Source organism: Tachypleus tridentatus, chromosome 11 (assembly GCF_004210375.1).
Source record: "Tachypleus tridentatus isolate NWPU-2018 chromosome 11, ASM421037v1, whole genome shotgun sequence".
Lineage (NCBI taxonomy): Eukaryota > Metazoa > Arthropoda > Merostomata > Xiphosura > Limulidae > Tachypleus > Tachypleus tridentatus.
Window position 1 is genome coordinate 96773790 of NC_134835.1, and position 543955 is coordinate 97317744.

At 32.4% G+C, this 543955-nt stretch overlaps 4 protein-coding genes across 27 annotated transcripts; 3 read left to right on the top strand and 1 right to left on the bottom strand.

Moving 5' to 3' along the window:
- Positions 1-50636: 50636 nt before the first annotated feature.
- LOC143232858 (uncharacterized) lies at positions 50637-226339 on the bottom strand. 7 transcript variants are annotated; one of them, XR_013017825.1, is made up of 3 exons: positions 226022-226160; positions 139422-139504; positions 50637-53170 (listed from the first exon to the last, which is right to left on the bottom strand). XR_013017825.1 is itself a non-coding variant. In XM_076468837.1 (2 exons), exons 1-2 carry the CDS (start codon positions 226337-226339, stop codon positions 53141-53143), a joined length of 348 nt encoding a protein of 115 aa, XP_076324952.1. In that variant the 3' UTR covers positions 50637-53140. The 7 variants fall into 7 exon arrangements, 1 of the variants encoding a protein (XP_076324952.1); XR_013017824.1 differs by lacking the exon at positions 50637-53170 and adding an exon at positions 109412-109767; XR_013017823.1 differs by lacking the exon at positions 50637-53170 and adding an exon at positions 110829-112361.
- On the top strand, positions 70177-93833 carry LOC143232854 (somatostatin receptor type 5-like). The gene is made up of 5 exons (XM_076468817.1): positions 70177-70283; positions 74774-74842; positions 78737-78837; positions 84997-85068; positions 90338-93833. Exon 5 carries the CDS (start codon positions 91081-91083, stop codon positions 92323-92325), a length of 1245 nt encoding a protein of 414 aa, XP_076324932.1. The 5' UTR covers positions 70177-70283; positions 74774-74842; positions 78737-78837; positions 84997-85068; positions 90338-91080; the 3' UTR covers positions 92326-93833.
- A 203-nt stretch (positions 226340-226542) lies between the features above and the next one.
- On the top strand, positions 226543-346649 carry LOC143232856 (uncharacterized). 11 transcript variants are annotated; one of them, XM_076468828.1, is made up of 3 exons: positions 226543-227110; positions 241604-242181; positions 345213-346649. In XM_076468828.1, the coding sequence occupies exon 1, from the start codon at positions 226543-226545 to the stop codon at positions 226969-226971; it is 429 nt and encodes a 142-aa protein (XP_076324943.1). In that variant the 3' UTR covers positions 226972-227110; positions 241604-242181; positions 345213-346649. The 11 variants fall into 11 exon arrangements, with proteins under 11 accessions (XP_076324943.1, XP_076324944.1, XP_076324942.1 ...); XM_076468829.1 differs by lacking the exon at positions 345213-346649 and adding an exon at positions 285151-290664; XM_076468827.1 differs by lacking the exon at positions 345213-346649 and adding an exon at positions 264113-264289.
- A 17412-nt stretch (positions 346650-364061) lies between these two features.
- On the top strand, positions 364062-424039 carry LOC143232855 (voltage-dependent T-type calcium channel subunit alpha-1H-like). Of its 8 annotated transcripts, none has more exons than XM_076468822.1 (33): positions 364062-364217; positions 365543-365640; positions 366049-366223; positions 368788-368829; positions 370795-371077; positions 371950-372042; positions 372568-373177; positions 373867-374079; positions 377681-377955; positions 378306-378457; positions 379189-379374; positions 388269-388386; positions 392329-392484; positions 393529-393682; positions 394288-394520; positions 394698-394880; positions 399082-399299; positions 400484-400892; positions 402141-402220; positions 402976-403168; positions 403818-404002; positions 408002-408128; positions 408576-408704; positions 409096-409185; positions 410916-411108; positions 413084-413235; positions 413444-413553; positions 414308-414438; positions 415406-415555; positions 417012-417133; positions 417399-417659; positions 418495-418624; positions 420012-424039. In XM_076468822.1, the coding sequence occupies exons 3-33, from the start codon at positions 366051-366053 to the stop codon at positions 420209-420211; spliced, it is 5751 nt and encodes a 1916-aa protein (XP_076324937.1). In that variant the 5' UTR covers positions 364062-364217; positions 365543-365640; positions 366049-366050; the 3' UTR covers positions 420212-424039. The 8 variants fall into 8 exon arrangements, 6 of the variants coding, with proteins under 6 accessions (XP_076324937.1, XP_076324933.1, XP_076324934.1 ...); XR_013017820.1 differs by lacking the exon at positions 364062-364217 and adding an exon at positions 364659-364899 and having other exon boundaries at positions 418495-418701; positions 420012-420147; XM_076468818.1 differs by lacking the exon at positions 364062-364217 and adding an exon at positions 364659-364899.
- The last annotated feature ends 119916 nt before the right edge of the window (positions 424040-543955 follow it).

Here is a 543955-nt window from a genome sequence, read left to right on the forward strand (position 1 = left end):
AGTCCTATCATCTAATCTCGACAAAACTTGGTATAATCCAATGCCTAAACAAGAGAACAAAAAATATTTGCAATAAGACATCCATCGAAGCAGAACGCCAAAAGCCCGTAGAGAGTTTTAAACAGAATGGTTAAACCTCCTCCTTCATCAAAAACTCCTTAAAGAAGATCACAACAGAAAAAAAAGATTATAAAGTCACCAACATTACTACCAGTTACCTACCATACCTGCAACATCTCGGTGAAAAACTGAAACGCATAGCCGAGAAATTCAACATAGAAGTTCGGTGAAAATCCTGGTAAAAATGTAACAATGACCTACCAATTTGAATCTCAAAAACGTCATTTATGAAATTCCGTGTTCCTGTAATGATACATACATTGAAGAAACAGGAAGAAAACTCGTGACAAGAATAAAAGAACATAAGGATAATACAAGACTCATGAAAACACAAAATTCAGCCATTACAGAGCATGTCACGTTAACTGGGCACAGAATAATCTGGAAAAAAACTAAAATTATTGACACAGACAAATTCTGGAAGACAGTAAAAATAAAGAATAATTTTATATTAACACTATTAAACCTTCACTAAACAGAGATTCCGGATTAGAGATGAGTAACCTGTGGCTGCCATTGGTTGAATCTACAGGAAATCTCTTCTCCAATCAGAAACAGTGATAATTCAACCAATCATAACACGCTCTCCACACACTGACCTGTAGACTTTCGAAGCATCGTCCTCTACACTTGTGTCTTCACAACAGGCAGTTGCCTTTCATTCTACAAAATTTAATCATAAAATCTATACTATGTAAAAACTACACTGATGTACCTGACACCATCATTATTTATTAAACACAATGTAAAAACTTTCAAGACTTTTATATGGAAAAAATAGGCCAAAAAATGGAAACCTGATTCCAAGAACAGAATTGAAACACCTTTACACATTTTTAACACTGCAAAGTAAATAAGCACAGCATAACCATATAAAACACTAACATATTAAGTACGGAAACAAATATAAACAAACGCAAAATCAAAGAAGTACTACTTTTACAAGATGTCAAACCAAAATTGAACCAGTATAAAAGAACACCCTTATACCTGTATTAATTAAAAGCCTAATATTTAACTGCAACGCTCCCTACAACATCATATCCTTTCACACTCTCGTTCCCAAGATATGTGCCCCGTTACAATCAGTTTCAAACTGTCTTTGTTAACTTGAAGATGATCTAAGAAAGTCGAAATATTGTTCTTTATTTTATTTTATTTAAAGCTTTTAAGGTTTAGTGTCATACGTAAAAAAAAATTTACGTGTTACACGTAATAAATATGTAATACACACATAATAAGTGAGAAACCTTTAGACGTTTTCAAGTCACAGTTGTTAAACATTTTACACGCGATACGAAATAAACATAGCGATGCCACACTTGAAAGGTATTTACTTCTAACAATCCTCCGATGATAGTTAATCTGATATAATATTACATATACAAGTATATTAGTACTTAAAAGACTTACGAATACAAAAATGTTGTATTTGTAACATAATTCAAACGTGAAATCAATTAAAATGTGTACTTATGGTATTTTGACAATTTTTTAATGTTCAGTGCTATAAAGACAGCCGGCATGTGAAACCTTACTTTCTATCTATATTTAAATACGAATAGTCATTAGCTTCACTAAATATATACATCTGAAAAGTGTTTAGAGAAATGTTGGGAATGATTGTGGAGAGCATGTGTGTTACTGTTTCTCTATGGAAAAAACCCAAAATAATATTAAATAAAAGAAATTTAAAACGTAAAGAAAGTGAAGATATTTGGAAATAAGTATTAGCTTGAAAAATGATGACATCTATCACATATAATTTCTGTTATAAATTACCTTGGACAAATTGCACAATATTTGACGCTAGGGTGCGCTTTACGATAATATATCCCTAGCCTTCTTTGGTGTAGACTGTAATGCTGAAGTCAATGACATTGGAGTGTGTCGTCTACACCGAACCAAACCAAGCACAAAATGATGGCGAGGCCTTAGTAGTTGAGAAGATAGAATAACGACAGATATACCGTGTTTATCTTGTCTCTCTGCATTGGTCCGATTTCATTCGCCCTAGTTCTGCTGGAATCACGATAGAATGATCTGTTTTAACGTATAAAGGTAAGAGTAAACTAGATGATATGCTCAACTGGCTCGGGCCTACAAGCAGAAATTATATCTGATGATTTTAAGTATAAGGATGTTCAATGTATAAACGAGGGAACATCAGCTTTAAGATAACTAGAACAAATATAGTTCCTGATTTTTAAAAAAGTAAAGGGAACAGCAGCATAAAGATAAATGGAACAAATATTGTTTCTGATTTAATAAATGAAGGGAATAACAGCTTAAAGGTAACTAGAATAAATATTGTTCATTATTTAATAAATGAAGGGAACAACAACTTGAAGATAACTGGGACAAGAACTGTTTATGATTGAATAAAGAAAAACATGCAAAATAAGTGTGGTTAAATAAAAACATAAATATATGTCGCATACAGATTTTAAAACATTTTTCGTACAATTTTCTTAAAACTCTTTACACGAAAACAACTAAATAATAACAAAAATTAACTTTTTTTTAAAAATATAAAACGTTTATTTGTTGCATAATAATTGCGAGAGATTTAACAAGAAAAGAATAAATGTTACAGTGATATAAATGGTTATGTTACAAGCGGAAAGACTTCCATATAAACAAAATACATAATACATGCAGAATGTGTTACATGGCATCAGCTTGATAAATTTTGGCAATTGAATAGTTTTCACTCTCTAGTGACAATATATATATCGAGTATAAAGAAACACGTGCAACTTGTTTGTGATAAGGCTTATTTTAAGTTGTGTTTGATCCCAATACTAATTGAAAACAAAACTCTGGAAAGCGGAGAGAACAATGAGGAAATTTTATTTGGAAAAAAATGTTTTCGTTTTATTTTTAATATGCACACATGTGCATATTATTTACAAGACATATACATGATTCTTCTTATTATCAAAGTGGTTAGCATGTCAACTGTGAAATTGACTTTATGTGGATTGCTGTACACAATAGCTTGATGCGAATAGTCAACATAAATAATAATTAATGATTTTATTGTCTAGGCATTTGGTTTTCAGTGAATACATAGCATTCAGTCGTATGTTTTAAAGATTAAACTATATATACATTTTGGAATATCATATAGTGACTTAATTACAATTACCAGGTCTTTTCGATAACAGACAATGTTCATTGTTAAAGTATCTGTTGGTATAAATATAGGAATATGTATCAGTCATATAGTACAAGTAAAGCAGCCAAACAGGAAACATTTACGCTTGGAAAAGATACTACAGAAGCCACGGTAAGAACCATTTAAGATATCGTACATAGTGTTTTATCAGGGGCGCATGCGCTTTCTATCATCCAGTTTTGTAAGTTCTGTACACCTACACAAGAGAAGATAAATAATATAAGAAGGAATAAAATTACACAAAGCGTTCAGCACGCAAAACCTCAATTTATTTCAGAACATATGGATGGACAAAATAATTTTATCTGCAAATTCACTCTTTCCCGAAATGTAAAATGGATTCTGTTGTTTCCCTCGTTCTTTTTTAAAGATCCCTTTAAAGTCCCTGTCTTTAGAATACTGAGTAGGATCTGCTGCTATTTTGTTGTAGTGTTGCTCCTTTTATTTTTTCATATTTCGTCCATTCATTTGAAGTGTATACACATGTACACAGGCGTGATATAAAGTAACGATAATTTTAGTTGCTTATGAATTAATTACACTATTCAACAAAATGTTTACTTTTTCTTGTTCCTCAGCAGAAAGTGTTATTTCCCAATTGCTTATATCTCAAGTAAATGGAAAATATAGGGGCTCACCACTCACTTAGTTCTAGCTGCCAAACACATAGACTTATCTGATTTTATCATAGATGGCATCAAGAAGCTGCAAGCATTCTCCAGACGCATTCTGCTATGTATATGGCCAAATTATCAAGACAAGAGCGAAAAGGTACTCTGTGACAAGATCTGTCTTGAAGTATGATGAGTATGGCTGAGAGGTTATCGGAGACTTCAAAATTGTGGTATTCCTGATGGGTCTCCGAAAAGGCGCTACCAAGTTTCCCTGTTATATCTACCTTTGGGACAGCAGGGACACTACAACAGGAAGCACTGGCCACAACGAACCGAGTTCACTATGGGGAGGCACAATGTCAAGTGTGAGCCACTAATGGACCTTCAGAAGATGTTGTTCCCACCACTGCACATAAAATTGGGTCTTATGAAACAATTTGTCACGGCTTTTGATAAAGAGTCTGAAGCCTTCAAGTACCTTCGAGACTTCTTCACTAAGCTGTCTGAGGCAAAGGTGTCTTCGTTGGATCAGAAACAAGGAAGATCCAAGAGTGAACAGTAGGAAGGAAAAAAAAACTTGGGGCAGTTTTGTCACAGTGGTTCGGGGCTTCTTGGGCAATCACAAGGCCGAAAAGTATGTGTAACTGGTTGAGATTTTGGTGAAGAACTACGGCAAAATGGGCTGCAAGATTTCCCTAAAAGTCCATATCCTGAACGCTCATCTTGATAAATTCAAGGAGTACATGGGAGCATACTCAGATGAGCAAGATGAGCGCTTCCATTAAGATATACTAGACTTTGAACGCCGTAACTAAAGAGCGTAAAACGAAAACATTATGAGAGACTATATTTGAACGCTGATACGTGAACGTAATTTACATTACAGTCGCAAATCTCGAGAAACTGCTCACTTCTAAACATTTTTATTCATTTTTGTATAACTTTAGTATAAATACACGTAAATCTTGATTCATATGTTGTTTTATTCAGACATGTAAATGAAAATGTGCAAATTTGCCCGTTTTTACCTAGAAAATAGGTTAATTTCTAAATTTCATTATCCAAGTCTCAAAAGCAAAGTTTAAAGGGAATAATGGCCGTTTTCTCTACTTTTACAACATAAGCAATTAATAAATAACACATACTATCCAGAAAGAAAATTTGTGGTACATAGTGTTATTTTAATTATTTTCTTAATCGTGATCCATAAATGTTGTTTCGGGTGGGATTGTGGTAACTTTAGTTATAGTGCTAAAATCTGGGCTTCGAATACCTGTGGTGAATACAGTAAATAGCTCAATGTAAATTTACTCAAAACAAACAGACACAAAGTATTATATTAATACTTAAAGCATTTTATATGAATATTAAGTTTTAAGAAATTTATTTCATTAATTCTCTTCAAGAAGATATTACAAGAAAATTTAAGAACTAAAAACAGTTTTTATGCGCAAGATCAGCTTACCTTAGGTGCACCTAAATTTGTTATGACAAATTTGTTGTCTCAATAAGATTTCTAGATATATTATATAAAATTTTCTCGATATCAAAACAATTAACAGCAACGCTATTAAGCGTATATGAATTTTACTTTATATGAATAAAAAAAGTTTCTCGCTCATTCAGTGGTCGATGTCCCCATGCCTGAAATGCTAGAGCAGTGGTTCTCAACCTTTTCTGACTTGCGGCACAATACGACAATCTGAAAATTTTCGCGGAACACCTGGAAATCTTAACGATCTTTTTAGGTACACGTTATACAGCAAGCGCTAAAAGCCTTAAAACGAAAATCACGGCCAAAGCAAGCGATAATAATGTCATCTGCACATTGACAAAACTATCGCTTGCTCTGGTCGTGAGTATCGTTTTCTAAGGTTTTTTAACAATTTTGGGGAATAGCAGAAAAATAAAAACTTTTTATTTTTACACATGTTTTCAATGTGATGCTTATATCTGCTTCCGAGAGAAAATCAAATTGAAGCGAGGCTCTAACGTATACAAACAAGCTCGCATTTCATCATCGACTGTAAGAAGCTTCTCTCTCTTTCTGTCTTTACTTTCAGTCAATGCTGAAAATCCAATTTCGCAAAACCACGAAGATGCAAATGAAAGCAGAACTTCAACTGCTTTTGAATTGATTGCAGAATATGAAGTTTTAATGGAGATTCAAAACTCATCCAAGTTCTTAGGGAAACAATGACTGAAAAAATTTGTCGCTTCAGAAATCAATGAGCTGTTTTTCCTCCTCAGTTGTAAGATTTGTTGTCTCGTTGATTCCAAATGGATAGATCACCCAGTTATATTCGTCTACAGCAAGTGACGGGAAGTAATGTTTTAGTGCGGTCGCTTAATGTGTTCAAATTTGAGGGACAATTTTCTTCTTTGACGGACATTCGTTAACAGAAGGAAAACAATCAAGAACTCCTTTCGAGATCTTATTCTTCCACATCGTCACCTTTTCATCGAAGGCCTTCACTTTGGACGTTGCAGTAATAATGTTTTCAGATGGCCCTTAGAGACTTAAGTGCAGAGAATTTAATTTGTCAAACAAGTCAGAGAGAAATTGAACCTTTAGCCATCAGATCTCGTCATGAAACGAAAATTCAAAACCTGCTTCCTCAACCTCCAAGAAAGAAATTACTTCAGTTTTTAGCTGGACAAGACGCTTTAACATCGAACTTCAGTGTGATACAGTAGTTTTTTTATAGCCTGAATCCATCGCCTCAGACAAGAGAGAAAAGTCGAGATTGAAGTGGCCGAGACTTGAAGAAATTCACCACTTGAATAACTTGATTTATAACAGACTACAGATCTTTCGGGAAAGATTTGGAAGCGAGCACCTCTCTGTGAATCATGCAGTGAACAATCCTTATGTTTGGATTCTGTTGGCGCACCAGAGTGACGAATCTGTTCTTTTTTCCTTGCATTAAAGGACAACCATCGGTTCAAACGCTAACACAGTCTTTCCAATGTAATTTGAAGAGCAAAATGTTTTTATTCACCAACTCAAAAATGTTCTGGTCTTTTGCTGTACTTTTCAAATCTTTGCAAAATAAGTATTCGTTTACGATTTTTCCATCTTTTATGAATCGAAGAAAAGCCAGAACTTGAGCTTTTCCACTAATGTCAGTAGATTCATCAACTTGAAGAGACCATAGCAGAGACAATTCATCTTCAGGTGCTTCGAAGTGTTTGCAAACTTGATCCTTCAAATCCGACGACAAGTCTACAATTCTGCGCAAAAATTGTGTCATTGGACAGTGGAACTTGCTTAACCTCTAGGCGGCATCCGTTACAAGCATAGTTTCTACGATGATTGCTAACGCTGGCGCAATGACTGATTCGGTATCCGTATGCACTTTCTTGCGTTTTGCCAACAATTGAGCAACCTTATAACTTGCAATCAATCCTTTTTTTGAAAGCTTCACGTAGTTCACAAGCTTTCTTGATTGTTCATGTTGTTGAGCCGCGAGATTCTCGAACTATTCTTTTGGTTTATCCTTCACAGCTGAATGGTTTGTTTCCAAGTGTTTCTTTAGTTTGCTGAGAACAAGCGACTCGTTCGATAAAGGTGCATTGCAGAGTAGGCAGAATGGTAATTGAGAATGTTCCGATTCCAAAGTGATAAAAGCGTATTTGATGTATTCGTTTTTGTACTTTCGTTTGATTCCTTGCTTTTGATTCAACACATTCTCCTTTGCAGCACCAGACTTACCTATATATTTTTCCATGGATAAATGATAAATCTAATTCATACACGATAACCCTTACGTTTTGCAGTTGGTATAAAATTCCTACCTTCAGCGTTGCAGCTGTGGCTTACCGCAGGATGAGAACGTTTTCCAAAAAGCAGTTTGATTATTTAATTCATCATTTATGACGTACGAAGCGCTTGTTGCGCCACAATTAAATTAGCAGTCTAACCGTTACAGTCGAGAATGAAATTTAAATATGAACTTTTCAGTGCTCGAGTTCAATAAAAAGCATCGAATGTTTTAGAAGGTTTTAGTGTGTCTCTATAGTAGCTTTTATTAACTGACGCGTTCGACTTGCTTGTAAAATTCCAAGAAAGTTGAATGTGTTTCAAAAACACCGCGGCACACCTGCCAATCTCTTGCGGCACACAGGTTGAGAATCACTAAATTAAACTCATTCTGTTTATACGTAGGTTTAAAAGGCGTGTTAACTTTTTATCAGGCAAAGGAAGTAACAGATTTTATATGAATTAACTTATCTTAAATTGTTAAAAATCAGATCGTTTGTACCAAGTATTATTTACTTTATTTTTGAAGTTATCTTTAAACGATCTAAGGCTTAAAAGCTTCGTTTAACACATTTAAGTGTTAGAGTGAAATTAAAGAATAACAAGTAACCCATCTAAGTAAATATAGAAAGCAATCTTAAGGAGGTGTTCTAAACAATATCGTTCGTCCAGCCTATATGTTCCTCATTAATGAAATTATCGAAAGCTTCATTGAAGGTCGAGAGGTTTTAAACTAACAACTAGAGAACAAAATATTAAATATTGTTGCTGAAAATATCTGATTAAATGAGAAATTACGAGAGGAAATAAAATGGATACAGATGTTGAAAAGTTATTATTTATAATTTATGATTAATTCTAACATATATAGTGTATCAATTTCCAACTCTGCATATTTAATGTTCGCCGATACTTCTTTTAGTTTTTAGAATTTTTAATGATATATATATATATATATATTTAGTGAAGAAGGCATATCATACTACTACAAAGAAATGTAGCTCAATACTTATACTTGTGCAAAAGATTTAGTTGGGATGCAAAATGATGCTGTTTGCAATTTAGCAATGTTTAGCGGCTTGCAATACTATTTTATTTTATTAATTACGGTAATGAAAGCATTGAGAGACCGAATTTAAACAGAACGCTAAATATCCTTCCTTATAAATAATGCCAACGTTACTTTATTCTATTATCTTAATTGTAGATTTTAATTGTAGATGCAGAGATGGATTGTTCAGTTTTTTAAGTTAGACTAATTCTCATTATTTCTATTTCAAGTTGTCTTCAGATTTTTTTGCTAAATGCTACTTTTTCAATTTGTTAAGTTAGATTAACTGTCATTATTTTCATTTGAAGGTAGGTCATTAGAATAATCGTATTCAGGAAGTAAACTGTAATTCTAAAAACCATCATAATTTTTGTTTTATTGTGTATTTACAGTCTTCTTTGTTTAAGTATTTGAAGCACTTTATATACGTTTATTTGTTCCTAGTTAACGAGTAGAAAGGTTCATAACATGAATTTAATTTATATGCAAAATTTCAAACATTTCTATCGAACATGGAGTGTTTAAATAAATGTTTCATTTTTCTAGTACTGTTGTGTGAGAATATTTTAAAACAAATATTTAGTTTTATTCATTAATTTGGTGATATTATACAAAGTTATTCAATGGTTTTCTATCCTAGCCGTTCTTAATTTTAAAGTGACTGGAGGAAAAGCATCTGATCAATAAATCACACTAGCTCAAACTGTCTAGATATGAAGTAAATCACGTCTCATTATTTGAAAATGGTTAACGAATTCGGATTTCTAACGATTCCAAATAGTTATTAAATAATTTAGAAAGGGATGACACAAAATTATTCTCAGTAGGATCTTGTATGTTCTACTATAAATGTTTTAACACAACATATTTCCCGATATTTTCTGGTGTAGAAGACTATATTCCTGTGGTTCATAAAAAAAAACAAAAACGCCAAGAGCATAAACTCTGTGCGTGAAACTTAGATTATGAATTTTCTTACATTATATTATCTATGGTTAAAATGTCAACGAAAGAGAGAAAATATTAATTATTTAATTTTGCTATAAAAAAGATCACTATCAATATTACTTGGTGATTAAACAATAGAATATCTCAGTATAACTTGAAATAGTAAGGCTCAAATTTTAGAGAAGAAATTGAATTTGGTATCATGTAAAATGTAAAATTATATGCATTATGTAGCTGATAAAAAAAGAAATTTATCTAACCACTTTCTCGTATAAGTATATATTATGTTCATATACAGAAACGTATACAAGTATATTGACCGTGTGCAAGAAAGTGTTTACCTCTCCTACTAGAAATAGCAATAATGTTTGTTTCATCTCGCGGTGCAAATCCCACACCGTAGTCAGCGGAGAATAAGTTCCTATATCAACACTCATTTGACTAGACAGATTAATGATAGAAAATGTTATCATAACACACTTTCTACTTTTTTTAGGTATGATGGAAAACTTGGTGCAAATCTTGACAATACTGAAGCCTATCTATACTATCACAACAGAAGAGTGATTTCTGAACTAGATATAAAATAATCCTCCTCCTTACGTTGATATAAGTTTTCATATAAATATATTTGCTTATATGCTTCGTACTACAGAAGAAATCAAAAATATAGAAATGGAGATATAAATCTATAGTAGATCGTACGTAACTGATGAGTAAACTTAACTGTATCAAAATTACAGCTTCCAACTAGTCATGATGTCAAATTTGTTGATTCGTGTTTTCATTAGATTTAGCATTTCAAGTAAATTTATATATATATATATATATATATTTAATTTAGAAAAAAAATACTAAATATGTGTGGATTATTGAGTTTTAGAGCTATGTACAGAAACAATCACGAAACTGAGGTTGTGTACAAAATAAAATAAAATATTTCGCAACATATTTTCAATAATCTGCTGTAAAAAATAAATAAGTCTAAAAGAAAAATACTACGTTCTATAAACAGTATAGTCTATTTAATAATCTTATAGTTGCTACGGTGTTGTGAGTTATCACCAAAACCGAAATATTTTTTGTATTTATCTCTTAATCGATAGTGTGTGTGTGTGTTTTCCTATAGCAAAGCCACAACAGGCTATCTACTAAGCCCAGCGAGGGAAATCGAACCTCTGATGTTAGTATTGTAAATCCGGAGACATGCCGCTCTACTAGCAGAGAGCTAATTAATAGAAGAGAGCATTTTCGAGAGGGTTCTTTAGAACTACCAAGATTAAACTATTACAGTCATCTCTTTGTAGACAGTGAACAGATAAAGAAAATCAGATACTTGAGGTGTATGTTCTTGTTAAAAACATACAAACCCATAGTGAAATGTGTTATTTTTTTCCATTGAAGTTGTGTATTAATTATATAACATTTTTACGTATTTTTAAATGCATTGATAAGCAAAAAAGTTTAAAACAAATATTTCTTGATAATCATATCGAAATGTGAAAAAATAAGACTATTACGCTGTAAAAATATTGTATTTAAAATAACACAAGACTGGTATTAACATCGCTACAACACAAGTTAGAATGATAAAATAGGATAAAATGTGCTAATAAAATAGGACACGAATGTGTTGACTGAGTTGTTTGTTTTGAATTTCGCGCAAAACTACGCGAGTGCTATCTGCGCTAGCCGTATCTAATTTAGCAGTGTAAGACTAGAGGGAAGTCAAATAATCATCACCACCCACCGCCAACTCTTGGGCTACTCCTTTACCAACGAATAGTGGGATTGATCATCACATTAAAACGACCCCAAAGGGCTAGTATGTTTGGTGTAAACCACGATCTTTGGATTATGAATCGAGTGCTTTAACCACCTGGTCATGCCACGCCGTGTTGACTGATACATGACCTTTGTGATTAATTTTATACAATCTACATACACCTAATTATGTGACATCACGATTCATCAGTATGTTTAAATAAACATATTTGAACTGAAAACTGCTAGCTGTGTTGTTATTAAGCACATAACGCTATAACAATAAATTATGTTGTAATTATATTTTATGTTTTGGGGAAAATAGTTTGTATTGTGGTGAAATTACAATTTTTGTATTGATTTACAACACAACTTTGTTTACATTGTAATTTTTACTACTAGACTTTCACTTTTCAATTATTAGTGAACTCATTTACTCATCGTAAGATCCGAGATTCCAGTTGGTTTGTTCTTGAACTCACCTCACACTTTCAAATATGGGGACGTTAAAACTATGATAGCTAATATAGTTATTTGATTAAGAAAGCTGTAGTCGGCGGTAACTGTTGAATTGTCCCTCTCGTAGTCATAGAATCTAAGTTAGAAGTGGCTATGTCCTGAGCTTGTCCTTAGATGAAAATAGCAAATTCATTTCTATTGAGTGTGTATTATTCGAGCATAATAATGTATTGGTTGCTTTATATAAAACTTATTGACCACTTTTCACAGTGACAATAAACGCTGAATACTTTATCGAATCTTAAACTTTAGGTAAAACACGATTTTATTCCCTGATAGTTGATTACTGACAAGCTACAGTGGATATATAAAACCATGTCTAAAACAGTTCAGCTTGCACTAGAACTATAAAAAGAAATGATAACTAAAACTTATTATATATTAGTTATTTTATCTAATAACACTATGTATATAAAATGACTATGCAGGACGTGCACGATTCAATGTCTAGTTTAACAAACCATGGATCGGAGGTACTGTGATTCACGTCCTATTAACCACCTAAAAAAAATATCGTTCCAAGAAATGGATGAATTATAAGAGTTTTAGATCAATTGTTGACTGTGGATGGTGTTAAATAGTTAGCTACCATACCTTTACTGTAGACGAATAAATAAACAATACTGACTACTTCATATATTTGCAGTTTCTGTAGGTTTTCGTTTTCATAAAATGGTAATTCATATTGACTTTGTTTTAATAAAACATTTCATAGACTGCTTCATAAAATATGACTATTGATTCTTGTATTCTTTGTGATGACAGCACATGTGGATTTGTTTATGCAATTATACAACTATTGATTAACTTGTGCCATAAAAAATAGCTAGAAATTGATTGTGGTATATATTTATTACCTTCTATGACAACAATAAGTTCTGATTAACTCAGAAAATATCATTTTTATTTTTTATTTTCTATAATGACAATAAGTATTGATTGATTCATAAATGAAATACAGTAACTATTAGGCCTAATGGACAAAATTATTGATTAAGCTCACATACTTGAAGATATTCTTGACGAACATTCTGAATTATTGATTTACAGCATCATGGACGCTGCTAATTGGACACTAGTGTTTCACTATATGATATTATATAAAAATATATTTGTCTTACGTTATTTATAAACAAAGAAATGGAAGAATCTATTTTACAGCAAATTGGACAGTTAAAATACAGTAATTAATGTATAATTTAACAATTGACAGCAGCACCGTTTTAATAGCAAAGCAGACATGTTTTATTTTATCTTGAGCAGGAATTAATAATAATTGAAATGAAATTTAATAATGAAGATTTTGATATAGCTGTTTATCAAAATTTTTTGTGACATTTGGTATTACGTTTTCTCTAACGGACAGAATAAAAGACTTTATTAACAATACTGATGAATATAGCGAAAGTACGAAACCCACATTTTTGGCAAACCTATTCTAACTATATGATTTTTATATTGTTATCTTTCGTTTAAACAACATTTAAAGTATTATTAAAGTACCTCATGACATTTTTATTTGATACTTTATAAATATAGCATTATAAGGCACACCATTAGCAAAAAATACAAAATGTAGACTAAACTGAGAATAGATTACTTCAGTGCAATCATCAATATTTCATCTTTTATAGATTATCAATATTTAGAATCTGTTATAACTTAATAAACTCGACACATATCTTGCTCTGATTGTAACGGTGCCCACTGACACGAGAAATTGAGTTAGTATTACTAATATCCCAGGGGTTTAGCAATATAACTCTAAACATCGAGGTTTGAAAAACTAATCTTAAAGATAACCTTTTCTTTACTACCTGTTAAACATATAATACTGTCGTAAAATATCACTATTAACTGTTTTTGGAAAATTTTCTCTCTATGCGCAAAACAAGAATTGACGATCAGTGACTTTACAAATACATTAGATGTTTACAAAATAACCTGTGAAAATAGCTAAAATATTTTTACATAATTGCTTCTGGTGTTACGTTACTGATATTTGCAATTTTTTGCAAAAAGCAAAGACTGATAAGCTTTACAAACCAAATAATGTTTCTAGCTTTGAAAATTAGATAATTATAATTCGCGCTTCAGAGAGTTTCATTTGGCCCGGCATGACCAGGTGGGTTATAGCGTTCGACTCGTAATCTAAGGGTCGCGGGTTCGAATCCTGGTCGCTCCAAACATGATCTCCCTTTCAGCCGTGAGGGTCTTATAATGTGACGGTCAATTCCACTATTCGTTGGTAAAAGAGCAGACCAAGTGTTGGAAGTAATAACTAACTACCTTCTCTCCAGTCTTACACTGCTAAATTCCCTCGTGTAGCTTTGCGCGAAATCTAAAAATAATCAAATAAAGTTTCTCAACAATACATGTGAATTAAAAAATAATTATGCTTTAATATACTCCTCTACCTGTGCTTTTGTTGCTGTTAATTAATGGCGTACTGTTATTACTTTTGTGTAGTAAATTTAAAGAAATTAATCCTTGTTTTATTGTTCGGTAGGAAAAGAAACAAAAACTGTTCAATGTTCTCATTCTTTGCTATGCTTGCGTAATCTTTGCAAGAACTGTAAGCTGAGGAATAATGTTTTAAGGAACTAAAGGTGTTAGACTGTTTTTACCGTGCTGTTGAGTAATGCACGAGAGCCGCATGTGTGTATTCAAGGCTTTTTTAGGTAAGAAAATTCATTATGTAATGTAGATTACCAGCTGGAACATAGACTTGGGAGAATGAAAGGAATTTCGTAATTAGAATCTTTGCTTCGCCTATTAAGACTTCTTAAACAATTTACAGAATGGAATCTACCAAACTTATCTTATTCACAAAAGAGTTAGATAATACACTATTCACGTGTAAAAAAATTTAGTTTGATATTTGTTTTCGAAATTTTTCAATTATATAAAGCAAAGAGTAGCTATAACAGAAATATAAATATAACAAATTATTTTAAAAAAATCATTTATTTCTACAGTCACAAAAAATATTAAAATGAATGAAAATCTTAACGATAAGTTTTGAACAACATTTCACACATTTATTCATTGAAACTTTATACGAATCATTTCTTCTTTTTAGTCATTCAGAAACCTATAACAGCATTTGCAGAACAAAGTAACGTAATAAAATGGACTTTTTATCAGACTAGTTTAGTTGATTTTTAACTAAAGTGTGTACGTAATGTTGTTAAAAAATTTGTAGAGAGATGAAGCAGCAATTAAAAAAATTAGAAAATACTTTGGTTAATTTTTTAGCTAGTATAAATGGCTTAATAGATAAATTTTATATTGGAACATAATATAAATAGTTAGTGATACTTTTTCATACATAAAACTAGCCATAATATTTTAAAAATGTAACAAATATAAGTATATTATGCTGATAAACAACGTATTGTTTGCATAAGATGAGCAAGAATCATGAAGAATTATATAATTGTTTTATATACATAACTTTGTAGCTAAACTGCATAAGTATTCTGTTAGAACGTAACATATGCACAAAGTGGATCTTAAAATAGAACCACATTTTGATTGTTTAATATGTGTAATGATATGTTATACAGTTACTTTCATTAAACCTTATTATTATTATTATTATTGGTTAGAATGTTTAAAGTGATTTTGGATTACCTATAGCTTTTTTGCTTATTAATAATATTATCATATTCCCAGAAACTTAATAAGCACCAACTATTATGATTCCCTACATTGTAAAGTTTTACAATAACTTATGCTCTTCTGTGGTATATACTACAAACTGTTTATAGTATAGATTTTTACTTTGGCTTTATAGCACCATTTTAGCACAAGGAAAAGAGCAAAATGATACTTAGCACGATACTGCACCAAATATGGTACAGAGTTGAATTCTGGCAAAAACTAGTGAACGTCCACTGCATTGTCTTTGGTAAAACAGACACAAACAAAATGACATATATCAAACTAATCTTAAAATAACCTTTCTCTGTCATATAGTAAATATAATTTAATGAAATACTCTGATTTTTAGTATCTGCTACATTTTGTGTCCCTGGATGAGATAGCGCTAAAATCCACGGTTCGATTCCACACGGTAAAAACCAACATAAAGCTTGATGTGTAATATAAAACAAACAAACGTGTTTTGTCCTACTAATTGCCCCAGTTGGGTAGCTTTGTGCTTAATTCAAAATAACAACAACAATCCTCCTAATTACCTTGATTTTCAGTATCGCTTTTCTGCATAACATTGTTTCAGTTATTTTTTTAAACTTGACATTTTCTTATAACCAGTGGTTTCTATACTGTGTTGTGAGAGTTTCACAAAACGAAGAATAATTAATAATAAAAAACTCTACAAAAAAAAAGAAAAAGAAAGTGCCTGTAGTAAAAGGGATGTCCCGTAAATCAAGGTGGTGGGTTAGGGTGTCGTAAACGAAAAAGTCTGGCAATCGTTGTTCTAAACCTTTAACTCTAATACATGTGTCCGGAAACGGTCAGTTGCAAACTCTCTTTGTTAACTAAAGATGACCTAGGAAGGTCGAATCGTTGTTCTCTGCTTGTCAATAAAAGTGTCAATACCCGTACTAGCCATTCTGAGATACACTTTTAACTCTATTAGTTTAGAATTTTTTCAGGTCTATCAGAACTGATGTAATTCTTTTTATGGTGTGAGTGGTTATTTTCTTTTATATTTTTTTGTGAATTATAGTTATTTTCTTTAGCATAATTTGAAAGTTAGTTCAACTTTCTAAAAAAGGTAGTTTTAATATATAATGGGTAAATATTCTTTTGTTGTAAATGCAGATGAAGAATGCTTAAATAAGATGTATGACTTATGCTAAAACTAGAACCTGTAGCCTTACATAGGAAATGAATTTTGATATTGAAATATTTTTTAAAACTTTTATTCATGAAATGTGTTATTTTAAAGTGTGACAATATTTATATTTGTTAAATAGCCTCAGCGTAACTCTTCTGGTTCACACAGTCTAAATTTGGGTGTGAGTATTTGCGGTAGACAAAATGCACACAGTTTGTTGTGTTTTTCTGGTAATCTATTTTGTTTTCCTGGAAGACAAAGCACACATAGTCTGTTGTGTTGCTTTGTGCTTTATGATAAAGAAATTTATTAAATGTATAAACGATTTTCTTGTCTTTTAACAGTCTATTGGGTGGCCTAAACTTAGAGCTATGGTTCCTCAGAATCATTTTGAGTCATATGAGATCTTATTTGGGAAATGAATTTCAAAGATAAAGAAGGAAAAGCATTGTAAAAATATACCATAAACGAAACCTTTATATTGATTACATTATGTAATTAATATAAAAAACAGAATGCAATCTGTTCTATTTAATCTCAGAGTTTATTTACTTGATTGTGTATGTCCGCTCTTGTTTTTAAGTACAATCCAGAGATTATCATCTCCATGTTAAGAACGTAATTCAGTAATTTAGCAACGTGTGTAGTTGTTTTGCTTTTATAGATAGCCTTGACGAATTCTGTTTGTTTATATTCTAATATTAAAATTCTAGTCAAATGTTTAGATTGACCTGGTTCTGAAGTTCTTCAATCAAAACAAGTCCACTAAGTAATGTTTAGTCATCATCACCAGCAAACAAAAGAGTCAGCCTTATTAAAGAATGATTATACAGTTACTAATATATCTTGTCCGAGTGCAAATAAAATAATTAGCTTGTATTTGTTTCTTGTGAGCTTTCTGTAAGTAAAATGTTTTCATTTGTAAAAACAGTTTGTGTGGATTCTCATATATTTGATGACTTATTCTCCATAAGTTTTTATGTAATATGTCTTGTAGAACCTACAGTTCAATGAGAAAATAATTTCTTACCGTTGTGCATAATATTTATTATAAATTCGACATATAAAAGATGCAGTTTGAGTTCATTATTAGCTGAAATAATCTCAGTAATGATTAATTTCAATTAATAGATCCCTAGCAAAAATAAATAAAATATTCTTAGGTTGTTATACTTGTAAAATATTCTTAGGTTGTTATAATTGTAAAATATTCTTAGGTTGTTATAATTGTAAAATATTCTTAGGTTGTTATAATTGTAAAATATTCTTGGTCTGTTTTACTTGTAAAGTATTTTTGGTTTGTTGTACTTGTAAAATATTCCTGGTTTGTTTTACTTCTTGGACTATGTCCTCATTTTCGGGAATTTTTTTCTTTTTTTACCTCTATGGTCTACACAATATGTTAGTGGTTAATTTGTTTCTCCATATTTTAGCAAATATTTTTTCATACTTCATATATGTTAGTTGAAGAAAAAGGAACAAAAAAAATCTATTCGCGTTAAAAGAAGTATTTTATTGCAATGTAACTTCTCAAGTTCTGCAAAATTACGTAATACATTATTATATACTTTTTAATATCCAGTGTAAAATCGTTTTATTATTTTGAGTAATTTAGGCCTACAAGTTTTGTAGAGACTTCTGTTCAAAAACTGCAGTATTAGTATGAAACGTTTCTCTGTATTCGACGTTGCAGACAAAGCAAAATGTAACTCTTGAGTCTTTAACACATGTATAAAAAGCATACGCTCACAGTTTTACTGCTTTTGCACTTTAAGGCCTAGTAGTTACCGTATCAAGGGTCCAATGTTTGAGACATTACGTCCTTGTGGGTGTGCTACAAAAGTGACATTCAATCTTATTATCTACTTTAATGTGTCAAACAAAATGTTTGTAACCATGAATGCTGTTGGAAGGGTCTATTCCCTGTGTATAGTAGTTCAAGGTTCTGTATGGTTATACTTGAATACTCACCATTTAACTCAATACATTTACAAAAGTAGCTGCTCTTGTTAACAGTTTTAATTCAACTCTTATATTTTGTTAAGGCTATGAAAAAATCTTTAAACTATTAGCAGAAACAATCAATTTATGTTATATTTAGTAGATGCATCTACTAAATGGAACAATCAACAGAAACTTCTTGTCAAAAGTAAGCAATTTATATAGATGTAAAATTACAAATACATTATTCTCTTCGTTGAAATTAATTTACCTACGTTTTGACTCTTAAACAACAATTAATTTATATAAATCGAAAGTATAAAGTAATACATAAGTTAATAAACCAATTCTAATTAAAATTTCACAGAAAAACACATATTATTTTTTATATGCATTTTTGTAGAATTACATTTACAGAAGATCTTGAAAAGTCTTTTCTTCAGTTTTAATTGTTTAGCTATATTCCTATAATCTCTCAATATTGTTAAAATTGAGATTAAATATCTATATATCCAAAAATGTTACAGAAATACACAGGCTTTTATAGGTTGTCCTAACATTTTTACATGACTGTAAATATGGAATAAACAGAAAAAAATATTCTAATTATAATTTATTACGTTGTTAAGTAATCAGCTTCTCTGTTAGTGACATCTCAATAGAGTAGTTACTCAAAACTGTTAGGAGTACAGTAACGTATTACACAAATATTGTATTTCAGGAACAGTACAGATATATCACACAAACAGTTCAAATATATCATTACAAAACATCAAGGACATTTATACTTTAGTTAGAAACTACTGTTTGTTTGGCAATTTATTAGCTCGTTGTTAGCTTTAACTGGAAATAGAATAGTCACACAGCAAACATAATAAAGATCAACAAATTATGAATATTTTCATCAATCAACTTTTTTAACGTGGTTACAATATATATTCTCTTCGAAACATTGAATTTTGAGAAATTTAACTAAATATTTCTGGTAGAATTAGTAACAATGAAAGAAATTAAGGTAGATATAAATTTTTACGTATATTGTTTTAATGACTTTCTTAACTTTGATTATCTTTTATTTGAGGCTACCAGCTTGTCTACATGGAGAAATTTTCTTCCAGTTATAATCACAAGGGAAATGCATTAGGAAAATTATGTTTTGGCATGAAAAGTAAAGAGTTTTGCTTTTTCTTTGTCACAAGTAATTTTAACGAAGAATCATTTAAAACTGAAAAAAAAATTAGCATCTAAGAAGATAATCTCACAAGGAAAATTATTCTAAGTAATATTGCACTGTTGGCTTTTAGAATAAATTGAATTTAGTACATAAAGGATATAAATATTTAAATGTTTTTTTTTCTCGTTCAAATTTATCTAATTAAAACTTATTTGTTTAAATTGGTAGACATAAAATATATGCGTAAACATAACTTATATAAGAAACGTAACATATAACACCAAAATATTAAAAGTTAAAGACAGAACCGTGAGAAACTATTACTAATCGATATCGTTAAATTTCATAAGTCAATCTAGCGATTGGCGTAAATTGTATGAAAACACATATACATGTAACCTTTTAATATATCAACCATTGACGTTGTCGAATGCAGAAACGATTAAATTAGATTTATTTACTTCCGATTCAAAGAATATTTCGGTTGGTTACTTTTCTCTTTCCGCATTAGTGCTGACCACCAAATGACACTTTAATTACTTTGTATTTAAACACTGATGTATATTAAACGACTGAAATAATAAACGTGGATAAATATGTAACTATATAAAGTTTCACAAAGGGATCACAATTAAATTAGGAAAAAAAAAAGTTAACAGACGAATAGTTTCAGGTATACAGTTAGACCTTTTTTTATATTTAAATATCTTTGAAACATGAAAATAAATTACAATGAATACTAAGTAACTGATATTTGCAATCTTATTGATCTTTATATATATGTGTATTTACCACGCAGAATATTGCCATGGGGTCATTCCATACCAAGTTGCACAGAAAAAAAGAACTTTTCCTAACTCACGTCATAGATTTTTTTAAAAAAACTTTACTTTGATTTATTCATGTAAAAGCCTAATACTGTACTGCATGGCTATACAAATCAATATGCAATTTTTGTTTAAATGTTTTCAAGTAAATCTATGATATGAACTTAGAAGCTCTAGGTGAGTTGGCATGGAATGACTCTATGGTGTTAATATAGTTCAGGACTAGCTTCAGTTCTCCAGTCTTTGTTAGATATCATTGGGATTACAGCCCATAATTTTTCTAACAGTTATAATATTTAACTTCATACAGTCTAACCATGACAGGTATTCTGGTGCGTTATTTATAACGTTACATGTTTCTAGTCAGCTTGTATGTTTTGTATATTTCATTTCAAATAATTTTATTTCTTATTATTAGCTGATCTTTTTTATAAAAAGTTTTAAACACAAGTGTAGTGTCTCTCTCATATGTGCTAACTGGCGATCACCACGTTACGTGCACTTTTCTTGAAGTCGACTTCATGATATGAACAAAATATTAAGGCAATTCCAAAGCTATGCCACATTTTGATTAAAGCGTCATAAAATATGGTTGGATGGAAAGATATCAATAGAACGTCTTGATAAGACTCAATTATATTGCTATTGTAACAATTATTGAATTGATGCTTGTTTCCTGAACACGTTATATTATTATTATTATTAATACGGAAAGAATATGTCATATATATTTAATTAAAACAAGCAAGCAGATAAAGATTGACCTTCGGACTACCTGCGTTGTAAATATTATTACAAAACTAAGTTCATCACGCTAGAAAAACACATAGGTTCAAGAAGGCTTGATAGAAATTAATAAAAATCCTAAAACCCCGGCGTTTTTGAAAGGTTCGCCTTTAGAAGGCGCGCTTGTTATATGAATTTTATTCATTTCATTACAAAAGTAGGAACTGTGGTATAATTTGTATTTATTTAGGAAACGAAATTAGATAGGGAAAACACTAGCTGTTTAACGAAGATTCTGAACACTAAGTTCGCATTAGATGGTTTTAAACATTTAAGATGTATGTTGGCTTCTAAACATTTCTAAGCATCAGTTAAACAATAAATATGTATATCTAGGAAAACACTGACGGTACATGTAACAAAATACAGATGTATAGATTTTAATAAGATCGTATTATTAATGTATAAGTCAGAATATTTCATTTGTAGGGATGTGCCAAAACTAATAGACTGCACATTCGCCATTTGAGATTTAAAAATTCTGAAACCTGCATAAAGTTTTTTGAATGTTACACGTATGGTTTAGAAAACAAAAATTATATAATTATGTAAAGAATGTCACAGCTTAATTAAGAAATGGCTGAGATCTGAATGATTCATTGCTTTTGCGATTAAGAAGAGTACATGAAAGATTTAACTTAACAATATAAGGCAGAAGATGTTAGACTGAAGATAAAAAGAGCATGCAGTATTATAAATGGCTACATATGTCTTGGGCTTCTACTGCTTTTACTTCTTATTCTGACGATTTATTAATGAACTTACGTTTTCTCAAAGGTTCATCCATCTTCATGACTCATAGATGTACACAAGTTGTTGATAACAGAGAGCTGAAATAAATAATTGAGAATGGATGTAAGATAGATTTACAGGCCATCTATGTAACAACCTTTTTTTTTTTCTATTTTCTTCTTATCCAGACCTCACAACTTCTTTCGATCTTCCATATAAAATGCTTCAGTAGAAGAGTAAGTAGTCTCTAGTGGCTTAAAAAGTTTTGAGTTTACGGATCATTTAAATATAAGTGGAAAAAAATGGTATAAAAAGTGAAGAGATAAAAAAACGAATAACAGCTTTATTGCAAAAAGAAATGGAAGATGTGTTAGTTCTGCATTGGGAACTTACTATTATTCCTCCCGCACTGATGTGTGAGAGATGATGAATGATTCACAGTAGGACAAGAGACTTACGCTAAAAACATTTACTAGTTTGATTACTAACAATCTAGAACGTGTCAAACTGAAACAGCATTTTCTGCAACGGTTATCACGCCTGATGTTTTTTGTTCTTTACAGTTAACCCTTCAGGAAGGCTGAAGAAATTATTGAATAATAAATTAACGTGACTATTATTTCAACTCATTATTGTTAAGCAATAGTAGCGGTCATCGTCAGTTCTCTTTATTCTGATGTGAACAGAATATATATCAATACATCAGTACATTTAGCATATTTTAGCTCAAAGTACTCGCTAAAATTACATATAAAGTATTTGTTATTTTATAAATATGAGGTTAAATGAACTTTTTATTCTTAGAAAATCCTATGTTTAATAATCGGATATTAACTGTTATTATATTTCTTGTTGTCTGATATTAATTTTGCAAAAAAATAAGATATGATGAGCCGTATAGAAGCAGAAGTTAAGTTTACTAACACTATATTTTCTTCTACCTAATTTTAAGAATTTCTTACTGGTCAATTTATGATGTCAAAGGGTTTTGCTCAAAGCAGTTTATAGCACTGTTATCGGCATTATACTTTAGGATAAGTCTTGAAAAATAGCATTCTGGAGATCTTATCAACTAGATTAGAAACCGAGTAATGTATCAGTCAATAATGTAACTGCCTTTCAAAATCATGATAATATCTGTATATGTACTTTAACTCTGGTTCCTTCCGTTATGTTAATTAAACCTCTAAACCATAGTCATATTCAGAATGTTGCCCCGTTTATTGCTTTCCAAACTTATTACCGTTGATTTTTCGTAAAGACACGAAACTTCGACTCAGCTCTGAAGAATGCATGTATCATATTGATCTGTTGTTAATTCTGAGGATCCAAAAAAATGAAAAAAAGACTATAAATAGATTTACGCGGTAGCTGCGTTGAACTGAAATAGATCTATCTTTATGGTAAACTAGACTAGACGTCATTTTGTTACTGATAGCTAGATCAGTATTTATTTTGCTTTCCTTAAGATTGTATGTAGTCTAAGTTTATAATGCAATTTCTAATGGCTGAACTGTACAGGTAGTGGTTAATAGACAGTGTAGTTGACTTTTCACACGCGTCCACAATATTTTCATTTAGAACTGTATAAAGTGAAACAAGTTGCCATTTGCTTCTGCATGAACAGCTCTTTCAAAATATTCCTGACACAACCTCTATAATTATCATGTACCTCTATAGAAACAAGAAAATAATTGAAGATTTTCGTGAAATATCAGATCAGTAATGTCAAAATCTTCCAAAACGCACATGTTAAGCGTTCACATAATCAGATATCGAATTTTGAAATTACGATAACAGTAATTTTTATAAACTGTCTTAAACGTTTACTGTTGAATGTTTATAATTACCATCAATAAAAAATAAATATAAAACAAATAATATTTTAATAAATATTTACAAAATCAAATGCTTCAACACAGATTCGAGTCTGGGAAAACGTCCCACCCTATTACATGCTATGTAAAAGCAAAAACATTTTATATATATTTTAATTGAAATAAACGAACTGTAGATAGAGTGAAATGTTAGAAATGTTCTTCCTCCTTTTTATTTTCTTATTAAACCCATAGTTACCTGGTAATATGCTAATTGCATACCTTGTTTGGTAGAAAGTAGTAATTAACACATTTAACTGATTAAATACTTGTTCCTTTTTATTTAAAGTCTAAAGTAGAAATGTGTCCAATTTCAAAGTATTTTTATCTTATTTTCGGACAAAAATTCTTGAATAAAACAGCACTTGTACACCATCTGACAGTTTCCATTTACTATACCCAATAATAACTGTAATTGAGCTAGCACACACACGTAATGGATAATCTTTATTTTAAGATCTTAAACCACTAACAACATATAATCAAGTAATGTGTTTTGTTTAGTTTCTTTAATTTTTTTCGATGATCTTATAATATTTAAAAGAGCACTAATTTATTCAGTATAGTTTCAATGTTAATTGTGTGAAGTGCTGGTTGGTTGGTAATTTATGGTAAAAGTGGGAACTAATCTAAATAACACCACTAATCAAGATGAATTCGTGATAAGTTCATTAATGATGTAAACGAAGTGAATAATTAGAAGGTAGTAACTCTTACTAATAAATTATGTGACCAGATGATTAAGGTGATGGACTCGTAATCTGAACGTGCTTGCCTTTAAAGCAGTAGGAGAGTATAATTGACTCTCAATCCTGCTGTTCGTTGGTAAAAGAGTACCTTAAGAGTTGGCGGTGGGTGGTGATGACTAACTGCCTTTCCTCTAGTCTTTCACTACTAAATTATGGACGGCTAGCACAGATAGCTCTCGTGTAGCTTTGTGTGAAATTCAAAACAAAGAAACAAATAATAAATTATGATTTTTCTAATGCATAATAGTACTGTTGAACCTGGACATAAGTCTATGAGAAGCAACATAGGATAGGAAAGTATTGATATCATTATTGTTTTAAGATATTTTTGCTTAATTTCAAAAAACATTTGTTTTTATTTGAAAGTTATTATCGTTTAAGAAGAATAATTTATATAATATTAGATAAATTAGAGACGAGGATATCAAAACACTGGCTTATAGGTGTGGTTAATTTGCATTTCTATGATAAAGTAATTTTCATTTTACATCGACCTTCAACTCTGACATAAAAAAGAATATTTGAGCTAGAATTTAGCTTGTTCTCTTCATTTATTTTGTTATGCATACTATAACACGCTATTGGTAAAGATCTTCATGAGTAGCTAAGAACTGCAATTTTGGGAAACACAGCTGTTACCCTAGCAGCAAGTTAAAGATAAAACCAGCTTTTAGTGGACCTTTAAAAGTCTTTAAGTAAAGAAGTTTATCTGATATACATTATTCTTGATAAATTAATATTTTTCACTCCTATATTACGAAATTTTCTGGTTGTTTTAAAGTTAAAACTTTTAGGTAGTTACACAGTTTATGTAGAATGTAATATAAATCGCATGAAATAGACAGTTGGCCCAGAAATTACTTTATAAGCTAATGACTGCAGATTTGAGCTATATTAATCACCATGAGCTTCGCCAAGCTGATGACAAGGGACATCACTCAGTGTTAATTTATATTAAGTCATTTGTTTTTGCAAAAATATTTTCGAAGATATAAGCAATCATAGTCGTAATCCGAGGGTCGCGGGTTCGCATCCCAGTCGCGCTAAACATGCTTGCCCTGGGGGCGTCATAACGTGACGGTCAATCCCACTATTCGTTGGTGCAAGTGTAGCCCAAGAGTTGGCGGTGGGTGGTGATGACTAGCTGCCTTCCCTCTAGTCTTACACTGCAAGATTAGGGACGGCTCAGGTTTCTCCTTCTGGTTGGGGGTTGTGCAGTAGGCTAACAATCTGCTCACTTAAAAAACCAGCCTGTTAATGAATCCGCAAGCGATTGCGGCCCTATGTTCCTTCATGGAATCGAGAGGCATAATACTAAATAAGCAATCATATGTTAAGTTATAGCAAATACCACACAAAACTGAAGTGTTACACTTGAAATTTCACTTAGGTTGACAGAATAGTGGAAAAAAGATAAAACAAAAAATTATCCGGATATTATATAAAATGATATATTATTTGCAGCTGTTATTGCTAGAATATGTTAACAAGTATCGTCTTAATTTAACAAGTATCAAATTGATGATACAAAATAATCAACATTTAAATAGTACTATTTTACAGCACTTTGAATACAATTAATTTCATAGTAAAATGACATTAAATGTATATGTATAGAGAGAAAACGAATCATAGTTTCTGTTGGTGTTTTGTGTTACAAATGTTAAGGCAATAAATTCACACATCTCTTGTCATCCATGTATTCTATGCCTAATATATTAAATAAAACAAGGATTGTTTTAATATTTGTTTTTGAAAGTTTTATCGAAATGCAGAAAGTAAATACAGCCTCACAAGGTAAACAAATAAGTGTTATAAATGTAGTGCGAATTTTCCGTTTTCGCTGAGAACATTAGATGAATACATTTTTTATAACTTGGCTGTTTGTGTTAACAGAGGTGTTAAGTGGTATGTTTATTATAACATCTATAAGATGTTTCAAATGTCACGTTGGCTTTGGAAGTGCATTCTCTTTTATTCGTCCTATATCCATTGCAATAAACTTTTTTTATTTAAATGGCAAGGTCGATCTCAAATTAACGTATTTTGATATGTATGTAAAAACGGCTGGTGTGAGTTGAGAAAATGTTTATGTAGAAGAGCGAACAACGTTTCGACCTTCTTCGGTCATCGTCAGGTTCACAAAGACATATCTTGATAAACTTTCCATACACTTTTGGATGTTGATTTCCAAGATAGTTTTCAGTAGATTAAAGGAACTAAGGTGACCCGTGATTGAAATGAATTGTTGTGATTCGAATGTATTACTCTTCTTTCTGCAAACAAATATTAGTTGTAAAACGAAATTTGAGCCTTTGATCTATGGTGAACTTAAAATTATTGTTTAATATTTTGTTATAAGTGCTGAAATACTTGCCAAGCTATGTAATTTTGGATTGGATCGTTCTTTTTTGTATGGATATGAGAGCTATGATCTATATTGAATTGGGTGTGATTCCACAGCCCGATATTCTTTTAAAACTTTCTGTAGTGCGAATTTTCTGTTTTTGCTGAGAACATTGGATGAATACTTTTTTTATAACTTTGTGTTTAGCAATTTCAGGTTATAATACATTCATTCAGTCATATGCCTAACTGGAACGGCATTTCAAAGTTTGCCTGCTGGAATTTCCTCCATTAGCCTAATACGTGTTTTTTAAAGACGTTGCCTTTTTTATCAGTACTTGCATTTGCAACGATACGCAACTGAAGTCAAGGATAACTGCATTTTTCCTAATCCTTCTACGTGAGGTTAATCAAACTTCATATAAGTGACCTATATATGTTATTACAGTTGCGTATCGTTGCAAATGCAAGTACTGATAAAAAAGACAACGTCTTTAGAAAACACGTATTAGGCTAATGGAGGAATTTCCATATATAACATATATAAGTCATTTATATGAAGTTTGATTAACTACATGCAAAAGGATTAGGAAAAATGCAGTTATCCTTGACTTCATACAAAACCGTTTGAATCATTTAATTCAATACAGCATTTTTTTTTGTCATTTTCCTGCCCGTCATCAGACAGTTATTTGCTAATGGTGTTTGTAATTTGTATGGAAGGTTTATACAACTCAGTGTATTAACTTGTATATATATCCTAACAGTATCAAAATATTCAAGTTAAAGATTTAAGGTTATTGTTCATAGTCAGCAGTTACTAAAGTGGTATTTGTGGTGGCAACATTCTCATCAAAATTTTCTTTTCTTTAAAAACACGTGGCCTTGTTAAATTTCTTGATGGTTGCTCTATCAGTTCACTTTTCCAAGGATCCTCTAGTAAGTAAAAATTAATAGAAATAGCTCAAAATATTTGAACTACAAACAATTTAAAATATAAGGACTAGTTCTGTATAGATATTTTAGCTATCTACAGATTTATCAAAATACAGAGAAGGGAAAAAAGAAGATAAAAACTAGAATAAATGTTATTTATATAGATAATGATGTTACGAAACCTTAATGATTACATACATATAGATAACGTGAGTGATTCAGATACATAACAAATAATTATTGTACATTTACAATATCACTTTTGTTTGCAGAGCTGTTCTAGAATAACATAAGTAAGCCTAATTGCTGAGCCCACCGAGGGGAATCGAACCCCTGATTTTAGCGTTGTAAGTCCGTCGACTTCCCGCTCTACTAACGGGAAGCAAAATCAGGGTTTAGATTCTCGACGGTAGACAGAGCGAATATGGTCTATTATTTGACATCGAGCTAAAAATAACGGTCACAAAAATGTATTTCAGTACTTTACTTTTTGCGACACAGTAACGAATTACTTTGCTTGCTTGAAGTCGTTATCTGTTTAAAACAGAGAAGTTATTATAAAGCATACAATTGCGTGAAAAAAGTTTGTCACTTGTCTGGGCTTGGAATAATTTGACAACAACAAAATAAAATAAAGAACAACCTATGCGATATTCACTGAGATTTACCCCGTCATACAAACGGGTGTTGTTAAAATTCGTTCCAAAAGTACACATAATTTATATAGAAATATACTTTCGTGATGATCAATAACAATAAACTTTGGTATATCTTAATGCTTCCCTTCTGTTCTTATTGGGTCATTGTTTCAATATTATCTTTATGACAATTGTCTTAATTAACAACAATAACGTCAAGAAGTTCCGTCTCAGGAATCTTCTTTGAAAGTCAAATAATAATGGCTGAATATGAGAGTACAGTTTATTCTATCAAAGAAATTTAAATTTAGTGATGGATCAATGCAACTAACAAAACATATATAACACTTTACATTTATTTGTGTACTATTTTTGTTTCACAATTTTAACTTGAATCAATTAAAACTTTTATAAAATATTAAACATATTCTGACTTTAGTATTCTTTTATATATTTCCTTTTTAGCAAAGCCAAACAAAAGCTGTTTCAAAAGATAGAAAAGTACAAATGTTTTTAAATATTTCATCACGATGGTATTGTTATGTTAAATAGCTGTTATAACAGGACACTGTTAAAAATTGATTGATATTATTGACAGTTACTTAGATTAACAATTCAAGTAAAAAACTAGCAACAGCACAAACGTTTTCATTGCTCTTCTTATCAGTTTCTAAATACAGTCCTGCGGTCATTGACCTTAATTCTCGATTGGCAGACAAGTTTATGGATTTATCTTGTATAGAGAGAGACAGCGCCAGTTGAATTGGAATTGGTTTTCGCTTCCATGTGTTTCTCCATTATGAAACATATATACATGGAGACTGAATATTATCCAATAACTTTACTTTTCATCAGTATACTGTATCAGTTAGAGTTCGGTATGTTATTATTTTCATACTGAGTTCTGATTAAGGTTCATAAATCTATCTCACAAAAAAAACACAACCGAAATTTATACTTTTCACTTGTTTATTTGTAATTAATAAATTGCAACAGAATCACTAAATATTTAAAAAAAGAAACAAAATATTTATCCTAGGATTTAATTTTGGATAGAAACAATGAGGAAAAAAATATGGGTATTAGAACTGTTGTTATTTTTATTATGATAATTCAAAAGAGTTTTATTTTACGGAGTATATTTTCGATTTCATTTTCATACAGCAAACGTGTCCGAAAAATATCTTTTACAAATTATCTTTCTTTTTGTTGGGCTAGACCAGTGGTTACCAAACTCTTTTAGTTTGAAGCTCTCTTGATGGGGTTAAAAATAGCTTAAAAGTTCTCTAACCTATAAATTTAGCATGGAGATTGAAAAACAGTGTCGTATTAAAAACACCAACATCTCCTCACGACATACTGTATCGTTTAATTAATTAATCATAATTTTTATCGGGTTTATTCAGAAATTAAATTAATTCAGCGTCTCTTTGGCCCCTTTGTTCTCAGAAATAAAGTTTCACTGCTCCCACTTTGGAAAACGCTGGACTACACCATTTGATTAGCGAAATAAAACTTATATGTTCCTCTTGCAACCATAGAAGATTTTCACTATAATTGCCTTACTTTGTTTAAACTCAGCTAAATTTGACTGTTTAGATTGTGCGTTGGTGTTGTTTTTTCTGATACTAATTATACTATTAGTGTCTTTTTACAATGGAAAATGCAAAAAATGTCATTTAGCTTAAGAAATGGGATTCATCTTAACTAAATACACGTTTGCCAGTGTTCTAATTGTAAAAAATTATGTTGTCCTATCCAGTTGTGGTTAATGTCGGTTTCAGATAGCCTTCTTGTTTGGACAGTCTGTTATTCATTGTTCTTCTGAATTCTTTGGGATCAATTCCACTCCAGCTGTAAGAAGTTATTTGGTGTCTACCAGAAGACTATCTTGGAACAACGTTTCCTGTAATTCGATGATAATTCAGGATTCTGGATATAGTGCACTGGTTGTACCTTACTGTTCTAGGAATGTCCGTTTTCTTCATAACTCTTCGGGGCAGTCAAAACATTTGGCAACTTATAACTTCTGGCAACTGACGAGGTATGACTATACATCAAGTACATAGAAACGGTTTGAAAATAAGCGTTGATTTATTTCAATTATACCAAATATTTAAATATATTTAAACGATTATATCAAAAATTCACCTCTTTCATACTGTATGTGTGTGTGTGATGACGAATAAATAGTCAAAACAAACTATAAAGACCTGAATAACAATTAGTACATGTTTGTCTGATCATACGCTGTCTTCCGTGATACTTCCTGAATATTTACTCTGTAACTACTCCACGCATGCACACAGTAACATCCAACATTTTGACCAAGTCTGTATTATGTTAAGAGAGCACTGTTTACAAATAGAAAATTTATTAACACGCTTATTATTAAAACTATAACGCAGCAGTATCTAAATTTGTATTATTCGCAAAATTTTCTGAAAATAAAAGAATAACACAGAAACTGTTATATTTATTGAGTTAAAAAGTGTTGTAGTATAGTTTTATGTTGCTGAAAACAAATTTCGTTTAACATTAACGAGCTGACTGATTGCGCTGTTAGATATTATTTTCCTTGGTAGTATAGCGATGAGCATGCTCGCCTGTCACGCGGGAGACCGGGTTTCGATTCCTTGCTGGAGAACCATTACTTCTAGCCCTCCACTAGTGCAGCGGTAAGTCGACGGACTTACAACGATAAAATCAGGGGTTTTATTCCCCTCCGTGGGCTCAGCAGATAGCCCGATATGGCTTTGCTATAAGAAAAACACTTAGACGAGATATTACTTTTGCTAAAAATAACACTAACATTCTGATTACTTACTAAGCCTAATCCTACACTTTTATTTTCGTAATTGGAAAGAAAGAAAAACTGTAGATTACAGAGAAAGAGCTTTTCTAGGAAAATATTGATTATTAACAAAACACATTCCTACTGACTTCTATTCTGGTGAGATGCTAGCGACAAAAAGTACATTTTGAAAGTTCTCAGATTATGAGCCTTTTTAATTGTCAAAATAATAATTTTATTACAATCCTTAAAATGTTGATTGTGTTTTTTTATATACTTCAAGTCACGAAGAAACATGATATAACATGAAAATAGTATCGATATCTTCGAAAATTAGTTCCATAAGTACATACTAGGAAACACTTGGGTATTAGTCGAAACATGAAACAATTCAATATAAGTCCAAAATAACCTCGTTCACTTCTTGTATGCAATTGTAATCACATATATCTGATTGTTAAATTTTGTAGTGAATAAGTTTTGTGTGAAAATAAAAAAATTGTAAAGTGAAAAACGAAACAATTGACAACAGTGCAACGTTGAATTGGAATTACAAAAAGACCTGACTAAAGTTATTTATATCTAGCATATTAATTATTAGTGACAGAAGTACTAAACAAGTTAACCTAGATGAATAGACTACAAAGCTATGACTTAGGTTTAACTTGAAATAAACTAGAATTATTCATCACTGAGCTAAATTGAAAACTGCAAGTATGTTGTTAAGCTTTTTTCCTGATGAAAGAAAGACGAATAAAATTTGCATTTATTGATATGTTTATAAGAGTATTATTGATAAAGGTTTTGTGGAACAATTGCAAGAAATAAACTTATTATACTGCAAATAGTTTGGAGTTGGTTTGATCTCTATGTAAACATTTAGAAATCTCACAATTTACGAAAATTGGTATTATATAATCATTCATTTGGAGTTAGTTCTGTATGCTTTAAACCAATCCGTACCGTTTTCTCTATCCTAGAGGAGAGCCACAGGTGTACCATTCTTATTGGAAGTTAAGGAAAGGGTTCATTATCAGTTTAAATACTTTCATATTTTGCATCATACAGTTCTAAAAGAAGGGTTTCTGGTGTACAGTAAGTTTCATCTCTTTATTTAAAGATTTCTAAATTGAAAGTGTTTCGACGTCGGTAGTTTAGACTACAGAAGCTATGACTTAGGTTTAACTTGAAATAAATATTGCTAACTAATATTAACATTATCTACAATTAACAGCTGTTAATAAATTATAAAACTTATAAAAAGCTAAGTTAGGTTTGATTATTCTGAAAATATAGCTGTTGTGTTACAAGCAACAATAACATTAGTATGAATTCTATATACTAAGAGATAATTAACTATATATTGCTCACAAGTCATTTTTTAATAAATCAAACCAAACTGATTATTTATAATCAAACTAAAGATGTTTTGAACCGAAATAAAAATACTCTCCTGCATGCATATTGAAATTATACTTTTCCTGTTTTTACAGATAAAGAGTTTATTTCCATAATCTTTAACAATTTAGTGAAAATAATTTTTATTCACTTTATGTTCCTCCTTTGTTTTTAGTATTATTTGTAACCATTGAAACATTTTTCTAATAACTAATCTCACTCAAGTATTGTTACTATTTGCCCTCCCACACATACCTATTTAAAGTAGTGCCAAAAACTTATGGAATATTTTACAAAATATAGTCGATTGTATATTATATTACTTGTCTGAAAACAGAAGATATGAGTTTTCCAGAATTTTAAAGTTGTTCATAATACATTCATTAAACGTCTGTTGCCAACCTGCGTGCTTTCACCAGAGAATCGAGCACGAAATATTTGTAAATACATTCTTAAACTCAAATTACCTGTTTCGCTGGCACAGAATTCACAACAGTTTACATATTCCGAAAGATATATTACATCTCTTGAATGGCAGTTAAAGACATTACCAATGAAAATTAAAATTTGTAATTATTTTCTCTTTATTGCATTTGTAGTTCCAATGTAATGCACAATTCTTACACAATCTAAGACGTTTTACTTAAAAATTCTTCAATCGTACACTGATTCAATGATAAAGTTTTATTTTGTTGTCTGGATACATATTTATTATTTATATATTTATTTATTCATTTAACTAGATATGACTGAGGTTTTATGTTATATTTACTAGAATTAGCAAACTTAAACTTTAGCATTAAATAGTTCAATAAAGTGTTTATGGTCTACAAATATTTTCATGTGTAAAATAAAACCTGAGAGAAAACAAATTTCCGGATAGCGTTTTATACCCATAAAAATTGAGTTTTTAATGGTAGTAGGAGAGTTAACTCTAAAAGGATAAAAAATATACCTATAGAATAGAAAGCATTAAACAAAAGGTGTTGCCAAAAATAATAATTTAATTATTATTTAGAGCTGAAAATTCTGGTAAATTTCTGATCCTAAATAAGCATTTTACTCGTACATTTAAAAGTATTAGAAACGTACAGTCATGTGAAAAAATTAGGACAACCCATGAAAGCCTGTGTATATATGTTAGGATTTTGGATAAATGGATATTTAATCTGAATTGTAACAAATCTGAGAGATTAAAGTAATATCACTAAACAATTAAAACCGAAGAAACGACTTTTCAAGATCTTCTGTAAAATGTAATTCGACAAAATGCATATTCTAACTGAGGAAAAAGTTAGGACACACCCACATTTATACCCACTTAAAACGACTCAACTCACACATAGGTGTATCACACCAAGTGCACGTGATTAGAAGATCGTTACTCAGCATTTTGAATGAGGCTTGCCCTATTAAAACCTCAGACATTTAGTTTGGTGTGCTCCTGGCTGTTGAAGTGCGAGTGTGGTGTGGTGTGGTTGTACCGTACCGCGTTCCGCTTCGTTCTTGTACTTTGGTCTTTGAGGTGGGTCTTCCCCTGCCAGCGCTGCTGCAGCTGGGGGTTCTGAGGGACACTCTGCTCTGGTTCTAGGGTTGGTGGATGTTCCTCCCTCGAGGCCGTGCCGGCGCCAACCCCGACGATGGACGAGCTACCGTCACGCAGCTCATTTGCCAGTTTTCTCGACTTTCTCAGTTTTCCCTGTCTCTCTGGTTTGAGTGAGGACGGTGGGGAGGTGTGGGGCGGCCTTGCAGCCCCATTCTGTTACCGGATGCCCCTAGTGTGAAGCGGCGGTACTCGAATGTCGGAAGTCGCTGCTACGAAGAGGGGGTGGAGTCGGGTAGCTTCAAGAGGCCGCACGCCCCCCTGCCTCCGTCATCTTTGTCAAAGCAGCATCGTCACTGAGTCCTCCCCTCTGATTGGTTGATGGGTTTTTCCTGCCTTACTCTTAACATCCAGGGAATGTGTAGCGTTTCTAAGTAATTTTACGCATTCTCCCCGTTCAACCGCTTTGCGGTTGATGCTATATTTTTGCAGGAGACCCATTTTGTCTCTCGAAGGGATCATTTTTCCTTTTCCACCCCTTATCCTGTCTGTGCCTTCTGGATGTTTGGCACTACGTATTCGCGTGGGGTGGGGATCCTCTTCCACCCGCATTTTAATGGCACCATCCTCACATCCCATAGTGATGCTGAGGGGCGGGTGGTGTACGTACGTTGATGTTGCTAGAGGTCCTAAGATTCGGCTTGTCAATGTCTATGCACCTGCCCGGACCGGGGAGCGGGATGCCTTCTTCTCGGACTTGGACAGGTTTATGGTTACACAGGCCGATATCATCGTTGTTGGCGACTTCAACTGCGTTTTGGATCCTCCTCTTGACAAGATTGGGGGTGATCCTTTTTCTGGTCATCAGTGTACTTGGTCTCTGCGTACGGTGTTGTCGGAATTCGGCTTTTCCGATAGCTGGCGTGCACTGCATGGGTCTGCAGTCGGGTCGTTTCCTGTCGCCTTGAAAGGTTCTACGTGACACCTGGTTTCTGGCAGAGCCTCCGCAGGGCTGCTGTTCATCGGGTTGTGGAAGTCTCGTTTTACGTGTCTGACCATCGGGCGTTTGTCGTCACATTCCGGGATTTTGTCCCCGTTTTTCGGGGCCCAGGTGTGTGAAGGATCAACGTTTCCCTCCTTGCCGAGGATGGGGTTGGAGACGCTTTGCTTACCCTTGTTCGGGGGCTCTGTTCTGTCGAGTCTATCACGGGGTCTTGGTGGGCGAGTCTCAAGGAGGCCTGTGCCTCCTTGCTGAGGCTAGCTGACATGCGGCTTTCGCGGGCCCGCCGCCTTGCCTTGCGGGGCAAGCAGGACATCTTGGCTGTCTTGTTTTGTAGCGGATCGACGGATTGCTGGGTCCTCTCGAACATTGAGACACTCCGTAGGGAAAACGATTTGGACTATTCCATGCTGTTCCGTGCGGCGAGCGTCTCTAGTCTGATCGAGTCGCTCGATCCCAGAACTGCCACCAGGCTTTTGCTGTGCAAGGCACGGGAGATGGCTAAGAACAGACACATCTCCAGTCTGGTGTTGGAGAATAGTCAATCGTCATCTGACATCTCAACATTCTGGACGCGTGCCTCGGCTACTATTGCCGTTTATTTTCGGCTTCACCCGTGGACGAGGGGTTGTGGGACGACATTACTCGATTTATGTCCTTCATCGACCCTTCCTTTAACGAACAGTTGGTGAAACCAGTTTCCTTGGATGAGTGTTGGTCGGCCATTTGGTCCATGCTGCTTGGTAAGTGCCTTGGGCCGGATGGACTGCCGGTGGGATTTTATAACCACGTGTGGCATGTTGTTGGACCCTCTTTCGTCAGGCTGCTTAACGACTGTCTGGCGGCGGAGTCTCTGCCACCAGGAACACTGTATGGGCTAATTCACTTTTCTGTAAGGATCCCAGCCTGTCGGAAGATCTTTTGTCACAGCGGTCCATTTCTCTCCATAACGTGGATGCGAAGATTATTTCTAAGGTCCTGTGTGCACGTTTGAGTGCAGTTATGCCTTCCTTGGTCCACTGCACTCAGACGTGCAGCGTGCGTGGCAGAAGTGGCAGGGACCTGTTCCATTACATCATGATATCCCTGCCGTCTTTGTGTCCCTCGATCAGAGCAAAGCTTTTGATCTAGTTCACCTTGGATTTCAATGGTTCATTCTGGGGAGGTGTGGCTTCCCTCCCTCCAGTTTTTGTCTGGTACGTGCAAGCCTTGTACGCGACCGCTTCGAGCAGGCTCTTGGTTAACGGGTACCTGACGTCTTCCTATCTCATGTTACAGGGGGTTCGTCAGGGCTGCCCGTTGTCCCCAACGCTTTACGTGTTGGTTATCGAGCGCATGCTCTCTCATCTATACCACTCGGCATCGGTGTGTGGCCTCCAGATGCCGGGGGGGGGGTTCGTGCGTGACGTATGTCGCGCATGCGGACGATGTGAACCTGTTGCTTGGGAACTTCACATCGTTATGTTCAGCGTTGGCCATCGTCTATGATTACTCTCGGCCAGTGCCGCCCAGCTGAATATTCCCAAGTCTCGTAACAGAGGCTTTGGCAAATGGACCTCGTCCTCCGACTCCCCGGTTGGTCTGGATTGGACCCCTTCCCTGATCACTTGTTTCGGGGTTCATTTTCTCGCAGGCCCTGGGGCTGCTTGGGAGGGGTGGTTCAGCGTTTTAGTTCGGCAGTGCACGATTATCTCTACTGCCCTATTAACCTGTTTGATAGGGCAAAGGTGGTCAGGAGGAGGATCCTCTCCTTGGTCTGGTACCTGAGGCTGTCCTTTCTCTGGATGACTGCACTGCTCGAGCCATCGAACTCCATGTCTATGCCTTCCTGTTGTGTGACAAGCCTGAGGCGGTGTCTTGGCACTCCTTGTCACTGCCTCCTCAGAAGAGGTCTGGGCATCCCATGTTTCCGGAACAAAGTGTCTTATCCCTTCTTCTGTCTGTTACCTTTCGCTGTCTGTCTTTGGAGGGTGATCCCTGTTGCTACCTCGCGAGATTCTTCGTTGGCACGGAGCACAGGCTCTTTGATGTTCCTTTGAGCCTGCAGACATCTGTGTCTTTTGACCCTCCTACTTGGTACGTTGACGTTGCTGCGACAATCCGGCGGTGTCGTACCGTGTCTGCCAACGTACCGAAAGGCTCCCATTCCCTCTACCACCTGCTGCCCCCCGAGTGTACCCAGAGAATTGAGCGACACCATCCTGCTCTGCCGTGAGACGTTGATTGGGGCCGCATTGCACTGCACCATGTTGATAGCTACTCAAGGCTTTCAACTGGCGTGTGATGCATAACATCCTGCCTGTGACGGTGCGTTCGTACATATGGAACTCTTGTGCGACTGAGTTGTGTCCAGTGTGTCACACTCAGGTGGAGTCTGTCCTGCATAGGTTGGTCCTCTGTCCGATGTCGGTGGAGATTTGGTACGAGAGCGCGAGCCTTTTCCGGATCCCGTCTCTCTCGGCTACTGTTGATGTGAAAGTGCATGCCTCTACAATCAGAAAGAAACTGCACAAGTTTAACTTGCATGGGAGGTGTGCAAGGAGGAAACCTTTGCTCTCTAAAAGAAACATCAAGGTCAGACTGAATTTTGCCAGAGAGAATGTAGACCAAGACCAGGACTTCTATTTTAATGTTCTTTGGACAGATGAGTCTAAAATTGAATTATTTGGACACCAGAACAGAGGACATGTTTGGCGTAAACCAAATACAGCATTCAAGGAAAAGAACATCATACCAAGTGTGAAACATGGAAATGGAAGTGTCATGGTTTGGGGCTGGTTTGATGCAGCAGGACCTGGACAGCTCACAATCATAGAATCCACCATGAATTCTAATGTGTATCGTAGGGAGCTTGAGGATCATGTGAGACCATCTGTACGAAAATTAAAGCTGAAGCGGAACTGGACCCTTCACACGACAATGACCCTAAACATACCAGTAAATCCACCAAGGACTGGCTGAAAACTAAGAAATGGAGAGTCCTGGAATGGCCGAGTCAAAGCTCAGATCTTAATCCCATTGAGATGCTGTGGGGTGACTTGAAACGGGTTGTACATGCAAGAAAACCCTCAAACATCTCACAGCTGACAGAATTCTGCATTAAGGAGTGGGGCAAACTTTCTTCAGACAAATGTCAGAGACTGGTAGATGGCTACAAGAAGGGTCTCACTGCAGTTATTTCAGCCAAAGGGGGTAACACTAGCTATAAGGGGTTGAGTGTCCTAACTTTTTCCTCAGTTAGAATATGCATTTTTGGAGAATTACATTTACAGAAGATCTTGAAAAGTCTTTTCTTCAGTTTTAATTGTTTAGTTATATTCCTATAATATCTCAGTATTTTTGGAATTGAGATTTAATATCTATATATCCAAAAATGTTACAAAAATATACAAGCTTTTATAGGGTGTCCTATCTTTTTCACATGACTGTATGTAGTAGTAAATTGTCCCAAACGTCAGGTTACTGTGAAGTTAATGTTAGTTGTTAATGGGTTTTCAGTGGTTGGAAGAAGATGTTAAGAGAAATATATTAAATTTAATGTACAATGATGTCAAGTTCTTCAAGGAACAGGAAATTGGTTGTAGTGCATAACCTAAAAAAAAAATATTTTGGTGTCTAAAAGTTGTTTTATGTTATTTTCTTAATGATATTTTTATTAACAGTTTTAATTATAATGCTTAATATATCCATTTGTATAGGCATAAATACTTATCGTGATTATATTATATTTTAGTTTAGTGAAACATTTTTTGAAATATTAAGTAAAATTATACTTCTAAAGGCAAGGTGCTCAAATAATAAAACCATGAATTTTAACCATTACTTTGGACAACAAACAATTTGTTTATGGGGAAATTTCAAGTGATTCGAGATAATCTGGTAGTGATGACTTCAAATATGTAATCAGAAATTGACGATCACCTCTAAATTTTCGCTTTTTGCGAACTGTGGTGTTTGTGTGACGTTTGACAAATTACGCACGCAGACAAAGCTCAACATTAATTTTTGAAATTAGAGGAAAAACAGACATAAATAATGTTAATGCCAAATTTTATTTTCCGGCAATATATTCTATACTACATTGTTAGGAATTTATCACAGTATTGTTCACATTTCAAAATGTGACGTAACGTAAAAATTAAACTGTAGTCTGTAGATTTATTATACGTTATTATTGATCGGCTCTCAGCATGACTGAAATGCTCAATAATTATTTTTTTGCTGTAAGCGATATAAGTAGCTGAGAGTTTGGCTTTCAATGAAAGTAATTGTGCAACTAATTTAAATAATTCAAATTGATACATCAGACAGAAGACAGATATTTTTGCTTGTTTTTCAATATGTGAAATAACATGCATAAATCTTTTGTACTTGACTGTATTTGTTTCTGGTAAAATTCCAACTATATTGTTTACATATGCTATTTGTGTTTTGATAATTGTAATGAATTGTATTATTTCTGATTCATTTGCACTCTCAGTGAATCACGAAACCTTCATGTGCTCAGTTTGATGCAACATAAGAAAAGTCTTTCGACTGAGCACAAAAGGGGCGGAGTCAAACTCTTCTCAGTCATTTCACCTCGCTGCACGCACAGTCAAAAGTCTTATCTTCTTCTTCGTTTCGCATCCACGATACAATCAAGTTCTGCAAAATCTGCTTTGTTAAAATATTTTAACTCTAATTCTGCAAACAAAAATTATTTTATGATATTTAGAAAATTATTTGATATGTTGGCTGCCTTCAATTCAAGTAAAGTTCTAAAGTGCAAAAAAATACCCAGGTAGTTTCTGCTACTTTTGGGAAAATAATATTACAATTTTACGAAAAGAAAACATCCCACACAACAAATCCAACTATTTTGAGATAAACCGTGTAATCAAGAAAAACACCGAGCTCCATATGGGTGTTTGACAGTTTGCATATATGTATTGATTGACATAATAGTTGAAAGAAAAGAAAGCAAACATAATATTTGTAGTTTCCAGGATAAGACATGAGCGCAAAGATCTTCTAACTGGCTGTTATTTTTGCATGGCTAATGTTTCTGGATATTCAGAGAAAAGTGGAGTATGATGCGGAGAATGATAGGTAAAGTGAAAACTCTTACAAAAGATTAATCAAATTATGTACTGCTTCTTCTTTAAAATGAGCATTGGTATTATTTTCTATTCTTGTGTTCCGCAGATAATATGACACATGATTAATGATTGACTGTAAAGGAAAAACCATTAATATGAATCGCATAGTTATCCTCTGGAATCTCTTCTGATCTTCACAACATATGAAATTTAAATCAAAGTTAAAAAAAAGAAAATACTTGAATGGTTATATTAATCATAAATTTTTTGCAGTTTTCAACTTACAGTTTTAAAGACGTTTTTCTGAAGAAATATCATGACGTAATACATGTGGATGTAATAGCTATCGGTAGAACTGGGAAGTTTCTTGAATGAAACCTTATAATTTATAATTAAAACGTTATAATTTATAACCAAATTCCTTATCATTAATAAATTCGTGGGTGACAAATACATAACATAATACGGAAGTAAAAAGAGTGACTAAAATTGTCAATAGCTTCTGCATCTAATATCATGTGAGCAATGAAGTGTACAGTTTAGCCTTTATGCTGACCTAATGAGGATATAAGTATTATCAAACTCAAAATGAAGCGAACTTTTATAATCCAACCTGTGTGAGGACGTATTGGTTTCCAATTTGGTATGAAACATTTTTCACTTCTACACAGATTGTTCAAATTTGTTCCACTTTTGATAAAAACAAATAAATTGATAACAATTATTTGTCATTTATTAACGTTATAACAGGGTATAAATGTCAAATGTAAATCATAAACTGGATGTAGTACTCTTTTGCAAGGCACGAGAAAATAAAAGATTAAGCGTCCTCTGTTTAAAGAATACTATCAACAAATCAACACTAGGAACGACAGGGACAAAAAGATCTGCCACAACAAAAACTAGAGAAACTAAGATGCAAACAACAGAAAAAACACCAACACGACAAACACAGACGAGATAAATCTATTTAACAAAGGATTCAACTTCGCAATGGCACCTAGGTACATTCCAACCTTAGAAATTAAAACATGTTTAGAAAACCTAGCCAGAGGACTTGTGCTACTTTCTACAGAAAACGAAAATAACAAAAAAACAACCGAAAATAACCAACAGAAAGAAGACAACTTCGAGAATTCTATTGGCATCCAAAAGCCAAACTTCCCAGAAAATTAAAAATTTATATTTTCTAAAAACACCTAAAAATAACATCTTAAACGATTTTTTCAAATAATTTTCACACACAACCATCAACATAATTTCACAAAAGAGAAAACTAAAAAAACAATCTTACAAAAAGAGACATAAATTCCATTAAAAACCTAAAACAAAACAAAAACATAAAAATTCTAAAAGCAGATAAAGGAAACGCTAGAGTCATAATGAACATGAATGAATACATCCAAAAAATGAAAAATATCCTATAAGACACAAATTTAAACCAATTCACACAAATCCAACAAAGACATACGAAACGCAACTAAACAAAATACTACTCAAAATGAAAAAAACCAACACAATTTCACAAACACTTTATTCCTACCTATGCAAGACCGACTCACGCACACCACAAATATACGGCATCCCCAAACCTCATAAACCAGATTGTCCACTATGACCAATAATGTCCACATATGAACCGTTTAATTACAATCTTGGTAAATGCATAGCATGGGCATTCTCCAAATATGTAACATCAGCCAGCTCATTCATCAAAGACTCTTTTAATTTCAAGTCTAATCTAAATCAACTTAATCATAAAGCCTTAATGGCCAGTTTCGATGTTATATCCTACTTTACAGAAATTCCAACCGTTGAAGCCTGCAAGATAGCCTTAGAACTCTATATCCGAGACCCTAACCCATCAATAGACATTGCCAGCAACCAATTAGCAACTCTCATAGAATTCACCACGATAAAGACAAACTTCATGTTCAACAACCACAAACACAGCATTACTTCCACCATTATATTGGTACAGATGTGTAGACGACACGATTGAGAAATTCACATCTACAGAACACACACTAAATTTTTTCAATCATATTAACTCTATACATCCCAACAATAACTTCACATGTGAACAGAAAGAAAGCAATCAAATATCATTTCTTAACCTCAAAATTACAAGAACCGATACACAATTTAAAACAGGTATCCACCCAAATCTAGTTCTGAGCTAAATACATTTTTCTCAAATAACGAATTCTTCATATTCTCCCAGTTAATTTTATCACTCATGGACCCTATTCAGTGTCATCAAATTTTTTCTTTGACCCTTAAAACTACAGCGTTGAATAATCGATACATCATTTTATAAAGAATAATATTTATCTAGTTTCAATCATGAGCTGTAAAAAAGCTATTTACACCACCTTTTAACTACTAATGGCAGTCTTGAATTTTTCAAACAACGATTTACAAACCATCATATAAAAGTTGTATACGTAAATAATCATTCTATCTTTAGTTGGTTAGTTGCTTTATCAATCATACTTCTGTTCGAATCTGTCCTTTCATTGTTTAGTTTAACTTATCAAACCTAGAAATATGATTTTTCTTAATTTTCTTCATTTGTATAAACACGTGTGATATTGCTTGTACGATAATACGCAGGATTGAGCTGTGCCTGGTTGCTTGTTATTGAAAATGTTTCTTGTGTTTGTCCACGTTTTGCTCGAAATAACTTCTACACAATATGTGCTTAGTGTGTTGAAATGTTATAACAATAACGCATTTCGTCTTATTCCCGTCTATTGTGTACAAAGTAAGTTGATATGTTTCTCAGCACTTTAAACACACATTTAAAGTACCTTAAAGTGGATACAACTGTCGATTGATTAAGTAATCTCTTTAAATGGCAGCAAAATAGATGAAATTGCACGTGTTGTATAACTCAAGAATGTTTCCATGTATCATAGATGACGAACGTGTAAACATCACGTAACACTCGTCAAAGTACCGTCAACAATGTGCAGAGAAATATTTTTGTTTAAGCTTGTTGTGGTGTTTTACCCTTATTTTACATGTAATATGATTACATGTATACGGACTCTTTTTAAACGAGATTTATTTTTAAACACCACTTTTAATGTTACTTGGCTCTTGTTTGGAATCTAGAATATGGTTTTCATATTTATCAATTGGTAGTAGGTTATATAATATTTTATAACAACGATATATCGCTGTCAGGTTTGGTATATATTATAATATTTAATAAGTGAAAGCTCTGGTTAGCGCCTAAAACTGAACATTTCTCACTATTACGGTGTAGATTAGGTAAGAAACATAACTGCTCCATTTATGTCAATAAATAATTTGTGTAACTTGTATATTTCAGTATTCTTATACGAGAATTGTTTTTATCTATCAGTATACTTTTAATAAGTGAACTAACAGCAAATAATTCTATTACACAACTACTTATAGTACTTTTAAAATCTATATTTTAATGGCGACTTTTGCTATGATTGGCAGAAAGAAATTTTTGTTAGTATTTTTTACTAAAAGAAGTCTGGAATATTTTTCAAGGGTAATATAAAAATGCATTTGAACTCAGTTTTTCATTAAGGGAAATCAATTTTGTGATTAGATTATATAATACTTTTGGGGAAAACATAAGAATATGGTTGGCAATCACTTCAATTCATTACTTCTAATAGGTAAAACTTATTTTCTCGTTGAACAACTCATCAAAGTTCTTTGCCTGACCGTACTTTGCTGTTAACAATTATCTGTTAATAATCTGTGACTTGTTCTTCAGAAAGGGAATGATATTGTTTCATTAACTAACACAATGTTGACCCAACAATGTACGAAATGTTGTAAATTTTTATCCATATTAATTTTGATCTAAACAGCAGATAAATAAAAAATAAAATTATTAATTATAGATATGGATTTTTTAGTTTATAACTATTTATTATATCACTTATGGAATAAAAAATATGAATGTGAAAGTATTGAACTTAAGTTGTGCTGAAATAAATAAATATATCATATTAAACTTCAGATTTCCTTCATGTGGGCACAAAAGCCCCTAAGACACTAATTACTACCATATTGCATTAAATAACACTGAGATAGTAGAAACACAAAGTAGTTTAATCCTCCGTTTAATTAAAAGAAGTTGGTAAAGGCTGAGCTACTGGTAAAGAAGACCTACTGATACTTCCCAGATTAAACAATAAAAAAATGTTGCTCTTGGACTTTTATCCACAATTTAAGTATTTGAAACATTAAACACTGGCTTCTGCCTCATATTATTAAGATGGATTGTAATTCGATTTACAGATAATGAATAAACAAACATTAAATATTTCATTATGTTTCATGTTCTTAAGGTAATTTGGTTAAGGAAAAATGCATGAACAAGGAATGCCGAAATTAGTTTGGTATTGGTATTTTTCAGGTTGTAAATAGTCTTGGTTGTTTAAGGACAGCATTTAACATCAAAATAGTAAAAAGTTATTAATATTTTAAAGTACTTTTTTAAAACAAAACATCGACAAAGTCTCTAGGTATATTTTTAATTATTTTGTATGACACAAAAAACCTACGAGAAACGTTTAATTAAAAGATTTCACCTTACGTAAACTACAACTTTTGTAACATCTGGACATAATATCTAATACAGAAAACTCTTTGGTTTAGGCAAAGCATATATAATTTGTAGCTGATGATCATAGGGAAGACAACCAATCAGCTGCAGTATATTCCTCCTAAATAGGCACAAAGATAAACTCTCACAGTTGTAACTTCCAGATTGTTGAAAGGACACAGATTATTTAACCTGGAATTATGGAACCTGGCCTTCTGACCATATCTTTCACCCTGCCCTAAACATAAAGCATTTGATTAACAAACACTGAAGAAAGACGCATCAACCAAAGAACACATTTTCTCTTGTTAATGCATTAAGTACTAGTCCAGGGGTCACCAAACTACGGACCTCGAGTTCATTTTGTCCAGTCCGCCAGCAGCTATCGGCTTGGATATAAAAAGTGACATTTCATCAAATGTCCGACTGTCATAACAAAATAAATCACATCGATGGTCGCTTTAAGCTGGCAAACACATGACGTTATGACAAAAAGAAACAAGGCTGTCACGCGCATTTTTAACCAATAGGAAAATTCTTCTTTCGTCCTTGCTGTCCATTTATTCATATTAAGGCACGTATCTATGAAAGCATTAGGGTTTCGAAAACAAGTACAGACTGAATCCTCGTCCTATCGACTCGTCTTGTAAATTCAGCGGCCTAAGGTTACCGCTTCAGCAAGCTCATTTCTCTTAGTAGTCGGTTTATGCGCTTTTCGAAACTTGCTCTTAGGTAAGTATTGTGGCAAACGTACGTTTCAATATATTTTGTTTGTGCGGTCTTGGAGCAGTACAGTACTTTTCTCACAGCGTTCTGTGTTTTTCATTTTCAGATCCTGTTTTGTTTTTTTTTTCACCCATCGTTATGGCTGCTTTTAAAAGAAGAAAAGTGGACTCTGAGTGTCGTGCTTTCAATGAAGAATGAGGTGAAAAGTACTTCTTTGTAGAAACAAAAAAACCAGAAAGCTACTTGTGTGATATCCACCGAAAGTGTTGTCGTTTTGTAAGAGTACAATCTTCGGCGTCACTATGAAACAAAATATCTATCAACATATTTGAAATTTTCAGGAAAGCTCCTTTCTGAGGAATTTGAATCCATGAAACGTGTTTTTGAATCTCAAAAGAATCTCTCCACGAGAAAGTTTGCTGGAAATGAATCTGTCACTCGCACAAGTTACAAAATAGTGCATAGGATGGCAGAGCGAGGAAAACCTTTTACTGACGGCAACTTCATCAACAAATGTATGATGGAAGCAGCAAATGAGCTGTGTCCTGAAAAAGCCAATTTCTTTGAAAATATCAGCCTTTCAGCAACTTCAGTTGTACGGAGAGCAGAAGAACTTGGAGAGAACATTGCATTACAGATACGCCAAAAAGCTAGAAACGTCCTATGGTATTCTCTGGCACTGGATGAGTCTACTGATATCTCGAGTACGTCACAATTTCTCATGTTCATTCGTGGAGTTAATTTGGACTTTCAGATCATGGAAGAGATCATTTGGATCAGTGAAACCAACTTAGAGGTGTAACAGTTGATGGAGGAAAAACATGGCTGGAGTAAAGAAGGTCTGGTGGGGCTGATCAGGAAACAGGCGGAAGATCTTCAACTCCCAAGCGTTCTGTTCATACACTGCATCATACATCAGCATGCACTCTGTGGAAAGACTTAGATATTTCTTGCGTACTGAAACCAGTCATTTCTGCAGTGAACTTCATTCGGGGTCATGCACTTAATCATCGCCAGTTCAAGGCGTTTCTTGAAGAAATTTATTCGGAGTTCTGTGACTTGCCTTATCACACGGCGATGAGGTGTCTCAGCTGCGGTAAAGTCTTGTCTCGTTTTTATAAGCTGATAAGAGAAATAGATATATTTCTTATCGAGAAATATAGAGCCGATCCACTTCTGTTGGATCCAACCTGGTTGTCAAAGTTGTCATTTTTGGTTGACATCACATCCCACATGAATGAATTGAAATTGAAACTTCAGGGAAAGAATAGCCTTGTTTGTGATCTCTATAGAATCATTAAAGGATTTCGGAGAAAGCTGTCATTGTTTGAAGCACATTTGGAAACCTCTCATTTTCAGTGTTTCAATGAGTTTTATGCTGGAATCACAGACGATGTCAACCTGGATTTCAGAAAAAGATTACTGGTGATTTAAATAAGCATTTTAAGAGAGATTTTTGGATCTCGACAGAATCGAAATGACATTCTCCTTTTCTCATACTCCTTTTTATTGTGTCATTGATGACGTTGTCAGTGGAACTTCAGCTGGAGGTCATCGATTTGCAATGAAATGACTTGTTGAAAGTAAAACATAGAGAGGGGCAACTTATTGAATTTTACAGCTGCATACCTGAAGATGATTTTCCAAAGCTGAAGCAGTTTGCGTCTGGTATGGCATCAGTGTTCGGAACAATTTATGTCTGTGAACAAGCATTTTCAAAAATGAAGTATGTGAAGTCGGTACATCGATCAAGGTTGACTGATGAACATTTGAAAGCAATTCTAATGATTGGATGCAGCAATTCAAAACCGAACCTTGAAAATATTTTGAAAGCCAAACGCCAATATCATAAATCTCACTAATTTTTATGCGGCTTAGTGAAATTTAAATATGTACTCACTATGTGCAATGTGACAATTGTTTTTGCTAATGTCACCTCCTTTGATAACCTTTTGGTAAATAAAAATGTTGGTTGTATTTCTGTTTGTTTTTTATTATATGTGTGTATTGCATGCTACTCCCACATGGCTAATGTTGCATCCTAAAGTTAGTGTTAAGTCTTTTACAGATAGATTTAATTCTAGCTTATAATGATCATGCAGCCCGCGCTTGTCATTCCCCAAGTAATCTGGTCTTCTATGAAAAAAGTTTGGTGACCCCTATACTAGTCTAAGAAAAAAATCTAATTCGTGTTTCAGACGTGTCTGTTGGAAGTAAAATACGAAAATGTGTAACGGGAATTAATACTGATTTAATAAAATCAATTATCCTTTATTGAATGAAGGTATATTGAGTAAGGAATTAAATTTTTTCCAGTTTTATAATACTTGCTATTTTCAAAGGACTTCTAATTTTTATACTTGGATAGTTTCTTGAAAAAATAGATCGTCAAACACTTTCTCAGTAGCTTTTACAAATACATCAAAGGCAAGAAAACTACAGAAATATATATCATTAGTCTGTGCAGTGCAGAATACCTTATTTTACAAAGAGAGTTAGAGTGCTAATTCTTTAAACAGACTGGATTCTAAATAGTTGTCGTTCACGCATTTTCTGGTGATAAAATAACATTATGCGTGCAAACAAGCATCTCGTGTCACACGTAATTCATTTAGCTCAGCGGGTCGTTTGGTATAATTAATTTCTACAAGGATCGATATCTTGTAAATGTACTAAATACATTAAACGTATTGTGACGCTTTCCTTTTTCTAAGCGCTGAAACATAAATTATATATATATATATATGAGATAGATTTTGATATTGTAGTTACGATGTTTCTAGTTCAGAATTATTAAACTGTTTTGAAAGTCAAGCTATTTTCTCTTGTAATTCTTGTCCTATACAAAATACATCTAATGCTGGTATCCAAACAACGATTTCAGTGTGTTGTATCAACGAATTAATATCGCACCACAAAAAATTAAATAAATGAGCTTGAAGACTTTCAAGCGACAATCTTGTTGCTGATAAATTTGTAGTTAGTCAAAAAATATTAAATATGTAATGAAAGCTATTTTGACTTAAAATTGTAATATATATGCTACTACTTATGGGGCCTGGCATGGCCTAGCGCGTAAGGCGTGCGACTCGTAAGCCGAGGGTCGCGGTTTCGCGCCCGCGTCGCGCCAAACATGCTCGCCCTCCCAGCCGTGGGGGCGTTATAATGTGACGGTCAATCCCACTATTCGGTGGTAAAAGAGTAGCCCAAGAGTTGGCGGTGGGTGCTGATGACTAGCTGCCTTCCCTCTAGTCTTACACTGCTAAATTAGGGACGGCTAGCACAGATAGCTCTGGAGTAGCTTTGTGCGAAATTCCAAAACAAACAAGCTACTACTTAACTGGTTAACTAACTAACGTATAAATACGGGTGTAGTGTGAGAGTTTATTCTACCATGAAACACACGCCTGAATCCGGCTGTTTCTTGTTTTTTTTTTTAAATCTAGTTTTCCTGTTTCTCTACTTCTTTACTCAAATGTTATGTTGCTTGATCGGTTTGTTGGCGGTTAACATGTTTACCGTCATGCAACCTGTTATTTATTTGGACGTTAACAGCTCAGATTGATTGTCATCTTGCAACAAAGATATATTTAATGAATCAGATAAAATTATATAGCAAGCTATAAAATAAATTGTAATATTCAATAAGACCTGTGAAACACAAAGTGTGTGATTTTGTTGGCTTTAACATGAAAGACTTAATACTACAGTTTACTTCGTAAAGTCATTAAGTATCTTGCAGTTCCTCCTGGAGTTAACAGTTCTTGGTTCCCAAACATACTGTTTTTTTTTTTCTCCATTTACTCGTTGATTAGATTTTAACAAGATTTATTTCTTAAGGTTTCTCTATTCACAGCATTACAAATGAAAGGGAATAAAGAAACAGCGATTCAGATTCAGCATGTATTGATTGCGTGAATTAATATTTTGGAAGTTTGATGTGAAATGTCAAATGTGTGACTTACAAAAAATGTGTAAATAATGAAGCCATTAAAGAAGTGTAAAATCAATAATTTTGTTTTGTGCAGTGAATAACTAAAATTGCATTTCTATTTATCTTCTGTGTTACAATAGAACGAAATAAGAGAAAAGGTATCGTTAAAGATCAAATTAATACAGAGAACAATAGTTGCATATTAAATTAAAGGAAAAAATAGTGAACATTCAATAACCTCTCTGCACAAACATAATTATGTTTTGTATTGAAAATTTCTTAAATAAAATTAAAATAATTTAATTTAGTTGAATTGACTATTCTATCTTCCACTTTGATATTACAGAGCAGATGTATGCCTCCTTTGTTAAACTTCCATGTAGAATATATTTAATTATAAGGATCTACCGTTATATGTTTGTTTTGATACATACGTTTGTTTCAGTAAAGTTTTTTTCTTTTGCATTTGACGTTTATTGTAGTCTCTTTATTGGGCAAGTCCCGCCTGTTTTCTAAATTTGTAGAAGATGCTTGAAAGTAAGAATCAATAATATTGTTTTATAAAAATGCTAGCGCGTTTCCAAACATTCCTGAAACTTCTAAAAACTCGCGTGATCCGTGTAAAAGCAGCTAACCGAGAGACAATAATAAAAGAATATCATTGATCAGCTACAGTCATATAGGCCACGAAAGCCATTATTGTAATTCACGTTTTTTAATCGGAAAACTACAGAAATGGACCAGAAACATTTATATATTTTGAACATTACAAATTATTTAACATCAGTGAATTAACTTCGGAAGTTGGCATTTCTACAAGGACATTAAGTTTCTTCATCAGTAAAAGTCAGCAGTGTGAGGCTAATCAAGCGAGGTGTGACAATATGAATTCAGAATCACTGTGCTAGTGGACTTGGATCACCGATAAAATATTCAGTTCTAGACTGGGTATAAGACTCAATCTTGTCTTTAAATATGTAAAACTGTTGTATATAAATCATTATTTGTAATATAAATTGTATTATTACTTGTACATTAACGTATATTTGTGTTAAGAAAGAAAATTGTGTGCATGAATCTTGTTGGCAAATATCATAAATTTGATACATATTAACATTTAATTAATTTCTAAATTTTAAATAAAATGCCTGGTTATTTGAAACGATAATCCATAACGTAAATAAGATAATAAATTGTGGGCTTGTGTTAGAGATCTGAATTACAGATAAAATTTGAATCAAATACAAATTCAAACCTTGATTCAATTTGTATCTATCATTCCCAACAAGATTTGATTATGTTTGATTATAAAGATTTTCTTGAATCACCCTCCAACGAAAAAATAGACAAATATATCCAAAGCGAAGTTCTCGAAACTGCCAACTAGATATTAAAAATCAGTAAGAAAAATGAGCTAAAAGGCGTTTTGTTGAAATATCAGTCGATGACGATTTGTTGTCTGAAGAAGCATTAGGAAAGAACTCTAGTGTTTCCACTAGCCAATTAGAATTGATTTATAAATATAAGTAAGAAATCCGGTTAAAAATTTAAACAAATCGAGCTCAAAGAAGACCGTATCTAGGCCAAAAGGGGGAAAGAGCAAGTCTGCATCGAAGAGGTCAGAGAACGTAAATGTTTCTAGGCCAAACAAGCCCGTAGAGTAAGACGAGAAAGATTAAGCTCGTAACAAAGATGAAAGAAAGAGAAAACGTCTCGAGGCCGAACAAGCCCATATGGAAGCAGAGAAAAAAATTAGGCTGAAAGAAATAGAATGTTGACTCAGCTCTAACCGACCAAGGCAAAATTACAACTTTAAAGTCAATTGATAAATTAAATTACCACTATTTAATGAAAATGAAATTAATAGATATTTCCAATATTTTGAAAAGTTATCCAAACCATGGAATAGTTCACTTAAAAATGATCATTAGTATTACAAGTTGTTATGACTGATAAAGTACAGGAAGTTTATGCTGTTTTCTTTCTAGAGGGGGCCCCGCTTGGCCAGGTGGGTTAAGGCGTGTGACTCGTAATCAGAGAGTCTTGGGTTCGCATCCCTGTCGCACCAAATAAGCTCGCATTATAATGTGACGGTCAATCCCACTATTCGTTGGTAAAAAAGTAGCCCAAGAGTTGGCGGTGGGTGATGATGACTAGTTGCCTTCCCTCTAGTCTTATACTGCTAAATTAGGGACGGCTAGCGCAGATACCCCTGGAATACATTTGCGCGAAATTTAAAAACAAACAAACAAAAATAGTCACGTCGGGCAACACTTATGGAGTAAAATCTCCTAATGTGGCTAATTCCAAGATATTTAGTACGTTTGTTACGTAAACACATGGGATACTTCTTTATTTGCACGACCTGTCAAATTTTTGGTACCATTAATGCAGTTTTAATGTGTGTTATCAATGTTACGTATTATAATTTATCCCGGACGAGTCTCCAATTTACTATGCTATGTATATCGTTTTCAAATAGCCTGAAAGTGAGTTAGATTGTAATTTACATTTAGAAAGTTAATTAATATAGAGATGTATCAAATTTAAGATGATTGATAACAGGATTGGTATACACAGTTTTCTTTCTTGATACAAATATATTTTAATATACAAATAATTACACAGTTTATAATAACGGTTATTATAAATAGTTAATGCAAATAATTATTTACATACAAAGCTTTACAAAATTACAAATAATATGAAGTTTTCTTTCCAGTCTTGAACTACTTTTATCTTATTTAAGGTTCACGATGAGCGTATTAATTCTGAGTTAACGTAACTACAGATCACTCAGATATGTAAAAATGTTGATATCCAATGTGAATGCACTGAAGTTGAATGCCTTGCAACGTTTGAAATATCTAAACCAGGGGGTCAAGTATCTGTATTCTTCCGATTGATTCCGTATGAATCAAGATTTACATGTATTTACATGATTGGTACTTTCACGCTGTCGTCAAACAAATCCCACTCCTTGAGCCTAGGTGTCAAAAGCTCGGCATTCGACTTTGTTAAACCAATATTTCTCTCATCAAGTCAAAAGTCATATGTATAATGTTCTTTGGTTCGGGTAGTATGGGTTTCTCTCACAAGCTGCACCTCTGAAATTGTAAGCTGAACCTTCCCTTCTGAGCTCAGGGCAGTGTGGCACTATGGCAATGGGTGATGGTAGGTCCGGATACATGAGAGTAGATGCATTTTTGCCAGCATGACGTTTGGAAATTTCCACCATGCAGAATTAGCACTCGTCAGTGGGTTCATGCTAAATTCTTGGAATAGCAAACTTCATGGCTCTTTTTTCCCCTTTGTTGTATCCTGCAAAAAAGCAAAATAAAATTGTTATTATGAAGAATAAATTTATTTCATCCAATTTTGCAATATTTCATGCAAAATATTTTATACGTTATATTTTTTCTATACTATTGGAAATTAAAAATAAATAAATTAAAATATATTTAAATTTTAAAAGGTCTAAAATTTGTGTAGTATAACATCTTACTACTCAAGAAAGCAAAAATTGTCCGTCTTATCTTCTAGAGTTTTTTTGCAGTCCTCGCAAATGAAATGGAGTGTCCAGGGTTTGTCTTTCCGAAATATGCCTTGTAGGCTTTACACATTTTAACAGATGCTGTCACAGAGTGCTTTTTCGCTCTTGTCATAATAATTTGGCCACATACATAGCAGACAGATGCGTCTGGAGAATGCTTGCAGCTTCTTGATGCTATCTCTGATAAAATCAGATAGGTCTATGTGTTCCCTTTGGCAGCTAGAACTAAACTGAAGTGGTGAGTGGTGAGCCCCTGTATATACTATTATGGAAAGTTCTACAAAATTCTCGTACGTTCTTGAAAATTCTTGAAAGTTCGAGAAAATGCTCTATGAGCTACTCAGCACTGAATTTACCTTGATTGTTTTGGAAAATGGATAAATTTGAAAACTTCATTATCCAGGTCACAAAAGCAAAGATTGAAGAGAAAAATAGGCATTTTCTATCTACTTTAGACAAGCAATTGGGAAATAACACCTTCTGCCCAGGAACAAGAAAAAGTAAAAATTTTATTACATAGTGTAATAAGAATAACAATTATCGTCTACAAAAAACTAACTAGGATCCGATGACATCTGTAAGTTGGTAGAAAAGTGATTTCCACGACAATGTCTTTCTAACTCTCTGCTTCAAAGAAATATATATAATGACGTCCATATCTATATACCAAGTTTATTACCTCTGAAGTTATGTAATGTCTTCGTGAAAGTAATAATGTCCTGGCCCGGCATGGCCAAGCGTGTTAAGGCGTGCGACTCGTAATCTGAGGGTCGCAGGTTCGCTTCCCCGTCACGCCAAACATGTTCACTCTTTCAGTCGTGGGGGCGTTATAATGTGACGGTCAATCCCACTATTCATTGGTAAAAGAGTAGCCCAAGAGTTGGCGGTGGGTGGTGATGACTAGCTGCCTTTCCTCTAGTCTTACACTGCTAAATTAGGAACGGCTAGCACAGATAGCTCTCGAGTAGCTTTGTGCAAAATTCAAAAAACATACAAACAGTAATGTCCAATGTGACTCCACTGAAGTTAAATTGTTTGTAATGTTCAAATTTATAAACGTTTCTAGTCAAATATCTGAAGTTCCCAGTTAGTAAGCATTAATCACCGTTATAGCTTCCAAGATTTATAACACACCGTCTATATCAAACTATTAATATATATACTGTCCCTTGGCATTTCGCCTTGGTTATATCTACAAGCGAGAGGAGAGTTTCTAGAAACTTTTCTTTACCTGCACAACAATATGTGCGATGCACTAGTGTCTACGTACATACATATATTGTCGATTCTTACACTCGAGAATCTTCTACAATTTTAGTGAGTAGGCGGGAACATAGTTACAGTTGATAAAAATAATACCGAAAACACTTTCATTATCATTTCGAAGTAAAGGTAATCAAATTTTGAAACATAAACAGTATTACATTTAAGTGTAAAATTAATTCAATAAATAATATACGAAAATGTATGTTTGATGGAGAAGCGTAAAACATAATCCATTACCTTTTTCAGGATAATGTTTCCTTTAATTTATTTGCTATATAATATTATTAGACTATGTTTCCGGTTTACACTGCTGAGACGTATATAATAAAAAGATATTGGTGTGTTTATATAAAGAAATTATATAAAGAGTACTCGTTGAAGAAAACATTAAGTACATTTTCTGGTAATATACATTTTTCATAAAATTCGTATTGGCATTATTTTAACAAATGGTCCATAGAAAATAGCGGATATATTTTATTCAAAATGATTTTGAGAAATTAGTATATTATATTTGTAAGTGCTTTTCCAATACAGAAACAAAATTAACTAAGCTCGTGTTCTTCAGTCACGTCCTCAGTGTAGGGTAGATTTAACAAATTAAGTCTAGTTTAATCATGTAAGTGCAAACATTATTCACAAATGCTGTTTTGTATTCCTAGAAAAATCTTGTAGATTTTTGATAATTTTGTTTACAAGGAAAGAAATAGTGAAAATGAGTGTTTTTATCGACTTTATTCGAAATTATTCAAACAGCTTTACAAAGTACAGTGTTATGTTTGTGCGTATGACTTTAGTATGGTGAGACTAAATGTTTTTAAGTTGTTTCTTATTTAAACTGCCTTTAATTAGTCCAAAACAAAGTAGTTATTAATTTTATATGCAGAAAAATTCAAAATAATTAAATTGCAGGTGTTCTAATAAAAGTATTTAATAAGGTGTGGCCTTACAACGCCGTGTTCGAAATAACACAGTAACACGAAATGGAGTGTCATATAATAATTCCAAAGAATGGTGATCAGTAAAAATATATATTTTCAACACTAGTTAACATTTTCCGCTTTATCGCACACGTTTAGGCGGAGCTTCATTTACTTAAATTATAAATTCCGTCTGATGAATCCGTTGTGAGTATTTATTTGTAGTTTGTATTTTTAACTCTTTTAAGTGAGAGGCACCCAACTTTATCATCGGTTAGTGCCTGTTTTTCTTTTCCTTAAACCTTAATTGCAGTTCACCTGAAACTACAATTCCAGGAATTTAGTAAAAGTGGTTTAACTCTTTTCCGCAGTTTGTAGTTAACACTATCATATGCTGCACGATATGTTGGTTGGTGACGTCAAAGTTTCTTATGTTTTTGAGGTTTGTATTTTGTCGTGGAATTTCAAATGAAAGTACTTGAGATAACTTCAATGCATGAAAATCGTTTGAACTAAACTATCTGTGAAAGATACTTAAGCATATTCAAACTGAGTCGCATATTGAAACTTTTGTTGCATAGCACTTAGCAATAATATTTCACAAAACAGTAATTGTTGAGATAAGGAATTAAAAGTTAAGTGAAGAAGTTATTCTTAGAAAAGTGTGTAGATTATATCCCATTAAAACGTAAATTAGTAATGATAGTACGGACGTACAAGTGTGATTGAAAGCTTTAAGAGAAATACAAAAATGCAGTTTTAGAGATTTACTTTCAGAGAGTGAAATTAACCTACGGAGGTTCAATAGTTTTTATATACATTTATGCATTATAGTTATGATATATCCTGTTGTGAATAAATGTTGTTATAGGTTCTTTTGGTATTATAATTTAAAACAAACGTTAAGCTATGACAGTAAATGAGGTTCGTTAATTTACTTAAAATTCATCGAAATAAAATCAAATAAACTATTTTCCAAGATAAACTTCTAATCTCAGCAACTTTCCATAAAATGTCATGAAATCATGTTTTATATTATTTACGTGTTTGACATTTTAAGCAAAGTAGTAGACCAAGTTTTTCTTTCCTTGTCTAATATTGTTAGTAATATATCTCGCAATTATACAGGGTATGTCGTTATTATAATCCAATATTTTATTTTACAGAATAATATTTCAAAGTTTTATATGAGCTTAACCATTCAATAAACAAATGGAAATGACAACCATCTTACGTCTCTTTCTTTTCCTTTTGACAGATTACTCAATTCGATACAATTGAAAATAAATAAGTATGGCTTTTACTATCAAATTACAGGTAACATAATTATATTCCACACTTTATATTATTATATTTAAATTTAATCTATAAAGTGTTTATGACATGCTTTAACTACAGTTTATTTTACTTTATTTAATAAACAACATTTCTACTTAATTCATAAGTAACTTTGCCAAATACGAGTTGTTTCTGTACCCCTATTCATATGTAGTTTGCAATTTTCTAAATAGTTATCATAAAAGCAGTTAGACAGAAAATCTGTTCCTGATGAAACCTACAAATATATTGAACGATACAAATTTCATACTTCTTAATTACGACTTCTTTAATTCGCGGAACAGGTTCTTGATAAAATTGAAATTAGTGTTTGTTCATTAAGAAAAAAAAAGGACTTCAGTTTTCATGTTTGGTTAATTACAATGCAAGAGACACACTGAAGTATCACAATAATTTTCTTAAAATAATGTTATTCTATCTGTATCAGAGATTAATCGTTTTCTAGGAATAATTAAGATTTTATTTTGTGTTAATTATTACATTTTCAATAACAAAAATACCTACAGGAATAGAAACACTTTGAACTAAAGTTATTGTTTATGGAAGCATTGGGGAAATGTATTCAAACAAAACTGACAAACAATACAGTCGAAATCATCAATAACATAGCGATTTGGATCTTCCAGCTATTTAAATAGCTTACTTTACTTTTAAGTAAAGTACTTACTTTTTTAAGTTTTAAAGACTATAACTGCATGATTAAATGGTTATTCTTTAATTGACTAGTAATATGAGATTTTTATATAATATAGAAAAAAGCTACACGAAAGCTATCTGCGCTAGCTGTTCCTAATTTAGCAGTGTAAGGCTAAGGAAAAGGCATCCAGTTATCTCCATCCACCAATTACTCTTGGACTACTCTTTTACCAACAAATAATGGGATTGACCGTCACAATATAACGCCCCCACGGCTGAAAGGGCGAGCATGTTTGGTTAGAATGGAATTCAAGCCCGCGACCCTAAGATTACGAGTCGAACCATGCCAGACCAGTAAAGATAAAGAATTTAAATAAAATTCATCCTACTCTTACAAAATTATTTAATCAACGCTGTGTCTCACTTGACGTTAACTTTTATTTGATGAGATATGTATGATGCCAAATGAGAAGGTTAGAAACAATCTTAGCTGAATAATGTGAGCCAGTATAACGCATAAGTGTTGTTAATGTATTTAAAATAAATGGCTTAAGAACGAATAGAAAACTATAACGAACATAACTTCATCAAATAGCAAGAAATGACTGCGTAAGAAAGAAACAGCTGGTGTTAATTTTCCTCTAGCAATCGAAAAATAGGTGACTGAAGAACACATATCTATGAATAAACTATCTTTATTATTCTGATGGTATTTGTTGGGCAAGCAAGACAAAACATCTGTTAAGCTGTCCCCACCAGTGAAACTAAATATGTAAAGTAAAGTAAACAACATGGTGCAATTATTACATTTTCCTCACACCTTATATTTAATGTTTAACTAAAGAACGAGCATTTAGGGTTAGCTAATTGGTTCTAAAAGCCTACAATCTTAGAGAAAGTGTTAAAAAAAAACAAGTCACAACAAATTATATTGTCCCAAATACACTGAAGATTGAATAACAAAGCGCAAAATAGTCAGAACACTTTCATGGAAAGGTTGCATATTTCTAAGTAACTAAGATGAGTTCATACTTATGGATTTTAAACTGTCACTCAAGTAAAGTAGAACGAAATATACTTTGCTATGATATTAAATTAAACTTGCAATTACTATTGTACTGGTAGAAAAGAATAAACTCAGCAAAGTGTCTTTATATTTTTCAATTTATTACACTTTCTAAGTGCATATGAATTTGGGAATACCTTACGTGTAACAAAAAACAGTACCAAACACTTACGGTATCAATAATAAGTTTTTATTGCACCTATTGAAAGAAATTAACAGTTATAGATGACAAAATTTTACAAATTGAAATATTTCAAATAATTATTGCTATGAAAAGCAGTTTACATAATTAAATTAATGTTACTTTCATTTTAGTCGATGTTTGCTTAGAATATAATGACATTACCTGAAGAACAAGCAAGAGGTGAAACGAAAGTAAATTACAGAATGAATGGATATAAACTGCTCAAAGAAATTAAAGGAACAAGTACGTTTTCTTATACAATTTATCTCAGTGTTCCAAATGTGAAAATATTTTTATTTTTTTAAATAATTTGCCTCATTTCAGTTCCATTTGTATCCATTTTTAATGTGTGATGAACGGTAAAACATGGAGAAATAAACTTTTAAAAAAATGACTAATATCACACCAAAACTGATATCCCATATAAAACAATACTTTAAAGTATTTACATGCGTTTATTCAAGAAATATTTGAAACATTCAATATCTAGTGTGACCTCCTGCCATCGATTTGCCAAACTTCGAATCAGTCTATCGAGGAGGATGCTGGTGTTCACTAATACGCCTTGAAAACACATTCCAACAATGTTCAATCGGATTTAAAGCTGGGTATCTGGCGAGCCACTCAAAAGTCTCTATTCCTTCCTCGTCAAGGAAGTCCATACACAGTATGGCGACGTGGGTTCCCGCGTTAACCTGTATGAAAATGAACCCATCGCCGACAGCACCAGTAAAAGGCCTCACAATGGGTTACAGAATTTCATCTCTATATCGTCGTGCGTACAGAGCACCTATGTTGAGTAAGAGTAAGTCTGTGCAGCCACCCAAGCATATGTCTGCCCAGACCATTACAGAACCTCTTCCATAAGCGTCGACTTGCACAATGTTACATCATCAGAAGACGCAGTGAACCTGTTCTCGTCTGTCCACAGCACAATGGCCCATCGACGAAGTTCCCAGTCCAGGTGCTGACGAGTAAACTCCAACCTGGGTGAGATGAGTTTCGTTTGAGACGAACGGATATGTTTTTGATACATAAAATTATTTATGTATAATGAACAAAAATATACTGATATATGTACTTGTTTCTTTAATTTTTTGGAGCAGTACATATATTTCTCATGGCCGGTATCAAACCTGTTATGGCACAGCTGTTTCTGTGAAAATTCTTCTTTCAGGTAAAATACTGGTATCTGTAATGTAATTATAATATATAGCGAGAAAAAAAAATATATAAACAAATTCAAGTTCTGCACTTTAACGTAGAAAATTTTTGAAGTAAAAAAGTAAATCTAAATTTAACTAGACTATTCGTTACGTTTTGATATAATAGTCACAAACATATTGGAATTATTATGAATTGCCTGGAAATGAACGGGTAAAAAATCCTATACAAAAACTGTGCCAGTGTAAGAGATAGAATTAGTTATGCTACATCTCTTTTGTATAACTGATTAACATTTAACTAAACTAAGCTGTTTTATATATAATTTATACTAACCAGGTGTTCTCATATTTTGTAAAGCACTGATATAAAGGTTTCAATACGTAATCACAAAAAATTTAAAGTAGATGACGTTTTTTAAAGGCACTTTATTAGTTTTAGTCCTAGAGATTTAAAATCCAGTTATCTTGATTACCCCGTGGGATTAAATGATAAGCTTTGTTTATGTTGTCCAATCGATATTATGTAAATTGTAGCATATATGGAAATTGAAGTTTTCAGTAAAACACAAATAAGTACATAAAAAAGATTATCCAGGTTGACTCAATATTCAAGGATGATTAAACAAAGAAATTAAATATTCTTACCCCATAGATTATCAATAAAATTTATTGTTTTATGTCCGCGATAAGCATGATGACTTATAACGATAATATTCGGTATTCGATTTCACATGTAGGACAAAACATAGAAAACATTGTGAATTTTCTTTTGAAAACAACATTATCAATAAAAATTATTTAAGTAACCATAGGTTAAAGCTAGGTTCTACGATATACTTTTCTTCTACGATCCATTCCTAACAGAAAATTGCATGTTTATTAGTGACTTTTTCCGTACATTAGAGTGTATACAAATACATATTTGAAACATCTTTTGATTCCTAAATGCTACCTGAAATGAAAAGAAGTGAAATAATACAGGAACGTTTTAAAATACACATTTTAACTGATGAATTTAAGATTTGTAGACTGAATTCTATTTAAACATTTCCAAGTCATTACGAACCTACTTTGTTTAGCAGTGAATACATTAAAGAGATATGTGGTTTGGTATACACCTCAATTTCTGATGTACATGAAAACTTTGATCTAAAATTCTTTTAACCAGACTCTTTAAGTACAATACAAGAAGTTCATCTGGTGATTCAACATTTACAAAAAAATTCATCCTAGGTCTCCTCATTTTAACTTTTTAAATCTCGAAGGTATGAACATAAGTATGTACTTGTGAGATTAACTCTGTCGTTGCTCTTTCAGACGTAATGGACTTTTATTTAATGGTCAAGGTTTTATGAACATGATATAGTGAACAAAGTAAACGGTTAATTAAATAGATGTTGTTTATCCCTTTTGGCGAAACGTTACACGGTAGAATCTTTCCATTCTGACTTCCATAGTTTTAGGGTTGTGAGTCTGTAAACTTACCACTGACCCCCTGGAGGACAGCATAAATTAATAGATGTCTGCAGAATGATATTTTATTATTTAAAATATTCCATTAGGATCCTTTGTTCGCTAGGTGCCGCATACAAACTAGCGTTTTTGAAGTGTGAATCTAAAGGTTCATAGCTAGGATCCTAATGCTGTAGGAAAGAGAAGATAATAGAAACAAGGCGTTCGTTATTTTAAGTCTGTATATTATTTATATGGTGAACGATAAAATTCCTCTATTTGTTCATACAACAATAGACCAATAGCTTTCGGTGGATTTTATTGAATTTTTGTAGTCAATTAATGTGAAAGTAGGGAAACTTGTTGTATATAAATATGTGTTTTCCACCTACCTCTCTTTGTTAATATGGCTTAGCATAACTTAGTAGATGGAACGCTATACTCCCAGACTGCCGGTCACAAGTGTGAATCCCTTCATCGAACATGTTTGCCTGCCCTTCTAGTTATATAAGAATTATAACGTAACCGTTTATTTTACTTTTTGTTAGTATAAGAGTAACCTAAGAGTTGGTTGAGGTTGGTATTGACACGTTTCTTTCTATCTTGTTTGTCATTTTAAATTAGAGGAGGCTAGAGTAGATACTCCTCAAGTAGTTACCCAAAATTTGAAAACAAACCTTCTTAATATAGCAATCTTCAAAATTCCTTATTTTGTGTTGTTTTGTCGCCATTTTAGCTGCCATTTCACGATTCTTACATTGAAACGCTACAGTATTTATGACTTCAAAGGAGTACATGAAAGTGTTTTGTAGGTTGTGTAGTTATCCTTTGTTCATTACTTTGCAAAAAAATCAGATAAATTTCATTAAGTGAAAATAAGTTCTTTATTTGGAAATCTAGCCTTTAAAAACGTTAATCTCAGTTGTTTTTTATAACTTATACTATAACAAGAGATGACAACTCATTAAACATCATGCTTAAAGCAAATTTTGCTGCAGCCCACATTTTAAAATGATCTAAATCTTCAAACATACGTTGTTAAGGTTATCATAAATATAATTATGTATTTGTTTTTAACAAGTAAAATTATGTTAAATTATAATTTCAATGTTTTTCCACAAAAGTTGTTTCATTTCGTACACAGACAGTGTGTCATATTTAAAGCTGATATTGCCGATTGACATTTAAAGCAAGTTAAATCAGTTCATTAAAACAATGCTATTTTCCTACATTGCTTCTAATAAGCTGTAAGTATGGAAAAATATTTATTATACCTGGTAATATTTATATAATACACCCAGTCATCAACCTTTCCATCCCCCAGGGGCAAGGCAGAATGTCTACAAACACTGTCAGAAAACAGGTTTCCATACCTGTGATGAGTGGAGCACAGACAGCCATTGTGTATCTTTGTGCTTAACTACAAAATATAATGTTATTAAATCTTGCAGAAAAGAGAGAAAGAGTTATTTTGATTTCAATTTCATAACAACAGTTTATTGAAATTAATTTTTTCCTTACTTTGACTTGTGACCATTTGCTCTATAATTATATAATTTATTTTTTAAATGTTGTAAGAGGGATGTTAATTTTAACTACTTCTATTTTTGTATTTAAAAATATTAATACATGGTACATAAATATATCCAATATTTAAATGAAGAAATGAAGAAAGCGAACATTACAAAAAGGCTATGAAAGACATATAATGATGCAGAATAAGAAAACTACAAATTTTTGCATTTTGCAGTAACAAAAAGATACACCAAACAATTCCTCATTCTCAAAATTGTTGTCATATATGCTAGGATATTCAATTTATTTCATTTGAACTTTTTTAAAATCACAATTTCCTACCATTATAACAAAAGTGGTTGACCTTCAGGGTAATCATTAGAATACATTCATTAAAGTTTATAAGCTAGCCTTTAGGAACACTCAATGTTTGAATCCCATTTTATCGATATCAGACGAAAACACAAACAATACACTATCCTTCAACTGTGGGAAATACATGTAACAAGAAAACGGAAGATCAAAACCATAGTATGTAAAAGTTCCACATACAGACAACAAAACACCAAAATACATTGGTTCCACAACATTTTGAATATAAGTCTCCTCAGAAAACTCCGCATCCTAACTGATCTCATAAAATGAATTCACGAATACTGAGTTCCTTATCAGTATTTTATATGTTATGTATTTTCCACTGTATCCATGAAACAGTTATGCGTTACCCCTTTCGAGAACAGTACTATAAAATATCAAAATGACATGAAAAAACGGAAAATCAAAGAAATTTGCCACAAAATCTTAAACAAAAAGTTAACTCCAAATAAAGTATGACAACAATGCATAAACACCGTGAAACAAGTACACCCTTGTGCAAATTAATTGAAACAAGACGGAAAATTAGGATTTTTCAATTTTTTGTGTTTTATTTGTGAGAATCCAAAAATTATTCACAAATCAATACATGATATGACCGCCTTTATTTTTCAGAAGATCATTAATCCACTTTGCATCGAGTCCATCGAGACTGCAATTTTTACTAATATTTGGATCGCGGTACCACACCTCAATTATGGCCTCAATTAGCCCATCTTTCGTTGTACAGTCTTTTCCCCGAAGTCTTTCTTTACAAATCGCCCAAAGATTTTCAATAGGATTTAAGTCCGGAGAGTTTCCAGGCCAGTCCAGCACCTTTATTCGCGTTGTAATCATAAAATTCATCACAAGTTTCGATGTTTGGCACGGAGCCAAATCTTGCTGAAAAATGCCAGATACATCTGGAAATCTCTTTTTCAATTCTGGAACGACTCTTTTTCTGCAAAACTTCGATGTACTGTGGTCCTCGCATCATACCTTCTACGATATGTAAGCCTTCGACGTCATAGTAGCTGAAAAAGCCCCAAAACATTTTCTTCAAGGAATGTTTTACAAACTGATTGACGTGAAATTCTCGAAGTTTATCTCCTGAAGATCTGCGAACATGCAGACCTCTTTGACCCTGTATGAAGAAATGAGCCTCGTCACTGAATTACAATTTTCTTCATTATTCTTGCGTCCAGTTCTTGTATTTAAGACCCCATTGATACCGTTTTATCTTTGTTGCGTTGGTAAGAAGTTGTTCTAACGCAATTTCGAATGACGTAACATTCCTCAAAATTTCGTCATATTTCCCAAAAATAGATCGACCGTACTGCAAAACACAGCTAATGACGCCGTCTGGTGCTGCAAAGGAGAATGTGTTGAGTCAAAAGCAATGAAGCAAACGAAAGTACGAAAACGAATACATCGAATACAGTTTTATCGCTTTGGAATCAGAACATTCTCAACTACCATTCTGCCTACTCTGCAATGCAGCTTTATCGAACGAGGCGCTTGTTCAATGAACAAATCAGTCATTGCGCCAGCGTTAGCAATCATCGTTGAAACTATGCTTGTAACGGATGCCGCCTAGAGGTTAAGCAAGTTCCACTGTCCTATGACACAATTTCCGCAGAATTGTAGACTTGTCGTCGGATTTGAAGGATCAAGTTTGCGAACACTTCGAAGCGCTTGAAGATGAATTGTCTCTGCTATGGTCTCTTGAAGTTGATGTATCTACTGACGTTAGTGGAAAAGCTTAACTTTTGGCTTTTTTTCGATTTATAAAAAATGGAAAAATCGTAAACGAATACTTATTTTGCAAAGATTTAAAAAGTACAGCGAAAGACCAGAACATTTTTGAGTTGGTGAATAAAAACATTTTGCTCTTCAAATTACATTGGAATAACTGTGTTAGCGTTTGCACCGATGGCTGTCCTTTAATGCAAGGAAAAAAGAATAGATTCGTCACTCTGGTGCGCCAACAAAATCCAAACATTAGGATTGTTCACTGCATGATTCACAGAGAGGTGCTCGCTTCCAAATCTTTCCCGAAAGATTTGTAGTCTGTTATAAATCAAGTTATTCAAGTGGTGAATGTCTTCAAGTCTCGGCCACTTCAATCTCGACTTTTCTCTCTTGTCTGAGGCGACGAATTCAGATTACAAAAAAACTACTGTATCACACTGAAGTTCGATGTTAAAGCATCCTGTCCAACTAAAAACTGAAGTAATTTCTTTCTTGGAGGTTGAGGAAGCAGGTTTTGAAGTTTCTTTTCATGATGAGATCTGGTGGCTGAAGGTTCAATTTCTCTCCGACTTGTTTGACAAATTAAATTCTCTGAACTTAAGTCTCCAAGGGCCATCTGAAAACATTATTACTGCAACGTCCAAACTGAAGGCCTTCGATGAAAAGATGACGCTGTGGAAGAATAAGGTCGCGACAGGAGTCCTTGATTGTTTTCCTTCTGTTAACGAAGAAAATTGTCCCTCAAATTTTGAACACATTAAGCGATCTACGGTCCGTACTAAAACATTATTTTCCGTCACTTGCTGTAGTCGAATATAACTGGGTGATCTATCCATTTGGAATCAACGAGACAACAAATCTTACAACTTAGGAGAAAGAACAGCTCATTGATTTACGAAACGACAAATTTTAATAGTTTTGGATCTCCGTTAAAAATTCATATTCTACAATCAGTTCAAAAGCAGTTGAATTTCTGCTTTCATTTGCATCTTCGTGGTTTTGCGAAATTGGATTTTCAGCATTGACTGAAAGTAAAGACAGAAAGAGAGAGAAGCTTCTTACAGTCGATGATGAAATGCGAGCTTGTTTGTCTACGTTAGAGCCTCGCTTCAATTTGATTTTCTCTCGGAAGCAGGTATAAGCGTCACAATGAAAATATATGTAAAAATAAAAAATTTTGATTTTTTTGCTATACCACAAAATCGTTAAAATCCTTAGAATGACACTCGCGGCGAAAGCAAGCGATAGTATTGTCAATGCGCATATGACGTTAATATCGCTTGCTTTGGCCGTGATTTTCGTTCTAAGGTTTTTTAAGTTAACTTTTCTGTGTTTCGTGTATCTAAACATGATGTTCAATGACATTATTATCGCTTGCTTTTGCCGTGATTTTCATTCTAAAGCTTTTAACACTTGCAGTGTAAAACGTACCTAAAAAATCGTTAAGGCTTTCCAGGTATGCCACGAAAATTTTCAGATTGTCGTTGTGTGCTGCAAGTCCGAAAAGTTTGAGAACCACTGCTCTAGCCTTACACTGCTAAATTAGGGACGGCTGGCGCAGATAGTACTCGTGTAGCTTTGCGTAAAATTAAAAACAAACAAACAAACCTATTCAGAGAAGGGTGTACCTCGTACTACTGTTTCTTGTACTTAGCTAAAGTCATGCGTGTAATGCTTGTTCAGTATTTATTATCACTGCTATTTCATATAGCTAGTGCTATTTTTAAATAGCTGATTTCAAAGCAGCAATTGTGAATGTTGTAGATAATTGGTAGCACATGCTATTGTCTGTTTTTCATGCATTATTTACTCTACTAAACCCCTCGGTGGACTCAAAAGGTAGCGTGATGTGGCATTGCAATGAGGAAAAACACCAAAACTCACACTTTCATAAACACTTGTTCACCGTAGACTCTTGAATAGCATATATACGTTTGATGTAAATCTAACAAGTAAGCATATCACTTAGTCCGTTTATATTACATTAATTCGTTTTATTTATAATTATCTTAAAAGAAAAAATTCTGGTCTGGTGAAATTGCCATGTTGATGCTCGTCGTTTGTTACATTACCATCTGACCTTGACGGAAGCCTGTCATTAAATCAGTGATGATATAATCTTTGAATTCAAAATAGCCTTTCATAATAATTTATAGTGAAAAATACTGTTAACGTGAAATTAAAATAAGCATTTTTAGCTTAAGAAAATAATGTAGACACTATTTTAAAGCCTAATTGATTTATTTTTAAAGTCCCTAGTGGTGGTAAGCTTGAAAATATAATTTTTGCATTTTGGTTCACGTTATTTCTGTACTTTTTCTCTATTCCTCCTTTTTTAAGTTAACAGCTCTTACTAACTTATATACACTATAAACTAAGTGACTTTAATATTTTGTAATGTACTCGTTTTTGTGTGTGGTGTTCAAGTGGTTGACGATAAGGAATCTATAAAAGAAATTTATGGCAATACATAACGCAATGAATAATTTACTGACTAATTTTCTCAATATTTTCTATCTTTTGTATTATAATAATAAGATATATATTATTATATTTTATGGAACCTACGACATTATTTGTAGCAGGTAGATATGACTACATGTGCAGTTATATCACTTGAAACTTCATTATATTTTTTTTGTGGGTTAATAGAAATACACAAAACCAAACAGTTGAAACTAAAACATGGTTATAATATGAAAATAAAAAAGAATAAAGGATTTAAAGGAACAAATGTAATTAAATTTTCAGACGTAACAACTTGGCACGACCATTAAATCAGTGATGATATAATCTTTGCATTCAAAATGGCCCTTTGATAATAATGTATAGTGAAAAATACTGTTAACATGAAATTAAAATAAGCATTTTTAGCTTAAGAAAATAATGTAGACACTAGTTTAAGGCCTAATTTATTTATTTTTAAAGTTCCTAGTGGTGGTAAGGAAACAAATAAAGAGACCATTAGACACAATCTAGTCTGTCGTAAAGTAGGTAACTATTCAAACTGAATCAAAGAGAAGATGAAAGTTTGGTTCTGTCAGTATAAAATATCTCAATAAGTACATCCCGCCTCACTGTTTCTCATTTTCAGATTAAACATCATAACGTTCTGAAAGTCCTTGTTGAACAATAGTTGAAACATGTTAGGGGGTAAACTAATTTCTTTCCTCGTTTTGAAATATCACCTTTTTATTCGCATTTTACAAAATCGTTTGAAATAATGGTTATAAATTTTGGACCTGAAAATGCTTTTTTTAAAAACACATAACTTTGATGTACAGTACGCATATATGCATGGTCATGAAATAAAAGTTTAAAGTCAATAGTTAAGTTTTAAAATATTTACATATGAGCATCTTTTCAATGAATATACAAACGAAGTTGAGATTGTAAGGTTACTGTAATGTATTGTATTCATAACAATGAAATTTCGTTCAAAATATTTAACCAGACCTGAGGATCCTGAGGTGATTAAAAAAAATACATAATTTCTCAACATGCTATTCTTTCTTGCTGAAGTTCTATTGTTGTTCAAGTTTCTATTTAGTGCAGTTAAATACTTTCCTCTGGAATACTTCGCTAAACATTGTTTGTTTCTGAATTTCGCACAAAGCTACACGAGGGCTATCTGCGCTAGCCGTCCCTAACTTAGCAGTGTAAGACTAGAGGGAAGGCAGCTAGTCATCACCACCCACCACCAACTCTTGGGCTACTCTTTTACCAACGAATAGTGGGATTGACCGTCACATTATAACGCCCCCACGGCTTAAAGGACGAGCATGTTTAGCGCGACGGGGATGCGAACTCGCGACCCTCAGGTCAAGTTGCACGGCTTAACACGCTTTGCCATGCCGGGCCATCGCTAAACATAAAATACACAAGCCACACAAAATGGTTTGTTTTGAATTTCGCGCAAGACTACACTAGAGTTATCTGCGTTAGGCATCCCTAATTTAGCAGTGTTAGACTAGAGAGAAGGCAGTTATTTATAGCCACCCACCGCCAACTCTTGGTTTCTCTTTTACCAAAGAATAGTAGGTTTCACTGTCCCATTATAATGCTCCCACAACTAAAATAGCGAGCATGTTTAGTGGGTCAGAGATTCGAATCCGTGACCTACAGATTGGGAGTGGAGCGTTCTTACTACTCAGCTGACCCCTGTGAGAATTAAATAAACCGCTTAAGTGTGTGACTACTAGAAATATCATTTATTAACACCCAGACTATGAGTCAGTCGGACAGTCTTGGTGAGTTGATTCCCAACAGAGGTTTCCTGCAATCTTCTTTTTTAAATTACGCTCTATTTTTCAGACAATGAGGGAGTAAATCTCATAAGCACGTACAATATTCTACACAAAACACAATGTAGAACAAACATGTTTTGAGTAATACACTATCTAGTTCCTCAGCTCTATCAAACCGTTCTTTCTTTTTTGCGGTTTAGATGAGTTATGTCGATAGAGAAAGGCAAGGAAGATTCAACGAAGCTTAATTGCTGCTGTAAGTTGACTAAGTGAAGTACCTTCCTCAAATTAAAACTTATATTACTTTGAAATAAAGCAACACAGTCAAGCTAGCCTCGTATATTTCGCATCTTTGTCACTGAAATCTATTGAGCAGTAACTTCTTTTTAGAATAAAATGTATTTGTCTTAGGTTAAGCACTTTATCAGAATACGATTTTTGGTTTTAATTTAAATAATAGAAACTGTGATACCCTCTGTAGCCCCTTGCGAATATTTAAAATATGTATATGTCTTTCAAATAAGATATACTGTTTTATAGACTCAAAAACGGCTAGACACCTGTGTTTATCGTACAGTTGGCTTACGTGATGAGACACAATGGATAATGCGGTGCTCGGTAAATGTCTGATAATTTTCTAATTATATATTATTCTTCACCACTATGATTTATATTAAAACATGCAGGGTGTCAGGTAGATATGTATGTTTTTCTTTTGTGTGTATGTCTAAATTAACTTACTTGATAAGAATACACATTGTACATATATATTATCGTTGCACAAATAATTCTGATCGAAGTGCCTAATCTTACGTACACTAGGTTGCGCGCCAAGCAACTCTCGCACTTAGTAACACCAATATTACTGTCAGAGAAGGAAGTAAAGCAACAGTCAAGGCTTTGGAAGCTCATTCGGCGTTATCCCGATATCGTGAGAAGTGGTTGTGGTATCCTTACCTATAAGACGCAGACTTCTTCTTACAATGTAAGTATGTCATTTAAAAAAAAAAATTTTTGCACTTTAGAATCATACCTAATGCTTGTTATACTTTGAATACGCATTTCTAGAGTATGGTAACTCTAATAAGAACATTGTAATAGTTTTGCTCATCTTAAATACAAGAATAATTCATATGCTACTTGCCATGTAGTAACTTACTAAAGATCGCAATTTTTTTAAGATTTGCATGTGAATTTGAAATATCGTTAAACATTTTGTTTATTTAGTTGATAATTAAAAAAAAATCATATTACTTTAGTTTCACACATAGTTTCTGAGAATTTATAAACACTTTTAAGGACGTCGAGCAAAATTATGATTCTACTAAATGAATAATGGACTTATTTATCAATTTGATAGATAAATGCATTCATTAAGAAATTAGAATATCACATAGAAATACATTTTACCGGAAAAGGATATTCACATTTGATAAAATGCGACCAGTGTATTGAGGATATTCATTGAAAAGGAATATGTGGAACAATAAGAAAATCAAACTCAACAACAGAAAGATTGTTTTACAACCGAATTGTTTACTGTGTGTCATATGAAAAATCATATAATAAAATCCTCCAGAATGTATAAATTCAGTTGAAAAAAACCCAGTTATATTGACAAGTAATAATCTATATTTAAGTAAAGTATTTCATTATATTTCAAATAATAGACTGATTGGCAGTAATTAAAAGCTTATTACTGGCTAATATGTGTAGAATTTTTTTTAAGTATCCGTAAACGTTTTCATTATATGTTACATTTTAGATGCCATTAGAAGTTGCACTTTATGATGCTTACGAATGCGTTTTTTGGTGAGGTTTTATTTTACCCATTTACACAAGATAAGTAATTATATGTACTTCGTTAATTTTAAAGAATTAACTCCTGTAACTTTTGTTTTATTCTTGCGTTTACACACAACTTTGGCTTCATAAGAATTCTTTTTAAAGAATGAACGATAACCTTTACTTAAATCAGTAAACATAAAAACATGCTGCATAAAAGGATAACATAAACTGTTTGTCATCCAAAAATTGATACCTGTTAAGTTTGTTGTAATTTTGTTAGGTATAGACTACATACGTAATGGAGAGCAAAATAATATGTTTTCAAATGCTGTATGCTGAGAATATGTTTCAGTTTTTGTTTCAAATACATCTTGACTCACACAAGCAAGCATACAGAGTTGGGTTTTGGTTTACAATTGCGTGAAAAAGTATTGCTACTTGTAATGGTAAATAGAACTCCGTTTTGTAATGATAGTTACAGAAAGAATTATATTTTTTTATATTAAACTGAATATGCTTTCGATTTTATTTGCTCGATGTACCAGGATTTTATTATGTTATTCTAGAAGAGTATTGACGAGAAATTGAAATTGAAATCAAAAAGAAAATATAATCGTAATCACAACTGCCATTATTTTTTTACTATGGTATTTAAATCTTATAACATGATGTTTGCTGTTCGGATAGTAAAATAACATATATATGCTCAAAATGGCAAATCTTACGTTAAGATATCTTTTCATATGGCACCTTTTGAACTAATTAATGTTAATTATAAGTTCCTGCTGCATATCTGTTTTTGAGTTTCTTAAAATATAACAATGTTAGTAATATATACAAACAGCGTAATGCACGAAGAAAGCTCAGAAATACATACCATGTGAGGAAAACAGTTTATGAATAATACAATTTTAATTGAAATATAAAATTATTTATTGCACAATAAATCGGTTATTTTGACTAGCTAAAAAAACTTCAATGTCTGAATTTTTATGATATTGTTCGTTTATTTGTTTCAGAGTTTGCTCGTACAGTTACCCAAAGTGCTATATGTGCTTAGCTGTTTCTAACGCTGAACTGATATATTAGAATGAAGATAGCTAGTTAATATTACCCATCACCATCTATTGTCTGATTAACTATTGGTATTAAACGTTACTCTAATGATGTATTCAAGGTTCCAATGCGAAAGGAATGGGCCCGGCATGGCCAAACGTGTTAAGGCATGCAACTCGTAATCTGAGGGTCACGGGTTCGCATCCCGGTCGCGCCAAACATGCTCGCCCTTTCAGCCGTGGCGGCGGTATAATGTTACGGTAAATCCCGCTATTCGTTGGTAAAAGAGTAGCCCAAGAGTTGGCGGTGGGTGGTGATAACTAACTGCCTACCCTCTAATCTAACACTGCTAAATTAGGGACGACTAGCACAGATAGCCCTCGAGTAGCTTTGTGCGAAATTCAAAAGCAAACAAACGAACGAGCGAAAGGAATGTTCTTACAGCAACCTGCTGCGAACAGTGAACTCTCTGATTCACACTCCGAGCACACTAAGTCACACCTAATTCATTTCATAACCTATCGTTGTGTTTATGATTGATAAAGATTGATAAAGTAAGTAAAAATAAAAGTAATAAAACTATCCATTAAAACTCTTGAAATATACTGTTGAATAATTCTAGACTTTTTTCTGCTAAGAAAAGTTAGAAGTTCTCAACCAAAATTTCATTTGAATGGTTTACAAGAATTACGTTTTATTCAGTTTCAGGTAATTATCGAAGAGAAAATATATATTATTTATCTTCTCATATTACTGTGAAATTCAATCACGTATTCTTTAACAATGAAACGAGCTATGTTTACGTATTCTATGAAATATTGTCCAAATATACAGTATTTTAAAACTTCCAAAACTTTATCTAAACCAATTTATTCGTAAGACTAGTTTGAGTTTATCATCTGGTTTTAAGAGTAAAACGTTAAAGTAAACAATTTCTACTTTATACATGTCTTTTAAATAGCATTACCAATAAATAACCAATCTTTGAAAAATATTTTATTTTAATAAATTTCATTGGAAATTAAATATTTTGAGTACCTTAAAGTTAGAACTTGTTCATTGTGAACTAGTTTCTTAAATCATCAAATATATTATTCACCTTTAAAAATACATTCTGACGTTTTATATACAAAGTTATTTGTCCATTTCTTTTGTTTGGACTTCACGTAAGGATTATTATGAATATATTTATAGGAATGATATAAAAAAGTCAATACAGAGAACCATTGAAGATCCAGATAGTAGCATGAAAAGTTTGAGGATGGTAGTTATACTTATAATATTGGTTAGGCTTAATATAGTACTAACTTAATATCTTGGTTTTATGTCTATACATCACATTGGGGGCTGTAATACTAAACAATTCATGGCAACTCTATATGTGTAATCCTGAAAAATTTCTACGCTAACTTGATTAAACTAAAAATAGTGCCCCTTTTTACACTCTATTTGCTAAACTGCAATGATTTAACTATAGCATCATGTATGCCCAACCTATTTTTATTTCGTTGTGGTTCTATATGTTTTACTATAACAAGTTTTATACCTTTGTTTACTGAATTTAAGGAAATAAACATTCTAGCTGCACTTAACCAAGCAATTGAAAAACGTCTGTAAAGCTTACAATAATAAAGGACTACTAACAAGCAAATTGAAAATAAAGTATTGAACAAAACAAAACGTAATTATTCAGAACATATTCATATTTTTAATACTACCTTTAAAATTTTAATCTATTTATTGTTAAAAACACAATTAACATCTAAACAAAGCATAAAAATATACAAGTACCATTAATACATATAAATAAACATACAGTAATACTTGTAATGACATTGTACCATCTGATGGGCATTTTTAGAAGAAATTGAATTCCATATTCTCTGTAATTTAAGATGCATTTAGTGTGAAATTAATCTTTGTGTACAATGGATTTTGACTGCTTCTGCTAAATAAATATAATAATAGCATGAACAGTGGAAACTCATAAACAGAAAGAAGATTAACCTTTTCACGTGTATCAGTCTTACATATAATTTTGGAAAGAAACCAGAAACAGACACCCACATCACTATTACAAAGTTAGCTTCAAACAAAGAAACATTTTTCGAAAAGTAATAACCAGAATGAAACATGTCAAATTGCGTGAAAACATAAAGAAATGATGTAACAAATGGAACCCAGATTCAAAATCCACAAGAATTTTTGCCAGACGAAATGCCGAAGCACAAACGAGACATAAGCAATTGTTCACGATAACTATTTACATGTGATAGCCTGACCAAGAAATGCATTGGAACAATGTTCAGATTCTCACAACAGAAATGCACCTCCCCATTATCGCACATTGTAATGTACTGGTGACAAATCATTTTCTATGTTGTTGTTGTTGTTAATACACGTACAATTGCTTCAGTTTTAGAGATGAATGACCTTACTTCATTTAACAGTTTAAATAAACCATTTATTTAATAAATATCTGTTTATATGTGACTGATTAAGTTTCCTTATCAAGTGCATTCTTATCCGCGTAATGAGTATGGATTATCAAATTTATATTTTTTTATAATTTCAAATTGTGAACATCATATACTTAAAATTGTGAATGATTTAAGATTATTTCTGTTCTAGGAGCTAAGAAATTTCTAGTAGGAAAGGAGCTAAGAAATTTCTAGTAGGAAAGGAGCTAGTGAACGTAAAGTAAGCCTCAGCTGTTTTGTCTTGAAGATTAAATATCTTATCACTGTCTTTCTACTAACATGTATTCGGTTTTAATTTTGCTGTCCATTCAGGTTAATATTATTACAAGTAATACATATTTTGGATGTGTTGTATTTTGTAAAGTTTAATGCTTAGGTGCTAGCTCTTATTTTACTTGTGAATATATTAAATTTGGATTATTTAGTAAACACTTTAGTGCCGTGAGTACAATTTGTTCCATATAAATTTATTTTTTCTCTACTTTTGACATTGACCCTTTGGTTACATTTTATAAACCATGATGACAGAAAGACGGTTTTAGAAACTTCAGTACCAAGAAAACGTTTTAGGACTAAGTCAAAAATTATATTTCAGGATACTTTCAAAGAACAATGGAAGAAAAATCAGAGGTGAAAAATTAAAATTTTATTAATTTTTATATTTAGTACAATAGAAACGCAGTACAAGTGTTCATCAAACAGTTAATATTTTTGTCTCCCTGTTGTTTTAGAACTGCAGGAAGTCTTTGAAGTACTGTTGCAATACATTTAATGAAAGTGAATTTAAGGATTTTACTCCCATAAAAATTCTATGGAAGTTACTTTTGATTGGTCAAATTTTTATCTATGAAACCACAGATATCTCAGTTTGGGTTGAGATCAGGACTGTTTGGAAGCAAACAGTTTCTTTCTTAGGTGAGTAATTTTTTGTTTAAGTTTATGTTCATTATCTTCTTGATAGTAGAATCCTTTACGAATAATACCATGACGAATCAGTATGTGATGGAGGTTGCGCTGGGCCATTATTCTATCTATTTTGTGTCTCCTATCGCCTCAGCATAAAAACATCCCTCAGCTAGGCATTGAGGTAAAGTATTTTTCATCATTCTTCTGCTGGACGTAGAACTTACTAAATATTTCAAACTTGGACTTATTCTAACACCCTTTTCCAATCATTAATAATCCATTTGTTGTATCTTTTTAGCAAATTTCAGTCTATTGATAATACTGGAAGATTAAAGCAAAAGTTTTTAACTATTACACGATCAAATATTTTATTCTCGTTGAATCTTTTTGATACCGTAAATCTGGACACTTTTCTTCCATTTCGTAAATGGTTGAAACTTTGTAGAATATACGACAACTGCCTGTCAGTGTTGGTGCAGGTGTTACCGATCTTTTATAGTGTTCTGGAGAATTGTGGAGTGCGTGTTACGATTGATTGGATTATCACTGTTTCTGTCTGGAGGAGATACTTCCTGTATATTCAACCAATGGCAGCAACAGGTTAACCATGTCTAATCTGGAATCTCTGTTTAGTGAATGATAAATAGTGTTGATATAAAATGATTCTTTGATTTTTCTTGTATTCCAACAAGTAAAAGTTAAACACAGGCAAATTACCAAGCACAGTTAAATAATTTTTCATGCGAGGGGAGAAGAGGAACAACAATGTTCCTGACCACCCCTGTTTTGTGAGATAACTCTTCAGACTTCTCTCTCTCTAAACTAAACCCCTGCCAAGTTCGTTTACGTTGTCTTGTCTTCCAGAATTTATCTGAGTCGATATTCTAGTTTTCTTCCAGTTTATTCTGTGTACAGTTGACGTGGCGTCCCCTGAAAGAGCTGAATTTTGTGTTTTCATGAGTCTTGTACTATCTTTATGTACTTTTATTCTTGTCGCGAGTTTTCTTCCTGTTTTTCCAATGTATCTATCGTTGCAGGAACACGGAATTCGTAGATGACGTTTTGAGATTCTCTTTGGTAGGTCACTGTTTCTCTTTTATCAGAATGGACCATAAGGTATTGTAGGATTTTCACAGGACTTCTATGTTGAATTTCTTGGCTATAGGTTTCAGTTTTTCACCGAGATGTTGTAGGTATGGTAGGTAACTGGTAGTAGCGGTGGTGACTTTCTGATCTTTTCTTTCTGTCGTGATCTTCTTCAAGGCGTTTTTGATGAAGAAGAAGGTGTAACCATTCTGTTTAAAACTCTCTACGAACTTTTGGTGTTCTAGTTTCTTCGATGGATGTCTAATCGCAAAAGTTTTCTGCTTTCTTGTTTAGGTATTGGATTATACCACGTTTAGTCGAGATTGGATGATAGGACTAGAAGTGTAGGTATCTGTCTTTGTGGGTGGGTTTTCTGTATACAGTTGTGGTTATTTTCTTGCTTTTTTGCTGATGAGTATGTCAAGAGGATTCTTTTGTCTACGGAATTGAGATGTTCTAAGAAGGCTGGTTAGTTTTCATGACCGTGGGGCCAAATAACGAAGGTTTCGTTGACATAATGTCTATAGAAACTTGGTTTTAGAGGTGTTGGTGAATTGGGTCTTTCTTCAAAGTCTTCCATAAAAATCTCTGCTAGGATTGGAGAGAATGGTGATGACAAGGCTAGACCATTTGTTTGATCATAGAATTCCTCGTTATATTGGAAATAGGTTGTTTGTAGGTAAAAGCGATTTGATATGTAGCTTTCCGAGTTGTCATATGAAATCTGCCAAGTTTTAAATGTGATGTTTAGTGTTTCCTTGTAGTGGAGATAAGATAGGTACTAGAAATGTACCCAGTTGACGGCAAGGTGAGTTTTGAGTACTGTCGATAGGCCTTAGAGGTATATTGTGTTTGTGTACCTTAGGTAGTCTGTAGAACTGAGGAGGGAAATTTTCCTTGGATCTTAAATCTAGCCAGTTTTTCGTTGATTAAGCCTTGTTTCTTTAGTTTGTTCAGCGTTCTATTGACGAGGTTCCCTGTCTTCTTTGTAGGATCATTGGTGATCTTTTTTATTGGTATTTGTCTGGTAACTGTTTGATCTTCGTGTTATAATCGTTGACGTCTAGAATGACTATACTGTTTTCTTTGTCTGCTGGTAGAATCTTGATGTTGGTCTCTCATTTTAGATCGTTCAGTGTGCTGCATTTATGTTTAGTGATGTTCGGTTTTGGTTTCTTGGCCTTCTTAAGGATGGTGTAAGTTTATTGTCGAAATTGTTCAGCTCTAGGGTTAGGGAAACTTTGTGCTGCAGATTCTTAATCTGGTTGTTAATCTCTGTCCCGAAGGCTGCATAAAGGAGATATTCCACATCAGTATCATTCAGTTTAGGTGCTTTGGCTCTTCTTTCCTATTTTCAAATTAACCTATCTCACGATTTAGGGCGTATTTGACAATGTTTGGAGGAGCATTGCGAGTCTGCAGTAATCCGTCCGAGAGTTTAATCAGCATCACATGAAGCTTTTATGCGAACAATTTGCTTTACTGATAATTCTCTACTCTTTTTGGGTCATGGCTTGTATATTATACAATGTTAACACTGTATTTTTAAGATTTATTAGTGGAGTGCTACTAATTTTGTTAATTTAGTTACTTCTAACTTATACCGGCATCATATGCTAGCTTCTTGCTATCTTCTTTCTATATAGTTAATACAATACCTGTGGTAAACCATATAGCTTTGCTATAGGAAAAAAAATACAACAACAACACATACACACTTGGAAAACTAAGAATGTAGCCATAAATGAACCCAAGTACAATCTAAAGTATTGGGTTGTACAACGACTGGAGTGCTTTGTGCATTCCGGTAGCTGTTGTGAGAAAGAAAATGGGTATCCATAAATCAGCTCCTTAACCATTTCTATAGCATGGTAGTGGTGACTCTAATATCTCTTAATTCTGTCCTTCTCACAATGAAAATATTTAACTAAATTTTGGTAAACTAGGAATACATTTAGTGAATATTATCTATTCTTGGCCTTAAAAGTTCATACAAACTGAGTTATTAGCATTGTACTCTGTTACATGGTGAAAATTTCAAAGTATTTTTCTTTAATCAATTTCAACGACATTGAATTTCATTAACAGGTTTATGTTGAAATGTTATTTTTTCTGATTGCAGTAGTCATCACTTCAAGCTGTAAATATTGAAAAAAATCAACAACATGATAAATATTTATCGGTGACTTACGACCAAAACTTTTTTAATTGTGTCAAGTCAAGGTAGGTAAAAATATTTCAATAACAATATATTTGTTTAATATAAATTTATATATGATAACTATACTTTATTTTCAATATATTATTTACGTGTGTATTATTTTAATATGATAAATTTCACAATAATATCCAATTCTTAGGCACGTGATTCACCACAATAATTTGCCATCCCTACCATATCTAATTAGGCTTACGTGATTAATTTTCTAAGAAATACAATTTAATACGAAAACATTTTTGAGAAACAAGAAGGAAGTGAAAAGAAACTTTTAAAAATCCATCGAATTCTCACAAAACCATAAATTACTCCTCACAACATTTTATTCACTTTACGTTTACGTAACTAGTTTATAATATACGTCACCCACTGATATTTAAACTTTGCCAGTAGCTATTTTCTTCACTGTGCCTCATTAGTCGGTAGTCCTTCCGTTTTATGACTTTGGAACAGGAGATATAAATAGAAGCCCTTAATAATAAATCTTGAGACAGAAAATCGAGAGAAACAAGACTTGGCTAATTGTATTCTCAATGGGAAGTAGTTTCTGAGTTAACAAAAACCTGTGTTTTTGAAAGTTTTGTTTGTTTTTTTGGAATTTCGCACAAAGCTACTCGAGGGCTATCTGTGCTAGCCGTCCATAATTTAGCAGTGTAAGGCTAGAGGGAAGGCAGATAGTCATCACCACCCACCGCCAACTCTTGGGTTACTCTTTTACCAACGAATAGTGGGATTGACCGTCACATTATACGCCCCCACGGCTGGAAGGGCGAGCAAGTTTAGCGCGACGCGGGCGCGAACCCGCAACCCTCGGATTACGAGTCGCAAGCCTTACGCGTTTGGCCATGCCAGGCCCATGTTTTTGAAAGATCGAAATTCCAAATGTCGATAAGCAGCAGGACTTGTTTGAGCTATGCAGAAAAAATGCAAGTTTGAGTTTTTCATGAAGTACACTTCATAAATTTTACAAAATTGCAAAATATCATCTATAAAACAGGTTTTAGTAAAACATTTTTTAAATTGCATTATAACTATTTTTGACATACATTTTAATATTTGTATAATCGACACCTGATAGATGTTTACTGATCGTAACAACGTTAAGTATATTTTAATTGAAGTATTGGTATTGGTTTTTCATCTTGATTACTGATACCAGTAATAGTGAAATTGAAAAAGCGTTATTGCAAATACAGGATTTTTACTTTTGTTGGGTTCAGACAACACACACAAAAGAAAGATCGTCTTATCTAGAACAATGTAAACTAGCTACAACCACAACATGTTAACAAATATTATGCGGAAACTCCTAAAGAATGTAATAATAGTGCAATGTTTATACGAGTGGTTATTGCTATTTGAATCTATATCAGTCATATAGCATTTGTAGGATTTATTAATGAGAAATTGGCTGCTTGATTTACAAAAATAAGGTATCAAAACAAACATATTAATAAGTGCTGACTGATGAATAAAATGAATTAAATTATTTTAACGTTTCTTTTTTCTAAACAGTGTCTCATAGCAAACTTTTGGAAATTTGAAATCCTAAAACACTAAATTAAATTATATATATTTGTTCATGTTGGAAATAGTTTTACATTAATGTTCATTAAATTGTAAATATTTACATGTTTAATTATTCATTTTGTTTGTTTTCATGTGAAGCTACTTGAGGGTTATCATTTTGAAATGATAGACTATCAACACCACTAACGTCACACACTGTCTTAGACCAGAATTCACCAAACAACGGCCCTCGAGATCATTTTGTCCGGCAAGCTAGCTGCTAGCCGCTTGGAAATAAAAAGTGACATTTTATCAAATGTCCGACTGTCATAACAAAATAACTCACATCGATGGTACCGCTTTAAGCAGGCAAACAAAAGACGTTACGATAAAAAAAAAAACAAGACTGTCACGCGCATTTTTAACCAATAGGAAAATTCTTTTTTTGTCCGTGCTGCCCATTTATTTATATCGAGGCACGTATCTATGAAAGCATTAGGGTTTCGAAAACAAGTACAGACTGAATCCTCGTCCTATCGACTCGTCTTGTAAATTCAGCGGCCTAAGGTTACCGCGTAAGGAAGCTTATTTCTCTTAGTAGTCGGTTTATGCGCTTTTCGAAGCTCGCTCTTAGGTAAGTATCGTGGCAAACGTACGTTTCAATATATTTTGTTTATGCGGTCTTCGAGCAATACAATACTTTTCTCACAGCGTTCTGTGTTTTTCATTTTCAGATTCTGTTTTTTTTTCACCCATCGTTATGGCTGCTTTTAAAAGAAGTAAAGTGAACTCTGAGTGTCGTGCTTTTAATGAAGAATGAGGAGAAAAGTACTTCTTTGTAGAAACAAAAAACCAGAAAGCTACTTGTGTGATATGAACCGAAAGTGTTGCCGTTTTGAAAGAGTACAATCTTCGGCGTCACTATGAAACAAAACATCTATCAACATATTTGAAATTTTCAGGAAAGTTCCGTTCTGAGAAATTTGAATCCATGAAACGTGTTTTTGAATCTTAAAATAATCTCTTCACGAGAAAGTTTGCTGAAAATGAATCTGTCACTCGCACAAGTTACAAAATAGTGCATAGGATGGCAGAGCGAGGAAAACCTTTTACTGACGGCAACTTCATCAAAGAGTATATGACGGAAGCAGCAAATGAGCTGTGTCCTGAGAAAGCCAATTTCTTTGAAAGTATCAGCCTTTCAGCAACTTCAGTTGTACGGAAAGCAGAAGAACTTGGAGAGAACATCGCTTTACAGATACGCCAAAAAGCTAGAAACTTCCTATGGTATTCTCTGGCATTGGATGAGTCTACTGATCTCTCGAGTACATCACAATTTCTCGTGTTCATTCGTGGAGTTAATTTGGACTTTCAGATCATGGAAGAGTTCGCGTCAGTTTGCAGCATGCACGTAAGACATTTCCATGGAAGTGTATAAAACTTTGCAAGACTATAACCTTCAGTGAAATCAGCTTAGAGGTGTAACAGTTGATGCAGGAAAAACATGGCTGGAGTAAAGAAGGGTCTGGTGTGGCTGATCAGGAAACAGGCGGAAGATCTTCAACTCTCAAGCGTTCTGTTCATACACTGCATCATACATCAGCATCCACTCTGTGGAAAGACTTAGATATTTCTTGCGTACTGAAACCAGTCATTTCTGCAGTGAATTTCATTCGGGGTCATGCACTTAATGATCGCCAGATCAAGGCGTTTCTTGAAGCAATTGATTCGAATTTCTGTGACTTGCCTTATCACACGGCGATGAGGTGGCTCAGCTGCGGTAAAGTCTTGTCTCGTTTTTATAAGCTGAGAAAAGAAATAGATATATTTCTTATCAAGAAATATAGAGCCGACCCACTTCTGGTTGTCAAAGTTGTCATTTTTGGTTGACATCGCATCCCACATGAATGAATTGAACTTGAAACTTCGAGTGAAGAATAACCTTGTCTGTGATCTCTTTTGAATCATTAAAGGCTTTCTGAGAAAGCTGTTATTGTTTGAAGCACATTTGGAAGGAGGAAACCTCTCTCATTTTCAGTGTTTCAATGAGTTTCATGCTGGAATTACAGAAGATGTCAACCTGGAGTTTCAGAGAAAGATTATTGGTGATTTAAATAAGCATTTTTAGAGAGATTTTTGGATCTCGACAGAATCGAAAGTGACATTCTTCTTTTTTTATAATCCTTTTGATTGTGTCATTGATGATGTGCCAGTGGAACTTCAGCTGGAGGTCATCGATTTGCAAGGAAATTACTTGTTGAAAGCAAAACACAGAGAGGGACAACTTATTGAATTTTACAGCTGCATACCTGAAGATGATTTTCCAAAACTGAAGCAGTTTGCATCTGGTATGGCATCAGTGTTCGGAACAACTTATGTCTGTGAACAAGCATTTTCAAAAACGAAGTATGTGAAGTCGGTACATCGATCAAGGTTGACTGATGAACATTTGAAAGCAATTCTAATGATTGGATGCAGCAATTCAAAACCGAACATTGAAGATATTTTGAAAGCCAAACGCCAATGTCATAAATCTCACTAACTTTTATGCGGCTTAGTGAAATTTAAATATGTACTCACTATGTGCGATGTTACAATTGTTTTTGCTAATGTCACCTTCTTTAATAACCTTTTGGTAAATAAAAATGTTGGTTGTATTTCTGTTTGTTTTTTATTATATGTGTGTATCGCATGCTACTTCCACATGGCTAATGTGGCATCCTAAACTTAGTGTTAAGTCTTTTACAGAGAGCTTTTGTTCTAGTTTATGAGTATTGAACATAATGATCATGCGGCCTGCGCTTCTCTGGCCCCTGTAATCTGGCCCCCTGTGAAAAACATTTGGTGACCCCTGATCTAATCTAACAATATAACAAAACACATTTCCATCTAAGTCAAGTAAATCCTAATATTTTAGCAGCAAATTTTGGGTTCGCTCAAAGTAGGGAAACGTGGTCATGCCTTCTACACACACACCAGCAAAATATTTTTCTTGCTCATTTTCAGTTACGAAAATGAGACTTGTGTCGGCAATTATGAATGCTACTTTTATAACTTATAATAGAAGTAAAGTTAAATCAGTCGCTGATTTTTGTTGTTAATATTTACCCCGTTTTCTGAACACACAGTAAAATTAAACTTTAAGAATAAGCAATACGTCTGACATAATAATAAATTCTACGTCAAGTACAAATTTGATGATGTGTTCACATTGGCTATCCTCAAGTGTTAATTTGTTAATTACAGAAGGCTTAAGAGGGGGCAATATATATATATATATTTATATTTCAATTATTGGTTCATTAACTCTTTAAGTATATTATTTGTTTTATATTGATTAATTAGCAATGTGATAAGTTACTTTATGTTGGAAACAGATGTTGTTTCACGTCTTTTTATTCAAACTACCACAAGTGTGTGAGTAAAGATACCCAATAGGCTATATGTGTTCTGTTTACCTGTGTGAATCGAACTTCGTGTATTAAAGCGTGATAATTTTGTACTTCCTTTGACTCACTGGAGAACTTGTGTTTTCAGTGACTTCAAACTCACTGAGTATGAAGAGTCGGTTATTCGTATTTCTCTGTTTACTTCAGATAAACAAAGAAATTTGAAGCACAAGAACTTTAATTATTTTCGTTGTGTATCGAATCCAAAGACATTTGTAATAACATTTCTCAAATAATGCTGTTTGGAGAAAAGCAGGGTATGAACAGCAACAAAATCTTACAATTGACCTAATGAAGAAAGAAAGTGGTGGTCATAGTACACATAGCCCATTGTGACTTAAGAGACAGTCAAACAGAAGAATGAAGTTCCTGCTGAATTATTCAATCTTTTGTATTTTCAAGTTTATCGATGAAGAAGAGGATTTCATTTAGAAAATACATGGAAATACGCGTAAACTTTTAACAATTCTCCATAGATGTGTACCTAGAGCATGACTGGACTTAGTGATGTATACTATAATGGCGTTACGAGTCTTCAAAATCGTTTTAATGTAACATGACAGATCTCGGTTTTTAAATGTTTAAGAAAATAAAAAAATATAACTGCCAAAGTTTCTTCACGGTAAACCATTTATTTTACAGAGTAACTCTCAAATCCTTTTTTATACTTTCAAATTTTATAGTTATTAAAGTTCTTGTTTTTATTTTCTTGTTTTCCCTTGATGGATGTTTAGGTATTTTTATTTCTAGGCCTTACAAAATCCACCTAAATTATTAGTCTATCTGTGAAAAACGGATTTTATTTATTTTTATGGTCTTACGTTTCACAGAGTATTGCTTAGGCTATAAGACAATCAAACGTATACAGATTACACACATAACCTAAACGATAATGCATCTACCTATAAAGTTTACCAAAATAAATCTACTATGATTTAAATTAATGAAAATCACAGACTACTAATAGGCTATTAGTCTGCTTGTGAAAACTTAGTTGTGACCTCACTTGGTTTTCAAACGAGAACAAAAACTCGATCTCTTTTGAATAGCTCATTATTTGTTATCAAAAGAATACAGGGTCATGTTTAACGAGTGTAATGAATTATATTGGCATGGATGCTTTTCAGCTACTTTTTGTTTAGAGTATATTTGTAAGTTTGAAGTTTTATTCACAAATTACTTAGTCTAACTTCTTGCATATTCCAGAGTCCAGAACTACATTTTGCTCGTCAGAGTTTCGTAGTTGCAATTGTTAATGAATTCTGAAGAAAAAAAAAGGTAAGACAAAATCGAAAGAAAACTGAAATAAAATATATTGTGCTTTTCTATAACACACTTTAATAATATCTGAAAATACACGAGGGATAATTTTTACAGAAATGTACATTTTTAAATTCTATTTTTATCTATTTCTAATAGAAAGCTGATTAATAAAAAACAGATCGCCCAGAAATATCGCATATGTAGAAGATAGAAGTTTTTTAGTAGCTTTCTATTGATGTGAATATTAAACACATAATATAAACCATAATACATTTACCTATAAATGTCAGCAAAACATATCTGCTATGCTTTAAATCTAGAATTTTCCATTACATTTTACACGAACACAAAGGACAAGAGAAAGTTGGTTATACTTTTAAGTTGCCGTTGTGAAAACTACTTTGGTTTTAGAAAACCAAAAATCTGAATTATTGTGCAGGGTTATGATATTGTATTTATAGACAATATATGCCAAACTACGACTGTATAAACTTTCACAACACGCAGAAGGTTTTGAGTCACTCAAAATTATTATGATATGTCTTGACGCTACGCTTGTCATAGGTAGATTTTTTAGGTTTTTTTGTAAACGACTGTTCTGATACCAATGATAAAAAAATCCACAGTAGCTTGTGTAATATTACTTTCTCAAAATCGACGTACGTATAACAGAGGGATGGCGTTCTCATAAAGCCGACTCTTAACTCGAAACACTATAGGTTAGTGCTTTTACGTTTTGCGGTAAAGGTGACGAGAGTAAGTTAGTTATTCATGTCACGAATACAGATAAAATATGTGATAAAGTGAATTGTGTTTCTTGTTCGCAAGTTTTCTGTTTTTCTTATATACCTTAAATATTATCGCAATCAGAAGCCATGCAAACAATATGCGAGATTATTTCAATTTTTACTGACAAACAGCATCTATCTCTCATATGACGGTAATAATGAAATCTATACATGCGTGTAAATATATGAAATACGTTCATTTTAGATTACAAATAGTCCCTCTATTATGTCACACTAAATAAACGCCTTTACAACAGAGCATTTTTTCCTCAATATCTGTTTATCTATATAAGGCAAGCGGTATCAACTGTCCCTAATATACTTCGTTTAGTGTGCACTTTAATAGCTATTTATATTAATATATTATTGTAAGATCTCTATAATGCGCAGAATATTTAGTTCAGTTGCATGAATAGTGTTTATACGTATTATATATATATATATATATGTATATATTATATTTTATAATTACACATTGTAGCTTGTGCTCTGGGATATTTTTAGTTGATGCAGCATTTTCTGTTTCGGCTTCCAAGGTCGAAACGTTGTTCACTTCTCTACGTAAAATTTTTTCTCAACCCAAACGAGCCGTTTCTACATATATATAACAAAACATCAATTCATTATCAGTGTCTATGGTAAGAGATAAAAGAAGGTGTTAGCTACCAGCATGTGACTTAGAGCCAAAATGGTTCGATAGATAAAGTTACAAAAACTTAGTAAAACAAGGATTGGAAATTAACGTAAGCAAATCAAAGGATGTTTTCTTATATTTTCTCAAACTCGAATTGTATGTATCTAAAATTTTCTCACATATCCAGCTAATAATATCAGGAACACTATATTCAAGATATGCCATATTTATTCACTAATAAACTTTTATATAAATAGAAATTTGCTATGAAGACTTTATCATCATATTTCAGCGGTATTTTCTATACAGTCTTTACGATGTTGATTCTTACATTCATGCCATTTAATAATGAACACAATTAGAGAGAAGTTTTAGTCTCATTTACAAAAGGAGCGAAAACTATATAGTTAGTATCGATTTTACGTAGCTTTAATGACGGGGTATTTTTCTCAACATATGCAAATAGACACGAGAACAAAAAAAAGGCAACTTCTGTCTGTACTTAAGCACTAATCACCCAATATTTAGTAAAGAATTTACAAAACGTGGAACCCGGAGAGCAGGTTCATCTTTCAGATCATCACAAATGGTCTGAACCTAAAATTTTACCATCATCACATCTTTTAACTACACATTCAAGTTAATAAACAATCATTGTGCATTCTAATGGAAGCAATGTTCTTTTCAAAATTACCAATTTGTATTTGTTCTTTTATTAAAACGCATTTTTCAAACATATGCGACATTATATACATTTCATTACAGAGATGATTTTCCATAACTTCAGTTTTACACCAAACTTAATATATCCAAAGAAACTGCAACAGAAATAAGCTATAAGGATAAAAGTGTTATCAAAAAGGTATATTTCTTTATTTTTGTAACAGCAAAAGTAGCATACAACATACAGTTATCAAGCACCGTACTTTATATTATTTTAGCTTTTAATTACCATAAGCCTCGAAGACAAACAAGTCTTTAATGGTGAGCAACGGGATATTAGTAAGAGAAAGAAAGGTATCAAAGCAATCTATGCTCATATAAATATAATGACATCCATTATTTCATCTTTGTCAAAACGGCATGTGAAGCAGTAATAGGTAGTAGTAATGCATGATTTAGTGTACTTGCCAGCATGGTAGCAATGTCCTGCTATAAACAATTTGTGAAATAACGTTATTAGCTTAAGAAGCCTATACGTTAAGCATTTCTAAGCTCTGTAGCTAAAGTTTACTCATCAAAGGAATCAAACGTCGGTACGTTTCTCAAATATATGATTTTAACTTTAATTTAGTTTAATTTTATAAGCATAACAGCAATTCCTCGTTCCTGGTGTGACGACTCTAATGTAGATGAAAATGCTCGTCCTGTCTCCCTGTGAAACAATAAACGATAATTCTACTCTCTAACAATACTAAAATCCGGAATTTGTTTTCCCGTCGTGGACTCAGCAAATAGTCTAATGTGGCTTTGTTCTAAACCAATCAAAAACCACTCGTTATGTTACAATTGACATTCGATCAAACTGTAAAGTTTACTTCTCATAACTGATTTAAATGACGCATTATACATTAATTTCATAATATATTTTACATTTATAAGAGCATAAGTGGTCTTTTTAAATAACGAAACACAAGCACTGTCTCCGATAGTAGGAAGAACGCATTTGAATTTTTTGAGTAATTTAGAAAACCAGGTAAATTCCAGGACGTAATTACAAATCCAGTTTTTAAAAAAATAAATAAGTTTAGTTTGCAAGAAAAACATTTTGTTTGTTTTATTTAGTTATTTAGTAATTTTTGAGACCTTTTGTTTTTAGTTTTTACTCTTCTGTCTTATGGTGTTTTTAACGACCAAAGCAACCTATGGATAGCGCCTCTTCGTTACCTTATGGTAAATGGAAGTTTTGCAATTATCGTATCACATAATTTAGTATGCTTGTAAGCTTGGTTTGTGTTGAATTTCGCGAAAAGCTACACGACAGATATCTGCTTTAGTTATCCATAATTTAGCATTGAAAGACTAGTCATTACCACCTATCGCCAAAACTTGAGCTACTCTTTTCTCGGTGGAATTGACCGAAATATTAAAACGCTGAAAGGCCGCGCACATATAGTGGGAGAAGGATTCGAATCCGTGACTCTAAAAATGACTTAACTATCTGGCAATAACAGACGCTGCTTACAAGTGCATTACTGATATTAAATTACTGAACCCATTTTAACATAAAAGTATGACCTACATACCAATGTTGCAAAATAACATGACATAAATATCATTGTTGGTACGCATTCTTATAAATACCACTTACAAAGAAATGGTATTTTGCGAGCTTGTCACATTAAAAAAAAAAAAGAGAGAATGCACGTAGGTTTAATTTAGTATTTGTGCAAAATTCCAGATTTCTGGGTTTTATCTTTCTGGAACTATGTCAGTCACGCCCATTTATTATTATAGACTAGCGAAAGTACCCAGTTTTGCTCGGATTACTAGGCTGATTTATTCGAGTGACCATATGTCGGTGTGCTTATTCTGAACCCATCTTTGCATAAAAGTAAAAACCTATATACTTTTGATGCTCTATTTTACGGAATGTTGTCCGATTATAAAGATAGCCTTTACTCTAGCTTGACCTCTGATTTTAAACTTAAGTAATTAAAAAATACTAATTAACGAAGCCTGTAAATTACAAAATAACAAATATTTGTTTTCATTTTTTTTTAGTTTGCACATTTCATTTTATACTATTATTGCTAAGTAGAATGATTTAAAAGACATTCTTGGAATGCATTGTTACCGAAACGAACTGGCTTGTCTATATATTAGAAGTTATTATATACCTTTTCTATATGTTTTTTTTTCAGTTAGTTTCATTAAAAAGAAGTGCACCTATATGTGCGAACACACATTGATAAAATAATTAATAATACTCAGGTGCATACTTTTAGAGTTCACTTATTATACACATTTTAGGTTTATAATTATTTCCTGCTGGAGCTATAGTTATTGCATTTCTTTTCTATGTGGTTTTTCGTTTAAAAACGATACGTACACTCATGCTTGCAGATAAGTGTTGATACTCAGATATAAAACTTCTGTATAGGTACAATCTTTCAGGTTTCTAGGTTCTTTGCTCATGGAGCTATGATGGTTACATATTCGTTTCCATTTGGTTTTAATACTGCTTTCCTCACAAACAGCTGCGCATGTGCACCGACGCGAACAAGTAATAACACAAAGGTGCACACCTTATGTGTGCTAAATTTTAGGTTTTTTGGTATTTTTCTGTTAGAGTTATGGTGGTCACACCTATATTCCCAGATACGTCCTTTTTTTATTATATGCTATAAAATAAAAACCATATAACCCAAGCTATTTCATTTATATCAAGTCTTTTTGAACCTATATGTTTTTATAACGTCATGGATATTATTATATGTAGTAATTCATAAACAAAATTGCTCTTGAATATTTCTTAGGTAAATATTATTTCTACGAAATACCTCTTTAAATAATAAATATTCGGCTTCTTCATGAAACATTTATTCTATAAAAATGAAAAAGTTATTACACTGATTGTGTACGAAGAATAAATTTCCCAGAAACATCCCTAAGAATAAGCTTACTTGTTTATCATGTCAGTTAGTGTCTAGTTTCATGCAGGCTAAATAATCATACACTTACCCTGTTTTGGTTTTAAGTGTAGGTGTTTTTCAAAATCAGCTGCAGATTCCTTATATCTTCAATAAAATTACGTATGGCTTTTCTTTTATTTTTAAGCTATGTGTTTCGTAAAATAGAAAAGGTAGAAACAGTGCATTACAAAGTAAAATTGTAAAACTATGACTTTTATCTTTTGTAGGTACCATCACGTATTTGCTTGAAATCTAAGAAGATGTTTTCTCAGATAATGTCGTGAAGTGGATAAAGACTAGAACAGCACGCATACAAACACATAAAAATATATATTAACGGCTGGCTTAGAGCTGTTTAGGAACAGAACAGATATAGCTATATTTGAGAGTTTTATGCTTGAAGCTTTAATGTAATCTTTACATATTAAAGCTCATAACGATATATAATTAAATTTATATAATACCTTTATTTCTACATAATATGATTCTTCATTTATAAGCTGAGAGATATCGTTAGCTGTTTTTTTTAAAAATTGTAAACACAACAAATACGAAGTGTATTGAATTTAATACTGTTCTTTAAGAAAGAGAAAAGTTAAGATGCAGAAAGTTTCCGCTGTTCTGACAGATCCATTAATACAAGACATTAGGGGCTAGCCTTTCATATTTTCACAGAGTCTGATTATTGAGTAAACGATTCTTAGCAATGCTCTAGTATCCTCTAGAGAGATAAACGTAGAACTCTAGAGTAATACGGTGGCCTCGATAATACTTCTATCGTCGTAGGAAAACATATATGAACAACAATGATTATAATCAATAGCTTAGGTTAGAAAAACAATAAATTTAATTGACAATAATAACAAATGTTATAAACGAAGGTAAATAAGGCTGTTGTCAACCGTATTGCGGTTAGAGTAGAATCACTGTAAAATTTACAATACAATGTAAGGTGTTGCTACTTAAAAAAATGGCTTATTTGGACTTATTTGAAGTTAATATGACGACTGATGACGATAACATTACTTTTGCTAATAACACAAATTCTACATATCACTTCATGGATTTTGGATCTCCAGAAGTGACTTTTGAAATTGTTAAAATTTTGTATGGTATTGTTTGCTTGATTGGTCTTTGCGGAAACACACTTGTAATCTATGTGGTTTTAAGATTTTCTAAAATGCAAACAGTAACAAATATGTACATCTTAAATCTGGCACTTGCAGACGAAATGTTTTTGATCGGTCTTCCTTTTCTCATCACCACAATGACCGTCAGATACTGGCCTTTTGGGCGTATTATGTGTAAAATGTACATGACCACGACTTCCATAAACCAGTTTACCAGCAGTTTACTATTGACAGTGATGAGTGCTGATCGCTACGTGGCCGTTTGCCACCCTATATCTTCACCTCGCTACAGAACCAGTTTCATTTCCAAGTTCATTTGTCTCACAGCATGGACTGTGTCAGCTCTACTCATGGTTCCTATCTATATTTATGCTAATGTACTTCACAATGGAGAGACTGGAACATGCAATATCTTCTGGCCCGAGAGCAACTTTATGAATGGACAAATGGCCTTTACTCTCTATTCTTTTACTCTAGGATTTGCCATTCCACTGTTACTGATATTGTGGTTTTACTTTCTTGTTATCTGTAAATTGAGAAGAGTAGGACCTAAAAAGAAATCTATAGAGAAGAAGAGAACCCACCGCAAGGTAACTTATCTTGTTTTAACAGTGATCACCATTTATGTGATCTGTTGGCTACCATATTGGATTAACCAGGTTTATATTTCCCTTCTTCCACCAATGCAAAACCAGACAAACATAGGGGTTGTAATTAATCTACTGGTAGGCTGTTTGTCGTATGCTAATTCTGCCATGAATCCAATTTTATACGCCTTCCTTAGCGACAATTTTAAGAAGAGTTTTACTAAGGCTTTTACCTGTGCTGCTGGTAGAGATATAAATGCTCAGCTCCATGTAGAAAACAGTGTGTTTCCTAAGAACTGCCGTAGAGGATTCAGTAAGGGTAAACATACAACACGAAAAGAACCTGATGAAGTCAAGGCCAATCAAGAAATAGAACCGTCAACAGCCACCACCTTAACTTCACGTTCCAACAATATCATGATGAAGGAAAAAGGAAATACAGTTCCTAATGGACTCGAAAAGCAATCTAAAGAAAACGATTTTGTAACACAAGTGTAAAAAAATAAGTTCATGTGAGCACCTAATGGATAATCGATTTACTGAGAAATATTATTTATAGTTTTACACTCTTCAAACTGCTAATTATCATTTTCTGTTTATTCCAAAATATGTTTGAAGTTCTCATTAGAAACATTTATTATTACTTAATTATTCAACATTCAAAACTTTATTACCAAATAATATGAATTCGTGGCAGTGTCATTAAATGTAGTTACCGAAGAATGAAAACTTATTTCTTAGGCTATGACTAGCAGGATTTATGTACGTTTTCTGTGAATAATTGAGCAGAAATTACATCATCTTCTTACTGTGAATATATGTATATATATATATGTTAAATAAATTCATGAGAGAGAAGAATGTGACACATTGTTATTGCATGAATAAAGAAAGTACTTCGAAATTTTATTGTGCGCTCAAAAAGACATGGATCTTGTTTTGTTTTTTTACTTTAACGTGTTAAGTACCAATATCCTATATTCTTTCAAAGCTTGGAATTGTGGAGATGCTTTACGTAACAACAGTTGTTAAAACTCTTTGAATGTTTTCTTATATTTTTATAATTGGAAACTGTTCAAGAAATCGTGGACTGTATTCTGCTTAATACGGGAAACATTAATAAAATATGAAACTCCTGAAGTATTTAAGTTCTGTATACTGTTATGAATGTTTCTGATTAACAAGAAGTTTGCTTTGTGTGTATGGATTTTTCTAAAGTTATGGACTCTCTAACTCTATTTAAAAACTGCACTTCTGTTATTAATATGTATCGCATTTTAATATCTTAAAGTAAAATGTGACCGAGGTGTGACTATCTTTGTCAATTTAATTTTTATGAGAACCTTATAGAAATGAATATTTAAACGACTAGAAGATATGCTTACTTCAACAGTATTATTAGTAGGCAAGGAATATATCGTATACATGTGACTATTTTATAGTAAAATATTGTGTTAGAATAAAACATGCTGTCCTTGTTGTTTTTCGTGACTTTTTTCTTTGCGTCTGCTTCAGTGTTAACTAAGAATGTTGATTTATTTGAACCATATATAGAGTAAAATGTTACACTACAGCGCTATATGTATGATGGCTTGTACTTATGTATTTAGATGAAGTAATAGGTGTTTTCTGGAAATACACATTTCTGAATTTAGGAACGGTAAAAATGGTTTATCGAAACATCAACGGGAATCTTAATGTTCATTTGTTATTGAATCAACTCTTTGAGGCTTTTAAACCTAGACACTGATAAGAACTGATCAACTATTTTATGTATGTACAAGCACTTTGTCCGAGAGGCTATCTATAGGCTCTATTAAGTTTCTCGTCATATTTTTCATGCAACACGACTTGGGGCTCTTGATCACTCATCTTACGCTGTAGTCAAAAGGTAATGTTCTAAATTTTGTGTGCTTAGAGCATAAGATATAAGATAGTTGTATTCTACATTCATGATGCATCATATTCATTTACTAGTGTTGAATTCAACACCTTTTTAATGTATATTTACGTTTGATGTTTCATAAATCAAGAGTTTGATATCAATATTTATTGTTTTTTGAGTAACTAAATGTTACGAAAACTAATTTTCCTGTGATTTTAATTATTTTTCTGTAACGCTGTATATTCGCATCAAATTTATCAGTCTTCACATAAATTGCTTCGATGGCTTGTTTCTAAAATAGAAATAAAAATTAATTATGTTATGATTAAACATTCTTTTATCTGTGTTATTTTAATGGTAGTTCACTAAAAAATGGGTTTTTTCTAATCTTGCTTGATGGTAGTAAATATAATAACAATAGTTAAAGCGTTTCAATTCACTAAAATACAACATCTTCCTATCTATACATTAAGTTATTCTGTAAATTGTTTCTACAAATGTGTCATAAATTGAATCACATTATAATGTCAAATATATATACATATATATGTATATATATATAACACATATAAATATATGTACGCGTATGTGTTTTCATGATACATGATATTACTATTATTGACTGTTAAGTATTGGGTGTTTAATTTTCTCTTCAATAATAGGTTAAATACACATGGTGTACCTTATTGTATTTAAAAAAAGTAAAATACAAGACAGATAAAATATTTGTGTTAAACTTTACGAAGTGTGTGTTATAAAGCACAATTATTATTAATGTAATTTTCTTTCAACTAAACATCATAAATAATTATTTATCTTTACATAGTTTTATAGGCCCATATAAATTATGCTATAACGAATTCTGAATATTCTGTAAAAAAAGAAAAAAAATCAAATCTAAACTCTTGCAAGACAGACATTTCCCATGATTTAGTAAGGTAAAATTGAAACAAAAAAACGGAAAAATTATTGTTATATAAAGTCAATTACTGGAAATGCAATTTTAAGCATGAAACGAGGTGTTGTAAACAGTTCGGAATAATTTGTTAAAAATACTTTTCAGAAATCAACCTTGGTTATATGAGATCTTATATAATCGTTTTTCATAGATTGAAGTAACTTATTGGAAGATTAGAGCATACTATTAGATAAACAACATTTTAATGCTGAATTTTATATAAAATCGTTATGATTTACTTGCCTTGTTTAGATTATAAATCATAATTATCTGTGTAAAGTTTGTCAGTGTTTATTAAGCACATAAACTATTTTCTCAGTATTTTAGGCACATGTTTCAGCGATTCATTTCTGTTTTCACTTAATGAAAATAGACTTTGTTGAGAAATAGAAAAAAAGAGAAAATAATAAAAATCAAGAATCTTTTGTATTTTCTTTCTTCGTTACCGAGATATTTCATTTTCGTCCAGATACCATCAATTTTATGTCGATTTTTATTAATTTCGCAATGTTTCATAACTAAATTTCCTTTCTAAAATAATGATTCTGAAATTATTTGGAAGTCCAGTTGCGTTTATAACAAAGGAATACATTTGATTTAAACTCTATCAATATAAGGTGTTAATGTTTTCATTAAAAATAAGGAATATTTTAAGATTGTTAAATGATTGGTATTTCTTTTATGAAGTTTAAACTATTAACAATATGCATATATATTTTTTCTACGACTGTTCATTTTTCTTTACGTTTATTTGATGTAAAATGAGTGTCATTTGTATACTACAATTCTTATTTAAAATTATGTTTCAAACACGACGAAAAATAAAGGTAATTTTTGTCTTGTATTCATGTCATTTTTTCAACTTTACAAATATACCATAAATTCATTTTTAAACTTCTGCTTGCGATGAAGAGGATCACGGTGGAATATACGAACATCAGGAAGGTCGGTATGAAAACTTCTTTTTCATAAGGAGAGAACAGCGTTTTAACCTTCCTAGGTCATCTTCAGGTTACGAAAGGCAGTTTTACACAAACCTAATATTCCTTTAAGGCCTATAGTCAGTGCTCCAAACTCACCTTGCCATCAACTGGCTACCTTCCTTCTTATCTTCATTATAAGGGAATACTGAACATCACATTCAAAACTTGACAGATTTCGTAGGACAACTCAGAAAGCTACGCATCAAATCCCAGTATATTATGATCACATCACCAGAAAACGACTGCTCAATGACACCTCTCTACCACACAGAACAGATATGAAAAGAGACGCTATAATGGAAAAAGGAACTACTGCCTGCAATTCTACGAACAAACAGATGGTCTATTCATGGAATCACCACTGTCTCCATTCCTAGCTGACATTTTAATGGAAGACGTTGAAGAAACAGCCTTTTCATCCCCACCTATAAAACCAAGTTTCTATAAACGTTATGTCGACAAAACCTTACCAGCCTTTTTAGAACACCTCAATTCTGTAGACAAAAGAATCCACTTCACTATGAAATAGAGGAACAAAACAGTCTACCGTGTATTGGCATACTTATCAGCAAACAAGCAAGACAAATGACCACAACTGTATACAGAAAACAGATCTACATGAACAGGTAGTTCATCTTGAGTCTTATCATCCAGCTTCAATAAAACGTGTTACAATGCAATGCCTAAACAAGAGAGCAGAAAATATTTGCAATAAGACATCCATCGAAGCAGAACGCCAAAAAATCGTAGAGAGTTTTAAACAGAATGGTTAAACCTCCTCCTTCATCAAAAACTCCTTAAAGAAGATCACGACCGAAAGAAAAGATTAGAAAGTCACCACCACTACTACCAGTTACCTACCATACCTGCAACATCTCGGTGAAAAACTGAAACGTATAGCCAAGAAATTTAACATAGAAGTCTGGTGAAAATCCTAGAAAAAACATACAGTGACCTACCAAAGAGAATCTCAAAAACGTCATTTATGAAATTCCGTGTTCCTGTAATGATACATACATTGAAGAAACAGGAAGAACACTCGTGACAAGAATAAAAGAACATAAAGATAGTACAAGACTCAAAATTCAGCCATGTCAACTGGACACAGAATAAACTGGGACAAAACTAGAATCATCGACACAGACAAATTTCGGAGAACAAGAAAAATCAAAGAATAATTTTATATTAACACTAAAAAAACCTTCACTAAACAGAGATTCCGGATTATAGGTGACTACTATTGGTTAAATATACAAGAAATCTCTCCTCCAATCAGAAGCAATGATAATCCAACCAATCATAATACGCTTTCCACATTTCACCAGAACACTATAAAAGACCGAAAACACTTTACACACACACACACTGACCTGAAGATGAAAGGTGGAAGAGTTTCTATATGCCCATCTCTACACTTATGTCTTCAGAATAGTTGCTGTCCATTCCACATAGTTTCAGTCATGATGAAAATATAATTTTTATTTTACAGTTTTGTACTTGAAGGTTGTATGATTAAATTACCGTTTTTAGTTCAGTTAATAGTGCCAACTAATCAATTAATATGAATGGCTAGTACGAACTCGTTAGTTTTTATATTATTATACCTGGAATGCGTGTTATCCAAAATAGCGAAATATAAAATACCTTGAGATATTTAAAAAATTGTTAAGGTTTCACAAATATAATTTTTGATTTATACAACCTGGCCAAAAATATGTTGACACCCGATCACCATACCATATGTGCTTGTTGAACATCTCATTTCTAGCCCATGGGCATTAATATGGAGTTGGTCTTCCCTTTGCTGCTATGACAGCTTTCACTCTTCTGTGAAGACTTTTTACTATATTTTAGAACTTGGCTGCAGGGATTCGCTCCTATTCAGCCTCAAGAGTATTAGTGGGGTCGAGCGAGAAGGCCTGACTTGCAGTCGGCGTTCCAGTTTATCCCAAATGTGTTCGATGCGGTTGAGGTCAGGAATCTATGCAAGCCAGTCAAGTTATTCCTTACCAATCTCGGCAAACCATGTCTTTATGGATCTTGATTTATGCACGGAGACATTGTCATGGAGAAACGTAAATGGGCCTTTCCCAAACTCTTCCCACAAAGTTGGAAGCACACAATACTCTAAAATGACATTGTATGCTGTAACATTAAGGTTTCCCGTCACTGGAACTAAATAGCCCCAGAACGTTATTCCTTCTTCACAAAACATTACAGTTAACACAATACATTCACGCAGGTAGCGTTTCCCGTGCATCCGCCAAACCCAGATTCGTCTGTCAGACTGCCAGATAGTGGAGCGTGATTCATGACTCTAGAGAACACGTATCCACTGCTTCAGAGTCCAATGGCGGTGTGCTTTACACCACTCCAGTTGACGTTTGGCATTGCGCATGATAATCTCAGGCTTGTGTACGGCTGCTTGGCCATGGAAAGCCTTTTCGTGAAGCTCCAGACGAAGAGTTCTTGTGCTGACATTACTTCCAGAGTCAGTTTGAAACTCGGTAATTAGTGTTGCAACTGTGGATAGACGATTTTTACGTGTTCTCTGAGCCAGTGTGGCTGTTGCTGCTCCTAGACGTTTCCTCTTCACAATAACAGCACTTACAGTTGACTGTGGCAGCTCTAGCAGGGCAGAAATTAGACGAACTGACTTATTGGAAAGGTGACATCCTATGACAGTGCCACGTTGAAAGTCACTGAGCTCTTTAGTACGACCCTTCTACTGCCAATGTTTGTCTATGGGTGTGGCTGAAATAGCCAAAACCACTAAGTAGGAGGGGTTTTCCACATACGTTTGGCTGAGTAGTGTATATTGGAAAATAAAATAATTATCACATACAAAGATGCTAACACCAACTTAATTTAGAGGAAGAATATTCATAATAAGAATCAACATATCATATGCGATGTATTTAAAACAGAACACCTGTAATTGTGAGCTTAGATGCTTATAAATAATCACATATTTACGTACAATGACATATTAAGCATCTGTCACACAAATTCTTGTTCAGATAAAAACATAAAGTCAGAAACAAATACATGATATGTGCCTCTTTGAGCATATACTTATTTAATACATATAGACAAATGAACAAAACACAATCCTAAACACCTCGAAACATTAGTTTAATAAAATATAGATTGGTCTATTCATCAAATATTTCTTATTTGTTTCACCCTTGCGTTTATACAGGGTATTCGGAAAGTCACTGTGCAGTTTTGTAATCATATGTCTATTCAGTCTATTTCAAACCAGCAACTGATAGCGGTGTTTAGAAACAAAATAAGAAGAATCCAGGCCTGTATTGATGCCAACGGGGGTCACTTTCAACATTGTTTATAATTGTTATTCATATTTACCTCCTGTATTCTATATTGAAACATGTCTGTTAACAAATATATAAGTGCACAGTGACTTTCCGAACACCCTGTAGTATATATACACATCACCGTTAAATATTCTGTTTTTGTGCTAATTAGTATAACATGCTATTAAATTTACTTTTTTCATAATTTTGTTAATACAGCTTGTAGTTTAATCTCCATTAAATGATTGTTTAAAATAATGTTTGAAAAATAGAAATTATCTGAAACTTGAATAGTTGTTTGACTGAAAGATCAACGTAATATGATGTCTGTTTTATCTGGAATTTTCTCAAAGATTTAAGAAACAACAATCATAAGATAGGTTGAAGCTAGTTATTAAGTTTATTAATTGCTATCAGGTAATTCAGTGCTATTACTTTCAACAAAGAAATATTCTATGAAATTAAATAATTAAATAACATTTTAATTTAGACGTAAGTTATTTGAGAAGTTAAGCTTATCGCTTAATGTTGGTTTCAGTAACCGCGAAACTAAGGTTAAAGTAATAAAACGTGTTTTATGTCGTGAAATGGACTATAGTCTGTATTACATTTTCCCTGAATTATAAAAAGTAATTGGGCTGACCATGGTTTGTTTTGATTTTGTTTTTGAATTTCGCACAAAGCTACTCGAGGGCTATCTGTGCTAGCCGTCCCTAATTTAGCAGTGTGAAACTAGAGGGAAGGCAGCTAGTCATCACCACCCACCGCCAACTCTTGGGCTACTCTTTTACCAACGAATAGTGGGATTGACCGTCACATTATAACGCCCCCACGGGCGGGAGGGCGAGCATGTTTTGGCGCGACGCGAGCGCAAACCCGCGACCCTCAGATTACGACTCGCACGCCTTACGCGCTGGGTCATGCTAGGCCCCAAGCTTACCACGGAAACCAGTACAATAGTAGTAATTTCTAAAAAAAAAATGTTTCGGTGTATTTGAAATATTTAACCTACATTAAACAATTAACCTAAATTATTTGTATTTGAGTGTATCTTCTACCATTACATTTTTCACAGATTCAAATGTTTCGTGGCACCCTGTTTGGTGGACCTAAATATTTTCCCACATTTTTGTAACCACTACATAGAAAATCATAAGTACAAGAAGTAATACAGCTACTGAAATCATCCATCTTAAATTCTATTGATTCTAAACTTATTATTCATTATCATTATTTAAAACGCTTCACTTTAAATACATACTGGAAGTGTAATGTTGATTTCTCGCGTCATAGTTCTTAAAAATTTGTTTGATGTAAAAAGCTCAACATTAGTTGCTCAGAAGAAATGAGTTTATCTCAGAAGAAATCGTATATTGTTTTTCTCATTACAGTTGCGATCGATTTTGTTTCATTCTCCAATAACTGCTCGTTTCTTCAAAGTTTTGGGATGATGGGAGTTGAAGTTACAGGAGAGAGATTTTCTTATCGGTTTGTTAAACAGCTTGGTAGTATATTATTTTTATACTATACGCCACTTGTCAAGTGCGTTGTCTCAACAATGTGCAATGATTTGTTAGTTAGCTTGTCTTATATACTTAATTTTTTTCTGAAATACTGAGCGACTTTGTGATGTTTGATTCCATATTCATTTACCAAGTGCCTTGAGGTGACTTCATAGCCAAACACTGCCAGATGTGAGATCAGGGAATAGAGAACCGTCTAATATATAACCTGCTCAAAAAATTGAAGGAATAAGTACGTTTTCTTTTATAATTTATCTCAGTGTTCCAATGTGATAATATTTGCCTCATTTCAGTTCCTCCTGTATCCATTTCCTTAATGTGTGACGAACGGTAAAACATGGAGAAAATTTTTTTTGAAATGACCAGTATCACCAAAACTGATATTCCACAAGAAACAATACTTTAAACAGTTTATATGCGTTTATTTAATAAATGTTTGAAACATTCAATATCTAATGTGACCTCCACGGACTGTGACACACTCTGAATCAGTCTATCGATGTTATCTTGAGGTATAGCAGCCCACTCGTCTAGGAGGGTGCTGGCGTTCACTAACACGCCTCGACAACATATCCCAACAATGTTCAATCGGATTTAAATCTGGAGATCTGGCGGCCTACTCAAAAGTCTCTGTTCTTTCCTCGTGAAGGAAGTCCATATACAGTCTGGCGACGTGGGTTCGCGCGTTAACCTGCATGAGAATGAACCCATCGCCGACAGCACCAGCAAATGGCCTCACAATGGGTTCCAAAATTTTGTTTCTATATCGTCGTGAGTTCAGAGCACCCCTATCGAGTATGAGTAAGTCCGTGTAGCCACCCACTTTTCATACATAAATTTAGTTATGTATGCTGAAATGTGTACTTGTTCCTTTAATTTATTTGAGCAGTATATAAAAGTCAATGTATGTTAAGTCACTTCATGCTTAATTTTTCGAATTAGGAGTCATAAAAGCTAAAAAGCATTTATAAGAATGGTTCAGGAACTGTTTTTTGGTAAAATAAGCCTAAATTAAAGACGTAGTGTAGTATTACCTATCCTAGAACCTATCCTATTCTAGAAGTGCATAAAATTTATCATTAAAATAAAAATATCGATTCTATTTTAAACCTAAATTGTTTCTAAGTTACGCTACTTTCTGTTATATCACCAACACTTTAAATATAAGAAAATATATATCAACGAAAAGTCTAAGTTAAGAAATCAACAAATATATTTTCCAGTTTATGCATTTTATTTCATACATTTGTTTGTTTAGAATTAAGCACAAAGCTACATAATGGGCTATTGATATTGAAGATATTGAAATCCGGTTTTTAGTGGTGTGAGTCAGCAGGCATGCCGCTGTACCACTGGGGGAGCTCATACTTTAGTATATGAATTAACAAATTTATTAGGTTATACTCTTGGAAAGTAGTGTTGCCAAAACGCACTGGGGTTTTGTATATTAGTTGTTAATCTAACTTCTTTTTATCAATAATTATTCTATGAATACGCCACGAATTCATTTTAGGAATGATCTTAATTTAGTTGAATCACAAAAGAACTTACTGACGTTTGGCTACTTTGGCTGAACGTATCTGTTTTATTGTTACTCAAACTTTATTGCGCAAAAAGTATTTATTTCAGTTAAACATGATATGCGATGTTAGAGTATGCTATGGGGCGGGAATGATAGTAATTTCCCCGAATCTCCTTTTCCCTAAAGTATTGAAATCACAAGCCATTTCATTATAGATCAGTATCATTTACTGACACTCTGCAAATATGTTTGCGAACTGACAATGCCGGAAACCGGGTTTCGAGACTTGTTATGGGAATAACATAGCCCTTTATATTGCTTTGTTTTTAAGTACAAACATCATAATAGTGGATTCATAACAGAAATTAAGCTCCTTTCTTCTGAAATGTAGGAATGAAAATTCCAGTATAGATCAGTAGGGTTCAGGTTCATTGTAATTGTTGGAAATCCGTTATTCGTGGATTTCTCAAAAATGAAGCGAAATACACAACTGTTAGCGAAGATACTGAACTGCTAATATAAGGCTAAGTGATCACAGAAATTCATTTATAGTTTATCTGATCACCATCAAAATTTAAACTGTCATGTGTAGCGAAAATCATTATGAAGGGTATGAACAGCCGAGTGTGTTTGTTAGTTGTTGTTTTTTTCTGTCAGTATATACATGATCCTCCTTATTTGTCGCTTTGTAATATGATCTTAATAGGTATCGTTGTTGTTATCTTTGCTGTAAAAATGTCGTATGAGAACAATTTTAACGTTCAAACGTAACCTGTTAGGTACTATTTCTAAGAGCAAACATGTTTGATGTTGGTTTTATAGATTTCCTAATAAGCAAATATCACGATAAATGCTCCAGGTGACAGTTATTATTGGCACTTTTTTCACTTCGTTTATTATGGGTAGTCATCAATCTTGGGCTACTCTTTTACTAACGAATAGTGTGATTGACCGTCACATTATACTTTCTCAACGGCTGAAAGGGCGAATATGTTTGATGTGATGTGGATTCGAGATTACGAGTTGAGTGCTCTTATCACCTGACCATTCTGGGGCATCATTTATAGAGGACATGATAAACATTTTAATCAATTAAATATATTTCACCAACATTTGAAGATAAAATAAATTGTTATTTTGCTAAATTTCAGTGAATTCAGTGAAGTCAGGTGTGATGCTAAGAATTTTAATAGATTTGCAGTAAACTTACGTGTGTAGTGATAACAATATATATGTAGGTAACGTACTACCGTAAGCCACTTTTTAATACAAGTAAAAAATCATTTCCTGTAAAGAGGTTATAAGGGAGTTCAAAAACTCCTATTAGTTTTTAAATAATAAATGTAATATATGTGTAGTATTTCTAATAATAAGGTTATAATCCTCTTATAAATAAAATCTTTTTATATTCCTACAAAATTGAAATTTTCTGACTACATTGATTGTCCTCAAATTTTAAGACAGATATTTTAAAAATAACTTTTTACTTGGTGTTTATTCCCTAAAGGACTTGATAAATTCTTCTATTTCCCTCTATATCCAAGGGAAAAAAAACCCAAACCAGAAGTGAGCATCAGTAAGCACCATCTGGTGCTAGTCACGCGTTTAGTTAGAAGTAATCTTAGATTTTTTAATTTTGAAAGTAATTATTCATTGAGTTTACTGAGAAGTCGGTGTCGGAGGTATTATAATGTCAGCACTTTTCTTGACAGATATTATATATGTGTGTGTATATACAAAAATTTTAGAATCATCATTTCTTGACGTAGTTTAATGTAAAATATACCTATGTATTTATTGATTACCATGTAGTTTGAGTTATAAATTTTCTAAATAGATTTCACAGCTGACATGTGATGTACCAATAATATAAACTAGGTTAATTAACTAACATATAGATAATATTGTTTATAAATAAGTTATCTTTATAACAAACTTTTCGTGAAATGAACGCTTCACTGAGGAATTTGTGTACATGATGTTTCAATATAAATTGACTTCTACCTTTGAAGCATGTATGCACTTATCTTTACTGTGCACAAGTGTTACTCTAAAACAGAGACATTTACTTTCTTGTTTACCGATACTATATACATACGTAAGTGATCCTTTAAAGCTGCGACTTTTGAGTTCTTACAGTTGGGTTCCCCTTTGAGAGAGTGATCATTAAGTTTATAGATTTAGAACTCTTAAATGCTGGACTCTATTCCCCTCGGTAACAAAGCGAAGGTTGTCTATTGTGTAGCTTTGAGCTAAGACAAAATTACAACAACTGTTAGAATGTATGTCTGATCTTCTAAAGCAGAGGTTTTGTTTGGATTTTAATTTCACACAAGGGCCATTTGTGCTAGCTGTCTCTAGTTTAGAGGTGATAGACAAAGGCAAAGACAGGTAATCCACACTACCCACCGCCAGCTCTTGGGCTACTTTCTTGCTAACGAAAAAGGTTATTGATGATCACATAATAACGCTCCCACAGCTGAAAGGGCGAGCATGTTCAGTGACGAGGGTTTAAGCCCGTAACCTTTAGATTACAAGTCGAGCACTCTTACCACAAGGCTATCTATGGCAAGGCATTCTAAAACTGAAATGTTTACTTAATTATTCCTACCAAATATATTGTCATCACCCAGCGGACTTACAACGCTAAAAACTGAGTTTCGATACCAATGGTGAGTAGAGAACACATTGCCCATTGTGTAGCTTTATGCTTAACAAACTCCAAGAAACAAACATAACAACTATAGGTGATTATCTGAAATGTGAAATGTTTGGGTGCTAACCGTTACTATATATGATTGTTTGATTTTGCTTTTGAATTTCGCGTAAAGCTATCCAACACCATCCGTCGCCACCTCTTGAGCTACTCTTTTTACCAACGAATAGTGAGATTGATCGTCACATTATATCGCCCCCACGGCTGAAACGGCGAACATGTTTGATGCGATGGCGATTCGAACCCGCGACCCTTTACCCACCTGGACCGATACTTGTTTGTTTTGTTTTTTGGAATTTTGCACAAAGCTACTCGAGGGCTATCTGTGCTAGCCGTCCCTAATTTAGCAGTGTAAGACTAGAGGGAAGGCAGCTAGTCATCACCACCCACCGCCAACTCTTGGGCTACTCTTTTACCAACGAATAGTGGGATTGACCGTAACATTATAACGCCCCCCCGGCTGAAAGGGCGAGCAGGTTTGGCGCGACCGGGATGCGAACCCGCGACCCTCAGATTACGAGTCGCACGCCTTAACACGCTTGGACATGCCGGGCTCTGGACCGATACAACTGAAGGGCTTGTGGTCAAATGTTGTCATGAGCGATCCTGTTATATTAGCAAATGTTAAAAATAAAACACATTAAAACCTAATACAGTTAACAACATTTTTCTTGATCCGGTTTTTTTCTGACATTATATTTCTAGGCAAGAATGGTGCTAAAATTATCATAAATGTGCAACATTTTAACTGTGTTTGGTTATTGAGAACACTGCTTTGGTGCATTTAGTATGCTGTAACATATATTGATAGAGCCACTTGGAAATATGCAATGAATTTTTGAAAAATGGTTCCATGTGTTATATATTTCGTTTGTTTTGGAATTTCGCTAGCCGTCCTTAATTTAGCAATGTAAGACCAGAGCGAAGGCAGCTAGTCATCACCACCCACCACCAACTTTTGGGTTACTTTTTTACCAACGAATAGTTGGATTGACCGTCACATTATAACGCCACACACGGCTGAAAGGGCGAGCGTGTTTGGTGCGACTTGGATTCGATTGTTGTTGTTGTTTTGAATTAAGCTCAAAGCTACACAATGGGCTATCTGTGCTCTACCAACCACGGGTATCGAAACCCATTTTTTAGCGTTGTAAGTCCGCAAACATACCGCTGAGCCACTGGGAGCGCGTGGATTCGAACCCGCGACCCTCAGATTAGATTTTTTTATATATTTCATGTGAAATATATATAGATACATGTATAATTTAAATAAAAAAGAAATCTGTAGGCTCATTTAGGCCGTCCCACCCACTTAGCTAAAATTTTAAATGAAAACCACTAACATGGTTATACAAAAAGTATAATGTCAATCATTATCATTCAAATATTTATCAAGTTTTCAGTTAAACTCCTTTAAATTAACCCCCCACTAGTACAGCGGTATGTCTCCGGATTTACAACGCTAAAATCAGGGGTTCTATTCCCCTCCCTGGGCTGAGCAGATAGTCCTTTGTGGCTTTACTATCCGACAATCCCCCCCACACACACCCTTAAATTAACCGTACTCACCACATCTGAAGGAAACCCGTTCCACAGGTCAACCACCTTGTTAGAAAAATAAAGCTGACTTAGCTGAAGATGATTGCTGTCTTGCCAAATTTTTTTTTATATATACCCTAGTCCTACCATTATCACCATTACCTAAGAAGAATAGATGAAGCATCAACACTATAAATTTCTTTAAAATCGTAAACATTTCAAACACTTTTTCAAAAGCAAACGTCCAACCATTATAGTGATGTATGCAATGTCTGAATGTTACTCCAAATTTATGCAGTCGTAAATACATAAATGTTACACTCATAAAGTATTCTATTTTAAAATTGTTTCGTGACATTTATTATCTTGAGAAATTGATTCTCCTTAAAATTGTTGATCCGGCTTTCTCTGACATTATATTCTTAGGCAAGAGTGGTGCTAAAATTGTTATAAATGTTTAACATTTTAAAACACTTTTTTTTTATATATATTGGAAACTGAGACTGGGAGAAAGGTGTGTAAATATGTATCGTTTACCATATGTTTCAGAAATATTAAATTCAATTTAATTAGAACATGTACATTTTTTCTCTATCCACACGTAATAAAATAAACTAGAAGAGTAAATAATTAAAGTACGGAATAGCCATAAAAGTTGTTTAACTGTAAGCTTCGAAACAAACTCTCTAATTTCATGCCTTGAGATTCGTTAATAAATATAAAATATATTAAGATATAAAAGTAGAGTTAGTTAAAATTGTAAATTGTTCGTTGCAATTCAGTTTATTAAATACAAAAATCTAGTCGTATACTAGGAAATTGTGAAGAACAACTCTAAAGGTTATTCCACGTTCCATAAATTACCATGTATATATATGTATACTGAAATAGAAGGCTGATTTGTTTAAGTCTCTCGTTACAGCAGGTAGAAAGTGGAAAGTTATCAGTCTGTTTCAGGATACTGTGCTCACTATATTTAAAATAAGAGCATTTGTCTGGACTGTTGATTGAAGAAAGTTACACTCATTTCATTATTTCAACTAGGGTAAAAGTACAATATATTATGTATTAGTCATTTGTTACTGCCTTCATTTCTAGCTCACAAAGAATCTTCAAAACGTACATCAATTTCCGATATTTCATTGTAGAAAATTGTTATTGATTCAATCATTAGCTCATTAACCTGTTACAAATAGCTTAAAGAAGTCGTGATTATGAAGCACAATTTGATCGTAACGAGTTCTTAATATAGGATTTTTTATAAAGGTTATATATCTTTAAATAACGACTGATAACAGAAGATTAATTTGCATGTATAAAATTCAATACTAAAATTGTTTATAAATATATATCAATCACTAGCAAAATTACACAGCGAAATGCCACTAGAAAATGTCGTAGGTCAAATAAGTTATAGCACAATATTATTTAGAGTTATTTTGTGTAAATTATGGTTACATTTGCATAAATATGTTTGGTAGGAGGAAGAGAAACAGATCTAATTCAAATCATGCTGAAAAAATCTGGCTTCTTTGCAAACAAAATATTATTTTATTGTATACAGTAAAAGATGTGCTTCATTATAAATTACGTAAAACAATTGTTAATGTTTGATTTGAAATATGACAGTAAATAATTCTCTGCGAATTATTTCTATTATTTTCCATAAGTTATTTACAATGCAACGATAAATGTTTTAAACTATGCCGTTTTGAAAATATCGAACGTTTTTTTTTTCATTCTGTGAAGGTACACACGTCAGCTAGAATATGTAAGTTTAAAAAACTCTACGTAACCTAAAGTCAACAACGTTCAGCGTTGTGGTAGTTTAACAGATATTGGGCAAAATCCACAATTGCTGGAAATTTGAAAGTTTTGGTTACTGAATATTTGAGTGCTTTGTGCTGAGGAATTAACCATTAGGACATCATATTTAACAAACATCTACTGATTTAAGATATTAACAAACCATACAAAATGAAAATATATAAGATTCTAAAATAATACGAAAACAATTTCCAGTTACTCTCAATATTTAAACAACAAAATCTTGTCCAAGACTCTCTGTTGTTAATACGATTTAAGAGATCTGACTAACTTAGAAAGTGTCTTCTAACTAGGACTATCACACTTATATGAACCAGCTCTGTTAAACAATCTCATCGAGCTAACATTCTGATCATGAAGACTCAAAAGATCAATTTAAATACTAAAGATATTAGTTAAGTATTATTTATAGTCTAATTATAGGTCTTTTGCTTTGAAGTTGACAATATTTATTGAATATTTGTTTATTCATTACTCTAGATTTGTAAAAAAACAAATTATTAGGTTCTTCTTATCTTTTTTTAGCTAATACTTCTTTATTTAAAACATCGCTGAAACAAGGAAACATTATATAAATGTAGCCAATATTTAATGAATCCACCTGACTTTATCTTTGTTCTCAAGTGGTTGAATAATCCGCTACCTTATTTGATTTGCCATTTTGAGCTGTATTCTTTAGCTGATAGGGTTACATTTTTAACATAATTCATCATGTAATTATTAAATGTATTACCAAATAAAAAAATCAAATCATTGATTTATTGTAGTTTATTTATTATTATGACTATTAAAACAAAAAAATTATTTTAATTATTTGGAAAATGAGAGATCAATATGAATGTTAAAACAAAAGTGTTATTATGAGAATAATAAACAAATTAAAAATATAAATGTTTTTATTTCTATATTCCCTTGTTTTTGTAAACAAACTTTTATATTTTAAAGATATGTTTTATTTAGTCAAAACAGAAATTTGTGAACCTTAATAATTTATCAAGTGATAAAACTTAATAAAAACCGAATTTCTCAAAACATTACACGTGTGTATGATATATGTCTGCCTTTATTCCTTAAATACAAAAAATAACGCGTTTTTCTGCATCTAGAATAAGTGAAAACTTTAAACACTTCTGAGAAAAATAGATAAACGACATTACTATATCAAAATATTTATTCTTTTTTTTTGCTTTAACTCTGAAGAGTTGTCATAATAGTACAAGAATGAAGAATAAAATACATACTTTGAAGATTTTTAGATAGATGAATGAATGCAAAAAGAAATTAGCATTATAAGCAGAATATTGGAAATGGTTGTATTTTAGTATTTATGTCTCATAATAACAGATAATAATCTTATTTCTGGGGTCATTTTCAGTCTGCTCTCTTATACTAATACTTGTTAAATGATGTACATATCTGATTATATGTTTCATTCTCAAGGTAAACCTCCATATGACACAAATTTCTGGCATTGTTTTTCTCATTAAGGAGACATTCTTAGGTCGTATTCATTCGGGAGTTAAATTGTTGCCTGGAAACACTTTAGTAACGCAACAGTAGGCCTTGTACCCTTCTTTGTCCTCTTTCATCGAGTCAGCAAAATATCGATGTCCGATATGGTGCTTCTAAACGTTTGTTCGAACAACTCTTCCCAATTCCTAGTTGTAAATCTGCTTTATGAATAAATTTTCTGTAAATTGTATGTTAGTGTGCGTTTAAATTAACGTACTTGTATAGAATATATACACCTCTGGCCAAAATTTTAAGGCCAATAAAGATAAGGAAAAAATATGCATTTTGCGTTGTTGGACTCAACCACTTATTTGAGTAAAACTTGAAATTGTTTGATATTTTGTAGCTACAATGATCACGTTTGATATGACTATGTACTCATACAGATCATAAAGATGAATTAAGTTCGGATATTTAGAATTTATAAGACAAAGATATCTTTTGTTCTTAACAATACTGCAAAATAAACGAATATAGATCAGTCTGGAGTACTAGGACCATTCAGAAAGAAACATGCAACTGGTTACTCCAGCCTTAGTAGGAAAACAGGTGAGAATCCACAATCTCAAAAGCCGTACACGTTCCTCAGGCAACATAACGTAATATAATGAAGAAGAAACTCAGTCTTTGAAAACAACATCTTATCTTTTCAAGCATCTGGATAATTAAATGTTCATTCATGCTATTCAATGGGAAGACATACAAAATAAGACTCTAGACGCACGACTTATGAATATCTGTAAGATTGGATTATTGACAAAGTACCGTGATTCTTATAGTTATTAGTTTATGGGAATAAACCACAGAGCTGTACTGTTTTTAGATTATGACAATATTAACACAGAGGCTGTAGAAACCGTGCTGCAGGGCTATTATGAAGACGCTTGGCTGAATGAACGTGTTGGCGTGAACTTTAACGTCTTGGTCAGACTCCAAAGTCATTTTAATATAAAATACTCAACTTATGCATACCTAATAGTGCAAAAGAAGCACAACCTTATTTTATACGATGTAGTTTGGAAAATCATAAGACATTTTTCCAGTATTACGATTTAAAACTAAATAAAACGTTAAGAGGATTAACTTTAGTTCAACACACAAAAGTATTTTAAGAATATTAAAGTAATCTCTGTATGTAGAATACAAGGTTCACAAAGCGTTTATTTTGGTCTTTTCAGTCTTTTAATTTCGTAATAATTCTTTCATGCCAAAGAGAAAATTTATAATTTTTGCGACAAACAACTTAAGGGAACTACATCATCAGAGCACATTCCTTTTCACAACGAAAACTAATAAGTGTGTGTTTGTGTTTTTCATATAGCAAAACCACAAAGGGCTATCTGCTCAGCCCACCGAGGGGAATCGAACCCCTGATTTTAGCGTTGTAAATCCGGAGACATACCGCTGTACTAGCGGGGGGCGAATACTAATAAACTTGTTTCTTTAAATAATACATACTCTGTATTAACAATGACAATTGGTTGTTGTATAAAATCAATGGGATTTGAATATTTTTAATATTCAGTTTACCCATAACGAAGCTATGCTTTTTTATACTATGTACTAACAATAATTTATTTAAAATATTATATATAAATTTAGATGTATAAATTAAATCAATTTAGTTAACAGACAGTAAAACATTAATACTAATAGATTATTTAAATACATAGTTAGAATACTTCTGTCAAAGACCAATAATAATGTCTACACAAACATAATTAACACGTAACTATTTTTAATGCTCCACAATTAACCATTATAAAGATAATCGCATGTAACGTTTTTAGTTTTTCTTTTGTCATTTTTCAACCTTATATGAAAGTATAATTGTATAAGTAATATAAGGCGATTAAACGTAGAAACTTATAATCATATTTTGCCCATAGATAAATTAATTTTCCAGGTAATTTTAAATGTATGTTATATTATTTATTTATTTTAGTTATATACTGGTTTCATTTTGCAAATAATGAGACTTTACCTACTTAACTTTACAAACTTTTTTTAATTATATGAATTTTACGAAAATAACCCAATGCAAATCATTTGTTTGATAAAATGTCTGATCTTGTATTACATTTTAATAATTTGAAATGAAATATAGAAGTAAAGGCTGCACTAACTTGATTACTTGGATTAATATATAATATAGCTAACATAATACATACAGCTTGCCGGTTTTAAGGACAAAAGAGCATTTCAAGTATGGAATATATATATATAAAAAAGTATAGAGGAAAAGTTTTCTTGGATATCGATTAATAAACTTTACTCTATCCAGAAGTGGGTATTATTTAACACTAGACGGCCTTTTCACTGAAAATCATATTTGACTAAACATTAAAATGTTACAGTTTCCTGGGATAACTACATCAACTAAATCTTCATATTCCGAAATGAGATAATATCTCCAGAGTCACAGTTTGTTTAAATAGTTATGTCGCCATCAAATCGAGTCATAAAGTTTATATACTTGGATGTCTGTAAATCTAATTTTTGTATAAAGGCAGTGACTACTAGAACATATTATTTTATAAAATGCTAATATCTCGAAAATAGAATAAAAATTGAATGCATTGATATAAAAAGCTTTGAAATTGTTATCTATCTTGTCTTCTTTTCTAAAGTTTTCTGTTATTTATATTTTTCCATCGGTGGAACAACAGTAAGTCTACGGACTAACAACAATAAAATCCTGGCTTCGGATTCCTCGTGGTGAAAACAACCGGTAGCTTAGTGTGGTTTTGCTCTAAAATAAACAAACAAGTATATATATTTTCCATAAAAACAATATATTCTAAAACCATATCGCTGCCTCTGTATCCAGTTACAATAAATATAACACTATGGTCTTTATTTACCCAATGGTTCCTTGTGTACCTAATGGAACAAAAAGTGAGCTAGGAAAGGTTTTAAAGATGGCTACAGAGTTTAAGTACGTTATATTAAAACGATTTTGTTTTCCACTGTTGTTGCATGTTAGGGTCATTCCCTTCATGGCAATTCTACATCTCTTTTCTGAGCACATCTTCTGAGTGTGTGAATATTTTACGTTTTCAACAGATGTTACATAATATTTTCAAAAGCTATCATCTGTCGGTGGTATCACACTACCCACATTACCTATGTAACATCTACCAGTTTCTAATTGTAATTATGATGAATACATTTCCACTGCAACGCCATATCAGCAGTGGTTTGTATATGACTTCCTAATCTGTATATTCAAAATCATTTTAATATATCTTACTCAACCCTATGTATATTGTGAGGTTAGTATTAATGATGACTTATGTCTCTTTATTTCTTACATTTTATTATTATACTCTGAATAAATAGTAACATACTGAATCGCAGTTCGCGTGTTTGCTTCTAATCGAATAGAGTCTTTAAGATTGATTATTTATGTTTGTTAGTGATCATAATACCTTGACATTAAACTACAACTTACTTACAATATTTCACATGTAATCCAAATATTTGCTTCATACATCATATAGAAATTCAAACACTAGATGTTCTAATTTTGGTATTCGAAACTGAGATAATACTTCCCGTGCTTAAAGTCTGCTTCAGTACATGTTCATCGTTGGATTAAGTTCTACAGACTCTATTTATATAAAAGACATAAATATAAAAATCTCAGATAAATATGTATATTAATTTGTTATAACGTAAAAACAAGCCAAAACAAAAATAAATTAAAAATTAATAAGAAACGCTGCATTAATTAAAGACATCCAGGGTACAAACTATAAAGTGGGATATAAAATATACCCTAGGTTTTGGAGGCGACTGAAGAAGTATAACCCACACTTTTGTGGGGATACACCGTCTATCACTCTTAATCTCCATTCGCTAGTCTCACATAAAGAAATAAAATGAAGGAGTAGCAATAGAAAAAGAAATCAAAATTAGGAGAGCGAGATGTGGATGCTCAAGCCCACAACATCCCACGTCTCTATCACTCTTCACTGCCTGCATACAGTTGTGGAAGGTGACTGCTCTCCTTTAGTTTGGCTTTGGGTAACTAGAGGTGAAAAAAGTCGATAGCTCAATATGGCTTTGCAATAAACAAAGAAGAAAAATTAAATGAAAAATAAAAAGAATAAAATAAAAATAAGGCAATGAATTTAAATCAAAGACGTTGCGGGCATGAGCACCCACATCTTGTTCTCCTAATTTCTATTTCTACATCTATTTTTACTCTTATGTGAGACTGGCGAATGGAGGTTAAGACTGATAGAAGGAGTATCCCTACTGCAATGTGGGCTCTACTTCTCAGTCACTTCCAAAACCCAAGGTACATTTTATAATCCCACATTATAGGTTGTACCCTGGGATCTTTTCAATTAATGCAGCGTTTTTTGTTTAATTTATTTTTGTTTTTTTAAGTTATAGCAAATTAATATATATATATACATTACGCAGAAAGTATAGAATATTATTTTTAAATGACGTTCTGCACTATATTACGGCCAGGCTTTACCTTAAATCCCGCATAAAGAAGAGAAATTTCCAAAACCAGAGAGACATGTTATGTCATTGTAACATAAATTTGGTGTTGTACTTTTATCCTCTTCAAATAGGTTAACTTTCAAAAGACTGAAAAGCAATGCATCATCTATGTCTATGATATTTCTACTCCGTTGTTCCAACTGTTGTTGAATGCCTCAAAAGATTTTTCAGTGTAAGAAAGCAGCCTGAAAATTGAAGATAGAAAAAATTGCTTGCTTATGCATAAGTTAGGAGTAGGCAGTCGAATACCTGATTCAAATGCCACCAATAATCTGGACAAAGAGCAGCAATAGAATTGAGACTCTTAGTTATGCTGTCAATTTCACCCTATGCAGATTGCTATAGATTGTATGGTAAAACTTATTATCCAATGGGAGCAGCAGATGGACAGGACATCCTCATGGACATATTAGTTAAAGAACTTTACATAAAATCCACGAGTCTAAGGGATGTGCCTCAACGTAATAGAGGCAATGTCTGTTGCGACCATGTATATAAATTCAAACCAACTTTTTGAGAAAGAAAAACATAAAGCAACAACTGCATGACGAACTGTCGCCTATCAAAACCTAACCAGCTAGCCATAAACCCTGATACTGCAGTGCAATTACACCAGTTTCCAGTAAAAGAAAAGGACTATCAAAATACACCCATAAGGTATCTGCTATAGCTAGTACAAATAAGGCTTCTGCTTAGACATATTTTAGAATGGGAGGAGGGATCTGTATTCTTTAGTATTGGTATGATGGGCATTAGAGGATAAAATACCCATATTATAATTGGCAAAAGCTGCAAATGTCATAGCTCTGTAGTTCCATATTTTGCCTAGCGGCAAAGAAGACAAGGTTATAAGTATTGCCTAATAATTTAATAGGCTCAGAACAAACATTTGATGCTGTCACAAATGCTCCAGACAGCACATGGAACCCGAGACGGGTTTGGCCACTGGCCTGAGGGAGCACAGTAGACTGTTTGTACCAAAAGAATTAGTGGTTAGCCTAATTCTCTCAAGGCTGAATAGAGTTTCATATGTACAGTTACGGTAGAAAGTGTTCCCACCCCTGCGTCACGAGCGGTTTTTTGCTCATAATTTAAGCAGTATCAAGATTAGGATAATGAAAGTAGAGTATATTATACATATTATACCAATACAAATCTACATAAATTTGTATGTAAATTGAACAACAAATAAACTGTTTATAAACCAAGAACCAAACATAGGAGGGGCAGAAAGTGTTTGTGCCTCTACTTTAATAATCAGTTTTGTAGACTTTCAGGTGAATTACTTGGCGCAATCTTTCTTTATAGCCCTCCAAGACGTTTGACAGTACTCGACAGGTACTTTCTTCCATTATTATTTGCAGAAGGTCTTCAACTCTTGCAAGTTTTTCGGATGACCCTGGTTCATCAAACCCTGGTCTACAACTCATGCCAAACGTTTTCAATTGGAATGAAATCAGGTGACTGCGATGGCCACTCCAGAACGCTTATATGGTTCCTCTGCAACCAGGATTGCACATATTTCGATGTGTGTTTAGGGTCATTATCGTGCTGGAAGATCCAACGACGCCCAAGCCTCAAGTTCGAGCATCATTCTTGATATAAGTGCCTAATATATCAACGTACTCTTCTTTTTCCATGATTCCGTTGACGAAATCTTCCAAAGAACACCGTCCCTACAGTAAAACACGGAGGTGGCTCGATCATGCTATGGGGTTCCTTCAAAGATTTCGTTCCCCCTTCTTACGGAAAATATAGCGAACATCATTGTGGCAGAAAAGCTCGAGTTTAGGCTTGTCTGACTAAAGAATATTCTTCCAATAGCTAAAGGGTTTATCTACATGCTTTCTTGCATACCTGAATTGCTCTTCTAAATGAACAGGCTTTAAATATGGAATTCTACGAGGACGGCATGCTTTGAACCCAGAAGAGCGTAACATGTTCGTAACTGTAGAGGTGCTTACTTCAACTTCAGTTTCCCTTACCAGTTTCTTTATGTCATTACGTGTAAAACGAGGGTTCCTACTAACTTTTCTGAGAACTTTTCTCTTGGTTCTCTCTAGAATTTTGGTGGGGCGTCCAGAACGAGGGAGGTTAGCAGTTGATCCTGTAAGCTTAAACTTAGCAGTTATGCCTTGAACAGTAGATTTCTGCACATTAAGTTGTGTAACAATACCGGAAAGAGACACACGAGATTTGTATTTTAAAATAATTCGATTTTTTTAAATCACTGGACAGTTGTTTCCTGTTCGCCATGATGACCAAGCAGATAATGACGGAGACAGCGCTAAATTGCCGGAAGTACATTTTTTGCTGGCTAAATTCAAATAATTATGAACCCAGTATCTAGTTCTGGAATGGTTTAGTGTAGTTTATTCGCCAAACTAAACAAAATTTTTACGTGAATATCAGTTTTTACACACGTTCTGAACTGTAGGAAAACTTTATGCTCCTCCTATTTTTGGTTATTTGTTTATAAACAGTTTATTTGTCATTAAATTTGTATAAAAATTATGTAGATGTGTGTTAGTATAATATGTATAATATAACATACTTTTATTAGCCTAATCATGATACTTTTTTAAGATATGAGCAAAAAACGACTCGGGACGCAGGGGTACGAACACTTTCTGTCGTAACTGTATCTGCAGGGGTGTAATAGTGAGATAAGAGTTTTGGATTGAAATATGATCAGCCAGAATACTTCTATATCTCAAGCCTCTCAAGTAGAAATGCCACTTTTACCAGTAGACATTTGTTTTATTCTGATAAATGGTGGTAGACTATATGTTAAAGAAGTGCGTCGCTGGCTTTATTATACTTACACTTGAATAAATTTTCAAAAGAAAGTGAGTGTGAGCTACAGAAGAAATATTAAGGAAGGGCTTCTAGTTCTATTTAAGGTCTTTCATTATTTCATTTCTTTTGTGATAAGCAGAGGTTGGGAGTACCATAAAATATATAGTAGAAATATTAAGGTGATTTTATTTCATTTCTACTTAGGAATTACAAGAACTTTTAAGGATAATTGTTTTCCCATAATTGGCTGCAGACAATGAAAGACAGTAGAAGTTGAAGCATTGTGGATGTAAGCATTCAACGTCACACCTTTATCTGATTTAACATTAGCGTTTGAATTTTGCCTAATAGATAGTGTATTCTCAACACATATTATAACATTAAGGTAACGACTGGGATTTAAAATGGATTTTGCGAAGATCTTCTCAATGCTTATTTTATATTAATTTCATTGTTGTTTTATATTGCTGATTTTAATCGCCTATTAACAATTAACGTAAATTACAGTATTGAAACTATTGAGACAGAAGTGACCTTTTTCAAATGACACAATTACTATGTATACTAATCACAAAATTTAAAGGATAACGAAGTTTGAAATGTTTTATTTTCCAAATTTAAAGAAACAAAACTCAGAGACTCATCCAATATTGACGACACTTGTTTATTACGGATATACCAGGTAAAAACACCAAGCTTGTTGAAGCATTCAGTTACAACTAACAGGGAAAACAAACTTAACAAAAACGCCATTTTTTTGCAAAACATATATCAAACTAGACATACGTTATTGAGATAAACAAACTCTTTATTAGCTGTTAGGTCCTCCTCCATTGTTTATGACATCTATACACCTGATGAAAGTTTGGATAACTGGTGAGGCAGCATTGTTCATACTTTGATTAAAGCAGTTCTGAGCTTCTGAACTGTGATGGAAGCAGGTTGTCTATTTTAATTGCTCTTCCTAACAAGTCTTGTACATACTCAATCTGATTTACGTCCGGTAACTTAGCAGACATCATCCTGGGATTGTGAAGACTGGAGTTATCCTCTTACTACACGAACTCATTTCCTACAGTATCAGTTAAAGGGAAAAAATTGTTAGCACGATCTGTTAAGGATCTTCGATCTACCACATAGAGTTCTGTAAGTCCTCGCATTCGGAGATTACTTATCCCATGATTGAGCTACCCTCAAAGACATCATGGTGAACAATGTTACAGCCTGAATATCGTTCTCCTTCACATCTCAACGTTCTCATATGTTGATCAGTTGAAGATACACAAAACCTTCTCTTTTACGATGAAACTTTGCTGAAGAGTCAAGTGGCATGTTCCTGAGCAAACGACGGCTGGAAACTTAGGTGCTCTGAAATTAATACAGGGGCTTCAACTAGTGTCCTTAACCTAAGCACAGCCTCATTGAATGTGATCCTTACCGTTTGGTAAATCTCTTTTCCGAGGCTATTAAATTCTGCAAATAGGGGTCATCTACTGCATATGTAGCTCTTCTTTGACTTTGATCTGGCCTCTTGGTGTACTCTTTGTGGTATAGTATCTATGCCACAATCCATTTACCACGGATTGTGACGCCCCATGACATGTGCCGCTTAAGTTTAGTTGCAATCATTTGATGCAATGTACACTCTGTAAACTTCCATTACAGTTAATTGGATTCTATCTTTGTATACGTTGTGAATACCATAAAAATCTATAAATCTAGCATCATCCCAACACAATATCCTTTCTAATCGATCAAAAAAATACTTTTGATTTGAAGAATTTGAGTCATTTCTTAGGTATATTCATTGGTGCATAAACACGAAAACTTAGGGAAGGATTATTGAATTTCTCTAAAACAAATATACCAGATAGAAAAACACACAAACTGATAAACTGAAAATATCCAAAATTAAACAAATCCATTACCCTTTTGCGAGAAGGAAGTAGTATGGCGCAGCGGAATGTCTGCGGACTTACGACGCAAGAAACCGGATTTCAATACTTGTAATGGGCAGAACACAAATAGCCCATTGTGTATCTTTATGCTTAATGTAAAAAAGCAGTATGGTTTTCATTACTATATTATTTTTGGTACCAACTGCATGGGTTTGTTTGTTTTTTGTTTATTTTAGCTCAAAGCTGCTCAATTTGCTATCGTTTTATCGGTATCATGTGTTCTCGATCTCCATGGTATTTTTTATAAGTTTTACAATAAAATTAAACGTAAAGTAAGTAATTCTCTAAAATTTGAAATAATAAATACAGTAAAAAATTAGCATAAAGTATGCAAGCTTAAAATATAATTATGCTTACTCCAAGAACATAACTCGTACTTATTATATCTGATTCTTTTCTTCAAACATTAGATAGAGTATACTGCCATGCAGTGTCTAAATGTAAAATTATGTTAGAATTAATGTTTAATTCTGATTCACTTAATAGCACGAAAAGAGAAACAAAAGAAGCAAAAGAATAGGGATGAGAAAAGAAAAGTTTTGATATACAGAACCTGAAGGTGTGCTTAAGAGCAGGTCTATATTTATTCATTAGCAGTATACTATTAATTTGCCCGAGATTTACCCGAACTTAAAGTTTTGAAGTCTTCCAAAGTGACATATGTAGTGTTCTCTTTTTGATTATGAATACCGGATCTTCGGTCTCTATGGAGACACCTAAGTGTTTATGGGCAGGCGCGAACGGCAATGTCTTGTTTTGTCTTACTAACGTAAGTGGTTTTACAGTCACCACACGTGTTTCTGTTAACGACCTACAAGAGCAATGAAAGTGGTAATTTATCTTTGTTGTGGAATAGGTCTTTACAGATGAAACTTGGCTCAAAAATCACTCTGAGTTCAAACTAAGGGTAGCATCCATGTATTAAGTAAAATAATTGTGTCACATTAAACGTACGGTTTGAATGATTTCACAAAAAACTGTTGAAGATGAATTATGCAAATCCGAAATGTCCGAAATGTTTATTTTCACTATCATTTTGATCTCGACCAGCGTTAGGCTTCGCTATGTACAAAATATCTTGAAAATGTATATACGCAAACGTACTGAGCATATATGTTTTATATTCTAATTGTTATGAGATAGTAAGTAGATTTATGATAACTAACAAAGTCTCTATCCAAATACCTTATCACTAACAACCTTGACCTGCGATTACATAAGTTAAAAGCTCTAATTCTTTTCTTACAGTACACTTGAAGTGTGGTGATTTGAACACGAAGACGGCATTTAAATTTGGGCTCTTCTGGGAAGATTATATTAAAAGACTTATGTTATCGCCACAAATTTATCCAATTTCATAATTTAAAAGAGAAAGCTCATGAACCTTTACTATTTTAACTATAGTATATTTACCCATGTTAAGAAAGCAAATGAAGACATGATTCTAGCAAAAAGAACAAAAGCTATCCATAACTAGCTACCAATCATACACTGGAAATAGTAAAAAAAAAAACTCTTAATAGTGTATCACTTGCAGTAAACTAAAAACATAGCAGTCCATTTCAATTGAAGTAGGAGCCAAGCGTATTAAGGCGTGCGACTTGTAATCTGAGGGTCGTGTTTTGCATCCCGGTCGTGCCAAACATGCTTGCTCTTTCAGCCGTGGGGGCGTTATAATGTGAAGGTCAATCCCACTATTCGTTGGTAACTGGCTTTCTTCTAGTCTTACACTGCTAAATTAGGGACGGCGAGCACAGATAGCCCTCGAGTAGCTTTGTGCGAAATTCAAAACAAACAAACTCTTTTAACTGAGGTATAATCATTTGGATTTAAATAACTATCGAAAGCTACCCGAGCAGTATCTGGCATATGTCAAACAAATGCATTTGGATGAAACATTTATCTACTTACGTAACTACAAAATTTGAAAAATTTATTAGCGTTCTAACAATAATATATTATTTCAAAAATGATATAGATCGTGTCGCATTTTGTGCAGCTCATAACTGTAATGATGTATTAAATATTTAGGAAGTCAGAAATTGTCAAGGTGACCTCTGCATTATATTAGGTTAACAAGATGTGCGTAAAAATAATATCTTTGCAAAAAACATCAGGTTAAAATTTCGAATGGGAACCCATACCATATTATTCACAAATATCTCACATAGACCTTTTTGTCTTTGTATTTCTTAAACAGGTTCTCAAAAGGTGTAATTCACGAACGGTTGTAACTTTGAGACAATGCAAAGAAGATAGGGACAACATTGACACTGCTGGAAACTATGCCACAGATTATCTTTTATCAGGTAAAATGTCTTCGATAATTGAAGAAGGTATTCTAAGGCTCAGATATTTATACTTTCATCTTTACCATACAACAAACACCCTCCCCTTCTAAGGACTCTATTCTCTTGAAACATTAACACGTTCAAGCATACTTCAAAAAAGCACAACGACGAATTTAATGTGTTCAGCTATCAATTATTCTTCAGTAGAATGTGGTGATCTTTAGTATTTGATATGTATTATGTTATTTAAAATTCACGAAACCGGTTTATATCTTTATTTATTTCTGATATATTAAATTGTGTGTGTTATTACGATACCGATAGTGAAAAATCTTCCAAGCTTTGCTAACAATCCACTAAAAATTTCTAATTTACACCGTTAATTAACTTGAATTAGTATTTACGTTTTATAAATCATTGAAAGCGGTATCAAATTAAATAATTGAACAAAAACCACTTGTAGTAAAAAAAAATCATGTTAACAATACGCAAGAACAATTATTTTACTAAAATACCAGTATTCGTTTAATCGAAAATATATTTATTTTTGCTTGTGTGCTATTTGTGTAATAAAGTGATAGTTTTGTTTATAAAAATAATTTTTCTTTGAACTCATTTATTTTCAGTGTTGGTTTATTTTTACACAATTACCCCTTGAGAAGACTCTCGCGGCCAGGTGGTTAAGCCACTCAAGTCGTAATTTTAATGACTTTATAAGGATAATACGTTACTACCTAGAAATAAGGATTATTTTAATCTCAAATAAAGTTAATGTAGCAGAAAAATTATCAACTTTGATTTAAAAAATACTTTGTTATGTTTCTTTCTGGACAGTTTCACTAGTAAATAATAATTGTCCGGTAAATCAGGGAAGTTTGTGTTTGTTAAACACATGACTACATGTTTGTCAGTTTCTGCACAGCCCATCATAGTAACTAAAACCTGATTTGTAACGTTGTAAATCCTTAGACTTAACACACAATGCTACCAGGAAATTTACACTGCTAAAATGGAGTACGGAGTATGGAGTACGACTCTCCTTTTTGATAAAGTACAGACATCCTACTGTGCAGCCCTGTACTGAAAGAAATAAACATCAATTGCAAAGAAAGATGAAGGATATTTGACCATTCAAGTTCTTAATAAAAATAACACTATGTAACACAAATTTTGTTCCTGGATAGTACGTGTTATTTCTTAATTGCTTATGTTGTAAAAGTACAGAAAATGGCCATTATTCCCTTCAAACTTTGCTTTTGTGACCTGGATAATGAAATTTAGAAATTAACCTATTTTCTATGTAAAAACCGGCAAATTTGCACATTTTTTTACATGAGGTCTGAATAAAAAAACATATGAATCAAGATTTTCATGTATTTATAATAAAGTTACACAAAAACATTTAGAAGTGAGTAGTTTTTCGAGATTTGCCACCGTAATCACGTTCACGTATCTGCCCCCAAATATAGTCCCCCATCATTTTATACGCTCTCAGGTCACAAAAGCAAACAAAGTTTGAAAAGAAAAAGTGGTCTTTTCCATTTACTTTGGGAAATAACAAGAAAAAGTAAAAATTTTGTTACATAATATGATTTTTTAAATTAAATTCAAAGCTATATAATTGACTATCTATGCTATGCCCATAACGAATATCGATAAAGGCTTGTTTAGAGCATGATAGTCAAAATAGATTTAATAAATGGCTGGTGTTTTGGGTCTATGCTAGTTTATTTAAGAAAATAGATGGGACTCTGCATACTAGTATAATTCGTTTACTGGCCATTAATGTCTTTCTACCCCAGTGATGGCTGAAATACTGACTTCAATTGGTAAATTTTTAACCTTCAAATCGTAGTACCTATTATTTTTTATTTTTCTTATTTTCAATTGCAATTATTTTTTCTTCTTTACTTTTCAGAACAGCCACCTTCCTGTCTGCAAGCAATGAAGATTGATATAGATATGGGACGTTGTGGGTTTGAGCACCCACATCTGGCTCTCCTAATTTATATTTATATATCTCTTACTACTCCTTTATTTTATTTCTTTATATGAGACTGGCAAATGGAGATTAAGACTGATAGACGGTCTATTCTCGCAACGTGAGTCCTACTTCTTCAGTCCTCCAAACCCTAGGGTACATTTTATATCCCACATTATAGCTTGTACTCTAGGATCTTTTTAATTAGTGCAGCGTTTTGTGTTTTTTATTTTTTAATTCATTTTTATTTTGGCTTGTTTTAGGTTTTAACAAACCAATATAATTAGTCAGAGGTTTGGATTTCTTGTGTTTATGCAGTGCTTCCTTTTGATTTTTTTTACTTAACATAAAGTATTAATTTTCTCATTGTATACATATATATACGCTTGCATATAAATTGTGTATATTGATCGACATTCCTCTTAAGTACTACATAATTAATTAAGTCTTAAAAGGCATAAAAATAACTTTACCAAAATCATGTTGATTTCTTATTCCTGTCTTAATTTCTCAGTGGCTCTGTCGCCTTATAACGTTCAAAACCCGTGGTGGGCAGAGCTCAGATATCTCATTGTGTAGCTTTGTGTTCAGTTACAAACAAGTCTTCTCTTAAGCTTTGTTTATTTTACAAGCATCAAATAAATGTGTAGAGGTGTTGCTGATACCATTGTTTCATGTCAAAATTACAACTAATTCGTAGTTTTATCAGTCTAGTTTTTGAAGTCGAAACTTTTTATTGCTACTTGTAAACCACACAATATATGTAAACAATACAATTTACATAAGTGGTTAGCTTCCTACTTGATGAACATTTTTGAATCACATTTTTTTCTTTCCAAAAAATAATCCTGAAAGCATGTTTGTGAAAATCTGCATGAGTAGCCAATAAAACAAGAGGTAGGTCTTCCAAGAAAGAACATGTTCACATAATAGATTATAAGGAATTGTCACTAAAGTAGGAGAACTATTTGAGTTTTATTTCACTCCTCATGCGTTTGCTTACCAAATTTTTTTTTCCTTAACCTTATAAATATATATGTGTATGTGCTTTAGATCTAATGCTACTAATCAGAATTAAATCCATCAAAATACTGTTTTTACCAATCAATCTAGATTCATGAAAACAGTCTTTTAGTGGTAGTCAGGAGTTGTTGATAATAACAGAAAAAAACACTCACATTAATATCAATATCTTATTTGTAGATCTAGATATACTAGTCAGAATTAAATCTAATAAGATGCTGTATTCACCAATCAATTCAATTCACCAGAGGAATCTTTCAACAGTAATAACAGGAAAAATGCTCTCATTGATATATGTTTGTTTGTTTTTTATATTTACTCTAGATAGATGATAAGTTCCGAAGAGCATTGAAAACGTATTTCAAAAGATTCGAGTCCTCTCTACAAATCTGCTAAAGATTTGTGTATAAAGTACTTTTAGATATTCTAATATATATATATATTATTTCTAGAAGATATGTTTACATTTAAACTAGTCTTTTCAGCATATTAGATATATTTAGCAAGAAAAGCAAGGGAGAAAAAAATATAAAGCTTAAGAGTTGTTGTAGATAAAGAGTGGTTCATATATCTAAAACAGTTGTTGAACGTCAGCTAAAACTTATAATAAATGTACTTGTGATGTCCAAACCCGGTATTCTGTCTGATGCTTACAGACCTTCGAAGTTGAGTAGTTTTGAATGATTATTATACATTTTAAAGTCAAAAATATTTTATCAACAACGATCTTCGAGACAGGCGTAAAAATATCTCTATGAATCGACAATATGAAAAAATTTCAAGAAAAGACATAACAAACTGATCTATTTCGATCGAGATGATGATTCAGTATGAAAACTCTTGAGAGATTATTGGATTTCACAACCAATATCATATCATGATAACATACATGACTGATATAAAAACAGATTTTGAGAAACGTAAAATAATAACTGTAAATATCTAATAAGCATATGAGCTACTATTTAATAAATAAAATAAATACCGATTACACGTCTTTATAAAAATGTATGATATATTCGTGTTCTTTAGTGTTAACAAAAAACGTTCAATATTGAATGTAAACACTAAAAATAATTTATTTAAGAAAGATAATCTTTGTTAGTTCAAAATTTTCCGAGCTGAAGTAACTGACGTCCTTGTAACATAAATTTCAACAGCAAACTCCTAACTCTATGTTCCATAGATTCTTTTTATATAAGGTTTCTTACGACATAAAACATATAAAAATTCAGATAAAAAATATATATACATGCGTATACGTAAATATCTCATAACTATAATAATCGACATGCCTCTTAAGCACTATGTATCTTAAGTTGGAAAAAACAATACTTTAGAAAATTATATTGATTTCACAGATTATAATTTCAGTTTTAAATATTTTATGTTTTTAACACCTAAATTTCAAGGTTATCATTTTGGAACTTTATGAGATAAGCAGCATTTTTAAGTACTGATAAAAATGTACAAGCTAAGAAAAAAATGCAATAGAGTAAAAAAGAGTTAAACTTCCTGTCAAGTATTTTTGTTTATCTTCGTTCTTCCTGTCATACAGTTTTTTTTCCTGGATGTGGCCGCACTATATTGTCTTTTCTTCACACATGTTCGTTATTTTTTAAATATTAAATTCTGTGCAGAGGTAGGAGCAACAAAATATTAAGATATAAAGTTGTCATAGATTTGTTTTGAAATAATAAATAACACATGAAGAAGATCTTGCTGAATCTGACAAACATCCATTCAAAATTCACCAGTTTTTTCACAAGGATGTAAAAAAGTATGATCTACGAAACACGTAAGTAACGAAAGAGTTACTTATATCATAGACAACGTTTATAATTAATTATTTACTAAGTATAAAAGTATAAAAGTTTAATCCTGTTAAAATAACAGTTGCCATTTCTCAGTGTTGCTATTATTATTAATTACCTGGGCAAAGAGTTAGGAATTTCTTCTCACTTCTGGTTTGTTTAATCCTGACGTTAATACTTAACATATTACTAGTTTATACCAATTTTCGATAAAGATTTTGTTATTAACTGGATGGCAAGCAGTAAGAATAATATTACACAAATATTACTAAAATATCTCATTTTAACTAGTTAAAGGGTTATCACTTCAAAATCCTGAAGTTATTTGTTGGGGTAAAGGTATTTAAAAGTGTAAAAACGTTTTATGTAATAATAAAATAAAAATTAAATTTATATTGATGTAAAAACAACTTGCATTTTTTTAAAAAGATTTCCCTTTTGATTATGCATTTTTTCCAAAAATAAAAAATAAAATGGTAATCACTTTCACGTAATTGAGTATAACCTTTTAGATATTTTGTTTGTGTCATTTTCTCTTGAATATTCTAAATATTTTTGTAAAGATTATTTAAAAGTATTGACGTTTAAATAAGTTATAAAATGATTAAATAGTGCCTTAATAATACAACCCTAGCCCATTTAAAGATGTCTTTCTATTTAGTTATTTCTTTAATTAAAAGCAGTGAAAAGTGCTTAAAGTTTACACCTGTAGAAATATAAATATCTTTGTCATTTTTTTTTTCTATTATAGTGATATTTCTTGGCATTTCATGTTTGCACACCTAAGTGTTCGAATATCCAAACAAGAAAAAGTACTCTTAATATAAAGTTATTTTTGATGGATGACAACTTTAACCATTTGTACAGCAGTAAGACTGGTCAGACAAAGGATCTAATCTAACGATTGTTTCAAAACCATTCTATTTCAGAAAGCCTAGTTTTTGTGGAATAAAGAAATGTTTTCTTCTGGTCTTAATTTTTTGAAGTTTTATCTTTACTGAAACCTTATATCCATCCTTTCATTCCATAGACGTATTTCCGTCAAGCTAGTGTTTTGTTGTTGTTTTTGTCAAATTTATAATTATAGCTTCAAACTAAATGTAAATGCTAGGGATGTAAAGTTCAATGTATTTATTTGCAATTACAAAAAAAAAAATCTTATTGTGTATAGTAACAGTGTTGATCCTAGAAACTATGTGTTTTGGTACAATTAACAGTCTCAAGTATGTTAGTTGTAAGTTTATGGACATACAACTTAGATCCGAGGCTTTAATCTACAAGGTAAGCAGACCTCAGATACCTATTGTGTAAATTGTCATTTAACAAAGCATAATCAAAATACAAAGACAACAGTTGGGATTGACAGCGTAACAGCAAAAACAAAGTCAGTATGTAAAACATTAGTTCTATTCAGATGCAGAATAACAAATTTAACATTTGGAATATGACATTCTAAGTAAGCTAGTTGCTCAAGTAAATTCAAATTGTAGAGAGACGCCTATTGGTATTTTTAGTTGTTAGCACGTAGCAAATTCCAAATATCAACCAATTAAGCTCGGTTAATGTTATCAACATCACCAACTCCGTACAACAAAATAGAATAAATGTTTATTAACATCGTTATTAACTTAGACAGTTTAGCCTAAAGAGAAACTGTATAATACAGCAACGAGAATTTTCTACTGAAATTGATTCTAATATCGGTCTAAAATAGGAATAGAGTAAAACATACGCAATACCTAAAGCTATTTTTAGAGGAAGTTTAAGATAATTGCATCAACAATTCTGGAAAGTCGTTTGTTTCCCAATATTTTTTATTTTATTTGAAATAGAATCGCATGCATCTATAACTAAACTTATTCACACAAATACTGAAAATCTAAGAAAATAAACTACACTGAGATAAGTAAAAAAACCTGATTTACTTTCTAACAAAACTAAAACTATTACCCATATCTGAAATACAACTTATCTTTCTATAAAAAATAAATCAATATATAAAATTAAAAACGGCACGCATGTACAGTTTAAAAAAGGACAACTCTAAAATAATTACACAATAATGTACAACCATTCTTAATAATAAACATTGTATAAAAGAAACTTAACAAGGAAGAAAAAATAGGAAAACGCAAAAGGAATAGTAAATAATGAAATGATAGCTTCCTTTGGAATAACGTATAGCAGGTATTTGAAGTACCAGTAAATGTGTGTGTGTATATACGTGTATTGATGAATACGTTAAGCAAGTTGTATAAATATACATTACAAAAAGTACTATGTTAGGAATAGCTGATCCAAAATTCTTTCATTTTAAAACAGCTTTCGTGTTAAGGAAAATATTAAGTAGAGTAGTTTAATTTAAAAAACATGAGTTGTTTAAAATTATGCTGTACTACACAAGTGTCATAGTTGAAGGTAAGGTAATTTGAATGGTTTTAAAACTAGGTTATGAAGGCAACAGAGTTCCTAGACACGATTAGATTTGGTTCTGTAAAGTTGACAATCTATGAGTCGAATAAAAATAAACGTTCTGTTGATGCTTATTTGTCAAATACAAGATTTATTTTTATCATTCAGACGTATGCACAATAATTTTATAATGATATTGCAACGTGAAATGCTTCTGATTAACCACTATATCTTATTACAATTGTTTGAATGTTGATGAAGGAACAGACAATATAGTACACTTATTGTTCTTGAATCTTGTGTAACAATTTGGTCGTCCCAGCCAGGAGATCGGTGAATGTGTTTGTGCTAGAAATCTTTAAAAACTGAATTTTATCAAAGCCTTAGAGATTTCTGCGATTCTGGTTTTACTGTTTAATAAATCACAATTTGGGTAATCAGTGTATTTCTGAGATATTTTATAATAAAAATGTTTGTATGTTTGTTTAAAATGTTTACAACTTGGTATATTTTGTATCACCACTTCAATAGCTTTATAAATGCCAAAACAGTATTAAAATTCACAAAGAACGCTTTAAAATACATAGTTATTATTGTTTTTATTCAAGTCATAAAAGTCATAAAAGTTACTCTTCATGTTTCAACGTGATTTCACTTCACCTTTTAATACCAAAATTATATTTTAACACCTTACACATATTTCTTTTGCTCCTGATTTATTTATTTCTCATAATACCATTTTTAGAGCTTTAAGAACCAAGGAGTTCTGTAATCTGTTATTCCTCATTTCAATGATATATTTGTTTATCTTAATTTAATAAGTCTCTCGTTACTTTTTTTTAAAAATATACTAATAATAATTACAGTAAAATACGAAATAATTGAGGTTGATAATTTGTAACACTTTGTAAATAGTGAGAATGAAAAATAATATATATATATAAATATACACAAAAGTAAACACAAGTAATCTAAAATGTTTATGAAAGTCAAACAAATTTAATGACCTGTAAATATATAAAGCATTATTGTCTAGGTCACGTGAACAGGTTTAGTAGCTGAAGCTCTTTTTTACCTGTTACAAGATGTCACACTACTTTTTACGATGTATTACAAATATCTTTCTGAATGGCCCTGATGTCTCAAGTTGATCCACATTCCTTTGTTTTCAATATCATTAAGTGCAAAGGATATTCCTTATTCGGAAATTCTAAATTTGCGATCTGAACACAACCTTGTGAACTTCATACATGAATATTTTAAGTTAGAAAGGGCTCTTACGTACAATTCCTACAATCATGATTCTTGGAGTTTCCCACTAAAATTAATCTTAATGTGACATGCTCAATCGTCTATTCAACAACGTAATCACACATTGAACCAAACATGAGTTTTATTCAGAGAATATTATTAAAAAAAGCTGTATAATATTATTGGGTATATCGATACTTAATTTGAATAAAGTAGTAAATAACCATAATAGATAGAATATAAGATCATAACATGTTTTTTATCCTGAAACCAGAAGTTTCGTCATTCTTAGGTACTAACATTCGTTATATAATACATTAACCCATTACTAAAAACATCAAAGGGAATACTATAAAATATAGTAATATATTGTATTTAGTTGGTAAAGGGCTATAAAAGAGATATTTCCTTAAATCTTTTGAACAGGATGATATAGCTATTTTGTGACACACAGGAAACGAGCAGCCAGTAATTGCAGTATAAAATAATCACACGCTTCCTGCCTGCTACACAATGTTGTCGACAGGAGTTTGAGAATAAAACCTGATTTCAAAGACCACCTGTGGCATAAAGACTCATTGAAAAGATGCTTTAATTTAGTAATATAAATTAATTATTTGGAAAGTGTATTTAATTAATAAAAATTGTAGTTGGAATGTTGTAGTTGCAGTATTATCTTTGTTGAAAATATTCCATGTGAATATTAATAAAACACACATTACATCGAACATAACTTACTTCACTTTATTTTTAGGTATTGTTTAGCTGAAGTTTGATTTTAATAAGTAGTAATTTCTACAGTTAACTTCATTATTACCATCTGCTAGAATATATTTTGGATACTTCTATAAGTGATATTCCTATAGGAGAAGATTAACGTATTTGTCAATATTTGTTATAACTTTCTCCTACTGATACATATATCTTGATAAATTTATTTGTATATTAGTTCTACATTGGTGCAATTCTTAAATTTGTTAATAAAGATAATATTAATGTATTATGGATTTAGACTTATGTTTATATAACATAAATAGCATTTTAAAATGTGAAAAAATAATCCTACTACATTGCTAAACAACTTTAAATTTACTTTATTCTATTTCTCGACATTTCATACTATTTTATTTGGTATTCATTGACTTGAAAGTATACCGTGTTGTTTAATCGGATATTACTATTTGGGAACTTTTGTTTATTGTCACACCTGACAATCTCAAAATTTGATATGTTGTTATTTATCACTCATGTTTCAATATATTTGCTTCTTACTTCTTTAATGACAATATAATTTTGGTTATATTTTACATAAATGCCCTCCGATAGCAGAGCGGTATATCTTTGGCCTTACTATGTTAGAAACCTGGTTTCGATACCCGTGGTAGGCAGAAAACAGATAGCTCATTGTGTATCTTTAGGCTTAATTACTAACAAACAAACAAACAAATTACATATATTTAAAGGTGTAACAGTGTCATCTGCTGGTAGTGGAGAAGGTGTTTATTGGATGGACAAGATGTTATAGCTGTTTCAATATTTGAAAGACAGAAAAAAGTGAAAGTGCATACATTATATCTGCAAAACAGGATTGTTAAAAATGCCATTTCAATGTCTACATACATGACATTAACTAAAAGGTAAATATAAAAGTTCCCAACTCCTACGTAAACTCCAAAAGTCTTACAGTTTACTTCACAGCATGTTGGAGTTTTTATGAAAGTCAATGAATTTCAAGCAATACCTGGTTTTCTCGTATATGATCAAGACTTCATGTCTATACCAATAACTGATTTGTACATAGTAAGCTATTACAATATGGTTGAATGTGATTGTTTCAATAGTTTTCATATATAGTGTTTGAAAGCATCGGTATAATTGAACATTTAAGATTTTTATTATACTTTTAGAAAGGCAAGTACATTACCCGATGATATATATTGAAATATTATTGGGTACAGTTCTGCAGACTTACAAGAACATGTTGCTAGTATTATGATGAGCGACTTTAACAAGAAGCTATTGGTGGATGCACTCCAGTTAACGCCTAAACATTTTGCTTTAAATTACAAAGGGAATGAACAGAATCCCCATTTAGTAGTCAAAGTGATTGACCAGCAGTATGTTCATTACTGTTTTTTTGTTCTGGTTGTTTAACTAAATATGACTGTTTCAGACATTTCATTTCTTGCTTCACAGGCGTTAACAGTTTTAAGCTTATACCTAGCAACTGAATACAGTGACTTGTATACAGTGACAAAATACTGTTTTCAAATACAGTGGTACGTCGGTTCTCGAACTTAATCCGTTCCAGAGGGCTGTTCGAAAACCGAGTTGTTCGAAAACCGAATCAATTTTTCACATAAGAAATACTGTAAATTAAATAAATCCGTTACAGACCTCCAAAAATTACGCAATTATGAAGCATTTTAAGTAATAATATTGCTTATTTATACCTGTATAATAATATTTACATGCATAAAGTCAACCACAAAAACTATAAACACAATTAAAAAAACAATAAATGAAAATTTAACTGCACTTTACCTGTGCTGAAGAGAGTTGATGGAAGTGAAAGGTGGTGAGGAACGTGGAGAGTAGGAGGGTTATAATTGTTTGGAAGAAGAGTCACCTTCCATAAAAACGTCAGATAACACTCCTTCTGGGGTTTTTTCTCTTTTCTGTCTTTTTGCACCGCTACAACCTGCTTGAGACTCACTGGACCTATTTCTCACTAAAAACTTGCCTAATGAGGTTTGTTTCTGCCTGCATTTTAAAATGTTTCTGAAATAAGACATGACATTGTCATTGAAAAGGTTCATGCTGCGGTTTGCCACAGCTTTGTCAGGGTGAAATTTTTCCACAAACTTTGTAACTCTCCCCATTTTCCACACATTTCCTTGATTAGTGAACTAGAAACATTCTTTCTTCCCTCCTCCTCATCTGAAGACACTTCCTCAGTTGCCTTCTGCTACTGTTCCTTCTAAAGGTCTTGGAGTTCTTCCGTAATGAGCTTAGTGTTGTGGTATTTCACCAACTCCTCCACATCATCACCACTCACATTCAAGCCCATACATTTGTCTAGTGAGACAATATCCTCGATAACAGGTTCAGCCTTAAAGCCTTCAAAGTCTCTATCTGCTACTGAGTCTGGCCACAATTTCTTCCAGGCTGAGTTCATGGTTCTCAAAGACACTTCCCTTCAGGCTTTGTCTATGATTCTCAAGCAATGGGGGGGTATTAAAGTGATTTTTCCAGAACTCTCTGAGGATTAACTTTGTGTCAGAGGTCATTTCAAAGCACCTTTGAAACATTGCTTTGGTGCAAAGTTTCTTAAAGTTTGATATGACGTGCTGGTCCATGAGCTGAATGAGAGGAGTCGTGTTAGGGGGCAAGAGCTTCACCGTAATGAAACTGTACTCCTCCACCAACCCGTCCTCCAAGCCTGGTGGGTGAGCAGGTGCATTGTCCGTCACAAGAAGGGCCTTGGAAAAGCAACTGTTTTTCCATGAGGTAATTCTTTACACTTGGAGCAAACACTTCATGGACCCACTCTATAAAAAATTGCCTGGTTATCCATGCTTTACTATTAGCACTCCACATGACATCTAGTTTACTTTTCAGGACATTACTTTTCTTAAAATCCCTCGAGTTCTCAGAATTGTACACAAGCAAAGGATTAAGTTTTAAGTCTCCACTTGCATTACTACATAACAATAGAGTTAGCCTGTCCTTCATTGGCTTGTGTCCTAGCAGTGACTTCTCCTCCTTGGTGATGTAAGTCATCTTTGGCATTTTCTTCCAAAAAAGGCCTGTCTCGTCACAGTTGAAAACTGTGGAATAAAACCCTCAGCTTCTACATAGTCCTTAAATTCCCTAACAAATTTATCAGCAGGGTCTTTGTTAGAACTGGCACCCTCCCAATGTCTCACCACACTATGTATGCCCCTTCTCTTCCTATATTTTTCAAACCACCCCCTACTAGCCTTAAAGACATCATTTGTATCAGCACTCATTCCAGGGGTATTTTTCAGGAGGTCAGCATGCAAATGCTTTGCTTTCTCACAAATGATGGTCTCAGAAATGCTATCACCAGCTAACTGTTTTTCGTTTATCCAAATCAACGACAGTTTTTCTACCTCTTCCATTGTTTCGTAAGCACTGTCACTCCTTTTGCAACATCAGCTCCTTTGATGACCTCTTTATTTTTCAGTATGGTGCAGACTGTAGACTTCGCCATATCAAACTGTGTAGCAATGTCATAAACCCGAACACCACTCTTATACTTCGCTATGAGATCTTTCTTCACCTCTATTGTGGCTCTAACAACTTTTTATTTTAGTTTGCTGCTTTCATTATCCTTCTTTGAACCCATGGTGGCTTATTTAATCAGAATATTTAGAAAAACAGCAAAAAAAAACAAAACAAAAAGAAAAACGTTCACAACAGATTTTAGCGGGGGTGTGGACTGAGCGACATTTGCGGGTAAAATGTTTGGGCAAGCTTGGTATGGGCCGAAAATGGTCGAAGGGTCGTTCGGGTCATCAGTCAGGTTATTTCGGGGGTTCGGGCCACGACAGCTTGGTTTGGGAACCGAGTTTATGTTCGACAACCGAGACATTTTTTTCTCAAACAATTTGTTCGAAAACCGAATTGTTCGAAAAGGGAGTCGTTCGAGAACCGAGGTATCATTGTATTTCACTGCAATGAACACATATATAGGAAACATTATATAATCTTTATTTTATTTAGTCTTTAAAAGTGTAATATTAACCTTATGCAAATGTTAAATTTTGTATCAAAATAAATTTCAAAATTTCCAAACGTTTATTAGTTTAAAGATTAAGGTGACCTTTGAAATGTTAAAAAAAATATATAATTTTGTTTTCTAATGCACATCTAAAATTTCACGCTAGGAGAAATGTTTATCTATAAACATGAAACTTTATTTCCATGTTGGATGTGGCACTGGTCATTAAATGTTTGTGCATGTTGTTTGCCTAAGTGTTTGAAAAATAATAAACAAATTGTGCTCCACGAATTTTAGAAATGTCTAAGATTTAGCATACTTTTGAATAAATTGGTCGTGTACTTGTTACATCTGTAAAAAGGAAAGAAAAATTTTAATAAAATCTACATTACAGAGATTCTTACCAGACGATTTCTTTTGTTTATAATTTTGTTGCATGGATATAGAGAAACAAATATTTGATATTTAAAGATACTGAAAAATTTGTATAACAGTATTTGAAAATTATTAATCTAACATTTAACTTTAAAAAGTTCATAATAATCAGATAAGGAATTGAAAAATAAGTAATCATTGTTGTACTAACGATTCTAAGCCCCAGATTTGTAATTAACCAGGTTCTGAGACTTTTAGGTCTCTACTCGATGAACAGTGTTTGATAATAAGGTATGCGAAAAAGCCAGAAAATAAAACTTCTTGTCAGTTTCAATAGCTTAACATCGTTTAATAGTCAGAATAAAAAGATTAATAATAATAACTTACAAATAAAAGAACATTAAGAGTCATTTTATTGTGGTAAGAGTTAGGGTTTGGTTTTGGTTTTTGAATTTCGCACAAAGCTACTCAAGGGCTATCTGCACAAGCCATCCCTAATTTAGCAGTGTAAGTCTAAAGGGAAGGTAGCTAGTCATCACCACCCACCGCAAACTCTTGGGCTACTCTTTTACCAACGAATAGTGAGATTGACCGTCACATTATAACGCCCCCATGGCTGAAAGGGCTAGCATGTTTGGCGCGACGGGGATGCGAATCTGCTACCCTCAGATTACGAGTCGCACGCCTTAAAACGCTTGGCCATGCCGGGACAACTACTTAATTCGCCGATTAGGATTAACGACCTGGCTTGATTATAATTTTCTAGTTCACTTATGCTTTATAGCATAAATCAGCCCTACAGTAAATTGTTTTCTACTAGAGAAGAGTGCCAATAAATTGAGTGAAAGATGATAGTATCTTGTATACTTAGCGCGGAGGTATAGAACAAGCTATTTAGACAAAGTAAAGACATTTTTCAGAATGACAATGTATTTGACAAACAAATGTAGTTGAATCAGACTGATATGATTAAACTACTCTTATTAGTACTTTCTAGTCACATAAAACTTTTCATGCAAGCTTCCATGTTATTTTAAATCATCTGTTTGGCCTCATTAAATTCATATAGAAAATGTAAATACATTCTTTTACACAATAAATCACTTAACATTAGTTTATAACGGCTAATGCCATTGGAACTGCTAACCAGAGAATAGCTAGTCGTATTAATTCTTCCCTTACTTTAGACCACAGAAAATATGTAAAACATTCATGTTCACAAATTTTCATGTTCAAGCAAACGTAATGTCATTTTCATTATTAAAGTTTACGGAAAATTTGATTAACAAATTGATGTTTTTTCAAGTTGATCTTTATTCTTTTCTTTTCCACTGTAATTTGTATAACGAATATCTTGATTTTGTACATTCGAAATCCCCAATCGGAACACGTCTTTATGATCTGCGGCTATCAATATATTTTATCTGGTTGTTACATACCTTTCTCAAAAACGATAAATTTCGGAGAAATTGCAATGCTGCGTCGAGCTCATTAACATGCAAAAAAGCTGGATTTGCCCATTTGAAGATACTTGTTTACAGGTCCAAAACAGTGATACTGAAAATTTGGGAATTTTTGTCTTTTACTCAATTTTTCTCTGAATAAAGCACAATGTGAGGTTTCCATATTTATATATGCGTGCGTCAAACAACTTACATAGTATTTATTACAAAGATATCTTATTACACGTTTCAAAAATCGATAAAAGAGTTTTTGATTTTTCTGGTGTCAAAATTGGCCGTGTTGGGATCCCTCGACAGATATATGTTGCATTTGTATGCGAATGTTGGCCTCTCTAACTGTGATATCTTAATATCTCACTAAATGAATCAACGATACGCTGAATGAGCTAAGTGTAAAGTATTTAAAATACTTATTGTGATGCCTCATTGTTGAAGATATCATACTGCAACAGTTTTTGTATTCAAGTCCAAACTCTTTTTTAATTAAATAATTATTGCTTAGAAAACTGATATATATAAATATAAATTAAAATGGAAAAAATAAAGTTAATAGTTAATAAATCAGTGCAAGTTAAAACGCTGTAAAATATGAAGCAGCACAGATAAATAATTAAAATATAAACATTTTAAATGTGGAAACACAGTATATCTAACTTTCATTAAATTGGTGGTATTATACACATAAAAACTGTTTAAAATTTAAAAATCTACATTAAATTATAAAATACATTAAATTCTTTTTGACATAGCTGTATTATGTTCGCATTAATCATGTTCTTACTACTGTGTTTTCTTAATTTAAAATACTTTACTAGATAGTGCAACTCATGCCATATTTTAGTGTTAACTGAAAGGATTAAATGTTTCTTTTACAGCTAATAGTTATTTACCTCACTTTATTGCTATTTAATGATTTTCTTTGTTTTATATTTAATATGAAATCAAGTTATCTTCTCATTTATTTCACAATAGCAATGTATTATACTATTTAAGTATGAAAAGTTTATATATATGTTCATGGCTTTCGTGTCTTATGTATTTTGTTTATTCTTAACAATGTGTACATACACATAACAACACACACAGATATATATATATATATACAGACAGATAGAAATTTCTGAATTATTAGAATTTTATGTCATTAGGGTCATGTGTGACAAGGATGAGCTCGAAACCCATTTCCAGTAATTAACTATGGCTTTGGCTAACCTGTAAAGATACACATGGGAAATATAATCTTTTATTGTGCAGTACTCATTTAGTGATTTATAGACTGGCGTGTTTTTTTACATTAGTTATTACAAGTCGCATTAATGGAAAATGGAAAAAAAAGGTTTTGTACTGGTAAACTATGATATTAATTTTATCAAACTTTTACACTAGACATGTTTCCTTTTACTTAAACAACAAACTAAACTTTAGAAAAAAATAAGTATTTCAATTTATACCACTGTGCTTGTTTTTAATAAACAAAAACAATCCATTAAACGAAGCAGTTGATATTTCGTTTATGCATAGATCAACTTAACGATAGTTTTTCCAAACTTTTTATTATTTGTTTATGTTATGCAAGCTATATGCTAGTACTCAGTTCTCTCGATAAGTATCACTAAACAAGGTTTGGGATACTGTTGTGAACTGTTTAATAAACTTTTGATCTGCGCGCTTTACTGTAGTTGTCTTCTTAGATTACATTTTGTTGCGCTTTATATTATGAGTGCAGTTAGATTAAGACCAATTATAGATACTTTTCTCACATTATTTAATATAGGTCTAAAATACTCTTTCAGCTGATCAAAGCCAAATTAACACTATTACTGCAGTCAAACATGTTATTGTTAGGCAAATAAAATTCCTGATCGCCAGTCATATGAGTTGACGTATAAAGAAAAGGCATCATAACAAAGTATTGTACAATGATTTTTAGCCTAAATTACCTTAGACGTACATAAATAAACTACAATAAGATATGTTTTATTCCAGTACGCACAAGTCTTAGTGGCTAGTAAAAGATTCTTTATCTAGCCGATTTTTTTAATGTAAACACACTGTGTAGAAATAATAATAATTTTTCCCATATGTAATATTTCGGCATAACTGAATGAAGAGGGAAAAACAGTAGTCTGAAAATAAAGTCAATCACTCTTCAGTTCATTATTGTGGAAATTAGGATATTGATCGTTAGTCATGAGATTGGTTATTCTTCCAATTATAGATATATTTATAAATATTGTAGTTTCAGACAAATTACTCCTTAACCATAGATAGGCCTTCTAAGGAGACATTGGCATGTTCCACCCATGTTTTATAATCCTAAATCCTCATTTTATTTTCTTATTTATTTTGGATAGCTTTAAAAAAAAGCAAGAGACCTTGTTTCTAAAAACAAATGTTTGCTTTCCCTTTAAATAACGGTATTGCTTACCTGTTTTTATAGTTGTTGTAAACGTGTTTACCTAGGTAGCTCTTAACATAACTTAAGGTTATTGGGTATTTTTGAATTGATTAGAATATTTACAGAATAAACTAACTCTGGGTAAAGAATATTTTAAAAATGCCAAACATGCTAATAAAATTGGTTCATCAATGTATAATAGTTTTAATTTTAATAACAGAATAACAGTATGTTTCTTTTACATTTTTATCTTGCACAAATTTTGCACACTTTTATTAATTATTTTTAATTTTAGTTGTCTTTACATTAAGTAAAACACGTTATAAAAATACAGTAATGACTCATTTATATGTAACATGTTTATATTATTAACACATCAAAGTTAAACCAAAAACAAAAATTAAAACACGGAAGTTTGAGACAAAAGGTCCACTTCTTAAAAATTACATCCATTAAATGCTATCAATACAATTGATGCATGTTCTACGACGAACGAGTGGCTTGTTCATTACTGCCTTCAGTGTGTTATGTGTACGCTATTCAGAATCTGCATATTCAATTTTTTGAACAATCTGGATTTTATATGGCCATAGGTGAAGATCCTCGTTGAGGATATTTGTTCTGCTAACACAATTTTTTGCTGAAAGTCGTCGGGTCGACTTTTCAGGAATATGTCCAATTGTTAAAGCTACTGCAGCGATGTTTTTTATTCTGTTCTCACTGTGGGATGTCTCACGTGCTTCAGTGGACAAACACTCCTCTCTTAACAAAATTCTTACCTTAATAGCTAATGGTGTTATAGTTCTCAGCATCTCGGCGTAGAAATTCCCTCCTGAGAGTTAACTGAGCTGCAATACCAGAGCTGTATGTAAAGCAGAGTTCTGCAATTTTAATTCGTGTTGGAATGCCACAAACACTCATTATTTATATTTTAAAGGGTTCATGTATAACATGCAAAACATAGAATTATTGGCATTTATAGTTATCCTTAGAATTATCAAATAACAATGTGTCAGGTATAAATGGTCCACCTTGTAAAAAAGGGTAAATTATATAAAGAAAAACTAAAATAAATAGAAATACAAACTCATACATTAACAGCTGACTCAAAGCCCAATATGATGTGTTCCTAGTTTCCAGAGTGTATACATTATCTTTCTTATGAAATCGTGTCTACAGCTTCATTTAATAAGTATTTTCAAAAGAATACACAAAAAGAATACAAAAGTTACACCTATTATGCTAAGTTGTTTATAGTTAGGCACAAAGATACACAAAAAACTATATGTGCTCTGCCCTCCACGAGTATCGAAACCTGGTTTCTGATAGCATAGTTCTACAGATACTCCATTGTGCAACTGGGGGGCATTATGCTGAGACAAACTAGTTTGAAGTGTGTAATTGGTCTACTATATTAGGAATTCCTTACTTCTTTTCAAGTGTTAAAGTCAGTAGTCACTTCGTAAATAAATGTAGAAATATATTAATTAATATAGGTATAAAGATGTTCCTTTGTATTGGTTTATTTTGGACTTGAGTTGTTGTAAGGCTTCTTTAAATTTGTGTTTGTTTATGTTTGTTTCTTTATTTAGTATTTGGGTGTTTTCTATGGTTATGTTGTGTTTATTTCATTTGCAGTGTCCGAAAACGTATGAAGGTGACCTTTTATGTTCTTTTAATCTAGTTTCCATTTTTCTACTTGTTTCTCCAATATAGAAGTCGTGGCAGTTATCACATTGTATTTTATAAATAGTGTTTGTGTAGTGCTTGTCAATGTAGTTTTTACATAGTATAGACCTTAGTTTTGTGCCTGAGTTTTGAATAAATTTGGTATTAACTGGAATACCATATTTTATTACTAGTTATGCCAAATGTTGGTTATTTTTCTACTGATGTTTGGAACATATACTATGCAGCAGTATATGGTTTCGTGATTTTTTAATTCGTGGGGTATATTTACTTTGGTTAGTTGATTTTGCTTTTTGTCTGAGTGTGTGCGTATAATGTTTTCTACGGTTTGTGGAGGAAACTTATTGATGTTGAAGAAATATTGTTTCATTTTGTCTTATTCGTCGTTAATTTTATCTGGTGAGCAAAGTTTTATGGATGTGTGTATTTGGTTTCTTAGTATGTTGAGTTTTTGTTTTGTTTCATGTACTGAGTCCCAAGGAATGTATAGTCCAGTATGGGTGATTTTTCGGTGGATTTCTTTTTTAAATTGTGTATCGGTTCCTGTAATTTTGAGGTTAAGAAATAATATTTGATTGCTTTCTTCCTGTTCACATGTAAAGTTAATGTTGGGATGTATAGAGTTAATGTGACTGAAAAAATTAAGTGTGTGTTCTGTAGATGTGAATCCCTCAATCGTGTCGTCAAAATATCTGTACCAGTGTAGTGCTTGTGTTTCGACTTGTGTCATAAAAATACAAATTTATTTGCGTTTGCCCTTGTTCGTATATAGTTGTGGTTGTTGAACATGAAGTTTGTCTTTACCGTGGTGAATTCTATGAGGGTTGCTAATTGGTTGCTGGAAATGTCAATTGATGGGTTAGGGTCTAGGATACAGTGTGTGTGTTTTTCGTATAGCAAAGCCACAAAGGACTATCTGCTCAGCCCACCGAGAGGAATCGAACCCCTGATTTTAGCGTTGTAAATCCGGAGACATACCGCTGTACTAGCGGGGGGCCTAGGATACAGAGTTCTAAGGCTATCTTGCAGGCTTCAACGGTTGGGACTTCTGTAAAGAAGGATATAACATCGAAACTGGCCATTAAGGCATTACGATTAAGTTGATTAAGGTTAGACTTGAAATTAAAAGTCTTTGATGAATGAGCTGGCTGATGTTACATATTTGGAGAATGCCCATGCTATGCATTTACCAAGATTGTAATTAAACGATTCATATGTGGACATTATTGGTTGTAATGGACAATCTGGTTTATGAGGTTTGGGGATGCCGTATATTTGTGGTGTGCTTGAGTAGGTCTTGCATAGGTAGGAATAAAGTGTTTGTGAAATTGTGTTGGTTTTTTTCCATTTTTAGTTTTTAGAAATGAAATTTCTAGGACACATCTGTAGGAAGAATGGAAGAGAGAAACAGATGCTATGTGGAAAAATAGAAGGCAGGAAAAACAGAGGGTGTCAAAGAACTAAATTTATCGACAGCCTCAATAACTATGTCACCAAGAACTCAATGAGCAACATCGAATTGATAAGGAGGATTGACAACAGAAAAGTCTGGCATGCCATGGTCGTCGATGTCTGCCGCAGATTTGACACATGAAGAAGAAGAAGTAGTATTTTATTTAGTTGCGTTTCGTGTGTCTTTGTTGGATTTGTATGTATTGGTTTAAATTTGTTTGTATCTCATAGAATGTTTTTCATTTTTTGGTTTGTTTTTTTGTTTTTTGGAATTTCGCACAAAGCTACTCGAGGGCTATCTGTGCTAGCCGTCCCTAATTTAGCAGTGTAAGACTAGAGGGAAGGCAGCTAGTCATCACCACCCACCGCCAACTCTTGGGCTACTCTTTTACCAACGAATAATGGGATTGACCGTCACATTATAACGTCTCCACGGCTGAAAGGGCGAGCATATTTGGTGCGACCGGGATTCGAACCCGCGACCCTAAGTCGCACGCCTTATGCGCTTGGCCATGCCAGGCCTATTTTTTTGGATGTGTTCATTCGTGTTTATTATGGCTATAACGGGATTCACATCTACAGAACACACACTTAATTTTTTCAATCACATTAATTCTATACATCCCAACATTATCCTCACAAGCGAACAGGAAGAAAGCAATGACATATCATTTCTTAACCTCAAAAAACTAGTAACAAAATATGATATCCCAGTTAATACCAAATTTATTCAAAACCTAGGCACAAAACTAAGGTCTATACTATGTAAAAACTACACTGACAAACACAACACCAATATTATTTATAAAATACAATGTGATAAGTGCCACGACTTCTATATTTTAGAAACAAGTAGAAAAATGGAAACCAGATTCAAAGAACATAAAAAGTCACCTTCACACGTTTTTGAACACTGCAAATCAAATAAACACAACATAACCATATATAACACCTAAATACTAAATAAAGAAACAAACATAAACAAACGCAAAATTAAAGAAGCCTTACTTATACAACAACTCAAGCCCAAAATAAACAAATACAAAGGAACACCTTTATACCTATATTAATAAATATAATCAAATATCTAAGCACACCCTGTACATTCCTACCCTCAGTTACACAACCCTCTTTAAACATGTGGTCAGCTATTGGTCAGTTAACTCTTTCTTTGTAAACCTGAAGGTCGAAACGTTGTTGGCTCCTCTACATAGAATTTTCTCAACTTTTACCAGCCCTTTTTACATTTATATTTTTCTCTACAAGTGGGTTTTCTCGTCATCACGGATTAGTCATGTGAGCTTCTATATTGATCACGATTAAAATTGCTCCAAGTAACGAGCGCAAATAATTAAATGTAGTTTTCAAACTATCATATTCGTAATTATTAGAATGCATTCTTTCATTTGGGCTCTCACACTACCGACGATATTTTTCTCTATGAGAGGGCAGCTAATCACCAGCATCTGCCCTCAGTTCTTGGGATACTCTTATCTAAACATTTGAGTTCGACCGTTACTCTTTTGGCACCCCACTGCCAAAATCCGAGTTAAAAATGTCTAATATTAAATTCCCTCCTATTCACTAAAATTGTAAAAGATCCTCAAGTGTAAGAATCAACACTAATATGTTGTATATATTGTTGTGCAAATGAGATTTCTAGAAACTCTCCTCACACGTATAAATATAACCAATGTGGCGCACAAAGAGACGCTCCATAAGATATTAAGGAAGTTCCAGACCACAAAAATACTCGATATTGTCTGTAAGTTTGTAGAACTTTTGTACATAAATCTTTATTATAAACTGTGTTACTGTTTGTTTATTAAAAGATTTTAGTATCAATAAAGAAAACTGTATGTAAGCAATCTTGTAAGCAAGTATCATAACTTAGATGCATATCGACATTTATTTTCTAAATCTCAATTACGACTGATATTGATAATCAAAACACTACACAGAAGAACTGGATCAAAGAAAAAGCACTCTTCAAAAGAGAAAATAGGATATCCTACATATTAGTAAAAGTAATATCTAGCTTGAAAGGATATTAATATTTTTATTGTATAAGTTTTTAAGCACTCACCTAAGAGCAGATGAAATGTTGGTTGCAGCAAAGAAAATTCTAACTTAATGTGGATAGAGTTCATAATATTATGGTTATAATTAATTATAAAAGTAAATGGTATATCAAAATTCAATCACTTGGTAACATATAAAAACAGGGTTTAGTTGAACAGTAATAAACACAAAAGTACAAAATTAATATTGTGTTAATATAAGTTTCATAATATCTCTTTGAAAGACCTCTTTTCAGAAAGAGGAATAATATACATCAAAGGGATAATTAATAAACAGAGAAAAGGTACACGAGATAGATTGAGCATGGATATGAAGAAATGGAGAAAATAAACAGAGAAATCCAACCAATATATGTCTATCAGATAAATGGCCGTTCTGTGGTGGTAAATAATGAGTTACCGAAAATCAAATATAGATAAATAATTTATGAACATATTTTCTAAAAGTTAATGATATTATACTAACAATGCATGTATAAAGAACGTTTATCCCTTTTCCAATATTTTACGAACACGACATTTATTTGCATATTTTGTTATCTTCTGTAAAACTCTCCTTGATTAAAATTTTGAATTGTGCATATTTTATGCTGAGATGTTCTTGATAAAGTCCTGTAAACTGAACCATGCGAAAACACTGGTTCTTTAAGAGATGTTTGTACTTGGTCAAATATTTAACCTAGTGATTTGTTAAATGTGATGGGAAAAGCATTAAATTTTATGGTGAATGATAAATGCACGAAAGTATAACTTTTCTTCCAAAATGCTTATAAATGTTTTGAATTAAACTTTAAAACGTGTTACATAAGATGAAAAACACCAGTAATAATGTATAGTAGAGCTCTCTATTCAGATGGAAAGATATTTAAATTATTTTTATACATATTCCTCGATGTCAGATAAAATAGCTTGACCTCCAATATTTGATAATAAGAACGTATTTTGTTGTTCATGATGACCAAAAACCCACTTGAAATAAAAATGTATCTCAAAACGGCTGGTATGGGTATTAACACTTTTATTGATAAGGAGAAAACAACGTTTCGACCTTCGTAGGTCATTTTCAGGTTAAGAAAGAGAGAATTTGAATGAAACAGTTGACGGAGACATGTCTTAGGAATAAGATTATAAAGGGTACAGGATTGCAAGGGGCGTTGCAGGTGGATGTTATGTAATTAATTAATAAAGGTATAAAGGTATTCCTATATAATGGTTTAATTGGTGTTATTGATTTAATTAAACACATTTAATGTAAAAAACAAATGTTTATAGGCCCGGCATGGGCAGGTGGTTAAGGCACTCGACTCGTAATCTGAGGGTCGCGAATTCGAATCCCCGTCACATCAAACACCCGTGTGGACGTTAAAATGTGATGGTCAATCCCACTGTTCATTGCTAAAAGAGTAGCCCAAAAATTGGCGGTGGGGGATGATTATTAGCTGTCTTCCTTGTAGTCTTACACTGCGAAATTAGGGACAGCTAGCTCAGTGTAGTTTGATTGAAATTCAAAATAAACCAACCAAATGTGTATACAGTAAGATTTTATATACACTTTATATAGAACAATAAACTCTTTATTATTACTTTACTTATTAAAGTTAATATGTTGTTCTTCCAATATAATTATTTCAATGTTTGATATATTTTCATATAATCAAGAATTTACGTTTTTAAATATCACGAATAACAAAGGTGATAAGTATTTAGTTGAAATCATCTACGTTTAGTACAGATATAATGTTTGCGCATTTTTATATTTATTCCAATAGAAGAAGAATTTCCATATTTTTTTTATAATATACAAGTAGAAAAAACACTCAAATAAATAATCACTTCAACATGAACTTGAATGAAAAATATTGTACTTTTTCGAGGTCTTTACTTCAAAAGTAACTGGTCAGCTTTGAAATCAGTGTGAAAAATAAAATGGTCTATTATTGGCTAAATTATCATTTTTTAAACTGAATGTTTACTAAGTGTAACTAGGTATATTTAATATAAGGATGGTTCATTGCTATTATAATTACTAAAAAGATGAAAAGAACTGTTATGATTACTAAAACTTTAAGTTAACCGCCATTAATAAAGTGTTTTATTTATTTAGATAATAAGTATCCATGATGAGTGAAGGAACGTGTGTTTTATTTATTTAGATCATGATGAGTGAAGAAACGTGTGTTTTATTTATTTAGATCATGATGAGTGAAGAAACGTGTGTTTTATTTATTTAGATCATGATGAGTGAAGAAACGTGTGTTTTATTTATTTAGATCATGATGAGTGAAGAAACGTGTGTTTTATTTATTTAGATCATGATGAGTGAAGGAACGTGTGTTTTATTTATTTAGATCATGATGAGTGTTTTATTTATTTAGATCATGATGAATGAAGAAACGTGTGTTTTATTTATTTAGATCATGATGAGTGAAGAAACGTGTGTTTTATTTATTTAGATCATGATGAGTGAAGAAACGTGTGTTTTATTTATTTAGATCATGATGAGTGAAGAAACGTGTGTTTTATTTATTTAGATCATGATGAGTGAAGAAACGTGTGTTTTATTTATTTAGATCATGATGAGTGAAGAAACGTGTGTTTTCACAATTGTTTCAAATTCCCGTGTACAATTATGAATCAATCAATCAATAAAAAGTTTTTTGATATTTTTACACAAATAAATGTAGATCTTCAACATTTTCTAACCAAATATTAAAAACTACTGAATGATAAATCTTTGCACGACGACATAAGATAACTGATCATAAATATTGAAATATCAATTGAATATTACGTGGGAGAATTACTTTGGTTGTTCATAAGCACAAAGCAACACACTGAGCTGTTTCTGCTGTAACATCCACTTATACACGATTTTAGTGTCGTAAAGCTTACTAAATTTTCGCTGAATCATTATGGGTCACGTGGGAGAAAGTATTTTTTAGAAAGTAAATCTTCCCTAAGAAATTTTCCTTATTTGTTACTCTCGTTCTCTCAGACAGCGACAGTAAAAACGTATTCTTAAATCTTGACAGAAACAGAGAAGCAAAAGAACATCACAAACAAAAGTTTAATATGTATAATCAAGACACACACACATTAGAGTGACGTGGGGCCAAAACAACAAGCAGGACACAACTTATATCAATAAAAGCAGTTGTAATTTAGTGATTTTCACTTTCAGTAGCTCAGACTGTGGTAATTGAAGGTATCACATATTTCCAGTGAATATGTTCTACTGGAAACTTACTTCACATACTAAATTTCGTGTAAATCGATTAAAAATACATGATGTATTACACCTCTAATTTTGTTTAAATTATTTCATTCTTCGCACCTGAAGTACAGACAATGTATTTGACAGAAAACGTACATAACTTTTAAGGATATTTTTTTTCAAATTTAATGCGCAGATTGATCATTACAATCTACAATTAAATGTCACATTTGGTCTAAATATGAGACACAGGTACAAAATTCAACAAAAACCGGCCAAATTTGACCAAAATATTTTGCGCACATCTACGCAAAAAGTCACGAGAGCTATCGATCTAATATTTTTACTACAGCTTTCTCTACGAATAAAAAAGGGCCGTTTTGTCATTTGGACTAAAGACGGTTGATTTAGAACGTCAAATTATAAGGTGAAAGAACATGCATATACATAAATGTTGTTTGTCTCCCAGTGGCTCAGCGGTATGTCTGTGGACTTACAACGCTGAATATCCGGTTTCGATACCCGTGGTGGACAGAGCATAGATAGTCCATTGTGTAGCTTTGTGCTCAATTCAAAACAACAACAACAACAACAACATAAGTGTTGATTAGACCAGGCAAACCAGATTATCAGTTTCTAGCTTAAGTTTTCAAAATAATTATAAATCAAAATATTCATTACTAAATTTAAAGCATGGATTTGGTAAATTTTATGAAATTCTTCTAATTAAAGAGCATTTAGCATCACGCTGTATTAGCTTAAGCAATTAGCGCAAATAATGATGCTTGATACAGCTTTATCGAGTGTAGGGGATGATGACAAGCTATTGTTAATCTAAATTCCATGGCGTTAGTGTAAAGGAAGCTATTAACATTGTTTGTGAGAGGAAAACTACCACCATATAATTTAAAGAATCTGGTAGATTGTGCAAAGTAAACGTCTTTTCCATTAATAATCTTCCGATCATAAAGCTAATTTTGATTTCTACTGGGTGTCACTTTTTTTACTTTTTGTGGTTTATAGGTGTGTATTGAATAAATCGTAATATCTAATCAAAAATGCTTGATGTGTGAAAAAAGGATTCAGCAAATAGTTTTAAGTATGAAAACAACAGAAAAAAATCAATACCAATAATTCAAATAATTTAAAGTCAGTCAATTGCAATAACTGAAGCTATTAGAAAAAAGTAAAATGTATGAATACAAAAAAGGAGGTGCACAACAATACCTTAAAACGTTGTTATCCATACGGATTTTGGATATTTTTTAAATAGAAAATATTTTACTTAATACAGGAAGAGCTACAAAATTATGCAAATAAATACACACATCAGAGATAGCATTTTTATTACCTTTATTTGATCTTTCAAAGACGCATAAAGACATTGAAAATAAAGTTTAATAGAAAGAAAAGCACAACGAAATGCACATATACTGAAAAGAGAAGAGTGTTCAGTTGATACAAACTCTCACTCAGCCAGTAACAGCTTGTGATAATCAGTAATACAACAGCAATCCTTTCATAACTACTGACAAATAAAAAAAATGTCTTTACGATTTCTGATATATTGTTGTCACGTACTTCTTATTACTATTCTGAAATATATTTAGAATAGCCTGAGTTTATATAACCTTAATATAAACAAAGAAATAAATCAATCAATAATTTGACTCTTAAACAACAAATATATGTGCAAGGAACATGTAATTTGTGGATATAAGATGTGTGTAAAATACCTAGTGCTATAAAACTTTGTAGTTAGAAAGTAAATACAGCAATATTTTTACATTGTTGACATTACGATGTTAAATACTTAGTTACGATGGTGTTATCTTCTTCACCGCTTTGTCGAAATCTTCAGAGTAATGCTTCAACAACTAGAAAGAGTTGTTAAAGAAGACGTATATATAGATAGAAGAATGTTTGTCTTACTTTACCAGGCCCAGACCTAAGACACTAATTTTATTCACGTGCGTTTAAAATTTTATATTTTACCTCGAATGACTTGTGAAAAGTCTACGTTAGTTGCTTCCTTTTATTTGCAACAGTTGTTTCGTTTTGAAATTTTTTAATCCTTAAACAAAATGTAAAACAGACGTACTATTTTTACGCTCTTTTTTCATCTCCTTGCAGTCAAGCACTTTTATGTTTTCACCTTATCCGTAATTATTTATTAAGTTCCTAAAGTGATCGATGAGTATCGAATCGAACTTAATAGACCATTTATTTGTGGGCGAACTAAGAAAAAAAGTGTTTCCACTCTTGAATATTTCAGAAGTAGAATAATTTCCTTTTTATTTAGAAGTCAGGGGCTCAAATCCAGTTCTCAGTCTTTCACTTTTTGCTCTTAAAGTGTGTTTTGGTGTTGTTTATAAAATTTTGCATAAATTGATCAGTCTGTAAACTTTATGGATTTAATTTCTTTTGGATTTTGGTTAATGCAGTTCTGTTAATAAAAAGGAAAGAAGGTTAAACGTGTAGAACAGGGGAAGACATACGTGATATGCGTGCACAAATTTATATTAGGTATGTCGTGTTTTTATTTCGAATTATTCGTTTGGAACGAGAAACAGTAGCTCTCTAGTCATAGATACAGTAATAAAAAGTGTAGATAAACCAGGGAAAACCTAATGTTACTTGAGTAACTTTTTTATCTCCGAACTTTTATCAAAGTAAATCTTACCCTTAAAGAGTTTGTATAGATTGGTTGTTCAAAGAGTTAAATTTGTTTTTATTAACCTATTCTGGAAGAGAAGGTATGTAAAAAAACAACAAAAATCATTCAATTTATTGTAACTTAACAACGAAATCTCATTTAAAATTACATTGTTAGGTGAATACGACTTGAGATTATAACAGAAAAATTAGATATCACACTTATACACAAAATTATTCAACTAAGTCGAATACAATATTAATTAAACCATCTTAATGAACCTTCTAAGACCCTAATCAAAAAATGATGCGTAAAAGAAAATGCTTACACAGCAGTAAATTAACATGCAGTGATTTGTTTCATAATTTATTGTTATAGTTTCTATAGTCCAGTTAAGTCATGTATCATCATTATCAAACGCTCAGTCGCTTTTATGACCATCCGCAAGAAGAGAACTAATATTTATATATATATGTTCATGCAACGTTGCAGGAAGATATAGTGTATATAATATTAGTAACCTTAAGATTTGCCACAACCACACTTGTATATTAATCTTTTTCTCGTTAAGTTTTTGTTTTTGCGGTACTGAACATGCTCGTCTATTTTCTTTTTCAACCAGGAAAGCGTTATAACGTGACAGGCAATCCCACTACTCAATGATAAAAGAGTAGCCCAAGAGTTGTCAGTTGATAGTATTTACTATCTGTTTTCTGTTTAATCTGTCACTGCTAAATGAGGGACGGTTATCGTAAATTGTATTCGTGTAGCTTCGTGCATAATTAAAAACAAACTAAACCTTAACTTTCTAACATTAATAAGTTGCAACACGTCGGAAGGGTTTAAAAAGTTGGTAGATTAATTGGAAAATTCGCTTACAGATGTCTAGAGTTTTAAAAAATATATTATCAAAACAGTGAATAAAATAGGCATAAAATGAAAACAGTATGTACTGTATCAGAACACAGCAGAAGTTCTTAACCTATACAGTAATTAATTATCGTCCGATAATTCAGACCGTGACAAACCAGTAAAATATCCATAAAGGTACGAAATGCTTTGTTGTTTTTTTCAGCAGCACTATGAAGAATTCACTCATGGCTTCCATAATACAAACGATACTAATTGCACATGACAAACGTTTAGAAATAAAAGTTTTTGTTGGTGAAGGCGACTTCGTACTGTTTGTTGAGGCGAAATTTCACGTTTCATTTGGAGCTGTGCGGAAACACAAAACATGGTACGTGAAACTCGTGTTGGGAATTATAGTAGTCGAGGTAAAAGGTCCAAACTCTACAAAAGTGATCGTGAAAAGTGTATTTTTTTTTACATAATGCACGAAAATAAATTAAATAGTTTACCAACGAAATATTGGTAAATAATTGTGTAAATGTACTTCCATAATAGTAAAATACATCTTTGTTGAAGTGACTTCATTGAATGAATATATAGTTACTCAAGAAACCCTACTCAGACGAAAGAACCAAAGCAACCACAAACTAGTGAAAAGGAATTACTGAAACATATATCAGACTTCAAACAGTGGGATGAGCAAACCTAGAGGATGATATTTTTGTACCAGCATTATAATTGTTTGGCAAAACTCAACGATAGTTTATTTAACAACAGATAGGAGAATCTAGAGTTCGGGTCGAAGGCGAGGAAAGTAAGGTCTGAACCTTAGTCATGTGTGTTAGAACTTTTCACGTTCAATTGCACCTTATCTGATCACAGATGAAAAGGAAATCTCATTGGTCGTGCAATTTTATCAGGAAAGAGGCTTTTTGTTGAGGGCTCAATTTTCAGCAACGTGTGTTTGTTTATTTGGAATTAATCACAAAGCTGCACAATTTGTGCTCTGTCTAACGCGAGTAACGCTGGATTCTAGAGATATGAGAACGCAGACATACCGCTCAGCTGGTGGGGGATAGTAATGGATGATAATTTATTTAATGTAAATACAAAGTACCAGTTCATTGCTCAACCTACAGTCATGTGAAAAAGTTAGGACACCCTATGAAACTCTGTGTATTTTTGTAACATTTTTTGGATATATAAATATTTAATATCAATTTTAACAATACTGAGAGATTATAGGAATAGAACTAAACAATTAAAACTGAAGAAAATACTTTTCAAGATCTTCAGTAAATGTAATTCTACAAAAATGCATATTCTAACTGAGAAAAATTTAGGACACCCCACATTTATTCCTACTTAAAATGGCTCAACCAGGTGCACATGATCAGAAGATCGTTACTCAGCATTTTGAATGAAGCTTGTCCTATTTAAACCTCAGACATTTAGTTTGGTGTGAGAGTGAGCACCATGGTGAGAGCAAAAGAGCTGTCTGAGGCCTTCAGAAAGAAAATTGTAGCAGCTTATGAGTCTGGTAAGGGATTTAAAAAGATCTCAAAAAGGGATTTTGAAATCAGTGATTCCACTGTCCGGAAAATAGTCAACAAGTGGAGGACTTTCAAAAAAACTGCCAACATGCCCAGGTCTGGTCGTCCAAGCCAGTTCACCCCGAGAGCAGACCGCAAAATGCTAAAAGAGGTCTCCAAACACCCTAACATGTCATCACGGGACCTACAGCAAGCTCTGGCTACTGTTGATGTGAAAGTGCATGCCTCTACAATCACAAAGAGACTGCACAAGTTTAACTTGCATGGGAGGTGAAAAGGAAGAAACATTTGCTCTCTAAAAGAAACATCAAGGCCAAACTGAAGTTTGCCAGAGAGAATGTAAACAAACACCAGGACTTCTGGAATAATGTTCTTTGGACACCATAACAGAGAACATGTTTGGCGTAAACCAAATACAGCATTCCTGGAAAAGAACCTCATACCAACTGTGAAGCATGAAGGTGGAAGTGTCATGGTTTGGGGCTGCTTTGCTGCAGCAGGACCTGGACAGCTCACAAGCATAGAATCCACCATGCATTCTACTGTGTATCACAGGGTTCTTGAGGATCATGTGAGACCATCTGTACGAAAATTAAAGCTGAAGCGGAACTGGACCCTGCGACACAACAATGACGCAAAACATAACAGTAAATCCACCAAGGACTGGCTGAAAACTAAGTAATGGAGAGTCCTGGAATGGCCGAGTCAAAGCCCAGATCTTAATCTCATTGAGATGCTGTGGGGTTACTTGAAACGGGCTGTACATGCAAGAAACCCCTCAAACATCTCACAGCTGAAAGAATTCTACATTGAGGAGTGGGCGACCTTTCTTTAGACCGATGTCAGAGACTGGTAGATGGCTGCAAGAAGCGTCTCACTGCAGTTATTTCAGCCAAAAGGGTTAATACTAGCTATTAGGAGGTAGGGTGTCCTAACTTTCTCCTCAGTTATAATATGCATTTTTGGAGAATTACATTTACAGAATATCTTGAAAAGTATTTTCTTCAGTTTTAATTGTTTAGTTATATTCCTATAATCTTTCAGTATTGTTAAAATTGAGAATAAATATCTATATATTCAAAAATGTTACAAAAATACACGAGCTTTCATAGGGATAGGGTGTCCTAAATTTTTACATGACTGTATATGCACATTTTTGTTGTCTGGTTAATAATATATTGTACAAATTTTAAGTTCATCATTTAGTTGTAATTACTCATTGTTTATGAACCTTACATATATATATATATATATATTACTTGTTCGATTTTATAATTATTTCTAATACTTTACAGGCATTTTTCTTCATAACAAAAAATATAAAAAGATGTTTGGAAGATGTCATGTATCCGTATTGTAGCTTTGTTTGACACAGCCTTAATTGGCTCGTTATATGAAAATCACAAAGGTAAATAGTTTTATTCACCTCAACTGAGGAGAACGATTTTTAATTTGTTAAAATGTTTTAACCACCTACACCCTTGTGCAAATTAGTTGAAACAAATGATCATTTTACAATATTTTCAGCATGGCGGCCTGTGTAGGCTCTCTGGTCCTGGTGATTTCCTTGAATAGTCATTTTTTCAGACAGACGGTGTCATTAGCTGTGTTTTGCAGTACGATCGATCTATATTTGGGATATATGACGAAATTTTGAGGAATATTACATCATTCGAAATTGCGTTAGAAAACCAAGGAGACCATTCAAAAAACAACTTCTTACCAACTCAGTGAAGAAAAACACGGTATCAGTGGGATCTTAAATATACAAGAATTGGACGCAAGAACAACTGAGGAAGGTGTTATTCAGTGACGAGACTCATTTCTTCGTATGGAGTCAAAGAAGTCTTCATGTTTGCAGATCTCCAGGTGAAAAACTTCGAGAATCTCATATCAATCAGTTCGTAAAACATTCCTTGAAGAAAATGTTTTGGGGCTTTTTCAGCTACTATGGCATCGGAGGCTTACATATCGTAGAAGGTATGATGCGAGGACCACAGTACATTGAAGTTTTGCAAAAAAAGAGTCGTTCCAGAATTGAAAAAAAGATTTCCAGATGGATCTGGCATTTTTCAGCAAGATCTGGCTCCGTGCCAAACATCGAAACTTGTGATGAATTTTATGATTACAACGCGAATAAAGGTGCTGGACTGGCCTGGAAACTCTCCGGACTTAAATCCTATTGAAAATCTTTGGGCGATTTGTAAAGAAAGACTTCGGGGAAAAGACTGTACAACGAAAGATGGGCTAATTGAGGCCATAATTGAGGTGTGGTACCGCAATCCAAATATTAGTAAAAATTGCAGTCTCGATGGACTCGATGCAAAGTGGATTAATGATCTTCTGAAAAATAAAGGCGGTCATATCATGTATTAATTTGTGAATAATTTTTGGATTCTCACAAATAAAACGCAAAAAAATGAAAAAACCGTAATTTTTCGTCTTGTTTCAATTAATTTGCACAAGGGTGTAAATACGGCCTAAGTGTTATGGCGTCCGACTTGCAATCTCCGGATGCCGTGTTATAATCTCCGTCACCGAACATGCTTGCTCTTTCAGCTTTGAGAACATCATAAAGCGAGGGACAATCTCAATGTTCGTTGATAAAATGGAGTATCTTTCTAGCTTATCACTGCCAAATTAAGTATGGATAGCACTCGAGTAGCTTTGTGCGAAATGCAAATCAAACCAATGTACGATTATTATAGTGTAGCAAAGTACGAGAACCAGTAGCGAGCACAGAAAAAACATCTTCATAACACCGTATCTGTTAGTGTGGTTCGTGGTAACAAAGCCCAGGTTTTACAGTTATTTCTTTGCTCGAACCGAAAAATGTCTACATTCATGCTTAAGCTTATTACAACCATTGAGTATGTATAAGGTACAAATGTACACATAATGCAAAAAACAATAATAAAAAAAGACAGGGACAATATACAAAATTCTTCAGACATTTTTGTGATATATTAAGTTTTAACTTCTGTGTCCAAATTTGGTAGATAGGTAAACAATTAAACAAAGCAACAAAAAAGGGTAAGCTGATTAGAAAATAAGTTCGATTAATCCTTTATTTCACTTTATATCTTAAAAGTAAACATTTCTGAAAAGCATCTTATTCGTTAAAATTTAAAAATTACACACACAAATAATGCACATACATGTGCACTAAACTATAAGTATATATACTTTAAATACAGCACATTTTATTGACAAATAAAAATTGTCTTGATTTATAATGAGTGGTGTCATGCATAATATTATAAGTTCGTAATCGATCGTTACAAATAAATTAAAATTTTGTGAATGGATTTATAATGAGAAGTGCTTTAATAAATATGTGGAACCCACTGCTCAAAAAATTAAAGGAACAAGTACATATTTCAGTATATTTTTGTCATAACTAAACTTATGTATGAAAAACATATCCGTTCGTCTACAAGTGTATTTTTAAGCTTGCGAGTGAAGTCTCAAGCAACTCAAATCAAACTCACCTCACTCAAGGGAATACAACTCAAGGTACCCTATATAAGACTGTTACGTGAAACTATGCATTCCTCATTAATTCTCGAAACAAACACCAAGATAGATTTTCTTTAGCGACTCGTTTTGTCAGTGTGTACCTTCACCTTGTGTACCCAAGAAGTCAGGTGCCATCTGACAGAGAACGAGATGGCCAGGGCAGTCCAGATGCTGGCACAGCGTATCAGTGTGTCACCAAGCGACATCAATCGACTTTGGCGACGCCACCAGGAGACGACGTCAAGGCCGTCATCGTGGCACAACAACCAGAGAGTACCGCTACATCCTTACTACCGCTCTGCAGGGCAGGTTAGCTATAGCGTGGTCACTGTGAAATTACCTTCAGCATTCCACTGGAACCCGTGTGTCGACCCAAACAGTTCGCAACCGTCTACAAGAAGGATGCTTTAGTGCTTGACGGCCTGCAAGAGACATTATTCTGACAGCGCAACACCGTGCAGCCAGGTTGGAGTTTGCTCGTCATCACCTGGTCTGGGAACTTCGTCAATGGGCCACCGTGCTGTACACAGACGAGAGCAAGTTCACTGTGTCTCATGATGATGAACTGTGAGAGTGTGGAGACGCCAAGGAGAGCGATTTTCCGCTTGTAACATTGTGCAACTTCAGTAAGGAGGTTCTGTAATGGTCTGGATAGGCATATGCTTGGGTAGCCGTACGGACTTACTCATACTTGAAAGGGGTGCTCTGAACGCAAGAGGTATAGAGACGAAATTCTGGAACCCGTTGTGAGTCGTTTTGCTAGTGCTGTAAGCGATGGGTTCATTTTCATGCAGGTCAACGCGCGAGCCAATGTCACCAGACTGTGTATGGACTTCCTTGACGAGGACGGAATGGAGACTTTTGAGTGGCCCTCCAGATATCTAGATTTACATCCGATTGAACATCGTTAGGATATGTTGTTGAGGCTTGTATACTGAACGCCGGCACTTTCCTTAGAATGTAAATGAACTCCGACAAACCCTGGTAGACGAGTGGGTTGCCATACCCGAAGATAACATCGATAGACTGATTTGAAGTGTACCAAATCGGTGTCTGGAGTGTGTCACACTCCGTGGAGGTCACACTAGATATTGAATGTTTCAAACATTTCTTGAATAAACGCCTGTAAACTGTTTAAAGTATTGTTTCATATGGACGATCAGTTCTGGTGATATTGGTCATTTTAAAATAATTATTTTTCCATGTTTTACCGTTCATCACACATTAAAAAATTGATACAGATGGAATTGAAATGAGGCAAATTACCTAAAAAAATAAAAATATTATCACATTTGGAATACTGAGGTAAATTATATATGAAAACATACTTGTTCTATTAATTTTTAGCAGTTTATATATATATATAACATGATTATAAACAAAACAACATTTAAGGCTGTTACATATATATATATATACTAAAACATGTCCTTTAGGAACAAAAGTTTATTAGAAACTCACTTAGTCGTGTAGGTTTTGTTAAAGAAAGTTTATACATAATAAAATATGTTTCTAGAACTGCAAAACAACTTGTTGAGTATGATTTCCCTCACTCTCGATCAGCATATCAAGCCTCTCCATAGGTGAAACTATTGTAAACACTGTATGTTCTGAGCAGTATTCATTGGTTCTCGCTACCTGAATCATCCTTTTCAGATTATTCATACTTAGTGGTTCTTCCAATATATGTTCTTTTTGATGATGTTTTACCAAAACCAGACGATGCAAAGTCCAGGAGCCTCACTGACCTTTTATGTCTGAATAAATGGCCTATGATTCTTCCTGTTTGAAGCCTTTTAAGAAGACGATAGATATGAAGGATTGTCCTGTGTTGATGGCTGATGACAGTTTCAATGCTCTTCCAACATACTATCAAAACAACTTTACTGAATCACAGTTAGTTTCATCAACAACTTCAAAAGAATAAAGATAAATCATAAAGGTTTAAGATAAAGGTTGTATTTGTCTATACAAAGAATGTTTTTTTAAGCCGTGTTTAATAGATATTTGATCTGGTTTTGCAAAGTCATGTCACACAGATGGATATTTATTCTTAATTGCGCTGAGACATCTAAAGTTACAAGCCTTTAGCTTTCGTTTTTGTATGTATATACGTTTGTGTGATATGTACTTATCCTATAGTAATGTATATATATATTGCTATTGGATAAGCATTTTTACATATCTTGCTACGAAAACAATGACTAATATTTTAATATGCTAAGGTGACTCATTATTTAATTTCTGTAGTGCATATTAGCATATAGACGACATGTAAACACAAGAAATAGATGGTCTTATAACACCAAAATGTGGTTTATATTAATTAGACACATGTTTCGGCTAATATTTTAGTGAACGCTTCTAAAAAGCTGTAAAGCGAAATGTCTCTTTGGAATTATATTTAGGCTAAAGTAAAATAATTATTATCTTGGCAGCACAGTCTAACAACAACCACAAGATTCTGCATACTTATAGGTATTTTATTCAAATCTTTAGTCCTGAATTGTTAAGAAAAACACGTATGCAAAAATGTTTGTTCTCGTTTGAAGAAAAGCGAGTTAGTAGGGCACAAAAATATGCTTTTAAAACACTATGTATTATATCCAGATTTACATAAGTGAAAGTTGCAAGTCTCATTGTACATCAAGTGAAAAGTTGTTAACAAGTAGTTTTTAAATTTTTTAATACCTTGTATTTCATATTTTTAAAAATAGAGTGTTAACTTTTTTAGGAGTAGTAATTTACTGTTAATAAATAATGACTAATTTTTTACTATGGATTCCTACCTCAGTCAAATCACTAAGATTAAAAACAGAAACATAATTTCTACTTATCATATTTAACATAAATGAAACATATTGTGTCGCAATAAATTAAAAACTGTTGTAGGAAAAGTTTTTATTATTAATTTCAATACAATATGATTTCTCATTTTTACTCTCTACTTATATGAGAATTTTATCGATCAGAAGATTATTTAAACTAGTTTTACTATATTTAAATATAATTTGTTAATATAAATAAAATTATTTATAATTTTGATAAATTATTCTGTATTGTTTATGAAAATATTCGTGTTTTCTTATAGTAAAGCCACATCGAGCTATCTGCTGAGTACACCGAGAGGAATCAAAGCAATTATTTTAGTATTGTAAATTCGTAGACTTACCTCTGTAACAGGGGAACCTTCTGTATTGACATACAATTGTAGCAAAATTGTAAAAGAATGTCAGTTTATCTTGTTAATAGAAAATAAAGAGAAAAAAAATGTAACACTTCAGCACTTATTTCTAAGTATGGAACTAAAATCATCTGGCACAACAAATAAACTATTCTTAACCTATATAAAAGCCTCATTATTAAGAGTAATAAAAGGCTTTGGCCTGGCATGGCCTAGCGCGTAAGGCGTGCGACTCGTAATCCGAGAGTCGCGGGTTCTCGCCCGCGTCGCGCCAAACATGCTCGCCCTCCCAGCCGTGGGGGCGTTATAATATGACGGTCAATCACACTATTCGTTGGTGAAAGAGTAGCCCAAGAGTTGGCGGTTGGTGGTGATGACTAGCTGTCTTCCCTCTAGTCTTACACTGCTAAATTAGGGACGGCTAGCACAGATAGCCCTCGAGTAGCTTCGTGCGAAATTCCAAAACAAACAAAAAAATAAAGGTTTATATTTTTGTTTTTAGATATTTTTGACTGCAATAAAAGACATGTTGCATAAAAAAGTGAAATATATACAAGATAATAAAATTTTCATTACAAGCATGAAGTGCCAAGATTCACAAAATGTAGTTCTCGTGTAATTGTTCCATATTCTTGAAAATTAAATTGTTTCGATATTTAGTACAGTTGTACCTCGATTCTCGAACTTAATCCGTTCCAGAAGGCTGTTGAAAAACCGAATCAATTTTTCTCATAAGAAATACTATAAATTTAATTAATCCATCACAGACCTCCAAAAATTGCGCATTATGAAGCATTTTAAGTAATAATATTTCATATTTATACCTGTATAATAATACTTACATGCATAAAGTCAACCACAAAAACTATAAACACAATTAAAAAAACAATAAATGAAAATTTAACTGCACTTTATATGTGCTGAAGAGAGCTGATGGAAGTGAAAGGTGGTGAGGAATGTGGAGAGTAGGAGGGTTATTATTGTTTGGAAGGAGAGTCACCTTCCATTAAAACGTCAGGTAACTCTCCTTCTGTAGTTCTTTCTCTCTTCTGTCTCTTTGCACCGCTACAACATGCTTGAGACTCACTGGACTTATTTCTCACTAAACACTTGTCTAATGAGGTTTGTTTTTGCCTGCATTTAAAAAGGTTCTGAAGCAAGACACGGCGTTGTCTTTAAAAAGGTTTATGCTGCGGTTTACTACAGCTTTGTCAAAGTGAAAATGTTCCACAAAACTTTGTAACTCTCCCCATTTTCCACACATTTCCTATATTAGTGAACTAGGAACATCCTCCCTTCCCTCCTCCGCATCTGAAGACACTTCCTCAGTTGCCTTCCGTTGCTGCTCTTTTTGAAGGTCTTGGAGTTCTTCCGTGGTGAGCTCAGTGTTGTGGTCTTTCACCAACTCCTCCACATCATCACCACTCACATTCAAGCCCATACACTTGCCTACTGATAAAATATTCTCGACAGCAGGCTCAACCTTAAAGCCTTCAAAGTCTCTATCTGCTACTGAGTCTGGCCACAATTTCATCTAGGTTGAGTTCATGATCCTCAAAGACACTTCTCTCCAGGCTTTGTCTATGATCCTCAAGCAATGAAGGATATTAAAGTGATTTTTTCAGAACTCTCTGAGGGTTAACTCTGTGTCAGAGGTCACTTCAAAACACCTTTGAAACAATGCTTTGGTGCAAAGTTTCTTAAAGTTCGATAAAAAGACCTGCTGGTCCATGGGTTGAATGAGAGGAGTCGTGTTAGGGGGCAAGAGCTTCACCGTAATGAAACTGTACTCCTCCACCAACCCGTCCTCCAAGCCTGATGGGTGAGCAGGTGCATTATCCATCACAAGAAGGGCCTTGAGTGGCAACTGTTTTTCCTTGAGGCAATTCTTTACACTTCGGGAAAACACCTTATAAACCCACTCCATAAAAAAATTGCCTGGTTATCCGTACTTTACTATTAGCCCTCCACATGACATTTAGTTTACTTTTCAGGATATTATTTTTCTTATAAACCCTCGGGTTCTCTGAATGGTACACAAGCAAGTCCCCACTTTCATTACTACACTACATAGAGTTAGCCTGTCCTTCATTGGCTTGTGCCCTAGCAGTGACTTCTCCTCCTTCGTGATGTAGGTCCTCTTTGGCATTTTCTTCCAAAAGAAGCCTGTCTCATCACAGTTGAACACTTGTTGTGGAATAAAACCCTCAGCTTCTACATAGTCCTTAAATTCCCTAACAAATTTATCAGCAGGGTCTTTGTTAGAACTGGCACCCTCCCAATGTCTCACCACATTATGTATGCCACTTCTCTTCCTATATTTTTCAAACCACCCTACTAGCCTTAAAGACATCATTTATATCAGCACTCGTTTCAGTGGTGTTTTTCAGGAGGTCAGCATGCAAATGCTTTGCTTTCTCACAAATGATGGTCTCAGAAATGCTATCACCAGCTAACTGTTTTTCGTTTATCCAAATCAACAACAGTTTTTTCTACCTCTTCCATTGTTTCGTAAGCACTGTCACTCCTTTTGCAACATCAGCTCCTTTGATGACCTCTTTATTTTTCAGTGTAGTGCGGACTGTAGAATTCGCCATACCAAACTGTGTAGCAAGGTCAGACACGCAAACAACACTCTCATACTTCGCTATGAGATCTTTCTTCACCTCTATTGTGGTTCTAACAACTTTTATCTTTGGTTTGCTGCTTTCATTATCCTTCTTTGACCCCATGGTGGCTTATTTAATCAGAATATTTAGAAAAAACAGCAAAAAAAAAAGAAAAATGAAAACGTTTACAGCAGATTTTAGCGGGTATGTGGACTCAGCGACAGGTGCTGGTAAAATGTTTTGGGAAGCTGGGCGACGACTGAAATAGGTCGAAGGGTCTTTCGGGTCTTAAGTAGGGTTATTTCGGGGGTTCGGGCCACGACAGATTGGTTCGGGAACCGAGTTTATGTTCGACAACAGAGACATTTTTTCCTCAAACAATTTGTTCGAAAACCAAATTGTTCGAGAAGGGAATCGTTGGAAAACTGAGGTACCACTATGATGTCTTTATATTGGTTTCGAGAAAACCCACTACTTGTAGCGACATCTATGCATTATACAATGTACTAAAATGTTTTCTTTACGTACGAATAAAAGCATACAATTTTGAAAAATTAGTAATGTCATTCATGTTTTTATTTAGAGTAAAATAAATATATTGTGTCGACATACATATATATAATATGGTTTACTGATAAACATTTTCGATTAATATGACTGAAGGAGAAGGTAACTTATTTAATTCATTTTTGTTTTGCATTTTGTGATAGATTTGAGGAAAGACAGCTAGTAAACATTACCCACTGCTAACCATGAGGCTACTCATTTATGCCCAAAAATTAGATTAAGTGTCATAATAAATCGTTTCTTTAGCTAAAAAGGTAGGTATATTCGGTGAAGAACAACTGGAACCGCAACCCTCAGATAGTGAATCAACTACCATAATCACCAGGTTATAGCAGGCCCTTTATTAGAGCTGTTGTTGTTTCGAATTAAGCACAAAGCTACACACTGGACTATCTGTGTTCTGCCCACCACGGGTATCGAAACGCGGTTTTACAACGTTGTAAGTCCGTAAACACACCGCTGAGCCACTGGGAAATTTTAGAAAAGAATTTTGATTTCAAAAATATTTTTATCATTAAAAGAAGAGAAAGAAAAAAACGTACTTGGTTGCTTTTACGACATAAATAAAGTTATCATTGACAAGTTTAAAAATGAACGATATTCAATGTTGTAATTAATTCTAATAAATTAGAAATCTCATTGATTTATTTGTGAAAAGAAACCTACGTTTTGTAGCGACATCTACACACAATAACACGTACTAACAAATGTACTCATTTGGTATGAATGAAATCAAAATAATTTATTTATATTAAGCATTCTGATTTCACATATATATATATATACAGATTTCTAACATTAGACGAGGACGAAGGTGGAAAAAATACAAATAGAATTTGTATATAAAAACACAAATGTTTTAAGCCAAGAATCAAATTATCATTCACAAACTCTAAACATGAAACTTTTAATTAAAGGGGCAAAAACATATGTAAAAGATAACATGAGTAAAAATGAATAGTTAATTTGAGAAAAGAAAATTAGACACCTGGATTGATTATTTTTTAAAGAAAGATATGTATACTTAACATTTTTGTACTTTTTTCAGACTTTATTTCAGACTTTTTAAGGAATTTATTAAAAGTTATGACACAAATAATTGGTACAATATTGAATGTCTTTGAAATGATTGTCGTTTATTATCGCTATGTAAGTACAGAATACTGGTAAAAAAGTATATTTATTTGTTTGTTGCTGAGCACAAAGTTACACACTGGGCTATCTGCACTTTGCCCATCGCAGGTATCGAAACTTGTCACTGATTTATCCCTGAAATACCGAGATACGTAGCAACAAATAAAACATATATTAAACAATACAACTCTCAACAACAAGTCTTAATGGCTTTCAATCCTTCTATAATAAAATATATCTGAATATCTCGACTTAAGTTCGTTTATTTAAAATCAAGCACAAAGCCACACAATGGACTGCTTATGCTCTGCCCACCAAGGGCATCAAAAGCAGATTTTAGGAGAGTCAGTCCCGCAGACATATCACTTTGGAGCTCTCGAATTATGTTGTGTGTTTTTTAATAGCAAAGCCACATCGGGCTATATACTGAGTCCACCTAGGGTAATCGAACCCCTAGTTTTAACATTGTAAATCAGTAGACCTACCGCTGTACCAGTGAGGGACTCTCGACTTGAGAGTAGAAGCTTTATGTTTTGTACTGGGTTCCCATTTTCATTTGGAATAAGCACTTTTTTTGCATTAATCACTTGTAACCAATTTCACAGGAGTTTGTTGTAGTAAAGTGTTTTTGAAAATAAGTTCAAAGTGAAGCGACATATTGCTGGCGTCTATGTTTTTATTCTGAAAAAGTGCTACAACACTAACAAGAGTTATTCAAACCAGTGTTGTAAACAGCTTTAAGTACGGCGTTTAAAGAATTTTTTTTTTGTAACAGGTTAACTCTTTAGTTATACCAGAATATTCCAGTATGTGACAATATGGTCAGTCATTCATGGTCTCTTCCTGAACTCTTACTTGTGGACAAAGTCCACGCCTGGGCATTTCCAATCATCATACTGCTCTTGACAGTTGAAGCAACCTGGCAATAACAGATACAGTCATGTGTAAAAGTTAGGACACCCTATGAAATCCTGTGTATTTTTGTGACATTTTGGATATATAGATATTTAATCTCAATTTCAACACTACTGATAGATTATAGGAATATAACTAAACAATTAAAACTGAAGAAAATACTTTTCAAGATCTTCTATAAATGTAATTCTACAAAAATGCATATTTTAACTGAGGAAAAAGTTAGGACACCCTACCTCCTAATAGCTAGCATTACTCCTTTGGCTGAAATAACTGCAGTAAGACGCTTCTTGTAGCCATCTACCAGTCTCTGACATCGGTCTGAAGAAAGTTTTCCCCACTTCTCAATGAAGAATTCTGTCAGCTGTGAGATGTTTGAGGGGTTTCTTGCATGTACAGCCCGTTTCAAGTCAACCCACAGCATCTCAATTGGATTAATATCCGGGCTTTGACTCGGCCATTCCAGGACTCTCCATTACTTAGTTTTCAGCCAGTTCTTGGTAGATTTACTGGTATGTTTTGCGTCGTTGTTGTGTTGCAGGGTCCAGTTCCGCTTCAGTTTTAATTTTCATACAGATGGTCTCACATGTTCCTCAAGCACCCTCTGAAACACAGTAGAATTCATGGTGGATTCTATGATTGTGAGCTGTCCAGGTCCTGCTGCAGCAAAGCAGCCCCAAACCATGATACTTCCACCTCCATGCTTCACAGTTGGCATGAGTTTCTTTTTCTGGAATGCTGTATTTGGTTTACGCCTAACATGTCCTTTGTTCTGGTGTCCAAATAATTCAATTTTTGACTCATGTGTCCAAAGAATATTATTCCAGAAGTCCTGGTCTTTGTCTACATTCTCTCTGGCAAACTTCAGTCTGGCTTTGATGTTTCTCTTGGAGAGTAAAGGTTTCCTCCTTGCACATCTTCCATGCAAGTTAAACTTGTGTGGTCTCTTTCTGATTGTAGAGGTATGCACATTCACATCAACAGTAGCCAGAGCCTGTTGTAGGTCCCGTGATGACATGTTAGGGTGTTTGAAGACCTTACTTAGCATCTTGCGGTCTACTGTCGGGGTGAACTTGCTTGGACGATCAGACCTGGGCATGTTGGTAGTTGTTTTGAAAGCCCTCCACTTGTTGACTATTTTCTGGAAAGTAGAATGGCTGATTTCAAAATCTTTTGGGATATTTTTTAGATCCCTTACCAGACTCATAAGCTGCTACAATTTTCTTTCTGAAGGCCTCAGACAGCTCTTTTGCTCTAACCATGATGCTCACTCTCACTTCAACAGTAAGGAGCACATCAAACTAAATGTCTGAGGTTTAAATAGGGCAAGCCTCATTCAAAATGCTGAGTAACGATCTTCTAATCATGTGCACCTGGTGTGATACACCTGTGTGTGAGTTGAACCATTTAAAGTGGGAATAAATGTGGGGGTATCCTAACATTTTCCTCAGTTCGAATATGCATTTTTGTAGAATTACATTTACAGAAGATCTTGAAAAGTCTTTTCTTCAGTTTTAATTTAGTTATATTCCTGTAATCTCTCAGTATTATTAAAATTGAGATTAAATATCTATATATCCAAAAATGTTACAAAAATACACAGGCTTTCATAGGGTCTCCTAACATTTTCACATGACTGTATGTTCTCCGTGTTAACATCAATCTCAAGCACATTCTGACAAAGCAAACAAAGAATATTAAGTTGCACTGTTTCACATGATATTTTTCTATGTTTTCTATCCCAGTTTTGACACTCAAGTCACTATGAGATCCAATATCATGCTTTGGCGGCTATGACGAATAGCTTAAATAAAGTTGCATATCAGTAAAATTCAACAAAATGATGTCCTCTGTGTGAAATGAATCTCCTACCTACCATTCTTGACTTTCTTACTTTCGATAGATTTAATGATATATATGAGGATTCATTTCCCAAAATACATCAAAGATTGTATGCATCAAGGCTTCGTCCGTTTACGTTGGATGTGTTAGGCATTAAGATGTTCTTTGGTTTTCCATTACCTCAACATATTTACCCTATTACCCACGGCAGATTTAGAAAGGTATACCTGAGTTATAATGATATTAAAACTCATAGCTCCATTGCTGAATCTAATAATTATTACTGTTTGAAGGTTCATGTGCATCTTTCTTCGAAGAATCTTGGGTCCAAATGAATCGCTTTAGCAGCTGCTAATATTTGTAAAACACATATATTAATAAAACGTTTGTGTCTCTTTGGACATGATTTCTTTACTTTTTAGGCAGAGTGAAAACATAAATTATAAAAAACTGCTAGATTTATATCATTGAGCAAACATATAATACGAAGTCAATTTATAAATATTCCCATAATGTTATGTTTTTCAACCTTAGAACACCATAATGATTACTTGAAACGAATTTTACAATACTAAGTATTATTTTACCTCTTGTTAGCTCTTTAGAAAAACGAAATAGCTTAGCCGTAAACACTCTGTATAATGTTTCGTTCTCAATCTGAAACCATATGTCAAGAGGATGCAAGTTTAAAAATATAATTGCGAAAATAGCACTCAGTAACGTTTGCATATTATCGGCTCCTCCATATTTTCTATATGGGTCTGTATTGTATGAACCTCTCTATGATAGTGAGCTTATGATATAAAATTAACTTTATATAGATTTCCAGTAGTAGTTCAATGAAGAAATCAATAAACCACCTGTTCTGAACATTAGTTCTTAACTTTATTTGAGTCCTGTTACTTGTTCAGCTTCTTTAACATCCTTCACAACGAATTATTAGAAGTAGCAAAATTTTCGCAATTGTACAATAAATTGTGAAGAATGGTTTCAGTTTATCCGTAGAATATGAATATCTTATCTTGATCGTCATCGTTGAAAGACGTTGCTTTTGAAACTACCCATAAAGTTTTTACATTTTTGTATTCTTGCACCTCAGGCAATCACTTGTCATGCTACATAATTGTTTCACTTAGCAATAAAATAAGATGTTATGCAAATGTAGTTGTAGGGCTTTAATAAAGTGGCTAATCAGGTAGGAATTCAAAAGCAGTTTAGTTAACCCAGTAATTTATGGAACTGGTAATATTAAACCTGAATGGTTAATTAAAAAAAAACTTTGTTAAGATTTTTAACTAATAACAAATATGTAATCTATCGAGAAAATTTGTCATGATCAAAACAAAATTGAATGGTTAAATGTCCAAACAAAACAATTCACTCGTTAATTTGCTATAAAGGAATATTTTTATTAAATTTATTAATTTACATTTATGGAAGAAAAGCAGTTTAGTTAACACAACAGTGATAGCACATTTACTGTGATGAAACTGCATGAAAAAGTGTATAATAGGAAAAAACACGTAATATTATATTACAGTTTGTGACAAACTTCATGTTACATACATTACTATTAGAGAACTTCAAAAGCATACCACTTTTATGTTAAATAAAACTTCACACACTATGATTGGTCTTTCTGAAGTACATGAATTAGTTAGTATTATGTTTCTCAGTTTATTTAATACGCAGACAACTTCCAATTATTACAGGAGATTATTCAAGCATTTGATCGCGAAGTAACTTCAAAACAAAATAATTAAATGTCGTTCAGGAGTCTTCATGGCACTCGACAATTGATTATTTTTTTACTCTTGTGTGCTTTTCTATAATTATTTTGAATACTACATCTATTATTAGTTCAAGATAAACATATCGCTAAAGTAATCTTAACTCATTAATTTCAAAGTGGTGGATCTATTCAGATACATTATTTATATAATTATATTTTAAGGGAATTTAAATAACTTGTATGTAAAGTGTATATTTATTTTACACTCGTAACCTGTTAAATGCACGCGGTAACAACTAACCAGCACCAAACTCAGTAGGACATACAACCGAAGTACAGATATTTTAAAAGAAACTTAAAAAATACACCCTGCTACACAAGTAATTTTACGGATTTACACAGCTAAAACTAGGCGCTCGATTCCCATCGGTGGTCTCATTGGATACCCCGATATGGCTTTGTTATAATAAAACACACACACATATAAAAATATGTTTCTAAAGCTTTGATTTCTCTCAGCTTCTATTATTTTTCAAATTTGAACATTTTTTGATAACTTGGCATGTGTTACTGCTCAAGTATTTTAAACAATTACGAAAACACTGAAAAAATATATTTAAAACTCACCTAACCATTTTTGATTGAACAACAGCATTGATTCAAACTTTTTTTGCATATTCATTATGTGCTATAAAAATCATTTTATGATAAAAAACACTTTTGATACTACTGGTCTGTTGGAGTAATAACTGACAAAATCTAATCAGATTAAATAAAAGTCATTTACAATTACATAATTATAGTTTTATAATTATATAACTTTACAAGTAATTCGTTTTTTAAGTACCTGAGAACAAAATAGTAGGTAGTAAGAATATGAAAAGTTTTATATCCTTGTGACTGACATCTGTAAGCAATTATAACTGCTATTGTCCTGAAACACATATTTTGCAATGTAAATAAGGAGATTCGATGATTGCAAAAAAAAAGACGAAATAAAACGAATTTACTGTCAGAAGATCAAAACATACGGAAATTATTCAGACTTTGACCTTTTCTGGAATTGTCTGACAGTTTTACAACAATGTACCCGTGCTTGACATTGAATAATGCTTTCCATCAATGTGAGAAAGGATTTTAATTTAAAAAATTGCTATCCTCACGTCATTACAATCCAGAGTAGATTTTATTTAATTATTTCTTTTAAATACAGTTATCCATGAAAGTTCCTTGCTTGTCCGTTACAACACTTATGAGATTTTTACTAAATAAAAACAAATATGTTTTTAAATTGTTTTTAATTGTTTTATCTTTGAATCATTTCTTTTTAGCAAGTTTTATTATTCAAATCCGAAACACATCATTTTTATTTCTAATTTTTGTTGGTTAAATCTGAAACATATCACTTTTGTAGAATTTTCAATTTTTTTTTAAAATATTGGTCACCTATAAAAATAGTGCCTTATTATTATAATGTTACTCAGTTATGACTGATGATGATCGGTGTGGTAGTTTCCGAGATCCAAGTTTTGGATGTATACATCTCAGCTCCATTATAATAAGTCAAATCCATCTTTCTAGGAGTTGAAAGTGAATAGTTCGACTACGCATCTTGCTTTTTATTCATAATTTTATAATTAGCTAATGAAGTTAACATTTTAGTAAGTTTCCTCGTAATTTAACAAACAAATATTATCTTAATGCTTTGCGAAAATCATATTAAATCTTTATATAAATCCCATAATTACATTTCATAAAACTTCCAAATAAAATCTGATAACACTGCACAACAATTTTTTGAAAAGTTTTGCTTTCTAAAACGTTTTTGCTAATTGTGACAGGTATCTGGTGGGTATGCAGAAATATAGTTTTGGTTTTGTTTCATCACGTAGGAACTCTGATAAATAGACAGTTAACTGTTTACCGGCAATAACGTATTTAATTGCGTTTATGTTTCTAATACGCTATTAAGTTCAATATAATTAAAAGTGGTTTGCTCCTGATTTTCGTTTGTATTCAATGTCCGATGCATCACGTTGCAGTGTCTAACAGTAGTCAGCAAGCATTGACGGATTCCAGTTTCCCTGATATCATTTATCCATTGTAGCAATGTCCTGGTGAAACCTTTCACCGTGTTCGTCACTGACAGCACCGAGATTTGCGGAGAAGTCCAAGTGTGAGTGGAGGAAATGAATCTTGAGTGACATGTTGCACTCAATTGTTTTGTATGCTTTGAGAAGTTTGTCTACCAGCTGAATGTAATGTGGGCTCTGTAATTGCCAAGAAAATTGTCAACAACGTCTTCGAAGGCTTTCCAGGCAATCTTTTCCGGCCCAACTAACAGATCTTCGAATGGCTTGTCACTAATAACATGTCTGATCTAAGGGCTAACAAAAATGCCCTCTTTGATCTTGGACTCAGTTATTATTGGGAACATCTGTCTTAAATAACGAAAACCTTCGCCTTTTTTGTTCATTGCTTTCACGAAATTCTTCATATGTCCCAATTTTATGTGAAGAGGACGCAAAAAAATCATGGCCGGGTCGACAAGCGGTTTATGCGCCACATTTTTCTGTCCTGGAACTAACTTTTTACGGAGTGACCAGCTCTGTCTAGAATAATGTGACTCTTTGGCACGACTGTCCCATTCACAGATAAAACAACAGTACTTTGTATAGCCGAGCTGCAGTCCCAGTAACAGAGCAACGACTTTCAGATATCCACAGATATTCCAGTTGTACTTGCTGTACTGGATGTGCTTCAGTAACATTTCCATGTTCTCGTAGGTTTCTTTCATGTGTGCTGCATAGCCAACGGGTATTGAAGGGTGAATGTTGTCAATGTGTAACAGAACAGCTTTGAGGCTTAACATTGATGAATCAATAAAGAGACGCACTCTTACAGGTCATGGTCACAAACCAAAGCAGAGAACAATCCTTCGATGTCAACACAGAAACAGTGACTGTCAACTTGTGCAAAAATTTGGTTATATCATCTTGGCGGCTTCAAAAAACAGAAATTTTCATACCTGGTGACAGCAAACATTATTCCTACAGTCTCAAACTCAGCAATGTCAGCTTGTGACAGACCCAAATCTCTGACCAGATCGTTTAATTCTGACTATGTTATGAGATGTGGATCGCCTGAGGAGCACGGTTCAAAATTCGGATCAATATCACTGCCACTTCCCTGCATCGCAGTTTATTCATCTGGTTCGTCTAAGGTCCATTTCTCTGGTGGTTTCGGAATTGGAAGACTGTCGTCATGTGGCACGGGTCTCATTGCTGAAGTCAGATTAGGGTATTTAATTGACCTCTTTTTTTTTTTGCAAAGAAATCAGACACATTAGTCAAACAGAAGTAACAACCCGTCACATGGTCTTTTTGTTCTCGCCATATCATCGGGACAGCAAACAGCATTGTCTTTCGAATGCATCTAAGCCAAGATCTCAGACAGACAGCACATATCGCACAACAAATGTGAGACGTCCATTCCTGATCTTGATCACCAATTTTACAGCCGAAGTACAGATGATATGCTTTCTTCACAAAATCAGTCATTGAGCGTCTCTGATGAGCGAGCATATACTCGCCACAAATATAGCAGAATGATTCGTGGCTGTTACGACATTGACGAGACATATTGACCGACACCAATCGTCCTGTAAAACGTCTATAACATCTAACTTACTTGTTACAGTACTACTGAGGCAATGCCATATTCTGAGACAATACGTACACACTATAAAGTCTATATTAATCCAATGAGCAGAATCTGTGTATGCAAGCCACCTTTATAGCCTGCTGAGACAGTGTCAAGCTGTCTCCGGCCTGTCCAGGCATGCCTGGGCTGCACACTTCCACAGAACAACTTCCAACCTGGCCTGATTTCATGCCTGGACATGCCCAGACTGCACAAAACATTGTTCATAGGTCTCTTACAAAAACGAAAATTTTGGACACAAATATAAGAAAAAAACATGACAAAACTGAAGATTTCAATGAAACGGTACGTGAGGGGTAAATTTGGATGTGATTTTCGTGATCAGCAGTCAAAAATCTATAAGGAACACCCAACAGTGTTCAAAAAGCAAAACCTTTGTTGTGCAGTGTAATTATCTTCTTAATGAATTCACTTTAATACTATTTCATGATTTTGTTTAATAGAATATGCCTACGTCTACGGACCTGAATGAAAATGGGATTAAGACCTGTATGGTCTTAGTATGACAATAGATACCGCTACAACTTTTAAGAAGGACATGAGAAATATTATTAGCTCACTACAAAAAAATCTCTGGAAAAAAGACTAAATTATTTTAAATTGGATATGGTTTTTCATCAAATTCCTTAAAATTAGCTAGTTACTGGATTATTACAAGATCATAGTAAAAAGTTATCTTGATATCAGCCCAAGTTGTTGCCGAGAGCGAGGGCGTGGTTCAGTCGGAATCAAAACATTACAGCAGAGTCGGGCCTATGACAAAGATGTGCCTGAATGTTACGGAACAAACATTTCTTAAAACTGTTTCTTGTTATTTTAACTGAACTCTTAAAAGCCGCTATTTGTAACATTTAAAGTAATGCAACCTTAGTGATGGTTTAAAATACTTCCACGTCAAATAAAATAAAGATTGCAGATCAAAAGATATAGTTGAATATAAGTCTTCTTTGGCCATTTTGTTATGTGAGACCTTTCTCTTGAAAAGCATAAAATCTGACCACAGCTTGAAGTTATATATTTATTTATTAGTTATTATGTATTCTACATTGTAAAATGATGTTGAAGTTTCGATCGTGACTTATTGGTCTATTTATCAAGCTGTAAAATATTTTAATTCTCAATTACCAGAAGGTTCAATAAAACTTATTAATATAACACAATATTTTGAATTAACATGTGACCTATTTCTCCATTTCGGCTGCTCCATACTCTAAACTTAATTAACTTATAAAAACAACAACAACGTGAAGCTAACCCTTTTCTTTCAATTACTTATCAAGCTTTTTTTTAATTAAATTAATTTATATTTACTGCTTCTACAACAATGGAATGTATTCCACTCCAAAGTCCAACCACCCTGTTAGAAAATAACAGGCTTATTTAAAGTGAAAATGTCTTCTAGCCTGCCTAAATTTATACTTGTGTCCTCTAGTCCTACTATTTTCTCTATTAAATATGGAAAGGATGATGCAGCGAACTATCAAATCCTTCTGCAATCTTAAACACTTAATTAGATCCCCCTAACTCTTTTTTTTCAGGAAAAACAAGTTCACATATTTTAATTCCTCCTCATATGAAAACCTTTCCATATTCCAATTGCGGCCAAGCAATGTCCTGTACAATGAAATTACGACCTCTTTAGATTTTTTTTCAATACTTATTAAAATACAACCTAATGCCCTAGTTGCTCTACCACTAATAACGACGCATTGCTTGCATGGGTTTAGAGACTGATCGAATATTACACCAAGTAATTTATTATAATTAAATCCCATCTTTCATTTATTTGTCCATATCACTATGTGATCCAAGTTCCTCTGTAAAGTAGAAGTATCCTTTTTACAGTTAGCAACACACCAGAGTTTCATATTTTCTACAAATGTAAGTAAATTATTTACTATTCCTTTGTTCATGTCACTGATATAATTAAAAAAGATCAAAGATCCTAAGAGTGGTCCAAAAACACCCTACGAGTTTATTTCTTCTATTTAGATACTTTTCCAATTTGTTTACTTATTCCCCACACCTAGAGAGATAATTATTTACAAATCTTTTAAGTAGCACCTTGTTAAATGCTTTCTGAAAAATCCAGATTACCAAATTTACACTTCACTCTCATTTACCGAAACAGTAACCTTTTTCAAATAATGTCAAAAGATTTGTAAGGCAAGATTATTTTTTAGTGAAATCACGTTGACTAAATTCTAAATTTTGTTAAACGACTTTGGAAAGCATCTTTTAAGAGACATTCGAAAACGTTTTTCCCAAAACTCATATAAAACTAATGGATCTATAATTATTGTGACAATTTTTATCACTTCATTTGAAAAGAGGAATTACATTAGCTAACTTCTAATCCTATGGTGGCCTGGCATGGCCAAGCGCGTGCGACTCGTAATCCGAGGGTCGCGGGTTCGCGCCCGCGTCGCGCGAAACATGCTCGCCCTCCAAGCCGTGGGGGTGTTATAATGTTACGATCAATCCCACTATTCGTTGGTAAAAGAGTAGCCCAAGAGTTGGCGGTGGGTGGTGATGACTAGCTACCTTACCTCTAGTCTTACACTACTAAATTAGGGACGGTTCGGTGCAGTGGGCTAACAACTAACTCACTTAAATACCTGTTGAAGAATCCGCAACCGATTGCGGCCCTATGTTCCTTGATGGAATCTAATGGTGATAACTAAACTAACTAACTAATCCTATGGTACCTGCCTACTATTGAAGGACTGGCAAAAGATAGTAGTTAGTGGCTCACTTATCCAATATTTAACCTCTTTCAAACCCGTTGTGGAAATATTATCTGGAACAAGAGCCTTATCGTTTTTTATACTTCCCAACTTTTTCTTAACAAATTCAGAATTAATGTAATAATTGATTTTATGTTTAACTACCTAAAATGTTACATATAATATTTTTTCTAATAATACTCAATTATCAAAAACAATTCAGAAGAAACATTTGTCAAAACATTTTGCAAATAATGTCTTTTATTATTGTGTACGCTATTTCCAAGCGGTAGAGAAATATAAGGTTGTTTAAAATGATTGAAATGTCACGTACGTCGATTTCCTTAGCGAAATATTAATTTCCTTTAGTACCAATTAAAGAATCTAATTTTAGATATAACATGCATATATATTTTTAAAAACATATATCTGATTCGGCACTTTCACTTATATTTGTTTCTATATTATCATATGCTTATATTTTCAATAAAACTGGTGTTCTATGTATTTATTTGCGTTTGAACGAAAGGTGATCGCAATTTTATTTTTCCTCTATTTCTCTCAAGAAACGATGGAACTGGTAAAGCTGTACTAATTTTTTATGAATTAATGAAAAAATAAATGACTGATTTCAGCTCTGTAAATTAAAAATTAGACAAAATATATTTTATGATCCTCGTAAAATTTCATTATGAATAAAGTAACATACATAAAATCTGTGTTGAAGAGTCACACATCTTATGAAACTTCTATTCGATAGTTGATTCAAAGATTAATACAGATCTAATTTCATTTTCTCCTAGGCTATTTTAAAAAATGACTTTAAATTATTTTTGAAAATGTGTTTGTTTCAAGCTATGTTCAAAGCTACACAATGGTCTATCTGTATCTGTGCTTCTCCCATCATAGTTATCGAAACCCGATTTTTCGGCTTGTAAGTCCTGTAACGGATTTAGTAATGTGTATTTATTTTAATATCGATGTTTGTTTTAGTTAAATATATATTTATAAATGCGTATAACTTATAGTGTTAAATGTATATTGCGAAATTTCGCTTAATCACTAAAGTTGTAAAAAATGTTTGAGTGTAAGAATCCACAATGTATTATGTAAGTAGAATATTGTTGCTAACTGTATTTTCAAAAACCTCGTCTATAGCTTTATAAAACGATGCCCTAAGAGAGAGTTTTCACACTATTATTGTTGGTTTGCAACAGTTAATTCACTATAAATCTCGGAAGCTGTAACTATGATAAACGCTTATCAGTTGGGAAAATACAGATAACTGGCTAGGAACGCTTATAGATTTCAAACATCACAAACCGTTTAACTTCAGTAAATTAATTTCAGACCTTAGTATTTCTATGAGAGCACTAGATATTTTCGTTGGTAAAAAAGACTTACGTATGAATATGTTTTATTTGTTCGTTTTTTAAATTTTGCGCAACGCTACTCGAGGATTGTCTGCGCTACCCGTCCTTAATTTAGTAGTGTAAGACTAGAGGGAAGGCAGCTAGTCATCACTACCCATCGCCAACTCTTGGGCTACTTTTTTACCAATGAATAGTGCGACTGACCATCACATTATAACGATTCACGCCTGAAAGTGCGAGCATCTTTGGTGTGATTGGGATTCGAACCCGTAACCTTCAGTTATAAGAGGATTTGGTGGTATATTTATCTATAGTTCAATACTCTTTAATCTACAGTTTGGCTTCGTATATATATATATATATCGCACATTAGCTAATTGATTGATTGTTTTGGTAATAAGCACAAAGCTACACAGTAGGTCATCTGTGTTCTACCCACCACGGGTATCGAAACCCACTTGCTAGCGGTGTGAGTCCTCAGACATACCACTGTGCCACAAATTATTCAGTTATTAATAAGTTACAAAACAAGGTAAATAAATTATATTATTATAAAAAATCATCTAAAGACTAGTTACTGTCACCTCCCATGTTCAAGATAAACTTACTTAATTTAGCAAGAAAATATACTTAACTGTAACAGTAGTCTTAACAGTCTTATCAATAGGCTACTGCTATACAATTTTGGTTATTTATTCCCAGGCTATAATGGTTAAAAGTGTAAGTGTTAGGTGCAAGATATTCAAGGATTGAGTCTTATTTGGCAATTCAGAGCTGAAATGAATGTTTAAGGAAAGTAGTAGCGAAGTACAATTTGTATTCAGAGTTTGTAGGTTTGATAGTTATTTGTAATGAACATAGGGCTAATGATGTAGAGAAGGTATATCAGAGGAACTGGTTGTTCAATATATTCGGGAGATTTTAATTTTAGGTTAGACACTATCATTAGGGAAACAGGTTTCTAGATACTGTTTATGGCGATTTCCTTTAATAAATGGTTAAGAAACCTACTAGAAAAAATGCTGTTTTAGCTTTTCATAAAGAAATGATTGATAGGGTAGAAATTAGTGATATTTATCAATTAGATTTGGCGTTTTGCTGAATATGTAGACAAGAAAAAACAAATTTTAAAATATTAAGCAAGAATAATGTAATTGAATGTGGAAAACATTTACAAATATACTTTTAACTATTTAAAATAAGCATGTACCTTGGAGATAAAAAGAGTGGCTGCAAGAAGCAGACAAAGTTGGCTCACAAATGATAAAACCTCTTTAAAAGCAATATAAGAAATGATAAAAGATTTGCAAGATCACAGAAGATCAAGAGAGTATGTCAAACGAGAAATTAGTAAATATAGAAAACTATATGAAAAAGATTAGCTGAAAATAAATAGTAGATGTTTCTTCAAACACATTAAGAATAAACCAAATGTTAGCATATAACTAACGCCTTTGAAGGATGGCATAGGAAGTATAATATCTAATGATTATGCGATATGTTGGATATTATATTTAATTTTTCACTAATTTTTACAAACAACGATTTCAGCAATGTCCTCAAATTGAACAGTTGAACAAAATGATCACATTAATCTTAAACTTGTTAAGAAAAGATTGAACAATGATGCAAAAATCTAGGTTAGACAATATTTACACAAATATTTTAGAAATATTAAGGATTGAATATGCGAGACACTTTTGTTTTACGTTTTTCATAGCGAGCAGGTGAGAAAATTGTTTCTTTAATTACAAATTCAGCGGTGGGAAAATGATTTGCAAAGACAGTTAACCTGGTTTAAGATTTTATCGGTTAATCAGTATAATTTAATTAAAGGAAAATTTAATTTACTAATCTTTAAAATTCTTTCAGGAGGTTTCTGCTTACTTAAGTAAAGGTATAAGTGTGTATATTTGGATTTTCAAAAATCATTTGAGAAGGTGCTATATAAATGTCTCGTTAAAATTTGTCTTTTAAGGCGTTTGAGACTGATTCATTAATAGAAAATTCGAAGGCTGAAAGAAGGCAGAGGGTTGCTGTAAATGGAATTTAGTCAAGCTGTTATGAGTGGAATACATCAAGACACAGTGTCAGGACCATTGTTGTTGGTTTTGTTATTTATGTCAATGAGATAGGTGGAGGAATGGTCAATATATTATTCAAATTTATAGATGACATTAACGTCTTTGGTCTTACTGGCTATAAAGAAAGTGCTTCCGCTTTACAAAAAGACTAAGGTTATTTGGTGAGCCGAAAGAATAAATAGCAAATGGCTTTTATTTATAATAAATGTGACTAAATTTTTTTGCAATATCAAATACGAAAAATCTTAACAGCGTTATGAAAGAAAAAATATTTTAACACTCTGGTTGGTCAGTTACTTAAGTTATCTAAGCAGCTTGCTGTTGCTGGTGGCAAAGAAAATAGGATTTTGGTTGTATTTAGAGAAATATTGAATACAAGTATAAAAAGGGTATATGTACAGGGCATTGGTTAGACCATATTTAGTGTCGTGTGTATTCTTAGGCTCCTTACCTCAGAAACGACAGTGAATTGTTGAAAATAGTTCAAAAGAGGAAAACTAGGATAATATCTTGGATAGAAAAGGTGTCATACGAGGATAGGTTATGCTATATGGAGTTGTTTTCCTTTAAAAGGAAAAAAATTGATAGGATATGATTGATATCTTTAAAATGTTTAACAAAATCGATAGTGTTCGTACATCATCTTTTTTTTTCTATTTAATAAAGTAAATGGTAAGATTAAGGGACACAAGTATAAATTTTGGCAGATGAAAAGGCGATAATTAGCTAAGACAGCTTTATTTTTCTTGTAGAAAGATTGACGTTTTCTTCTGCTCTGAAATTAAAAACAAAGCTACGAAATAAGTAATCTGTGCTCTCTCTGCCCACTAGGGGTTTCAAAACCTGATTGTAAGTCCAAACACATACCGCTGTGCCACTGGGGGCAGAAATATTGATCTCCGGGGACTGATTTTTTTCGGATATGGTGGTTGCAGCTAACTTAACGGAGGTTAAGGGAAGCTTAATAAACATCTGAAAGATAAAGGTTCGCGTTAACTTCTTCTTTGCGGATTTAGTTTAATAAGTTGGATAGGACATTTCTAGATGAAACTAAAGGTTATTCGCCGTCCTTTAATATTAAGTTAATTTCAAGTTAGAAGATATTGGATGAAGTATCCTTACGGGACTGTTTGTTTGTTTGGAATTAAGCACAAAACTACTCAACAGGCTATTTGCGCTCTGCCCACCACGGTTATCGAAACCCGGATTTTTGCGACTTGAGTCCACAGACATACTGCTGGGCCCACTGAGCGTTACAGGGCGGTCAAGGTGATGTTTATTATACCCTTTTTACTGATTTTATAGTATTACACTTGTTCAAAATTGGTAATGTCATGATGTTTCTATACCAGTATATAAAGATAATATAATAAAGGTACCGTTAACTCTATGGTACAAAAAATACAATGTAGTATAAAAAATTTTGAAAAACTTTGTTTTTATTGTTTTTTTCTTTAATGTTAGTTAATCTTAGCAAGCAACATTAATGTTATTGCAGCGCTAAAATATATTTTTATATGCAATCAAATTTTATAAAATGTGATTGTTGAAGAAACATATAATATGTAATTAATAAAGAACAAAAACGTTTCTTAATTTATGTGTTTTGAAATAATATGCTGAAAAATCAACAAGCGCATGAATTTAAAAGTTATCATGATGTTAAAGACCTTTGAGAATGAACGGAGCACAACGCATTGCTCCACGAAAATTGTTACCTTATTTAAGTAAATATTTACGGAAATGACATTCTAAACACAAGTAGGCAAGTAGCTCATCTATTGGAATGGCCTAAAGATCTATCAGTTCAACTGTTGATTTTCTTAACAACCAAAGAACATTTGTTGTTGCTGTAATAAAATTTACTGTCATAGTATTCTACTCAAGCCTTTGTAAAGAGTATTTTTCAAAAATTGTAATAAAACTGATATTCATTATTCCAGCTTGATAAATGTGTGTAGTTCTGTATTAATTTAAAATGCACCTAGGCATTTTATTGTTAATACCAACTGCAAAATTTAATGCCATTTTCAAATCGATGCAGTTTTTTTCCAAACATTATTAAATCAGTAAAAGTGGTAATTAGATTGCGCACAAATGCTTGAAAGACAAATATTTTTTTCTGTAAATACATTACACATTTTTTGTGATAATAGTAACATAAATTGCAAATTATAAGCATTTTCTACGAGTTCAGACACATATTATAGATAATAATATGATTACAATTTAATTATTAAAAAATAAAAGTTAAAGAGCAAGTAAAATAAAACAGACTAATTATCGAAAACGTATATTGAAGTCTAATTACCTGTCTTATGTGTCACATTCTGTTTAAATGTTGACAGATATAGCGTGCAATACACTTAGCTATTCTGAAAGGTTAAATACTTCATTGTTTCAGCCAATGAAAAATTTGAACGCAAAAAAATTAACTATGTTTGAAACACTAAAAAAACCTTTATTTCAATTTTACTACATTAATTATTCTTCGTTCATAAAATGGAAAACATTATTTCAAGCAACTACTTATGTTAACTTTAAAGAAAAATAAACATGTTTTAGAAATGGAATGATGAAATGTTTTTCTCCTTATAGCTAAGTTATATTTTTAGTGGTTATTTTGTCAAGGGCTGTGGAGCCAAGGAGACTATGGGGATTTATCTTGTACGTGATATTGCTGTAGGAGTGTCAGTCTTTATAAAAAAAACTATTACATGCATGACAGGAATATATCAGTACTTGCTTTGTTGAATGCCTTAGGAAACTTTATCATTATTTGTAAAGGAGGTATGTCTGCATTGTCATTCGAACGTGTTATAAGAGCTCAGAAGCTTGTGGATTGAAATCTTCTTTCATACTACGTGTAAACAAAGGACGTTCATGCTGTTTTCAAATCGCGTTTCGTCTACTCAAAGAGTTGTAAAAGCTGACAGCAGACAGTTAGTTGACAACGGAGAGAAATGAGAGAGATGGTGAAATATTTAAATTGAGTTAACGACCATGTAAATATAACTTAATTATGAAAAGTGGTTTGTTATGTTAGTCCATTATTTAGCTTTATACTTAATGACATATAAACTAGCAAAATATAATTCAAATTATACTTCACTGTTTGCTTTTATTATTTTAATTATACGTCTGAAAATGTTTTGAAAAAGCTCTGAATGTTGGTAAGATTTATCTTTGGGGTGTTTATTTTGTAAAGAAGAACATAATAGAAAATTATTGTTGGGATGATAACATGGTTGTCTTACAATAGTATCAGATGGTATTACGATTTTCTTATGTAACATGTTTGTATATTTTTAAGATAATGGATGCTGTTACAGTTCCTTTTCAAACCAAAACAGAAGGTTTAGTAATATTTCTTCACATCTTTCAAAAGTTACAAATAATATATATATTGATCTGTCTTCCTAGTACCTCAATGCTTCATGCATTATTTCCTTGTAACTGTTTTTAACAAAGAGACTTGTTAAAACAAAAGAACAAGTGGTTTCTTAAAATTATTATTAGGTTTTCTGTTATTTAATGATTCTCTGAGTAATGCACTACGAGGCGGACAAAAGGCTGTCATTACACTTCAACGAAAACACTTGTATGTCATACATTTTGTGTGACTATAATGTTTGTGATCTTCGGATAATCTAATGCGATTTCTTGTTCACGTGTGGAGTTCAAAGTACAACATCAATGAAATGTGTATTCCTAGTCGTATGCAATATGTTTTTATACTACTCTATACATGTATGAGTATATGACAACATTTGAAACTAAGGCAATCTCATGATTAGATAACATATTTAAATGTCAAAAATAAAGATAAGTATTTTGTACATTAAGCATTTTTAGCATTCGTGAATCTAACGTGAATCTTGTATTTCTAATCCCATTACAAATAAACACAATAACACTTTATAGGCAAGAAAATTATTTGTCTAATATTTCTGGCGAATTTCTATCGATCTACTGGTGTAATATTATTTACAAAACAAAAAGGAATATAAACTACTTTATATTCTTAGTTCATGTTCTGTATTTAACCATTCACTATAAATAGCTGTCGAAATGTAAAATTTCTGAGCTGTTACGTAACTGATATGTTTAGAATTAGTTCGTGGTATAATTTGTTTTATTTCAAAGTATATAAATTGTTAGTTAGTTATCACCATTTGATTCCATCAAGGAACATAGGGCCGCAATCGCTTGCGGATTCTTCAACAGATATTTTAAGTGAGTAGGTTTGTTAGCCCACTGCACCGAGTCGTCCCTAATTTAGTAGTGTAAGACTAGAGGGAAGGCAGCTAGTCATCACCACCCACCGCCAACTCTTGGGCTACTCTTTTACCAACGAATAGTGGGATTGACTGTAACTATATAACGCCCCCACGGCTAGGAGGGCGGGCATGTTTGGCGCGACGCGGGCATGAACCCGCGACCCTCGGATTAGGAGTCGCACGCCTTACGCTCTGGGCCATATTAGGCCGATATATAAGTTGTGCTTTTATGTATTTGATAAATACAAACAAAAACTATCATGTCAGTATTTTGCCCAATAACGCACTCTTTCATTCCTTTCTTTGTTTATTTAAAATAGAAATATATTACATTTTCTTATTTATCACTATTAAGCAAACTGATCTTAAATAAAAAAACAATTATTTGAAGTTCATAGTGTATTAACAACAGTTATGAAACACTACTATAGTTTTAAATACATGTATATATTAAAAATTTAATATTTAACACATAGTCATCAGTCATATAAAACATTAATCTATAAAGCGATTATTTAGAGCGGTTTAAGTGAAGATTTTGAAGTTTTCCGCTTTTATGCATACAATTTTATCATGACACACCTCTACCACATATAATTAGAAAAAAATGATGCTGTGTAAACTTAAAGAATCTTTAACTTCTACTGTTTAATATGCTGTTCCGTGAACTTAACATTCCAAAACACACCCCAAACTAGAGGTTGAACTCTTTTTTTTTTTTTAATTGCCAAAATGGCGTGAAAAGTGGTGAATTAGAATACCTCTGTACATATTGAACGTTACTATGCAAACGTGTTTTGCAAGTTTACAAAACAAAATAATTACAGATTTTGTTGCATACATAAGCTCAATGGAAATTAGAAGTGTTGTATTCACTACTTAATTTAAAATAAAACCTATGAATCAACTTAAACATTATTTGAAAACTGACTAAACACGGCCAGGTATTTGGGATCCCTTTCATCTTTGGGGGCGTTATTATGTAAAAGAATATCTCACTATTCGTTTGTAAGAGAGTAAACAAACAGTTGGCGGTAGGTGATGATGACTAGCTTCCTTCCCTATAGTCTTTCATTGTTAAATAAAGGGATAGTTAGCGCGAATATCTCTTGTGTAGCGTTGCATGAAATTCAAAACAAACAAATAAACTCTGCTAGTCGTTCACAATTGTTAAGTGATAGGCTAGAGAAAAAACAGTTGTCAATACCACCCATCGTTAACCGTTGGGTTATATTCCTACAAACGAATAACGAGACTGACCTTATATTATAACGCCTCCATGGCTGAAAGTACAAGTGTTTTTGGTGACTGTATTCGATCCCGCGACTGAAAGGTTGTGAATCGAGTGCCCTAATCACTGGCTCATACCAGAACCGAAATACTGATTTGTATATTTGTGCACGTAATAATTATCTCTTTATTTAGTAATATATCAAACCAGCATCCACTCTAAGTAATGATACTCTACAGTATGTCGAACACTTACTGTGGACATTTAACATTTACACTATTAAAATTTCAAAATGGTTACAATAGACAAACTAATAAAAATCACACAAATTGTTATTCTAATTTTCGTAACAGAGATAAAATAGATGCTTGAAACGTTAAAAGTTTAGGTTCGACTATTTAAGCTATTATTTTTTTCGTCACACAATTCCTTACCATGAAGTGTACAATAAAAAAACCTTCAAGACATTTCTTGTTTTTATGTAAAAAACAGAACCTCTGTCTCTTCATGACCTTACTTATAATTTTTGAACAATATAACAATTTATTAAAATTGTTGTTTCGTTGAAAACATTATCAATGTATTTTATTTTATTATTGTTGAACTATAAAAAGTATATTGTAAGGGACCTATTTTCTCAAGCAGTTAGTTATTCTGAGGCTTCAGCGTACATCTTTAATGTTTTATGTTATTACTAATGAGTTAGAATAAAACATTTTTCATTGTTAAATAAGTAATTATTACATTTCTTCTTTTTTTTCATATGATTTTCATATGCCTAACTTGTATGGCACTGTTTGTTGGTTTTTGAATTTCGCCCAAAGCTACACGAGGACTATCTGAGCTAGCCATCCCTAATTTAGCAGTGTAAGACTCTTGGGCAACTCTTTTACCTACGAATAGTTGAAGTAACCGTATCATTATAATTCCCCCCACGTCTGAAAGGGCGATCATGTTCGGTGTGACGGGAATTCGAATCTGCGACCCTCGGATTACGATTCAAATGCCTTAATCATCTGGCCATGCCGGGTCTTGTATGGCACTAACAACGTTAAAGTCGAAACAAAATTTATTTTTGTGAAATAGATGTATTAAAAGTTTTTGTAATTGTGATTAATATGTTTTATGTCAAAAATTCTACCGTCTCTTCGAGCACTTCATTATCTACTGCCTCAGGCCCGGCATGACCAAGCGTGTTAAGGCGTTAGACTCGTAATCCGAGGGTCGCGGATTCGAATCCAGGTCGCACCAAACATGCTCGCCCTTTCAGCTGTGAGGGCGTTATAATGTGACGGTCAATCCCACTATTAGTTGGTAAAAGAACAGCCCAAGGTGGTGGGTGGTGATGACTAGCTGCCTTCCCTCTAGTCTTACACAGCTAAATTAGGGACGGCTAGCGCAGATAGCCCTCGAATAGCTTTGCGCAAAATTAAAAACAAACAAACAAATCTACTGCCTCAGCAATAAGTCAGCAGCCTTGTGAGGCTAAAAACTGGGATTCGATACTTATTGTGGGCAGTGCACACAGAGGCCATTGTTTAGTTTTGTAGTTAGAAACAACACATTTTCGAGAATGAAATATTTTTTTGGATTTTTTATCATAGCTATATTTGAATGCCAGTAAACTTGCTATAATAAAACAGAAATATACTATTAAAAAAACCCCTAAGAATATGAATGTACTATTATCCTTCATAAGTAATTGAATATTATTTTGTGTAAAATAAAAACGATTCGTTTATTTTCATTTTGTAGAACTCAACGTACACAAAAATTTAAAGGGGATGTGAGAAGAATCTACATATATGTTTAAGGTCACGGTATTAAGAAATGTAGAACGTTTAAACAAAAATATGTTCCAGTTTTAAGCATTAAAATAGAGCATAAATAATCATTTTATTTTGACCTAGATCTCTCTTTAGTTTCTACCGCATGGTTAAACCAAGTTAAAGATAATTTTTTCCAAAAAGAACCATACTAAATCGTTAACAATGAAGAACCTAATTCAAAGGAATAAAAACTAACATAATTAAACCATCGATAATTATAACTTTTGAAAGAATAGCTAACTTTTATCTGTTTATTGAAAAACATTTTACATCGCATTATTTCAGAGTAAATATATAAAATAATTAAATATAAATTTATTATACCTCAAAAAATGTAAATAAGCAGTCATATTCCACTGAGGAAATACAGAATTCCAAGAAATAACATGCAACGATAAAGTCTGATGCTCAGTTCACAACTGTGGGCAGATTGCGGATAGCCCATCAAGTATTTTTGAGCTGAAAACAATAACAATTTAAAGTTCTTATAAATGTTTCCGAAAATACTTTCTTGTATGTTCGTAACTTTACCACCACAATGGGAGCGTATGTTTGTGTGCACCAAAAGTGCTGAGTTTAATTATTAATCACTTACCTTTATCTTGTACTCAAAGTTTAACGGTGGGAATTAGGAATTATTTCCATATATTTACTTAGGAAAGATATTGATGGTATAACGTGTCAGGTGATCGGTTTAATAAAAGTGATGTGTCGAACTTTTATAGTTTTTAGTGACTATTTCAGCAATTTTACTCACTTCTCAGAATCGCTGGATCACATAACAGTGGATTATTATTGCGATGAAGCAAAATATCGCTCTCGTGCGTGTGTACGTTTTCTTATTGCAAAGCCACATCGGGCTATCTGCTGAGCCCACCGAAGAGAATAGAACCCCTTATTTTAGCGTTGTAAATCCGTAGACTTACCGCTGTTCTAGCGAGGGGCGTAAATTCTATAATCTTTCAATATTTCTCATCCAGTTTTAGATTATACGCGTCAGAAAACGTTATATACAAAATCACCTTGAAGTAATATTTTTAGGTCTGGAATATACCTACACTATGGTCTAGATGACCATTCTTGTTGACAAAATGCCTAGAACAGACATCAGTATGAGATGAGCTATAACTGCATCAACTGCCAGAAAGTGCATCTTAAAACTCTGGTTTGCCTGAAAAATCTCCAATGATCAATATCTATACCATGCATCTAGCCTGATTTAACAGTTCGACCACCTTTCATGTTCTAATCTTTGTTGACGACATTCTAGTTTACAACAGAGGTCCTAGCAAAGTTGGCATTTAGAGAAAGAACAAAAAAATGGTGCAATGGCATGGAAACGGCTATCAATCCTATTCAAACTGCAGTCATGTTTTGTCATTGATGAACTGATGAAGACAGACTATCACCATCCCTAGCAGACACTACTATCCATTTTGAAATAAGACTCACCTTCATTCGCCAAATTCGTCATGATAACCATAACTACCAAGTTAAAGTAACAAAATTCATCACTTATGATAATATCGAAGCCCTATCCACGATACTTTTGGCTATAAATGATAAGCATAAGTGATAAGCAGTTATAAATTTGTTTTTGAATTTCGCGCAAAGCTATACGAGGGCTATCCGCGTTGGCCATCCCTAATTTAGCAGTGTAAGACTAGAGAGAAGGCAGCTAGTCATCACTGCCCACCTCCAACTCTTGAATCACTCTTTTACCAATGAATAGTGGGATTGTCCGTCGCATTATAACGCCCCCACTGTTGAAAGGGGCAAGCATGTTTGGTGTGACGGAGATTCGAACCCGTGACATTCGGATTACCGATCGAATGCCTTAACCATTTGACTATGCAGGGCCAAATGTTTAAGTCTTCTTTCAAAATGTGAGTTGAATATTTGATGTGACGGAAATTCGAATCTGCGTCCTTCAAATTACAAGTCGAGTTATAAGAAATTGAAAAGAATACAACTCTCATGTGACTGTTTTGGATTACACTTCAGTCGTCCCTTTACAGTGCTATTACACTTCACACGCCTCAGCTACACTAATGAGCATCAACAGTGCTTACAAGCAAATTTCTTCACTAAGTAGAAAGACCATTTATTTCATCTTTGACTCATTGTCCTTTTTCTTTTAGACCACTCAGCTCCACGATACAACTACAAATGTTAAACAAAAATGAAATTGCTCAAGAAATGAATTAGATATTTGTCACTAGTAAGCAGATGATATACAGCTTACATTGAACAAATTTGTTATCAGCATCTGGAATAAACATTTTACAGCACTGAAATCATCGTCCTAGCGATCCCTCGATGTCGAGGATGATGGTTCTCCAAGTTAATACATGTGTCCAGAGATGGCTTATGAAGCCAATCATTGCTGTACAAGTTTCAGTAGCAACTGGCGTTGTTTGTTCTTCTCTCGCTTCTCTTCAAAATGTTTTCTTCTTGATGACTCAAAGAATTCTGCTCCCTGATAGTTAAATTATCTTCAGGTGGTTTGGTCGTAATCGAGAGTGTTTCAGTTGTCAACGTCAATGTTACAGCTCTTTAGTGTTCTCTTCAGGCCATCCTTGAACCGTTTCTTCTACCCTCCTCTCATTCGTTTCCCATTTTTAAGTTGACCTACAAGAGTTGTTCCGGGAGTCGGCTGTCAACCATTCGAAGCATGTGGCCTGTCCATCGGAAGTGTCTCTTGATTATAATAGCTTCAATGCTGCTGATCTAGGCTTTTCAAAGGGCGCTGAGGTTGGTTCTGTATTCCTCTCATTTGATCTTCAAGATATTCCGGAGGTACCTTTGGTGGAAGTGTTCCAGCTGGTTCAGGTTTCGACGATATGTGTGTGACCCATGTTTCTGATCCGTATAGAAGGGTAGAGACAACAACTGTCTTGTATACAAGCATCTTGGTGACTGTCCTAGTGTCTCGATCCTAAAAAACACGTGTTCGGAGATGTCCAAAGGCAGCTCCTTCACATTTTAGATGATATTGGATTTTGCAGTCGATGTCTGCAGAGGATGAGAGATGGCTTCTCAGATAGCAAAAACTGCCGACGTTTTCTAAGAAATGGTTTTGTAGCTTGACAGCAGGCGATACAGGGTTAACCGTTGCAGGTACTGGTTGATGAAGAATCTGGATCTTGATCAAGTTGGTAGAGAGTCCCATTTTTGATAGGCAAAAGTGTTAGAGATGTTCTGAAGCCTTGTTCGCTGAGAGATGGCACCTGATTTTCATCAGCATATTGCAGGTCGATCACAGAGGTCAGTGATGTTTGGTTTTTGACCTTGAGGCGGCTATGCCTGAAGAGCTTTTCGTCTGTCCGGTATTAGATCTCGATGTCTGGTGGTAATCTTGGCTCTATGAGACACATGATGGCAGAGATAAAAATAGTGAAGATATTTGGTGCGATTACACAGCCTTGTTTCACTCCAGAGTTGACAGGAAAAGATTCTGTTCGGCCTCCATCAGTGTGAACCATTGCCATCATTCCGTCATGGATGTTGATGAACTTTGCAGAGCATCCACTGACAGCAAGAATCTTCCACAATAATCCACGGGACACGCTGTAAATGGTCTTAGTGAGATCGATGAAGGTCATGTAGAGGGGCTTTTGCTGTTCTCGGCATTTCTCCTGGAGTTGATGGGCAGCGAAACTCATATCTGTTGTTCCTCTTGATGGTTAGAAACCCCTCTTGGCTTTTGACATGATCTTTTCAGCCAGAGGCTTCAGTCGATTGTTGAGAATTTTGCCAAGATTTTACTAGCAATGAATAGTGTAGTTTACACAGTCCGATTCTTCTTGTAGATAGAGACCACTAGAACATTTCTCAGTTCTTAAGGAATGGTCTCAATTTCCCTGATTTTGGTGATTAGCTGGTGGAACGGTTGTTGGATCAAAATTGCCCCTCTTTGAAGATTTTAGCTGGAATGATGTCGATTCCTTACAGCTTTTGTTGTTCTTCGTTTTCATAATAGTGCTTTTCACTTCTTCTATAGTCGTGATTTCGCTGAGGGTGTCTTGAAAAGGCTGGTGTGGGATGTTCTGAAGCACAGCATCTTTGTCGACATTTAGGTAGCGATTGAGAATCTGTTCAAAATGCTTCCTCCATCATCGGTTGATCTTCTCCTTATAGAGAGTGATTCCACCTCGACTACGCAGTGAAACTCTATTATTGTTTGTCGTTTCACAGTTAACTTTGGTGACACTGATATATATGTAAATAAGCTTAGAGAAAAAATTCAGAGAATGAGCACTAGTAGATAAAGGTATGAACCATTCAGGCTTCCCAAAAGCAGCACAATCTTCTATAACTTGCAAAGAGCAATGTATTACAAATAAACATTGCTGGCAACATGATAACTGGAACTGACTCGCAATCATTAAAGTACAACATTCGAAGTGTTTGATCTCAATATAGATGATAGAAAACAACAAAACTGCATGGTATCAACAGGATATATGTGTCAGACCATATAAATGTAAAGATAAATAAGGAAGTTGAAAAGCTAACAATAAAAATTCCTTATGAAACCTGGAACACCTTTACTCGAAGGATATCGACCTTCTCTGCACCAGTAAGGTAATAGAAGCAGATATAGACAATCGTCATAGTTTTTCAGACTGATGGAAAGTTAAGTAGCAAAATATGGAGAATCGGTAAAACAGTGTATAGCCAAAATATCACCAGTAAAATATTTAATGAACTATTCTCTACCTCCTTTAAAGTAGCCAAAGGCCACATGAGGGTTAAGTGCTTGTTGGTACAATTAGTACTCATCTCAACTGCAGCATAGTGTGGAGTCTATGTCGCTCGTGATTGAACGTGAGATATCCCTATAAGAAGTGGAAATATTAATACAGTGGCCAGTCAGTGTAAATATAAAAGGATACTGGTTCTCTTGAATACTTTATTATACTTCTTTCAATAAATTTTCAATACGCTGAGTGGTTTATAACGGTTACAACGACATCAAATTTCAGAACATTAAAAATTCAAACTATGGCTTGTAAACCGTATAGCATGTAGCGAAATCCAAGATTCTTAGTGTTAAACCACCATATATTTGCACTAACGAGCTAGTCATCACCACCCATCGCCAACTCCTTTACCACAATAAAGTAGAGAAGAAGTGAAGTGAGACCTCCTTCGTTAAAACGGCCATCACTTTATATATAAAAGTTAATCCAGTTTTCCAATATACATCTGTTATTGAATTTTACATAACTGTTATTCATGTGAGCTTGTGCATAAACACAGTGGTGAATGAACGACTACGTAAATGAGCAAAGCATGACTGAATTTGTTTTTAATTATCTTTGATCTTGGATAAGCTTGATGACCTTTTTTATGATTACAAAGCAAATATTTCAAGGAATTTCACTTTTATATTTCAAACAAGGATCAACTACAGAAAAGTTCAAATAGGCCGTAAGAGAGAAGTAGCTCTAGCTTACCATGTCAACACAAGTATGGATGGTTTAAGATAATACACTCCCTTGTAGGGGCGACACACTGTTCGTCATCGTCTCTCTCTCGTGCCCACTCTTTTTGCGCATGGCCTTCTCGATCCATACAGGGAACATTTGAATAATAAATTTAAATTATGCTGCTAAATGCAAAACTGACTTTAAATTGCAGCTATTATGAATTGGATTATGGACGTTTCGCCTAACCTTATGTAAAATGCCTTTTAACCACATTTCGATGTATTTTTTCAATTGCTAAAAATTTTTATATATCTTTGTTTTAAATAGAAGTGTCACACGTATATAAGCCTTTTGTTTTCTCATAACATTCACTTTTATTGGTAAAACCTTCATTTAAATCTAAGATGGTCGTCTTACAATAAATTCTACTACTACATTTCAATTAATGTATCTTCTTTTCAGTAGGATTTAAAGTGGTCTAGCGATTAGCTTGGTCACAATGTATCTTTTCTGTAAAACACGATTCATGCCTACCTTCACAGTAAAAACAACTTCTTTTTTGTTTTTATATCAAACATTTGTGTGAATTAGATAGATAATGTAACTAATTTTGAAATATTGAGCCTTCACGTTCAACTTTTATAAAAGTTAATCTAGTCTTCCAACTCCACTGAATCGCCTTTTAACAAAATTGACTATTTATCTATTATTCTACAAAACAAAATGACAAAATGTTTCACGGTGTGTTGTACGAAATGTAAAGAAAAAAAACTGAAATAAAAATAAAACTTGTAAAGTTCAATTACATCGATATTCATAAGAATTAAAGAAATTCAAGAAATAGAAATACAAATCGCAAATGCACATAATGCCTAAGTCTGATATATTCTAGGAAAGTTTACATATAATGGGACATTTTGACACGAAGCTACACTACAATATGGTTATAAGTTATGCAAAGTACGACATTTCAACGTTCTAAAAAAGAAATAACCGTGGTATTGAGTCATATCGATCTTGTGATGGAAAATCTTGATTCGAGTAAGAAAAGAATCAAGCTACGCCACAGCCACTTAACAGTCACAGATCCTGGAGATAGAAGAAAGTTAAAAAGCTTGTAATCGAAACACTGCAGCCTGTTTCAGCTAAATTAAAAATTTCCCTATACATTTCTATACATTTACTTTCAGAATATATGTGAAATAATTGTATTTACAAACTATTTTCAAAGCGCGTAATCGAACGAAAGACGAAATAATAAATGTGATATGATTGAGTTCTGCAATGTATCAAATGAAAGTATGTCGTCATATTGGATAAGTATACTTATATTTAAGTATTTGTAAAAAAAATATGGGTATTTTCTTACAATCTCACCTGTTATAAAACGCTTTAAATATTTCATGTTTTCCTAAAGGATGTGAAGTATTTAAAGGCTATAGCTGTAGTGGCGAACTAAATATCTAAAGAACTGAGAAAAAATGTCAAAATTAAATACGTATATTGTGAAGCTAAAAGACTGACACCGCTACATCTCTTATAGAAACTGTATTTGTATGGAATGGATTCTAATATATTTCAACTCAGTTATCCACTCACATATTCGATTCAACAAGATAATTTTTTACCAAGCCACAAGCACACCTGTAATAAATCCATGCTATACATTAAGCAAATATTTTCGTTTCTTCTACAAACATTTATCAGTCGTGCACAGCTGATGAACTTTAGAAAGAATGGAGATGTGAGACAGTATTGAGACATTAAGCTTTCTTCAGTGAAAATTGCGGTAAAGAGCAATAGTACATATCTAAGGTCACCACACAGAATACTACTGTTGGTAGAAGAAGGGATTGTAAGGCCAAGATACTCATCCTTGTGCCAATCATTACATAAAAGATGATGTTTGGTTCATACAAGTTCATGGTTGCATGTTACTGAACTACACAAAATGGAATGAAATCCACCTACACACACAGTTTGATATGAATTTGATAACTTCTATCATTTCTTTTTTTTTGTTCGTTTTTAACCTCCTGAGCTAATGTATAGACCTTCTTCCTCCAGCGACACAGTAGTACGTCTGCGGACTTCAAGCGCTAGAAAGTGGTGGGAACAGCAAAGATAACCCTTTGTATCATTGTGCTTAATATCAAACAACAACAAGTATTGACCTTCATACATGGTCAATCCCATGTTGAGATTGTGTATATTTTTGTGTTCACATCGAGTGATATTATAAACAAGGTGGTTAAATGGTCACTACAGTACATATTTTGAATATATTATACACTTTAGGTTGAGTTATGTTAAGAAAAGTAAAACAATTCCTTTAACTGGAAATGCCTTTAAACATACAGAAAAAATATCGAGTTTTCTCTTATCTTATACAGGATTTTTCTCTAAGATTGTTAAAAACATTGTGTAAAGTAATATTACACATAGTTCATATACAAATAAGACGGACAGGTGAATTTAAAATGCATATATATTAGAAAAGAATTATATAAAATAAATAAGAAATGTTTGTTTTATCACAAAGTTACACTGCGAGAAATTGAACCCCGGATTTATTTTGCATTGTAAATTCGTAAACGTACTACTTGCCAACGAAGGGACAAACGACATGTAAATCTTAACTTTCTGATGAGGTTACTTGTTTGTTTCGACATGATATAAACTACTGAAGGATAAAAAAATAATGTTAAATTTTATATTTGTGTTTTAAAGGTAGACTTTTGTTTTTTAATAACTTTGAAAAATAATATTAATACAAATTTCGAAAAGAAACGGAATCACATAACGGAAAAAATTATCTTTAGATCAAAAATGTTTTTTCTGCTTTATATTGTGGTTTCTGTTTTCATGTTTTATAATATTTTACCCTGACACTAAATATTACTTTTGGACATTTCTGAGTATTTGTTTCATTTTTGAGTGTAGTTAAGGTTTCTTTATGTTTCATAAAAAATAAATGATTAGATGAGACTTTGAAACTTATAAAAAAGCAAAATAAGTCAGTTTGACGCTTCTAAATATTGATCATTTATAATTATATACATAATTTTGTTGAGTCTAATGGAGCTTTTACGTAAAATTCAGTTTCAATGCTGAGGCTCAAATAAACGACTTGATAAAAATTACTTTTATAAACTTGTAAACTTAACATCAATTAAATGTATAATTAGTAAAGAATGATTGACAGAATATATAATTGCTAAATGATGCTTCTACATTTAAAACAAAAACAAACTGAAAGTAGGAAATTCCTGTGATGATACTTAAGTTTACAGATAAATTCGTTTGAGTTTTACTTGGTACCAAAAATTGGTACTGCTGCAGACCATGTCGTTAATGCGTAGGAGACAATTTAAACAGACACAAATGCTATATTAAATAGTAAGAAGAGATAAATTATCTCAAGGATTTTGCTTCTTTAGCAAGAGTGGTAGAGTTCCATACTCGTACTTTACGCAGTTAAAGTAGATGTTGAGATGAATGTATGGGAGGAAGCAAAATAAAGTCAAGGATAATATATATATATATTTATGTATTTTAAATCAGTTGTTGTTATAAAATTGTATGCATATAGATTGAAGTTTAGAGAGTGTGAGAAAGTAACCGGCCTTTGGTCATTCTCTAAAGAATTAGAAGATTACAGTACTTTGATTAATTAGGAAATAACTAGAATGAGTGAGTATAGTAGCTGCCTTTGTAAGTGTAACTGGTGTGCAGACAATAGGTTCATCCATTGTTATTAAGCGCTGTAATCCGATATATATATATGAGACAGGCGCAAGGTCAGAAACGGTTTTACATTGGTTTAAGAAAGGAATATAAAGGACGGGAGTTCAACGATAGCAGGAAGAGAGAAGAAAATGTGAAGATGAGGGAGAAAACATACAAAACCGAAAGATGCAAAGGAATAACGTAATAGGGTGGTACTGGAAAATAAATCCTATTTCTAAGTACGTATATATATATAGAATTTATTGATCACCCTTTATAAGCAACAGTTTATGACATTTACATTAGTATAAATCACTTCCTAATAGGAATAAGAAAGTGAAGTGTTTATGATTCTGACTGTCAGCCGGAATCTTGTCATAAGCTGTTAGAATTTCTATTGCTGTTTTTCTTTCAATTTTGTCTAATACAGAAGAATTAATTAACTGTAATTATATACATTATAAGATGTATATTTTAACATAAAGCTGTTTTCACATCGAATGCATTGTTATACAGCTCTAAAGTCGACAAATGTAAAGTGATTCATAGTATTTGTTTTAAAAGCTATTTCTATACGTGTAAAGAAATCGTGAAATTATGATAGCAGAAGCAGGGTGAACCAAACTATAAATAAAAAAACAGTACCGAACTGTAGAATGTTTTCTTTGAAAAGATAAAATAGTTAAGAAAAAATGGCGGTTTCATCATAAACAAAAATGTTGCTTTTGGATTTACAACTCATAAAACGTCATTAATTGTTCTATACAACTGAGCACTCTGATGAAGGATTGCTGGCAACTTGGGAACATCAAGTTTACTAATCTAAGAGGCGTAATCTTTATTAAAAATAACACTCTACGATGTTATGTAAAGATTTCTTCAGGTATATTGTTGCTGTGAAGAGAACACTTGATGTGGTGAAAAAACATAGATCCTGGTTGTATGGTAAACGCACAAGAAAACACTTTTTTTTCTTCTTAGAGCAAAGTGACATAAAACTATCTCGATGAAAATATAAGTAGTAAAGGCAGATATATAGAAACAAACTAAAGAAACAAAAACAAAAAAATCGTAGCAAACTAGCTACTTAGAGCGAAACTATAAGTCAACCGTATAATTAGTATACCTAATTAAATATATCTTCCTTACGTTCCTACTTATGAAGGTTAAAATGCATTGTCTTATTATTTAGGTACTATCGCTATTCACGATATTTTCGGCTGTAATCCCAGTGATATTTACGAGATTTGACAAGCTTTAGAGATTTTCATGGCAAATCTACTAAGTTATCTGCTGCCGTCCATAATATTCAAGGAACGGCACCCTATAATTCATAATCCATAATAAGATATTAATTTTAATAGTTATAAAACATCTATAGATTAAAGTGGTGTTTAACAGGTTTAGTTTGGTTTCTTTTGAATTTTGCGCAAAACTACACAAGGGCTGTCTACGCTAGCCGTTCCTAATTGAGCTATTCTTTTACCAACGAATAATGGGATTGACCGTAACATGATAACGCCCCCACGACTGAAAGGGCAAGCATGTTTGGTGTGAAGGGGATTCAAACCCGCGACCCTCGGATTACGAGTCCAGTGCCCTAACCACCTGGCCATGCTAGGCTCGTATTTAATGGATTTGCCTTGTCATCACCGAAATCCAAATTCCTAGTGCAGAACTAACATATTCCAGAAATACTAAACGAAAAATTTTTCTTCAAATTTGGTAAACTTAAAACTTTCATGTTCTGCAATCATATTTTAAAACTTTAAAAACTATAAATATACAATTGATACATCTAATTAAAGAGAGGTTTACATTTTTTAGAGTATTTATTAATGTTACTTTTCATTAAAATAGCGTAAACACAAGTGATGTTATGAATTTCTATTCCATAGCTTCTAAGATCGTGAATCTAAGTCTTCTGTGACAGATTCCGAAAGTTCAATAAATACCTATTTTGTTAAACAGTTAACATGTTTTTTTTCTAAATAACGAAAGCCGATCAATAACACTCATCAGGTTAAGGAAATATTGGTATACATTGTTTCCATCATAAACCACAATAGTGGTTCATAATAAGGACCACACAAGAATTTGCTTAATACTCTCATAGAATATTCGAATAAAAAACATACTTAAACGCAGAATTATTCTTAAAACAACACTATTGTCAGACGTATTCACGAAACAACACATAACTTTCCTTTTCAATAAATCAGAACACACAAACGTTGATTATTGGCAGAATTTGTTTGCTTGTTTGTTTTAAATTAAGGTTCTGGGGGCAATATGCAAAATAAATGATTTCACGATTGTACACAAAATCAAAATTTCTCTTTTATTAATATTATTGTTGTTATTGTTGTTTCACAAGCCCACAACGACATATACAGGGTGTTCCAAAATAACGTTTACACTCTTTGACTGTTTATAGCTAATAAACCCTTTCTTTTGTTTCACACTTGACTTGTGTCCAAGGATGGCGGATAATCAGTTTACAATCGAGCACAAAATATTCAATCTCCAAACTTTTTGGAAAGTCGAAAACAAAGCTGAAGTGCAAAGACGTTTTACTAGAAAGTTCCATATGGATGCGCCATCTCGCCCCAGCATTTCACGCATCATCGCCAAGTTTGATGAACACGGAACTCTCTACCATATGAGAAAGGGTCGCTCCGGTCGAAAAAGATCATCAACAAGCCCAACAAGAGAGCAAGAGGTCATTGATAATGTTCTGAATTCTTCAAGAAAATCAGTGCGCCAACTGTCTCGTGAAACAGGTATCCCTAAATCCAGCGTTCATCGCATTTTGAAGCGTTCCCAATTCAAAAGTTTCATCCCATCACTTGTTCACGCTCTGAATGAAGATGACCCTGATCGAAGGGTTAAGTTCTGTGAATGGTATCTTGCTAGATGTGCAGGCGATGATGAATTTCCACTCAAAATTGTTTGGAGTGACGAAACAACATTTAGCTGAATGGCTCAATAAATCGACATAACTGCACCTACTGGGCAACAGAAAATCTACATGTTACAGAGGAACATCACTTGAATTTGCCTGGAGTGACTGTGTGGTGTGGTCTCTCCGTTAGGGAACTCATCGGACCATTCTTTTTCCAAGACACCGTAACAGGATTGAATTATCTCAACATGCTACAAGAGTTTGCCATGCCACGCATTCAAGAACAGTTTGGAGAAGAAGAGTGTTTCTTCCAGCAGGATGGCGCTCCTCCCCACTTCCATCGCGACGTGAGAGCGTATCTGGATGCATCTATGCCAGACAGATGGAGTGGACGAAGAGGAAGTGTAGAATTTCCTGCTAGATCACCAGATTTGACACCAATGGATTTCGTTTTGTGGAGGTTTCTGAAAGACAAAGTTTACAGCACAAAAAGGGCAACAATTGACGATTTGAGAGTTGCAATTGAAGAACAATGTGCTTTAATACTAGATGAGATGGTGTTTGATGTGTGCACTTCTATTTCTTTCCGTTATGAGATGTGTCTGGAGCAGAACGCATTTCAGTTTGAACACCTGAAGTGAAGCAAGCAAATTGTGACATTTTACAATTTCAACCAAGGAGAGTTTTCCTTGGGAAGAATTTTATTTGTTATTTTTCTCTTGATTTCAGTATTAAATCTTTATATAAATCCTTTGGCTATCATATGTATCTTGTTTCATTGTTAAAATCAATAAACATGGCAAGTTATAATGATCCAAAGAGTGTAAACGTTATTTTAGGACACCCTGTACTGGGTATTTTGTACCAAAACCTAAATAGATATACTATACATGAAGTGTTGCAAATGTTCATGAACTGCTTAAAAGCTGATTCTTTTTTTTTTCAAAGTTGACTCATGTGGTTATAAATACATAATAGATGTTTCTTTTGTACTTGACACGTGTTTGTTTACACGAAACCTCAAGTACAAAACCACATGGTCCAGTAAATAATTACTTTAAAAAACACAAAGCTTTATTTAAAATGATGTTTTAGACTTACTTGATTTATTTGGAATGACTGATTTTTTAGAGACAAAACTTTATACGTGTTAAGTGAAAATTATTTTCGACATATATTAGTCCATTGCTACGCATTAAAAAGCCAACATACAAGGCAATTAAAAAATCGAGAATTTTACAATATTCTAATAAGGATTACAAAAAGGCAAGCAAACAAGGTTAGAGATTTACAGCTGCTAGTTTACTCAAGCTACAAATCACTGTTATGACTCCATTGTAAAATTATTGCAGTGACATCTACTGTAGTGTGAGATTGCACAGGAATTGTGCAAAAAAAAAAACTGAGAGCGTAATTTTAAACTTAATTCGACATCTAAGTCCTTTATTTTCCGCCATCCAAAAATTCGGTGTTTTTCCAGCGTACACTTGCATTTTCTAGGGCATTAATTAAAAAAATACCTCATAAAACTTTCCTGACATTACTGTTACATATTGTTACTCGAGTCCTTATTGTTCTACATTATTCAGCAAGTTTTGACAATGGACGATTATCATGGTAGGTGTTCCTATTTATACAGTACTAGTGATTAATTCTACTGTTTTTTATACTTAGCTGAAACCTACTCGCATAGTACATATAGTGCTATTTCATTTAGTTATTACTATTTCTAAATAGTTGGTGTTAAGGTAGCAGTTGTGAATATTGTTGATAATTAGCGATCTACGCTCAGTGTGAGGTTGTAGTTTATTTTGCATGCATTATTTGTGTCTACTTACTCTAGCAAACACTTGTGCAAAGCTAGCTGTGGAAGAACATACATATGAGTCATGTACACCTAACAAGGTAAGTGCGTTACTACATCTGCTTACATTGCATTAATCTGTATTTTATTATCTTAGCACAAACATGATTCTGTTATGATGAGAGTTACTTTGTTGCTACTCATCTCTTGTTACATTACTCTATGAGTTTGATGGAAATCAATCTTTGAGTCTGTGATGATACAACCTTCAGTTTGCTAAACTTTCAAACTTATTTTGATGTAACATTCTTAACCACTGTAATTTAGTACCAGAAAAAAGTAAATTTATAACGAATTTGCAGCACGTATTTTCATAAGTGGTATTTCGTTTTACGTTCGCTTAAGTACTTCGTTTTTTAATAAATACTTCAATAAATAGTTTACAATACTTTATTTCCTCACTCTTTTCTTATTTATTATTCTATTTCTCCCAGATGAATGAATCTAGTTTAACCTGAAATCAATAGTTCGTTCCCTTTCAACCTACATATAATAACACTAGAAGTCAAATGTAAGAATTAATCTCATATTTGTCAAAATCTTTTGCAAGAGAGAGAAATCAAATATCTTCTGTTGTGACTCTCATATTATTTGTTTCACTTTGTGTAAGTCCTATTCCAAATAACACTAGCAAGAATAAAAGTATGTACTATAATTAAGAAAAATCACACAGCTCTAAAACTTTAAAGTTTGAAGTAGGTGAAACTAGTTTTTCAATTCTGTATTATCTGTTTCTTTGTATTGAAACATTTTTTTTAATCATAAGCAACTGCCCGTGTTTCTACAACATTTCGAACCTTAATAAAAATTAGTATTTTTTAGACTTACTGATACGTATGATTGAAATAAATAACGCGCAGGTTTAAACACCTGATATTTCGAGCGATTTCGTAAACAGATATTCCTTTTCCAGAAGCGAATTAAAAAATACGATGTGCAAAAAAAGGTCATTTAGTGATCTTCAGGGACATCACTGTTTATCACACAACATCGAACTTCATGTATGATGGTGACTTTCAATGAGGGTGTGAAAAGAAAGAAAATAGATAAAAAAGTAACAATACAGGGTAAGGAAATATATAACAAAATATTAAAAATAGATACATGACAGAAAATTTGAAAAGTAGCCAGCGAACTAGAACTTATTACAAAGTACACAGTATTCAGAAAAATTTGGATAGGGTTTTTATACAAAAAATACCTAAAATTAAAATATATCAAATATTTAAAGTTATAAAAAATCTAAAAAGCACCTAGACAGTAACAACACAAAAATGAATTTACATGTTTTGTAAATAAGTAGAGAGAAAAGTACGTCGTAATTATAGTGGTTTGTTTGAATTTCGCACAAAGCTACTCGAGGGCTATCTGTGCGAGCCGTCCCTAATTTAGCAGCGTAAGACTAGAGAGAAGGCAGCTAGTCATCACCACCCACCGCCAACTCTTTGGCTACTCTTTTACCAACGAATAGTGGGATTAACCGTCACATTATAGCGCCCCCACGGTTGAAAGAGCGAGCATGTTTGGCGCGACGGGGATTCGAACCCGCGACCCTCGGATTATGAGTCGCACGCCTTAACACTCTTGGCCATGCCGGGCCCGTAATTATAGAGAATAAATACAAATTAGAGGGTCAATGATTTGAGAATTAAGATTAGTGACTTAAAGTAAAAAGTATTGAAAGTGGGTTAAGGTGGGTGGTGATGACAAGATGCCTTCCCTCTAGTCTTACACTGCTAAATTAGGGACGGCTAGCACAGTTAGCCCTCGAATAGCTTTGTGCGAAATTCAAAAACAAACAAACAGTATTGAAATTGATAGATCAGTTAGCCTCTTTAATATGTTTATTTTCTTTGGATTTAATGTCGGGGCCTAGACCAAGGACAGCTACTTTATTCACAGAATGTTTGTCTGACTGAAACAATATGCAACAGAAATGTCTTTTTATTCACTGCTGACAGTTCTCTATGAGTCGTTTTGATACAGCGCACACACTGATTGTTAAGTGTGTTACACTGTGTGAGGTAAATGTTACTGTTCTGTGTTGAGCAAGAAAACACTTTTTGACTTTACCTCCTTCATTAATGTAATATACAAAGAAATTAGGAAGTAGATGTCACTGGCTTCCAGAACTGAGAATAAACTGTCGTAGAGACCCAGTGTGTTTGTTTTCTGGTAGCACACTATAGCTAAGTGTAATTGTGCTTGTCTTCTGATAGTACACTCTAGTAGAGAGTAACTACATCAGTTTTATGATAGTGCACTGTAGTAGAGAGCAATTGTGCTTGTTTCTGATAATTCCTTGTAGTCAAATGTAATTGTGCTTGTTTTTTTTATAGTACACTGTAGTATAAAGTAATTATGTTTGTTTTCTAATAGTACACTGTAGTACATAGTAATTTCGTGTTGTTTTTTTTCTGATAGTACACGCAGTATAGAGTAATTATGTTTATTTTGTAATATTACATTGTAGTATAGAGTAATTACGTAGTTTTCTGACAGTACACTGCGGTAGAAAGTTTTGTTTTTTTGTACTTATCAGAATACTTTTCACCTTAATGTTTCACCTTAACATGATATAACAGTGTCGGATAGTATTCCTAATTCTTTATTTATAAAACATAGTAAACAGTTTTTCGCTGTATGATGATAGTTATTACTGTTTACCAATTTGAAAATCCTTAAAGGTTGTTTGCATCATGCTTTTTCTTTCTGTTGCTATGTCATTTCGTATATTCCTTTTCAGTAGTGGATATCGAGGACTTGAAGCTTAACGATGAGAAACATTTTGTTTGTAATGAAGGAGATGGCAACATTTTTTAACAAAAACATTAATGTTCTATATGTTGAATTTATGTACACTAAGATATCGACCAAGGGGAGTAACCATCTTCGTACCCACTATAATATTTAGTGTCTGAAATTAATGTTGCTTATTAAATTCAACATTATTTAGCAGTGATATAATTTTGACTTAGTTAATTTTTAATGAAGAGTTAGCTGCCCTTAAATTGGTTTAGAGCAGTTTTCATAAAATACAGGTAATGTAAATGTATATGCAAAGAAGACAATAGAAAATGTCCTTGATCGAGTTGGTGCAGCGTGTATGAGAACTGTCTTCTAAATAGTGGCTAAAATTAACGAAAAACTTTTTAAGAATATGTTTACGTATGGCCAGTCAGGATTACAAAGTATAAGTTTGTTAAGGACAGATAAAACCTCCTAGTTAAGCTTATTTGGTTATCAATCAAGGGAAGATGTTTTCATCAATTTTATTATACTCTTTAAGTTTGTTCCTGGGAGTTTTAGGAAATGAAGTTGTGGGGTCCAGAATTACTTTTTCTTACATAAGTTTGAGACATTAAAATGGCGATTAGTTTCAAAGATGCAGCTCTGAAGAACAACAATACCTTACCATTTTTCGTTAGTTTTATTACCGTTTGCCCCTGATGTAAAAGATCCACATTTTAAATTCGCTCAGATTATAAAATATGTTTTTTGTGTTAAATTGATTTCTTTAATCTATGACTTTTTTAACATGATGAATATGTAGTTCATGAGTAATCTTTTCTACCTAAAAACTCTTATACGTAACTTTAAAGACATGTTTTAATCAAATAAAATATTTGTTCGAACATAATCAGAGTCAATGCTTGAGCTCGCAAGTATGAGATGCAAAATCTAACAGTATTGATTTGCAAGACGTTTTATAATTTTGGTAGTAATTTGCTTAAAGCAGAATGAAAAATGTTTTGTAGGTAAAAAAATACAAAGATTTAATCTTATTAATTCAATTCGTTGATTACTAATTTAAATAAGTGGCTTACGAGGTCTTCATGTTAAGTTTGTTGATTTAATTGTATGTTTGTAATAAAGCACAAAGCTACACAATAGATTATCTGTGCTCTGCCACCAAGGGTATCGAAACACAGTTTCCACATTGTAATTGCGCAGACATACCGCTGGGCCACTGGGGGGTGTATGTTGTTGAAAAAGTTACATTTTATTAAATAGCACATCAGCTGTTATCTCGTTTAAAACAATTGCTGCACACAACAGAAATAATATATCAATTTTGTACTATTTTATATAGAAACATTTTTGCATTATACTTATCATCGCCAGATATCACTATTCAATGAAATTCAATTTTTACAACGTCAAAAATTTTATAATTTCTTTTGGAGTTATAGCTTCTCAGTACTTGTTATTATTTTGTTTAACAATTTACATTCATAGGAATAATATAAACGTACTTTCTAAGGAAAGTAAACAACGTTGAGCAAAATATATTCTAAAGAAAACCTTCCAATTCATGTGCTTTATATGTTTTCATTGTTCATGGAGTTTAAAAGGCTTTAGTTCAAATTGAATGTAATTAATACATCTATAGATTATATTTTTACCAGTTGCCAATATTTTAATTTCTAGAACAATAAATATGTAACTCTTGTTTACAGCTGTTCACTCAGGTCAAAATAGAACGTTCATAATTCAGTATTTTATCCAACTGTTTTAGCTGCACATTCCTAACTGCAGAAATTCATTCAACTTGGCACCAATCTTTCGTAACGGCGCCACACTGTGGCTGATTATATAGGAGAATTATCTATAATATGTCTGGTTTTGGCAGATAAGAGGCTTTTAAGCAAGATATACAGTAAACAGAGCCATCTGGTGCCATATTCATATAATCTTTCCCAGTAATGTATTTTGGTTATTTAGTTTGACTTGTTCTGAAATATTGGCTAATTGTTTTCTAAAAATAGTGGCATTTATATAATTCCACAATTTAATCTTAAGATTTTTTTTTCAAATTCATTAAATCAGTCGTACCACTTTTAAAATTATAGTCTTAAAAACTGGCTCAAATATGTGTGTTTTTCTTCTGTAAATTCTATTAACATGTTTCCTGAAGTTATATTTTCTCCTTTTTAAAAAAGAATGATCACGAGAAATTTCTAGAATTTACTTTCTTTTACAGTGAAAAAGTGGAGTAAGATTATATTAATCTGGTGTATGAGGTGAAATATCAAGAGAAATGTATACACCTTATTATAAATAAATGCCTTGTTATGGTGTGAACGCTTTTTCTAAGTTGACGAATTGTAGTTATAATTAATTGTACTTATCTTATGAAAAATGAACTGCTAAAAATATTAGTCCTAATACTACCATGACAATTATAATTGAATTATGTTTTTTTTTACGTATTTCTGACATTAATTCCTTAAGAGGGGTATCATTTACAGGTAGTAAATGTATAACATAATTACTTGTTACGAGCATTACAGATGTAACAATTCACTTTATTGTCATTTTGCATTATGTTCAATATTCATAATTTAGTGCAAGTACTAAAAATACCTTAAACGTTATTTCACGAAGCATATGGGTATTACGTCAAAATACATCATGAGCAATAGTAAGGGCGCTGCATAATAACAACATAAAACTGCACTAAATTATCTAATTATTTTAACTATACGTTTCTCTCTTCAGCTTTTTAAAATGTAGATAATTGAACAAATTAAGATTTGCTTTTTGAATGTAAAACACCACTGTTCAGTAGAATACCCCAGTACTATATTCGAGTTTATTTATTGATAAAGTATATTTCTATCGAAACGTGGTACCATTTCTAAAAACTAATCTTGCTTAATGTAAAAGCTGTAAATTGTAGTAAAATATAGACCACAATATTCAGTCTAATAAAGGTAGACAAAAGTTGGTTGTGGGTGTTATCACTGCCTTTCTGCATTTTCGATATTATATAAAAAAATCAGGGACGACTTAGCAGCTTTGTGAAAAGTGTAAACAAAACAACATTAAACTTTCGTAAATTAAAGAGAAACTCGAACGGTTGTAAGCTACGCAACGTGTATTTTTTTTTTAAAGCATACTTTGCACTTACTGATACGGTTCAGTTTTCTTTCATCTATTATATTGTGAAATATTTAACAATGTAGTAACATTCCTTTTTACAATGTTAAGAATGTTCAATGCGTTTTAGTGAAATTCAGAATTGTGTATAGCATCTGATATTGCCATGCTTTTAAATTAAAGCTATGTATTTAAGAAGAAGAATCTAATATCCTATCAAATGGAAATAATAATAACGAACCTTATACCCTGAATAAATTAAAACAGCAATTTTGCGTATTACCAACTTTATAGTATACAAATTATATTTTTTCATGTAGTTTTATGTCTTCATTCTATCTTTTAAAGGTAGTTTTTTTAAAGATCGTTAGGTTATCTATATAATTCTAGAATGTTAATATTTTCTATTATGTTTTTTTTTCATAAATTTCACGTTAATTCATCATCCAAAGTCTTACCAACCGGAAGCAAAACATCCCATTATAGATTATTGTACTTTTGTTGCTTTAAATATATCTCAAATAAGCTACAAACTAAACTAAATTAAATAGTCTAAGTCTCGATCTTCTTGATGTTACCATCAGTCATAAACTATGAAGCAAATATTGCCAAAAATATATTTTATAGTCTGCTTTGGACAATTAGTTTATTATTTCTAAACAAGTAGTACCCCGCTGGGACAGTCCTAAGTCTACAAATTTCCAAAGCTAAAATCGGGGTACACAGCAAATAGCCCGACGTGGCTGTGGTACGAAAAAACACACAACATGCACTAAAAAAGTAATGTTTTTGTCATCTTTTTTATTGTTAAATTTATCTAAACTTTCCCTAAATAAAACACTATATATATTTTTTTGTTTCAAATTGCAGCACCCCCCACAACGTTTAGAGCTTCCTGGGATAGATCTAAAAGCGTTTTCATTCATATTCGAAAAATTACACATTAATCTAGAATATAAATTTAACTTCAAACTAATAACTTAACAGTGATTAAATAAACAATGTGTATAAAAGTTTGAAATGGGTGTTAAAATGCTTAAAATATTAGTCTTTAAAAATTCTATCGCATATTACAGTCAAATTTACAATTGTTGGGCATAACGCGTCGTGTATCGCTTTTTGACAAATAATAATAATAATAGATCACCATTAATTTAACTATAAACTATAGTTACTAACCTAACGATTAACTTTTTTAAATTTGTTTATAGTCTTAGTGTAATATAATAGAAACAACTTAATGGTAACTACATATTAAAGTGATATGTTTAATATGTTAAATATAAATCTTGACTAAATATTAGGACAACATTATTATTCATATTATTGACAGTAACTGTTTATTACAATACGGGTGATCATTTTGTTTCTACCTAAATACAGAGCTCATACATTGTAATAAGGCGCCACTAGGTTATACAATTTTATATAGAATGGGAGCTTCTATGATAATTTTACTGGGAAACCTCAGTGAGAACACTATCTTAGCTAATTAGCGTTCCTTTCAATTGAGAAGAGACTAGGTAAGATGGTTGAATAATGACATCTGTGTACTTCCTATTTAAACTTTAATGTTCTAAAATAGTAATCTCTAAATTCATTACAAGGATCTTTACTGTAAATGCTGGAGTTATTCTTGTCAGTTGGTAGTCAACAAATTTTATTTTAATATGCAAAACTAAGATATAATGCATTAAAAACTTTCACTTAAGTTTAGCTGGCGCGAGCATACAACAATAGTCACTAAGAATTTCTTTCGAGAGGAACTAATATTTTTGGCACAACTGCTAATTTAAGAATCTTATGGATGGTTGAATACTGAACTTTGAGTTGCGACAATTTTAGTAGCACCTTTGTTGTTTATGAGGCGTCCCTGACAAATATAAAGAGAGTGAAATACCAAGAAATGTTTACATAGGTTCAAGTATGCTATATTGTAAGATAAATTTCAATACGAAAACCTACAATTCAAATTACAAACAACATAAGCATTTGGTTTGGTTTGAATTTCGCGCAAAGCTATACGAGGGCTATCTGCGATAGCGGTCCCTCATTTACCAGTGTAAGATTAAAGGAAAAGCAGCTACTAATCGCTACCCTCCACCAACTCTTGGGCTACTTTCTTACTAATATTATAACGCCCCCACGGCTGAAAGGGCAAGCATGTTTAGTGTGACAGGGATTCAAACCTGCGATCCTAAGTAATTTGTGGATTACGAGTCGAGTGCCTTAATTGTCTGGCCATGCCGGGCCTAAGCATTAGGTCGAAGAGTCAATAAAAAATAGAAGCTTTTTTATATGAAACAAACAATAATTCTTTGAGTAAAACTTTAAACTACGGGATATTGTTAATGTCGTTAACAACTTTAATTTATTTTAGATTTTCTTGTAGTTTTTTCGAGTATTTTATTGTGGGCTTGAAAACTAATTGTAATTCAATACATTAGAATATTAATGCCCTTATTGTTAAAAACAGAAATTTCATCTGAAATAAGGTAGAATTAAATATACCTCAAAATTTTTTATTTTATTTTTTACCGTAAAGTTTTTGTTCTGAATTAAGCACAAAGCTACACAAAGGACTATCTTTGCTCTGCCCACCACTGGTATCGAAACCCGGTTTTTAGCGTTGTAAGTTTGCATACCGCTGAGCCTCTGGGGGACTTTACCATAAAGAAGAAGAAACAGATTTGGAAAATATTTTTAAACGGTTATTTTATCCATCAATTACATTTCATTAAATAGAGTTAAACAATGTTTCGCTACATTGAAGTTATTCCTCTCTTAACCTTTGTTTCGCGGGTTCGAATCCCGGTCGCACCAAACATGCTAGCCCTTTGAGCCGTGGAGGCGTTATAATGTGACGGTCAATACCACTATTCGTTGATAAAAGAGTAGCCCAAGAGTTGGCAATGGGTGGTGATGACTAGCTGCCTTCCCTCTAATCTTACACTGCTAAATTAGGGACGGCTAGCGCAGATAGCCCCCGAGTAGCTTTGCGCGAAATTCAAAACAAACAAACAAACTTAACCTTTGTTTGTAAGATGAGAGATATGATTAATCAGATAAAAATGACTATTCTGTGTGCGTTTGGCTTGTGAATTTATTTGAAGGGCTAAATGTAATAAGCAAGTTGCTTCTGCATATGAAATGTCTCAAATAATATTGAATGCTATTTTTAGCTTTAGAAAATAAAAAAGTTTAAAAACAACTTCAAAAATTCAACTTTTGCTTTCAGCTATATTTAGGGAATTTGTATTTATATGCAATTTGTGAAAAAGTAATAAACACTTAGAGATGTTTAAGCAATGACATATTTTAAACTGGTTTAATCTGTTGACTGCCAAGTATTTCAGCTGCTACAATACAACTCTAATGCTTCTTCATTTTGTAACTTTTTCGTGACGCCACTTTGGATCGAAAGTGAAACAATTTGTAAGTAGGTCATATCCATGTATGGTGCTGACATCTAGCATTAAAGTAAGCTATTATTGAGAACGAATTAATTCGTCCGTGGCACTGTGTTACCGATCGGCTTGGACGAGTTATCTCGTCTACGGCACTGAACAGGTTAAGGTAATATTAGGTGGTTCTTTTCCACTGAACTTCATTTTATATTAACTTATTTTACCTTTATTCTTTGTTTTTGAGACAGTTTCTCGGACAGAGCATCATATTGCTCTAAACGTCATGTCAATTCTAATCATTCTGAAAAAAGTAAATACAAAAGATACCATTACTAACCTATTGAATGAACGTACCTTTTAGGTAGTTTCAGGACTCCAGCTAGTTAGAGAACCAACCAAACGTCTATTTCGTCTGTACATTTATAACTTTGTTGAGTGAAAAAAAAGTTTCCTAAAATTACTTCAAGGACATGAAGCAAGAAGAAAGTGTGGATACCAAGTTAAATTAGGACATGCCATCGACCGTGTCCTTCATCTTATATATTTCTGTCATTTCCGTTAGATAGTTAATTATTCTCCTTTCTGAGATTTAGAGAGCTGGAAGCTGCAGAGAATAAACCGCTACATCCTCTTGTCACCTTTGGCACGAAAATCATAGATGCCAGTTCAGGGTAAAAATGATATTTTACCTTGTTCTTGAGTTTCTTTTAATGTGACAATAGTAATATAAATATTTACATATTTCTTTTTTAAAAATATTATGAAGTAAATGTGTGAAAGATTTGTGCCATCAAAGACTATATTTTCATTTGTATTGTGTATCTATTAACAGGTTGTTTAATCACATGAAGAAGCAGTTACCCATAATTTTAATTTTCATTGCAACTCTTTATAAAATGATTTATTGTTTTCCTTTGGTGTTAATGTAACTAAAAATTATTAAGAATATATAAAAATTATACTACTTAATAATTATCTTTTCGATAAAACGTTAATATCTCTGCCAACTTTATAATAAATGGGTTGTCAATTTTTAAGAACTCATGCAAAATGCCACTGATGTTTATTAATTATGGGACAAATCATGTCCAGAGCTTAAAAACAAAACGTATAGTTAGCGATTTTATTGTAATAGTACTGATAAAAAAAACAAAAAAGTTTCACATACAGAATCATTAGATTTTGATGCCCCCTAATAGAAACAACGTAAACAAAATAAAACATAATGTATACTGACATATTTTGATAAAGCAGAACAAAATGTGGTACTTATAATGTTGTGAACGTTATATATGAATCTTTATCATTTCAATAACGCTCACGGCAATCTTGTAACGTTCTAGTCAGAGTTAATCCTGTACAATAATAAATAGAAGTTTATAACTGGAAGGCTTGCCTATTATTATTACCAAACCACTGTTACTAGACTAAGCTTAACGCCTGCTTTTAAACCGTCACTATAGCTACACTGTTAATTTTAATGTTATCCAAATGAGTAACAATATTTAATCTCCATGTGTTATACATTGAGTACATAATTTCTATTCATTACATTGATAAAAAACATGACTGTTTTCCTTTACAGCGGTCTACAAGCCCTTATGCAAGACTGAAGATAGTCGCTACAACAGTCTGCTAGGTTTAATGTTCATTACGCTCACTTTAGGCTCAGGTCATTCCCCATGCCTGTTTTAGAATAAGGACTTAACAAGGGTAGTGTGAATCCTTATGAGAGGTTAACTAAAACAGTTTAGAATAGTAATTAGTATCATATATACTTGCAAGTACCACAAAAAAAATGAATGTTTTGTGCATCTTTCGCTAACTACACAACTACACAATGGGCTGGCTATCTGTGCTATGTCCACTAAGGGTATGAAATTCCGATTTTTAATATTATAAGTTTTCAGGCTTACCGCTCAGCCAATGGTTCGAAAAACGAAAGAAGAAATGAAAAGATAAAGCTTAAATATCTGTGCAATAATTTTATCAAAGTGATCTAAAGTCTATTATTAAGAATTGTTTAGCTATTAGATATTGATTACCGCTGTCCCACCGAAGACATCTTCTTTATATCCAGTGCCGAAAATTCTATGTTTAAGTATAGTGTATCATGTATATAGTTTAGCTTCATTACAGACTTACTATTATTTAACTTTTGTACAAGTTATTCTGATTGATTTCAGTTAGAGATTTAGATTGTGGTTCGTTTTTGTTACATACAGAGTTAACATGCATTCAGTTATAGGCGTAGGTACAGCATTGTTATTTGTTAATTATAGATGTATGTATTTTTTAAATTAGAGGTAACTATGAATTGAATAGTAGGTAAAGTACATATTTACCATTTGATAAATTATGGATATAATCTTAGAGTGAATTCAAGTTTAGTTTTGATAACGAACGATGCATCAAGTACGAGATGTCTAATGATTATGTCAGTCCAGTTGTTAATTCAATAGAAGGATGATTGTATGTGACATTACGTTTACCCACCCTCTGGAATATTGCATTAATGGGCAAAATATATTGTATCTGAAAGCTGAATCATGTAGTACCACACATATTAGATAGGGCGACAAAGCTCCAAGCAGAGAGGACTTTTCCACAATCTGTTCATACAGAGTGGAAACTACATGGATATTTCTTGATACTGGCAATAAAGAGGGCTGACTGGCATAAGTTCTAAACGCCAGGGAGGCTTATAGACAGTAAAAGAGCATCTCTATACTCTTTCGTTAAGTGAACATACGTTTCAAGAACCACAGCCAATTCTTATAGGATACTGGCTCACTGTCATTCGCCGGCCTTGTTAAGGCAGACAGGACTAGAAACACAAATTTTAAACAGTGGAAGATTAATGTATTGCCTACAAACAATCTAAAAATAAACTACACAATCTCTAGGATAATATAACTCATTTACTTAGCGAGGCATCTCAACTTATTAGCAGAAAAAGGAGAAAGAAAAAAAAAGGCCTAGACTCTGAGCTGGTAAAAGGGACATGCGTAGGAAAGGTGCATCATGTTCTATCAGTCTCACATTTATAAGTCGACCCAATATCAGGAAGTAATACGGAAAGCATATACTACCTTGGAAAACGTTTTGAATTTTATTACATCATACTTGTTCAGGATATTAATCATTGGCTCATCCCATATGTTGATCCAAAGACCGGGATGTCTACTACAATTTGACACGAAATCAATATATACTATAAACATAACGACAGCTCTCAGTCAAACAACCATCATTACAAGCTACAAGCCATCCAGAAAGCTTACCAAAAGGTACTCATTTACATATGAATCACTAATTCATATGGAATGATGGTTTTATTAAATCCTTGCCTAAACGGATTACATTGTCACTCTCATCTTAAAGGCCGTTGAATTATCGTTTTTCAAAACATCATTAATGTGATTTCATATTAGGCATAGCTTTTTAATAATAAGAAGACAATAGTAGACGGCTTGTATAGATCATATTGATCTAGTGCTACTGATACCGTTAAATGATTGTTATGGTGGATAAATTTTGTTCAGTTTTCAGCTGGTACAGGAGAAGACTTTTAAAGCTAGTCCGAACAAATTGGCAGTAGATATAGATCCCGAATATTTCTATATTACGTTCCAACTGACAACGACTCCCTCGCACGAATATCTGTCAACATTCCACGTGAACCAAGCAACGAATCACTCAATTACAGCAGTAAACAATTATTTCAAAAACTTAGAAAACTTACAAAATATTCACAACATACCAAGTCGCTAATGCATAACATAAAAAAAAAAAACATACTTCAATCACTTCCATTTAAAGCACTGATAACAATTGGAGCACAGAATCAGAACTTCTGTAACAAATAGCAAAAGATCCTTGAAAACACTTCCTTAGAACTTATGATTATCACTAAAATTGTCTGTCAAAATTCTATCTATATTCTGAATAAATTAATTTTCTACTATTATCACCTGTGCGAGGTGTTCTTCGCTGAAAGAAAAAAACTTAAAATATTTACAAAGAAAACTTATACATTCCTTCTTAAAAAGAATAACAAAAATTAGTTTCCTACTATTAATACCAATTCAAAAAGCGCTTCTAACAACATTCTTTGTGTCATAAATAAATTACCGTGACAATAAGCAGTCTACCAGAAACAATTAAAATATCTTTATCTTACATTAAACATTATAAAAAAACAACATTCAAAAAGACTTCATACTCTAACATGCTTAAGCCTTCCAAAACTAACAGGTACGTTGAAAATAACAGTGACCTTATGAATCGTACAGATAATGATGAACACTTTCAATATATCTCTAACATTGTTAATCTTTCAAATTACCCCTGAAGCAGAAGTCAGTCTTCTTAGTAAAGGTCTCAGCTTTTGCCCAAATATCAGCTATATTATTAAGCCCGAACTTCTTTCTAGCCTTCTTAAATATAAAACTAAGAATTCGCGATATTTTTTCACAACAAACACGAGGAATTTTAAAGAAAAGTCTTTATGGACACCTCCATCAAACAGTCAACCACATTTAGAGAGTTAAATTAAAGCTGCAGAAAATGACATAATACAGACCTTAAAATCTTTTAGTCAATGTCATAATAATATAAATCAAAAAGAAGTACGTGCTTTAAACACTCTTAAATCGAAAAACAATATCATAATAATACCAGCAGACAAGAGTGGAGTTATAGTTATTGACGGAAGCTAACTGGCAACTAGAGGACACTAATATATATATATATATATATATATAAAAACTTTCATATGACCCTTCAATACCATAACTGATAAGCTTAAAAAAAACTTTCCTAAACAATAAAATTATCAAAGGAACATTTCAATATTTGATACTCAGACAAGCTTTTCTTGGTATGTTTTATCTCTTACCCAAAATATACAAACCAAACAATCCTGACTAACCCATAATTTCTAATATGGCTGTCCGCTTTTGTTGACCAGCACATAAAATGTATTCCTTGTACCATCTCCTCTTACATAAATTATACCACCCGCTTTCTGACGGACAATTACCACCAAACAGTATTCTTTGATGATGGATGCTTTTTTCCCTTTACACCAATATTCTACATGATGAAGAACTGGAAACTCAAGTCCACAATAAACCTTTTTAGCCAATCAGAACCTCAAAGAATAACTGATCTCGCCAGCCTGGTTTTAACTCTGAACAACTTAGAATTTAATAACGAGCTATACTTTCAGGTTAACGGTACTGCAATTGGTAGCAAAATAGTTTCCAATTATGCTAACATTTTTATGGGTGATATTGAAAACAAGCCATTACAACGAAGCCTGTAAAACCTCATTCATGGAAACGTTACGCAGACGACGTATTTTTCATTTCAACATCCGGTTTTAAATCACTTAAAGTTTATATGTGATTACTCGCCAATCCAGGTTAACTTTCCTGAAGTCACAGTTTTTCTAAAGGACGGAATTTCACACATTGACTTGTTCAAGAACCTACAGACAGACCACAATACCTTTAATACAAAAATTGTCACCCCTCTCACACTAAACGAAACATTACTTACAGTCAAACTCTTAGAATAACAAAAATATGTTCAAATAAAAAAGACTACAGAAAACACACCAATGATCTAAAACAAACTATGTTACAAAGAGGATATAAAGATACTGAAATCGACAAAAAAATTGAAAAGGCTGACAATACCCAGCGGATAATCGTCCTAAGTCAGGGGAATACTAAATTTTCAAGTAGAATTACCCTTATTATAGCCTATAAGTTTAAATTCAGAAACATTTCACAAATTCTGAAAAAAAATGTTCATCTGCTACAGCTCAACGATTGCCTTAATCAGATATTTCCTAAAATTTCCGTTGTCTTCTTCCGAAAAAGCAGAACTTTAAAGATATTCTTATTCACACAAAAGTGAATTACATCTCACTCAAAAATGGTTTTCATCCATGCAATAAAACCCGTTATCAAACCTGCAAGATTTTAAAAAACACTGCCTCATTTTCTAACAAGTACAAAGAAACTTTACAATATTCAAAGAAATCAATTGTGAAATAAAAGAGTAATTTATCTTTTACAGCCTAAAAAATGCAATGACCAATATGTAGGGCACACACAAACACTTCTGAGAGAATGTTTCAACAACCATAAATTTTCTTTTCATACTGAAAAAGATCTTCCTGTTGCTGAACACTTCAACCAATATGGTCACTACATTAACGGTGCTACTCTCACTGGCAGTGAAACAGGATTTAAAAGTAAAGCAGATAGAGAAATATTAGATTGCCGATCTAAACGCTGTTCAACCTTTCAAGATTAATCTAGATCCGGGAGTCAGTGATCTCTGTTTATTGGTTTCATCTCTGTTAGAAAATAATTTGTATTCTTTGCTTATTTTTCATGTAATGTGGAATATTTTAAAACTTACTATTTGTTTAAAATACTTTTTAATGTTTGTTTTTTGTAAATTGATTAGTATAACATATCTTTTTCAATCAGCCTCCAGGTGTCACCTTTATTTTACTTAAACACATAAGTATAGTTTTAAATATATGTATATAGCCATTTCCAAAATACAATATCCCTAACACCTTTTCACATATACTCTTCTTCATCGGCTACATTGTACTGGACATGAGACGCTTACAACAGTATGTAGAAAATGGAGATTTTCTGGAAAATCGGATGATCCATGATGTCTCTAAACTTTTTAAATATATATATTCACTAATTTGATTACACCACACTGTCCAATTTGTCCTTGAAGAAGAAAGGTCCACCTTTCAAAATCACTTGAATAGTTCATCTTTGTCACTTATGACAAATACAACAACAGTAGTTTAACAAAACTGAACATTTACTGAAACGAGGCACACAAATTCGTTAGTTCTCAAAATTAATAGCCAGTACTCTGAAAGATCTTTAATTACTTTCAATGAACATGTTCAATTGTCCATGAATCTTTACTCAACCGTTTCTTGTTAGTCAAACGTAATTGTACAACTATCCTATTAAACAAATTGTCTTTTTGTTACAGAGTCTGAATCGTTTGTGGCCGTGGTATATTTTATCATTAAATTTCATAAGTATCATATATATATATATTTATCTGCGACTTTAAGGTTAAAAGTGGAAAATATAACGGCTAGGAAACGTCACTCTTGTTTTGTACTTCTTAACAGTAAATATCAAATGATGTTTTGAGGTAAAGAAGTGTAAATTGTTCTGAACATCTTTACTCAAATTAGAAACTTTGTAAAAAAAAAGAAAACGACTGATTTATTTTCTTTAGTTCCTTACTTATTAGTGGGGTATTGCTTAATCTTGAATCACTTAAACATAATTCATCTATGTAACGTAGTTGACCCTCTCCTTTTCACATCTTGTTTTTGTCAAAGTAAACATTTTTACAGGGTTAAGCACAAATTTCTAGACGTGCAGAATACCAGCAGCTCCAAGGCTCATGACTAAACGTCTAGAAACACATCTTACATTTAAATTACCAGAATATGTACGGAAATACTTGAATAGTAGGAAATAGCAGCTGAGCCGTCCGTCAGCAAAATGATTAACAATTCAGGGAACTATCTTTCTTACTTTACCCTTAAAGTTTGTACAGCTTAACAGGAACTTAACTCAGAGTAAAGGCAATTTGAAAGATTCTTTTATAGAATCGAGTCTCCTCCCCCACATACAAGTTACAAGAGGATGTACATGCCTAAATTCCCGGGTGTACAAAACAAGCGGATGCGAGAAGATATGGAACACCGCTGTGCTGGCATCTTGCTCCGTTTGCTGAACAGCGTCGTATTAACTGGTCCCAAAGGATACACTTGCCACTGATTTAAGAACAAACTTGTCTACATTCGAGCCAAGAGTTATTTTTACTCATGAATTATCGTGTTTTTATTTGTACCATGAGAATAGTTGAAAAGCTTTTCACACTGAGCCATTTTCAAACCTGAACCATTTGGGTAATAATGATAAGTAGAATTAAAATTACAAATACATTGTGATTAGAAAATAAGTATCATCTTGGTCAGTGAAGTATTATCAAATGTTAAATAATCATACACATTTCTGTAATATCATTCATACGCTTAGAAATACAGATGATGACTAAAACTGAGATATAATTAATAAAGTAATGCTCTCACGTTATGTTATCTTAATTTTCGCTGCATTTAACACTAAAATCTACGAAGCTTAAAGATTGAACACATTATGTTGTTTTTCGCGCAAAGCTACTCATGGATCGTATACGCTAATTTTGAAGTACGAGACATGTATGACTGCTAACTCGTGTGAAGTTTGATTTATATTTGCAGTAACAGGTCGCGAACCTCAGATCTACAGTTCAGCTTGTTAACCATTTGATGACGTTTGACGCCATGAAGAAATTCTTCAGCATTATTAATTCATTAACCAATAACACACATTTTTATTATATGTGACTATATTATTTTTTATGAAACAAATACCTTTCATAAGGTATTATATCAGTTTACACTGATTCATATTATACAACCCGAAACATGAGATAGTTTAGTAACTACTCTTATGTTATACTTCTAACAAGATTCCTGCAATATAAGACACGTAATTTCAAGTGTTTGAGTTTTTAATTACTTTAAAATTTACGTGCCAATTGTTTACAAATATTTTTGACAAAACCTCTATTTATTATAATATTTTTCAACATATTCTTGATACTGTTTTCAGCATTTTTAAGTTTCTGCAAAATAAATTACATTTTCAGTTAAGAAAACACGAACAAATATAATGAGATTTATGACAATTTCTACCTCATATAAAAACTGATCAAATTGCTTCCCGAGAAAGCAATATATTTGTTACCGACTTCGCATTGTCATCTCAAATCTCTCCTCAGGTTTCTGATAATGTCTGTCAATAACTATTTTGCTAAGAAGTAATTGAGCTGCTTTACATAGTTTATCCAAGTACTAGCGAGTGAAAAAAACGTAGAGTTAGAGTAATATAAATTAAATATATATAGCGATAAGCGAGGTAGAATACCTGACATTTATTTAAGAATATTGACGTTATGTAGTTGCGTTCATCTGCTATTCACATGAATCAACCAAGAATTCTATCTTACATGATATATCTTAAGGCGGTATCTAATTTCCTTTTGCATTTTTTCAGTCGGTTTGTTTGTTTTTGAATTTCGCGCAAAGCTACACGAAAGGCTATCTGCGTTAGCCGTCCCTAATTTAATAGTATAAGACTAGAAGGAAGGCGGCTAGTCATCACCACCCACCGCCAATTCTGGGCTACTCTTTTACCAACTAACAGTGGGATTGATTGTAACATTGTAATGCCCTCACGGCTGAAACGGCAAGCATGTTTGTTGTGACGGATATTCAAACCCGCAACCCTCAGATTACAATTCGAGCGCCTTAACCACCTGGCCATGCTGGGCCTTTCTCATAGAATATTGATATGTATCTTATACCAATCATTTATTGTTCACTAATTGCTTTGTATACTTACGTGATACACAAAAGGTATGGGGCGAAAAACGATTTCACTCTCCTTTATAGGTAAAAACATGAGGCACATTTCATAAACATATCTTCATTTTTTTAGGTGATTTTTGATATTTTATACAATAATTTCAGATAGCCGTATAAGAAAGTACTTTTTTTTTAAAAAAAGCTTGTTATAAGCTTAAAATAGTTTCATTTTTAAGACAAATGATAAGTATTTAAAAACTCCACAGGTGCTGTAGACAAGGTTTGCTAATTGTTTGGTGTCAATATTTTGTTTTATCCTTCGTACAGCACCAAAATTTCGTATTTTGCACTTTCATTAATGAAATTATTGTTGGAAAATCACTAATTTGTCAGTTTTAAATTTCTGAAATGGCATTACACTTGGTTGTCTGACTTAATGAACTCGTTAGGCTTTATTGATTTTTTTTATGTAAAATTTTTAAGCTTAATGTGAATGCAATGAAATGTGATGTGGTAATCATTTTCGTTCCATTTAAGTTTCAAAATAGAAAAAAGTGAAGTTAAAGTATTTACAAGACATACAACGTTTTAGTTAATTAATGTTTCTAAAAGGTACGTTTATGAAATTAAATACGAAAAGTAATATACACATTATAGTCATTTAAAGATCGAATAACGTATACAATATAAGAGCGATAGAAATAAAATAATCCTTTTTTGAAAACGGTGGTATTCCCCAGAGTGACAGCACTCGGTCTCATAGAACTACTTTTAAATATATATGGGAATATGTAGTAGAAATTATAAAGCATAATTTTGGACTTTAGCTTTTATAGTGTATATCTAAATAATTATGCAAGTTTAATCTATATGTTTTGCAGAAAAACATTTAAATTCAAGATATAATAAAATAAAGTTTTATTTAAAAGGTAAAAAAATGTCTATAAAAACAATGACATAATCTTTCTTCTCCAGAAGAAAAGCAAGTAACTCCGAAAGATTTATGTGTGTGTTTAATAGCAAAATATATCTTACTCTTAGATTTATTTATCATTTTGAGCAACATGTCAATACTTCAAATATTAATAAGTCTGAAAGTGAAATTGTCGAACATCATAAATTTAGTTGTGCTCATTTTCAGACTTCTTCTGGAAGTATTCTGGATTACATCACTTTATTAACATATGTATTTCGGTAGTTTCAATATACCCCCCAGTGACACAGTGGCATGTCTGCGAACTTACATCGCTAAAAACAGAGTTTTGATACCCGTAGAAATAGTAGCTTTGTGCTTAATTCTAAACAAACAGTACTTTCAATATTCTAATATATAAACTCAAAAGGTGAGTTCTCGCAATATGCAGTTTATTCCATTTCTAAGAATAATTTCTCTTATTTTTATTATTTACCAGGAGGAAGCTAATTAGTTAAACAACTGTTACAGTGTGAATTAGATTAAGTGAGAAATTATTGTAACTATCATCATTTCTAAATCAGAACCAGGGTAAGGATTAATAATAAGAAGTATTTATTTTTGGCATCATTCATCTTTTGTCTTCCTTGAACTAACTTTACTACAATTCAGAGGAACTTTTCCCCGGAGCTGGTGCAAACAAGCACGGTGTGAACGAAAGAAAACCACTACTTAGTAATTCTTAGAACTAATGAGCGAAGCACAGAATAATGTGTAATAATATAAAGCCTGCCTCATAGCAGCAGTGGTTAACGGTCCGTCTTCTGAGATCTGTACATATATGTATATTATTATTTTGAGTACTGCATTCTCAGCATTATTTCACATCTCAGTCAATGCTCAATCGTTTTTTGCTTGTTTTTTTTTTTTTAATTTTGCATTACAGTTTGATGTTTTCTTTGTATCTGTCTTGTGGCAGGCTATTCTACCAAAATATCTCTGTTCGTGACGAAAGTTAAGGTTTTTACATAATCACTATAGTGGGAAAATTAAGAGTATTAAAAATCATATTCTTTATTGCACACTTTTTTTTTATGGACAGCAATATGGTAATGTGTAAAGTCTTAGTAAAGGAAACGTTAAATAGAGATAAATTTATAATTTATTTCTAGCAGCTTTCTAAAGAAAAAACATATGTTAAAGATTATCAAACTAAAGGAAAACTTTAGAAAAACAAAAAATAAAATATATAATAGACACATCAAATTAATAAAAATTATAGCTTATGGGCTTGTCATTTCTGGTTTTCTTCGTTGTCGTGATTACCACAATAGATATTGTATAAATTAACGATTCCATAATGTGTTTTATTTATCATTATGTTATATTATGAAGTACCACCATAAATTATCTATCTTTATAAATGTTATTATTTTATTTGTGTGTTTAAATGTAATTATTTTGTAACTGCAGAGACAAAACTGTGTAGTGATGACATCAGGCTTAGGTAACTCATCGATTCCTGGTATAGACTGCAATTTACAAACAGGATAGTGAGTGGGATGTGCTCACCACAAATATTTCACTAACTCAATTTTTTTTTCTGATATATGATCTTCTGAAAAATTAAGGTAGTTGCTAACGCCATATATGGTTCTGAATGTATTGTATTTTATTTCAAATATACGTTATTTGGTTCTTAATTTAGGACTTTTTAAACCTTTGCCTTAATAAGCAGTTCACGAAAAATAAAATAAAATTTATATAGAGAGTGACTTCAGGCAATTAGTTGTAGTCTTCCTGAATTTATGTAGTACCACAATGTTTTAATAAAGTATGCTTCCGTTACGTTAGTTGTGTATTTTAGCTACAATACGTCATAATAATTTTTCATCATAAGATATAATACATTTTCCACAAAAGGCGAAATTAGTTTCGGTCTTTATGAGACTTTAATTTCAAACACAATCATGGGTATTAGAGAGATAAAAGTGATTTAATTCATTGAGTAAAAAACAACACCTCTTCTAACTTATTGTAAGTTAGACAAATCATCACAAAAGTAGTTCTTATAGAGGTTCTTATATTACCTAATGAACACGTTACAAACCCATTGGTCAAAGAATTAATAGAAGACTTAGTAAAATTACTAATGCCATCAACCTCATCATCATATAACGTTTGTTTGTATTAATGCTCATTATTGCTACTTTATTGATACTAACGTTTATTCGACTATATTATTGGTGATTTGGTCTCACATAAGAGTGTACCTCGGATAAGATGTGTTGTTTTACTGACACTGATGAACTGATATCGTATCGTTGTTGGCAGTTCACTATTATTGAACACTTTATTTCGTGTCATTGGTATTTATGTTAGACCGAAGATTTTTATTCACATCACTGTTTCGCTGTCACTTAAGAGAGAACATAGTTTTTTTTCATGTAACACGTGTTTTGATAATATCCCTGAATCATTTGTTACCATGTAATTATGTTACATTTATTACCATGTAACTATGAAAATATTTAATAAACTAAACATTACTCTTCAGGAAAACACGAAATAAAAATTTCAACGTAAAATCAAATTTATAAATTTTAATTCCTGTATGCGATGTTTTTATAAGGTTAAAATGATCCTTCTTAATCACAATTATAATATATTTTTAATACTGCAATTTAAAATTTTGAAGGCTATTCCTTAGAAAGACTATGAAAGTAGCAATTTCATGACAACTTAATAATATGTGATAAATAACGCGTAAGCTGCGTTTTTTATACACTTCTCTTAGTTTCTGTTGTTTTAATACATTTTAAAATTCCTCATAAATGTTGTAAATTACTATGTTATTGACGTGTTTAAAAATTATTCAGCAAATACTTGATGACGAGAAACCCACTTCAATTAAAAATGTATCTCAGAACAGTTGGTATGGGTATTAACACTTTTATTGATAAGGAGAGAACAGCGTTTTGACCTTCCTAGCTCATCTTCAGGTTCTTCAGGAAGGTCAAAAAGTTGTTCTCTCCTTATCAATAAAAGTGTTAATACCCATACCAGCCGTTCTAAGATACATATTCAGAAAATAGTATCCTGTGCATGTTAAATATTATGTTTTTGAAACATGTATGCTACCTTTAACATACAGAAAATATTAATTAGAAAGTTTTCATAATATCATTAGAAAATATTGTCTAGAGAAAATATTTTGTGAGATTGTAAACGTGCTGCATCTTGGGACACGACTTATACAAGACTAAATTACACGTAGTTAATGGTTAGTAGTTAATGTTCAAGCTAAATCATATTTTGTTTCTAAGATCACCCACGCACGTATTTTACAACAAAATCCATTTTAGGGACAATTCTTGATCATTGATAAGAGATATCCAAAATTATTTTACACTTATGTCTTACAGGAGAATAAAAGAAATGTTAAAATGATTGCCACAAGCGGGATGATACTGCTCATATCCTATATTAGCTATACTAAAATGTTTGGTGGGGTCTTGTAACGAACAATTAGCTGTTTATAACAACACCTACTCACATTGATACATTTTCAATACGTTTGAAATTAATTTTAGAAACTCATAATTTAAACGTTATTTGTTTTTTCTTTCATTATTTTTAGTCTTAGTTCGCCAACCTTTTGAGTGAGATTTTTTGGTGATTATTATAACTGAATAACATCAAAAGCTTTTTTCATAAATATATTATGTTTTAAATATTTTATGGGATTTTCTGTGCCAAAAATGAATGAATATTTCTTGGCTACTTTCACGATGGAAATAAACTCTCAGAGTGTAGAGATACTGTTAATTATAGAGATGCAGGTAATGATATTTTTTATCCAAAATGCTGAACATTATTCAAAAGATTTTTTGAATTTTGAATGTGCAATAAACTAGAATTATCCCTAATCATTCAAACATAAAATGTCTATGCCGTTGAAATTTTTTAAATTTAATTCTAGCACCCTCTGGTTATTTGTACATCAAATAGTACCATTTCTTCACCCCATATGCAAGTCTAATTAAAAAATTATTGCGTATAAGCTGATTATATGAGCTAAATTAGACGGCTCGTTTTTCAAGTAAAATGGTTTTTCTTTGTTTTGTTCTCAAAATGACTTATGTTCATTTTTCTTCATTCTAAAATTATGAAGTTTTCAAAATACATATTAACTCCAAATACTTAAATTACAAGGCTTAGAGCAACTGCTGTGTAATTTTCTCCTACTTTATTTTTCTTACTCCTTTATTATTACAGTAATTTATTTCATACAAGTTAATTATCATAAAACATAAATTTAAAAGATTACTAAAGATATTCAGGTCGGAAGGTTTGGTAACTTCGACTCGTTTAAGTTTTTGATCAATAACATACAAAGATAATTGTACAGAACACTTCTGATGGCTGTGTACGGTTAACTCTTCTTTTGTTGGTACTTTACTTAAACAGAAGGCACACATATAAACATCATATATTTAGCTGTTTCAAAATGTAAGTGAAGTAGAAATTTCAACTACTACTTGAAGAAACTGACTCAAGATAATGGACTGAGCAAACAAGTAAAATATTAATTAATTTTAATATTTTAATCAATAGTAAAATGTTTTACCTTTTAACTAATTAAAGAAGAAAATAATGTATTCAATAATATGAGCAATGTAATGAAGTATTATAGCTGTAATTATACATTTGTAAACTCTAAGATTACAAAATTGTTTCACAGTGTAAATTTCTAACTCACCGAGCTAAACAATTTTCTAAGCTAATTTTCATGTGGTAGAAATACGATTTTTGAGTACTAGTACAAATTATGAAAAGAACATTATTTAATGCGAACTACATTGTTTGTACCTGTCTGCTCTTTATTTGTCTGTATACATATGCCGCAATGCTATCAAAAATTACATTTTTAATCAAATCTACGTTTCTGCTAATATTTATTAATAATTAAAACATTTATTAAAAACAACTTTTGATCTCACCTTAACTGGAATTCAAATTATGGTAGGTGGTTTTCTTAATTATATGAACTACCATGGTGCGTTTGTATGATGTCTGTTAACTATTTATTTGTAAAACTGATTCATGAACACGTTCCACAAAAACAAAATATGTATTGTGTATAGAAAAATATACATGTAAAAACGGCTGGTTTGGGTTGACGAAATTTCATATTCAGAGGAGCGAACAATGTTTCGGCTTTCTTCGGTGTATTTCTGTTTTAAATTGTGTGTCGGTTCTTGTAATTTAAAACAGAAATATACCGAAAAATCACTCATACTGGACTATACATTCCTTGGAACTCAGCACATGAAACAAAACAAAAACTCAACATACTAAGAAACCAAATAAACAGAGCCACAAAACTATGCTCACCCGATAAAATTAACGATGAATTAGACAAAATAAAACAATACTTCATGAACATCAATAAGTTTCCTCCACAATCCGTAGAAAACATTATATGTACACACCTAGACAAAAAGCAAAATCAACTACCAAAAGTAAATATATCCCACGAATTAAAAAAATCACGAAACCATATACTACTGCATACCATATATTCCCGACATCAGCAGACAAATAACCAAAATTTGGCAAAAGCTAGTAACAAAATATGATATCCCAGTTAATACCAAATTTATTCAAAACCTAGGCACAAAACTAAGGTCTATACTATGTAAAAACTACACTGGCAAACACCACACCAATATTATTTATAAAATACAATGTGATAAGTGCCACGACTTCTATATTTTAGAAACAAGTAGAAAAATGGAAACCAGATTCAAAGAACATAAAAAGTCACCTTCACACGTTTTTGAACACTGCAAATCAAATAAACACAACATAACCATATAAAACACCCAAATACTAAATAAAGAAACAAACATAAACAAACGCAAAATTAAAAAAAAGCCTTACTTATACAACAACTCAAGCCCAAAATAAACCAATACAAAGGAACACCTTTATACCTATATTAATAAATATAACAAACATCTAAGCACGCCCTCTACATTCCTTTACTCAGTTACACAACTGCCTTCAAACATGTGGTCAGCTATCAGTCAGTTACCTCTTTCTTTCCTTGTGAACCTAACGATGATCGAAAAAGGTTGAGACGTTGTTCGCTCCTCTGGATAAAAAATTTTCTCAACTCAAACCAGCCGTTTTTACATATATATTTTTCTCTATAAGTGGGTTTTGTCGTTATCACTGATGTATTGTATATAGATATTTACTAGTAATAATACACGACTTTTTTTTTCAATTATACTAATGCGTTAAAACATTATTTCAAATAAATTTACTGAATAATCAATGGAAGCAAACAATAATTATGGTAGTTTAATTATAACATATAAAAACTCAGACTAGAAACACAACAAAACCTTTACAAAATTGTTTTGAAAACAGCAAAAAATTCAAGGACATTTAAAACTGTAAATGTCCATTTCTGTTTGAAAATGTCTAGTAATACGTGAGGTGTTATAAAGAACTGCAGAGAAAATTTATTTTTTCTCAATTGTTATTTTTAAAATTATTATTATGTATTTGAAAGGTTAATAGCGTTTATAAAAACTCTAGATGAAAACATTCGAATCAAGAGACAACAGACTTTCATTTGTTTTATGACTTCCCACTATTCACATTCATTTTAAAAACTAGTACTTTAGTAAACTCTTCATATATGATTCCTTCAAATTAAATAAAACTTTATAATTTAAAAATTGGTTACACATTAAAACACTTGTACTAAAACTATTTTACAATATTTTGGACAGAAATAAAGTTCAGCAAATTATTTCTGTTTGATGTGATTTAATACAGTAAATAAAGTGCATTTTCTCGTGTTCTCATGCTGTAATACTACGAACGACGTTTTAATTCGTAGTTTTAAGTCTAATATATTGGATTATAAATCACAAAAGGTATGATAAGTTATAGCATGTTAGGCCTGTATTTACGTAACACTAATGGTTGCATAGCTCTTATTAAACAGATAAAATTTCAGAGCAATTAAAATAAAAAATAAAATAAATATTTCTTGATTGTGCTAATAAACATTGATAAACGGTTATCAAAATTATAAGTTATTGAAGCTCAGTAGCTAAAACAACTGCATGTATATATTAATTACTTTATAATTCTGGAAGATTAACAATTTTGTTAATTAAGCAACAGTAGAAATGTAATAGGCTGAATCTTCGTTAAGATACTACATTATGTCGTTTTACCTTTTATTTTGCCACAGTGAAAAATATTCAAAAATATACGAATTCAGTCTTTCTTCTATTTTCATATTTAATACATCGATTCACATAACGATTCAGAATAATAAAAATCATGTACACAGCAGTGAATCAGAAATGATTTAATGTAAGTGAAACGAATCGATTTCCGAATGACTTCATGTTTACTTCGTTTGCATTAGCCATACCATTTTTTGCATGTTTGAAAAGAATAGGAATGCAGGTAACTCCTACCTGAATTAGTCTCGTGATTTCACGCCAGAAGATGGAGGAAAAACGAGAACGATGACACCCATTAGTGAAAATGCTGACAGCTGGCGCGTGCTTGATTGCGTGATCCACGGAGGCAACCAGAATCCTTCTGAGTATGTTATCCTGGGTACAAGATTTCAGACTTGCTGGCGATAGAACTGGCCCACGTCGGCTACTTGTAGAAGACTTTTCAGCGCCACCACCAGACCGTGCTATATTGAGTACGTGTTGTTTGAAGCCAATCCAGTAAACGCCGAGCCAACAGTGAAGAAGGTTCTTAGTAAAAATAGTACTTAACATAGAACAGACCTTAACTAGCACATTCAAGCAGTGAATTATTTTCCAAGTTGAGTAAACTAAGATTTGTTGTTCTTGCAGTTAGGTCTTTACATTTCTTATCTGATTATTTGTATTCACTTAGTACTCGCCCCCTCCGCTGTCCATCGCAGGACTGCTTCTCGTCATAGGGTTCCCGTGTTCTTACATCTTGGGACGCTTAAGATATGACTACTGTTGGAAGTGCGGAGGGGGCCATTGACGTGTATCGTCACTCGGAAAATCTCTTGTCTATATGTGATGATATTTACAGTGAAAAGAACGATGATTACGATACCCACAGCATCTCAACTACCTATGACCACAGTTGTGAATATGGTCATAGTACTTTGTTTAGGAGTCGAAGTTGTAGTCAAAAAGGGCACCAGAACCTGATCCAGAGTAGAAGTCCCAGCCGCTGCAGTAGCCCTACTGACTCCAGATCTTTCATAGACAGCTCCAGTGGTACCAGTAGCACAGAAAGTACAGACACAGACCCAGAGGAATATCTCCCTTTCCCAGGGTTCGTACCTGTAGCGCTTTATTGTCTGGAACAGACTTCTGTGCCCAGGAACTGGTGCCTGACGATGATTACTAATCCATATCCTTTTGCTTAGTTCAGTCATGTAAAGAAAATGTTCAGGTTTTAGTTTTGTGACTATGGTATTAAAGTGTTAACTAATCTAAGCTTTACACAGGAAAATCAACTTCATTACTCGAGGAACTAATTCACATCACTTTCTTCTTCTTTTAAAGGTAAGAAACAGTTTACATTATTCTCCCGATTAATTAATTTTATAATATGATTACAATAAGAAATATCCAGAAAAATTTGAAATAATATCTTCCTGGCACACCATGACTAAACTTTTAAGCTTATACATTCCGACCTAAATTGTGTATATACTCATATACATTTAAGTTTCACCTTTATTAATCGCTTATTCAGAGAAAAAAAACCTAAATAGAACTTTAAATATTGTTTTAACCTCCATTTATTGTATACGTGTCTTATTTCAGTATTTTTAGTAATAAGGTTACCAGATAATTTATTTAACCGCTTTATAGTATTGTGATGTTGTTTTCACTGTATAATTCTTTCTGTAATGCAGATAAGAAATGTTATGCACTTATTAGTGTAAAAATGTTACAAAATACTCCATTAGGTAATATTTTCATATTCATACTAGGAACTTTTATCAGCCGTATAATTAATATAATACCACATTTTTGTCCGATATCCATATAATAAACTTGAACACGTAACATTAATATAATTTCTAAAAATCAATCGCTTACTATATTTAAAAAAACATAGTCAATTTAAACATACAACAGTTTGTATCGAGAGTTAACTAAAACATGTGTCATTACTTAAAATATGTGATATTTTAACCTCCTTAATCGTGTTATGCTTGTATAATGGGAAAGGGGTTAATTTGCTTAACACACATGTCACTTTTCTTCTTGCTTTCGTAATAATATATCAGTACGTCTTTCTGTAACATCCTGTATTATATCGTTGTGTATTGTGGGGAATCATTCATTTTCTGTCTTCGAGTAGGATAATAAACATCGGTTTGTAGATTAATATAACGGTAAAGTACAAACCGTGACGTTGATCATTGTTCAGACTGTACTTCTTCTTTGATTTGACTTGTGACATTTAATATGACATCAACATAGTGTACAGGATAAAAAATCTTTAGTTGGATTATTGTAGGCAGTTCATTATTATAGTATCTCAAGTAAAGTTATAGGCCTTAAGACTTCAACTTCTAATGTTATGGAACCTAACATCACGTTACTTTTCTTGACTTCGGTCCCTAAGTTTCACCTGCAGGTTGCTCTGTTTAGCCTGATACTTTAGAGTTTCTGAAGCAAAGTTGTTTTAGAGCATAAGATAACATATTTTATTGCTATCTTTTTAAAGCTATGTTTTCTTCAATAATTTCATTGGTGATGTCATGTAATGTTGATATTTTACCATATCTGTTTAACATCACGAAAGTTGATGAAAACTAATGCATAGCATAATATCAGAGTAATAAATTTTCGGTCATAGAATATGATTATGTTTTGACGTTTATTATCTATTTCACTAATAATCTCAGCACAGGCCACTTTGATAATTATAATGTACATTCATTTTCTTTGTTGTATTGTCATGGAAACCTCGAAGTGGTCAAATTTATCTATCAACAAAAGTATTGAAAGCTGATCGCCTGAGAGCTGTTCTGTAAAATTTAGCGTAGAGTTTGTACAAAAGAACTCTCCCTCTAAATATGCGAAGACACCTGGTAAACTGGGCTTGTAATGCATTCCAAGATGTTTTTTGACTACAACGACAACAGTGTGGACGTTAATTTCTTAGAACCACAAAACAATATGTTACTATTGTTAGCTATCATTCCTGTAATCTTGACTTGGCACTTCCTTCGAGAAATTGTGGCTACATAATATAAAAAGTGAGTCATACGCAATTCATTGAAATGGTTAAGAGTGACTTAAGTTTATTTTTATGTTTCAATATGAGCTAATTTCAACTAACATTTTTTTAAATACACGCTAGGAGTTGTTGTTCTGCAAAACTAGCTTCTGGATACGTTAAACTTTAGATTTTCTACCTAAAAATTCAAGTAAACGGTTACAAAATGTTTATAGTATCTACGATAAATTGTACTTTAATAAACGTATACAAGCTGTATCTAAGACGAATATTGTGGAAGGTACAAATGTATTTTCGTAGGCATTCTTTTCAATTGTTAAATTGCAATAAATGCTATGGTTTAATGCAAAAAATTAAAAGTTTTCTTTTCTTAACCTGTAAAGGTTTTTTTACGGAGTTAAGTTTTTGAATTGGATTCAGACAAAAAATACTTTAATGAATTTTTTAAAATATATAAAATATATGAAAAGAGCTTTTAAACTTTTGTTTTTAATACCACATCAAGGACGTAATATTTGAATTCACTCAGTGGCCAGATGAATATGCTTTACCTATAATACCAAATAAAAGTAATGAGATAATTTATTAACACACGACAATAAGATGTCTTTAACCTCCAGCGAATGATTTGAGTATTCTTCTCTTTCAACATTATTAACGCTATAAAATCTAACATAATTTAAAATTGAAGTGCATAGAGCATGTTTTAACAATTTCATTTCTGTATGCTACAGTGGCCATGTTCGATTATTTGAATTTGTTTTTTCTTTAAAATAAGATAAAAAATACGTGTATTTATCAAACGATTACACTAATCTTTATATTTTGTAACATTTTAGCGATTTACTTTTTATATCCCTCATGAAATTTTAAATAAATGTTAAGGCGTTAACACTGCATTATTTATAACATTGTCTTTTGTTTCAGTTACCTACTTTTTATAATCATAGTAGTTTGAGAAATGCTGTGTTTATGATTCATATAATTAAACTGGTGGTTAAGAGACGCGAGTATTAGACTCGCAAATCCATAGTCCAGTACGCTAACCACTGGACCACGCTCGGTCTTCCTAATATATATAGACATTAAACATCATTAAATAGCACAAGATATAATTTATTATATGATAAATGAGGGAAACTGCAATTATAAAATAATTTCAATCATCCACTTCAATTGATTAATATGCAAATTAGGCAATTGATGATCAGTCATTTGAGAATAAATGCAAAGATGGGCTAATCAGCTACACATATATAGTGGTCTTATACAATTTGAAACATGACAATGAGTTTAAGGTGCTCCATATTGTTAATGATTCACTGTTACACCATAAAGAAAATATTTTTGGTGTTTTAAGCGAACTGAAACTAGCCAATCATAACAGGTTCATGAAAATTCGAAACAAGTATCTCACAGCATTTTGCAATCCAGTGATACTGTTACTTGGATGGGTGAATAAGAAAAATCATTATAATGGACACAAGCAGATTACGCTATCTGTTGTTTCTGACTCGACACAATGGTAGACTGCCTGTTCTAAGACTGAATTAGATGTTCGTAACCGAAACTGAACTCCGTGCCAGTGTACAGACGATTACAAAGATATTTCATAAGGCTGGTCGATGTACCAGGCACCCAATGAAGTGCTTTTCGTTCTAGGCAAAAAAAAACAAAAAAAAACACAACAATAATCACCTGTGAAAACGTCAGGAACAAGTTAGTAGATGAAGAACAATATCCTTTCTACAGGTTCACTCCACGATTATTTATGATGTCAGAAAAATACGTAGGTTCAAGAAGTCTTGATAGAAATGAATAAAAGATCTATAACACCCGAACGCAATTTGATGTCTTTAACCTATAAAGGGTTTGAGTTACAGGGTTTTTATTCACTGTTATCACTTAATAAGGATAAAATAATATGGAAAAAATCTGGAATACAATATATATATATAATTTTGGCACAGACAGAAATAAACATAGGTAAATGTATCTTCCTTCTACAGGATAGCATAATTAATGTTACAGATAAGAGGGTCGATATTCTACCATCTTATCTTATATGCCCGTTACAATTGACCCTTATGTCAAGCTAATGGATGAAAACGTCCTCCCCTACGAGATAAAATGGTGGAGAGATTCTTCAAGGTGACAAGATTTACCAAATGTAGTGGCCTTGACGCTCACCAAATTGTATATAACGGACATGTATAGAATTATCTTGTGATACGTGTCGCATTCCGTTAAGCCTCGCCGGAGAACAAAGTTGCACTGAAAACAGCTTTTTAAGAAAAATGGTCTAATATATCAAGACTTATATTAAACATGGAACGTCACTTTCAAGCGACTATTGCTCTTATTGATTATAATAAACGAAGGGAAATATAATGAGCTGTAGACATGTAAAGCCATTTCTGTCATGTATTAATTTTTGAGTATAGACTAAATGGCCAGTTTATTTCAAATCACACGTGAAATAATTAAATATTTGATTTGCATAAAAACTAATGTTATAACGTAAATAATATTATTTAAAAACATTTCACCTTTTCACGTGTAAAATATCTGAAATTCCAATTGTGTTTTTATCGTTTCGTGGGTTGTAGTTATACATTAGTCTACTCTCCTGTCAAACATAGGACGTTGTCAAACTGATGGTATATTACTTTTAGCGATACACAAATTTTCAAAACTCACAAACACGTTGAGAAGTCTAATACTCTTTATAATAAAATTGGTAAGGTTTACGTGTTCAAAACTGTATTAAAGAGTTGAGTGCAACTACTTAATCTTAGTTACCTATTAAACAAATTATTTTGAAGTGTTGATAATGTTTTATAATTTATTTTCAATTTGAATGTCCGTGAAAGACGCTACTCTAAATATGTCATATAATTTATGTGTTTCTTTTACTGTTGTGCTTCTAAAACAAAATCAACTACCAAAGTCTCCTAAAACATTAAATTTGACTGATAGGTTTTAGTGTTTGCGTTTTATTTTAATAATATATATATATTATTTTGTGAGCATTGTACAGTTTTAAAACGTTAAAAAATTATGTTTCATTTTAAGCTGTATTATCAGTTTAAATTTTGTTAGTCTATTTATCACCAGGAAAGTCTGTTCAGACACCGTACTCATTGTCAAATGGCTTTCCTAAAATACAGTCTATTGCGTTATTCGGGTATTTCTAAAATTGATTAATTATGCTAATAAACAGGTACAGCGTATTTTTGGAGAAACGAAAACCTGTAAACTCTAAATGAATATTGTTCAATGAAAACAAGCGACAAACAAAGATACTAGGTAATGAGATTCAATTTTAATACGGGTAGCTGAATCTTTCTGAGTAGCATATATAGATGTTTATTTAAGACCTCACATGTAGTTTGTATGAATAGCAAATTCGACAGGTGCGTGTTGTCTAGCGTTTTTCTCTACGTACTGATTTGCAACATATGTTTCCACGTGAAACTGGTGACAAGACACGCGAACGTGCACGTGAGGCTTTATTGCTGATCAAAAAGTGAAAGTTCTATCATAATGAAAGCGTAGATGTGCCGTAACAAGTATGATAAGGCCATGTGCTTATGACGTCTAGATATTAGTCTCATCAAACGATTTAGTAATTCAGTTATTGCGAGTATTCTTAGACCCCTCAGCTAGTTTTATGTACAACTATTAATTTCAAACATTAAAAGTAAAGATAAGCCACTACACATTTTTTTATAAATAATTCCTATTTCAGGTTTAAGATAATATTAAATATATTTGAAATTTAATACAATTTTTCTATTGGATTACAGACACATTAAGTGCTGTAAAAATGTTAAATTGTTGCAATAATGAACGTAATAATTAGGTAAGAAAACAATATTTCCTTAAATAAAAGAAATACTGAAGTCATAAACTGTACTGGAAAGAAAAGGTAGGAAGAAACCTCCAGTAACTTACTATGATTTATTATAATAGTCACACTATCATGTTTCATAAAGTTCTATGAGATATAAAGTATTTATACTCTACTACAATATTTTTAAAATAGTTTTTATCTTTTGCTTCTATGAGGTCGCTTCTTACACAGGCATGATAATTTAATAATTTCGAAATTAATTATTTTTGCAAAATTTCTTTACGGATGTGATTATTGTTAATAAAATTTTAAGTAATAAACTACTAAAAGACAACTAATTCTTCTATTTAATAGCAATTTAACAAAGACAACAAAAATTTAAGAATTTCATTCATTCCAACAGATATCAATTTGTTTGGGGCCCGGCATGGCTAGGTGGGTTAAGGCGTTCGACTCGTACTCCCAGGGTGGCGTTATAATTTGAGGGTCAATCCCACTATTCGTTCGTAAAAGAGTAGTCCAAGAGTTGGCGGTTGGTAGTGATGACTAGCTGTCTTCCCTCTAGTCTTACACTCCTAAATTAGGGACGGCTAGCACAGATAGTACTCGAGTAGCTGCGCGAAATTCAAAACAAACAAACAAACAATTTGTTTGGTGTTGTTTTTCCTTTTTCAGCTTAACAAACATAGGGGATTTTAACTTGGTTATACATTAAGTCCTTGGAAAGACGTGGTTTATGTACTTTCTTATTCTTTATACAGTCGTGAAATATGAAAATTTAAAACTAGATGAATTAGGACGCGTAATATTCACACGTATGAAGAGGACAATATCTTTAAGCACTATCGATGAGTCACTAATATCATTGAGGCTTGAACACTAAAAACAATTCATGTTCATAGAAAATTCAAAATCATCCCCCCACGGCATGGCGTTAAGTCTTCAACTTTACAATGCTAATATCAGTGGTTGGATTTCCCTCGGTGTATCCAGCATAAAGCCCAATATACCTTTGTTCTAAGAAAACACGCACAATTCGGAATCACCAAGCAAATGTTACACAAATTTTGTACTTTTAGAAAAACGTTTATACGTATTACGTTCACCATTTCACTATTTTTTGTTTCAATTAGCATTGTTAGTTTTCTAGTTCGAATCCAATAATCATCTCAGCCGGAAATATTTTTATCATTAATCTATCCGCATCTCCTTTTGAGCTTTCAACCCGGATGTACTTATCAATTTCACCAAAAATAAATATTTTTCACCGCCAGTAAATTTACAATCACTGGTAAAATTATCGTAGCTTGTAATAAAGGAAGATTTACAGTTCTTATAGAAAAATTATTATAGTAACGTGATGATAATTTCTACAGTAGTACTGGTTAGAAATACAGTGCTATATGATGTAATGGTTTTCGTGCGGTACTTTCACACCTAAAATATACCAGAATGAAATACATGGAAATAATGTGTCCTTAACTAATTTATGTAAATTAACATATGTACTATCAACTTTCCTAGTGTTTCTTATATATCATTACGTTTTCTAATACTTTGTTATAAAACGTCTATCACTTAAATTGACAAAACCAGTTTCATAAATTTTACATCTTTTCCAGATTTGATGTTTTCTTCATTTCGTTTATAAATGTAATTAGTTTGTATTGCTAAAGATAAGTTTTAATTACTAGCAGTCAGTTGATTGATATTTTGTCAACAAACATTGATAAAACTGGGTATCAAATATCTTTCAATTACTGGAAGGAAATACGTTTACTATGTGAAAAGAACATAAATCACAGAAAAATATACGTTTGCGCTATACAGTCATTCAATTTAGTTTAATTCAGTTTTTAAAGTTTAATGTTATATCAGTTAACATTTTGATTAACCTTGTCTAATAACTTTCAATCGTTCTTATTCATTACTTAAATATTGTATGGCAAATCTGTTCTAATATGAACATGTTAAACACATTAAAGAAAGGTGTTGGAGTATAATACACAACAATATTTAATAATTCATGTAAACATAAAAATTTCTAGATATCTCGGGGAAGAAAAGAATTCAAAGTCTGTTTCACAACTGAATGGATAAAAGTCTTAGTAACTGGAAAAATGTATAATGGTTCAAAATGTTTTTTAATACTATGCGCACGTATCACTGATAGTCTTTGATACTATATAAGAATGTCTTAAGCTTTGCATCCTATAAGAAAAAAGTCCCTGAGATTTTTGTGCTACGTTTATCTTATTCGCAGATTTTATTTTTTCGCAGCACTATACACAATGTCAGTTCAAACACAATATTTATGGATCACCATTGCATATAGTGTTCCACCAAACTTCATTTTTTACCTATAAATTTTCTCTATAATTTATCACTCAACCAAAGCCTGACAAAAATAAATGGACTTATACCAGACTGCAAGGTAAAATTTGCTTACTTGTAGCCTACGAAAAAAAACAAAAAAACAAACAAATCTGCAGTTAAGGTTATCAATAAATAAATATAGTAAATAGCCTAAACTATAACATATTTTCTCATTTAGGTTAGTTATTATATACTAATATCATTCTCTATAAAACTTATATTTTTACGTAAATAGTCATCGAATCATTCGTAAAGCTCGAATAATGACAGATAGTGTAGGTGAATGTAGTTAACTTGCATTTTAGAGTGAATTGACTTAGAATAAATTATTTACAATTAAATTGAAGAAATACTGTGTGACGTATTATTTAATACATTGTATATAAGTTAATACCAATACAAAATGTTAAAACTCGAATCCACAATTATTAATATATTCTGAACCTGTTACGTACTTTAATTACATATTGTCGTAAGCTAATTATTTCACAGCTGATTATTGATGATATAAATTACTATAGCGTCAATGTTTAGTTTTAGAACCTAGTTTGCAATGCTAAAGGTAATTTTTAATTACTAGCAGAGTATTAACGATAAACATGACTGTTATACTCGTGTAATGTTTCTATTATTTCAAATTGAACATTACACTAATAGTTTAACTTTGAATTCAGAAGTTGCCTCATTTGGAACTTAATATAAGAATAAACCTACACGTACTACATTACACATTAAGAATTAAATAAACATTAATGGGTTAAGAATAAATGATTTTTTTATCATTAAATCTAGTGTTTAAATCATATTAAAGGCGCCGTTATTAGATCCGTTTTAAGAAATACATTCTATCTAATGTTCGGTGATTTAAATAATTTCAAACAAAGACTAAAAACAAATTGCTTGCCAAAATACTTTATAATTCTTATTCTTTTTCTGAAGGAGTACTTATTACAATAACATGCATTCAATGTTACCTTACCTTTAATACGAATTGTTAAATATCACTATGGTAACATCGAAAAAAAAGTTGAAGAAGGTAACACATTGAGATCTTCCCTGAAGTTTTGTTTTGTAATGCAAACAACCGATAATTGAGAGCAAAACTTTTATTCTGTAGGTTTATTCTATCATTTTATTCTAAAACCAAAAGATTTAAAAGGTAGGAGTTTTATCTCAGGCTTTTGACACTTGAACTATTGTGTTCTTTATTTTACACTTTGTCAATAATATTTCAAACTGCGTACATAAGATATCTATATACTGCTTTATGCTTTCTAGGAAAATAGAAGTGTTTTCACGGTTTAAAAGCTTCCCTGGAAATTGAAACGTGTTTCCTTTCTAAAACAACACGTCAACTCAAGAGGGAATGGGTGCAAAATATTTCCTAGTAGCGAAGAATGGACTAGAACTGTAGTCACGAAGGAGTAAGGAACACACATACGAACACATTTATAACAATCTTCAGCCATTTAAACTAGCGTCACAAAAGTCGTGAAAACATCATATAGTGGCTTTTATTTTTTGTTTCAGAAAATATTTTCTTAAAATTATAGCTCGTTATAACGATACCACATTCCAATATTATTTAAAATTGTATTTCTAATTTGTTTCAAATACTTAATAAGATACTTCTTTGCCATTAAAAGTAACGTTTTGCAAAGTTGTATATTTCTTAACTACGTGTTTACAAACGTGAAAATTATCTTTATTGCTCAGATTATTTCAGAGTAGTCTTAGTTGTTAACCTATAACCATCTTTACATATATTCGCTTTAATATAGTTAACAATTAGTTTGTTTGTTTTGAATTTCGTGCAAAGATACACGAGGGCTATTCGCGCTAGCCATTCGTAATTTAGCAGTGTAAGACAAGAGGAAAGGAAATTGGTCACTACCACCTACAGCCGACTCTTAGGCTACTCTTTAACCAACGAATAATGGGATTTACCGTCATATTATAACACCCCCACGGCTGAAAGAGCGAGTATGTTTGGTGTGATAGGGATTCGAACCTGCGACCATCCGACTAAGATAAGATTTGACTCATGAACCACCTGGCCATATTGGGCCTTAACGTTTAGTAGAAACGATACATATAGCATGTGAACTATTGTATAGAAAAATAAACAAGTAGAAAAGAAGAGTATTTCTCGGTTCATATTAATCACGAAGCTTCACAATGGGTTATACATGTTCTGCCCCCCATGGGTATCGAAACGCGTTTCTTTAGTGTTGTAAGTTCGCAAACATACCGCTATGCCATCGAGGAGACGAGAATATTTTTAATAAATGAACATTAGAAAGTTGAAACTACAAATTTAGACCATAGCTTCTACAGAACTGCGTCATTTAACTATATTTCTGATTACCTTTGTTATATAGTAGTAGTTTATATATTTGCTTGTTTGTTTCAGATATTTGCAAAAGGGATATCTATGTCAACCGTCCCTAATTTTGAACTGATAGACTCGAGGAAACAATAAATTCAGTGTTATAATGCAATTGCAACCTCAAAGTGCGAAGCATGGTTTTGCAGCAATGGAACACAAATCATACACTCTCAGATTTGTTATCCAGCACTCGAAACTTAGCCCACGCCCAGTCCTGTGTTATGTGCATTAAAACATACTTAACTCACAGAAAAGTAAGTAGGCAGCTACTATAACAAATAAAACAACTCTAATTACTATTGACAGTAACCTCCTTAGAGCGAAATTACGTTCAGATTAAGTCTACTTCTGATTCTTCGTTCAAAGAGAAGTACGCTATAGGTTTCCCATAGTTACAATGAGAACACTGGGTTGATTTCTAGCTTATCTTAAGAGCATTAGTTCTTGTTATCGCTGTGTGAGATGCTTGCTTAAGAAATTGTATGAAATATATGACCCAATATTATTGTGATAATAAATAAATACTGATACAATAAAGAACTGTAAATTGTAGTCAGCAAATAAACCTCAAAATATTTCGTCATAATTAGATATACCTTAAAGTGCGATGAAGTTTATGTGCAGTCAATAAAACTTTTGAATTTGTTTTAGTGCAAAGCTGTTCCAATTGGCTACCTATGAGAAGATCGAGCCCTAAATTCCAGCTTATAACCCCTCGATCTTGTAGTGCATAATTGGTTAAAAAAATACAAATGGTGTGAAAATTCTGCAAAAGTACGTAAGCTTGTAGAAGGAATAAATATCACGTAGATTAGGTAAGCGTGTCTGCTCAAGAAACGTTCAATACACTGTATTTTACGTAAACCGAAACAAAATGCATTATTGTTATTGTCTATAATAATTCAATACGCTTATTACAAGGAGTACACATAGCGTGTAATGTGAAAATGGGCTTTAGAAAAGAGATAAATATATTGAAGCGTAAGTAAATAATATTTTGAAAATATATTAGTGTAAAGCAGGGGTTCCCAACCGGTGGGTCGCGAAGCCTTGGCAGGGTAGTCGCGTAGCCTTGTTAGAAGTAGCTTGGGATAACATTAATTTTATTTCATCAATTACATTTTCATGCTCTTACATTTTTTTTTGTTTCGGTGCAAAGCAAAACGTGTGCTACGTTAGTCCAATGTCATTAGGTGATATTATGGGTGTATGTATGCGTGCCTGTGTGAATGTGTATGTGTCTGCAACTGTATGTATGTGTGTACTAGTGAGTAGCGAGTATGTGAGTGCACGCTCATGTACGTATGCTTGTGTGTCTGTTTAATTGTGATTAAGTGTGTGTGTGCTCGCTGTCGACACGTGAGTCATATGTCCGTTGCTGATAGCGCAGATAGCCCTTATGTAGCTTTGCGCGAAATTCAAAAACAAAACAAAAACCGTTGCTGATTGGTGGATGACGAATCGCGCGACTGGCCACGCTCCCTTCCCTTCCAATACTTACCCCATCATTACTCTACCTGCACTCCCCACAAGTAGTCAGTGTAAGATCTACAGTTGCCAAAGCGTTCATTATTCAACATTTTTATTTTATTTTAACAAGGAGATAAGTAAGCAGTAAAGGTGAGTCGTGACCATGGCTAAACGGCACAGATACTCAAAATGCTACCTCAACATTGGCTTCACCACTGTGCTCGCCAACGACGGCATCGAGAAACCACAGTGTGTTTTGTGCCATGCTGTCCTGAGTGCAGAGTCAATGAAACCATCAAAACTCAAGCGTCATCTCGAGACGAAACATCCAGAACACGCAAAGAATGGTTTGGATTTCTTCAAATGGCATGAACGGTATCTTGAAAGCCAAAGAATCGATAGAAGTGGGTCGTTTCAGCAGCAGAGTGCAGTCGTAGTGGAAGCTTCATATGAGATTGCCTTCCAAAACTGCTAAACAAAAAAAGCCTCAAACGATTGGAGAAACACTTCTTAAACCCTGCATGATGAAAGCAGTAAATCTTATTCTTGGAGAAGCCAGTGCAAAGAAGATGCAGCAAGTATCCCTGTCAAATAATACTATACAGAGGCGCATTTTTAAAATGTCTATGGATGTGAAGGAACAGGGTTTGACTGAAATCAAGGGTTCCCCTTTGTTCTCCTTTCAGCTCGACGAATCAACAGATGTAAGTTCATGTTCTCAGTTGCTTGTCTTCGTGAGATACATTAATTCAGGTGACATCAAAGACTAATTCTTATTCTGCAGTGCACTTGAAACCACAACAAAAGCTGATGATGTCATGGAAAAAGTTTCAACTTTTTTTCAAGACGAAGATCTTCAATGGGAAAACGTGTGTGGGGTTTGTACGGATGGGGCACCGGCTATGCTGGGATCGAAATCAGGATTCCAGTCGAGAGTGAAGAAGCTAGCACCTCAAGCAAAGTGCATCCACTGCATGATTCACCGATATGCTCTCGCCAGTAAGATTCTCCCTGCCTCTCTGCAGGAAGGGCTTGAATCTGTAATGAAAATTGTAAATTATGTGAAGACTCAAGCACTCAACACTCGCCTATTCAAAGAACTATGCAAAGATATGAATGCTGACCACGAAGTCCTTCTCTTCTACACAACAGTACGTTGGTTGTCGAAAGGAAATGTTATTAATTGTGTCTTTGAAATGAAAGATGAAATAAAGCTATTCCTGGAGACTCAAGAAAGGAAAGATCTTGTAGCTCACTTCGAAGATGAAGCATGGAATAAAAGTGTTGCGTACCTAGCCGACACTTTTGACCAGCTGAACAAGCTCAATTTGAAGCTTCAAGGAAGGGAAACACATGTTCTCCTTTTTCAAGATAGTCTCTGTCCTTTGTCTCCAAACTGCAGAACTAGCGTCGGAAAACCAATCTTGGAAACATCGCTATGTTTGAAAACCTTTGTGGAGTGACGGATGAGTCTCAGATCCAACTGGATCAGTTCCTCAAGGATGAAATTACCGAACATCTTCAGTCTCTAGAAAAGGAAGTCGAGCGTTACTTCCCTGAGCTATCACAGGAACAGGAGGCCCTGGTAAGGAACCCATTTTGTACTGAACTTGATGTATCCAGCATCCCAGATGATATGCAAGATGAATTTCTGGATCTAAGGAACGACTCTTTAGCTCGTGATCTCTTCAAGGTGAAATCCGTGACTCAGTTCTGGTGCGCTATGTATCAGTCATACTCCAAAGTCAGCATGATAGCTTTACGTGTCCTTGTTCCATTTGCTTCTACCTACTTGTGTGAGGCAGGATTTTCCACTCTTGTCAATATAAAAACAAATAATAGGAACAGATTGGATGTTGGAGATGACATGAGACTGGCTCTAACAAACGCTCGGACACGAATTTCAAAGCTTGCTGCTGAAATGCAACATCAGGCATCTCACTAGCTGGGTTGGATAGCTGTTCAAACCTATGTTAATATTATTTTAAGAAATATATGTTTTTTTTGTGAATTCAGGTTGGACCAATGTGATTTAATTTGCTAATAAATAATTACAGAATTTTTAAATATTTTTTTAGATGTTTCTTTCCCTCTCCTTCACAGAAAATAAAAGAAAAATTAAGCTGCTGATAGTAAGCCCTAAGTAGGGGGTCACATGGGCTTCAAACTTTTAGGTAAGGGGTCGCGAGTGCCAAAACGTTGGGAACCCCTGGTGTAAAGCATAGAAAATAAGTATATATTCGATAAAAATTTATATGCTGGTCAACAAATGAATAAACCTACAGAAAATATTAAAATACTAGATAGTAAGCAAATGAACGTTTTAAAGAAAGTGTGTACAGTGCATAATAAGTACGTAAACCCGAAACCAAAATGGAGTATTATATGTAAACACACGGTAAAAATGTAAAAGTAAATGCATCTGTGAAAATAAACTGCTCATAAAAATTAAAGGAACAAGTACGTTCTGTTATATAATTTATCTCAGTGTTCTAAATGTGATAATATTTTTTATTCTCTTAGGTAATTTGCCTCATTTCAGTTCTATCTGTATCCATTTTTTAATGTGTGATGAATAGTAAAATATGGAGAAATGAAATTTGTAAAAATGACCAATATCGCCAAAACTGATATCCCATATGAAACAATATTTTATAAAAAAGTTTACATGCGTTTATTCAAGAAATGTTTGAAACATTCAATATCTAGTGTGACCTCCACGGGCTGTGACACACTCCTGACAACGGTTTGGCACACTTTGAATCAGTCTATCGATGTTATCTTGGGGTATGGCAGGGCTCGTCTACCAGGGCTTGTCGGAGTTCCTGTACATTCTGAGGAGGGTGCTGGCGTTCACTAATACGCCTTGAAAACATATCTCAGCAATGTTCAATCGGATTTAAATCTGGATATCTGGCGGGCCACTCAAAAGTCTCTATTCCTTCCTCGTTGAGGAAGTCCATACACAGTCTGACGACGTGGGTTCGCACGTTAACTTGCATGAGAGTGAACCCATCGCCGACAACACCAGCAAAAGGGCTCACAATTTCTTCTCTATATCGTCGTGCGTTCAGAGCACCCTTGTCGAGTATGAGTAAGTCTGTGTGGCCACCCAAGCATATGCCTGCTCTGACCATTAGAGAACCTCCTCCATAAGGGTCGAATTTCACAATGTTACAGACGGAAAATCGCTCTCCTTGGCGTCTCCACACTCTCGCACGTCCATCATCACGAGACACAGTAAACCTGCTCTCGTCTGTCCACAGCACGGTGGCTCCTTGAATTAGGTGAGTTTCGTTTGAGTTGCTTGAAACTTCACTCGTAAGCTTAAAAAATACACTTGCAGACAAACGGATATGTTTTTCATATATAAATTTAGTTATGACCAAAATATACTAAATTATGTACTTGTTCCTTTAATATATTTGAGCAATATGTAATGGATGTGAAGAACAGTATGTCTAGTTATTTGTCAAAGAAATAAGTATACTATAGACTTAATAATCAAAACATGTGAAAAAAAGGAAAGATAATTATGTTACGCAATAATTAACTAAAAGTACAGAACAGAATATTTTTAATGCAATGGAAACAAAATAATCTACAAAAGGAAATATGTTTAATGCACTCTAAGAAAATATACCTATTAAAGAGAGTCTAATGCATAACAAGTCTAGTAGTAAATGAACAGCAAATAGATGAATATACAAAAGGGAATACGTTTAATACACAGTAAGTAAGTAGTAAGGAAAATGATAAAATATTTCAGTCACTAGAAACATCTTCAAAAGTATGTAAATACTCTACATCCGAAACACGTACACCTGTAAAATGAATAAAACCGTTGCATAATTAAAAAAAAATACATAAGATAATAAATAATGTATTTGTATAAGTACACTCACTGAAATCCTAATATACTCCACTGAAATTTAGTGTTATAACAGAAAGCAATAGATATGGAACCAAAATAACAGCAGTAATAATTCTGTTTTATTTTAAAATAACATCATGAATCTGAAAGAGAATAAACTCTGTATTTCTAGTACCAACTTCGTTAAGGTGGAGCTAATAAAATAAAATGAAACCTTTATAAGAATAGCAGATATATACCACACAGATTGATGGTAAATAATCATATTCCTTGGACTGTGTGTTTGTTTTCTGTTAAATTACTGCATTTTAATAAATACTGGTATATAAAACACGTATCGTTTGGTGTGTTTTGAATTTCGCATAAAGCTACATGAGTGCTATCTGCGCTAGCTGTCCTAATTCAGCAGTGTAAGATAAGTGGAAAGGCAGCTAGTCATCATCACCCATCGCCGACTCTTAGGCTATTCTTTTACCAACGAATAGTGGGACTTACCGTAACATTATAACGCCCTCACGGATGAGAGAGTAAGCATGTTTGGTGTGATGGGGATTCGAAGCAGCGACCCTCGGATGACACGTGAAGTGTCTTAACCGTCTGGCCGTGCCGAGCCAACATGTATGGTGTTTAGATTTAAAATGACTATAGTTTACACGAAGAAAATATTGATGATAATATATTTATGAGCAGAGTTTTTACAAGCAATTGGAAAAGTATGATTGCTGGAGAAAAGCTATTGTAATTATTATTTTATAATAGCATACACTTTAAATTATTAGCACGTTAGATTAGAATGTTTTATCATAAAAATTAACAAAATGCGTAGTAAAAATTAATACTGGGAAAATATAAAGTTGTTGAAAGATATGAATATTTCCTTCCCCATGTGCCGAGTATTTTGATTAATGAGTGGCTGTGTGAATATGTTAATATTTGTTAGTTGCTTTTTACAATAGATATTACATTTTTTCAGACTTTTTAAAATGACAACCAAGGTTATGTTAGTTGTAAACATAATCGTTAATTTAAATTCGGAACAGAGGACAGTTATTGAGGTTGTACACATATACCCAAATTTAGAAAAACACGCTCAGTTAAATACAGACTGTTAATGTTTGTAAAGCAATTTAAAGCAGTTGTGTGAAATTATTTCATAACGCTATGCATGAACTTTACTAGAAAAATGTGATAAAGATAAATGGGAAAGGTAGAAGAGAAAAACCTACTTAATGTATTTCACGCCACAGCATTCGATATTCAAGAAAGTTAAAGATATAAGTAGCGCCTAAACCACTACCATGTCTGTTATATCTCAGCCTGTCTAATATGCTTTGATATTGGATGAAAGGCCTTGTCGGCAGTAAATATGTGAGATGTAATACGTTCACTTATAAATTGTTAGAATGAGTTCTGTTGTAAAGCTTTTTGTGTTACCCAGACTTCCAACACTATTAGAACGTGTCTGTTGGTTATAATTTAACATGGTTAGACTACAGGAAGCAATTTCAGTGCAGTTAACAATATAAAATACTGATAAAACCATTTATTTACCCAGAAGATGGCTTAAAACAAATGTTTGCTCAAGAACTGGTTTCTTCCATTTACATTTTGGCTATACAGTTTTCTAAACTCCTAATCCATTGTTCAGACACGGAAATAAGTATAAGTGCGCGATATCCGTTGTTTTTTATTTATTTCTTGTTTTTTTTCATTATGAAACTAGGACAAAGTTATTATTTTGCATTACATTTTGGAGTATTTTTACTGTGCGTGTTAGATATAGCAAAGAAAACATACACAAATAGTATAACTCTTTGTATGTGATGTGAATATGTTGGTTCTTACATGTTTAATTGGTGACTGTTTAATGTTTCAAGTTTCTAATTCTGTGATTCAAGTAGTGATAATTCATAATTAGTTGCTTTATCATTATTTTAATCTTCTTTGAGGTAGGCTATGATCTGTCATTTAGTCTTCCTTTTCATTCATATCTCATTTTACTTTTATTTTATTTTTAGTGAACAGACGAATTGAGATAGAAATTACTGGTTAGGTTTGGCGGACATTATTCAGAAATTATTTCTTTTTTGGCAATCGTCTAATTGCACAATGGAGATATGCGTTCTCCCCACCACAGGGATCGAGCTCTGAATTTTAGCATCAGAAGCCCGAAATATTACCGCCAAACCACAAGGGCGTACTAATTCAATGGCAAAAGTTACAGTGATGAGCCTCAGTGTCTTTCTTGTTAGACAACTTTGTTGAATTTCTGTTCACATAAATGCAAACATTATAAACTTATGTTCTGAAATAGATGTAGATGTTGTGAAACATGGAAATTGAACTGAGCTGTGCGATATGAGGACCTGCAAACACTATTATGTGTCTGGATGGTGCCTGAAATCTCTAGTTATTTTATTTGTTTTAGTTTACACAAAATGCTTCATGTTTTATTTTTTTACTTAACAACCTTTATCAGGAGATTCTACTTGAGTTTTGATGTTGTATATCAAAAGTAAATAGCGTTTTAGATGGATCATACGCTGTCTTCAGAGTTGCCTTCATTTTGTCCAATTTCAAGGTCTACCGTATGCATGAACTGAACAGTTTCCTGAGGGAATTGTCTACATCTGGTAATGGAACGTGCGCCCAAGGGGTTTGGGTATCTGTCATCTTTCTACCCTAAACTCAATGATGTCTTTAGACGATTACAAATGACTGTCTTGTCCTAGATTTCAGTAGGGAATTTATATGCACGTCTCTGTAGAGTGACCGTCTTTCGATGCGTCTGCGTAACCACTACATCCTTAGAAGCCATCTAATATAATGTGCCTATGCAGCTAAATTCTGATACCTTGTTGTTCATACCATGGTTTTTGATTATGTTCCAAGGCCACAAGAAGAGCTCCTTTGGCTGAGTTTAGTGCTGGTGTCTGACTTCTTTTCTTTTTTTTTACTTTGAAAATTATGCAATTTGAGGAAACAAGTAAACAATAATAAGCATTTTTGCATAATTTATTATTGTTATAAGATGTTATTCTAATACAGTAACTTATGTTGTTCTTCTATCGGTAATGTTTAACGTATTACAATCGCGACTACAAAGTCTGTTGATGTTAAGCCTTCTTTTTCATTTCCATAATGTTTCAGCTATCTTCTTTGGCTTTCATAGTGAAATTTCTACATTATTTTGTTGCACACAGCTGACAATATGCCATCATTTTAAAGAACCGAAGAAACAGTTATAATATTTTCTTAAGTTTCTAAGTAACGTTTTCTAATTCAAAGAGAAAAGGAATTAACATGTAATTGCTATTTCTTAGTGATTTAAAAATCATAATTGTTTGAAATATGTGAGATTATGTAACATTTCATTGCAATATTACTCGCTTTTGTGAACTTTGTTGCCTTTTGTAATCGGTTTATAAATTTGTGATTACAGAAGAAATAACCGAGAAATGCAGTCATGAGATCTAAAATGATATAAAAATCGTGGGTATGTATTTCAACTGTCAACATAGTATTTCAAAAACGAGCAGCGCTGTACAACGCTTATCACTTAATCCACTGTTGACACTGATCACAGTTGATGTAGAATTTACTGTTACATTGTTTTGCTCAAACTATATTAATGACATGTGATCATATAGCCCTCTCATAGAGAGATAAACAGATGGATGTCACTTTCAAACTCGGATGACGTTAATATTTTGTTGTGATTGTTATGACAGGAGGATGAAGTAAGAGACAAAAGGATATCTTAAAATTAGTTCTTAATAAAAAGAGGCCTTGAATTAATTAAAAACTGTTTACTTCATAAATGTTTCTTTGTATGTGTTCGACTAGATTAATTTTTTTGCATGTGTAAAGGCATTTATTCATATTTAAATATAATAAAACATTCTACACAAATAAACAGAAGGGCAGTGGTTGCATCAGGTAGTAGAATTTTCCGGTCAATTATAAACAAGCAAAAGTATTGTTAAAATATGTTAATTATTTATTTATATTAACAGTTGATCGTTTTATATAGGCTTCGCTAGCTGTCTTATCTGCTGAGCTGTGTAGTGATGCAACACGACATTCATGTTTTTATCTACCGTCAGATACGACTTTGATGTACTGATAAAAATAAATTAATAACGGTCCACTACGTTATATTACCACGATTATTGGAGCCTCACTATGCTGCTACAGCCGTGTTTCCATGTCTGTCTATGCTCTGTCGATTGACTGTGTATTTTGTCAATAATCCTGCTTCGTAGTTTCCTTTGCAAAGGGATACATTGTAAAGTTGCACACAGAAAAGTACACCACTCTTCCCCGCGGCTTTCCATTATTATTCTAGTATGCGAGGACGACATTATTTCAGCGTCCATTTCAACAACTAGATTACACAAAACTTCGTAGGCGCTGGGTCTTGATATGTATATCTTTGTATTGAATAGCATGCAATCCAGTTTCATTTTCCAGCTGTTTGAAGCATGACCAGGAAATTAATTTTGGTGAATCCACATCTTGTTAGTCTCGCTTTCAAACATTTTGTTGCCTAGTGCACGTGTACGGCTTTTACCATTTTCCATTGTGTTCGTAAATTCTCATCTGTAACTAGACGCTGCACTTTGCTAATTACAGTCACTGTGCGACTTACTACAAGCCCTAAATTCCCACTTTGGTAAATGATATTTTGTTTTAAAATGTCGTTAAGTAGAAGGGATATTATAATTGTAATTTACCTACTTGAATACGTTGTTTAGGATCTGAGGGTATAAATATTTTGCGCCAGAAAGAGCAGTAAAATAACTCTTCCCAATATCGATAAATATTTGGTGGCATCACACAGCCTGTTCAACAAGAAACAACATTATAATTTCGTTTTTATACATTGCATTCCACGCGACTTTATATTGTGAAATGTTGATTTACATATCGAAAATCCTTCGTATATAATTTACTCAAGTCTCTCAAGAAGTGTAATGAATAAATTACCTAAACTACTGTTTGCATCTCAATAAAGCTTAAGCTTGTTGAAGAAATGTACACAATAAAATGTAAACAGTTATGTTGTATAAAACATAATGAATGGATTTCAGTTACAAAATCAATTAGGCATATGTCTTCTCTAACATCAATGGATGATTGTATTTGTGTTTTTATAGCCAAAATTAAAATTCAACGCAATTTCTTATGCGCGCGGTAATAAATCTTGAAGGACATTTGGAAACCGACCTTGGTGCTAGTTCACGGGATTTTTATTTCTGAGTACACCCGTTACTTTTGCACATGCAGGTTTTCAGCGACGAATATACGCCAGAGACAGAACTCGAGCGCAATAGGAAGCCGCTAGCTACACGGGAATAGATCTTGACGAAAACCAGTACCGAGTTCTTAAGCACATATACGATGTAGATGTTAGTAAATCTTATGCTGCTGCTATAAAAAATAAAATAAAAATAAATAACTTTCAGGCAAGGCCCAACAGCGTTATGTGATAATTTATTTTTTAGATTTTATTCAGACATTTCCCTACCTGAATAGTTTTCAAGGTATCTGACATGACATAAAAATATTGTAATAATAAAAAAGAAAACATAAAGAAATATATTTGTAATAGGTGACGTATTTTGTCAAAATTATTTTGATAACTGTGAAAAAGACATACTTTTTAATATTCTAGGCTATCTGCTATGTACGCCACGGAAAATAGAACCTCAATTTTTAGCGTTATAAGTCCTCCTTTACTGCTGTCCCATCGAAGGACACGAAAAGAGAAGGTTTAATTCAGGATTCAATCAAATAAGCTGTACTGGCCGTTCCATATTCGAACTTGTGTCATTTTGTTGAATATTATTATTATTATTTACTTTCTTTCTTTCAAGGCCCGGCATGGCCAAGCATATTTAGGCGTGCGACTCGTAACCTGAGAGTCGCGGGTTCGCATCACGGGCGCGCCAAACGTACTCGCTCTTTCAGCCGTGTGGGCGTTATAATGTTACGGTCAATCGCACTATTCGTTTTTAAAAGAGTAGCCCCCAGAGTTGGTGATGATTAGATGCCTTATACTGTTAAGTTAGAGACGGCTAGCGGAGATAGCCCTCGAGTAGCTTTGTGCGAAACTCAAAAAACAAACAAACAACCTTTCTTGTCAACATATTTCTTTCCTATAAATTACTTGTCATCTAATAATTCTCGGAAGGTTTTTTACTTTCTTTTTCTTTACAAAGTAAAATTGGTATTAATTTATGAACCATGTAGCTGCTATAAACAATTGTTATGATAGGTTGACAATACCCTTTTATTACACACTCAATTGTTAGTTTACAGTATTTTAAATGATAAGTTTAGTCTAAAATATATTTTTAAAATTTACCTGACACAAGAAACGTTATTTATATGAGTAGCCAGTATGTTTCTCCTACCTCCATAAGTATAATCTTCCATTTAGAATTATTCTTATGCTGAGGAGTTTTTGTATTTTATGTTTGATTTATTATAGTCAGTAGGCTCTGTATACAGAGATGGCTAAGATACTCAATAGGCATAATACAAACACACAATAAGAGAGCTTTACTTTAAAAGATGATTGCCACTCATGTTTACCTCTTTCTGTAACTAATAAGACTAAAAAACAAGAAACGAAACCATCGTTAGGATACCAAACTAGAAAGTGACCAACCAACCAACCAAATTGGTAATCTTTCTACTTCTTCTTTCAGTCGAGATAACTACAGTTACTTTGTCACTAACGCCAATTTAAACCTAAATCCAATGTATAAGTTTCTGGGCAATGCACGATGTCATTGCTTAGTAGTAAAAGAAAAATTCTGTATCTCAGAACGGCTGTTATGGGTATTAAATATTTTATTAAGGAGAGAACAACGTTTCGGCCTTCCTAGGTCATCTTTAGGTTAAGAAAGAGAGAGTTTGAAAGTGACCGTTTCCAGACATGTGTCTTAGGGACGAGAGTATAAATGGGTACGGGATTGTAGGGGCGTTGCAGGTGGATGTTAGGTTATTAATTAGTTTAGGTAAAAAGGTATTCCTTTGTATTGGTTTAATTTTGGTTTCAGTTGCTCTATAGTCTATAAGTAGGGCTTCTTTGATTTTGCATTTATTTATATTTGTTTCCCTACATAATATTTGGGTGTTTTCTATGGTTGTGTTGTGTTTATTTCATTTGCAGTGTTCCAAATGTGTGAAGGTGTTTTTTTTTCTTCTTTTAATCTAGTTTCCATTTTTCTGCTTGTTTCTCCAATATAGAAGTCGTGGCAGTTGTTGCATTGTATTTTATAAATTATGTTGGTGTTGTGTTTGTCAGTGTAGTTTTTACATAGTATGGACTTTAGTCTTGTACATGGCTTTTAACTAAATTTGGTGTTTACTGGAATGTTGTATTTTGTTATAAGTTTTTTCCAAATGTTGGTTATTTTTTCGCTGATGTCGGGAACATATGGTATGCAGCAGTATAGGGTTTTGTAGTTTGCTGTATCCTGTTTTTTTAAATTTGTTTGTTTGTTGTTGATCTAGGTGTGTGTGCGTGTAATTCATTCCACGGTTTTTTGAGGAAAATTGTTAATGTTGATGAAGCGTTGCTTTATTTTGTTGATTTCATCGTTAATTTTATCGGGTTAGCAGAGTTTTGTGGCTCTGTCTATTTGGTTTCTTAATATGTCGAATGTTTGTTTTGTTTCATGTGCTGCGCCCAAGTGAATGTATAATCCAGTATGGGTGATTTTTCTGTGGATTTCTGTTTTTAATTGTATATCAGTTCTAGTGATTTTGAGGTTAAGAAATACTATTTGGTTAGTTCTTTCCTGTTCACAGGTGAACTTAATGTTGGGGTGTATCGAGTTAACGTGATTGAAAACTCTAACTTTGTGTTCTGTGGATGTGAATCTAGCAGTTGTATCATAAACATACCTGTACCCGTATAGTGGTGGGTGTAAGGCTGAATTGATCGCTTGAGATTCAGTCTGTGTCATAAAAATGTTGGCTAGGACTGGTTACACAGGATTCCTCATACGTAGGCCATTTATTTCTAAATAATTTTGGTTATTGAATATAAAGATAGTTTTGGTGGTAGTGAATTCTATAGAGGTTGCTAATTGGTTGCTGGAGATGTGTATCAATGGATTGGGGTTTTGGATATAAAGTTCTAAAGCTGTCTTGCAAGTTTCAGCTGTTAGGACTTTTTTAAAGAGGGATATTACATCAAAACTGGCAATACGGCTTTATGATTTAGTTGATTAAGGATACGTTTAAAGCTAAACGAGTCTTTGAAGATACATTTTTATTTCAAGTGGGTTTCTTGTCATTAAGAAATAATATTCTAATGTAAACGATGCTATCATTAAATTAAATAACTAAAATTAGTTTTTTGTTACAAATATTTGATTTCCTTTAAGAGGTTTAATTGCAGGGTAAAATGAAAATTACAAGCCAATAACAGATGAATATTAGATGATTGCAACGTGTAAAATACTGAATGATTGTATACTACACAATCGGTATGTCTTAGGAAGCCAACCCCTATATTATATACGGAATGAAGGAGCAAAAAAAAAGCAATACAAATAATATTAAATTTTATTACACACGTTCATAGAATACACTAGTCAGGGTAAAATATCACCAAAGAAGGAAAAACCATTTTGTAATTGTAAAATGATGTAGTAATGACAGTGTCAAAAGAATGCAAACGGAAATATGGAGCTAATAGAGCTATACACAAATCATTGCAACATGATTTTCGATATTAATATTTAATGTTAGAATGTAGAATGCATAGTTAACGTTAATATTAATACTACGTTCTTCACTGTTGATATCCAGTCTATTTATCATGACTACGTCGAGGAAAGAATCAATGTAGAGTAGCTAAGAGCGTAGGGTTTGTACAAGGAAACTCAAGTTAAGTCAAGTTATGTCTTGATTATTGCAGACTATTACAGACTTTTGGTATGAAGTTAGTCAACCCGACCACCTCGTAGCCGTTTTGTATCCGTGCATTTTACGGTGTAACATTAATCTTTTTTATGTTGAAAGTCATGTAATAATGATCTGTGTATACCTGAATCATCCGTATATTCTTGTATGCATTCTTTTGGCACTGCCATCCGTACATCATTTTATATTTACAAACTATTTTTATTACTTACATAAATTAAAGCTCATTTGCATTGGTTTATAATTTCTTCTGACAAACCTTTTCTTCCTGTTGCTATCTTAATGTAAAACTACGCAATGGGTTAGGTACAATCCACCTACTGAGAGGGTTTTTGTACAGTAAATGCGTAAATGTATCTCTCACTCATTGGTAAACAAGTTGAAAGCCATTTAGATTCTTGAAATATTTTGATATGTTACTTGTGTTACTATGAGAATAACATTGAATCATATGATATAAAATATCAGAAATATAAGATTATTGAATTTTATTCTCACAAAAAGCTTGTAGAAAATAATTGTTGTGTTTGTGTATAAAGAAACATTTTATTGCGAAGAGGTGTAAATCATGAAACATACGGCTTATTAAAACAAAAACATTCTTACACACATATATAAAAGAACATCAGCAATTATTAAATCGTTTGTAATAGAGCCTATTCTATGTGCGGAAACATATAGGAATTACAAGTTTTCTTCGCTACCATTGTAGCTCATGTCGTAGAAAGTAATAAGCACACTGCGAGGGAATTGTGCCACAAAGCGTACTGGCAAAAATTGTTTGGTGAATTGTTGTCAGATTTTATGTAAAGTGACAAGTGATTGTTTGGGAGTTCTTATTAATGTGTTTATTGCGCAAGCTTACAAAGGTTTTCCTGCTTAATGGATCTAATGCTACTATAAACATTAAGTTTCGTAATTTAATTATAATAAAATTGTTTTTAAATTTTACCTCATGTAAATTTTACAAAATACTATCCGTTAATTTCGTCATACTACGTTATTATGCTCAATGTTCATTACTAAGACAGTGTATATTATGATTATTTTTATACCTTGTTTTTATGCTTATTGCTTTTGATAAAAAATATTGTCCAGAAAACTTCTTGTAACCTATTTTCTTACAAGTAATATTTCCTGCGCTACAATAGTGTTTTTCACTTATTTAATATAAGCCTGCTGGGCCCGGCATGTAGTTTAAGGCGTTCGACTCCCCGTCGCACCAAACATACTTGCCTTTTCAACCGTGGGAGCGTTATAATGTGACGGTCAATCCCATTATTCGTTGGTAAAAGAGTAGCCCAAGAGTTGCCAGTGGGTGGTGATGACTAACTGCCATCCCTATAGTCATACACTGCTAAATTAGGGACGGCCCTCGTGTAGCTTTGCGCGAAATTCAAAACAAACTTAATAAGCCTACTCCCCGTATATATATATAGGCCTGTGTTTAGTAAGTGTCCAGTTTCTGTTATTCGTTACAAAACTAACACATGTAGCTTCAAAAAATTACTATGTATAGCAGTTAATAAAAAAACAACATATATCTAGAAATAATAATACCAGCTTTGACTTCTCAGTAAACTACTATTTACCACTATTTTTGAACAAGTACGTACCTTTAAAATTAAGCTATTACAAGTATACATACTCACGATGCATAATTGGAAATGATGGAATTAAAATAAAGTAATTAAATAGTGAATTTCAAGCAGCCTATTGGTAGAGAATAATGTGTGTTGCTCTTGGGAACCCGCTTGATTCGTATCAGAAACTATTAATATTTTGTCGAGTTTGTTGTTTCATTTTATAATGTACTTTCCTTTCTTATAGTAAACACACACAGGTAGATATTTTGTTAGAGCCGATTTGCTCGACCCAGAAGAACCAAAACCAGAAAGCTTAATGGCATTCTTACAGACTGGCTATGGTTTGGATTCAGATTGGGTATCCTGATAGAAAAACTGGTTGCTCAGTCCAATCTTTCCTGAAAGCATGTTATAATTTTTAGTACATTTTACTAAGCTGGGTTTATGTGGAAAAGCATAGTCATCGGCCATTGCCGCTGCATGGTTTAACTTTTCGAACCAGTTTCGATGTTATATCTCTCTTTACAGAAGTCCCAACCGTTGAAGCCTGCAAGATAGCCTTTGAACTCTATATCCGAGACCTTAACCCATCAACAGACATTCCCAGCAACCAATTTGCAACCCTCATAGAATACACCACGATAAAGACAAACTTCATGTTTAACAACCACAACTATATACAAACAAATGGCCTAAGCATGGGCAACCCGGTATCACTAATTTTAGCCAATATTTTTATGACACAAGTTGAAACACAAGCAATTAGCACAGCATTACATCCATCACTATACTGGTACAGATATGTAGACGACACGATTGAGGAATTCACATCTACAGAACACACACTTAATTTTTTCAGTCACATTAACTCTATACATCCCAACATTAACTTTACATGTGAACAGGAAGAAAGCAATCAAAATCATTTCTTAACCTCAAAATTTCAAGAGCCGATACACAATTTAAAAGAGAAATCCACCGAAAAATCACCATACTGTACTCAGCACATGAAACAAAACAAAAACTCAACATACTAAGAAATCAAATAAACACAGCCATAAAACTATGCTCACTAGATAAAATTAACGACGAATTAGGTAAAATAAAACAATACTTCATCAACATCAATAAGTTTCCTCCACCAATCATAGAAAACATTATACGCACACACTCAGATCAAAAGCAAAATCAATTAAAAATCACGAAACCATATACTGCTGCAACTGTATATTCCCGACATCAGTAGAAAATTAACCAACATTTGGCAAAACTAGTAACATATGACATTCCAGTTAATACCAAATTTATTCAAAAACCAGGTCTATACTATGTAAAAACTACACTGAGAAACACCACACCAACATTATTTACAAAATACAATGTGATAACTGCCATGACTTCTATATTGGAGAAACAAGTAGAAAAATGAAAACTAGATTCAAAGAACATAAAAAGTCACCTTCACACGCTTTTCAACACTGCAGATCAAATAAACACAACACAATCATAAAATACACCCAAGTACTAAATAAGGAAACAAATATAAACAAACGCAAAATTAAAAAAACAAAAGCCAAACTTATACAACAACTCAAGCCCAAAATAAACCAATACAATGGAACACTTTTATACCTATATTAATAAGTATAATCAAACATCTAAGCACGCCCTCTACATTCCTTTACTCAATTACACAACTGCCTTCAAACATGTGGTCAACGACAGTTACCTATTTCTTTCTTTGTGAACCTGACGATGATCTCCTCTATATAAAAATAGTTTTCTCAACCCATACCAGCCGTTTTTACATATATATGTTTCGAACCTGTGCTCATCCAAATGTGTTGTTATTTCCAGGTGAATACTCTTACTATTATAATTTATCTTGGGAGAGTGTCCGATTTACTATGTTATCTTTTACTATTTCAAATAGCCTAACACTGAGTTAAATTTTAATTTATAAGTTAATTAATTGTAGAGATTAATCAAATTTATGATTTTTGCCAACAAGATTGATACACACAATTTTCTTTCTTAATACAATTATATTTCAATATGCAGAAAAATAAAATTTATAATAACAGTTATTATAAACATTTAATACAAATAACGATTTACATACAGAAGGCTTACAAACTTAAAAACAATATCTTATAGAGGGTTCACGATGAGCAAATTAATTCTGAGTTAGCGTAGATACAATTCACTTAACGAGAAGCTAGGTATTTATGTATTCTTCACTCGTCTCACACCGTTTACAATATGATTTTTCACTGCTGAAGTTATGTAATGTTTTCGTAAAAATACTAATGTCCGATGGTAACCCGCTGAAGTTAAACGATTCATAATGTTCGAAATCTATAATCGTTCCTGCTCAAATATTTGTAACTTCAATATTAGTAAGTGTTTTTAATTGCAGTTAGAATTTCCGAGGTTCATATTACATCAGCTACAGCAAACCAACAATGTAAACTTTTTTCTTGGCGCGTCGATTTGTAAACTTCCTCAGGTGAGGCTCTCGAAATTTCATTTGGCAAAAATACTTGACAATACGCTAGTGCTTTCGTGAAACATATGTTGCTGATTCTGAAACTCGAAAATTTTCTAGTAACTCAAAGATTAGGCAAGACTTTGGCAATAGACATTTAACAGTTACATGCATTTCTAAATATATATTTAACTGGAACAAACATTGATATTAAAATAAATATAGATTAATAAATTTGTTTCAATACACTGCCAAAATTCCTTTAACAAAATAAGTTGCCCTAGCTGATAATTTTTTTTTTTTTTTAATAATAACCATCTGCCAAACACCTGTTCTTTCTTTCTAGCAAGTATAACACGTGTTTGGTGTTTCTCTTTCTAGAATTTTCTACATTTCTGCCTATAAGCTTCATAAGTCTTAAATATTGCCTGTTTAATAGGCACTACTTTGCGCTAATGAAAAATATTTCACTGGTTTTACCATTCATTACACTTTGTAATAGCAGAGTTCAATCATATTTTGATTATTTCAGAATACTGGCGACGTTTACAAAATGCAAAAATGTCTATCGACTTATTTTTCCTGGAATTTTGGCAGTAGTCTCATATTTTTGGCTACATCATAATTGCTACTACTAAATGACACTGGTATGGTGGAGTTGGACTTACTAATTAATTCCTTTAATTTAATCTGCATTTCTAATTCTGTTTGATTCAGTTCCAGTCCTCTTTTCTTTATTCTTCTCTAGCTATTTTAACTTCAGCTGATGTTATAGTTATACTTTATTTAACTCGGTTGTATCTGTGTAGTTCTCATCACATAACTCTTGTGCATCTTCATTAAGCACCTCTTCTTCAACTAAACATTTACCTACTAAATATCTAACAGTGCTTAGCTAATAACATTAAGCAGGACTTTCTTAAATTGCCAAACTACTTCAAGGTGGTATTTCCAAAATCAATTTCCATTTCATATATCATATTGGTTGCTTGCTGGTTTCCATTCAAAACCTAAATTCAAAATCCAATTCACAATACGAAAATTTTTACTACAACAGTATTTAGAGAACTACTAACTCAACAATATTTACAAAATTATGAAACAATATTGACACAATCACAAAAATACTAAAAATTAACTGACTTGGTCAGAATCAACAATTTATTAATATAATCTGCCTCAACAAGGTCCGTTCCACCGTTAAATATAATTTCAGCTTTTTTTAACCTTAACACATAATTCTAACTTTTCTAAAAGCTCAGGAATTCCGTTAAGTCTCTGTCGAAGATACAAACTTTACACCATTTTTAACGACATTTATACACTGTCATAGATCTTTAGAAACTACTAACTGTAAAAAATTCCGCACGTGAATGTCATCACATCGTCTCTGGAAAGTTCGCTGACATTCAATCTGCATTCCAGAAATTTCAGCACTTTATACATTTCTAGTCCTTAGTCACGAGAGTTTAAGAATTTTCAATAATATTTTTTAGTTCAGCAATATTTGATGAGAATCAATCATATCAATTATGCTAAGGATTCTGACCATGTATTAAGCTTAATATTAAAAAAACAGTGAGATTTACCTCTTACCATTAAATTATTATTATTTATTATGAAATACACTACTACGTAACAAGATATATTTCCAAACACTAAAATTTAGCTTTCATATATTTTTTATCTAAACTGTATATTATTGTTTCATTTTATAAATAATAGATGAAATGCTCATATTACAATTCTTATTTATATGCATAGGGTAAATAGAAGAATAATTTCAAACTTTAAATGTTGGTTTCGAAAACCTGTAGGACTTAGATTGAGACGGTTAAAATAGTGTACCTACTCAATATATCACGAGTGTAGAAAAACTCTTGTGTAAGAATGAATCGTGAGTAATAGGACTAGATGAAAATCAATGAAAAAAATATATATATATTTGTAACGTCAAAGCAAGCAAGATTTCTTCTAGCCAATTAAAACAACACATCGATTGACCTATTTACAAGACCCCGTACATAGATTTCTGAAGGACTCTATTTGTGTATATATGCAAAACAATTTTATCATGTGATATTAAAGATACTTACTTGACCCTTTGCTAGAAGTAGAGATGCTGTCATGTTAAGGTGAGCCTGCAACCTGAAAGGCAACGAGTAAATGAAAAGATCGCTTACAATTTCAAATAAACTTGACAGTAGACGTTCGTCTAACAAAAGCGCAGAAGAGCTGTTATATAAGAGATTATTTTATTTATTAACTGTTAAAATACAACTGTTATCAGAATCACTAAGTAGTGGCTATCAGAAGAAAATGCATTTAACGCTAAAAGAAAACTGTGATTGGGAAATACTTGTAAAAATCTAAGAGAAAAGTCTGTTTCACAACTTTGGAAATTACAACAGGTATCAGACCGTGTTGCAATTGACCGATTCTTTCAACAGTAGTTAGGATGCCATTATATCTAATTGTACCATCGAAGAACAACAAAAAACCTTTGAATGGTATACAAAAAGAGCTTCTAAATTACTTATCTCAGATGTAAACCTGAGAGCACAGCTTTTGTAAAACTGTCGATAAACATTGATTTGAAATGAGTGACTTGGTCTTAAAAGATGTACAGGAGAGGCTTATATTTAGAAAGCCATGAGATATATTTGAGTCTTTTGAAAGAGGTTTATTAATACTAGTAACACTTTCGCAGCATTAGTTGAAACTTTTGATTGGCTTAATAAGGTATAATAGCATTCAGGCACAAATATTACTCCCAATCTGTGTTCACCTGAAAATGCTGCATAATGGACAAAAGCTATTGCATTAGGGTAACGAACATTTCACCACGCTCATATTGTACGAATTGGTTCGAAGAGAATGATAGCGATTTTAGACATATTTCTTAGGTAGTATACTACCAAATCTCGATCTCTTTGAGCATTTTTTATATGAACTTGAATGTCACATTTTCCAGCAGAACTATCTACTGAAAAACACTTTATTTAGCACCTACTGGAGTGAACACAACGTTGAATCTTATTTATTTTGAAGATGATAGATTTTCCAAAGAAACAGTAAATTGAGTTCGAAAGAAACTAGACAGCCAGCGTCCATACAGAAACCTAAATTTAAACTAGCTTGTTCGTGTTTTAGCTTTATTTTATTATCACTTACGGATTGCTAATTGACTTGAAATTATTGTTTATTTCTTTTAGGGACTTATATATAAACCAACATTTGTTTATAAGACTTGCATATGTTTGTGTTCGAGTACCCTAAATCTGACTTTCAGCATTCAGCAACTCTTTATAATTGCTTTGAAATTGTATTCTCTATAGGCATAAGTCTTATTTTAAGTTTTAGCTTGATATCTAACAAACTTCCAAACATTTAAAACATGTAAGAATGTTTCTTGCTGACATCAATTTTCGAGCAGAGAAGGTGAATCATTTTAAAATTTAAGATAGTGACTTTTATAATTTCTTAGACATGTTCCAGTGTTTTACATCTTTAACTTCCGTTATGTTGATTTTTATTACAAACAAAGAAAGAACGTGACTTTAAGGTAAATGATATAAAGATTAATGCAAGAGAAAGGAAGATCGTAATATGTTGGTATTGATTCTACATTTTTGTAAAATTGAAGACATCTGTAATTTCTGTTAACGATATTTGTTTATGTCATCTATTTACAAAATAATTTCATGCGAACTGTCTTAAAAAGGGATATGGGATATCTGGATGAAAATTTCTTAGAAAAATATTCTCTTTAGGCAGGCCCGTCATGGCCATATAGTTAGGGCGCTCGAATCCCTGTCACGTCAAGAATGCTTACCCTATCAGCTGTGAGGGCGTTATATTGTGACAGTCATTCAAACTACTTTTTAGCAATATAGTAGCTCAAGAGGTGGAAATGAAAGGTAATGTTAATATACTTGCTCTCTAATCTTTTACGGCAAAATTAAGGAGGGCTGGTGCAGATAGCCTTCGTGTATCTTTGCGCGACATTTAAACTTTTAGTAATAATTTTTGACTTTATACTATAAACACTAGATCTTACTAGCACAATTTTATAAGTAATTCATGTTTCTTTTCATCTTTTTTATCGGGATTTAGGTCAAAAGACCGAGGAGGGTCAGGTTTAATGACCTCTTCTTCTCTCATGTAAGTTGTTGCACGGCTCCTGATGAATGAATTTGATAAATGCCACATGAGGGCTAGAGTAAACTGCACTTTCTATGGCCCCACTCAGGGCAATATCCGTGTATAATTTTCAGAAACATTCTTGTACTCAGTTATACACTCTTATTAAATTCTACTATGGGGTGTTTTGAATTTTGCGCAAAGCTACAAGAGAACTAGCTATCTGCGCCTACTTTTCCTACTTTCTCAGCGAAAGACTAGACGGAAGGAAGCTAGTCATCACTACCAAACAACAATTCTTGAGCTACTCCTTTACAAACTAGTAGTGGGATTGCTCATACCTTATAACGCTTCCATGGTTAAAAGGGCGAGCATGTTTAGTGGAACGGGAATGAAAACTCACAACCTCATTTTGCGATTCAAGCGTCCAAACCACCAGGTACGGAGGATATTAAAGAGAACTACGGTCATCCTTTATATCATCTCTATATTTTAACAATTAAAAAGATTGATATACGTTTCTCACGTCCATTACAAATTGAATAACACAGTGGTTATTGGTATTTCTCAGTGGTAAACAATGACACCAACAAATTTTTACATTGTGATGAGAATGTAATTTCCCATCATACCCTTGAATGTTTTCTTTAGTGAAATCACGAACAAAAGCAGTTCTCGATTCTTACTTAGTGAAATCATGACCAGAAGAAGTCCCTGATTTTTACTTAGTAAAATAACGATCAATTTACACTATATTTTATTTTGAATCAGGTAAATTACAATAAACCCTTTTCCCCAATTATTATTTTATCTAGATCTTGATTAGTAGACTCCTGAATTCCTTACCATAAAATTATCATTGGTCATAGGTCTTACCGATTTCTGGTGGGCTGTTATATGACTCCAACATTTGAAATTCTTATAAGATGTTAGTATAAGATAAAATTAGTCGGAAACACACATTAAAGAAGTATTGTTATGTACTTAGGTATTACACAATGCATAAGATATTATTTACTCTTAAATAACTAAGATGTCAATGCTCTGTCAAAAAAAAGTTATTTTTTGCTCAGTTATAGTGTATATTTGAGTAATTTATGATAATTTATTTTATTCTTATAAAACTAAATGCTTATATAGAGAAAAACAAAAATAATATTTATTATATAAATAAAAAGTTATAATATGGATTTGTTACACAAGCTGATAAACAATTCGGAAATGTATTAAGGCAACATGTCATGTAATGATTATTGTGTAAATTTTAGTCTTTCAGCCAAAAATTAATAAAACACAATGTATAACTTCACAATCAATACAAAATATTTTAGATTCAAGATATTCGATGAACTCATACATACGTACAATAAGTGTAGTGTGAAGTGTTATATTTATTATATTATAATTCTGAGCAATAAACACAACTTTTTTTTTTCTTTTGGCTATTCTTGTTATCTCAAATCTCTCAGGCCCGGCATGACGAGGTGGTTTGTTCTCTCGTCTCGCAATCTGTAGGTTGCGTGTTCAAATCTCCGTCCCACCAAATATGCTCGCCGTTCAGGCGTGAACGCATTATATAATAACTGTCAGATCTACTATTCACTGGTAAAATAGTAGCTTAAAAGATTACTACAATGGTGATGACTAGCTGCCTTTCCTCTAGTCTCACACTGCTAAATTAGAGACGGCTAGCGCAGATAGTTCTCGTATAATTTTGCACGAAATTCAACACAAACTGAACGAGATCAATTTCTTTATTACTTGCATTCTCAGAGCCCCTACTGAAGTACTAATATAGTATTTGTATATATGGTGTGTGTGTAAAGATATCATTTAATGTTTCTGGAACATAAACTAAGTAGATTTGGAAGCTCAAATTATTTCTTTATTTTTGACCTTTCACCCATCAGGACATCTGCAGTAGTTGTATCTGTCTTTGAACTGATAAACTAAAAGAAAATTTGAAACCTTTGAACTATAATAACTGAATAATTGACTTGTCGGTTCTCTTTATATCGCACCCACGGCCCAAAGTGCAGGAAATTAATTTGCGAGAACAAGACGTGAATCACGGACCCTCGAATTCACTATCAGGCAATCCATGTAGTAGACCAGACTCAATCCCTCATCAATAGGTAGAATAAAGCTATCTTTTAATAGACATTTATATAAAAAACAAAATGCGTTGTGTACAACAATGGAAACAACGGCTGAATCATTGTATTTTATTAAGTTAATGCAGTATATGTAATAAGTTTCAAAATAATATGAATGACTGAATCGAATTTTGTAATCGGAAATTTGCATTAATATTAGTATCGTTCATTGTTTTATTGTACATAATTCACCGGAAACCCTTTATAAACTTACTGAGGATCAATGAATTAGTTCTTACAATAAAAATTATTCAAGTACATCAGGAAACTTCTACTTATTGACATTTCTATTTTTGTTTATGAAGTTATCACATCATGAAAGCTTTTGCTCGTATTTCCCCACTGAGTACGAGATGCTTGGAGATGTATAGCTTTAACTAGACTCGAGTATCTTTCTTTGTCCTTTCACACACTGAGAGGTGGTACTTTCTTGCGAGTTGGTTATAATGACTGATGAAAGACAAGCTAGGGAATAAACTATAATGACGTTTTCAGAGCAAAATAACCCTCCTCTACCATGGTATTGTCTGCTTTAGTTATTGATGATAGTTATCATAATACAGATAGGAGGAGGCTCTAGTTTGTTTTGGTTTTCTATTTGAGATTTATAATATCTGAGCATAAAAATAATTTTATTGTGCTTTCATCATTCGTATTTTGATGACATGTATTATAGAACACACTACTTTGAATTAAAGTTGAATATGAGGATTTCAAGTGAAATTAAGGTATTTTATTACCAGTTTTATACTTATACTTTTAAAGCTTTAGTATTACGCACAAAACTAGTTTTTGTCCAGTTTCTTATGTTAATGTTGTATATATCATCATGGTCATTTTTTTACGAAATCTTTCACTTAACGATTATTATTGCTGGAGACTAAACAAATTTCATTTAAAATCTGTACATACAACCGTAGTCTGATTAAACTGTTTTTTTCTGCAATCTGAGTTATAGACACTCATTGAAAAATAATGGTCACCCATAATTTAACGTTATTGATTAGTGCTGTTAATATAAGTTGATTTTGCTGGCTAACTTCCAATAATTATGAACCAAGTGTCTAGTTCTGCAATGGTATAATGTAGTTTATTCGCCAAACTAAACAAAATTTTTATGGGAATGCCATTTTTTTTCATACGTTCCGAAATGTACGAACACTTTCTGCCCCTCCTATGTTTGGTTATTTGTTTATAAACAGTTTATTTGTCATTCAATTTACGTACCAATTTATGTAGATGTGTGTTAGTACAATATTTATAATATATCATACTTCATACTTTTATTATCCTAATCGTGATACTTTTTTTAAATTATGAGCAAAAAACTACTCGGGACGCAGGGGGTACGAACACTTTCTGTCATAACTGCAGATATGTTTTGGAGTATTCTGACAAAAATATTAAATACAAACAAAATATTTCATCACTAAAAGCGTTGTTATAAATCATATGTACAGCTTCACTGAATTTACCCTGCTCCTTATGCAATAATGTATTCATTTACGTGTGACTTCTACGTATTATAGCTAAAGTTTAGGTAGAATAATTATTATCACAATCAAAGGGTGCTTAATAAACACGTGTGAATAAATACTGAAATTTGTATTCTAAGTGCCTGAAGCGATATCAAACCTGACTCACTTTGACAGTATGGCACCACAATTAATCATTATTGATATCCATAAATGGTTTTAATACATTAAACATTTTATATAATTAATTTATTGAAATAGTAGACGGTATATCTACTGTTGTTTATTTCTGTGTATGTCATGCCTCCACTACTGCGTCACGTTTCAGATACTCGCCATCCACGTTTACATTGGTTATCTGGTTGCTGTGTGAAATGTGACTTAACAGTGAAATTGGATATTACTACTTTATTTTTTTACATTTTTGTAAGCAGACATTTTTACTCTGCTATGAATGAAATAAATCATATTTTTATTCCGACATCATGGCCGGTCTTGTACAATTTCTTTGTAATGGCGTGCTGAAATTTTCGACCATCTCTTTATATAGCTGATGAGGCTCGTCATCCAGGTGTCCGACCAACTGCGTCTTATTAAGAGATTCTGTGATAGAAATAAATACTTAATTATTCGTGTAGCCAATACGCCAGCAACATACTGCAACTGGCCGGGTCCATTTGGCTACTAGCTGTCCACACAAAATAAAACGCATAGACCTTATAAGTTTTGTAATTCGCTTCAAATTGAAATCTAAATAAAACTTATTGTGTGTATGTGTGTGTTTTCTTATAACAAAGCCACATCGGGCTATCTGCTGAGCCCGCCGGGGGGATAAAACCCGTGTTTTTAGCGTTGAAAATCCGTAGACTTACTGGAAAACTTATTATATATCATAATCTTAATGAACAAGCATTTATATTCCACGTAAATTAACTGATCATTAAATGCTTGATTTCCTGTACAACAAATTTTAATGTCAGTAAAAAGCTTAGTCTTGGTGTGCGTGAAGACTGTAAATCCAATGGCTGGCTATGTTATAACAAAAAATCGTTGTATTTTGTACTAAACTCAACGCCAGCTCTTTCAGTACGATAACAGTGAAATGAATTTTGTAATGTGGATAGAATAAAGGATTTAATGTAAGTATATGGTTTCAACTTCTTAACAGAAATACGATTTAGATTTTTTCTCTTCACTCTTATATCTTATCAGTTAGCTAAATAAACAAAAAATAGGACTCATTCTTTTTTCAGATTTTAATTAAATCGGTCTTTAAGCCTTTAAACATGTTACTTGTTTATGAAATATATATATATATATATGCACTGTCACAACAATATAAACATTTTCTCAGAATAAACATAAGTTTATCTCTGAAACAGAAACACTTGATAATGTAAATAAACTCTTCAAAAAAAGAAACGCAAAAGGAATATTTTTTTAATATTAAAGAGAAATATATGTAATAACGTTACAAGCTCAGAGTATGTGATGTAACACGTGTTAAGGCACTGATTGTCAGACCAAAATAACAATAAAAGTTGTGCACTTTGAAAACGGAGGAAAACATCGGATTTTTCGCCAAAACGCATTCGTGTCCAATAAATTTGTTTGAGAGATCTGCATGTTCTGCAAGTGCAACATGTGCAAAATCCCTATAAAAGTGACGGGTTCTCGGTTTCCATAGCTCAGTGTTAAACCACCGACACGCAATACAGTTACGCCAAGACTGACTGAAGCACAACGCAACAACGCCATTGGTCGCTTGGAAGCAGGCGAATCTCGATCAGATGTTGCCAGAGTTGTGAATGTCCACCCAAGCACCATCACAAGGCTATGGAATCGTCACCAACAACATGGATCAACTCGTGACCGTCCACGATTTGGCAGACCTCGTGTGACCACGCCCGCACAAGATCGCTACATCTGGTTACGTCATCTTCGGGATAGGACCACCACTGCGACGTCTAATGCCTCAACCATACCAGGGCTGCGTAGGATTTCCGATCAGACCGTACGCAACCGTCTACGAGATGCAGGAATCCGACCTCGACGTCCAGTCAGAGGCGTCATCCTCACCCAGCAACATCGTCAAGCACGGCTGCAGTGGACTCGGACACATCGGGTATGGCTTCATCGACGATGGAGGCATGTTTGGTTCAGCGATGAATCACGTTTTATGCTTCGTAGGCAGGATGGAAGGACCCGTGTGTACCGTCGCCGAGGTGAACGTTTTGCAGCAAACTGTGTGCAGGAAGTTGACAGATTTGGTGGTGGCAGCGTCATGATGTGGGCTGCCATTGCATACAATTCCAGAACAGACCTTTTGCACATTCGAGGGAATCTTACGGCTCAACGATACGTCGACGAGGTTCTTAGGCGCCATGTGCAACCCATAATGGTGAACGTCAACGACGTTTTCCAGCCCGACTCACCACTATCTTCTTGAGACACCACAACATCAACGTTTTACCCTGGCCCTCCAGATCACCAGATTTAAACCCCATCAAACATCTTTGGGACGAGTTGACGGCGACAACCTCAACCTCAGACTCTACCTCAGCTTGCAGCAGCTTTGCAGGCTGAGTGGACAGCCATTCCACAGGATGTGATTTGTCATCTCATCGCTTCCATGGGCAGGAGATGCCAAGCAGTTATTGATGCTCACGGGGGGCATACTCGTTATTGACGTTGAGTGACGTTAAACTTCAACTAGTGAGCGTGGACTTCGCCTTTGCAGACTTTGGATGTTCAGCAGTGAATGTGCAACGTTTCACACATGTCATACAGAACTACCCGGAATAAACTTGTTAACAATTTGTCTCAAATTTTACCTTTTGCGTTTCTTTTTTGACAAGTATAGTACTGATAATTTGAAGCCTCAATAACATAGCATCATAATATTATAGACTGAAACGTATTATGTTTTTTAAATATTTCAACAAAGTGTACAAGAAATCAATCCCATAGACAGAGTCTCAGATTTAGAGCCTTATAAGTTCATATTTTAAAGCTTTAAAATTACCTTAAATATTTTAACCACGCACAACTATTAAAAAAATATGTACAGTTAGAGAATTTATGTAAACAAAACGGATATATAAACGTGGGTATCAGTTATCAAAGGAACGTATATATTACAAGTGTACAGTTTGAAAAGCGGCATGACCTCTTTTGTATAATATTTTACGTCCTCGTATGCATATAATTTATGCACTATTCTACCGAGTGATAATTTATGGAATTAATTATGTGCTTACGAATTCTATTGCGCAAAGTTATTCCTACCTTATTTGACTCCTGAGTAAACTTTCCATTTGACTTATGATGGCAGTTTTGAAAACTATTTAGTAAATAACAGCAGAAAATGGAACTTACGTAAAGAAATAGTTTTGACGAAATAAAAAAAAAATCGAGAAAGTTTTAGTTAGTGGTTACAATTTGGCTTACATTTAAGCACAAGGTTAAAGTTGGGATAGCATTAATACATAGTATAAAAGTTTTTCAAACATTACGAACCAATTCCTGAACATTTACATTTTGCATTTTCTTCTACTGACTAGAACTTTGTAACTGGCTGGTATTAGGTAAGGGAACTGAGCATTACAAAAATCTATAAAAGGTACGCTGTTGTTCGGGGATACATTTCATATGTGAACATTTAACTCAAGCTACCAGGAATGTTTTCTTCACGTAGATGAGTTGATTTACTATTTTGAAAAGAAATGTATTTCTAATTGAAGTTCAGTGTTTGAAAGAAGGCTTTTAATTATATTATCTTGTAAACAACTTGTTTGATTATTTATATCATTATCAGCAAGCCTAAATACTGTATGAGAGGAAAATAAATTTATGTGAACTAAGTGTCTGTGACTTCTCCACTTGGTCTTACTACTCACACCGTTTAATCACTTATCGACCAGAATATGTTACTCCTAAGACCTGAATGTCGAACATTGGAATTGATCGATTTGTTATCGATTTCACATTGATCAAGTTTTTTTTTTTGTTGCTGGGAGAGATTTGTCACCAACTAATTTTGATCTCATGTTAGAAGAATGACTTCTTTTTTTAAGACGTGACAATTTTCTCTGATTAAACTGGTTGTTCTGCTAGATGAGTTATAAACACTCATTGAAATATAATGATCACCCATAATTTAACGTTATTGATTAGTGCTGTTAATATACAGTTGATGAATATGTGTATCAAGTATAATCTCATGTGTCATTGCATGTTAATTTATTTATGAGTTTATTTCTTTTCTTTATCTTTGTTCCAAAGTGTGTCAGTAATAACTTTACAGACTTACAACGCTAAAATTCGGGGTTCTATTCCTTAGACTCCATTGTGTGGCTTGCGTTGAAACAAAGAAATAGTCGTCATATTTAATGTTTACACGGATTAGTATATGGTACTATAAATTACACATGACTAACAGTTTCTGATATTGTAAGTTACACATTACTAGCAGTTTATGGTACTGCAATTTATACATTACTAACAGTATATGATACTGTAAATTATACATCACTAACAGTACATGGCTCAATATTTTTTATTTTTTTGGAAAGACTGAGCGAAAGCGTTCATCCGTATTTTACAGCGTATGGTTTAGATTTTGATATTTGGGACAAAAGTTTAAGATATAGCGTTTTGGAACACACAAACCTGTCTATTTGCCATTTACAACCGTGATGTAAATATGTAAAGTTATAAACATGCGACAACAATATCTTTAAAAATTTTCAGTTCACTAAAGAGAAATTTTTTCTTACAATTTATTTAATCATGTATCAAAGTTAAAACAGCAACTTTCCAAAATGACAGTTTTAATTCAACCCTTTTTTTTATATAACATCGGATGTACAAAATAATATTGTTCTAAACTGTTTTCAGAAAACTACCTCTACACATATTTCAATTAAAACCACTGACAAGTAATTAACGATCAAATATCTAGTAAAAGAGGTGAGAGAAATCCAGCGAAGAAAGAAAGGAGGCAGTTAATAAGGCATTAGACGGACATCCTGCTAGTTAACTGTGCAGAAGGTGATAACCGGGTAACAATAACACCATGATAATACATTAGAACTGAGCTTGTAGAAGTGAATCTGAAGATACTTGATAATCTTTCAGTAACCATTAAGATTTTTTTTTTCCAATTCATGTGTGTAATAATACCTTCAAGTTTAAAATTTCTCGGAATATTAGGGCAATTTCATTTTGAATCAGCACAAAATACTAAAGAAACATTATATTCACGTAAGACCGGCCCGACATGGTCAGGTGGTTACGGCGATTGACTCTCAATCTAAGGTTTTCTGGTTCAAATCCCCGTTACACCAAACATGCTCGCCATTTAAGCCATGGAGGCATTATAAAGTGACGGTCAGACCCACTATTCGTTAGAAAAAGAGTAGCCAAAGAATTGGCGGTAGATGGTGATGACTAGCTGTTTTACCTGTAGTCTTACACTGATAAATTAGAGACGACTAACGCAGATAGCCGTTGTGTAGCTTTGCGCGTGATTCACACAAACATGTAAAACCTTTAAAGTGGACTCAGCAGATAGTCCTATGTGGCTTTGCGGTAAGAAAACACACACACACCTTTAAAGTAAGAATAATAGTTACAGTAAAGTATAGTGTAAGGTCTGCATGCTTTCTTAAAAAAAATATTTCGTTCAATCCTTTTAAAGGAATATAAAATCTACAAATAATAACCTGTGCAACCTGCAACATTCTCTAACTCACATATTTTAACCATCATTTTGTCAGACAAACTCACATTTGCCGAGAGACTGTTTCAATAAATCATTCTCCTATCAACACAATAACACCGTCCTTTACGTAGTATTTCTATATCCTGATCATTCGCGTTGAGCTTTATAGTTTAAAATTGCTGGTCATTTCACTGTTGACATATAACTATCGCGACATATTACTGCCGGTGCCTTTTACTGCTTGTAAAAGGATGCAACAATTAATTATTTTATTTTAGGTGTTATCTGAATATTATAAAAGCAATCATTATTATATTAAAAACCTTGAACACGAAAATTATTGTGCAAAATTTGCACCCGTAAAAACATAAATAATAGTGTATGTATTTTCTACGTAGTGATAGTCCTTTTTCATCAGCAAATTATTCAATTAATTTATTACTCAATTTTATTTTATATCAAGTTGAGTCCGACAGTTTGTTAGTTCACTGTAATTTCTGGGAATAAAGTTGCTCACAGTAGTAAGAAATGTGTTGCTTTGAGAACATAATTATTTAATTATTTTCCAGAAGTAAAATGCACCCGCAGTCATTTACTACTGCACTAAAATGACGGCAGCTAAATCTCGTGATACATTTAAAACTATGTAATATGTTACATAGTTTCACATTGTCAAAGTGTCATATAGCAGAAACCCAAGTAGTTATTGAATACCACTTAATTAAGTTTCATGTTTCCAATTGATTTACTCTGCACTTCAGATCTAACTCGTGAAACGTGCATAACCTAACAGTGTGTTTTGGTTCGGTTTTATAACAACAATTTAACAAAAGTTTTTAACGAACGAGGGAAACAATAATGATAGGATCGTTGTGAAAATTGGTTAGAATTTTGTAATTCCTCATACAAGTTGTTTATTCGATAAAAGTTTGTTTTTGACTAGACGCTGTTACTAAATGCGAATGTGTTAGCTTGAGTTGTGACAGTCTTATTCTTGAATATTCTACACGATTTCTGTCCAATGTGATTTAGAACATGTAACCTTTACGTTCAGTGAGCGCGACACATCTTCATGTCACTCACTACACAGAAATCCTCCAGCTTCAGTTTCTTAATACAAATGACAACTGGCGACAAGGCTTTTAGAAACTAAGTGTAACTAAAGGATATCTCAGCAGAAGACATTTTTCAAACTTTTTCTGCTATCAACCTTGCGTTTTTGACTAAGTTTGGACCTTGCTTTTCGTTCCTTTTGTTTTCATAAGCCTAGAACTTGCAAACAATGTGGCTACCTTTATATCTAGGGTTCATGATGTTAAAAAACAAACAAACACGTAGGTCAAGAATGATAAAGACGAAATAAAAACCTTAGGGTTTTTATTTAACTTCAAACTTAGGATAATATTCCACGTTTATGCCCACCAGTGGCTCAACGGTAAGCCTCTAAACGTACAACGCTAAAATTCGTGTTTCGATAGCCGTGGTAGAAAGAGAAAAGATGACCCATTGAATTGCTTGTGGATAACAGCAACCAAACTAAACCATATCTGTACTTCTTTTGGAATGTATATAAAGTCCTTTCCTTAATTAAAATGTAGGAAACATATATTACCATTTAAGAACACTATAATGTAAACTAAATTATGAAAATATTTACAAAGATTTTGACCAAAATATCATAAAATAAGTTCACATGTACAGTAGAAACTTAAGATTATATATTTATCATGTTGTGACATATTTTATCCGTCTTGTTAGTTAAATATTCTCGTAACCATTCTTTTATGTTTTTAACGTTTTTACTGAAATGTATCAATTCATCCGTTACTGGCAATAATATCTACAGTAGAAAATTACACGTGGCAAAGAGATTTCCATATCTGAGAATAAAAAATTAGTTCCGTAGTATTTTTATACGATAAAACTGATTCAAAGTTTTCAGAGTATATTTGTTTTGGTAACATATTGTTGGTTTCAATACAAGTTATGCATTATTAAAATGAATATAATTTCTCAGAATAAGTGCTTTTTTAACATACTACATGTAAAAGTTGGTTTCCTGGTAACTTGTACGCTATAAATTTAGGTCTAAGTTTTGAGCACATAAATTTCTGGACTTATTTTAATTCGATCTCTTCACGTGCAGTACTGTGAGTAGACTAGGTAGTCCTAAGGAATGTTTCTGAATATTCAGGCTGATCTCCAGTATTGAAGAAAAACACCTATTGCCACGCTCTGGTCGTATATACTTTATTTCTATAGTTGTGTGACATAACACGTCCGTATTAATCTTCAGAAATCTTTGAAATGGTTATTTTTAAATTCTAAAGCTGTTTATATGATTTAACTTCATTGTTTTACTCTATGTACCACAAGAGACGGAATTATGTTTTGTTACTTTTAATGTGGTAAAAACTTGGTACTCATCCAAACATTAGTTGATATATAGTAAAATTCCTTTTAATATATTAAAAATGTTTTCCATATGTTATTTTGGATCATGTAGGTATTCCATTCTGGGAAAACCAAATAATCCGTTCAAATATGAAAATATCAGTTTGTCCACAATTTGGTTTAGTGTCACTATTATTATATTTAGTTGTTTTGTTACTGATGATCCTATCAAGAATAAATCGCCATTAGTCCTTGATGGTTTTAAGTGTTCCATGTAATTAATGTTCCTTATTTCAATTATTTGATATTCTAATATATCATTATTTATTTTATTCAGTAATCTATTTGTTTCGGATATCGTAAAGAATCTACAGAAATAATCACTGTTATAACAATCCATAAAGGCTAGATCTGTTGCTTAAAGTCAGCATAAGATTTGACATTCATGTAATACCTAACAGCGAAACATAGAAAAAATGATATTTCTTTACAGTAATTTAAAGTTAAAATAACAGATGTTTAGTCTGAAGAAAGTGCAATTTCATAAAAGAAATATGTTTGAGTGTCCAAAGAGATGGTTAAAAAAAATAATTTTGCATGGTTAACCATTCTAACTACAAAAATCATGAAAATTATGATTAAAATAAAATATTTCAACATCTAAAAGTATTATTTCTTGGTTTGTTTCGTTTGTTTTTGGAATTCGCGCAAAGCTACACGAAGGCTATCTGCACTAGTCATCTCTAATTTAACAGTGTAAGACTAGAGAGAAGGCAGCTAGTTATCACCACCCACTGACAACTCTTGGGCTACTCTTTTACCAAAGAAGAGTGGGATTAACCATCACATTCTAACGCCCCCACGGGTGAAAGGGCGATCATGTTTGGTGCGACGGGGATTCGAACTCGCGACCCTCAGATTACGAGTCGAACGCCTTAACCCACCTACGTATGCCGGGCTATTATTTCTTGGAAAAGTAAATCTGCTACTAAAGAAAGGTACAAAACGCAAATAAGATCTTATTTTAAATATGAGGAAAACAAGGGAGTTATGAAAAATCGAGTTTTTCTTGGGTATATTTATAAGATACTCTAAATTTCAAATATAATGCTTTTTTTCTTTGGGCAGTACCCATAAAATTAATATTTTACTAGTATTAAGATCTTCAGTGCCTTCTCTGTTTTCTATTAGGTGAAGGAAACTGTTTCTTGGATTTCCAAAAATATATAGTTTTTGAAATTAATCTACAAATCATTATAAAATTATATGTAGATTATATTGTCATGGAAAAATATTAAACATCTAATCTTACACCTCAAAACTCTTAAATTAACAAGCATTCATATCGTAATATTAAAGTGGCACAATGATTAATTTGAAGACTTTTAACGCTAAAAACCATGTTTCGATACCCGAAGTGAGCGTAGCACAGATATCCCATTATGTAGCTTTGTGATTAGCTAACAAAATAAATAGAAAGACATGCCGTGCATAAGAAACATAATACAGCTATTAAAACAAAAAGGTAGTACCAACAAAATTAATTTCAACACAAAGGCTTGTAAATTTATAGTACATCGAAGTGAGCGTGTAAAATGGTTATTATATTGGAATGTTAATCGTTATAATATGCCTAAGAAAGCGTTATAACTTTATAGTATACACAGAATACAAATTATTAAAGTTAGTACTCTTTTAGTCGTATAACTTTCTTACTCTATACCAAATATTATTCAATCATTACGTGAGATAAAATACGCCATAATTTAAGAAATTATAATTAACACGTATATAACTAAAGTCAAATAGAATTTGTATTAAATGTTAAGAATAAAACACACATACTTCAAAAGAAAAGTAAGTTATTTTACTTAACGTGTAAAATTGACTTCAAAATGTCGCATAAGTTAGATATTTCAAACCTTTTAATTTACGTGTTTATCAAGCTATGTTCTCTTTTGTAATCAAGAAAGTGATTTTTTTTTTAATTTCATGTTACAGTACTTCATGACGTATCAAAATATTTAATGTAACACAATTCAAAGAGGGGTTCAAACGTCAACAGCATAATGAGGCAAAATTATATAGTACTATACTGATATAAGAAATAATTTTGGATTGTCTAAGAAATTTTCTTATTTGATCTACTGATACCTTTGGGTCATTAATGCTACTCTAACTGAATAGTGGTATATAACTGTTACTCCTATAACACGTCCACGGCCCTAAATTGCAGCAATGGGTTGGAAATTATGAACTTTTGAATTGAGATTCCTGCAAGGTACCACTAGGTCACGTCAAGTCTTCTTTAAGCACAATTGACAATAGAAAAGAAAAGATATTTATTTGTAATCTATATTTGAAAGTGCAATTTTATTCATTTTTAAATCATATACAAATTTCATTTCCTGAACGTTCTTCTTCTGTATGTAAGCACATACACATTGGTTTCATGATTTGATGTCTATTATTGTTTTACTTATGTCAACAAATACAATCCTGACTTTACTGTGTACCCACATATATTTGTAGAACCTGATTGTTTTCTTAGCTATATAACTGAAGTTATTTTTTTAACGAATAAGTCCGTAAACTTATCGCTGTTCTAACAGTTTGGTTTCTTTTGAATTTCGCTTAAAGCTACACGATACCTATCTACGCTAGCCGTCCTTAATTTAGCAATGTAAGACTAAAGGGAAAGCAGTTAGTCATCACCACTCACCGCCAACTCTTGGGCTACTCTTTTGCCAACGAAAAGTGGATTGACCGTAACATTATAATGCCACCACAGCTGATAGGGAGAGCATGTTTGGTGGGATCCCGCGACCCTCAAATTACAAGTCGAGTACCTTAACCACCTGGTCATGCCGGGCCACGAATAAGATACAATGTATAGAAACAAAAAATCAAAATCGCATAAATACTGTAATGATTCTATTCAATGATGTTATACAAGAAAAATTAAAATAATACTGAAAACTTTAAGAACCGAGCTCTAAATTTAAGCGAGATTTTGTTATTCTTTGTCTATATGTATATGCACTTGTTTCTTGTTTTTAATATATATAACTAAATTAATTAAGTAAAATAGAATTACATATAATAGAAAAAATAAGGCTAAACGAACTAATCATCAGATAAATTGTTTAATAAGAATGCTTATAATTAAATAACGTAAAGAAACAGTAGATATGATAGCAAATGCCCCATAGTCTTTACTCGAAAATACAGCGGTTAGTAACTTTAACACTGCTATTATAAACCATGTTTTTAGGTTACTTTCCTATTATCAGAACAAAACTTAATTAAAACACACAACTTTTACAAGACCACTGTTGTTGAAGTTTTGTCCAGAAATAAAATACTTCTTTAATCGCATGTAGGAAACTTTAAAAAAGAATAAAAAGTAGATACTCAGATTAGTTGCAATACTCGTGTGGAAGCACTGACTGAACATTTCATTGTTAACTTACTAAAAATGTAAGTTTGGTACACGCCATTTCACCTGCTCTGTGGTCGATTTTCTATTAATAAGTCTGCTGCGCCATGTTTTGAAAGTTTGTCCTGAGTTAGGAATGTATTGCATGTTCTGCCTATATTTAGGGACGGTCAACGTGAAGATTGGCGCCACAATGTACAAATATTTTAAAGTGATAACGAATAGTCTTACATCATTGGTCTCTTCACCTACAATGACAACTCAGTTTGTTTAGAATTTTTTCTGGCTCTAATTTAAAGCTTATGTCAGCAAATTTTAATAACTAGCAATCTATATACAATTTTTTTCGCAATTTTTATTGGTTTGATTCTTTTAATTTACAGAAGAGTCAAAAACTAGCGGGTGTGTACCTGCTAGGAAACTTGTTTAGCTAATAGAAATAGTATTATAAATATTTTTGTCTTATCACGCTTGAAAGGAAGTATACGAATAATTTCATTTGATGTTATAAGCTCTTATGGTTATAGTTTTATTAAATTTAATACTATGTTTGCCATGTATTTTTTTTTATCAGCCATTTAAATTTCACAATACTACAATATTAGACTCAAGTTATTCAGATTTAATAACATATCATATTGAAATATAACTACAAAGTTATTTGAAAAGTTGGTGAGCTTCAGACTATTTTTAAATTGAAAACATCGCGGCTTGTGCTACAGTTTCCTAATACCTCGGTTTTAAAAATCTGAATGATCCAAAGTACTGAAGATGGTTTATCATGAAATCATGCAATGTGTTATTATTACCAACAGAGATTTTGTATGCGTTTAAAGATGGCCATGCTTTTGTAGCCCTGCAGATTACAAGTTAAAACACTTCGTGGTTTATCACGCAGCATCATTTTGCTTTGAAGACACAATATTTCTCTGACGTTATATACGTATAGCTAGCTTTTACTTTTATTCAAGAACTTTCACATTGTATATATAAGTGTATTTTGTTCAGATATTTTATATTTTTAATCCATCATGTGACTTATTTAAAAAAATCCTGTATTCTTGCTTCAGCGAAAAGCTTGAGTGTTTTTAGTATTCGGATTTTGGACTCGATCGCCGATTATGATAGAGGTGAGACAACCGAATTGCATAACTTTGCGTTAAAAGAAAGAAATATAAGTACAATGCGCTTCAAACTTTGTGCATGATATATAATGTTAGAGCAAAAACAGATTAAATACTTAATGTCGACAAAACATTTGTTCTAAGAAGTTGCTTGCCCAATTTTGATACCTACATTTGTTGATGCTCAAAACCGTCTAACAATTTTTCTTACTTCTGGCAGTCTGGCAAGTTTTAATGTAACATAATTCAATACATACCTCTTATCTTATCTTTTAAAACCAAAATTAAGAATTTTGTGAATTCCTTTTGTTGCGTAATAATCCATTTGTGCAGAAGAACCTTACAAACTTGTAGAAGGATTAATGGTTTTTCTCAAGGTCATGTGATACGCTTCTCAGACACTTTCCTTAATCTTTAAAAATTTACAAAAAATAAAGATTACACATTTATATTTGTTATCACCATCTCTCAACTAAATAAATGGGATAAACTCATCGTAGCAAAGCTTTCAAGTAAGGTTATCTAAATATGTTACGTAAATACTACATTAATAAGAAATGTCAGTGACTATGATAGAGCCTTAATTATGAACTAGCACTAAAAGATCAAAACAACATATGCAATTTGCATTTTCCTAGTAGCAGAATATATTTATTTAAAAATTCTCGTAGGACGCTTGTTACTGGTGATAAACTCTTTATGTGAGAAATAACGAACTTCCGTCTACATACAAGTAACAAAATTAAAAGGTCTGAATATGAATGAATGTTATTAGACGTGTTTTCGTAATGAGAGTGTAATTGTTTAGTTATATAACATAACACCGTATGCTGCCATTACTGTTTTTCTAATTAATGAACATGCGCACAAGGATTTCATTCAAGATTCACCGCTACCTTTATATAATGCTACCATTTTTCCTGCAGGCATAGAGCCAATAGAACAGGAAGGATACGATAAAAGCAAATCGCAGTAACAGTGAAGGCTTGTTAGCTTGGTATTTTTAAGTTTCTTATCTTGTTATATCGTCAATGGCTCGTCACGATTGGCGTAAGAATCTTAGCATAACTTACGTCCCATATGGTTGTGTTTTTCATTGAAGCTGAGAGTTATTGTTAACTTTGCTCTACTGATGTGAAAATTTTTTCCCAGCATAGATATTTCTTGTTGCTAGAATAGGAGAAACGCATTTTTTAACAATTAAAACAACCTAAAATAATAGAACTTTAGAACTTTGGGGGTTTACAGACTGTAAATGTTTATTATAAAACAGTGGTAGGAAACTGTAGAATATCCTTTAGTAAATGTTTAATATGCTGACTGAGAAATAAAGCGAAGATTAATTTATATATATTTTTTCATGTTAGAAAATTCAACAAAAGAATGAAGATAATGTAGTTTTAATGTAATGAAAGATGTGATTAATTTTTGAATCTATACCACTTTGAGCATCTTCATAACTTTATATTTCTTTAGTTACATTAATATGATATTTCCATTATTTAATTTTATTTCTTTTTAGTCTTTTGTTAATTTAACATGCTTAGTTTCATAATGTGTCTTGCATTGTACCTTAGTGTCTCAGCATAAAATGTTTTAAGTAGTAATAAAATGTAAAATATTACATGAAACTTTGTAAAGTAGCCTAAACAGTAGTGCATAAAGTGAGTTCGTTTCTACATAAAATAAACTGAAAAAACAAGTTGTTAAATATCTTCTCACTGTGTGATAAATATGTTTTCTTAAACTAATACAATAAACTGTCTAGGATAATAAATTAACAAAGTAAGATGTGGTCTCATTTTAAGACACAAATCATGTCCTACAACGTTCCTGCTCTTCATTAGCTAAAATTTCCTCGTATTCCATGTTTGAGGGTGATACGAATTGTGTTCTTTGTTTGGTGTGTTCGAGAAATACATACTTTTTGTCTTATTTTCGAAAAAGGTGCCCAGTTTTTGTTTGTTTAGTATTTTCAAGTACATTCTTTAGTGTTTAATTTTACATGTGAAAAGTAATGTCTAGTACATGTTTATTTTGTGTTTTTGAGGAAGTTCCCCACCTTATATATATATTTTGCATCTTACTAAGCCTTTCTGTTCTAAACATTATTGTATGCACATTTTCAATATACAGTAGACATGAATAGTTTCAATTAAGATGATTGAATGTTGGGAGCATTAAAGAACATATTCCACTCGACAAAGTTACAAAAGGGAATTATACCATACATAACTGAAGTATCAGTATAGCATTCCTAAGATAATGTATGAAATGTCTCAGTCTTTGTCTCACTGTCTATCACTTTTAGTAGACAACCTTCCCCATTTCATTTCTCCGTTTGTGTAAATTAAATGTCTACTTTTTCTTTTCTTCTAAGGATATACAGTCATGTGAAAAAATTAGGACACCGTATGAAAGCCTATGTAAGAGTTTTGGATAAATGGATATTTAATCTCAATTGCAACAATACTAATATAATAAAGTAATATAACTAAATAGAAATAAATAGAACCGAAGAAAAGACTTTTTAAGATCTTCTGTAAAATGTAATTCGACAAAAATGTATATTCTAACTTAGGAAAAAGTTAGGACACCCCCACATTTATTCCCACTTAAAATGGCTCAACTCACACACAAGTGTATCACACCAGGTGCACGTGATTAGAAGATCGTTACTCAACATTTTGAATGAGGCTTGCTCTATTTAAACCTCAGACATTTAGTTTGGTGTGCTCCTGACTGTTGAAGTGACAGTGAGCACCATAGTTAGAGCAAAAGAGCTGTCTGAGGCTTTCAGAAAGAAAATTGTAGCAGCTTATGAGTCTGGTAAGGGATCTAAAAAGATCCCAAAAAATTTTGAAATCAGACATTCTGCTGTTCGTAAAATAGTCAACAAGTGGAGAGCTTTCAAATCAACTGCCAACATGCCCAGGTCTGGTCGTCCAAGCAAATTCATCCCGAGAGCAGACCGCAAGATGTTAAAAGAGGTCTCCAAACACTCTAACATGTCATCACGGGACCTACAGCAGACTCTGGCTACTGTTGATGTAAAAGTGCATGCCTCTACAATCAGAAAGCGACTGCACAAGTTTAACTTGCATGGGAGGTATGCAAGGAGGAAACCTTTGCTCTCTAAGAGAAACATCAAGGCCGGACTGAAGTTTGCCAGAGAGAATGTAAACAAAGACCAGGACTACTGGAATAATGTTCTTTGGACAGATGAGTCCAAAATTGAATTATTTGGACATCAGAACAGAGGACATGTTTGGCGTGAACAAAATACAGCATTCCAGGAAAAGAACCTCATACCAACTGTGAAGCATGGAGGTGGAAGTGTTATGGTTTGGGGCCGGTTTGCTGCAGCAGAACCTGCAATTGGCCTTAAGAGATTTGCAGTAAACAAACAATTAAATTTATATTCTCAAAAGCACGAAACGATGCGTCTATCGGTATTATTGAATACTTCACGGTCAGCCTCATTGAACTCTAGAAACGTACCAAATTAAATAAGTGGAGCGAAAAATTTTGAGTTACAAAGGTGGTTAAAATTAAAGAATACATAAGCGACAAAATAAAACACCCAGTTAAAACAAACTTACCAAATTATATCCTGAGCATACTCCATTTATTATGTTATAGTTTAAATGCCGAAAACTGGTAAATCATTAGAAACTAATAGAAGTAAGATGATATGATAAAAAAGATGTTAATTGTAAATCACTATTTTTGTTGTTGTCACTCGCTGCCAAAGGGACCGTTTGTTTGGTACTATGACTTTTCAGATGAGTTGGACAAAGAGATACAAAATGTGATTCATATATATGCAGTATAATACTTTTAAAATTGCGGTTTTAACACCAAAAGCTGTGTAGACATTATAAGTAAAAACACTTACAATTTGTAATAATCATCATGACAATATGAATTTTTCTTTATCAAACTTCGACTAAGCCTACTTAAACTGTTCTGAGGACTCAAGTTTTGCGTCTTGCCACACATAATATTAATTACTCTTACAGTGTATTTGGTTCTTTGTTTTTGGAATTTTTATTTGATATTGAACAGTTTAAAATAAAACGGCTCGTCTATTGTCACCATGCTCCGAACCAGATATGCTTAGAACTGTATTTCTTAACATTATATGAATTTTAGAAAATACTTCAATTAATTCTTTTCCGGAGCTCGTCAAGTTGAGTAGATTATGGTATTCAGAATCTTACTTAGAATGTTTTTTGGTTTTTTTTTATTTCAGTCGTTTTATGAAACAATAAGTCTCGGGGTGTAGAACTAGCTAGTAGACGATAACATTTATTAGCAATTTGTTTGCGACATCACATCACATCATTTTGTCTATTTATGTTGATGCCACAATGGAGAAAGTTAGATTCTGGATACCATATTATAAGAAGGTGTCATATTATATATATTTCTAACTGACAAAAGACAGCAAAGTCGTATTTAATGATAAATAGGAATCAGTTATTCCTAAATACACTTGTGTAATTCTAAATAATCAACGTAGTAGATCGAACAACCAATATATATTCCTCCGTAATATTGATAAAATATTGTACATTATATGTCTAATTATGTTTACCCACAAATATGGTAGTTACATCAAATAGAATAAATGATGTTATTCACTCCTTTTTAGAAGAAATTAAACTTCAAATCACATTTTTCTTAATGTTTCTCAACTTCTTAATACATTATAAAAGTATACTGTAGAAACTGTATATTACAAAAAAATATATTTAATTTTCAAATGAAGAAAGAATGATACTGCTATAAAAAACAACGTTACAACATTATTTGTGATCAGTGTGAATTTATAGGAATAATTAAATTCTCTATAAGTAGTATTAGAATGAATTTTAAGCTGATGCAGGCCTTTTTCGTCCAGACATCTATGGATTTTATGATATTATACACATTTATATAGATATCCATAGTTCATGTTTTAGTTTTTTTACTGGTCGTGATGCAACTAATTTACTGTTTAAAATTAAATTACGATATATTTCTACTCCACTTCTTTTCCGCTTTATTTGCTATAAAAAAGTTTAGATGCGTGACTCAGTATTTTTTCTATTATTGCGATCATGAAAAGTAAAAAAAAGAATAGAAATGATTACGACGTACTTGCATATCTGAAAACTTCTATTACCGCGTCATTTTGGAAGATAAGACAAATACTTGGGTATTCCTAGCATTATTTGTCACACTACAAATATTCAGGAAAGTTATAAAATTACTTTTATTCAGATAAAAGACAACAATAAATTGTGAAGAAAATGACTTAAATGATCTATATATCAGGTATTGGAATATAGCTACTCTGAAAAATGACGAAATGCATTATTGTATAATATAAAAATGTATGCAGAACAAAAGTCGAAACGCGCAAACAAAAATAATTTCAGAAAAATATTAGATTAGTTCATAGTTATGAATGTGATTTCTTCACCTCTCATTTGAAATTTTATGTGACGTTTATTTCATGATTAGCTGTCTCACCTTTATTATTATAAGATACTATTCATCTTATTAGTATAAATAATTCATAAAAATCTTTTTGACGTCTTATTTTCAAATTACGTAAAATAAAGTTACTTTCAAGTGCATGTTAGTAAGAATTTGAGAGAACTCATCCGTGATTTATCTTCTGCAATAAAACATTCAAATTCCATGTGGTTTCATTTTTGTGGTGTAAAATGCTTATTAGACCATTGAATAATTTTGGGAGAGTACATATTGCAATTTTAAAACTGATTTTATTGATAAATTGCATAAAGTTGTGCTCTAAACTAAAACATGCAATTATTTTAATTTATAATCGTACAGAAATATGTTTGAAATAATTGTACTTAGTTTTCACGAAGTTTAGAACTTCTTTAGTGTTTACATGGGAATATTTGTACTTTATACAACACCTTTATTTATCAAAACTATCACGATACTATATAGGTTTCTTCCTGATGAAGAACAACGCAATTTGTTTGTGGTACCACACCCAATTAGTATCTCATGTAAATTGCTTATCAATTAAAATGATTGGCAAATACATCTACTAATATGATTTACTTGTACAAAATAAAAAGTGAATGATTCAAGATTTGTTGTTCATTTGTTAATTGTAATACGTTTAAAGTATAACAAGTGTCCAAAATTATTTCGGAAAACAAACTAAATTGCATGTATGTGTGGTCTTCGTACGTCCGTAATGGAAAGAAGGTGAATTCTCAATGCTCCACACTTGAATTTTCAATTGTCATTTATACACTTAAAACGTGAAAAGAAATGGTGATATCATATATTTATCTCTGATTGGAGGCTAAGCTGTGAAATGTTTATCAGAATACGCAGACTGAGTATAAATCTGAAAAAATAAATCCACTTCATACAGGGTGCAGCGTGGCATGGCTTAAACGAAAATCTCAAACTGATTACTTTAAAATTCATCCAGTATACAGTGAAATGTAAAGATGAAGATACATATAGTGTTTTCATTCCGTGGTATCGTACAATCAAATATTTTCCCTTGTTGTAAAACTAATTTTTACACAAAATGTTTCTAGGCAATTGTTGTTTTAATTAAGTAAACATTATTATTCGTGATAATGGAAACACCCACGAATCATGCTTGTTAACATATTCTTCATCCCTTGTAATTCAAGTACTTTCAGTATTAGGTCACAGCTATTTCACGGTGAATAAACGGCATATTTTCATTAAAAGGCTGTAAATTAGAAGCAATTCACTCACTATTCGCAGAGGCCTGGCATAGCCAGGGGGTTAAGGTACTTGACTTGTAATCTGAGGGTCGCGAGTACGAATCCCCGTCACACCAAACATGATCGTCCTTTCAGTCGTGGGGGCGTTATAATGTGACGTTCAATCCCACTATTCGTTGGTAAAAGAGTAGCCCAAGACTTGACGGTGGGTGATGTTGACTACCTGCCTTCCCTCTAGTCTTGCATTACAAACTATTCGTAGGACTACTATGCCTGCTAGAAATTTAAGGTTTACAAGATATTACTATGAAAACTAAGAAACGACTACATAAGAGGAATCCAAATGGCAGATAGATGTAAGTGGCACCTAATAAAGCTCATTTACATTATCAAGCTGGTATTAAGAATTTTCTATTACAGACAATTACCACAGAAAATATATCATAATATTCAGGTAAACAGTTACTGGCTTTTATCGATCAATAGTAATTATGAAAGATAGGTTTGTTCCAGAAAATATATTAATGTTCTTAAAATAAAAACAGCATAGATCATGGTATAATAATCCGATATTGTTATACAAATACAAGCAAACAATGTTGTTCCTTTGCAAAATTTCTTTCTTTCATATGAAATGAAAACTTCTCATACGTTTTACTATTGATTTGAATATTTTCTGTTTTTTGATAAACAATGGAATCTCAATAATTCGATTTATTGTATTTTAGTTTTAATCAGTAAACTTCTTTTGCCTTTCAATTTTTGTAAAGTAAAATAATAAATGTTTGTGAATTGTCGTAACTGAATAGTTGAAAACAATAGCACACAGTTTAAATAGGTGTTTTTTAAAAACTGGAAAATAACACTTCTTTTCATTACTGTTATTAATTATTTGATGAACAGATTATATAAGCTTATCTTCCTTGTATTACTCTTATTAACACAAAATGCCATTAAATATGTCTCTTTTTAAACATTTATTAAGCGTTGTTACTCACAATAATTAGTTGGTAGTGAGAGGAGGTTCTCGTTTTGGATAGATTCTGAATTTATATGAAATAAAACATCCAATGAAAGATACACGATATTTGTGTATAGATAATGTTGGATTAAACCTAAAAAGTCAATTTGTATCGCCTCATTATGTGTAAAACCAGTGTACATGTTTCATGCGACATAGTGAGAACTTCATGAGCTCATAGTTTATATATATTTGTATATTTGTATAACATGTAAATTAAAATACAGTAAAATCCGATATAACTGGGAAGCTACAATCGTTAGTTATTAAGGAAATGTAAATTGAAATTACCAATTGTTTACAACCCTGTAAAATGTATAGTGAATGAATGGAACTTGTTGATAATCTGTTAATAAACTAAGTAAGCAAAGTTACAAAGAAGTGAAAATTTTCTTGGTTTCTCTTTCTAAAGATTTTTTAATTTTATCATTTGATTTATTTATATCGGAGATCCATTCTAAAATACATGTAAATTTATGAAGTATATTTAAGATTACATATTTATGCAGAGTAGCTTTATTCACAGAGATACAAATATAGGTAAAACGTGACCGGACAAAGATAACGTTAACAAAATATTAAGAAAATGGTAAAAAAAATGAAGGTTATAAAGATTTGCTTCATACTATCATACAGTAAAAAGTTCTAGATAGTTACTGCAGAAAGCTACTCATATAATCACTTTTACTATTAGCGTCGTTTCTGAGACAAGTTAGAAACACGTGAATTATTTTTTCCACGTTTCCTAGATATTTCTAGTTTATTTTTTTATCTTTCTACCAATAAATTGTTATTTTTTATCGAATTTCCAATTTCCTTTTGTTAAATGTGATACTATGTTTGAACGTTGTGCTAGTCTCGTGTTTCCCTTTTCCTTCTTAAGTTCATCATCTTTATTCTTAACAAGCATTTACTTATTTCAGTGTAAACATAACACATTTACTATTTAATACTGGCAATCGTTAACACATAAATTTAAAAATGAATTTTATTTTTTCTGGCAACATATTACTTCGCTCCTTCGCCTCTTTCGGTTTATTCGATCTCTCTCACATCTCCAGGACTTCTTGGTCCTTTCTTCGTTGAACTCCTGTATTTTATATTCCTTTATTAAACCCACACTGAACAGGTTTGATTTGTTTTTTTAGAATTTTGCTCAAAGCTACACGAGAACTGGCTGCGCAAGCCGTCCCTAATTCAGCAGAGTAAGACTAGAAGAAGTGTAGCTAGTCATCACGACTCACCGCCAACTCCTGGCCACTATTTTACCAACGAGTAGTAGGATAATGACGCCTCAGGGCTGAGAGAATGTTTGGTGTGATGAAGATTCGAATTTACGACCCTCAGATTACGAGTAAAGCGCCCTAGCTACCTGTCCATGCCGGAACATTTCTTTTTTATTTTGCACTTGTTTCCTGCATATCGGCTGAATAAGAAAACTAGCTATTCATTCTAATAATTTTTTTTAATGATTGAGAATGGTACAAACCCATAATTTCTTAGAGATTGACAAAAGGCCAGCCGCATTCATACCTTTCTCAACTCCAAATAATGTTCCTTAAACGTAACTTCATACAACATCTGCCCTTTCTGAATATATTCAACAATGTTAATTATACTGTGGTTGTGTTTTTGCCTAATCTACATGTCATCAAAGACTACGTAATTTCGATATATAATCACATAGTTTCATTCGATAAACCTTATATTCAACTAAACATTTGTTTACTTGTCTATTGTAAAACACATATTCTTAATATTCTAAATCTCAAAGCTCGTCTAAAGATCAATCAATCACTGGAGAGGGATGGATGATCAATATAAAAAAGCACTGGTTAAGTGTTTAAATATGCATACTTCAAATGAAAGAGCACTTTGAAAACTCAAAATGTACATTACAAATATATCGTTATAAAAATTAAAAGACATTCCTACTTTTATTGTTTGATTTTGTAAGAACTATTTCCTTTCATATGTCATGTTTATGAATAATTTTATTCATATTTACTTAGAATCTTCTTTTGCTTAAAATGTTTTATTAAATAAAGTGTTTATTTCACCATTATTTTATTCACAGTTATATTGAAAAGTTGCACAAATGAATTAAGAGTGTGCAAAAGTAGTTTATCAAGTATCAGAGAAGTAAATTGAACACCGATTTGAGGAGCTTTGTTTTATTCGTCACATGTCGTCAAAATGAAAGGTGAAGAAACAAGTTTAGGTTCAAATGGTAACTTGCTTTGTGAATCCTTCTTTATATTCATTTTACAGAGAATGCAAACAATCCATCAGTTTCTAGATCTCTTGAAACATTTGTAAATTTATAGATTTTGTTTTAAGAAGAAATTTTTAAGTAAATACAGCTCCTCAGTTTACGCTTCAACTTCAGAAATTTTTAAGTTCAACATGAGTTTTGATTCATGTTAATCTTTATTTGAGTTTTTATGCACACATATACATGCATAAAAATTAGAATTTCAGAATTTCTTCAAAAAATTCATTTATACATTTTCAAAAGAGCGAGTTTATGTTTAGCATTTGTGTGAAGTGATAAATAACTTTGATCTCTTCCAACTTTTGTTGAGATGTTTTATTAACCATATATTTTATACATACAAACTAATATATTTTTAATAGCAATGTTTATGAGTCGTTTGCTTTTTATTTGTTGGAGAGACTATTTTGAATACGTCAATGTGACTGTTACATTATCATGATATATTGAACTTGAGCATTGTAATATTGCTTATGTGAGGCAAATGTAAGGGACCATATAATAGAATCACAAACTTTACTTTAATTTCTGCCTATCATGCGTAATTTATGTCCCTAGTACAGCTCTTCAGACAACAAGGTCAAACACAAGACCCTTGAGAATAAAATTTAAAAAAAAAAGTTAGAATATAAGCTACATTTTGGAAAGAGTAGAGTTTCCACTAATAAGAGGGGTGCTTACAAAAGTAGTAATGCATTGTTTATGACATATAATTTGTTCTTGCAAACGGGGGACAGTGAAGTAAAACTTGGTAACAAAGAACCCACTTTTTATAAAATTAAAGTTTTGAGACGGCTTCACTGGGTGATAAAAATTTTTATTATAAATATACGAAGTCTCGACAAGATTTTATTTTTAAAAAATTAATACCATCCTCATTGGTAAAATGGCTATCCCTGTATTATTTATTTATTTAGACTGTATATCATCAGTTTTGATGTTCTGTAAAGATAATGAATTATATCTACGTATTATTCACACTACCCGTGCCTAAACACACACACACCATAAGTACGAATGTGAATAATCAAAGTAAATATGCAAGTAAATTTCACTTTGCGGATTTGAAATATTGAACAACTTTAGAGAGACGAATATGCCGTAAAAAAGTCAAAACTGTTCAAATTAAGTACCTGCTTTAATATTGTGGATTATGGTGAGACCTTCCTCAACTAGCATACGGGATCTTCTCGTCTCACACCAATGACGTATATTTCCACATCCTTACACCAGTACTAATATTTTTTACGCCGTTGTTCTTGGTAGTGCGCATAAAGAAAACCTTCCGAATTCAGGAACTATTTAAATAAAGACTTAAGGGATTCAAATACAATTTCTAAATACAGCGTTTATTTTATGTCGCAACTATTATGAGTTAGATGAGACTATTACAAGTTATCTTGGAAGGGAAGGCTTTTTTTTTCTAACCTTATTTGGTAAAACAGTTCCAAGTAAACATAATCAAATTAAGTAACTTTTTTTGGAATGTGGAAAAAGTTATATTACGTATTTTATATTAAAATTGGAACGTTAACTTTAGGTTTAATGAGCGAAAAAAGTTTATAAAGTAACCCCTCAGTGGAAAGCGATATCAGTGGTGGGCTGAGCATAGATAGCTCATTATGTAGGTTTTTGCTTAATTGCAAATAAAACAATCTATAATGTATAAATATATAAAACTTCACCAATTTTCCTTAGTTAATTTAGAATTTAACGACGTAATCACACCATCATATTTGGTGCACGAAATAGTAAAAATATTATGTAATATGTTCATCATTCTCAAAATTCGTATCCCACCAGCAATCCCAAAAATAGACGACTTCGTCTTTTTAAATATCAAATTAAATAACAAAAATGTTCACTTTTAATGTACTTATATTAATATATGTATATTAAATTAAACTTTTATAAAAGAACGAGTACTGTTCCTTAAATATTATTTTCTTGAATATAGTTTTTTAACATCGCTTCACTGTTTAACCTGTTGAAAATAATATGGAATGATAAGCTTTTTTGTTTTAACGCTAAACTACACAATAACCTAGCTGTGCTCTGTCAACCACAGGTAATAGACTCTCATATTTTAAAGAAATATGTTTGATATTCTTTTAAAGTGGCGATGAAATATTTCTATTGAACTTCTACAATGTTATTGCTAGTAGACTGAATCACAATTTCTGTTGATATTTTATTTTAACTTATTATTTATTCAACCTTGTACAGTATGTTTTCTGCTTCACTGTTGCAGTTATATAAGTACAACGTGTTTCATTTACTGAAACGTTAATTACTACAAAGTTAACACAATACTTATTTCCAGATATTTTTTCTTAAGTGTCCTTCTTTTTATATTTACCGATTTAAACGTCGTTAGTAATACAATACATGTTTAATTCTGTATTACCTGAGATTAAGCATGAGTATTTGTTAATCACAATAAGGACTTTCGAGAATGTTCGTTAGCTTCTTTAAGCAGTGTTATCAATTAGTTAATCGAAAACAGCCCTAAAATACTTCTAGAAATTTGAGAACATTTCATTATGTAATCTTAAGACACTTCAGCAAATAAATCTAACATATTTTACATCTTAACGCGCTTCAAAAATAGGTTGAACTCAACATTATTGATCAAGGGAAACAAAGGAAATTTAATATTATCAAGTAACATTTGACTCTTATCCAAAAGCATGATTTCAAAGTGTTAAGAAACGTCACATCAATTTTAGTTCGAATGGACAAAGAAAATACAATTTTACTCTCACTCATTCCATTGAAAGGTTTTATCGTCTCTGAGTAAAATAGTCAACATGACAAATCTTGTTATGACATAATTAAGTCTGTATTTCCCAAATAAGTTCAAATTATACATACATACATATATTTGAACTATTTATTTGGCATAAAAATAATAAATGTCATTAAAATTAGTAGTGCTTTTACTTTAAATTCCAAAAGAGTCCATAAGAAATTAAATATGAATTGTAAGAGTTGTGGAATGAAAACTTCAACGTATGTTATCAAGTGCGATGTTGATTGAAGTCTGAAGAGCTTAAATGTTGCTTCAACCTGTTTGATGATTATTTAGTCCTCGAATTTTACTCTATGAGATTTTTTAAAAGGAAATAGTTGTGGATTTTACAGTTACTTGCGTTTAAATCAAAAGATATTTTCTCTCTAGTTGTAGCAGAAAAATGGTATTGGGTTTTTATTCAAGTGCACAACATAATCTATTAGGAAATGGTTTCTCTGTAATTTAATGCTTAGTTTAACTCCAAGTACGAAGCAATTGGTGTGGAAGTTTCCGCTTACATAATAATAAACTTTAAACACTTTACCAATTTATCATAATAAGCTTTGTCTGAATTTGTACGTACGTTTGCTTCATATAACTTTCTTTTTTAAACGTTATTGTAGTTACTAGATGTCATATGATATCGACTGATTATTAAACTAGTCTTACTAATAAAATTATGTTTATTTCACATGAATTATGCTTAATTTGTTTAATTTAAGAAATGCTTCGAACACTGATTCTCAAAATGCCACGTTAGAACATTTTATCACTGCTCTTTATTTTTTAGCATAATCAGCCAACAGTGTTCAGTTGTTGTCTCTTACAAAACAATTGAAAAAAAATTATATCCTCATTACATGAACGTCTTTTTAGAATATTATTTTGGTTCAATATAATTAATATAACTACGAGAAGTATTGTGAAAATCATTTTCTTCGTTTGATGAAAAGTTTGAAATGGTATATACATCCATAGAAAATTGTTAATCATACGTTAGAGAAACTACAATATATATATATTAAATATATTTCAGTGTCATCCATTCATTTGAACGTTTTGTTTTTCACCGGTGAGTAGAATAGTCGGTTTTTATGAGGGTGTTTGTGTTTTTCTTATAGCAAAGTCACATTGCGCTGTCTGCTGTGTCCACAGAGATCAATTTTAACGTTATAAATCCGAAGACTTACCGCTGTCTACCTCCAAACCTGACACTCACAACTCTAGGTTATGATTGGCTAGTCCACAAGGCCTACTCATATTGAACAGCCGGTTTTCGTGACATCGACATCCGAGCCTATATATTTCATTACACTCATTAAACACAACCCTTCATTCTCCTGAAGAAGAATAGTCAACTATTCGAAAGCGCTCGAGTTTAGGGTCTCGTTTTGAAAATATATGTGTATGAACTATTTATTTGGCACCAAAATACTTTTCTTTAGGATAAAATGTGTAGTACTTTTATTTTAAACTTACAGGGTATATGAGGAACTAAATCTGAGTGTCAGGTTTCGACATCCGTGGTAAGCAGATACAGTGTTTTTCATACAAAGTTGGAAAATGAATTTTTGTTATTAGTTCACCCAAAAATTTGAAAAAAAATCTATAAAATGTTAAAGTTTGAATTTACAGTTTTAAATATTTTGCACATTAAAATTTTCTGTGGCTGCTAGAATATATATAAATAAATTCGTTTTCTGGATTTTTGTATTATTAATCAGTTTTATTTATATCTTCGAGTTAAGCGTTAACTACTGTTTAATTGCTTTAACAAGTACAGATCTTTACGTGAGAGGCTTGTAAGATAACACTATGTAACACAAATTTTGTTCCTGGATAATATGTGTTATTTTTTAACTGCTTATGTTGTAAAAGTACAGAAAATGGCCATTATTCCCCTCAAACTTTGCTTTTGTGACCTGGATAATGAAATTTAGAAATTAACCTATTTTCTATGTAAAAACGGGCAAATTTGCACATTATCATTTAGATAAGATCTGAACAAAACAACATATGAATCAAGATTTACATGTATTTACATGACTTGCGACTTGTTAGATTTTCATCTAACAAATTCCACTCATTTAGCCTAAATATCAAAAGCTCGGCATTCGGCTTTGTTAGACCAAGATCTATGATCAAGTCATTGAGGTCTTTTTGGTTGGGGTAGTATGGGTTTCTATCACCAGCTGCACCTATGAAAATTGTAATCTCAATCTTCAACGTCTGCCTCCTCTTTTGATTTGCTGCTCTCTCTTGCCAGCCCGACGTTTGGAAGAGTCTACCATGCAGAAGTAGCAATTGCTTGAGTGGTCAGTAGGTTCGCGTCAAATTCTTGGAATAGCGAACTTCATGACTCTTTTTCCCCTCTGTACTATCCTGTAAAAGAGCAAAATAAAATTGTTATTATGAAGAATAAATTTATTTCATCTACAACTAATGTGTAAGAGGCTCATGAAAAATATTTTATGTGTGATATTTTTTCTCTACTATTGGAAATTAAAAAATAAATTAAAAGATATTTAAATTTTAAAAGGTATAAAATTTGTACAATATAAAATGTTACTATTCCTATTCAAGCAAGCAAGAACTGTCGTCTTACCTTCTAGAGATTTCTGCAGTGCTTGCAAGTAAAATGAAGTACTCAGGGTTTGTCTTGATCCCCAACAGTCATGCCGAAATATGTCTTGTAGGCTTCACACATTTTAGCAGATGCTGTTACAGAGTACTTTTTCGCTTTTATCTTGATAAATTAACCACATACATAGCAGAATGCATCTAGAGAATGCTTGCAGTTTCTTGACGTCATCTCTGATAAAATCACATAGGTCTATGTGTTTTCTTAGGCAGCTAGAAATAAACTGAAGTGGGGAGTGGAGAGCCCCTGTATATATATATTACTATGGAAAGTTCTAGAAAATTCTAAAAGGTTCTTGAAAATTATCGTAACTAAAAAATTTTTTGTGTGTTCGAGAAAATTCTCTATGAACTACTCAGCACCAAATCAACGTGGAATGTTCTGGAAAATGGGTAAATTTGAAAATTTCATTACCCAGATCACAGAAACAAAGTTTGAAGAGAAAAATAGGTCTTTTATATTTACTTTAAGCATAAGCAATTGGGAAATAACACTTTCTGCCCAGGAACAAGAAAATGTAAAAAGAAAAATTTACATAGTGTAATCTAAGAATTAATGTACCGGTTGAGTACATAATTTTCTATGAAGGACAATATTGAGTGTTAAGAAAAAGAACCTCGTTTGTACTGCTTTGTGCACCTTTGCTATTTAAAACACTAATTATCATTACTTCCAAACATATGGAGAAATCTTATGACGTCAAAGTTTTGAATTCACAGTTTTAATTATTCAGCATAAGATACGCTAAAATAATAAAAAAAAACAACTTTTGGTGGTTGTTTGAGTATATGTAAGACTCCTTAAACTAATGATGTTATATGTGGGCTTATGCATTAGGGTTAGCTTTAAAATAAAAATACACCGTTCCAAACAAAATACATACATCAGTATATAAATAATTATTTATATATATATATGTATACATATAACTAATATTCATCTTTAAGCCTTTTAATATCCATTTTTATACATATCTGCACCAATTAAACATATGGATATTGTTTTATCAGCTGTCGCTAAATTAATTATGTTTATCACAAATTTTAATATTTGGTAATCTCACCCATAGACTGCAATAGGCGCTACTCTTTGTACCAGTGCTTATGAGTTAAGACTATGTCACATATGTTCTTGACAATTCTATCATTAACTACAGGGTGGCCCGTAAGTCCCTACCCATCCATATATATCTTATGTATCCAGTGTATCTGTGTGCTGTCCCTCATTCTCGCTGCATAATATGTACCCGCGTACTTGTCACAATACGCTCTTCAAGTGTAAATGGGCTTACATTGGCCATATTTCTCTGAAAAAAACGAAAAATTTATAATACATGCGTAATTGAATATAACATACTAACATATGGACGGGTAGGGACTTACAGGCCACCCTGTACATCTCCATTTCAGATATCAGGGTCTATCCTTATGATCTTTAGCTTCTATCAATTGCGTTGGTTTACTATACAAACTTTTTTACTTCATAACAGGTGTTTTTTTCAAGAACCTATTGTTATGAGAAAATGTATGTTAATTTGCACGTTTCTGTTCGTCCTGTTTAAAAAAATTGTTATCGAGAGGAAGCAAAAACATGCTCCACCGTTGCTGTTATAAACACATACGAAAGTTTCATGGTGCCATAGAAGTAGCGTTACCCCACGTATAGCTTCTTTTAATTAATTTAATTTCATCCGTATATTATGGTATTTAAGTGATTTAGATATTGTTATTGGAATAATTAATTTTCTGCTGATTACTACAACTGACAATGTGTATAAAGTTCAGCCACAACTCACCATATATTATTATTTAAAAGAACAAATTACCGAACAATGAAATAACGGATTTACTTTCTATTAAAGCAATGTTTTTTATCCAGATTTATTCTCTTCTGCAAAATACGTACAAGTGATTCAGGAATAAACATATTGATTGTGTGCATGATAACATTTAAAAAAAAAAATATGATATTAATTTGCTAAAACATTTGCTTATATATGAACACATTTATCTTGAACTTAGCTTTCTAATTTATCTGCTGCATCTTTGTTGATTGTTTGCAAATGCAATTTATACAATTATTTTGAACTGTTAAATTGAGATAGCTTAACCATGGCAGTATAATTAAGTCAACGTATCACACGTTTTTAATGTTAGTAACTTCAAGTTTTAGAAAGACATTTACTGGCATTCTTTTATATTATGTTTTTTATTATTTTATGACAACAACTCTAATAAAAGAAAACCTTCTTTACTATCCGATAGCGGCACAGCGCTATGTTTGCGAGCTTACAACGCTAAAAAACTTGTTTCGATATCCGTGGTGGACACATACAGATAACCCATTGTGTAGCTATGTGCTGAACTTCAAAGAAACAAACAATTCCGTCTTATAATAACAGTAGCTTATAATAACAAATGCTGAAACACAAGATAATTATAAACTCCTGATAAAACCACAAGGTGAAATATCAGCCAATAATGAAAGTTTATTTTGCTAGAATTGTTGTTCTAAAATAGTAAAAGAAAGATACTCTACAACACATCCCATTTCGAATTACAGATAATAAAAATATATTTTTAGAATAATTTTGCGTCTCTCGTTCTAAGGTAAAGCAATATTAACATAAATAAAAACAAAAATATTTCACTTTTATCATATTTATTTCACTTAGAATTTTTTACCGCATTTACTTTGAAGTTCAACGTAGCCAGTACAGTAGGTTATCCTAGCCAATCTAATGCCAGATACCATTAATATGACCACTTTGCAATTCTTAAACAAGAAAATTGTACGTAAAATTTGCCCTATATGCATGTTTTTGCCATGTTAATATTTCTAAGGGAGGCAAAACAACACTAACCTTGCTGTACTTCTCTGTCACTGAGAGCTGTCATAAAATACAGTGTATTAACGCTTCCTTCTACTTGCATTTAAATGAAAGTGAAGGAAACTGTTTTATATAATTTTATTTAGATTATTTATTTAATTCTTTCTCCAGCCTTAAAATAGAAATCCTGCACACTTATATTTAAGTAACAGTGAATTACAATTTGATAACGAGGAAACCATTACTTAGAATATAAAGTTCGGAGATGGCTCGAACAGGCAGTGAAAGAAACTTTATTAATGTACAACTGTACTGGATTTACTATTATATACTTATTTTAATATCGATGTTTGTTTGAGTTCAATATATAATTAGAAATGCGTGTAACTAATACTGTTAAATCGGTATTGAGAATTTCCCGCCTATTCACTAAAGTTGAAGAAGATTCTCGAGTGTAAAAATCAACAATGTACTATGTGTGTAGGTAAATACTAGTGATTGCCGTTATTGGTGTACAAACTGAAATTTCTAGAAACTCGCCTTATGTTTATAAAATTAACTGACGCAAAGAACCAAGAGACAGTATATATTACTAGTTTGCTACAGTTGATACTTTATACACCTCAGAAGGTATACTTGTGATTAAAGCTTATTAACCGGAAACTACAGATAATTGTCCAGGAACGTTTATAGATTTCGAACATCACAAATCGTTTAACGTCAGCGGATTAATATTGGATGTGGGTATTCTTACGAAGAGATTAAATAACTTCAGCTATGAAAAACTCACGTGTGATCAACGAAGAGCTAGCTAGTTAACTTCTTCTTAAGTGATATGTATCGAGATAAACTCGAAATTAATTATCTCGTTGTGAACCTTCAATACAATATCAAGGATGTTCCGGATCAAATAGAAGATTAAGTATTGTTTGTAAATTTGTGAAACTTTTGTATATAAATCATTGTTTGTGAGAACCATTGTTATAAATTGTATTGCTGTTCGTATATATTAAAATATATTTGTATTCAGAAAGAAAAATATGTGTAGCAATCTTGGTGGCAAATATCGCTGGGTTTACAACGCCAAAATTAGGGGTTCGATTCTCCTCGGTGGGCTCAGCAGATAGCTCAGTGTGACTTTGGTATAAGAAAACACACACACAAATATCGTAAATTAGATATATTTAATTTAATTAACGTCAGAATTTAAATTACAATTTAACCCAGTTTCAAGATATTTAAAATCATAATACGTAACAACAAATTTTCGATAAAGTTTCTTTATAACCAGGTACAACAATATATAGAGAGGATATAGACATATAGAAAATATAGCATGTTGTGAATTTGTAATAAACTTTCTTTCGCTAACCATTCAAGTCTTCTCCAGACTTTAAGTAACGGTGAACTTCAATGAAACATCGCTTTTTATTACATAATAACTTTTTATTCTAGTTAATAGTAGAAAAATAGATATTGAATGCAAATATAAACGTATGTAAATAATTTCGTTACCAATCAAGTTTCTTCCGTAAAACGTCAAATTTAAGTACCTTTTTTACCAGGACAATAGTATTAGTTTTATTCAATATTAAATTAGCGACGTAGTGGTTAATAAGTGAAGTTTCTTGAACTATTAAACTCATTCTAGTCACATGTGTTGTAAAATAAATGAGAAAAATATGTTTCGTTTATTTCTGAAACAAAATTTAATGTAAGTCGGCAATTCGCACAAACAGAATTTTCAGACAAATAACCGTTTCTTAAATGTAATTAGAGATAACAAACAACAAGGCTGGCTTACTTACTATTCGATTGCTTCAGCGTCTGGATATTAAATTTAATATTAAATATTATTTCCCATATTTTTATTTTACTTTCTCAGTAGTTTCAGGTATTTCTGTTCAAGCCTTATGGTAAGGATGTCGGTCTTCTGACTTAGGGTCTAGAATTTAAGAACTGTAATACCAGTGAACACGCTGTGCACTTTCAGCTGTGAGCACGTTGTAATAGTGAAAAAGAAAGAATATTCCGTGGCAGGTATTTAGTTTTTAAAGGAAGACGAACTTCTCGACTGGGATGTTCAGGGATATTTATATCCTCCTTCGCCCCGCTCGCGATAGAATTTCAATGCTATAAGAGATTGTATATAAATTCTCTTGATGTTGTAGTACATCGGATGTTTATGAAGTTCACATATTGAAAGTAGTTTCAGAGAAAAGCAACGAAAAGGCTTGTTGAATGAAGGCAGGAGAGTGGGAGAAAAAACAATTAGTCTTGGCCTTCACTTTGCCTCACCCAGACGTTTTCCCCTACTTTTTCTCTGAAACTAAGAACGAAAAATAGACACTAAAACACAGTACTCACTATGTGGAATGAATACGTATTGTGGCTACGAAAGAAAAAAGAAAGAAAGAAATTGTAAAAGTGAATCAACACGCTTTCCCATTTAAAGAGTTAGACACAGCCCGGGTAATGGTCGGTGCTAATGACTTGACAGCCTTATCAAAATTAAGATCCACCATACATGAACCTTGGGCTTTTATGACCTCGCAATTTAACCGAAAAGCTCATAAGATGAACTTAAGATTAACCATTCCAATTTTAATTGTGGTTGAACCCTTTACTCAGAACTCTGTATTTAATTTCGACTTTCTTGCAATCTTTACAGTTAAAATACCTAACTTACAAGAGCTAAAGTGTTCCATTGATTACAATACCAAAGATAATAAATACAAATTAAAGCAAGAACGAGTAGCAAACAACATATCAAATGAAAAGTGCTATAATTTTATCGCAAGGACATTGTTCATGACAATTCACTATTTAAATAGAAAATAAGATTTGCTGATATTAAATACTATTTTTGTTTAAAATTGTCCTGTATTACTGAATATCTGCTTCTTGGAACAGATCGTATGATCTCATTCCGAATGACTCTCAACAGAACAGAACTTTGATGAGTACGAGTGCATTGCAACTGTCGTCTTAAAGGTTTAAAGTGGATATTCATCACTTGAAATATTGTTGCCCTCCTGTGGTCACGACATCCTACGAATTTATATTTAGGTATTAACATCTCTTTCATAAGGTTACGTCAAAGATTAATTTTAGGTTTATGTTTTCGTTTGTACAACATCAAACTCATATATTCAAGCACAAGGCTGGTTAGCTTTAAATAATCTCTAAATACAGATAAATAAATGATACAAAGTTTACATGCTTACGAAAAATTCATAAATTTATCAGGAGAAGAATATTTTAGATTACTTAGGACCATTTTCTTCCGTATTAATGGTAAAATAATTTTCTCCTAATATTTTTCTTTAGGTTAAAATTTCCATAGGAAAAATGTAGGTTACAAATGTCATATTTTCGAAATATTTAACTTCAAAGGAAAAAATCATTTGTTATACTGTACTAGATCAAAGATAGCTAATAAAATGCTGTTTAATATGAATTAATAAAAAAATTAGATTGAAACTTACAAAAACAAACATATTTTCCTCTTATGACTGAACAGTTCTGATATAAGTCCACGTGCGATAATCGTGATTCAGTTTTAAACTTATTAATTAGGATGGCCAATTACGATAGTGTTCGAACTTTGTATTGACGTTTGACAAACCTTTTTCTTAGAGACAATTTCATAACATTTCTTTAAGAAACATAACCTTGTTTTTGATAGCAAAACTAGAATTATCAGGTAATGTGTGGATTAAAAGGTGGATACTACAGTTGTTTTAACTAGTCTTATCCTATCAACCTATATTAATAGCCAATGCAGATTACAGACCAAATCTGACAAATACTTACTTGTTAACATTTATGACTTCAACAAAAATATAAAGCACTTTTACATTTAATTTTGCCCTACGTTACCTCATAGGGAAGTTAAATATAAGTTTCGGTACACGGGGTAGACTGAGTACTGCTTAACATTGTATCTAACAATAAATAAGGCTCCCCGCTAGTACAGCGGTATGTCTCCGGATTTACAACGCTAAAATCAGTGGTTCGATTCCCCTCGGTGGGCTGAGCAGATAGCCCTTTGTGGCTTTGTTATATGAAAAACAAACAAACAATAAATAAACGTTGAGTTTCAGGGACGTTCATAAGGTGGGGTAAACAGGTCCCCTCCTACCAACTCCCTGTCATTTTGTTGAGGTTAATACTGTTTATTTCTGTGCATATGATGCATATACACACATTCGTGTATATAATTTGTGTGTTTACCTTGCCCCTCACTTAAGTGGCAGACCAATAAAACTTTGTGTGCTCAGTAATGTTTAATTATTGATCTCTCTTCTTTATAAATGCTAATCATTTATCCATGGCTCTTTCATCAGTTATAACGAGCATTAAAAAACAGCGGAAATGCCACTAATATAAATAAAAGGATGAACTGTGTCTTCGTGTGTTTTCTAATAGCAAAGCCACATCGGGCTATCTCCTGAGCGGGGAGCATGATGAATTGTTTAATGCTGTTTGAACGTAACTCTAAGCAGAGTTACATACAGTTTGTGTTAATGTGCTTTGTAGTAACTATGATAGGGGTGGCCAAACCGTGGCTTGCGAGCCACATGTAGCTCTTTGACATATAATGTGCAGCTCGCGGAAATATGTTGACTGAGCTCCTTTTTGCATCACAGCTTATATGAAAGGTAAACAAAAAATGTTCAAGCTTTATAATTTACCGGCCATAAACTGAGAGTCCACTGGATTAAAACGTAAGTTTACTGTTCATGGTGAGTAAATATACTTAAGAATTTAAATCCTGATTTTAATGCTAGATTTGAGTTAGGGATTAAAGAAATTTCGGATCAGCAAGTGAAATTAGCGTAATGTTAGTGTGATACTGGGCACTGTAGAGTTTGGTTGCGTTTTTATTTTAATTTTTAAAAGTGTCTCAGAAAATGTTGTGAAGGAAAATGGTGTCATCAAATTGTAAGAAGTAAAAAGTATGAAGATAAAAACAGAATTTTAAGCCAGAGTGGGAAGAAGATTTTGCATTCACCGTTAAAGGAAGTAAACCTTTGTGTCTTATCTGTAATGTGTTACTCAGTCATTACAAAGTCAGTAAGTTGACACGCCACTATGAAACAAATCACAAAAACTTTTTGTCTGATTATCCACCGATATTAGAATTACATAAAAACAAGTTAACTGTATTAAAATCATCACTAAATAGCCAGCAGACACTGTTGACAACGTTCAGTAAGGAAGTTGATACAACGACTGAAGCTAATTTTGTTATATTAGTGGAAAATTGCTCGTGCTAAACGCCCATATTCTGATGGTGAATTTTTAAAGAAGAATATAGCTGAAGATGTTGCCGTGTTAGATCCAAATAGCATAAAACTTCAGCACAAACACCAGATTCACGCCACACTACAGAAGGACGTATCTCCCAGATCAGTGCTGATGTTGCAGGCAAAATGATTTAAAGAATTCCATTGTATTCAGCTTAGCCCTTGACGAATTTACAGGCATACAAGACAACCCACAACTGGCGGTATTTGTTTGTTATGTTTCCTCTGATGTAACTGTGAAAGAAGAGATGTTGGACTTAGTGGCACTCGTGCTGTTGATATTAAAAATACACTTGGCAGAGCCTTAACAAATGCTGATATTCCACTGGATAAACTCATAAGTGTTGCAACAGATAGAGCACCTGCAATGATGGCGAAAAATGCAGAAGTAATTGCACTTATGAAAAGTGACCCCAGCTTTCCAGAGTTTCTCCCTGTTCATTGCATTATTCATCGTGAACACCTGGGAGCCAGATACTTCAAGTATGAAGATGTTATGAAATTGGTTCTTGAAATTATCATTTTCATACACTTTAATGGGAAGTTCCGCCGACAGTTCAAAAATTTTAGAAATTGAAGAATTGGAGCTTGAAAATAAACCAAGTGATGTCTCTTTCTACTGCATTGTGAGGTGTCTGTCAACCAGGAATGTCTTAAATAGGTTTGTGAATTTGTTGGAGCTTATTATTAATTTTCTTGAAGAAAAGAAAAGATTCTTTCCTCTACTGGGAAATGAAAAATGGATGCAAGATCTAATATTCTTTACTGATATAATGATTTATCTACAAACTCTCAACTCGGCACTCCAGGGGAAAGATAAGATTGTTTTTGATCTTACTCAATCAATTTTCAGCTTTCAAAATAAAATAATACTTTTTCAAAGAGACATATTGTCAATAAACTTTATTTACTTTCTCAATCTGAAAAGGAGAGTAAATACATTCCCTGATATTGAAATAAAAGATCACAAACTGGAAGAATACAAAGATAAATTACAAGGACTGCTTGATAATTTCCTAGACAGGTTTGAAAACTTGCAGAAGCTGAAGCCCTGTTTCGCCTTTCTTATAAATTCATTCATGGTTGATGTGATCAATGATAGTTGTCCAATTCTCGAACCTCTGGTTACAGAATCATCTGTTGTGAAAATGGAACTAATAGAACGTGGGTCTAAAGATGATCAATAAATCCCATCATACAATTGAGTTCTGGAAGCAAGTCCAGTAATAAAGTATTCTAAACTGAAGATAATCAGTGTGCGACACATCTCAATTTTCAGCACAACATAATGCTGTGAATCACTATACTCTGTAATGAAGTTTGTGAAGTCGAATCATCGTGCAGTCCTTACAAATCAACACCTGACGAAGTTAATTCGTGTAGCCTTAACAACATATCAGCCGGAATTTCAACGACTCACAACCAAGATGGAAGCTCACAAGACCTCTACTAACAGTAAATAGCCTGATAATTGTATAAATGTCTGTTTTTGACAGAAAAATATTATGATAAGACTAAAATTTTGTAAGGTGGTATCTGATTAAAATATCTCTAATTTTAATGTTTTACATATTTTCCTCCATGTTTGGACAGATATTTACTAAGACAAATAAATGTCATTAAAAATATCTGTTTTTACCCCTTTTATTTTTATTTTTTGGCAGTCTCATTAAATGTTAATGAAATGAAAATTTGTACATTTTTCTTAGATGTTTCCATAGTTCATTATCGTATTAAATATGCTCAGTATAGTTAAAACAATAATCAGCGAAGATTTTGGAAAGATTTGGTGTATATATGTGTACTTTGTGATTATTGAAACTACTGCAAATTAAGTTTAAAAACTACATACATGAATGAATATTATCACGTACATGTATTTTTTAGTATTTGTGTAAAACGTATGTAACAAAATGTGCATCTAACAATAAAAACGTGTGTTGTGTGTAATATTCGTTCATGTCTTGCGGCTCTCAAAAATATGAACTTTATCGTATGTGACCTTTAAGTTAAAGCAAGTTTGGGCACCTCCGCAGTGTGAAAAAACCCGTATACTGGATAGGTGATGTGAAGAAAAGTGTCATCAGCCACTGCTAAATTCTTCACAATAGCACATTTATTTATTAGACAACCTATGTGTTCGGACCGAGGATCGAAGTCCTAGTTCTAATATTTTGAGTTTTCCACTGGGTTGAAAATACACTACATTAAAAGATGCTGTTTTGAATCAAACTTTCAGATGACGCATATGTTCTGTATTTTAGTTCTACACTTGACTTCGTTAAATTAAAAATAACCGTACTTTTAAAGAGCAACCAAGAATTCACATTTTTGCCGAAAAATAAGAAAAAGTGTAAGAAAAAATTATCAAAATCGAAGGTATTTTTGATCTTTTATATAACAATTTCTACATAAATACTACATATTTATTTAGATCGAAATCGTGCTGAATGGTTGCCCCTTATTTCTACGTGTTATATATCAAAACACGTTACGTCACACGTAGGAATGATACTTTGACACATAACATAAGTAAGACGTGAACTTAAACAGCTCTTATACAAACTGAGATATCACGCCTATGCTTTCAACTGCCTCTGATTTTGAAATATGGCCAACAAAAACACTAAAATATAATGTCAGCAGTGAGTGTCACCTCCAGAACGGCTTTAAAAGTACAACTAGCTACTGACTATGTATATATATATATATATATATATTTCAGAAACAAACTTTATAGGCATCTTAAAGGATTTCCAAACTTTTTATTATAATTTATCTCACTTTTTATTATTGTGCATAAATAAACATCTTATTCCCCTTTAGCAATAATTTTATATAAAATTTTAGAACATTTTATTGAAATCTGCCTGGCATGCATAAATTCATACATACACACACACACACACACATATATATATATATATGCGTATAGAAAACCCACAAATCGACAATATTAACTATTCAGCATAGAACAAAACTTTATTTATCTAAACATTTCTTTATGCAATTTTGGTGCTAAACATTTTGTATAAAATGGATACAGTTTTAAAACATTTGACAGAAGTATACTTATGAACCCTGCAGGTAATAATAACAACAATTACAGAAGAATAAAGCTGATGATATAAATAAACAAAGCACAAATTACAAATGAATATTTAGGATTATGACATCTTTTGGTATTCAAGAAAAGTTACAGATGTGTGTAACTTCACTTTCATATATCATAAATTTTGCTTATCTTAAACTAAATACTTTTACACATTTAAAGTGACTAACATCCATCTCAGGTGTACAATTAGAGGCAGGAAAGATTACTTATAATTTATGTATAAGCTGCAATTTGTTTTTATATGTGGTGAAGTAAATAATAAATATTTTTGTTCTCACGTGTAATTTAGTAATCGGTGTCAATCAGTTTCTGTTTTCTTTCTGTACATGTCAGTTGATATACTATATGAATAACATTTATGAATAATTATAAAACTTGTAAATAAAACATATATCTGTTTTGTACTTTTCACAAATGGTTTTAAATCATTTAGGGTTTTTAAATCAAGTTTGCACGACTGAAAACAATATTTATTCTTCCAATTTTATTAATTTGTTTGTATATCTCTACTCTCGAGTTTTTCTTTGAGTGTTTATTGCTTTTACATTACAGTTGCTACTACGATTTAATGTATTGTTTGTTTATATCAAAGCACATAACTGCCCTCAATGAGTATCGAAAGCCGGTTTTTAGCGTTACGAGCTCAATACTTACCCCATGTATAAGGGTGCATGATTTTAACAATTAAAATAAAATTACTTTCCTTTCATAAATGTATATATGTACATCATATCTCACTAATTACTAATTAATAGTTACAAAAGAACACATAAAAATATAAATATATAGGCACGTAAAGAATGATTTGGGTCGCAGTTGGTTGTGGTGAATAAGTAGCATTCTTTTGTTATCTGAAGGATATTATACTTTGGTTGAAAGGTATGATTAGAAATGTCACAATGTTTTGGCCAAACATACTAATAATGTTATAAATACATTTATGCTACTTCACTACGTTGAAAATGACTCTTTGGTTATATTTTAATATTGTTAAAATGTAGTGAACCACACACTGAAGAAACACGTTACAAATCTTAATACTGTAATTTCAAGAATTTACGTGTCACATTTGTGTTTTTATAAGCTAGGAGGAAAGTCACCAATCCTCTGAAGTTTCTAAATTATATAGTCATAAAGATCAGAAAGCACAATGTACTAGAAAATTGCAGATAAACTGTAAGGCTTTTCTAAGATAATTTCCTTCTATAGTAACTGCCTTCAGTCCAACAAATAAATTTACGACGTTTTGAAAAATTTTATCATCTTCAAGATTCATAATTTCTACATAAAACTAGTTGAACCTCTTATTATTTTGTAATTGGGCTCTTGGTACAAAAGGAAAAAGAAGAGAACAAATAAATGTATAAATACAGGTAAAATTTACAACTACATTTGAAATTTAATCGATTTATTGTATGAAAATGATGCAGTTTTACATTGCTCTGTGTGTTTTTATTTGATGTTTTAACAGGAAAAATACTTTTTTCATGTTTGTGAAATTTGTTCACTTGCAAAGTGTTATCAAAGAAGAAACATAAATCAAAACGTTTAAACATATCATATAAATTCTTATTTTACATGCTTTTAGTGATTATCAATTTCTGATGGTAGATGTATCACATTTGCTGATAGAAACTCAGACATTGGTTACTAGAACTTGGAAAGGAAAACCGATTTGAACCTGGCAAAGTCCTAAAATGATGTTCTAGTATTTTGCTTTAACATAAATAATAAAGTACAGGGCAAACTATAGTTGATAGTAACTATAAAAATCCTTGAATTTAAGTAACTTTTCAAAATTAAAAACATAATTTAATTTCACTTTGTGTTCTATGAAAAATCTTATTTGAAAAGAAGTAATTAAAAATTCAAAACAAGCACCAAGAGTGTTTCATTCACGGTGACAAGTGATGATGTAGGAAATTACGTATAACGTTTTTTTCCTACAAGATTATTACAATCTCTACTTTTATTCATACATTTTATGGACATAAGTAAGATATAATATACGTACGAGTCAAAGTAACTTTCACTCGCAGCAAAGCTGAATTTGACTCGTTGATTTACTTGTTTAGAAGTAATCTCTCATTTTAAATAAACAAAATTAACTCTAAATACTTTGGTATTTCACAAAATGTGTTACAAATTACCTCTGGGAACTGATGACTGTTTTTTGTTGTTGTTTTTTTGTTTGGTTTTCCACATGTAATAAGCAACAGATTCGTTATTGCAAAAATGAAAAACAAGTTTATGAAATTTTCTTACTTGAATTCTACTGACAGAAGTAATATTTTGGCTTATAATTAACCTGTTAATGCATCTTTTCCAAATGGGATAAAAGTTACGTCATTGACTTAATTAATTGAATTTGTGTTTTAAGTAATACATGAATTGTACTCGTTTTTTCAATTACAATTCTAATTCATGACAGAGAACTTGGCTAAACAATATTTCTACATGTTTGTTTCTACATGTTTCTAAGGATTGTTAACTTAGCTAGGTGTTAGCTAGGAACAGTGGCATAAATTTGCTCTCGCAGCCCCACTATTAGAAGACAGGAAGCTAAAAGGGGGGCCAAAGGTTCTGACAAACTTAAGATATGCTAACAAAAAGAGAAACCTACAATTTAATTTGTTTGAATTAAAGCGCGGCTGCACTATTTTGTTGAGTTAGTGATATCCATCAACCAGAATTGTAACTGCAACTATAGAGAAATAATTGTTGTAGCCCAGGTACTTTTTACGCAGAGGTAGACATCTTTTTGTCGTTATACACTGGCTGGGACAGAAACCGTAGTTTTACATTGCACTATGGTAGTAATCACACAGAATATGTAACTTATATTTCAGCTGCTAATGAAATCTGTAAAAAATACACCTAAATATTTTTATACGGAAAAATTATTAAATAAGAGTGTATAATAAAAACGTCAACTTATTTTTACACGAAAAATTATTAGATAAGGGGATATGTCAAAAAACACCGACCTATTTTTATACGGAAAGACTGTTCAATAAAAGTGTATAATAGAAACCATCAACATACCTTTAGACGGAAGGATTATTAAATATCAATATTGCTCGTTTTTTTAAAAATTCATGTGTAAAGCTACTCAAACCGTTACCTGCTCGTAACATATATAATTTATGTGTATTTTGCACTGACATAAATGAATTTGTATTCTATTAGCCTACAGAAATACTAACTTTTGACAGAGAACTTGCCTAAACAGTATTTTACATATTTTAGTCACTGAAATGGATTGTTACTTTACAATGTTAAGTGATGAACAAGCGGAAAGGTAGCATTTGAACTAACACAAATGGAGGGTTTGACTTTTACTCTTGAAGCATAACCAACACTACAAGATGCTGAGCACAAATATTTTAGCAACGGGATTCGAACCATAAATGATCAGATTTGCAGTCTAGGTATGCTACCGACAAGACCATGCCCTACTTTAAATTAAAGGATGCACATCTTTTCCCTTATGAAATTAAACTACAAGAGTTACATACATAGACCTATTCATTTTCTCTGTAACAATATTTTCTTAAATATAGGAATTCTAGAATAACACACAAAATTTATAATCCACTTGTCTTAGGCCCAACATTAGTTACACCTTATTAAACAAGGTTTATATTCGATAAAGAGATAAATTAAAACTGTGACTTGCGTATGTTATTTGCTTTAATTTAGTTAGGGCTAAACTTTACTTGATATTATTAACGAATAAACTTATAACGCTATTCTACGACCTTACGTTGGACCTTTTTAAAGAAAAAGTATAAACTTTAAATATGCCGTTGACAAAATGTCTGCTGAAGAATATTTAAGCCTGCATTTTGCTTACATCCACTGAAATCAAGAGGGCGCGTATGCGCATTTGGGTATTAAGATGCGTGCGCATTTTCAGGATAGACAAAAATTGAATGTAATTATAATACATTAAAACATGTTAAAGGTAGTTGATTTGTTTTGAATCTTGCGCAAAGCAACATGAAGGCTATCTGCGCTAGTCGTCTCTAATTTAGCAGTGAAGGACTAGAAGGAAAGCGTCTAGTCATCATTACTCACCGCCAACTCTTGAACTATTCTTTTTTTGCGAATAGTGGGATTGACTGTCACATTGTAATACCCTCACGCCAAAAAATGAAAGTGTTGGTGTAATAGGGGTTCGAACCCGCAAACCTCAGCTTGCAAGCCAATCGCCCTGACCACCTGCCCCCTTATAAAAGCAATACGTTATGTTTTGATTGTGACAGGATTGAAAACGTCATACAAGCGTTCATTTATTACATAAGTTAAATAATTTGCTTTAGTTCAGAAAAAAAATCATTTTAACAGAATTTGAATGATGCAGGTCCTCATCTATTGTATCACTCATTTTTTCTAAATTGTAAATACTGTTTTTCTAAGTCTAGTTGACCAGTGCAATTTCGTTTTAGGAAATACTGTCGTTATACTTAAAGTAACGCTAAAATATAGAGCATTTAGTCCTACAATATTTTTTACTTATTTTTGTTTCTTTATAATCTTGGGAAAAGCCAAGTAATATTAAAAATAAAGTCTACCTTTTGCCTGTACGATTTTGCATCATTTAAAAAAATAGAATACAATTATTTCGTTAAATCTTTCAAATGAGTATCAACGAAATTCCAGTAAATAAATATTGATTAGATAACCATAGCTTATAGGCATTGGATAACATTAATTTCCATTTCAGTAGTTCCCCGGCGAGTTAACGGATTTATGATACGAAAATGTGGGGTTCATTTCCCCACAATAGACAGAGATAATTAGCTGCTCCCTTCCCAGTGGTACAGCGTTATGTCTTCTGACTTCCAGCAATAGAAATCAGGTTTTTAAATCAGTAATGGGCAGAACACAGCTCATTGTGTAGCTTTGTGCTAATTATAAATGAAATAAAACAATTTATAACATTGCTTTAAAAACAAGCAAACTATTTAATAATATGCATATACAGATAAACTAAAGAATATAAAGTGAATAATTCGTCATTTATTGCTTAAATAATATTAAGATGATTTATTTGTTTGTTATTAAACACAGAGTTACACCAAGAGTTATCTTTTCTGTGCCCACCACAGATATGGATGTCTGGTTACTAGTGTAATATGTCCCCAGACTTATCACAGTGCGAAGAAGTTATTCAGTTGAAAAGAATTTCGAAATGCCTAAAATACTTGTTACACACTGGAAAACGTAATTGAGGGTTAATTAGAACTTATAACAATTTAGATTTACAAAATAAAACAATATCATAAAATGTACCACACAAGAAGGTCGAGAACATATAATGAAATTTAATCTCTGTTTGAACTCCCCAAAATGTCAAAGAACAGGCTAGGTGTCGGAATATTTGTTAATACCATTCTTGGACAAGATGAGTTTATATATAATAACTATGATAAACTTGGAATAGATAATAAACTAATATTTGTGTGCATTGTTTATATACAATAAAGTTAACACTTACATGCATTTGGTTTACCTTGATTTTCAGAAAACATTTGATGAATGCTCACAAAAGACTTTTGCTTACAAAAATGAAATCAATGGGTGGGGGGAAAATGTTATTAAATTGGACAGAAAATTGGTAGGAGAGTAAAAAACAGAGAGTAGTAATAAACGGAGTTAGATCTCACTGGATCAGAGTTACAAGCGATGTGCCTCATAGCTTTGTGCTCTTTGTGATTTATATTAGTGATATTGACACTGGAATGAATAACAAAATATTGAAGTTTCCAGTTGAGATTAAGATATTTAGGGTGGCTAACTGTGTCAAAAAAGCTGAAAACTTGCACAGGGATTTAAATTACTTGATGTATTAGGCTAAGTGATAGATGACGTTTAGCTATCCAAAATGTAAGATGATATATGAAGATTTTCACAATGCAAATCATTGTTATGATTTAAATGAGAATACATTAAATAATGTGGCTAAAAAAGATCTTGTTGTTGCAATCGAAAAATTAATTAAGTCATCTAAACAGTGTGTTGTAGCTAGCAATAAGTCTAATAGGATTTTGGATAACATTCATAGACATACCGAATACGAGACAAGATATGTTATTGTTTCACTGTATATATCACTTGTAAGGCCACATTTAGAGTATTGTGTACATTTTTGGGCTCCATTTCTTAAGAAGGGCATTGAATTGTTGGAAAATATGCAGATAAGAGCCACTAGGATTATACATGGGGTTATGTAATTGTCCCATGAGGAGAAAATAAAATATCAAAACTTGTTTTCTCTGTAGAAGAGAGGTATCAGAGTGGATGTGATTGAAGTGTTTAAGATTAAAAACGGTATTGTAACATCCATCCGTAAAATTAGTTTGAGTTTAGCTGTAAGAAAAATAGAACAGAGGGTCATAAATTGGAATTTTGTCATCATAGAAGTCTGCAGTTTAGATAGTATTAATTTTTGAAACAGGATGGTTGGATTTTGGAATGATCTGCCTTCAAGAGCAATGGAAGTAGAAAATTTAAGTAAGATTAAGAAAATATTGGATGAATACATGAGTAGTTAGGTGTTTTTGTAATTGGGAGGTAGACGGGACATACTTGATAGGCTTATAAACTCCTTCCTTTTTGTCTCTTTAAAGGTTTATGAATTTTATGAATAACAATTTCTATTGACTGAGTCATTGGCACATTTTCATATCACCTACTGTACTTACTAAACTTATCTAAGCTGATCTGATGTTATGTTATGGAAAAAATATCTGTATCTTTCAAAAGTTATGGTTTAACATTAAAACATTTTTAGAAACTAGAATATCACCTCTAAAATTATAAAAAAATTCCTGATGTGTGAAATATTTTCTCGTCTTTCAAGCTTACCACTAGATAAACCACAAATTACACTTTCTTTAATTTACATTAAGGTACATTGTTAATAATTTGCTCAATACAAAGGTATTTAGTCATTGGCTTAAATTATTTTAAAGTTTCATGTTGTAACAATGAAACCGCTAAAGGTGGTGGAAACTTGTGTGAAAAACGAAGCATAAATTATTATATTTTCAAGGTACGATGGTTGGTTGGCAAATATGAATTATGCCTGATTATGGGCATATCAGTTCTAAAAAATTGATAAATAGATTGTTTACAAGTGAGAGTCATTAGAGCTGCCAAGAAATAAAAGTAGAAATATTGTTTTTCATTTTTCTTTGTGAATTACTTATGTTAAATCCTACAAAAGTATATAGTTTCAAATATGAACTATTTTGAGTTAACTATTGTTAAAATAGAGATAGAATTAGTATACTTACTTACATTTTAAAAATTCTTATATACACTGCTGGCCAAAATCTTAACAGGCCAGTATTGGCCTTTCTATTAATAAATAGAAACTTTATTCAATGGAAGGGATCATAAAATCCCTTCATACACAATGAACGTAAAGAAAAAATATACATTTTGCGTTGTTAGTTTCAACCACTTATTTGAGTAGAGCTTCGAAGGATGAAAATAAGAAAAGGGAAAAAAATAAAAAATAAAAATGTAAGGTTACGAGAGCATTTGAAATTGTTGACTGTGTAAGTTGATAAAATCTATATCTATAATAGTAATGGTTACTCATTTGGTTGTTGGTATAATTTGACGGTATGTTTACAGGCCCAGATGAATAAATAGACAGACCAACAGACACTCATAATTGCATGGACACAAGTGATGAGAATTATACAAATAAAAGCTTACTTGAACCAGCAAAGATGTAGCTAATATTAACATCAAACATATTTTGAAGAATACAGCAACAAAACTTTTAAAGAGTACTAGATCATTTACAATTATGGTTTTGAAGAAAATGAATGGGACATAAAAAAAATTATAAAGCTTACACTAAAAGGAAATGGAAAAGAGACATACTTCATTTATGTGAACGACACTCTAATGTTTGTATTGACATTTCTGTATGTTGTTGAGAATTTTATATTGATAATTCAATGGTTAAAAATGTTGGCCTGAATTTTAAGTTACAAAACTATACACTTGCTGGAAGGGTAGAAATTCTTATTAATTCTGTAAAATTCACATTAAACAGGTCAAGCTTATTTGTACTCTCCAGGCTGACGTTTAATATAAAAACATGATGTTGGTTACTGTTAGTTTTAACTTTATTAACAAATTAAGCTTGTCCTGTTAACCAGTAGTTCTATCGTCAACGATAAAGAAACCTGTCAGTTATATATTTTACTAAGAAACGCCATTACTTCATGGAAGCAAAAGATACACTGTCTCTTCAAAGATGGTATTATACATGATTTTCAGTGGGATCATAAAATCCCCAACTTTAAAAAAAATTGTAAAATCGAAAGAAAAAGAGTTGTTTGTTTTTTGAATTTTGCACAAAACTACACAAGGGATATCTGTGTTAGCCGCCCCTAATTTAGCAGTGGGCTATTTTTTTACCAACGAATAGTGGGATTGACCGTCACATCATAACATCTACACAGCAGAAAGGGCGAACATATTAGAAGTGAGGGAGATTCGAAGCCTCGATGCTCAGATTACTAGTCAAGTGTCTGAACAACCACATGAAAAAGAAATCGAAGACATAAAAACTCATCTTTTGGGAGGTCGAGATCCAACACTATCGTAGTTGCCTCAAAGGACAAGATACAACCATTAATGAGTAGCAAGTTGGTTCTTAGAAACATAAGTCTGTTTGACATGAGGTAAAAGCAACACACCTAGAATTAGGCTATCTTGTGGAGCTAGGCCTAAGTAACGACTGCAAAGAGCAGGACACATGAAATTTAAAAGGAAGATTAAAGATTTTTAAAAGGAATACTAGGAAAACGGTCATATCCAAGAGGATCTAGCAATCAATTAATAAAAGTTCTCAGCTGTACAAAAGTAGTCCCCTGGATACTAAACAACTTCTCTGGATAATTTCCTATATTCTCTCTCATCAAGAAATTACCTTTATATATTTACTGGTTTCTAATAAATTGTAAAATGTTCCGGCAGTAATTTTACTTTTCTTTTTGACCTTTTGGAAAATGATTTATGATATAATTAGTGACTTTAGTTGTTGATGATATATGATAAGCATTAATTATGTTAGTGTGACTTTAACCTTCTGTGTTGATTCAAAAAGAATAAAAAAGCATTAAATACTTTGCACTTATCTCAGATAACATGCTAAAAGTTATGCGTAAACTAAATGTAGTTATTTGGTTTAAGTTGTTAGTGTTATTATTCATCAATCAAGATTGGTTTGCCCTTTTTAGTTGATATTGTTCTAAATGTTTTGTGCCAGTGTATAGAATTATAATTTTTATAGTAAACAAGTAATCGTGTAGTAATTTTCCTTTGTAATTAAACTGTGATGTTCTTGTAACAAAAACGAAACTACAAGTTCTCTAAGAGGGAAAACGTTATGTATACAGAGTTATACTGTTAGGAGTAGGTTTCGATACCCGTGGTGGGCAGAGCACAGGTAGCCCTTTGGGTAGTTTTATGCTGAACTACAAATATCAAAAACAGACATACATTTGAAAATTTTTATAATAAACTTAAGAATATAAAAACTTTCTTATGGCTAAAGGAAACTTTTAGTTATAAAGTGCAAAAGCGAGAAAATTTACGATAAGTAAAATACAAATTAAATGATGTAAGAGCAATGAGGAAATAAGTAATGGTTGTAGGTATAGAGATTTATGTACAGAAGAAGATGAATTTATATGGAAGCAAAGTTCGAACACTGTACGTACTTAAGGTATGAGTAAGAACCTGGAAGATTCTATCCTTGCTGAAAGTCTACATAATTAAAGTACAGCAGTAAGTCTCCAGATTTACAACGCTAAAATCAGGGGTTCGATTCCCTTCGGTGGGCTGAGCAGATAGCCCGATGTGGCTTTGCTATAAGAAAAACACAAACACACAAAGCTAAAACTTAAGATATTTAAAATTAAGACTAAGATAAGACATCAACGGGTGTTTATGCTTCAATTTGAAATGAAATAGATAAAATTCCATGAATTCATTTCTTTTCAAAATATGAAAATTGTATATGTACTTTGGACTTATGGCAAAGCTACGAAAGCTATCTACCACAGTCCCTAAATTTGAGCTACTGACAAAATTGAAGCCAGCCAATCAGTAGCATTATAACACTCAATATCTACGTAAGTGATTCACTGTCACATTTATATCATACCCACAGCTAAGAGCATATAGAGTATTTCATAGCTAGCATGGATTCAGAACCGGCTGACCCGCTCCGAAATCCCAACCCTCACCATCGAGTTAAATGCGTCCCAATAAAATGTGAAATAGGTAAAACTAAAAATGTGTAGAATTAAAAGAATACAAAGTTTAAAGTGTATAGAACTGACAATGTAATAAGCAGAAAAAAAAACATCTGTGGAACATAAGCATAAGACTATATGCACAAATGTAGAGGATACTTGAAGGAAAAAGATAGAAATATGGAAGTTTTTGTTGTTATTTTTTTGCTTTAAAAAGTAAAAACATCAATGAAAAATTTTTTTTCTGAATATTTCGGGATGTAAAGTATCAATTTAAACTGTATATAGATCACACCTTTCATATGGTAACATATAAAATAAAAAGACTACTTCAAAAGTCAAAAAATATTTTTTCAATACGAGCTTTTAAATTGTAAAAGTATATAACTTGCTTCTGTGTGTGCATATGTATATACATGCTTAACGGTGTAAAAGCTCCTTGTTTCGATAAATGAAAGGCTGTTACAAAAACATCTATACACTACACACCCATTTACATAAAGCTCGCTTTTTTCTTTTTTAAACACATATTAATATTATAGGCTTTATTTAATTACTCGCTACACCTCTTTGCTAAATATATAATATTTTTAAACTTATAGATGTCAGTTTTGAAGGTCTTTTGTTATGCGCCTATTTATCGAATTTCGTTGCATACGGGTGTCTTCGTGTATTATGTGTGTAAGATATTTTGTGAAATTAAAACACAGTTTTAAGAAAAAGATTTTATTGTGTATACATTGAGTTAGGGAAACATTTTAAATTTGCAAATAAAGTTAAATGACGAACTGTTATCAATTGCTGAAAAAATAAAAATGAAAACTTTTAATCCATAAATATTTAGTACAGGTTACCTCCATTCAGTTACACTTCTTTATGAACGGGATGCATCCAGCTGTGAAAAACGGTAATCTCATTATTTAAGCTGCCACACATGGCGAGGACTTGTGCAGTTATGTCTACTACTCACTTCACATAACCAGTATATTAGATAAGTCATTAACCCTTTGCCACAACAAATAGATCATAGACATGTTGCTTTCCTTTCTTTTGTATGAGACTCGCTGACATCTGCGACAAGGTCTTCTGGATGTTCCAACAGAGTTCGAACTTAAATAATGTTCCTGTCCTCGTCGTCTTGATGGTTGTAAAAAGCGATGTAGTTTTAGGTTATTGTTTTAACGAAAGTAATAACGGGCCATTTAACTGTTTTGTACTTTTGTGAAAGGAATAACCTATTTGAATTATAATGAAACAGTTGCATCTTTGATATTTTGACCGAGAATCATTTATCAAGCTCTACTTCACACTTCGTTCACAATTCTCTAACCGAAATATTGTTTTGTTCCTGCTGTTCTCTATGATCTATGCACCTATTAATCTATAAATTATATGCTTACTAACCTACCTCTCTTCATACTGGCATACATCTTGTTTGTTGTTATCAATCTACACAAGGTTACGTTTTTAATGTATGTATGTCATGGTCTGTTCTCACTGATATATCTGAAGTTATGCAATTAAATAGACATATATACTTGTTTATATGAATGTTTTGTCATTGATCTAACTTAGGTCTTACCGTTTTATATTAATTTATGTTTATACTTAACTACATCATGATTTGCTTTTACTGAAACAAATCTTAAGGATTTTCATCAATCTTTTAAGGTCATTTTCTGGTAGACACGAAGTCAAGCAAGTTGATGCCCACTCACTTAGCGTTAGCAGTATAGTCGATCAATAAACCCCAGGTGTTCTTCTGCTTCATTTATGGTCATTATAATGACAGATGTTCATATAATGGAAGTCTAAATGCAGACTGGGTCTATGCTTAGTTTAACATAATATTTTATTTAGGCAAAGTCGTTAAATAATACGATTGCAAACTACTCCAAATAAACTTTTAAAAATAAATTTAATTTTATCTACTAAACAACTGAAATATCTAGATTTACACTTACATAAAATATTCTTTACAAAAGCAGTTATTATCATGAAGCATAATTTAAACTGTTAATGATAAATAATTGAAATTAAAATTTGTAATTGAGCTATGATTAAGAAGAAACTGTAGCTTCCTTAAAACATAGATAACACAGGAAAGATTCAATTCTTTGGAATCCTACGTCTTTCACAAGTTATAAAACTAAAACTCGTGAGGAACTGAAAACGATATTAACATATGAAACGACCGCCATTAAATTGTAAAAAAATTAAAAATGTGTTAAACATATCAAAGCATTTTGTAAAAAGACCCAAAACATCAGATACTAACCACTTTTTGATATATAGAAACTATTATATATATACATATATATATATATCAAAAACCTTAATTAACCTAATAACTCCTAAATAAACATGATTTATATAATATATGAATAATCTGAAACATGACATATATATAATAATAACAAGCAACAAATATGTCAAACCCTTATATGAACTAAGAAGTATTGTTTCAGATATTAAGGTATCATACATCCGTATTACACACACATATAACACCCAAATGACATATGTTCTGTAGCATTTATAAAAATTCCAGAAATACACGTACGCATCATAGATTCATTAAAAATAACCAAAAATATCTTTATATCTAAAAACAATTCAGAAAAGTCAACATGTAATGGTAGAAAATCCCCAAAATATATTTCAAATAATCTGTAATAAGATTATATACAATTCCTAATCACTTCATCTGTGAAAATAGTCATAATAGCTTAACTGGTATGTTTGTGACAGAAATATACATTAAATTCTGTTTATCAATATCATTTCTAACAACATTCTTGATTTTAACAGAATTTTTAAATACTGATCATCCTATTAAAATATGTCAATTAGTTAATGAAAATTTAAGTTCACAAGCTGTAAATTTCTTTATAACACGAAAAAGACACGTGTTCAATTCCTACAAATCAAGTTAATATAAATATATATACAAACTTCATATAAGTCCCTTCTTTCGTTATTTTCAAAATCTTAAGGAGTTGCAATATTTTCCTTCCCTAACCTTTTGATGTGATTGCAAAATGTGATAGATACTACCTCCTACGATATATAACAGTTCTTCATATAGTTCTGTTTTGCCAATTAATGGCTCAGTACATTTTATACTGAATTGTTGTTATCCGGTTAAAATTATTTGACCAGCTTATAAAAACAATAAGCAAATAGGAGTAAGTTTTATTAGTTGGATATTGGTATATGTTATTCAGCAATTATTTTTATGCGTATCATAATTTATATTTTCCTTCAATCAAAGCTTAAAAAAGCACAAGCTTCAAGCTAAAGAAATATAGAAGTAGAAATTACGCTCACTGTTAACCTGGAAACTACGTAGTTATAAAACAAATATATACATTCTTTATCTTGATTCACTTATGCTAACTAGTCTCTCACAAATATTCTGACTAGATTAGTTTCTAAGCTGAAGAGATAGCAATTTCTTCCTAAAACTAAAGTGGTGGCCCGGCATGCGTCTTAAGGCGTGCGACTCGTAATCTGAGGGTCGCGAGTTTGTATCCCCGTCGCGCCAAACATGCTTGCCCTTTCAGCCGTGGGGGCATTATAAAGTGACGGTCAATCCCACTATTCGTTGGTAAAAGAGTAGCCCAAGAGTTGGCGGTGGGTGGTGATGACTAGCTGCCTTCCCTCTAGTCTTACACTGTTAAATTAGGGATGGCTAGCACAGATAGCCCTCGAGTAGCTTTGTGTGAAATTCAAAACAAACAAACAAAAGACTAAAGTGGTAGTATGCAATTCTAGAGAATATAATTTAATACCGCTTACTAGGAGTAAATAAATTGGATGATTTCCCTTCGAAAATGAAGAAACTCTTTTTAATAAAATTAAATTACGAGTACTATAAAATTTCAGTACACTAACAAACAAGTAAAGGATTTCGAAACGAATCACGTTATGTTGAACATGGGTTATATATTTTGGAATACAAAATACAAAACTGTCTTTTTAAGAAAACTAAATATTATACCATGAATTTCATAATCAACAAATACATTGGCCTTGCGCTTAGATCTCAGTGTTTTGTTGTTGATTTTACTCATTATATTCATTACAAATTGGTGCTATGAAATATTTCAAGGGTTATGTATGAGCCATGTCTTCTGATCGGCTTTATAATTCAAGCATTGAAAAATGAAAGATTCACTCGACAAATTTAAAAGACAGAAAATTAAAATTTATTTTCTTAAATCTTTGACAATCGTTATCCCGCTTAGTGTTACGAGTATTTATTTAATTTCTAAATTGTTGTCTGCACCCCCGCTAGTACAACGGTATGTTTACGAATTTACAATGCTAGAATCAAAGGTTGGAGTCCCGTCGGTGGGCTCAGCAGATAGTCTGATGTGGCTTTGCAATAAGAAAAAATACAAAACTAAGTTGTTGTAGTTGAATTATTTTTACTTAATTTTTAAAAATGACGTACATGTTAGTACTTTCATCAATTTATATATTCTATATTTAAGAATATATTTAAACACTAAAACCTATCAATGTTAATTTCATTTATGTGTATATAATTTTTCTGCACATTTAGCAAAGCCAATTCTGAAATAATAAAGTTTTCTGTGGCATTTCAGACATATATATAGCAATTGTATCGTGCTTTCTTACAGTCTTTAAAAAAGATATATAGAGGTTTGTGATTAGCTAGTTGTTTTTTGTTGTGTGTGTGTGAATTACATTGTTTAACAGCTTGCATCTGTTTCGACCAGAACGAACTTTCTACGACATTTAGTGGGATAATAAAGTTCATTTCCAGCAAAATTAACCGTAAAGGTTAACATAATCACACATAAGATACATACATACAGAGACCATAAAACAGCCAAGATACAAACTTTCAGTATGTGTCTGTTGGGCAGAACAAAATCTTTGAAAAAACACTTTGGGTTTTTTCTTCTAAAGAACGTATAGAACAAACGACTGTGTTATACAGAATTTAACCATCTTCGCAAATAGTTATCATTTGCATCTTTTTAACAGCTTTATTCATGTAAGGATTAATTATGAACTTTTATTAGTCACTACTAGTGTCATTTGGGCCCGCGATGGCCAAACGTGTTAAGGCGTTCGAATTCCAGTCGCACCAAATATGCTCCCCCTCCCAGCCGTGGAGGCGTTATAAAGTTACGATCAATCCCATTATTCGTTGGTAAAAGAGTAGCCCAATAGTTCGCGGTGGGTGGTGACGACTAGCTGTCTTCCCTCTTGTCTTACACTGCAAAATTAGGATCGGCTAGCGCAGATAGCCCTCGAGTAGCTTTGCGCGAAATTCAAAAACAACAATAACTAGTGTCATTTTTCCTAAGCTTGTAATTTTCCGAGAGCAATAAATTATCTTTTAAAGTAAGTAATTTATAGGAATAAAATGTTACATAAGTAAAATAAAAAGAAATTAGAAATAAAACTAGTACTTCATCACTAAGCACAAAAACTATATTTATAAAGTAATTTTGTCACATGTAAAGATATAAACTTGTATGCTTAGGTTATTTATGTACAGAAACTTAATCGTACTTAATATGATTTAAATCTATTCATATAAGTTATACAGAGGTGTGCCAAAGTGATATGAGCCGAAGCACCACATGTTGTTGGACAATTGTATAATTGGAACTCGATGATTTTCACATCATTCAACAGCTATATATCACAAAATAGTTTTCACAACCATTACTGTGAAGATATTTATATAGTTGGCTAAAAGAAAGAACATTTGGAAGAAGTAAAACTGAAATTGTCATGCAAACAGAATGTTTAAGAGAACAATAAGCTCATAAATGACATCCTAAACAAATCAAGGACAACGCCTTCCTATGCAATGTGAATGCTATGTTTATTAAAGAGAACTCTATCTCGATAAGCTATTGCGATGAGACTACACACATTTTTTGCTACCATTCACACGAAAATAAGTACAGGTGTGAAGTTGACAAAGCTCACAAGCCAAAATTCCACAAGTTTTCAATCGCACCTCATAATAAGATGTTTTCATTAGAAATATGACCAAATAAATTAAAATCGTAGCGATATGACTTGGCCACATAATTATCTGATGCAGATCCAATATGCTTTTATGCTTTTGGTGGGCTTAAACTAATTTTACGCTACATAGATAAGAGAATGATCGAAAGGTTTGTCAAAGTGTGTAAGCTAAGTTTTCGTTGTCCTTTGTAGTTGTCTGCTACAATTAAAACTGTGATTTTGAGCAACATGTGTAATCATTACCAAACAAACTGACAACTGATGAACTTGATGTAAGGTCACACAACGTATGGAATATCGTTTCTATAAAGTGTTAATAACCTCAGCAACATGCATGCTGCTAAAACATTATAATATTTCAAAAATAAAATTGAAACAAAACCGGAAGTCTCTTAAAGGTAACTATTTGTTTGAAGACTATAAACTCATTCTTTTGAGGTTTATTTATTTTAATTATAATATGTATACATACTGCTCAAACAATTAATGGAACAAGTATATATTTCATTATATTTTTGTTATAACTAAATTTATGTATGAAAAACATATCCGTTCGTTTACAAGTGTACTTTCTAGCTTGTGAGGAAAGTTTCAAGCTATTCAAACGAAACTCACCCCACTCAAGAAGAATATAACTCAAGGTACCCTATATAAGGCTGTTACGTGACACTATGCATTCCTCATTAATTCTCGAAACAAAAACCAACATGGATCTTTGCGGCTCGTTTTGACAGTGTGCAATTTTATCTTGTGTACCCAAGCAGTCAGGTTCCATCTAACAGAGAACGAGGTAGCTAGGGCGGTCCAGATACTTGAGGATGGCCACACCCAAAAAAGAGTAGTACAGCGCGTTGGTGTGTAACCAAGTGTCATCAAATGACTTTGGAGACGCTACCAGGAGATCAACTCTTATGGCGGGAGATAAGGTCAAGTCCGTTATCACTGCACAACAGACAAAGAGGACCACTACATCGTAACTACTGTTCTGCAAGACAGGTTAATTTCGGTTTGGTCACTGCAAAATGACTTTCAACATTCCACTGGAACCCATGTGCCAACCCAAACAGTTCGCAATCATCTGCATGAAGGACGCCTTAGCGTCAGACGGCCTGCAAAGGGCTTAATTCTGAGAGTGCGACTATGTGCAGTCACGTTGGAGTTTGCTCGTCAGCATCTGAACTGGGAACTTCGTGAATGGGTCACCGTGCTGTGGACAGACGAAAGAAAGTTCACTGTGTCTCATGATGATGGACGAGCGAGAGTGTGGAGACGCCGAGGAGAGCAACGTTCCGCCTGTAACATTGTGTAAGTCGACGCTTATAGAGGAGGTTCTGTAATGGTCTGGGTAGGCATATGCTTGGGTGGCCACACGGACTTACTCATGCTCGACAAGGGTGCTCTGATCGTACTACGATATAGATACGAAATTCTGTAACCCATTTCGTTTTGCTGGTGTTGTCGGCAATGGATTCATTTTCATGAAGGAAGTGCAGGAGGTTCCTTCATGATCTGGGGTGCTTTCTCCTTCCATGGAATAATGGAGCTTCAGGTTATACAGGAGCGTCAAACAGCAGCTGGTTACATTGGTATGTTGGAGAGAGCATTCGTATTGACTGAAGGCCCTCGCTTGTGTGGAAATAACTGGATCTTTCAGCACGACAACGCTGTAATCCACATTGCCTGTAGGACAAAGGACTTTTTCATGGCGATAACGTGATTCTTTTGGACCATCCAGCGTGTTCGCTTGAACAGAACCCCATTCAAAATTATCTTCAAATTTACATTTGAATATAATGAGAAAATATTCAGAGAGATAATTAAAATTATTAGTAGCAACAAATCATGGCGGTTAATTAAATTTCATTTAAATAAAATACAAATAACATATTTTTTTCTTTTTTGAACTGAACCCCATTGAAAATGTTTGGGGGTGAATGGCAAGGGAAGTCTATAGAAATAGACGTCAATTCCAAACTGTGCATGATCTTCGTGAAACCTTCTTCACCACTTGGAATAACATTCCATACAGCCTTCTGCAAACGCTTATATCGACTATGCCAAAGCGAATGTTTGCAGTTATTCGCAATGACGGTCGTGCAACTCTCGACTGAGACCTCTTGTTGGGCATTTTCCACCTTGTTTAGGACTTATTTTTTGTATGGTTTTAAGCTTTTGATCAACTAGTATTTAGGTTAATTACATAGTGTTCACATTTTCCCTATTAAATGCTAAAAGGTTTTTTTTTATTTTATTTTCCCTTTTCTTATTTTCATCTTTCGAAGTTCCACTCAAATAAGTGGTTAAGTCTAATAACGCAAAATGCATATTTTTTCTTTATGTTTATTGGCCTTAAGATTTTGGCCACCAGTGTATATATATTTAAATATGAAGTAAATACAAAATATTTATTTAGTTGTATACTCAATGCTGTATTTATTCTTATTTCTTTATTAGGTTTTGTTTGTTTGTTTGTTTTGGAATTTCGCACAAAGCTACTGGAGGGCTATCTGTGCTAGCCGTCCCTAATTTAGCAGTGTAAGACCAGAGGGAAGGCAGCTAGTCATCATCACCCACCGCCAACTCTTGGGCTACTCTTTTACCAACGAATAGTGGGATTGACCGTCACATTATAACGCCTCCATGGCTGAAAGGGCGAGCATGTTTGGCGCGACTAGGGCGCGAAATCGCGACCCTCAGATTACGAAGTGCACGCCTTAACGCGCTAGGCCATGCCAGGCCTTCTTTATTAGGTACGTTATAACATAAATAACGTCTCCTTTTCCTAAAGTATAAGTTTTCACATTTAAATTTAAAAAAATATTTATAAAACACTAATAATCTTGTTGATAGTGCTAGACTTTTTGAATTTCGCAAACTACACGAAGGCTTACTGTGCTAGCCGTCCCTTATTTAGCAGTGTTAGACAAGAGGAAAAGCAGCTAGTCATCACTACCAAGTCTTGGGCTACTCTTTTACTAAGAATAGAGAGATTGACCGTCACATTTTAATGCCACCCACGGCTGAAAGGGCGAGCATTTTTGATGCGACGGGGATTAGAACCCGCAAACCTCAAATTGCGGGTCTATTCAGAAGGAAACGAGAAACAACTAACACTTTTTATAATTGAAAAACATATAAATTAGATTTATATTGACGATTCAACTGATTTCTGGTAGCTTGGAAAATTTAAATATTTGAAGTCTTGAAAAAGACTACAGTTTTTTCTACTAAATGTTTGTTTTGAATTATAAGTTTTGAAATACATGAAGGAAACAGCTTACTTGTAGGTTTAATGAATAAGATCAATGAGATCGAGACTTTTGTGGACAACTTCTCTTTATGGTGCAAACATTTGTTGTGGTTTTTATCTTCTTACTCTAAACTCTACCAAATGAAGTAAACCATAAAATGTACTTAGCTTTTTTCACAATCGAGCAAACACCAATATACCCACTCGTAAGGTTTTGCAGGTTGAAGATTGTATAAAGAAATGAATATACTTGAAATTACGTGCTTATGATATATTTACTCTATTTACTTTAAAACTATGGCATTTAAAGACCGACTAACCGTTAACAAGAACCTTTTAAGCGAAATACAAACTCATTAACGCGTGTGTTAATGTACAAGTTAAAAGTGTGTTAATGTACAAGTTACTGATTCACATGTAAAAAACAACATGATTTATCATCCTTAAGCTTGTATTATCTCTCATTGTTTCTCTTAATATCCTGTCACCAAGTTGCAGTCTTACTTAAAATAATAAAAAAGAAAAAACAACGACTAAAACTCAACTTACAAACTTTAATTTTTGTTAATTCTGCCGAGGGCTAATTTCATTTTATATGAACAGTGTTCCATATCACGTTTTGCCCTCAGAACTACGTCCTTTATCGTCAACCATTCTCAGTCTGATGAATATGACTATGTACATTCCTTCGACGCAGCACTTTTCTTTATAATAAGTTTAAGCGAGAGAGGATATGATAATTATTGACAAACCTTCCATAAATTTTCAACTGTGCGAGGATGTTGGGGTCCAAGAACACGGTTAAACTAATGGAATAAAATTCAATTGAAGCTGCAGGCATATGGTTGAAAGGTAGTGTTAGGTTCCTTGTTTCGTAGACCATCTTTCTTATGAAAACAGATATTTATTTCGAGGTACGACCGAAAGTTTGTGAATGTTTGGTTTTTGGAGGCTGTTCAACATTGTTTTCGTATTAACGATACCATGTGTTCGATACATGTGATACGATGTGTTCATCTCTATTATAGTATTTTTTCAGATCAGAGTATAGCTTTTATTTTGAAAATATGTGTTAATTCGTCCGGATTCTCATGAGATGTAATATTGGACTCTGCAATTTAGTATTCAGTGCTTTGCAGTACAACTGTTCCTGCTTCCATACAGAAGATTGGATGATCCTTTCTTTTAACAGTTTCGCTATATTAATACTCTCCTTGAAAACTAGTTGTGACATAACCATCAAAGAATAAGTTTATCTTGGCAGCTTTGTATTACTGAAGGTTCTTGAATTTGTTGGGAGACAAATACACATATAGGTGTTTGTAGTATATACATTATAGGGAATCGAACTCCGAAATTTAGTGTTGGTAGTCAGTAAAATCATCGCTGACCCATGAGAGGAGTGGAGACAAAGAAATAGGACAAAAATTTTTGAAAAATTAAATTTGTTAAAAATTGAGTTGAGGTTTAAGAATATATTGTATGTTCTGTTGAATAGCAAACAAAAGACAGTTTTTATATTGCATCAAACTTTCTTAAGCAAACGTATCATTAATTTGCGAACTAATCTCCTTTCACTATGCTAGAAACCATAAATAATTAAGAATTATTTTTCATGTCACTATGTTTCCGTAAGCTGCTATTCCATTCACGTTTGAATAATAATGAAATTCAGGATGAGAGGTGGTCACACTATATTACATTATTTATTATGTAATGTATAATTGTACATAGTTTCTTCAAACCATATATTTAGCATTTTTAAAATTAAATTGCAAACATAACATCCAAACCATCTCACAAACAACTCTACCCATTAGTTAGGACCAGTGTGTACTTTTTGATAAACTTAGGGCCATCACGTCTCCATAACTCTTAGTTATTTAGTTTTTTCGTTGAGGCTGAGATTGAACTACTTTAGTCATTTTGGTTATTTTACATCTATTTCAATACCGATTAACATGCCGATCGACAGTTTGTCAAGAAAGAGACGAAATTATGTGTCAACGTGTAATGGACGTATAAAGCATTAGTCTCGCTCGCTGATGTAATATCATGTGAATTAGTTTTTAAGTATAGTGGAATAAAAAACAAGTTATAAGCTGAAACTGCAATCCTTAACTATGCTTTTTAAAATAAGATTTAGTTTCATTACAACGGTTTTTCCTGGGTCTCCCGTAAGGCAAACTGCATCATCTTTAACAATTAAAACAATAATGCTGTATTCCAAAGTTTTTAAAATTTTGATAATGCTTTGTAAAATACCAAATTTACTTATTATAAAATGTGGTTTGGACGGCCTAATGTGTCTATAATCAGTACAAATATTTTAGTCCATCTGTTCTTTAAGAAGCTAATTCAGCGGTTCCCAAGTTTTAAAGAAGAGACCAGTGAAAGAAACTACTATTTCATCATTCAGGAGCATGAATGATTGCACTGATAAAGTTCACAAGTTATTGAATATTTAATATTTTATCTGCAGGATTTATCTTTGTTAAAGGTCAGTAGTTTGTAGGTCACATTTATCTGTAATTTGTTAGATAACGACTTAGTGTTACAGAAAACTTATAAATCATTAATAAATCTAATGTATATTAATGCATTTAATGTAATGTTCTTATTTGTATATACAAGTTAAAACGTTTGTGGTCTTGTTTTTGTTTATTTTTGCTGTAGCACTGTATCTTAGTAATAATAAGTATGCGAAATTGACTATTTTAAAAAAAAACGTTATTCATTATATTATAGCTTTCAAAATTTATGGATGTTTCTTTATGATTTTCGTGTCAAAAGGATATGAATAAAGTAAGATGTTACATAACACCCCTTGGATACTTTATTGATAACAGCATAATCGTTTCTGCTATCTAAATACTCTCTAATATCAACAAATAAAAACTGTTTATATCCTCTTGAGTGAAGAAAAATACAGAAAACCTACAAATTTCTGATATCTCTTAACGTTTTGTGGTTATAGTAGAAAACTTTCTAATCATGTATTGATAAAACAACTTAATCCGTCACTGTCAACTTCCATCATATTAACCACTGTGAGAAGAGTTATTATTTCTAGATCGATGCTATGAAAGTGAAATAGATTTTTCCTTTTAAAAAAACGTATAAAAGTGTTTATCACCAGAAAACAGGCATGTGCACAGAACAATTTCAATTTAGACCCTTTTGTTTCCAGACTAAATATCGATCAGTAGCCTAGTGTTTTATAAGAACTTAGACATAATAATTCTAAGATTTTCTCCCAGGACGTATTACACTTCTGAAGCTGGTTTCTATGATCTTGTTGCACTTTGTATCTTCAAGTTTGTGGGTTGTTAAGCACCAAGCTACACAGTAGACTTCTTTTTTTTTTTTTGCCCATCGCGGGTATCGAAAGTTGATTTTTGTTTCATAAGCCTTCAGACTTACCGCTGATCCATTGAGCGTTGTATCACGTAGAGGTCTGAATATAATGTTTAATTTACAAACTCATAAGTTAAGTAGACTTATATAAGGCCATTCTGGTTTAAAGTTTCTGACTACAGAAATAATCTCCTGATTTAACATACTTACATTGAGCATTATCGAAGTTTTTGTCTTATTCTGATAATAAAAAGCTATAAAGTTAACCAAGCGTTTCAAGTTACATTATGTAATTCTGTTTAACATAGATGCCTAAATATATCTAACACAAAATTAACAACTGAAAGTGTCTGCTAAGCTAATAACTCTAAACATGTTCTTCCTATGCAAACAACTTGGGTGTTTTATGATTAATGTTATATGCACAGAACGTTTGCTCTCTTTGATCATAAGGTAAGACTATTATGCATCAAATTACCTTTCCTTATTTTTTAATTCAACAGATGTTCGATTAAGAAAAAAGGCAATAATTACATTTAATGTAGTTGTCCCAGATTTAGTTTGGGCAATAATAAACGTACAAATGTTTTCAGTAACTTTTCGTGTGCAAGAATTTTTTGTTATATTATATAGAAAATTTTATTCCTATAAATCTGAATAATATCTATTTTGAAGTATTTAAAGGGAAATTTAGATTCTTATAACCCCAGTAAAAAATTACGTGAAACAGTAAATTTAATCATTATGATAAATTCTTTGTGCACATATCGCCAGTTTCTAATAGAGGTGGTATAGACATTGAAAAATATCGGAACTTTAACTTAGACCTCGTCTAAATGTTAAGTCGATTGAGCTATGATGCCATTGAACGCTTTCGCTCTTTTAACAGTATGTGCGTTACAAGAGTTAATGTCAATTCTCTTATTTCTTTCAAAACGAGATAAATCCCTTGTGGCGTTGGGAGTGGTTCTGACTACCTCTTCTCTTATCAATATTTCAAAAAAAACCATATGCGATTTTGTACGTAAGGACGAAAGAAACAACAGTTCATCTTCTGTCAGTTGTTATTGTAACATCCTTAAAAAATCATCCTTATTGGTTTCTTGCATTTTGAAATTTAAGCTTGAGATAACTCCACCTTCCAAAATTTTCATAGAAGACTGAACGTTAATTATAATGAAAAGATCAAGATGCTACAATAAAATGAACCAAAACTCTGAAGTACCACAAGAAGTCAGTACCATAATACTTCATGATCGTTATAAATTTATGATGTTTAAAAATATATTAAATTACATTCGTGGTATCTAATAGCCCATACATTCTGTTTAATATATATTTTAGAAGTTTTCGATCGTTCATCTTGGTGTCGTCAACAAGAGAACATCATCCAACAGAAAGAAACTTATTGCCTGTATTTACTCCCTTATCTCAGTTTCAAGTTCTTCAATGATTTCATTGTAACGATAAAAACGTATAAGTTAACCGTGTAAACTTCTTGACTGTTTGCATTTCCTATTAAACACAAATAGCATTCAGACTACTAATTTATTGCTATTATTCAATGGTTAAACATAAACAGATAGATAAGTAAAAAGACAAATGTATTGTGGTATTAACAATGTTTGGTCAGAATGCTGAAGTCATTCTTTTTGGCTCTAGATTACTTTTTAGAAGGAACATCAAAGTTACTTCAAGGCATAAAGACGAGTAATGTGCCAGACGCTTAATTATATATGCTTCAACGATGACACTTTTTCTTGTGTTCTTTTTTCTTTTACGTAGAATTATGAAAACGAAATAAATCTTGCTGTACAATAATTTATATTTGTGACTGATCGTAGAAGCTCCTTGTCGTATACGTACCTCAATAAAGATCACCGTTCAAAACTGCTTAATCTGCAGTTTTTAGTAAACTACTTTTATGTGGTCGAGTAAATACATTTTTTCATGTTTGTCATGAGTCAGACTCAGAAGATATACATATTATGCTGAAACTTTACTAAACATGGACTGAACATTTAACTAAATTATTTTGCTAGAATTGCTTGTTTTTTATTAAGTATTATTGAACATAAGTGAAAGTATAAATATTTATTTTCCTACCTGATATATTATTAGTTTAAGTAAAATAGATTTGTTACCAGATTCTCATCATTTTATTGTCACCGAATTACACAATCGTCATAGAGAATGTACTGAGCTCATCTAGCACGAATAATGCGCCAACTCGGTCAAGCTCATTATTTTGGTTTCACATAAAATGTTGACCAAATAAGACAGGAATTTTTCTCCCTATGTGGTCTCATTAAAAGTAGTATATTTAATATGTATTTCTGCTATGAATACATTATATGATTTAATAACTTATTTTCTTCATATCTGAAATAGAAACTCAGTGTTAAAAATTATTAGAAGCTTTAATTCATAATTTACTTTACTACGCTTTATAAAAGGTAATAATAATTAATTCAACCTTTAATATATATCATATAAGGTGTAGTACTTTAAATGAATTTATTATCAAAACACTGAATAACGTTTTACACCTTGCAGATTTTGTGTGTGCTATTTATTCTGCCTTAATACAACAAGCGTATATAGTGTCGATAACACTATGTAACAAGTTTTGTTCCTGGATAGTAAGTGTTATTTCTTTATTACTTCTGTTGTACAAGTACAGAAAATGGCTGTTATTCCCTTCAAACTTTGCTTTTGTGACCTGGGTAAAGAAATTTAGAAAATATCCTATTTTCTATTAAAAAACGGGCAAATTTGCACATTTTCATTTACATAAGGTCTGAATAAAACAACGTATGAATCAAAATTTACATGTATTCATTCTAAAGTTATATAAAAATGTTTAGAAGTGAGTAGTTTTTCGAGATTTCCGACTGCAATGTAAATCACTTTCACGTATCAGCCCGCAAATATATTCTCCCATCGTTTTCGTTATACGCTCTCAAGTCACAAAAGCAAAGTTTGAAGAGAAAAATAGGTCTTTCCATTTACTTTAGGCATAAGCAACTGGGAAATAACACTTTCTGCCCAGAAACAAGAAGAAGTAAAATTTTTGTTACATAGTGTAAATACGATAACGTATGTGATAGTTAAATATGAAAATACCATATATATTTGTTTATGACATCACATGTTCTCATCAGAGAACGAATTAAAAGATCGAAAAAATGTAAACGTTCTATAATTTTTTTCTGCATGCCACTAGATTGTGATAAGCATAGGTTTAGAAAGCTATTTCTAAATATTTCTCCATATTTCTCCAAGGTCATATAGGCCCGGCATGGCCAGGTGGGTTAAGGCGTGCGACGAGTAATCTTAGGGTCGCGGGTTCGCATCCTCGTCGCACCAAACACACTCGCCTTTTCAGCTATGGGGGAGTTATAATGTGACGGTCACTCTCACTATTTGTTGGTAAAAGAGTAGTCCAAGAGTTGGCGACGGATAGTGATGACTAACCGCCTTCACTGTAGTCTTACACTGCTAAATTAGGGACGACTAGCGCAGATAGCCCTCGAGTAGCTTTGCGCGAAATTAAAAAAACAACCAAAAACCGAGACCATATATTGTATGTATAAAAACTTTAAAGGCTTCATTCTCCATTAGTTGAAGTTTTTATACGCATATCGTAAATATAGCTCTAAAGTTTATTTTACTCTTTTGGGCAACAGGAATAAGGATTATTAGGATTATTTATGTAAAGAAAGAAAATGCATCTTTCAATTATCAATGTCTAAGAGAATAAATAATGTAACTCTCTTGCAGTGATTTGTAAATTATTCAAGAAAAAGTGATAAAATACTTTTCTAGTATAACAAGAGCTATCATCTGATCATGCTGTTTTATGTGTGTTTTTAATATTTGAAAACACTACGTATAGCCGTACTTAGCAACACAATATTTCTAAAATTTGATCATTGTTACGTGTCACAGCGCACGTAAGACATTATTTCACGACAAGTAGCTGAGACTTTCAGGAAGAATGCTCCTGCCTCGTTAAACAGAATAAGAAGACCACCCCTTCCTGATCGGATTCACAGAAATGATCAATTATGTCATTAATGGATGGCACTCTTCCATTAAGTGACCACGATTACTTGTTTACTCCGGTTAGACTAGCTGGATGTTAATGTATGAATTAAATTGTATTTCGTGTTGTCACACAACCTGACAAAACAAACTAAATAATATAATCATTTATTTATTTTGTTTGGTTTGTGGTGTATAATAAAATAAGATGTGACTCAATATTGGAAACACAAACAGCAATTATCTTCAGAAAACTTAATTTTTTTCCTCAGTTGAAATCATTTTTATGTCTTCAGTAGATTTCCTTTACTTTTTGTCTTATGAATTTGTGTACACCTGAAGTTTTATAACAAATATATTCTATCTGCATATGTATGTTTATTCTCTGCTGAGGCATTTTGTGAAGCTTAATAGTAAAATATTTCAATTTCTCAGTACAAAAACATTAAATCACGTATGGAGATTTATTTTTTCTTATATTTGAATATTTTTGAGCGCCTTAATGGTATTTCAACCAACAGTGAGAACTTATCTGAACGCATCAAAGTACATTAGTAAATTTATAAGACTATTTTTCTTTGAAAAATATATATATATATCGTAACAAGATGTCTCTCATACAAAGTTACATATCAACCCGTTAAACGAATAGCATATTACAAAACATTTATTTTTATGTTATATTCTCATATAGACAACAAGCAACTAACGTATTCTTCTATGATAATAGATGTAAACTGTTGGCATATGTTATGTGACAGGAAAAGTGACGTTTACTTTCTTGCTCAGAGAGAATCATAAAACAAGAGGATGTAAATATGTCATGTCTCTTAGTTTGTAAGTGTTTTTGTAATATAATCATCGCTCAGTAGTGTAAAAAAAGAAGGATATAGACTATTTGTTTATATTCTTCATAAAAGTGACTTTATCTAGACATCTGAAAGAAGAATTAGGTAAAATTCCACACAGCTGTATCCAGAGATTCAAGTAAGTATACCTCAAAGAGTAGAATCACTGGAGTTTTATGTGCTTAAACAAATCTCTGACTTTGTCTTTGCTGCTCAGACGTATGCACAAACATACATTAACACTTATGTAGTTGGTTACAGGATGAAATGATCTAGAAGAAACAAAAATGTCGAAAAAAATAATTATACACATTCAATTAGAACGCAACACAACATAGACATTTAACTCTGAAGATCTGCACGGATATCAGTTGTTGATGTTTTTATTTTTTTCAAGTTGCTTGCTTTTAATATTGTGTTAAATGCTTTGTTGTGTATTAATACTTCTCCAATTATGTTAAATTTATTAATTTTTCCTTATGTTTTGTTTAATACTGATATAGTGGTAGTTTTTCCTGATATTAAGCTAATAGTATTAGGCCAATATAAACTTTTTTTTTTGTTTTGTTTCTGGGAAATCTATGAAATGGAGGTAACTTGTAATACAGCTGCCTACTATTATACAATATTTTCTTCTATAACGTATCTTGTTTTTAAAAGATAGAAAATAAATATATTTATCACGTTCATAAAGCATTTATTTTACTACAGATACCAAGTATATGTAGATTATTTTGTTTTACTGATGCACAATATAGTTTTCTTCAAAACATTTATTCTTAGGAAAATAGTATTGATATCATACGTCATATTTAACAGATATAAGGAAGTTCTTACTGATAATTAAAATTAATGATAATTCGTATTATGTAGTGATATTTCTACAGTAGATTTTAAAGTTTTCTTCAACTTAGATAAAGACGCTATCGATACCTGATGCTACTGGTGGCACAGTGGCAAGTATGCAGAGTTATAACGCTAAAAATTGGATCATATTACAGATAGTTCATTGTGTAGTTTTGTGAGTAACTTTAATGAAACAAATCAATACTTGAATGGCACTCTTTTTAGTATTGTACATTTCAGTGTTAAATTTTGAGATTTCAACTAAACTAAGGGAAAGTACAAGAGGTATCTTAATCTGTCATTAGGTAGTAACGTATTCTAAACTTTCAAAATACAGTAGAGAAATTTCTCAGCATACCAATAAATGCATACAAATTTGTTAATAGCTGTCATGTTGTTGTAAACATAGGTATTTACTAACACTGATCCAGTGGCACAGCTGTATGACTGCACATTTACAACGCTAGAAACCAAGTTTCGATACCTTTTATGGACAGAGCATAGATAGCCCAATTAGTAGCTTTGTGCTTAAATAGACGCATACAATTCTAAACGAAATTTTTTATGGTTTTTATAAATTTTCTCCTAAAATACTTAATCATGCATTTATATAACTTCTGTCTAACGAAGAGTACTCCAGGTACAAGATAAGTTAATAAATATAGAAATAATATGTACAAGTAAACATTTTAAACAGATAACAAATAAATATTGTACATATAGAACTGAAATAAAAATGTAACACATATTTATTAATCAAGTTATTAAACACTCTGATAAAAAGAAACATGTTATAAGTCTGAGAAATTGTAACAAACAAATCTACCTAAAATGAAGCATAAATATAATAAAGTCCTCAGAAAAGCTGTTTGCTTTAAGAAATTGCATCTTCTAGTAACCATCGAGATTAAAATAATCAGAGCATTTTGGATTCGTGAGCTGTCTATTTGATTAAGATTATTCATTTGATAAGTTTCTTAGTAGAATATCTATTAGTTGTTTTGCTCAATCATTGCCCTATTAACAGTTGCTTGCTTTTTTTTTTACATTTTCGAAGCCTATGCTGATGGGCTTATCATAACAAAAAATACAGTCATTTGCGATACAGCGAAATTTCTCTTTATTTTGTTTTACACCGGTAGGTATTATTAAAGAATGTTGCAATGATTTTACTCTATGCCGTCGTGGGGTATTACGATATTTTTACGTACATGTTCTATGAATGATAACAATGTCAAGAAATTCTAAAGAATACCCTACACAAAACAATGTTAATTTACGATATTGGCAACTTTGAAAATCAAAATAAAAGTATAGGGACACTAAGTAGAGAGCAGACTTCCTCCAAGCGGCGTGATCATATATGCTCCTCCCCCCAAGAAAAATGTATCCTATGTTCACTGCTATCAACTGTAGTGAAAGTAATAAGAAAATTCAAGTCGAAATTGGCTTCCAGTATGTGTCACAATGAAGAACTTTAAAATTCAAGTAATATTTTTTATTAAGTTTAGCGGTGATATATATTAGCTCTTCTAAAATTAATTCTCTTAATTCATATGCATATACTCTCTTTCTCTGCTATTATTCCCAGACCTTACTCTATTAACTTCGATCTATTCTAAACTACTGTACACGCCCACCTCTTAACAAGCATAAATCTCTTTTATTATTCATTAAAGCACAGATCATATAACTAACTAAATCAATGTTAATCTACAGATAGTTTATACACATTGCAAGCAAGATCTTTCGGACCTTGAAACTTATGACCTCTACTACTGGTAGCCATGATAATTCACTATAGCCAGACAGACACCAGAATTTTCACTGCAACATACATTCACGAAGATTTGGAGAACAATATGATATCGCACAACTTGATAAGTTTTCCTCATACTATCCACTCTATATGGATGAGGATTTCTAAGACTTGGCTAGTATGTCACATTCCCCATGAAAATAAATATTGATTTTGAGTTATGGTTGGAACCATCAAGTTTTTTTTTTTTTGGTTAAATAGTTCCCTTTTCTAACCACAGCAATCGCGTGGCAAATGAGAGCTTTATACCTGAGTGGCTTATAGTGAGATTTAGGTTAGTTTGTTTGATGTTAAGCGCGCAACTGTATGAAGACTCGTGGTTTCTAGCTGTTTTAAATGCTTTGCTGTTTACGTTTTTCCACTTTCACTGAATGTATTGACGACTTCCTTGTACGAAACATAATGTCCTTTTAGTATATGTTGTCTTGCTATACGAATATCTTTTCTCAAAAAAACGCTGAGACATACGAAAGTTACCTCCGCGGCATTGGACGATCAAATGACCAAATATTTCTCATGAACCAAGCATGTACAGATGCTAAACAGATGCTCGTGGAGTCGAGAGTTGCATCTACTATAATACACCAATTAACACATGTAAATATTTCTCATGAAGTGTGATTAGTTTTCCGTTTTGTCGTGTTATTTACTCCACTCTTTTTCGGCTTCATTGTAAATATGATGAAAGTACCTTATGACCAAATCAGGCGTAGTGTTACCAAGTGGAAGTATTTTACACTAACTCCTCATCATTAAACAATAGCGCTACGTTGCTCTTATATAAGACAAATTTAAAAATCGCGTAATCCGTCTAATAATTTTTCTTATTATTTGTACGATAATCAAAACTTTGCGAAAATGTATAGTTTTCTTTCAGTAGAACCAAGTAAAAACTAAAGATTAATGCAGTTATTCAGTTTGATTGATCATTATAATATAATTTATTGTTTAGAGTTCTTTCTTCTTTTTTTTTTTTTTGAAAACTCGCGCAGGAAAAGGAAACATGATTCATTGTAAAGACAATTAGTTTAAATGTTTTCCATTATACATCTATTAATTCTCTTTCATAGTCTGGTTTACAGTTTCTGAAAAATAAAAGGATATAATGGAGATGATTGCTCTTAGTTTTATTATCATCTTAAGTACTTGATCCATTTTATCTGTATTTTAATCAATTTTATAATCTAGTTGTTCGGCACATGCCGATTCTTGAAAATTAACAGTTATTTGAATTTGACTGAAGTGACACATTAAAATGCCTCAGCCTTCGCACGTTTTTTTTTTTTAAATATCTTGTTGTTTTCTTTTAAAATTCATTTTAAATGTCAGAACAATTTAAGAATATTTTAAATTTCAAGAGGAATAAAACATGTCATCGTAGGTATGGTTATTATTCATTGTCACACAAACTATTTATTAACGGTTAGCTTGCTTCCATATTCGTCGAATTAAACTACTGCTATAACCAGTGAATAGCACTCGGCAGAATTTTAGTGCCGTTTCCATGGTAACGGGAATAACACCCCTACACTTTTTTGCGATCGTCTGTTGTAGTATATGTTGGAGGGCAAAGAACACTACATCTATTGACTTTTGTTTCGATTTAATATGATAGAAAGAAAGCTTAAAATAGTTCCTTAAATGTCATTATATTTAATACATTTCAAATATTCCATGGGTTTTTTGTATTATTTAATATAATAAGTAATCACTCTGTATTTCAAATAAAATCATTCTATCACATAGGCATTTTGTTTGTTTTTGAATTTCGCGAAAGCTACACGAAGGTTATCTGCTCTAGCCGTCCCTAATTTAGCAGTGTAAGACTAGAGAAAAGGCAACTAGTCATCACTGCCCACCGCCAACTCTTGAGCTACTCTTTTATTAACGAATACTGAGATTGGCCGTCACATTATAACGCCTCACGGCTGAAAGGGCAAGCATGTTTGGTGTGACGGGTATTCGAACCCGCGATCCTCGGATTACGATTCGAATGCCTTAACCACCTGACCATGTCAGGCTGTCAAGGTATACTAATCACATATATCAAGAATGATACAATAATTAGAAAATAAATTATGAAACGTGATTTGAATGTTCTATACCATTATTTCTTTTCTGTCATGCAAATTATGAGAAAGCTAAACATAACGTGTTTATTCATCATAGACGTTATGCCACTTTTTTGTCAATATAGTAAATTCAACCACACACCAACTGGACATTACGATTGGCCATTTTAAATAAAATATGTCAACATGCATATTTTAGTCCAATTGAATGTTAATACGAAGAAGAACAGTGAAACGAGGAATTGTGAAGATATGTCTGACATTAATAAAATGACTAAACAGTTAAAATTACCTTTTCATATTTTGAATATTATCAATATTTATCTTTTAACTTTAGTTTAGATCCTCCTAATACTGTAGTGGTATGTCCACGGACTTATATCGCTAGAAACCAGGTTTTAATACCTGTTTCGTGCTTAGTTACATGAAGGTGAAGTAATGACAGTTTTTTATAAATAAACAAATATTAAATTTAACTCAAAATGGTCTTTTGAATGGTGTACCATTGGTTTTCATTAAAAATATATATTCTTTATATTTCAGTATATTCGATGAAACTTTATAGAAGAACAAATAAAGAAGAAATGTGTTTATAAATAATGTTTCGAATTCCAAAGTTTTATATTTGGCTATATAATAACAGTTTTCATTAGAAATTTTCTTATATATATATGTTTATATGAATTAACCTGGCAAGGTTTTCATTTAAATGTGCCATTTTTGAAAGGAAAATCTGGCATTCATTTTCTTTTACTGGAAATGATTATTGAATTGATTTCTTTTTTTTTTACTTTCTCCATTTAATTCTTCTAACGGCCCAGCATGGCCAGATGGTTAAGGCACTCGACTCGTAATTCGCGGGTTCAAATCACAATCACTCCAAACATGCACGGCCTTTCAGTCCTGGGGGCGTTAAATGTCACGATCAATCCCACTATTTATTGATAAAAGAGTAGGCCAAGAGTTGGCGGTGAGTGGTGATGACTAGCTGCCATCTCTCTTGTTTTACACGGGTAAATTCGGGGTGGCTAGCACAGATAGCCCTCGTATAACTTTGCGCAAAATTCAAAATAAACCAATTCTTCTAACACGTGATTTGAAATAGCCAAGCTTTTGCATAACAATCATTTATACAGACATTTATAAATATTGTTTTTTCTTAAGTGGTTGAAATGAAAACATGCTCAACTGTTTTCAGTATTCACTTGCTAACTTTTTGTTATTTTGATCTTCAGTCTATAGGAGTTAATCATTCCGTGACTTCTAATGCGTGAAATATCTTACAGTAATGGAAGTGATAAAATCTGTTACAGTAATTTTTCAATTTCATGAATTTGTTATAATTTTAAGAATGATTTGTTTGTTTGTAATTAAGCACAACGCTACACAATGAGCTATCTATGCTTTGCCAACCACCAGTATCGAAACCCGGTATCTAGCATTCTAAAATCGCTGTGCCACTGGGATTTAGGGATAAATATCATACAAAAGGACCTTATACTTTTTTACGTAATTTACACTAAATACTACTATACAAAACCTACACATACCTAAGAATACATATCATACACATACCTAAGAATACATATAATTTATAAACATAAAAAGTTTTAGTAAATCATTAGTAAAACGTTAGTGGCGAAGTTCCTGTGCAATATATTAATGCATCCTCTGGTGGTCGAAGTGGTTAGTTTAAATGAAAGGTAGGTGATAGAATTTCTAAGTAGCGTTTAGTCTCATTTATCTGAGTTAATAATTGTGCGAATAAACTATTTGTCGCAAGTGTGCTGAGTTGTGATTTGTTGTTGGTCATGTGGCTGAGCTTCCTACCATTTGTGTAAAAGAAAACCTGGACGAATGACTCAGTTGTGCATATTGAAGATTGTTCACTTATTAGGTCATGATTATTTCCTCATTTCATCTTGTTTTTAGTATTCTCATTGTGTTTAACAATGTTATTTTTGTTAGATTTAATATCTGTATCTTGCAACTTAAAGATATATGTACTCGAAGATTAAATATTGTGTACGTTTTGGGTAGTATATAGATATAAGTGGTTGAATGTACTTTGTTTTAGAAACAAACAAAAAACAGCTTATAAATAAACATCATGCCGTGCCAAAATAATGTGATAAGAATATCTTTATGTAATCTTGAAATAGATCATCAATCGTTGCTAATAACTATACTATTTTTAGTACAGACTTGTTTCATAATTTATAGTAATCATTCTTTGTTTGTTTATTTGTTATTGCAGTTGTCATACAGTTACTATGAATCACGTGTTGTCTTTTATGTCAAAAATTGTCCACATTGTTGATATTTTTCTTCTCAGAAATATTGGTTGTATACTTTTATAATTTTATTTGGTATTACAACTGGCGGATTCAGATGGAGGTCGAAGGTTTCGTCGAACTCCTCCAAAAAAAAGGAATTGTTGTATAAAATCTAAAAATATATAATAGTACATATTATAATCTTTCTCGGATAAGTCTTCGATTTATTATGTACGTAAGTTACATATTATGATTTCAAACAACAGAAAATTTTAGTTTTAATTTACAAGTTAATGAAATGTCTATATGTATTAAATTTATGATATTTGCCAACAAGATTAATACACACAATTCCCTTTCTTAACACAAATATATTTTAATATGTAAATAATAATAAAATTGATAATAACAGTTATTATAAATAATTGTTTATAAACAAGAGTTTAAAATTCTTATAAACAATATTAAGTCTTCTGTCTAGTCTGGAACTGAATATTTTATCAACGGTTCAGGTCTGCGCCGAGTAAATTAATATTGTGTTGATACACTGATACTATTTACTTGGCAAAAATACTAGCTAGTTGTTTTATTGTTTAGTGTAATGCGGTTACAAGCTTACTTTTCACAGAGGAAGCTAGATATCTGAAGTTCACGTAAAAATACTAACATTTCTGAAGTTGAACGATTCGTAATGTTCGAAATCGATAAGCGTTCCTGGTCAAATATCTGTAATTTTCCGTTTAATAAGTGTTTTTCACAATTATAGCTTCTGAGACTTATAGTAGCGATCAAGTGTTGTCTCTCGGCATTTTGCAATGGCTAGCTTTTATACTTATTAGGCGAGATTCTCGAAAGTTCAACAATATTCGAAGTAACCTAAGTGTTTTCGTAAAACATATATTGTTAATTCTTACATTCTAGAATCTTCTACAAATTCAGAGAACAGGTGGGATTTTCACAATGCACATTTAACAATATACGTTCCATGAAATAAACTTAAACACACGCATATATAAAATAAATGCATAACAGTAAGTCTGTTACAATAAATAGCAATCATAATCAAGTACAACAAAATGTCTTGAAAGTTTTAGTTACCTGTAAAGTTTAAAAACATATGTATGTAATGTTTGTTCAGGATGTTAGAAAATATGTAGCTCTAAAAATCAATTAATTAAAGACAGAAACGCTAAATCTTATAATCAAAACACTTTAGAAAAGTAAAACTTCCTTCTCAAATTGCACATGAAAGCATTTGCGTTATGAGTTTGGTATTTTGTATGTAAGTGTTCGGTACTTATAGGCCTTTCAGATATTAAACTTAGTTTAACACTTCTAATCAATTATCAGAGCTTGGCATTCAAATAGTCTATTCTTTTTAAGTAAAGACGCGCCTAAAAGAATAATGGAGAAAATGTTGAATTTTTAAAAGACAAGGTTGATATTTTAGGTCGTTATATTGCAACGACTTCACTATTTTTGACGAATTATTTCTGTGACTTTCAACTGTTATTTGAATAGTAACTTCACTAGCTATTTTACTCTGAACACTTTTAGCCCACAAGTTTACTTAAATTTACATATGTGTATAAATACAACGTTTTCTAAACAACTGAGTAAATCATATTTTAAATGGAACTCAAAAATTTTAATAAAAAATTCAGAATCTTAGAGTTTGTATTAACAGAACTGGGGCGGCATGGTCAGTTGATTAAGGCACTAGACTCGTAATCCGAGGGTCGTGGGTTCGCATCCCGGTCGCGCCAAACATACTTGCCCTTTCAACCGTGAGTGTGTTATAATATGACGTTCAATCCCAGTATTCGTAGGTAAAAGAGTAGCCCAAGAGTTGACGGTGAATGTTGATGACTAGCTGCCTTCTAGTCTTACACTGCTAAATCAGGGACGACTAGTGCATATAGCTCTCGTTTAGCTTTGCGCGAAATTCAAAACAACTGATACGCACATCAATTTAAACTCAATCAAATCTCCTAGCTAAGCAAGATTTTGATACAAATTGTATTTTCTAAAGATGTTGTCGATCAATAATAAATAAATATTTTAAAGAAAGAAGAATTTATTTCCATTGAACATAATATGTTTCTCGTTTCTGTTTTCTTGAATTTTGCGCAAAGCTACACAAGGGCTATCTGCGCTAGCCGTCTCTAATTTGGCAGTGCAAGACTAAAGGAAAGACAACTAGTCATCACTACCCACTGTAAAGTCTAAGGCTAGTCTTTTATCAACGAATTGTGGATTTATTATAACGCTTCCACGACTGAAAGGGTGAGCATGTTTGGTGCCACGGGAATTCGAACCCGCGACCCTCAGATTCCCAGTCGAGCGCCTTAACTCACCTGGCTATGCTGGGCCTTTTGTTTCTCATGAAATATGGTATACAAATATGAAGTATGTTAATTAATCAATTTTGGTAAGAAAAGGTTAGAAAACGAAAACATTGTTCATTACACCACAAAAATAATACAATGTCTGCGATCCGGAAATTACAAATTTCTTCTACACTAATTTCAATTTGGTGTTCCAAGCTGCTGTTAATGTAAATCAAAACGAAATTCACGACAAAAGAGAAAAAAATCTTAAGGTTTTTTTACAGGTCTTTCACTTAGTGTTGTGAAGCAAGTTTTGTTTTTCTCACATATTTGAGCACTGGTGGCATTTCTAGCTGATAAACGTATTGAAACCAAGAGTACGTACACCGTTACGACTTCCATAAAACTGGAAGCCTCAAATGCATACAGTTTTTAGCGAAAGCTCGAATTTAGGTTAGACAGAGAATGGTCTACTGGTGGATCTCTGGATTTCAAAATTTGACGACTTGTATTCGAATTAGTACTATAACACCAAATAATTCTAGAAATTTAGGCTGTGTGCGCTTTCTAAGAATAATGGTCAATCTCCTAACGTGAATGGTGGGTATCAGACTGCTGTTGGCTGGCTGACTTCTCTTGTCAGTAGTTTTAAATTAGGAATGGTGACAAAGAGACTTTGAGGTTTTGTCATAATTACGTATATAAACAAAATAAAATATCTTAATATAGTTTATTTTGAAGATTTTATTTAACGCTGATCGTTTTTTAATTTTGTGAATGTGTGTGTGTTTTCTTATAACAAAGCCACATCGGGCTATCTGCTGAGCCCACCGAGGGGAATCGAGCCCCTGATTTTAGCATTGTAAATTCGTAGACATACCGCTATACTAGCGGGGGGCATTGAGAATGTATTTTCTCTATAAAAATAATTACTTAGGGTAATTTGGTTTATTTAAGATTTAGTATCTTTGTTTTACATTTTATTTATTATTTACTATAGTTTTTATAATTTTAGATATGTGAAAATACATCAACAGCTAATTAAAATGATTAAGAAATGTAACGTTTTATTTACTAAACATACTGAATATAGACTACGTTGTGATCTATCTAGAAAACATGTGCTTAGGCTGTTTTTGCATTAATATTGTAGAACAAGTCAATAACTACGTTTCTATTTTAGGAGTTTAATCTTTTAATGATCATTTGATTTGTTTTGATACTAAGTAAAATTTTAAAACATCGACTAATTATTCAACCTTTGAGAAAGTAGTTCTTGTGAGGCAAATGTATTACAGGACACAGTTATACAATGTATTTTATTAGCTCACTTCAGAAGGTATAGAGACCGAAAACAATTATTAAAAGTGAGTGAAAATTATATCTCGAACTCTCTCTCTGTCTTTCAAGAATTTAGTATTTGGTAATGTATTTTATAAATAAATCGCAAAGCATTTACGTATAACGGATACACAAAACTCATTATTTCCTACTTAATTTTTGTAAATCATTTATTTAAATAGTTCTAGAAGCATTGATTTTTTTAATGCATTACATTCAGCTCCAAATATGTTCTGGTACACAAGGAAAGTAAACATATTTTTGCGTATTGAATATATTTTTAGTTTTTCAAATTCTACAGAGAGGGTTTATTTTCGTTACCGTTTAGACAGCTCAAATATTTACTTCTGTTCTGTTATTTCTGTTACTAAGGGCTTAAAACGTAAAGTTACCTGCTACGTCTAATATATCTACAAGTGGGATGAGAGGCAGCACAAGGAGTCTCGTAACTCAAAATGCTGCTGTCTAGAGATGATAAACAGGAACTCCTTATGTTTTATTTGGCTCAAAATTCTTTCTCTGTCTCATGAGAAGATCAGCATTTTTTCCATACTTTCAACTCTATCTATTTAGATTTACGAGAACCAACGCCAAATTGGTTTTGTTTCGTTTTGTTATTATTCTTGAGAATAAAATAAACGGTTCTTATTCGCTTGCGTCCTTGAATTAATTTCAGTTAGAGACCAAATTTTGATGGAGTGAATAAACTCAATAAATTTTGTGTTATTTACATTCAGTAATTACGTTCATTATTATTACAAGCCATTGTATTATGTCAGATATTGTTAAGTATTATTGTACTATACTTTTTATTATCTCACTAAGTAATTAAAAAAAGGAACACTGCCAAATGCGTAGGATTTTTGCTATCATCGTAATTCACAGGTTGAATTAATAGATTGTTTCTATTTTATTTTCAGTTGCACGCGTACTTTCTTTATTTTCGCAGTCTATATATCAACTAGGATGAAGCGCAGATAAAAATTTCGACAGGCAAATTACACTAAATCTTATATTGAAAATCATATAACACTAAACTTTAAGAAAGATTGTAATAGCTTAGTTGAATATTTTGCATTAATAATGTGTGGCAATTAAGTTGGCTAAATATGAATCCTTAATTTGCAATAAGTGTTAATGTTACTGCAGTTATCTTCATAATACTTTTAATCACATGATACTTTAGTGGCCGAACACGGGTGTTTAGGGTAAAAGCTATAGGCTATAGTTTAGGCTATATTGCACTTTAACATACTTTAACTGCTGCACGGTACTGCCATGAGGGTCTTTTTATCTGTGTTACAGTTTTCTAAACCAGTAGAGTTGAATATAAAAAAGTCATAGATTTAAGTTAATTTGTATTAATTCTTTACCACACTCCAAATACACTTGATTACTGAAAATTATAGTTTACAGGTTACAGGCGTTACATTCTACAACAATAAGAATAACGACATTTTTTATCCACTATTCGTTAATATAATTCCATATACAGCCCTTAAAGAATAACGCAATTAAAATTTTCGTAATTCTTATTGTAATATAATAGCACACACATTGCTTGTAATACTGTTAATTAATATTATTTAGTGTATACATTTGAGTCCTGCGTCAGTAACAAGTAAGGAAATTATTTCTATATTATTATCCATCGTCTCCTAGTTTTGTTAGTTATTGGAATTTTTAAAAACAAAGTTTTTAAGTATTCATAAACATAAATACGTATTACGTCCTCAAGCTCTTAAAGAATTATACAGATTTGAAGAATAGTTTTGGTATTATTTTTTCACGAATATTTTTTACTCCCTAATATTTTGATCTAAACCTATAATAAAGATGTAGAGGAAATGTCCTAGCAATCTGTAAAATATATACGAAAATTGTATTTTAACGTTACATATTTACTCAAGCACATGTAAAGGGTACTAAATAATGCGTATAAATGTAATCTCCATTGTACAATGCTACAACATTCAAAATTCCTTTCAGATAGAAATTAATATTTTCTATAATCCCAACCGCAGTAAAAATGACAACGAACTGAATTATATTAATTATCTCATTAATGAGCTTTCATTTTATGAGGTGTGTGTACAGTTTAGCAAATAAAATCCTCCATAATTCTCCCAACAAAGCTAGTGCTGAAACGACTGACTTAATATTAGAACACAGGTTAATATTCTCTTAGTCTTGCCTGTAACTTGTTAGCATTTATATTACATAATTTAACACATGTAATAAAATTTTAAGTTATTTTTAGTTTTGTTATGTTTCATTTATGCTCTTCTACAATTAAGAATATTTGAATTTTAATTGAGCAAATTGGTCTACATATCGTTCTTTGTATTTTTCTTTATGAATTTGCTGTTCATGTCAATATATAAGTCAAGTTATTAGCCAGCTGGTTTACCATTTCTTAAGATAAGTAATACTAGAACTAAATAAACATCTTCAGTATTTTAACATGAATAATAAACATACGAATGTACGATCTATCTGTAACTAATAATACTATAGTTGGAGATTTATAGTGTATTACTGTAATAAAAAATACTCATCTGATTATTATTGAAATTAATCAATATGAACAGGTAATTTGTTTATAGTTAAGCACAAAGCTATACAATGTGCTATCTGTACTGTGCTCACCACAGGTATCGAAACCTGGTGTCTAGCGTTATAATTACGTCAGCAATAATTGTATTACAGCTTTTACAGAGACTGCCTCTTAACAAAATGCCAAACTTGATGATGCATCTTTTTACATTCTATATTCTCTTATATATATTTCCCTCCCCGTGATGGTTCAGCAGTAAGGTCTCGATACATAAAATAGACTAAATTCCTAAAGCCAATGTGATAGCTTTGAGCTTAACAACAAACAAACAACCTCTCCTTTTGTTCTTTATCCTCATATCTCTCTCTGTGTACGTTCTTCTACATAGAGCTATGTTCAAGTTCTAATAAATGCACGCATTTTATTTATATTTTTCCTCTTTATAGAGCGGTTTTTATTTTGACAAGTATGACGTTGTAAATACAATAAAATACATCATATATAAAAATATTTGCTTCAGGATACATCAAGCATAGCCTGGTTGCTGAAGAGAAACCTGAAATTTAAATATTAAGAAGATTCTAATACATCAACGTCAAATATCAGTGTTGTTTTCTCTCAATATCACATTTTCACCTTTTTTTTCTTTTTTGCAATCTTCAATAGAAATGTCTGAGGTGTATACAAAGTTGTGCAGTGAACATTCATTTGAATAATCGAATATAAATTGACGTTTAATAAGGTGTCATTTTTATGTGAAAACTACTTTGCTCACAGTTTATGTTTATCATCGCAATATGTTTGAAAATAATTCGTTTATTATCACTATGTAACACAAATTTTGTTCCTGTATAGTATGTGTTATTTCTTAATTACTTATGTTGTAAAAGTACAGAAAATGGCAATTATTTCCCTCAAACTTTGCTTTTGTGATCTGGATAATGAAATTTAGAAATTAACCTATTTTCTATGTAAGAACAGGCAAATTTGCACATTTTCATTTACATAAGGTTTGAATAAAAATATGAATCAAGATTTACATGTATTTATACTAAAGTTATACAAAAATGAGCAAAAATGTTTTAAAGTAAGTAGTTTTTCGAGATTTTCGACTGTAATGTAAATTACTTTCAAGTATCAACCTCCAAATATAGTCTCCCATCATGTTTTAGTTATACTATTTTTAGTAGCGGCGTTCAAAGTCCAGTATATCTTGGTGGAAGCGCTCACCTTGCTCCTCTGAGTATGCTCCAATGTTCTCCTTGAATTTATCAAGATGAGCGTCAAGGACATGGACTTTCAGGGGCATCTTGCAGCCCATTTTGCTGTATTTCTTCACCACAGCCTCAGCCAGTTCCACATAATTTCCGGCCTTGTGATTGCCCAAGAAGCCTCGAACTACTGCGACAAAACTACTCCAACCTTTTTTCACCTTTCTCCTGAACTATTTGGGGAATTTTGTACACTCCAGGATCTTCTTTATTTGTGGTCCAACGAAGACACCATCTTTGACAGCTTTCCTTAGACAGCTTAGGGAAGAAGTCTCGAAGGTACTTGAAGGCTGCAGATTCCTTATCAAGAGCTGTAACAAATTGTTTCATAAACCACAGTTTATGTGCAATGGTGGGAACAACACCTTCTGGAGATCCACTAGTGGCTCACACTTGATATTGTACCTCCCCACAAAGAACTCGGTCTGTTGTGGCCAGTGCTTCCTGTTGTAGTGCGCTGCGATGTTTCTGCTGTCCCAACGGCAAAGATAACAGATAAACATGGTAAAACCTCCTTGGAGATCCATCAGAAATGCCCCATTTTGAAGTCTCTGATAACCTCTCAGCCATACTCATCATACTTCAAGGTTTCTAGTGAGGTCTTGACGCTGTTGTATTTCTTTTTGAGGTCCACCGAATGAGCCAGGGAAAGTGACGGATACTTATTCCCGTTATGGAGCAGCACAACTTTGAGGCTTGTGAATGAGCTATCAATGAAGAGGCGCCACTCGTTCGGGTTATAGGCAATTCCAGTTGCCTCGCACAAACAGGATACATTGTGGCAGAAGCAGAGCCCATCTTGATGAGTGAAGAAACCTGAAAAATGTCGGTGACGCTTTCTCTGACTTGCGACTTGCACACTTTCATCTAACAAATCTCACTCTTTGAGCGTAGATGTCAAAAGCTCGGCATTTGACTTTCTAAGATATAGATCTCTGACCAAGCCATTGAGATCTTTTTGGTTTGGATAGTATGGGTTTCTCTCACCAGCTACACCTCTGAAATTGTAATCTGGATCTTCAACGTCTACCTCCTCTTCTGATTTACTGCTCTCTTCTGAGTATGACTGCTTTCTTTCGAGCGAAATGAGTTCAAGGAGCTCAGGGCAGTGTAGCTCTGGAGAGATGGACGATGGAAGGTCCGGATACATGCTAACAGATCCATTCTTGCTAGCCCGATGTTTGGAAAGGTCTACCATGCAGAATTAGCAACTGCTTAAGTGGTCAGTAGGTTCGCGCCAAATTCTTGGAATAGCGAACTTCATGACTCTTTTTCTTCTCTATACTATCCTGTAAAAGAGCGAAATAAAATTGTTATTATGAAGAATAAATTTATTTCATCTACAACTAATGTGTAAGAGGCCCATAAAAATATTTTATGTGTAATATATTTCTATACTATTGGAAATTAAAAAAATAAATTAAAAGATATTTAAATTTTAAAAGGTCTAAAATTTATATTATATAACATCTTACTATTCAACAAGCAAAAATTGTCCCTCTTACCTTCTAGAGTTTTTTTTTTTTTTGCAGTGTTTCCCGGTAAAACGAGGTGCCCAGGGTTTGTCTTGATCCCCGATAGGCATGTCTTGTAGGCGTCACACATTTTGGCAAATTCTGTCACAGAGTACTTTTTCGCTCTTGTCTTGATAAATTGGCCACAAACATAGTGGAATGCGTCTGGAGAATGCTTGCAACTTCTTGATGCCATCTCTGATAAAAGCAGCTAGATCTAAACTGAAGTTGTGAGGCCCTGTATATATATCACTGTGGCAAGTTCTAAAAGATTCTTGACGATTGTCGTAGGTACCACAACATTCTAGGAAGTTCTTGAAAATTCTTGTAATTCGAAAAAACTCTCTATCAGCTACTCAGCACTGAATTTACCTGGAATGTTCTGGAAAATGGGTTCTAATCCCCATCACACCATACTTGCTCGCCCATTCATCCGTAGAGCGTTATAATGTTACAGTCAACCCCACTATTCGCTGGTAAAAGATTAGGCCAAGATTTGGCGGTGGGTGGTGATGACTAGCTACTTTCCCTCTAGTCTTAAACTGCTAAATTAAGGACGGCTAGCGCAGAAAGCCCTCGTGTAGCTTTGCGCGAAATTCAAAAAAACAAACAAAAACAATCAACAGAAAATCCGAAAAAAACTGTCTTTTACGCTCTGCAAAATTCTTATAATCTGTATACTTCACGGTGGTTGCACTTTTCAATTTGAAACTTACATCTTGGGCATCTCTGCTTGAACCGTAACATAAAGACTGACTACTGTTGGGAATGGTACTGAATAACATGATGAAATTTTTATAAATTTGAAAGCAGAAGTTCATTAAAGTCTTCTAGCGAAGAAGTTGCTGATTTATTACAATTCTTCGTTTTTTTTGCTTCTTCATAATTAACTTTATTCTTTCAAAGCTGCCGTTTTTATAACTAGCGGCGTTACCCAGGTTTTCGAAAAAGAAACCTATTTGTCTGTATCCCCGTTCCATATTTTGTTAAGTATATAAAGAGTTTGTAAATTTATAAATAAACAACAACAACTGAAGTTTTATTTTTGAAAATAAAACACGAACTATTTTAAATCAGGTATATCTTAAGAACAATGGTTTTTTTTTTTTATTCAGTGGCAAGGATAAATAGACCCTTAGCATAAACCTAGCTCTATTCTCCGCAATCAACCTTCCTCAGATATTAAATTTTCAAACGTAAGTTTATATGTAACATTATGTTGAATTTCCTTTACTGTAATTTTTTTTAATGAACATTATAACACTGATGTATAAGATATTGTATATTCTAATGTACAAAAAGAAAAAAGTCCACATGCAGGTATCCAATAACCCAGATGATAAAGAAGTAGGATAAAATATATTCGCTGACTTGACTTTAATCTCATTTTGCAGCATGATTTTATTTCATAGACAAGGCTTACTGTTTGCCTTTTCACACATGACATTCTACTTCATTTCTTTTCTTCGTGAGGTTAAATGATGAATTAGTAGATGTATAGTTTGATTTATTATGAATTTCGCGCAAAGCTACACGAGGGCTATCTGCGCTAGCCGTCCTTAATTTAGCAGTGTAAGATTAGAGGGAAGGCAGCTAGTCATCAGCACCCACCGCCAACTCTTGGGCTACTCTTTTACCAACGAATAGTGGAGTTGACCGTAACATTATAACGCCATACGGCTGAAAGGGCGAGCAGGTATGATGTGATGGGTATTCGAACCCACGACGGCCCACGGATTACAAGTCGAGTGCCTTAACCACCTGGCAATGCCGAGCCAAGATGTACAGTTAATGAGCTGTAACTAAATTGGCATACAATAAACGTCGACTCAAGCTTATCAAAGTTATTTCCGTAATAAATACGTTAATGACAAAATTACCGGTTTGGTTAGCAGACGATAAACTCGTATATAAACGAAAACTTGTTTAATGCACCATCATGGAAGTATGCCCTACTCAGCAAACTTGGCAGACAAACAAGAAAGCAAGCAAGCACAGAAACAAACAAAAAGAGAAATTTTGAATTTTATATATAGATTAGTATTCCAATGTTTATTTAATACTTTTAGCGAGATGTTCTTAGTGAAGAGCTCGAGAAATTTATGACAGACATTTTGCAAAATATTTCTTCCTTGTTAATATTTATGGTTTATAAATACGTAACGTATTCCCAGAGAAATTTTAAAGTAAAAAATACAACGCATATCAATAAACAATGTTACTTTAGAGGCACTTATTTAAATCTTGTTCTAAGCAATATTCATTCTACGAATCCATGAGTGAATGAAAAGGAGAATATTTTATAATAATATGAACTACCCTACATCTACGATATCCAGTACCGACGAAGATTTTTATCCAATACTAGGGCTCAATCAGAGTATTAGGGATATAACAGACAAAATAGTGGCGTAGGCGAAATATATATATACATGAAGAACGACTGTTATCGTATGAGCTGCATTAAGTAAGTGCATTGTAATTATTGATCAATTTATTTAAGTAATTTAAAAATCTGATTTTTACGTGAAGTATTAATAAATGCTACCTTATGTATTTTATTTTAATTTTAATGCTTACTACTTATTTATTTATAAAATTATTATTACTATTTATTTTAATTATCTTTACTATATCTTTTAAAAGAAATGGCAAATCAGCTTCAGGAACGGGTCAAGTAAGTACAGAGTCAATATGTTATTTAAACACTATTTTAAAATGATGTAGAACTACAAACAATAAAAAGTCTGATCAAAGACGACAAATGTTATATAATAAACGAAGGCATGTTTAATTTCACATCACGAGAAATAAAGAAAAAAGGCGTGCGACTCGTAATCCGAGGGTCGCGGGTTCGCGCCCAGTCGCGCCAAACATGCTTGCCCTCCCAGCCGTGGGGGTGTATAATGTGACGGTCAATCCCACTATTCGTTGGTAAAAGAGTAGCCCAAGAGTTGGCGGTGGGTGGTGATGACTAGCTGCCTTCCCTCTAGTCTTACACTGCTAAATTAGGGACGGCTAGCACAGATAGCCCTCGAGTAGCTTTGTGCGAAATTCCAAAAAAAAAAAAAGATTTCAATGGTTAAGGAAAGGGATGGACGAAAATATTGGCTAACATAAATATCTTTCTCAACAGTTGGGTTTTACACTACAAATACTGCCATCTAGTAGTTGAATAAAATTATTGTTATACTGTTGAGAGCAAAAATATTCTACACTTCATGATGTAAATAGCATAATTTCCGTTTTGGTAAATATATGTATATATTTTAAGGCCTGACAAGAGTACCCAGTACCTCATACAGCTTAACAGACTATATTATAATACGGAACACGTTTAGCTATTGTGATAAACTTTATAATCTTATGAAACGAAATTGATTAAAGTGTGGGTGTGTTTTCTTATAGCAAAGCCACATTGGGCTGTCTGCTGAGCCCACCGAGGGGAATCGAACCCCTGATTTTAGCGTTGCAAATCCGTAGAGTTGCCAAAATACGCACTCAGTATACTGTGTTTTCTAACTCAACACGAGGGCATGTTTAATGAAAATCAGCTATTGCTTCTCGTACATACAACATAATATTTCCTCACTGCATGCAGCTAAATGAATGGCTTTGTAAATTTAACCGGTCTGAAAATACTCAAACGTTATGAAAGCTCATGCATACACATATGTTCGTGAGTTACCTCTAGTTACGTAGGAGCCCGGCATGGCCAAGCGTGTTAAGGCGTGCGGTTCGCATCCCCGTCGCGCCAAACATGCTCGCCCTTTCAGCCGTGGGGGCGTTAAATGTGACGGTCAATCCTACTATTCGTTGGTAAAAGAGTAGCCCAAGAGTTGGCGGTGGGTGGTGATGACTAGCTGATGACTAGTCTTACACTACTAAATTAGGGACGGCTAGCACAGATAGCCCTCGAGTAGCTTTGTGCGAAATTCAAAAAACAAACAAACAAGTAGGTTTGATACCCTAGATAGTAGTTAAGTAGGTGCTCGATACCCTTATTACCATATCCTGAACTAACTTAGAAAAAAACGTATTAGAATAGACAAGTAATAGAATTATTTGGATAGATACAGAAGGAAAAACAATTACCCAACCTCTACATAGTTTTATTATTGACAAAAGAAACACAGTATTGACAGTATAACTTAGTATAAGTATTGCACTTCCAACACAAAGCTTTCAATTTTATAAAGGCGGAGGTGATTGTAGAGTGGTACTCTAAAACAGTTATGCTTTCAATCGTGAAAACTACCTTTAAGTTTCATTATAGCCCTGTAGCTATGAAAGTCATGTTAAAGATCAAAGATATTATAAGTGTAAATATGTCGTGAAATTCCTGTTATAGTAACCCTTTTCTAATTTATAACTTCTTACAATAACATTTAAAAGATAATTATGAATAATTTTCGTATAAAAAGTCAATCTTTTCAAACAAAAGATGAACTTCAAAATAACAAGGATGAAACAACATGTCGTTAAAGTTGGTAAAACAAAAAATAATGGGCTTTGAAGGATTTTATTTCAAGAACATCGTCTGAATAATTTATTTTATATTTTTACTTTACTTAGTAAGTTGGTTAAAGAATATATTGGTTTTGTTTTTACCTACGAACATTACGAAAGGAAGATAAAACATTAAAAAACACACATTCTATTATTATGTATTTCTTCATATATACAATTGCATTCCATGAGAATAATTTTTACGCGGTACCTTTCGAAAGATGAACTTTTATATTTTAGAGGCAAACTGAAACATTGAAGATACACTGCTGGCCAAAACTTAAGGCTAATGAACATAAAGAAAAAATATGCATTTTGCGTTGTAAGACTCAACCACATATTTGAGTAGAGCTTTGAAAGATGAAAATAAGAAAAGGGAAGAAAATAAATTAAGAAACTAAAAAATAAAAAGCATTTTTAGCATTTAATAGGGAAAATGTGAACATTATGAAATTAGCTTAAATTCTAGCTGGTCAAAAGTTTAAGACCATACTAAAACAAAGCGTTAATCGGTAAACACGTAACGAAATTTAGTAATTTGTGTTCAAGCATTAACGTTGTCAACATCTCTCACTGACATCTACTGTGTTACATTGGGTAAAAACATAACAAAAGCTAAAAAGTTGAAAGAGTTTGAACGTGGCATAATTGTCGAGTTGCAAAAGCTAGGTCTCTCTCAACGTGCCATCACTGATGAGATTGGGCGTAGTACAACTGCTGTTGAAAATTTCTTAAAAGACCCTGAAAGATACGGAACGAGAATTTCATGTGGTCGGCCCAAAAAAATTTTGCCGGCGTTGAGCAGGAGGATTCGATGAGTTGTTCGGCAAGACACCAACGATCGTCGAACCAAATTAAGGCCCTGACGGACGCAGAATGCAGCTCAAGAACAATAATACAACATCTACGAGAGAAACGCTTTTAAAAACCGTAAACGGGCCGGGCATGCCCAAACGTGTTAAGGCGTGCGACTCGTAATCTGAGGGTTGCGGGTTCGCATCCCCGTCGCGCCAAACATGCTCGCCCTTTCAGCCGTGGGGCGTTATAAAGTGACGGTCAATCCCATTATTCATTAGTAAAATAGTAGCCCAAGAGTTGACGGTGGGTGGTGATGGCTTACTGCCTTCCCTTTAGTCTTACACTGCTAAATTAAAGACGGCTAGCACAGATAGCATTCGAGTAGCTTTATGCGAAATTTAAAACAAACAAAAACAAATAAAAACTGTAAACGTCTTCAATGACAACGCCTTCTTCCACACCACGAAACAACTGGGTTAAACTTTGCTGAGAAGCACCAAACAAGGGACGTAGAAAAGTGGACAAAGGTTTTGTTCTCTGATGAGAAAAAAAATTAACCTGGATGATCCAGGTGGCTTCTAACGGTTACTGGCACGATAAGGATATCCCACGGGAGACATTTTCTACACGATACAGTGGAAGAGGTTCCTTCATGATCTGGGGTGCTTTCTCCTTCCATGGAATAATGGAGCTTCAGGTTATACAGGGATGTCAAACAGCAGCTGGCTACATTGGTATGTTGGAGAGAGCATCCTTATTGACTGAAGGCCTTTGTATGGAAATGACTGGATCTTTCAGCAGTACAGCGGTGTAATCCACAATGCCCGCAGGACAAAGGACTTTTTCATGGCGAATAACGTGATTCTTTTGAACCATCCAGGGTGTTCGCCCGAACTGAACCCCATTGAAAATGTTTGGGGGTGGATAGCAAGGGGAGTCTATAGAGATAGACGTCAATTCCAAACAGTGCATGATCTTCGTGAAGCCATCTTTACCACTTGGAAAAACATTCCATCCAGCCTTCTGCAAACGCTTATATTGGCCATGCTAAAGTGAATGTTTGCAGTTATTTGCAATGACAGCCGTGCAACTCACTACTGAGACCTCTTGTTGGGCATTTCCTACCATGTTTAGGACTTCTTTTTGGTATGGTCTTGAACTTTTGACCAGCTAGTGTTTAGGCTAATTTCATAGTGTTCACATTTTCCCTATTAAATGCTAAAATGTTTTTTATTTTTATTTTATTTTCCTTTTTCTTATTTTCATCTTTCGAAGCTCTACTCAAATAAATGGTTGAGTCTAACAACGCAAAATCCATATTTTTTATTTATGTTCATTCGCCTTACGATTTTGGCCAGCAGTGTATATTGATCCTACATGTTTTCTGAAATAAGGAATTAAATTATATCTTCATTATGGACATTTTTCTTTCCACAATACTTTCGAACAATTAAAATACTGATACAAAATATTCAGTACATCTTAATACTTACTATCTTCAAAACTGAAAGTTACTGCTAAACACGCTCTGTACGTTAAATGTGGGAATGCTATATTCGTAACAGTCAATTACATTCAGCGTATCTAAGGGCATTAGGTACTGCTAGCTGGTTGTCTTGTCTTTTGGCAATAATTCAAAATTAAGAATGGCGGTATTCTTAGTCTTAGGTTCATTAACTTTTACCCAATAGAAATATCAATTACTGATTAAAAATAAATAAGTGGCTGAACAAAATGCTTTGGTTTCAAACAACCTCTGAAAATGTTTTCCAGAAACAGTTGAATAGTCTACAGGCTTGTCAAATAAACAATGGGGAATAAATAAAGATTTAGCACAACGTATATTCCGATTTTATTTTTTGCGTCTATATATTTATACTTACACACATATACTGCTCAAAAATTAAAGGAACAAGTATATATTTCAGCATATTTTTGTCATAACTAAATTTATGTATGGAAAACATATCCGTTCGTCTACAAGTGTATTTTTAAGCTTGCGAGTGATGTTTTAAGCAACTCAAATAAAACTCACCTCACTCAAGGAGAATACAACTCAAGGTACCCTATATAAGACTGTTACGTAACACTATGCATTCCTCATTAATTCTCGAAACAAAAGCCAACATCTTTGCGACTAGTTTTGTCAGTGTGCAATTTTATCTTGCGTACCCAAGCAGTCAGGTTCCATCAAAGAGGATCACTACATCGTAACTACTGTTCTGCAAGACAGGTTAGCTACGGTTTGGTCACTGCGAAATGACTTTCAACATTCCACTGGAACCCGTGTGTCAACCCAAACAGTTCGCAATCATCTGCATGAAGGACGCCTTAGGGTCAGACGACCTGCAAAGGGCTTAATTCTGAGAGTGCGACTATGTGCAGTCACGTTGGAGTTTGCTCGTCAGCATCTGAACTGGGAACTTCGTGAATGGGTCACCGTGCTGTGGACAGACGAAAGAAAGTTCACTGTGTCTCATGATGATGGACGAGCGAGAGTGTGGAGACGCCGAGGAGAGCAACGTTCCGCCTGTAATATTGTGCAAGTCGACACTTATGGAGGAGGTTCTGTAATGGTCTGGGTAGGCATATGCTTGGATGGCCACAAGGACTTACTCATACTCAAAAGGGGTGCTCTGAACGCACGACGATACAGATACGAAATTCTGGAACCCACTGTGAGGCCATTTGATGGTGCTGTCGGTGATGGCTTAATTTTCATGCACGTTAACGCACAAGCCAATGTCGCCAGACTGTGTATCAACTTCCGTGACGAGGAAGGAATAGAGACGTTTGAGTGGCCTAACAGATCTCCAGATTTAAATCCGATTGAACATTGTTGGGAAATGCTGTCAAGGCGTATTAGTGAACGCCAGCACCCTCCTCAGAATGTACAGGAACTCCGACAAGCCAGGTAGATGAGTGCGCTGCCATACCCTAAGATAACATCGATAGACTGATTCGAAGTGTGTCAAATCGATGTCAGGAGTGTGTCACAGCCCGTGGAAGTCACACTAGATATTGAATGTTTCAAACATTTCTTGAATAAACGCATATATAAACTGTTTAAAGTATTGTTTCATATGGGACATCAATTTTGGCGATATTGGTCATTTTTACAAATTTCATTTCTCCATATTTTACTATTCATCACACATTAAAAAATGGATACAGATGGAACTGAAATGAGGCAAACTACCTAAAAAAATAAAAAATATTGTCACATTTGGAACACTCAGATAAATTTTATAACAGAACGTACTTGTTCAATTAATTTTTGAGCAGTTTATATATGATCAAAATACATAAAATATATACAGTCTTGGACGAAGTGTTTGCATATTTTCCAACAAATAAAATCATTGTTACTATGATGGATTATAAATACACTCAGCACTATCAAACTGAAAACTGCATGTTATAGTAAACAATTGTATTTGTTATTTGTATTACGAGTTAGGTTCTGGGGATATCATGAACGGTTTACTAAAATAGAAAGATGTGCAATTCATCACTTCACCTATTTCAAGAAAACCTTTCCAAAACATATATAACGAAATATATCATCAAATTATTATAAATACTATTTTCAACCTGATATAAGTTCTTGTTAAATATTTCGTATTTGATTGGTCCTTCGTACTTTAATAACCTTCATAAGGCGACGTCGATGAGGTAATTGGTGTGATCCACTGTGGATTTCTCCAATTTCTTACTAGAATGCACTGCAACTTAGCTACAGTAGATAGTTTTCCGGCTTAGTTCTGTCCAACAGTTCTCAACGGAATTACAATCTGGAGACGATGCTTTACGTGGGCAATCTTCTGGCATTCTTCTTGTCGTGAGAATCCTGGACAATACACGTAATGTGAGCAGTGGCAATGCCATCCTGGAACACAAGGTCATTGTGAAATCTTGCCTTAGCATAGGACATAAATATCATCTCTATGTGATACCTGTAGAAGGCGCCACTGACGTTTCCATAGAGAATATAAAGAGTAGTTTTTTCCACCGTGACGAGTATATCAGTATGTATACAGACATTGTATTTTTGTGGGTTTTGCCACTTTAGTAATTTTAACACTTTAACAGTACATTTAAACCCCAGAGTTTTTTTAATGATATATAAATTTTCACCGAACCAATCTGTAACGTCGGTCGCGGGTTCAAATCCCCGTCACACCAAACATGCTCGCCTTTTCAGCCGTGGAGGCGTTATAATGTGACGGTCAATCCCACTATCCGTTGGTAAAAGAGTAGGCCAATAGTTGGCGATGGATGGTGATGACCAGCTGTCTTTTCTCTAATCTTACACTGCTAAATTAGGGACTGCGAAAGCAGATAGCTTTGTTGTAGCTTTGTGCCAAATTCATACAATATATTGTATGCATATTACGTGAAGTGGAACTATAAGCGCTCACCTTTTATGAATTCACAATTAAACTAACCAAAACAGTGTTTCAAAAAAATATATCAGCACAAAGACCAGGAAACTAGTTTCAGCACCTTCATGTGTTTTCCTTAGTTCTACAGTCTTCTTGCGTAGTTTACATTTTACATTCATTTAGATTACATAAACTGTTTTGGTATTTTACAGTATAAAACAAGGCTTGGTGTTCGGATTTTGAGCAAAGGTACACCAGTGTTACCTACATTAGTCGTTCCTAAATTTTAAAACGATAGATGAAAGGCAACAAGTAAACACTGTCCAAATAAGGCATTCTTGACAGGCCGAAGGGGGAGACTTGACCGTCACTCTTATAACGCTTGTCAGCCTTAAAGTGTTGAATGTGATTATAATTTTAGCACAACTTGAACCACCGAGCATTAGCCTGAAAGACCGGTAATGCTTTTTACTGGGCTGCACTCTTCCCATCAAAACAGGTAATGACTTAAGTGGTTATAGCATCACATACAGTTTGCTAAACAATTTTACATCCATATGTCATTTCTTACATACAAACACAACTGCCTCCTACGTTCAAAGAAATTCTCCTAAACCTCTGTATGTGGGCAAAAACAATAAAGACACAAACGAAAGGTTTGACGAAGAGCGCTCATTCGATACAGCGATACATATATACATATTACTTAGCTTAGTGTTGTTCTACTTATTTACTTTGTAATTTTTAATCAGGACTTGTGTTCTCAAACTTGTGGTCTATAGGTTCTTATAATTCATAAGAACCTACGTAGTCAATCATCTAATCTATGCATAAACTTGTACACTTGGTTTGTTTGTTTTTGGAATTTCGCGCAAAGCTACACAATGGTTCTCTGCGTTAGCCGTCCTTAAGTTGTGTAAGACTAGAGGGAAAGTAGCTCGTCATCACCATCCACCACCAACTCTTGAGCTACTCTTTTACCAATGAATAGTGGGATTGACCGTCACTTTATAAGGCCCACACAGCTGAAAGGGCGAGCATGTTTAGTCTGACGAGTATTCGAGCCCGTGACCCTCATATTACGAGTAAAGCGCCCTAACCACCTGGCTGTGCCGGGCCTGCACCCCTGTAAATGCCTTTTTTGTAAGTTACTTTTTAAACAATATTTTCTTGCTAAATGGTGAATATCTAATGACGTTTTAAAGAAAAGCGTAGAAATACTGCCCTAAGGTGAAATCAATTCACTTTTATAAACAAATGAATATTTACACACAGCTATTGGTCACTAAGTGAGAAATCCACATTGAGTGAGGTAAAAACTTTCATCGTGAATATTGTTATAAACTCGTACATTTACAATCTAAAAAAGACGCAGATATGAAGAACAGACTTAGTTGTATAAATGTTGAGCATTTGTGAGAAACAATGTAAAATGTTTGAGAATCATGCGCCTATCACAGAAACCTATCTTATGGAGGTGTGCGTTTTTTTGGGTTTTGTTTTCGGTAAAAGTAAATCATACTGTGCAGGTGGGCACGTCAGACATTTTCTTACATTTAAGAATGACAAGATAGTGACAAAGTTAAGATAGATAAATATGCAAAAAAAAATCAGCATTAGTGTAATTATCTTCACGAATGAAGGAATTAATGAAGATTTTTTTTAATACAATTGTGCGAGACATAACAACAGACTGAAAATTCTTAGACTTTGACAATGGGGGTTTCCTGCTGACGGGAAGCAATACCTTTGTTTTATTGGATTGTGGTTAAATTGAAGTGCACTCAGAAGACAATTATATTGTCTTCTTCTCTAGGAGGATCGATTGACTTTTCATGTTCCATTTCCTAAAGGCTCACTAAAAAGCATTCTTAAATTTGTTGGTTTTTAGCTACCAAAAACTGGCATGTGAGTTTCTCTTTACTATCTCGACAGTAAATGGGATAGATATTGAAGATTGAGCACAGTTGTCTAGACGTTGCTGTTTGCTCTTGATGAGATTGAACAGGATGACTGCGAAACTTTCTAAACAAAAACACAATTAGAGATTTAACAGAACAAAACAAATTACTGAAAATATCTTAAACCTCTAAAATTCGTTTTCTAAGGATACTAAATCCAGTAAATTTGTTTTATAAAAACAAATTATTTTTTGTACTACTACTAAAAATAAGTAATTCATCGGCTGCTAGTTACTAGAAGCATTGCCTGTTAAACATCGAGTATCACAAAACTAGATGACAAGAAGTGAATTCAGGTGACTACATCTAAGTTATAACATACAACATAACATACATTTATTAGTAGAAATTATCGAAACAAACTCTTATAGAACGAAGTTAAGGAAAATAAATAATTAAGTAACTGTTTAATTTTAGGTGAATAAACTGTAAAATGCAGTATGTAAATACTCGAATAGCTTGAATTTTATAGACCATAACAAAAACGAACTCTTTTTTTTTGGTAAGAGCCAAAAGATAGATACAGAGAACTAACTTTAACAGAGCGATTTTTTTACTACATTCTATGACAAACCTTTCCACACTGTTGGAAGCAAAAGTGTCGTAAGGACGATAAAAAGGCGGAGTACAAAACATATTACGTTTTTATTGAAAGCTGATATTTAAAACTTCCCACGACAAATACAGGAACTAAACACTAAAAACGTAAAATACATATCTAAAACAAGCTACAGTGTTTGACCGGAGTTATAAAATCATAAGGAAGTATACTTGCATTCATAATCACATCAATTTTAAATGACATAAACAAACACTCAACACCGATAAACAGACTATTTTAATACACTAACACTAAACACAGATAAACATGCCAACTGCCAACTCTTCATATTCTCTTTTACTAACAAATAGTGTGATTGACTGCGCATAATAACACCCCTACAGCTGAAAGGGCGACCAATTTTGACTAAATAGTAACTCGAACCCGCGACACGCAGATTTCGAGTCGCACGCCTTAATCACCTGGCCACGCCTAGAAAAGGAGTAACGAAGACTGCCCCGTCACACCAAACATGTTCGCCCTTTCACCCATCGGGGCGTTATAATTCTAAGATCAATCCCACTATTCGTTGGTCAAGGAGTAGCCCAAGAGTTGACGGTGGGTGGTGATGACTAGCTGCCTTTCCTCTAGTCTTACACTGCTAAATTAGGGACGGCTAGCGCCGATAGCTCTCGTATAGCTTTGCACGAAATTAAAAAACAAATAAACGAAGACTGTGAAATATTACAGACAGATCATAATAATTCTATTGTTAAATAAAAATAATGTTTGAAGTAAAATTAAATAAAATGCAGATAATTTGAAAAGCCACTTTTTCTTAGAAGACATTTCACAATAAACTACGACAACAACTGCTTAAATGTACAAGGATAATACATCGTTTCTATAGCTTTTATATATTTTTATAACAGCGCCTTTAAAACGCCTACTCAGACTAATTTATTTTAAAGTACAAAAATTACATTCGATTGGCATTAATAGCCATATTAAAAAATTGTAAACAATTTTACTTTGTTGTTAATGTACCAGAGGAACTAACATTTGTTACCATGATAATCACATTATTTATTTCTATAACACTGGTTACATTCGTAGTTTTACGAAATATTAATTCTTCCGCTTAACTGGTATGTGCCCTTTAAATTACATTAACTGCTAAAAATGTTTTTATTTGTAAAAATTCTTTTTTGTTTTTACAATCTTTTACTCTCAATGTTCTTTGATCACAGACAGACGATAATAAAATTGTTAGCTGTATCTTAGAAATAAAAGTATCATAAACCAATATGTGAAAATAAGTACTTTAAACTAATTATGAAAACTCTAAAAAATCATAAAATGAAAACGTTGGTCTTATCTCTTTAAACCAACCTACCTTAAAATAATAGTCTTTCACGTAAGACTTAAATCAACTCAAAACGCTGCCAGATAATCGTATCTTGTTTGATCCTATAACTTACCAAAATGCATGAAATAAACGAAATACACAGGATAATGCCTCACGTTACAAAAATAACAAAGTATTACTATAGCAAAAAATATATCTGTTAGCTTTGTCTGAGACTTAAAATAACCTATTTATTAAGGTAATGCTTCGACTCGTAATCCGAGGTTCGCGGGTTCGAATCCCCGTCATACCAAACATGATCGCCCTTTCAGCCGTGGGGGCGTTATTATGTTACGGCCAATCCCACTATTCGTTGGTAAAAGAGTAGCCCAAGAGTTGGCGGTGGGTGGTGATGACTAGCTGCCTTCCCTTTAGTCTTACACTGCAAAATCAGGAACGGCTAGCGCAGATAGCCCTCGTGTAGCTTTGTGCGAAATAAAAAAAAACAAACGAGGTAAGGCGTATAAGGAACATAAACTTAACAGACTTACACAAAAACACATGTTCATTCATCCGATATTTATCACTATTTAGTTCCTAAGGAATCCTATTCTCAACGAGAAGCTGAAATTCTTTATACTTCAAAAATATCTACATTGAATTTAGTCGGAAAGTGGAACATTTATCTTCTGATACATGTAAAATTTTAGTCTGAATGAAAATCAAACATTTAAAACAATTCAATTTTTTAAAGTACTCTTGACTTTCAGTCTGACCTATTCGCTTAGGCCGTATACGATTCACGTTGACAATCTAATTTTCTTCTGTAGTTTTTTCAAGTTGTATTTCATGTAAGATCACTCATGTTAGAGCATTTAATGTGAAAAAAAGAAGTTTTTAATAATAATTTTCATTGAATTCAAACAACGAAACCAATAAATTCTTTATTTTTAGTTATTTTATCAACATTTCCAACAAGAGATTAATGTTTTCAGCTGGATCTACAATACTAGTTATGAAATGGTGCTGGTTCTACAATATGCTCTTACAATGCTCAATTGCTACATATGCAAAAGAAAAACATTAAATTAAAATTGAGGTTTTATTAAAACCAGAAATGAACCTGCCTACCAAATGTCTTCCTCAAAACATTAACAGCATTTTTCGAAATAGATCAAAATGCAGTAAGCAGTTAGTTTAACTAGCAAAGTAATAAGTAATCAGTCTCAAGAAAGAGTAGTTGTAGCATCGGTAACCTTTTCTATTGCTACAGTGGATTAAGATACTTTGTATACAGTGAAGTAAGTTGTCAGTTATGGATTTTCAATTAACTTTAAATCATATGCAAATGATATGAGAATTGGAAGAGAGTGTTTTCCGTGTGATCACAATAAGCCTAGTTTCTAAGCGACAACTCACTAAGAACCTTCATGTACATCATCTTAACTAATATTTCTCTGTGTTATGTAGGAAGATTTGCTGCATAATATTTTTTCATTTTCTTTCTTAATCCGTGTGACAGGTTTTATAATTCAGTACCAACACAATTCACTCTTATGAGCTTATAAAATACCAAATAACATTAAATGAGAAAAGGAAGTTTCCTCAATGTTCAACCCATTCTTTCATCTTGTGCCACAACATGTTCAACAATGTATGGTTTTGTCATAACAATAGATCTATGTTCATTTCACTCAGATAAAGACAGGTTCGAGTGACATACTGCGACTGACTAATTGTAGTACTGTCGACTACTCTCCATTATCCAAGACTATCCTCCATCAACATATTTAATAAACTCTGTTTCATATCGTTTCCACCGAGTCAAGAGCTACTTGACATGTTCTTGTCTTATACTGATTATTCTCTAGATGTACAAGGAAGACAAGCTCTATGAATACCTAGCTAGCAGTTTATGTTTATGTTTAAGAAATGCTTAATCTACTATATGCCTCACAAGGTGTAAATATCTGGTAAAACTGTGTTGCAGAACAATCGATTATAACGATAGTTACCCCAAACTTACCAGAAATTTCTTTGTACAGAAGTCTCTATTTGCTTGCAGAAACTCACTCAGAACATTTTATTTAGTATTTCTGTTATGGTTTTGATTGCTCTCTCGGGTGGTGAAACAACGAATGAGCTTCGTCACTTCTATTAGCCGCTCCTTCAAACACGTCACAAACGTATCCATTCAGCAGGATTGAGAAAGCTGGAATTAATCTTGGCCTGGAAGTGGTATACAAACCCTACTAAGTCTCAATACCTATAATACGTTGTCGAATAAAATATAATATACCATTTACTATATTGTACCACGATAACCAGAAGTATGATTTATTGTACGCATACAGTAACTTTACACGTTGATTTATCAGTTTGAAAAGGATATTTTACACAATTTCTAGAGTACAATTCTCATGTCAAACAAACGTTTATTCGAGTCTGTATAATTTAAATGGATAATAGTATAGTGTTTTCCATATTTATAAAAAGTTGCTACAAAGTAGTATATCTATTTTAAAAAGAAAAGAAATTCTCTTCTGGTAACATTCATATATAATTTACAATATTTAAAACGTATGTTAAGGCAATCTAACTTGTATGTATAGATTTAAAAGAAAGTCACCTAATAAGCTTATTTTATAGTTGATGAAAAACAACAGTCTCTGTATAACTTTACTTTTCAGATTTATAAACAAAGAGTGAGAAAATCTACACATATAATTGTTGTTGTTTTGAATTAAGCACAACGCTATACAATGGGCTGTTAGTGCTCTGCCCACCACGGGTATCGAAACCCGATTTTTAGCGTGGGAAGTCCGGAGACATACCGCTGAGCTAGTAGGGGCCCACGCATATACAATCAAAAAAGATTAGATTAATTCGAAAATAAATAAATTAATTATATGTTAACTTCTAATAAAATAAATAAATAGCCAGTTTTTCATTTTAAATTAATTATCATTGTAAAAAGAATTTCTTACAAAACCAAATTAAAACATTTAAGCTTTAAAAACTTATCTAAAATATTCTTATTATTTTCATAAACCTGAAATTAAAATAATCATAACAAAGATACAGACATTAAATAAAGGATTTGTTTTTTGCAGTTCATTTACTACATCAAAGGATTCCGAAGCTTTCAGATGTTCTTGGTATAAGATAATCAATGTAGTAATTAGTCAACAGCATACCTGTAATTGTATAGCTATCAGCCACTAGTACAGAAGCTCCACCTATGTGCAATATAACATTTTCAATGGAAGTTTTGATAAAAGTAATTTGATGTTAATGCACAATATCTAAATTAAACATGATTAACGTATGTTAATTAATAATATAACCACGAGTAAAGTATGTCTTATTTTATTATTTTAACAAGGTATTGTGTGTGTACTGAAGACGAGTATTTAATTATAATACATGTTGCAATTGTGTATTTGATTATAATAAATTAGTTATGCCTTTTTTCTTTGCTTTAGGAAAATCAGTTGGATCCAAAATCTTATTATTTGTTGAATATATTCGAAATTATGTTTTGATTATTAATATAGTGATTATGCAACTCATTGGCTCAAGAACAGCATTCATTGTTACAGTTTTGTGATTAGTAAAAATATTAGAAAGCTATTATTGAACGAAAGTTTGTAACTGCGTGTGTGTGTGTGTTTTCTTACAGCAAAGCCACATCGGACTATTTGCTGAGCCAACCGAGGGGAATTTTGTAACTGTTTAAGACTACACTAAGACTGTTTACAATAACGTAACAACTTGTTCTGGAGAAAATTATGTAGACGTTTTACGAAAGTGTTTGTAACTTACCACATTAATGTATTTCCAAAGACCTTCATAATACGGTGAGGTATAAAATTCTAGTGAACTATAATATTTTCATAACTTTCAAAAAATTGCATAACCTATAAAATTAATATCAAGTAGCAAATAAGTTATTTGATATTCCTTTTGATTGTAAATATTAATTATTTATAAAGTAGGAATGCAATGTCTTGAATTTCTTTCTTTACAAACTTTGGTAATATGTTCATAAATTAGTGCATGTGAAACAAACATATATGATAAAGATTTTAAAGTTACATTTTCTGTAGAAAATAGAAGCTAAGGAATTGTTATAAATAATTTTATCTTTTTTGTTGTCATTTTGAGCAAAAATTTAGATATTATTCTGTATTTTTGGTGCACCTTGATTATATATACATATTAAAATAAGTAAAATAGAAATCACATGTTTCCAAGATACTGATTGTTATAACGGCAATGTTCCTTAACTGTACCTTCACGTGGTTCGAGAGGATAAGTATGATGATAATTCTCCTGAACTGCATTACATTAGGCATGTATCAGCCATGTGTAGACGAGACGTGTTCTTCCAGTCGTTGTAAGACACTTCAGTTATTTGATCACTTAATTTTTGTGTTTTTTGCCGTTGAAATGATCATCAAAATTGTGGCTATGGGTCTTATAGGTAAGACTACTTATTTGGCAGAAACCTGGAACAGACTGGATATGTTCATTGTTATAGCAGGGTATGTATACAATACATTGTGAATGATATATTCTATGAATGTTAATTCTTCAAAATAAACTTACATTTTGTTTGGAAACTGAATGGTTCAGAACGAAACTTCTGTGTTAGTCTGTAAACAATAAACAAGACTTTTATAAAAAAACCTTTAAGAATATCCTGATTTTATTTGTTTGTTCCTAATTTCTGAGAGTTAATATTTGACTTAATCATTAAACTCATGAGTATGGTTTCCCTTATCCTTTTTCTCTGGCAAATTCATTACTAGCATTTTCTTATCCAACTTTTCATGTTTTAATGCTCGACATTTAGATGCTTAAATAGGTTAATTTGTTTCAAACATTAAAACCTCCTAATTATTTTAAAAAATAAATTTTAGAGTGGGTAGAAGCCACATGAGATCCAACGTGTTTCTATATATTTGATAAGGTTTCGACATTTTTAAAATTCTCATATTTCGCGTATATTTGCAATAAGAAAATTTTAAATTTTTAATTACCTATTTGTAGCTGTTTGGAAATGAGACAAAATATATAATAACTGTTTATCACAGTACTTCACATACTAAACTTCTTAAGTTACATGTTTCATTTTATTTATCAATGATTATTTTGAGTTACTCAGTTTTTTACCTTTAATTACAGGACTCTCGAGTACTGTTTGGATGTTGGGAGTATTAATCTTTCCGCTATTAGGACCATTCGTGTCCTCCGTCCACTCCGAGCTATCAACAGAATACCCAGTAAGTCACAAATAATGACTGATTGATTTCTTGTCTCTTCATAATTTGTTTCTTAATTACCTACTATTTTCTTTAAACGTTGTTTGTTCGAGAAAATTTACTAAGAGCTTTTTACAATAGCAAAAAATAATTTACAAAGCTATTAATAAATCATACACAGAAGAATCGTGAGAGAACTGAATTTTTCTAGCTTATCATTAATTTTGAGAAAGCATCGATCTGATCTTAAATGGGTTGTTCTAGCTCATCAATAACTTCAACAGAGTAGCCAATGTGAGTGATTTACTCAAATTTATATCTTATATGTTGAACACGTGTTTAAGTTTCTATATTACTTAATAATAATACTGCATCGGGTTTTTTATGTAATAAAACGTGTTCATTAATGTGCTTTTTGTTTTTAAACAGGCATGCGAATCCTAGTTATGCTTCTACTAGATACACTTCCTATGTTAGGTAATGTCTTACTATTGTGTTTCTTCGTGTTCTTCATATTCGGAATTGTAGGCGTTCAGTTGTGGGCAGGTCTTCTCAGACAGCGATGTTTCATGGAACAGATGCCTCTTGATATAAAACTTCCAGGGTAAGATTCTAATGAGGTACATTGAGATTTACTTAAACTAGAAATCAGAAAATGGAGTAATATTCTAAACATTTCGATACATGTTTGGACAAACAAAGGATCCTGAATATGCTAAACACAAGAAGAATAAACATCCTGCCGTCCCTTATATGTTTTTAAAAATAGGTCTAATTTAAGTAGATGACTACTTCATATTGGCTACTTTATTTTACACTTTCTGTAATATTTATGAGTTGGTCATAATTTTTTTTCCTCTGTACGCCTATAAACATTGATTTAATTCAGTGAAATAGCATGTATTTCTTAATTTAATAAAATCTCAAGAATACTATACCATTTCTTTCTTTTTAATACTGGAGTAAAAGACTTTTAACTCTAACATTAAGTAAAATACATTTCTTCTCACATTCTCAGAGAAATGACTAGCCCTTACTGTCAATAATTGCAATTTAGTTAGTATTAGAGCGCGGCATGGCCAAGCATGTTAAGGTGTTCGACTCGTAATCCGAGGGTCGCGGGTTCGAATCCCAGTGGCACCAAAAATGCTCCTCCTTTCAGCCGTAGGGGTGTAATAATATGACGGTGAATCCCACTACTTGTTGGTAAAAGAGTAGCCCAAGAGTTGGCGGTGGGTGGTGATGACTAGCTGCCTTTCCTCTAGCATTACACTGCTAAATTAGATAGCTCTCGATTAGCATTGCGCGATATTCAAAAGAAACAGAAACCTAAATGGCTAAGAAAATGAAATTATTTATTTAATGAGAACAACTCTAAGTAGCTAGACATTATTTTAAATATTTTTATTGATTTTAATATATAACTTCATCACAACTATAGAACATTTCAAATTGACAAATCTATTAAAAGAAAATAAATATTTAATCCTTATATAAAATATAGATCGAAATTCACAGAAAAAAACCCAACAATTTCATTAATACCTTATATAATGTCTTTTAAACAAGTATATTACATTTATCTCCAGGATAGAAACTAATCTAAATATAAAGGTAAAATAAAAATGATAGAATTTACATGCGACACTTGTTGCGTTAAAAAAAGTGTAAGAAATTTGTTACATAATTTTGAATGAAAGGATAATGCATTATCCACTCTGGCTTACTTTTTTTACACAATTGTTTTTAATGGAGTTGCAAACAAAAGAAAACCAGGTTATGTCGCATATATGAAATGACAAAAAAAGTACGGAGTCATAGATTTCATATATAATGTTATGGTGTTTGTTGAAAAAATGAAGTATTTAAAGGAATTTCTATACGAAAGACAAAACTGTGGCATTGTTTAATTGTATTGTATTTTAAATATTATATACTTTAAAATGAATTCGCTAGATCCTTAACCTTTGATGACTTACATTTGAAACCGATATAATTATTCTGAGATAATTAACTATAAGTTAAACAAACAAATGTAACAATTTTAAGCTATTTTCGGAAATGTTGAAAAGGAGTGTCTTGTTGACTAACATGTCGAGCTGTGAATTGAGGAGTCCAAAGTAATAACACAAAGTACACCACGAACTTTGAGCTGTGGTGCGCTATAAATTAACACTCAGTCCTGGTTATTCGGTTCATGAAACTAAACAATGTTCTTACTAGGGGGTATGTTGCTGTCTGGCTGCTTTAAGTGTGGTCAGTTGTTCAGGTATACCTGAATTCAAACATCTATCACCTGTTAGTTCATCCACACGCGCATAAAGTGCTATTCAGGTTGAAAATTCCAACACTGTAAATAGCAGTAAGAGTTTTGTAATAGCGCTACATCAGAGTAAAAATAACGACAATTTTTAACAACTACGTCGTTATCTGCCCTATTTGAGTTTCCAGTAAGAACGTCGTAGTGCCATCTCGACCACACATGTTACATGTAACACGCTAAAAATTTTACTCAATAACATACCTCATCAGGTCAGCTGGACAAGTAGCATGCAAAGTCTCTATTGAAACGTTATTTGTAACCAGTTACTTCTAATAAATCATCTATTGTGGAATATGATATTATATTAACATTCTGTAAGAATATTAAACAAAACAGTTGACATTTATTCCTTTAAGATTTTTTGCAAATACAGTTTCAAAAATTAGACAAAATAAATGTTTTATAAGTCAAATTATGATATTAGAATAAATTATATATATATTTATATATACTGATGAAAATCAATGAAACTTTAGGAACAGCAATGATTATTGGAGCTAAATAAAATTAAAAATATTTGAATATTAAGTTGTACGAGTAATCACATATATTTCTAAATAATTGTCGTTTGAAGATATTTCGTTGTATAAAACTAAAATTATCTTATTACGTGAGTAGCATGTGTTCAATTGGATATAAATCTATTTCACTACAAACTGTATTAAATAAACATTACTAGACGTCTTTAGTATAACAATAACACTTGTAGGTGTTAAATCAAATCCAATTTAAAATGAATTACATGGTTATTATTTTGCTGTCGTTGAATTTTTGTGTATTCTGTTTGTGTAAAATAATACAAGGTATTTTCTTCACAATGTTTAACAGTTTATCTTGTTTTTCAGGTACATTTCCTCGTATTATGTTGAGAAAGTGAAAATTGTTAAGTAAGAACGTGTTTCTTTTATATTTCGCCGTTGATCATGCGAATGTTACATAGATTGCATAACAAACGAGTTTAAAATAACTCTAACTTCTTAGATGCTTCTGTTGCATTCAGTCACAATTTCGTCAAAGTAAAAGTGTTTATGCTTTTGAAACTCTTTGTTATGGAAGTCTGTGCTTAAAATAATTTGAGGTGTTAAGCTTGCTCAGCGTACAGGCAAATGTTAAATGTGGGTGTTAGCATGTGTCATCTAGTGGACAAACCCTCTTAAACAGTGCCAGATTTGAATGCATCAGTGTAGCTAATTGTGCATGATGGGATATTTGGTAGTAGAAAATGTTTTAGTGAAGTAATATTGTTAGCATTCCTTCCCTTTTAGCATTGGAGCCCCAGCACATGTGAATACTTTGAGTGTAACTAATGTAGTGTCGGCAAAACTAACTTACGACAATAACAATCATATTTAATTCCAAGAAAATACCTAAGTTTGCAGTATTATCTCTTCCGTTCATCAGCATGTAGGAGTTCACCTACAAGTAACGATATACAAAACTAAATGAGTTAAATACTTAAAACCACTTTGGTTTTGACCATTTGTCATATAATTAGACGGTCTTGACTAAAAATTTAAATTTTTATTAATTATTATAATTTCAAGAAATAGTCGATAAAAAAGCAGTTTTTAACATTATAAATTTTAGTATTGTTATTTGTTGATTAACATAATGTAGGCATGTTTTGTTTACTAGTAGCGTGTAACTTCTTTTCTATGAGCATATTTTATTATTTCAAAGAAACTAGCTAGGAAGATTTATATATTCTAGTAAATTTTGTTCTCAAATGTAAACATTGTTATTAAAGAACTAACTGATATAAAATAATAATTATGGCTTATTCTGAGTCATTACAAGGTACCCAGTCCTAACGAATTCGGTCATTTAACCGTTACTTAAATAATACATGTTTTCGTAAAGTATTCACAAGTTTATGAGAGCTGTTAGTACAATTTAAACACCAATAGTTGTAGCTACTAATACTAATATAGTGTGGTTAAATGTTAACTCGAATCATTTATCTGAGCTAACAGTGCACGACAAAGATTCGAAAACTAATCTTTTAAAAAGTGGTCATTGAAGTGAAAATGTTGAATCCTTGTTTAGACGGCATTTATACGAGTTTTTAGAAACTTAATATATTTAAAGAAATCGTTTTCAGACTGAGAATAAATATTAATATGAATTTAGTAATGAGCTGATAAATAAACTGATTACTTAGATTTGTACATATATATTGGTACATATATATTCCCACCAAGAAAAAAAAATAAATTAAATTTAGTGAATTAGGACAAATTATTTCTTACAGATGTAATATTTCAGACCTACAAAGAATATATGAAGACAGTATTATTAATAAAATCACAAACTCAAGTAACAGTATGAAACAAGTTGTATTGAAATAATTAAAATTTAAGGCTGTTTCAACAAGTTTTATTTGGTGCCTTCTGATAACGTTCCTATTCTGTTTAACTTCATAAAACCCTTGGCTGATGAATTTTATGTTTATGTTGTTGTTTTTTTTCAAGAGAAACAGTTACAACGAAAAAAATAGGAAGCAAATGTACATCTTTTGTACATCTTTCTTTCATTAACTAAATTGAAGTAATTTTCAGCTTTATGCCGAACTGTTTTAGCTACTTTACTCAAAACAACATACATAAAAAAATCTGCACAACATTTGATAGTTGACTAATTTTAATACTTTTCTAGTATTGAATATACAATAAGAAAATATTCATATATCTTTAACAGGAAGAGTTTTAATATATCTAATAAATACACAAAATTCACGCAGATACTTTAGAAAAACGAGTAACACATAATATTATAGGAATTTAATGAACGTATGATATTTATCCTTTCGCTGTTTCTTAATAAGAAAAACAATATTAAATATTTTTTTCCAGCCCAGTGTCTACTTACTATGAACAACAAGCAGCAGAGAAAGATTATATATGTAGTCTGGACAAAGACAACGGACTTCATGGATGTGACAACCTGCCTCATTATCGACATCAAGCCATGACGTGCAATGCGTCTGCTGTGCCACAAAGCAATAATACCCCAACTAATGCATCGTGTGTAAACTGGAACCAGTACTATAAGATATGTCGTGCTGGAGATAAAAATCCTTTTCGTGGCGCCATATCATTCGATAATATTGGATTAGCTTGGGTAGCTATATTTTTGGTAGGTATTTTACAGAGATCTATGTTTTTTCCCTCCTAATCTCTGAGCGATAATTGCTCGTTTTCTATTAATTTTGCTTTAGCGAACTATACTTTTCAGGTATTAGTTAATGAAAAATATTCTACTAAATACTATGAAGTTAGCCCCAATATTGATAGATGGCTTACATTGAGCTAGATTTCCGAAATATATTATATAATGAGTTTTATTGTTTTGAGAGCTATTCAATGAACGATGTTAGTGTTATATGCTATATTTTGATTGATACGCATTCTACTTTGTAATCACGGGATGATCTATATCATTTAATTAAGAATACTATTTTTCACTACTTATATTGTTTTACCTTCATACATAATGAACATTTATTTCTGAATTTCAGGCAATATTATTCCATAATTATAAGAGGTAACATTTCTGCACTGTTTTTATCATTGTTTCATGATTTTTTTATAAACCACTCACTTTTACTTTAATAGTTAGTTGTCAAAGAATATTATATAAGAACACACTTAAAGATTTATACAACAGTTATTCACCAAAAACATCACGAAATATACATGTTTTAAAATATGTGCATTTGTTCTGTCTTTTACAAAAAAATATTAGCGCCTATTTTATCTATTACAAAGAACTTGTATATTTGTTTAGAGGCAAAACTTTATATATTATTAATAAGAATTTTTCAAAAGTTGTTTTGTGGCTAAGGGTCGAATGTAATTTTTCTTCTAGTCTAAGATATATGTTATAATTTGAACTCAGCTAACAGTCGTTCTAACAAAATATTTGTAAATTCATAACTTGCGACTTAAAATACCGTATCAAAATTTAACCAAAGCTAGAAATCCAGCTTATTTTCTTTCTCTCATTAGGTAATTAGCCTAGAAGGATGGACAGACATAATGTACTACATCCAAGATGCTCACTCATTTTGGGATTGGATATATTTTGTACTTCTTATTGTGGTGAGAACTGAGGTCCAATCTTAATAACAGGTGTAAATGTCGATATATATTCACTTACTTTTGGAACTATCTGGTACTTTTTCATAATTTGTTTATATTTAAGCTGTTTTAAAAGTTGTTGAACTTAATAACAAGGTAATCTAATAATATAACAGGTAACAGTGTGCTTTAGAATATGCTTGCGTCGAGAAGAAAGTGTTTTGTAAATAACTCATAAACTTTAGGTTGTTGAGATGCATTTTTGCTTTTTTTAAGCACATCTATTACATAAAACATAAACATTATCAGTTACAAAACTCTTTGTGTCAGCTTTCTCTTTTACTTTTGTATATCATTTACTTTGGTATAATTTAATTAATATATTATATTCAGACTCCCGTTAGTGTGTTAAAGATTGGACTATTCATGTAAAGGAAAACAATTATCATATGTGCAAAGTTTCTAACAAAGACATAGCATATCAAAATCACTTTCTAAAACTTCTTATTCAAATGCTATAATTATATTATTATCAAATTATTTTAGGTTGGCTCATTCTTCATGATCAACCTCTGCTTGGTTGTGATAGCAACACAATTCTCCGAAACAAAAAAGCGAGAATTGGAGAGAATGAGGCTAGAGCGTGCAAGATTTCAGTCAACAAGTACTCTTGCTAGCACCACTGCATCAGAACAGCCTCTTAGCTGCTATACAGAAATGGTTAAATATTTAGCCCATCTCGGACGTCGTGCAAGACGCAGATTTTTACAGTGGTGCAAACAAATGCGTCGAAAACATGGAAAAGAAGACCCGCCTCGTTCAATATCTTTACGTGGAAAACGTCAAAAGCCTCCTTGGCAACCAGGTCAAAGTTCATTAAAACGTCAGGAGTCTTTTCACGATGTTTCAAATAACAATAACTTTGATTCCTTGAACTTCAATCAAATTTCATGTGTTCACACATCTCAGACTCCGGAACATTCTGATATGTGGTCTCCTAGTGAAACATATGCTGCTCCATGTGCTAGTCCTGAAATTTCAGTTATTGATCCAACGTCATCGCCGACAAGACAGAGCTTGCTCAAAGTTCCTAGCAGTATATGTAGTCCTGACAAATCTTCTGTCAGCGTTTGCCCACGAACTGTTGATAATCAAGGTATAATTAAGGTGTCAATCAATATTTACCTTTTTTAAAGTATTTTATTTTTGTTATGTTAGATATTTTTGACAAACAGAGATTGCAATTTGTATTGCAACAAAACACCATCACTGAAATTTTGAGTTTCATTAGAGTGATAATTATATCAAGTGCATCAACATTATTAGAGGGAAAATAAAGCTTTAAGTTGTTCAGTATTGTTACCAAAATGGTAAATTCGTAATTATATTGATTATGCAGATGTATCTTACAGAGAAAAATTTGTGTAAACCATATCCAGTTATAAAAACTCAAAACACGTATCAATATACAACTAGCACCGTAATATACATCAAAGTCATTCTGATTGGTTTTGTAATGTGATATTTTTCTCTTACTGATTAATTATTGTGTAACTGTTTGATATACGTACCTCCTGTATAACCTATTATGCCTTTTTTTAGTCAATGTCCCATGCTGGGAAAATGACAAGTCTTCAGATTAACACTGCTTAAATCAGGTGCTCCATTCCTTTTGGTGGATACCGCAGATAGACCGATGTGGCTTTGTTATAAGAAAACACACACACTTTCTTACCAAAATATGTGCTTGTATTATAATTTGTTGCAATAATTCTATATATTATAATTAAACCTTTTGTTAAATGAACGCTGTTTGATCATTTTACTTTTTTTTTATTACTTCAGACCTCACTGTTTCACCAAGGAAATCCCAGTCTTCCGCCAAACAGGTGTCTCTTCAGGTAACTCGTCAACTTTCTAACACCAGCGGTATTAGTAAAACGTCTCAGCTGACGTGCGCTGAGCTTCTGGCCTTTACGGGAGCTCAGGGCGCCGCACTAGCCGCCAGTCTAGCCAGTAACTATGCTGTGCAGAGGTTCTACTCTAGCTTAAAAAAAGGTAAACTCCACTATCAGCAAGGGTGCAATATATTATCGATGTAATGTTTTTGAAACACACGGAAATACATAGCTACATGCGTAACGATTTCACGAGTAAATGGGAAATGAATTTCACTTCGAATATAGTCACAGACAGATTTGTTATTTGTATAAACGTAAACGAGAAAAGCAAGACCTTTCGCATAACATATGGTTACAGCTAACTACAATATGACAAACTAAATTAAAAATATAAATTTAACAAACCATTCCGATTAAATGTTATTAGTTTCACTCGCATAAGATCAACAAGAAGGTTGGTCTTATAAGAACTAAGTGGCTACAGTAATTCTAAATATTGTCAGATGAGTTGAAAGGAAGGGAATGCAGCTCTCGATTCGTAAGTCCATACATTTTCTAAACATATTGAAACAATTTAAAATGATGGATACAATCTAGTGACAGTGGTTGAACAAAAGTTCATGTCATGTTCTAACTCGTTAAAAAAGAAGGATGGGACTGAAAAGACATAATTATAGACAGGTAAATCTAACTCAAGTGTTATTTGGCAGCACTGAGTATCCTGTGTTAAGTATAAAATATATACGGATAGAGGAAGATGACAAAACGCAAACATTACTTATCTGATATGAAATTGTATTGATGATAATTCTGTAGCAAAGAGGCTCTGTTTCAAAGTAAGAAGCTTGGCACGTTTGATAATATTTTTAAGCATCATATTGTACAACAAATAAAACTCCACTGGTTAAAAATTACCTGGTTACAATAGTATATAGCAGGCGTTCCCTTCAGTAATGTCCGACTTTAGGTTCAGAGAAAGAGAAAGAATTTCAAGCGCTTTGTTATTCATTCAATATTCCATTATTATTAATTACTTCCTGCCAACGACTCACAAGCTTCTGAATGCCACTCTATAAAATTTTTGGAGTTTGAAGGAAAAGAATGTAGAGATGGTAGTTTTGACATCTTCATGTATTCCTTGCTCTTTTCCATCAAGATAGTTCTGCAAAATTCAGTATACATGATAATCAGATGGGGGCAATGTCTTAAGAATAAGAAGGATGTGAAAGTTTTTCCCAGTCTAGCTCTTCAACCTTTACAGATGACATCCTTGCTGTATGGGGGCGTGCATTATCCTGGTGTAACACAACACCTTTGCGACTGATCAAAGCAGGCCTCTTTTATTTTAGTGCAACATTCAAGCTCTCTAACTGTTGACAATATAAGTCTGATGTAATCGTTACATTGAGTGGTAGCAATTCAAAGTAGATTACACCAACAATATCCTACCTAAAACTTAACAAGATTTTCCTAGAGTGGAGGTCCATTTTGGGATGTGCTTTAGCTAGCTTACCTACACTGAGCCATTGTCTGCGGCACTTAAGATTTTTATAAGATATCCATTTTTCATCTGCAATCACTTACATGTCCAAAAAAAGGTGTTACGTTCACGAGAGTGCAGAGAAGTATAAATGTCTAACTCTTGCTCTTAGGATGGCTTCTGTCAAATCATGGGGGACCCATTTTCTAAGTTTGGACACCTTTCCAAGCTGTTGTGGATGACGGTGAACTGTTGAATGGGATGAATTAAGATCCTGTACTAGTTCTTCAACTGTTACAACACAATCTTCATCAAGTGCAGTTAGCAGTAAGTCATCATTAAACTCAAGAGGACGACCTGAACGTGGCGCATCACTTAAGCTGTAGTCACCTGATCTGAACTTCTGAAACCACCTTCAACATTTTCTTTCATAAACACCTTGAATGATTCGTGTATTTTCTGCTGCACCATTCCTTTTTTAGATTCATAAAGCATGATGTGCTCCTCAGATGCATTCATCTTCTTAACGGTTTATTTGATTAATGATCTGAAAAAGTGGAGTTGGGTTATTCTTTGATAGATTGTTTAGGCAGAGTATTCATGATGAAACTTTGTAGAATGGACACCAACTGCCTGTTGTAGAGACACAAGTGTAGAGGACGACGTTTCGAAAGTCTTCCGCCTTTCGTCTTCAAGTCAGTGTGTGTGTATGTAGGTGATGTCGGTCTTTTATAGTGTCCTGGTGAATTGTGGAGAGCGTGTTATGGTTGGTTAGATTATCAATATTTCTGATTGTAGGAGAGATTTCCTGTAGATTCAACTAATGGCAGCCATAGGTTACTTACCTCTTATCCGGTATCTCTGTTCACTGAAGGATTTTTAGTGTTAATATAAAATGATTCTTTGATTTTTCTTGTCCTTCAGAATTTGTTTGTGTCGATTATTCTAATTTTTCCCAGCTTATTTTGTGTCCAGTTGATGCGTGCTCTGTAATGGCTGAATTTTGTGTTTTCATGAGTCTTGTACTATCTTTATGTTATTTTATTCTTCTGCGATTTTTCTTCCTGTTTCTCTAATATATGTATCATTGCAGGACCATGGAATTTCATAGACGTTTTTGAGATTCTCTTTGGTAGGTCGCTGTTTGTTTTTTACCAGAATGGACCTTAAGGTATTGTAGGATTTCCACCGGACTTCTATGTTGAATTTTTTGGCAATGCATTTGAATTTTTCAATGAAATTTTGAAAGCATGGTAGGTAAATAGTGGTAGTGGTGGTAACTTTCTAATCTTTTCTTTCTGTCTTGGTCTTCTTCAAGGAGTTTTTGATGATGGAGGAGGTGTAATCATTCTGTTTAAAACTCTCTATGATCGTTTGGCTTTCTGCTTCAATGGATGTCTTATCGCAAATGTCTTTTACTCTCTTCTTTAGGCATTGGATTATACCACGTTTTCTCGAGCATGTTTTCTCGAGGTTGGATGATAGGACTGGAAGTATAGGTGTCTGTTCGCGTAGGTGGATTTTCTGTACACAGTTGTGGTTATTTGTCTTACTTGTTTGCTCATCAACAAAACGTACTCATCAGTAAACTGATGAAACGGTAAACTGTTTAATCTTCTATTACCATAGTGAAGTGGATCCTTTTGTCTATGAAAATGAGATGTTTCACGAAGGTTGGTGTATTTTCATAACCGTGGGGCCAAATAACGAAGGTGTCGTAGACATAACATCTGAAAAACTTGGTTTTATAGGTGTGGATGAAAGGGCTTTTTCTTCAAAGTCTTCCATGAAAATGTCTGCTAGGATTGGAGAAAGTGGTGATCCCATGGTCGGACAAAGAGAAATTCTACAAACAAACATTTTCGGAGATTACTTATGAGATGACCTGATATTTCAACACAGGCTTTAGATTAAAAAACCACTATTAATGTATGGGCAGTTACTGAAAACAGTCTATGATTATTGTATCACCTAGATATGTCTTACATCAGTTGAATTTGTCTTTCGTCAGTTAGATATGTCTTGCATCCGTTTGATCTGTCTTGTGTCAGTTAAACATGTCTTTCGTCAGCTAGATCTGTATTCCATAAGTTAGATATGCCTTGCATCAATTATATATTTCTTCCATCAGTTACATATGTCTTATATCGGTCACACATGTGTTGCGTCAGTTATACATGTCTTTTGCCAGTTAGATCTGTCTTACATCAGCTAGACATGTCTTCTGTCAGTTATATTTCTCTCAGACCAATTAGATGTGTCTTGTTTTCGTCCTCAGGACAGAAACATTCTTCAGCACCTGTTATCCTCTGTGAATTGGATACAGAAAAAGAAAGTCGTCAGAGTCATTCAGAATGTGGCTGGACTGACTCAGAAGGGGAGATGGATGGTGATACGAGCGTATATCGAGGACCATACACTAGCTTTTTTCACTGGTGGAAGCCCCACAAGGCCAAGCTCAAAGCTTTTGTTTACCACAAATATTTTCAAAGAGGAATTCTTATAGCAATCTTGATTAACACGCTCAGTATGGGCGTAGAATACCATAACCAAGTAAGTGAAGCGCTTACTGCTGGCCACTATTGTGATTAATTTAACTTTTACAGTAATTATTCTTCCATGCAAACATAAATAACATGTATAAATATAAGCTTCTTATATGCGTATTCTGTTTAGGGGATTGTATTCTCAGGTGAAATTAAGAAGCAACAAAATGTTAGTAGGATAGTGAGTGTCTAAAAGAATTTGAACTTCGATAAAGTAAGTTTATTTCTTGAACGTAAATTAGAATTTAATTTTGTTGAGAACACTAGTGTTTTTAACATTCATGTTATATTTTAACTTATAATACAAGTGAGATAAATATTTTATTTGAGCATCTCAAACTTTTATTCATTTTTCAGCCAAAAGAACTTTCTTTAGCAGTAGAAGTTTGTAATTTCATTCTAACTGGGATCTTTGGTCTCGAAATGGTGCTAAAAATTCTAGCCGAAGGCGTTTTTGGTTATATAAGTAATGGCTTCAACGTTTTTGATGGCGTTATTGTGATCCTTAGGTAAGTGCTTTGTAAAACTCATAAGGATTCATTGGTTGTAAGTGCAATTTGTCCTTTGCAGTTTATGTTTGGAAATGTAGCGGCTGCATACATAAATAATCTAACAAACTTTCTAGACTAATATGTATTTATTTTGCTGAGATCTCGTTAAAAAAGTCAATATACGAAATGTGAGATTGGCGATAGGTATTTACATGTGATATTTTAAAATTCATTGTTATACATTTTTAAACAAATTTTGTAAATTCCGTGCAATATTTTCTTTGAATTATTATTCTTATTAGATCTTTTAGAAACATAACACTTTACATAGGGTACAAGCACTCTTTTTTTTACATTATGTGCACCATGTCTGTTTAAAGTAATACTCATGCAAAATGACATTTTGTACGTTCTAATCACCTACTTTTTTCAGAGGAAAGGAGTTTCTGGTGTAAATATATATAGTATGTATTTGAGGTTTAAGTAATACATATATGCATTTGTGTGTGTGTGTGTATTTGACGTTTGACTAATATATATATTTTTGTGTATGTGTGTAGTTAAGGTTTAACTTATATATATATATTTGTGTGTATATCAGTTAGAATCACAGCTAAGTTATTTTCGGAGTAAAAGTATCACACTGCTTGCCGTTAATATCGAAAGGTATTGTCTTAATTGATATAATGGCTTTTTATTTGACGCCCTTTATTTCCCTATCTATTGATAATTGTTTTATCTGTTTGCAGCATTGTAGAACTTTGGCAAAGTACTGGTAGTGGATTATCAGTTTTAAGAACATTTCGACTTCTTAGGATATTAAAATTAGTCAGGTTCATGCCAGCTCTACGAAGACAACTTGTCATAATGTTGCGGACCATGGACAACGTAGCTGTTTTCTTTTCCCTTCTCATTCTTTTCATATTTATTTTCAGGTAGGATTAACAGCTCTCATGTACAAGAAAATTGTATAATCATCAAATTAGTGAGGTTGTTTCTAAATAGCTCTTTAATGATTATTTGACGACATCACTTTTGTTTTTAAACAAACGAAAATATAAGAGCTGAGAAATATAAGATCGTTTATTATAAGTTAAAATGAACAATTTTAGTTATAAAATATGTACTTAACAAACAATACCATGTCAAATAGGTTTGGTGCAAGATTATATGATCCGTTTCCTCTTTCGTGGTTTTTATTTGAAAATGTTTAAATAACTTTTTCATCGTCTAGCATGATCTGAATACTCATACCAGACATAATCTGTAGTTAAGACTTTTATTCTTTAGAAGAAAACTTTAGTTACATTTTCATACTAATTCTGTTAAGTGCTTCTCTAGAAATTTTTAATTCATCTTAATTACTATTAAATAATTTTTGAAATTATATGAATTTATTATTAAATGTTAGAGCAAATTGACAAATAAAATATATCTTAGTTTTAGGTTAATTATTAATACATTTAATTTATAAAGTGCTTTGTTTGTTCTGATTCACAAAGTTGGTTTCTTATTAAACGTTTTTATCGCGAAACACAGCGTTGAAACTATTGCATGATGCATTCAGAAAGACAAATACTTTAAACCTATGTGTGAAACTTCTTGTGCACAGCATATACTAAATGCTACCAAGACACAAAAGTTAAAATTTCTTATCAATTATTCAACTTTAAGCTAAACAGGAATTAGTATTATTTTCCAGAAAATAATGTTTTATTTTATATTTTATGTTCGATAAATCATTAAATACTTTTTTTCACTCTTTTCAAATTATCTTTTTTATATATTTCCTGCCAATTAAAGGTGTAAAATTATCTAGTTTCCTTTACCCCCAAAAAATTAAGTATTTAATACTAATTTTGTAAAATCGCGTAAAAGGTTGAAAATAATGAAATTGCTACTATATTTTGAAGTGTAGCTCCTGTTAATTTAATGAGAATACTAAATATTGTGACGTATTAAGCTGGAATATTATTACATTAAAGCTAAATGCATTTTTAGTAAAGTCATTATTCTTTTAAGAATTGTCCACTTTATCTTTATACATATATATATATATATATATAAAGATAAAGTGGACAATTCTTAAAAGAATAATAGACAGATGTCCCTCATCATATTTAATTCTCATATTTCGGGTGATTTTTAGTACACAGTTAATAAATAAGGCGTATAATACTTATAGTACACAAGATGTTTAATATTTTTCTCAAAAACAATCGTTTTGCTTAAAAAAAAACCTTCTTTAAATCCCATCATTAACTCCACTATATCTTTCTTTTAAATGTAGAATATATAAATTGTACCACTATTGAACAATATTCTATGTATTTTATTTGTTTAATCTAGTTTCTTAAATTAACTCAGTTGTATAACCAGCTAAATACTGTTACAAAAATGATCGTTTGTCCTAAGTAATAAACAATTCAACAAAAGTAATCTTTATATAATTTTTACTTTTTTGGGAATAGTGTAATTAATGACAAAAACGTAAAAAGTGTAAAGTAATGTTATTTTAATTAGAAAACATACACTGAATATTCTTTGACATATCTTTGTATTACTTCCAATACTAATTTAAACTTCTAAAATTAAATATATATATAAGTATATGCTCATACAGTCGTGTGAAAAAATTAGGACACCCTATGAAAGCCTGTGTATTTTTGTAACATTTTTGGATATACAGATATCTAATCTCAATTTCAACAATACTGAGAGATTATAGGAATATAACTAAACAATTAAAACTGAAGAAAAGACTTTTCAAGATGTTCTATAAAATGTAATTCTACAAAAATGCATATTACAACTGATGAAAAAGTTAGGACACCCTATCCTCTTTTCGCTAGTATTACCCTCTTTGGCTGAAATAACTGCATTGAGACGTTTCTTGTAGCCATCTACCAGTCTCTGACATCGGTCTGAAGAATGTTTGCCCCACTTCTCAATGCAGAATTCTGTCAACTGTAAGATGTTTGAGGGGTTTCTTGCATGTACAGTCTGTTTCAAGTCACCCCACAGCATCTCAATGGGATTAATATCTGGGCTTTGACTCGGCCATTCCAGGTCTCTCCATTTCTTAGTTTTCAGCCAGTCCTTGGTGGATTTACTGGTATGTTTTTGGATCTTTGTCGTGTTGCAGGGTCCAGTTTCGCTTCAGCTTTAATTTTCATACAGATGGTCTCACATGATCCTCAAGCACCCTTTGACACACAGTAGAATTGATGGTGGATTCTATGATTGTGAGCTGTCCAGGTCCTGCTGCAGCAAACCAGCCTCAAACCATGACACTTCCACCTCCATGCTTCACAGTTGGTATGAGGTTCTTTTCCTGGAATGCTGTATTTGGTTTACGTCAAACAATGCCCCTGTTGTGGTGTCCAAATAATTCAATTTTGGACTCATCTGTCCAAAGAACATTATTCCAGAAGTCCTGGTCTTTGTCTACACTCTCTCTGGCAAACTTTAGAATGGCCTTGATGTTTCTCTTAGAGAGCAAAGGTTTCCTCCTTGCACACTTCCCATGCAAGTTACACTTGTGCAGTCTCTTTCTGATTATAAAGGCATGCACTTTCACATCAACAGTAGCCAGAGTCTGCTGTAGTTCCTGTGATGACATGTTAGGGTGTTTTGGAGACCTCTTCTAGCATCTTGCGGTCTGCTCTCGGGGTGAACTTGCTTGGACGACCAGACCTGGGCATGTTGACAGTTGTTTTGAAAGCCCTCCACTTGTTGACTATTTTACGGACAGTGGAATGGCTGATTTAAAAATCTTTTGGGATATTTTTTAGATCCCTTACCAGACTCATAAGCTGCTACAATTTTCTTTCTGAAAGCCTCAGACATCTCTTTTGCTCTCACCATGGTGCTCACTGTCACTTCGACAGTCAGGAGCACACCAAACTAAATGTCTGAGGTTTAAATAGAGCAAGCCTCATTCAAAATGCTGAATAACGATCTTCTAATCATGTGCACCTGGTGTGATACACCTGTGTGTGAGTTGAGCCATTTTAAATGGGAATAAATGTGGGAGTGTCCTAACTTTTTCCTCGGTTAGAATATGCATTTTTGTAGAATTACATTTACAGAAGATCTTTAAAAGGTTTTTTCTTCAGTTTTAATTGTTTAGTTATATTCCTATGACCTCTGAGTTTTGTTAAAATCGAGATTAAATATCTATATATCCAAATATGTTACAAAAATACACAGGCTTTCATAGGGTGTCCTAACTTTTTCAAATAACTGTATATATTAAGATTATTATTTAGCATAGGATCACTTATTTATATTTTAATCATATTCATAAATATATTTTGAAAGATCATGCAAAGAGTGTCAGTTTACATAAACATTTAATTATTTATAAAAAAAAGTTAATTACAAAGTGCTGCAAACAGAATATAAAATAATGTGTCAAAGGAATTAAATATATGTCTTGGTGTTTTCCCAGACATTGTTTCCCCGGTTGATGAAGTAAATTTAAGTCGGTGTCTTCCACTTAAAATCAACCATTGACTCATTCTACTGAGAAGTGTAATCTGAGTCTAATGCTATATTATAACACGAAGAAAGTGACAGAACAATATTACATATCAAAAGGCTCAAAGTAAATTCTGGCTAGTTACTTAGTTAATGAAAAATCAAAAGTTATAATCCTTTTTTTCGCTGTGAACTTCAAATTCTATTGTTCCAAGTTTATATTTTTATTTTCCCAAAGTATATGCATCGAGTTGGTTGATAAATATAAACGATTGAGTGGATTTAATTATTTTAACGTAACACATTGTTACGAAATTAGCACAGTAGGTTGACCTGATGTACGTGTCTGTGAAAACAAGTTTGTTTTGTATTTGTAACACATAAAGTAGTCACTTTATAACAACATAACCACAATCTTCACACTCCTGAATCTGAGACCTTTATAAATTATCTTTTGGTGTTTCGTAAAATATTGACATTTTCAGTTTTCATTATATCTCCATTTATCTTTCTGCCTTTATTTTTGTCTTATTAAAACTGCATGTTTGATCAATATAAAGTTTTTGTGTAGGGATACAACTGTTATAAAACAGTTAAGCCTCTTTTTTTGGATATTCACCCAAAACTACTCAAGGAATATTTGTGTCAACCTTCGTAATTTCGAACTAATAATGTAAAAAAAATGCATACAGTCAAACAATCAACAGGACCTACTGCCAACCATTAAGGCATTCTTATCTGCCTAGATAATTTAGGGTAATCTAAATTTTTGACAATAAGAGTGCATAGAATTAATCAAAGAACATAGTGGGCTGGCTTTCTAAATAATGCTACACAATTTTTCTAGTATTCCTAATATAACTAACATCATATTTTTAAAAACTGTATATTATTTTTATATCTTTTCTTTTAATGATACCAAGTTATTTAATACTTTACAGAGCTTTTTGTAGATTGTCTGCGAAAAATATCAAACCTTTCGACTGTTTTATCTGTGAAAGTAGTTTTATAATTCAGGTGGCCTTCGTAATACTTAGTATGTTTTATATGATATAAGTTTAGTATTATTTTTGCGGTGAATAAACATAATTACAGAACATGAATCTAAACCAATACTGATATACTTCGTATCACTGTTTTAGTCTTCATCCCAGTAAATAGACTTTTAAAGTTTCCATTGAAACGGTTTAATACAATTGATAAACCGGATGGTTAGAAAGCATGACTTGCAATCTAGAAGTTTGCTGGTTTGAATCCCCGTCCCACTAAACATACTCACTTTTTCAGTTGTGAGGGCGTTACAATGTACGACCAATCCCACAATGCGTTGGAGAAAGAGTACCCCAAGAGTAAATGTGATTACTAGCTATTTCTTTCTCTTCTTTCACTGCTAAATTAGGAACAGTTAGAGCAAATAATCTTCGTGTCGCTTTGTACTAAATTCCAAAACAAACAGTTGGAAAAAGAAGAGTTCATGATTTACTTTCACTTAATGTTTGAAGACAGGTTGAATTAGTAATGAATAAAACGCTATGACAAGTTTAATGATGATACCAAATTTTGTCGAAATGTTGTACACTAGCTGATATGTTAAATTAACAGATCTTAAAAGTGATAGTAACAATGTGATTCGTAACTCTACTGATAGGTAAACAATTCAGAAATGAAATTTATTTTTAGTGGTATGGAATCAAATATCATGGATCTATCCTGTGACAATGTCAATGAGATCATTCAAGGTTTCTTCAAGGTCATATTCTTCTGAAATTTTATTAATATGCATCACGCACCATATAAATATCAAAAACAACAGACTAGACAATAGCAAATGAAAGATTTTATACTAAAAAATAACAAAATCATTTCATAATAACAACAGTTATAGTTATAAATGAGCCTCTTCCATACCTATGAAATTGCGTCACAGAACATCATAGAGGTTAGTAAAAATCCTATGTTAGAGGTGGAAAGTTAAAGTTGTGCATAAGTACACCATTTCTCCTATGAATTATTCAAAAGTATAATTATTAGCATGAGGTAGTACGCAAGCATTGTATTGCAGATTGCTTCAAAATTATTCAAATAACAATAAAATATTCAATTACAGAGCAGTTTAAGATGATCCTGTGTATAGAGAGTGTAACATAAATGTCAGATTGCTATTTTTTACATATACAATGGTTTCAAAATTAACGCCATTCTTCACATTAGACGACAAGATATGTATGTCATCGACATAGGGCAGAACAAGAACAGTAACTAATATTCACAATGAAACTGGTTTGTTAAAACTTGTCAAATTTGGACAGTACTTTAACCTTTAAAAAGCGAGGATGTTGTAGATAGAAGCATCCATTGATACTACTTATTCGTTACATTTCTAGATGATGTTTACCCACCTTTATGGATGCCTACAAGAGTTTTTGTTGTGGAGCAATTTGGTAGTTTAAAGAAGTTTTACTTGTTATTACATATACGTATATACCTTTGAAATTGTTATTTTTTTACTTTTCAAGTTTTGAATTATTACTCGCGTGTCAATGGACATTTGAATAGCCTGCTATCTAAAGCAGCTTTATAAAGTAAACAATTAATTTTGTCTTTAAACTCGGACATATGCTCAAGCTACTGTATGTTATTACATAAGAAATAATAATAATATTCTCAAGTTGACAGCAAGAAGACTTAAAATATAAAATATCAGGATTGTTGTATGAAGTTAAGAAAGCATATAAGTCCATAAACTTAACAAAAATATAAAAATAAACAACCTACAACCTGAAGCTTTTCTCATATGTAGCAAACAGGTTTCTCACTGATGAATAAAAGTCTACCTTTCGAAATAGCTCAGGTTATAAAGTTCGATTTTTTGTCTGTGAATTGCTGTATGCAATTGCAATAAAGTTTATAATTTCAGTGTATAAAATATAAAATTTGATCAATCCCAAAATGAGAAATAATATTTCCTTGCTTCGTTGATGACGTATCCTTATTTAATTAATTCCTTCAACACGCTAGTTAAAGCTTATAGAATTTAGAAATTCGAATAAACATTATTCAGCATAATTGATGGAGCTATTTAGCACATCCAGCTAAACAAATAGATAAAATAGGATAATAATTGAAAGAACCAAAATAATCATTCTTTGCATGTGTTTCTTTATCCTCAAAATTTAACAGAAAAAAGGATACTTATGGATACTCTAACAAACATAAATTATGAGTTTTTAGAGATAAACAAAAATTGTGATAGACTGAATTTACTATCAATTTCAGAATCCGAATTTTTTTCAGCTAGTTTTTTATATAATAGCAATTTTGTGTTAGTTTTAGTATATATATATTTCTACATATATTTAGTTTGGATTATAAAACTATCTTTAGAGATTTACTAAGTTCAGGGTAAACTGAGTTATTTAAATAAGATTTAAGATACAGTCATGTGAAAAAGTTAGGACACCCTATGAAAGCCTGTGTATTTTTGTAACATTTTTGAATATATAGATATTTAATCTCAATTTTAACAATACTGAGAGATTATAGGAATATAACTAAACAATTAAAACTGAAGAAAATACTTTTCAAGATCTTCTATAAATGTAATTCTACAAAAATGCATATTCTAACCGAGGAAAAAGTTAGGACACTCCCACATTTATTCCCACTTAAAATGGCTCAACTCACACACAGGTGTATCACACCAGGTGCACATGATTAGAAGATCGTTACTCAGCATTTTGAATGAGGCTTGCCCTATTTAAACCTCAAACATTTAGTTTGGTGTGTTCCTGACTGTTGAAGTGAGAGTGAGCACCATAGTGAGAGCAAAAGAACTGTGAGGCCTTCAGAAAGAAAATTGTAGCAGCTTATGAGTCTGGTAAGGGATTTAAAAAGATCTCAAAAGATTTTTAAATCAGCCATTCCATTGTCCGTAAAATAATCAACAAGTGGAGGGCTTTCAAAACAACTGCCAACATGCCCAGGTCTTGTCGTCCAAGCAAGTTCACCCCGAAAGCAAACCGCAAGATGCTAAAAGAGGTCTCCAAACACCCTAACATGTCATCATGGGACCTACAACAGGCCCTGGCTACTGTTGATGTGAAAGTGCATGCCTCTACAATCAGAAAGAGACTGCACAAGTGTAACTTGCATGGGAGGTGTGCAAGGAGGAAACCTTTGCTCTCTATGAGAAACATCAAGGCCAAACTGAAGTTTGCTAGAGAGAATGTAGACAAAAACCAGGGCTTCTGGAATAATGTTTTTTGGACAGATGCGTCCAAAATTGAATTATTTGAACACTAGAACAGAGGACATGTTATGCGTAAACCAAATACAGCATTCCAGGAAAAGAACCTCATACCAACTGTGAAGCATGAAGGTAAAAGTGTCATGGTTTGGATCTGCTTTGTGCAGCAGGACCTGGGCAGCTCACAATCATAGAATCCACGATAGAATCCACAGTTCTACTGTGTATCAGAGAGTGCTTGAGGATCGTATGAGACTCTCTGTACAAAAATTAAAGCTGAAGCCAAACTGTGCCCTATAACACGACAATGACCCAAAACATACTAGTAAATCCACCAAGGACTAGCTGAAAACTAAGAAATGGAGAGTCCTGGAATGGCCGAGTCAAAGCCCAGATATTAATCCCATTGAGATGCTGTGGGGCAACTTGAAACGGGCTGTACATGCAAGAAACCCCTCAAACATCTCACAGCTGCTGACAGAATTCTTCATTGAGGAGTGGGGCAAACTTTCTTCAGACCGATATCAGAGACTGGTAGATGGCTACAAGAAGCGTCTCACTGCAGTTATTTCAGCCAAAGAGGGCTAACACTAGCTATTAAGGAGTAGAGTGTCCTAACTTTTTCCTCAGTTGTAATATGCATTTTTGTAGAATTACATTTACAGAAGATCTTGAAAAGTCTTTTCTTCAGTTTTACTTGTTTAGTTATATTCCTATAATCTCTCTGTATTGTTGAAATTGAGATTAAGTATCTATATATCCAAATATGTTACAAAAATTCACAGGCTTTCATAGGATGTCCTAACTTTTTCACATGACTGTACATGTAATAAACCCCAGCATGTTTATATACTGACCTTTTATAGACATAAACATGTAAAGAAACATGGTACACCCGTATTGACGTTGCTCACTTTTACAACATTTCTATTATGTTTACGTACCATTTGTAATTAACTGATTCCTACGATTTTTTTTTTATTTGTGAGGATCACATCTCTTTCACTTCCCTCTTCCTCCCCTTTTTTGATATTGGTGATTTTTGTTTTTATTCCTTTTTGTGTATTTTACCAGTTGGCTTTACTACCAACCTCCCTTCAGTATTCTAGGTATGAACCTTTTTGGGTGTAAATTTTGTGAAAAAGATGAAGATGGCACGATGCAGTGTGATCGGAAGAACTTTGATTCCTTACTATGGGCTATAGTGACAGTATTTCAGGTATATCTTTCCAGTTTATTCACATATTCTGAACTTAAAGAAGAATAACAGTAGCAGTAAAACATGTAGTCTTAGAAATGTCATGTGTAATAACAAAAGAGGAAAGCAGCTCTACACACGTCTTCTTATAGGACTTTTCCTTTGTATTGTGTTTTTTTACCTGGGCAAGTTTTGTTACACTTTTGTGCTTGAACGATACACCTAATTTACATAATTGAGAATTAATTTTCAGATGAAAGTTTGTTTTAAAAAGAAACATGAGACGTTAGCAATGAAAAATGACACATGTACCCTTTTACAAATGAAGAAAGAAAACTAAAAACATCTCTTCCAAATTTATCAAAACAAATATCAACGTCAAGGTGAATGAAATTTCTCATTATCTAAAAAGCGAGTTTTTTGTTCTTGTTGTTCTCTTAAAGACTAAAAATATATGCTACTATTATGCTTCTGATTTTGATAGGGCTATTTCGGCTGTTAAATATTTTGGGTTTATTCTCATGAGAAGGCCCGGCATGGCCAGGTGGATTAAGGCGTGCGACTCATAATCTGAGGGTCGCGGGCTTCCATCCACGTCGCACCAAACATGGTCGCCTTTTCAGCCGTGGGGGAGTTATATAGTGACGGTCAATCTCACTATTTGTTGGTTAAAGAGTAGTCCAAGAGTTGGCGGTGGCTGGTGATGACTAGCTGCCTTTCCTCTAGTCTTACAGTACTAAATTAGGGACGGCTAGCGCAGATAGTCCTCGAGTAGCTTTACGCGAAACTCAAAAACAAACAAACATTCTCATGAGAAAATTATTTTCCAATTAAAGCGTTTAGTATTTATTTTAGAAATACAAAAAAAATTACTTTTATAAGCGAAATATTTAGAAACTATGTTCTGTTAAAATATCATTTGAGATTTTATTCTTCTTACGTGTATATGAAGTAAATTCAATATTTTAGCACATAGTATCTCTGTAAATTAAAATTCTGAGCACAATATAAAATAAGAGGTTGCTGGAGTACACACGATTAACGTATTACGAAACATTTTTATTAGATAATAATGAATGAACCTTTCAGTGTTGAATTCATTACAGTGCACCAAAAATAATTACTTCATTGTATTATACTTCAGAATAAATACATAAATGAAATGACAAACAGTTAGCTTTAGTTGTTGTTATTCTTTATATTGTACAACTTTTATATATTGTGTGATAGTATAACAGAATAAGATACCAGACTTTTCATAAATCGTTCAACAGTTACTAAGTATTTCTTGAACTAGTAAATTTAAATTGTTCTCAGACATTCGAAATTTTGGTATGTATTATCATTTAGGTTATGGATAATCGATTCTGAACGGTAGGATAAAGACACTATCAAATGTATTTGCATATTCAGCCATTAACTGTAAGTCATGCAGAAATTCAACATGCAATACGGCATCTTGAATTAACAAAATATTTAAGAAACGTTATAATTAAAACAAACTTCGATAAAGACAAAATGAAACAGGCAATAAAGGCAAAGAGTTATTATCATTTCAACGGTGATAATTTTTTTTTATGTTTGTACATCAGAATTCAATATCTTAAAATAATCATTTTATTTGTTTTAAAAACTTGAACGATGAAGTTCTTTAGTGATTTTGGGCAGTTCGATTTGGGTACTTTGTTTGCAGCTGCTTGGGTATGTATTTGTTTGGTGGCAAGTTCTATTATCAAGCGGATTATAAATGACCTTGCACGTGTGTGGAGCTGCTAAATCCCAATATCTCCTTCTGTGTGAACTCAATCATTTCAACAACTTTTTATGGGCAACTGTTACAGGTTTTCAGGTAAGAATTATGCAATAAAACAACAAATTGCACGTGTCCTTAATTTAAAATTAATTAGTTCTAAATATATGCTAGTCGTCTTTGTTCTTGAACTATATACTTAGACCCCCGAATTCATAATATGACTTTTTGAGCTAACAAGACGTGAATGTGACCCGTAGGTTCAAAGTCCGGCCCATTAAACACATGCTATTTCATTTATACACTAAGCCTGTAACTGTCGTTTCTTAGTATTTATTACAACCAGTTTATTCTTTCCTCTTTATTTTCCCCTTTTAAATTTTATTCTAGATTCTTGTATCTAACAAAACATTATTCAAAAATTCTTACAAAAAAGTTTCGAGAAAATGAACCTTTTATCTAGATTATAACCTATTAAACCATCTATTAATATATTAAACTTACTCAGCCATCACAAAGAGAACAAATGTATTTTATACAACACAATTTTCTGAAGAGCATTATAATATACATAAATTATTCTTCGTTTCCTTCAACTACACCGTTTCGTACAAATATTTACCCCTTCAGATGTTCGAATAATATTGAAAAGAGATTAGTTGAATATTTGAATTTCTACTCACAAGTGAATTTTTGTCTGACTTAGTTTGTATTCATCTTTCTTTTTATATCTTTGTGTAAACTAACGGCACATGGTGGGAGGCAAGCATACTATAATTTCTTTCTCTTTAATTAAAATACTTATTTTTTTAATTTTGAGCGATATTGTATGTATTCTTATTATATAAAATCGGATAAGGGAGCTACTAACTTTCTCATGCCCTGGTTACTCACAGAACTATTTCATATAACTAGGATATCACACGTATACATTAAAAATGGTTGCTGTAATTTAGACTATGGTGTATAGAAATACAATAATATTTTCCACTGGCTAGTCATGTGATACTCCAACAATATAACATTTTTTTTATTTAGGAGTGAGAATGATCGACGGTAACGTAGGTGCAGTTACACCCTGTGAAAAGTGGCGTTGTTATTTTTCTTGTGCTGCCATGGAACAGAATCATATGAGTCATACTTAAAACATATATTAATAGTTTAACGTTCAGAAAACTTAACAGCAAATATGCCACAGTATAAACTTGCCTTTATACTATGATATCGTTTCTGTGTGAGCATAGATCATTTCGCTGTGTTCAACCTGTGCACAATTGAAGTTAACATAATTCAAGTTCTGTACGCTCGAAAGATTTTGTTGAAACAACCTGCTATTCTATGGCATATATGTTGAAAAATTTGTGAGTTTGAGAATACTACAGGGTAGTTAAGAAAAATATGATGCTGTGGCTGAAAGTTATATTTTAAGGAGCGTTTGCTTTTCTCCTAACAATTGTTTCTGCCTGTGACCTTCTAATGTCTTGATTAATATAGTCGAAGATTAAAATTATGGAAAATGGCATTTTCTAAAAGTTCATTGACTTGTAACTAGGAGAACAAGTTAAACACTAAGAACTGATGATTATAAAATATTGAGTTAATGGGTCTAGAAGTCCTCTGCTGGATATTAAATTAAACTTTTGCAGGTGTGACAAAAATTTAGACGTCTTTATCGCTACAAACACAGCCCAAGTTAAGGGAAATGCCAGAATATGGTGCATCTAAGATAACTTTCTCCCTGAAGTCAAACTTCAGTCTCAAGAGGCAGAAGCTGATGAAAACAGTCAAGGCAATGTGTTTCAGACGATTCTGAAAATTAACGGGGTAATCTCTATAGGATTGCCAGACATACCGTATAATTACCTAATTTATAGTAGTTATTGCACAAGCAATCTTCAATGTAAATGTCAAAAGTTTAAAATATACTCATTGTTGAGAACTCCTTATAATCTCACCGATACAGTCTGAAACACATAATTACGCTTATTACTGTATGATTATTCTTTAAATGTTTAATTCTTTAGTTTTATAATAAATTGGAAAAAAATTCTGACAACAATTATAAGTTTTCTATGGTGTGTTTTAAATTTTATTTCTGTTTTATCTAAATATTTCATATTGATTATTAAGTTTTAGGTGTAACACAATGGTAATATTTCAGATCATTGTAGACTGTGGAATAGCTTTAACTAATAAAATATAAACTATTTTAGATACTAACTCAGGAAGACTGGAATGTTGTACTTTTCAATGGCATGGAGAAGACATCGCATTGGGCTGCCTTGTATTTTGTGGCTCTCATGACTTTTGGAAATTATGTCCTGTTCAATCTTCTTGTGGCAATTCTAGTGGAGGGGTTTTCTACTGAAGTAAGAATAATTTATATTTAGTTTTTTTTCATATAAAGAACATTTACTCTTTTATTCCTTTAGTTTTTATGCTAGCTGAATTCTATACAATTATAGATAGATAAAACGCGAGAAAATATACTAATCTTTCTCATTAAAATATTGTTAATAACACTCATATCCTTGTCAAAATAATGTCATATAACAAAAGACACATTTTATTTTGAATATAGTTTTAGTGTTGTAGTTTCATATTTTTAAATTGGGAAAATTGTTAAAGTGTTTTAAAAATCAATTTCATACGTTTTATCAGACTTTTATCAATTTTTATGTGCAATCAAAACACAAAAAATATGAAAACCTGAAACTTACAGATATATACAAAAATAATGTTTACAAATTTACTGTTAAATTTTGGATAAAATAAACTGAAACCGATATAAAAAACTGGAACTAACGTTTAGCTGGAATTTTTATTAATGATTTTGTTAGTTTTTTTGTTTTTTTTTTTTTTGCTTGAGTGCAAAGTTGCACAAGGGTAATCAGTCTGTGTTGTGTTCTCTGGATGTTTTGTTAATTCTACAAATATCTCAGTCAAAGTGTTTGGTTTAGTTTTTACGTAGTTTATGTTTTATAAATCATTCGTAAAGTAAAATCCACTCTATCTCATTATAGATAAATATTGAAGTTTAATTTTGTTATAAAGGAAAACATGCAGCTAATTTTGGTGTCATTATTTTATAGTGATCCTATACAATACAGTGGCTAAATTTTTGTTCATAAAGGCAAAAGTTAAGTAAAGAAAAATATTCAGGAAAAATGGTTACTTTATACAATTCGACTTAGCTTTGTATTTAATGTGTAAACAATGTATGTTATGTAGTGCTAAAAAGTCCTGTACAGATATATGTTTTATGAAAAAAAGGTGAACAAATATTTCTAAATAAATGATTTTACAATATTACCAAGAACAAGATATCAACTGCCTTAATTCACGTAATTGATAACAATACAAAAAACTCCTTAGTTAAAATTAATTAAAATAATTTTCTTTATATCTTTAAGGATGATAAAAAGAAGAGCAGTGAAAAGCTAACAGATGGAAGTGAACGAAATAATTCTGAATATAACACACCTGACAGTGACAGCTTCAAACCAACTAATGAAATCACAAATGTCACAATTTACGATGCTGACCTCAAGGAAAATATTGAAAAAGGTAATTTGAGATTATATGAGATATTTTGTACTTTAGTAGTACATAACGAACCATTATTGCAACCATGAATCTAGAAATATTTGTAATTGTCAACTGTATAATTATTGAACATTATATTAAAATCATTATAGAAACAAAGCCTTTACTCTATATATTTCATACACTTAATAATAATACAGTTTATCTGAAAAAAGAAAACAAACTTATCTGTAGTATATGGTATATGTTTACTTTGAAAGAGTTGACATTCTAATTACAAGTACTTGTAATCTTAAAAGCTATGAACTGAAAGTGTGCACTTGAGTGAAAGGTGAAGTCTGTATATTTTAAAATTGAATGTTGTCCATGTCTTGTAAAGAGTTATCATTGCAAACCAGTTTCATAAAGCTGTATTTTGAAAAGAATCTGTCTATTCCAATAGCAAACGTAAGAAGTCTATGCAACATTTATTAATTATTGACTTCATCTTCTAAGTCTCTTTTTAACCTATTTTATAATAATTAACTTTATAATATTATTATAAAATATTGTTATTTATTATAAACATATACAATTACATGTTTTATTCCGCTAATATAAAATCACATTAATGTGTTTCTATTTAGAGACCAGAGGGTCTAATCCACCCGTGCTGGCTGTAACAAACATTTGCACGTTAGATACCAAATCAAGTGAGTTGTTGTGCTATCCACCAATAATTACTCATACGGCAGCCACACCACAAGGTTCCCCGAATATCACTCTGGAACCATTGGTACGGGATTTAAATAACAAACTTTCCAACTTGATGACACTTAACATCAACAATTCCTCCATTGACTCAATTGATAAATCACCAGTAAGTGAAGACTCATTATTCATTCCTAATTGCACATGTCCGTGACTATTACAAATATTATTGATACATTTCTAAGTTTAAAAATAGATTAAACAATTTAAATAATTGTAATTTACCCGATCGGAAAAACATGAATTATACATGTTTGTTGTATTTGTCTTTTTTTTATTTTTGAAGATTCCAAGTTTAGCTGGTACGGCGCAACAATCTCCAAGTCTTTCCTGTACTCACAGTAGAAACAATATAAAGTTGGCACTGCCATCTAGTGGAATAACTACGCCTTTTGACCATAGGAGCAGTCAGCCACCAGTTCCTCCAGTTCGTCGCAGTAGTCTATCACCATCTCTTCTCAGCAGAAACGTAAGAACATTACCAAGAAATACATTTTGAATGCACTATTCTGTTCAGTTTCATTATCTGATTATATTTTAAACATAAGCTGCATTTAGAAATCCGCATTAAAAATATAAAGTGTCACTTCTTAAGACAAACTTAGAATTTGAAAATATTTACAAACATATTTTTCAGGACTTTTATAACACTAGATAGGGCGTTAAATACGTGCAATTTTACAATTTCAAAAAGATATGACTTGGAATTGGATTTTATTTTTTACTTGGCTCTTCATACAGAGTTACACAAGGGCTGCCTGTCCCTAATTTTGAAGTAACAGATTAAATCGACGAAAACTAGTCAAAAGTATTCGCTATCCAGTGTTGAGCTATTGTACTCGAATACTAAAATTTTACAATCACCCTAATAACGAACTCACGGCCACAAAATAAGAAACGTGATAATTTTTTGATGGTGGTGGGGAGGTCGCGGAGATGCAAAACATGTGATCCACAGTTCCACATGCTAACCGCTAGGGGTTTGTAAGCAGAAGGAGTAATGTTTGGTGTATGTTTTGCTCAACAAAAAGGAACCGTAATATTTCTACAGAAATACATAGTATGTAAGATATTAATGAATACTTAACTTAGTATCTTAAACGCTCTACGATTTGTAGTGAAACATTTCCACTTCAGTAGATTAAAAAAAATAAGTTAATCAAAAACCCAGTTATTCTAGTGTTGACTACAAATGCTTTTATTAAGAATGGAAATTCATTAATGAGTCTTATTGTATCATAGGGTTTAAACGGTAACACAATTTCTATTCTTGATTATATTATCGTTTTACTTCTGAATTATTCAAACAAAGTTATTTATATGATATAAAATGCTAATTTACTTCTAAAGCGTTTCCTGAACTCGTTAGCATATATGCCAGAAAAAGAGCTGTAACAAATGAAACTTTATCGTTCAACATATGTTTCTGTGTAAAGCAGAATCTTGTTTGGTAAAAAAATGAACTGATGACTTGTATACCAGATTTCATATAGAGAAAAAACACAAGACACTTTCCATAATGAGGTTATCTGGGTAAAGTGCTCTTAATGGTGTATTATTCTGTTCCGTACGGTGTAACATGTGGTAAGTAATATATACACTGCTGGCCAAAATCTTAAGGCCAATAAACATAAAGCAAAATATGTATTTTGCGTTATTAGACTCAACCACTTATTTGAGTAGAGTTTCGAAAGATGAAAATAAGAAAAGGGAAAATAAAAATAAAAAACTTTTTAGCATTTAATAGGGAAAATGTGAACACTAAGAAATTGCCTAAATACTAGCGAATCAAAAGTTTAAGACCATACAAAAAGAAGTCCTAAACAGGGTAGGAAATTCCCAATAACTGCAAACATTTGCTTTGGCATGGTCGATATAAGCGTTTGCAGAAAGCTGGCTGGAATGTTATTCCAAGTAGTGAAGATGGCTTCACGAAGATCATGCACTGTTTGGAATTGACGTCCATTTCTATAGACTTCCCTTTCCATTTCACCCCAAACATTTTCAATGGGATTCAGTTTGGGCAAACACGCTGGATGGTCCAAAAGAATCACGTTATTCGCTAGGAAAAAGTCCTTTGTCATTCGGGCATTGTGGATTGCAGCGTTGTCGTGGTGAAAGATCCAGTCATTTCCACACAAGCGAGGGCCTTCAGTCAATAAGGACGCTCTCTCCAACATGCCAGTGTAGCCAGCTGCTGTTTGACGCCCCTGCATAACCTGAAGCTCCATGCTAGTATTTATGCTAATTTCATAGTGTTCACATTTTCCCTATTAAATGCTAAAAATGTTTTTTATTTTTTATTTTCTTATTTTCATCTTTCGAAGCTCTTCTCAAATTAGTGGTTGAGTCTAACAACACAAAATGCATATTTTTTCTTTATATACAGATATTTTCTGACACCAATTTATAAGCAGAATATCAGGGATGGAAACAGCTTAAAGAATAATGTAGGCTAGCGAATTTGTTAATATGTGGTTATCTGCTAACTATATTAATTTTTTTTCTTAACCAAATTACTTAAAATTAAGGCTTATATGTTTTAAATATAAAAACAGATCTATACCTTTCATAGTAGTTTACAAAGTTATGAACTGTCCTTATCTTTAGCGCGTTCACTGAAGTATTTATTTACTTCTCTATATGAAAATGTTCAACAAGAGTAAGAAACGAATACCTTATGAAAACACTTAATGCTTCATAATTTACAAATTCATTAACAAAGGGTTGAAATATTATACTGGTTACCTAGAAATTGCTATTCATATTCCAAAACTGACAACGTATAAAGAAGGGAAACTACTAACATGAGATGAAGTACATGATAGTCTACGTGTGCACCTTTGTGTTTCATAACACCTTGACATGGCCATGGATTACGTCAAACACATTACAAGCAGTGGTGGAATAGAAACTAATATTTAACTTAACACAAACTAAGAATAGAAGATTTAAAAGTGTACATAGAAATTACCCTTTCTCATATTTCACTTAAGATCTGTCTAACTAAAATATTTCTTGTTAAAATATCGTTACAGATCTCCAGTTTCTGAAAATCCCAGAATCCTAGTGCTCTTCGTTAGTAGTGCATCATCTTCCTCCTTGATACAATAATTGAGATTGGGATGTGTAGTTAAATGAAATATGTAAACAGTAAATTTAATGTGACCATACATCGCAGTATCAAAAGGAAATGCTAAAATTAATGTCATTACAGGTAGAAGAAACGTTAAATTTAAGGTTTTACTTCAGCTAAATGTCAAAAGACTTTACATCTGGAAAGATAAGTTACCAAGTTAACAGTACTATATGATCAATCTAGCAGTTCAATAGGAAGTCGTAAGGCATTTTACAAACACAAGACGTAAAATGGGACATTGATTTATTTCGTGAAGAAACGGAAGTTAATAACACTATCAACCTTCAAATGAAGAAGGAAAAAAGTCCATGGTCTATGTATACGGGTTCAGTGGTGTAATTTCATTGAATAGTTGAACGCTCCTCTTCGGTAAACTTCCGTGTGACATAACTAAATAAATTTCTAAACCTTGGCTTAATTTCAAAGTTAAATACTTCACTGACAGGAAATAACGTCTGTACCAGTAAGAATAATTATTTAGTATTACTTATGTAATTTCGGTTTTCACCTGCTTATCAACAAAGTTCTTGGGTCTGGCATGACCAAGTGGACAGGACGCTCAACTCGCAATATGAGGGTCGCGGGTTCGAATCTCCTTCCCACCAAACATGCCCTTCATTTCATTCGTGGGAGCGTTATAATTTACCGTCAATCCCACTATTCCTTGGTAAAAAAGTTGCTCTAGAATTTGTGAGTCCGGTATGGCCATGTGGTTAGAGCATTCGACTCGTAAACTGAAAGTAGTGGATTCGAATCCCCGTCGCACCAAACATGCTCGCCCCTTTAACCGTAGGGGTGTTATAATGTGACGGTCGATCCCACTATTCGTTGGTACAAGAGTAGCCCAAGAGTTGGCGGTGGGTGGTGATGACTAGCTGCCTTCCCTCTAGTCTTATACTACTAAGTTATGGACGGCTAGCACAGATAGCCCTCGAGTAGCTTTGTGCAAAATTCAAAAAACAAACAAACAAACAAATGAAGGTGTTTCTTGTATTAGTCCTACCAATAATCTTAATATTTGGTGTGTACCAATTTAAAGTATATGATTTTTATACTTAAATTTGAGTTGATTTATAAGTCGTCTAAAACTGGAATTAAATGAAGAAGAATGTTTCACTAAATTTTCTTTATTCAAAACTGGATAGTGTTAGACGAACGTATGCTTTACCGCACGCATGTATTTTCCTTTAATTGGAAGTAATTCGGTTTTAAATTATGTACAACTGTTTTAGTTTCAAGGAATTAATTTTTGCTAACTTATTAGGTATTCTTTGATTTAAAACAACTACTTGAAGTGTGTTATGTAAATTATTTATCCATCTGTAATTGTCTCAGCTAATATCTTTTATGTAGGATTTTGGTACATGTGACTTATTCCTCGTAATAGCTTAGGTCACAAGCCGTAATTACTTTTGTTAAAAAAGTAGGTACTTTCAATAATAAATTCAAGTTTTAAGGTACCTAGAGAGTAATATATAACATTTCTTTTTATAATATATGACTTGAAATCATACAAATATGGTGTTTATAGGGGTCTTTAACTTACTTGCCTCATCTTTGTTGGAAGGGAAGTCAGAGCAGTTCTGGTGGCTCTTTCAAATTACGGAAAGCTAGTAGTGTTTATGGATGGAAGTCATGGCAGAAAAAGAAATGTGATAAAGAAAGTTCTATTGATTTCAATAGCAGTCTAGTGGCAGAAAGAGGAGAAGAAGTACGTCTAAACAATAGGACAGATGTTCATCAAAATATGTAAGAATCCACTTTCCTCTTTTGTTAATGGTACTGACCAGTGAGTCTATTAATACAATTATAAAAATGCATTGAGATAAAGCATGTCCTTATTATTTAAATGCATCGTGTTTGCTGTTTAAATCTATACAGAGTTCTTATAAATATTCTTCGAGTTTTGTACATCATTAACATGAATGATATTCGTCAAGAGCAACAATTCTTGGTTAATATAACGATGACTATGAAGAGTTCTAACCTGTTGTAATAAAAACCTTGTTGATAAAGGGCACAACCTGTCTATATGCTAGCTTTCTTGTCAAAGATGGCTTTCATTTTTGGCATGATGTAATAAACAGCTGAATGAAGCTTTACACTATCAACATAGTTCAACGTTATCGGATAATTCTCGGATTGCTATAAAATACCTAGAGTCAATCCTGTGTTCTGAAGCGCTTCCTGCGTTTTCAGACTTGGCAAATGGTATCCGACATCATCAACCACACGAGAAAAAGAAAGATAAAATAAGCCTTCTATATCTACTTAACTTAGAGATCGGCAAAGCCTGGACACCTCTACTGAAAGCGTAAAAATAACATGTTGGCTCAATGTTTAACCTTCGCAAATGTACAGTATACTATCCTATTTTCTAAGAAGATCCAAAATCGAATCATGGCCACTACCAGTATAAACCCATCTCTTCTCGTGAATTATCCAAAAGTAGCAACAAACTAGCAGTTGACACTTGAAACATAAACTAGTTAGTAATTAGTGTCGTGTCTCTTAATAAAAAGTCATATAATTAATAATTATACTTTGTTATTGTGAAATCTATAATAATGATAACCTTTAGAAGCTTTTAAGAACCCTATATAATGCATCTCATTTACTAATTGTGAGTCTTGTTATGAGACTTATTATGGCTAATATTTTGTTATGTAATAAAATCTACTTAATTTCTCATCTTATGAATCTTCGACACCAAAGTAACTCGCTGTGTACTTAAAAATGAAAAATTATAATTGTTCACAAGGACAAGAGATTACCTATTTTACTATAGCTGTGTGCTTTATTTTACCATTAATGTGAATACCTTTGTAAAAATTCGTTAAAGAAATACATTTATATGTGTATGCGTGTGAGAAAGAATACAAATATTTTAAGAAGTTTCTACTTTTTTTCTGTTTAATTTTTATATATTTCAGCCCAACAATTGATTATACTCATTGCAACGGTGGCTTACCAGCACTAAGCAACTTCCCAAACAACAATCAGCCAGTTCTATCTAAGCAAAATAGTAAAAGCAACCATCAAGTTCTCAGCCCACAAAACTCTGTTAAAAGTTATTTCTTTCATTCCCCGAGTGACGACCTTGGAGAAGCTTTGGACAGTCAGCTTTTCGACAATAAGCAATCTTCTCACAGCTTCAGTGTCCTCAGCCACAATATCCGTAGTCCTCAGCAGTCTTTGAACAGTCAAGACTATTTGTCCAGTCGACATAACTCACTTAGTGGATCGTGTCTAAAGGAAGAACTTAAAACAAATCTGACAGATTTATCACCTGTGAATCCTGAGAATGAAGAACATTCTTCTGATAAATACTTCAGTGGAAAGGTATCGTTAAAAATAATAAAGATTTTTAAACTGAAGTCCTGTTTAAAATTGTTTTTGTATTTGATCCTTACCATAAATGTTTGGCAAGTATTCGTGGGTTTAAGCTCATTTTGTTGTTTGATTAAAATAGTAGTGAATTTATGATTGACATTTTGTTTCTGGAAACTAGGAAACAGTGATTGAGTTTTCACTTGATTTATTAAGTATTTCTGTCAGTATTATCTCATTTTCCTCTTGCTCTCAGCCTAAACAGGAATAAAAAATGAATCACTTCTGTAAATTACTCTTTAAGACTGAATGTTAACATAATTACATTATGCACCTTTATATTTGAATTCTATAAGGAGTTTTACACAATATTTATATTATTAACATAAGCGTAAATATAAGTGCCAATGATTTACATTGAAATAGAAAAATGTATCTTTGCTATAATGTATTTTTTATTTTTGAAACAGCAATATTGAGCTTTATTCTAAAGTTGCTGCTGGCATAGATGCCAGCTAAGTATATATTATGTATTAAATAAATGAAAATAATTATAATGTTATATATATATAATAATTACAATAAGCAAGACTGAACTATTTTTTATAAAAATAAAATTAATTGCAGTTGTTGCTTTTTGACATTCCTCTTTATTTATCTATTACGGCTCAAAATCAGAGGTGTGCAAAAAAAGGATTTCACATCAATCATTTTTCTTCAACAAGGATAATTTCTTTCAGTGTCAAAATGTATCAGTTGAACTAAGAAATGAGAGACAATAAAACATTATTTATATAGGCTGTATAATACTTTAACGGTTACAATTTAAATGTCAAGTACTGGCGAATTACTAGAAACCACTAATAGTCAAAAAGTATTACAAAACTTCAGTTAACTAATTAGCTCTGGTATTGAAATAATAGCTTCTTGGACAGCGGCTTGTTGGGAACAAAAGTATATTTGAAATTCTATTGTTATACACATCTGATTTTGAGTCACAATAGACACGTAAGACGAATGTGAAAAATAGCACAATGCTATTACAGTGTAACTTGTTTTTGTAATAACTTCTAGAACTTTTGATTTCCAGTTGTTCACCGGCTTTCAGCGTTTAAACCGTAACTTTTAAAGATTGATCTATGCAGTTACGACTTTTCATCTAATGTTAAAGTCATTATTGGTTCAAAACTGAATAAATTATTTTCTAGTTGTATCTATTCAGCTTTCCTTATAATATGTGTTGCTAATTGTTGATTTTAGCTTTTCTGGCTGATAGAACCTCAAGGCTGTATAAAAGAACGTGAAGACTATTCATTATTTATTTTCTCACCAGAAAATGGGTAAGTTCGAGTTATCGTTAATAATTCCTTAATTAGGGCCTGAAAATTAAATATACTTTATTGAATTAAATATGCAACTCCGAATATTTTAATAAATTAAATAAGCAAGTTGTATTTTAATGTAATTTATTTAAACATATAACACTTTAAAAATAGTATGTTTTTTTCATTTTTACTTAGAAATAAGTGATTTTAAAATAAATTTGTTCTGAAGGCATGAAGATTACAGACGACTAATTTATTAAAGTTCATGTTTACGCAGATTTTAAATTCAGTAAATTATTACAAAACTGTTGCGAATAGTATTATTTATTCACTGTTCAAAAATATGATTTATTTCTTATGAGGTTCGGTAAAAAAGAATCTTTATTCTGGTTTGTTATAAACTTTCTATTTATGGTAAAGAAAAATTATCATGTTTTATTCTTTTTACGTTTCTCTTGTTATACAGTGAAAAACTTTAAATTGATAATTTTAGAAAACAACATATCTGTTGTTAAACATTAGTGATTTCAAACAATAAAACGCCGGGAATAATATAATTTCCTGTTTAACCCTGGAAATGAACAACTAATTCCTTAAAATCACTGAATTATTGTATTTATTCCACGGTAATTTTCTAGTTTATTATTCCGATAATTATGAAAAAATCATATAAAGAAATCATGAGTCCATCTGTGTGTGTGTATATATATATATATATACATAGAGAGAGAGAGAGAAATAATGCTGCTCACCCTGTTTTCCTACCTCAGGATACGTAAGTTTTGTGCACGTGTTGCAGATCACAAAAAGTTTGACTTTGGGATATTATTTTTTATCACCCTCAACTGCATTACACTTGCGATTGAGAGACCCAATATCCCACCAGAGAGCACAGAAAGAGAAGTGCTAACAGCAGCCAACTACATCTTCACGATTGTTTTTGGTCTGGAAATGATAGTTAAAGTATGTGAGCTGTTTAATATCATTTACATATAATTATAGCAAATTAGAAACCATTTGAAAATGTATTTAACGATGATAATTCCAAAGGAGACAATTAATACTTTGATAAATATTTATATCACTGGGACATTCTTACATACTTTATTGGTATGACGTTTAACACGACAACGACTAGCTGTCAGTTGTTGAGAAAGAATTAATGTATTGCATAAATTAATCTGTGTTTTCTTTGTACATTATAAAATATTTGAGATTAGTTTTTATTCAAAATCTAATAATGTATTTCAGTGCCGGTGATGACAACTGTAAATAATTACAAGCAAACTTGATTATTCACACCTTATATCTTTGAGACACTTTAATATTTGTAGCGTATGTAAAATATAATATCAGATATCGCATGTAAAAATTTACTTGGATAATGAAGGTTTTCATATTATATATTCTTCAACACTTCGTTAATATACGATCACTTTATTTCTTCAGAAAGAAACACTTTAATAAAAATGTATATTACTTTTCCAACCATACCTTTCATAATGAAATTTGTTGTCAGTAAAGTTTTAATATTCCTTTTTCATTTAATTTTTTAAATACTCCTCTCTCAGACTAAGGTCTCTTAATTTAAACGTAATTTTGTTTTTATTAGGTAATAGCTAAAGGTCTGTGGTATGGAGAGCATGCATACCTAAAGAGTGGTTGGAATAAAATGGACGGAATCCTAGTTTCAATCTCTTTACTAGACTTCATGTTATCGTTTCTTGCCTCTGGAAGTCCAAAAATCTTTGGCATACTTCGTGTGTTTCGTCTTCTTCGTTCTTTACGGCCACTCAGGTTGAAATAAAATACTTTAATTTATGATAATCAGCTAAATATCTTGTAAGACATGTTAATTTTAAATCGAAAATTTAAAATTAGAAAAAAGTCATGTATTTATTTTACTTAATTTAAATTATTTTACAAAATGTATACATTTTAGGAAATAATACAAATTTTACATTTATTAGTCTTATGGTTTATACACTCTTGTGCAAATTAATGTAAACAAATGGTCATTTTACAATATTTTCAGCATGGCGGCCGGAGTAGGCTCGCTGGACCCGTTGATTTCCTTTAATAGTCATTTTTTCACACAGACGGCGTCATTAGCCGTGTTTTACAGTACTGTCGATCTATTTTTGGGATATATGACGAAATTTTAAGGAATATTACGTCATTCGAAATTGCGTTAGAAGGGCAAGGAGATCAGTCAAAAAAGAACTTCTTACCAACTCAATGAAGACAAAACAATATCAATGGGGTCTGAAATACAAGAACTGGACGCAAAAACAATGGAGGAAGGTGTTATTCAGTAACGAGACTCCTTTCTTCGTACAGGGTCAAAGAAGTCTGCATGTTTGCAGATCTCCAGGTGAAAAACTTCGAGAATCTCACATCAATCAGTTCGTAAAACATCCCTTGGAGAAGATGTTTTGGGGATTTTTCAGCTACTATGGCGTCGGAGGCTTACATATCGTAGAAGGTATAATGCGAGGACCACGGTACATCGAAGTTTTGCAGTGAAGAGTCGTTCCAGAATTGAAAAAGAGATTTCCAGATGGATCTGGCATTTTTCAGCAAGATCTGGCTCTGTGCCACACATCGAAACTTGTGCAGAATTTTATGACTACAACGCGAATAAAGGTGCTGGACTGGCCTGGAAACTCTCCGGACTTAAATCCTATTGAAAATCTTTGGGTGATTTGTAAAGAAAGACTTCGGAAAAAAGACTGTACTACAAAAGATAAGCTAATTGAGGCCATAATTGAGGTGTGATACAGCGATCCAAAAATTAGTAAAGATTACAGTCAATTCGTGGACTCGATGCCAAAGCGGATTAATGATTTTCTAAAAAATAAAGGCGGTCATGTCATGTATTAATTTTTGGATCCTCAGAAATAAAACGCAAAAAACTGAAAAAATCGTAACTTTCCGTCTTGTTTCAATTAATTTGCACAAGGGTGTATATTTACACTACAAGGCCAAAAGTATGTGGACACCCCTTCTAATTAGTGGGTTTGGCTATTTCAGCCACACCTATTGCTAACAGGTGCGTAAAATCTAGCATACAGCCATGCAATCTCCATAGACAAACATTGGCAGTAGAATAGGTCGTACTGAAGAGCTCAGTGACTTTCAACGTGGCACTATCATAGGATGACTCCTTTCCAACAAGTCAGTTCTTCAAATTTCTGCCTTGCTAGAGTTGCTCCGGTCAACAGTAAGTACTGTTATTGTGAAGTGGAAACTTCTAGAGGCAAACAACAGCTCAGCCACGAAGCAGTAGGCCACACAAGCTCACAAAACAGGACCGCCTAGTGCTGAAGCGCGTAAAAATAGTCTGTCCACAGTTGCAACACTTATTACCGAGTTCCAAACTGCCTCTGAAAGCAACGTCAGCACAAGAACTATTCGTAGGGAGCTTCATGAAATGGGTTTTCATAGCCAAGCAGCCGCACACAAGCCTAAGATCTCCATGCACAATGCCAAGCGTCGGCTGGAGTGGTGTAAAGCACACCGCCATTGAACTCTAGAGCAATGGAAACGCGTTCTCTGTAGCAGGTGATCACGCTTAATTATCTGGCAGTCTGACAGACGAATCTAGGTTTGGCGGATATCAGGAGAATGCCTGAATGCATAGTGCCAACTGTAAGGTTTTGTGGAGGAGGAATAATGGTCTGGGGCTGTTTTGCATGGTTTGGGATAGGGTCTTTAGTTGCAGTAAAGGGAAATCTTAGTGCTACAGCATACACTGACATTCTAAAGGATTGTGTGCTTCCAATTTTGTGGCAACAGTTTGGTTAAGGCCCTTTTCTTGTTTCAGCATGACAATGCCCAAATGCACAAAGCGAGGTCCATAAAGACATGGTTTGCCAAGGTTGCTATGGAATAACTTGATTGACGTACACAGAGCTTTGACCTCAACCCCATCGAACACCTTTGGGATGAATTGGATCGCCGACTGCGAGCCAGGCCTTCTTGCCCAACATCAATCCCCGACCTCACTAGTGCTCTTGTGGCTGAATAGGAGCGAATCCCCGCAGTTAGGCTCCGAAATCTGGTGAAAAGCTTTCCCAGAAGAGTGGAGACTGTTATAGTAGCAAAGGGAGGCCAACTCCATATTAATGCTTATGGTTTTGGAATGAGATGTTCAACAAGCACATATGGGTGTGATGGTCGGGTGTCCACATACTTTTGACCATGTAGTGTGTATTTCCAAGTATGCCACAGATAGTAAAAGAAAATTGAGTGTGATTTTGATTATTGTTGAAAGGTGATATATAAGTGTTTAATATCATATATGGTAATAAACATATTAAACGTATAGATTTATTTTATCCAAATAATTATAACTGTATATGATATACACAATCGTTAGCAAATACGAATGCAGATCTTTCGGTCAATGCTTATATCTATTTACCTCTCTAATTGTGCATATGTAAAGATTTGATTCGAAGGATATTGTAGACATAAGTTAAAATAATCATTATTCTGATGTTTGATATACAGATTATACCTATGTTAAAGCACCAGAATTTGAGTTGCGGATAACACACATACGTTAACAAGCCATCAGATTAATGATTTAACAAATACTTTATATTCATACTTTGCTAAGCCATTTAATACCCTCATTTCACGCACAGAGAACACTGCCAACAAATTCTACTACCTACGTGCTTCACTAATATTAGTTTTCGATATATAGTTTTTGTTCATTTTTGTCTCAATAAGTAGTACATAAACGTAACTAGTTTTGCTTTAATTTTTGCCAAATAAATTTTTAAGCTTTTGGTTTTTATTAATTTAATTCTTTCCAACTTATTTTTTGTATCTGTGTATGAATACGGTGATTGGAACTCCTTGCTTATGAGGCCTGTGCTATTTAAACTCACGCACACACAAAACCGCAGCAAAAACAGAACATTCCTAAGCTTTACGTAAAGATAGGTGCTGCCAGCTATCTAGAGGTTAAAGAAAATGCTTCCTGTCCTCCTAACATAACGGGCTCATCCATCGAATTGACGTTTATTTTTCTTCTTGGTGTTTTATATTTCTCCAATAGAAGTAAAACTTTAAAATAGTTTTGTTACACAAGCCTCTACGAACTGGGGTTGATCTTTCAGCTCTTTTGGACAAGTGTTTTACAAATGCAATCAAACCTTGAAAAACTATCATAAACACCTAACTATTTTTAGCTATACCTAACCTAGGTAGCAGTCACCATCAACTGGAAAATACATTACGGTACTTCAACGTGTGGTGAATGGTTATCGTGATCGGTCAGCCAGTAAACATGGGGCCACTGAAATATATCTATTACAAATGTAAATTTTATACTCATGTTTTAGAAGAAGCGAAATAAAATGTTTCAAATTTTTTGTTCGAAATGCGTTTATTCCAGGAAAATGTTTTATTTTTTAAAAAATAGGCATTTTAAACATTTTTTTCTTTTATGAGAAATGCGATGAAAAATGCAGAAAAATAGTAACAATGGAAAAAATATCAATGCCGTATTTCGTATCATTTTATAATTAAAATAATATAATATAGGATATTTTAATTTCATAAAATATAAATATTTATTCAAAGGTAGTTTTTGTTTAGTTTCATTTGTCGAGTATCAAGTCTAAGTGAATTCATAGCAAAATTGTCTTTCGTGGTGATTTAAGAGCACGAGAAAGATCCTGGTTAAATATTCTCTCTTGCAACCATTTGCATCAGATATAAAGATTATTACGAAATTATTAGAAACAGCAACTTTTGATAAACATATACTGATTTTTTCAGGGTGATAAACAGAGCACCAGGACTAAAGCTAGTTGTCCAGACTCTGCTCTCATCGCTTCGTCCAATTGGCAACATCGTTCTTATTTGTTGTACTTTCTTCATTATATTTGGAATCCTGGGAGTTCAGGTAACGTACTGCACTGGCACGCGACAGCACACATACTACTTTCAATGTAATGAAGTGTTAATTAAAATTATTTGAAAAGCGCTATAGCTCCGTTAAGAGCAATTGTAAATTTTATATGGCTTACATTTAAAATTATTTAATAAATAAGTGTTTTAGTGCTACATGATATACCAATCGTCTCTCGTAAGTTATGTTTATATAGCTTTATAGTGTATTTACCTAAAACGTTTTCTTCAATGTTATCCTCAATGTCACTATATCTGAACTTGCATTACTTAGTAGCAATTCAAATTTTAAGTACAACAAAATAATGTTTCTTTACCAAATTAAATATTCAAGCAAGTTAACAAGATATTTCTTTCTAGGTCACGTGCACTAAAATATTATTTTTTAAAAATCTTTTCAGCTTCGGTTTTAATGTATGTTGCAATGTTTGTATTCACCTAGCTGTTTAAAGGAAAACTCTATTACTGTGATGGACCAAATGTGAAAAACGTTAGGAACAAAACTGAATGTTTGGCAGATCCCCGTAATGAATGGGTTAACCGGAAATATAACTTTGACAATTTAGGACAGGTACGCTTTATAAATAGTTAGAGATTGCTTAAGGTTAAATAAATGAATATAATATAATAATAGAATAATAACTTTACTGCTATATAAGGAAAAATGTTCATTACATGATTAGTTTACGAATTTTGTGTATTTATATATATATGTCACTTTGTCTTTGTCAAAGTCGATTATAAAAACATATAGATATAAATTACCTGCCAAAAATTACTGAATTGTTTTGTACTTTATAAACCTTGACTTAATTTGAAATATATAAAATACAATACTGAACCAAAAAAAATAGGAATGACTATTCTATCTTTTTCTACAATAAATTATTTTACTGAATTTTAAAGCTGTTTGAATAATAACATACAGTTGTATTTCAGAATAGTTTGGATTTCTTTCGTAGGCTCTCATGGCACTCTTTGTTTTGTCCTCAAAAGATGGCTGGGTTAATATCATGTATACTGGATTAGATGCTGTTGATGTTGACCAACAAGTATGTTTAATTTCATAAATTTCGATTTTGTATATTAATCTATATTTAAATATATTCGTTACTTAATACTATAAACTGTTAAAGTAATTTAAAATAACTCATGAATTGTGTTATCACAGAGAATATAACGTTTGGAAAGATACTTAATGAAATGTATGTCGAGACCTGAGCGTTTTATAAGGCTTCTTATTGTAATATAGTAGAACTTGGATACATACATTAAATTCATTGTATTTTAATAACTGGTGTAACCAGATGTATGTTATTGGGTACTTCTTGCCCCCTTTATTTGTTTATAAGTTCTAGAATGTTCTGTGTTCCAATCATAGTTTTATTATTTATCAATATCTATCCATTATAAATTTTGTCTGAAGACAGATTTACCTACTATGTTTTAAATAACTGTATGTTAGTTTTTATTTCCCCTATATGAATTGTGTTTAATTACTTAATCACTTGTTTGATAAATGTTGAAATCATTAATGTTTTCAAACATTATTTATGTATAGATAGCAATATGTTTGTGCTTATATACGTAAATCTGTATATGTGTGTGTGTGTATGTTTATAAATAATGTCATATATGTATTCATTTCTTATATGTTATCTACTATCTGCTGATTTAATTCCGTGTTTTATTACGAATTAAATAATGATCTATATTAGTCCGCATATTGCAAATTAGGCTTAACACGATTCCAACAACTCTAATCAACCTTTTCTTATTTGAAATGTAAATATAACTGTAATTGCTGAAATTTTTCTAATCCACTAAAAATAAGTGTGAGTTCGCAATGTTCCAATGATTGCAAAACATAAATTGTTTTCTACAACACAACATTCAACTGAAATTTTTATTAATTCTAATATTACTCTCGAAATAATATTGAATTCAAGTTAACTGTTTTTCTTAATCTATCAACTATATAGCTATCAATTATGAAATGAAACTGATTAGTGTGTTTATTCATATAAATATCCAAATATAGCAATAGTTACAAAGTACATCAATAAATGCATATTGAAACCTGGCGTAAAGAATATTTCTTTAGTGAATATCAACTCAAGAAAAGGATTGATTAGGTAGGTATTAATCTGTTTGGTAACAAAGAGTGATATTGTGTAAATTTCTTTCAAAACCTAGCAAACCATATGATGATGATTATATATTCAGTTCTTAGTTTCATTATTTAACAGAAAAGAAATATCTTGTATCTATATAAATATAAATAAAAGCACGACCTGTATTTCCAGAAAGTAAATTTATTAGCTCAATATCTAGCTAATACAGTTTCGTCAGGAGCTATCCATATCATACAAGTTCACTAATCCAGTTAAATATAGGTCGTTGTTCTATTTAAATTTATAGAAATGTTTCATATTAAACTGTAATTTACGCTAGGCAAAGTTAAGAAAAAATACGGTTTATTTTTCTTGATAAAAGTGCGATTGAGAACTGATTTTATCTAATTAGGCATACTCTGATTGTAAAGATGTGACAAGTCATGTGAAAGTTAATTACTTATCACGTGATATGAGAATATGATATAATAGATTAATATTCACCTCTGTATTGTGTACAGATGTCATCCAAATTATTTTATCATTAACTTTTATCAGCTCTTCACGAGCGTAGTGATGGATTTACAAATTGTAGTATTATATGATGAAGTTAAAATTTTCTTTTCCCATAATTAACTTTTGGCTTTACTTTCTTGTGCATTATGCAGCCCATTGAGAACTACAACGAATGGCGGCTTATTTATTTCATATCGTTCCTCCTTCTTGTTGCCTTCTTTGTTCTCAACATGTTCGTAGGTGTCGTTGTTGAAAACTTTCATCGCTGTAGAGAAGAACAAGAGAAAGAAGAAAAGGCTCTTCGGGCTGAAAAACGAGCTCGCAAGCTGGAGAAGAAACGTAGAAGTATGAACATTAAATTACGTGTATTATTCCTAGTTTTATTTTAAGTCTGACAAGATTACCTATTATTTTTTGTTTTTACTTAAATCTAACAATAATACATACCATTCCTTGTCCTCATTTAAGTCTAACAAGAATAGATATTATTCCTTGTCCCTACTCCAGTCAGACAATAATAGATATTATTCTTTGTATTCACATCAAGACTTTTCTCCTAACGATATTTTAAAACTCAATTACACGTTGGATCCCTATTTCACAGCAGGACTCGTTTATTATTTAGTATATCACATATATCAGGATATTAGGGCTATTAAAAGTTTTATTACAATAAAGCAGAGAACAACGTTTCAATTTTCTACGACTTCAGATATATTAAAACTAAAATCATCTTGGAGTGGTCGATGTGAAGTTTGGAACTTGTGGATGGTTATGTACTACTCCATTTATTTTCATAATTTCTACTAAAATGTTTATTTCTGTCTCCCGAACTTGAATCTATTATACTGAATATGCAAGTTTTCAATGACGTATAAAATGTACAATAATTTTATAGTCTAACTAAGAAAATTGAGAATGTAGATTCTTAAACCTTCCTTTACATTGAAAGGCAAATAATAACTTAGCATGATAAAGAAAGCTATTTTCTTACTGTGATTTACAAACGTGATTCAGAATATACCTAATACTTTAGAGTCTTGTGTAAAAGGAAATATTTATTTTGCGTAACGATACATTTATACTGTGCCTATTGTTTCGAAACACGAGATTTCAATAATAGAAAAAAATTAACTGGATAATGTGTCGTTCAGAAGCAGATCACAATATTAGAGAGGTTTTAGTTTGCTTTTCCTTTATTCCACTTTTTATATAATATGTATGTATAACTATTATTAATTACATCATATTAAACTTATAGTTTGTTTGTTTGTTTGTTTTGAATTTCGCACAAAGCTACTCGAGGGCTATCTGTGCTAGCCGTCCCTAATTTAGTAGTGTAAGACTAAAGGGAAGGCAGCTAGTCACCAAGTGGATAAGGCACTCGACTCGTAATTTGAGGATCGCGGGTTCGAATCCCCGTCACACCAAACATGTCTGCCCTTTCAACCGTGAAGGCATTATAATGTATCGTTCAATCACACTAGCCGTTGGTAAAAGAGTAACCCAAGAGTAGGCGGTGGGTGGTGATGACTAGTTGTCTTCCCTCTAGTCTTACACTGCAAGCGCAAATAGTCGTCGTGTAGCTTTACGCGAAATTCAAAACAAACAAACCTATCGGACAATTTATTATCGTCCTGCTGATTGAACAACGTTATACAAATTGTGCCAAGTATATCGTGAAAGTTTCCCTAAGGAATGTTTAATGGTTACAGTTACAAAGACAAGTTAAATATCTGAAAAGTGAGGACAAAATGACATTATTGTTTCTATTTGGTTCCAGTGAGACATGTCTCAATCGATAAGAAAACCACTGAGATGCACATCCAAGATACAAGTACAAAGCGGAATTCTGGTTATATCATTCGCAGACATATCCTGTGGATTACGTGTCTTTGGGCTGCGCAAATAAGTCGACTTCCGTGAATGGTTGTTGGAATTTCAAAAGCATTTAAAAACAACTACGGAACTAATTGACTTCTGTGTATTTTTCAAAAGCATCTGTGATAGGATTTGCCAGGGCCAAAAAAATGAACTTTCAGTCCTTAAAGACTCATCCTTTTATAGTTAAATATTAATCGTGACACCCATTCTAAGTTTATACATATTAAACATTTCAAAACAATAATGAAATTATTTCTTTGTTTTATTTAAAATTATGTTTTTAAAATTTAATTAAAGGATGTCATTTTTTACATATAATATGCCACTAGATACTACATTTGAAAGTAGGCTTCCCAAAAAAATTATTTGTATCTGCCGATACAAATAGTGTTGGAAACTTTACATGTCGTTTCTGTATTTTTTTGTTTCTAACTAGAAATGAGGGAGCCACCATACTATATCAACTTCTCCAAACTAAGGCTATTCACCAATAACATTGTAACGAGCAAATACTTTGACTTAGCTATTGCAGCTGTTATTGGTCTAAATGTAGTTACCATGGCCATGGAATTCTATATGATGCCAACGGTAAGTCCAGGGAATGTTTAAAACATTCAAGATACGTGTATCTTTGTAAAATATATGTGCGTAAGTGTATTGTTTGTTCTCAAATAAGATTTTGTTTGTAGTTACAAGAGTGTTGTGTGTTAATACTAATGAAACTTTAAAGCAAGACATAAAATCACGTATCTACTAATTGAATGAATAATAATTTCTTTCTTTCTTGACATTCTAGGAACTCGTATATGCTCTGAAAATATTTAATTACTTCTTTACTGCGGTATTTATTTTGGAAGCTATCATGAAAGTTGTTGCCTTGGGATTCAGAAGATACCTCATTGATAAGTACGTTTACAGCTATATTTCGGTAATCGTGTTTGTGTAAAAATCAATAATGCATAACATATATAACACATAACATACATAACACATATATCAATTTTCGTTCAATAGACAATTACACATAAATTAATATGTAGCATACGAAGGACCTAACTTGAAGAACATAAGACTAGATGAATTGAAAAGTATAAGATTATAAACCTAAAACAATTTATGTCTTTCAAAATTTTTCTATATTTTCATTTGTAGTCTAAATGATTTAACACTTGTACTTCCAAAACTAGTTTAATGTGAAATGTGTTATTTCAAAACAAAATTAGAAACAATAATCTTCGTATAGTGTCTCTTTTTGGTATTTTTACCGTACTCGAAACTTCTGTTATTGTTTTTAATTTAATATTGTAAGATCAGTTATGTGTCAAGACTTTTTATACGTAACTTATGTCATAAAATTGATTTGAGGAATAAATGTTTTAGAAGTGTTATACTTTAGTTGTTTAACTCCTATGAAGAAATTATTTATAGCATTAGGTGTATCTTATTATTGAAAAACAATAGTAAAATGTAAACTTCTTGCATCTATATAAATCTTTGATAGACTCTTTCAAATCTGAGTAATTCGTTTTACTTTCCTTTATCACCGAAATTGCCCTAATCAAGTCAAATGTGTTTAGAACGCCTGTAAATAGTTCTGACCTACATCTATGATAAAACACATATAGTACAAACTGTTTTGACTTCTTAATTTCTATTCTAGATGGAATCAACTTGATATTATTATCGTAATTCTATCTGTCGTTGGGATATTCCTCGAAGAGATGGAGTCTAAGATCATCCCCATAAATCCAACTATCATTCGTGTGATGAGGGTTTTGAGAATAGCAAGAGGTAGAATATGTTTAATTGGTATTTATTTTACTATTAATGTTTCTTATAATTTCAAATAAAGATCAAAATACGAGCATGAATTATAAGAAATTATCTATATTTTTAATATTAAAATATAGCCAGATTGATGTCAAATGGGATCTTATTGTTGTTTGGTTAGCTCTGTCAATATTCTGAAGAGCCCATGATAAGCTGTAGTTGTGTTTGCTCTTTCCTAAGTTTTCTATATGTGTAGGAATGTATTGACACTTACACTTCCAAATCTATAATTTATATAAAATCATGAAAATCTATAATTTTATAAGATATGAAAAGAAATATTGAACCTACTTATCACAGAATAATGCTTTAGAGAAAATATTAAAACGAAATATTGTTAGTTCTAAAACTTAATCAGTTTCTATGTATTTAAGATTAGCTGAACAACATGTACGAAAAAGTATTGATTTTGTGGGCTGTGAATTCAGATTCTTAAATATAAAATAAACATAAGTAATATTGATCACTGAGAATCTATAAAGCAATATCTATGAGTGCACATATGAGCATTTGGAAAATGGTATTTTTTAGGCTACTGAAAAATAATCATCTTTAATATATTAATATAATGACAGCTAACAGTTTGGAAATATGCAAATAATCATGTATAATTCTTTGACAGACTGTTTAGGCAGAATATTTTTGATGAAACTTTGTAGAATGAATGGCAACTGCCTGTTGTGGAGAGACAAGTGTAGAGGACGACGGTTTGAAAGTCTTCTGTCTTTCGTCTTCAGGCGGAAGATTTTCAAACCATCGTCCTCTACACTTGTGTCTTCACAAGGGGTAGCTTCCGTCTATTCTACAAAGTAATCTTATATAACTTGAATGAACATTTCTTTAATACTTAAAATTTAATATTAAAAAACACAGAGAGAAAAATTTATATAACACATCATAATATTTGGGTTTTGATATTTTAAAATAGTATTGAAACTACTGAAGATGGCAAAAGGTATCCGGGCTTTGCTGGACACTGTAATGCAAGCGCTACCACAAGTAGGCAATCTCGGCCTCTTGTTTTTCCTCTTATTTTTCATCTTTGCTGCTCTTGGAGTGGAATTATTTGGTCGACTTGGTAGGTGAGGCATAACTGTAAAAATCAGAAGAAGTTTCATCTTTTAAGTGTTAACGATTTCTGAACATAAATCATGTATCTGTATAAACACACATAAATATATAGATATAAATATATATGTATAAGCATTCATTCTTATGAATGATTTAAATGTGATTAGCTTTCTATGTACATTTGAAACTGTTTGAGATCACTGCATAAGTAAATTAAGTTGATGAGATAAAATAGTATTTTAATGTTATCTAATTAATCTATCATAATAACAGAAGAAGGTATCAAAGTTATCACTCGAATGTTAAATCTTTCTTTTAATATATGATAAGAATAATATGTAAATAACAGTCCTAAGCTAATATAATTTATCAAACAAGATCCACGCCTTAAAAAACTAGATAAAATTACACAAAAAACACTACTTTAAGTTATCGGTAATATACAAACTTAGTTTTATGGTTTATTTCTTAATATGTGTCTTACTTTTCAAAAGTTTGATTAAAAATTTATCGACAAAAGTATCATATTTCATCTTTCTAATTGCATACCCTTGTACAGTAGTTTAATGTTTCTTGGTTAAATCACTAAACTCTCATGTATAAGATCGTTTTGTTTTAGAGGAATGATTTTCAGGACACGCAGAAAAGTTTTAAAAATGGCAGTCAGTATGTATTTAAGGAACGTAGCTCGGTGACGTCATCGTGCATGGAGTCTTTCCAGTATTTTAAGGTTTTATGAATCCAATTCCTAAACGCGAAGAATCACATAGCCAGAGCTTCATTATTACTTCGGACCCTCAACTCGGAAAATGCAGATTGTAATTTGAAATTCCCAAACCCTATCACCAAACATGCTCGCCTCTTCAATCATGGGGGGGAGCATTATAATTTGATGGTGAGTCCCACTCTTTGTTCATAGAGAGTAACCAAAGAGTTGACACTGGGTTTTGTTAACTAACTTCCTTATCCTTTGCCTATCTCTCTTTTAGATTGACCTCAAATAACTTCGTGAGAAATTCAACAAGCATTCAAATGAATCTTATTTTTTAAATTGACAGTTTTGTGAAACTGTTTTTTCATCTTATTTATTTATTTACAAGCATGAATGATTTTCTGGTCTACAAAATGTAACTTTATTTATCAAGTTAGTCATTGGAAGGTTATATTCACGATAATGACAAAAGTGCTACAAAAATCTGTTTCTTCAAGCATTAAATCCCGAAAGTATTGTGATACTTTATTAAGAAAAAATTAAAGGTAAAGGCACAAAAGTACTTATCTATTTTTATTATTTAGTTGTGCAACATGAAATTGCTTTTATTATATTTGTCATAGTATGTGAAAGATTACTTTTGAGCATTTTGATGTTAGAACAAAACTGATATTGATAAACATAAAGAATAATTTTGATATGATAGTACTATTTTAAATTTCGTTGATTTCATAACTTGTTATTTATCTAGAATGCAACGATAAATTCCCTTGTCAGGGCTTAGGAGAACATGCACATTTTCATAACTTTGGAATGGCTTTTCTAACGTTATTTCGCATTGCAACAGGTGATAATTGGAATGGGATTATGAAGGTAAATATATATTTAAACATGTACATTTGACAAACCTTTACATTTTCAAAATACATGTAGATTTTATTTAAACGTTTCACAACACTGATTAAATGTACTATAAAACAACTAGGAATATTTTAAATTACATACAATAGAATTTATATTCTGACTTTACATTTATGGAAAATGTATAACCAAACATATTGTTTTAAGTTTAATAAAAGCAGCCTTCATTCATTGTTGTTAAAAATTATGCTCGATTTGCGTTTCGTACTTTAATTAGGACACCCTCCGAGACAACTGTGATTCTTCCAGTGACTGTTTAGCTAACTGCTGCGTATCTCAACTCATCGCTCCCTTATACTTTGTAATATTTGTCTTAATGGCTCAGTTTGTGCTGGTTAATGTGGTAGTAGCTGTTTTGATGAAACACTTAGAGGAATCACACAAGCAGATGGATGATGATGTTGACATTGATGTGGAAATTGAAGATGAACTAGCAGCTGAAACTATAGCTGCACAACAACTGGAAATATTTGAGCAGGTATAAAAAGCTTTTACAAACCAGCATCTAATTTTTTTTTAATTTTTTCAATATGCATATTCATACATATACGTAAACTGTTCATGATAAGTTAAGATTCATTTGCACAGCCTCTTTATCATTCTGTGAATCCGTTAAATGAGCTAAGTAAAACTCGTATTTCTTCTGTTAGATGGTGCTAAGGTAGAAATCTACTTGAATCGTACAATTGCAGTAGCCTACGTGAGGTCCATGCGTCTATTCACTATTATACACAAATCTTTACGAAAAAATATTACAAACGCAAAATTTATTAAATATTTGTAGAATCGTTGGAAACTTAACAAGTATTTGCAGCTGAAGTGAGGAAAATATTAAGCCTTTTCGTAAAATTGAAAGGTGCTCTGATATTTTCTGTATATTTGTAGCATAATGTAAATAATAATTTTTTTCTCAAAACATTCTGAAAATCGTTTGTTTGATTTCGCACTTACGAAGAATATATATCAAGTTCCATTATTTCTCGGAATCCATCTTAGAAAATGTATTATTTACATCACGAAATTCAGCATAAAGAAAGTTAACAGGCTATTACGAAATAGCAGCTCCACCTTTTCTCTAAATATAAATATAAACATAAATATTATGAACGTTTATCTCTGGACCAGGAAATGCAGATTCTGTGATGTTTGACAAAAGTTTCAAATTTATTTAATCAAGAGCAATGTAAAAATCCATTCTGTAGTATTATCCTAATGTATAAAATTTTATTGAATTTTAAGAAATGTATCTAACTTTGATCTTCATTATCAATATAGTTTTGGAAATATAAAATTACTTAATTCTTTCTTCTTAGGAAATCTATCAAAAACGATCCAAGACTAAAACTACTAGGATTGTATCTCAGAAGCCACTTGTCAAAGTTTCTTCTTTACCTGCAAATTTCACATTTACTTTCCAAGAAGATGCTCAACTGAATGAGAAAGGCATGTCAAATTGACGTTATCGTATTAGAATACAGTAATTCTAAAAAGCAACGTTCACTCTTCAAAAACAAAGAGAAGTAATTTTGTATACTTTTCTATAACTCTGAAATTTCTTGGTAGGATTAGTTACTAAATATCAATTGTTCATTGTTACTTAAGGTTTTGAAGTATTTTTTTGTATTTTAGTATCTTTTATATACATAACATTAATAACATTGGGAGATAATAATAACTACAACGATATAAACTAAATGGTGATAGTAGAATATTTCTAATGAAGAGTAATTGATATTATCGTTTCATGACAACATGATAAATTGCAGCTAAGAAATAATAGAAACACCTTGAAACATTTGTTTCTTCAAACAAAAGATATGAAATACCTATATATACATATTATTCAAAAACACATCGGTGGTAGGTGGATAAAAATAGTAAATAAAAATTAGAAATTAAAAGTAGGAATTTAAATCGTATATTATATACTTAGAAATCAAAATTAATCCATCTTCTTGAAAATTAGTAATCGATGATTATTTTAAGAGTAAAAATAAAAACGATGCTTTTTTTTCGGCACAATGAAAGATACATTCGGCCCTGCACGACTAGGTGGTTAAGGCACTCGACTCGTAATATGAGGGTCACTGGTTCGAATCCCCGTCACACCAAACATGCTCGCCCTGTCAGCTGTGGGGGCGTTATAATGTGACGGGCAATCTCACTATTCGTTACTAAAAGAGTAGCCCAAGAGTTGACGATGGATGGTGATGACTAGCTGCCTTCCTTCTACACTGCTAAATTAGGGACGAGTACCCCAGATAGCTCTCGAGTAGCTTTGCACGAAATTCAAGCCAAGATACATTTCTATTGCATATATCAGTTGATTAGTTTCGGTAACGCAATTACTCTCATTGACGTGCAAAAAATGTTGTGTTTGTTTCTAACTCTTAATATACCTAAAAGGAAATCAATCAGTAGTTAGGTCAGAAATCTGTTTCATTGTCGCAAGCAAGTGATGAGACAAGTAATACAAAATGTAAATACTAACTTTTATTTTATTTCAGAATATAATGTTATAGATTATAAATATTTTAGGCATAAAACCTTTATGCTTGACAATTAAAACTGAACTATTTATTTTAAAGAAATTAAAACGATATGAAATCTGTATTAGTGTTGCCTTTAGTCTCACTTTTCCTTGGATTTTAGAATGGCAATTATCTATAACAAATGCGTTTCACAAAACTTTTACTGAAATCAAAATTTATAACGTTACACTTGGCAAAATTCAATAAATTCGTGATTCACTTTATTGATCGTATATTTTATATCGACTCTGTATTTTATTTATTTATCGAGTAATTAAATCTGATGTGGAATTTTTCAGGCTCAAACTTTCCAACGGCAGCTATAACCATCGATATTTCAGAATTCAGTGGGAGCAGAAATTCAGAAAATTTAGACGAATCTTGTTCCGTTGGTGTGGAACTTGGAAAATCTAACTGTCTTAGAGCAGAATGTGATGCGGATTTGCCGAAATCTAAAAACGAAGAAGAATGTTCTACTCGGAATGATGACTTCTTTTAAGTCATTTTGAACATTTGCCAAAAAAGTCCTGAAGATCATTCCGTAGCACCTGAACTCAAATTAGTATCATCTCATTTTACACCATTTCGTTCAATCAATAATGGTATATATATGCTAGAAGATAAATCATTTAATGATTCCTTTACTCATCTGTATGTTAGCTCTACTTTTATTCTGTTGAAATTCATGAAGCTACTAATAATGAAGAAGTCGAGAAGCAAAAGGCGTCTGTAGAAGACAAAGCTGAATCGCTAAATTTAACAAAACTGCTGCTGTATCATCATTCAATTCAGCACAGAAAAAAAGATCCAAATTCAATATCTCAGTCAAACGAAGAGTTCTGGTTAGTATTAGAAAATTAAGACAAATCACAGATCAAGGGAGGAAAAATGTTAAAACTTGTAGCCACTAAATACCTCACATGAACCTCAAGAGGAGCAGTCTTGTTTATTATAAGAGGCAAAAATTACAATGAACGTGGTGTCAACTGACACTTACAACACTTGTGAATAAAAGACGCGATTCTGCAAGCCGTCAAACGGCTGGTGATGATGGCTGATAGTAACTATTGTGTAGTCGAGGGGGTCAATGGTCTGATAAACCGAAATTTATCATTTAATTTATGTAACGTTTATCTTGTAAGATATCATATATAGATAGATATTTAACTAAATATTTATGTAAATACTGTACTTAGGAAAAGTTATAGGTCAAAGACAATGCCATATTTCATGACGGAAAGTGCTCCATTTTGTAAAAGCCATGTTTTGAATTGTACATCATTACTTTACAATATTTCATACAGTTTTGTACATTTAGCATAAGAATTTCAAAGACATATCCTTCCTATTTGTATGTCTATTCTATGTTAACTAGTCTTAGATATCCATTTGAAATATTACGTGTGGAATTTGGTTATTTACTTCATTTGAAAATCTCTATAAAATTAAGCCTCCCATTGCACACACTACCAAGCCCGAAATATGAAAATCATCTTTTATAGCCTACATGCACAGTTACATAGTTGAAAATTGTATATTTCTAAGAAATTTACTATTTCAGTAAGAATATTTTAATTCAAATTACTAAACAAACACTTCTTAATTTTTTGTTAGAAAATAAATACCTTATTTATACTAAAAATAACAAATTCATTTATAAATGTATAAAAATGAGCTAACATTAAATCACTATCTTGTCAGAAATGTAATATCCATAAAAAACTAATAAACAAGTAATGTGTGCGTTTGTTTTTTTTTTACATTTTATTTCAACTTGTGGCTATAAAATTACATTCTATTGACTCTAATTTTACATAATTCGTAAAACCACGTTTATAAAATGTAAGTTATTAATGTAAACTAATATTTTTAAGAATTATACGGTTTTTGTACGATTAACTAAAAACTCAATGTAAAGTCGATAATAAATATTTGACTGATTTTTATTATGACATATATTTATATATTTTCTTTAGTTAAGTGAATGCAAAGGATTTGAACGTTCTGTATATTTTTTGAAATACAAAAGTGATATAGTTTTAGAAAATTATTGCTTGAACAAAGGGAAGAGGAATATAGTCGAAAATTGAAACAATAAGACGAAAACACCAGCAAGGATTTTAAGCTAGAATTTGGTAATTGAAAATTGAATATAATTTAATGAAGATATACATTTTAATAGAAAGAAGTACCAATATTATTAAATGTTAAGTAAAACATTTGAAGTAAGAATATAAGTGTAGTTAATTAATTAAGTGCTATATTTTTATAAATTGCTGGAAAGAAGATCTTTTGAAAGTTTTATCTTTGCACTTGGCATAACTCATTGAATGAAACCCACATATGCTGAGAAGTGGTAGGGTTTATTAGCACGTAGGGAGTACTCAAATTAAACCTTATAATATTAAAAAATAACTAATAAGAAAAGAAATGTAAAGTTACATATCATAGTTTTGATGTTTTAAACTATTGCAGCACCGTTTAGTATTTGCACTTTTATTTCATAACATATTATTTGCAGAAACTCTTAAGATATATATAATTTGCTAAACATATATTTCTAGAAAGAGTTTATGAATTGATAAAAGTAAGTTCTAAATTTAATTTTTCAACTTAATCTCTCGTGTTTATTTTTTTATATTACCACAATTTGTTGACTCTTATATACAAACAAATAAATAAGCTTTTTATGTTCGTCCTAAACTTTGTTGACTAATGAACTTGTAGCGTTCATCTTACGATTTATTAACCTATATATAATCAGATGAATAAGATTGTAGTACTCATCTTTGGTTCAAAATGTTCTACTCTTGAGTTAATTATAGCGACAATATTTATAATATGCGCTTTTATTTTAGTTACTTCATCTCATCTTTATTTAGAAATAATCTGAAAGTAAAACCCATTTTATAAATATCAAATATAAATATAAATGTGACACAGGATGAACTGATACAAGTGTAGTTAGTTTGAACTATACACATTTCCATTTTGCTCTTCCATCAATACATTAAAGCGTCTGACACATTTCGTAATGGCTGCTTTTTCTTTTGCTTTCTTTGTTAATCAGATCGCGTCCACAAGACAGTTCGTACTGCCTTTTTTCTTGGATAATAATTTCTTTTGAAAATCTAAACAACTTAAGCAGTATCCTCTTGTGTAGTATCACCTCTTTAAACTTTCATATATAGGATACTATTTATTCGATATATCGATTTATGTTTATTTTTCTTGGTTACTTTCTACCTTAAAGATCGTTTTAAAATTTAGCTTTAGAATTTTTTTGAACTGTAAGGTTTGTTGAATTAAGTTATCTATTCAGCTAAAACTATTCAGAATTCAACTTTGCAGAAATATGGCTAAAACTCCAATTTATACATTTATTACATTAACTTTACTTGGAATTCTACTTTAGATTAGGGAGAATTTTGAATAATCTGCAGTATGTCTGATTGCAATTGCCTGATTGATTTACTATTTTTATAATTAAATTAAATATGGGATTACTATCGCCAACCAATGGTGTTGTGAGTCAGTCAATATTCTTCCATTTCATCATGATCTTCGTCACCTGTATGTCGTGTGCATTACCGACAATCATTAAGTTATTTTACATAAATGGGTTTATTTCTAAGTAACTGGGTACATTTATAGTTAAGAAGGGGTTGCTGTTCGTATTGACGTTAAAGCATTTTTACAGATAAAACAAGTAATATGTTTAAAATATATTACTTGTTTTATCAGTAAATGAAACTTTAATTTTCATGTTACAAATTCTTCCTTTATTTTAATGAAGTTGTTAATTATTCTGATTATATTTTCTCTGACATGCCTGACATTACCAGTGAATAAACACTGTTTGTAACTATATCCTAGAATACTTTGATTTTATCAATATTCAAGTTGAACCCTCTTGGCTATTGGTTATATGAAATTTTCTATCCCATATATTACCATTAAAATAAGTTCCAATGCTGAATATCACATGAAGCGTTTCATGTTGTTTTCAATTTACTTTCAGAATATAAACTATACTAAACCTCGTTTGTAGAAATGGCAAAACAAAAACAAATGTATAAATTTGTCACTTACAGTTCTAGGGTTTGAACCTTCATAAGTAAAGTTAAAACTCGATTGACATCATAAACTAATGGCATTAATGAAAACTAGCTGTCTTTAATGTTTAATATTCTTTAGAAACGTTGTGTCAAAGTTTTATATTAAATATATATTTTTTCGTTTTAACAAGACACTCAATATCAACTGGGATATGTAAAAATAGCTGTTTGTAACGTATAAGGAATAATAAAAAGATACGTAAATGTGAGTCGTTTCATTATTTCAAAACAATTAATATTAGAACATAAAATATAAACTATATACTATTGCGTATTTAATTTTTAACAGACTTATTCAAGTTAACAATAAACAAGTTGTGCTATAAGAAAATATTTCTTCGAAATAGCTTTACTCAACTTGAATATTCTTACTTTAAATTCAGGTTGTCTGAATAACTTATATTAATTATTGTTGTTAAAATGAATATTTATATCCTTTGCTTTCAATTTATCGTTTATATTATTTTTTTCAAATCTTATTTCATGGTTTTTTTATATTCTGTTAAAGGGTAAGTATAATCTAATGATTACTTTGTAGGTCTATGAATCTCAGGGCCATTTATTCGCTTCCCATTGCTGTAAAAATTCGCATTCTGAGTTTTGGAAAACTTTCTTTTATGTTTCTCTATGAAATGGTATGAATATCCGTTTCACTTTTAAGATGCTTGAAATTTGTCACAACTGAACAGATCTGTCAGAAAAACAGCTTACGTACACCTGACTTGTGTCACTTTTCTATGGGAAGATCCTTCTTCATTATGTTGTATAGTGTCTCAGAAGTGGCCCGGCATGGCCAAGCGTGTTGCGGCGTGCGACTCGTAATTTGAGGGTTGCGGGTTCGCATCCTCGTCGTGCCAAACATGCTCGCTCTCCCAGCCGTGGGGACGTTATAATGTGACGGTCAATCCCACTATTCGTTGATAAAAGAGTAGCCCAAGAGTTGGCGGTGAGTGGTGATGACTAGCTGCCTTCTCTCTAGTCTTATACTGCTAAATTAAGAACGGCTAGCACAGATAACCCTCGAGTAGCTTTGTGCGAAATTCCAAAAACAAACAAACAAACTGTGTCAGAGATCCTGTGTTTGTGGATTCTCAAATACTTGATACTAAACGTCACACATTGTTCATCACAGCTCTCATATGTTGTAGAATGAACATGGTGACCCAAGTAGATTCATATTCATTTTCTCCCTCCCCCAAATGTTTTGAAAATTATGATGTGATAACACGGATATTTTGTGCGATCAGTTTTCTTTGATGACACTAGCTACGTAACATCGAATAATGTCATATAGTTGTGATCGTGATTTTATATTGACTTCAATTTTCACGTGACTTGCTGAATTACATATTCAAAATTTTTTTAATATAATGTATTCAACTTTCTGTAGATGGAGGTATTTGAAACATTATCCTTAACTCACCAAGTTTAACTACTATTAGACAAAACATTTTGCTGAAACATTAGAAACGTTTAATAAGAAAACGATGCCAATTTTCTGTGTTAAACCAAAAATTATGCGTTTTCTCTGTAACAAAACCTTTTGTATATTTTCATGTCATCATATATTGAGGGCCCGGTATGGCCAGCTGGTTATGGCGCTTGACTCTATTTGAATATCGCGGGTTCTAATCCCCGTCACACCAAACATGCTCGCCCTTTCAGCCATGGGAATGTTATAATGTGACGGTCAATTGGTTTTTCATATTCTATTCTAAAACTGTAGAAAAACTAGGTCTGTCAATATTTGTGCAATTTGTGAAATTGTTCAAAAAATGTGGTCTTTTTCTAAACTCTTAATAACTTTGTTCAAATTTTGAAGCTGGCAAACCAAACATTTTATTGCCTTTTTTGGGTGGGGGGAGTGGTGTCTATAGCAATATATTATAAAAGAAAAAGCCTTAAAACTACCAGAAGAAATAATAATGTCACCTCTGGTTTTGTTTCTGTAGGCTGTATTTTATTTTGTTTATTTTCGCATTCCTTGTGCCAACACTGATTGTGATACTTTTTGTTTTAGTTTTATACATTTTCCTTTAGTAATTTATTCATATGATTATTTCAGATTGTTTATTTTTACATATACGTTTCAGAATTACTTTCACTTTTGGCAAACAAAAAGTATCATACTTTTAATAAATTATTTTATATTCAACTTTTTATTTCTTCCTGCATAAGCTTCTCTTGAGAAACAACAAGCAGACGCTAATTAAAACATAGAGGAACATGTTGTTATTTGTATATTGTATATTATTGGGCTACATTTAAAACGGTGATCAGAAAAGCTGTTATTTTTCATATTTCTAAATCTTATTACGCACTTCTTCGGAATTGTCTGTGTTTTTCTTATTACAAAGCCACATCGGGCTGTCTGCTGAGCCCGCCGATGGGAATCAAACCCCTCATTTTAGCGTTGTAAATCCGGAGACTTACCGCTGTACTAGCGGGGAGCATCTTCGGAATTATTGTAAAGATTTCACACAGCTATACTACGCCAGAAATGTTTTGCCTATATTAAAAAACAATGAACTGCAAAAGATTATTGGAAGTGAAATTTTTTAGAGAAAAAGTGCTAGTTGTCTTAATATGCTCTAATTATTTCTTAGAAATATTCAACTATTTAAGCTAAGTTTTTAAAACATCTTTATTTATATGTTTTTATAAGTTATTAATGACAGTTTGTACCAAAATATACACGTGAAGTTCCTTGTGTGAAACATTATTCCTGTATATTAAGTACACATGTTTATATGTAGACCTAATGAAGCATAAGATTGACTAAAATCTACTAGAATTGAAATATCCATGTTTTGACTTATCGATTCGAAAATACATTATCGATTATATTACACTTATTTATAAATTTTGCACTATAAGTTGTAAAACGTCTTGTATTATACGCTACTGACATGTCGAAAAAAGGTTAATTGACTATTCGGCTGGAATTATTAGTATTATATTGCATAAGATATCAGACCAGTAGATGATTGAGACTCATTACAATTCCATTGATTAATAGTTGTTTTAACTGGATAATCGTCAGTAAGTTTTACTGGACAAGGGGGAAATTTCACTATCAAATATTACTTTTGATAACTTACTATCAGCCCTCCTCTAGTTCAACGGTATGTGTACGAACTTACAACGCTAATTCGATTCCCCTCGGTGATCTCAGCAGATAGCCCTATGTGGCTTTGCGAAGAGAAAACACACACTTACTATCAGTTTTATGTTTAATTCTACAAAACTAAATATGGTGCTTAGCTACATATTACAGATTCGAATAGCTAACTTTCAATATTTTTTAACAAATATTTTCAGTTAATGTTGTTCAATGAGTTCAATCATCTAATTTTCTTGTAAATCATACATCAATGGAATAAACTCCCATATTTATATTGTGTATTGTTCATATGATCATCGTTATCGTGATAAATATGAGTCCGTGACATTTTGTAATTCCAACAGCAGACTGTGTTACTCTTGACATTAAACTGGTAACTGGTGTTTAGTTTACTGAAGTTTGTTTTGTAGTAGTCGTAATATACCAGTTTCATCCAAGCCTCACTTAGCATGCTCTACACGAACATTCTTCTGTAAGGACAAACCATCTCTGTGAGTATTACAGCAAAAAAGAATGAACTATTGCATATAAGTTTAAGATTCTTGAGGAAGTGTTGACACCTTAAGTATTATCGTAAATATATTATAATTAAGAAACAATTCTTACGTTAGAAGAAGGTTTCAACTGCTTGGCAGTGGCGTGAGCATAATATGTATTGCATGACAAACCTACTAGGAGTTATTTGCTACCATCCCTAAGTTTTAAACAAGTGTTCAAAGGAGAGGCAGGGTCCTCGCCAAGGGATCACCTTTCCCTTATAACGGATTAACAGCTTGAGAGAGGAAACATTTTGTAATTTTGCACTGATTTTAACGCTGCTCACCATCTTCTAAATTCAAAGATATACCACAGGACCATTTTACGTCAGTGTGCAACACAAAATACATGCTTTGGAAATTCTTTCACATTCTTCCAAATGTAAAAAAGATCCAGGGATAGTAAATAAAAATTGTTAAAAATAATTATCAGTTTTGTTCTGATGTAACATCATGTAAACTATTGAACTGTATATATATATTACACCAATAGAGATGTTATATTTTACGAAACATGATATTGCTTTTCAACTTTCTTGAAATGAGCCTGTCAAAGTTCAATCTACACGAATAAATTTCTTGTAGATTTTAAAATTAAGAAAGTATTATGTATAGACATTAAAGAACACAAAAATTTAGAGTTCAATACGATTTGAAGTTAACCTGTCGCATGAAGTCTGTATTTCTCTTTGTGCCTCTTCATAAGTTTCTCGGATCTTTTGAAGGTTTTTAATGTTAAAATTAGGGTTTCGAGATTTGTAGTGATTATAACACATATAGATCATCATGTAGCTTAACTCCTAACAACCAACAAACTCTTCCCTCTTCTCAGACTCGTAAACATGTTTTATAGTTGTGTAATATTACTGATAAGCAAACACTTTTTGTTTTGAAATTAATTAAGAAATATATATATAAATATATATACGTATATTAAACATAAGATACGGCAAAAGTCTTTTCGTGTTTTTAACAGTTTAAGATCTTATTAACATGGGTCACTTAAATGATATATCAATAAACAATAATTAGTATTATACTTCGACTACTGTACCTGTGACACATCAATTTAGCATTATAAGGCTTACAAACATATTAGGATTTTTCTTCAAAACATTTGAATATATTCAAAATGTTCTTAGTATGAAATGTGTTTTGTGTTTTACATTAATTATTTAAAGAAATTATTTTGAATAATGTTTGAATAGACAAGGATATTGCTATTTTAAATTTTTCCATGAGAAATAAATGCTATTTTCGATATTCATTCAAATGCATACAACATTTTAAAAACCTAAGATTATAATATTTATCTTTATTCAACAAATTTTGTAATGCATAGCGTTATTTAATTTATTAACGATAACATCGTTACTCAGATATGCTTAAACATATGTCATCTAACCAAACTAATGTTTTAATTTTTGAATACAAAGACTGACAGCGTGACGTTTACTAAATCCACCTTATACTCACATGGTTCTCGTTTTATTATGTCTACCTAATAATCACATGGTTTTCAGTTTCCTAAAGCTACCTAATAATCCATTGGCTGTATTCCTAAATCACTAATTTTAGAATGAAAACGTAATCTTGAAAATTTATTTTTTTTATATGTTAACGTTTCAGTAAAATATGGTTGTCTTGTATGAACAACAAAAATCTCATTTATGCTAGAAAATAGTGTTAGTTTACTTCTCATTGTTTTCTTTTTTTCTACTTTGTGATATATTGTTGATGTACACTTACAGTAATTGACATCTTCTTAATAAGCGTTTCTTTTTAAAAAACAAATATAGTGAGGTTTTTAATAATGAACAAGATCCAATAAAACAGCTGGAAACATGACTTAATACACCTACTTAAAAAGAAGTTGAAATTAACTCCTTGTTTCAGCTTCATACACCTTTTCGTAAGAGCTAAATGTGTATTTCAAATATTATAGTATTTGTGCATGTTAACATTATTTAGTACTTATATAAGCTAAGATGATTTTGTGGAAATAATATCTTAATATTATTGTTGACTATTTGCACTTCTGTTCCAAGAAATAGTCTTTTCTCGTCAAATTGTCTTTAGTCTTTATTATTCACATATTCCTAATTTCCAACATTGCTTAGAATAATAGTTAACGTAGAAGTGATTTTATAACTCACTGGTCACTACTGTCCAAAATGTGTACCGTAATTTTTTGCTTTCAATAGGATGCATTGAATTATATTTTATAAAGAAAGATTTAAGTAATATTATTCTTTCTAGATTACTTCTGTGTAATGTTTCTTCAATATATTTTAATTGAGACTTAATTTTAGAAGAGGTTGTCTGTGTTATGCTTCAGTTACACTGCCTTGAATTTCGTAAATAAATACATGACGTCAGTATATATACTAGGCGCTAATATCATTTAACAAGAATGATAGTGCAGATTGTGTGATTTCCTGGGAAATGCTTCCTTCATTGTGGATATGCTTATTTGAATGGTCCTAATTACGTAGCAGCCAGCTCCTTAACTACCTTTTAAACAATCTTCTATCAAATACATTGAAGTCAATTTTAGACCATGCATATATCTAATATTTTCTCAGAGCTTTTCACTGTTAACGGATGTCTACATATGTTTTTCTAGCTTTAACCAATTGTACACGTGAGTGTAACCTACTATTAACTGCCAGTCACTATAGCATAAGAACACAAAAATAATCCAAGGTAGGTAAAACTTGATGAAATGTCAAGATGCAGGCTTAGAAAAAAACAGTTTTAGAGATCTCGTCATATGAAAACCTTACCATTCTAGCAGCCTTCCTCTGAATCCTTTAGACAATTCAATATCTTTCCAAAGCGAAGGATCCCAAGGCTGATACAATAATTCAAATGTAGCCTAAACAGGTGATCTATAGAATGAAATTGTAACGTCTTTAGATTTATATTCAATGTATCTGTTCCTATGTATTACAATCTCAAATAGCTTGAAACTGAATTAAAAATAAATAAAGATCCATTGTGGGGTACCACGAATCTGTATGCGAAGTTTGGTTGTAACAACTCCATCACTGTGAGAAGAGTTAACTGAACATACTGACGTATAAAGTTCAATTAGTATGGAATGAAATTTCCAGAACTATACATGAAAGATTTCACAAAATGAAAATTAAATCTAAACAACGTTTAAAAAAAGGTTAGTCGACTTGGAAAGGTAACTACTCAGAAACTCTGATGACGTTTTTTATACATACGATTTAATTTCAGTATCAATTTCACTGTAGGCGAGAAGTTTTATCATTAAATCATTTCTTTATTATAAAATATATTGTAGATATTACTACGATATAATTAAAATTACGTTGTTTAGCAATATCTCAGAAAAGAAACTTATACGCATCTAAGATATAAGCATCTTTTTAGAAAGTATAAACGTTTAACAAAGAAACTAGTGTTAAAGTATACCAACATTAATATGCACTTAACGTTTTAAAACTTCCAATTAAGCAATACTAAATAATGTTTTCAATGTTCACCCAAGCGACAATCTTTAAGCACGTGATAATAAATTTGGTATACAAGTAGCATTTAATATTGTTTTCTTTATTAATCCATAGGAATTATACAGTTTGTCTACGTAAATCCAATATTCTTGCATCTGTTCACAGATGATAAATCATCTGTATGCTATTACTAGTCTCATGTTAAATTTCATTAGAATTGTTTATACACGTCGAATATTGGATTGATTGCCGTTGTTCTCTCGTAACAAAAAACCGGTTTGGAATTTATACCATCAAGACATAGTAATTTGAGCTATTCTATAATTATGGTTTAAAGTCACACTTTTCTAGCAATGATAAACTTCTGAAAACTTACAACCATACACATAACACTGAACCGAGTAATAAATTGAAAGCATATTTCATTTCGTGTTAAATAATAAAACATTTGAAATAGAATCAGTACTGTAAATATTAATTCACAGAAGTCATGAACGAGTGAACCGATATTCATTTGTGTAAACAAAGAAATTTTAATGTACAGATTAGCTCGTGAATTTAAGTAAGCGCATTATATAAAGCAATCTTTAATTTTATTCTCTCTACCCTTCTAAATGTTGCTGTCTACTTGTAGGCAAGAATAAATGGAGAAATCTAAAACTAGCCCGACCAGTAGTGGGTACTTGGGTACGAAGCTTATACAATATTAATATTTTTACCAACAATAGTATGAAGTATCAAATTTAATGTTATTCTTGTAAGCCCACTGTATATAAATTAGACTAAAAATCAGTTTTCCTCAAAATTACCTATCTTTTATGTTCTGTATATTAATTAAAATCCTTTCACTTTACAGCCATACATTAAATAAAGTTAATAATTTCACAATAAATAGAAATTTATCATTCCAGACATTAATAGTAAAATGATTTACATACAGTTAAAATCAGTAATGTGTTTAATAGACGATTTTGCTCTAACTGAAAGTTTTATTTGTATTATTTCAAATATTGGGACCCAAAAGGAAAAGAATATAAACCGAATACAGTAATTTCTGTTGGCTTAAAGTATTTTACATTAACCCAACAGCACATTAAAAAATAAAAAATAATTAATTTTATCTAAAGCTTGAATATATTGTAGTAATTACATTTGTTGGTTTGTTCTAGAGCAAAACCAAATTATACTTTCTGCTAACAACAGGTTTTGTCGTTACTAGTCCATAGAGTTATAGCTGTCTTTCTGAGACTATAACTGCTCATGCAAGTTAATTTGATAAAAACATGCTATGGTGATAAATTAGAATGAAAATGGAAATTTTTAAACTTTATTTGATAAAATTTCATTTGTACGTGTCAAATTACAACTGTAAATTGTCACGAAAACCAATCTGTACTCTTGGGGTCCAAGAAAATCGTTTGCAACTGAGACCCTCACTTCTATCTCTGGAGAGCCCTTGTGTTTTTCACGAACTTTGAACAATTACATCATTTAGCAACCTTTACTTGTAGAAAAATATTTTCTTTGATATTGAAATTGTTAATATTGCCATAAAATGAACCACAACTGGTGAAATCAAATACCAGTGATTATTTGAAATAATCCAGACATTCCGCAGTAATTTATTTCTGAATTTTACATACTGAGTAAGTAAAGTATCAGACATGACTCATATTATGATTTTTTGTTGTTCTGTTTGTTTGTTTAGAATTAAACACAAAGCTATACAATGGGCTATCTGTGCTCTTCCCACCACGGGTATCAAAGTCCGATTTCTAGCAGTGTGATTACCCAGACATTCCGTTGTGTTACTTGGGGGGGGGATGCTGATTCTAAAACTTTTCTCCAGACTTGTTACTTACTTCAACAGTATACTTTGTTTGTTCAGACAGTTGGATATAGATCTGTTTCTTTATTGTTAAACACTACCCTACATAATGAGGTTTACGAACCACTCTATTCACGGTGGGTATTTAAACGCGATTGTTAGTATTATAAGCCTTCAGTTTTACCACTAACTATAGTGGTACAGTGTACTATATTAAAACAATACCGGAGCCTTAACATCTCGTTACAATTCAATGGCCACATCAAATCATTCTCTGCTTGACAATAACCAATAGTCATGCACCAAAGTTTCCACTGCAAAGGGCTCGGACATAAGGCGCTTATGTCAAACGTACACCGCTACAACTTGATAGCCATTTAGTGTACGTAGATGATCACTTTCTACCATGCGTGTCAACATTGCGATCTCACACAAATTCCTAGGCGTTGAGTTTGGCGACTTGAGTGATATATATATTTTTGTATTATGAAATAACATGGATATCCCGTCACGTTATCATATTATTGGAAATCCTGAATCTTACATCTGAACACTCTTTATGATCAGAGAGTACTGAATGATTAATTTTTGGAGATAGTCTAATTCTTTTTTGCCATTTCATTACATCTTGAACGCTATATATCAAACATGTTTGTTTTTCTGTCATTTTAAGAGTATTAATCTTCTACTTGCAATATACTTTTCTAAATAAAAACATTACTTATATCACGATTTGATATAGAAAGTAAAAAATAAATGTTTATAAAACTGCCAAAATTCCCTTCCTTTTCATTTCACATTATCAAATATACTATGAACATGTAAAACTATTTTCATTAATAGTAAGGGCCCAGCATGGCCAAGCGTGTTAAGGCGTACGACTCGTAATCTGAGGGTCGCGGGTTCGCATCCCCGTCGCGCCAAACATGCGCGCACTTTCACCCGTGGGGGCGTTATAATGTGACGGCAGAATCCCACTATTCGTTGGTAAAAGAGTAGCTCAAGAGTTGGCGGTGAGTGGTGATGGCTAGCTGCCTTCCCTCTAGTCTTACACTGCTAAATTAGGGATGGCTAGCACAGACAGCCCTCGAGTAGCTTTGTGCGAAATTTAAAAAAAAAACAACCAAATTGATAGCAAAGGTAACAAGAGCCAATAAAATGTGATTTTGTTTATATTTTCTTTATTTTAGGAATGGTGAACCAACAGCAGTGGCTCAGAAGTAACGTTAGTGGCTTATAATATGAAAAATATGGTTTCCATACTGGCAATGGGTACAGAACACATGGCTCACTATATAACTTTGCGCTTAACAACAACAAAAATAAAAGAGTGAAGAACCTTTTAGACAAATAGTCAAATGCGGCACAAATGTTCTGGTAAAAGTATTAGAAAAACGTTTAAGTGTATTATTTTAACTTTGTTTTTATTTTATTCTATCTACAAAGCAGCTTTTGTTCCAGATTGATGTTAGAGTAAAATCGCTTTTCAGTTAATTTAAACTGAGTAAGTGCGCAGCAAGAATTTCTATGGCAAAATATTTATCCATGTTTATAAATGGTAATTTGCTTTACAGAACGTGGAAGGTCTACTTCATATTAATATTAGTATTTATACTATCATTATATATTTAAAAGATAAGTATTTTCATTTAATGGTTTTGATTGATTATTTATTCATGGACCTATCTCTTTATTTTGCTAGTGTACACCCCTATTATACGTTTTACTTTTTGAATTTCAGGCTTTGCATATTATTAATTCTGTAAAGATGTTAAATCTTAATAATGTTTAAATTAGCCTGTTTTCGTTTAAATCCCAACTTTCTTGAATGCGAAGAGATATGTTAATCTACATATTTGTCAAGTCATTTACCTAATTTTACTGTGTTAATTATTACTGAACTGATCCTTTCTGAATGAATACTTTAAAGATCTATAATCATCTCACCTAAATCTTCACTGAAGTTGATATTCTCCTCATAGCTTTGTGTCTACAATTACTTTTATTAATTTTCACTAAAGTTCCTGGATGAATATTTATTGTTATTAAGCATAATCACTTCTTGTACTTGAACGTTAAGTTTTGTTAATTATCGTCATATACACATTATGAAAACTCAATTTTGTTTATAATGAATTGTTTATTAAAAAATTATTATTTTACATATGAACAGTTATTGCACTTGAATCTTTATTTATCATATTCTCTAAATGTTTTTTCCTGACGCTTTGTCAATGCTTGTATTCTCAAGACGACTGGTATGAGTATTAAAACTTTTCAGGTTAACTTGAAGGTGACCTAAGAAGATGGAAACGTTATTCTGTACTTAATTTTTTAAAATGTTTTAACCTATACCAGCCGTCTTGAGAATACATTTTTACTTCAAGTGGGTTTTTCGTCATCAGGATTTATCAATGCTTATTTGAGAGAGCATTTTCTTACTCGAAAATCTACTATTTTGACACACGACTAATTCTATTTTTTATTTTTTACTTTTATTGTCTGAATCTTTACATTTGTTAATTATGGTCAAGATGCATATTTTTATTTGATAGTTTTAATCAAGTCAATGTATAGAATCGTAACTATTGCTCTGTATGTAACTTTTTATTTCTCAATCTTTTCTGTCTTTAATCGATCCTCTTTTAGTAAGTATTTACCATTCCTATTATCAACATATTCAAATTTTACTGTCTAAATATTTAATATATATTTTTTAAATATGGTTAATTTGTTTACTTGAATTTTAATTTGTTAAACATGGTACTGTTTAATCTAAAACATTATTTATTTTAAACATGAATGTGTCTTCTCACTTTTAATATTTACTTTTGTGAAAATTTCCCATAATTATCTGTCTTAATATTTATTCTTATCAATTATGGTATTTCTTTTATTTTCCAGAGGAAGAAGGGATTTTATTGTCTGTATTTACGTTTAAAAGTCCCATTGTCACAATAATCGTGTTTCATGTTTTGAAGGGTCAGCAGTACTCTATAGAGTGAAAGTCATATCCTATAATTCGGCCACACAAAAAAACCAAGCACTGGCGATAGGTGCTGTTCAATTGTAGTATGCCCTCTAGTAACATCAGTTTAAGAATCAATGATGGATATGAGCGTTAGTCTTACGTTACTAAACGAAATGGGCCAGGCATTGCCTAGCGCATTAAGGCGTGCGACTCCCAATCTGAGGGTCGCGGGTTCGCGCCCGAGTCGCGCCAAACATTCTCGCCCTCCCAGCCGTGGGGGCGTTATAATGTTACGGTCAATCCCAATTTTCGTTGGTAAAAGAGTAGCCCAAGAGTTGACGGTGGGTGGTGATGACTAGCTGCATTCCCTCTAGTCTTACACTGCTAAATTAGGGACGGCTAGCACAGATAGCCCTCGAGAAGCTTTGTGCGAAATTCCAAAACAAACAAACAAACTGAATGAAATGCCCCTAAATAAACGAATGAACTTTCTTTTCCTCACCGTCTTCACAGTTGCCTAAGTTACTAAATCGTTTTGCTCAATACTTTTGATCATATAATTAAATGTTCTGCTTGAAACAATCACGCTCAATATTATATATGCAGATTTGCCATTGCATATGAAAATTAATATATTGCAACCACTTTTAAGATTACCACTAAAGTATTATGTTTTCATACATAATAATTTTTATTACTAGATCCCAATATGTAGTACTATTCATTACTATACGTTTCACATAATTATTTTTCATGATCTTTCTTTTGTTAATTAGGACAATTATTCTTTTGGAATCTATATTTGATTAAATATGGCCAAATTATTCTCATATTTCTAAATATTTCACAACACTGCAGTTATATTTGAATAAGAAAGGAACTGTAGAGTTATCATATAACAAAGTATTTGTTTGTTTTAAATTTCGCGCAAAGCTACTCGAAGACTATCTGCACTAGCCGTCCCTAATTTAGCAGTGCAAGACTATAGGGAAGACAGCTAGTCATCACCACCCACCGCCAACCCTTGGGCTACTATTTTACCAACGAATTTACCGTCGCATTATAACGCCCCCACAGTTGAAAGGGCGAGCATATTTGGTGTGACCGGGATTCGAACCCGCGACCCTCGAATTACGAGTCTAACGCCTTAACACGCTTGGCCATACCAGGCCCATAACAAAGTAAACAACAATCGAATTCTGACAACTATTAATAAGTTATCTTTTCTGAAGTGTCAGTATATTGTATTTCTGCGAAGTCATTCTGTTTGAATATATTTATTTCTTAATCGTGATTGGATTCATCTATATGAAGAGATACGACAATAGACACTACTTGTTTTAAATACGATAAGTGATTATTTGAACTAAAATTATCTTCAAATTTTGAATATAATGAGAAAATATTCAGAGAGATAATTAAAATTATTAGTAGCAAAAAATCGTGGCGATTAATTAAATTTCATTTAAATAAATTACAAATAACATAATTTTTCTTTCTTGAACTGAACTAAGGAAGAACCCGGATTATATTACAAATAAAATTGAGAACATTGGTAACAATTAGTTACATTGCAACAAATCATATCTCTTCAAATAATATGTAGTTAAAACAACTTAATAATGAACTTTTAAATAATGTTAATATTATAAAATAAAGCCATTATCTACACAAGCTATAAACTGAATATTAAGCACTGTTTTAATCCTTTGCACTAAACTTTGTTATCACTAAGAGTTCTAGAAAAATGTAACTTAATCTGAAGTTTGCATATAATTAATATCCTTCTACCACTAGCAACAAGTATAATTGCAATAATTATTTGCAAAATAATGCAAGTTGTGTAATGCATCTATTGTTGTTGAATCAAAAATTAACGATTTTCATAAACTTTGTTCATTACCAGTTTTTATACATTTAGTTTTCGTAAAAATTATTTATCCGGCATAAGTCTGTGAAAATAATTTACCTTTAGAATAGATAGTTTAGACAGTTAATAAACCCACTAAACATGAATGATACACATGCAAACATTGATGCAAAAGAATTCTGTTACACTAAAATTGGGGTTTTCCAGTGACTAATAGTAAAATATGTCCAATATTTGATGTCAGCAAAACATTCAAACCATAACAATAACACTTAGCAATTAAGTTCAGGTTAGTCTTAACACAGGTTTTAAGCTTCTTAACATAGAACTTCATTTTTGAATTGGTGTTATTAAAGAAGACACACAAATGTCGAAACTATTTTCTCTAACTTGAAGTCTACTGATAATTTATTCATTTTATCGAGGTTTTTACTAACAGTTTGCACAAATATTTTCTTCGTAAAAAATAAATCACTTTTAAAGCACAATTATAACAAATTACTAACTAATATTTCAGCTAAGAAATATTTATCTACTTATAACAGATGCGTTTGGCCACCTATTTCGTTTAGCCGTTAGCAACGGCCTTCAGCAGTGTTGTTGAAATGCTCTGACACACGTTACTAAAAACACGTATTGGAACAGTTGATAGAGAAATCATTCAAATTAAATACCCACTCTTTTGATGCTGTTTCATCATACTTAATATCGTACGTGGTTTACCTAACATGAAAGCAAATTTAATAAAAACAATTCTACAAACAACCTACAGTTTGTGTGTAAAAGATACGTCGGGTCTTGTTTATTTAAAGTTGGCTTCAATTTAGCAATGAGCAAACTTTGTCTTAATTTAACCTCTTAATACAGCAGAATCATCTTTTATTATGAGCTATCTGTACCAGCCATTCCTAATTTTGAAGTGGTATGCTAGAGGTTATACGCTAGTCAACACTACTGACTGCTAACACATATTCTACTTAATTGAAAGGTGAGATTGACCATAATTCATAATATCGCAACATCCGAAAGAGCAAATATTTTCGGTAATGCGATACGAAATCAAAACTCACAGATTACTAATTAGGTGCCCCTAATTACCAGGTCATGCTAGGCTTTATTATTCAACTAAATAATAGAGACGAAGCCGAAAGTGAAAATGTATCAGGACATCACATGCTGTACTGATTCTAAAGAAAGAAACAGACACTAAGATTTATTTTGGAGTATTCTAAGTTCTAAATACAATTTTTTAGAAACTTCTGTATAGAAACTATAAAAAATAGCTAAGTTCTATTTCGAATCACATAGTTCTACCTTATTTTGACATTTGTATTTTAACAACAAAACAACATTTTAGAATAACAATGTAGTTTGCCAGAAGTACCATATAATGTGATGTTTTACAAATGTAAAAGTTTTGAAAACTATTTTCTCCTTACCATGGCTAAAATTAAGGTTCGATTCCCCTCAGTGGACTCAGCAGGTAGCCCGATGTGGCTTTGCTGTAAGAAAAAACACACATACACTCCTTAACATGTTACGAATTCTCAAATCCTTTGTTTATATGTTTTATACTCTCAAATCATTAATTTCATAACTTACTATTATATAAACTATGCTAGAAATATTACTTAAAAAGTACATTTTTATAAACACATCAAAATCTTATTTTGAACTTTCACTCACTGACGACATGTTTTTGAGGTTTGTCGAACAATAATTGAAGTAGGGAGATGCATGTTGCTCGTGAAATGACTTTTTAGTAAACAAAGAAATAATATTGTTATTTTGAATACGCGCAATTCCTCACCAGTATATAAAAACATCTAACAACCTAGATGATGTTTCTCTAAAGATTGCGTTATACTTGAAATGAAAATGAACTGTCTTTTAGGCTACTGATTCACATATAGCAGTCTTTAGGGACTGTTATTTTTGTTGGTGATGAAATAATTATTTGCAATTCAAATCGTTCAATAATCGGAATAAAATGAAATAAACCCCTTTAGATTAATGAACAACAACTTCCAGATATTACACACTAAGAATACGTATCCATGTTTCATTTAGACTTAACAAGCTTTAAATTGTCTTGATAAATATCAGTAAAAATATTTATTAAGTCGAACAAAGTACGTAATTACACAAAATGATCAATTTATCTTAATCTCCCCCTCTCAAAGAGAGTTGTAAAAGGTCTTTTTTATTTGCACATACAAGATAGACTGTTCTTGTGACGCGCTATGTGAATAGTTAATCCTTGTCAGTGCAAAGAAGTACACTTACCACTATTTGCTTGTGATACAATATGAAACAGTAAAGATCTCTTTGACTTTCAAAAGGATATGATTTAATATCCATGTAGAAGAAGTGTCATGATGACGAGAAACCCACTCGAAAAAAAATTGTAAAGTTGTTTGTTTGTTTGTTTTTGGAATTTCGCACAAAGCTACTCGAGGGCTATCTGTGCTAGCCGTCCCTAATTTAGTAGTGTAAGACTAGAGGGAAGGCAGCTAGTCATCACCACCCACCGCCAACTCTTGGGCTACTCTTTTACCAACGAATAGTAGGATTGACCGTCACATTATAACGCACCCACGGCTGGAAGGGCGAGCATGTTTTGGCGCGAACACGCGACCCTCACATTACGAAGCGCACGCCTTAACGCGCTAGGCCATGCCAGGCCGATTGTAAAGTTAAAGTTTTAGTACTCATACCAGCCGTCTTTATTATACATTATCAAGTACTATTTCTCTGGCCATATTTGGCCATTCAATTATTTCTTTCTTCGGTCTTACAACAGTGCAGCCAATCATTGTTGTTAAAGTAACATTCGAAAATCAAACAAACGAGTACTTGATGGTCTTTGTTTCCTTTCAGCGACGTTCAAAGCAAAGTGTTGGATATCATGAAATGATATGAGACAGTAGATGACTGTTCAGGAACGTCCGTTTTCTTTGTGTAATGGTGTGGGACAACAGGCGTTTGTTCAGGGGTCTACATGTTTCTACTGAGCTAATATTTAGTGGCAAATTATAGGTAAGCAATTGTTCAGCATCTATTTGTGTTTTGAATATAGACTAGAGATTCAAAGTATTCTTGGATTTCTAGTGCTGAGGTATTTTGTTATATTTTCTTGATTACACAAGTATTTAATAAGTTCCAGTCAAAGAAAGCTATCTGCATATATATAAGTGAAAAATTAACCCGTTCTTATATATAAACAGTTGCGGCGCCAGGATATTTTCGTTGGGGGGAGGCTGAGGTAAACTGTGGAGGGGCTTCCCAAAATACCATCAATATGAAGTATAGATGGTAAATTATAATAATGTAAATACCAAGGTACATTTCAGAAAGATGTGCTATTTTGAACTGCGTTTTCAATGCAATTTTCATTGGAAACTCATACTCTGATTAATATTTCATTATTACGAATTAGAAATAATATCTTTATGAAAATATGCGTATATGTAAAAGAGGAAGCTCACCTAAATTCCACCCAAGGTAATACATAATAGTAAAGAAAATCAAGATTAGCTTAGATTGAACATTTAATATACCATTAAGAGTAAAGGTACAAATCAAAAGAAATATACAATAAAGACATAGTTTATATAGTAGAAACGAATTATCCCATGTGAAGTTAATACGCTCTGAGGAAAAGTAAGGTCACTATCAGACTAACTATCTCTCATTATGTTGTGTTTATAGTCAATATTACTTCAAAACAATGCGCCTGTTCTGTGATTGGCAGAAAATGTGTCTATAACAATATAAATATCGAGTTGTTTTGCCCTTCTGGAGTTTACTGATATGACAGCGAGGTTGCTGGTGCGGTTGTTACCACTGCTGTTGCGCAAGTATGTCTTGAGAAGCTTCAGACATGAGAAACTTCTCTCACTGAGAAGTGAGAGGCAGCTGAAGTGACAAGCAGGGTCATAGCGATGCATACAAGTTTGTGGAGATTCATGAAGGCATCCTTGTATGACTCCAGCATGGTTGCAAGCTCCAATGGTGTGGACACTTCCTGCCCCTTGTCTTTCTTTCTGGCAATTAGCTGGTTCAACTGGTAGACCTTCACTGCGAGGTCATCCTCTGCCACACCATAGTTTGCTAAATTGCAGTTGACCTTCACAGAAAGGCTGGTTTCTTCATAAGCTCACATTATTTATATAGGCCAAACTGTGATTGTGATATTGTTCTTATTATCATAAGTGTGACAAGCACCTGTTACAATAATGTAACTACTACATTGCATTAAATTAGGCACTTCTAAATAGCCCAATGACAATTTCAAAATTCATTCTATAATTGTTTAACAATATTATTTGTTCAGTTAACACGTAAGGTTATTATCTAATCATAAGTATAACATTAATTGTATTGTAAGTCACAATTTTAAGTGTATGCCACAATCATCAGTACAATTTTGGATGGCTGATACACAATGCAAAATGATCTCACAGAGGACACAACACCGGCTAAATGCTTCATAGTTTTGACCTTTACACAATACACTTATACATGCATGCTATGGTTTACTTTTCAATAAAAGATAAATGAAATTAATGGGTAAATATGTGTGAAACCTATGGTTTATCAAGTAAAAATGTTGTAATAATGATTTGTTGTAACTTAAAATCAACGTGGTTGTCTAATCTTCGTCAAAGCTCAAGATAGAATGGCATTACACAGGGAGCGGCAATACAGCGCATGAGTTTCAGTGCATTCAGTACGTTGCTATGGAACGCATGACACATACTTCTGTCTTAATGAAGACGTTGAGTTCTACAGATCTATGTCTCTTTCATGTTAATTGTTAAGCAACAACGACGATTGTGTTTTCCATATTTTATGAATATATGTGGGTAACAATATTGGTGGGCTGAGGCCGCCACTACATATAAATCTCACCAGGTGCAACACTGACATTCGGGATTTGATTCTAAAGGTGAAAAAATACAGATACATTAGTATTTGACACATATATCTAACATAGATTTTTTTTAGTCTCTTTGTAATTTTCATTAATTAGTAAAGTATACAGTAGAGCGCCATTAAGCCGCGAACCAGTAAACCGCGAAATCGCTTAAGCTGCTGTAGCAAGTCTTGTCCCAAAATTTTTGATGTATTAAATCTACTACCTGGCTTTTTAAAGTTTCTCACACTCTCGTTGTCGTTGACACTGACATGACAAATGTGAGCGAGGATTTAATAATTTATGCAACTGCGCAATATCCTTACCACGAGATTTAAAATGGCGGCCCGCATGTAACACGGGAAGACGAAATTTTACAGGGAAAAGCGAACTATCGCAATGCATTGGTCGTTTGTGTTAAAACGGCACTTGTCAATTGTATCTGAATAATCTATACATTAATATTATAATTATCACGCAATGGCCCGGATGAAGCTCCTCGGCGGAGCTGTTGGCGACTTCGGCTTTTCAGTCACAAAGGTTTAAGCCGCGGACCACTTAAGCCGCGGTTAAGCAGGTTGACCCCCCAAATACCGCGGCTTAACGGCGCTCCACTGTATTACAATAAGTATTCCAACCACACTATTTTCACCTTGTCCATTGCCAACAACAAATTTTTCTCAGTCGAAGACCATCAAGTAGGCTGGGACACAACAAATATAGTAATGATTTACAAAATATTTATATTAAAAATTTGATGAAACAACACAATGATAGCCTTCGTGTGGCTTTGCGCAAATAACCAAATTAAAGCATCTGCTACTACTTTAAAACAGTGATTTTGTTGTTAGTTGTTAAATACGAAATTGAACAACCAACTGACTATTCGTGCTGTTAACTTTGCTTAATTGTCGCTCTTATAACGCTTATACAGCTTAGAGTGGAAGAAAATATTTTGTAGTATCACATGGATTCAAAACCAGCTCTTCACCTCTGACAGCCAGATCTCTAACACAAGAAAACTCTACATTCTCCTTAAGAATGTATTTACTATTTCAGGCAAGGCGTGGAAAAGATTATTTTAGTCGTGGCTGAGAGTGTCGTAGAACAGTTCTGAAATGTTGTTCTTTTCAAGTGCAAACCATTAACTCATAGCCCCGTCAATTCTTCACCTATTTGAGTTCAAATTACAGTTTTAGGCTCAGAAAATCAAACCTTTTTTACTGATGTATTTGATCACACCCAAAGTCTCATGGCTGAATTTATTTTATTCTTATCTAAAAGAATTTCAATTTGAGGGTAAACCAGTAGAAAGCCTGATTAAAAATAAAATCGAATCAAATATACGCGATTGGTATTGCTGAAGCACAAAAATATTGCTAATAAAAATAAAATAGGGGTCTCGTGCATTAATCTACTCTAATCCTGCCTAAAATAATTTTAAGTGCTGCGATTATTAGGGATTCTCTCTCTCTCTCTTTTTTTTTTGTCGGCAGAATTCACTGATTTTAATTTCTTATGATTCGTTTAACAAGGTTTGATGCTGTTCATTGTTACAGAAATAGTAATTCCTTTTTCTAATAAAGAATAAGCAGATTCAAGAAACTATTTCTCTCACTGTTACCTGTAAATATTGAAGTATTACAGAAGGGTAACTGATAAAAATGTTGTTGCTTTATTATTTCTAATGTGAGCATAAAATCTTATAAATAGTTAATCAAAATTTTCTGAAAAGTATATAGTTCCATTATAATTAAAATTAATAAATATTTCAAGATTATTTTTCATTCACGAATTATTGTTTCTTTACTTATTCAGAGTTTTAGATTTCATTACCTACCGTCTTTCCAACTGAAGTTACACAATTACTAAAAACGCTATAGATGTATAAATGTACGCTGAGAGTGTTGAAATAAATGTCAAATTATGGCTATTAAATGTAATGATCAAATAAAAGTAAAATAAAATCATACTTAATAGTGCATTGAAGAAAGTGATGTATGTTTACGAAAGTGTATAAACCACAGTAGAAACTAGCCATTTTCTCTTAATTTATATTGTCTTATGAAATACTACACCAAACATGCTCGCCCTTTCAACCATGGGGGCGTTATAATGTAGGTCAATCCCATTATTCGTTGGTAAAATAGTAGTCCAATTTAAGAACAAACTTTCGTAATTAATGTTTAAGTTTGTTTGTTTCTAGTTAAGTACAAATCTGTATATTGGGCTATCTGCCCACCATGAGGATCGAAACACGCTTTCTAACTTTATTAGTCCATAGACATACCACTGTGCCAGTGGGGAATATTAATGCTTCATGTTATCAACTATAAGACAAAAAAGCAATAAAGTGAAGCTCGAAATGAGGTTTACTTAATTCTAGTTTTAAGTTTTGTAAGTAAAATATAATAAATATAATGAATTTTAGAACTACAAGTTCCTGATCATCACTGAAATTATGCCCACATCTAAGAGTGACAAAAGCGATATATTGTTTTTAGCAAATATGAAGAATTTCAAGTCTGTACATATTGCGATTAAACCTCAAATCATTTATTTATGTAGTATTGAGTATTTGCAACTCGTCTATGTGAGAACTTTCTACAGTTACTTGTTTTCTCACGCAAAACATCTTTAACAGTAACGGTGAAAACTTATCAAGTATAAAGAGTAAAAAGAACATGTAAAATATTTACAAGGAGAACAAATAGTTAAAAGTATGTAATGTTTTTGTATATTTTAAAATATAAAATGTAAATTGTCACTTTTTCCAATAACACGAATCAGTAAACGAATTAGTAAATTTTCAGGAATGTATCATACTGTATATACACCAATCGTATTAAAGTTATCATAAGTTTGAATCTTAATTGACTGCCATAGTGCAAGTTATGTAGTAACTCGTTTGGTTTTCGAAGCTGAAATAAGCTTGAATTAACAACAATAACAATGTTATCCACACAATAGTAGATATTACGAATGTCTAAAACTTAAAACAAAATATGATATACTAATTTCATATTATAAATGTTTAAGAACTTACCGCTTCAGTTAATCCGTTTGTTTTTAGATTAATACTTATACTTGATAGGTTCCGTGATCTTTATCGTATGGTTACTGCTGTTTATATTCAGGTCTGGGTGTGATGTAAGATCAATCTAATTAAATGTAGTCCCAACTTCTCACACCATTGAATTTGCTTTCCTGCGAAATGGTTAGAATTCAACGGTGAGCTACTGAAATTGGAAGACATGTAGATAAAGCACTCAGAATGTTAAAAAGTGACTAATCGATTGCAACCCTCATTACAACTATTATAGGACCTTATACTTGATCCTTGGCACCTCCTTGTAGAAATAAAACAGTATGGAATCATAAAATCAGAGAAAATAATTTATTCTTTGCTTGAAGGTAGAAATGCATGAAATGTTTATTTTTCTCAAATAAAGACTATAGTTGTCTAATGATAATAGTTTTCAACCGTTTCTCGCTTCGCTGCTTTTTTATACAAATCACGCGAGTTTCTTGATATCTCAACAATGTTTGAAACGAGATAGCGTTTTCGTGAAAGAAATATTGTTGATCCTTACTTTCAAGAAACTTCTACTAATATACAGAACAGGTGGGACTTGTGCAATACACAGCCAACAATATACGTTACATGAAAAAAGGAAACCACACTGCAACAAGCATAGGTATTAAAATAACGTATAAAGATAAATCCGCTACAATTACTAAATATTTCACTTTTTAAAAAAATCACAGAAAACTTGTATTTGAATTCTTATTGGCTAGTTATTGATAACTAAGTAAATTGACAATCAGTAACTATGGGTTAAAGATATTTGAAAGAATAAATTATTAAAAAGTGATATCAAAGTACTTCATGCATAATTTGTAAAGTTTTTAAAAATAAAATACGTTAATTGAAACAAACTTTTTACTTTCTACTGCAGCATGTGGAGACGAATATAGCACGTTTTAACAACTAGTAACAACACAGAGTGTAGCTGAACACTTACAAGCCTTTATAGACTTACTCTGTTGAGCAGCGTTTTTGGTTACTTGACAAACTTTCTTAATTAATAAGAGAAACAATGCACAGCTTAAGCAAAGATTCTCAAACAATTCACGAACATAAAACATTGACTTTAAACAAGAACTATTAAGTAATGTGAAATAACAATAATACTAAGCCTAATGGGAAATATACAAGTAACAAAACAAATCATAGAACGATATAATATACTGAGAGGCATTAAAAAAGCAACAACGTACATACAGTTAAACAATTTTAATACGCTAGGTTAAACATAAGTTTTGTATAAAACAACTCAGTTTATTACTTGTTGCGTTTTTAATGCCGCTCAGTATATTAGCCAGTATGTGAACTTTTAAATGTATATATAAACATACATATCTGATCTGATGCTTAGTGATCAAACTGCTGTGTTGAGGATCTAATATCACTTAACACTATCCGTGTTTTAGCTAACTCTCCATTAGCACAGCGGTATGTCTGCGGACTCCCATCACTAAAAAAACCGGCTTTTGATACCCATGGTGGGTAGAGCACACACAGCCCGTTGTGCAGCTTTGCGCTTAATTCAAAACAAACTTTTAGCTCTGCGCTCATCATTCTTGTTTTTCAGTTGAAATAGTCATATGAACCTCTTGTGGTGAAGATCTCTGTAGGCTGGCTACCATCTACTTGGTCCGTAGTTTGAAATTAGGGACGGCCTTTCCCAAACTCTCTTTCTCCCGGAATTTCGTAAGAAAGTCGCCCAACTGCTTTCCTTTTAGTCTTTCATTGCCATATTACAGATGGCTAGTGCAGGTATCTCTCCTGTAGCTTTGCGCGAAATTCAAGACAAACAAACGATGAAAATAAATCTGAATAAAATCCTTACAAGTGCATTCTTAGATGTTCTATATATCAAGTGTGAAATATCGCAAAAATTGCACACACTTCTCTAGAGCTCCATTACCACTTGTTTATTCACAAAACACTTTATGTTATATTTAAAGTTTGATCTTGTTTTAGTTTTTTAAACCACAAATTACACAATTAGCTATCAGCATTCTGCCCATCACGGTCATGAAAATCCGATTTTTAGTGTCGTAAACTGTAAGTCGTGAGTGTATTAAAGCTTGAGCAGCATTTGTAGACGAAAATATTTCATCCAGAATAATTTAAAATGTATGACGTTTAAGGAAATATTTAGACTATCAGAAAATTAATAGCAATGTTTTACTTGTTTAAGAAACATTGATGATATTTTATCATTAATATTTTAGTCTGGAGACAGTATGTATTATTTTAAGATGAATATTACGTTGAAGTAAAATTACCTTGATATTAACTAAATTAAATCATTACAAATTATTATTGTCAAGAATAGCTGAATTTTACACGAACATAAGGTTTACCCTAACAGACCTAAGACATGAACAACCATCAGCAAATTTAAATAATTGATTGACTATTTCGTAATCTATGTTGTTGATGTAAATTAAAGACTTTAAGACAGAGTCCTGACGTACTCTACTTGTGATATAAATCCAGTTTGAATGAACTCCATTTGTAACAATCCTCTGCTTTCTTTTATTGAACCAATTTCCTAACCAATTAGCTAACTTACCCCCCAACACACACACCTACAGAGATAATGTTTTACAAACCTTTTATGTAGCACCTTGTCAAATGTTTTCTGTTCCATAGACATATCTAAAAATAATTAGTAATACGGTGAAAATGCAATTATGGTAGAACATTTTCTATTTATATGATACAAATCATTTGATTAGAGCTTACGATAAAATCTGATACTAAATGTTGCTTTAAAATTAAAAGTAACAAAAACCAGCAAAACATTCAATCATGATATATATTAAGTATTTTGAACTCATTATAAAATTTTTAAGAAACATCACCAACGAACCAGTCATCAAGTTATAAAAAATAATCTTACATTTGTTATAACAAAGCTACACAGTAGAAAGAAGTGCTTTAAGTATTGGTATATAAAACCGTAAGTTGACGTCCATAGTTTACCTACACTACTTTATGGGAACTGTAAAAAAAAACCTTGGTTAAGTAAGATGAAAATCTACTATAATTTCAAATGGAAATATTTACCCTGTTGCAGGTAATAATTAACGGTAATTATATACATCATTGCATAAAATACTAATTTTTCATCACTGGGTAGATCACTAACCTAACATTGCTATTTAAAACGATCGAAAATTATAAATTGGTAACGCATTGTTATAACTATTAGCAACACTGAGAATATAAGAGTTTGTATTTGAAAGGAAATATATTCTTCATTTCGTAAAATGTTTTTCACTCAAGTCAAAGTTTTACAAAATTTGTTTAAAATTATTCATTTGTCTTTGTCATTGTAACTGTCCTGTTTGTCTGTCAGTTATGATATTTTCAAAATTCTATCTGTCTGATCACCATAAAACCTATAGAACTTTTTAAATATGCACCAGAAGGATTGTGTAATATTTATCTTGTCCACTTACATACTATTAGGAAAACATTTCAGTATAAAATAAAATAATGAAAAATATAAATTGTAAAAAAAATATGTTTCATAAATAGAGTTATTGTTAAGGCAATTGAAACAAAATACTTGTGTGGTGTGGACACGTTTGCCACTGTCTACATACGAGAAACACAGTGAGTACTTGCGTTCAAGCTAAACAATTACATTTTCAATCTAATGTTTTTTGAGACTTTAAAAATGGAGATTCTGGACAATATTTGTACTCGAAAAAATATGCTGCTAGGATGCAGATGAGAAAATGCTTTGTAATAGAGTTTGATCTGCCTGCTTTTTTTATATAAGATATAACATGGCAGTTATATTACTTTCTCAACAAGCAATCCAGTTACAACTGTAGTTTCATAGATGTTGTCTAGTGGAAATTGATAAAGTTCAATATTTAGTAAAAAGGAACGAAGGTATTTATTCATAAAACCTTAATATGAGTCTAGAGGTGATCTGTTTTATCGATTATTTTAAAAATAGCAAAGAGCATTAAGATTAAAAACAATAGCTTTGAACACTTACGACGTACATGACTTATGTTATTCTATAGTTATGAGTCATGGTTGTTTTATGTATTTTTATCTTATTGTATAAAACACACTTTATCCTTGCAGTATACCGTTAATTACAAAGGATATTTTTCAAATGAACAAGGCAACCATTTTTTTACGGTTAACATGCTGGTCTTTCAATTTGCCAATGTCTTAATATATTATTGACAGTTGTAATCTGGCAAGTAAACCTTTAACATCAGAAAGGTGTGCAAATACCATTCTTTACGTATTTATTGATGATTTAAATTCAGTGGATAATTATATATATGTAACGCTCTATTTAATTGGTAAATATCTAAAAATCACCTTTAATGTTTCTTTACTAACAGAAGTGATCAAGTCCGTATTTTGGTACATTTTATGCTTATTGTTTAAGGGAAAGTCTGTTGTTGTTTTTTGCTTAAGCACAAAGATGCACAAAGAACTATATATATATCTATACTCTGATCACCGAAGAGAAACTCATATTTTAACTCTGTGAGTCCTTAAACCTTACAAAAATGCAATATCAATATGAAATATATATTATTTATTTCATAAAATCGCAAAACATAGTTTTCCAAGCAAGAGCTTGCCACAGCTCGTCGCTGAAGCAACTGCAACCAATCAGTTATAATTGCTTTAATACAGTAGTTCAGTTATTAATATAACGACTTTTGAAGCTAGAAATTCTTGTGCTATATCCGTGGTGGGTAGCAGCACAGAGAGATCATCGTGTGGCTTTGTGCTTAAGAATCAAGAAACAAACAAACAAATGATAAAAACATTTCATGTCAAACTTGTCTAGGAAGTACCTTGACGATACGTACCGTGTTTCTCCGATAATAAGACCAACCCATAAAATAAGACCTAGTGTGATTTTTGGGGATAGTTTTAATATAAGCCCTACCCTTAAAATAAGCCCTAGTTAAGAGTGGCAGGAAGAGGAAAGAAATAAAAAAAATAATTTATTAATTAGTTTAATAGTTAGTTAATTAGTTTGTTTAAGTATTAATCAGTTAGTTTAATAGTTTAATAATAGTTTATTTTAAATGGTTAGTTTAATAGTTAGTTAATTAGTTTGTTTAAGTATTAATCAGTTAGTTTAATAGTTTAATAATAGTTTATTTTAAATGGTTAGTTTAATAGTTTTACTTTGTAACTTCATTTTTTTAATATATCAAAATAAGACATCCCCCGAAAATAAGCCCTAGTGTCATATTTTGGAGTGAAAATTAATATAAGCCCTGTCTTATTTTCGGAGAAACACGGTACTTACAAACTTAGCACTGTATTTATGTCACACGTGTCTTTGATGCGTCCACCGCCAGTACAACGATAAGTCTACAGATTTACAACGCTAAAATCAGGGGTTCGATACACTTCGGTGCACTAAGCAGATAACCCCATGTGGCTTTGCTATAAAAAAACCAGTTAACAGTCTGATGTAACAGATGACCCTTACTTACAAATTTAGTAGTTTATACTTAATTATCACTTTAACCTGTCATTCACGTTTTGAGAGTCTAAATCTTTATATGTTACATTATTACAAGGCAAGAACAAAACAGGAGATAAATATCGCAGATTTTTTGGAAAATGTGTTTGTACAGAATAATCTTCGCACATAAAGCATTCTCGTCTGAAACGTAGAAGTTACGAAAAGTAAACGACTTCTTACAAGTTGAAATAATAACGAATCTTTTTTTTCTAACCTCTTATAAGATTTCAATCAATTTACTTTAAAATGAAAACTGTTATTTTAGTTCCCGCTGGGACAGCTGCAAGTCTGCGGATTTACAATGCGAAAGTCAGGGTCTCAGTTATCTTCAGTGAACACAGTTGATAGTTCAAGGCGACTTTGCTATAATTAAAACACACAAAACACAGTTATTTTAACGGAATGAGCTTGGCAAAATCAGTTCTGTGGAAAGTTGTAATAACTTTATTTAGTATGACTTGATTTCAGTCTTTTCAAGTCATATATTTGTTTTTTTATTTCTGATTATAATAATTTCATTGTTTGCATCGAAATCGATCGTTCTACTACATTTTCTAGACATGTTTATTGTTCCAACTCACTTTTTCAGCAACATATGGACATAAAAACACTATAACAAAAATTATTTATGAATACGTTGGCAGTCTAATATTAGCCTGACATGAAAAAACAGCAAATTAAATATACTTTATGTGTTTACTCTTTTTGTATTTCTTATATTTCCGATCGCTATATTTCTTTTGTTTTCAAAAATTATGTAACTAACTTCCTACATGTTTTCGAGCGCAATATGTTACGAAAAACATGACTATTTTTTCCTGTCTATCACGTGGAGCACTGCACTTCTGAGAATAATTAAATGTGTCTTCTTGTTGAATGTGAGAACTGCGCCTTGTATCCGTCTTTTGAACAACCTCATGTTTTCTCACTTTTATCATCTGTTACTGTGATACTATTTCTACTAAAACTTGTATTTTTTGTGTATATAAGTACATCTGGAAAAACACCATCAGTATCAATAGTGAAGATTATTACAGCACATTCTTGAGTTTTTAAATTATTACTTGAATTTCACTAAAATATAATTTATTCATCTTTTTATGGCAACTCCCTTAGAAAATAAATCGACGACACCATCTCAACATCCATGCTTTCTTTCTTGGTGGTTGGTCGCCCGAATGCGAAGTCGCTTGAAGACGGGTAAGGCCGCTAGAAACAGCTAGCTGATGGAGGAAAATAACTGTTAAAGAACGCTTCGTTATTTTAGTGCTTTCTGTCTGTATTTTAGTTGTGTTCATGCCTCCAACTTGCCCTGAACAAGCACGAAGCTCCGGCTCGAATGGATAAGACCTTCCCTACAGTTCATTTGCTTGGCTTCACTTGGAGCTGGTGTGTTCTATGGTCGCGTGAGCTCGTGAAGTGCGGCACGGTGGCCTACTTGACAAGTATGGCCACGTGGCCCCTAACAGCCACTGTCTCCGACCATCTTAGTATTCGTCATGCCCGTATTTTCCGTGCGACTTCTCACTGTACTGACTCCACTTAGCGCCGTTATGCTATTAGTTGCCCAGGGAATAGTGATCTGCTCCAACACATGGATCCACGGCGAAGAACTCATTCAAATTATAATGGCACCGGGGTCAAAGAGCTCCTGTCCAAATTAACCGTGTCCGGGCTCTGGAGCCTGTGTTACAACGATCGTAAGTACTAACCGTTTTCCACTTCAGCTTCACCATTTTATGGATCAGTTCTGTCATGATATTCGTGTTACGTTTACTTATTATGGACTAAAGTACTGAATACATCAAATTCATGAATGTCTTTCTTTTTATTATGTTTAGAGATATATTATTTTTATTTTATTGCTCGAACACATAGTGTATTATTATTTATAAAAAAAAGAGTGCTCAAATCCACATCGAGCTATCTACTGTTTCCATCGAAGGAAATCGAACCACTGATTTTAGCTTGTAAATCCATAGACTTACCGCTGTCCTACTAGGGAACAATATACGAGAGAAACCAAATAATTGTGACTGTTTTTGGTGTTTTAAAATTTCAGCTTTAGCTTTTACTTCAAATAATGAAAAAAGTGTGATACTTATACACCTGATTCTATAAACAGAGACTCAAATTCACCAGTTAAATATCTATTTTCTTCCTAAAATTTCAAACGTTTCGTAGCTAAACTTAAGATTTTGGCAATAAAAAGTAATCTAAAAGAAATATAATATTATGCACCACATCATAAAATGTGACTTAAGTGGAACTTATTTCTGTCCCTATTGCACACTTTAAAGAAATTTCAGTAAAATATAATTTCTGATGGTATTTTATAAAATTAAAAATATTTGTCGTCTTTATAGAAGCAACGTGAAAACAATATATATGTATAATATTTTTAAAATAAAACCTCACAGTGCAATAGTTCAATTTTTTATCTAGTGTTTTCCATTCCTTGATAAAAAAAATAGAAATTGGAGTATAGTTAGGACTTTATCCAATTTGAAGCCTTTCACAGCTGCACAAGGGTATGTCTACGGACTTACAATGTTAGAAATCGGGTTTTGATAGCTATGGTGGGCAGAGAACAGATAGCACTGAATGTAGCTATATGCTTAATTACAAACAAACAAATTCTATACGAAACTATTACGTATTGTGAGATTTCGTAGTAACAAATTATGTTGATCTATTTTTAAATATTTTTCATTACTATATCAGCTTAAGTTGGACTCTATTTTTAATAAGTTACTTATCAAATAATTATATATAATTTATATTCATTTCAGTTGTTTTAGTATTTCTCCCTCTTTAACAACACATTACTTTAACGATACACTACTTTGTCAACAAAATTTTGAACCATTCCTTGTCTACATGTTGATATCGATACAAGTAATGTCTAGTCTTTTCTGTACTGCACGACGCCATTATGGAGTACTTCTTACCGCTTTGACCGTTACAGACTCAGTATCACAAATAATTCTGACGTTTCCCGAATGGTATCTTAAGTATATGCATCATAGATATATTTTTTGCTGTAAAGTCTGATCTTTTATAAAGTTATTAAAACTTAGAGTAAATATTTGCAAACAAAATTTGCTGTTTTTCTATCAATATCTACAATAAAAAAATCAATTCTTGTAAAAAGTCTGTAAAACAAGGATCCATCAATGATTGAAAGCATCTGAAGAAGTTTTGAAAGGAATAAATGTGAATTAATTGATAAGTCACTCTGAAACGTGTATTCTTAAAGCACTCCTCAAAGCAGAACTATCACATCAGTATGACTAGGAAGCTGAAAAAGTTATCTGTTGCTAAAAAAAATGCATATGACCAAATAATATAAATCTTTCAAGAACCTCTTAGATTTTTTCCCTTTCATAAGATATTATTAATATATTTAGCCAGACATTTTGAAAATGGGCTCCGGCCTTACCTACTAAATGGAAGGTTAGTTATAATATCTTATAAAGTTTATTGATTTAATTCACTGCAGGTAAGATGATTCTGGAAATGGTATACTGTATTTTAAGTTTATAGCTTTTTAATATTCGTTTAGTGTTTCTGATTTTTAGCAAAATGACAAAAAAAATTTCACATCTTATTTTTGACCTTCTAAACTGAAGGCATGTTTTGAAAATGAACTTGCGCTCAGGAGATATAAAAATAAGATTTTTCATTTACTTTCACAACGCTTTTGTTTTATTTGTCTTTTGCATCAAAATAGAGATACACATAAGTACGAGGTCTGTTCAAAAAATACGCGGACTGACGACATAAAACAAAATATACTTTATTTAAAAGTTACAGGGCTAGGACCCCCTTCAAAGTACTCTCCTCCCCAACGCACACACTTATCCCAACGGTGTTTCAACTTGTTGAAACAGTCCTGGTACGCTTCTTTTGTAATGTCCTCCAGCTCCTTCGTCGCATTTTCCTTAATCTCGGGAATCGTCTCAAATCTTCTTCCTTTCAAGGGTCTGTTGAGTTTGGGGAACAAGAAAAAATCGCAAGGAGCAAGGTCAAGTGAGTAGGGGGGGTGGCGAAGAACAGTGATCGAGTGTTTGGCCAAAAACTCACGAGTTCTGAGGGCTGAATTTCGCAGCAACGCGGTGCATCTTCAATTTTTCGGCCAAAATCTCGTAACAAGATCCAACTGATATCCTACACTCTTCAGCAAGCTCCCTGACAGTCAGACGTCGATTTGTCCGCAGCAGGGTGTTGATTTTGTCGACGTGTGGGTCGTCAGTTGACGTGGAAGGACGTCCAGGACGCTCATCATCTTCAATGGACTGTCGACCATCCTTAAAACGTTCATGCCACTTGGAACATGCCGTACGATTCATAGCAACATCACCGTAAGCCGTGTTAAGCATAGCAAAAGTTTCAGTCGCAGATTTTCCAAGTTTAACACAAAATTTCACAGCAAGTTGTTGCTCCTTCAGGTCATTCATTCTGAAATCCACCAAACGAAAAAAATCGCACTTCACGTAAAACCGTGTAGCTAATACACAAATGAAGATATCTGCAATCGGGAAATGGCGTCGTAATCAGCTGATCTGTGCGAACCTAGCGACACCAAGCGGATTCCCCTGGAACCAATTGGAGCCGCGCAATTCAAACAGTCCGCGTATTTTTTGAACAGCCCTCGTACATACACAAATATATATATATATATATATACACACACACACACACACACATTGATAGACGGTGTATTCCCACCCGCAATGTGGGTCCTACTTCCAGTCACATCCAAGACCTAGGATACATTTTATGTCCGACATTATAGCCTGTAACCTGGGGATCATTTCAATTGGTGCAGCTTTTTTTTATTTTTGTTTCGGCTTGTTTTCTTATAGCAAACTATAATATTAGTGTGTATATGTGCTTGTTTGTATAAATATTATAATTTCTAGTAGTGTGAGTGATATAAACCAAACATACTTGTGTATTTTTTCTATTCACAAAAATTGTAAAAATGAGATTTGTTTAAATTTATAACTTGTTGATTGTTTTTCAAATTTGACATACTTATTTTATAGATTACACTAATCCCATCTACGATTTGTAAGTTTATGCATCAATTATTCCCTATATGTAACAAACCTTTATCAGAAATGATTTAACTTCCGAAAAGCAATGTACTAATGTGCTGTTCACAGATGAGATTAGGTTCTTTGTATCTTCAAGTGATCGATGCGTGAAGATCTGAAGACGTGAGGGAGAGACATGTAACACACTTCCCCTTGATGCCTTTGGAGGTGTTTCAGTGGTAGTCTGGGGTGGTACCTGCATTCAGTGGTGTACAGACAGTAATGTAGTGGATGGAGGATCCCTGATAGCAAAACATTATGTGGATTAGATACTGCTAATAATCGTTCACACTTTTTGCTGGTGCTATCGGAAAAGATTTCATGTACCAGCAGGATAACACCAATTCTCACTTTACCAGGATCATGCAGCAACTTTTTTCAAGCTGATGTAAGAGATATACTGGACTGCCTTACCAAGACACCAGACCTAAATTCGATTAAGCATGTATGGGACTTCCTAGGGAAAGCAGTTAGAGCGTATACTTAATAAAACATTCTGTTCGTACGAGATCTAGTGAAAGAACAACTCAAAAATATGACTAACAGTTAATATTGTATTTGATCATTTCAATTCTATTTATATTATTCAAAACAATAATAAACAAAAAGAATTTCCTAAAACAATACTTCTATCTAAATTTCTGTATCAGATGGTTCTAAACAGAGTCCTGAGTACACCACCTAACGTCTCTTTTAACTATATTTTGTTTATTAATTTATGCATATATTTTATTGTATCAATAAATATTAGAGATCTTGTGAACTCAGCACTTCACTCTGCTAACTTAATATAACTTAGTCAGGTATAACGAATTGGTTTTACTCAATGTTAAAATACATGTAACATTTTTATATGCAGTTTCATGACTAAAGAAATAATTATTTTGAAAATAATATCTAATGTAATAAACTTACTTATTTCTATCAGTTTTGTTTAAATTTTCAAAATCTTCAAATCTGTGGTACAGAGCTTAAGTCTTGTAAAAGTATATAAAAAGTTTAGACTACTAATTTTAAGGCATTTTTAATCGAAGTGCCAAAAAAGATCGCTTGGTGCAGTACCTTTGAAAATGATCAACCAGCTTTCATGATCAATTAGAAAATACTCCTGCTGCTGCTCTATTAGTAGCATGTAATTAACTATAAAATGGTCGAATATATTCAAACCAGAATATTATTTCTTCGCTTACAATGAGAACATCGAGAAAAGTAGATAGAATGAAGAAATATTATAAATATATATTTGCTCCAGTTGTTGTTCAATGTTCAACTTCCAAACATATTATTTTCAATTAAGTGACACAGTACAAATCCTAAAATTATCTGGATTGGCATAATGAATAATTCTTCTATGTTAATATGTGTATCACAAAAATTTCTAAAGCCCAATTAAAAAAATTCTCTCAATGCAATATTTATGAAAAAAACTGGCAGTATCGTATGTGTTATTAGTCTAAGTATTAAATGATATTATTTTCAAATAAGCAGCTTTTTTAGATAAAATATTTGTTAATTAGATAGTACTGTCAAAAAGACATAATTGAGCATTTTTATTTAATTATTTTTTAACATTTCGAGCAATAATTTTCAATAGAACAAAAATTCTGTATAAAAATCTCAATAATACTTTTCTGTGGTTAAAATGAAACGGCAAGAATACTGTAAACTTTAGGTATATATAATGCTTATCCTATCACATAGCGAAATTTTTGCCAATACAAGTTGTTGATATGTGCTCAAATGTTTACAGAATCGGCACATGTTCATACTCAATAATGCTTTGGATTTTATTTCACACAACATAAATGTACAAAGTGGCCACAAAACTCATACGAAGCGCATTGTAAACCAACAAACGTTTTGCTAGAAACGTAAAACTTAGCACAAACTAAATAGAGTTTTCAGATTATTCTTATCTTCTGTAATAACTGTGCTATCGGACTGTAGACACAAAATCTTGTTTGTCTAGATTTGCACTCGTGCTTCCGTAGGCTCTAAAGAGTCTAGTGAACTTTTGGAAGCAAGAGAGCATGATATGGAAAAGCTAGTGTTGAACTTGTCATTGTCAGCTGGTGAATGTTCCATTCTGAGAGCTTTTCCTAAAGAGTAAATAATCCACTCAGAATCTCTTTAGACGACGAGGGTTGGCAGAGTGTGCACTATCAAGCATAGTCTGGGAGAAAGAGCACATGTGTGTCTACTAAGCTGAAAAGGATAATAAGATTCGTAATCCTTATTTCGTCTGGCTTTGGAATTAAAGGGAAATGTGAGCTACACTCTATTATTTGGATAGTAAATGCAAAAGAAACAATACATTGTTAGCTAGTAAATATTCATGGATCAAATCTAAAGAAAGAACTGATATAAATTAAACCTTATCTTCTGAATTCATAAGGGATAGTATTCGGATAGTAGATGCAAAAGGAACAATACATTTTTAGCTAGTAAATATTCATAGATCAAATCTAAACAAAGAACTGATATAAATTATACCTTATCTTCTGAATTCATAAGGGATAGTATTCGGATAGTAGATGCAAAAGGAACAATACATTTTTAGCTAGTAAATATTCATAGATCAAATCTAAAGAAAGAACTGATATAAATTAAACCTTATCTTCTGAATTCATAAGGGAGAGTTTATTCCACTAAGCAACTAAAAGACATTGTATGATGATGTTAAGTATCATTAAAATTCAGCTCTATTTTGTTATATAATTGACAAACGGTTATTTTTTAAAATCAATAATTTAAAATAAAACAACAACAACAAGAATTTAGAAAAGTGAGATTTAGGTTTATTTCTATCTTTGAGTGGTATACGGGCTTACAAATATGCTTAATTTATTTATCAAACATACATTTACTTCATTTGTGATTTATACTGTAACGAAAATTGAACAAACAATCATCACTCATGCCTTGCTGATGGTACACAAGAATTACTTCAGTCAATTGCAAGTAAATGGCCGAGATGAGACCAGCTCAATGTGCGGTTTCTGTCCTTGAAAAGAAAGACCAAATATTTGTTCATCTTTAGCATTATTTATTATAGCTCATAAAATAGAAAGTAGGGAGGAGAAAACTGGATAGGTACTAAAATAAATAATTAAGGTTCAATATTTCGCTGTACATAATTAAAATATATTTAAGAAATAACGTTAATTACACAAGTTTTCGTTAATTCGGCTGTTTGAATATAATTTAAATTAGAATATATAATTCGAGTGTAATTATGGCTTATATTTTTATATTCTTACAGATAAATGTTTAGAAGTGAGTAGTGTTTCGAGATTTGCGACTGTAATGTAAATCACTTTCACGTATCAGCCCCCAAATGTAGTCTCCCATCACGTTTTCGTTATATGCTCCTTGGTAGCGGCGTTCAAAGTCCAGTATATCTTGGTGGAAGTAATGTAATAAATTGAAGTGTATTGATACTTATTCTTTATAATATCTTCAATGCTGCATGATTTACATGAAAATATCAGAGTGAAAACACAAAAAATAGCTACGATTAATGGCAAACTGTGGAAGTAACACAATGTAACACACTTTTTTTTTCCTGGATAGTATATGTTACTTCTTAATTGCTTATGTTGTAAAAGTACACAAAATAGCCATCATTCCCAACAGTGAAGAAGCTTGAAAAATGTCGATGACGCTTTCTCTGACTTGCGACTTGCACACTTTCATCTAATAAATCCTACTCCTTGAACCTAGATGTCAGAAGCTTGGCATTCGACTTTCTTAGACCAAGGTCTCTGATGAAGTCATTGAGGTCTCTTTGGTCGGGATGGTATAAGTTTCTCTCATAAGCCGCACCTCTGAAATTGTAATCTGGATCTTCAACGTCTCCCTCCCCTTCGAGAAAGTTCTTTAACAGCTACTCAGCACTGAATCTACCTGGAATGTTCTAAAAAATGGTAAACTTGAAAATTTCTTTACCCAGGTCACAAAAGCAAAGTTTGAAGAGAAAAATAGGTCTTTTCCATTTACTTTTGTCATAAACAATTGGGACATAACACTTTCTGCCCAGGAACAAGAAGAAGTAAAAATTTTGTTACATAGTGTAATTAATATTATCAGAACATTTATTTTGTTTACAAATGTTTTTTTCTAAATCCGAAACTCTGTTTTTTATCATTTTATTATCTTTGATTATTATACACTTTGAAGTATCCGGAAGAGATTGCCGATGTTTGATTTAACAATAACTTGCATTAAAGTATCGACATAAACTACGTTGAGTTAGATGGATTAGGGAAAAAAATATTTCAAGTAGTAATGTAAGATACAACCATTAATTCATTGAATGAAGACCCTTTCTTTTACGTTTAATAACATACAATACTAAAGTTTGTTAGGAAATTTCTGTTTTAAAAATTAAAAGAAATTGTTTTTACTTCTCTGTGAAACCATTCTGCATTTACATGCCACGTGTTATATACAGTCATGTGAAAAAAGTTAGGGCACCCTATGAAATCCTGTGCATTTTTGTAACATTTTTGGATACACAGATATTTAATCTCAATTTTAACAATACTGTGAGATTATAGGAATATAACTAAACAATTAAAACTGAAGAAAATACTTCTCAAGATATTCTGTAAATGTAATTCTACAAAAATGCATATTGTAATTGAGGAAAAAGTTAGGACACCGTACCCCCTAATAGCTAGTGTTACCCCCTTTGTCTGATATAACTGCAGTGAGACGCTTCTTGTAGCCATCTACCACTCTCTGACATCGGTCTGAAGAAAGTTTTCCCCACTCCTCAATGCAGAATTCTTTCAGCTGTGAGATGTTTGAGGAGCTTCTTGCATGTACAGCACGTTTCAAGTCACCCCACAGCATCTCAGTGGGATTAAGATCTGTGCTTTGATTCGGCCATTCCAGGACTCTCCATTTCTTAGTTTTCAGCCAGTCCTTGGTGGATATACTGGTATGTTGTGGGTCATTGTCGTGTTGCAGGGTCCAGTTCCGCTTCAGCTTTACTTTTCGTACAGATGGTCTTACATGATCCTCAAGCACCCTCTGATACACAGTAGAATTCATGGTGGATTCTATGATTGTGAGCTGTCCAGGTCCTGCTGCAGCAAACCAGCCCCAAACCACAACACTTCCACCTCCATGCTTCACAGTTGGTATGAGGTTCTTTTCCTGGAATGCTGTATTTGGTTTACGCCAAACATGTCCTCTGTTCTGGTGTCCAAATAATTTAATTTTGGACTCATCTGTCCAAAGAACATTATTCCAGTAGTCCTGGTTTTTGTTTACATTCTCTCTGGCAAACTTTAGTCTGGCCTTGATGTTTCTCATAGAGAGCAAAGGTTTCCTCCTTGCACACCTCCCATGCAAGTTAAACTTGTGCAGTCGCTTTCTGATTGTAGAGGCATGCACTTTCACATCAACAGTAGTCAGAGCCTGCTGTAGGTCCCGTGATGGCATGTTAGGGTGTTTGGAGACCTCTTTTAGCATCTTGCGGTCTGCTCTCGGGGTGAATTTGCTTGGACGACCAGACCTGGTCATGTTGGCAGTTGATTTGAAAGCTCTCCACTTGTTAACTATTTTCCGGACAGCAGAATGGCTGATTTCAAAATCTTTTGAAATCCCTTACCAGACTCATAAGCTGCTACAATTTTCTTTCTGAAGGCCTCAGACAGCTCTTTCGCTCTCACCATGGTGCTCACTCTCACTTCAACAGTCAGGAGCACACCAAACTAAATGTTTGAGGTTTAAATAGGGCAAGCCTCATTCAAAATGTTGAGTAACGATCTACTAATCATGTGCACCTGCTGTAATACACCTGTGTGTGAGTTGAGCCATTTTAAATGGGAATAAATGTGGGGGAGTCCTAACTTTTTCATCAGTTGTAATATGCATTTTTGTAGAATTACATTTACAGAAGATCTTGAAAAGTATTTTCTTCAGTTTTAATTGTTTAGTATATATTCTTATAATCTCTCAGTATTGTTGAAATTGATATTAAATATCTATACATCCACAAATGTTACAAAAATACGCAGGCTTTCATAGGGTGTCCAAACATTTTCACATGACTGAATATATGAAAAACATATTGCTCAAAAAAATATCAGCCTGTTCATAAATAAAATGTTCAATTACTATTGATTTATTTTTCATCAACAAGGCAGCGGTTGAATGTACATTAACTCTTAGTTTTTATTGTTCATAGCAGCTTGAATGCCAAATGATTCATACAACAATGAATCCAAACGTATATAATAAGTATGATTTTATTATCAAAACTTACTGATCAAAAACGTTAGTAATATTCAGATTATATTTTTATAAAAGTGATTGAAAATTTCAAATTCAAATAATCTGAGTATTGAAAATTTCCACTGTATTTTTAAAATTATGCTGTAATTTAATTGTTGAGATAACTTAAATGAAAGTGTTTTAAAAAAATAGATGAAAAAGAGTTTCGTTCCCATTAAGAAACATCAATCGAATAATTAGTACTTGTGTCTAAATATACAAATGTTGATATTTTGATAAAAAATATATCTATTATTCAACTTCAAAGCAAAACGTTAAGTAGTTTGAAATGTTGCTTTTGTTTTTTGTTAGTAATTTAAATCAGTGTCCTAAAATAAGATATTTCTGTAGCTGCAGATATTGTTAACAAAAAAGATGGTAATTTCATCATTGATTCTGTACTGTTGGAGTGTCTTGGATTCCAAGCACAAAATATCAAAAAACGTGTTACTGTCTCTCATTTATTCTTTGCTACCTTTCTCTGTCTTCCACCTTTCTCTACAAATCACCGTTCGTTGTTTCTTATTTCAGATGGTGTCACACCAGCAGCCTCGTCCTTCCACGTAGTCTTATTTCTTCAAACTTTTTCTTACATTAATAATCCATTTCTTTTTTCACTTCTCTCGTTTTTCCAATTTCTTTTCTTTACAGTCTCTAATACTTCTGTACTATAACTTACGATGTACAATGATCTACATATAACTCTATTCATAAAATTACAGATCACCGAAAATTCAGAGAACGTTTTGTTTTTGATTTTGAATTTCACGCAAATCTACTCGAGGGCTATCTGCGCTAGCCGTCCCTAATTTAGGAGTGTAAGACTAGAGGGAAGACAGCTAGTCCTCACCACCCACCGCCAACTCTTGGGCTACTCTTCTACCAACAAATAGTGTGATTAACCGTCACATTATAACGCCCCCACGGCTGAAAAGGCGAGCATATTTGATGCGACGGAGATGCGAACTCGCGACCCTCAGATTACGATTCGCACGCCTGAACCCACATGGCCATGCCGGGCCAATTCAGAGAAGAGTTATTTCATAGCTCGTAAGTTACTTTAGTTTACCTCACTATTTTAAGATTTTAGAAATATAATACTTGATTATTTAAATAAATTTCTACCTTGTAGGTGAGGTTGAACTAATTTATTTTTCTAGAGCCTTTCGAAGAAATTTTAAGTTTCATTTTAAATGTTTTATGATTAATTCTTTAATGTAATTTTTTCTTTGAAGAAAAACTTTGAATGAGCGACACTCTAATAGCATAAAGCAAATGGTTTTAGGCCTTATAAACAGACTCTTTTTCTAATTAAAGTCTCACACTTACAAATTAATAAATTAAAAACTAAAACTGGTATCTTAATTAATCAAAATGTTTACAGTTAAAGCAGTCACGTATCCAAATGCGAACTTGTTTCAGTTAGTATTTTCTTCAGAAAATCGGATTAAAATTTCTTAGCTACAATAGAAAGATGTATTTGTTTCGGTAATATAATTGCATTTTGAGCGAGATTTTGATTGGTGAAGTTTTTTAAATGTGTAAGAAATAATATTGAAAGGTACTTACTGTATTTTATGGAATGCTTGTTTCTTTAGTTAAGCATAACGCTACACAGAGGACTATCGATGCTCTACCCACCACAGGAATCGACACCTGGTTTCTAGCATCATAAATCCACTGATATATTGCTTTGCCATTGTGGGGCGTTTATTTTATGTTAATACTATACTCTGTTTTTCTTTCAAATCATCATTACATATATATCGCACAACTGAGGGCATTAACTCAATTTATGATCTGTCATTTCTTATGCACAGTATTCTTATGAGAATGAGAACAAATTATGGGTACTGGCTCATGTCTATTTCTGTCTATTATAATGTGTGACTTCCAATGAGACTTATCCTACGAATAAATTTGGTCCTACAACCAAATAGGTTATAGGTGAAATATGTCATAATATTCCGAAATTTAAAAATTCAAAATTACATGAGAATTTTTGTTTTTAAGTTCGCTCAAAGCTGCACGAGGGCTATCTGCGCTAGTCGTCCATAATTTAGCAATGTAAGAATATAGGGAAGGCAGCTAGTCATTACAACCCACCACCAACTCTTGGGCTACTCTTTTACCAACGAATAGTGGGATTGACCGTCACATAATAACGCCCCCACGGCTGAAATGGCGAGCCAGTGTGGTGCGACGGGGATTCGAACCCACGCCCCTCAGATTATGAGTCGAATAACTCACCTGGCCATGCTGGGCCTCATAAGAATTTTAATAGCATAATGCTAAAACGTTCATGTTTGAATATAAAACTTTCTTGCTTAGAATATTTTAACATCTTGCGTTTTAATCCTTTACAGGTAATATTGAGATAAGGGCCTCCATTGGTTGTGTTTGCAACCGAAAATCTCAGCTTAATAGAACTCCTTGTTATATATATCATATATTTTAAAAAATCAGAATTTTTATATTGGTCATCCTGTAAACACGCTAGTTCCAGTACCTACCATTAAACTTATAAACGCCTATTTTATGGTTTATATTAATAGTGCTGTGTTGTTCCTCTTTAGAAAGTAAGATACAACCCGATGCTCTATGTGGATCAGCAGAACAGGTTATATGATTCATTTAGTGATTATACTGATATTCAAGAACGAAAGTATATATTTCTGGTTCGTATAAGGCACACTTTAATTACATTGATGGGAAATTTTATTTTTATAGTTAAGATAAAAGGAAATCACTTTTATATTATCGACTATTTCCTTAGTTCCTTATGATGCAGAAATATGATTTGATCATTATTTATTATTAAATTTAATCTATACAAATAGCGAATTAACATAACCTTGTATCAGTTATCGCTATAGAATAATAACAAAGAATAAATTCTTATAAACCGGCTAACGATGATTTACTTTTGCTCTTTAGTTACAAAGTGTCGTTAACGGAATATGAAACCGATTTCAAGTCATTGGAACAAAGTTCGAGTACTTCTATTAAATAAATCATCTCCCACAACAGAAACACATGGCCGCTATACGTTGATTCTGGTTAGTCGCAGTCGTTAAGTGCCACTTTTCAGACAGAATCAGATGTATATAACCAAAACTGGACGAAGCTTAGAAAAACAATTGCAAGGTCTTTCGGTAAGTCAGACGCCCAGTAAACTTTTAAGCATAGAAACATTGCCTAAAACTGTGCCAAGAACACATTCACTTGCTTAGCAACATGCAGCGCAATATTATATTGACAGACGAACTGCGTTTTAACAGTACACCTTGCAGTTTATATGACGTTTAGATCCAATTCTATTTCAACAGATGAATATGATGGGAATGATGTGAAAAAGGGTAAACAACATGCCAACATTTATTTTCCTTAGAATGGGAATGTTAATTCTACATGTTCTATACTTCTTTGTGATCCTATATCCTGGTACCATTAGTCTTAGCTCAAGCTTAATGAGTGAGTAAACCAACTCACTATGCTAATTTGGGCTAATACGTTGATTTAAGAAAAGCGAAATGTAGTGAAATTTAAATAACCATCTATCAGAAAATCTAAATTTACAAGGAATTTTTTGCATTTCGGATCACATGCCGAATAATCAAACACTACCTTGACAAAAAAACAAACAAACGTAATCTGATAATATGATTACATTGTTTTATAACACACATTTTGCCTTTTCTTAGCAAAAGTATTATTAATGTCAGGATATGGCAATTTCTGTTTTTAATTAGCTTCAATTCCGCTAATATATTAGCTCAAAATTAGTGTCATGTGTATCACTACAAATATTGAAACAGATCAAACCAAATCAATTATCACACACTACTTCTCTACATTGGCTTACTTTCTAGTATTTATCCCAGTTTGGTACCTCAAACTAAGCTTTATTGTTTTATTAAACGTGATACATGGCATTTCAAAAGTGCAGTTTTAACTTACCCATTCTTATGTTTAATTATTTAATTTTTTCATGCCTGAGCTTTTACAAGTTCTTAATAAATAGTACGAAGTTTGTTAGTTTTCACAAATCTTCCTGTGGTAGAGTGTGATATTAAATAAATATGCATCTAGGTTAGCCTTACCTCTAGTGAATATTACACTGGCATTTATAAACGTTATATTTTCAGGTGGAACTTAATAAGCTAGGTTATGTTTTCAAGTCAATTAAGATTATTAGTAAACTTATTACTAGAATGTTTCACATGAAATTAATATGCATGTTCGTATATTTTTAATAAATAATTGCCAGTTATACTTTAAATTGAGTTTAAAATCATTAATGCCAGATTTAACTTCAACTCATTAATTGATAATATACAGATACTCATGACTATCAAACATAAAATCTATTTTATTTATATACAAACATAGTTTCTTCTGTACTGCCTTTATATAACTATCTGAAGAATACCAGTTTTGGATATTTTAAACAAGACCTTAAAAATATGGCATTTTCCATAAAACTAACAATTTTAAACTATATCTGCATTATTATTAGATCGTTTGTTATTAAAAATGCAGACCTCTTAGGGTTATTGGCTCGACTTTCCATGAGAAACCGAATTAGTTATTTTATACCTATATTTATGTGATTAATAGAAACAAAGACAACTTTTTTCTTTCCCTCTATGTTTTCAATAAATGCTGGTCTTGATCTATACTTTCAGTTTAGTCTGAATTTTATTAGAGTTGTGTTTGTTCCAGTCGCCACCTGATGGAATAGATGGGGTATACTGAGGATCCCGTTATATTTAGTCATGCCCTTGTACTTTAAAAACATGTACATGTACATTTTTAGCGTGCGTGTCCTTGTAAATATTGTGAGTTGCTTGTCACGATATAGTAACGAAAAAATATTGGTTCTTAAACAGTTGTGTCTGGTCTTTAACACACGTTCTTCACTTCACCTTTTTCCAGCCACACATTAACGATTTTCAAATTTCTACACATTCATTGCTGAGAACTTAAACCCTTAAATGTTCTTTTATATGAGCAATTAATTTATCTATTGGAATTTTGTGATTGGTCAGGTATTTTCAGTATTTTGAGCTTTTTATCTTCCATGTTTACATTCTGTGCAGTGCAAATTAAAGGATAATTTATTTTTGTGAGCATGAGTTCTTTTTTTATTTCTTTCACCAGAGCTAAATTTTTTTAGCTTCGTCATGAACCGATGGCATATTTCAACTCGTTGTTAGTAATCTAAAAATAAGAATGACAATAAACCTTAATTGGATAATATCGAACTTAGATATGAGAAGATCGGATCATTTTTAATAAACCGTTTACATAATATAGTTTTTAGTGAGGAGATATTGTTTTAAAGCAATGTGAAAAGCATTTCAACTTCTATGCACATTAAATGTAGTTTAAATAATTTTTGTAATGTAAAAGTATCTATATAGTTCTTAAATATAATAATTATTTTGAAAGATCAATAAGAAATATTGATCAAAAAAGATCAATAAGACAACTTTTTAGAGAAGCCAATATTTTCCGTACATTTAGTTTTTCGTATTTTATTTCAGAACTTCAGACACTTTTGTGTTTATATCCAGGTTTTTATTTAAATATCATGTTTTATAAGTTTTACTAAAATTGAATAATTATAACTTATAATTATAATTTACTGTGTTATAAATTACAATAAGTTGGTTGCTTTAAGTCCGGTTTCTTGAGAAAGACTTATATACTGTACATGATGTTTTTCCTACAAACACTGAAAGATACGTGACTCAGACAAAAAAAAAAAAACGTATATAATATAGTTACTAAAATGAAGATGACTTTATGAAAACCAAATAAGTGAGCTAAAATGATGCTTTGTTATGCTAGTTTGAAGCAGTCATTTAGTCATTTTTAACTATCCATACAAACTGTATAGATAAGAAAACCATTTCTAGCACATTCAAAACAAGAAAATAAATAAAACACAAAAGCGCTGATTTTACAGATATTTTATGTCATGTTTTTTACCTTTGAATATTATATTCTACGTTAATAATGCAAAGGCATATAAATCATAAAACTAAACCAACTAACTTTGTAAATAAGATATGCTTCCACAGAGTACACGTTGTTACGTTGATAGTCTAAATTGTTTTACATCTGAAAGCAGAAAGTGACATAAACATTGTTCTAATATTAACAGAAGCCAGCATAAGAAAAAAATTAAAAGAGATAATGGTGCCTGGAGTAAGCTATAAAAAAGAAAGAAATAGATATTTGCAATGGACAAAAAGTCCAGTCTTTTTCTTAGGTTCAGTTTCATAGATGGACTCCGACACTTGCTTGTTACTTCACACTAAGATTTCTTTTCTATATTACACTAGGTCTACATAGTCAGTAATTCATTCGCAATGAGTAATAGGCGATTATGTGTGACAAATATTTTCTTGTTGTTAATTCTTGGCAGAAAAGCTTCAGTTTGTAAATGAAAAGATGCTTCGATTATAACATCTGTTGGGAAATTCCTATACCAATGAAATTTTGATATTTTATCGTAGCTACTGAAATAGTAAGTATATTAAATCCACTGAAATAACTTTAAGAATAATGTTACCACATCAAGATTTCATTAAAGATTTGCGATTTCTATTTTCCCTTCTTTATTTATTAACTTATAATCGTTTTTTTCATTGTTTTATTTTCTTGTTCTTCTTCTCTTATTTATTTACTTTATTATTATGCTTTTCCCCTTATATTTAACTTACATTCACTTCTTCTTTCTTCGTTTGTAATTTCTAACTTCTCAAATCTCACCTTTGTTTTGCATATGTTCTTTCTTTTTCATTTTCAGTCTTTATTCTTTATTTGTTTTAATTATTACTCTCATATTGTGTTCAACCCACCTTTTTGTTCATTTTTTAATGATCATTCCCTCTATTTTTCATATTACTAACTTTTATTTTTATTATTTTATCTTTCAATTTCACAATACTTTTTATTACTTCTGTATTATTACTTCTTCAACCCTGTTCACATTTTATCTCATGTTTCTTCTTTTCCATGTTTTATTTCCCCAATTACTTATTGCTTATATACCATCGTTTTCCTTTGCTGCATTCGTTTATGTCTCTATTTCATACTCTTAATATTTCATTTTCACTTTACTTTTTTGGCTGAACGTAGTTTAGTATGAGATATGAACCACAAACTTTCAGATCCATAGTCCAGAAGGTTAATGGTTCACATCTCTTGTTGTAAAATCGTGTTCCATACTTTGGTACCCGAGATGCATTATAAAAGTGACATTCGTATACCAATATTCGATTGCGGAAGAGTGGTTACTGCTGTCTTTTGTTTTCCCTTTATTGTATCATTTCATGTTTAAGGACGGTTAGCGCAGAAGGCTGTTGAGTAGCTTTGCACAAGTATCTGAAAATCAAAAAGCCACTTTTCTTCCGTACTTTCTCATTTCTTCTTTGTTCAATCTTTATTTCCTGATTTATTGTTTTTCAAACAAAGTACATCTCTGCTCTACCTATAGAAGCGTGTGCAAAATTTGCGGAGTTGATATTGTTTGTTTCTTTTTTTTAATTTCAAGCAAGTCTACACGATGGGTATTTGCACTAGCCTTCCCTAATTTAGCAGTGTAAGATTAGAGGGAAGGCAGCTAGTCATCACCACTCACCGTCAACTCTTTTACCAAACGAATGGTGGGATTGATTATCACATTATAACGCCCCCACGTTGAAAGAACGAGCATGTTTGCTGTGATGGGGATTCGAACTCGCGACTCTCAGGAGGGGTATTGAAGGGATGCAGTATGCGAGTTCTGATTGTTTTAATCTAATTTTATATTTCATATTAGAAGAAAGTAATGAAATGTTTCTATACACACAATAAAATGTAATTCAAATTGTGGATTGATAAAAACTGAGTGGCGCTGCGTAATTAGGTTGAAGAGACAAAATATAGAATTGGTATTGAAAAGAATAAATATTTTAGTGACAAACACTGACGACACAATATGCAAGTTTAATACCGTAGAATGTTACTTTAAATACTAATACTTATCAAGAAAATACGAAAGCCGTTAGTCATAATATGACATTAAACAAACTAAATGTGTAATTCAATATATAAAAGTTAAAATATTGAAACATTTATCTTGATTAGATGGTACAATTGTACAAATGGATTTATATTGAATGAAAGAGAGATGGTTCAGGAAAGTAATAAATGTGTAAGTTCACAGTGAAAAGGGTTCAGGTACTGTGTTAACAATTAGAGAAATAAATATAGTAGATAAATATAGGACAGGAGCTGGAAACCCTAATTGCACCACGAAATTAATGAGCCACGTAGATAAAGATATAATGCCTTGATAGTTAAAGAAACGATGATTTATTATAACAATCATGACATCGCTTGAAAAGTAAGAATGGAAAGACGAAGCACAATGAACCGATAACCAATGATAGAAATAGTGATCACATTGGTCAACCATCTGAGGTCAATCGTGTATTTTGATCCATGCTATTATGAAGCTTCACATGAGTTAGTAGGTCTAGATAATACTTTGGAAATCTCATGCGTAAAAACGTATCGATACCGAAGAATTCCGCCTGCAATAAAACAGACTGATAACATTTAGACAAGATTGTAAATTGATGATGTGAAACAGAAATGACTCAGCACTTCATTCCTAGTTTTGAAAGTATTACCAAGTGGTTTTCCAAGGAAAACCATACATTTTGTTTCTAAATTTCTTTACCAGTATAAACAGGTGCTTGTTTTCTTTTGACTACACGAATACAAATTAATATTTTTTCAGTCAGCAATCAATTAAACAAAACAAAATTCTACTATATATATTTTTAATGAAATTAAATAAATACATTTAAATGAAGTTAAATGAGTAAATAAAATTATGAGGAAGGATTGCGTTAGAAACAGCAAATCTCAGCCTCTGATTCATTATATTATAATCATAAAGCCAAAACAAAATACATTAAAATAAAAAAATTAAAGAAAATACGTTGCATTTTAATAAAAAGATCCTAGGGTAAAAGCTACAATATGGGATTATAAAGTGTATCCAAGGTTTTGGAGGTGACTGCGGAAGTAGGACCCACATTGTTGTGGGAATACACCATCTATCAGTCTTAACCTCCATGCCTTATTCTTATTTTATTTTGTCAGAGCAATTACCTTCCTACAACTGTCTGCAGGCATTGAAGGGTGATATAGACGTGGGACATTGTGGGCTTGAGCACCCTCATCTCGCTCTCTTAAGTTTTAGTCTAATTGTGTTTATTTCTTATGTGAGACTAGCGAATTGGAGGTTATGACTGATAGACAGTGTTTCTCCACCGTAATGTGGGTCCTACTTCCGCAGTCACCTCCAAAACCAAAGATACACTTTATAATCCCACAATGTAGCTTACACCCTAGGATTTTTTTTGAATGCAGCGTATTTTGTTTTAAATTTTAATGCGTTTTGTTTTGACTTTTAAAAATATGGTTTAATACATACGTATAAATGTTTTATATCATTTTATTATCTTGTTTGCGGTTGAATCATAACAAGTTTTTGGCGTCCAAAAACGCTTCTATCTCTTTAAATAGTCTAATTCACTTGTTATTTGGTATAAATATGTGTATCGTCTGAAGAGTTGATATATCACTTGTACAGTATAGTATAGTTTGCCGCTTAACTGGTTAATCAGCAGTTTTAACGCTCATGTTACTAGCTTTTTAAACTTGTAGTATGAAACTATGGTCAAGTAACTAGTTTTCTGATTTACTATTCATGTAGAATAAAACAGGCACATCGTGGTCTCGTGGTATGTGCTTTAGACTCTTATCCAGTTCGATGCTCGTTCACGACATGTTCCTTGATTTCAGCAAGAATTTTAACTTTAAAATATTTCGAACTATCCAAATGTATAATAGGGAACATGTAGCAGAGGTTTAGTGTGTGTTGGACTGATATGCCGTCCAGGGAAATATGTCCTCTTTTTTTTATCCGTTTGTGCCATTGAAACCAGAATGTAACACCAGCTCTAATGTCTGATTTTGCTACAGAATTGTTTTAATTTAACTTAATACTATGAAATAATGGTGAGACATTCACTTCCATGAAAGTTAATCCACAATAGATTTATCATATTTAGAAAAAAAATTAAAATTCATCGATTGATCACTATAATATATATATAATGGCCTCAAAGTCGAAAGTGAAGAATCGTTCAGAGATATATCCTGATTCGAGCTTTGGACCTTCTAATTTACAGTTACACAAACCAGACTACTATTTTTCAACATTACAAAACCATCTGCTTAACCATATGAATTAACAATAAAACTATTTATAATCGAAGTTAACTGTGCTACATTCTATAATTCAGTAACTGATATGAGTTTGAAGTGGCTTACTTACTGGTTACCTTACTAGACTGTAGATCCAACAATTTATGTTCAGTTACCACATAAAAAACAATAAAAAATTCTCCGCAATTTTAGCCGCATATGTATTATAAGAGTGATTATCAAATTATACTATTTCATTAGATTAATCTAAGAGTTGGCGACGAGTGCAGCTGCTTTCTGATTAGACGTCTATCAGCTCAAAATTAGGGACAAGTAGTGCATATAATTTTTATGTAACTTTAAGTGTATATCTCACAAAAATACAAAAACCAGAAGTTACTAGATACTGAGAACTTCCTTCTCTGTCTATGTTTAGGAGTAGGATTACGTATAAACAAACAAAATTGTACAGAACTTAGAACTGTTGTGTACATACAACAGACGTCAACTGTGGGACCAAGAATTTCCTTTCGAACATACACTACATGGCCAAAAGTATGTAGAAACCCGACCATGCTTCTTAAACATCTCATTCCAAAACTATAGGCATTAATATGGAGTTGGTCCTCCTTTGCTGCTATAACTGCCTTTACTCTTCTCAGAAAGCTATTAATAAGATTTTGGAACATGGCTGCGGATATTAACTCTTATTCAACCACAAGAACATCCGTGATATTGGGCACTGATATCAGGAGAGAAGGCCTGACTCGCAGTCGGCATTCCAAACTATCCCAAATTTGTTCGATGAAGTTATGGACCTCGCTTTGTGCACGGGGGCGTTGTCGTGTTGAAACAAAAAAGAGCCTTCCTCAAAATTTTGCCACAAAGTTTGGAGCATACAATTCTCTAAAATGTCCTTTATGTTATAGCATTAAAATTTCCTTTGACTGGAACAAAATATCCCAGCCCAAACCATGAGAAACAGCCTCAGGCCGTTATTCCTCCTACACAAAACTTTACAGTTGCCACTATGCATTCAGGCAGGTAGTGTTCTCCTGGTATCCGTCAAACCCAGATTCGTCCGTCACACTACCAGGTAGTGAAGTGTAATTCATCATACCAGAGAATGCATTTCCACTGCTCCAGAGTCCAAGTGGGGGTGTGCTTTACACCACTCACTCCCGCCAACGCTTGACATTGCGCTTGTGTGCGGCTGCTCGGCCATAGAAACCCATTTCATGAAGCTCCCGACGAACAGTTTTTGTGCTGACATTGCTTTTAGAGGCAGTTTGGAACTTGATAGTGAGTGTTGCAACTGTAGACAGACGATTTTCACGCGCTACGCGTTTCAGCACTCACCGGTCCCGTTCTGTAAGCTTGTGTGGCCTATCGCTCCGTGGCTGAGCTGTGGTAACTTCTAGACGTTTCCACTTCACAATTACAGCACTTACTGTTGACCAATACAGCTCTAACAGGGCAGAAGTGACGAACTGACTTGTTGGAGAAGGTGACATCCGATGAGAGTGCCACGTTGAAAGTCACTGAGCTCTTCAGTACGACCCATTCAACTGCCAATGTTTGTGTTTGGAGATTGGCTATATGCTTGATTTTATGCACCTATTAGGAATGGGTGTGGTTGAAATAGCCGAACCCACTAATTAGAAGGGGTGTCCACATACTTTTGGCCATGTATTGTATGTTAGCTAGTAGTTGGTTTATTGTTTACTATCATGGAAACTCTGCCATAGGTAAAATGGAACAAGATTAAATATCCAAGATCAAAGACCCATTTGCGTCGATCCTCAACAAGTCTTCCTTCGTCAGTTAATTTCACGACTTTACAGCTTTAAAAAGAATAGGAATCTTACGCTGGTCCCATTTTGTGTTGCGACTTTATAGTATTCCAACATTTCTATTGATATTGTCGAACAACGACCAGCATACTTCTAGAAATAGAACCATAGACCTTTTCATCAAAATATCCTCAATTATACAATTGTATACAAATGCATATTTTTTTAAATATCCTTTTGAGGATTGGAACTGGTATTCTAGTTACTGTTGCAAACTTTCATTTCAACTAATTCTACAAAAGTAATGTCTCATATTGAATTATGTTAGTATATGTCAGTTTATATGAATTATGTGAATGTATATCAGTTTATAATTGTGCATTGGTCCCCTTACTGTTAAGATAGAATAAAGCAAGTGGTTTGTTTTACCGACACTGCCATATTACATGCACTTTCATTCCATTGATGTGGCAAATATAATGTGGTTAAAATACTCTTATTATACACTTCTAATTTTTGAAAATCCCTAAGGGACCAGTGTGAGAATATAATGTTAAAAATATGATAGGGATAGCATAATATCTTATAACAAGTACAGTTGATTACAATCATACTTTGATAACTTGTAAAAGGTACTTACACCATAATAAATAAATAATTGTTTTTATTGGTAAATAAGTGTATTATTGGTTACTAAAAACATCATTCGAGACGAGTTGTAAATTGATCTGCCGTTTTGATTATGTACTGTGTTTAGTATTTGGTGAATTACTTTTGGCATTATTATTAATTATTCTCTCTTTTGTTAAGTGCGCTGTCGTGTTCTTTGGTGCATTCGCCGTCATTGAGCGTCCTGGTCTACCCGACCAACCAGGTCAGTTTCCTCGATGTATTCGTCCCAAGCAGTATTTCCGTTTGGCAAAGGATTTTCCACGGAAGTCTTAGTCGACTGGTGTTTCTCCTTCGTAGACCGACTGCCTGATCTCAGACCGTTGTCTCCCTGTAATTCACTTCCTATAATTGCTCTTCAGTTGACATATGCTAGTGTTATTTCATCATCGAATTGTGGTTCTTCTACCTCTAATGTTCCTCGACAATCGAATGCAAACGTTACTCTAACGTCGCTTTCTTCTGGTTCTTCCACTCCTAAAACTCCGTTGTTTTCTGTTTCCACACTTCCTGCCATTTTGGAAGATCTGACTGGTCCCATGAATACTACTGTGGCTACTTCACTTGCAATGCTAATCTTTTCTGGAATGGATCCTCAGTTCTTTTCAACTGGAACTCTCTTCATCAAACTCTTTCGATATTGTCTACATTATAAATTCCAGCAAGTGCTATCTACATGTAATGGTGTGATTATAAAGATTATTAACTCTATTCGATAAGATATTTTACGAAACAAGATGGGTCACCTTAACCTCGTTCAGTCCACAACTCTTACAATGCTTCACTCTCTTACTCGCAATATCGTCATTCAAAATTCTTTTTGTTCTACCTTCTTGGTTCGAGTCTTGGCCGAAACTAGTTATATTGTCGACTAGGCATGTGAAAACGAAAGGTCTCGTTGAACTTTTATTTATTATCCATATTATCATATTGAGGTTTCTCATTCCTCTCTCCTCCTCCGGCAACTGTGCTATGAGTGGTACCTCACAATTCACACACGACTGCAAAATCTCCTAATCAACCTATTTGTTCTCATTGTCATGTACATGCTTCTGTTCGCCTCTGCTCTGTAACACCTAGATGATCCCACCTACTCCTCCAGGTCTTGAGGTAAACCAACCCTTCAAGCCTTGCGATTTTGCTACTGTTGTTCCACTATGTCATTAACCCTCCTACTAACTCCATTACTACGTCTCTTAACAGTAAGGATGATATTCATTTTATCACGCTTGACTCTTTGCTATAAGAAAACAAGCCGAAACAAAAATAAAAAAAAAGCTGCACCAATTGAAATGATCCCCAGGTTACAGGCTATAATGTCGGACATAAAATGTATCCTAGGTCTTGGATGTAACTGGAAGTAGGACCCACATTGCGGGAGGGAATACACCGTCTATCAATGTGTGTGTGTGTACATATATATGTATGTACTTATGTGCATCTCCATTTTGATGCAAAAGACAAATAAAACAAAAGCGTTGTGAAAGTAAATGAAAAATCTTATTTTATATCTCCTAAGCGCAAGTTCATTTTTAAAACATGCCTTCAGTTTAGGTCAAAAATAAGATGTGAAAAAATTTTTTGTCATTTTGCTAAAAATCAGAAACACTAAACGAATATTAAAAAGCTATAAACTTAAAATACAGTATACCATTTCCAGAATCATCTTACCTGCAGTGAATTAAATCAATAAACTTTATAAGATATTAGTTTGTTGGTCACAGTCTGTATTTAATATATTTATAACCTTCCATTTAGTAGGTAAGGCCGGAGCCCATTTTCAAAATGTCTGGCTAAATATATTAATAATATCTTATGAAAGGGAAAAAATCTGAGAGGTTCTTGAAAGGTTTATATTATTTGGTCATATGCATTTTTTTTAGCAACAGATAACTTTTTCAGCTTCCTAGTCATACTGATGTGATAGTTCTGCTTTGAGGAGTGCTTTAAGAATACACGTTTCAGAGTGACTTATCAATTAATTGACATTTATTCCTTTCAAAACTTCTTCAGATGCTTTCAATCATTGATGGATCCTTGTTTTACAGACTTTTTACAAGAATTGATTTTTTTATTGTAGATATTGATAGAAAAACAGCAAATTTTGTTTGCAAATATTTACTCTAAGTTTTAATAACTTTATAAAAGATCAGACTTTACAGCAAAAATATATCTATGATGCATATACTTAAGATACCATTCGGGAAACGTCAGAATTATTTGTGATACTGAGTCTGTAACGGTCAAAGCGGTAAGAAGTACTCCATAATGGCGTCGTGCAGTACAGAAAAGACTAGACATTACTTGTATCGATATCAACATGTAGACAAGGAATGGTTCAAAATTTTGTTGACAAAGTAGTGTATCGTTAAAGTAATGTGTTGTTAAAGAGGGAGAAAGACTAAAACAACTGAAATTAATATAAATTATATATAATTATTTGATAAGTAACTTATTAAAAATAGAGTCCAACTTAAGCTGATATTGTAATGAAAAAAACATTTAAAAATAGATCAACATAATTTATTATTACGAAATCTCACAATACCTAATAGTTTCGTATAGAATTTGTTTGTTTGTAATTAAGCACATAGCTACATTCAGTGCTATCTGTTCTCTGCCCATCATAGGTATCAAAACCCGATTTCTAGCATGGTAAGTCCGTAGACATACCCTTGTGCAGCTGGGAAGGGCTTCAAATTGGATAAAGTCCTAACTATACTCCAAATTTCTATTTTTTTTATCAAGGAATGGAAAACACTAGATAAAAAATTGAACTATTGCACTGTGAGGTTTCATTTTTAAAATATTATACATATATATTGTTTTCACGTTGCTTCTATAAAGAAGACAAATATTTTTAATTTTATAAAATACCATCAGAAATTATATTTTACTGAAATTTCTTTAAAGTGTGCAATAGAGACAGAAATAAGTTCCACTTAAGTCACATTTTATGATGTGGTGCATAATATTATATTTCTTTTAGATTACTTTTTATTGCCAAAATCTTAAGTTTAGCTACGAAACGTTTGAAATTTTAGGAAGAAAATAGATATTTAACTGGTGAATTTGAGTCTCTGTTTATAGAATCAGGTGTATAAGTATCACACTTTTTTCATTATTTGAAGTAAAAGCTAAAGCTGAAATTTTAAAACACCAAAAACAGTCACAATTATTTGGTTTCTCTCGTATATTGTCCCCTAGTAGGACAGCGGTAAGTCTATGGATTTACAAGCTAAAATCAGTGGTTCGATTTCCTTCGATGGAAACAGTAGATAGCTCGATGTGGATTTGAGCACTCTTATATTTATAAATAATAATAATACACTATGTGTTCGAGCAATAAAATAAAAATAATATATCTCTAAACATAATAAAAAGAAAGACATTCATGAATTTGATGTATTCAGTACTTTAGTCCATAATAAGTAAACGTAACACGAATATCATGACAGAACTGATCTATAAAATGGTGAAGCTGAAGTGGAAAACGGTTAGTACTTACGATCGTTGTAACACAGGCTCCAGAGCCCGGACACGGTTAATTTGGACAGGAGCTCTTTGACCCCGGTGCCATTATAATTTGAATGAGTTCTTCGCCGTGGATCCATGTGTTGGAGCAGATCACTATTCCCTGGGCAACTAATAGCATAACGGCGCTAAGTGGAGTCAGTACAGTGAGAAGTCGCACGGAAAATACGGGCATGACGAATACTAAGATGGTCGGAGACAGTGGCTGTTAGGGGCCACGTGGCCATACTTGTCAAGTAGGCCACCGTGCCGCACTTCACGAGCTCACGCGACCATAGAACACACCAGCTCCAAGTGAAGCCAAGCAAATGAACTGTAGGGAAGGTCTTATCCATTCGAGCCGGAGCTTCGTGCTTGTTCAGGGCAAGTTGGAGGCATGAACACAACTAAAATACAGACAGAAAGCACTAAAATAACGAAGCGTTCTTTAACAGTTATTTTCCTCCATCAGCTAGCTGTTTCTAGCGGCCTTACCCGTCTTCAAGCGACTTCGCATTCGGGCGACCAACCACCAAGAAAGAAAGCATGGATGTTGAGATGGTGTCGTCGATTTATTTTCTAAGGGAGTTGCCATAAAAAAGATGAATAAATTATATTTTAGTGAAATTCAAGTAATAATTTAAAAACTCAAGAATGTGCTGTAATAATCTTCACTATTGATACTGATGGTGTTTTTCCAGATGTACTTATATACACAAAAAATACAAGTTTTTAGTAGAAATAGTATCACAGTAACAGATGATAAAAGTGAGAAAACATGAGGTTGTTCAAAAGACGGATACAAGGCGCAGTTCTCACATTCAACAAGAAGACACATTTAATTATTCTCAGAAGTGCAGTGCTCCACGTGATAGACAGGAAAAAATAGTCATGTTTTTCGTAACATATTGCGCTCGAAAACATGTAGGAAGTTAGTTACATAATTTTTGAAAACAAAAGAAATATAGCGATCGAAAATATAAGAAATACAAAAAGAGTAAACACATAAAGTATATTTAATTTGCTGTTTCTTCATGTCAGGCTAATATTAGACTGCCAACGTATTCATAAATAATTTTTGTTATAGTGTTTTTATGTCCATATGTTGCTGAAAAAGTGAGTTTGAACAATAAACATGTCTAGAAAATGTAGTAGAACGATCGATTTCGATGCAAACAATGAAATTATTATAATCAGAAATAAAAAAAACAAATATATGACTTGAAAAGACTGAAATCAAGTCATACTAAATAAAGTTATTACAACTTTCCACAGAACTGATTTTGCCAAGCTCATTCCGTTAAAATAACTGTGTTTTGTGTGTTTTAATTATAGCAAAGTCGCCTTGGACTATCAACTGTGTTCACTGAAGATAACTGAGACCCTGACTTTCGCATTGTAAATCCGCAGACTTGCAGCTGTCCCAGCGGGAACTAAAATAACAGTTTTCATTTTAAAGTAAATTGATTGAAATCTTATAAGATGTTAGAAAAAAAAGATTCGTTATTATTTCAACTTGCAAGAAGTCGTTTACTTTTCGTAACTTCTACGTTTCAGACGATAATGCTTTATGTGCGAAGATTATTCTGTACAAACACATTTTCCAAAAAATCTGCGATATTTATCTCCTGTTTTGTTCTTGCCTTGTAATAATGTAACATATAAAGATTTAGACTCTCAAAACGTGAATGACAGGTTAAAGTGATAATTAAGTATAAACTACTAAATTTGTAAGTAAGGGTCATCTGTTACATCAGACTGTTAACTGGTTTTTTTATAGCAAAGCCACATGGGGTTATCTGCTTAGTGCACCGAAGTGTATCGAACCCCTGATTTTAGCGTTGTAAATCTGTAGACTTATCGCTGTACTGGCGGTGGACGCATCAAAGACACGTGTGACATAAATACAGTGCTAAGTTTGTAAGTACCGTGTTTCTCCGAAAATAAGACAGGGCTTATATTAATTTTCACTCCAAAATATGACACTAGGGCTTATTTTCGGGGGATGTCTTATTTTGATATATTAAAAAAATGAAGTTACAAAGTAAAACTATTAAACTAACCATTTAAAATAAACTATTATTAAACTATTAAACTAACTGATTAATACTTAAACAAACTAATTAACTAACTATTAAACTAACCATTTAAAATAAACTATTATTAAACTATTAAACTAACTGATTAATACTTAAACAAACTAATTAACTAACTATTAAACTAATTAATAAATTAATTTTTTTATTTCTTTCCTCTTCCTGCCACTCTTAACTAGGGCTTATTTTAAGGGTAGGGCTTATATTAAAACTATCCCCAAAAATCACACTAGGTCTTATTTTATGGGTTGGTCTTATTATCGGAGAAACACGGTACGTATCGTCAAGGTACTTCCTAGACAAGTTTGACATGAAATGTTTTTATCATTTGTTTGTTTATTTCTTGATTCTTAAGCACAAAGCCACACGATGATCTCTCTGTGCTGCTACCCACCACGGATATAGCACAAGAATTTCTAGCTTCAAAAGTCGTTATATTAATAACTGAACTACTGTATTAAAGCAATTATAACTGATTGGTTGCAGTTGCTTCAGCGACGAGCTGTGGCAAGCTCTTGCTTGGAAAACTATGTTTTGCGATTTTATGAAATAAATAATATATATTTCATATTGATATTGCATTTTTGTAAGGTTTAAGGACTCACAGAGTTAAAATATGAGTTTCTCTTCGGTGATCAGAGTATAGATATATATATATAGTTCTTTCTGCATCTTTGTGCTTAAGCAAAAAACAACAACAGACTTTCCCTTAAACAATAAGCATAAAATGTACCAAAATACGGACTTGATCACTTCTGTTAGTAAAGAAACATTAAAGGTGATTTTTAGATATTTACCAATTAAATAGAGCGTTACATATATATAATTATCCACTTAATTTAAATCATCAATAAATACGTAAAGAATGGTATTTGCACACCTTTCTGATGTTAAAGGTTTACTTGCCAGATTATAACTGTCAATAATATATTAAGACATTGGCAAATTGAAAGGCCAGCATGTTAACCGTAAAAAAATGGTTGCCTTGTTCATTTGAAAAATATCCTTTGTAATTAACGGTATACTGCAAGGATAAAGTGTGTTTTATACAATAAGATAAAAATACATAAAACAACCATGACTCATAACTATAGAATAACATAAGTCATGTACGTCGTAAGTGTTCAAAGCTATTGTTTTTAATCTTAATGCTCTTTGCTATTTTTAAAATAATCGATAAAACAGATCACCTCTAGACTCATATTAAGGTTTTATGAATAAATACCTTCGTTCCTTTTTACTAAATATTGAACTTTATCAATTTCCACTAGACAACATCTATGAAACTACAGTTGTAACTGGATTGCTTGTTGAGAAAGTAATATAACTGCCATGTTGTATCTTATATAAAAAAAGCAGGCAGATCAAACTCTATTACAAAGCATTTTCTCATCTGCATCCTAGCAGCATATTTTTTCGAGTACAAATATTGTCCAGAATCTCCATTTTAAAGTCTCAAAAAACATTAGATTGAAAATGTAATTGTTTAGCTTGAACGCAAGTACTCACTGTGTTTCTCGTATGTAGACAGTGGCAAACGTGTCCACACCACACAAGTATTTTGTTTCAATTGCCTTAACAATAACTCTATTTATGAAACATATTTTTTTTTACAATTTATATTTTTCATTATTTTATTTTATACTGAAATGTTTTCCTAATAGTATGAAAGTGGATAAGATAAATATTACACAATCCTTCTGGTGCACATTTAAAAAGTTCTATAGGTTTTATGGTGATTAGACAGATAGAATTTTGAAAATATCATAACTGACAGACAAACAGGGCAGTTACAATGACAAAGACGAATGAATAATTTTAAACACATTTTGTAAAACTTTTTTTAGATATGTCTATGGAACAGAAAACATTTGGCGAGGTGCTACATAAAAGGTTTGTAAAACATTATCTCTGTAGGTGTGTGTATGTTGGGGGGGGGGGTAAGTTTGCTAATTGGTTAGGAAATTGGTTCAATAAAAGAAAGCAGAGGATTGTTACAAATGGAGTTCATTCAAACTAGATTTATATCACAAGTAGAGTACCTCAGGACTCTGTCTTAAGGTCTTTAATTTACATCAACGACATAGATCACGAAATAGTCAATCAATTATTTAAATTTGCTGATGGTTGTTCATGTCTTAGGTGTTTCTGGCTGTGAAGAAAATGGTGCTGCTGTTAAAAAGAATTTAGATCATACAGTGAGTTGGGCAAATAAATGGAAGGTGGATTTGATTACAATAAATTCGAGACAATTTGAATTACAGTTCTAAAGAGGTTATAATTTTATTATACAGTTCACTGTTTCGGCTGCATTTACAGCACTGTATTGTGTATTAGTACAGACGTTTAATTGCAGGAAAGGGTTCGGAAGAGGACTAGCAAAAAGGTGGCTGGGATGGACAGATTGTCATAGGAGGAGAGATTAAGATCTTTGAAATTGTTTTCTCTTGAAAAAAAGGAATAGTAGGGGAATTCAAATGAGATGTTTAAGAATGTTAGTGTTGATGCATCATCTTTTTTCATACTTAACGGACAGAACAGCAGGACTAGGGAACACAAGCATAAATTTTGTTAAAGTAGGAGTCATCTACACTTTTGTTTTTACCAATGGATGGCAAGCTTCTGAAACTGGTTTCCTTCAGATGTTGTGGATGCAGTAAATGTAAGATAACATTTGATAACTACATGAATGATAAGGACTGATTCTAGGAATTTTTAAACTTATTTAGTTTAATTTAGAGGACGGGACTGCCGAGATGGATCAGTGTGTCTCTTGTGTCCAAACATTATGTTGTGCTCCTCCACATCTTTGCACCTTTACAGCTGTTACGGTAAACCTTATGTTCGTGTAAAATTCAGCTACTCTTGACAATAATAATTTGTAATGATTTAATTTAGTTAATATTAAGGTAACTTTACTTCAACGTAACATTCATCTTAAATTAATACATACTGTCTCCAGACTAAATATTAATGATAAAATATCATCAATGTTTCTTAAACAAGTAAAACATTGCTATTAATTTTCTGATAGTCTAGATATTTCCTTAAACGTCATACATTTTAAATTATTCTGGATGAAATATTTTCGTCTACAAATGCTGCTCAAGCTTTAATACACTCACGACTTACAGTTTACGACACTAAAAATCGGATTTTCATGCCCGTGATGAGCAGAATGCTGATAGCTAATTGTGTAATTTGTGGTTTAAAAAACTAAAACAAGATCCAACTTTAAATATAGCATAAAGTGTTTTGTGAATAAACAAGTGGTAATGGAGCTCTAGAGAAGAGTGTGCAATTTTTGTGATATTTCACACTTGATATATAGAGCATCTAAGAATGCACTTGTAAGGATTTTATTCAGATTTATTTTCATCGTTTGTTTGTCTTGAATTTCGCGCAAAGCTACAGGAGAGATACCTGCACTAGCCATCTGTAATATGGCAATGAAAGACTAAAGGCAAGGCAGTTGGGCGACTTTCTTACGAAATTCCGGGAGAAAGAGAGTTTGGGAAAGGCCGTCCCTAATTTCAAATCTACCGAGTAGATGGTAGCCAGCCTACAGAGATCTTCACCACAATAGGTTCATATGGCTATTTCAACTGAAAAACAAGAATGATGAGCGCACAGCTAAAAGTTTGTTTTGAATTAAGCGCAAAGATGCACAACGGGCTGTGTGTGCTCTGCCCACCATGGGTATCAAAAGCCGGTTTTTTTTAGTGATGGGAGTCCGCAGACATACCGCTGTGCTAATGGAGAATTAGCTAAAACACGGATAGTATTAAGTGATATTAGATCCTCAACACAGCAGTTTGATCACTAAGCATCAGATCAGATATGTATGTTTATATATACATTTAAAAGTTCACATACTGGCTAATATACTGAGCGGCATTAAAAACGCAACAAGTAATAAAATGAGTTGTTTTATACAAAACTAATGTTTAACCTAGCGTATTAAAATTGTTTAACTGTATGTACGTTGTTGCTTTTTTAATGCCTCTCAGCATATATCGTTCTATGATTTGTTTTGTTACTTGTATATTTCCCATTAGGCTTAGTATTATTGTTATTTCACATTACTTAATAGTTCTTGTTTAAAGTCAGTGTTTTATGTTCGTGAATTGTTTGAGAATCTTTGCTTAAGCTGTGCATTGTTTCTCTTATTAATTAAGAAAGTTTGTCAAGTAACCAAAAACGCTGCTCAACAGAGTAAGTCTATAAAGGCTTGTAAGTGTTCAGCTACACTCTGTGTTGTTACTAGTTGTTAAAACGTGCTATATTCGTCTCCACATGCTGCAGTAGAAAGTAAAAAAGTTTGTTTCAATTAACGTATTTTATTTTTAAAAACTTTACAAATTATGCATGAAGTACTTTGATATCACTTTTTAATAATTTATTCTTTCAAATATCTTTAACCCATAGTTACTGATTGTCAATTTACTTAGTTATCAATAACTAGCCAATAAGAATTCAAATACAAGTTTTCTGTGATTTTTTTAAAAAGTGAAATATTTAGTAATTGTAGCGGATTTATCTTTATACGTTATTTTAATACCTATGCTTGTTGCAGTGTGGTTTCCTTTTTTCATGTAACGTATATTGTTGGCTGTGTATTGCACAAGTCCCACCTGTTCTGTATATTAGTAGAAGTTTCTTGAAAGTAAGGATCAACAATATTTCTTTCACGAAAACGCTATCTCGTTTCAAACATTGTTGAGATATCAAGAAACTTGCGTGATTTGTATAAAAAAGCAGCGAAGCGAGAAACGGTTGAAAAATATTATCATTAGACAACTATAGTCTTTATTTGAGAAAAATACACATTTCATGCATTTCTACCTTCAAGCAAAGAATAAATTATTTTCTCTGATCTTATGACTCCATACTGTTTTATTTCTACAAGGAGGTGCCAAGGATCAAGTACAAGGTCCTATAATAGTTGTAATGAGGGTTGCAATCGATTAGTCACTTTTTAACATTCTGAGTGCTTTATCTACATGCCTTCCAATTTCAGTAGCTCACCGTTGAATTCTAACCATTTCGCAGGAAAGCAAATTCAATGGTGTGAGAAGTTGGGACTACATTTAATTAGATTTATCTTACATCACACCCAGACCTGAATATAAACAGCAGTAACCATACGATAAAGATCACGGAACCTATCAAGTATAAGTATTAATCTAAAACAAACGGATTAACTGAAGCGGTAAGTTCTTAAACATTTATAATATGAAATTAGTATATCATATTTTGTTTTAAGTTTTAGACATTCGTAATATCTACTATTGTGTGGATAACATTGTTATTGTTGTTAATTCAAGCTTATTTCAACTTTGAAAACCAAACGAGTTACTACATAACTTGCACTATGGCAGTCAATTAAGAATCAAACTTATGATAACTTTAATACGATTGGTGTATATACAGTATGATACATTCCTGAAAATTTACTAATTCGTTTACTGATTCGTGTTATTGGAAAAAGTGACAATTTACTTTTTATATTTTAAAATATACAAAAACATTACATACTTTTAACTATTTGTTCTCCTTGTAAACATTTTACATGTTCTTTTTACTCTTTATACTTGATAAGTTTTCACCGTTACTGTTGAAGATGTTTTGCGTGAGAAAACAAGTAACTGTAGAGAGTTCTTACATAGACGAGTTGCAAATACTCAATACTACATACATAAATGATTTGAGGTTTAATCGCAATATGTACAGACTTGAAATTCTTCATATTTGCTAAAAACAATATATCGCTTTTGTCACTCTTAGATGTGGGCATAATTTCAGTGATGATCAGGAACTTGTAGTTCTAAAATTCATTATATTTATTATATTTTACTTACAAAACTTAAAACTAGAATTAAGTAAACCTCATTTCGAGCTTCACTTTATTGCTTTTATTGTCTTATAGTTGATAACATGAAGCATTAATATTCCCCACTGGCACAGTGGTATGTCTATGGACTAATAAAATGAGAAACCGTGTTTCGATACTCATGGTGGACAGATAGCCCAATATGCAGGTTTGTACTTAACTAGAAACAAACAAACTTAAACATTAATTACGAAAGTTTGTTCTTAAATTGGGCTACTATTTTACCAAAGAATAATGGGATTGACCTACATTATAACGCCCCCATGGTTGAAAGGGCGAGCATGTTGGTGTAGTATTTCATAAGACAATATAAATTAAGAGAAAATGGCTAGTTTCTACTGTGGTTTATACACTTTCGTAAACATACATCACTTTCTTCAATGCACTATTAAGTATGATTTTATTTTACTTTTATTTGATCATTACATTTAATAGCCATAATTTGACATTTATTTCAACACTCTCAGCATACATTTATACATCTATAGCGTTTTTAGTAATTGTGTAACTTCAGTTGGAAAGACGGTAGGTAATGAAATCTAAAACTCTGAATAAGTAAAGAAACAATAATTCGTGAATGAAAAATAATCTTGAAATATTTATTAATTTTAATTATAATGGAACTATATACTTTTCAGAAAATTTTGATTAACTATTTATAAGATTTTTATGCTCACATTAGAAATAATAAAGCAACAACATTTTTTATCAGTTACCCTTCTGTAATACTTCAATATTTACAGGTAACAGTGAGAGAAATAGTTTCTTGAATCTGCTTATTCTTTATTAGAAAAAGGAATTACTATTTCTGTAACAATGAACAGCATCAAACCTTGTTAAACGAATCATAAGAAATTAAAATCAGTGAATTCTGCCGACAAAAAAAAAAGAGAGAGAGAGAGAATCCCTAATAATCGCAGCACTTAAAATTATTTTAGGCAGGATTAGAGTAGATTAATGCACGAGACCCCTATTTTATTTTTATTAGCAATATTTTTGTGCTTCAGCAATACCAATCGCGTATATTTGATTCGATTTTATTTTTAATCAGGCTTTCTACTGGTTTACCCTCAAATTGAAATTCTTTTAGATAGGAATAAAATAAATTCAGCCATGAGACTTTGGGTGTGATCAAATACATCAGTAAAAAAGGTTTGATTTTCTGAGCCTAAAACTGTAATTAGAACTCAAATAGGTGAAGAATTGACGGGGCTATGAGTTAATGGTTTGCACTTGAAAAGAACAACATTTCAGAACTGTTCTACGACACTCTCAGCCACGACTAAAATAATCTTTTCCACGCCTTGCCTGAAATAGTAAATACATTCTTAAGGACACATTTGCTGGCAATCACCAGAACAGGCGCATTGTTTTGAAGTAATATTGACTATAAACACAACATAATGAGAGATAGTTAGCCTGATAGTGACCTTACTTTTCCTCAGAGTGTATTAAATTCACATGGGATAATTCGTTTCTACTATATAAACTTTATTGTATATATGTCTTTATTGTATATTTCTTTTGATTTGTACCTTTACTCTTAATGGTATATTAAATGTTCAATCTAAGCTAATCTTGATTTTCTTTATTATTATGTATTACCTTGGGTGGAATTTAGGTGAGCTTCCTCTTTTACATCTACGCATAGGCCCGGCATGGCCTAGCGCGTAAGGCGTGTGACTCGTAATCCGAGGGTCGCGGGTTCGCGTCGCGCTAAACATGCTCGCCCTCCCAGCCGTGGGGGTGTATAATGTGACGGTCAATCCCACTATTCGTTGGTAAAAGAGTAGCCCAAGAGTTGGCGGTGGGTGGTGATGACTAGCTGCCTTCCCTCTAGTCTTACACTGCTAAATTAGGGACGGCTAGCACAGATAGCCCTCGAGTAGCTTTGTGCGAAATTCTACAACAAAACAAACAAACAAAAACATGTACGCATATTTTCATAAACATATTATTTCTAATTTGTAATAATGAATTATTAATCAGAGTATTAGTTTCCAATGAAAACTGAATTGAAAACGCAGTTCAAAATAGCACATCTTTCTGAAATGTACCTTGGTATTTACATTATTATAATTTACCATCTATACTTCATATTGATGGTATTTTGGGAAGCCCCTCCACAGTTTACCTCAGCCTCCCCCCCCCAACGAAAATATCCTGGCGCCGCCACTGTTTATATATAAGAACGTTACATATAAGAACGGGTTAATGTTTCATTTATATATATGCAGATAGCTTTCTTTGACTAGAACTTATTAAATACTTGTGTAATCAAGAAAATATAACAAAATACCTCAAGCACAAGAAATACAAGAATACTTTGAATCTCTAGTCTATATTCAAAACACAAATAGATGCTGAACAATTGCTTACCACCTATAATTTGCCACTAAATATTAGCTCAGTAGAAACATGTAGACCCCTGAACAACCGCCTGTTTTCCCACACCATTACACAAAGAAAACGGACGTTCCTGAACAGTTATCCACTGTCTCATATCATTTCATGATATCCAACAGTTTGCTTTGAACGTCGCCGAAAGGAAACAAAGACCATCAAGTACTCGTTTGTTTGATTTTCGAATGTTACTTTAACAACAATGATTGGCTGCACTGTTGTAAGACCGAAGAAAGAAATATTTGAATGGCCAAATATGGCCAGAGAAATAGTACTTGATAATGTGTAATAAAGACGGCTGGTATGAGTACTAAAACTTTAACTTTACAATTTTTTTTTCAAGTGGGTTTCTCGTCATCATGACACTTCTTCTACATGGATATTAAATCATATCCTTTTGAAAATCAAAGAGATCTTTACCGTTTCATATTGTATCACAAAGAAATAGTGGTAAGTGTACTTCTTTGCACTGACAAGGATTAACTATTCACATGGCTCGTCACAAGAACAGTCTATCTTGTATATGCAAATAAAAAAATACCTTTTACAACTCTCTTTGAGAGGGGGAGATTAAGATAAATTAATCATTTTGTGTAGTTACGTACTTTGTTCGACTTAAAAAATATTCTTACTGATATTTATTAAGACAATTTAAAGCTTGTTAAGTCTAAATGAAACATGGATACGTATTCTTAGTGTGTAATATCTGGAAGTTGTTGTTCATTAATCTAAAGGGGTTTATTTCATTTTATTCCGATTATTGAAGATTTGAATTGCAAATAATTATTTCATCACCAACAAAAATAACAGTCCCTAAAGACTGCTATATGTTAATCAGTAGCCTAAAAGACAGTTCATTTTCATTTCAAGTATAACGCAATCTTTAGAGAAACATCATCTAGGTTGTTAGATGTTTTTATATACTGGTGAGGAATTGCGCGTATTCAAAATAACAATATTATTTCTTTGTTTACTAAAAAGTCCCTTCACGAGCAACATGCATCTCCCTACTTCAATTATTGTTCGACAAACCTCAAAAACATGTCGTCAGTGAGTGAAGTTCAAAATAAGATTTTGATGTGTTTATAAAAATGTACTTTTTAAGTAATATTTCTAGCATAATTTATATAATAGTAAGTTATGAAATTAATGATTTGAGAGTATAAAACATATAAACAAAGGATTTGAGAATTCGTAACATGTTGAGAAGTGTATGTGTGTTTTCTCTTACAGCAAAGCCACATCGGGCTACCTGCTGAGTCCACTGAGGGGAATCGAACCCTTGATTTTAGCCATGGTAAGGAGAAAATAGTTTTCAAAACTTTTACATTTGTAAACCATCACATTATATGGTACTTCTGGCAAACTACATTGTTATTCTAAAATGTTGTTTTGTTGTTAAAATAAAAATAATACAAATGTCAAAATAAGGTAGAACCATGTGATTCGAAATAGAACTTAGCTATTTTTTATAGTTTATATACAGAAGTTTCTAAAAAAATTTTATTTAGAACTTAGAATACCCCAAAATAAATCTTAGTGTCTGTTTCTTTCTTTAGAATCAGTACAGCATGTGATGTCCTGATACGTTTTCACTTTCGGCCTCGTCCCTATTATTTAGTTGAATAATAAAGTCTAGCATGACCTGGTAATTAGGGGCACCTAATTAGCAATCTGAGAGTTTTGATTTCGTATCGCATTACCGAAAATATTTGCTCTTTCGGATGTTGCGGTATTATGAATTATGGTCAATCTCGCCTTTCAATTAAAGTAGAATATGTGTTAGCGGTCAGTAGTTTTGACTAGCGTATTACCTCTAGCATACCACTTCAAAATTAGGAATGGCTGGTGGAGATAGCTCATAATAAAAGATGATTCTGCTGTATTAAGAGGTTAAATTAAGACAAAGTTTGCTCATTGTTAAATTGAAGCCAACTTTAAATAAACAAGAACCGACGTATCTTTTACACACAAACTGTAGGTTGTTTGTAGAATTGTTTTTATTAAATTTGCTTTCATGTTAGGTAAACCACGTACGATATTAAGTATGATGAAACAGCATCAAAAGAGTGGGTATTTAATTTGAATGATTTCTCTATCAACTGTTCCAATACGTGTTTTTAGTAACGTGTGTCAGAGCATTTCAACAACACTGCTGAAGGCCGCTGCTAACGGCTAAACGAAATAGGTGGCCAAACGCATCTTTTATAAGTAGATAAATATTTCTTAGCTGAAATATTAGTTAGTAATTTGTTATAATTGTGCTTTAAAAGTGATTTATTTTTTACGAAGAAAATATTTGTGCAAACTGTTAGTAAAAACCTCGATAAAATGAATAAATTATCAGTAGACTTCAAGTTAGAGAAAATAGTTTCGACATTTGTGTGTCTTCTTTAATAACACCAATTCAAAAATGAAGTTCTATGTTAAGAAGCTTAAAACCTGTGTTAAGACTAACCTGAACTTAATTGCTAAGTGTTATTGTTATGGTTTGAATGTTTTGCTGACATCAAATATTGGACATATTTTACTATTAGTCACTGGAAAATCCCAATTTTAGTGTAACAGAATTCTTTTGCATCAATGTTTGCATGTGTATCATTCATGTTTTGAGCGGGTTTATTAACTGTCTAAACTACCTATTCTAAAGGTAAATTATTTTCACAGACTTATGCCGGATAAATAATTTTTACGAAAACTAAATGTATAAAAACTGGTAATGAACAAAGTTTATGATAATCGTTAATTTTTGATTCAAGAACAATAGATGTATTACACAACTTGAATTATTTTGAAATAATTATTGCAATTATACTTGTTGCTAGTGGTAGAAGGATATTAATTATATGCAAACTTCAGATTAAGTTACATTTTTCTAGAACTCTTAGTGATAACAAAGTTTAGTGCAAAGGATTAAAACAGTGCTTAATATTCAGTTTATAGCTTGTGTAGATAATGGCTTTATTTTATAATATTAACATTATTTAAAAGTTCATTATTAAGTTGTTTTAAGTACAGATTATTTGAAGAGATATGATTTGTTGCAATGTAACTAAGTGTTACACATATACTTACTTTTATTTGTAATATAATCCGGGTTCTTCCATGTACCTTAAAATAGTTTCGAATTCTCATTCTCACTCTTATCTAGTCTATTTAGGGTTTTCAAATAAATTAAACTTCATAATTTAGTGGCCTCTTTTCATCACAAATGATAGTCATTTTTAAATATTTATCTACTTCATCACTATAAAATACTTTATGTAATATGGAGTTTAGCATCTAAAATGCTAAAGCATGGTTTTTACGGCATCATGGTGGATGAAAAATCTTAGCTATTTTTAAATCTAGCATGTTTAGTGCATGTTATTTACAAACAAGTCTACTTCGTGCATTCTAAGCTACTGCAAAATCGTTTCAATGTTTTGATATGTGCAAAAACACAACTTTCAGTTACCCGTACTTTACCGTACCTTATCACGATCTAATATCAACAATATTGTACAATAGATGATAAGCAAGCATCATAATACCTAAGAGCAAAACAGACTATGACGCCTATGTAGAACAGTGTCTAGGTTAACGTGTTAAAAATAAACAGTATGCTCATATTAAGTTGCTTTACTTTTTAAGTATTTAACTATTGTTCATAATGACAAACCGTTTGAAACCTAATATTTACGTTAAAAGATTGTCGACACAACAAAAGTATTTTTTGAACCCCGTATATGGTTTTTGAATCTTGCCTTTTCTCAAGCCAATAAAACTCCAAATTTTAGTGTTAAAAGAACTCAAGCTTATTGCTCAGCCATCAAGGTTTTTCATATCTTAAACAGTGAGTTTCAACTCACTATAATTTTGTACTTTCTATTGGAATAAAGAAAACCAGAGAATTTTTTTAAAATTATTTCCTATCTCGAAAACACACGAAACATTCATTTTAACTTTTAATTTTCTGAACTTTCAAGATGCTATAACATTATCAAGTGTATTTTGACTAGTTGCTGTTTTTAATTTTTTTGGCATTATTATATATGATCATGACGTGCTATTGTATTATTGTTTTTAAGTTTGTTTTCAAATATTTTCATTTGTTTTATTAGCGGCAGATCCACAATGAGATCAAGTAACAAACAAGGCTACATGTAATTAAGCACTAAGATTCATTATAACGATAAGCACCAGATAAAAGTTAGCTTAGATATACACATATAGTCAGTCGATTTCATAGGTATATGTATATACATTAAATCAATTTCATACGTACTTGAAACTGTTTAGTTCGCCATACTTAATACTTTGCATCAGTTGAACAATTTAAGCTAAATCATAATATACACTGCTGGCCAAAATCTTAAGGCTAATGAACTTAAAGAAAAAATTTGCATTTTGCGTTGTTAGACTCAACCACTTATTTGAGTACAGCATCGAAAGGTGAAAATAACAAAAGAGAAAATAAAAAAAAAACATTTTAGCATTTAACAGGGAAAATGTGAACACTATGAAATTAGCCTAAATACTAGTTGGTCAAAAATTTAAGACCATACAAAAAATAAGTCCTAAACAGAGTAGGAAATGCCCAACAAGAGGCCTTAGTAGTGAGTTACACGGCCGTCATTGCGAATAACTGCAAACATTCGCTTTGGCAGAGTCGATATAAGTGTTTGCAGAAGGCTGGCTGGAATGTTATTCCAAGTGGTGAAAATGGTTTCACGAAGATCATGCACTGTTTGGAATTGACGTCCAAACATTTTCAATGGGGTTCAGTTCAAGAAAGAAAAATTATGTTATTTGTAATTTATTTAAATGAAATTTAATTAACCGCAACGATTTTTTGCTACTAATAATTTTAATTATCTCTCTGAATATTTTCTCATTATATTCAAAATTTGAAGATAATTTTAGTTCAAATAATCACTTATCGTATTTAAAACAAGTAGCGTCTATTGTCGTATCTCTTCATATAGATGAATCCAATCACGATTAAGAAATAAATATATTCAAACAGAATGACTTCGCAGAAATACAATATATTAACACTTCAGAAAAGATAACTTATTAATAGTTGTCAGAATTCGATTGTTGTTTACTTTGTTATGGGCCCGGCGTGGCTAAGCGTGTTAAGACGTTGGACTCGTAATTTGAGGGTTGCGGGTTCGAATCCCGGTCACACCGAATATGCTCGCCCTTTCAACCGTGGGGGCGTTATAATGCGACGGTAAATTCGTTGGTAAAATAGTAGCCCAAGGGTTGGTGGTGGGTTGTGATGACTAGCGCGTAATTCAAAAAACAAACAAACAAATACTTTGTTATATGATAACTCTACAGTTCCTTTCTTATTCAAATATAACTGCAGTGCTGTGAAATATTTAGAAATCTAAGAATAACTTGACCATATTTAATCAAATATAGATTCCAAAATAATAATTGTCCTAATTAACAAAAGAAAGATCATGTAAAATAATTATGTGAAACGTATAGTAATGAATAGTACTACACATTGGGATATAGTAACAAAAATTATTATTTATGAAAACACAATACTTTGGTGGTAATCTTAAAAGTGGTTGCAGTATATTAATTTTCATATGCAATGGAAAATCTGCATATATAATATTGAGCGTGATTGTTTCAAACAGAACATTTAATTATATGATCAAAACGATTTAGTAACTCAAGCAACTGTGAAGACGGTGAGGAAAAGAAAGTTCATTCGTTTATTTAGGGCATTTCGTTTAGTAACGTAAGACTACCGCTCATATTCATCATTGATTCTTAAACTGATGTTACTAGAGGGCATACTACAAATGAACAGCACCTATCGCCAGTGCTTGGTTTATTTGTGTGGCCGAATAATAGGATATGACTTTCACACTATAGAGTACTGTCGACCCCTTAAAACATGAAACAAGATTATTGTGACAATGGGACTTTTAAACGTAAATACAGACAATAAAATCCCTTCTTCCTCCGGAAAATAAAAGAAATACCATAATTGATAAGAATAAATATTAAGACAGATAATTATGGGAAATTTTAACAAAAGTAAATATTAAAAGTGAGAAAACACATTCATATTTAAAATAAATAATGTTTTAGATTAAACAATGTTTAACAAATTAAAATTCAAGTAAACAAATTAACCATATTTAAAAATATATATATTAAATATTTAGACAGTAAAATTTGAATATGTTGATAATCGGAATGGTAAATACTTACAAAAAGAGGATCGATTAAAAACAGAAAAGATTGAGAAATAAAAAGTTACACACAGAGTAATAGTTACGATTCTATACATTAACTTGATTAAAACTATCAAATTAAAAATATGCATCTTGACCATAATTAACAAATGTAAAGATTCAGACAATAAAAATATAAAATAAAAAATGGAATTAGTCGTGTGTCAAAATAGTAGATTTTCGAGTAAGAAAATGCTCTCTCAAATAAGCATTGATAAATCCTGATGACGAAAAACCCACTTGAAGTAATAATGTATTCTCAAGACGGCTGGTATAGGTTAAAACATTTTAAAAAATTAAGTACAGAATAACGTTTCCATCTTCTTAGGTCACCTTCAAGTTAACCTGAAAAGTTTTAATACTCATACCAGTCGTCTTGAGAATACAAGCATTGACAAAGCGTCAGGAAAAAACATTTAGAGAATATGATAAATAAAGATTCAAGTGCAATAACTGTTCATATGTAAAATAATGATTTTTTAATAAACAATTCATTATAAACAAAACTAAGTTTTCATAATGTGTATATGACGATAATTAACAAAACTTAACGTTCAAGTACAAGAAGTGATTATGCTTAAAAACAACAAATATTCATCCAGGAACTTTAGTGAAAATTAGTAAAAGTAATTGTAGACACAAAGCTATGAGGAGAATATCAACTCAGTGAAGATTTAGGTGAGATGATTATAGATCTTTAAAGTATTCATTCAGAAAGGATCAGTTCAGTAATAATTAACACAGTAAAATTAGGTAAATGACTTGACAAATATGTAGATTAACATATCTCTTCGCATTCAAGAAAGTTGGGATTTAAACGAAAACAGGCTAATTTAAACATTATTAAGATTTAACATCTTTACAGAATTAATAATATGCAAAGCCTGAAATTCAAAAAGTAAAACGTATAATAGGGGTGTACACTAGCAAAATAAAGAGATAGGTCCATGAATAAATAATCAATCAAAACCATTAAATGAAAATACTTATCTTTTAAACATATAATGATAGTATAAATACTAATATTAATATGAAGTAGACCTTCCACGTTCTGTAAAGCAAATTACCATTTATAAGCATGGATAAATATTTTGCCATGGAAATTCTTGCTGCGCACTTACTCAGTTTAATTAACTGAAAAGCGATCAATCTGGAACAAAAGCTGCTTTGTAGATATAATAAAATTAAAACAAAATTAAAATAATACACTTAAACGTTTTTCTAATATTTTTACCAGAACATTTGTGCCGCATTTGACCATTTGTCTAAAAGGTTCTTCACTCTTTTATTTTTGTTGTTGTTAAGCGCAAAGTTACATAGTGAGCCATCTGTTCTGTACCCATTGCCAGTACGGAAACCATATTTTTCATATTATAAGCCACTAACGTTACTTCTGAGCCACTGCTGTTGGTTCACCATTCCTAAAATAAAGAAAATATAACCAAAATCACATTTTATTGGCTCTAGTTACCTTTGCTATTAATTTGGTTGTTTTTGTTTTTTTTAAATTTCGCACAAAGCTACTCGAGGGCTGTCTGTGCTAGCCATCCCTAATTTAGCAGTGTAAGACTAGAGAGAAGGCAGCTAGCCATCACCACTCACCGCCAACTCTTGAGCTACTCTTTTACCAACGAATAGTGGGATTGACCGCTCTTTATAACGCCCCACGGGTGAAAGTGCGCGCATGTTTGGCGCGACGGGGATGCGAACTCGCGACCCTCAGGTTACGAGTCGCACGCCTTAACACGCTTGGCCATGCCGGGCCCTTACTATTAATGAAAATAGTTTTACATGTTCATAGTATATTTAGTAATGTGAAATGAAAAGGAAGGGAATTTTGGCAGTTTTATAAACATTTATTTTTTACTTTCTATGTCAAATCGTGATATAAGTAATGTTTTTATTTAGAAAAGTATATTGCAAGTAGAAGATTAATACTCTTAAAATGACAAAAAAACATACATGTTTGATATATAGCGTTCAAGATGTAATGAAATGGCAAATAAGAATTAGACTATCTCCAAAAATTAATCATTCAGTACTCTCTGATCATAAAGAGTGTTCAGATGTAAGATTCAGGATTTCCAATAATATGATAACGTGACGAGATATCCATGTTATTTCATAATACAAAAATATATATATCACTCAAGTCGCCAAACTCAACGCCTAGGAATTTGTGTGAGATCGCAATGTTGACACGCATGGTAGAAAGTGATCATCTACGTACACTAAATGGCTATCAAGTTGTAGCGGTGTACGTTTGACATAAGCGCCTTATGTCCGAGCCCTTTGCAGTGGAAACTTTGGTGCATGACTATTGGTTATTGTCAAGCAGAGCATGATTTGATGTGGCCATTGAATTGTAATGAGATGTTAAGGCTACGGTATTGTTTTAATATAGTGCACTGCACCACTATAGTCAGTGGTAAAACTGAAGGCTTATAATACTAAAAATCGCGTTTAAATACCCACCGTGAATAGAGTGGTTCGTAAACCTCATTATGTAGGGTAGTGTTTAACAATAAAGAAACAGATCTATATCCAACTGTCTGAACAAACAAAGTATACTGTTGAAGTAAGTAACAAGTCTGGAGAAAAGTTTTAGAATCAGCATCCCCCCCCCAAGTAACACAACGGAATGTCTGGGTAATCATACTGCTAGAAATCGGACTTTGATACCCGTGGTGGGAAGAGCACAGATAGCCCATTGTATAGCTTTGTGTTTAATTCTAAACAAACAAACAGAACAACAAAAAATCATAATATGAGTCATGTCTGATACTTTACTTACTCAGTACGTAAAATTCAGAAATAAATTACTGCGGAATGTCTGGATTATTTCAAATAATCACTGGTATTTGATTTCACCAGTTGTGGTTCATTTTATGGCAATAGTAACAATTTCAATATCAAAGAAAATATTTTTCCACAATTAAAGGTTGCTAAATGATGTAATTGTTCAAAGTTCGTGAAAAACACAAGGGCTCTCCAGGGATAGAAGTGAGGGTCTCAGTTGCAAACGATTTTCTTGGACCCCAAGAGTACAGGATGGTTTTCGTGACAATTTACAGTTGTAATTTGACACGTACAAATCAAATTTTATCAAATAAAGTTTACAAATTTCCATTTTCATTCTAATTTATCACCATAGCATGTTTTTATCAAATTAAATTACATGAGCAGTAACAGTCTCAGAAAGACAGCTATAACTCTATGGACTATTAACGATAAAACCTGTTGTTAGCAGAAAGTATAATTTGGCTTTGCTCTAAAACAAACCAACAAATGTAATTACTACAATATATTCAAGCTTTAGATAATTTTTTTTTTTAATGTGCTGTTGGGTTAATGTAAAATACTTTAAGCCAACAGAAATTACTGTATTCGGTTGATATGCTTTTCCTTTTGGGTCCCAATATTTGAAATAATACAAATAAAACTTTCAGTTAGAGCAAAATCGTCTATTAAACACATTACTGATTTTAACTGTATGTAAATCATTTTACTATTAATGTCTGGAATGATAAATTTCTATTTATTGTGAAATTATTAACTTTATTTAATGTATGGCTGTAGAGTGAAAGGATTTTAATTAATATACAGAACATAAAAGATAGGTAATTTTGAGGAAAACTGATTTTTAGTCTAATTTATATACAGTGGGCTTACAAGAATAACATTAAATTTGATACTTCATACTATTGTTGGTAAAAATATTAATATTGTATAAGCTTCGTACCCAAGTACCCACTACTGGTCGGGCTAGTTTTAGATTTCTCCATTTATTCTTGCCTACAAGTAGACAGCAACATTTAGAAGGGTAGAGAGAATAAAATTAAAGATTGCTTTATATAATGCGCTTACTTAAATTCACGAGCTAATCTGTACATTAAAAATTTCTTTGTTTACACAAATGAATATCGGTTCACTCGTTCATGACTTCTGTGAATTAATATTTACAGTACTGATTCTATTTCAAATGTTTTATTATTTAACACGAAATGAAATATGCTTTCAATTTATTACTCGGTTCAGTGTTATGTGTATGGTTGTAAGTTTTCAGAAGTTTATCATTGCTAGAAAAGTGTGACTTTAAACCATAATTATAGAATAGCTCAAATTACTATGTCTTGATGGTATAAATTCCAAACCGGTTTTTGTTACGAGAGAACAACGGCAATCAATCCAATATTCGACGTGTATAAACAATTCTAATGAAATTTAACATGAGACTAGTAATAGCATACAGATGATTTATCATCTGTGAACAGATGCAAGAATATTGGATTTACGTAGACAAACTGTATAATTCCTATGGATTAATAAAGAAAACAATATTAAATGCTACTTGTATACCAAATTTATTATCACGTGCTTAAAGATTGTCGCTTGGGTGAACATTGAAAACATTATTTAGTATTGCTTAATTGGAAGTTTTAAAACGTTAAGTGCATATTAATGTTGGTATACTTTAACACTAGTTTCTTTGTTAAACGTTTATACTTTCTAAAAGATGCTTATATCTTAGATGCGTATAAGTTTCTTTTCTGAGATATTGCTAAACAACGTAATTTTAATTATATCGTAGTAATATCTACAATATATTTTATAATAAAGAAATGATTTAATGATAAAACTTCTCGCCTACAGTGAAATTGATACTGAAATTAAATCGTATGTATAAAAAACGTCATCAGAGTTTCTGAGTAGTTACCTTTCCAAGTCGACTAACCTTTTTTTAAACGTTGTTTAGATTTAATTTTCATTTTGTGAAATCTTTCATGTATAGTTCTGGAAATTTCATTCCATACTAATTGAACTTTATACGTCAGTATGTTCAGTTAACTCTTCTCACAGTGATGGAGTTGTTACAACCAAACTTCGCATACAGATTCGTGGTACCCCACAATGGATCTTTATTTATTTTTAATTCAGTTTCAAGCTATTTGAGATTGTAATACATAGGAACAGATACATTGAATATAAATCTAAAGACGTTACAATTTCATTCTATAGATCACCTGTTTAGGCTACATTTGAATTATTGTATCAGCCTTGGGATCCTTCGCTTTGGAAAGATATTGAATTGTCTAAAGGATTCAGAGGAAGGCTGCTAGAATGGTAAGGTTTTCATATGACGAGATCTCTAAAACTGTTTTTTTCTAAGCCTGCATCTTGACATTTCATCAAGTTTTACCTACCTTGGATTATTTTTGTGTTCTTATGCTATAGTGACTGGCAGTTAATAGTAGGTTACACTCACGTGTACAATTGGTTAAAGCTAGAAAAACATATGTAGACATCCGTTAACAGTGAAAAGCTCTGAGAAAATATTAGATATATGCATGGTCTAAAATTGACTTCAATGTATTTGATAGAAGATTGTTTAAAAGGTAGTTAAGGAGCTGGCTGCTACGTAATTAGGACCATTCAAATAAGCATATCCACAATGAAGGAAGCATTTCCCAGGAAATCACACAATCTGCACTATCATTCTTGTTAAATGATATTAGCGCCTAGTATATATACTGACGTCATGTATTTATTTACGAAATTCAAGGCAGTGTAACTGAAGCATAACACAGACAACCTCTTCTAAAATTAAGTCTCAATTAAAATATATTGAAGAAACATTACACAGAAGTAATCTAGAAAGAATAATATTACTTAAATCTTTCTTTATAAAATATAATTCAATGCATCCTATTGAAAGCAAAAAATTACGGTACACATTTTGGACAGTAGTGACCAGTGAGTTATAAAATCACTTCTACGTTAACTATTATTCTAAGCAATGTTGGAAATTAGGAATATGTGAATAATAAAGACTAAAGACAATTTGACGAGAAAAAGACTATTTCTTGGAACAGAAGTGCAAATAGTCAACAATAATATTAAGATATTATTTCCACAAAATCATCTTAGCTTATATAAGTACTAAATAATGTTAACATGCACAAATACTATAATATTTGAAATACACATTTAGCTCTTACGAAAAGGTGTATGAAGCTGAAACAAGGAGTTAATTTCAACTTCTTTTTAAGTAGGTGTATTAAGTCATGTTTCCAGCTGTTTTATTGGATCTTGTTCATTATTAAAAACCTCACTATATTTGTTTTTTAAAAAGAAACGCTTATTAAGAAGATGTCAATTACTGTAAGTGTACATCAACAATATATTCACAAAGTAGAAAAAAAGAAAACAATGAGAAGTAAACTAACACTATTTTCTAGCATAAATGAGATTTTTGTTGTTCATACAAGACAACCATATTTTACTGAAACGTTAACATATAAAAAAATATAAATTTTCAAGATTACGTTTTCATTCCAAAATTAGTGATTTAGGAATACAGCCAATGGATTATTAGGTAGCTTTAGGAAACTGAAAACCATGTGATTATTAGGTAGACATAATAAAACGAGAACCATGTGAGTATAAGGTGGATTTAGTAAACGTCACGCTGTCAGTCTTTGTATTCAAAATTTAAACATTAGTTTGGTTAGATGACATATGTTTAAGCATATCTGAGTAACGATGTTATCGTTAATAAATTAAATAACGCTATGTATTACAAAATTTGTTGAATAAAGATAAGTATTATAATTTTAGGTTTTTAAAATGTGTGCATTTGAATGAATATCGAAAATAGCATTTATTTCTCATGGAAAAATTTAAAATAGCAATATCCTTGTCTATTCACACATTATTCAAAATAATTTCTTTAAATAATTTATGTAAAACACAAAACACACTTCATACTAAGAACATTTTGAATATATTCAAATGTTTTGAAGAAAAATCCTAATATGTTTGTAAGCCTTATAATGCTAAATTGATGTGTCACAAGTACAGTAGTCGAAGTATAATACTAATTATTGTTTATTGATATATCATTTAAGTGACCCATGTTAATAAGATCTTAAACTGTTAAAAACACGAAAAGACTTTTGCCGCATCTCATGTTTAATATTCGTATATATATTTATATATATATTTCTTAATTAATTTCAAAACAAAAAGTGTTTGCTTATCAGTAACATTACACAACTATAAAACATGTTTACGAGACTGAGAAGATTGTGAAGAGTTTGTTGGTTGTTAGGAGTTAAGCTACATAATGATCTATATGTGTTATAATCACTACAAATCTCGAAACCCTAATTTTAACATTAAAAACCTTCAAAAGAACCGAGAAACTTATGAAGAGGCACAAAGAGAAATACAGACTTCATGCGACAGGTTAACTTCAAATCGTATTGAACTCTAAATTTTTGTGTTTGTGTTCTTTAACGTCTATACATAATACTTTCTTAATTTTAAAATCTACAAGAAATTTATTCGTGTAGACTGAATTTTGACAGGCTCATTTCAAGAAAGTTGAAAAGCAATATTATATTATGTTTCGTAAAATATAACATCTCTATTGGTGTAATATATATACAATTCAATAGTTTACATGATGTTACATCAGAACAAAATTGATAATTATTTTTAACAATTTTTATTTACTATCCCTGGATCTTTTTTACATTTGGAAGAATGTGAAAGAATTTCCAAAGCATGTATTTTGTGTTGCACACTGACGTAAAATGGTCCTGTGGTATATCTTTGAATTTAGAAGATGGTGAGCAGCGTTGAAATCAGTGCAAAATTACAAAATGTTTCCTCTCTCAAGCTGTTAATGCGTTATAAGGGAAAGGTGATCCCTTGGCGAGGACCCTGCCTCTCCTTTGAACACTTGTTTAAAACTTAGGGATGGTAGCAAATAACTCCTAGTAGGTTTGTCATGCAATACAAATTATGCTCACGCCACTGCCAAACAGTTGAAACCTTCTTCTAGCGTAAGAATTGTTTCTTAATTATATTATATTTACGATAATACTTAAGGTGTCAACACTTCCTCAAGAATCTTAAACTTATATGCAATTGTTCATTCTTTTTTGCTGTAATACTCACAGAGATGTTTGATTGAGTTTAAATTGATGTGTATATCAGTTGTTTTGAATTTCGCGCAAAGCTAAACGAGAGCTATATGCACTAGTCGTCCCTAATTTAGCAGTATAAGACTAGAAGGCAGCTAGTCATCACCATTCACCATCAACTCTTGGGCTACTCTTTTACCTACGAATACTGGGATTGAACGTCATATTATAACACACTCACGGCTGAAAGGGCAAGCATGTTTGGCGCGACCGGGATGCGAACCCACGACCCTCGGATTACGAGTATAGTGCCTCAATCAACTGACCATGCCGCTCCATTTCTCTTAATACAAATTCTAAGATTCTGAATTTTTTATTAAAAATTTTCAGTCCCATTTAAAATACGATTTACTCAGTTGTTTAGAAAACGTTGTTTTTATATACAAATTAAGTAAACTTGTGGGCTAAAAGTGTTCAGAGTAAAATAGCTAGTGAAGTTACTATTCAAATAACAGTTGAAAGTCACAGAAATAATTCGTCAAAAATAGTGAAGTCGTTGCAACATAACGACCTAAAATATCAACCTTGTCTTTTAAAAATTCAACATTTTCTCCATTATTCTTTTAGGCGCGTCTTTACTTTAAAAGCATAAACTATTTGAATGCCAAGCTCTGATAATTGATTAGAATGTGTTTGTGTGTTTTCTTATAGCAAAGCCAAATTACAAATATTTGATCAGGAACGCTTATCGATTTCGAACATTACGAATCGTTCAACTTCAGAAATGTTAGTATTTTTACGTGAACTTCAGATATCTAGCTTCCTCTGTGAAAAGTAAGCTTGTAACCGCATTACACTAAACAATAAAACAGCTAGCTATTGTTCTCGCCAAGTGAATAGCATCAGTGTATCAACACAATATTAATTTACTCGGCGCAGACCTGAACCGTTGATAAAATATTCAGTTCCAAACTAGACAGAAGACTTAATATTGTTTATAAGAATTTTAAACTTTTGTTTATAAACCATTATTTATAATAACTGTTATTATCAATTTTATTATTATTTACATATTAAAATATATTTGTGTTAAGAAAGGGAATTGTGTGTATTAATCTTGTTGGCAAATATCATAAATTTAATACATACAGACATTTCATTAACTTGTAAATTAAAACTAAAATTTTCTGTTGTTTGAAATCATAATATGTAACTTACGTACATAATAAATCGAAGACTTATCCGAGAAAGATTATAATATGTACTATTATATATTTTTTGATTTTATACAACAATTCTTTTTTTGGAGGAGTTCGACGAAACCTTCGACCTCCATCTGAATCCGCCAGTAGTAATAACAAATAAAATTAAAAAGTATACCACCAATAACGTTAACAATACATACCACCAATATTTCTGAGAAGAAAAATATCAACAATGTGGACTATTTTTTGACATAAAAGACAACACGTGATTCATAGTAACTGTATGACAACTGCAATAACAAATAAACAAACAAAGAATGATTACTATAAATTATGAAACAGTCTGTACTAAAAATAGTATAGTTATTAGCAACGATTGATGATCTATTTCAAAATTATATAAAGATATTCTTATCACATTATTTTGGCACGGCATGATGTTTATTTATAAGCTGTTTTTTGTTTGTTTCTAAAACAAAGTACATTCAACCACTATATACTATATACTACCCACAACGTACACAATATTTCATCTTCGAGTACATATATCTTTAAGTTGCAAGATACAGATATAATATGTAACAAAAATAACATTGTTAAACACAATGAGAATACTAAAAACAAGATGAAATGAGGAAATAATCATGACCTAATAAGTGAACAATCTTCAATATGCACAACTGAGTCATTCGTCCAGGTTTTCTTTTACACAAATGGTAGGAAGCTCAGCCACATGACCAACAACAAATCACAACTCAGCACACTTGCGACAAATAGTTTATTCGCACAATTATAAACTCAGATAAATGAGACTAAACGCTACTTAGAAATTCTATCACCTACCTTTCATTTAAACTAACCACTTCGACCACCAGAGGATGCATTAATATATTGCACAGGAACTTCGCCACTAACGTTTTACTAATGATTTACTAAAACTTTTTATGTTTATAAATTATATGTATTCTTAGGTATGTGTATGATTTTGTTTTGTATAGTAGTATTTAGTGTAATGTACGTAAAAAGTATAGGGTCCTTTTGTATGATATTTATCCCTAAATCCCAGTGGCACAGCGATTTTAGAATGCTAGATACCGGGTTTCGATACTGGTGGTTGGCAAAGCATAGATAGCTCATTGTGTAGCGTTGTGCTTAATTACAAACAAACAAATCATTCTTAAAATTATAACAAATTCATGAAATTGAAAAATTGCTGTAACAGATTTTATCGCTTCCATTACTGTAAGATATTTCACGCATTAGAAGTCACGGAATGATTAACTCCTTTAGACTGAAGATCAAAATAACAAAAGGTCAGCAAATGAATACTGAAAACAGTTGAGCATGTTTTCATTTCAACCACTTAAGAAAAACAATATTTATAAATGTCTGTATAAATGATTGTTATACAAAAGCTTGGCTATTTCAAATCACGTATTAGAAAAATTGGTTTATTTTGAATTTCGCGCAAAGCTATACGAGGGCTATCTGTGCTAGCCGCCCCGAATTTACCCGTGTAAAACTAGAGAGATGGCAGCTAGTCATCACCACCCACCGCCAATTCTTGGGCTACTCTTTTATCAATAAATAGTGGGATTGATCGTGACATTATAACTCCCCAAGGACTGACAGGCCGTGCATGTTTGGAGTGACTGTGATTTGAACCCGCGAATTACGAGTCGAGTGCCTTAACCACCTGGCCATGCCGGGCCGTTAGAAGAATTAAATGAAGAAAGTAAAAAAAAAAGAAATCAATTCAATAATAATTTTCAGTAAAAGAAAATGAATGTCAGATTTTCCTTTAAAAAAAGGCACATTTAAATGAAAACCTTATATATAAGAAACTTTCTAATGAAAACTATTATTATATAGCCAAATATAAAACTTTGGAATTCGAAACATTATTTACAAACACATTTCGTCTTTATTTGTTTTTCTATAAAGTTTCATCAAATATACTGAAATATAAAGGATTTGTTTGTTTTGGAATATCACACAAAGCTACTCGAGTGCTATCTGTCCCTAATTTAGCAGTGTAAAACTAGAGGGAAAGCAACTAGTCATCACCACCACACCGCCAACTCTTGGGCTACTCTTTTACCAACGAATAGTGGGATTTACCGTCACATTATAACGCCTCCATGGCTGGGAGGGCGAGCATGTTTGGCACGACTCGGGCGCGAACCCGCAACCCTCAGATTACGAAGCGCACGTCTTAACGCGCTAGACCATGCCGGGCCCAATATAAAGGATAAATATTTTAATGAAAACCAATGGTACCACATTCAAAAGACCATTATGAGTTAAATTTAATATTTTTTTATTTATAAAAACTGTCATTACTTCACCTTCATGTAATTAAGCACAAAACAGGTATTAAAACCAGGTTTCTAGCGATATAAGTCCGTGGACATACCACTGCAGTATTAGGAGGATATGAACTAAAATTAGAAGATTAGTACTGATAATATTCAAAATTTTAAAAGGCATTATGATTGGCCATTTTAAATAAAATATGTCAACTTGCATATTTCAGTCCAATTGAATGTTAATACTAAGAAGAACAGTGAAACAAGGAATTGTGAAGATATGTCTGACATTAATAAAATGACTAAATGACAGAAAAGAAATAATGGTATAGAACATTCAAATCACGTTTCATAATTTATTTTCTAATTATTGTATCATTCTTGATATATGTGATTAGTATACCTTGACAGCCTGACATGGCCAGGTGGTTAAGGCACTCGAATCGTAATCCGAGGATCGTGGGTTCGAATACCCGTCACACCAAACATGCTTGCCCTTTCAGCCGTGAGGCGTTATAAGTGACGGCCAATCCCAGAATTCGTTAATAAAAGAGTAGCTCAAGAGTTGGCGGTGGGTGGTGATGACTAGTTGCCTTTTCTCTAGTCTTACACTGCTAAATTAGGGACGGCTAGAGCAGATAACCTTCGTGTAGCTTTCGCGAAATTCAAAAACAAACAAAATGCCTATGTGATAGAATGATTTTATTTGAAATACAGAGTGATTACTTATTATATTAAATAATACAAAAAACCCATGGAATATTTGAAATGTATTAAATATAATGACATTTAAGGAACTATTTTAAGCTTTCTTTCTATCATATTAAATCGAAACAAAAGTCAATAGATGTAGTGTTCTTTGCCCTTCAACATATACTACAACAGACGATCGCAAAAAAGTTTAGGGGTGTTATTCCCGTTACCATGGAAACGGCACTAAAATTCTGCCGAGTGCTATTCACTCGGACTTACACGCTAAAATCCGGGTTTCGATACCCGTGGTGGGCACAGCACAGATAGCCCATTGTGTAGCTTTGTGCTTAATTCAAAACAACAACAACAACAGCTATTCACTAGTTATAGCAGTAGTTTAATTCGACGAATATGGAAGCAAGCTAACCCTTAATAAATAGTTTCTGTGTCAATGAATCATAACCCTACCTACGATGACATGTTTTATTCCTCTTGAAATTTAAAATATTCTTAAATTGTTCTGACATTTAAGTGGAATTTTAAAAAGAAAACAACAAGATATTTTTAAAAGAATAAAAGTGCGAAGGCTGAAACATTTTAATGTGTCACTTCAGTCAAATTCAAATAACTGTTAATCTTCAACAATCGGCATGTGTCGAACAACTGGATTACACAACTGATTAAAAATACAGAGAAAATGGATCAAGTACTTAAGATGATAATAAAACTAAGAGCAATCATCTCCATTATATCCTTTTATTTTTCAAAAACTGTAAACCAGACTATGAAAGAGAATTAATAGATGTATAATGGAAAACATTTAAACTAATTGTCTTTACAATGAATCATGTTCCCTTTTCCTGCCCGAGTTTTCAAAAAGAAAGAAGAAAGAACTCTAAACAATAAATTACATTATAATGATCAATCAAACTGAATAACTGCATTAATCTTTAGTTTTTACTTGGTTCTACTGAAAGAAAACTATACATTTTCGCGAAGTTTTGATTATCGTACAAATAATAAGAAAAATTATTAGACGGATTACGCGATTTTTAAATTTATCTTATATAAGAGCAACGTAGCGCTATTGTTTAATGATGAGGAGTTAGTGTAAAATACTTCCACTTGGTAACAATACCCTTGATTTGGTCATAAGGTACTTTCATCATATTTACAATGAAGCCGAAAAAAGAGTGGAGTAAATAACACGACAAAACGGAAAACTAATCACACTTCATGAGAAATATTTACATGTGTTAATTGGTGTATTATAGTAGATGCAACTCTCGACTCTACGAGCATCTGTTTAGCATCTGTACATGCTTGGTTCATGAGAAATATTTGGTCATTTGATCGTCCAATGCCGCGGAGGTAACTTTCGTATGTCTCAGCGTTTTTTTGAGAAAAGATATTTGTATAGCAAGACAACATATACTAAAAGGACATTATGTTTCGTACAAGGAAGTCGTCAATACATTCAGTGAAAGTGGAAAAACGTAAACAGCAAAGCATTTAAAACAGCTAGAAACCACGGGTCTTCATACAGCCGCGCGCTTAACATCAAACAAACTAACCTAAACCACACTATAAGCCTTGTTTGTTTGTTTGTATTGGAATTTCGCACAAAGCTACTCGAGGGCTATCTGTGCTAGCCGTCCCCAATTTAGTAGTGTAAGACTAGAGGGAAGGCAGCTAGTCATCACCACCCACCGCCAACTCTTGGGCTACTCTTTTACTAACGAAAAGTGGGATTAACCGTATTATTATAACGCCCCCACGGCTTGGAGGGCGAACATGTTTTGGCGCGACTCGGGCGCGAACCCGCGACCCTCAGATTACGAAGTGCACGCCTTAACGCGCTATGCCATGCCAGGCCCCACTATAAGCCACTCAGGTATAAAGCTCTCATCTGCCACGCGATTGCTATGGTAAGAAAAGGGAACTATCTAATTAAAAAAAAAACTTGATGGTTCCAACCATAACTCAAAATCAATATTTATTTTCATGGGGAATGTGACATACTAGCCAAGTCTTAGAAATCCTCATCCATATAGAGTGGATAGTATGAGGAAAGCTTATCAAGTTGTGCGATATCATATTGTTCTCCAAATCTTCGTGAATGTATGTTGCAGTGAAAATTCTGGTGTCTGTCTGGCTATAGTGAATTATCATGGCTATCAGTAGTAGAGGTCATAAGTTTCAAGGTCCGAAAGATCTTGCTTGCAATGTGTATAAACTATCTGTAGATTAACATTGATTTAGTTAGTTATATGATCTGTGCTTTAATGAATAATAAAAGAGGTTTTTGCTTGTTAATAGGTGGGCGTGTACAGTAGTTTAGAATAGATCGAAGTTAATAGAGTAAGGTCTGGGAATAATAGCAGAGAAAGAGAGTATATGCATATGAATTAAGAGAATTAATTTTATAAGAGCTGATATATATCACCGCTAAACTTAATAAAAAATATTACTTGAATTTTAAAGTTCTTCATTGTGACACATACTGGAAGCCAATTTCGACTTGAATTTTCTTATTACTTTCACTACAGTTGATAGCAGTGAACATAGGATACATTTTTCTTGGGGGGGGGGGGGGGGGGAGCATATATGATCACGCCGCTTGGAGGAAGTCTGCTCTCTACTTAGTGTCCCTCTACTTTTATTTTGATTTTCAAAGTTGCCAATTTCGTAAATTAACACTGTTTTGTGTAGGGTATTCTTTAGAATTTTTTGACATTGTTAACATTCATAGAACATGTACGTAAAAATATCGTAATACCGCACGACGGCATAGAGTAAAATCATTGTAACATTCTTTAATAATACCTACCGGTGTAAAACAAAATAAAGAGAAATTTCGCTGTATCGCAAATGACTGTATTTTTTGTTATGATAAGCCCATCAGCATAGGCTTCGAAAATGTAAAAAAAGCAAGCAACTGTTAATAGGGCAATGATTGAGCAAAACAACTAATAGATATTCCACTAAGAAACTTATCAAATGAATAATCTTAATCAAATAGACAGCTAACGAATCCAAAATGCTCTGATTATTTTAATCTAATAGGCCCGGCATGGCCTAGCGCGTAAGGCGTGCGACTCGTAATCCGAGGGTCGCGGGTTCGCGTTCGGGTCCGCGTCGCGCTAAACATCCTCGCCCTCCCAGCCGTGAGGGTGTATAATGTGACGGTCAATCCCACTGTTCGTTGGTAAAAGAGTAGCCCAAGAGTTGGCGGTAGGTGGTGATGACTAGCTGCCTTCCCTATAGTCTTACACTGCTAAATTAGGGACGGCTAGCAGAGATAGCCCTCGAGTAACTTTGTGCAAAATTCCCAAACAAACAAACAAAATTTTAATCTAGATGGTTACTAGAAGATGTAATTTCTTGAAGCTTTTCTGAGGACTTTATTATATTTATGCTTCATGTTAGGTAGATTTGTTTGTTACAATTTCTCAGACTTATAACATGTTTCTTTTTATCAGAGTGTTTAATAACTTGATTAATAAATATGTGTTACCTTTTTATTTCAGTTCTATATGTACAATACTTATTAGTTATCTGTTTAAAATGTTTACTTGTACATATTATTTCTATATTTATTAACTTATCTTGTACCTGGAGTACTCTTCGTTAGACAGAAGTTATATAAATGCATGATTGAGTATTTTAGGAGAAAATTTATAAAAACCATAAAAAATTTCGTTTAGAATTTGTATGTGTCTATTTAAGCACAAAGCTACTAATTGGGCTATCTGTGCTCTGTCCATAAAAGGTATCGAAACTTGGTTTCTCGCGTTGTAAATGTGCAGTCATACAGCTGTGCCACTGGATTAGTGTTAGTAAATACCTATGCTTACAACAACATGACAGCTATTAACAAATTTGTATGTATTTATTGGTATGCTGAGAAATTTTTCTACTGTATTTTGAAAGATTAGAATATGTTACTACCTAATGACAGATTAAGATACCTCTTGTACTTTCCCTTAGTTTAGTTGAAATTTCAAAATTTAACACTGAAATGTACAATATTAAAAAGAGTGTCATTCAAGTATTGATTTGTTTCATTAAAGTTAATCACAAAACTACACAATGAACTATCTGTAATATGATCCAATTTTTAGCGTTATAACTCTGCAGACTTGTCACTGTGCCACCAGTAGCATCAGGTATCGATAGCGTTTTTATCTAAGTTGAAGAAAACTTTAAAATCTACTGTAGAAATATCACTACATAATACGAATTATCATTAATTTTAATTATCAGTAAGAACTTCCTTATGTCTGTTAAATATGACGTATGATATCAATACTATTTTACTGAGAATAAATGTTTTGAAGAAAACTATATTGTGCATCAGTAAAACAAAATAATCTACATATACTTGGTCTCTATAGTAAAATAAACTTTATGAACGTGATAAATATATTTATTTTCTATCTTTTAATAACAAGATACGTTATAGAAGAAAATATTGTATAATAGTAGGCAGCTGTATTACAAGTTACCTCCATTTCATAGATTTCCCAGAAACAAATTACTGAATAAAAAAAAAAGTTTATATTGGTCTCATACTATTAGCTTAATATCAGGAAAACTACCACTATATCAGTATTAAACAAAATATAAGGAAAAATTAATAAATTTAACATAATTGGAGAAGTATTAATACACAACAAAGCATTTAACACGATATTAAAAGCAAAGTAGCTTGAAAAAAATAAAAACATCAACAACTGATATCCGTGCAGATCTTCAGAGTTAAATGTCTATGTTGTGTTGCGTTCTAATTGAATGTGTATAATTATTTTTTTCGACATTTTTGTTTCTTCTAGATCATTTCATCCTGTAACCAACTACATAAGTGTTAATGTATGTTTGTGCATATGTCTGAGCAGAAAAGACAAAGTCAGAGATTTGTTTAAGCACATAAAACTCCAGTGATTCTACTCTTTGAGGTACACTTACTTGAATCTCTGGATACAGCTGTGTGGAATTTTACCTAATTCTTCTCTCAGATGTCTAGATAAAGTCACTTTTATGAAGAATATAAACAAATAGTCTATATCCTTCTTTTTTTTTACACGACTGAGCGATGATTATATTACAAAAACACTTACAAACTAAGAGACATGACATATTTACATCCTCTTGTTTTATGATTCTCTCTGAGCAAGAAAGTAAACTTTACTTTTCCTGTCACATAACATATGCCAACAGTTTACATCTATTATCATAGAAGAATACGTTAGTTGCTTGTTGTCTTATGAGAATATAACATAAAAATAAATGTTTTGTAATATGCTATTCGTTTTACGGGTTGATTTGTATTTTTGTATGAGAGACATCTTGTTACGATATATATATATTTTAATTTTTCAAAGAAAAATAGTCTTATAAATTTACTAATGTACTTTGATGCGTTCAGATAAGTTCTCACTGCTGGTTGAAATACCATTAAGGCGCTCAAAAATATTCAAATATAAGAAAAAATAAATCTCCATACGTGATTTAATGTTTTTGTACTGAGAAATTGAAATATTTTACTATTAAGCTTCACAAAATGCCTCAGCAGAGAATAAACATACATATGCAGATAGAATCTATTTATTATAAAACTTCAGATGTACACAAATTCATAAGACAAAAAGTAAAGGAAATCTACTGAAGACATAAAAATGATTTCAACTGAGGAAAAAAATTAAGTTTCCTGAAGATAATTGCTGTTTGTGTTTCCAATACTGAGTCACATCTTATTTTATTATACACCGCAAACCAAACAAAATAAATAAATGATTATATTATTTAGTTTGTTTTGTCAGGTTGTGTGACAACACGAAATACAATTTAATTCATACATTAACATCCAGCTAGTCTTACCGGAGTAAACAAGTAATCGTGGTCGCTTAATGGAAGAGTGCCATCCATTAATGACAAAATTGATCATTTCTGTGAATCCGATCAGGAAGGGGTGGTCTTCTTGTTCTGTTTAACGAGGCAGGAGCTTTCTTCATGAAAGTCTCAGCTACTTGTCGTGAAATAATGTCTTACGTGCGCTGTGACACGTAACAATGATCAAATTTTAGAAATATTGTTTTGCTAAGTACGGCTATACGTAGTGTTTTAAAATATTAAAAACACACATAAAACAGCATGATCAGATGATAGCTCTTGTTATACTAAAGTATAAAAAGTATTTTATCACTTTTTCTTGAATAATTTACAAATCACTGCAAGAGAGTTACATTTTTTATTCTCTTAGACATTGATGATTGAAAGATGCATTTTCTTTCTTTACATAAATAATCCAAATAACCCTTATTCCTGTTGCCCAAAAGAGTAAAATAAACTTTAGAGCTTTATTTACGATATGCGTATGAAAACATCAACTAATGGAGAATGAAGCCTTTAAAGTGTTTATACATACATTATATGGTCTCGGTTTTTTGTTGTTTTTTTAATTTCGCGCAAAGCTACTCGAGGGCTATCTGCGCTAGTCGTCCCTAATTTAGCCAACTCTTGGGCTACTCTTTTACCAACGAATAGTGAGAATGACCGTCACATTATAACTCCCCCACAGCTGAAAAGGCGAGCATGTTTGGTGCGACGAGGATGCGAACCCGCGACCCTAAGATTACGCGTCGCACGCCTTAACCCACCTGGCCATGCCGGGCCTATATGATCTTGAGAAATATATTTGGAGCTTTCTGAACCTATGCTTATCACAATCTAGTGGAATGCAGAAAAAAATTATAGGACGTTTACATTTTTTCGATCTTTTAATTCGTTCTCTGATGAGAACATGTGATGTCATAAACAAATATATATGGAATTTTCATATTTAACTATCACACACGTTATCGTAATTACACTATGTATCAAAAATTTTACTTTTTCTTGTTTCTGGGCAGAAAGTGTTATTTCTTAGTTGCTTATGCCGAAAGTAAATGGAAAGACCTATTTTTCTCTTCAAACTTTGCTTTTGTGACTTGGGAGCGTTTAACGAAAACATGATGGGAGAATATATTTGCGGGCTGATACGTGAAAGTGATTTACATTGCAGTGGAAAATCTCGAAAAACTACTCACTTCTAAACATTTTTATATAACTTTAGAATGAATAGATGTATATTTTGATTTATACGTTGTTTTATTCAGACCTTATGTAAATGAAAATGTGCAAATTTGCCCGTTTTTACATAGAAAATAGGTTAATTTCTAAATTTCTTTACCCAGGTCACAAAAGCAAAGTTCGTAGGGAATAACAGCCATTTTCTGTACTTTTACAACATAAGTAATTAAGAAAAACACTCACTATCCAGGAACAAAACTTGTTACATAGTGTTATCGACACTATATACGCTTGTTGTAGTAAGGTAGAATAAATAGCACACACAAAATCAGCAAGGTGTAAAACGTTATTCAGTGTTTTGATAATAAATTCATTTAAAGTACTACACCTTATATGATATATATTAAAGGTTGAATTAATTATTATTACCTTTTATAAAGCGTAGTAAAGTAAATTATGAATTAAAGCTTCTAATAATTTTTAACACTGAGTTTCTATTTCAGATATGAAGAAAATAAGTTATTAAATCATATAATGTATTCATAGCAGAAATACATATTAAATATACTACCTTTAATGAGACCACATAGGGAGAAAAATTCCTGTCTTATTTGGTCAACATTTTATGTGAAACCAAAATAATGAGCTTGACCGAGTTGGCGCATTATTCGTGCTAGATGAGCTCAGTACATTCTCTATGACGATTGTGTAATTCGGTGACAATAAAATGATGAGAATCTGGTAACAAATCTATTTTACTTAAACTAATAATATATCAGGTAGGAAAAGAAATATTTATACTTTCACTTATGTTCAATAATACTTAATAAAAAACAAGCAATTCTAGCAAAATAATTTAGTTAAATGTTCAGTCCATGTTTAGTAAAGTTTCAGCATAATATGTATATCTTCTGAGTCTGACTCATGACAAACATGAAAAAATGTATTTACTCGACCACATAAAAGTAGTTTACTAAAAACTGCAGATTAAGCAGTTTTGAACGGTGATCTTTATTGAGGTACGTATACGACAAGGAGCTTCTACGATCAGTCACAAATATAAATTATTGTACAGCAAGATTTATTTCGTTTTCTTAATTCTACGTAAAAGAAAAAAAGAACACAAGAAAAAGTGTCATCGTTGAAGCATATATAATTAAGCGTCTGGCACATTACTCGTCTTTATGCCTTGAAGTAACTTTGATGTTCCTTCTAAAAAGTAATCTAGGGCCAAAAAGAATGACTCCAGCATTCTGACCAAACACTGTTAAGACCACAATACATTTGTCTTTCTGCTTATCTATCTGTTTATGTTTAAACATTGAATAATAGCAACAAATTAGTACTCTGAATTCTGTTTTAGTTTAATAGGAAATGCAAACAGTCAAGAAGTTTACACGGTTAACTTATACGTTTTTATCATTACAATGAAATCGTTGAAGAACTTGAAACTGAGATAAGGGAGTAAATACAGGCAATAAGTTTTTTTCTGTTGGTTGATATTCTCTTGTTGACGACACCAAGATGAACGATCGTTAACTACTAAAATATATATTAAACAGAATGTATGGGCTATTAGATACCACGAATGTAATTTAATATATTTTTAAACATCATAACTTTATTACGATCATGAAGTATTATGGTACTGACTTCTTGTAAAATATTTAAGGTGCTTTTCTAAAGTGGTACTTTAGAGTTTTGGTTCATTTTATTGTAGCATCTTGATCTTTTCATTATAATTAACGTTCAGTCTTCTATGAAAATTTTGGAAGGTGGAGTTATCTCAAGCTTAAATTTCAAAATACAAAAACTCAATAAGGATGATTTTTTTTAAGGATGTTACAATAACAACTGACAGAAGATTGTTGTTGTTTTTGTAATTTCGCACAAAGCTACTCGAGGGCTATCTGTGCTAGCCGTCCCTAATTTAGCAGTGTAAGACTAGAGGGAAGGCAGCTAGTCATCACCACCCACCGCCAACTCTTGGGCTACTCTTTTACCAACGAATAGTGGGATTGACCGTCACATTATAACGCCCCCACGGCTGGGAGGGCGAGCATGTTTGGCACGACTCGGGCGCGAACCCGCGACCCTCAGATTACGAAGCGCACGCCTTAACGCGCTATGACAGAAGATGAACTTATGTTTCTTTCCTCCTTACGTACAAAATCGTATATGGTTTATTTTGAAATATTGATAAGAGAAGAGGTAGTCAGAACCACTCCCAACGCCACAAGGGATTTATCTCGTTTTGAAAGAAATAACAGAATTGACATTAACTCTTGTAACGCACATACTGTCAAAAGAGCGAAAAGCGTTCAATGGCATCATGGCTCAATCGACTTAACTTTTAGACGAGGTCTAAGTTAAAGTTCCGATATTTTTCAATGTCTATACCACCTCTATTAGAAACTGGCGATATGTGCACAAAGAATTTATCATAATGATTAAATTTACTGTTTCACGTAATTTTTTACTGGGGTTATAAGAATCTAAATTTCCCTTTAAATACTTCAAAATAGATATTATTCAGATTTATAGGAATAAAATTTTCTATATAATGTAACAAAAAATTCTTGCACACGAAAAGTTACTGAAAACATTTGTACGTTTATTATTGCCCAAACTAAATCTGGGACAACTACATTAAATGTAATTATTGCCTTTTTTCTTAATCGAACATCTGTTGAATTAAAAAATAAGGAAAGGTAATTTGATGCATAATAGTCTTACCTTATGATCAAAGAGAGCAAACGTTCTGTGCATATAACATTAATCATAAAACACCCAAGTTGTTTGCATAGGAAGAACATGTTTAGAGTTATTAGCTTAGCAGACACTTTCAGTTGTTAATTTTGTGTTAGATTTATTTAGGCATCTATGTTAAACAGACTTACATAATGTAACTTGAAACGCTTGGTTAACTTTATAGCTTTTTATTATCAGAATAAGACAAAAACTTCGATAATGTTCAATGTAAGTATGAGAAATCAGGATATTATTTCTGTAGTCAGAAACTTTAAACCAGAATGGCCTTATATAAGTCTACTTAACTTATGAGTTCATAAATAAAACATTATATTCAGACCTCTACGTGATACAACGCTCAATGGATCAGCGGTAAGTCTGAAGGCTTATAAAGCAAAAATCAACTTTCGATACCCGCGATGGGCAAAAAAAAAGAAGTCTACTGTGTAGCTTGGTGCTTAACAACCCACAAACTTGAAGATACAAAGTGCAACAAGATCATAGAAACCAGCTTCAGAAGCGTAATACGTCCTGGGAGAAAATCTTGACAAACTGTCGATCGGTATTGAAATAGATGTAAAATAACCAAAATGACTAAAGTAGTTCAATCTCAGGTTCAACGAAAAAACTAAATAACTAAGAGTTATGGAGACGTGATGACTCTAAGTTTATCAAAAAGTACACACTAGTCCTAACTAATGGATAGAGTTGTTTGTGAGATGGTTTGGATGTTATGTTGTTGGCAATTTAATTTTAAAAATGTTAAATATATTGTTTGAAGAAACTAGGTACAATTATATAATATATATATATATATATAATGTAATATAGTGTGACCTCCTCTTGTCCTGAATTTCATTATTATTCAAACGTGAATGGAACAGCTTACGGAAACATTGTGACATGAAAAATAATTCTTAATTATTTATGGTTTCTAGCATAGTGAAAGGAGATTAGTTAGCAAATTAATGATACGTTTGCTTAAGAGACTTTGATGCAATATAAAAACTGTCTTTTGTTTGCTATTCAACAGAACATACGATATATTCTTAAACTTCAACTCAATTTTTAACAAATTTAATTTTTCTAAAATTTTTGTCCTATTTCTTTGTCTCCACTCCTCTCATGGGTCAGTGATGATTTTACTGACTTACAACACTAAATTTCGGAGTTCGATTCCCTATAATGTATATTCTACAAACACCGATATGTGTATTTGTCTCCCATACAAAGCTGCCAAGATAAACTTATTCTTTGACGGTTATGTCACAACCAGTTTTCAAGGAGAGTGTTAATATAGCGAAACTGTTAAATGAAAGGATCATCCAATCTTCTGTATGGAAGCAGGAACAGTTGTACTGCAAAGCACTGAATACTAAATTGCAGAGTCCAATATTACATCTCATGACAATCCGGACGAATTAACACATATTCTCAAAATAAAAGCTATACTCTGATCTGAAAAAATACTATAATAGAGATGAACACATTTCTGATATCGTTATACGAAAACAATGTTGACCAGCCTCCAAAAGCCAAACATTCACAAACTTTCGGTCGTACCTCGAAATAAATATCAATTTTCATAAGAAAGATGGTCTACGAAACAAGGAACCTAACACTACCTTTCAACCATATGCCTGCAGCTTCAATTGAATTTTATTCCATTAGTTTAACCGTGTTCTTGGAGCCCAACATCCTCGCACAGTTGAAAATTTATGGAAGGTTTGTCAATAATTATCATATCCTCTCTCGCTTAAACTTATTATAAAGAAAAGTGCTGCGTCGAAGGAATGTACATAGTCATATTCATCAGACTGAGAATGGTTGACGATAAAGGACGTAGTTCTGAGGGCAAAACGTGATATGGAACACTGTTCATATAAAATGAAATTAGCCCTCGGCAGAATTAACAAAAATTAAAGTTTGTAAGTTGAGTTTTAGTCGTTGTTTTTTCTTTTTTATTATCTTAAGTAAGACTGCAACTTGGTGACAGTATATTAAGAGAAACAATGAGAGATAATACAAGCTTAAGGATGATAAATCATGTTGTTTTTTACATGTGAATCAGTAACTTGTACATTAACACACTTTTAACTTGTACATTAACACACGCGTTAATGAGTTTGTATTTCGCTTAAAAGGTTCTTGTTAACGGTTAGTCGGTCTTTAAATGCCATAGTTTTAAAGCAAATAGAGTAAATATATCATAAGCACGTAATTTCAAGTATATTCATTTCTTTATACAATCTTCAACCTGCAAAACCTTACGAGTGGGTATATTGGTGTTTGCTCGATTGTGAAAAAAGCTAAGTACATTTTATGGTTTACTTCATTTGGTAGAGTTTAGAGTAAGAAGATAAAAACCACAACAAATGTTTGCACCATAAAGAGAAGTTGTCCACAAAAGTCTCGATCTCATTGATCTTATTCATTAAACCTACAAGTAAGCTGTTTCCTTCATGTATTTCAAAACTTATAATTCAAAACAAACATTTAGTAGAAAAAACTGTAGTCTTTTTCAATACTTCAAATATTTAAATTTTCCAAGCTACCAGAAATCAGTTGAATCGTCAATATAAATCTAATTTATATGTTTTTCAATTATAAAAAGTTTTAGTTGTTTCTCGTTTCCTTCTGAATAGACCCGCAATTTGAGGTTCGCGGGTTTTAATCCCCGTCGCATCAAAAATGCTCGCCCTTTCAGCCGTGGGTGGCATTAAAATGTGACGGTCAATCTCTCTATTCTTAGTAAAAGAGTAGCCAAGACTTGGTGGTGATGACTAGCTGCTTTTCCTCTTGTCTAACACTGCTAAATAAGGGACGGCTAGCACTGATAGACCTCGTGTAGCTTGCGAAATTCAAAAAGTCTAGCACTCTCAACAAGATTATTAGTGTTTTATAAATATTTTTTAAATTTAAATGTGGAAACTTATATTTTAGGAAGAGGAGACGTTATTTATGTTATAACGTACCTAATAAAGAAATAAGAATACATACTGCATTGAGTATACAACTAAATAACTATTTTGTATTTACTTCATATTTAAATATATATACACTGTCGCCAAAATCTTCAGGGCAATAAACATAAAGAAAAAATATGCATTTTGCGTTGTTAGACTCAACCACTTATTTGAGTGGAGCTTCGAAAGATGAAAATAAGAAAAGGGAAAATAAAACCTTTTTAGCATTTAACAGGGAAAATGTGAACACTATGTAATTAACCTAAATACTAGTTGATCAAAAGCTTAAAACCATACCAAAAATAAGTCCTAAACAAGGTGGAAAATGCCCAACAAGTGGTCTCAGTAATGAGTTGCTCGGCCGTCATTGCAAATAACTGCAAACATTCGCTTTGGCATAGTCGATATAAGCGTTTGCAGAAGGCTGGATGGAATGTTATTCCAAGTGGTGAAGAAGGTTTCACGAAGATCATGCACTGTTTGGAATTGACGTCTATTTCTATAGACTTCCCTTGCCATTCACCCCCAAACATTTTCAATGGGGTTCAGTTCAAGAAAGAAAAATATATGTTATTTGTATTTTATTTAAATGAAATTTAATTAACCGCCACGATTTGTTGCTACTAATAATTTTAATTATCTCTCTGAATATTTTCTCATCATATTCAAATATAAATTTGAAGATAATTTTCAATGGGGTTCAGTTTAAGCAAACACGCTGGATGGTCCAAAAGAATCACGTTATTCGCCATGAAAAAGTCCTTTATCCTACAGGCATTGTGGATTACAGCGTTGTCGTGCTGAAAGATCCAGTTATTTCCACACAAGCGAGGGCCTTCGGTCAATACAAATGCTCTCTCCAACATACCAATGTAACCAGCTGCTGTTTGACGCTCCTGTATAACCTGAAGCTCCATTATTCCATGGAAGGAGAAAGGACCCCAGATCATGATGGAACCTCCTCCACTGTCTAGTGTAAAAAATGTCGTTGGTGGGATATCCTTATCGTGCCAGTAACGTTGGAACCCATCTGGACCGTCCAGATTAAATTTTTTCTCATAAGAAAACAAAATCTTCTCAGCAAAGTTTAATTGAACTGTTTAGTGGTGCGGAAGAAGGCGTGGCCTTTCAAGACGTTTACGGTTTTCAAAGCCTTTCTCTCGTAGATGTCATCTTATTGTTCTGGAGCTGCATTTTGCGTCCGTAAGGGCCATAATCTGGTTCGACGATCGGCTGGTGCCTTGCCGGACAACCCGTCGAACCCTCCTGCTCAAAGCCTGCGAAATTTTCTTGGGCCAACCACTTGAAATTCTCGTTCCGTATCCCTCAGGGTCTTTTAAGACACTTGAAACAGCAGTTTTGCGACGCCAAATCTCACAAGTTATGGCACGTTGAGAGATACCTTGCTCCTGCAGCTCGACAATTCTGACATGTTCAAACTCTGCCTTTGCCATGTTTTTACTCAATGAAACACAAGAGGTGTCAGTAGGAGATGTTGACAACGCTAATGCTTGAACAAAAATGACTTAATTTCGTCATGTGTTTACCGATTAACGCTTCATTTCAGTATGGTCTTAAACTTTTGATCAGCTAGTATTTAGGCTAATTTCATGGTGTTCAAATTTTCCATAACATGCAGTTTTCAGTTTGATAGTACTGAGTGTATTTATATTCCATCATAGTAACAATGGTTTTATTTGTTGGAAAATATGCAAACACTTGGTCCAAGACTGTATATATTTTATGTTATTTGATTATATATAAACTGCTCAAAAACTAAAGAAACAACTACGTTTTCTTATATAATTTATCTCAGTGTTCCAAATGTGATATTCTTATTTTTTTGGGTAATCTGTCTCATTTCAGTTCCATTTGTATCCATTTTTAATGTGTTATGAATGGTAATTCATTGAGAAATAACATTTTAAAAAAGACCAATATCACCAAAACTGATATCCCATATGAAACAATACTTTAAACAGTTTATATGCGTTTATTCAAGGAATGTTTGAAACGTTCAATATCTAGTGTAAATTCCACGGGCTGTGACACACTCCTGACACCGATTTGACACACTTCGAATCAGTCTATCGATGTTATCTTGGCAGCCCACTCATCTACCTGGGTTTGTTGGAGTTCCTATATATTTGAAAACATATCCCAACAATGTTGAATCGGATTTAAATCTGGAGATCTGGCGGGCCACTCAGAATAGTCTACTCCTTCCTCGTCAAGGAAGTCCATGCACAGTCTGGCGACGTGGGCTCGCACGTTAACCTTCATGAGAATGAATCCATCGCCGACAACACCAGCAAAACGAAATGGGTTACAGAATTTCGTATCTATATCGTAGTACGATCAGAGCACCCTTGTCGAGCATGAGTAAGTCCGTGTGGCCATCCAAGCATATGCCTACCCAGACCATTACAGAACCTCCTCCATAAGTGTCGACTTGCACAATATTACAGGCGGAACGTTGCTCTCCTCGGCGTCTCCACACTCTCGCTCGTCCATCATCATGAGACACAGTGAACTTTCTTTCGTCTGTCCACAGCACGGTGACCCATTCACGAAGTTCCCAGTTCAGATGCTGACGAGCAAACTCCAACGTGACTGCACATAGTCGCACTCTCAGAATTAAGCCCTTTGCAGGTCGTCTGACCCTAAGGCGTCCTTCATGCAGATGATTGCGAACTGTTTGGGTTGACACATGGGTTCCAGTGGAATGTTGAAAGTCATTTTGCAGTGACCAAACCGTAGCTAATCTGTCTTGCAGAACAGTAGGTACGATGTAGTGGTCCTCTTTGGCTGTTGTGCAGTGATAACGGACTTGACGTTATCTCCCGCCATAAGAGTTGATCTCCTGGTAGCGTCTCCAAAGTCATTTGATGACACTTGGTGACACACCAACGCGCTGTACTACTCTTTTTTGGGTCTGGCCATCCTCAAGTATCTGGACCGCCCTAGCTACCTCGTTCTCTCTCAGATGGAACCTGACTCCTTGGGTACACAAGATAAAATTGGCCGCTGACAAAACGAGCCGCAATGATCCATGTTGGTTTTTGTTTCGAGAATTAATGAGGAATGCATAGTGTCACGTAACAGCCTTATATAGGGTACCTTGAGTTATATTCTTCTTGAGTGGGGTGAGTTTCGTTTGAATAGCTTGAAACTTTACTCACAAGCTAGAAAGTACACTTGTAAACGAACGGATATGTTTCTCATACATAAATTTAGTTCGATCCTTTCGATCATTCTCTTATCTATGTAGCGTAAAATTAGTTTAAGCCGACCAAAAGCATAAAAGCATATTGGATCTGCATCAGATAATTATGTGGCCAAGTGATATCGCTACGATTCTAATTTATTTGGTCATATTTCTAATGAAAACATCTTATTATGAGGTGCGATTGAAAACTTGTGGAATTTTGGCTTGTGAGCTTTGTCAACTTCAAACCTGTACTTATTTTCGTGTAAATGGTAGCAGAAAATGTGTGTAGTCTCATCGCAATAGCTTTTCGAGATAGAGTTCTCTTTAATAAACATGGCATTCACATTGCATGGGAAGGCGTTGTCCTTGATTTGTTTAGGATGTCATTTAGGAGCTTATTGTTCTCTTAAACATTCTGTTTGCATGAAAGTTTCAGTTTCACTTCTTCCAAATGTTCTTTCTTTTAGCCGACTATATAAATATCTTCTCAGTTATGGTTGTGAAAACTATTTTGTGATATATAGCTGTTGAATGATGTGGAAATCATCGAGTTCCAATTATAAAATTGTCCTACAACATGATTTGCTTCGGCTCATATCACTTTGGCACACCTCTGTATAACTTATATGAATAGATTTAAATCATATTAAGTACGATTAAGTTTCTGTACATAAATAACTTAAGCATACAAGTTTATATCTTTACATGTGACAAAATTACTTTATAAATATAGTTTTTGTGCTTAGTTATGAAGTACTAGTTTTATTTCTAATTTCTTTTTATTTTACTTATGTAACATTTTATTCTTATAAATTACTTACTTTCGAAGAGAATTTATTGCTCTCGGAAAATTACAAGCTTAGAAAAAGTGACACTAGTTGTTGTTGTTTTTGAATTTCGCGCAAAGCTACTCGAGGGCTATCTGCGCTAGTCGTCCCTAATTTTGCAGTGTAAGACTAGAGAGAAGACAGCTATTCATCACCACCCACCGCGAACTATTGGGCTACTCTTTTACCAATAATGGGATTTACTGTCACATTATAACGCCCCCACGGCTAGAAGGGGGAGCATATTTGGTGCGACTGGGATTCGAACCCGCGACCCTTGGATTACGAGTCGAACGCCTTAACACGTTTGGCCATGGCGGGCCCAAATGACACTAGTAGTGACTAATAAAAGTTCATAATTAATCCTTACATGAATCAAGCTGTAAAAAAAAATGCAATTGATAACTATTTGCGAAGATGGTTAAACTCTGTATAACACAGTCGTTTGTTCTATACGTTCTTTAAAAGACAAAACCCAAAGTGTTTTTTCAAAGATTTTGTTCTGCCTAACAGACACATACTGAAAGTTTGTATCTTGGCTGTTTTATGGTCTCTGTATGTATGTATCTTATGTGTGATTATGTTAACCTTTACGGTTAATTTTGCTGGAAATGAACTTTGTTACCCCACTAAATGTCGTAGAAAGTTCGTTTTTGTCGAAACGGATGCAAGCTGTTAAACAATGTAATTCACACACACACAACAAAAAACAACTAGCTAATCACAAACCTCTATATATCTTTTTTAAAGACTGTAAGAAAGCACGATACAATTGCTATATATATGTCTGAAATGCCACAGAAAACTTTATTATTTCAGAATTGGCTTTGCTAAATGTGCAGAAAAATTATATACATATAAATGAAATTAACATTGATAGGTTTTAGAGTTTAAATATATTCTTAAATATAGAATATATAAATTGATGAAGGTACTAACATGTACGTCATTTTCAAAAATTAAGTAAAAAGAATTCAACTACAACAACTTAGACATTAAATAAATACTCGTAACACTAGCGGGATAACGATTGTCAAAGATTTAAGGAAATAAATTTTAATTTTCTGTCTTTTAAATTTGTCAAGTGAACCTTTCATTTTTCAATGATTGAATTATAAAGCCGATCAGAAGACATGGCTCATACATAACCCTTGAAATATTTCATAGCACCAATTTGTAATGAATATAATGAGTAAAATCAACAACAAAACACTGAGATCTAAGCGCAAGGCCAATGTATTTGTTGATTATAAAATTCATGGTATAATATTTAGTTTTCTTAAAAAAGACAGTTTTGTATTTTGTATTCCAAAATATATAACCCATGTTCAACATAACGTGATTCGTTTCAAAATCCTTTTCTTGTTTGTTAGTGTACTGGAATTTTATAGTACTCGTAATTTAATTTTTTTAAAAAGAGTTTCTTCATTTTCGAAGGGAAATCATCCAATTTATTTAATCCTAGTAAATGGTATTAAATTATATTCTCTAGAATTGCATATTACCACTTTAGTCTTTTGTTTGTTTGTTTTGAATTTCGAACAAAGCTACTCGAGGGCTATCCGTGCTAGCCGTCCCTACTTTAGCAGTGTAAGGCTAGAGGGAAGGCAGCTAGTCATCACCACCCATCGCCAACTCTTGGGCTACTCTTTTACCAACGAATAGTGGGATTGACCGTCACATTATAATGCCCCCACGGCTGAAAGGGCGAGCATGTTTGGCGCGACGGGGATGCGAACTCGCGACCCTCAGATTACGAGTCGCACGCCTTAACACGCTTGGCCATGCCGGGCCACCACTTAAGTTTTAGGAAGAAATTGCTATCTCTTCAGCTTAGAAACTAATGTAGTCAGAATATTTGTGAGAGACTAGTTAGCATAAGTGAATCAAAATAAAGAATGTTTTATATTTGTTTTATAACTACGTAGTTTCCAGATTAACAGTGAGCGTAATTTCTACTTTTATATTTCTTTAGCTTGAAGCTTGTGCTTTTTTAAGCTTTGATTGAAGGAAAATATAAATTATGATACGCATAAAAATAATTGCTGAATAACATATACCAATATCCAACTAATAAAACTTACTCCTATTTGCTTATTGTTTTTTATAAGCTGGTCAAATAAGTTTTACCGGATAACAGCAATTCAGTATAAAATGTACTGAGCCAAATAACTGGCAAAACAGAACTATATGAAGAACTGTTATATATCACAGGAGGTAGTATCTATCACATTTTGCAATCATATCAAAAGGTTAGGGAAGGAAAATATTGTAACTTCTTAAGATTTTGAAAATAACGAAAGAAGGGACCTATATAAAGTTTGTATATATATTTTTATTAACTTGATTTGTAGGAATTGAAATAGACACGTGTGTCTATTTAGTCTTATAAAGAAATTTACAGCTTGTGAACATAAATTTTCATTAATTAATTGACATATTTTAATAGGATGATCAGTATTTAAAAAATTCTGTTAAAATCAAGAATGTTGTTAGAAATGATATTGATAAACAGAATTTAATGTATATTTCTGTCACAAACATACTAGTTAAGCTATTATGACTATTTTCACAAATGAAGAGATTAGGAATTGTATATAATCTTATTACAGATTATTTGAAATATATTTTGGGGATTTTCTACCATTACGTGTTGACTTTTCTGAATTGTTTTTTAGATATAAAGATATTTTCGGTTATTTTTAATGAATCTATGATGCGTACGTGTATTTTTGGAATTTTTATAAATGCTTAGAACATATGTCTTTTGGGTGTTATATGTATATGTAATACGGATGTATAATACCTTAATATCTGAAACAGTACTTCTTAGTTCACATAAGGGTTTGACATATTTGTTGCTTGTTATTATTATATATATGTCATGTTTCAGATTATTCATACATTATATAAATCATGTTTATTTAGAAGTTATTAGGTTAATTAAGGTTTTTGATATATATATATGTATATATATAATAGTTTCTATATTTCAAAAAGTGGTTGGTATCTGATGTTTTGGGTCCTTTTTCAAAATGCTTTGATATGTTTGGCACATTTTTCATTTTTTTACAATATCTTATGTAAGTGTAAATATAGATATTTCAGTTGTTTAGTAGATAAGATTAAATTTATTTTTAAAAGTTTCTTTGGAGTAGATTGCAATCGTATTATTTAACGACTTTGCCTAAATAAAATATTATGTTAAACTAAGCATAGACCCAGTCTGCATTTAGACTTCCATTATATGAACATCTGTCATTATAATGACCATAAATGAAGCAGAAGAACACCTGGGGTTTATTGATCGACTATACTGCTAACGCTAAGTGAGTGGACATCAACTTGCTTGACTTCGTGTCTACCAGAAAATGACCTTAAAAGATTGATGAAAATCCTTAAGATTTGTTTCAGTAAAGGCAAATCATGATGTAGTTAATTATAAACATAAATTAATATAAAACGGTAAGACCTAAGTTAGATCAGTGACAAAACATTCATATAAACAAGTATATATGTCTATTTAATTGCATAACTTCAGATATATCAGTGAGAACAGACCATGACATACATACATTAAAAACATAACCTTATGTAGATTTATAACAACAAACAAGATGTATGCCAGTATGAAGAGAGGTAGGTTAGTAAGCATATAATTTATAGATTAATATGAGCATAGATCATACAGAACAGCAGGAACAAAACAATATTTCGGTTACAGAATTGTGAACGAAGGTGAAGTAGAGCTTGATAAATGATTCTCGGTCAAAATATCAAAGATGCAACTGTTTCATTATAATTCAAATAGGTTATTCCTTTCACAAAAGTACAAAACAGTTAAATGGCCCGTTACTACTTTCGTTAAAACAATAACCTAAAACTACATCGCTTTTTACAACCATCAAGACGACGAGGACAGGAACATTATTTAAGTTCGAACTCTGTTGGAACATCCAGAAGACCTTGTCGCAAATGTCAGCGAGATTCATACTCAAGAAATGAAAGCAACATGTCTATGATCTATTTGTTGTGGCAAAGGGTTAATGACTTATCTAATATACTGGTTATGTGAAGTGAGTAGTAGACATAACTGCACCAGTCCTCGCCATGTGTGGCAGCTTAAATAATGAGATTACCGTTTTTCACAGCTGGATGCATCCCGTTCATAAAGAAGTGTAACTGAATGGAGGTAACCTGTACTAAATATTTATGGGTTAAAAGTTTTCATTTTTATTTTTTTAGCAGTTTATAACAGTTCGTCATTTAACTTTATTTGCAAATTTAAAATGTTACCCTAACTCAATGTATACACAATAAAATCTTTTTCTTAAATCTGTGTTTTAATTTCACAAAATATCTTACACACATAATACACGAAGACACCCGTATGCAACGAAATTCGATAAATAGGCGCATGACAAAAGACCTTCAAAACTGACATCTATAAGTTTAAAAATATTATATATTTAGCAAAGAGGTGTAGCGAGTAATTAAATAAAGCCTATAATATTAATATGTGTATAAAAAAGAAAAAAGCGAGCTTTATGTAAAAGGGTGTATAGTGTATAGATGTTTTTGTAACAGCCTTTTCATTTATCGAAACAAACAGCTTTCAGACCATCAAGCATGTATATATATATACACTCACAGAAGCAAGTTATATACTTTTACAATTTAAAAGCTCGTATGGAAAAAAATATTTTTTGACTTTTGAAGTAGTCTTTTTATTTTATATGTTACCATATGAAAGGTGTGATCTATATACAGTTTAAATTGATACTTTACATCCCGAAATATTCAGAAAAAAAAAGCATTTTTCATTGATGTTTTTACTTTTTAAAGCAAAAAAAATAACAAAAACTTCCATATTTCTATCTTTTTCTTTCAAGTATCCTCTACATTTGTGCATATAGTCTTATGCTTATGTTCCACAGATGTTTTTTTCTGCTTATTACATTGTCAGTTCTATACACTTTAAACTTTATATTCTTTTAATTCTACACCTTTTTAGTTTTACCTATTTCACATTTTATTGGGACGCATTTAACTCGATGGTGAGGGTTGGGATTTCGGAGCGGGTCAGCCGGTTCTGAATCCATGCTAGCTATGAAATACTCTATATGCTCTTAGCTGTGGGTATGATATAAATGTGACAGTGAATCACTTACGTAGATATTGAGTGTTATAATGCTACTGATTGGCTGGCTTCAATTTTGTCAGTAGCTCAAATTTAGGGACTGTGGTAGATAGCTTTCGTAGCTTTGCCATAAGTCCAAAGTACATATACAATTTTCATATTTTGAAAAGAAATGAATTCATGGAATTTTATCTATTTCATTTCAAATTGAAGCATAAACACCCGTTGATGTCTTATCTTAGTCTTAATTTTAAATATCTTAAGTTTTAGCTTTGTGTGTTTGTGTTTTTCTTATAGCAAAGCCACATCGGGCTATCTGCTCAGCCCACCGAAGGGAATCGAAACCCTGATTTTAGCGTTGTAAATCTGGAGACTTACTGCTGTACTTTAATTATGTAGACTTTCAGCAAGGATAGAATCTTCCAGGTTCTTATTCATACCTTAAGTACGTACAGTGTTCGAACTTTGCTTCCATATAAATTCATCTTCTGCACATAAATCTCTATACCTACAACCATTACTTATTTCCTCATTGCTTTTACATCATTTAATTTGTATTTTACTTATCGTAAATTTTCTCACTTTTGCACTTTATAACTAAAAGTTTCCTTTAGCCATAAGAAAGTTTTTATATTCTTAAGTTTATTATAAAAATTTTCAAATGTATGTCTGTTTTTGATATTTGTAGTTCAGCATAAAACTACACAAAGGGCTACCTGTGCTCTGCCCACCACGGGTATCGAAATCTACTCCTAACAGTATAACTCTGTATACATAACGTTTTCCCTCTTAGAGAACTTGTAGTTTCGTTTTTGTTACAAGAACATCACAGTTTAATTACAAAGGAAAGTTACTACACCATTACTTGTTTACTATAAAAATTATAATTGTATACACTGGCACAAAACATTTAGAACAATATCAACTAATAAGGGGAAAACAATCTTCATTGATGAATAAAAACTTAAACCAAATAACTACATTTAGTTTACACATAACATTTAGCATGTTATCTGAGATAAGTGCAAAGTATTTAATGCTTTTTTATTCTTTTTGAATCAACACAGAAGGTTAAAGTCACACTAACATAATTAAAGCTTATCATATATCATCAACAACTAAAGTCACTAATTATATCATAAATCATTTTCCAAAAGGTCAAAACGAAAAGTAAAATTACTGCCGAAACATTTTACAATTTATTAGAAACCAGTAAATAAATAAAGGTAATTTCTTGATGAGAGAGAATATAGGAAATTATCCAGAGAAGTTGTTTTGTATCCAGGGGACTACTTTTGTTCAGCTGAGAACTTTTATTAATTGATTGCTAGATCCTCTTGGATATGACCGTTTTCCTAGTATTCCTTGTAAAAATCTTTTATGTTCCTTTGAAATTTCATGTGTCCTGCTCTTTGCAGTCGTTACTTAGGCCTAGCTCCACAAGATAGCCTAATTCTAGGTGTGTTGCTTTTACCTCATGTCAAACAGACTTATGTTTGTAAGAACCAACTTCCTACTCATTAATGGTTGTATCTTGTCCTTTGAGGCAACTATGGTAGTGTTGGATCTAGACCTCCCAGAAGATGAGTTTTTATGTCTTCGATTTCTTTTTCATGTGGTTGTTCAGGCACTCGACTAGTAATCTGAGCGTCGAGGCTTCGAATCTCCCTCACTCCTATTATGTTCGCTCTTTCTGCTGTGTAAATGTTATGGTCAATCCCACTATTCGTTGGTAAAAAAATAGCCCACTGCTAAATTAGGGGCGGCTAGCACAGATATCCCTTGTGTATTTTTGTGCAAAATTCAAAAAACAAACAAATCTTTTTCTTTCGATTTTACATTTTTTTTTTTTAAAGTTGGGGATTTTATGATCCCACTGAAAGTAGTGTATAATACCATCTTTGAAGAGACAGTGTGTCTTTTGCTTCCAAGTTAGGTTTCTTTATCGTTGACGATAGAACTACTGTATTGATTTTATGGGTTTGTACAGTTCCCGGGGGATCTGTGGTTGATTAATTTGTTTTAAAAACTTTCGTATCCGGCAGCTCAGTCACTCTAGGGCCTGATGAGGTGCCTAAGGCTAATGACATACAAAAATGGCTTCATTCAATTTTTAAAGAATAAACTCATCTTTTAACTCTGCTGGTTAATAGGACAAGCTTAATTTGTTAATAAAGTTAAAACTAACAGTAACCAACATCATGTTTTTCTATTAAACGTCAGCCTGGAGAGTACCAAATAAGCTTGACCTTTTTACTGTGAATTTTACAGAATTAATAAGAATTTCTACCCTTCCAGCAAGTGTATAGTTTTGTAACTTAAAATTCAGGCCTACATTTTTAACCATTGAATTATCAATATAAAATTCTCAACAGCATACAGAAATGTCAATACAAACATTAGAGTGTCGTTCACATAAATGAAGTATGTCTCTTTTCCATTTCCTTTTAGTGTAAGCTTTATAATTTTTTTTGATGTCCCATTCATTTTCCTCAAAACCATAATTGTAAATGATCTAGTACTATTTAAAAGTTTTGTTGCTGTATTCTTCAAAATATGTTTGATGTTAATATTAGCTACATCTTTGCTGGTTCAAGTAAGCTTTTATTTATATAATTCTTATCACTTGTGTCCATGCAATTATGAGTGTCTGTTGGTCTGTCTATTTATTCATCTGGGCCTGTAAACATATCGTGAAATTATACCAACAACCAAATGAGTAACCATTACTATTATAGATATAGATTTCATCAACTTACACAATCAACAATTTCAAATGCTCTCGTAACCTTACATTTTTATTTTTTATTTGTTTCCCTTTTCTTATTTTCATCCTTTGAAGCTCTACTGAAATAAGTGGTTGAAACTAACAACGCAAAATGTATATTTTTTCTTTACGTTCATTGGCCTTAAGATTTTGGCCAGCAGTGTATATAAGAATTTTAAAATGTAAGTAAGTATACTAATTCTATCTCTATTTTAACAATAGTTAACTCAAAATAGTTCATATTTGAAACTATATACTTTTGTAGGATTTAACATAAGTAATTCACAAAGAAAAATGAAAAACAATATTTCTACTTTTATTTCTTGGCAGCTCTGATGACTCTCACTTGTAAACAATCTATTTATCAATTTTTTAGAACTGATATGCCCATAATCAGGCATAATTCATATTTGCCAACCAACCATCGTACCTTGAAAATATAATAATTTATGCTTCGTTTTTCACACAAGTTTCCACCACCTTTAGCGGTTTCATTGTTACAACATGAAACTTTAAAATAATTTAAGCCAATGACTAAATACCTTTGTATTGAGCAAATTATTAACAATGTACCTTAATGTAAATTAAAGAAAGTGTAATTTGTGGTTTATCTAGTGGTAAGCTTGAAAGACTTGAGAAAATATTTCACACATCAGGAATTTTTTTTATAGTTTTAGAGGTGATATTCTAGTTTCTAAAAATGTTTTAATGTTAAACCATAACTTTTGAAAGATACAGATATTTTTTTCCATAACATAACATCAGATCAGCTTAGATAAGTTTAGTAAGTACAGTAGGTGATAAGAAAATGTGCCAATGGCTCAGTCAATAGAAATTGTTATTCATAAAATTCATAAAACTTTAAAGAGACAAAAAGGAAGGAGTTTATAAGCCTATCAAGTATGTCCCGTCTACCTCCCAATTACAAAAACACCTAACTACTCATGTATTCATCCAATATTTTCTTAATCTTACTTAAATTTTCTACTTCCATTGCTCTTGAAGGCAGATCATTCCAAAATCCAACCATCCTGTTTCAAAAATTAATACTATCTAAACTGCAGACTTCTATGATGACAAAATTCCAATTTATGACCCTCTGTTCTATTTTTCTCACAGCTAAACTCAAACTAATTTTACGGATGTATGTTACAATACCGCTTATAATCTTAAACACCTCAATCACATCCACTCTGATACCTCTCTTCTACAGAGAAAACAAGTTTTGATATTTTATTTTCTCCTTATGGGACAATTACATAACCCCATGTATAATCCTAGTGGCTCTTATCTGCATATTTTCCAATAATTCAATGCCCTTCTTAAGAAATGGAGCCCAAAAATGTACACAATACTCTAAATGAGGCCTTACAAGTGATATCTACAGTGAAACAATAATATATCTTGTCTCGTATTCGGTATGTCTATGAATGTTATCCAAAATCCTATTAGATTTATTGCTAGCTACAGCACACTGTTTAGATGACTTAATTAATTTTTCGATTGCAACAACAAGGTCTTTTTCAACCACATTATTTAATGTATTCTCATTTAAATTATAACAATGATTTGTATTGTGAAAATCTTCATATATCATCTTACATTTTGGATAGCTAAACGTCATATATAACTTATATACTGATATATGTATATTTTCTCATAATAAAGCTACATTAGACTGTCTGCTAATATCCACCGAGAAGAATCCAAAGCCTGATTTTAACATTGTAAATCCAAAGACTTACCGTTGTCCCATCGTCAGAAAAAGTGATTTTACACTAATAATATAATTGTGAAGCTTTAAATAATAATATTTTTAGAAGTCATACTTCATATAAATAAGCTTAATTATGAATGTGTATATTTTGAAGAGATTTTCAATATATCACTTGCAAGAGTTTCCATTCTCTTTACAAATTCATACTTTTACACACATAGTAGCACTTTAAAGACGACGTTTCTCACCTTGAAAACAACAATGAGCATAGTTGCTCTAATCACACACTTTTGTTCTTAGAATGTAAATAAAGTATATTGAACATATCATATCCATGAAAGAAACGTAAAATTAAGAGATAGTAATAAACTTTATCTCATGACGCCATAAAAGATGTCTTTCAAAAGAATTTCTTTTTATTTTAATGTCTAAGGACTGCGTGATTTCTACTTATCAATTGTTTCTTTTATTACGCAATCTTCTAATTCCTGAAAATCCCTAAGTAACTAGATTAAAAATGTAATCTCCATAAATGTGTCAGATCTGTTGCTAGTAACAATTAAAGTTATAAGCATTCTTCTAATTTGGGAGTGTAAGACTATAGGGAAGGCAGCTAGTCATCACCACTCACCACCAACACTTGGGCTTCTCTTTTACCAACGAATAGTGGGATTGACCATCATATTATAACGCCCTCACGGCAGCTGAAAGGGCGAGCATGTTTGGTGCGACGGGGATGCGAACCAGCGATACTCAGGTGACGAGTCGAACGCCTTAACTCACCTGGCCATGCTGGGCCTCGAAGTACGATATAATTCAGTAAATATTAAATGTATGGAACACACATTCGAAACTCAAGAGAAACCTACAATTAACCGATTCATAATTTACACTAAAAACATGCTTTAGATAACACGACTAGGAAATAACACAAAAATCAAGAACCTCAACCTTCTTTCAATAACCGAATTCTGTTAGGTTTATTCCCAATTACATACATTGTTTCAAGTGTATTGTAGGCAGTTGAAACACAAAAAATGTTTGGATTACATGGGATGTTTCTCCTATGTAGAAGTAAGTTTTTCATTAAAGTCCGTGTAGTTTACGTTATAAACTCAAATCAATATTTACTTCAAAGATTTTTTAAAATTTAAATGTAATTTATTTTTTAACTAGAACAAAATGATTATCAATAACATTCAATGTTTAAAACGATTATACCTTAAAACCACGTTTCCTTGTAGAATAAACTTTCACTAGACACATATTTGTAACCATAGTTTTATTTGAGAAAATTTGGACAAAGTACATGGTGTTTTAAAAACTATCGCGTAAGATAGTCACTACACTTTCTGTCATTATAAATACGGTATGTTAAGACTATCTCTGAATAAAGCTGTTGTAAGTATTACTTGTTCTGAATAGAGTTCACTGATATCCGCATATCGTGCCTATGGACATGTATAGTTATCATATCACCAATCTCGTCTTAATAAAGAAAAAAAAAGAGAGAGAAATGAAGGTAAGACTGTTTTGCGAGAAAGACGATTTTGAATGCAGTACAATTCGCTTTATAACACCTGTACTAATGTCTAAAATTTCTTCAATAAAACTTATATTTGTAGTGCAAACCTGAGAGTTATATTCATTGTTAACACCTGCTGCACGAGCCAGCTTTAGTGCTGAATCTAAGATAGTCAATAGGTGCTGGGGTGGAGTATTCCAAAAACCAGTGATTTAGGATTATTTCCATAAATTGTGATGAATGGAGTTCGACAAAAGTTCTAAAACTACAAAAAAAAACAATAACTAAACATTATTGGAAATAAGGCATGATGAAATCTATATGGTTTGTTTGTTTTTGAATTTCGCGCAAAGCTACGTGAGGACTATCTTCACTAGTCGTACGTAATTTAGCAGTGTAAGACTAGTGAGAATGCAACTCTCGGGCTACTCTTTTTACTAACAGATAGTGAGCTTGACTGAAAGGGTGAACATGTCTGGTGTGATGCGGATTCGAACTCGCAGCTCTGAGGTTACAAGTCGAGTGCCTTAATCATCTGACCATGCCGGGCCGAAATCTATATGGATTATACTTAGCGTTGTACCAACCTTATTATTTCACTCTTCATTGTTATTTATAATATTTGAGAATTGCTAAGAAAATCATCTAGTAATGCATCTTTCATCTGCTTCAACTTCAATACCGTATCTGAGGGCTTTACTGTGCCGTTAGTTTCACAATATAATGAAACTAATGATTTCTTATATGTAATTTCAATTACTTTTGAAGATAACGATGCTAGTGTGCCCGTTGTTTTATGTTTCACTGTAACTTCTGTAATCAATTATCTAATCTCCGATTCAGCTTATATTCCAAATCGATTGGGAATCTTTGAACAGGTGATTCTCTCATCTTACCTGAACTCACGATTTAGCTTAATTGCTACATTTATATCATCACATTCACAACCACATCTAGAACAGTTGAAGCATTTTTCATCGTTTTACTTTACATTTCCAAGTTAATTTACTTTTCCAAGTGGACCTCACAGTCTCAGATTAAATAATAAGTCTAGTCCAGTGACCTAGGCTACGAAAATAGTGTCAAATGTCTTTATGTCTAAATCAAAACAACCTAATCCTTTCTGGAATGATTCGTATCTGCGAAGCCACATGAATAAGCTTAGCTGGCTTGTGTGGAAGATGTTCAAAAGATAAATAAAACATAACCTATGACTCCCAAAACATAATTAGTTTTATTAAAGGCAATCTTTGCGGAGTCATAGGTCATGTTTCATTTTTCTTGTGTTACGTCCTTCAACAGAAACAATTCGTCAATGGTAAACCATCAATGTAAGCAGAATTAATAAAACAATGAATGTGTACAATATCGCTCGTCTTTAAAAGCTCAAATTTCTTGAAACTTAAATGATATTAATTTACAATAAACTAATAATATTTTCAACAGTGGATTTAGGGAATTTTATATTACTTAATTAAATGGTATTTTATGAGAAAATGCATTATTTACAAAGTTGATATTTCCTATTATAGAAACAAGATTCATATGTCTAGTATTGCGTGTTCTACCTAAACAACTGATGATATAATTATTGCTGGTAAAATACTTTTTTCAAATTTAAACCAAGTAATAATAATTTTTTGTAGTTCTCATTGCATTGAATCCCATATTTTAGCAACTATCATGCGAATTATAAGTATTAAAATAGCACGTCGTTGAAAAAATACTTCAAAAATGATTTTGAATAACGTTTCGAAATAATTTTTAAATCTGCAAATACTCGAGAATTATTTAGTAATCCTTCAAGATTGAATGCTATAAAAATTTACATATGAGCTCCTCTTAGATACGTTTTAACGTATTTGATAGCACACATCAAATTTGTTATTGTCCGACAAGTCTGTAATTGGCACGAATCACTTTATCTGTCTAATTGAGACAGAGAAAGACTCAAAAGGTACTCCTAAACTTGAACATAATGAACAAGTTTCTCCTAGTAAACAGGTAATCACGAATGTCAACAAGACTAAATAATATGCATAGTTGAAGCAAATTGTAGATGCTGTTCCGGAGGTAGATAGTGCTTGTTGACGAGTCGAAACTTCATCAATGTACATTATATTGACAGACGTGTGTAGCGTAGAGAATATACGAAGTTCTCCATCACCTTAAGAATCTACAACCAACGGTCAAATATGGGTGTCATTTAGCACATCTCATAGAAAATTTTTTTTTTAAGTAATACCTTGCCATTTTCCTCATTACGTGTATCATCTTTAGGCATGCGATTTTCAGATATCAAAATGTAGTTATGTGTTAGTTTAGAATTTTGGTAAGCATTGATATTCTTTCTCCTACTCTTTATATGAGTATTTTAATGTCTAATTGTACTCTTGACTGTTTTAACTGATTTTATAGGTTCCGTATTTTAGTCATTTTTTGTTTGTTTTGTCATTCACGTATCTGTTTAGTGTTTGTTGTCTATATTTGTTTACAAAATACGCTCTATTACTGGCTAGTCCTTCTCGTGGCTCACACACGCAAACTTTCTTTTTTTTAAGAATAAATACATTTAAAATAAGAACATACTATATACTTTTAATCTCTGAAGTATATGTAATAGTACATTGTTTGTTTGAATTTCATCTACTTCGTGAAAGTGAAAAAAATATTTATTTTCATATCAATTGAGCCTTCAGACATCAAGACATTGTATCGCTATATCAAAAGTAAAACAGATATTCCTTATGTTTGCCATAACAGCCACTCGTGTCCCTGACTATTAACCAAGAACGAATTTCCTGTTTAGTAATGTGATAGAGTTAACGTCTTGACGATAAAAAAAACGCATAGGTAGAAAATACTAGTTTTATTGGAACTTTTATTTTACAAGTTGTATAAAATTCAGTTCATTCAGGTCTAGTATTTTTATCTTTCTCTGTAAATTCGAACTTGACTAATATGATGACATGCTGTTTTTATCAAAATAAGTAAAGCGGCATTAAAATTACACAAAAATATTAAAATATTAATATCAATGTAAAATAAAAAACAATGTTCGTCGTTTTGTAAATTTTCTTTATATTTTTTATATATTGACAAGTGTCTTAGTTAGAAACGCCCAACATATACTCATTATAATAATTTATTAAAATAATTACTTTCATCTTCCTTTAAATCCACCTTTGTACTAAATGCCATTTAAGAAGTACGGTAAACTGAAAATGGTTTTTGGTTTATTTTTCACTTCGACTTAATTACTGTACATTGTTTTGTAGATCCTAAATTTGTAAAAGGTAGCTTTGGAGATCTATCTTTTGTCTATCAATAGGCTGTCCAATGTATAAACATATATATATGTGTGTGTGTTTATAAAGTTATATAGTTACAGTGTTCAACACCAAAAACTCGTGTTGCTTTTAAAACTATTTGTCTTAATATTTGTGATAAATAGACTCATGGTTTTTTCACTTTTTTTTCAACACTTATTATAATTTGTCCTTTGTAGATTTCGCGTTTTGGACAACTGGATATGATAAGAGACAAAGGTTATTTCAAATCGTATCGATACTTTACAGCAGCGCGAAAAAAAACATTTAAATTTACGGCAGTATATGCCGAAATCTAGCAAACAATGTAACTGATAGACTTCAATATTACTGTAACAGACTCACGCTTGACTTCATTTTACTCCTATGATTTTTATAGTGAAATATGTCAACTAATAACTAGAAAGTAATATTGACCAAATTGATTAGAAAGTATAATTTTTATTTATATTAAACCATTGATTACCATGATTATTCCTTTTACAAGATGAATTACCAAGTTGCTAACAAATTACAATCACTAAGTATCAATTAAGTGAAGAGTCTCCTTTCTATATTCAATTCAATAAAAATTGATTACAGTTGTAAATGCCTTAATGGCCTAATTCTTTTTTTTATTTTAGAAAGCATTCTGCTAATATATATATATAATACAGAGGCCTGCGATGGTTTCTATTATCTTGAAATTTTACTGAATACAAAAATAATATACATTATTCTCCATCTCATACACAAAACGTCATTAGTGAATCGTTTTCATTGAAATCGGTTCACAGTTTGTTATTTTAAAATGTTGACAACCATTGGCTGTAAATTTATCTAAACCATTCGCGACGTGAGACTCTAGAAACCATGAAAAACACACCGCATTATACAAATGGTTAACAGGCCGTATGACCTGTAATTTCTGGATAGTATTTACTTGTGTATACACTTTGATAATATTTTATTCTTTGCAATATTATTCATTCATCATTGTGGCAGCAAGAGTTTGCGTAAATGAAAAAATGTATTCTATTACATTTATGGTAAATTGTTGTAAAGAAACAGAAGCAAAACATTACATAATTTCTCAAAAAAAAAGCAAATTATGCGTATTTTGAAATAAAACTTGCAGGCCAAAATAAATCATGGGCTCTACACAAAGTTTGCATCATTTGTTGAAGAACTGAGACAATGGAGTGAAGGTAAGAAAAGGTATTTGCCTTTTGGAATTATAATGGACTGATTTGAGCCTAGAAATCACGGAGATGACTGCTACTTTTGCTCGTGTAACGTTCAGGGCTACAACACTTGAAATAAAATGAAATTTCTTATCAGAACCTTCAGTCTGCTATAAGACTTATTCCTCATGGACCTTATGTACGTACATATGCCTACTTCACCAAAGACTCTTGGTACAGTTTCATCTGACTCTGAATCTGATATCAATAGAAATAATGACAGGGATTGTTTTCAAGCTAATATCTCTAGTGAACCATAATTTTTTTACACAAGGTGAACTTAATGATTTAGTAAGAGATCTGGACTTTTCAAAGGATTCTCCCGAGATTCTTTCAAAAGAAGTCTAAAATTTGTTGTTCTCCTTTACAATGATAACATATATGGATCTTTTCTTATTGTTCATTCGGGTCACTTGAAAGAAACATACTAAAATCTCGAGCTTCTTCTTAATAAGCTCAAATACAAAAAACATGATTGGCTACTTTGTGATAACTTAAGAGTCGTTTGTTTGTTGCTGGGTCAACAATCAGGTTATACAAAGGGACCATGTTTTTTAAGTGATTGAGACAGCAAAATGAAAAATCAGCATTGAATTAAGAAGTAATGGCCACAAATAATTTGTTTAATACCAGGATAGGAAACATTTAAGGTGAAGTTATGTTGACACGAAGAAATTCATAATACTTCTACTTGATGAAGTAGTTGTAAAGACCTTGGACAAAGATGGTGAATGGTTTAAGTATTTATGTTGGCAATTCCCAACTCTTTCAGAAACTAAACTAATAAAAGGAATTTTTGTTGGGCCCTAGCTCAGGAAATTTACTTCGGATGAACAGTTAGAAAGGACAATGAGAAAGGTTAAAAAAGAAGTGTGGACTGCCTTTAAAGATATTTATTGAGAAAATTTTAAAAAACAACAAGGACCCAAATTACCAAAAAAATATTGTCGATAAAAATGCTCAATAAATTCAAAGAGTTTAGTTGTATTATGAGCTTGAAAGTTCATTTTTTATACTTACATATTGACTATTTTCTTGAATATCTCGGTGTTGTTAGCGATGAACGATGGGAAAGGTTTCATCAAAATATCAGGGAAATAAAAACAAGATATCAGGGAAAGTAGAACATCAGAATAATGACTGGTTACTGTATCTCATTGAAACAAGATGCTCTAGACGTAATACATAAAACACTACAACACATAGATTTGAGACTAAAAGAAGTAGATTTTACACAAAAATATCAGAATGAATTAGGAAGTATATTCGTTTGACATCAATGTTCCTCCATTTTCTTCAGTTTGTTTGTATTTTTGTTGACAAACAAAATAATCAAAAATATAAGTGAAATAATAATAATGATCTATGTAAACGTTTTTCTCTCTTCCCGATTTGTAAAAAATCATTACGTGATTAAAAAGTGATATTACTTTTAAAATTTGCGTCACTGCGAGATAAAAAATCCGTTATTAAAACCAAAACAGATTTTATAAAACTTAATATTCACAGGTCTGTGTTATTAAATAATCTTTTTACTTTGTAACAGGTAGAAACTGTGAAGTTTTTCATTTAAACTGAAACGATGTGCAACTTTTTTTCTAGACGAAAACATATAGTAAACCTTTTTACTCCAGTTCATTTTGTATCTATTATGCAGAAAACAGAATACGTTTTTATGTCTTTAATGTTATTTCTAATTGTTAAAATTGTCAAAAAATCGAAAATATTTGATATATCTTATTTTCGAAAAGCAACTTGTTGTCAATTACTTAAAAATTGAAGTTAGAATCTAAGGCAGAGTCTAGTGCTGTAAGCAATCTTTTAATTCTAATGTTTGTAGATTTTTAAAGGTAAGTAGAATAATTCTGTTTCAAACTGTTTTTTATAGATCTACACCTATTCATTATTATTTACACAGAAGTATAATAAACTAACGCTAAATCTTAAATGTGTTTGGAATTTTAAATACTTCTTGCTAACATGTATATTTAACAGAAAAATTACAAGATTGAAAACATTTGCAAGTACACATAAGAAACAATTAGAAAAAATATTTATGTAAAACGGCTCGTTTGGGTTGAGAAACTTTTTTACGTAGAGGAGCAAACAACGTTTCGACCTTCTTCGGTCATCGTCAGGTTCACAAGGAAAGAAAGAGGTAACTGACCGGAAGCTGACCACATGTTTGAAAGGGGTTGTGTAACTGAGTGTCTGAATGTAGAAGGCGCGCTTAAATGTTTGAATATATAATGTTATATTATTTATTACATTATTTTTAATATAGGTATAAAGGTGTTCCTTTGTATTGGTTTATTTTGGGCTTGAGTTGTTGTATAAGTAAGGCTTCTTTAATTTTGCGTTTGTTTATGTTTGTTTCTTTATTTAGTATTTGAGTGTTTTCCATGGTTATGTTGTGTTTATTAGACTTGCAGTGCTCGAAGACGTGTGAAGGTGACTTTTTATGTTCTTTGAATCTGGTTTCCATTTTTCTACTTGTTTCTCCAATGTAGAAGTCGTGGCAGTTATCACATTGTATTTTATAAATAATGTTGGTGTGGTGTTTGTCAGTGTAGTTTTTACATAGTACAGACCTGAGTTTTGTGCCTGGTTTTTGAATAAATTTGGTATTAACTGAAATGTCATATTTTGTTACTAGTTTTTGCCAAATTAGAGTTTAAGATTCAAGGTTTAAAAAAATATCACCTGAAAATAATTGAAAGGAAGCGACACCTTGAAGAATTTGCAAGAATGTCAATTGATTCTCTTCCGTTGTTTACAACTTATAAATATTGGAAACATTTTGATTAATTTTAATTAAATATTTTTCATTATATCTAGCTTTATTTAATAGCATAAATGATGCATGTAATTTCTTTGTGGGACTGGTTAATAGGGATGTCAATCTGCTCTAAGTAAAATGTATCAACGTACCCTAAACCGTCGTTTTCCGAGAAAAGGCAGTGTTCCATCCCAGCCATAAATATTAAAGAAATTTTGTCACATTACACAGCCGAACAAATGCATTTTAGAAACTATGTAACTTAAGTTCTTTTAACAGAGTATTTAATAAAACAAAATCTTTGAAATAGAAAGTATATATTAACATATATGAATACTTTTTTCCTCCTGCGCACAATCTTATCAAAATGAAACTAAAAAGTGTTTTAATGTGATAGCAGTCTTGGTATCACGGTTATCGACTTTAACATATTAAAGTTACCAGCATTATGTCAATCTATCCTCCTGGCCAACCAGCCCCGTTTTGACTATTATATTTTTATCAGTTTCTTAGTCCAGAATGTGAATTCTACTTATAGAGTCGCGGTTTTGAAATTTAGTCCCTCCTCTCCCATTGGTTCAGCTTAAATATGTAGGATTTATGATGCTAAAAACTGGGTTTTGATATTTAAGATGGACAAAGTATTGTGTAGTTTTGTATATAAAAAAAACAAATGAACAGAATGTGCTTTCTTCTCTGAATAAATATTTTTTTAAAAAATTGTGTATGTATGTACTTTTTAAAATAATTATTTTGGTTGCAAATATTTACATTTTTTGTAATATTATGAACGATCATATTTTCTCCATTATTAATATTCAAGGTAATTCGTAGGCTTGGAATTTTAAAAATCAATGTACTGTGTTGTAACACAAAAAAACAGGTTGGATATAGTTAAATATGTTTAATAAATGTTCGTAGAAAAAGTAAAGCAATATAATGTATCAGTAGCACACTATTTCATGTATGCTCTAAAAGAAAATGATGTTATTAAAAATTATTGTACCAAAAATAATATATTAAATATAATATTCAATTGTGGTTCACTGCTCTACGGTAGTCAGAGCAGAAAGTT

What these genes read in the sequence shown, in the direction of transcription:
- LOC143232854 (XM_076468817.1), top strand. Translation starts at nt 91,081, where the DNA reads ATGGCTTATTTGGACTTATTTGAAGTTAATATGACGACTGATGACGAT.
- LOC143232858 (XM_076468837.1), bottom strand. Translation starts at nt 226,339, where the DNA reads ATGTTAAGTACTATTTTTACTAAGAACCTTCTTCACTGTTGGCTCGGC. An exon ending in AAATCACGAGACTAATTCAG is followed by an intron (nt 53,171 to 226,021) that starts GTAGGAGTTACC and finishes GCTTTTTTGCAG; the next exon opens with GATACAACAAAGGGGAAAAA.
- LOC143232856 (XM_076468828.1), top strand. Translation starts at nt 226,543, where the DNA reads ATGACTACTGTTGGAAGTGCGGAGGGGGCCATTGACGTGTATCGTCAC.
- LOC143232855 (XM_076468818.1), top strand. Translation starts at nt 364,673, where the DNA reads ATGATGATAATTCTCCTGAACTGCATTACATTAGGCATGTATCAGCCA. An exon ending in CTACTCTAGCTTAAAAAAAG is followed by an intron (nt 374,080 to 377,680) that starts GTAAACTCCACT and finishes TTTCGTCCTCAG; the next exon opens with GACAGAAACATTCTTCAGCA. An exon ending in GTCTGGAAATGATAGTTAAA is followed by an intron (nt 403,169 to 403,817) that starts GTATGTGAGCTG and finishes TGTTTTTATTAG; the next exon opens with GTAATAGCTAAAGGTCTGTG.